At 43.5% G+C, this 576,716-nt stretch overlaps 1 protein-coding gene and 3 pseudogenes across 12 annotated transcripts; all 4 read left to right on the plus strand.

Annotated features, from left to right (window-relative positions):
• The first annotated feature begins 75,639 nt into the window (after nt 1–75,639).
• Nucleotides 75,640–75,737, plus strand: LOC112205788 (small nucleolar RNA U13; annotated as a pseudogene).
• An 18,239-nt stretch (nt 75,738–93,976) lies between these two features.
• SLCO3A1 (solute carrier organic anion transporter family member 3A1) lies at nt 93,977–415,287 on the plus strand. 12 transcript variants are annotated; one of them, XM_063795432.1, is made up of 13 exons: nt 94,578–94,688; nt 129,316–129,420; nt 148,834–148,990; nt 156,319–156,784; nt 337,929–338,027; nt 347,317–347,580; nt 363,471–363,635; nt 369,065–369,263; nt 371,372–371,510; nt 389,879–390,054; nt 393,835–393,899; nt 405,609–405,851; nt 406,150–408,759. In XM_063795432.1, exons 4-13 carry the CDS (start codon nt 156,484–156,486, stop codon nt 406,245–406,247), a joined length of 1,749 nt encoding a protein of 582 aa, XP_063651502.1. In that variant the 5' UTR covers nt 94,578–94,688; nt 129,316–129,420; nt 148,834–148,990; nt 156,319–156,483; the 3' UTR covers nt 406,248–408,759. The 12 variants fall into 12 exon arrangements, with proteins under 12 accessions (XP_510602.3, XP_003952780.1, XP_009428142.1 ...); XM_063795428.1 differs by lacking the exons at nt 129,316–129,420; nt 148,834–148,990 and adding an exon at nt 98,398–98,526 and having other exon boundaries at nt 94,562–94,688; XM_510602.7 differs by lacking the exons at nt 94,578–94,688; nt 129,316–129,420; nt 148,834–148,990; nt 406,150–408,759 and adding exons at nt 93,977–94,366; nt 414,632–415,287.
• A 108,524-nt stretch (nt 415,288–523,811) lies between these two features.
• Nucleotides 523,812–524,418, plus strand: LOC467767 (double homeobox protein A-like; annotated as a pseudogene).
• Nucleotides 524,419–528,452: 4,034 nt separating this feature from the next.
• LOC746283 (nucleophosmin-like) lies at nt 528,453–529,335 on the plus strand (annotated as a pseudogene).
• Nucleotides 529,336–576,716: the final 47,381 nt, after the last annotated feature.

Raw genomic sequence — 576,716 nt, forward strand, 5'->3', positions numbered from 1 at the left:
TCATCTTTCCGGGGCTTTGTCCTCCGGGGATCTGAGGTGTAAACCCAGCTGGATGACCTCTAAAATCCCTCCGATTCCAGGAGCACACAGCTTCTCAGCAATTACTCTTCTGGGTGAGGATAATTGGATGATCCAAAGAAAAACACATCTCGGAAGGAAATGAGTCCCTTGGTTTCTAATAGGAAGGTCATTTCTCCGTCCTGCTGGCAACATGAGCCTCAGGGGGAAGCAGACATCCACAGGCTTGGGGATCAGATGGATGGGCAAGTGGCAGAAGCTTTGACTCGAGGGGCTTCCTCCACCGTGGGGGGTCCCAGAGCCCAAGGAGAAAATAGAAGCATGAGGGATTTCACTGGTGCTTCCAAGCCTCCTACTAAAAAAATGAGAAGGATGGGGCCGCAGTTGAAGAAGCCTTGCTTCTGACAGTAGGGCAGTTATCAGAAGGGAGCAACTCAGGCTTCTTTCTTTAAAGAATGGAGATCTACATGCTCAACTTCAAGTACAAGGTGGCTTAGAAAAGGAAGAAACACACACACACACACACACACACACACACTCACACAAAGAATTGACAGTCCTGTTAAATATTGCTCACCAAGAAGTTGACCAGGAAGAAGTGTTTATTTCATGCAATTTTCCCAGTGTTTGAAGTTTTGAGATATTAAATCACTTAATATTATAGATAACATAGTGCTTTTTGGCTGTTATCTCATGTCTGATCCCTGGCAGGTTATGAATAAAGATAGTGTGATTTACATATTTATTAGCTCCTTTTTTCACAAAAATAACAGCCTCACATCTCCCATAGCCCACAGTCTGCACTGACTGGCAAGGACATTTAAAATAAGACCTTGTCACAAATTCTCATTTTATACTGGTCACAGTGATAGTGTGCATGAAATTATAATAGGGAATACTCCCAAGTCTGTGCTGAATATCAAGTTTAAGTGCAATGAGGTCATTCGATGAGTCTGTGATCCCTCTATAGAGGCAAGAAAGTCACTGATACCCCTGAACCCCATCTCAGGAACACAGTGGCCTAGATTGGCTTGCAGAACAAAGGTTCCGATTATAACTGCTCTGTCCAGAGGCTGTGGCATCAGTGCCCTTTGCAAAAGGGCCTGTCACCTGGAGTGGACATTAAACAGAGCAGCACTCTTTGCCTGGGGTCTTAATGCCCGTGGTGGTTTGTTTGAATCTGAACTCCTCAGCAGAGTTCCAGTCATTCTCCTGGGAATATGGACTCCTTCAACTGAAAAGCACTGAACACAATTAATCTCCTTGTCTGGTTCCCTTTCTCTTGTAGAAACATATGTGTATATAAAATTTCAACAAGGAGTTCTCCTATCAGACACAGAAGGACCTGCCATGTAGAAATTATTTGGCAAGGAAGTACAGGCATTTTGACTTAAGAAGGGCCTGAGAAGGCAGAGCTGTTCCCCTGGGAGGAGACCCCTGGTGCCTTTTTCTCCCCTAGAGCAGTGATGGTCGCCTGTGGGTGGAGAGACGATTGCAGGTAGAGGTAGGAGAAGAAAATGCTGAATGAATCTGAATTTTTATTTTCTAAGTACATCTTTGTGTTTAAATAAAATTTCTTGGACCAGCAGGTTTGTGGTGTCAGGAGTCCTTAAATAACTAAATAGTATTTCTAACTACTGATGTTCTTGAGCAATGATGCAAGTATTATGTGAGTGGTGTAGCCTGTAATGGATCCACATTACTATAGAAAAGGATGTCTCTTTAACATTCTACTATTTGACTGTAAATCCAACAATCATCAGCCTCTTGCCTACTTCCCTGGGCATGGGAAGAACTGTAAAATCATATGGACATTTGGCACAAAGTTTCTTTGAGAGAGGTATTTATTATCTCTTTTCTAAAAAGCCTGGAAGCAACCTTTTACCTACTGCAAAAGCAGGCGTCTTCTAAGAAGTCACACCAAACTTAATTTGAATCCTTATCTAATGAGAGCATCTTAGAGCTACTTCAGAGATTTCTTGGAGATTTGGAAATCCTGTTTCTAGGCCATCAGTCCTCTCTGAGCTGTTTTAGGCAGAGGTTCATTCATTTACCCAGAGATTTGTTCTCACAAACAGAGAAGAGAATGAGACGCATGATATAAAACTCAAGATTGCTGGGTGTTGCTCCACAGGGCACGTACTGATGGGTACGAAAGACCTTTGCTACAGGAAACTATTTGTTTTTCTTTGCTGCAATGATTGCAAATCTGGAATCTTCCAAACTGAGCTTGACCATCTAAGGTGAGGGGCCTCCCACAAATGTGTGGCCGTTTTAGAAGATGAAATACATTCTTTTCTTATTGTTTCCAGGCCTCACATGAGCTGGTGCCCTGTTTTGACTACCTTTCTTTCTCCTTGAGTCATTCAAGCAGGTCTACAACTCCGACAGTAACAATGAGGCTTTCCCTTCATTATTTGACCTCCCAGCCAGAATCATGGTGCTTTAATGAGGGACCCCATATCTCATTTGGCCCATCAAGGGTTTCTCTGAGATATCCAGTGACAGCCTTCAAAAAGCACAAGGGAAAGAGACCGTTGCCAAGCCCCAGGAGATCAAGTGAGGAGCAGGGGTTGCTACAGGAAAAGGTAAAGTTGGGATCGGGAGGCAGGTGGGAATTTGACCCTGAGAAAGGAGCCTCTGATTGCTTCAATCTCCATACCGCCCTCTCTTCTCCACCTAAAACAGAGAGAATTTTCTGTGTCTTTTCTCTCTGTTACCGTCTCAAAATTTTTTATATAAGAAATTTGGAAATTGAGTGTTTGTGTGTGTGAGTGCAAGAGAAAATAAAAAGAAATGAACATAACATGCATTATAAAGTACTTACTAAGCTCCTGTGTCAGTGTCCCCTGAATTTGAATTGTTCCTCTCTGGGGATTTGATGACGGGCCCCACACTGATGTGGGTAGGTAGCCTACAACCAGCTAATGGAAGCCAGGGTTTGTTTGTTTGTTTGTTTGTTTGTTTTGATGGAGTCTTTCTTTGTCACCCAGCCTGCAGTGCAGTGGCACAATCTCGACTCACTGCAACCTCTGCCTCCCTGGTTCAAGTGATTCTCATGCCCCAGCCTCCCGAATAGCTGGGATTACAAGCACCTGCCACCATGCCCAGCTAATTTTTTATGTTTTTGGTAGAGACAGGGTTTCACCATGTTGGCCAGGCTGGTCTCGAACTCCTGACCTCAGGCGATCTGCCTGCGTCGGCCTCCCAAAGTGCTGGGATTACAGGAGCGAGCCACTGCACCCAGCCCGGAAACTAGGTTATGTAGGCGTAAGGAAATTCCAGTTCCATTGGCAGCAGACACCTGGAGAGTTGTCTCATGTAGAACATTTCTAGGTTGACAGCTGTATAGACCAACCTACTGGGAAAGAAAAATGACAAGAGTAATGAGAGTAACAGTAAGTACTCTACAACAACAGTAAGGAGATTACTCTTGTAGGTCAACTTCTCCAAACCTCAGCTTCCTCAGTTCAAGGTAAAGAAACTAATAGAATCTAAACCATAGGGCTGTCATGAAGATTAATTTATTAATATAAAGTTTTTAAGAGCATAAGTGCTCAGTAAATGCCAGCATTCATATTATAGCAACACAATATGGAAAAGATATCAATGAGGTCCTGTCTCCAGAAGCTTGACATCCAGTGGGAAAGCAGGAGTTATAATAAACAGGTGAAACATAGGGTAATTTCTGCAGTGGAGGTGAATGCATTTCAGAACTCAAGAGCTGTTCTTCCAAGTTTTCCCAAGAATAGGAAAATACTTCTCAGAGAGGGGGACATTTGAACTAGAATATCAAAGATGAGCAGCAGGGGGGCTTTCCACAGAGACAAGATGTAAGATCTTTTTTATTTTTATTTTTTTCAGACCAATAAAATAGAATGTGCAAAGGCATATAGGAACAAGAGAACACTGGATTTGGGACAAGCCCAGATACTTCAGATCTCATCTTCTAAGCTTGCTCATTATGAGTCAAACACAAAATAAATCAGCGATATACTTTTTTTTAATTGCCAGAAACTTGAAAACACAGGAAGACAGAAACCAATTCGTACTTCTTAACTATAGAGGGGAGTTGATAATATCAGGCTTCTTGTTTAAAAGAAAGCATTGGATATTTCTACTCCTTAGCTATTATTTAGTTCCAGAGCAATAGAATCACATCAAATATGCTCTCTGGAAATTATTCTCATTAAGTAAACAATATACAAGATCTGAAACAAACCCTAAGACAGTCACGCTTAGTGTCACTAATGTCCAATTTAAAGTCAGAAGTCCAAGAAGGTATTTTTGTTTTATTTTAAAGAGTCCAGTCTGCCAGTTACATACCGTTCAGTGTGCTGTGATATTATTTCCTACTTTATTTGTTGGGGTTCTCCAGAAAAACAGAAGAAATAGAACGCATATAGGGAAACAAATAGATTTATTTTAAGGAATTGGCTCACATGATTATGGAGGCTGAGACAAGTCCCAAGATTTGCAGTCAGCAAGCTGGAGACCCAGGAGAGTCAATGATGTAATTTCCAGTCTGAGTCCAAAGGCCTGAAAACCAGGAGAGCCCATGTACAAGTTATAGTCTGAACGCTAGCAAGCTCAAAACCCCAGGAAGAGCCAGTGCTTCAGTTCAAGCCCAAAGGCAGGAAAAGGCCAAATTCCTTCCTTGAAAGCAATCAGGCAGAAGGTGTTCTCCTTACTCCTAGAGGAAGGAGCTGTCTTTCTATTCTATTCAGGCCTTCAATGAATTGAATGAAACCCACCCTCATGAAGGAGGGCCATCTGCTTTAGTCTACTGATTCAAATGTTAACCTTATCTAGAAACACCCTCACAGGCACACTCAGAATAATGTATGACCAAGTATCGGGGAACCCTGTGGCCCAGTCAAGTTGACACATAAAATTTCCCACCACACCTAATTAGTTAGTGTGATATATTGATCAGCAGTTGCATTCCATATGGTGGAATTTTTTCAGAAACTGTTAATTGCAACACTGAAGATAATTATTATACCTCACACTGAATGCATGAGATTTAAAGTCTGGAAAGACATCTCTGGCATTCAGAAGACCTGATTTGCATTACCTTAACTTCCTGCATTTCTTACGATTCTGCAGCGAAGTCTAATGTGACAGAAGATTATTAGAAGGGACACAAATATTTGTAATTTATAACAAGAAGGTCTGAGTATTTCAATGAGAGAGAGAAAAATACTGTGACATCAGAAGACTTGACTTTGCTGAGTTTCCAAGGCAGTATGTGGCCGTTCTTTATAAAATATGTATCATTAAAACCCTGATCCTGGATAGAGCAGACCTTTACATCTGCCCACATGGCACAAACAAAAACAAAGTCTTGGCAATCACTTCTCTGATCTGATTGATGTAATCAGCGAATTCTGTTAATTTCGGGCTGAAGAGATTTTTCTTCATTCCTGCTTTACCAGTTCTCACTTTGCACATCGATCACATTAATTGGTTGATTGTGAGCTTTCCATTGAGCTTCCTGCTGTTAGAAATCCCCAGGGAGTTTCACTTAAGGAAAAAAAAGTGAAATGTCTACTGCAAGTATCCCCACACAGAGCTCTTTCCCAAAATGGGAAGAGAGACAAGACTTAAAATTTTTCTTCCCATGAAATGTCCATTTGATCCCTTCCTTTTGGACCTCATTTAATGCCACAGGACATAGGGTTCACTCTGGCCTCACCTCCTCTTTTTACTCCTGGCCAACTGGTGAAACCCTGAGTCCAGAAGCCGAGGAGCCCCTCACCTTGTCTGAGCTGGAAGAGTCGCCCTCATAGGAGCAGTCACCTCCTAAACTGGATTGATTTTCTTGTGGGTTTATGAAGAGGCTCCTCCAGGGTTGACACGTAAGGGAGGAAGGTTCCCCAAAGCAGCTCTGCTTCTAACTGAATCATATATAGGACTCCCGAAGAAGATTGTTGAGCAGGTGGATCCAAGACTACAAAAAGATTCTGAGCAATTATTTTTCAGTCTTCTTCCCCTCACTCCTCATGACTTTTGTTTGGAATGAATTAGTTGATGCTTCTGTATTAATTGAACTAGACTAAGTTAAACTGCGAAAACTCAACCCCTAGATCTCAGTGGCTTACCACAATGGTGGTCTGCTTCTTACTCATACCAACCTAGATGACCAGCATCGATAGGCAGCGAGTTCTGCTCCTTTGGATGCCCAGGGACCCAGGTGGACTGATGCTCCAGCCTGGACTGAGAGTCTGGGTCCTCCATGCCACCATGGCAGGACAAGAGAGCGAATGAAGGTTCTGCCCTTTGGCAATTTAAAATCTACACCCCAGAAGTGGCAAACACTACTTTCACTCACAGCTCATTGGCCAGAACAGTCACATGATTCCATCTCATGAAAAGAACTGGGAAGTGCAGGTGCCCAAGAGAAGAATGGGACATTTACCACCCCTGGTAATGTTTACCAGAGCTTCTCTCTTTTCTTTTTCCCTTCACCCCAGACTCTTGACTTCCAAGGCCTTCTAACTTTCCTCTGATTTTACAACATTTTGGACTCTTTTCTTTTCTTTTTTATTTATTTTTTGTTGGTTTGTTTGTTTGTTTTTATCTTTGTTTTGAGATGGAGTTTCACTCTTGTCACTCAGGCTGGAATGTAGTGGCACAATCTTGGCTCACCACAACCTCCACCTCCCAGCTTCAAGCAATTCTCCTGCCTCAGTCTCCAGAGTAGCTGGGACTACAGGTGCACACCACCAGGCCTGGCTCATTTTTTTTTTTTTTTTTGTATTTTTAGTAGAGACGGGGTTTCATCAGACTCTTTTCTAGAATTTTTGTCATCAGTAACTCTGTCCAAGCCCTCCCCCTCCCCCAGGCAAATCATCCATAAACACACACACACACACACAGAGTGGGTAAGAAAGGTCTAACAATTTGTTGACAATGCTCATGCACATTAGGTAGAAACAGAAGTCAATGAGAAGTGTAAGCATTCTGATTGCCTAGAATTTGTTGAAATGGCTCGTATGAATTGCTGTCAATGGTCTTCAGTCCCTGCCACTCTTGTGCTCATGTGTGTGTGAAAATGGTTCATTAACAAACCCTCTGGTCATGTTCAGTGCCACTGCACCTGTATATATTGTAGCTCACAGGTAGGATTGATGTAGTCACAATTAGACATGCCTCTATGTGATGCTCTACGTGTGTGTGTTGAAGGGAGGGGATTGGTAGGGTTGTCCCTCTCCAAACATAGAAATAGCAAATTCAGTGGAAATGATCTGCAACAATTTTTTTTGAGAAAGGTTCTCACTCTGTCACCCAGGCTGGAGTGCAGTGACATGATCTCAGCTCACTGCAACCTCCGCCTCCTGGGTTCAAGTGATTCTCGTGCCTCAGCCTCCCAAGTAGCTGGGATTACAGGTGCGTGCCACCACTCCTAGCTAATTTTTGTATTTTTGATGGAGATGGAGTTTCACCATGTTGGCCAGGCTGGTCTTGAACTCCTGGCCTCAAGCGATCTGCCCTCCTCTGCCTCCCAAAATGATTTTTAAATTTATAATACTCATTCCTGGCAGAGATCTGGGAGACAGGAGTGCTCATACATTATAGGTCAGAGTGAACTTTAGTACATTTCTTTTTCTTTTTCTTTCTTTCTTTTTTTTTTTTTTTTGAGGTAGGATCTCACTCTGTTGCCCAGGCTGGTGCGCAGTGGCACGAACATGGCTCACAGAACATGGCAGCCCCAACCTCCCAGATTCAAACAATTCTCTTACGGCAGCCTCCCAAGTAGCTGGGACCACAGGGACATGCACTACCAAGGTCAGCTAATTTTTTAAAAATTGTTTAGAGACAGAGTCTCACTATGTTGTCCAGGTCAGTCTCAAACTCCTGGCCTCAAGTGATCCTCCCACCTCGGCCTCCCAAAGTGCTGGGATTACAGGCGTGTGCCACTGTGCCTGGCTCATACAACATTTCTGAAGGATGATTTGGCAATGTTATTCAAAAGATTTAAAATTGCACATAAACTTTGTTCTATTATTTCCATTTAAAAAATTTTCCTAGGAGAAAAAAACAAAGATTTAGTTGTAAAGTTCTTCAGTATAGCATTATTATAGGCTTGAAACATGTTTAATATCCAGTGATAGGGAGTTAGTTAAATAAATCATTTCATATTATTGGACACTACCCAACAACTAAGATTATGTTTTGGAAATATATCCACTAACTGTGAAGATGTGCATGAGTTCAAGAGTTATTATTATATGTTTCCATTTTGAAAACAACTACACATGCATGCACATGCCCATGCTTTACTTTTGCATAAGGGTTGACTCTGGGTTAATTTTATCTTCTTATTTTAATTTACCTGAAATTTCTTTCTAGCTCATCTACTTGTGTAAAAACACTATTTTGAAAAAACTTGAAATGTTGCACTTTGAAGGAGGCCCATGGGTGTGGAAGAGCTCTTATCAAGGAATTTGGCCCATTCACGCACCACCCCACTTACTCCTAAAGCCCCCACAGATCTCATGAACACTTGGCAAAAGCTCTCTGTTCTTCTCTATTGTGTTTACCTAGCAAACATCCTCACACTTGAAGTTTACAGTCTCTCGCTTTTGTTAATCTCAGTCTCTGACTACTTGAACACGAGTGCCCACAGAAGTCTCCTCCAGCTCCTCTCCCCAATACTTTTACTTTGGAACCCTTCTTTCTTGAACACAGTTCTACACTAGCTGCGTGGTTTCAAGCACCATTAACTATATGTAAGAGGCTTTCTCTAGCCCACCTGCCACATCTTTCAGAATTCATATTTCAATAAGTGTGATGTATTACTGCATTATTGAACCATCAGAGTTAATTCTCATCTCTTTATACGCTCCCCCCACCCAGTTATGGGAATGGGATTAAATACAAAATGTTAGTTGTTTGTATTTATGTAAACATTTAACTCATGAAAATCTTTGAAAACCACGAAACTCACTTTGGGAATTTGGTTTCGAAGAGTTAGTTATACAGACAGAGGAGGCTAAGCGTGGTGGCTCACACCTGTAATCCCAGCACTTGAGAAGGCCGAGGCGGGTGGATCACCTGAGGTCAGGAGTTTGAGACCAGCTTGGCCAACAAGGTGAAACCCCATCTCTACTAATTAGCTGGGCATGGTGGCGGGCGTCTGTAACCCCAGCTACTCAGGAGGCTGAGGCAGGAGAATAGCTTGAACCTGGGAGGCGCAGGTTGCAGTGAGCCGAGATCATGCCACTGCACTCTAGCCTGGGCAAAAGAGTGAGACTCTGTCTCAAAAAAAAAAAAAAAAAAACACTACTAAACAAAATTCCTGGTGAAGATTTATTTTTACTTACCTGGAGTTTGACAATTTTACATTTTTCCAACATTTGTTTTGTGTATTTTGTGAATATGCAGCTAGATCTAACTCTATGCAAACAAGCTCTTCTGTTTCAGTATCAAAATCCATGAATGTCCTCCCGAAATTTTCTTCTTGTTTAAATTGTGCTAAGTGTACCATTAAGCCTTATGTATGTGGCAGGTATAAATGGAGAAAACAGAGGCTATTTTATTGAATTGAAACAAATGCCCACCTTTCCATCAGATCAGCCTTTGTTTTTTTGACTTGTGCTCTTCAGACTCCTGTTTCCTTTGATGGTGGCAACACATCCTTGCTTGTAGGGGCAATTTGCCCTCCATCATATCAGAATCAAAGAGCATCGTTTATTGGTTGAAAAGCAGTAAGTGCAAGGCATTGCCCTGGAAGAAAGAAAAATATGACTGTGCTAAGAATTTTTCAGCACATTCCAAAGTATATCTCAGCAATTCTGTGCTCTGGTGGGGCTAGAGTCCCAAGCAAGGCATCTGTGCAAATACAACATGGCGCCCTCTGAGGCCAGGCTATTTCAGGACCATACATGTGCAATGATAAATAATCCTGCTGGGTATGTTATCACACATCATGGTAAATCTGAGAAGCAATCCATCTGGAATGCTTTATACTCTGAAATATAAGCTTTCAGAATTAGGCAAAGTGCATTTTCTTTGAGCTAGCTAGTTACGAAGAAAGAATTGGCTGCAACAGAGGTCAAAGCCACAGAGAGATGTTCGATACACAAGTAGATAATGAGGTGACATAAGATTTGTTACATCAGCTGGTATCTCAAAGCTCCCTCTAAAAGAGTTTCTTATTTGTAAATAAAATACAAATGCCCCACCCCAGCCAAAACTTGAATGGGAGCAAGAGGTTAAACTGCTGAGGATAAGATACCAAATGTAATATGACTTGCACTATCAACCCAGTATCCTTTGGGATGAGCAAAGCCCTCTTTAAATATAAAATTACTATTTGTTGCATATAATCTTGATAGAGGCATCACCAAGTTTATTGTGACTTTTCTCTACAAGATGGCTAATCGCTATTGAAATAAGATTCCTTAATTAAATCAGGAACAAATGTAATTCACTTAAAGCTCCATATTGCACACATGCGGCGAGAGAGGCAATACTGAGAGTGACTATCACGCCAGCTGTTCTGCTGATTTGTCAGCAGCAGTCCCTGAGTTCAAGGCATGTCTTATTTTACCAGCACTAGAGAGACTGAAGAAGAGGAAGTGCATTTGGAAAGGAATGCACCAGACTGACAGTTATGGACGGTGATGCCCTGAACAGCGTACAGCCAACCAGAGGCCACAAGCTCTTTTCACTCTGCCATGAGCTTAGGGTTTCACACGGAAGGACACAGATTTGTCAGGGCAGGGTTGGTCTCCTGCAGCAGAAGATTGCAGCAGGACATAATGAAATAGGATGATGTAGCAGAGAGGATACTGGATTGGAATAAAAGGATATGATTTTTATGCTATTTATTTGCTGTGGGACTTTGACAAATACCATGACCTCTCTGATCTGTGGTGTCCTTACCTGAGTAATAGTGGTCATAGTGTATTAGTGTATGAGTGTATTAGTCAGCTAGGGCTGCCATAACAAAATGCCACAGACTGAGAATCTATTTTCTCACAGTGCTGGAGGCTAGAAATCCAAGATCAGGTGTCAGAAAGTTTAGTTTCTTCTGAGGCCACCCTTCTTGGCTTGTAGATGATTGCCTTTCCCCTGTGTTCTCAATAGTCTTTCCTCTAGGTAGGCATTCCTTGCATCTTTTGTGTCTTCAAATTTCCTCTTCTCATAAAGACACCAGTCACATTGAATTAGAGAGGGCCCGATGTCATGCCTCATTTCAGCTTAATCACTTCTGTGAATGTCCTATCTCCAAGTAGAGTTACATGCTGAAGTACTGGAGGTTAGGACTTCAACATATTAATTTGGTTGGGGTGGAGGACACCGTTCAGTCCATAACACAGAGTCAATGTAAGCATGCAATGAGATAACGAACCTTCAAGTACAGGATAGATTGCAAGGCGCTATACGATATGATATATTATCATTTGGAAGGAAATGTCATAACACAACAGCTTCAGACCTGCACCAGAAGCAGCTGATCATGGGAGCCATCTTAAGGCCTTCCTGTTGTAAGGTAAAGTAGAAATGGGGAGAGTGCAGAAAAAACATACAAAATAATTTTTATGATTTTTTTTGCCATTGATCATCCATTCCTTTTCATAAGTGTACCTTGATTTCCTTTGGGGCTTTACCTCCCCAAACCCCTACACTGGGTGCTGTGAAAATGACCTGTATTTCCACCATAAACCTGAGAGGTCCCTGCAAAGACTTTCTACTAGATCCTTTCTTTTACACTATACAGCCAAGAGTGTAGAGCATGCAACCCAAGCTGGTCAACTGGTTATACTCTCCTAGGACTTTGTTTCCTGTTTAAAGTGACATAAGGTTAGAGAAAAACATTGTTACATTGTTGGGTTTCATTTTTTCCATCTGAAGACTTTCTGATGGTCCAATGTGTCAGACAGTTATGCTTCCAAGCCTGTTTTTTTTTTTTTACCTTATTACTAATTACTAGTGCTTCCTCATATCCTTTACCCAAATTCTCTTTCGCGTAAGTTTGCCAGAGTTTGTGTCTGTTGCTTACAAACAAAAAGCTATAACCAGAAAATAAGGGTAGAAGAATGAACAGAAAGAAATTTGTAAGAAAGGAGGAAAAATGAAAGATCGGAAGATAGAAAAGTGAAAGGAAGGAAGAAAGAATGGGTGGAAGGGATGAAACAGAAGGGGGGTGGATGAAAAATCAAAGGGTCATGAGGCATAGCAACTCAGATCTTTTGTGAGGGCAATCAGTTCCATGCCCAGAGAAAGTAATATGGTTTTCCTCTGCTGCTTAACATATAGTTACACCTCAGTGAGAAGATCTTTCTGTTCATGGAAACTAGTGCTGCGCTTGTCCACCCAGTTTTCACCTCCCTAGGTAGCCTATGTTTATGACACCTTATATAGAGTTGAAATTTGCTCCCAGTAATCTACACCCTCAAAACAGGTCTTCTGACAACCTGCAAATATTTTAAGACTGACCGAGAGAGACAAGGTGAAGATATCACAGATAAACCATCCAGGAACGTTCCTCAATGAAGTCACTATATTCCAGATTCTTGTCTTCAGCTTTGTCTCTCCAGAAACTCAATTTAGCTAGGGGACCTAGAATTCCAGAACTGACAAGGTTAATTCAAACACACTCACAAAAGACTGATGATAGAATAGGTTTCCAGTTTCTCAATATAAAAGTACTAGGTTAGAATCTGATCTGGTTCCAAACTTAGCCAGAATAACGATGTGATTTTGTGCAAGTTAGTGAACTTCTCTGAGCCTTGGTAATATCTGTAGTTGGCGTGAGTGTCACATTAGCCATTACCTGTGAAGTGCCTGGAGCATTGTGGCGACCCAGTACATGTTAGTTGCATTCCCTTACCTTCTATGCCAGGTGCTTCTCCTGAAGCTCTTCAGATACTCTTGGCCTCACTGTTCTTGTTCCAGCTACTGCTGCGGCAACCAGCTCTGCATGGCCCCTGACTAAGTTCACGCAGGCACAACCTAGCAGTAACTTCCTGCTGCCTGTGCCTGCTTCTCTCCATCCTGGGCTTTTCTATTGACTTGGAAGTATGTGAGGCTCTGGGGGTGGGGGTGGGGGGGCTGCAGAATCCTTCTTAGTGCCCACCTGTGCAAAACTCCGATATGTGTTTGGGGGCGGGGGAGGGGGGCAGGGTTATCACCAAAGGGTGAATTGTTGACCAACGGAAGACAGGACTCAGGATAAACCCTTCCCTCTTTCTCTTCTCTGCTGTCCTGAGACCCATCTATAAGACGTCTCAGAGGACTGTACTGTCCCTTTGTGTCTGGGTCCCTTGGCCCCTCGAAATCCAGTAAGCAGTGGCATCTGGTGGTGACTAACTCAGTAAGTTATCCTCATATTGGCTCTGTCTCCTTCTCTGCCTTATCCTCTGAAATGCTTCCTCTCTACCTAGTAAGAACACATAAGCCTTTTCTTCACGCTCTGTTTTCTAGGGAATACAAGATAAAATGAACTGTAACCCCCTTCACCTTTCCAGTCACCAGAATAGCTCCATCAGTCTCTCCATAGTCCAGATCAGGCAAATTTTATGGTGTCCAGCAGGTGAGATTAACAGTTAAGAGTTTGCTGGTATATATATACAACAGAATATTATTTAGCTTTGAAAAGAAAGGAAATTTTTGACACATGCTACAACATAGATGAGCCTTGAGGACGTGATGCTAAGTGTAATAAGCCAGTCACAAAAAGATAACGTATAACTCCACTTACATGAGGCACCTAGAGTCGTCAAATGCATAGAGACAGAAAGCAGAATGGTGCTTGCCAGGGTCTGGGGAGAGGGGAAAATGGGGAGCTGCTGTTTAATGGATGCACAGTTTCAGTTTTGCGAGATGAAACAAATTCTGTTGTACAACAAGGTGAATATACTTAACACTATGGAACTGCACACTGAAAAATGGTTAAGACAATATAAATAGGGCTGAGTGCAGTGGCTCACACCAGTAATTCCAGCACTTTGAGAGGCCAAGGCAGGTGGATCACCTGAGGTCAGGAGTTCAAGACCAGCCTGGCCAACATGGTAAAACCCCGTCTCTACTAAAAATACAAAAATTAGCCAGGCGTGGTGGCGTGTGCCTGTAATCCCAGCTACTTGGGAGGCTGAGGCAGGAGAGTCTCTTGCACCCAGAAGACGGAGTTTGCAGTGAGCCGAGATTGTGCCACTGCACTCCAGCCTGGGCGACAAAGTGAACTCCATCTCAAAAACAAACAAACAAAAAACCATATAAATATTACATCACAAAGGGAATGTGAGAGATGTTAGGAATAGTCCATGGAGACTCTGCTGCAACAGAGCTCACCTCCAGTGACAGCCATGTTTAATGACTCTGCTCCTGGAAAGTTCTGGGAGACCATTGCCCCCAACCCACTTCATGTCTACACTTTTCCTAAAACCCAAGCAGACTCTCACGGGTTTTAGGAAAAGTTTTTGGTTTCATATCTACATATCTACACTTTTCCTAAAACCCAAGCAGACTCTCTCCTATGTGTGAACACCTTCTTTGTGTAGATATTACATTCAATGAGAAAGCAGCAGCTTTCTTTGTTATAATGATCACATTCATGGTCTGTCTCCATCTCCTTTCCCTAGTCACCTGGATTTTGTCTCCCGAGCTGTCTAGTTTCTGCAAATCTAGTTTCTGCAAAAATTACCAGAATAATAGCAGAAATTAGCAGAATAAATGTAGTAATAATAATAGCAGCTAGTGTACCATGTGTCAGGCACCATTCTAAACTTTTTACTTGTATCAGTTCATGTAATTCTCACAACACCAATATATGATCAGTGCTATGAATATCCTCATTTCATAGGGAAGAAAATCAAAGCACAGAGAGATGATATAATCTGCCCACATAGCTATTAGGTGTCGGTGAGCTCTCATACTGAAGCAGTTGGCTCCAAAACCTGGGTCCTTAATCCCTACATTTTACAGCCTCAAATCCCATTCTCTATGCTTCTTACTCTAACAATGATCTTGTTTCCAAGTTGTGAGGACATTTTATGGTTGCTCTTTATGGGTTCTCTACCCCACTCTTCACCTTGCTCACTCCCCTTTGTTTTGGGATCAAAACACCACCAGTTCTTTCCAACATCTTCTACATGGCATGTCCTCGTGTGTCCATATCTAATTATGTAACAGGAAATCCTATCCCACGCTCTGGGTATGAAGTCCAGTGGGACCATTCCTGCTGGAATTTGTAAACCACACTTTCATAAATATAGTCAAAGATTATGCTGGACTTAGTGTAATTAGACTATCAATATCACCTAAGCTATGATTTAGACCTTGAAAGCCCCCTGTTACAGGCTGAATTGTGTATCCTCCCCTTATTCCATTTATATATTCGAGTCCTAACCCCAGTACCTCAGATGTGAACTTGTTGGGAAACAGGGTCACTGCAGATGTCACTAGTTATGAGGAGGTCATTTGGGTGGATCCTCATTTGATATGACTAGTGTCCTAATCACAAGGAAAAATTTGGAAACACACAGAGAAAACACCATGTGGTAATAAAGGAAGAGATAGGGAGGGATGCTTCCACAAGCCAATAAATGCCAAAGATTGACAGCAAACCATAAGAAGCTAGGGAAGACGCCTGGAGCGGATTCTTACACACAGCCCTCAGAGGAAGCACCCTTGCCCTCACCTTGATCTCAGACTTCTAGCCTCCAGAGCTGTAAGACAACAAATTTCTGTTGTTTAAGCCACTCAGTTTGTGTTACTTGGTCACAGCAGCTCTAGCAAATTAATATATCCCCTAAGATCTTTTCTACAAGTCAGGTCTTCCCTATCCTGTACTACGCAATTATTTTTCTTTTTATACCCAAGGACAGGACTTCATTTATTTTTATATCTCTATTTAATTTTGGTTCAGAATCTAGCCCATCAAAATCATTCAGCATCTTGATTTTGTCATATATTGCATTTACTTCCCTTCCAGGTTTATATCATCTGCAAACTGAATATTTAAATCCTCTGGGGTAGGGACCATGTCCTCCTCCTCCTGAGATTTATAAAGAGAACAATGAGTCAATGATGCTTAGAATGTCATTGGCCTCATAGAAAGATACACATTCTTCCAGGCTGAATGAACAGTAGTGTTTTTACTATTAATGTCACTAATATGTTTATGTGGATGGCAGATTTCCCATAGGCCGACCTAAGTCAGTAAGACGGAAAATCTTATCTCTCTCCACTAAAATGACATGGTGGAAGTGTCATAAAAGACCTCTCTAGTTATTACAATTATATAAAAAATAACAGAAGCCACTGAAAAATCAACAAATCAACAATTCCGCTCATGTCTATACCTGCTTTCTTTCTTTCTATCTTTCTCTTTGGTGGTGTGTGCTTGTTCCAGCTAGCTCTTGCTTACTTAGTTATCTCACAGATGAGCTTGGCTGAATTCAATACAGAGGAAGGTATGGCAGTGCCTTTTGCTTTTTGCATGCTTGTTGTTTTGAAATACTTGACCTGAAATTTTCTGTTTGGCATGACACAGCTTTTGTGTGTTATTCACATTTTCATTACAAATAAATCTTGCTGTTTGGTACTGTGACACATAAAAGAAGCAGCTTAGACTTCATTTTTCTCTCTCCAGCCTGTTGCACCAGTAGCCATATGGCACCTGTTGGCACATGATCTTGTTTCTTAATTATCACGGGCTCCCTGAGTGATCTGGAGCCCATCACTGCACCTCTCTGGGCACCTGGAAAATGAAGGGCTTGGGACGGCTAACTTCTGAGGTCCCTTTTAGCCCTGACATTTTCAGATGTTCTGGGTGGGTGGTTGGAGGCAGGGGGATTTCTCATTATAGATACATGTCTTCAAAATGGAAATTCTCTTCTTCAGAAAAGCAATTCTTGTTGGAATTTCAAGGGCAACAAAGAATTGGAACAGGTTTAGTAATAACTCAAATCTTTCTCGAAACATTTTTTCTAATGTTTCTAAGTGAAAGGTGTCAAAAGCATTACATTCACTGGTGTGAATTTTTATTAGATATCAAGAGTAAATAATATATAATGGGAAGAAATTTCTATTAAATCTATTTGGGACCTTATGGAGATAAAGCCATTTGATTTGTGCTTGGATTCAATATGGATGCAGCATTAATATTTATCTATGAATAATTCATGGCTATTATTTTTATAGGTGTCTAAAACAATCTTTGCCTTTGAAAGACATGTGGGAAATCAGGAGCTTCCCCAAACCTCCAGGGAGCGCCCTGGATAATAATTCTTCTGCATGCGCATGGCCCAACTAGGCTGAGCAGGTGTTTGTGATCATTAAAGGCAGGTGCAGCCTGGTGGGGAGAGAAGGCAAGGGATCCCAGCAAGATGTCCTGGGGCCAGTGGTGATGGAAGAGCTTAAAGTTCCTGTTAGTACAGAAACTTAGTTGAGCAAATATAGAAAATAAACAAAATTAAATTTTGGCTTGCCCCCCCAAAACATAGCCTCTAAAAATTGGTTTTGAGGAAATTAACATGTTTACTCTGCACTACAGAGTGAACTACAGTGAAACATTACCTATGCAATTTCAATAAAACTGCACCAGCCCAGGGAAATACTAACTTCAGCTTCTTTGTATAGATCTGCTAGCCAAGTTTCAAAGGGCTAAGGTAGGGGGAAAAAGCCAGCATTTATTAAATATTTGCCACATTTCAAACACTAGGCTAGATTTGATTAATTCACACAAGAGTCCTGTGAGACACGAGTCCATTTGTGAGATAATGAAACTGAGGCTAGCAGAGGTTACGTATCTCATCCCAACAAGAAATGGCAGAATCTAAACTCTCCATTCTACCCTGCTGCATCATGAGTACAGTTGGAGTTTGATCTTAAAACAATACTAACAACCCTAAAAGCATATTAAGATTCAGTAAAATTCCTATAAACCTTTAGGGCATTGGAACGTTTTCCCGATAGTCCCAAGTTTAGGTGCACTTCAATAGGGCAAATTCTTCTCCAACACAGTTCAGTGCAGGATTAACCTGAGATCTACAGATTTGCTTCAGATGTCAGTGAGCCTTCTGGAATTGCATGCGAAATGATGCAACTGTGTGTGTGTGTGTGTGTGTGTGTGTGTGTCTGCTGCTCTCATTTGACTTTCAGAAAGTTCTCAATTTTAAAGAAGGTAAGGAATTAATGGCACAGATTTGTAGAACTATTTTTATGAGCCCCCAGGCTACTGGTGCTTTAATGAACCAGTGAGAAGATGGACAGTGTGAGCCACAGAGGAGGTGGTTGCTTACAATTAGGTAATATCTATTGAGAGAAAATTCAGAAGAAATTTGTTGCCAAACTTGAGAGAGAGTTCCAACAAGCTTTTTAGGGGTGAAATCATATCCAAATTCATCTCATTCAGTCCTGAGTGCTAGTTAGGTAGGACCTTGACCCATCAGAGAGTAACTAGAGGGAAACAACCACAGTGGGGCTTGCATCGGGAAACCACATCATGCAGAGAAAGATTGGGGAACCAGGGATGAAAGGAACACCCAGCCATTGTGAGTAGGAGTGTAAATTGTTGGGATAACTTTGAAAAGCACTTTTATAATATGTCATAATCTGAAAACATGCATCTTCTACAACTCAGCACTTCTACCTTTTCATAGAGAAACTCACTCATGTATGCCAGGAGCCATGCAGAAAAAATGTCACTATTGCATTGTGTGTAGTAGCAGAAATGAAAAGAATTTTTTAAGAGAGAAAAAAAGAAATGAAAATCTATATGCTTATCAACAGGAGAATTAATTACTAAAAAGGTGTAAAATTTTTATAAGATGGAAAGTAAGCAAAATGGAAAGTAGCTAAAATGAATGAACTAGAGCTACATTTACCTATGTGGAAAATTTCAATACAAATTTACAAAATTTTTTAAAATAAAAATAAAGCAAATAACAAAAGGTTACATACAACATGACATCCTTAATATGAAGCTTAAAACTCTGCGAACTAAGTTATATATGGTTGATAGACACATGTCTATATAGTAAAAGTGAAAAAATCTGCATGGGTGCACCTGCAGTTCCAGCTACTTGAGGGGCGGAGGTGGGAGGATCACTTGGGCACAGGAGCTTGAGGCTGCAGTCAGCTGTGTTTGTGCCACTGCACTTCAGCCTGGGTGACACAGCAAGACCTTGTCTCAAAAAAATAAAACATTAAAACAATTTTTTAAAAAATAAAAATCTGCCTGGGAATGATATCCTCAACATTAAGACGGTAGTTATTTTGGGGGACATAGTGAAAAATGGCTTTAGAGCGGTTACAAAGGGAGCTTCAGCTTTAACTGTGCTGTTTTATTTCTTGAAAAAAATCTACAACATATGTGTTTTACAATATATATATGGAAAAATAGTACAGTTTAACAAAGCTAGGTGGTGGGTACAGAGTTTTATTATTGCTGTCATTAGTATTCTTTATACATATCTCTGTGTGTCAAATATTTTATAATAATGAAGCACGAAAAATGTTGTAGGCTCCCTTTACTGGCAGGTTCAGTTTGAGGCTGCACAGGTTTTTTAGAGTCAATCCCTGCACCAGCCTGAGACTAAATTAAATGGTAGATCTTTGCAGCTAGCAGCTTCTGCCCCCAACAGCACCCTAGCATGCCCTTAACCAGCCTTTCTTTGCTTTTTACCTGCTTTGTTTTACCTGGGACTCCAGAATCAATGCAGAGAAGAATGCAATGAAATGAAAATCCCCATTGGAATTCTTGTTTCTTTTGAGGGCAGGATCCCTTTGAATATTTAGATCCTGTGTGTAATTCCTACACAATATATGGATGAGTGAGTCCTTAGACTTGATAATGGCATTTCAGGAGGACTTTCCTTATCCATGTGGGATATATCACAAGACCCCCAGTGGATGCCAGAAACCAAAGTTAGTACAGAACCATCTGTGTGTGTGTGTGTGTGTGTGTATGTACGTATATGTATATTAATCTTTCTTCCTATATATACATACCTATAATGTTTCATTTATAAATTAGGCACAGTAAGAGAATAACAATAATAAAATAGAACAATTATAACAGCATACTGTAATAAAAGTTATGTGCATGTTTATTTCTGGAATTTTCCATTTAATATTTCAAGTTTGACCCTGGGACACTGAAACCTTGAAAAGCGAAATCATAGACAAGCGGAGACTGCTTTAGTCTCACAGAGAAAACCTTCACATCTTTTTGTTTTCAGAGTGCCGACCAGAGGTTAAATAGGGACAGAGTTTGTCCCTGGTTCCCTGTCCCCTAATTCCTTTCAGCTGCCTCCTTACTCCTCCAAGTAAGAAAGCACCCAAGCACACCACCCACTCTGCCCTAGAAGTGCCCGATATCTTCAAAACTGCCCTGCCCTGCCCGAAGATCCTCTCCCCTGACCCTGACACCCCACCTGTGCCTGGCCTTTAAGCCAGTGCTTCACATTGCCTGTGCTCCCTTCCCACCCTTGTCCCATTCAGAGCTCCCCTGCTTACCATCTCCTTGGGGACCTGCGTCCTACCAAGGGGAAGATGAGGTGGTGCGTTTGCATGCAGTCAGCCGTCTGAGTCTTTAACCCAAAGCTGGGACCCAGGGCATTGAAAAAGAAGCAGGAAAGGTATATGGGGGCAGGTAGCCTTTTTAGTTTACCCATATCTAAGGGTTTCCTGAGTTTCCCCCAGACAAGCTTTAATTTGGGGGAATTCTTTCCTTTTGACCTGGTATCATAGACTTGGCACACACGTTGGGAGCCAGTGGATCCTGGTTGAAACTTTGTCTGCTACTTTCTGGCTGGCTGACCCCAGGCAAATTTCTTAAACATCCTGTATTCTTAAACAAACAGCTTTCCCAGAAGTAAAATAGGGAACTAAACAAGATAAACTGTAAAAGGCTACATCAGAGCACTGCTCAGTTGATGTTAGTTCCTGTATTAGCTATCTATGGCTGTACAACCAATTAGCCCAAACACAGCAGCTTATAACAGTATGCATTAGTTATCTCACACTTCTGGTAAATCAGGAATCTGGGTGCAACATTGCTGGATCTTCTGGCTTAGGATCCCACAGGCTACAACCAAGGTGTCGACGAGGGTGAGTCATCTTAAGACCCGACTGGGGAAGGATCTGCTTCCAAACTCACTCACGTGGTTGTTAACAGGATTCAAGCTCCTTGTGGGCTGTTGGAATGGGGGCCTCAGTTCCCCACTGGCTGATGGATGGAGGCTGTCCTGTGTTCCTTGCCACATGGGCCTCTGCAGCATGGCAGTGGGCTTCATTAAAGTAAGCAAACTAAGAATGCAAAACACACACAGAGAGAGAGAGAGAGAGAGAGAGAGATGGAAGTCATGATCTTTTATAATCTAGGCTCAGAAGTGACATCCTCTCCCTTTTGCCATATGCTACTCATTAGAAGCAGGGAGGTCTGGCCCACACTCATGGGGAGGGAACTACACAAGGATATGAGGCCCAGAAGGCAGGGTGCACTGGGGGCCTCGCTTCAAGGCTGCATACCACCGTTCCTTTACTTCCCCATTTTGACTCATCCTCACCAAAAGGACACTGCCATGCATTGCTCTTCATTCAACTTATTTTATTTTCAGTGATTTTATAATGCCTATGCATATCATTTAACATTTCTGTAACTTTTCATTCAGATATTTACCTAGAAAGTATAAAGTATTCCCTCATGTGTACCTCTACAGCTTCTTTCCTTTGAGAATTTCTGATACCTTAAGATCAGTGATACAATAATTCTGCTACAGCCTCCTTTCTTCTCAGCTGCGATCCAGGTAATGAGCCACTAGGGGACCAAGGCTCAAGATCAGTCATGTAAACACTCCTTTCTGGCCCAGTGACCCCTCACACAGCATGTCTTTGGGCCTGAAGGTCATTCTATCTGTCCACAAACACAGAATAAGCCACCATCTAGAAACTGCCCTTAATTCACAATGCCATTCTCCCTTGCCGCCTAGGAAGATGAGCTGTGCTGAGTTTCCCTTGCCCAACCCAGGAAGACTGAAGACAGGCTCTCAGTTCTGTCTCTGCCTATGTCTGTCTCCAGACCAGAAGGGCATAGTCTTCCCTTTCCTCTTGTGTTCTAACACAGTGCCATCAGTCAGGGCCCTGCACAGCTCTGCTGAGACACCCCCGTGGCCATACTTGTCCCAATCTCCAACACATGACAGTATAAATTCATGATCACCCAGAGCATCATAAACACAGCTCCATCTCAGGAAACTCAGAATGCCAAAGCCTCCTTCTTCTTGTCTCTTTTGTGCAGCTTTGCCCTCTATCAAAACTTTTGGACCTTCAGAGTGCTTGATGAGCAAATGAGAAATTGCTTAGATTGGTGTCACTTCATCACTTGCTGCTTGCCTGGCCCCACTCTGCCTCTCTCTATGTGTTCCCTGCCCACTGTTCTCTGTTGTCAGCCTCACAGCACCCAGAAGGAGCTATGGGCAGTATAAATGGTTGTCTCCTAGCTCCCTTAGGGTGATTGATGCCTCTCCACTTTTGTTCAAGTTATCCTCAGTATCTCTGATGCTCTTCTTATCTGACTAGCTCTTCTTCTTCCTTTGGAACTCAGCCAGATGCCAGTTTCAGGAAACTAGGTCCTAATTATAAGCTTCAGAGTGGCCCTCGTGTGACAGAATATAGTGCCACCATATGACTTACTATATTCTATTGAAATGTGTTATTTGCACACTTACCTCCACGTGGGACTTTTGCCAAGATGGGCCCAGTGCCAACGTTATTGCCTCATGGTTACTGGCATTATCTTATATCAACTACCCTAAAAACCTAGGCATTGTTTTTATTCTCACTTTGCACATAAGGAAACCAAGGTTAAGTAGCTTGCTGGAGGTCACGAGGTTAAGAAGTAGCAGAAGGAAGTTTCAAATCCAATCTATCAGACCGCAAAGTTCATGCACTAAACCATTAGGCTACACTGCCTAGTTCTTCTCCCCTCTTCCTCTCAGCCCTCAGCCCTCTGCCCTCTTCCCCACCCTGTTAGTAAGGGGGCCCAGCACTAAGTTGGCGCATAATCAATGTTTGTCTAATACAACGGAGTTGGGCCCCGTTTTTTACAGATAAGAAAATTACATTCCTATTGCCTTCATCAGAGCCAGGAAAACGAACAGGACTTTTTATATGTCGGGGTTTTAAATAGATTTATTTCATGTTTTCCTAAGTGACTGAATAATCATCGTTCTCATCAATACACACAGGCACAATACAACCTGCAGAGGAAAAGACCGTATACTTAAAAAGGTAATTTGTTGTTGAAATGTAAACATCTTGTGCTTACATGCCTCTAGATTCAGCTATGAAACACATCAACCAGACTAAGATGCATTATTAAAAATGAGGGGGAAAGAATATTAACTACACTTGCAAAATGTACGGTAATTTGTAAGGTGGCTTTTAACTTTTGCTGAGTCAAGGCTGTTCATCTGCCATTCCTCACTGTCCCTTTAAATACCACTCTCTGTCACTTCGGTGAAAGGAGAATGATGTATATTTCTAATTATAACCAACCAGGCACTTCCACACTCTGTTTGGTTCCCTGCAGGTTACACTATTTGCCAATATCTATTTAATTGTAGCAATAACAGGAAAAACTCCCAAATCCAACCAGCTAGAAATTCTCTGGCTCTCTTCCACTTTAGTGGAATCAAATTTTTGCACTTGCGGTCATCTTTATATATGAGAGGAGAGTGAGGCTGGGAGAAACTTGGTGTTAAAAATAAAGCAAAGTTCCAGACTCTCACTCTCGAGAGCTCATGGAAGATTCTGCCTTTTTATTATTAATGATTAGCGTTGACACCATCCCCCAACCTCAAGAGCATGCTGAGGATCTTCAGGGAACTCCAGCTTGATCTGGGCAGCTGCCAGGGTTGGCATCTATCTGAAGATTCTGTTCTCCTCCTGCCCATCATGTCAAGGTACCATGCAGGGTGAGTCAAAGTGAGTAGCATTGTGTGTCCACCCCCTGAGGCCTGCCTCCCACCCTGAAACCTTTGCCACCTCTCCCATAGCCACCACCTTCCTCTTTCCCATGCCTAAGGCTGTCTTGGCCCCTAAATACCCCCACCTGCCCCAGCATTCACCATTGAGGGATGGGGGTTACCAATCAGCTATATCACTAAGTTAAATACTGACAATATGCTACCAATAGGAGAACACCTTCTAGTTAGAAAATTCAGCTTTTCTTGATAATGCCCCTGCTTGTGAATCTAACACAAAAGTCTCTCTAGGGACAGAATTCTAGAATGGTTAAGAATGTATTTTTAGGCAGATGGAAGCTTTTTAGAAAATCTTGGATTTGACTGCATCATAAATGGTGCAGGGATGAGCAAGCAAAGGGGAGGGGAACATGGGCTGTGCACTTTCCATGCCAAGCACTGTGCCAGAGTCTAAATTCAGAATATATCATTTCATTGCTACTCTCACCCTTTGGGTAGATATGAAGATCTATATTCTTTTTTTTTTTTTTTTTTTTTTTTTTGAGATGGAGTCTGGTTCTGTTGCCCAGGCCGGAGGGCAGTGGTGCGATCTCGGCTGACTGCAAGCTCCGCCTCCTGGGTTCATGCCATTCTCCTGCCTCAGCCTCCAGAGTAGCTGGGACTACAGGCACCCGCCACCACGCCCGGCTAATTTTTTTTTTTTTTTTTTTTTTTTGTATTTTTAGTAGAGACGGGATTTCACCATGTTAGCCAGGATAGTCTCAATCTCCTGACCTCGTGATCCGCCCGCCTCAGCCTCCCAAAGTGCTGGGATTACAGGCGTGAGCCACCGCGCCCAGCCTGAAGATCCATATTCTTGTAGTTGAGGAGACTGAGGCTCAAGGAGATCACATAGCTCTTCTGAGGTCACATGTCAAAATCGAAACTTGAGCCCTGCTTAGGGGATCTCTAAAGTGTTGATTTTCCCTTGACACTATATGGGGACCAGGAGCAAGTGTTGGCCCAGGTCAAGTAAAGGTACAGCTTCTGCACGTGGAGCCAGGACAAGAGCTGCTCTTCTAGAGAAGGATGCATGGCAAGTTCCAGATTCTCACTATTTGGAGCTCATGGAAGATTCTAGGCTTTTCTTATTAATGTTTAGTACGACACCATCACCCTCAGCTTGAGAACACACCGAGGACCTTCACAGCTAGCATCTGAGCTTGATCACAGCTGCCACCAGGGTTGGCATGTGTCAGAAAGTGCCTCCAACAGACACCTGTAACAGAGTTGGCATCAGCCCAAATCCAATGCCTAGGTAAGGGACTGTGCCCAAGCAGAGGCAAGGGACTACAAGGGAAGGGCCAAGTAACCAGGAGATGCACCAGATGCACTTAGAGAGATGCGAGAAAGCAAGAGAAGGGCTCCAGAGAGGGCCAGGGCAGGCCCACAGAAACTGGTTCATGGCTGGAACTCCATCTATTTGGTAACTGGAGGACAGCGCAGAGACCTTAGCAGATGACTCAGTCATCTCTGGACCAGGGCCTCAGGACTAGGGAGGGATCTACTCTAAGCCTGGCCTGATGCTGAAGCGCTAAGCATATATCCCAAGTCCTGGATAAGGCTGATCCCTGGGGAATGGCCCTGGTATCTTAGGTTACCAGATTGAGACACCTGCAGAGTTGTGGAGAAGTGAGGACATTGACCCTGTCAAGGCCTGGGACAAAGCTTGAATATGACCACATTTTACAGAAACCAACAAGGTGACCAACGCCCTCCACATTCACTCAGTCAGCACATTACTCAGTCACCAAAGCCTTTTTTGGGCATCTGTGATTCTTTCCTTCTACTAAGAGTTGGTGCCACCTGACTATGCAGTGTGTCATGTTCTGCTCTGGGTATACTTAGACAAAAGCCAGATTCTGTGCTAGGTATCACAGGAGATGAGTCAGCCAGGCAGACCAAGATTCCCCCTCATGGAGTTTATAATCTAGTAGAGAAGATAGGATGCAAATTAGAACAGTTATAATATCCAGCTAAGAATCCCAGTGGAGGAGCAAAAAAGAGCTTTGTATAACAGAAAAGAAAGAAGAGAACTTCTGATAAAGGGAGGAAAGAGCAGGGTGCCTAAGTTGATTTGGTGAGACTTCCAAGAACTTGGGAGCTTTGCTGTAAAAATTATGAAGGACCAGGAGGCGTGGGCTGTAGGACTGAGCTTCAGGTCTGGGGTGACCCTCCTCTACATGACATGTGCCCCTTCTGTCCTCTCCAGCTGGTCCATTCCAATCCAGAAGTCAATGCTCCTTAGCATCCTTCATGTCTATGTTAGACCTCAAAATGCTATCCCCTACTCTCCCTGCTTTTCCAGTGAAATATGCTCTTCTCCTGACAATTGCTGGCCACAATCCCCTCTACCATGAAGTGGTCCAAGATCAGATCTCTCTATCTTGACATCATTGTTGAATCCCCATTCCGCTAAGCATGCAAGACCGGGTGACTAGAGTTAGCAGGTCTCTCTTCACCAAAGTGCATTTTGTGATATCAAACAGCAATACTCCTGAAATAGGGGATGAAAAACCAATCTGTCCTTCTGATCATATTTGAAAAATACTAGAGAATCTTGCGATGATCAGGTAGGAAATTGTTATTAAACAAAGTGATCATTTGGGACACCAATAATCCCAACTTACATGTCTATTTTCTAAGTATGAATTCTAGAGAGGATTTTTCTTCTACCTTGTGAATCTATGAGTTCTTGGATATGTATTTTCATAGGAACTTTTCTGGAAATTGCCTCTGTCTTTAAATTGTAAGAGGACCTTGAGAACAGAGATGTCATTTTTTTAACTCATCCTCCCATCTGTGCCACTCTATGAGGCCTGAATGCTGGCCTGGCAACCTGGGGGACACACAAGGTGCTTAGTCTTTGTGGACACTGTTGTCTGGCTGAATATAGGGATGCTTAATGTAAGTCAGCCCTTCTGTGAGGACAAACTTGCTCACATCCATTCTGCAAGGCCTCTGTGGTCTACCTATTCCAGGTAGTAGAATTCTAAAGCCCTAGGAAATTGCATCCTTTGGCTACGTTCTCTCTCCTCAATAGCATGAAGCAGCATAATGTCAAAGAAAATGACCCTCAAATCAGGCAAACTGAGCTCAAAGAGCACCTTTGGTAATGACTAGCTATGTGGCCAAAGTACTAAACTTAACCCTTTTAAAGGTCTGTTTATCTTCATAATGAGACTAGCCTATTCCAGAAAGATGTGAGTATGAAACAAGTCTGGATTGTTGTATGCCCTTAGTAAATGACAGCTATATAAAGCATTCCTTCTTTGAATTTCCAAATTTTAATGAAGATTATTTTTAAGAATGAAATCTATGCTTTTAAAAAACTATTTTGAGTGTATACAATTACATTTGCTAATGGGCTGACTGAAGCTCAGACACGTCTCCATAAAATATATTTATGCACATATTATATATCCAGACCCTATACACTATGTCACTATATACCTGAGTATGCATGTGTTCTCTCTGTCTCACACACACATATACACACATACACACACACACCTCAATCCCAAATTAATTGCAGGTGTAATGAGTATTTGGTTCCAGCATTAACTCCCAGTCACTTGTCACTAAGGAATTCTCATTGCTAAACTGAGTTAACATCGCTTGTCTTGTATCGTAAACACACCTGCCGGTAAGAGCTTCCCTAGAGTTCCTTAGTCACCAGTCCCTGAACTTAGCACTGACTGGGATGGACCAGCAGCCCCAGTTCACCTGGTTGCCATGAAAAAGAAACAGAACACAGCCCTTTGACAGAACTAACAAGGTCCTTGAGGGTTTGCTTCAGCCCTCAAATAAGAGAAAGAATGCCACATGCAGCTCTGTGCCTCCATGGAGGTAAGAAACACCTGCCATGCTTTGGGGATAACATCGACACCCCGCTCTTCTGATGTAATTGGCTGTTAACTAGATCATATCACCAATGGAGTTTCATCGTCATTATTCATGCACCTGTCTTTCTCCTGTGCAGGACTGTGAGTTTTTGTGCACGTGGAGTTTGTCTTATTCATCTCTGTGTCCCCAGCGCCTGTTTTCTGTAGCTTTTGGCGCACACTTTGTTAGTTGGATGAATGGATGAGGAATGGATGGGTGGGTGGGTGACACATTTACTATTTGGGTCCCTATATCAGCTTTGAACTGGAGTCACAAGAAATTTTTTAAAAATAATTATTTACTCTATTCTTCTTTTTCTTTTTTTTTTTTTTTGAGATAGGGTGTCTGTTTGGTTCCCTGCAGGTTACACTATTTGCCAATATCTATTTAACTTGAAACAGAATCCTGTGCTCAGGGAATATTCCTGTGCTCCCCAGTATCTGTCAGTTGCCAAGCCGTTAGGCGGTCCTGGTGCTGAAAATGGAGCTGGTATTTTTAGCTCTGTTTTCTTATTTGTTTCTGTTGACTTTCAGGAAGAAAAGGCAGGAATGTTGACTTTACACCATCATCTTCACAGTGTCCTGAATGTTTATGCTCCCCCCACTTCCCTCCACCCCCCGAAAGTCATATTGATATCTAATCCCCAATCCAATAGTATTAAGAGCTGGGGGGCTTCTGGGAGGTGATTAGGTCATGGGGGCACTTAATGCCCTTATTAAAAGGCCCCATGGTGTATATGTACCACATTTAAGCCACTATCCTCAGCAAACTAACACGGGAACAGAAATCAAACACCACATGTTCTCACTTACAAGTAGGAGCTGAATGATGAAAACACATGGACACAGGGAGGGGAACATCACACACTGGGGTCTGTTGGGGTGTGGCGGGAGGGAGAGCATCAGGATAAATAATGCATGCAGGGCTTATTACCTAGTTGAGGGATTAATAGGTGCATCAGGCCAGCATGGCACACATTTACCTATGTAATAAACCCACATGTCCTGCACATGTACCTGGGAACTTTAAAAAAAAGGGTCCAGGGAGCTTGTTCTCCACCTTCTGCCACGTAAAAGACACAGTGAGAAGGTGCCATTTATGAACCAAAATGTGGGCCTTCACCAGACACCAAATCTGCCAGCACCTTGATCCTGGGTTTTCCAGCCTCCGGAACTGAGAGGAGTAAATGTATGTTGTTTATAAATTACCTAATTTAAGGCATTTTTTTATAGCTGCCTGAATGGACAAAGTCACCCAAACAGATGTCTTCCTCTGAGTTTCGAAGTGACAGCAGGAAGGGCTGAACCCTCATGTCTATTTCTCCAAAGATGGAGTGAGGCTCTGTCTCTGTGCTGTTATTCTGTCCTCCCGTCCATCTGAACATCTTTAGCAAATGGTTCCTCTATGCTGCTGTTCTTCAGCCGTCCTGCTGTCCAGACCCTGGCAGCCTGGAGGTGGGTCCAGCCAACCATGGGCCTGATTCCTGAGTAGACTTCACCCCAGCCTCAGTTCCCTCCTTGGGTGAGTTGGACTGTGTGACCTGAAAAAACAGAGTCTCAAGAGCTTTTTCATTCTCTGCATTCGAAAACAGGCAATGTCCAGGGTGGTTAAAAATGTGAGCTGGGGAGTCCGATTGCCTGTGTTTGAATCCTAACTCTGCCCCTGCTGCCTGTGAGCTTTGCACAGGCCACCAGCTTTTCTCGATCCAGCTGTCGCGTGAGCTGTGCGGGCTGAATTGAGTTCATGTGGACCAGCACAGTGTGAGCCACCAAGGTCAGCGGCTGAGCCTGAAGCTCACTCACACTGCTTCTTCCCAGGTACCCATACTTCACCAGGGGCAGAGAAATTTTCCAGTCCCCAAAATGAATCTCCCCAATACCTCAATAATCCATGGCTCCTCCATGCCAGATAATTTTATAATTTGTTTCTTCCACCCTGGGAAGAGAGGGGAGGGCGGAGGAAAAATGGTGCCTGGGGGGGGGTCATTGTCACTCCACTTTCCTGTCTTGCCATTTAATGGGGGGTCCTTTTCCTTGTAAGTCCTTGGTGACTCACAGAGGGATGGTGAGGGGGACTGTAATGCTACCATGTATCAGCCTTCTAGAGAGCGTTATAGAGATGGTTTTGGAGACAGGCATCTCCAGGACATTTTATCCCAAAGCTTTCAGTATAAAACAGAATATAAAGATAATCCTGAAAATCCTAAAACTTTTGGAGGCATTATCAGACAGGAAGGAGTTTCTTAGACTCTAGAAAGATAGCACATGTTAGGAAAGGCACCAGACAACAAGACAGAAGACATGGGTTTCAGGATAGGCCTTGTCCATGATAATTGCAGTCTTGGCCAAGGCAGCAAAACTCCAGGAGCCTTGGCTTTCCGAACTCTAAACCACGGATAACAGTTTCTTTTTCCCAAGTTTGGTGTGAAAATTTCATGGGGAAAGGAAGACATTTGAAGACATTTGAAAATGATGATGTGCTATCAATATTATTACCATAAATTATGAATCATAATGGTAGGAAAAAGGGGAGTCTGAAAGTTAGATTTGTTCGGTGCTTCTCAGAATTGTCTGAGGAAAGAGGATTCTTTCTAGGTAAGTGTCACTCTCAAAGAAAAGCGTATTTTACACTGTGAGCCAGGGCCCATATATCTATGTCTGTGGATATACATACAAAAAAAGGTTTCATGAAATAATACTTACCTTGAAAAAAATGGACTGATGTTTTGTATGCTTTTTTATTCCTCTTAAAATAAAATGCTAGTTATAAGTCTTTAAGTTGAATTTTTTTTTTTTTTTTGAGACAGATTCTTACTCTGTCACCCAGGCTTGAGTGCAGTGGTGAGATTTCAGCTCACTGCAACCTCTGCCTCCCAGATTCAAGCAATTCTCCCGCTTCAGCCTCCTTGGGAGTAGCTGGGACTACAGGCGCATGCCACCATGCCCGGCTAGTTTTTGTATTTTTAGCAGAGACGGGGTTTCACCACATTGGCCAAAATTGATTTTAAAACTACTAACAGGTCACAACTATAGCTTGAAAACTACTTGTCTAGATTAGGGGTTTGCAGACCCCTGTAAAGGACCAGATAGCCCATCTCTTAGGCTTTGTGGATCACAGGGTCTCTGTTGTAGAAGGAAGCTGTATTCAACACATGCATGAATGGGCATGGCTGTGTTTCAATAAAATTTCATTTGCAAAAAACAAGTGGCTAGTCTACAGGCCATAGTTTGCTGACCTCGGTCCAGATAAATCCAAGTTCTTCAGGTAGAAATGTTCCAAAGGACTATACAAGTGTGATGTTTGCACTTTTGTCTCTAAGTTCGTTGCAAAGCTTGCTAACAACTTCAATTTGGCCTCCCATGCCAATTCCCCCACACAGAGGGAAAGAGCTCTTCCACCAGCAGGAATCAGCAAGCCCTGGGTCTCATGACAAGTCCTTCTCCCAGTGCGAAGTAACCAACTGGCATCTGGTTTACAAATCAGTTCCTTTCCAGTTGAATTACTGTGAGTCATTGCCCAAGAGCCTGATCAGGCTTGCACGAAAAGAGAAATCATGTTTCTGAGCGTACAAAATGAAGGACCAGACCCCAAAATATCACATCTCACAAAGTACTGCCTTTCATTCTCCACTCCCTTCCCCTGAGCCCCAGCTGAGAAAAGTCAGCCAGGTTGGCAGAGGATAAACTATGGAAACCAAAACAATCGTACGCTGGAATATGCAATTTCATTTTCAGTCAGGTCTTTGACCATGGGAGAGGTCACACACTGGTGAAGGAACACATGCTTACCTGAAATTTTCTATTATGCAATCTAGGTAGTTTTTTAGTTTCAATATTCCAAAAAAAAATCTTGTTGCCATTCAAAATAAGCAGAAACCATTTATGTCCAATGTTTCTCCTGCAGCTTGCCCCGGACGAAAAGAGTACACCCATTCAGGCTTTGTATGGTTGGTGTCTTAGGTTCCTGCAGACTTTGTTCCAACTATTAGAGTTCTTTGCCCTTAGTCTTTAGCCTTAGTTTTTAGTTTTTGTGTTTTTGTTTGTTTGTTTGTTTGTTTTTGAGACAGAGTCTCGCTCTGTCTCCCAGGCTGGAGTAAAATGGCACGATCTCAGCTCACTACAACTTCTGCCTCCTGGGTTCAAGCAATTCTCCTGCCTCAGCCTCCCAGGTAGCTGAGGTTATAGGCGCCCACCACCATGCCTGGCTAATTTTTTGTATTTGTAGTAGACAGGGGATTTCACCATGTTTTGGTCAGGCTGGTCTCGAACTCATGACCTCAAGTGATCCACCTGCCTCGGCCTCCGAAAGTGCTGGGATTACAGGCATGAGTCACCACGCCCAGACTTTAGCCTTAGTTTTAAAAAGAATAAAACACTGGGAATAAGATGAACTTGGGTTGTTAGATTTGTGGAATGAGGGAAGCCCTTCAGGACATATAATAAACGCTGAGGATAAGCCTCTGCTTCATGTCCCCCTCCTCCCTCCATCCCCTTTGCACTTGTTGGGAAACAAAGAAAGCCTCTCCCTGCAACCAGGACTACCATTCAACCACAGCGGCAGGAATATCATGCGTGTGCACTCCCCCATGCAAAATCAGAGCTACTGTCCCACTTGAGCATTAAAATTAGTAGAATCAAGCCTGGCGACCCCTGACATAGCCTCAACTGTGTGGGGAGAACCAATGCTTAAATGAATCCCCTTTTGTACGTTACTTAATGCCTAAAGGACACAGGGCTCATTCTGAGTTCACCAAGGGGTCAGCAAACTCTTCCATAAAGGACTACATAGTAAATAGTTTAGGTTTTGCAGTCCCAGAGGCAAAATCAAAGATATGATGTAGGCACTTAAAGAACAATTTAAAATGTAACCATTTAAAAATGTAAAAAACCATCCTTAGCTCACAGGCCCTACCAGCACAGGAGGAGGGCTAGATTTGGCCCATAGGCCATAGTTAGCCAACTCCTGGTTTGGAAGGACAGAGTGCAGGAGAGGGGCATGGCAGAATTGTTCAACTGGAAAGAAAATGTGACAGATGTGGCTTTGGGGATACATGCTTTCAATGTCATTGTCCCCTTTTGTTGGGTTGTTTCGTTTTGTTTTGTTTTTTGAGACAGAGTCTTGCTCTATCACCCAGGCTGGAGTGCAGTGGCACGATCTTGGCTCACTGCAACCTCCACCTTCTGGGATCAAGCAATTCTCTTGCCTCAGCCTCCCGATTAGCTGGGATTACAGGCAGGTGCCACTACACCTGGCTAATTTTTTGTATTTTTAATAGAGACGGGGTTTCACTGTGTTAGCCAGGATGGTCTCGATCTCCTGACCTTGTGATCCACCCGCCTCGGCCTCCCAAAGTGCTGGGATTACAGGCATGAGCCACCTCGCCCGGCTTGCTGGGTTGTTTTAATGAGAGGGAATTTATGGTACTGAAGTAGAAATATTTACTAAGTTAAAAGTTAAGTGCATAAAGTATGCATGGTTAGAAGAGCTTAAAGGAAAACTATATGCTCAAGTTTGCTGATAAATATTTTGTATGATATGTATAGAAATAAGATATGCTAATCTTTTAGGTTTAGGAGAACAAGTCTTTATTAATAAGTTGAAAACACAGGTATGGTTCTACAGACTAAAATTTCATTAAAATTCTACATTTTTGAAACTCCTGCAATGAAGTGCAAACAGAAAATATTTAGAACCTGGCCAGTAGAGCAGAAGTCACCGTGAAGATTGGACTTGGTTGTGGTGTTATGGGATCCTGAACAGAAGCTAATGGCAGCTGAAAGGAAAACCACATGTGGATAAAGTAGAAAGATCATCAGAGATGAGCTACCGATGGTCTTTTGAGTTCCATTTGAAAGTAATATTATGGAGAGGCTGGGGGAGAAAAAAAGAGTAAAGTAGTGACGAACTTGGCAGGAAAATACAAGAAGCTGAGACCATGTGAATTGGAGTATTTGGGGACACTGAACATGCCAGGCATTTCTGCGTAGAACAGCCAAAAATCACCCAACTTCATGATTCCATGTTGTCTTACCTGTTCGGCTCGTCATGTCTAGGTGACCAGAGGCAATGTAACCAGAAGAATCAAATGGGAATTTTTATTAAGGAAAGGAGCCATGGCCTTGACTTGGAAAACAGACTCAAACACAAGCGCTCAAGGGCAAGATGAGGCTCAAAGTGGAAGAATGAGCATAAAGATCGGAAGCCAGAAGAAGCAGCGATGAGTAGAGATGCCGCACACATACATGATCAGCACAAGCAGTGAAGGATAAAATCATGAACAAGATGAAAGCATGAACACCCAGATGAATATGGTGCCAGTCTACAGTAAAGGAATGACGCACGTTCTGCAACTTCAATGGCGCCAGGAATACTGGACCTGGATGGTTGATATAACAACATAACCATAAAGTATAAGAAGCAGATGGGATTGCCTCAAGATGATAATTTTGATTATTCAACATTGTTATGTTCATAAATACATCTTTGTGCAACATCTTCATCACAGATGGCAGACACTTGACACATGTGCGGTCAGTGGCAGGGATTACTAATTGATCACAGTTGTTTTTTCCCCAAGGCTTGGATACAGCCTCAAAATTCTTCTCAATGTAGTCATCCAGTATGTTACAGATAGTTCACTGTAATTGGTACATAAAGACAAACATATATGCTATCCTAATCTATAGATTATAGATATTGATATGGTTTGGCTCTTTGTCCCCATCCAAATCTCATCTTGAATTGTAATCCCCACGTGTCAAGGGAGGGACCTGCTGGGAGTTGATTGGATCATGGAGGCGGTTTTCCCCATGCTGTTCTCATGATAGTGAGTGAGTTCTCATGAGATCTGATGGTTTAAAAGTATTTGGCAGTTCCTCGCCACCCGCCTCCTGCCACCATGTGAAGAAGGTCCTTGCTTCCCCTTCGCTTTACACCATGATTATAAGTTTCCGGAGACCTCCTTAGCCATGCAGAACTGTGAGTCAATTAAAACTTTTTTCTTCATAAATTACCCAGTCTCGGGTAGTTCTTTATAGCAGTGTGAAAACAGACTGATGCAGATATCATATGTAATCTATAGATATATTTATAGATTATTCTGTGTAATCTATAGATATATTGACAGATTATTCTGTATAAACTATAGATATATAGATTTAGCTGGTAAATTTAAATTTTTAAGCTCAGTATCCACTGAACTTTTATCTTAATTATCACTTTAACTGCTTATTACTTTCAGTTCAATAACCTTACTTGAGTTCTTGCTGCCAGATTCAGTTTTCAACAATTGTCCACACTACACTGAATTTGTCATCTATTGTCCCATTCATGTTAGTGACATAGACTCTTCAGCTATGAACTGTCAATCATTGTTATCTTTATTTACAATGTAAGAATTACCTTCCAACTGATATGAAGTGCTCAGGGTGAAATTGCATTCATCTCCTAAGTCAGGAATGGTATTTGAATTAATGTTAGTTTTAATTACTTAAAGGCTCATTTAAAATTTTGAATTTTGATGATATTCTTTCTTTAATTATTTTTATGACATTCACACATTCTAAGATACTCTAGATTGTCCACCGTCATTGAAATGTTTGTCACTGAGGCAACATCATCTAGTTGCTAAAATTCTTCTTAACTGAATGAAAGGTAGGGAATAAGATGTGATCTATTTCTGGCAGAGTAGCCTGTTGCAGACCAATCCTTCCACCAAGAAACTGAAATATGTGGTCCAGATTTTTTTCAAAAGTTCTATTTGAAGGCATTGGGGAGCCATAAAAGCAGTAGAAAGGAGAATACTGATGTGAGCCCAACATTCTAGAATTTTTCCTCTTGAGGTATCTGCCAATTCTGAAACAACTCAGGGCCAAGTGACTAGGAAGCAGGGTACAAAGTGGAGTCTAAGAGTCTGAGAGTCTGAACAAAGATTTTTGTAACCCACAGAGCTGGGGAGACAAAAATTAAAGATTAGAGCTCACCAAATAATAGAAGCCCTGGTAAACTCCCCAGACCTCTAGTTAGAACCAACAGGAAGGATACACTCTATGAATAAAGATGAGCTGGAAATAAACCATTCCTCGCAAAAACTGAAACCAGTATTCAAACCACTCAACCCAAACTAAAGGAGATATGACCCTATTCTAACTGACTGCCAGAAAGGAAAAAATTAATCCTCCATGGAGGAAGATGTCAGGCAGAGTCTCAGATGATCTAAGTCATTTTCCATAAATAATATTTGACTCTCAATAAAGAAATTACCAGGCATGTTAGGAGTTAGGGAAAGTGACTAAAAATCAAGTTTAAAAAAAAAAGAGGAAAAAAGACAAGTAGAGAATTTCATGAGAATTTGATATTTTGAAGGGTCTAATGAAAATTCTAGAACTGAAAATGTATTATAAAAGTAAGGGCTCACTAGGTGAATTGAGCAATAGACTAGACACAGGAGAAAAAAGGATTAATAAACTGGAAAAACAGGTTGATTAAAAATAGCCAGACTATGGATGAAGACAAAAAAAGCATGTAAATACATGAAAGATCATATAGAATATATGGTATACCTTTAAAAGATCGAATATTTAGATAATTGGTGCACCAGAAGAGAATGAGAAAAAGTATGGAGCAGAAGCAATATTTGAAGAGATGATAACTGAGAAAGAACATCAGAAAACTGAAAAAGGGCACAAAATTAAAAATTCAAAAATGTATTTGAAATATACATAGAGTTAAAATAACTATTTACAAAGAAAACTCTGAGATCAGATGGCTTCCAGACCAGATAGACTAGATTATCTTTAATGACTCTCCTAGTCTTAAAATTATAACTATAAATAATGGATGTATTTCCTTCATACATGATAAAGCAGAGAAGAGCTGTTTGTCCTGTGCCCTGCCTAAATTCTCAACCCACAAAATTATGATTATTATAAACTGGTTGTTGTTTTACACACAAATACATGCACAACCTTCCAAAGAAAATTTCAAGACAAGATGACTCCACTGATGCATTATTTAAAATATTAAAGGAAGTATAACGGCCTTCAGAAAATAGAGAACGAAGACTTTCTAACTAGTATTAGGAGGCCAGCATAACCTTGGTTCCCAAAACTGACAAGGTATTGTAAGAAATGAAAATTCCAGGCTGGGCTCGGTGGCTCATGCCTGTAATCCCAGCACTTTGGGAGGCCGAGGTGGGCGGATCACAAGGTCAGGAGATTGAGACCATCCTGGCTAATACGGTGAAACCCCATCTCTACTAAAAATACAAAAAAAATTAGCTGGGCATGGTGGCAGGTGTCTGTAGTCCCAGCTACTCGGGAGGCTGAAGCAGGAGAATGGCGTAAACCCGGGAGGCAGAGCTTGCAGTGAGTAGAGATCACGCCACTGCATTCCAGCCTGGGCAACAGAGCAAGTCTCCGTCTCAAAAAAAAAAAAAAAAAAAGAAATGAAATGAAAATTCCAGGTGAATTCCTCTTATGAACATAGATCAAAATGATCTTAAATTGCAAACCAAGATCAAGGATATACTAAAAAGATAATACTTTGGTACCAATCTTAAGCTTATCTTAGGAATTCAAGATTGGTTTAAGATTCAGAACTTAATTCATCACATTAATAGAATAAAGAAGAAAAAGTAAAGGAGGAAAACTAAATAACTATCTTTATAGATGAAGGATAAAGTATGACAAAATTAACCCTGACTGATGATTTTTTTAAAAAATCTCCTAGAACCAGGCATTAAAGGGAATCTCCTTAATCTGACAAAGGGTGTCTACAAAGCACCAACAACAAATACCATACTTAATCATCAACCATTACAATTTTCAACAGAGATCAGGAGCAAGACTGTGATGCCTGCTGTCTTAGGGTTTTGTGTTGCTAAAACAGAATACCTGAGACTAGGCAATTGATAAAATATAGAAATTCATTTCCTCACAGTTCTGGAGGCTGGGAAATCCAAGATCAAATTGCCAGCATCTGGTGAGGGCCTTCTTGCTGTGTCATCCCATGGCGGAAGACAAGGGGCAATAGAGAGAACAAGAACAAGCCATATTCATTCTTTTATAAGGAACATAAAAATATTAATTCATTCATGAGAGAAGTGCTCACATAACCCAAACAACTCCCATTAGGACCCACTTCCAAACACTACATCATTAGGGAACAAGTTTTTAACACCTGAACTTTGGAGAACACATTCAACCATTGCACCTGAGCTCTCCAGGCCTATTCAGCATTGTATTAGAGGCTGTGACCATGGTAATACATCACTAAATAAAAAATATATAGTCATATATATATATAATAAATGTACATGGATTAGAAAAAACGAAATGGAAATTAAGCTGCCGTTATTCACAGACAACATGATTGTACACATAGTAAAAATTACAATTAGAATTAGTTAATGAATTTAGCAAAGTTGTTGGATACAAGGGCAGTATCATGAATAAACTGCAACACAAACCAGCAACAATTAAAAATGAATTAAACAAATGAAACTATGTAGAAGAGTATCAAAAAATTCGAACAACTAAACATAATGAATATGAAAGACTTCTACAAATAAACATATATAACAGTATAAGAAGGATATAAAGAAGACATAAATAAGTGGAGGACACTTATTTAGGCACATGATACATGGATTGGAATGTAAATTTGTTGATTTTTCCAAGTCGACCTAAATTCCTGCCAAGATATCTTTTTGTGTGTGTGTGGGTGCGTGGAAATTGACAACCTGAATTTTGAAATTTGTATGGAAATACAAATATAAAGAGTAGTTAGGATAAATTTGAAATACTTCTACCATCAAATATCAATACTTATTATAAAGGCACTGTAATTAATATATTAATTAGTAAATTAGTACAAGGATAGACAAGCAGACTAATGGAACAGAATGGGAGTCCAGGGATAGATCCATACATATATGGACACTTGATTTATGACAGAGGTGATACTACATAGCAGAGGAAAAAATGAATGTGTTGACAATCAGTGATGCTGTGTCAACTGGATATTCAGGTGCAAAAACAAAACAAAATAAAACAAAACTTAAACCTTCCTTTAACACACATACAAAATCCAATTGTATTTATTTATTTATTTATTTATTGAGACAAGGTCTTGCTCTGTCACCCAGGCCAGAATGCAGTGACACAATCACAACTCGCTGCAGCCTCAACCTCCTAGGCTCAAGGATCCTCCTGCCTCAGCCCCCCGAGTAGTTGGGACTACAGGCATGTGCCACCATGCCCAGCTAATTTTTTATATTTTTTGTAGAGACAGGGTTCCACTTTGTTGCCCAGGCTAGTCTTGAACTCCTGGGCTTAAATGATCCTCCCACCTCAGCCTCCCAAAGTGCTGGGATTATAGGCATGAGCCACCATGCTCAGCTCCAAAATTTCATTTTAAATGGCTTATAGAAGATATAGGAGAATATCTCTTCAAAGTTATTCATTTTGGCAAATATTTCTTATAAACGACAAAGTAGATACACTGGACACTATTGGGAGAATGGAATGTCAAGCCACAGAATTGGAGAATGTATTTTAATCTGTTTTACCAACAAAAGATTCATATTCAAAATATATAAAGAGTAAATAAATAAGGAAAAGATAGACAATTCAATATAAAATTGGACAAAAGATTTGAACAGATGCTTTCTAAAACATATGATAATCACCAGGAAAATGCAAACTAAAGCCATAATAAGATACCACTTACACACTTAGAAGAATATGTAAAATTAAAAGGATTGACCAGACCAAGTATTGGTCAATTATGGAGAAACTGTAACCTTCACACCCTCCCAGTAAGAGTGTAAATTAGTGAAAGTACTTTGGGAAAGTATTTGGCAGTACCTGCTAAAGCTGAACATACTCATACTTTGTGACCCAGCAGTTCTATTCCTCAGAATAGATATATCTAACAGAAATGCATACATAGGGGGTGAGGGGAGGGAGAGTATTAGAAAAAATAGCTAATGCACGCTGGGCTTAATATCTAGGTGATGGGTTGATAGGTGCAGCAAACCACTGTGGCACATGTTTAGCCATGTAACAAACCTGCACATCCTACACATGTACCCCGGAACTAAAAATAAAAATTAAAAGAAAAAAATGTATAACATAGGTTCACCAATAATAGCCATGTTTAAGAATGCTCACAGAATCTTTATTTATAATAGCCAAAAATTAGAAATGATCCAAATGTCGACTGATAGTAGAATGAATAAATAAATACAATATTTTATAGCGACAAGATAAATGAGTCTCTTCTATGTGCAAAATGTGAATAAATCTCATGAAAATAATATCGAGCAAGAGAACTACATGATTTCATTTATATGAAGTTCAAAACTAGACAAAGCTAAGTTACAGTACTGGAAATCAGGAAAGAGGTGACGTTAGCAGAAAAGTACTGTAGGGACTTTAAATACAGTGACCTCCCATCCTAGTTTTCTTTCTTTCTTTTTTTTTTTTTAATCATACTTTAAGCTCTGGGATACATGTGCAGGACGTGCAGGTTTTTTACATAGGTACACACGTCCCATGGTGTTTCGCTGCACCCATCAACCCATCACCTACATTAGGTATTTCTCCTAATGCTATCCCTCCCCTAGCCCCCAACCCACCAACAGGCCCCAGTGTGTGATGTTCCCCTCCCTGTGTCCGTGTGTTCTCATTGTTCAACTCCCACTTATGAGTGAGAACATGCCGTGTTTGGTTTTCTGTTCCTGTGTTAGTTTGCTGAGGATGATGGTTTCCAACTTCATCATGTCCCTGCAAAGGACATAAACTCATCCTTTTCTTATGGCTGCATAGTATTCTATGGTAAATATATGCCACATTTTATTTATCCAATCTATCATTGATGGGCATTTGGGTTGGTTCTAAATCTTTGCTATTGTGAATAGCGCTGCAATAAACATATGTATGCATGTGTCTTTATGGTAGAATGATTTACAATCCTTTGGGTATCTACCCAGTAATGGGATTGCTGGGTCAAATGGTATTTCTGGTTCTAGATCCTTGAGGAATTGCCACACTGTCTTCCACAATGTTTGAACTAATTCATACTCCCACCAACAGTGTAAAAGCATTCCATTTTCTCCACATCCTCTCCAGCATCTGTTGTTTCCTGACTTCTTAATGATCACCATCCTAACTGGCGTGAGATGGTATCTCACTGTGGTTTTGACCACAGCCAATATCATACTGAATGGGCAAAAGCTGGAAGCATTCCCTTTGAAAACTGGCACAAGACAAGGATGCCCTCTCTCACCACTCCATCCTAGTTTTCTAATAACTGAAGAGTTAACAAGGACAAGGGATTGCGGTGTTAAAACTGAGTTAATACTAAACAAACTGAGGTGGTTGGCTTCCCTAACTGGCAGGGTCCCGGGGTCTGTTGGGGTGGTGATGGTTACATCTGGGTGATGGTTACATGGCAATCACTTTGTGATATGCCATCTGTGATAAACTACTGTGACATGTTGTTCTTTTCTTTCAAATATGCTTCTCTAATAGATTTATTAAGCAGCTCAACCTACCTGGCATTTATTGATAAATGTAGAATAACGTCGGGGTATATGGAAAACTACTTATGCTCAAATAATTTATTGATTAACATGTGCTTTTTCTGCTGATTAAGAAGGCAAATTGTCATCAAAGTGACACTTATCACCACTTTGCATTCAGTTGGCATCTTCTCCCAGGGAGGTATTCCTCCAGGGGCTGTGAATATAAAAGTGAACAATAATCCTGTCTTCAGGTAGCTTTCATTCTAGTGGCAGGGACAAGCTATAAGCAAATAAAGACATGTATTATATAACATTCTGTTGGGTAGTGATATGTGTAACAAATAAAAAAAAGAGGTCAACATAGTAATGAGACTGACGTTTAGGAAAGGGTGGTCAGACAAGACCACCTTCAATGAAGGTGAGATTTCAGTAAAGACCTGCATCAACTCAGGTAACAGGAAAATACCTTGGGAAATGAGGAAAGAAAAATTCCAGAAGAAGCAATGAGTATAAAGTTTCTGAGATGAGAGCGCAAGTGCTCCATCCCTCATGAGCACATATCACAAGTGAAACTATTCATTTAAAGTTTTCCTTTCCCACCACCCACTAGTAGCTCCACTGAGACAGGGACTGTACCTGTCTTTTTCACCAACGTTTTGTGAGCACCACTATCATGCACGGAGCATAAATTTGTTCAATAAGGATTTTTTATAAAAAGTAAACTCAAAAACTCATTTTAACGTATGCTTTGATTTGATTCTAGGCCATCTCTTCTGCCCCTGGAATTGATCTGTTCATTTGTGCATCAGTCCCACACCGTTTGAATTACTGTGGCTTTACAGTTTGTCCTGACAACTGGCAGCAAAGTCACAGGAGGCATAATTCTAGCAGTGGGCTATGCCCAGAGACACAACTGTGAATTAAAAATAGACAGACGGTGTCATTGTCCTCGTGAGGGTCAAACCCTTGTAGGATTGTGGAGGTGAAAAAGCTTAATTTCAAAGAATAAATTGGCAGTTTAGTCTATATCTGATGAGTAAATGCATAAAAGCAGAAAATGAGTAGAATTCTTTGTAAGGGTGGATAAACAGGTTTGCAGGTCAGACGCTGGCAAATCCCCAAGATGAGGCTCAAGGTTTTTATCTGAGACTAGCTTCTTGAGAGCCATTGTGGGTTCTAAAAAGGGCGTGCTATTTCCAGTCTCGATACCAAGTGGTGAGTGTTAGCATCTGTGACACAGAGCCCAGAATAAACACCTACTGAGATTGTATGACCAGTGTGATGCACGGTGTGACCTGTTCATCCGATCCTCCTGCAGTAGCAGCAACAAACAGCTCAGATCATTCCTCTGTGCCCTTGCTTTGAACCAGTGCCGACCCAGGACCCAAGGTTTAAGTGTGGATTTAAAAATTTAAACAGCTATCTGACACGGTTCGGAGGCAATAACCCAGGTATGCCCCCATCGGCTGGGGCTTGCTTCCCCACCGCCCCAATGTGGATAATGTTGCTGGCTGCCTCAGATTTTGGGGGTGACATGGCAGGAGGTGAAAATGTCACTGTTTTTTGGTCAAGAGAGGATATCAAGGCAGGTTTAGAAAGTTCGTTAGCCCCAGTGTGCAGCAGAGCAATAAGACATGTATTGTCTTTGCACCTCAGTTGCAAATATTTCCAATAGTTTGTGTTTATGTTGCATTCTCTCACCACAAGCTTCCAATTCAGGGGATAAAACTAGGCCTTTCATAGTCAACTTTCTGGTGTAAATCTCAATTCTAACTGAATTTCTATAGCCCAAATCATGCCCTATATGAGCTCAGTAGACTGTTTAAATAAATGAAATTGCTTTATAATGCAAATAACTACCCAATTTTGTACGTTTTATTTTTCAAAGTTTTGCTTTTTTAAAGCAAGATATAACTGTGGATGGCCTTCCTGCAGAGGGACGGGCATGTGCAGTGTCTTAGCTGAAGTCTTAAGAAGGCGGGAGGGAAGCATAGCCTGTTTCTGGATTTGTCAGCATGCTGTGAGCCTAGTGTGCTCTCATCATCTGAGCCTCATTAGCATCTTCATCCATTTGCGTTCAGATTCTCTTCTTGCCCAGAGATGGGATTTCTCCCAGGGCTTTGGGATGAGAAATCATCCCTGGCACCTTCCTAGATTCTCTGTCTTCCTCCTGGAAGAAATAAAACCAGCATGGATAAGTGTTTTGGTGCCGCAGCCAGCACTCCCAGCATGCTGTGAGGTCTCAGCCTCCCCCACCCGAGCTGGTTGCTTGACTCACTACTGTCAGGTACCAGATTGTGACCTTCTAGAGGGCAAGGAGACTACAGTGGTGGATGAAATGAATCAACGATGAATAAGGGAACCACAAGAAGTCGTGGGATCTGGTGAAAGCAGTGTGATAATGGAGTGAAGCTTCTGGGCTTAGAAATGATGGACCTCATTCAAGTCCTGTCATTCACAGCCGTTTGACATTTGCAAGTTACTTTGTCCCCTCTGTCTCCCTTTCTTCCTCTGTATAGAGAGGCCTAATACTTCCTCCACAGGAGGGTTGCGAACATTGCACAGGATAGCATCGAATCCACAGCACCTTGACCCGCCAGCCCGTTAATGAGAAAACCCACCCCTGAGAACTGTTTGTGCCTCAAGCCAGAAGACACCATGTCAACTGGCCTGCTCTCTTCTCTGAGGATTATCAAGACCCCTGCCTTTATCATGTTAGGTAGGCTCAAAGAATGAAGAGCAATGAAGAAAAATGTCTCACCTGTGCATCTTAACAAAAAAGTCTTCAGCACTCATACATCACTGAGCTTTCTGTTTACTGCCCTGTTTCTCAGACAGGCTCTGATCTTTCCAGTGAATCACTGCCTCCTAGCCCAGAGCTCAGTCCTGTTGTTAACAGTCTGTTCACTGCCTTAAAAACGAACTAACAAAATAATAGTTAATAAACTAACTTCAATCCATATGCTCATTGATTAAAGTACACCCAAAAAGGAGAATAAATTATAAGCGTAAAGCTCAATGAATTGTATCTTCCACTCCTTATTAATCCCATTGCTTCTAGCATTTATTCTTATTGTTGTGGGGAAGGAATAATCAATTATCTATCTATAGGTTTCACCTATGCTTCCAGTGTTGAGATTCCAGCATAAGGAGGAAAGAGTGTTTAACAAAAGTGGTAAGAAGTATGTGACAGCCGAAGTGATCAGGAGCTGGGAACTCTGTTAAATAGGAAGCGACAAGAGGAAAGCAGACTAAAGCAAGTTAATTCGTGTCTATGGAGTCTCCCAAGTTCCAAGCATTAAATGCAGTAGGGGATAAAGATTTAGAAAGAGACTAGAAATCAAGTTGAAAGACAAAGGACAGAAGGAAGTTCTGTAGATACTCATCTTGACCAAGTGACTGATGGAAGAATAGGATTATTATCTGAGATGATTGTCATTGTCTTTATTCTGAAAGTTTAATGACAGTTAAAATGTCATTTGTGGTTGTGAATCAAACCTAGAACACACTAGAATTTAGCTTTTCTTTGGAATCTAATCACAAATGCAAAATGACTAGGCTGATGGCAGTGGAATTCACTCCTATATAGTCTCATTTTTGAGAAGGGGCAGACATATAACAAGAGAACTAGAAAAAAAAAAAAAAAAAAAAAACCTGCTATTAGCCAGATGCAAGAGGTCCCAGGAAATTCTTGTCAGGAATTCAAAGAGAGACTTAGGCATTTTCAGGCCATACTTGGGGATGAGGAGAGCAGTGATTTCCAACCTCCTTGGAGAATAACATCTTGTACCTATCACCTGGGTCTTTTCACTCAGATCTCAGGAGATGTCCTGGGGCCCTCAGTACCCTATATTCAATAAATCCCCAACTCACTCATGCAGTGATAAACAGACATGGGGAAACCATCATTTTCCTGGACCTGAGAGGAGAATCTGTGGGAAGCCCAACTCCTCTATCACACACTACCTGGATGAGAGAGAAGATTTCAACCATAATATGATCCTACTTTTCTATTTTATTGAGCTCTTAAGGGGTTAAAATTTCACCTCTTCTTACCACCCAAGTTTAGAACCCGCTAAAAGAGAGACAAAAGGCAGAGAAACAATAAAGTTTAAAATTTTTTCTTTGTTATTGATAAAGACCCAATGAATGGGCACAGCTTAGATGGAAAATGTAACATGTTCCTAAAACTGCATCCCCACCGTGAATCAGAAATACCCACCCAGTTGTAGGTAGCAATAGAAAACATCAGGTCTCCCCATCGAAAGAAGCAGTCTTGACTGCTAAACTAACCATTTGGCAGACAGCAAACTAAAGCACAGGTTTCGTCTCAGAAGAAAAGAGGAAGGAAGGAAGGAGGGAAGGAAGGAAGGAAGGAAGGAAGGGAGGGAGGGAGGGAGGAAGGGAGGGAGGGAGGGTCCTTTCTCTCAAATGCGCTTCTCAGAAAAAGCCACTCCCCTTCTTTCAGGGATAAGTAAGCCAGAAAGACGAGAGAGGCCAGGAGCATTTCTCTAATGGAAATTCCTCCACACGGAGGGAAACATTAGGAGTGGGATATAATAGTCCCCTATAATAGATTTTTATGTATGTATGTATGTATGTATGTATGTATGTATGTATGTATTTATTTTTGAGATGGAGTCTCGCTCTGTCGCCCAGGCTGGAGTGCAATGGCGCGATCTCGGCTCACTGCAAGCTCCGCCTCCCGGGTTCACGCCATTCTCCTGCCTCAGCCTCCCGAGTAGCTGAGACTACAGGCACCCGCCACCACGCCCGGCTAATTTTTTGTATTTTTAGTAGAGACGGGGTTTCACCGTGTTAGCCAGGATGGTCTCGATCTCCTGACCTCGTGATCCGCCCGCCTCGGCCTCCCAAAGTGCTGGGATTACAGGCGTGAGCCACCGCGCCCGGCCATATTTTCTTCCCATTTATTTGACTTCGTTCTTCTAAAGGGAAGGATCTACTTCTTTTCCTTCTTTCTGCTGTGCTTGAAACGCTGGATTAGAGTATGCACTGTCACACCAATGTTGATCATTAAGGGATTTCCATATGTGCCCGGGAACGGCAAATGGCCTGAGAAGTGAGGAGAATACCACACACAGAATTCCCCAGCACTGCTGGCAGTAGGTCTTAGGTCCTTCACAGAAGCGCAAGGGAACTCTTTCAGAGGAATGTCTCCTTACAGGGATCACCAAATCATCTGAAGAGTGGCTGGCTCGGGGAACAAGGGTAGCAGAGAAGAATGAAGGAAGCTGGTTGAAGGAGCAAGGAGGATGTAAGAGAACAGATGTGTTTCTAAGTCCACATCTAGATTTGAGCATGTAAGTGGGATATTTGACATTGATTCGTTCAACAAATATTTGCCAAGCCCCTGTGAGAGCCAGCTTCTACTGAGGACTCAGTGGTGAACAGGACCCAGTCCCTGTCCTCAAGGACTTTTCATTTTGGTTTGGATGGCAGCAAAAAATAGAAACTAAAAATAACAAATAAAGAAAGAACATGCTATTACTACAAGTAGTGACGTGTGCTATGAAAGAGAATAAAGCTGGGCGAGAGGCCAGAGAGTGGTGTAGTTGTCGGGGCATGCATATTCTAGGTAGGGGCCCCTAGGTGGAGGAATCAACCAGCAGCCATGGATTGGCACATGCCATTCAGTCTTGTCTCCCATCCCATCCAGTGAGAAAATCTCAGCGCCGGATTCCCTGAAACACCTTCCCAGCATGAGTGTGAATATGTCAAAGGACAGAGAGTTTTCTAGGTTTTCACAGAAGCTGTTTCACTGCTGGACAGTTGTAAATGTGTAATTAATGTTTTTCTTGAGCTAAAAGCAACAAGTTGAAGTCCATATGCCAATTCTCATTTTGGTTTCTGGAACAACCCAGAATAAGGCCTCTTCCTCTTCCATGTGCTGATAATAACAGCTGTTGTTGATTGAGAATGACTCTCTACATGGAGCTGCGCTTTCCAATATAGGTGAGCTCCGTAACCGCTGCAAGCATCAGTCTCTTCATTGGTAAATCAAGAGTAACAGTGCTTGCTTCCCTGGGTTGTAATGAGGATTAAATTAGGTAATGCTTATACACCCAGGAACTGAACCACATATTGACATAGCTGATCTCAAATGATACCCAAGAGTCCTGAGCAAACTCTTCAGTGTTGGTTTCCTATCAGGTTCTTTGCATATTAACTTGTTTATCCAACACTTACTGAGCCCTGATGAGTGACAGGCAGTGTTTCCAAAGCAGAGGATACAAAGATGAATCTGACATAGTATGTGCTTTTGGGAATGGCAAGGTCTAACGGGAGTGACAGGAGAGTAAACAAATAATTACAGTTCAGCATAGGAAGTGCTATAATGAAGTGCTACAGAACTGCAGAGCTTGGAGACACCAGCTCTGCCCAGGAAGAAGAGGCATTGCAAAGGTTTTGTAGAGGAGCTAATGCTTGATCTGAGTCCTGAAGATGGCCAGGATTTCCCAGGCAGATAATGAGAAAAGAGCTAGAAAGAGATGTAACAAAAAGCATCCCTAAAAAAAAAAAAAAAAAGTATGCCATTCAACCACTCAACAGAGTCTCCTTTTTTTTTCCCTGAAGTAAGATTAATATTGGAATTCTGACTATTTTTATCATCTTTATTACCAAAAGATAATTAAAAAGAAAGAATTGTTTAAAGCGTTTTAGGTGGGTGCATTAATTTTTTTCTTACCTAATTTGCTTATCATAAATTGGAATGAAATGGAAAATATTTGGAATTTTTAAAAATGCAATTATTGAATACCTTAATATTCGATGCATAAAAATAATGCCATGTTGGTATGATGTTTTGGTTTTTCCAAAACTAAGAACCAAAATACAACAATTAAAAAATGTTATATTTATTGGGAAGACCAAGTATAGTGGTTTGAAGAAAAACATTTCCACCACATGGTATACTGCAAGAACAGCTTCGTTAATTTAAATGAAACATAGAATTTCTTATCAGGTGCTTGTATTTCCTACAATTCATTAAAATAATTGCATGATTGCTTTTTAAAAATTCCCTTACCTGAGCACAACAGAACATTCTTGTAACCTACCTAAGAACAATTTCTTAGAAAAAAGATAAGAGAATTCAATAAGATGTAATATCCTACGATGGTCATAAGGTGATCCCATAGAAATAATAGCAGAATACAAAGGTAACTATCAGTCTGGATCTCTTAAATTTCCTTTCAGCTCAGTGATTAACAATACATCACCCAAATCCTGTTAACTAAACAGGATTAACTAACAATCCTCTGAGTGTTTCAAGGGTCCGGCTGATGGTTTTTCCTGTGACTTCCTATAGACTGTAAAGTCCATAAAGACAGGAACCATGACTGTCAGTTTCAGTTTATTCCCAGAACCTAGCATAGCGGCGTTCCACCCACACAGTAGGAGCCGAATAAACACTTACTGAGTGAATGAATAATATCATCAATTTTATATATTTGTAGCTTCAGGAACATTTAAAAAAGGCAGCCTACAAATACGGTACTGAGGACCAGTGGAGTCACAGCTTTCAGAGTAGACCAGAAATAATCAAGAACTCACCAGTCAATACATATATCACCAATATAGTTCATCACATGAAGATCTATTTGAGTCAGGAGCTTCTGTTGAAATTTAAAAACACTCTTAGAGATACAGATATACTGGCCACACTTTAATGCCGTTTGCTTTAATCTTACACTCAACAATAATTATTCAGACTGATATCTGAAATATAATTTTTTCACATGTGTGTGGATAAAGGTTATCTTTTCTTTTTTTTTCTTTTTCTTTTTTTCTTTTTTTTTTTTTTTTTTTTTTTTTGACGAAGTAGCGCTCTGTTACCCAGTCGGGAGTGCAATGGCCCAATCTCAGCTTACTGCAACCTCTGCCTCCCAGGTTCAAGAGATTCTCCAGCCTCAGTCTCCCGAGTAGCTGGGACTACAGGCGCGTGCCATCACACCTGGCTAATTTTTCTAGTTTTAGTTATCTACTAATTAGTTATCTACTAATTTTAGTAGATAACTAAAAATACAAAAATTAACTGGGCATGGTGACAAGCACCTGTAATCCCAGCTATTCTGGAGGCTGAGGCAGGAGAATCGCTTGAACCCGGAAGGCAGAGGTTGCAGTGAGCCAAGATCACGCATTGCACTCCAGCCTGGGCGATAAGAGTGAGACTCTGTCTCAAAAACAAACAAACAAGCAACACAAAAAAAAGTAATGCAAAACCTAATACTACAGAGCAGTCTATCCAGTCCAGCCAAACAAGGCCTGCCCTCGCCGGAAACTAGTTAACCACAGTCTAACTTGCTGATGTTTTATCAGAGCTTAACTGAGTTGGGGAAAGGGACATACTAGCAATCCTGTCCCAAATAAAGGAGATGGGGCTGGGGGAGGAACTGAGGAGCACTTGAGGTTCACAGCCCAGGGGCACAGGCCCATTGAAAGACTCGGACCTAATCACAGGACTGTAAAATGCTCCCCCAACACCTTACCACCATGTTATGAAGGCCTATTTCTAGCAGTTCTCTTTACCCAGTACATCCTGTCCAGCTATCCAGAAAACAGTACAAGGCATACTAAAAGGCAAAAAACACAGTTTGAAGAGACAGAGCAAGCAAGAGAACTAGACATGGCAAGATGTAGGAATTAGCAGACAGAAATTTAAGACAATTATGATTAGTGTGCTAGAAGGTGTAATGGATAAAGTAGGCTGAATGCAGGAACACATGGACACGGTAAGCAAAGAGACAGAAATCGTAAGAAAGAAACAAAAAGAAACGCTAGAGATATAAGACACTGTAACAGAAATGAAGAACACCTTTGAGGAGCTAATTAGGAGACTGGACATGGCTGAGAAAAGAATTTCTAAACTTGAGGATATATTAATAGAAACCTCCAAAACTGAAAAGGAAAGAGAAGGAAGACTGGAAAAACAGAATAGAAGATTCAAGAACTGTGGGACAATTTCAAAAAATGTAAATATGCAGAATGGGAATACCAGAAGGAGAAAAAAGAGAAAAAGGAATAGAAGAAATATTTGAAACAATAATGACTGAGAATTTTCCCCAAGTTAATATCAGACACCAAACCACAGAGCCAGGAAGCTCAGAGAACACCAAGCAGAATAAATTTCAAAAAATTACACCCAGGCAAATCATTTTCAAACCATAGAAATTCAAAAGTAAAGAAAAAGTCTTAAAAGAAGCGAGAAGAAAAAAATACTTTACTTATACAGAAGCAAAAATAAGAATTACATCTGACTTTTCCTCAGAAACCACACAAACAAAAAGGGAATGAAGTGGAATATTTAAAGTGCTTTGAGAAAAAAAAAAACAAAACAGCAACCTAGAATTCTGTGACCCGCAAAATTAACCTTCAAAAGTGAAGAAAAAAGAAAGACTTTCTCAGACAAAAAACTTGAGGGAATTCATTGCCAGGAGACCTGCCTTGCAAAAAATGTTAAAAGAAGATCTTTAGAGAGAAGGAAAATAATATGGGTCAGAAATTTGGATCTACATTTAAAAAAAGGAATAGCATCATCAAAGAAGGAATACACGAAGCTAAAATAAAAACTTTTTTCTTTTATTCTTAACAGATCTAACAGATAACAGTTTGATCTAAATATTAATGCAACAATGTATTTGATTTTGTGTGGTTACTTGTACAGATAGTCATGATGGTTCTATCATGATTTTTCAGCATCATAATGGATTTATCAGGTTATTAAATGCAAAGTGATGAGTCTACTGGAACATAACTCCCTTGTAAGTTGAGGAGCATCTATATACCTTGTGTGTGTGTGTCTGTGTGTGTGTGTGTGTGTGTGTGTGTATACATATATACATATATACATATATATACATATATACACATATATACATATATATACATATATACATATATATACATATATATATGTTTATGCATGCTTATGTATAAGTGAAATGAATAACAGTAATAATACCAAGGATAAGAGGAAGGAATTGAGGTTAGGTTTTTACTATACAGTATTCACACTGCCCATAAAAGTTGCACAGTGTTATTTGAAAGTAGGCTTGGATTAGTTGTAAGTATTTATTGTAAACTCTAAGAGCCATTAAAGGAAAATCATTTTTTAAAAAGTATACTTAATATGCTAAGAAAGGAGAGAAAATAGAATGATATAAAATGCTCAATTAAAACCAAAAAGGCAGAAAAAGAATGGAAGACAAAAAAAAAGGAAAAAATGACAGGGCAACAAATAGAAAACAGGAACAAATATGGTGGGTGTGAATCCAACTATATCAATAATCACTTTGAATATCAATGGTCTCAATGCACCAATTAAAAGACAGAGATTGTCAGAGCGGATCAAAAACCAAGACTCAACTATAAATGTTAGCTATAAGAAACCCACTTTAAATGTAAAAACTCATATAGATTAAAAGTAAATGTATGAAGAAAGATATACCATGCTAACACTAATCAAGAGAAAGCAGAAGTACCTATGTTAATTTCAGACAAAGCAGACTTCAAAACAAAAAAAGATATCAGGGATAAAGACACCCTTCACAAAAATTAACTCAAAATGAATCACAGACCTAAATGTAAAATGCAAAACTAAAGCTTCTAGAAAATAATACACGAGAAAATCTAAATGACCTCTGGGTTGGCAATGACTTTTCAAATATAACACCAAAAGCACAGTCCATGAAAAAAAGAGTAAGCTGGACTTCATTTTTTTTTTTTTTTGAAACAGTCTCACTCTGTGGCCAGGTTGCAGTGCAGTGGCACGATCTCAGCTCACTGCAACCTCCACCTCCCGGGTTCAGGCGATTCCCCTGCCTCAGCCTCCTGAGTAGCTGGGACTACGGACACGCGCCATCATGCCTGGCTAATTTTTTGTATTTTAATAAAGACAGGATTTCACCACATTGTCCAGGATGGTCTCGATCTCCTGACTTCGTGATCCACCCTCTTCAGCCTCCCAAAGTGCTGGGATTACAGGCGTGAGCCACCACGCCCAGCCTGGACTTCTTTAAAATTAAAATTTTTTCTCTGCAAAAGACACTTCAAGAGAATGAAAAGACAAGCCACAGAATGAGTAAAAATATTTGCAAAAGACATATCTGAAAAAATATACAAATAACTCTTTTTTTTTTTTGAGATGGATTCTCACTCTGTCGCCCAGGCTGGAGTGCAGTGGTGCAATCTCAGCTCACTGCAACCTCTGCCTCCCAGGTTCAAGCAATTCTCCTGCCTCAGCCTCCTGTGTAGCTGGGACTACAGGCACATACCACCATTCCCAGCTAATTTTTGTATGTTTAGTAGAGACAAGGTTTCACCATCTTGGTCAGGCTGGTCTCAAACTCCTGACCTCAGGTGATCCACCTGCCTCAGCCTCTGAAAGTGCTGGGATTACAGGCATGAGCCACCATGACCAACCCAAAGAACTCTTAAGACTCGATGATAAAAAACCAAGCAACCCAATTTAAAAAATGGGTCAAAGAGCTTAACAAACACCTCACCAAAGAAGATATACAGATGACAAATAACCATGACAAAACATGCTTCATATCATATGTCATCAGGAAAATCCAAATTAGAACAACAATGAGAAACCACTACATACCTATTAGAATGGCCAAAGTCCAGAACACTGACAAGACCAAATGCTGACAAGGATGTGGAATGACAGGAACTTTCATTTATTGCTGGTGGAAATGCAAAATGGTCCAGCTTTTGGAAAACATTTGGCAGTTTCTTGCAAAATGAGTAATATCCTGCCACATGCAGTGGCTCATGCCTGTAATCCCAGCACTTTAGAAGGCCAAGGCAGGCAGATTGCTTGAGCTCAGGGGTTCAAGACCAGCCTGGGCAACATAGTGAAACCTCACCTCTACAAACAATACAAAAATTAGCCAGGTGTGGTGGCATGCACCTGTAGTCCAAGGTACTTGGGAGGGTGAGGCAGGAGGATCACTTGAGCCTGGGAGGTTGAAGCTGCAGTGAGCTGAGAGTGTGCCAGAGCATCCCAGCCTGGGCAACAGACTGAGACCTGGTCTCAGGAAAAACAATAACAACAACTAATTATATCCTAACCATATGATCAAACAATCATACTCTTTGATATTACCTGAAGGATGTGTATAGAAGCTTCATTTATAATTGCCAAAACTCAGAAGCAACCAAGATGTCCTTCATGGGCAGATGGATAAACAAACTGTGGTACATTAGGTAATGGAACATTTTTCAGTGCCAAAAAGAAAATGAGCTATCAAGCCATGAAAAGACATGAAGGAAATTTAAATGCATATTACTCAGTGAAAGGAGCCAATCTGAAAAGGCTACCTACTATGTGTTTCCAATTATATGACATTCTGGAAAAAGCAAAATTATGAAGACAGTAAAAAGATCAGTGGTTGTCAGGGATTGTGGGCAAAAGAGTGATGAATAGGTAGAACATGGAGGATTTTTAGGGCTGTGAAAATACTCTGTGTGATACTATAATAGTTAATACATATCATTAGACATTTGTCCAGATCCCTAGAGTATATACTAAGAGTGAACTCTAATGTAAGCCGTGGACTTTGGGTGATGATGTGTCAGTGTAGGTTCATCAGTTGTAACAAATGTACCAGTCTGATGGTTGGTGTTAATAATAGGGGAGGCTATGTATGTGTGGGACAGAAGATATATAGGATATCTCTACACTTTCCTCCTCATTTTGCTGAGAATCTAAAACTGTTGTAAAAAAAAATATTTAATTAAAAAGTAAGCAAATAAATAAAATAAGTTCAAGAGGAAAAAAAGAAATGTATTTCCTTCTCATAAAAATTTAGGCAGCGCAGAACTAGATCCTTCTAACTCATAGTTCTGCTGTCAACTGAGAGCTTTCAGTGTGTGCTCTAAGATGACTAATCCTTTCTGTCCATCACATCTGCATTTCAAAGAGAAAATTCTAAGAGAAGAGCAAGACTTTTCCCCCTCTACATCATTTCCTGGAAATTGCACACACTACCTCTGCTTATGTTCTGATAGAACGCAGTCATTGTTGCACCTAGCTGCAAGGGAGTCTGGAAAGTGTGGTCTGATTCTGAGCATCCAAGTGTCTGGCTAATATCTGAGGTATTTTTACTTACCAAGAAGATAAAAAAAGATGTTGATGCTTAATCGACAGTTTCTGCCATGCTATTCATTGGAGGAGAGGAACCTTTCCACCTTCTTCTCTTGACATCCACCTCTGCAATACTGACATAAAGGATTTCAACCACTAATTCTCTCTTGGGCAAAGTACAGAGTTGCTCATCCTGACTGCGTTTTATACTTTCCTTGTGTATCGCTGGCTTTCCTTACCACCAATCTCAATATGCAACCTCCCTTCTCTTTTCATCCTCTTTGTTTATCTTGCCCCATTACCGCTGTGGCTCGTCCAACTGTGTTCATGACACCACATTCTGGCAACAAACTCTGGAAGGAGGGTAGAGACCTTTCATGCTGACCTGACACTCAAGACCATCAACCCAGATGACCTCAGATGAGTTTTCCATCATCTCTCACATTTACCGCATATCACAGACTGAGCCTATCACCTATTTACCTTCAAGCAAACATTGAATTTCTGAAGTACAGACATGAATCCATTTTGATACCAAAGATACATTAAGAAATGATGAAAGAAAAACCACTAATACAGAGAAAGATGTCTATTTAGCCATTGTTTCTTTAAAAAATCAAGCTAAACCCAATCTAAAAAGCTGTGATATGATCTCATCAGGCATTATGAAAGCAGTAGAAATGTATTTGGCATTTGCTTTACTGATGCATAAATCTAAATTTTGAAAAACAGTATTAGTTGAATGGCTTTCAGTAACACAGCTGCTAAGGTAAGGTCAGCAGTGGAATTTCTAATATAGCCTGATTTTTCTGTAGGGTAGACAGCAAAATAAGCCATTGCTTTTTGTACATTTTTCTCCCTATTTAGAAGTACAATTTAATGTCATTGGAAGAGATAATTTTTAAATGTATAAGAAAATCATTTATTTGTTAAGAAGCAGGGACAGTACAATAAAAAAGGGCCTTTTTCCTCAGAGCTATCCTCTCCTGAGCTACATTTTCCTATTATAACAGAATTAAAGTGACATACACATGAAATGTGTTCATTATACATCATGGATCGTACATAGTAGAAAATAGACTGTTCCAGAAATGCCAGTCTTGACTTGCCAGCCATCCAGTATCCTGAGGCCAGCATCACTTCTTAAACTTGTCTATCTCTTATTGGTCAAATATCTTTGTTTACAATGCGGATATACAACTTTGAGTTTGAGGAATTGGAAACAAATGCATGCATTTGGCGGAACTTATTTTACAAATGAGTCAAATTTAGTGGATCAACCTCCTGAGGTTTAAGAATATTTTGATTCACTGTCTTATGTGATCTTTTTCTTCATCTCTACATCCTCGGAAGAACTTCCCTAAATACATTACTTTTCAAAGCTCTTTTGAGTTCAATTTATGTCTTCTGGATGTAACATTGTGCAGAGATCAGCCTCAAGGCCTCCCTGGATGATTCTGTTTATATTTATTTGATTTAGTTTTATACTTTCTGCAGAGATGGAAGCATGCCCCCAAAATGGCCCTCGGCAATGTGTTCATCACTCAGTTTAAGCATAGGACATAATTGCTCCTTCACTTCCCAGCAGGCAAGGTCAGGCTGTAGCATCAACTGTGGGTTGGTCTTGTCTGCCATCATTGTAGCACTGGAAACTTGAGTGGTCACGGAACTAGGGAGTTAGAAGCACAAGGATTTAAAAAGGATTACCAGACCAGGTGCAGTGACTCACACCTGTAATCCTAGCATTTTGGAAGGCCAAGGCAGGAGGATCACTTGAGCCCAGTAGTTCAAGACCAGCCTGGACAAAAGTAGTGAGACCCTATTTCTACAAAAAGTAAAAAAGAATAATAACCAGGCATGGTGGCATTCATCTGTGGTTCCACCTACTAGGCTGAGCTGGGAGGATCATTTGAGCCTAGGAGGTTGAGGCTGCAGTGAGCCATGACTGTGCCACTGCCCTCCAGCCTGGTGACAGAGCGAAACCCCATCTCTTAAAATAAATAAATAGCATTACCTTTGGCCCTATTAGCTTTTCTCAAGACACCTGCCCCCAATCTTTTCAGACTAAAAACTAAGACACTTAAATCCGTACATGCTATGGTAGCCATTCACCCTTTCAATCTCAAGCTTTCTTGGGCCCACAGTTGTGTATGCCAGGTGGTTTAATGAGACCTTGAGCTTCTCAAAAAACATGATGTCTGAATGCTATTTTTAATTTTTTAACTCAACAAACATTTATTGAACTCTCACTTATGGACAAATACAAATGAAGAGGTAGCTGAAGCCTTACATAAGAATTGTTCCTCTTGTGGCTTTTACCCTAATGTTCAAACTGAGAGTTAGCTTTGTTACCACCACTGCTCCCTTTGTGTTTAATTGGGTTTTGAAGGACCTGGAGGATTCCACCTGTGAAACAGACCCTGGGGCGATCAAAGAGAGAGTTGAGAAAACTGTTCAGAATCATAGAAGCAGGAAAGGGTATGATATATAGGAGGCACAATTAGCAATCCAGGGTCACTAGAGAATGAAAGGTGAGGGTAAGTGGGAAAGGCATGAAACTGGAGAATTGTGAATTCAGAATATATAGCTCATATAAAATAATAAGACGTGAATTTCAGAGCTAGAAGGATTGTAGATTTTTTCAGTCATTATTAAATAAAAGTCAAGGGTTACGTAATGAGATTCACCAAAGCTGTACTGCTTGTACTGTCTTGTTCGTATTATGAAAAGGAAACAACTTTAACAAGCAATGAAAAGACCACATCTGGGCAATTTCTCTGGCTTCCACTATTGGTATGAGCCTCACATCACCAAAAACCAATTGGAAGGCAGCAATTATGCTTACAATCTAAAGCTCTATCATCATCATCAGAATCACTTCCTCTACATGTTGCTAATTCAGAACAGACACAACATGGGCTCTTTATATGGCCAAAGAGGAATTAATGTTATCTCAGGCTTCGTCCAGGTCCAGAGAGATTTCCATTTTGTAGCACATTTTCTATAATTTACTGTAGAGGCCTAAATAGAGCATTGCAACTTTAAAGAGGAGAAGTCAAGGGCATTTAGGATATTGGATAATCAGAGAAGGACTAATGTTCACTGGATCCAAAGGTCCAGGTGCTGTTCTTTGTCTTGGCTTGTCAGGATGCTCCAAGGGAGAAGTGGGTCAAATTCTAAGGGTCCTTGCTGCATGGCTCATTGATGTAACCAGGGTAAGAGAAACAGATCTTCTTGGTCTTATCTCCATGTCCAATGAGGACATTGTCTAATATGAAAGCAGCCAATATTTTTCCACGTGATTTGGAGTGGCTCATGAATTGCAAAAGATGTGGATGTTGGCCGCATGAAAAGACAACAGTTATTTTAAGACTGTAGTTGGACTCTGCTTGATGAAAAGGGCCCAAAGCCATAAAGATCCAGAAATCTAATATCATCTTTGAAATTAGCAAATGGTTGATTGCTTTGAGTGCCATCACTGAAGGTCCCCAATGTCTTGGTAGGTCCGTTCAGTAGAGGCATTAAAATAATCATGAACTTTTTTGTGTTTGTCTCTCTTTCAGTGAGCTATTTCCTCCGCTAGCACTCAGGCCTTCTGGGATGAGCCAATTATGAAATAAAACCGTACATATTCTCAGGGCTGAGAATACCCAAGGGTCCTGTGGGTGTGAGGGTGGAGCAATGATTAAATAAATGCACCCTTGGATGAGATCCCATTATAAATGGGCCCCACAGTTTCATGGGTTATTGAGCCATAAAAGAATCTTTGATGAATGAGTACCATTTTACCTCTACACATGTTTCTTCTGACATCCACTATCCTGTTATCCTCCCCAACCCTACGGCCCTGCAACATCACCATCCCTAACCCCTCTTTCTTCCTACATCCCACTTCATTCTCTGATTTGCCCATAACCAGCATGTTAGAAGACCTTAAACTCAAGAGTGAGACAATATGATCTATGCCTGGCGGTACCGTCTACAGTTTTGTTTTAGTAGGGACTGGGGAGGTCCAATTGAGGGAAACATCTAGGGTTTGGCCTTTGAAAATAGGAGCTAAAGAGAAACAATGTCACCTGGTAAAAAGGATAAAGCTGGGGTGTCAGAAGGGCCTGGGTACAAATGTCAACCCAACCACTTATAAACTGTGATATGAAAGTAATAGCATATCTACGATCTTCAGTTTCCTTGTCTGTAAACTGAATATAATAAAGGATTATTATAAAAATTACAAAGAGTATATATTATATATGGCACATGGCAGGTATGTGATAAAGATGAATTATTATTTTACCATTACTAGCATCATCAGGGCTGAAGACTGAGCTAAAGATACCAAGCTCAAAGGAAAGTCCAAAGAATAGGAAGAGAATTTTTTAATAGTAGACAAAGCCAAGAATCTGAACAAGAGTGAACTGACCCCTAGGCGGTGTGAAAGACATTGAAGCTGGAATATGAATGGTCTGTTAACCTTGGCCTCAAGTCACATGATGTGTGACTGGCTCAGGCTTGTTCATAGTTATAGAGTGGGGTCAACACTCCACCAGTGGGTGAGGTTTGGAAGTCATCTCACTTCCCCAAACCCAGGATGCATCTTGTGTGATGGGAGCTCCTGGGTACCATCCATCCATGAAGACACCATCTTTCTCTTCTCTCCCCTCCTCTGGAACTGGGCTTCTTTGTACATGAGGCAAAGAACAGACAATAGAACCCAGTCCTCTTGGCAACAGATCCAAATTTAGTTCTTTTGAAGAAGGATTTATACTACTTCATTCATTTAAACATAAATATGAGGGAAGATAGAATCTCAGGTAGAAATGAGAGATGAAACTCTGATGAGGAGAAAAAAGCATCAAAGACTAAAAATCAAACACAGAAAGGAGGTTACTGGCTTCTTACATTCAGTACTTATGAATCTTGGATTTCGAAAGGAAATGTCCTCATTGCCAAAATGAAGAATGGACTTTAAGCAACCACTGACCCAAGGCAAGAAACTAAAGCCTTCTCTTCCTGCATTTCCTCATCTGTAAGATGAAAAAGCACTGATCTAGACTCAACTAAAAATCGCATTGAATTTTAAGTACAAAAAAGCCACGGTGTTTTTTGAAGGGCTATGTGATGGCTGAAGATTAATACAAATATTCAAACATTTATTTTCTGCTACATGCTTGGCACTGTGTTAAGCATTTTTTTACTTTAATTACCCCACTTAATCTTCATGACAATGAAGGCAGTGTATATTATCAACTTCACTTGACTGAGAACAAACTTAAAGCTAGAAAAATTAAAGGAATGTGCCCAAATTCACACAGCTAGAAAATGAAAGTGCTGGAAGTCCAAACCCTGGTGCATTCATGCATTTACTCAGCAAGTATTGATTACACATCTGTGATGTCCCAGACACTGTGCTAAGTACCTAGGTGCCAGGGTGATCAAAAACAGATACATTCTTTGACCTCCATCTACCAAAGAAAATGAATAGGAATTAGTTACCCCAACACGCATTAGAAAAGCAACAAACAGAGGGAGAAAAAGAAGAGTTACATGGCACTTGGGGAACCAACAATGGGATTTGACCTGGTCAGGAAGGTTGAGCAAGGCTCCCCTGAAGTGCCTTGAGTTGAGAGTTTCGAATGAAGATACGAGGGAAGAACATTATGAGCGAAGGGAAAAACAGAAACTGCATGTGCAAAAGTCCTGTAGCAGGAGGGATCATGAGTACTATGGGGGTCAAGCGAAGGCCAATATGACTGATGCCAAGACAGCAAGAGAAGCAACATACAAAAATGCAGATGGAGAGAGGCACAGGACCAGGCAGGCCATGCAGAGCCTTGTGTGCCAAAGTGAGGAATTTCACCTTCCTCCTAAGAACAATGGAACCCCACTGAAAAGTTATAAGCAGGAAAACATTGAGCTACCAAATTAGATACAAATTGTCTTCTTTATTTTGCCAGTGAAAATGACATCAATTAAACATCAATCTAACGGAGAGGGAAGGAAACAGAAGAAAGAGGACAGTGTCTTAGGCTTTTTCTTCTTGAGGGTGTTGATCTAACCGCAGATCATTAACAATAGGGTAAATAGCATACAGTGAAAAATATGAAGTGAAAATCCATAAGGGGTCCAGTGTGGCTTCTAAAATGCTTTGCCAGTGGAAATCTTGCACTAGTTCTCAGTCATTCTTAAAACACAGTTACAGGAGAAACAGATGAGTTTGCCTTGCTTTGTCTATAAACCAACAGATTTAAGGAGCCTACTCACCCAATGTGGTGGTTAGTAAGATTAAACACATATAAATCATACACACCAATGCCTAACTTTTGATATCCTGCATTTTAAGTTATTGCAAGTGTTCTGAATGGTGGGTGGATAATTTTCTCTCTGTTGACGGATGCCAGGCACCTTTAAATATAGAAGTATCCTCCTAGAAGGAATAAATTAATAAAATGAGGCACATCAAAGGTAGGTTTTATGTATTTTATTGAAGTAAACATGTTCATCAGCTCTGAGAAAGAACTGTGGCATAAGAAAAAGGGCTTGAGCACCCAAGATTTTCAACCATTTCTAGGAAAACCAGAAGTATTGTGCTCACTTATGGTGACTGAACAGACTATTCAGGTTTTATGATTATTAATAAGGTTTTGAACTAAAGAACTTTTCTTATAGATTAAAAAGGAAAAGAATCTCAATTTCAGTTCCCTCTATTTTGGAAAGGACAAAGCTCTTCACACAGATCTTAAAAGAAGCAGAAATGGAAGGGAAACCAGGAACATTCTAGAAAATAAGTCTTTCATTAATTTGGACTCTTTACAGTAGAAGAAACATAAGATAAGGCCATCTTTGTGATCCCTATATGCTCTGTTTACAGATCTGATACTCACATATCACCCTTTGCAACACTTCTAACAAACGGAATACCCTGGAAGTGACAAGATGTGGCTCTCTGTGTGGAACACTTACTCTGGGGAAAGCCAGCTGCCTTATGAGGTGACTCAGGTACCCTTACAAAGAGGGCTTTATGGTGAAGGGCTAAGGCTTCCAGCCAGCAGCTATGTGAGGGCACCATCTTGGAAGCAGATCTTTCAGCCTCAGTCCAGCCTTCAGATGACTCTGCAACTCCAGCCATCAGCTTGAGTGGCCCTGAGCAAGAACCAACCAGCTTAAATGGCTCCCAAGTTCCTGGCCTATAGAAACAAAGATAAGAAGGTTTGTTTCAAGCCTGTAAGTTTTAAGGCTTACATAGCAATAGATAACTGATAAACGGTATAATAATAGTAAAAAACTACAAACACGTATTGAGTTTACCGAAATATAATCTCCTGGTAGAAAGGAATCATGTCTATTTATCTTGCCATTGGCACCTCAGGGCTTGGCACAAAGCCAGTGCTTAATACATATGTGGTGATTCAGTAAAAGTATAAGACCTTAGTGACATGGCTGATATATTACGTACTTTACACATATTTCCTAATTTAATTCTCCCAGCTACTCTATGAAATATATTTATTATCCTTATTTACAATCTGTGGCTTTGCAAGATTATATAACTAGATTCCTGAATCTCTGACTCCAGACCCACAGACAGGGTCTAGTCATGCTGATGTATGTTTTTGCACTTGCTGTGCAATCAGCTGGAGACACGGTATCCCTGCAGCTCTCGAGACTTAGAACTCTGATCATGGAACCAAAATGTGTCAACACTCCTGTGGAGACTGTAGCCAGCTTATGCTTCTGCGGGAAAGCAGAAGGAGCTCAGCTAGTTAGGATGGGAAGATACAAGTCAGCTTCTAGAGGGGAAGGATGGGCAGGACCTGCACAAGGTAAATAGAAACAAGCTAGTGTCCCTCTCAGCAGATCCTCCGTCCCTCTAGGTAGCTTCACACAAGTCTCATCTCTGCCATTGGCAGCAACCTTTTAGGCTGGTTCAAAACCACAGAAACAAAGTGCCCAGGTCTGTGCAGGTTTCACAAGACATCACCTGGATTCTCCAAACACAGCACACTCTGGGGATTAAGTTCTTGGATCCAAGACCCTGGATCACATTCCTGACCCCTCACTAAGCCTTGAGGGAAAAATGTTGAGTTGTTGAAAATGAGGTTAAAAGGGATTAACCTACCAAATCCAATCAACATTCAACACATACTGGACACTAACCACACTTTTGAGTAACTAAATATGTAGTTTGTTGGTGGTAAACTGGTTTACTGTTTTAAAACATAAAAATCTGGAGTATTGATAAAATTTATTAAGAGCATGAAAGTTTCCTTTTGTGCTGTTTTAGGGCTTTTAGCTTCATTTCATAAAATATTGTGGCTCTAGGATGGGATAAAATTAAACTTGGAAATAATCTTACCAGTATTTGCCCTTACAATTCTATCTAGTCCTACATTGAGGATGGCTATTTTTTTCTGAAAATTAAGTTTTAAATAGAGTTCCAGAAGCCAGTATGCCCCATGAGAGAATCTCAAGGTAATGTATCTTAATTTCCCCCAATAAACAGCTTATTTTTCTGGTGGAAAGAGAGGAAAATGGGAAACACATTTCAAATTTTTTGTAGTTTTAAATTATTATGAATACATAATACTTGTACATATTTATTTTTATGTCAAAATAATTTTAGAAAAATAATGACTCAGAAAGAAGCTCATATAAATTCAGGGAAAAGGCAGATTACTAAAAAGTATGTATATTATGATGCTCTCACATTAAATATAGAGAGAGAAATATTTATGTTTACATATAGAAAAGACTAGGATAAACACTAAATATTAGCTTTGCCCTCCATTTACCCTCCTTCTGTTTCTTTCTTCCAGTGCCTATAAGTGCCTACTATGTATCAGGCACCATCCTAGGCTTCAGGTCCCAGAGATAAGGCTCAGGTTTGCCCTCAAGTAGCTCATAGTTCAGTGAGAAAGTCAGCAAAGTCAACAAATGCTTGGAAAAAAAACCAGACTTATAAAAGGCAGTGATATGCTTTGGATCTGTGTCCCCACCCAAATCTCATGTTCAATTGTAATCCTCAGTGTTGGAGATGCGGCCTGATGGGAGGTGATTGGATCATGGGGGTGGATACTTCATGAATGGTTTAGCACCATCCCCTCAGTGCTGTTCTCATGATGGTGAGTGAGTTCTCACAAGATCTGGTTGTTTAAAAGTGTGTAGCACCTCCCACCCACCTTGCTCCTGCTCTGGCCATAATGGGCCTGCTTTCCCTTCGCCTTCTGCCGTGATTGTAAGTTCCCTGAGGCCTCCCCTGAAGCTGATGCTGCCATGCTTCCTGTACAGCCTGCAGAACCATGAGCCTATTAAACCTCTTTTCTTTATAAATTACCCCATCTCAGGCATTTCTTTATAGCAGTGCAAGAACAGATTAATACAGGCAGTATAGCATACTGGTTCTTAGAAGCTTCTTTTGTGATCAGCAGATAGACCTGACGACAAACCATAGTTTTACACTTCCTAGCTTAAGCAAATTATCTCATTTCTCTAAGCTTCAATGCTCTTGTTTGCAAGTGGGGATAAAAATAGCTACCCCATAGATAATTGTAAGGGATAAAAGGAATCATATGAATACGAAGCACGCAGCATGAGAGTTGCCCATAGTAAGCACTCAATAAATGGCCTCCATTGACTTTATCACAGAGGGCATAGTGCAAGCCTAGAGGAGGCTAAAAGCCTCATAAAGATCAAAATCCCTGAGCTGATCATCCTATGATTAACCCTAAATAGGTAATGATAAATCACAAACACAGGGTTTGTGTTCTTTATCGACCCAATCATTGGGCAAAACCTGCCACTGTTATCTTACAAAAATTTCCGGAATCTACATCACCAAACTCCTGTCTAAAAAGAACATTCGTTTTTTTCCCCAAAGCTTTTAGCTTCACTCATGTTTATTGCCCCTTCCAAAGGGTCCCAGGGCAGCCCCCAACAGACAGCAAAGCCAAAAACAGCTCAAAGGCATCCACCAGAGGCCCCAGAAGGCTGACGTCTCACATTTCTTCCTTTTTTCTTTCTGCTTTTTCTAGCCATTTCACTGGAAAATGTAATTCCTACCATAATTTAAAGAGTTCTGAATCTTACTTTCTTGAGAGGTAGCATGGTGTGAGAGAGAAAACCCAGCCCTCAGAGTCAGCCAGTCCTGAGTCTGAATCCCATGGCTCAGAGCCCAGAAACCTTGAGCGAATAACGCATGCCAGTCTCTGTCCTCATGTTTTTGCATAACAGTGAAAAGAACTATCTTGTGGATTTGGTGCGGACATGAAAGGAAGGTCACTTATGGAAGGTCACTCACTGAGTAACCAAAACTTGGCACATGCTCAATAAATGTTGGTTTTCTTTTTTTGTCAATAAAAATGATATGTTGACTGTATTTACACACAAATTTTGTAACTGTCACTTAATGCCAATATGCCCTCATTCTCTCATTGTGTGTATTCAAATGCAGAGTAAATAAGCCTTTCAGATGCTTTTAAAGTTGAAACCCTACTGAATTGATTACGTTTTGAGGGGAGGCTGTGCATCTATCATTCATTTTTAGCATAATCAGACAATACTGACAAGAGGTGAAATGAAAACAACATTGCTCAAATTGGTTGAGCTCCATTAATTACCATTACCCAAAAGTCTGAGTGAAAATTCAGCTCAGCTAAATGACACTATTCCCATTAGAAATCATATTAAAATTTTGCAACTGAAGGGTTAATATACCCCAAGGTATCTTTTTTGAATAGGCCAGGTTTTGTCAATTTGCCTCTGCAATTTCTAAAGTATCTTTATCCTTACATCCATCCTCTCTGTAGCCTCCCAAAATAAAGAGTTAAATCTCTGTCTTCAATAATCACAAAACCTTTTAACTATTCACCCCTGGATTCTGTCTCCTCACTACTATCTATCTGAAACACAGAAGCCAGAGTAACACTTCCATTTTCACATCAGCATCTGGTAAATAGCCACTGATCCAGTCTCCCCAGTGATACCCTGTCAGTCTAGCTGCTCCACCATCCTTCCTCTCTCTAGACTTCAAGTTCAAGGAGCTTAATGCATCAGGGCACCTTGCTCTGCACCAACTCTAGTTAATTCATGTCCAGGCTGGCTGTCCCTATATGCTTATAAGCTTTGGATACTGCCTATGATCCACCAAATAAAGTCAAGATCCCTTGGCATGGTATCAAGGATTCTCATAATGGGATACCATTTTCACCCTTATTTACAAATAATATGAATGATATCCTAAACTAGGATATCTCAACACTTAGTATGCACACGAATCATTTGGGGATCTTGCTTAAACTTTAGATTCTGATTTAGTCAGGTCAGAGTGAGGGCCTGAGATCCTGCATTCCTGACAAGGGGATGTTGATGCTGCTGTTCCACAGGCCACAGCTGGAATGCCCTCTGGTCTTAGTTAATTGGTTGATACCTCAAAGCCAAGTTCAAATGCAACCTCCTCACTAAAATTTTCTCTGATTTTCTGAAGTAAATATGAACTATTTCTCCCTGGAATTCTTGTATGTTTGATTGGGAAATCAATCACCAAACACGCCCAACTAGCAGAGTTTTCATATACATTTCCATTTTAGGACAAATTTTATTGTTTCCCTCTAAGTTGACCCAAGCATACCTTTAAATGATCTGCACATTCATGATTAATTCTGCACAGTAATTAAAGTACTACAAGAAGCTCCCATTCATTCAGGGTAAAATAACCAGAAAAATGTGAACAACCTAAACGGTGCAGAATTGCATGATAATAATTTATGTTCATAGTAATAACCCAGAGGCATAGGGAGCCTAAGATAGCTTCTGAATCATCAAAGAAAGATTAAAATTATATTCGGCATATTTTAGTGTTAAGTGAAATTGTGTTCTAATTCTCTGAAAACTGACAAGTGGTGTGTGTGTGTGTGTGTCTGTGTCTGTGTGTGTGTGTATGGTGTGTTCTGATTCCTTGAAAACATATAAGAAATGTGTAATTGTCATTGTCAGTTACATGTAATATTTATCACCCTTAGCACCAACTCTGTGCCTGCCATTCCCCTATCACACATGCACACACACTCACATGCACACACACCCACACGATTTCTCAGAAAATAAAATAGGAAGGCTCGGATTCTACTATGCTTCCAAATTCCCAAAATAAACTTCTTGGAGCCCTCTTTTTTTCCCCTAAAATTGAAGACCCTGTAATTATCTGGACTAAGCCTAGATACCGGCTATTTCTCCATTGTTATATATTCTCATAATGAATGCATATTGTTTTTCATTCCACAGGGATTTGCAATGGGCGACATGCATTCCCATACTAAAATCTAAAAAATGAATTAAATATGCAAAAGAGAAAAACAACAGCCAAATATAAATGAAGCCAGGAAGAGCAGTCGCCTGGACATGGGCTTCGTAAGGTGTTGCCTCATAGTTGGCCTGGAGCAGGGAGGTCAGTATTCTTAGGTCTGACTTCCTGCCTCCACTACCTGTTTCCTTTCTCCTTCCCACAACGTGCCAGGTAGTTGGGTAGGTTTTACCCTGTTCTTCCACTCTGGGACTCGTGTATACACATATCCTCCTTTTTCCAGAGGTGACGTATGCCTCCTGTCCTCCCTGGGAATATATTGGAATTCTTGCTTCATTTACTAGGAGAATGAATCACACATTTGTTTAATATTTTCTTAAAACATGACATTCAATGCATTATTTCCCTAATAAACTATTGTTCCCTCCCCCTACCCACCACTTCCACTCCAATGACACTTTCTTTCATCCAGAAATCTACCTCCTTCCAGGGAAGTGGGATGTAGGTTTCATTCTGCACGTGTGTGTTTATCTTCCAGGCCCCCAGACTTTGGCCAAGTGAGCTTCATTATTGGCTGAAAATCTCACTTCCTATCAGTAGGGAATCCTTCTCATCCTCTTGGCTTTCTTAACTCTGGCATCATTCATAATGGAGTCTAGCCATACAATCAGGAAAGCTTTCCTCCAGTGGGGGTGAGCCTAGAGTGGGCCTCGCAATTGCCAATGGGCCCCAAAGCAGCAGGAGGTGAGGACTAGCTCTTTAGCTGACATGCCTGCCATGTCCTGTTTGTTCCTCCAGAGCCTGGCTCAAGAAAGGAACAGATGATGGCCAAGCACGGGCTTCCCTGGGGCTCTCATGGCTCCCCCGGTTACCTCTGGGGGAGGTCTTTCTCAGGACATTTAATAGTCCGTATGCACATGCAGCTATATTTTGTACGGTTGACCCGGCAAAAATTGGAGTGGAGTCTGGGTCAAAACCCTGAGAGAGAGAATAGGCAGGCACAGATGCAGGACTCAGGACTGTCAATGAAAGGAGGAAGGGGAGGGCCATAAGCCTTTATCTTCGAGGCCCCGTCATGGATACTTAGTCTTTGAAAGAAGAGATCCCCTTCCTAAAGAAGAAAACTAAACTCTACAGAATAAGTGTAGGTCAACAGGAGAGACACTGGGACAAAGTTGGAGTGGCTGTGCTGCAGAGGGGAAGACTGGGAGTCATTGCCAGGCTAGAAGGAAGACCCAAGTGAGTCTTGAGTGGCAGGGCCACTGGGGGGCGGGTTGTCCACAGGCTGGGGCCACTGCCAGTGGAATGCCCGGGGTGTCTTGTTCAGTAGGAGAAGGAATGTCTGTATCTTAGTTCTCAAAGAATGAGGGAAGGAACTTCTTTCATAAGGATCAGGAGACTAAGTGGAATTTGAGCAGGCCTGGGCTGTCGCTGAGCAATGGTCACCCACTGCAGCCATCAGTCTACCAGCCATGGAGCATTCAGTACAAGAGGCTATACTGGCCTCCCTCCCACAGCTGACCCATTGCCTGTGGACAACTGCATGTTGTGGCCCTAGACACTTTATAGTAGACTAACAGAGGCTTGACCTTTTGTAAGTGGAAGGGAAACTTTACACCCTGACTGAATTAGGACTGGGCAGAATGGACTGAAAATTTCCTCGACCCAGGACAGCAACTGTACAACATCCTGCCTCTGCTACACAAGCTCTCTCTTGCATTCTCCTTGCTTTACATTCTGTCTTCAGCTCCTAAGAATCCCTTGGTTTCTGATTGCCCATAAATTGACTCCTGCTTGACTCAAAGCTTCAGGGTTTATGGTGGCCTGTTTCTTATAAATCTACCTTACTTCTTACACACAATTTACCTTGACCTCCGCTATTTGTCTCTGCCTTGATTCAAAGCGTTGGACTTCCTCTTATCCATGACAAATACCTGGTTCTTTCAATCATGTTTTATTTTCCTCAGGCTCACTTTCTTACTCTTTATTTACATTGACTGCCATTTACATCCATTGTGTAAAAATATTTAAAACCATCATGAAAAGTGCAGCCTTCATGTAGTGAAATGTTACTAAAGATGAAGACAGAGTCATATCAGGATTTCATACATGACCAAGTTCTCAGCACTATGTCAACTCTCTTATTATCATGAGGGGCTATGTGATAACTATGATGATGCATACTCCACAATAGTGGGCCTCATTATTATTTTTTTATACAATCAAGGCACAATCTGTTAGAATGGGAAGAGACCCTGGAGATAATAAGACACAACCCTACCACTTTACAGAGGGGTAAATTGTGGACCAGAAAAATTAAAAGCTTTGCCCCATATCATAGGGTTAATCAGTAAGGATGCTAAGGTCAAAACCTGGGTCTCGAATTTTCTTGTTTAATACTCTTTCCACTATGTCAAAAGGTGATTCGACATACATAAGTGAGTAGAACTGGATTTTTTTTAAAAAGTCAAACTTTCAACAAGTGAAGCTCAAGGGGAATTTGTTTCGCTCATTCATTCTGTTCCTGTTTATTGAGTGTCCACTATATGCAGGCACTGTACCGGGCAAAGGAGGTGAAGTTGTGAGGAAGCAGATGCCAGTCCTATGAACCTTAAACATTAAGCAAATATCCATGCAAATAAATTACCGCATATCTCATTGATCTTCAAATGCAACTGCTTTTTAAACATCTCAGCACATTCAAATTTGAGACACGTTGTACCATCAATATGTCTTATGATGAAGTTGGCCTGGAAGGGAGTCAAGTTCTTCCGGATTGTATATGAATTTGCTTCTTTCACCCAGGTCACTTTCAACATGGGATTCCTTCTAAACTATACTCTCCATTTGAGGTTTTCTGGACCACACTTGTTGTTGGACTTTAGACTACAAACCTGCAAGATGATCACCTCCCGATTCTCTCCTGAAAAGGAGAGACTTTTCTTTCTCCTTCCATCTGGGGCTAAGGTTGAAACTGGCAAGTTTCCTTGCTGTCCCTTTCTACATGCTGGGTTCATTTCTTATGTGCCCTTACTTCAGTAGGCCAGCTTTGTGTGGAAAGTCTCACGCTAAATTCTTCACCTTGAGCTTCTTCTCATGAACTTTCTCAGAGGTATGTACAATAATGGTGCATTTTACAATTAGTGGCATCTTAGGTTCTATAAAATACAATAATTATAAATTGTGAAAAAACAGCGCAAAATGGTACAAGGAAATATAATAGGTGACCTGATTTAGGTCAAAGGCCTCTATGAATAAGTGACAGGTAAACTGAGTCCTAAAGACTGAGACAAGTGGCCCAGGAGCTAAGCATCTCAGACAGGGATAACAGTCTGTGCAAAACCCACTTAGGTAAAAAAAAAAAAAAAAAAAAAAAAAAAAAAAAAAAAAAAGAAGCCAGCATTGCTTTTAAATCCCTTTAGTCTGATGATCTCCAAAGTGTTAATATCCAAAAGAAAAGAATGTCTTTTCAATGAATAGCTTTTCCTTGAAACTGAAATAGAAATATGACGGATTCCGATTTCTACACTACTTTCTTAAAAATTGTATTTTTAAAAGCAAATAGAGTTATGCCCTGTAATTATAATTATCACCCACAATTTCCTCAATCTAAAGTTGATTATGTTCTCTGTCGCTGTGCTAAAAGCACAGTGACTTGACATGTGGAACAGTAACAAGATAAATTGTCACCATTACATATGCCTTTTACATAGGGGAGGTATTAAAACCATTCCGTCTCACTGTTTTTCTAGCACAGCTTCATCTTCCAGGGTCTGAGCATTCCAGACAGGGGGAATAGCCCACGGCACTAGAGAATAAAGTATGATTTTTAATAAGTTCATGAAAGGAGCCTTCCCAGTTGGTATATGGAGAACACCATTCCTCTCAGCCAATCCTCTTTAAATCAGTGCAAAAGCCAATGCCCATTGCAGCATTCCTCAAATGGTGCTTCCTGAGACTTCAAAAAAGTGATGGTAACAAAAGCACAATTCCTGATATTGTGAAATACATATAGTCATGAACCACATAACAACGTTTCGGTCAAAGATGGACCACATATATGACAATGGTCCTATAAGATTATATTATCATATTTTTAATGTGCCTTTTCTATATTTAGACATGTTTGGATACACAAATACTCATCATTGTATTACAATTTCCCACAGTATTCAGTACAGTAACATGCTGTGCAGGTTTATAGCCTATGAACAATAGGCTATACCATACAGCCTAGGTGTGTGGGAGGCTGTACCATCTAGGTTTATGTAAGTACTGGCTCTCATGTTCATACAACCATAAAATTGCCTAATAATGCATTTCTCAGACCATATCCCTCATCACTAAATAAGACATGACCGTATCTTGTTTCCTGACACACCGCGCCTAAAATTCTTGGACTCTCCAGAGTGATAAGAGTGTCTTTGTGTATGCTAATGAGATGGCTGGTGACCTTCCTAAACTGCTTCAGGAAGGGGGACGGTTACCAGAAAGACCAAGACATGATTACAGAGTTGGAACTTTCAAGTCTACCCCCCAATCCCCAGAAAGGGGAGAGAGGAGAGAAACTGAAGGTTGAGTTGATCAGCAATGGTCAAATGATGTCATCAATCATGACTATGCAATGAAGCCTCCATAAAAATCTGAGAAAGGACAAGGTTGGACAGAGCTTCCAGAAAGCTAAACACGTGGAGATTCCTGCAGGGTAGAGCACCCAGAGAGGGCAGGGAAGCTCCATGCCCTTTTCCACAGATCTCACCCTATGCATCTCTTCCATCTGGCTGTTCAACTGTGTCCTTTGTAATGTCCTTCATAACAAACCTGTAAACATAAGTAAAGTGTTTCCTGAGTTCTGTGAGATGCTCTAACAAATTAATCAAACTCCAGGAGGGGGGTGTGGGAACCCCAATTTATAGCCAGTCGGCAGAGGGGCAGGCCACAATCTAGGGCTTGTGATTGGCATCTGAAGTGGGAGGCAGTCTTGCAGGGCTGAACCCCCAACCTGAGGGATCTGATGCTGTCTCCAGGTAGAGAGTGACAGAATTAAGTTGACTCAGAGGACAACCACCTGGTGTCCACTGGAGAGCTGGCTAGAGAACTGATTGCTTGGTGTGTAGGGAGAAAAAAAACATGAATCTGGCCATAGAAGCATTGTGTTCTGTGTTGAATAGAGAAGAAAGGACAGGAAAACATACCTTGGTTTTTTTCCACCTATCTCCTAGTGTCTTTTTCTCATGCATGGCTCTACAGCAAATAGCACCCAGGGATTTCCCTGCGATTACTAGACCATCTTAAAACTTTGAAAACTCCAGTTTGTTTTAGATTTAATCAGTACACTTTTACTTGTATTTTCAGAGTTGTGCTGTAAGAGTTTCTTAATAAAAGTAACTGGTAAAGGCCTATCAATTTACTGCATTGTAGAAGTGCCCAGTTACAGTATAGCTTGTCCAGATGAAATTTCCTTTCTTTTCAATCCAGCTCACTGATCCTAAGTGACCAAAAGACATTAATTCCTAGAAGCATTTTCAGTCTTTGCTCTATTTTGTACCTGGATTGTGAGACACTCAGACCTAAATGTCAGTGTGTATTTGCTAGGCTGGAATGTGGCATTCATGGAATTTCTTTTGCAGGTCTCTCCCTAGGACTGGGGACATATTCGATCCAGGGAGTCAAGAGACTTACAGAGGGCTGCTTCTTTGTCACTTGTCTGCCATGATCAAACAGAAATAGAAAAGGTAGTCACCAGGAATGAAATTTGTGTGGACAGCTGCCATCTCTGCAGCCTAATCCTATGTTGGGTTGGGGACTTCTCACCAGATGGCCCTTTATCTTATTTCATCTGGACCCCAGGTCAATCATTATTCTCCAGAAAAATGTTTCCCTACCTTACCCTACCATGATTGTTTCATTCAGAGAAGATCCTTTGGCTTTGATAAAGAGCCATGGATGGCAGATCATCCATCTATCCACTTATCCATTCATCCATTCAAACAGTGACTGATGGGCACCTACTCGCTGTTCTGTGCTGTTCAATGTCTGAGACATATTCTGTGCATTGAAGCTGCTTGTTGTGTTGTTTATCTTCATCTTCTTCCTATTTTTCTTCTCTATGCTTTACTCTTCCTCCTCTTTCTCAGTTTAAGGTTTGTACTTCTACGGTTTGAATATGTCCCCTTTAAAATTCAGGAGTTGCCAATATGATAGTATTAGGAGGTGGGGCCTTTAAGAGATGTTTAGGCCATGAGGGCTCCTCCCTTGTGAGTGGGATTGAGATTCTTATAAAAGAGGCTTCACACAGTGTTTGGCTCATTTGCTCTTTTACCCCTGAGGGAATAGTGTTCCTCCCTTTCAGAGGATACGCCATCAAAGCACCATCTCAGAAGCAGACACAGCCCTTGCCAGGCAACCAAAGCTGCTGGTGCCTTCATCTTGGACTTCCCAGCCTCCAGAACTGGGAGAAAATAAATGCTTGTCTTCTATAAATTATCCAGTCTGCAGTATTTTGTTAGAGCAGCACAAACAGACTAAGACAGAAATACTGTGAAGGTTGATTTGGGTGTCAACTTGACTGGATTAAAGGAACCCAAATAGCTGGGAAGGCATTATTTATTCTCAGTGCTTCAGTAGGCACTGAGCCCATCCCCCTTCTGCTGAAAAGGAAACCCAACTCATTTGGCATTTAATTAGAATAATTCGGCTGCCTTAAGTGTGTCTGTGAGAGTGCTCCTGGGGGAGATTGGCATGTAAGTAGGTGAACTAGAATGGGGAAGATCCACTCTCAATGTAGCAGACACCATCCAGTGGGCTGGGGGCCTGGAGGGAACGAAAAGGTGAAGTAAGGTCAAATTCTCTTCCTCTCACTTCCAAAGCCAGGAGACCCTTCTTCTCCTGCCTTCAGACATCAGAACTCCAGTTTCTCTGGCCTTTGGACTCACATCAGCAGATCCTGGGCCTTTGGCCTTGGACTGAGAATTACACTGTCACCTTCCTTTGTTCTGAAACCTTGGGTTTGTGACTGAGCCAAGCTACTGATTTTCCTGGTTCTCCAACTTGCAGTTTGTCTATCTTGGGACTTCTCAGCCTCCATAATTAAATGAGTCAAATACGCTAATAAATCCTTCATCTCTCTCTCTATATATATCTAATAAATCCTTCATCTCTCTCTATATATGTCTTACTGGTTCTATTTCTCTGGGGAACCTTGACTAAAACAATACTGTTGGCCAATTATTTGATCAAATCACTGTAATTGGTTTGAAAAAAGAAAGGAGGCCTCAAAATGAGTAACCCTAACTTCAACTGTTAACTTCAGTCTTTGCGGAACGAAGTGATGTCTTACCTCCATGATCAAAACAAGGCAAGCACTCGGCTATTGTGGTTCTGAAGCATTTTCAGAGAAAAGATAGTGAACCAGCTGACACTAATAAAGTTCCCCCAAATTTGATTAAACTTAAATCTGCCCTTTTTGCCTGGGAAAACCCATAAGCTCATGTGAGTAAATAAGCCTCTTATTTAAAAACTAAACTTTGAAATTTGGAAAGAAAAGCTGCAGAGTTGGTGCCCCAGTACACAAGGGCTGTTCCAACCTGGAGTGCTCATTGGAATTTCAAAGGGAAATGAAAACAGGTGAGAAATACTTGTATTCATAGGTTGTGGGAACCCAGGCATGGGATAATGTAGAACCTAATAGCTAATACGCTTACTAGATAACTGATTGGCTTTAATGTGAAAAAGTTTGAGGCACAGGACGCTTGGAGGGAAAATCATCCATCTCACCACCTATGATCCCGAATCCAAGACGAAAACGATTATTTCCTCTCTCCTCTGCCCTTCCTCTAGCTGCTGGGAAATGGCCACACAGAAGCTAGGAAAGGGGAGTAGGTGGTGCAGAGCAGCGGTTCTCAAACTTTACTGTTTTGCTGCACACTAGAATGACCTGGGAGTTTTCAAGAATCCTGATGCCCCCTCCACGTTGAGAAGTGCAGTGAGAGCAACCCATTAAATCAGGATCCAGGAGCCGGTGGGGGAGAACTCGCAATTGGCATTTTTTTGAAGGCCTCCAAATGCCTCCCATGCAGAGCAAGTTTGAGGCCAGAGGTATAAGTGGTGCTTCCCAATGAGGCAGGATCTGAGACAAGACACAAGCTCCCAGCTGGTGTGGTCCCTGGCTGCACTTTAAGTAACAAGGTGTAGAGTTTCTATCCCCGATCCCACCCTCACAATGATGTCCTGGCAAAGTGAAAGAAGCTGAAAGAAAAGAGCTGAAAGAATTGAGCCTGGGCAGAAATGCAAGCAGGATGTGGGCAAAGGGGCTCATCAAATCAACACAGCCTGGAAAAAAGGGATAAGAAAGCCTGCGTGTTCTCGGGAGGATAGAGCTATTTGTCATTTGAAGCAAGACATCCCACTGTCCCATGAAAGCTTTTCTCCTCCCCTACCCCAATAACATGCACACAGGAAGAATTCGTTTGTCCTATGTCTCCAACCGGAGTGCCCAAATTCCTCTGGCTCCCCGTAATTACGATGCTGGATGAGAAAGAATTGGACTTTGGCCATCACCTAAGCATTGGCATATGTTCAAAGTTCTCCCATCTTGAAACCAGAAAGCAAGCCAACCCACCTCCGTGGACTTTTGCTTTCCTTCCAGCCCAAGCTCCCTTCTTTCTTGCCCACAGGCAGCTTTTAAAAGGACCTATTATGGGCACCCACACTCTTAGTTTTCATCCCACCAGTATGTAATATGGACATTTTGTTTATCATAGACTTCTTTACATTAATCTTGACTTTTAAAAAACAGTGCCTTAAAATATTAATCTTGCTCCTTTTGTGGTTTATAAGCATGATGATTGGGTTTTCATGTGTGAGATGTGTCTCCCTCAAATCTTTTTATGAAGTAGATGCATTGTCTGTCTGACATGAAAAAAGGAAATAATTATTTATCTTGATTACTTCATTTTTGGCACCCCCTCCCCTTTTATTTAGCCCCAAGGCTCTTGCCTCACCCTAGTCTTAACCATTTCCATCTGCTCCTCAACCCACTACAGTCTGTTCTGCTCTCAATGCAATAGAAACTAATCTTGAAAGACTCAATAAAAATTCTTCTGTGTCATTTGTTTTAAAGGACAACTTTTTAGTCCCTGTTTTCTATGCCATCCCTTTAAGCACTCAAACACATCAAACTACAAGACATACACAAATACAATGATTATGAAAAATGTTACTAATACCTATGTCTATTCCTAAAATGTCAACATCTTGTTTTCTTCCCCATTTCTTAATTTTTTTATACTATGCCTATACTATCTAAGATTATAGCTGTACTCAATTAAAAATCTCAAGTTTATAGTATTCCAGACCAAAAAGAAAAGGAATATAAACTTAAGACAGCCAAGGTCGTAGGATCTGGTTGAAGCACTGATTCTTGGTTAGGGCAGGAGGCCAGATTATTTCTCTGAAGACTATCTAAATCCAAACAATGGACACCAGGCTGAAACTTTCTTCTTAAGTTAATCTTGACTTTTCATATCAATTAAAAATAAAGTCTACATTTTCCCCGTGGATTTTAGTTTTTAGTAGCCTGGAATTTCCCTATCAAACATTGATGTCTGTCTTGGCTACCATGACATAACCCATTGTCCTGTCATTATGATAACTGGGTCTGGTCTATTGATGTTATTTAAAATGTATGGCTGCCTCAGTAGTGCCTCATCCTGAGTGAGACCATCCAGAGGTTTCATCTCTCAGGACAGGTAGAACCGAGGTAGTACAATGCATTCTCCTTTTTAAGATATTTGTTGACTTCATCATCTTGGAACACAGTTTTGATCCTTTTTCTAGTTATTGTGTGTGACCACTGGTGCTTGGAAGACCCTCCTGTTCTTGATAGAGTTTCTGTATATTTTCCCTGGGCAATTTGGCTAACTGTTGCCTGTACTGCCTCTTCTCTAGTTATGCAGCTTGACATGAGTTCTATGTCTATATTTTAAAATCAAACAGAGTTAATAGAAGAAATAAAAAACTAATTTATATTAACTACCTCATTAAAATTAATAAAAAATTAAACATATCCCATGATAGCCAAATTTCTATGTTCATCCTAATTACCTTTAATATATATTAACTTTTCTCTGAATATCATTATAAAATTTTGACCTTTTACAAACTCATCATATTTCAGTTAACTGCAATTATTATACCTTTTTTGATGCTCAAATTATAACTTGGCCAGCAGGAGACCTTGAAGCTGGCTCCTTTGTCCTTTCAGCACTGTCTCTGGCATTTTTGAAACTATCTTTCCTTTCTGGAAACAATAGGGTACTCTGGGTTCATGCTACTGCATGTATATGTGTGATCCAGGAATGCTAGTTCCTTCTAGTGAGGGTGAGAAATAGAGACCCAAATCTGGGCATTTAGGAGTTCATTTGAGTATAGGCAGTGACCAAAATGCTACTGAAATGGGAGAGTTCCCTGACCCCCATTGCAGGATGTGTGACAGGGGTGTGGCTTGTGTGTTCAGCCACTATCATGGTTCAAACCCCTTACGGGAGGGGGAGCATGCATCTGGGCAGGTGCAGGAGCCAGGGCGAGCGCTTTTGGGCTTTGGCCCCACAGTAACATCTAGGGGTGGGTGCCTGTGACTCCCAAAGCCCCACTGGGTGTGTTACAATGCTCTTTTAGCTCTGCCATCCACAGATGGCTTGAGTGTTAACCAGCTCAGTGCCCTCTTGGTACCCAGATCCTCTTCCAGCATCCAGGAAGAATCAGGTCACATGGACAAATTTAAGGATGGTAAATGCAGGAAATTGTATTGCTGGATAGGGGTGGGTCTCAGTGGGATAGATAGGGAGCTGGAGAGGGGATGGAGTAGAAGGAATATCTTCCCCTGGAGTTCAGCCATCCGGCAGCCGATCCCCTCTCCAACTGTCCCCAGCTGCACTCCTCTCGACATTCAGACGCTCCTTCTCTTCTCTCCTCTGCTGTGCAGCTCTTCTGCTCCTCTGCTCTTCTGCTTGTGGATCCTGGAGTTTGGGATAATGGGTACAGGACAGAGGAGCATGGCAGGCCAAAAGGCACCATTTGGGCACAAAAACAGGAATGCCTGTTCTCATTTAGGGCCGTGGGTTTCCAGGCTTGAGGGTGGGGCCTTTGCCAGGGAACTGCCCTCTTCTACCCAGTATTAAATTTCCTTGCCTCCTGTCCAAATCATAGGCAGTAACCAAAATGCTACTGCTGTTGGAACACATAGCTAGGAAAAAATATTGCTTTTTAATGCTGTGAGTTCACATTGGGTTTTTTCCCTAATATTATTAACATAATTTAATTGCTGTACCTGACTCTTCTCAGAGGATGAGGTTTTATCGACCTCTAAGACTTTCTAATGTATTAGTACAACAAATGACCTCAGCTTGAACCTTATCTACTTCATAGTTCAAGCCCTGATATTAATCTGCCTTTGTGTTGGCTTCACATCACACTGACGTTCGAAGACTCAATACTTGGTTTTTGTTCCAACATCTCATTGTGGCCCTTATCACACCGATTCCCAAGTTCAACCCCCATCCCAGATGACTTCTTGGCCCCTGGGAAATGCATGTAAGACATTTGGCCTCTGAGGAATAATTGTTCAGGATGGTGGCATGTTAATCTTCTATGACAAGGAGGGCCTGGCTTTACTTCTTGTGAAAAGAGAAGACTTTTTTCTGTTTCATGATCCAGTTTTGAAGAACCTGGTATTTCCTTTTGTTCATATTTCTTCTACCATCAGTTCCATATCTGTCTCTACAATTTTCTTTCGACACATTTAAATATAGGAATACAAAGCAAGAATGATGCAGCCTCTGTACATTCTCTTTAATATGAACATTGAAAAGACAGAAGCACTGTTTTTTTCTTTGTCTCAACTTGGTATATTTCCTTCTAGAAATCCTAGTTTTCTTACATGTTTAAAGTATATCTTCCTTAACTGATAACTCCAGATTTGCTGATAATTTGTTCAGGGATCTGGAACTCCACAAGGGTTGCACTGGCCATAAGTTTAGCTTCTATCCACAGGACGGGGGATAATGGGGGTGGCCACCACCTTGGGGGTTGTGTCATAGATACCCTTGCTACCATTATACTTAGGAGGAAGGCTCTGGACAAGGAAATGGGAGAACATTTACTTACAGAGAAAAGACTTAGAAAGTAGTGAGCACGAGCGGCACATATCTGATCTCTTATTCAATGTAAGTTTAGCAGGGTGGATTTTGGTTTTTACAGCAGCCCTGGTTTCATTTTATGCCTTTAAGCTGTGGCAGAGTACATGAGATATTTGTTGAAGGCTGCCCATTAGCCTAGGCAAAAATGCATTATAAAATGTGTATACATTTTTTTAATACTAAGGAAATTTTTTATAAATTGTAATTCTCATATAAATATATATATATTTTAATGATAACTCAATTCATGTGAATGTAAAACTTGCCATTTATGAGCCAGGCTGTATACTAGGCACCTGACACTGAACACTCCTTCGTCCTCACAATAGCATGCTGAGACAGGTTCATTATTACCATTTTAAAGATAAGTAAACAGAGGCTTAGTGAGGTTATGTAAATGATTCATGTTCTTAAACTAGTAGGTGGTGAGTTGCGATTCAAATCCTGGTACTTTGATTCTAACTCCAGAACCCATTGTCCTAAATATGTGTCTGTATGCATAACAAAAACTGGATCCTACCCTACATATAATTCAAAATCCTCCTTTTGTCACTTATTTTACTGACAGCATTTCTTTCATAAAGTTTTAGAAAAGATTTTTTTAATGACTGCATACTGTCTTTCCTTGAAAAGGTAATTTTGCCAGTCTCCCACTAATGAACATGTTTTTCAAATTTTTCAGTATTATAAATAATTTTTCAATAAGTATTAAACAATAAGCAAAGCATTATACTTATTTTTGTTCATGTGTCTGATTATTTTCTTAAATTCATTGAAGGGAAACTACTGAGCCAAAGGAAATGATAATTTGTGTACCTACATTACCTGAAAGGGGTCCCGATCCAGACCCCAAGAGAGGGTTCTTGGATCTCACGCAAGAAAGAATTCGAGGTGAGTCCGTAAAGTGAAAGCAAGTTTATTATTAAGAAAGTAAAGGAATGAAAGAATGGCTACTCCATAGACAGAGTAGTCCCTGGCTCTGGTTGCCCATTTTTATGGTTATTTCTTGGTGATATGCTAAACAAGGGGTGGATTATTCATGCCTCCCCTTTTTAGACCTTATAGGGTAACTTCCTGACTTTGCCACGGCATTTGTAAACGGTCACGGCACTGGTGGGAGTGTGGCAGTGAGGACCACCAGAGGTCACTTTTGTTACCATCTTGGTTTTAATGGGTTTTGGCCGGCTTCTTTAGCACAAACTGTTTTATCAGGAAGGTCTTTATGACTTGTATCTTGTGCTGACCTCCTATCTCATCCTGTGACTAAGAATCGCTTAACTTACCGGGAATGCAGCCCAACAGGTCTTAGCCTTATTTTACCAAGCTCCTATTCAAGATGGAGTTGCTCTGGTTCAAACGCCTCTGACACCTATATAGATAGTACCAAATAAATTTTCACAGAGGTTGTGCGGACTTATACTTCTGCCAGCAATTTATTTTAGGGAGTCTTTTCAAACTTCCACCAGCAAAGAAAATTTTCTTTAAAAAATGTTTTGCTATTTTAATGAGTGAATAAAATGTATCTTGTAACTTTTTAAATTAGTATTTGATTAGTTGTGAGTGTGAATATTTTTTCCAGATAATCATATTTTGTATTTAAGTTTACTGTGAGGATACTCTGCCCATGTCTTTTGGAGTATTTTGTTAACTGATTTGTAAGAGTACTTCATGTACTATTTCAGTATTATCTTTCTGCTCTGTTACTACAACTACTTTTTCTAATTTGTAATTTGATTGTTGTGAACGTGTTCCTCGATGTAAAGGACTTTCAATTGTGTTAACAGTAAGAAGATCTATCTAACTTTTCCTTTGTAATTACTTACATTTGCTTTTATGCTTAGAATATCGTTCCCTCTCCAGAAGTTTTTGTCTATGTGTGGGTTCTTTAATCCATCTGTTTTTATTGTTGTTTTTGTCTTGGGCTGCTGGATAGTGAAGCTATAACTTGAGTTAATCAATTTTCGTAACCATTTGTGAAATAATCTCTGCCTTTCCCATTTTTGTTGTCCTTACTTTAAACTGGAATACATACTAGAGTCTACTTCAGGGTCCACTGCTCTATTCTATCAATCTGCCTACCAGCTCCTGAGCTAGTACCATACTGCTTCGGTTGCAGTTGCTTGTAATGTATTTTAATACCTAGTAGGATGTGCCTACACACTTGAAATTGCTCTGATTCTCCTTTTTCAATAATTTTTAGTTTTTTGCTTGTTATTAATATACATTTTAGAATCACAATGTCATATAAGAAAAATAACACTATCTTTTGATTGGCACTACATTTTTTCATCATGTCATCACCATATTTAACATGTCATTGCAAAATCATAATAGTATTTATTTTCTTTTGGTTGTGCTATTGTCAATTTTAGATCAATGTTACGCTGACTTCATAAAATGAATCTTTATACACTCAGCTTTTGTTTTTATATCCAGAAAAATCATATAACATGGTATTATCTGTCTTTCTGAAATTCTGAAAGTTATCACTGGTAAAATTTTCAGAAAATGAGACATCTTTGGAAGTAATAAAATACATACACATACATATATATCTCCAGGATTTCTTCTAAAAGTTCATGACCCTTTTTCTTAAAGTTAGGTAGTCTATGCCATGAAAATACGTTTAATTCAACTTTTCAAAGTTATGAACACTGTGCTTTAACAAATAATTTTGTATTTGTTAAAATTCTCCTGTTTATTTTTATATTTCCCTTCTGCTTTTACATTTTATTTTTTCTCTTCACCTTCATATATTCTCCAGTTATGTTAAAATGTTTTTGAATTCATATGTCAACTTTACTAATTCTATTTTTAATAATTTGTTCATTTTCTATGCTTATCTTTAGAAAATATTTTCTATTTTCATCGGTTTTGTTATAGACACCTTTTAATTATATATAATACATATCAGTTAAAATGTATATATTTTGTTTTTTCCCATTGTCAAAGGGCAATAGTTCCATAAAAGGCTCACATAAAACAATTGCTTTCTGTCCATTTCTTCTTATATGCCTTTGTTTTATATATTTATATATTTAATGCATAAAATATCACTGATGATTTTATATTTTTATGCGTACTTTGCTCTATTGAATATTTTCAGCTATGTACCCAGTCTTGAATAAAGTTAACATTAATACCTTTATTTTTTTCTTTGTGTTTTTCCAGTAAATCTTTTTTCTTTTAGTTTTTATTTATATGTGTCTCCTTGTTTTGGACAGGTTTCTTGTGAGCAGGTCATAGTTGGATTTTCTTAGCCCAATCCTGAAGTCTTAGTATTTTAAATATAGGAAGATAAATCACTTAAATTTATTGTTATAACTGGCCATCCTCCCATCCTGGGTAATTATTCTGAGTATCTGTGATTTTGCTCAGCCAGGGCTCAGGGAAACTGAGTCTCAACACTGACACAGAAATCAGTTGCAGGCAAGAAAACGAGCAAAAACTCACACTTAATCATGGGTAAAGAAAGGAGCATTATAAAAATCAAGTCTGTGGAATTGATCAGAAATCTAGAACAGGATACCAATCAAAGAATTTAAAATGTCAGATACAGTTGAGGAGCGGGTTCATAAAACAAAGCCAAGACAGCTTCCCTGAGGAAAAGACACAGAGGGAGATGCAAGTATTTTTAATCTTTTATCATGATAATGAAAAAAACAATGATGGCAACAAATTACAACAACAACTCATTTATCAAATCATACTTGGGCCAGACACTGAACTACGTTCTTTAGATAATCCATCCCCACAAGTACCCTAGGGAGTGTATGTTTTTTCCAGTTTTAACAACAAGAAAACTCAGGTTTTAAGTACATAAGTTAATTTCCCTAAGGCCAAAGTTAGGAAGTGCCTGAACCACTTTCAAAATAAGATATCTCTCTCAAAAGTCTGTGATGTTTTCTATTATATTATATTGTTCCCCCCCCCCCCGCCCAGTAAAGGTTGAGTATCCCTAACCTAAACATCCAAAACGTTCGAAAATACGAAACTTTTTGAACACCAACATGACCCTCAAGGGAAGTGTTCATTGGAGGATTTCAGATTAAAGATGGTCAACTGGTATACACTCTGCAAATATTCCCCAATTTGAAAATCTCCCAAATCCAAAACACTTCTGGCCCCAACCATTTCAGATAAGGGGTACTTAACGTGCATTAACATTTTTCTTGGTTTTTATTTTCCCCATTTCTATAAGTATATATTTTCTTTGAATTCTTCAAATTCAGTTTTTGTTTGTTTGAGATGGAGTCTTGCTCTGTCACTCAGGCTAGAGTGTAGTGGCGCAATCTTGGTTCACTGAAACCTCTGCCTCCTGGGTTCGACTGATTCTCCTGCCTCAGCCTCCCGAGTAGCTGGGATTACAGGCGCGTGCCACCATGATCAACTAATTTTTTCTATTTTTTGGTAGAGGCAGGTTTTCGCCATGTTGGCCAGGCTGGTCCTGAACCCCTGACCTCAAGTGATCTGCCCACCTCGGCATTCCCAAAGTGCTAGGATTACAGGCGTGAGCCAGTGTGCCTAGCCCAAATTTTATTTTTTAAGATCACACTTGAATGCATACATTCTCTAATCATCAAATTCATGAATGATATAACTTTTGACTTACTTTACAAGATGAAGAATTTCATACTCTTCTTTCCCACATACACTCCTTTTCCTCCATTCTTGCCAACTTCATTTAGAATTATGGACCTATGTATTACTTTTATTCTATCTCAAGAAAAAATTTCCAACTGTACTTTATTTACAACTTTTTTAAACTTAATTTAGTATGTTTAGCTGGCGTTATCACAATTCTTTTGAACTCATTTTTGCTATTGAGTTTTTGTCTTTAACATGTTGTTTCACTGGAACGTATCTTTAATGTTTTCAAGAAAATGCATGGGTGGTATCTTTTTTGAACCCTTGACTAGAATATCTAAGACTCTCTTTTTGTTTTCTTTGCAAATTAACATTTCAGCTTGAGTCATAAGCACTTTCTAGTACCATTTAGACTTTACTCATTTCTCATGTAGCATCTAGTCTTGTGCTGTACCCTTAATTCAGCCTATTCTCATTTTTTATCATAAGTAACATTTGTTTTGTCTGGATGTTTGTAGAATATTTTAAAATCTTTTCCATTTGAACAAATTTGCTAGATTATGTCTGTGTACATCTTTACTTTTGCCCGGAACATGGTGCAGTATTTTAAGTTGTACATTTCTTTTTTCTAGCTCAAGTTTTTATTCCGTTTTTCTCCATGGTAAAGCAACGTCATTTGTTCTGGTTATATTTCCCTTGGGTCCTTCTTATCCATAGAGTAAGTCTTTATTTTTGATGGACCAACTTACCTATCTTTTCTGTCATCATTTTTTGTTTCTTTTCTCTGCATTGATAGAAAAATGCTCTACCCTGTTTTCTACATTATTTATTTGGCTTTTTGTGATTTCACTTCTGGTCTTCACTGCATCAGAACTGAAGTTTGATTCCACAATTTTATTTTTAGTTTACCTGAATTCAATTCTTACATGTCAGTTTCCTTTTCAATCTCAGAATCTCAAGTGTCACCTTTTTCATCAATTTCATTCTTACTTCAGAAAGTACATACTGCCTAGTATTAAGAACACAAAAAAAGCAGGATTAAATCTTTTTTCTGTTTTATGCAGTCAGCTTTCCCTTAAACAGGCATGCTTTTTTCTCTGCCTCATTGGTCTAGCGAGTCTCCTGTTACATGTTACGGAATATTTTTCATAGACTCAATGTATCTTTATACCATCCCCCAACGCATATGCACTTACTCCCTCTCCAACAAGGATATAGCTGTCCAAATTGTTTGTACTCTGGATCTGCCAGAATCTTCCTCTTAAATGTTTAACTGAAGAGGAAGCTATGGTGTCTAGCTAGCAATGTGTACTGTTACACTATGACATGAATTTCTCTTGCTTCCCTGTTTCTTTGTAAATAAAAGGTGAATTCATTACTAAATACTTTGAAACATTCCATAGTCTTTTTGTGGCCTGAAACAGTGCAGGGGAAACTCTGATTCCAAGACACAGAGCTCTCAATGTATCTGGCAGATTGTATTTTTCAAAGGTAGCCACAGCAATATATACGTCATTCCTTGGTTCTTCTAGCAAAGTGACATCGAACATCCTTCATCAGGAGGTGAAGTCTATGTTCTCCCGTCTTGAGTACAGATGGAACTTTGTAGCTGCTTCCATGAACAGGCTGCAGCAGAACTAACATGGCTGACTTCTGAGGCTAGGTCATAAAAGTCACAGGGCTCCCTCTCTGAGGCAGGTACACTGGGAGCTGGGAGCCTGCATGCATTAAGTCTGGCTGCCCTGAGGCTGTCATGCTGGAGAGATCAGGGTGAGAGCCCACAAACAGATACCCAAAGAGGCCCAGCTATTCTGACCCGCAGCTGTTTGTCTTTGTAGACCAGGTGCCAGGTGCCAAATGAGATGATCCCAGCTGACAGTAGAGTCCAGCTCTCCCTCCTAAGCCCTGTCCTGACTGCAGATTTCTTGAGCAAAGTACGTATTGTTCTAAACCACTAAGTTCTGTGGTGGGTTGTCACCCAGCAGCAGATAATTTTTTAAAAGTTTCCCATCCTTATTCACACTTACATTATTTTACATCCCAGGGCATACTCTGCAACCACCCATGCATTTCACCGAGGCCCACTGCGCCTTTCTGGGAGTTGCAATTGCACAGATAGATTCAGCAAGGTGAGAATGCCATCCTCAGGCAGCCAGGAGGTGACTGTCAGGCTATTTGGTTGGGGAACCAGCCAGCATCCCCTCTGCAGAACCTTCCTCTCTTTTTCCTATGGAGGAAGTAGGAACTCCTCTTCCTTGGTCATCCCATCTGTCCTGTGTGAGGAGTAATTTCCCTGAGAAACTGACCATCGATAGTCAGGATCCTGGGTTTTCAGCCTTTTATGTCCTGTGAGCCTCTGGATTTTTGTTGGGTAAAGGCAGTTAGGAGGGGGAAATCCAGGCAACCATTATGATCCAGAAGCTCAGTATCTCAGCTTTCATTCTGAGATTCAGATATGCCACCAAAACAACAGTCAGACACACAAAAAAACGGCAGGTTTCCTCTCCTCCACTCCCCCGTTCCCTGGCCATGTCATTAGTCGTCTATGCTCCCTCCCTGTGGGACTGCACAGTGCGAGGATTCCCAGAGAATGAAAATAACCCGCGTCATCTTTAGAGCCAATTGTTCCTTTTAGTCCTTTTTTCTAAAGCCCCAAATACAATAAAAAAGGGGAATGAATATAAATACTAAAATACCGCTTAAAATTGTCTAACTCTACGCTTCTTTTGATACCATTCTAAGCCAATTCTTCTCAAGTCATGATGTACACCTGCAGAGCTTGTTAAACTTTAAATTCTGATTCAGCACATCTGGGCTGAGAGTCTCCTCTCTCCCTCCCTCCTTCCCTCTCTCCCTCTCTCCCTCTCCCCCATCCCTTGTCTCTCCCTTTCTCCCTCTCCCTCTCTCTCTCTCCCTCTCTCCCTCTCCCTCTCCCCCATCCCTTGTCTCTCCCTCTCTCCTCCTCCCTCCCTCCCTCTCTCACCTCCCTCCCTGTCTCTCTCTCCCTCTGTCCCTCTCCCCCCACCCCTGTCTCTCCCTCTCTATCCTCCTCCCTCCCTCTCTCCCTCCCTTCCATGTAATGCCTGTGCTGCTGCCCAGGGACCACACTTTGAGTAGCCAGGCTCTAGGCAATCCCTCTTCCTCTCACCTCCTGCCTGGCTAGGTGCAGTCTTACAGCTACTGTCACTACCATGTCCGTTTTCTTCTTTCCTCCTAATGCTTACGGGCTCTTCTTGCCATTTTCTCCTGTCCCATACCTGTTGGGCAGCTCCAGTGATGAAGGGTTTCTTCTTCTTGTGTCCTCACTTGTTTGTTCTCTCCCTCATAGTTACTGACCACTCTGGGCTTGGCTCTTTTAGGAGGCAAAAATATAGAAATGAAAGACACTGACCAAAGGCTGATGAGGGAGAAGCACAGTGAGAGCTCTCCACAATGGGATCCATGCTAGGTTGTGCAGAGGCTGGCTCAGGCAGAGAGGGGAAGCAGGTGGGAGGGAGTCAGGAGGCAGTTAGTGAGAGAGTATTCTCTGAGGACTTCCTGGAGGCGGTGACACTAGCTGGATCTTAAGATACTAGTAGGTGTAAGCCCCCTGAAGAAAGGGGGAAGGAAGGACATTCCAAGCAGAAGGAACAGCCTGCAGAAGTGTTTAGAGGAGGAGACCGCATGGTGAGCTCAAGGAACTGTAATTAAGCACGGAAGGAGTGTACGGTGTGTGAAGGGCTGGGAGAGGGTTACGGTTATATATTATCTGCTCCGGCTGCCATAACAAAATACTACAGACTGGGAGGCTTAAAGAACAGAAATGTGTTCTCTCCCCATTCTCAAGACTAGAATACCAAGATCAAGGTGTTGGCAGGTTTGGTTTCTTTTGAGGCCTCTCTCCTTTGCTTGCAGATAATTGCCTTCCACCTGTGTCCTTCCATAGTCATCTCTCTATGTATATCTGTGTCCCGATCTCTTCCAATAAGGATACAGTCCTATTGGATTGGAGCCATATGAGCTTGTTTCACCTTGGTTACCTCTTTAAAGGCCCTGTCTCCAAATACAGTCACATTCTGAGGTGGTGGGGGTTGAGTTTGAAACATACAAATTTTGGGGGAGATACAGTTCCGCCCATAACAGGTCATCAAAGGTTGGACAGACTTCTTGTTCTGTTTGTTCACTCCTCACTCCTCAACCCTCCTACTTGCTGTAGTATGGGAGAGGCGTATGCCTGGAGGAATGGCAAGGAGGCAGCGTAAGGAAGCTAGGGTGCAGGAAACAAATGTATCCTGAGCAGAGGTTTTGTATCTTTCTCCCATGGGTATATGATGTCTCTATAACCCATTCTCTTAATTTAGGTTTTCTTTCTCTGTAGTGGCAGTCTACACCCTGGAGATTTTTTTTCCATGACCTCCTTGTATGTTCTCCAGAAACTCTTCTTTCTCTTTGATCAGTCCTAGGGTTAATGCACTGACTGCACCATGCCCACTTGAGGTACACAGGCCTGGCACCCACTACCCCTCAGGAGGGCAGACAGCTGTGACCACTTTCTGCTGAGCTTGGAACTCAGGATACTCTTGACATATAATCACTATCCCTCATGCTTCCTTTGTGGAAATGCTGTTGGGCCTTCAACTGGTTTCCAGTGCTGGCTCATGTCATTTGCCTACCATAGCAGTACCCACTCTCCAAATATCAAGGTTTGTGTGCATTTTTCAGAGACCAGGAGCAAAGGTGGGAAAGCCCTCCTCCGAGAGAGAGGACGAAAGACAGTGTGTCCGGGAAAGGGGCTCGTGGGGACAATTTTTGCTGCAAGAAGGGTGTGTGTGTAGTTGCACAGAGGATGGAGAGGAGGGTCCCTGCGGGGAATGCCTGGAAGGAACTTTTCTATAAACATTGACACCTTCTGGGTCTCTTCTGTCCTAATCAGAGGTATTAAGCTTCTTGGCACGAGGCCTGGTGGGCACTGAGGAGAACAAATGATCCTTTATTTTTATTATTATTGTTATTATTATTTTGAGACGGAGTCTCGCTCTGTCGCCCAGGCTGGAGTGCAATGGCACGATCTCGGCTCACCGCAACCTCTGCCTCCCAGGCTCAAGCGATTCTCCTGCCTCAGCCTCCTGAGTAGCTGGGATTACAGGTGCTAACCACCATGCCCGGCTAATTTTTATATTTTTTAGTAGAGACCGGTTTTTGCCATGTTGGCCAGGCTGGTCTTGAACTCCTGACCTCAGGTGATCCAACTGCCTTGGCCTCCCAAAGTGCTGGGATTACAGGCATGAGCCACTGCACCTGGCCGATCTTTTATTTTTATAGTAAAACACTTTCTATACCCTTAAGAAGCTAACAGTCTATGTGGATAAACAAATTCTATTTATATGCATATCAACAGAAGTAGCAAATGATGATCTCCCCAAATGTACTAATATTGGGAAATGTTTATTATCTCTATTCTTTCTCCTTTACCTCAAAACTCATTTTCCGTAAATATAACAGATTCCTAAAACCCTGGTTTTCTCATATCAATTCTTTCTATTTCCATTAATGGTCTTCTTTCTTTCTTCTGTTTCTCCACTTGAATTCACCATTTTTTAGAAGTATATCTACATTGATGTTTATTCTTTTCACTTCTTTGCTGAGCTTTAGAGCACATTCAAATTAAGAGATATAATTTACAATATGAAACTATGAATATAGTAAGTAGCAAACGGAGCCTATTTGGTAGAAAGGCATATGGACCAGGCTAATTGGAAAATGGGGGTGGGGAGAGAAAAACTCTGAGAAAAAGAAAATAAGCTTCAACTCAGCCCAAATATTAGTTTCAAGCCAAATAAGTTGGCCTAGCCCCAATTCTATCCTTGGTTGGACACAACATATGATTGGTGCATTTTCAGAAAAAAAAAAAAATTCACAGGGTGAGAATCTAAGCATCCATTTTCCATCCCAGTGACAATCAGAAATCATTCTTTGCATTTATTCTTCAACTTTGTATTTGCCTGTGAACAAAACTGAAGCTGGCAAAAGATGCTTCACGTGAATTACTTGAACAACAATTTCTCATTGTGTTGAATTACACTGAGGCTGCTTGCTGGGAAATCTTTCACAGTCCAGTAACAGAGGAAGATATTGTCGTTTTTTTCCACGACCATATAGTTAACCCACTTCTCTCCTTCCAAAATGAATAGACAGTCCTCTCTAAAATGAGGGAGGAAAGCTCTTCAAATTCTGATCACTAAGCATTTACCTATAGCTTATTAATATCTTACGAACCAAAAGCCAGTTTATCTTCTCATGTCACCCCACTTTCTTTTTTGCTTCCCTACATCAGATTTTAAGATTACTTGGCTTCTCAATGTTTAGAATACCTCTAGTAGCCAACAAAGTAAGGAATCACGGAACCACAGCCTTAGCTAGCAATATTTTCATCTTGAAAAGTCATCTAGTCCAGAAAGTAGTTGAGAGGCTAAAATAATCATAAAGGTTCTAGAGTCATTCATAATACCAACCTGTTCCTAAATTCACCATCCACCACTAGAGGGAGAGATGAATGAAAAAGGCCCTAGCATGGAAGTGGTGGTTACAGCATTTCTCCAAGGCAACATTTAAGGAAGCCCAGTTGAGGCCTTTAATGGGGTTTAAGTTGTCGGCTTTGCTGCTCACATGAGTGTCAACCGTCTATTTCAGAGGCTGGTTGGAGGGGGCACTGCAGTTCATGGAAGGGTTAAACCCCCTCTACCTCCCTTTCTTCCTCCTCCCTGCTCCCGTGTCAGGAGTTGGTTCCTTCCTGCGGGTTCGTGGTCTCGCTGGCTTCAAGAATGAAGCTGCGGACCTTCGCGGTGAGTGTTACAGCTCTTAAAGGTGGCACGGACCCAAAGAGTGAGCAGCAGCAAGATTTATTGTGAAGAGGGAAAGAACAAAGCTTCCACAGCGTGGAGCGGGGGTGGGGGGGGGGCAGCTTTTGTTCCCTTATTTGTCCCCACTCATGTCCTGCTGATTGGTCCATTTTTCAGAGTGCTGATTGGTCCATTTTACAAACCTCTAGCTAGCTACAGAGCACCGATTGGTGCGTTTTTACAGAGCACTGATTGGTGCATTTTACAAACCTCTAGCTAGCTACAGAGTGCTGATTGGTGCATTTTACAATCCTCTTGTGAGACAGAGAAGTTCTCCAAGTCCCCATCCGACCCAGGAAGTCCAGCTGGCTTCACCTCTCACTCCCACCAATTTGGGTTGGCAAATGTAGACTCAATTCCTGCCACCTGCTGGCGGTGAGCTCCCAAAATCCACCTACTGTTGTTTCTTTTGAGGAAAAAAAGGGGCTAATAAGACTAGCTCTCCCTGTTGTAAGCTTCAGCTGAGATACAGGACATAGAAGTACTTCATAAGCATTAACGTGCTGTACAGATACAAGGATGTTTACTATTTTTCTGCTGCTTCCTCTGTCTGCATACGGGGCTAGGGGAATGCCAAGCAGAAGCACCTGGTGCTCATAAACCCACCTTATCATCCCTGGAGCCCTGATCTACAAGTAAATAAAGGACGAGCAAAGAAGGAAGGGAGTTGAACTTGTTAAATTCCTTCTTTCTGACTGTTGTGAGGCCGCAGCCTGATTTCCCTGAGGCTGACTTTGATGATTCTTAAGGCTTCAGGCACCAGGATTACTTTCATGGCTGCTTACCATTAATTATAGGAAGAATCCACAACCCTAATCCGAAATCCTTTATCTGACAGCAAAAGTGTGTGATTTCTCTAAAGACGGCTAATTTTTTAATCTAAAATAAATGGTTAAGCTGAAAAAAGGCTGTGCCCTTCTCAGTCTGTACATGAGGCATTGTGGCATAGAACAAAAAGGGCTGGTCGGGCGTGGTGGCTCATGCCTGTAATCCCAGCACTTTGGGAGGCTGAGGCAGGTGGATCACCTGAGATCAGAGTTCAAGACCAGCCTGACCAACATTAAGAAACCCCGTCTCTATTAAAAATACAAAATTAGCCGGGCATGGTGGCACATCTGTAATTCCAGCTACTCCAGAGGCTGAGGCAGGAGAATCGCTGAAACCCGGGAGGTGGAGGTTGCCATGGGCCGAGATCGCACCATTGCACTCCAGCCTGGGCACCAAGAGCGAAACTCCATCTCAAACAAACAAACAAACAAACAAAAAAGAACAAAAAGGGCTGGACATGGATGCAAGTTTTGTCCCTTTCCAGCTTTATAAAAGAGGAACAACATAAGTCCCAGCCTCCCCATGAGATGAACCACACTGGGTGATAAATGAGATGATATGTATGTAGTTATAAAGAACCTGGGCTATGATGGCAGACAACCTGGTTTTCAAAGACTTGCCCTGCCACTTACTAGACAAGTGACACTGGTCAGGTTAACCTTTCTAGGCCTCAGTTGTCTCATCTGTAAAACAAGGCTAATAATAGTATCTGGTTTAGAGGATTGCTGTGAGGATTACGTTGTAAATGCGGGTGAAGCACTGAGAATGGTGTCTGGCCATAATAAGCACACAGTAAACATTAGCTCTTGTTATTACAAAGAATGTAAATAAGAGTTGAAGACTATAAAGCACTCTGCACATTTCATTAGCAATGGGGTCACCATTCATAGACAAGTCTCAGCTCAGCTTTGCAGCTTACCGTCACAGAGGCAGGGAACAGAGCTAGCTTGTCAAGGGTCTTCTGAGGAGGAAGTGGGGAGGTAGCCCATGATGCAAAGTGATGGGGAGGGAAAGAGGGGGACATAAAGATCCTGCAGAAAAGTTGGCTCCGAGTGATAGGAGGGTGTGGGGAAGAAAGAAGGGGGCAGTAAAGATTCTCATTATAGGACTGGCCGGGAATGGTGTGGCCACTGATTCAGGAAGTGGGGAAGACGGGAAGAGACTTCAAGTGTGGGGGGAGCCAATTCAGATAGGAGGTGGCCTAGACAAGGTGAGGGCATCTCAAAGCGACACCAAGCCTGGGTGAGATCACGTCTGGAGCCACAGAAGGATGAAGCAGTTTATATTTAAATGCCATGGCAAAACAACATCCCCACCATTACACCCTCCATTCTCATTCAAGTTCTTCGGGAGAAAGGAAAAATATGGTCGGGTTCATTGCTAATCAGTTTTGAAGTTGAGCCTGCATTTGGACACAGGAGCTTGGGAGAGTGGGTCATTTTCTTTGACACAATTATTAAGGAAACCGTTTTAAATGATTCCTTGAGTCCCCCAATGGCCCAGGTGGAAGGTGCTGTTTCCTGGTACCTGTCCAGTCCTCTGAGGTTTTCTCTCAGCTTCCAAACGCTGCAGTTGAGAACTAGCAGATCCTATTGGTAGTGCCCTGTGGCCCACACTCCTTGGTAACGGTGAGAGTGGGGAGTAATTAGGAGCGGCTGCCATGGGCCAGGCATTCAGGTCAAGGCCGAGGATGGTGGCCAGGGCCACAGAGCCAGGGGACGGGTGGGGACCCAGCAGGCCTGTGGCTGGCCGCGTGCTGCGCGCTCCAGCAGCGGGGCCCTGGGCGGATGAAGGGCCGGACAAGGCCCTCTGCTGGGGCCGCGGCGATCTTGCAGCGCCTGGACACCGAGGCTGGGGCACTAACGGTCCGTGGGGCTCCCGACGTATTCCTCTAACTTCCCCTTTCTGTCCTTTCGGTCTGGGGCCTTTTCAACACCCCCTGTGGCCGGGGACAGCTGGGGCAGAAACCGGCAGGCGGCAGAAGCCTCAAGCAGCTCTGACCTCTGGCACCTCCCCAAGACCCAGAGCACAACATCTGTCCCCAGAAATCCCCGGGCGGAGAAGAGCGCGCGCCAAGCCCTTCCTGGGTACTCAGTATTCTCCCTTCCTGGGAACAGCCTGCCCTCTGAGGCCTGGGCACCCGGGTTCCCGAGCGCCGGGTCCCAGCCCCGCGGGGGCCGCCTCCGCACCCCATCTCCGCGCCCGGCGCAGAGCCGCGAGTCTCCGCCGCGGGGCCCCGTGCCCCGCAGCGCCACCTAGGGGCCGGGCGCCGCCTCCCGCCCTCAGGGGCACCCCCCCTTACTCCGCAAGGACTCCGGGTCTCCCCAGTTCTCCCCGCAGCCGGACCCTCCCAGCCTCGGCCGCCGGGCCGCCCTCCGCATCCCAAGCCCGCCTCCCGTGCCTCCCCGGGGGCGCACCGGCAGCGAGGAGCGGCTCGGCGAGGGCGCGCAGCGGCGGCCCAGGCCCAGGCCTTGGGGCTGGGGCTGAGGGGGTGAGAGCAGGCGCGGCCGGCGGGCAAGGGGAACCGGGCGATGGCAGCGGCGGGCGGCCGCGGGAGGCGAGGCAGCGGCGGCGGCGGGCGGCGCGACGAGCCCCTGTGATTGGCACAGCCGGAGCCGGAGGAGGAGGCCAGGGGAGGGCGGAGGCGGGGGAGGAGGAGGAGGAAGGGGCGAGCGCGGCGGCGGCGGCGGCGGCGAGGAGCTGTGCCTTCCACCTCTCCAGCCCCGGCAGGACGGGGGCGGCCGCCGCGAACCCGAGGCGGGGACAGCACGCAGCCTCGAGGCGCGCACCCCCGCCCGGCAGCGGCCCCGACACCCGGGGCGAGCGGGAAAGCGGCAGCGGCGGCGGCGGCGGCGGGGGAAGGATGCAGGGGAAGAAGCCGGGCGGTTCGTCGGGCGGCGGCCGGAGCGGCGACCGGAGCGGCGAGCTGCAGGGGGACGAGGCGCAGAGGAACAAGAAAAAGAAAAAGAAGGTGTCCTGCTTTTCCAACATCAAGATCTTCCTGGTGTCCGAGTGCGCCCTGATGCTGGCGCAGGGCACGGTGGGCGCCTACCTGGTGAGTCCCCGAGCCAACTCCGCCGCGGGCTCCTTCCCCAGCCCGGCTCTCGAGCGGCCGCCTGGCCCGAGGAGGGGGCCGCCCGGCGCTGGGGGCAGGCGGGCATGACCTCGGCCCGGCGTGGAGGTTGGCGAGTGGTGCAGAGGCGGCCGCCGGGGGAGCTGCCGGCCGGGGCTGCCAGCGAGCGGGTAGCGGGCGGGACCGTTGATGCCGGTAGCAGCTCGCGCGCGTCCGGCTGGGGCAGGGGGTGCCGGGGGAGGAGAGGCGGCGGGCAGGTGGGCGTGAAACTATTCCTCTCCCCCCATAAGAGCGGAGCGAGACGGTGAGTTCAGGGTTCTCCTTGGAGAGGAAAGAAAAAGCATCGGGGTTTTCAGGTGACCCGCACATGGGAAGAAAAACCAGTTCGCATCCTGCGTCCTCTACTCTCCATTGCATCCTCCTCGAGAACAAATCTATTATGCATCATTTTCTCCGGGCGCTTTCTACATCCGCCAATTACAGGGGGATATAACAGCTTAGAGTAAAATGCGCCCTAGTGTGGCCCTGACCTGAGCCGGGGCTGCAGGGGGAATATTCCCACCCGGTATCCCTATAGCCCTCTTTGAGCGTCTGGGATAAAGTTACGGTACCTAGAGAGCAGCTGCGAGTTTGTGTAGTTCCTGCTATCCACTCTTAGTGCTAAATTCCCCATCGTGGTCTGTCGCCCACAGAAGGTTGCACCATTTTCCACAATGAATATGTATTTTATTTGCCTCCAGAAAGGGGATGTTAATGCTCAGAGGGCCCATGGGTGCATAACATTTCAGAGGAAACAGCTTGTAATGACTCAGCACTGTCAGGTACCTACTTTGTCGCTTTCGCCTCCTCTGCTCAGGTGGTCGCAACTTGAGTTCCAGAGAGCGTGCTTCCACACCGAAGTACAGTCCTGTCTAAACGGGAAATTTTTTTTTAGAGTTTATAGTGTTAAATCATTACTTGGCTATTGACCCGCAACTGAAATCAAATGTCATAGACTTGGAGTATTCCTGAGCAAGTTTGATGGAGATAGAATTGGACAAGATTTTGGCCATTGAATAACCACATCCAGAGATAGAACCACGCGTATCCTGATGCTATGATTAATCCCTCATTCCTGGCCTTGGGGTAAAGTTCATGAGGGCCAGACGCTGGGGGCTGTATACCATTCATAAACTATCTCTTAAGGCTCAGGGCTCACTGTTAAAGGGAAATACAAGCAGTGCTTGGTCTCCGGTGTTGAGGAAGTTAGGTGGTTGTGAGAGAGGGGGTCTTCAAACTCAGCTCTGTTCCTGGGGTGACAGAATTTCAGGGCTTTTGAAAATCAAATACATTTCTGTTGCTCATTCTGAGACGAAAAGCGTTTACATCCCGGTCTCTGTCTTGTGCATTCGTAACTTGTAGACTGCAAGTGAACCCTGTAGTCAAAAGCATACCTTGTTTTCTGTTCTATAAAATACACTTATTGTGTCTATAGTTATAATATGCAGTTGCAGACAGTACCTATTAGCCCTTGGAATTTGAGGGATAGGGGATAATTGTGTTTTGGGAGTCAGTTTATCGGCACTTCCTTAGGGGAAATTTGACTATTAAAATATTTAAATAAGTACATGTATTACAGAGATGCAAATTCACATTAATAAAATATATGTGGGTCTGTACTGTGACATATGCAAAGTACATAATACCTAACCGGGTCTATGTTTAGAAGGAGGTAATTAGTATATCAACAGCTGCCTCCAGTTTAACGGTTTGTTTGCCTCAAACCAATTTTGCTCGGTAGAGTGCATTATTCATGTGTGGCAAACACCCGCAGAACTTTTCACCCCAGGAGTGATAAAAGCGTGGGCTTACTATTTTTCGGTTGCAGTGATCTAAGGATTTGACAAATAAATGAAGCTGGGCTGCAACTAGATGAATGGCCTAGCTCCTTTAGAAAGTTAAGAAGCCGAGTACTCCTGGAGTGGTGGACTTCTGGAGGCAGGGCTGGCCCCAGGAGATAGGAGGTTGACTTTAATCCCAGAACAGGGGAACGGCAAGCAGAGGAGGAATTCGGTCCACCTGGTGGCGGCATCCTGGCACTTCTAGCCTTCGCTGATGGAAAGCCTGGTTGGGTGGGGTAGGGTAACAGGAGTCAACAGGTGACTTGCAGAAAGCAGCTGGAGGCCCAGGAGAGGACAGGCCTAGGAAATTGAATTCATTTTGATTACTAGGAGTGGAGGCATAAGGCTCTAAGGGCTGTGCTTTGCCCGGCTGCCCTCGTCTTTGCCTTGCCATCGGAGCCTCATGAAAATAAATAGTTGGCTTGTCAGGGTTGACTGACTCAGCTGGCTATGGGCTTTGCTCTTCTGGGCCACTTCAGAGTTTTCTCTTCATCTGTTATTTGGGAGATGGGGAAAAAAAGTTTGCTCCTTCAGCCATGCGAGACTTCTCTGTGGATAATTGGAGAATGAAATATTGCAGGCTGTTTGCAGGAAAGGCACATTTCTTCCTTTTAATTCATCATGGCTTTCTTAGGAAACCTGAGACCTTGTGTCTGTAGGGGACCACAGGGCAGGGTCCACGTGCTAAGTGTGCGTTAGACGTGATCCTTACCTTGGCAATCAGCCTGCCTCTCTAATGAGGCATTTCCAGATACTTGAGGAAGGACTTGCCTTGGGACAGTGCCAGTAATGCTCCCTTTCACAGAGAGGAGGGTGGTTACAAATTCTATGCCAACGACGTTATTTCCTATTAGATTCCCAGAGTCCACCTTCTTATTTCATCTCCCCAGGTGCCTTAAAATACTGCAGTTTCATTTCCTTATTTTTTTCTGAAAAGACAAATTTCTCAGTGTCCTGAATGACACTAGTGTAGGCTTCCCAACTGCAGAACTGAAGCAGAAGGTTGCCTGTGATTTAAGAAGCAACTTTGAGAAGGAGGACTCGTGTGTGTCTGTGTGTCTGTGTGTGTGTGAGAGAGAGAGAGAGAGAAAATGTGTGTGTGTGTCTGTGTGTGTGTATGTATGCATGTGTTTGTTTTCCACCAAGAACCTGCCCAGGGAGGAAACTCAAAGGAAAACTGTATTGTATATAAGGCCATCAATTGTTAGGCTAGGCTGGGGGCCTGCAACTTTTGCCTTGGTGTCAGGGAGTACAAAAAGACACTGATCCTGAAAGCCAGACTCAGTGATCTAGATAAAGTAACCCAGGTGCAACCTGGGCCAACTGTGGATTCTGAAATCTATTACGGCTACAAACATCTTAACTGGAAACCATGCTTCAGATAAGCCAATAGTCACAGGGATGTTCCATCATAGTCACCTAAACCTCCTGACTGGCTATGACATAATTTTTGCAGCGTAAGAGGAGAGGCCTGCTCGGTTTGATAGTCATTTTGTATGGAACGGAGAATGCAATTTAATTTTCTTCTACTTGGGTTTTGGCTTCGAGTGGCTCCAGTCCTGTTTGCAAGGATGTAACATGTGCTTAAGTCTGGGACTGGTTGGAGAAGATGCAGGCATATGAGAACTGCATGGGGAGAAAGTCATTTTGTGTGTGCTTATTGGTGTTTTGCAGAGACCCCCTAAAATGTTTTAAGCCACTCGCTGAGGGTAGCCCTGCATATAGAGGTTTCTGTGTGGTATCAAATTACTGAGGACTGGAGTAGATAAGGGTGTGTACAGGAAATTAAAACCTCTGACACCTCTAGACGATTAGTTTGAGGCATACATACAAATACATTTGAATTTCCTCAGGTTGAAAACTGAAAAAAGGCCAGTCTAGTTTCCTGGGTGGGGCACAAAGGGAGTTCCTGTGAACAAGGGGTAGATATTTCCCTCTTTAGAGTTATAGAAAAATAAGTTTGAGGTTATGGTAACAAAATAATGACATAGATGACTGAGTGTGGTTAATGAGGCTCTATCTCACTGCTTTGTAGTCACACTTTTTCTTTCAGCCTGAGAATAGTCAAGTGGGCTTGCAATTAATGGGCGAGGCGAAACTGCTAGATTTGTTACTCCTTTTTTTTTTCTAAAGAAACATCATTTCGAAGATGAGTTTTTGCATATTCAATCCAGAAGCAGACAGCTGAGGAAACTGTCTGTTGACATTTTCAACAGAGAGAGACGTTTTTAAAGTCCTTGTCAAATTACTATGATGACTAAGGTAACTGTATTTTATTTAATCAAATTATTTTACACACTTATGCTTACTCAAAGTGACAAATTCCTTGCCATTTCCATAATTACTGTGTAGCCCCAGGTAGTAAGAAATAAAATTACCTGGATTTTTTTTTCCTTATAGCTGGATTTAAAATTTTAATAATTATTAAGGGGAAAAGGTGTTTCTGAAAATTTTTTTCAGCCAGGTTTGTGTATTTATCTTTGTTTGTGAGGGGGTTTTTGTTGGTGTATTTAACAATAGAAGAAACTGAATTAGTTGTAAAATGAGCGAGGGCTCTATCCTGCATTTTGTTAACTCTTCCCCTCATTCAATTTTAGACACCTTATGAAAAGGATCGCCAAGAGGCCTCTCTGCAGTGGCACCGCCTTGCTAATCAATTGCCCAGCATTTGCAGCTCATCTTGGGTGCTGCTGGAATCGTGTTTTCTATTATGCTGCATGGGCTGCTTCTTGCGCGAAGTCATTGGTGAACTGCTGGGCAAAGGCAGCCCCACCAACAGGGTCTCTGTGAATTTATTTTGCACACCTAAAAGCAAACTTTGAGGTGCTGCCTTGATCAGGGACTGTATTCTCTTAGCAGATTGGCCTGGATGAACACGGGTAGTATTGCAAAAATGATGAGGATACAGCTGCATTTCATGCAGAAAGAGTGAAGAATAAAACTCCCTACTAGCTGCATTTCTCTGGCTTTAGTTCCAACTCGCACAGATTTCACTACATGCATCATTTAATAAGCATGTTTCTCTAAAGTGGAGTCAAAGTACTTCTCTTCTGCATATGTACTCTATTCTGTACATTGCCGCATGCGTTGCATATTTACATACGTGTTTGTGTACAGCGTTGCATACAATGAATATTGTATGCCGTACTTTTTGAAGGTGCGAAGGGACATTTCAATGGTAACTTTGACTGTATGGTTGACACATGGATTTGGAACCGTTCTCCCCTGAAGAAAATCTCGGTATTTTCTTGCCTCTCAGAAATGCCTTTGGTAATCTGTAGGCCAGAAAGATAGCATCCTTACTCTTTCAATTCATTTTTATTTTCGGTTTCTATGTCTGTATCTGGAAAACAGATATAAACAGGAAAAGCAGTGGAATCATGGACCTTGGCTCATAGGATAAATGAATTGATGTGATTCAAAGACACTTGTACTTTATGTAGCCTAAGTGTTTATGTGTTAGCATGAGACAAATCATTGCTTAACGGTTAAAACTCCAAGTTAAATGATTACAGTTCCAAGGTGGAGAAAGGCAAGTGTCTGTGGCAGCTGTCGCTTATTCAATGAGTGTTAGAAGACTGGGATTCATGCCTATATCCTCCCCTTACCTGCTCTGTGACCTTGAGCTGTTTACTTAATCTCTCTGTACCTCACTTTTTCATTTTATAACTGGGGTTATAATAGTACCTACCCTCTGTTTTGCTGTGAGGATGAACTGAGTCAGTACATGTAAAGCACCTTGAACACTATCTGGCACATAATGAGTGCCCAGGAAATATTAGCTATTACTATTAATAATAATATGGTTATGCATATTTACTGCAAACATAATAACCGTGTAGCCCCAACCAATGAGAAATAAAATTATTTCAATTAAACTTTAGTTTTGGTTTAGTGAATTGCATATTCGAGTAGTTTCCTATTCTACATGGACATTTTTGTCTGGGAGGTAAAAAGTTTTTAAGGGCAAGTAATAAGCTAAATATCAGTTGCTAATTCTGTTTATTCCCTTATAAATATAGCAATCCATTTCATCTTAAAGATGCTATAAAAATTAGTCACATGGGAGAGGAGCCCACTGCAGGAATGGTGATTCATGTTGATCATTTACAGTCCATGGGTACTTGAAGGAGGTTAAAGCAGGGCAGGCAGGACTGGCTGGGCGGGGCAGGTGCCCTGATGCTTCACTTTGGGAGGTCCTCAGTATCTCTTGCTGTGGTCTGTGGCCACTGGGTGCTGAAGGCTGAGGGTAGGTGGAAAGAATGTTGGACTTGGAGTTGGAAGACCTGGATTTGAACTTAGACTTGCTATTTCCCAGCTCCTGGCAACTTCACTTACTCGAGCCTCAATAGCCTCATCTGAAAAATGGGGATAATGATCAAGCTTATCTTACAGATGGTTGTGAGGTTTAAACAAATAGTCATGTGATAGAGTACTTCTCATAGGGTACAGTATTCCACAGTTGCTTTAACAGTAATGGTATAACCCTGCTCGTTGACATTAGCACCAACAAAAGTCCCTCCCAGGGAGCTGAGGATTTGGAATATTGTGTGAGGCCAAGGCTTCTGTTTCCTAAACTGGTGATCTGGGCTCCTGAAGCTTGCTCTGCTTCACTGGCTGAAAGGCTGAGTGACCAATTCAAGGGAGCCCGAGGTGTCAGGAGGGGGAGGACAAAGGGACATATGTTGTGGACATATGCTGCCCTCCAGGCAGCCTTGTTTAAAACGTGCCTTCGCAGAGCTCAGCCTTGGTTGCCCAGAGGGGCTCAGGTCTCACGCCTTGTCTGCTGCCTTCACCTCGTGTTCTCTTGCAGTATTAAGTGGACTCTGGCAAGCAGGTCTGTGGGCATTTCCCCACGCTTGGTCTTTTTTTTGGTTTCTCATAAGCAGAACAATGGACCTGTTCCTGCAACCTGGTTTCCCATCCCATGGATTCATCCATCTCGGCTTACGGACATACCTTCTGCACAACGCCACTCCCGTTCCATCTGTAGTCTTAGAAGCAGCCTTCCTACCCCAGTCTGGTCACACCTGTCCTTGCGAAGGATAGAGAAGGAATTGGGCCTTTCTCAGTGAATCAGGTGGCAGTGTATGTTTTAGGTGAGTTTTTAGATTCACCTTCAAATGCCACAGGCTTCAGGAGAGAATCTGTGCTCAGAAGACCTCAGAGCCCCAAAGCCGGGTCACTCTGATGACTTTGCCGAGGGAGGAATTGTGTGTAAAGCACTGAATCTTGTGCAGCCACAGGTGTGGAGTGAGCAAGCCTGGGGAGCCTTCATCCATGAGTTCCAGTGACAACACAGAGACTGGAAACATTCCCTTGGATGTACACAGAACCTCAGCAGTTGGTGACTCCCAACTTCTTTATTTAGGTTCTTCTTTGTGGTTTTGAGTCCAGTGCCTCTGAAAAGGGAAGCCCTTGCTAACTGAGGACTTAGCAGCTCGATTGTTTAGTAGAAACGGTGTTACCAGCCTCGTTATTTCCCATATGACTGGGCATTCCTCTTTAAACACGGAATAGTTGGTCATTAGTACTTTCCTGGACTTAGACAATAGTTGCACTTATTCCTCCTAATCAACACACATTGAAAATATTTAAAAGCAAAAAGTAACATAGGCTGCCATAAGCCCCACTTTTGTTGTTGTTGTTATTTTGAGACAGGGTCTTGCTCTATCATCCAGGTTGGAGTGCAGTGGCAGGATCACAGCTTGACGTCCCAGGCTGAAATGATCCTCCCACCTCAACCTCCCAAGTAGCTGGGACTACAGGCACATACCACCAAGCCTGGCTAGTTTTCTTATTTTTTTTTTTTTTGTAGAGATGGGGTGTGGGGTGGTTTCATCATGTTGTCCAGGCTGATCTTGAACTCCTGGACTCAAGTGATCCACCTGCCTTGGCCTCCCAAAGTGCTGGGATTACAGGTGTGAGCCACGGTGCCTTGCCAAGCCCTACTTTTTTCAGTGGGGTGGGGCGGGTGGGGCGGGAAGAAGTGTGAACTCATCTTTCCCTTTTGCCCTCATGATTTCCTTTATAAATACCCCTGCCATGACTTTTCAGTACTCTCCTTTTCATGGACGTAATAGTCCAAGTGGCATTTTAAGTTATCTGGTAATGGACTCAGAGAGCCCACTGACTGTAATGATGAAGTCTTATTTTTTTAATTTTTATTTTTTTTTTTGAGACAGTCTCACACTGTTGCCCAGCCTGGAGTGCAGTGGCATGATCTCAGCTCACTGCAACCTCTGCCTCCCGGGTTCAAGCGATTCTCCTGCCTCAGCCTCCCCAGTAGCTGGGACTACAGGTGCGTACCACCACTTGGCTAATTTTTTGTATTTTTTTTAGTGGAGACAGGATTTCACCATGTTGGCCAGGGTGGTCTCGAACTCCTGACCTCAAGTGATCCACTCACCTCAGCCTTAGCATTGGTTTTGGTTAAAATCTTTGCCCTCTGAAAATTCTGGGAACAGGCTGTGCCCATAAACCCATCCCATAGGCAGTGATGGGACTACCACATTTGTTCTGCCAGGTTGTCCTTTGGGACAACTTTTGGGTCTCTGGATAATGAACCTGTTCAGATAGGCCTTGAGACTTTCTTGGTAGCTCTAAAGTCTCTTCTGGCTCTCCGTCCATTGATACCTAAATTTCTAGTTGTGCAGAGTGTGAAGAAATGAGCAGGGGCTGATGAGGCTTTTAACAAATAGTTCCGGAGAAAATAATAGAAGGCAAACTAAGTCCCTGCTCACAAAACTACAGGAATTTGAGGGAGTTAGAAGTGATTATTTTTACTGCCATTTCTGCACTTGCAAGGTTGATGTAGGGAGAAGTGTCACAATGATGTTTTTCATTTAAAGACTACTGTAAAATATTAATGGGAATGGCTATTGTCTTTCACCCCCTTTGCAAGAGGCTTATGTAAAATAGGCAGGCTGTTTCTAATTGTTGAATTTGTCTCCCAACTTCAGCTGATTAGAAGGAGAAATTACCACCTTGAATATAAGCAGGTTGAAATTGGGAGAGCTGCCCTCAGCTGATTATATAAGCTATAAAATACAGCACCTAAAGTCTTACGTTTACTCTGCTAAGAATTCCCTTAATGAAGATGAAAATTTCTAAGCAGCATGGACCCATATGTGTTTATTATGTAAGATTCAATTATGGTGATCCAACCTGTAAAATAAACAATGGGGCTGATTAATCTCTTTGTTGGCTTTTGGGTCAGAGAATTGTTTGAAGTAGATCCACAGAGCCACCTAGAGCTGTCCCCCTGGAACTCAGCTGGCTGTGGTGTCAGCACCAGCTCCCCTTCTCTCCAGGGGTACAGGAGGCTTGTCCTGGGTCTGTGGTCACTGTAGCTTTCAGGGTGGTGGAGGGCAGGGCCCCCCTTAAGGTTGGCTTTCGAGGTTGCTCGTGCAGTGTAGTGGGATGGCCGTGAGTACAACCACTGCCGGTTGTGACAGACACCATCCTTTGGCCGTTTCATTTCTCAGAGTGCTGCTGTGATAGCACTTGGAATTTACTGTGTCTTGTGGGATGCTTTGCATAAGCAGCATGTATTCCAGTGTGGCACATCACACCATCCTCTTCTTGAAGCTATACATGCGTGGGGTGCACAGCACACCACACGGTCAACTTCAGCTTTCCAACCTCCTCCTGAAATGTAGGAAAGGAGCATATTTTTTTTGGCCGGAGTGATGATTGAGGAGAAGAAACTTAAAGGGAGCCAGGCCCATGAAATAGATGTAGAGGAGCTTCAGAGAAGCCTCTCCTGTCCTTATGCAAAAAACTGAGGGCAAGACTCCTGACTTATTGTGTGGCATGTCGTGTCGCCTCCCCAGTGCTGGTAAATACTTTGTAGGTTGGGAGGCTTAACATGCCAATGACAGTTTCTCAGCCAGCCAAAGAGAGGATATCTTTTGGAAACAAAAACCATAAATTAGCACCATTCCTTTACCTTTGCCAAGCTGTATATATGCATCAAGGAGATGCATATAAATAGATCAAAAAGCCAGTGAGCAGTTTTGCAGCTTTGCAGCTTGCACTTGATGGAAGCAGATGGGGAGGTTCTCCTTGCTGCACTAGGCGCAGAGTGGCACGTGGAGCCAGCAGTGCTTGGGCTAAATCCAAATACAACCTTGTTCGATTTCTAGAGATGGACATGTGCAATCGACTGTCCAACAGGCATATTGCTTCTGTGGCCCAGGGTTGGCCTGTTTTTAGGTCTTCTTAAGTATAACATTGTAGAATCTCTGCATTCATTGCCTTCATGTTAGGCAAAATCAGGGCACAGAATTGAGGCACTTACCCAAATGTGCAGCCCCACCCTCTGGAGCCAGCTCACATTCGCTGGCAGGTATAAGCAGGTGAGCAGCCAGGAAGCAAAGACAACTGATAGTTTTAATTTTGGGAATAGCAATTATAAACAAGTATAAATAAAAATATTGTTTTGGTGAATACTGGGGAAAAATCACTTCTCTTATTCTCTTTTAAAATGTTCCCCCTTTTTTTTTTTTTTTTTGGTCTAAATAGGCTTAATGCTTTCTAAGAGGTACCCTACCTATCCTTAATGGAGTGAACAGATAATATATATACATTTATATTTATTTGCCTTCTGATGCTTAGGATTTCATTGGGGAATACTTTTGTATTTAAAAATAACAGTGACAGGGAGGTGATTAAAAATAGCTCAAGGGCTTGTGGCACCCAAGGCTATCAGGGGAACTATTTTGTGTGACAAGTGAAACATTTAAATCCCCCAAAAGGAAGCTGAGTGTTCTCCTGTTGAGGTCTGTCGCCTTGGTGAGCCCAGTGATGGTCACAGGTGAGCCCAGTGAGCCCAACAGTGATGGTCACAGGTGTTCATTTCCGCTCTGTCACGTCCTGGTTGTTTGTTTTCTTACTACCTCCCTCCACTGGCCCCTGACCCCATCAGTGTCATGCCTCACCGTCCCTGACAGGATGTCACAGCCACATGAGTAGGGCCTCTGGGAGTCAAGACCTAGGCCACTCCTGAGTGGGATTGTCATGGCAGGCATTTGCCATAGGCAGTGTCCTTTCTGCCCCCTCCATGGTTGGCCACCCGCTGTCCCTATCCAGTGGATAATGGAGCTGAGTGTGGTCTCTTACAAGCCTTTCAGATCCAATTCCACCTTTCACCACAGACTGTATGTGATTCCTGCCTTCCTGGACTAATTCTGAGCTCTTTTGTACTTTATTTGGGAGCAGGAATAAGTGGGGACTTGACATTTTATTTAAACTTTTCCTTTTGTAGAGTTCGTAGGACAGTAGGATTATTCCCTAACATTTTCAATATCTCAGATGCTAGACCAAAATTGGGTCATATTATAAGTGAGAAAGTGACTTTCACAGTTTATCTGTTGGTGAGGTGGACATGGGCTTGGAGGGGAGAGGGTGGATGAGATGGTAGGCATTTCAGAAGGAAAAAACCAGGTCTATTCATTAACTAGGGCTGCTGTAACAAATTACCACAAACTGGGTGGCTTGAAACAACAGATTTTTTTGTCTGACAGTCCTGCAGGCCAGAAGTCTGAAATCAGGGCATCAGCAGGGCCGTGCTCCCTCCCAGACCCTGCGTAGAACCCTTCCTTGCCTCTTCCTGGCATGTGGGGGTGGCCAAGGGTCCTTGGATTCCTTGGCTCGCAGCTGCATCACTCCCATCTCTGCCTTTGCTGTCACATGGTGTTTCCCCCGCGTCTCTCTCTCTTCTTCTTATAAGGACACCGGTCACATTGGATTAGGGCTCACCCTAATGACCTCATGTGACTAGCTTACATCTGCTAAGTCCTCGTTTCCAAATTAGGTCACATTCACAGGCACTAAGAGTTAGGACTTCAGTTTATCTTTTTGGGGAAAACAAATCAATTCATAACACCAGAGAAGAAAAGAGCAAAGGATCCTAAAACAGTCTGTGTGTACAAAGAAAACAAAGGCAAACTCTGTCTTCTTAAGTGTTTGGGTGAGGTAGGAGGATTGTTGGATATTCATAAGAGAGTCGTTCATACCCAAAGATATCATTTCAATCTTCACAGAAATGCGGACAGTCCCTGTTTCCTTTCTGTAAGAAGGTAACCATGTTACTCTCTGGGGTGGTGGTGATTAGACTTGCAGGAATGAACCTAGTTGGATGATTCGTTAGCTTCAGACACATCATTTTCTCTTTCTGGGCCTAGCCGAATGCTGGGATTGGACTGATAATCATGTCATTTGATTAAGGAGAATGCATGTAAAAAAAAATCCTAGACAGATATGTGGGTGAGGAATATGTGTTTGTGTATTTACTGTGTGTATGTACATAGGTACTCATCCATGTTCCCATCCCTCACACCCAGGATTCCTTAGCAGGAATCAGGGCTGGTAAAATCTCCAGCTGGCTCTGTCTCCTTCCTGAAGCCCTATCCGATTCAGTGAGACCAAAAGAGACTTTATCACTGTGCGCTGTGCCAGCCAGTCTCAGATTTGGCCAGGTATGTATTAAGTTAGCACCAGACATCTGCATTCTAATCTCATCCATCTCTGTGGTTTTTTTGGTGGGGGTAGGAGTGATATGGTTCCCAGAATTTCTCTGCACAGGCTCCTTTTTTGAAAAAAAAAGAAAAAGAAAAAAAATGTCAGCTTGATCTCTGCCAAACTAATTAACTTCGACAACTTCCTTAAGTGCTGCGAGCAATATAGAGTTGAGTAAGGCATGTTCTTGGCCCTCATGGAGTTGATTTATCGTGGGGGGGGAGATGACATGTTTATAATTTTTTCATTAATGACTCATTCATTAGGACGTTTCAGGTCCTGGGCCAGGTGGCAGCCAAGCCCTCTGGAAGCCTCATGTCTGGTCTAGTTGTATTACAATAGACCAGACTAAAAATAGAAGCAAAGCATTGGGCCAGGGTGGGAGATGGGCCTGGGTAGACTGGTCGGAGATATAAAATAATTTTCTCAACCTTGGTTGGGGATAGATCCGAGGGTAGCAAGATGTCAAGTGGAACCGTTGGTGAGAGGCTGGCTGCGGAGAGTCATTGGAGGCAGCATGTGATTGGAAACCTGGGATGGAGAAGGGGAGGGCTGGAAACCCAGGGCCACAGCCGGGCTGGGGCATGTCAGGGCTGGCACTGTGGAGTGCCACTCCAGTTAGCAGCGCAGAGGCTGTCGGCATCTCTCTCGGCCAAGCTTGGATCCCTCTGCCCCTCCTCCCCTCCTTTGAAGTGGTGTGGTGAAATGTGGCTGGAAGTCAGTCTGCTAGTCTGTGGAGGGAACTTCATCCAGGGCATGCTCAGACTCAGCTACAAGCAAGCACAGCTTCCTCGCATGCTGAGGCCAAGGGGCTGAAGGATGCAGAATGCTTCTTGTACTGGAATGCTGTGCTCACCAGTATGGGTGCCACATGGGAGGGGGGCAAATATAGGGTCCTGGGCCTGAGGACAAAATGACACCTCTGTATTAAACCTCTCTTTTGCATATGTACAAATTAGATTCTTGCAAGATGAGCTAACATTAGGAAAGGTCCTATTGTGTTTGACTTTTTTTTTTTTTTTTTAAATAAAACCACTTTTGCTTGGCCTCGGATGTATCAGTTCTGGATAACTTTAAAGCTGGTAACAGAACAAACTGTGTTCACACACAGGAAATGTCTCCAAACAAAAAGTGGGTGTGCAGTTTACAGTTTAAAAATTGGATGAAGGCCCTTCAAACTTCCCCTCCTGTTCTCCTTGGGAAGAGCTTGGCAGGCTGCTGAGAGAGGCCACTCCTCCCTGGAATAGGTAGTCACTGGGGCCTGGGAAGGAAGGTAGCCTGTGAGTGGAGCTGCCTGGTGACTGGGCAGAGGACTGTGTGAAAGGTTCTGCGAGTCAGGTCAGGAAGCATTTCTGCACTGTTGCTCCAAGCCTGTGGCCGGCCGATCCAAGTGCTGGCTGAGCTAGCTGGAAAGCTCTGTGAGCATCCTATGTCTGTGTCTTTATCTATTCATCGCCTGGCTCTAGTGCTAGCTTCAACTTCAAGTTCATGCTTTAAAAAAAAATTTTTTTTTTGAGGGGATGGAGTCTCGCTCTGTCGCCCAGGCTGGAGTGCATTGGTGGGATCTCGGCTCGCTGCAACCTCTGCCTCCTTGGTTCAAGTAGTTCTCCTGCCTCAGCCTCTCTAGTAGCTGGGATTACAGGAGTGCACTACCACGCCCAGCTGATTTTTGTATTTTTAGTAGAGTTGGGGTTTCGCCATGTTGGCCAGGCTAGTCTCGAACTCCTGACCTGAGGTGATCCACCTGGCTCGGCCTCACAAAGTGCTGGGATTACAGGCATCAACCACCACACCCAGCCGGCTTTTTTTTTTTTTTTTTTAAATATAAAGACTTTACTGTTTTACTTATTACACAAGGAATATATGTGGTGTTGACAATTTGGAAAATACAAACAAACATAGATAACATAAAAAAAATCATCCATAATTCAGAGAACCTGGAGATAAACTGTAAACATTTTGGCGTGAGTCCTTTAAGTCTCTCTCTGTCTGCCTGCATTGATGCGTGACTTCCAGGCCCACACGGTGGTAAAGGATGTGGGCTTTGGGGTCTTTGAAGTCCATGTCTGTGGCTGGTTAGTCTTGTGTGGCTTTGGGCATTTTGCTTTCCCTCTCTAATTCTCAATTTCCTCATCTCTAAGATTGGGATGATATTTATACTTTCAATGATCTTGTGAATACCAAATGAGAGAATCCATCCAAAGTACTCAGCCCGTGCCTCTCTGCAGTATGTGCTACTGTCGTGATTTTTAAAAAGTAATAAAATTGGATCTCACTATAAATTCTGTTTAGGAACCTACTCTTTCCTCTAAATCATTCTCATGGCTTTTCTGTAACATCAGATGTTCTTCTCTGCTGTCATAGTTTCAAATGAAAAATGACCTTATTGTTTTTATAAAACAATACATATTCATCATGAAGAAAAGTTTACATAAAAATGTTTTTAAAAATTCAAAATCCCCCATTCAGAAATAATCATGACTGGTGGTGGGGTTTGAGAAGTGACCGTTAACCGCACCTTCCTCTCTGCCCTCACTCTAGCCCCTCCTAATTAAGAATCCACTGGGAGCCGGGCATGGTAGCTCGTGCCTGTAATCCCAGTACTTTGGAAGGGCTGAAGTGGGAGGATCACTTGAGCTCAGGAGTTTGAGACCAGCCTGGGCAACATAGGGAGACCCTGTCTCTACAAAAAATTTAAAAATTAGCTGAGCGTGGTGGCTTATGCCTGTAATCCCAGCACTTTGGGAGGCCGAGGTGGGTGGATCACTTGATGTCAGGAGTTTGAGAACAGCCTGGCCAACATGGTGAAACCCTGTCTGTACTAAAAATAAAAAAATTAGCCAGGCATGGTGGCACATGCCTGTAATCCCAGCTACTCAGGAGGCTGAGGCAGGAGAATTGCTTGAACCCAGGAGGCAGAGGTTGCAATGAGCCAAGATGGCGCCACTGCACTCCAGTCTCTGTCTCAAAGGAAAAAAAAAAAAAAATTAAAAAATTAGCTGGGTGTGGTGCTGCATGCCACCACCCAGTCTCCCAGATATTTGGGAGACTGAGGTGGGAGGATCACTTGAGACCAGGAGATTGAGGCTGCAGTGAGCCGTAATAGTGCGACTGCACTCCAGCCTGAGTGACAGAGTAAGACACTATTTCAACAACAACAACAACAAAGAAAGGATCATTTGGGAAGTAGACACCCCAGCCAGCCACAGGGGTTTAAAACATCATCTTGGGGGTTGTGTGGAAAAAACTGGAGTTTGGATTGGAAAACTCTGTTTGTGTCCAGATTCAGGCTTCTTTTCACTACTTTGTTCTCAGAATAAAACTCTTCCAAGGCAGAACTGCAGGCTTTGTCCCTGCAGATGCTCACCTGCTCAGGTAAGCTTACCTCCTGGAGGAGCAGAGAATATGTGCATCCTGAGGGCTGTTCACAGAATTGGGGGAGAAGGGGGTCAGGGCAAGCTTGCCAGCTTCCTGCTTGCAATTCTGTGAATCGAGTAAGTTGCCAATCCTTCCCTTTGGGGAGGATTGAGTGAGGAAGTTAGAAGAGCAGATGCTTTTTCTCTGTTAACTTCCAGAAGGTGGACGTTCGTCTAGTCTATATCAAGGTATGAATTCTGGGGAAAGGGAAGAAGAATTTCTTGTTATTATTAGGAATATATCATTTTAGAGTTCTTTCTATTCTTATACATGGAAAAATGACTGGCTGAGTAGATATACTTATAAAATGTATGTTCTAAAAATAGCAGTAAGTTTAATTTCACTGAAACTTAACAGAAGACTTCAGTAAAACTGGAAAGAAGTAACTATCTTTTGCTACTAAATGTTGCTGTAGAAGTGTCCAAGGCCAGCCTTATTTTTCCTCCCTTAGAGATAATTTATTATTGCCTATAGGTTAGATATATGAGGAATCTTTTCTTAATATTTGACAGATAATTTAATTCTGATGTATATTACTGCTGTGTGATGTGTGTCATAGTTTTTGGAACTGGATGTGTATTTTCAATCAACAGATGCAATTCTTTATTAGTTTTGGGAGAATTTCTTTGTATTATCTCTTCAAACACTGGGTTCTATGCAGTGAATTCTCTGCTGTAAGGCACCAATTGTCTGTATGTTACATTGTCTTTGAACTCCATAGTTGTCTGTTTTGCTTCGATTACTTGAATCCCTTGTTTTTATCTGCATTCACCGTGTTTATTTTTAGCTTTCCTCTAGTCAGAAAATTGATTTTAAACCATCTTTCTTTAGTCCTGTGTAGATTCTGTTTCATATCTTTATTTTCTAGTGTTGGCTTTAGTTTTCAATGTATTTCTTTAGATCTACAATCTTTTTTTTCCCTTTTTTAGATGTTGTCTTTGGGTTCTTGATGTATTGAACTCATATTCTTATTAAGTTCTATGGCTCAAAGATCTTTTGGGGGGTATCTTTCTCTGGCTGAGTTATGTTTTCTTTTATTTTGAGTTCTTTGTCTTTGACACCTACTGTTGCTTTCTTGCCTTTCCAGGAGTCTGTGTTTAAAGATACCATGCCTTGTGGTTTTTCATTTTATTCTTGCTGAAGTAAATCAGCCTATATCTTTCTTTGATTTATTTATTTGAAGGCTATCTTTTTTCTTCTTGCTACCAAGCTGAAGTTTGAAGGCTGGTTTTTTGTTTCTGTTCATGCTTTCTGTAGCCTGAAGACATATGAAATGTCTTGGGCCAGTTGAGCTGTAGCAGGTCGTATGCTGGGTGCTGAGTAGGCTTGGCTAGATGTGGTCTTGGCAGCTTTCACTTGTGGGATCTTTTGAAGGCCCTTTTAAGTGGGTTCGGTCTTCCTGTGTGGGGGCACACACTGCACACCCTCCGGCAGTATTCTGTGGCCTCGGGTCAGCCTTGGGTTTCACGTTGGACTCCCAGAGTCTTCATTCCTTGCAGCAGAGATGATCAACACCACGGTTTATGCATCATCTCATCCTTTTCTCCCCAGCAGATGTTTTCTCTCTTCCCTAGTCAGAAGAAGAGAATATAGGGATAACTACTCAGGTGTTTTTTTCTAGATGTGGTGATATTGATGAAAACTCTCAGAATGTTTATTTATTCACTGTTTTGTCTTCCTGAGGGTGTTTGACTCAGGGCTCTGAGCCTTGCCACACTGGATTCTTTTTCCTTTATTTTATTTCCCAGGCACCTTTTGACTTTATGACACTGGGGCGTGCTCATTTTGTTTTTTTTTTGGTTTTTTTTTTTTTGGCTGATAAGTGTTTTATTTCAGGTTTAATTTTTTTTAATTCAAATTTAGGAAGAGTGAGATTTTATACAGGTTTAATTCTACCATTTTAACTGGGAAATGTCTAGCAACATTTGAAAAGATTGTATAATATTCCATTGTATTCCATTTCCCTATTTCTGTATGGTAGGTTGCTTATGGTTTTGTTTTGCTGATACAAATTCTGTTTGCTCATTTCTTTTCATTGTTTTGCTTTTCAGAATTACAAAATGGGATGATGAGTTCAAGGGATTGGTCACAAAAGATGTGGGGAGTCAAATCCTCTGTGGAAAGGGGAATTGCCTTCGTCGAGGATGTGCTGTGTGCCCGGGAGGACACAAGCAGTCTGATCGAACTCTCACACAAATCCCATGCAGTAGATGTCATTATTTCTCTTTTCCATATAAGGAAATAGGGCTCACTTCTAGAAGTTAAAGAATGTTCTGGATGGGCACGGTGGCTCACGCCCGTAATCCCAGCACTTTGGGAAGCCAATGCGGGCAGATCACGAGGTCAGGAGTTCGAGACCAGGCTGGCCAACATGGTGAAACCCCTTCTCTACTAAAAATACAAAAAAATAGCCGGGCATGGTGGCAGTTGCCTGTAATCCCAGCTACTCGGCAGGCTGAGGTAGGAGAATCACTTGGACCCAGGAGGCGGATAGGTTGCAGTGAGCCGAGACCATGCCACTGCACTCCAGCCAGGGCAACAAAATGAGACTCCATCTCAAAAAAAAAAAAAAAGAAAAGAAAAGAAAAGAAAAAAGAAGAAAGAAAGAACGTGCCTAAGCCCAAGTTGGCACAGCTAGTGTTTGATCTTGAGTCTCTTGGTTCCAGCTCTAAATTCCCTTCTCTTTGATCCCACCACGCCTTGAAAAAATTCGCAGCTGAATGCTTCAGTGTCTTGAGTGTGTTGATATTATTTTAACATGTTACCACCTGTGAGAGAACACTGTTCTCACTCTCTCTTTTAAACTGAGGGAAAAGGTAATGAACATTGAACATGACTTTACTGGGACCAGAGAATAACTTCACCAGGGCCAGAGAATCTGTTCTCTGTTCCCTTCCTCCCCTTTAGGGCATGGTGGCGTCTGTAAGTGACAAGAGTGCTCTGAAAAAGACCTGTTATACATTCCAGGGCTGGTCACAGGGCCCCTGCTCCTGGCATACAGCTACCTGCGTGCTCAGCACTCACCTGCGTTCCTGATTTGAACAGCCAGCCACTCAAACACATGGGCCATTATGTAATATTTCTGCCATAACAATTCCCACAAAATTACAGAGTGTTCTGTGTCAGTGTGAACAGACACTCTAATTAGTGTTTACTTGTTCAACAAGTGATCATTTTTCAAAATTTTAGTGCAAAATTGCATTTACCTTATTCAAAAAGTATTCCACAGGGCTGAGTAACATGTTGATGTTTGCCAAAAGATGCTGATGGGAGAGCCATCTATTTACTGTGGGTGTCAGTTTTCTCCTCGAAAACAAAAGTGGGTACCATGCCATCTTACATGTGTGGAGTGTTCAGCCAGTTTCAATATTGTGGGATTATGTCATTTCAGACTGACAGCAACCCTGGGACATCTGTGGGGCAATTTTGCCCCACTTTTGTTTTTAATTCTATTATGACGAAACAAAAAAGTAGAAATTATAGTACAGTGGACACCCATGTACTCACCACCTAGGACTGACTAGTTGTTAAGATTTGACACATTTGCTTCATATATACAGCTACATTCATACACACACACACACACACACACACACACATACATACATACATACTTTATTTCAGGACCATTTTAAAGTAAATTATAGAAATGATGACACTTCACACCTAAATACTTCAGTATACCTCTTCATAAACTATGGTCATTTCCCTATAAAACTGCAACCCTACTATCACTCCTAACAAAATTAAGTAGTCCCTAATTTCAATTAATACTTCCTACATATCAGATTTCTCCAAAATGTTCCCAAAATATCTCTATCGCAATTGCCATTTCTAGCTCTATACCTAGCTTTCTCTGGAGCTATTTATTTGTTTATAAATAGCCACAAACCAATTCAAGATCATACATTTCATTTCTTCTATGATTTTGTGTCATTTCCTTTTTTTTTCTTTATTGTGGAAAATTACACATAAAATTTACCATCTTAATCATTTTGAAGTGTACAGTGAACTCAGTGGTGTAGTAGTCCCCGTTGCTCTTGGGGGATATATTCCAATACCCCTGATATGGATGCCTGGAACCTTGGATAGTACTAAATGCTATATATGATATGGTTTTTCCTATATGTATATACCTATGAGAAAGTTTAATTTATAAATTAGGCACAGTAAGATTAACAACAATAGTAATTCAACAGAATTATAACAATATGCTGTCATAAAAGTTATGTGAATGTGGTCTCTCTCAATACATCTTACTGTTGCTCACTATTTTCTGACTGTAGTTGACCTCAGGTAACTGAAAACTTGGAAGTGAAACTCTGGATAAGCGGGGACTCCTACATTAAGTATATTCACAACGTTGTGCAACTATCACCACCATCTACCTCTGGAACTCTTCTTCCCAGAGGGAAACTCCATACCCATTAAAGATCACTGCCCACTCCCCTTCCCCCAGCCCTGGCCACCACTGTTCACTTCCTATCTCTATGATTCTGACTACCCTAGGACCTCATATACAGTGTTTGTCCTCTTGCAACAGGCTTGTTTCAGTCAGCATAATGTCCTCACAGGTCATCCAAGCTGGGGGCTGGGTCAGAATTTCCTTCCTTTTTAGGCTGAATATTCCATAGTATGTATAGACCACGTTTTGCTTATCCAGTCATCTGTCGATGGACACTTCCGTTGCTTCCACATGTTGGCTATTGTGAATAATGCCGCTCCGATCATCGGTGTACAGCTTTCATCTGGAATAATTTCCCCACTTTTTCCCCACTAGGTTAACTTTTTGAAGGGGTTGGGTCAGTTGTCATTCCACAGAACATCTTCTGTAATGTTCCATATTCTGAATGTATCTGATTATTTCCTTGTAGTTTCATTTAACTTGTCTCTTTTCTCTGTATTTCCTGTGCAATGGAAGTTAGCTTTTGCTTGAGTAGATTTAATTTTCACTTGATTAGAGGAGATAACTGGTGAGGAATTCTTTCAAGTACGTTGTATTAAAACACTTGGTTAACCCCTGCTCATGGTGCTAAGGCTGACCATGAGGTTGAGATGGGTGGTTACATCCACACCACTCCACATGAAACAGACATTTGCCGCCTTGAGGTTGGCAGTCAGTATGTGTTGGTGCCCTTTTAATAGATGAGGCAGTTGCTGAAATTCTGAGTAGGCTCTGACTTGGTTACCAGTGATCTCTACCATTTACTGAGCATCCGCTGTGTGTACCTGACACATGTCATCTCATTTAGTCCTTTAGGGGCGGCAGTGTTGTCCCACATTGTAGCTCAATGTAGGAGATCCTAGTTGCACTTCTGTTATGAAGCCACTCCTGCCTCCCTTTCCTCTGACCCTCCCCTCCCGCTGTGGATCATGGTCTCCTCCCCCAGCTCCATGGCATGATGTTGGCACTGCCTTTCCAGTTTACTCTCTCCACGGGGTAAAAACTGGACTCTGGAGCAAGAGACTGCCTGGATTCCAATCCCAGCTCTGCCCGTCACATGTGACGTAAACCTAGGTTGGTTCCTCCCCTGTCAGTTGGAGACGATTAAAGTACCTGCCACAGAGGGCTCTCCTGAGCATGAAAGGAGTTACTGCCTGGGAAGCACTTGTGTGTGATAAGTCTTAGCCTCATTCTCTGTCATTCCTTCCACGGGTCCCTGGAGACAGTTGCTCAGTCCGTGTTTTGCTTTGAAGGTTTTGCCGTAACTCACAATAGAGAAACACAGGATGACTGAAAATCAGGTAATAAACATGAAGCAGTGACAGTGATTCTAGAGCAGGGGTTGGCAAACTATAGCCCATGGGCCAAACCTGGCCTGCTCTCTACTTTTGTAAGTCAACTTTTATTGGAACACAGCCATGCTGATTTATGTATATATTATCATCATCATGTGACAGAAACCATATTGCCTGCAAGTAATATGGCCTGCAAAGCCTAAAATAGCTGCTATCTGGCCTTTACAGAAAAGGTTTGCTACCCCTGCTCTAGAATCTTAAAGAATTCTTAGAGTTGTGGTCTCAGATCTCTAGATCCCAGAGATCTAAATCCCAGAGATGCCACCTCAGCTGAGCGTGGTGGCTCACGCCTGTAATCCCAGAACCTTGGGAGGACAAGGTGGGCAGATAGTTTGAGCCTAGGACTTCTAGACTAGCCTGGGCAACATGGTGAAACCCCTTCTGTATTTCTATAAATTAATTTTTAAAAGCCACCTCCTGCTAAATTCTTGCCTTCAGCTTTCACTCCCAGGAGTGGCATTGCCCAACCTTCCCAGTTGGGAAAGTTCATTTAGTCTGCCTCTAAAGGACCAAATGAGATAACGTGTGTCAGGTACACATAGCGGATGCTCAATAAACGCTAGTGACTGTGATCACTGGTAACCAAGTTACAGCCTAGTCAGGATTTTGGCAAGTGCCTCATCTATTAAAAGGGCACCAACGCAGACTGCCAACTTCAAGGGAGCAAATGTCTGTTTCACATGGAGCGGTCTGGATGTTACCACCCATCTCAATCCCGTGGTCAGCCTTAGCACCATGAGCAGGGGTCAAGCAGGTGTTTTAATATAAAGTACTTGAAAGAATTCCTTACAGGTATCTCCTATAATTAAGCACAAATTAAATCTAGTCAAGCTACCTAGAGCTGGAGGCTGACTTCTTTATCTGAGCAGGCCCCTCCTGCAGATATGAGGCTGGCAAGCATGGGCTCTGGATAACTGGTAGGTTCCGGAGGCCTCTCAACTGGAACTGTTCTCTTTACTGTGAGTCTTTTCTCCCAGCCAGTCCACTGAGTAGGCCTGCTTTTGTTTTGCACAGCACCTCACAGGTGACCCAGCAGGGAGCCCTGGTGCACTCTTCTCTGCTGTCCAGCATGGATGTGGCCTATGGTAGAGGGACTGCCCTGTGGGATCACAGGCCTTTTCTGTGTTCACATTGCCTGCCCACACACACTAACCATCACAGCTCATTACAGATATTTGACTTTTGCCGATATGTTTGGGGTCCTGCTGTTTGACCCAAATGGATCTGGTTCAAATCCATTGAATGAGAAACCTCAATACCATAAGTTTCTTCTGCATTTTCACAGAAACAGAACACTTTCCTAAAGTCATTCTCTATTATGTGCAACTTATGTGACTTGATTTATTTCTTGATCTTTAAGATAGTTTTTATTGATCTGAGGCATTAAATTGAATTCTGATGTGAAAGAATCTTTTCCCTTATATTTTATGTTGTCTCCTAACCACTTAAGTAGCTGTTTAATCTTTTAATTAACTTGGTGTGAAGCTTCTTCAAACGATGATGGCTGTTCTCCTTGTATATATTTTAAAATTTTGATATCAGACCTCCCTCTCTAATCTCTCTTAACCTTAAAAATTTTAAGATGTTCGTGTTCTTTGAAGCTACTTTATTAATTCAAGACCTATTTATTGAGCTTCTGCGACTTGTCAGGCACTCTTCTAGATACTGGGGACCCAGCATATCAAAACACAAGAAATTGCTATAAAGATGCTTACGTTGTGATACTTTTGCTCATGACATCACTGCAAGGTTTGATATTCTTCAGAGAGTGGTATGGTGGCCGAATGTAAAAGTCCATTCAAGTCACAGAGGAGAAAATGGAAGTGGATCTGCAGAAACAGAGGCTCCACAGCAGTGAAGAGGAAGGGAGGAAATTTTAGGGAAGGCCTTTGGGAAGGGGAAGGAGGTAACTCCCTTGGCTGGAAGGTCCAGTCAGGTGAGGGAAGGTTTTGAAGGCTAGGCTCAATCTAGTGGGCATAAAGGAGTTACAGGTTTTTGCAAAAAGGGGTGTGGTCTATAGAAGGAGGCGTTTTAGGAAGCTAGTAGCTCAATGAACCTACAAAAAAAACCTGAGACTTGTAGTCTGATCTAAGCCTGCAGCCAAAAGTTAGGGAGTCAGGTGTTTGGATGGAGCCACCCTTCCAGCTCTCCATTTACCAGGTGATGGGGCCACACAGGGAGCATCCTGTGGAAGGACTAGAATCTCAGGGCTTTCCTTAGGTGAGGCTGCACCGGAACAGAGAGAACTGTGCTGACAACATGAGGCAAGATCTAGTATCCCAGAAATGAAACCATCATCATGTGGCATCTGAAGTAGGGATTTAGGCCTTTTTTTTTTTTTTTTTTTTTGAGACGGAGTTTTGCTCTTGTCTCCTAGGCTGGAGTGCAGTGGTGCTCGGCTCACTGCAACCTCTGCCTCCTGGGTTCAGTGCTTCTCCTGCCTCAGCCTCCCGGATAGCTGGGATTACAGGCACGTGCCACCACACCTGGATAATTTTTGTATTTTAGTAGGGACGAAGTTCACCCTGTTGGCCAGGCTGGTCTTCAACCCCTGACCTCAGGTGACCCGCCCACCTCGGCTTCCCAAAGTGCTGGGATTACAGGCGTGAGCCACTGCGCCAGGGCGATTTAGGCCTTTTCAGTGGGCTGCAGGATTGCAGATGTGTTCACTGTCCTTGGTAGTAGCCAAATGCCATCAGAAGAAATGAGCTCATGGACTGTTTGCAGGGCATGGTGTCATCTCATGGTCTTCTAAATATTGGCCCCTACAGCTCAGAGACTAGATGATGGGACACTTGAAGCTTCCGCTCGGTATGCAGACAGTGTTAAGAATGGCATCGTGACAGGGACAGATCAGCATTCCTACCACACTCTGTTATGTTTTAAAATCAGATTCTCGTTTTATGTCAAACCATCCAGAACTGTCATCTCTTAGCTGTCTTTCTCACAACTCAAAGCGTAGATTTTCATGCCCAGAAAAATTTTCATTCACAGACATCTAAACAATGAAATACTTATAGTAACTGAAAAAGTACCCATGCTTCATCAGAAGGACCTTATGCTTAAAGAGAGAAATGTTGCATTTCTTGGAGATTTTATAATTTTTTTCTTACACTTAGGAAATAAGAATTTGGGCTTTTTTTCCTCCTTACCAGTTTTATCCATTTCTCTCTTGTGAATAGTTGCAGTCATTCTTCCTGGCATTGAAGTATTTCTGAAATAGCTCTTCTTATCTAGGCATAATTACAACATATCTATGAAGTACGTGACTCTATTTTGAAAATCAGCCTGTGATCTGCACACTTGCTTCTGAACACACACTTCTACCCACATGCAAATTCTGAAGGGTAAGCACACTGAATTCGGCAGCCACTTTTCCAAAGGCAATAAGAGTAATCGGATAGGCCATGGTTATATAGAATATCTGTTAGCATAAGGGTTCTACTAAAATATTTATTGCTTGACCCTGAGTTGGTGCCTATAAAGCAGGTACGTTTTGCACACCACTTACACTGTGATATGCTTGGTATCTGTCACTTATTTTTTCTGCCTTTTTTTTTTTTTTTTAAAGCCACCATCTGCATTTTCTACTTTGAAGTACATTAGTTACTATGGAAACAGTGATGTCATTGGTGGGGGTGAGGGTTAGTAACATCTACAAGGACAGTATAAAATCATTTTATTTAATGGGTTGAAATTTATATGACACTTGGGAGAAATTATGAGTATGCTTAAGAGAATGGTGTGGGTATACAACCGTAGCTACTATGATGCCTATACATGTAACAAATCAGCATTTGTATGGTTTTTAGGTTGCAACAAAAATATGGCTGAAAACTAAGAAAAATACGAAGAAGGGAAAATGGAAGGTCAGGGCCTTCTTATAATTGTTCTAGCCGCTCAGAACATCATTTTCTGAAGGTGGCCTTCTGGTTAATACAAATATATAGATGTCCCTATATAGATGTAGTTTATATCAGCTAATGGTCCAGTTTTCATGGGACAGGTCTTTGGCTTTCTGAATGAAATTTGTGTTCCAGGCAGTAGTGGTTCAATTCTGACATGCAACCAAGCTCTTAACGAGATTCCTGAAGAGGATCCCATGGTCTCCGAAGCTCCAGACAGAGATTTTATGTAAGGACAGTTGTGTGTCGCAGCAGAGATGGCACAGTGAGTCCCAGGGAGGGCCCCTGGATCTCTTTAATAAGATATTCTGGGCTCTGTGCAGAATGTCTGAATGAAGCTGGCTGTGTTCCTCTTTCATTTAGTCTCCTTGGAAAGAAAAAGTGCTCCAGATAGATAGATATGCTCCTCAACCTGCTTATATGTGTATCCATCCGTCCGTCCGTCCATCTGTCTATCTATCTGTCTATCTATCTATCTATCTATCTATCTATCTATCTATCTATCTATCTAATCTATCATCCTGAGATGATGGTAGATTCACATGCAATTGTAAGAAATAATACAGAGTGATCCTGTACACACTCTACCCAGTCTCCCCCAATAGTAACATATTGCAAAACTGTAGTATAACACCACAATTAGGAAATTGACAGTGATAGGGTCCACCAACAGATTTCCTCAGTTTTACCGGCACTCGTGCTTCTCTCTCTCTCTCTCTCTCTGTGTGTGTGTGTGTGTGTGTGTGTGTGTAGTTCTTTGCAGTTTCATCACTTGTGTGGATTAATGTGACCACCACCACAATCAGGATATAGAATCTGCTGTACATTTTTGCCACAGTCTCTTCTGCTCCCTAACCCCAGGGCAGCACTATTCTGTTCTCCATCTCTCTAATGTTGTCATTTTACGAATGTTACTTAAATGGCATCATACAGCATGCAACCTTTTGAGATTGTTTTTTTTTTTTTCCACTAAGCACAAATCCCTTGAGATCCATCCAAGTTGTTGCATATATCAATAATTCATTTCTTCTTATTGCAGAGTGATATTCCCTAGTGTGGAGGTACTCCTGTTAGTTAACCATTCACCTCTTGATGGCATTTGGGTTGTGCTTATCTATTTAAACAGAAGTATCTGGGAGAGGGTTTTTGGGGTCCTAAAAGCACAGAATCAGGAAGCAGTGTAAAGTGCCCCAGTCTCTGTCTATGGTTCTCTTCTTGGTTTTCAGCAGGGATCCTTCCAGAAGCAGTAAGGCCCAAATTATTTAGAGTGATGGAATTTGGTGGAGAGAGCAGAATGAGCCCAGAGAGCTGGCTAGCCAGGCGATATGTCTCCTTTCAAAATGGGGCTCAGGATGGGGCTTGGGCTGAGGCTCTGTGTGCCCTGAGACCTGCATTCATGTATCTGCATTTCTCTTACAGGAATTGATGGGAGAAGGTACCTTTTCTGCAGAGCCTGTGATCAAAGGAGATGTAATACAAGCAGCTTGGCCAGCTTGGTCCCTCCAACCCTTTTGGGGAAGATCAAAACCTGAACCCTTATTCTAGGACAGGAAGCAGAGGGAATTTTTTCCTTGGTCTTACTGATTGATTTTCATTTCGAAAAGTGTTCCCCCACCTTTTTTTTTTTTTAATGCTCCGGGATTTTCTAACTGGTCATGTGACAGAATTTAAACACCAAAACTGTTCTCTGAATACCAGCCACAGGTCTGTATTTCTGGTTTGAGGTTGATCAGGAAGTGGCCTGAGCTGACAGACCCAGTGATTTGACATTGCTCTTTCCTTGCATAAAATGCACGATAAAGAAAAATGTTTTTTTCTTTATCGTGCAGTTTATGGAACCAGCAGACTAACCCGCCGCCTTCCCTTGTCTTCTGCTATTTAAGCTATTGACCTAAAGAAAGAAAGGATTTTTAGCCTTGAGATGAAGTTAAAAGCCACTCAGAGAAACCGTTGGATCAGAAGCTTTTAATACCAACAGCCGTCAGTCAGCGAGCCAGTCAGCACATGGTCTTTCTGTCGGAGCTCAGTGGAGAATGCAAGTCCCCTGTGGTAAATAAGCAACATGCCGAGTCTACCAGGAAGGGAAACACGAACACATACTCCTCTGGCCCAGACTTTAGGAGATGGTTTTCTTAGCGCAAGCAGCCTGACCTCTTTGCCTGGCAAACTCCTGGTCATCTTTTACCACTGGAATGTCATGCTTGAGTGAGGTAACCCTGCTCCATCCCTGGCCAGGTGTGGGTCCCCTCTCTTCGGGTCTCTTTTACAATTGACCCTATTATCATGCAAAACCCTTAAGATCAGTGCCTTCAAGTACAAATGCTTTTCATTGGAGAGTTTGGTTCTAAAGCAGCCAGTGAGACCAATGTTATATGGAGGTGGAATGTTACTCAAGGACATTCCCTTAGTTGCCTAGAAGGGAAGCAGTGCATTCCAGGATCAGGCAGTATAAACAGTGCTTACCTCCGAACACTAGGATCACGCTTAGCATGGTAATAGTGAGATCTATGCACAGGAGGGGGCATGTGAGGACTGAAACTCAGTGTGAGGATGGGAAGTTTATGTCTCCCTTCTCAAGCACGCAGTCAGGATGTGCATTTGCTAAGTGGAATTGTGGACAAACCATTCACACTCCTTAAATGATATATATTGAACCCATGCATTTGCTTCTCTTTGTGTTCATAGCTCCCAGTTTAAGGTTGGACACTTGGTAGCCTTTGGTAAATATTTACTAAATGAATCAATGAATGATCAAACCGAGGGACATGAAATTTGCTAATACGGTATAGATTTGGGGGCCTCCACCCCCACCCCACCCCCACTATGTATGACTTCTTTTTTTTCCTTGAGATGGAGTTTCACTCTGTCGCCCAGGCCTGAGTGCAGTGGCATGATCTCAGCTCACTGCAACCTCCGCCTCCCGGGTTCAAGCGATTCTCTTGCTTCAGCCTCCCGAGTAGCTGGGACCACAGGCGTATGCACCACCACCACATCCAGCTAACTTTTTTGTATTTTCAGTAGAGACAGGGTTTCACCATGTTGGCCAGGCTGGTCTCAAACTCCTGACCTCAGGTCATCTGCCCATCTCGGCCTTCCAAAGTGCTGAGATTACAGGTGTGAGCTACCGCGCCCTGCCATGACTTCTTAATCCCACTCGGATTTCACTGAATATGTGCAATAAGTATAACCTCATCAAGTTTTCCTTGCAATTAGGTATCACCTGGTGTCCCAAAGAGATGTAATATCACCTTGTTCTTTAAGAAGTTGGTTGGGCTGCTCTATTAATGCCCAGTGAGTAAGGGAATGGCAGATGGGACAGCAGCCACCATGCAAGCCAGGCAGGCGCCATCCACTGTAAACAGAGAGGAGAATGGTGAGGACTTGGGAAGGAGCCATGTGCTCCAGCCATTCAGATTCCAGTCCTCTCTGTCAGCTCCTCTTAATCTCCATGTTACTCAGATGCTTTGAGGCTGGTGGATAACAAAGTATCCCTCCTTCCCCTTTTTTAACAGCAGGCAGTAAGTGGTCTGGGTTTCACTTACATCAGGTGCCCGGGAATCTTCCTGTGTGAAGTCAGCTTGTTTGGAGAGTGAAGAGAGAAACTTGGCACCGGGACCCTAGAATCCCCTCTTTCTGGTTTGCTTTTTCCCTCCATCAGCTGAGGTACCACAGGGGATGCCAGAGACCTGAGGCTTCTTGGTAGAAGCAGTGCCAGTTTGGGATCAGAACGTCCAATCGCTGACTGGTTCTCTTGCTCTGAGGCTGGGGCTCCCCGGAGGGATGTGCCTCGCACTGACTGGCTGGGGCCCTTCATCCTTTGCATTTTCTTGCATGCAGTAGTCTTCCATAGGGAGTTCTACCTCTCAGGTATTTGTAATTATCTTATTTTATGCCATTATATACCCTGAAAGTGGCTGTGGGTTATAAATTCCAAGTTGTGATTTATAACCCTTAATAGTTACTAAGGCAATGCATTGATACATTGTTCATACGCTCATAATTATTTCATGTGTTTTACTGGGTTGTGCATAGACATTTTGGTTCCAAGTATTTCTTGAAGCAGAAGTGTGTTTGTAATATCCTACTTACCAATAGTAGTGTAGCATCCTGATAGTACATCACAGTTGCTACACTCACTTCTGTGGGTCCACACCCTGTGCCAGGCACCGTGTTACATGCATTTCTTCTGCTGTCCTCTTCATCCTCACACTGAGACGCTTGCAGAAACATCTCACAAAGCAGGCAACTGAAGGGATCCAGTTTCAGACCAAGGTCTGGCCTGACTGGAAAGCTTTATCACCATAGCATCATACGTACAGTCACATTAATGATCAAAATAATGATAATAAGAATCGTGATCGTATGTAACACTGTTCTAAGGCTTTCCTATGGATTAACCTTTTGGATCTTTGCAAAACCTTGTGAGATAGGTACATGTATTATCTTCATTTTGTAATGAGGATTCCGAGGTCCAGAGAGTTGGAGAAATTTTCTTCCTGTCACATAGCTTGAAAGTGGCAACACTGGACATCAAAAATGGGCATTCTGCTGGGTGCAATGGCTTACGCCTGTAATCCAACATTTTGGGAGGCTGAGGTGGGTGGATCACCTGAGGTTGGAAGTTCAAGACCAGCCTGGCCAACATGGGGAAACACCATCTCTACTAAAAAAAATACAAAAATTAGCCAGATGTGGTGGGCAGGCCTGTGTTCCCAGCTACTTGGGAGGCTGAAGCAGGAGAATCGCTTGAACCTGGGAGGTGGAAAGTTGCAGTGAGCCGAGATCGCGTCACTGCACTCCACCCTGGGCAACAGAGTGAGATTCTGTCTCAAAAAAAAAAAAAAAAGGTTGGGGGGGGGTGCATTCTGACTTCAGAGCCTTTTTCTAATATTAAATTGTTTTAAAATAAAACTTACTGATTTATTCAGCACAGATTATGTGAATCACTACAATCAAATTATTATGAAATGTCTATTTTCTAGTATTAAGTGAGGCTTAAGTGATTTTTCACAATCTGCATTTTCTAGAAAGCTTTGATAATTATATTTCAGTTCTAATTGTGACATTTCTTTTTTTTTACATCATTGGAATTATTTGTTTGGATTAAGCATTTTTTTGTATGCTTACTCTATGCCAGGCCCCATGCTGCATATTTTCTTATATTATCTCATTTCATCTTTTTTTTTAAGCTGATTCTTTTAGACCTGAGGCAGCTGAGCATCACGGAAACTAGTCAGTGTCTATCCTAAAAACAGCTGGACCGCTGCTGGCGAGCTCACCTGTATTCTAGGAGCATGGGATCTGATTCCCTTCCTCAGTGAATCAGGAAAGCTTTCTGGGGAAAGGAGTTGTGTGGATTCTCCAATTCTTGTTCCTTTAGAAGTAAAAAGCCTTTCCGTCCCATATAGGGACACAGAAAGGAGGTGGTGGGGGTGGTGCTGAGCCTGCCCGCCTGCTCTGCGTCACCTGGAAGGAGGGTGCAGAAGGAGCAGGGGGCTTGTCTCCCTCTTTGCTCCCTTTGGTGTCACTCTCCACGCCCAGTAACGAAGCCCCACCCCTGGCTGGGCCTTTTCTCACCATCTTCCTTCTCCAGGGCTACCTCCTGAGGGCTCACTCCTTAAAGGCAGGATGCAGTGGCTTCTCCTTGAGTGAGCTCAGAGGTCAGGAGCTTCCTAAGCTCCTGTATCAAGAGACAGAGGACATCTGAAGCCAGAATGCCCTTCCCAAAGCTGCCCTAGCTCCTGTGTTTCAGGAAGAAGCCGGGCAGATGCCTCTTCGTTCCAGCAGCCAAACTCCAGCATGTCACAAATCATACATTACAGGAAAAGGGAGCCCTTTGCTGCTGGGCAGCGGGGCCCAAGATCCTCACAGTCTTTTAGGGATGCTTAGAATTGGCCCTTGGTTGGTTTGTAGGATTTATACAATATCAACCCTTAAACTGATGGCCCTTGAACAAGTGCATCATTCTCTGTCCTTGATTTCATTCACAGTAGACAGTTTTAGGTAGATCCCTGCTGTGAGCAGACACATACATGCGGTCTGACAATTCAGATCCGTTCGCCTTCCCCTCCCCTATTTTTATGGCTGCTAACAAATCGGTTGGACCTTTCTCTAAAGGCCTCTCTGGGCGGGTGATATTTGAGTAGATTTGAAAGAAGTGTGAGATCAAATTATACAGCTATTTGGAGCAAGAATGTTTCAGGCAGAGGGACTAGGAAGTGCAAAGGCCCTGGGGTTGAAACATGCTTGATGTGGTCGGGGAGTGGAAAGACCAGTGTGTCTCTAGCAGAGAGGGTGAGAGGGAGGCAGGGGAAGATGAAAGCAGAGAGGTGGGTGGAAGACCAGACCCAGCAGGACCCTGTGAGCCACAGGGAGGCAGAGTTGGTCCCTTTTAAATATTGGGGCTGGCAAATCTGACTAGTCCATTTCCCTAGTACTCCTGCTTACCTCTGCATTTTTGCCTTTGATTGTTCCCTTTCTTGAGTGTGTCCTGCGCTTCCCCTTGGTCTCCCTTAGTTGTGCAATGGAAAGTAGTAGCAGAGCACAAAAATCCACATTGGAAGCTTAGAGGATTGTATATTTTTCTTACCAGCTAACTCTTACTAATTAGAAATTGACAACAGCGCTTGTCTCTCATGCTTCTCTTTTAATTGAGATTTCCTTCAAGTCCTCCTCTTAGGCAAGATCTGCCTCCTATGAGCCCCTGGCCCGCTGCACCTGCCTTGGGTCTGGGTGGCTCCTGTTTGTGTCCACATCAGCGTGAGTTGTGTGAAGTCCTCAGCAGTGCTCCATGCCTAGAAGGCCCCAGTGAGCATTGACTTGGACCTGGTGATTTTCCTCTTTACGCTTTGCCCTTCCAAAGAGAGATGGAAGATTCAGCCTCAGCGTCAGTGTTGTTTCTACGGTGTGACCATATTTGATGTGCTTACTGATTCCTAAGTCACCTACTGGCACACAGCACAGATGCATCCAATGTCCTTATCTTTCAGGCTTTGCTTTCAAGACTTCACACTGACTACATCAATCTGAATAATCGAGCTCAACTCCAGACAATAATTCAGGGGTACGATGTGATGGCCCTCTGTTGATTCTCTTTAAAAGTTGTGAATGTGAGTAATCATGGGTATTTAATGAGCTCTGCAAGATGGCAGGTGCTGACAAGTGCCTTATATATTCTGTTTCTAGTTTTGCAATTTGTGTATTATCATTCAGAACCCCAGGCTCAGGAGGTTAAAAATTCTGCTTACAGCTGAAGTTGCAGTTGCGTGGGAGAGGGAGCAGTTTATTCTCCCCTCTTTGTTTCTGCCTGTGTCTGTATATTGGCCAAGCCCATTTCCAGTGGGAAATCCTTAGTGGCTTTGATGGTGTTTTGTGGGAGGGCGCAGGGGACTGACGTGTGAATGCCAGGTGTCATTATCACTGTCAAGTGTCTAATTCAGTGCTGGGTCATAGACAGGTTTAGAAGTGCCTTCGAATTCAGAGTTAATCCAGAGTGGGCCACAGGTTGATGGCATTTTGCTTTATTCTTCAATGCTTTCCTTTTCTCTTTAGAATATTGTCATCCCTTTTACCCCTTCCCCCTTCCTCGGCCATTTTCCCCAGAGGGCAGAATGGCTTGAGCTATTTCCTGCCTGAGTTTTGATGTCGAGACCCCTGCCTGCCCAATTCCTGCAACAATGACCCTAAAGCACTAATTTCAGGCCCCTCTTTGCCTGCCTGCCTGCCTGCATGAGACATTGCAGCCGCTAACCCTGCACCCTTGAGGCACCCCCTCCATTCAGTGACATGGTACTGCCTGTGTGCGCAGGAGCCCTGCAGCAGCTGACCCAAACAATGCTCATTTTCATTGTGGCATCTTGGCATGGCCTGGCAGCTTTGGCCTTTTAGAACCCAGCTGGTGCCAGGGTTGCTGGCCTGCCCTGCAGAGGTGATTGGCCACTTCGTAGTAATAAACAGATTTCAATCCTGGGAACTTCTGAGGCCTGCTGTTCTCTCCCTGTCTTTTATGTGTCTTTTTGATGAAAGATGTTCGAGGTAGCCACATGGTTTAATAAAACCAGGCTGGATGCAACTACCTAGGTTTAAAATATCATTCTGCTAGGCTAGCTGTGTGCCCTTGGACAAATTACTTAACCTCTCTGAACCTCTCCTTCTGTTTCTCCAAATTGAACTTAGTAATACCTACACTACAGTTTGTGCCAGGATTTAATAAGATAGTGTTTGTGAAAAGCACCTTGTTCAGGTCTTACACACTGTATGTGCTGAGTACATAATTAGTTTTCTCAGGCAGAGTCCCAAACAGAAGGAGAAGCCAAATAAACCCCATGATGTGCTGCTTTGTTCTATGTAGTCATCTGTGTTTGGCAGATTTGAGATTATTTTAAACCAAAGTAAAAGAGCTTTAATTATGCTCTTGTTTGTGGTTTGGTTGGTTGCATTATTAACCGATTTTGGAATACTCGCCGCCCTCTCACTGTTGCAAAGTGAAGGGCTGGCTGGGAGTCAGGAGCTGGAAGTCAATACTTTCTTTGCAGAACTTCCAACTCCCTCTGTCTCAGAGATGGGGTTGGCAGTGTCATCTGAATGGGGTGTGGGTTCAGAGACTGGCCCGTCGAATCAGTGTGGGCTGCTGGCTCTCTTATTACATCCTGAGCATGTGTGTCTTGGGCCCTTACAGATATACTTGCTGTTGCCCTTTGCTCTTCATTCACTTAATTTCAGTCATGCAATCCAGTTATACAAATGACATATGCATAACTATTTGATTTTAACAAGCAGTTAGCTAAAGTGTTTAGTGTGACTCTAGAATTAAACTCCTTGGATTCCAGTCCCTTATACCAGGTTCAGAATAGTCCTAGGCATATGAAATCTCATTTTTTTTTTCTACAAAATGGCTTAGTGATAGCACTTATCTTGCAGGAGATTAGCAGGATTAACCTGTAAAAGTGCTTAACATACTACCTGCTATGTAATAAATGTTTAATTAAAATTACTTGTATTAATGTTAGCAATAGCTGGCTGGGTACAGTGGCTCATACCTGCAATCTTAGTGCTTTGGAAGACAGAGATGGAAAGATCATTTGAGGCCAGTAGTTAGAGACCAGCTTGGGCAACATAATGAGACCCCATCTCTACAAAAAAACAAAACAAAACAAAACAAAAACACACCAATTAGCTGGGCACTGTGGCACACACCTGTAGCTCTAGCTGCTCAGGAGGCTGGGGTGGGCGGATCGCTTGAGCCCAGGAGCACAAGGTTTCAGGGAGCTATGATCATGCCATTGCAGTCCAGCCTGGGTGACAAGAGTGAGACTGTCTCTAAAAAAAAAAAAGAAAAGAAAAACCACAAAAAAGCCTACAATTATTACTAGCTAACATATAGCTAACATTTGTGTACTTGTTATTACAGAATAAATATATTCCAGCTAAGTGGACGTGGATGGTTTTCTGCATAAACTCTTATTGTTCCTTGACTGATGTCATAACACTGGAGATGCATGCTCCTTAGATGAATGTAAGTTCTAAAATTGTTGCCAGGAAAGGACTGTGGGTGGTCCTGCTGGACCTGGAGTGCATTTGCAACACTTTATGGGCTTCATAGCACCTGTAGGCCTCTGCTATCTCCCCTAAGGCTGTTACTCATCACTCAGCACTTACCCTAGCCCTTCAATTTCCCTGGGTCTCTGGTCCAGAGCTCACACTGCCTCTTCTTACATCCCAGGGGTATCTTGACCTTTGGTAGTGGGCAGTAAGATGTGTACATTAGTCTGAGGCTCTGTGCCTTATAAAACACTGTGCTTGCTTGTTCTATGAATTGACTGATCTGGAAGCTCTGTAAGGTAGGCTCATTGCAAATGCAATTGCTGTTCGCTTAGTGTCATATATAGCGTAATTATTGCACCTAGAATATGCTTGTATTGTCTGCATAACTGTAGGGTGGATCTGGTCTTGCTCTCTTATAAGAAAAGAGACAGGCCTTGTTCTCTACATGTTCCTTTAGGCAGTTTGCCCAGGCAAATCAACCAGGCCATTAAGGTGAAAGTATGATAGCTGAATTTTGCTCTTTTTCCATAGGTGGTTTGAATGATTTCATTTTGCATCATTCATAACTGTTGTCATTCTGTGATGTCTAGTTCATAAATACCATTTGCCCTGAGCGATTTTCTGTTACATTTAAGACTAACCTACTTTAAGGGAAAGATAGTCTTTCCTAGTCTAGTCCGCGTATCCTAGACTGAGTTATGCAGTCTGGGAAGCTTGCAGCATTAATTTCTTGCTAGAAACAAAATTTGTTTACATGTCCAATATTCTGCATATAGTTGTGTATTTTACTCATTTATGACTATAAATATAGAGGCATATCAGCATGTATATTGTGTAAATACGTACACATTTAACATGTGGAATATAGTAGGACTGAGTTTGTGTTTTGCCTTGTGGGCACTCTCAGTAGTTATTTCCCCTCAATATTTTATTATTGAAAAAATTAAGCATAAAACTTGAATTATATAGTTAATACACGTATACCCACTGTCATGATTCTGCAATTAACATTTTGCTATATTTGCTATATAATTGTTCATCTCTCCATCACCATACTCATCCATTTTCATCTTCTTGCTGTGGTGGTGGTTGTATTTTTAAGTAAGTTGCCTGGTCCCTAATCATGACTATGTGCTCAGCTTGCAGGAAACATATATTATATCCTGGGTCTTCCTGAGCCTTTCCTGAACCTCTCTCTTACAGAGACCTTGATACCTACTCATGACTGCCAGAGCCCTCCCAGTGGCCTCACCCAGAGCTCTATCCCCTATGGCTGGCATTGACAATTCTGATTCTTACTGTGCATTTCAAAGCAAGGGTGTTCGAGATGTTGTATCTATCATTTTACTTCCTCCCATGAAGAGACTTCACTGGAATTCTGAGAAAATGCTTTCTGATCCCCATCCCTTAGCACAAGCCAAATAAAGGCTCTTTGTCTTTTAAGGCTCTGATAAATACCAACTCTTAAAGGCAGGTTGATTTAGCCTCTGGTTATTTTCCCCAGAGTTTTCTGGTCTGGGCAGCCTCCCTCACCTTCCAGCCAGCCAATCCAGGTTGACCCTGGAGGAGAAGGAGCTCTCTGCTGGTGTGACTCACTGGTGCCTCACTACTGCCCTGGCCAGACCGCGAGGCTCAGAAGAAAGGAAGACATTGCTGGGTGGGGACTGCCCATTCATTTTTAAGTAAAGGCTTTCTCCCTTATGATAATATCACAATAACTGCCACATAATGTGTGGCAGTTATTTTCTATCAGAAAATAATGGTGAGAAAGTTAAAACTTGGCCCTTCATGCAATTACAGAGAGAAACCGAGTCAAATACTATTTTATTTAACTCATTAATGAGGGAACCAGTGAGGTGGTAAAGCCAGCTCAAAGAAGCTTTTGAGGAACTTGGTATTTATTGGCATTTTGGAAAAAAAAAAAAAAAAAAAGAGTGATAGAACAGAACCATTTTTAGGTAAGTGTGGGGGAAATTGTGACGGACCATTCAAATCAGCCACAGGTACCGTAGCTTCAGGAATATTGCCAGCAGAAAGAGCCCAGCTGTCAGCTCCATTTAGGACTACCTTGGCTGAAGACAGCCACCTTGTCTGAAGTCAGGCTTTCTTCCAGGGCAGCCTGCACCCAATGTCTGATCCATGAGCAGATAAAAAGACCAATTCTCTTACCACTGCTTGAATCTCTTGAAGGTCACTTATCCTGTATTCAGAACTTCCCATAGGGTCAGCTAAGCCTTCTGTTGCAACTGCATCCCATCCCCAATTCTCACTCTACCCAGACCTGCTTCTTTTCCTCCCTCTTACGTAGGGGTTCTAGGTTAGCCCCTAGAGTACCCTTGCATAAACTCGAGGCTCACTAGTGTTAATTCCAGGGTCAGCTTCATGGGAAATTCAATCTCTACAGATATAAAATTAGTGAATGTCTTACAGGGTAATGTTTCTTTGACTTTGGGGTTTATCTTTTCTACTGTACAGCAATCTGTAAGTTAACACGCAGCTTCACAGTGTTCGTGCCCTTAATATATAGTAAATAGGAAAATCAAACCCAGGTATATTCCTCTGCATCAGGGTTTGGGAAACTTACCACGTAAAGAGCTGTATAGTAAATATTTTAGGCTTTGCAGGCCATGCTGTCTCTGTTGCTCTCTCACAACTCAACTCTGCTATAGCCGTGATGGCTACACAAATGGGCATGGCTGTGTTCCAGAGACACTCTACTTAACACAGACAGGTGGTGAATGGGATTTGGCCTTGGGCCATAGTATGTGGACCCCTGTCCTAGATAAATAAGTAATCCTGGGTTGGTCTGTTAAACAATGTTCCAGTATGACATTGAAAGGACAGGCTGCCCCCTCCCCCCAGCTTTGCCCTTTTGACACTTGTAGAATATGATGTGTAATCTCCCAACAGCCTACAAAGTGCTGATATTACCACTTTGCAAATGAGGAAACAGGCTCAGGAAAGGTCTGTCTTTACTACTTAAGAAGATGATGGTTCTTGAATTGAACCTGGTAGATCTAACCCTGAGGCCCACTCTGTCCCCACTCGTATCGTCCTACCTTCCTCATTCATGGGATGCATTGGAGCAGTGTTTTTCATTACTGTTTGGAGAAAAGCGCTTAACAAACAGAGCTGGCTGCAGATTCATAGAAGAAAGAGGTATGTGAAGAGTCCCTGCCCAGGCCATGTACCCTGGAATTGTCCCAGAATAGGCAGATTTACCTGTGAACAAGGTAACTGGAATGGAGGTAGGACTTATCCTCTGGCTCCAGAGGAATTTCCCAGCCTGGATAGTATTTTCCTGACCTGCATTTGTGACATGAGTAGGAGGTAAGAACAGCTTCTTGTCCATAAAGGCATCCTGGCATGGAGTGGAGCTCTTATCTCAGCTGTGCCACACACTGACTGTGCCACACACTGACTGTGCCAAGCAAGCTCCTTGGTCAGCCTGAGACTCGGTTATCACAGCTAAGAAATGTGGAGGATCTTCCGTCTTACTCAGCTCTCTTTATAAATGTCCTTTAACGCGGGGCCTAGATTCCAGTTCTGATTCCATAGCTCACCAGCTGCGTGACTACTCCCCAGTAAGTTTCTGAAATCTCTCTGTGCTGAAATTTCCTTGTACGTAAAATGGGGATAATAATAGTATTCCTTTAACATAGCTAATGTAACAATAAAATGAATTAATATCTGTTAAGCTGTTAGAACAATAATCTGGTGCATAGCAGGTGCTATGACAATGTTTTGTTACTGTTATTTTTAGCACTTAGTATGATACTTGGCTAGTAATAGGTGCTGAATAAGGATTCTTCAATGCATAAATGAGCCACATAACAAATAAGCCTTAGAATAATTTCTAGAACTCAAATAGAGCTTTCTGCATTATGGGAAGATGCCTTATCTCTGCTCTTCTGCAAGGTAGGCACTAACTAGCCACATGTAGCTGATGAATACTTGACATGTGGGTAGTATGATTAAAGAGCTGCATTTTACATTTTATTTCATTTTAATTAATTTAAACTTAGCCACATGTGGCCAGTGGCTGTCCTGTTGGACAGCCCTGTTCCAGTGGGCTCAGAGGTTGAGATTCACTTGGTCTGTGTCATAGTTGGTTTGGACTGCTATAACACGATACCATAAACTGGGTGGCTTAGAAACAACAAACATTTATTTCTCATAGTTATGAAGGCTGGAAAGTCCAAGATCAAAGTACTGGCTGATCTGGTATCTGGTAAGGGCCTGCTTTCTGGTTGATAGATGGCACCTTCTCATTGTGTCCTCACCAGGCCAAAGGGCATGGCAACTCTTTGGGGCCTCTGTTATAAGGGCACTAATCCCATTCATGAGGGCCTCACCCTCATGACTTAATCACCTCCCAAAGGCTTCACCTCCTAATACTATCACATTGGTGGTTAGGTTTCAATATATGAACATTTTTAAAAGGACACAAACATTCAGACCATACAGTCTTTTATCAGCATTTCTCAAACATCCGTGGGTGGTTAACATGCAGCCAGAATTGAGAACAGAGTTAGAACTTTTAGGCCAGTACTTTTTCTTCTGTTTATCCATCTATCCATCTATTCGACAAATGTTTGTTAAGTTCCTGTTATACATCAGTTACTCTTCTAGGAACTAGCAATCAGCAAAGATAAAGTCTTGGCTTTCAAAGAACTTGTATGTAGGTAGGGAACGGATGATTGAAAAGCACACAGTGAACAGGACACTTCTGGACAAGGTACTTGAATGCCAGGAGGACCAAAAGTGTGTTGCCATAGCGACTGGATTGGAAGCGAAGGTGGTGCTGATCAAAGGAAGCCTTTCTCAGGAGGGGACGTTTGAGCTAAGACCTGCCTGGGGAGAAATCAGCCTTGTCATGATCTGGGATAAGAGTGTTCCAGGCAGATGCAGTAGCACATTGTCTCAAGTTGAGGATGGGTTTGATCTGTTTGCAGAACAGCAAGGCAACTGGTGTGGTTTGAATGGTAAACATATGGGATGGTGGTAGGAAATGAGGTTGGAGAGGAGGGCAGGGGTGGGGGGTTTTATAGCATCTTGCAGGCCAGAAGGGTCCGGAGTTAGGATTTTATTCCAGGCCCATGGGGAGCCATTGGAAAATACTGAGTAACTTGCCATGATGTGACTTTGGTACTCAAAATTATCTAATTGCCATGCAGTGTGCATGGACAATGGGGAGAGGCATGGCAGGTGTGGTGGTATCTCAGGTGAGGGGATGATGGTCGCCAGGTCATAGGTGGTAGCAGTGGAGACAGAGGAGTGGACAGATTGGAATCTGCCAAGGTAGGGCCAAGTGATGGGTGGATTAGATGTGTGAAGGCAGCAGAGGCAATGGAGGAGGGTCCCCAGCACTGTGTTGCCATGGAGTGGACAGTGGGGCTGAAGACCCGTGTAGCGCGAGGCAGCATTTTTGACTTGAATGTTCATATGTACCACTGGGGATCTTGGTAAAATGTAGGATTTGACTCTGTGGGTCTGGGGCAGGGTCTGAGATTTTTGAATTTCTAAAAGGCTCTCTGGTGATGTCAGCTACTCCTGCTGGAGCCCCACTTGACCGAGCAAGGGCTTACTCACCCTCACCCTGCACATGCTTCTGCCACACAGAGGCACAGAACAGTGAACCCCCCGGAGGGACAGGGAGTGCGTAGAAGCAGGTTGTAGTTCGCCTGCAAGAACTCTCAAGAATCAAGGTTGAGTCTGTTGTTCCTAATCCATACCTGCATCCTGGACTTGTGGCTATGCGTCTCCAGAGACTCAAGGCATTTGCTTTGTGAGGACACAGAAGTCCCTGCTTTTTTGTTTGTCCTTTGGGAACAGAGTTCCTGGGCAATTATTTCACAGCCTATAGCAGTGTAGGTACATCTCTTCAAGTCCAATCTTTAGAACTGCTTTGAGGGGATGTATTTTACATGAAAAAGAAGCCTTTAAAGCAAAATGAGCTGTGGGCGTGAAGGCAGTGTGACTCCCTGTGTGTAAGAACCCTGTGCTAGTAACACAATGCATTTTCTTGGTGTCTGGGAGAAATGAGACTTTATCACTAGAGATATTAATAATATGATGATCAGTTTCAGCAGAAAGGAAGTTTAACTCCAAAGTGGTTCCCTCTAGCTGTGGGTTCATTTCTTCATGAAACAATGAACCAGGAAAGGAAGTGTCAAGTAGTTTAATGTGATGCATATTTGTTGCTATACCAGGCCATAGGATTTAGGGCTGTTTTAAAATGAGTGTATTTCTTGTATAGAAGGGGCTAGCTCAACCATAGTGGTCATCCAGGGCTTGCATACAATGTTTTATTGACGCAGGACTTTATATGGAAGCTTTTTGTAAATGAAACTAACATTTGATTACTGGGAGAAAATTACTGTGACTAGCCATCTGGTTTCCCAGCCAATACTGTTGATTCATAGTGCTTCTAGTAGTTCTTAATAATCTGTCTCATTTCGTATGATATGAGATATTGAAGCTATTTTCTTGACTTCCTCCAGCCTAAACACTTAGGGTTATTGCACCAAGCGTGCACTCTAGCTTTCTTCTATCTAATCTTTTGAGTTGCCAAGTGCCATGGCATTTATCGTTACAGGTTATTAAATTATGTGGTGTTTTCCATTTTTATTACGTTCTTCACTTCTAATAAATGCAAATCTTCTCTTCAGAGCCCACACAGATTTTTCAAAACTAGGCAGTGTCAAGGACAATGAACTGTGTAGACCCAGCCTTACTCAAAACTACCAGTGTCCTTTCTTGTTTTCCAGTAGGAAGCTATTCAGTTAAAAGCACTCAACCTGTTTGTCATTTTGCTCCTCTAAAGAAGCCTAAATCCTTCAGTTCTCAATGTTTGTGTCTCCTATTTGTTTCTCTTCCATTTTCGCAATTACAGCTAACTCCAGAGATAAAACAGGCATGGTTTAAGAGTCCTTAATGAAATATCTGCAGTTCATAATATGGTTGTAGAATTAAAGCAGGGCCTTTTCCTGTGTTGGAAGAAATGCTCCCAGCATAAGCATATGCACCTCTCTATCCTCTAACTCTGGAAACCAGCATGTTACATCCTGGATGAGGACTCAGAGTGATGGCCCCATCACAAAGCTGAAAAAACTTTTCTTTATCTGCCAAAAAAATAAAAGTCAGATCCATGGTGCAGTCACGATTGCTTCTCTGAGGTAGGACTCCAGGTAGAAATGACACTTGGAGGTTGATAGGTTTGGTTGTGTCCCCATCCAAATCTCATCTTGAATTGTAGCTCCATAATCCCCAGATGTTGTGGGAGGGACCCAGTGGGAGGTAATTGACTCATGGGGGTGGGTTTTCCCGTGCTGTTCTCGTGATAGTGAATAAGTCTCATGAGATCTGATGGTTTTATAAAGGGCAAATCTCCTGTGCACGCGGTCTTGCCTGCTGCCATGTAAGACATGCCTTTGCTTCTCTGCCACCTCCCACTATGACTGTGAGGCCTCCCCAGCCATGTGGAACTGTGAGTCCATTAAACCTCTTTTTCTTTACAAATTACCCAGTCTCAGGTATGTCTTTATTAGCAGTGTGAGAACAGACTAATACAGAGGTGCTTTTTCTGGAGGGACACTCTGATTAGTGTGAATAAAGGTGAGTCTTATGTAAGATGTTTATCATCAGGACATGCTGTATCTTGTAAGAAAATAATCCAAATGGTACTTAGAATATGTCTCATTGATACCAGCCTTGATGCTGAGGAGAGGTATTGTGGGCTTTTAGGAGCCAGACAGTCCTGGGTGAAACCTGTTTCTGCCACTTGTAGCTCTGTGATTTTAGGAACGATATGTAACTTTTGTGATCTTTAGTTGCCTCTAGAAAATGGAGATGATAATGCCATTTTAGCAGCTGGAAAGTTGTGAGAAATCAAAGTAACCGTAAGATAAGTTCCTACCACACTATTTGCCATTGTCTATACAATTGTTGCTTTTAAAATAAAGACAGGCTGGATGCGGTGGTGCACGCCTGTAATCCCAGTACTTTGAGAGGCTGAGGTGGGCAGATCAGGAGTTCAAGACCAGCCTGGCCAACATGGTGAAACCCCATCTCTACTAAAAATTAGCTGGGCATGGTGGCGGGCACCTATAATCCCAGCTACTCAGGAGGCTGAGGCACGAGAATTGCTTGAACCCAGGAGGCAGAGGTTGCAGTGAGCCAAGATTGCGCCACTGCACTCCAGCCTGGGCAGTGGAGCGAGACTCTGTCTAAAAACAAACAAACAAACAAACCCCCAAAACATATAAAGCTGGATGTTCCAACTAATGTCCTATCCTGGTTTTTAAATTTCTCTGGATCAAAATTAAAAAGTCAACAGGCTTCTTCTGATTTCTGACAGTTTCTTTTGTGCTGGTGCCTTTGACTATCTCAAAACGTGGCTGCAGGTGTTTTCCCTAGCTGATGAAATGCTGGGACTGTCCTCTTGATAAAGTTAGTCTCCCTGGACAGTGGCGGCGGAGTGGATTGGTGTGCTCCCATGTGCTAGGTTGAGTCTACCCTGCAGCGTGGGCTCCAGCAGCAGTGTGTTAAGGGCAGTGTTGGAACAGACTGTTCTCTCTCTTTTCTGACCTGCCCAGGCATCCTGCAATGGATGACATGTGAGCATGAGGATGCGTGCGGGAGGCGAAAGGCAGCTGAAACTGCAGGGCAGAGCCAGGCGAAGTTGAGAACAAGAAGAAATCGCTGCTCTACACACACGGGGTTTTTAAATTAGAAAAATATCATGAGATGCAGAAAGCAGGTGCTCATGGTTTGTTTCTGTTGTTCTTGGCTTGCGTTAAGGTGCCTCTCTCGACACATTTTCTAAGTGTGAAGTTGGAGCTAGTGTGACCCAGTTAACATTATAGGGCTCTGTCATTTCTGGGGATGCATCTGGTGACCATCCATCATGTACCAAACACCTGCCTAAGAACAGAGCCGTGTCCCTGTGTCACTGGTGCACACAGCAACATGCTCTAAGCTTGTCGATCCCCAGTTAGGCAATAACCACTTTCTCACTGAGGTTAAGAAGGCCTTGTCCTGTAACTGGAGAGACAATGCCTCTATTCTAGACGCTTGAGATCACAGTCTTTCCAGAGAGTGCATTTCCTTTTACATTTGCTAATATTTCTAATACTGTATTAGACTTGCTTGTCTATGCAATTTCCCCAAACAATGTGTCTCTTTTGGCTTTCAGCTTTTATTAGACACAAACATCTCATTTCTGTAATTGTTCTCCTGTCAGGCCTGGCTCCATTATTATCTGGCCTCCAGAGCAATTTGAGTCTCTTCTGGAGGGCTGAGAAGGCTGCACTCCCTTCCTCATTTCCAGTGGATCTGGGAAAACTCAGCTAAAGGAATTTAACATTTCGATCCGCAAGATACTAACATCATCCTCAGTGGGTTGACATCTTCTTCTTCCCTTAACTGTGAGACTCCAGAGCATGCATTTTCAATGGAGTTGATATCACTTCTAGTGGAGGGAAAATTACTTCTGGGTGGGGGAGGGAGGCAAAAACTTACTCTTTTTATGTGTAAAGCAAAATATACATATTATGAATATATAGAGAGATTTACATTTTATTGGTAGTATTAAAATTTCATGGGGGGACAATTAGGAAGAAATGTCTAAAAAGGTTCTTGGAGGTGATAATGAAGAGAGGTTAAAAAACTGCTGCGAATTTTATTCTTCGTGGCTCCTATCACCCAGTCACAACAAATAACGCGTAAAATGAAACTCTTTAGTTCTGTCTTTGGGATGAAGAGTGGCCAAGTGCCATATGGGAAGGAGGGAAGGGCTGGTGTGTTCCCAAGTGAAGAGCAATTCAAAACTCCTTGGAGAGAGTCATCAATGAGGTTTAAACAGCATTGGAATCTCCCAGAGGGTTTCAACATACCAACTCCTGGGTTCTGCAAATGTACCCCAGAAACATTCTGGAACTCTGGACAGCACTTGAGTGATTCCTAAATATCCAGGCCAACACAATGTCTGTAACCTCTGATGTAGAACAGGGAGAGAGAGAGTGACTTAGAAGGGAAGCTAGTTCAGTGGGGGGGGGGATGGGGCTATTTTGCAGGCGTTTCCCTAACTAGCTCCCTTCACCTCTGTGCTTTGGTAAACTAGACAGTACCTGGTTAGTTCACCAACTGTCCCCCTGCCTTTTCCACTTTGATGCATTTGCTTATTGAGTGGTCTCTACTTGGAGTTCCCTTTCTTTTATCATAACCTAACAACATTCTATTTACTCTATAAGATGTATGTAGTTCCAACGTGACTCCTCTTGCAGGAAGCTTTTTGTGAACCTCTCCCAGTTCTGCCCCATTTTTTCATTGCATTTACCACATTCCACCTTACATTTTGATCATTTCTGTGCATTGTCTTTTTTCCATTTTATTGGGGTATAATTTATATACCATAAAATCCGTCCATGCTAAGTATACAAGTCAATGATTTTTAACAAATTCATAAAGTTATGCAGTCATCACCACACTCAGTTTTAAAACATTCCATCCTTCCAGAAAGTTGCTGATGCCCAGTTGTGGTAAGTTCCTGCCCCATCTCCATCTTCCAAACAACCTACTTTCTTTATCCATAGCTTTCCATTTTCTGGACATTTCATACAAACAGAATCATGCAATATATATAGTGTTTCACATTTGGCTTCTTTCAATTAGCATATCTTTTTGAGGTTAATCTACATCATAGCATGTATTAATAGTTTGTTCCATTTCATTGCCACTACTATTCATTGGTATTGGAATTTAGTAGATACTGTATTTATCAGATTGTGTTGGTGTTATATTTTTGGTTATATCACATTTTGTTTCTCTGTTAACCATTCATGGATGTTTGAGTTGTTCCCAATGTGATGTTATTATGAATAATTCTATTTGCTGTCAATATTAATGTATGTTTTTAATTCTCTTAGGTAGATACCTGGGAGTAGAATTACTGGGTCATGTGGTAAATTTATGCTTAACTTTTTAAGAAGCTGTTCAACTGCTTTTCAAAGTGGCTATAACCATTTTATCTTTTATGTTCCCACTAGCAGTATCTGAGTGTTCCAGTTTCCTCAGATGGACGTGAATACTTTGTATTGTCTGTTCGTTTGTTTGTTTTTGTTTTTTGAGATGGAGTCTTGCTCTGTCACACAGGCTGGAGTGCAGTGGTGTGATCTCAGCTCACTGCAACCTCCACTTCCTGGGTTCAAGCGATTCTCCTGCCTCAGCCTCCCAAGTAGCTGGGATTACAGGTGCATGCCACTGTGCCCGGCTAATTTTTGTATTTTCAGTAGAGACGGGTTTCACCATGTTGGCCAGGCTTGTCTCAAACAGCTGACCTCAGGTGATCCGCCCACCTTGGCCTCCCAAAGTGCTGGGATTACAGGTGTGAGCCACCGTGCCTGGCCTGTTTGTATTTTTCATTATACACATTCTACTGGGTGGGTAGTGGTATCTCATTGTGACATTTTATTTGCATTTCCCTAAAGACTAATAATGCTAAGCATCTTTTCAAATGCTTATTAGACATTTGTATATCTTCCTTGGTGAAATATCTCCTCAAATTACTTGCCTATTTTAAATTGAGTTGTTTGTCATTTTACTGTTGATTTGTAAGGTTGGTAGGTAGTTTTGTTCAAATCATCTTTATCCTTACTGATTTTCTGTCTCATTGTTTTATCAATTATTGAGAGGGATATTAACTTCTCCAAATATTATTGTTGTATTGTTTATTTCTCCTTTCATTTTGTCAATTTTTACTTCATGTATTATGGGGCTCTATTCTTAGGTTGATGTAGTTGCATTTACACCTGCCATTTTGTGATTTGTTTTATGTCTCATCTTTTTTTTGTTCCTTTGTTTCTTCTTTATTGTACTCCTTTGTGTTAATATTTTCTCATGTTTCATTTCAATTCCTTTTCCCTGTGTTTTGAATTATTTTCTTAGTGATTGCATGTATAATATGTGTCTTAAGTTATCACAGTGTACTTCAGATCAGTACTAAAATTCTCTAGAACATGGAAACTTTCCTCCAATATAGCTCCGTTTCATCCCCCTCCTTTGTAGTTTTGTTGTCATACATATTACATCTATATCTTATAAATGCAGTGTTATGGTTCTATGCAATCTAATGCCTTTTAAAGAAGTTAAGAGAAGAAGAAAAATACATTTATATAGCTTTTTGTATTTACTTACATATTTAACTTTTCTGGTGTTCTTTATTAATGTATATCTTAGTGTATATTTGAGTTACTATATGGTACCATTTCCTTTCCATCTGAAGGAATTCCTTTATTATTTTTGCAAGGAAGATTTGCTAGCAGTGAATCCCCCAAGTCTCTGTTTATCTAGGAATACCTTTATTTTGCCTTCATTTTCAAATGAAAGCTTTGCGGGATGTAGAATTCTTGGTTGACAGTTTGTTTTCTTTCAGAACTTTAAATACATTGTTTCTAATGAAAAGTCAGCTCTTAATCTTATTGAGGACCCTGGGTATGTGATGAGTTGCCATCTTTTCTTGCTGCTTTCACAATTTTCTGTGGGTCTTTGCCTTTTAACAAACTATAATGTGTCTAGGCGGGGATCTTTTTGTGTTTGTTCTTCTTTGGGGTTCTTTGAGCTTGTTGGACCTGTAGATTCTTGTATTTCACTACATTTTGGATGTTTGGGCCATTATTTCTTCAATTTTTTTTCTGCCTCTTTCTCTTTTTTCTTTATGGGACTCTATTGCATGTATATTGGTATGCTCGGTGGTGTCCTAAAGGTCTCTGAGGCTCTGTTCATTTTTCTTCTCTGTGATTCAGATTGCATAATTCTTAGTGATTATTTTCCAAGTTTACTGATTTACTGATTCTTTCTTCTGACATCTCATATCTGATATCAAGCTCCTTTTGTGAATTTTTTGTTTCATTTATTATACTTTTCAACTCTAGAATTTCCATTTGGTTCCTTTTTTTTAAGAAAAATAATTTCTGTATCTCTTTTTTTAAGAGACAAGAGTCTCACTCACTGTGTCACCCAGGCTGTAGTGCAGTGACATGATCATAGTTCACTGAAACCTCAAACTCCTAGGCTCAAGTAATTCTCCCACCCCAGCCTCCTGAGCAGCTAGGGCTCTCTCCAGTGTGTGCTCATGGCTTTCTGGTCAACCAGAGATAATGGGGAGCGCTTAAGGATCCCTATGGCTGATCCCTGTCTTCCGTTTAAAATTTTGTTTACTTTGCCAGTCTTTTGCTTGCCCCAACCAGGACTACTGGTTGCAGCCTCAGGGTAGCTGAGGGGGATTTCCTTGTTTATTTGCAATCAATATTGCTTTCCCTACTGACAATGTCACTAAGTGTGGAGTTTTTCACATCACACTCCAAAGTGAACTCCCTCCAACAGTGGGGTTGCTGGTATGCATGGCCAGCCCTGCCTGCCACTGTTGTGCCAACCTACATGGGAGTAGGAGGGAGGGCAAGAACCAGATTCCCACTGATCTACCCAGAAGTTTTAAATGAATTAGTGCGCCTCAGTTTGTTGTATGTTTTGTCCAGAGTCTTGAAATGGTTGTTTTTGACAGTTTTATCATTGTTTTTGAGAGGATTTGCCAGGCTTCTCACACTGCCATTCTAGCCCCACTGTCTTTTTCCTTCTAGAGAGGAAAACTCATGGGGCAGATAAAGTGTGGACTCTGGCACCGGATTGCCTGGGCTTGAATCCTGACCCTGCCATTTGCAAGCTGCAAGACCTTCGGCAAATTACTAGACCTTGGACAAATGACTTAACTTTTGTGCTTCTGTATCTTCATCTGCAAATTGGAAATAATAATAGTACTTACGTAACAAGGTTGTTGTAAGAATGAAATGGATTCATCTACATAGTGATAGCAGCAGTGCTTGTTACTGCAAATGCAATATGTTAGCTCTTTTTCTTGGTGCAGCAAGGGCAGGGACTGTATCTTACTTGGCACTTTAAACCTTGCCCCACCATCCTTGGTCTGGTGGCTCGCACGTAGTCAGCTCATTGGATTCTCAGATCATCTTTCTTAAGTGATGCTTGACATACGGAGGAAATAAGGACAGCTCTCAGAGTAACTGAAGATGCGAGGAGGAGGGACTGCAGGGGACCTGAGGAACAGATGGCCTGGTGCCTCGTTGAGGCCAAAGGTTGGTCAGTGTGTTTTCCCTCCTAGCTCTAGGAACTGCCCAAATTGCCTGGTGCTGCTCAGATGCCATTGAATTTGAGATGAGGTCTGTACACTTGCATTTCCAATCTCAGAAGTTAATTAGCACAATTGCCACCATTTCAGAAGCTCTCTTGTTTTGGGCACTTCAGGAACGGACAGGACAATGTGGCAAGGATGCTGATTTTTAGGTATTTTTGCAAAAGGGAGTGGTTGTGGGGGAGCTGTGGGAGAGCAGGGGGTCTTATGGTGTGTTCTCACCAACCTCAGCCGTTTCTCACCCACACAGAGCCATCGAGCAAATGAGAGATTGGTGCCTTTTCCTCCAGTGGACACAGCTAGGGTGAACAAAGTATGGGATGCCTTTGTGGAGGGAGGCATATGTCCTACGCAGCTGTATGCAGTGATCCTGGCTCAGCCACCACGTGTCCAGCTCTGTGCTCAGGAGCAGGGCAGCATGGCCATAAGATGGTAGCCATAGATGTGAAATCTGCTTACATGGGTTTGACTGAGGTGTACCCAGCAAATGGGGACTTTCTTATGATTCTGAACAGAAGGACTGAAGGAGGATGGCAGTGACAAGAAAGGTGATTGTTGAATTTAAGTTGTTGTTGTACATGGATGAGGATCGGGTGTGCTTGTGGAGAGGGTAGGGGTGGAGCCGGTGGAGAGGGTGAGAGTGAAGAGGAGGAAACAGGACACAGTGATGGAGAAAGGTCTTCAGGAGATGGAAAGGAGTGGGTTGGGTAGAGGGATCTGTGTTCAGCGGGAGGGAGGGCCACGCTTTTCCTGGGTGGAGGTGAGGTGCCCCACAGCACATGCCCTCACTTCCCCTTCCTCTGAAGAGGGTCCCACGTTTAGCTTCAGCAGGAAGAGGCACTGCTGTTACATCATGCACGGATGTTCACCTCTCTACTCCCGTGTTCAATTACAGGTACACCTTTTGGTATTTATTTGGGTACTTATCAGTATAGCATTTTTAGCACCTTGACCAGATACTATGCATCCAACAAGTAGGAAACTGTTTTACTCCTGGGGGAGCGAGACCAAGTAGTGATATGTCTACTCTTCTCCTAACGCTGGGGGAGTAGAATTAAACTGGGCGTCAGGTGTGCCATTTGCAGGTGCGTGATCCATTGCAAATTGCTTCATTCCTCTGGGCTTCCGGTTCCTCCTAGTAGACTGCAAGGAATGCACTAGATCATATCAACATCCAATTAGCAGTTAATATCCGTTGGTCCTGTGATCAGTCACTGTGTGTCTCAGATGAAGCCAGTGAGGGTGTTTTGTGCCTGAGATACATTAAAATAGGAGTAGAAGGACACACAGGTCGATCAGAGCAGCAAGCTGGCAGAGGCAGGTGGGGGAAGGTGAGTTCTTATGGTTCGTGGTTGTTTTCTTCACTGCTCTGACACTAAAATTGGACTTTGTTATTATTCTGGAAGCTTTTTAATGCTGCATATAGGAGGAGGCTATTTTGTTCTGACCTGTGTTTATTCCATACCTGCATGCACAAGCTTTGGTAATCATATTATTTTATTAGCGTATTTATGGAGGTTCATTTCCAAGAGAGGATATAATTAGGTGGAAATTGGTTATCTTGATAGTTAGGATTTAACCCTACCTATCTGATGGTTTGCTCTTGAGGAATTTACATACAATGATTTTGTACCCTGACCTGGTAGAGATGGGTTGTAAGCAGTACAGTCCTGTGGAATTACAAGTAGAATTTGAAGGCCAAGAAAAAAAAGAAATGAGATGCTTACGCTCATCCCTAACATTCCACATCATTGCTCTTGCATGGCTGCAGGCTTGGGTCTGAGATTCCTGGGAACCAAAGCAAACAGGGAAATACAGCTATAATCACATTATTTATAGACTTTGGTTGGGTGTAGCTAAGGTGAGAGAAACAGTAGAACTAGTTCCCAGGAGAAGCAGAGCTTTTGCTAGACCTTAATTTTAAAAATATCTCATATCTGCCTTAAACCAATGTTTCTGATAGTATATATAGCTATCCCTTGGTATCTGTGGGATATCCAGAGCCCTCTGCAGATACCAAAATCTGAAGAAGCTCAAGTCAGTCAAAGAACATAGTATAGCATTGGACTTTAACTTATGCAATCCTCTCATATACTTTAAATCTTCTCTAGATTTCTTGTGATACCTAATGCAGTATAAATGGTTCTTATACTATTGGTTTTTAATTTAGTTATTTTGATTGCTGTGTTGTTATTTTTTTATTTTTTTCCAGATATTTTGGATCCATGGTCGATTGAATCCCTGGATGGACCTGTGGAAATGGATGGCAACCTGTATATATGTTTTCAAGGGATGCTTAGTTTTTTTTTTTTTTTAAGTTACATGGTCAAGGGAGTTTCAGGAAATGCTACATAATATATATTTTGATGGATTTTTGACAGTAAATGTTACCATTTGGGAAACTTATAAAAGTCTAGTAAAGAAAACTATTTATCTTTGTTCAACCCAGAGTTTTAAAAATTTCATATGACCTCAGAACTCTTTTTCCTCCTTATATAACTTTTAACAATAAGTAAACTTATCGTTACTTTTTAGGGCAAGTTTGGTCACCAATTTGCTTGTGGCTGCCCCTGCTTAGCTGATAGGCCCATTAGCCTTCACCCCCAAGTCGGGCCACCTTGCTGACGCAGGGGCACAGTGCTTGGTCACTTGGGTGCTATGGGACCAGTGGGGTTGGGCGTCAATCCTGGCTCTGCACCTTAGCTGGGTGGCATCAATGGGATAGTTATCTTCTCTGGGCTCAGGTTCCTCATCTGTAGAATGGGATAGTAATATTTCTGCCTCATGGAATCATAGTGGAGAGTAAGTGTGTCAGAATACGTAAAGCGCTCCATACTGAACTTGGCATAAGTAATAACAAATGTTCAATATGATTGTATTTAATGATACCCCCATTCCAGAGCTTGCTCTGATGAGACACTTGTCTTCTCAGTTCCTAGGGGCTAACTAACTATGTGCTATTCCTTTGGGTACTGATTGTGTGTTTTTCTTTATTCCGGTAGAGAGAAACTTTATTCATCCTTTATGATAATTCCCTGTTTTCATAGTTGTTGTCTCCATGATACTGTGAGCTGGTTGAGGGCAGAGACCAGGTCTTATCGAACTTTGCATATCCAGCCCCTGGCATGGTAACAGCTTTGCAATAAAGGATTTTCAATGCATTCGACAGGAAGCCGGGGCCCTAGGGCATATAAAGAAGCCCGATTCAGTGAAAACAGTTCTGCATATAGCAGCGTGTGTGTGTGCATAAATCAAATGAGGGCCTTAGACTAAGATCTCTGTCTTGAGAATATGTCTGGTCCTCTGTACATTTTTGTTGAATGCTGAGGAAATCATTGAAATCATTATTCTTAAAATTTCTCTGATAAAAGAGCCCTGGCACCACAGAAGTTGGTGTGTTAAAGGTGTGAAACACAAACTATTAATAATAGTCGGATGCAAAAATATCTGGAAATGAATTGAAAGCTCCGATCCTGAGTGGTAGAAAATTCTATTAGTTGACTGTACCCAGGAGGGATGGAGAGTCTTTATTTTTCTATGATGGACCAAAGAGCTACAGAGAAAAATCAATGATGAGATTTATGAGTAGGAAGCAATTAAATTGAGTGTTTTTTTTTTTTTAAAGAGACAATCATGAAATGTTACATACTCTCAGAATGAATCAATGAACATAAAAATTCACTAAATGTAAGGAATAATAACATTTGCCTCAGTTTTACTTTAGGGCCATTTAGAGGAAAGAGTGGAAGAAAAGGGAGATGAGAGAAACTAAGAAATGGAGTATAGAGGAAACAGTAGCCTGAGGAAGGTGCAAATAGTGAAGTAGAGAAAAATGCAGGCGATGGCAGAGACGGAGTCTTAGAGGACAGAGCAAGGAGGCCTTTCTTTTTTTGTTGTTTTCTTTGAGATGGAGTCTCACTCTGTTGCCCAGGCTGGAGTGCACTGGTGCGATCTCAGCTCACTGCACCTCTGCCACTCGGGTTCAAGCAATTCTCCTGCCTCAGCCTCCCGAGTAGCTGGGATTACAGGCACCCACCACCAAGCCTGGCTAATTTTTGTACTTTTAGTAGAGATGGGGTTTCACCATGTTGTCCAGGCTGGTCTTGAACTGCTGACCTCAGGTGATTCTCCCACCTTGGCCTCCCAAAGTGCTAGGATTACAGGCATGAGCCACTGTGCCTGGCCCAAGGAGGCCTTTCTTTTTTTTCTATTTTTCTTTTTTGAGACAGAGTCTCACTCTGTCACCCAGGCTGGAGTGCAGTGGCATGATCTTGGCTCACTGCAGCCTCTGCCTCCCAGGCAGATTCTCCTGCCTCAGCCTCCTGAGTAGCTGGGATTACAAGCATGTGCCACCATGCCCAGCTAATTTTGTTTTTTACACTTTTAGTAGAGATGGGGTTTCACCATATTGGTCAGGCTGGTCTTGAACTCCTGACCTCAGGTGATCTGCCCGTCTCGGCCTCCCAAAGTGCTGGGATTACAGGCGTGAGTCACCGTGCCCAGCTCCAATGAAGCCTTTCTAAGGAAAGCCAGGCTGACTCTCACTGGCAGACTAGGTGATCAGAGAGAACGATAGTGCCCCTATGAAAGACCCAGGTGTAGAGAGAGCAGTACAGAGGCCCAGAGAGAGAGAGCCAGCAGCTTTCATGATCCTGCTGCAAGGACGAGGAAAGCCACCACGCACAACCCCAGGCATAACTGTGACGTGCAGGTGTGCAGAGCCTTTCTCTCCCTCATTTGGACCCTGTGACAAAACTGTACGGGGGGATTGTTATCTCCATGTTATAGAAGGGAAAGGAGAGTTGCAGGGGTGTTAAGTGCCTTGTCTCATATTACCCAGTTAATATGAAACTCAAAATCTCACACATTTTCCACTGTAACCCCCACCCCCACAACTTGCCCCCTAAAATGATGATGCTTTTGGTGTAGACTGGAGTTTAGAGTCTGTGTCTATGAGATTCTCCATATGATTCTTACTCTGCTTTTTAAAGAAAAATGGTTTTAAAATGGCCCCCATTTATATGTGAACATGATCCAGGCTAAATCATTCCACCAGAAATAAAACCTCATTGACTAAATGTCTCTTTTCCCTAGTCAGCACATGAGGTGGGTGTTCTCTTTGCCACCATAGCCATGACAAGAGGCTGATCCTGTGTCGTCTTCTGTTACTTGGTTCTGCAGATCTAGGATCCTGGAATTCACAAGTGAATGCATTTTGTGTGCCATTTCCCTAGAACTGTAAATGACTCACCCCAAGGAGCTGCTGTCTAGATGAGAAACAAAACCTCACACTATTGCTGCTGCTGCTTCATCATGGGGAAATGACTTCTGGGCTTAGGTGATTAAGTCTCTTTCTACCACTTTACTACAGGAAGACATGTCCTTGGCACATCAGACAGAACACTGAAGTTATCTTGCAAATTACTTTAATGGAATTAAAAAAAAAAAAAAACTTGGCCGGGCACGGTGGCTCACGCCTGTAATCCCAGCACTTTGGGAGGCCAAGGTGGGCGGATCACCAGAGGTTAGGAGTTCAAGACCAGCCTGGCCAACATGGTGAAACCCTATCTCTACTAAAAATACAAAAATTAGTCGGCGTGGTGGCGGGTGCCTGTAATCCCAGCTACTCAGGAGGCTGAGGCAGGAGAATTGCTTGAATCTGGGAGACAGAGGTTGCAGTGAGCCGAGGTCGCGTCATTGCACTCCAGCCTGTGCAACAGAGTGCGACTCTGTCTCAAACAAAACAAAACAAAACAAACAAAGAAACCCAAAAAGCTTGCATTAAAATTGTGCCTGGAATGACTTTTCTGTTATAGCAACAGGAGTGCTTCATATACTTACCAATGGCCAGTGTTTGTATTGCCAGGCACGGGAATAGTGTGATTTCCCATGCTGAATTTATAGAGATCAGGGGTTTGGCATTCTACATGTGGCCTATGGACCAAATGTGGCCTGCTGCCTGTTTTTGTACATAAAGTTTTATTGAAACACAGCCATTTCCATTTGTTCATATATTGTCCATGCATGCTGCTTTTGTGTTATGGTGGTAGAGTTGACTAGCTGCTATGATGACCATATGGCCTAAATATCTACTGACTGGCTTTTTACAGAGAAAGTATGCCAGACCCTGTTCAGGAACCCCTGTTGGGAAAACCACAGGTTTTTGCAGGACCACAGCGAGATTGACATCTCCTGCACTGTTTTTAGCATCTGCTCCCTGACATGGGCCCTGCTGCTGAGCGTGCAGTTTGAGGGTATAGGTTCCCCGAAGCTCCCCAGGAAGAGCCTGCTCAGTTCTGTCACATCTGCCACTACTCAGCAGAAGGACTTTAAAATGCAGGCTCTCCACACTGCACTCCCGGGCTCCTCCCAGCCTCACAGAGCATCCTGCTCTCTCAGCCTTCACAAGCGCTCCAGACTGAGCCAGGTGAGACTCTCGCAGGGACCTTTCGGCTCCACCTTATTTGTTCCATGCCTCCAATCAGCTGCCGCCTCTGTTGAGCTGGATCTCTAAGGTGGCTCTGCCACAGGGGCCTTTCCTTGCTGTTACACCAGCATTAGCCTGCTGAAGCCTCCTCTCTCCCCAGCACTGTGGAAACAGCTGCCCCGGCCGTCTCTCCTCCCTGATACCTGCACAGCAGTGCCAGGTTAATACTGCAGAAGAGCGGCTCCTGCTCAAGAACCTCCCTTCGCTCCCCATTGACCTCTAAATCAAAGCCTCAGTCTGGCCTTCAAGGTTGTTTTTATCTCAGACGACTACTCGCAGTTCTCTGAAGCTACTCCATATTCCTGCCTTTCCCCAGGGGTGGTCTAAACTCTCCCTCTGCCAGCCTCCTTGACGCCACTGATCTTTGCTCTTGGAATGTTGTGGCAGCCTCTCCCCTCCCACAGCTATTAAAATCTAGTTGATCTTTGTTGCATCCCAGGTATATATTCCTCCACACACAGCCAAATGAATGTTGTTGCTCCCTCAAACCCTCTGCCACTCTGTTACCCTGTTGCAGGCTGTACCATTGTTAGATTGTTTCTTTCTGCTGTCCCCAGACTGTAAACTCCTACAAGGCAGCATGCTCTCTTAATCATGGTTATGTTTCTTGCATCTATCACAGAGCAGGCACTTGGCTGTGTGGGATTGAATTTGAAGTGAAGTCACAGAGCATGCACACCAGTGATGTGGCTAGCTTTTTAGTGTGCACCTACTGTGGGCCAGCTGCTCTGATGTATGACTTCATTAATGTCCGCAGAAGCAAGTATTGTTCTCTCCACCACACAGGTGTGGAAACAGGCTCAGGAAGATTGACTTGACCAAATGCTGTCAAAGCCAGATGGGAACTCGAGGCTCTCCTGCTCCAGACTTACACTGATAGGACCAGGCTGCTCTGGTGTAAACATCCATGCATGCACAACCTCTCTGCCACCTGATACACATGCACACGCCTCTACCTGCACGCATGTTAGAGTCACCCAGGGAACTCTGAAAATACAGATGCCGAGTCTTGCAGGTGGGAGGACACGCACAGGTGTTTTTCAAAAGCTCAGGTGATGCCAGTTCAGGCCAAGGCCCCGCCACCCAGACCAGAGTGAGAAGATGGACACACCTCTGGGAGAGCCCCTGAGTTGCTGCTGCCTGCCCCTAAGAATAAGTGTTTTTTTGTTAAGTGAATGCCTGATAACCTTGCCCCTGGTTGGCACCTTTTGAAGGTGAGGATGGGCTCATGAATACTTGGCCGTGGCCTCTGAATGTGTCCTGTCCTTTGGCAACATAGACTGAAGCTCTCCCTTTTGGGCTAAGTGCTGATAGTTTCAGTTGGCCTTAGTGTGACTTCAGCACTTTCCAGAAGGTGAGGCTCCCAGAAATGCATCCCAACATTTCCCACATGAGGAGACAGTGTCTCTATGAACTGGAAATGAGGAGGTGATAATTTCGATTTGTAGATAACTTAAACTCTTTCGTCTTTGGAATGGGGGAAGGCTAGTTGAGAAGAGGAAGCTGAGTAAAGCAGAGGTACTCAAAGTGGGGTCCTCTGATGAGCAGCATCAGTGTCACCAGGTAGCTTGTTAGAAACGCGTAGTCTAGACCCCACCCCAGACCTGCAAAATCAAAGACTCTGGGCTTGGGGTTCAGCAGTCTCATACTCTCTGGGGGTAATTTTACTGCCAATGAAGGTTGAGAACCTTGGTTCTAGAATGATGGTGAGTATGTGCCTGGTGCCTGAATGGTCAGTGGTCCTCATCTCCAGCTGGGTATCAGACGCATATCTACACCTATCTATATATATACGTATCTATATCTATAGATATTTAGATTTTTTTTTTTGAGACGGAGTCTTGCTTTGTCACCAAGGCTGGAGTGCAGTGGCGCAGTCTCGGCTCACTGCAACCTCTGCCTCCCGGGTTCAAGCAGTTCTCCTGCCTCAGCCTCCAGAGGAGCTGGGACTACAGGCATGTGCCACCACGTCCAGCTAATTTTTGTATTTTTAGTAGAGATGGGGTTTCACCATGTTGGCCAGGATAGTCTCGATCTCTTGACCTTGTGATCCGCCTGCCTCAGCCTCCCAAAGTGCTGGGATTACAGTCGTGAGCCACCGCGCCCGGCCGGGACATCTATATTTTTAACAGTTGCCCCAGGACATTCTGAAATGCAAGCTGATTTTTTTTTTGAGTAATCATTGTAGAAGCCTGATACATACTGCATTCTTTACATAATAACTTCATATACACTTGGTTCAGGATAAGGGCGCTTCCTCTTTCCTTTTCCTCTTGCAGTTGTGGCTCCTTCTTCTCTAATTATCAAGACCTTCTCCATTAGTCCTGTTACCCATTAAGTACAGGCAGTCATTCCCTTCCACATGCTCTTCCTCAGGCTGGGTTGTTCACTGCCACATAAAGGCTACAAGTGGGTTTTATGGCCTCATGCATACTTACTCTGTCTTCTCAAAATTGTGTTTTAAATGAGTGAAAACATTAGCCTCTGATCTAATTGATCCACAAAGCATCATTTCAGAATCTTTGCATGACTTAACTGTTGACCCAGACTGGCATTGCAGCCCAGCAGAAGGCCACAGGTCAGGGAGGGAAAGGCCCTACTACTTCCTGTCACCCCTGTGCGTTGCTCTGCAAAGAGCAGGTGGGAGCCAGGACAAGAGCTGCAGGCACGGGCGTTATCTGTCTCTAAAAGAACTGATTATTTTTTGTTTTGCCCACAGCTGTCTCTGTCCCCATCACCCTTATCTGTCATCAATGTGCACACCTGCATGATATTTTATGACACAGCACACCTGCTGAAATAGAGCAGTTGTCATGTTTCAGATTTGTTGTCTTGTGTGTATGTCATGAGGCATCATGGCAAAAATGAGATACAGCTTCTGTTCTATCCCTTCCCCCTACTTTGTTACCCTCCAGCCTCATGGTGGGTCCTAAAGCTGAAGACCTACCAGGCTGCTTCAGCCACCTCTCCGGGGGTGACTCTCTAGGGGACCCCACCCAGACATGTTCTTTTCCACTTCTGCATCCAGTCCCCTTTGGACCTCTCTCAAGACTCACACAAAGGCCTGGGCGAGGCTCCCCAAAGCCCCCTACCTCCCAGGTCTTTAGGCTGCCTTCCTTTTTGTTGCCACATTGCGTCACCTATTATAAACCTCTGGTAAATCATTTATTCCATCATGTTTGTATGTTTGTTTGTGTTGCGAAGGAAAGTAGTAAATAAATGAATTTGTTTTTACTTGCCCAGACCCTTCAGACAGAACTTCTTTGGCAGTATTTAAAAGCCATTTGAATGATGCCAGGACTAGCTAAACTTCGTTTCTGAACAGCGGCAAACACCTGGTGTTTTAAAAGTAACAGTCTAATCACATAACTAGGGCTGAGTGATTTGCAAGCTGGCCTTGACTTGGCTAGAAAGCACAATAGAAATAGGAGTTGGGATCAGAATGCCAGAGATAGAGGGTGTCACAGATGTCATAACCCTGCTCTGCAGAGCTTGCCGAAGGCCAGGGCTGAAAGAGAGACCCCCAATAATGGGTGTCATGGCCTTAGCCCCGCGCTGCTCACTGCCATTAGAATCACCTGGGAGCTTTGAAAGCGTCCTAGGGCCCCCAGGCCACTCCCCAGACCAGTTCAGTCAGAACCTCCCAGGTGGGACCAGGTCTCTCAATTTTTAGTGCTCCCCGAGTGCCTCCAATCTGCAGGTAGGATTGAGAACCACTAGGCTCAAGGAGTTTGTTTAAATATGTGGGTTTGAAAATGAGGCTAAGAGGAATCACCTGGCTATAGCATTTTTTGTTTGTTTTTTTAGTAACGGGAAATTGAATAGAAGCATGCTAATTAGCACAGGCGTATGTTTATATGTGCATAGATACACGTATCTGGACACTGCAGAGGTTGTAGATGCATGGATGTTTACAACAGTGTCCATATTTGTAGACTTGGAGGAAGGTTAGATCCATATGACTCTCCTTTTTGACCTTTCCTTAGTAGACACACCCGGTTGGTCAGCAGATCCAGCTCATTCTCCCTGAAATAGAACTCTGCCCTAAAATGCTTCTTACATCTTTTCCTGTTCATTTCCATTGCCAGTGTGTTGACGTGGCCTTTTCTTCTCCCCTCTCTCAATATGGCCCAGCTGTCTTCACTGCTGGCCTTCTTCCACCCTCCATTCACCACACCTGGTGTGACCCCTACACTATTAAACCTTTGCTGTTCTCCGGTGCTCACAGATAAATGATAATGATAATGGTTATAGCTGACCCTTCCCTAGCATTTACATGTATGTGTTGTTGACTCTTGACACCAGCTGTATGAGGTAGCACTCTTATCCCCCTTTTACAGATGGGGAAACTAACGCGCAAAGTAACTTGGTCAAGGTCAGCCAGAGTCAGGATGGACCCAGGTGGTCTGGCTCTAGAGCCTCTGTTTTGCTGCCTCTCTCCATGCACTCCTGCCATGTAGGAAGGGAGAGGCTGCTCTGTGCTAACAGACTTTTCATCCATTATTTTTAATCTTCACATCCCTCCTGCTGATTAGATATTATGATTCCTGTTTCATAGAATCCAGGTTGGGAGAGTTTGAGTAACATGACTGAGGACACAGAGCTAAGGAAATAATAACAGGGGTTCAAACCAGGTTTTCTTCCCTCCATGATCTGTATTCTGTCTACCTAATTGCTCGGGATTGTCTAAATTCACCCCTGTGGCATTTGCGGCTCCTTACAATTTGTCCTCACCCCACCTTTCCAACTATTTTCTTCCTTTTTTTTTTTTTTTGGAAGCAAGGTCTCGCTCTATTGCCCAAACTGGAGTGCAGTGGTGTGATCTCAGCTCACTGCAACTGCCGCCTCCAGGGTTCAAGCAATTCTCCTGCCTCAGCCTTCCCTGAGTAGCTGGGATTATAGGTATGCACCACCACGCCTCGCTAAATTGTGTATTTTTAGTAGAGAAGGGGTTTTGCCATGTTGGCCAGGCTGGTCTCGAACTCCTGGCCTCAAGTGACCTGCCCACCTCGGCCTCCCAAAGTGTTGGGATTACGGGTGTGAGCCACTGCTCCCGGCCCCAACTGTTTTCTCTTCCATGATGAAATCATGCCACCCATCTTTGGCTCATGCTGTTCCTTTTGCCTGAAGTGTTCTTCCCTACTCAGCGAGGACATCATTCAGCTGTCAGATCTCCCATGACAAGGACTCTTGTCTTGCTCATAGCACCCTGCGTGGAATTTGCACACAGCAGGAGAGGGTAGCCATCTCATTTTCTTACCACTTCAAGAAGCCCTGTAAGAATGCATCTCCTCATGGCCCCCTTAGTGTGAGGTCTGCATCACACATCTCACCTCCAGTCCCTTTGTGTTATTCTTAGGTACATGTTTACCTTCTTGCTAGATGGCTTCTTCAGGCCAGATGTCCTCTCTCCATCACTTTTCTCTTGTGTCTAGGGCATTGCCTGGCAAGCAGCAGATGTTCGGTATATATTTAACAAACATAGGGCAGACAAGAATACAAAAAAACGGGGGAAATCATAATATTCAGTTGGAGGGTACTTGGCAGGGTCATAGTGCTTAGAACAGTCAGGGGTGTATTTACCTGATGGCCTCTAGGGAAATGTACACTGGAAATTTCCAGACGGAAGCAAAGAGCAAATGATTACCCCGCTGGGCTGATTTAGCTTGTCCATTTTGCCACTTGGGTTTTGTTAAGTTTGTTTTTATTTTGAGGTGGGGGATAGGCTTTGCTAACCTCCTGCGGAAAATCTCCTGGCTCCTCTGTCTTCCTGGCATGGACTTTATCCCTAGTATATATTTGGGAGTGTGTGCAAACCGCGCACTTCAGGACTTTTATAGGTTTTCATGGGCTGTCTGTGGTGGAGGTCTGTGGGGGTGGGGAATGCAGTGTTTCCGGAAGAGGGTGGAAGCTTTCAGGATGGAAACAGGTGCCAGAAAAAACATTGTTGCTACTGGGAAAGTGAATTCGTTAACTGAATTAGGGTTATGATACTAAATAAACGTCTTTCTGATTCGTCAGGTTAAAAGGCATTTACACAGCTGCCTTTTTGCACCTGGCACCGGAGGCCAGGTGGGAGGGTCCCGGGGGGGATGGGCAGAGCGCACTGCCAGGCGGGAAGGAGAGGCCTCCTGGGCATCTTCTTGGATTGGCTCTGACATTTCTTCTTGCCCCCTCAGGTGAGCGTCCTGACCACCCTGGAGCGTAGGTTCAACCTGCAGAGCGCTGACGTGGGTGTGATCGCTAGCAGCTTCGAGATCGGGAACCTGGCGCTCATTCTCTTCGTGAGCTACTTCGGGGCACGCGGGCACCGGCCGCGCCTGATCGGCTGCGGCGGGATCGTCATGGCGCTGGGCGCGCTGCTGTCGGCGCTGCCCGAGTTCCTGACCCACCAGTACAAGTACGAGGCGGGCGAGATCCGCTGGGGCGCCGAGGGCCGCGACGTCTGCGCAGCCAACGGCTCGGGCGGCGACGAGGGGCCCGACCCCGACCTCATCTGCCGCAACCGGACGGCTACCAACATGATGTACTTGCTGCTCATTGGGGCCCAGGTGCTCCTGGGCATCGGTGCTACCCCTGTGCAGCCCCTGGGCGTCTCCTACATCGACGACCACGTGCGGAGAAAGGACTCCTCTCTCTATATAGGTAGGAGCTGCCCCAGCCGTGTTAGCAAGAGACCAGGGTGTGTTGACCATGGATAAAAGGTGGCCTGGTGGACTTTGATTTTGCCAGAGTACTGGTTCTCAGACTTGGCTGCACACCTAGTGTTCTTGAAAAATCCTCATGCCTGGGGGTGCAACCTGGGCATTGAGACGTTTTTAAAAGTTCCCAGGTGATTCTCGTGAGCGGCCGAATTTGAGCTCCACGGGGCTAGGCCACTAACACCGCTTCAGTGGGAAAACATGATCGGGAGGAGTTGTATGTTTATCTCTTCTTTTTGGCTGTGTATGTGGACTTTGGGCTTTCTGATATTAGCCACCAAGGTATACTTGGGGTCTACACATTGGAAACTCCAGCTTTGAAGAATCAGAATGATGTCCTGGTCATTGTCCTGTTGCAGCTCAAAAGGAGAGGTGATGGCTTTGCCAGCATTTGGCATCATTCGAAGTTGGTGACTTCCGGTAATTTTTTCAATAATGGAAGTATGCATGGGAATTGGGTATGTAGAGAGAAATAAGGTATTTGTGTTTTGAAAAGTTATTTTTCACGGTCAGAGTTTCTGATGTTTTATACTGGAAGGATGGAAACCACTTGTGCGTGGGGGTTACGAATCATCTGAGTGGCAAGTTGTTTATTACGTGGCGGGCAGTGTTTTCAGTGGCTGCGGTGGGCTCTGTTCGATGGCAGCGTGCAAGGTGAGGGCTGGCCAGCCCCGCATCTCTATCCCTTGTTTACAAAGTATAATTCTGTCTCCTGCCAGCTGCTGGATTTTTCTGACATCCCCAGTCACTGAGTGCTAAGCTTTGAAAACATTACCTCTACCCAGGGAAGCTTTATGCCTCCCAAAAGCAATGTGCCTTGAGGTAGAAAGTTAATTATATTATGGAGTTTTAAGTGAAAATAGAATTTGAACTGGATTTGACATAAAGGTTCCTATCTGCCAGGCTCCAAGCTTACTGAGATAGGACGGTTTGGAAGCAGGACACACCGGAATGCAGATTTTTCTCTGTGTCTTTCTGGCCCAGCTTTGGAGTAGACGCGTTTACTGAACACGTATGTTGCACGTGGATGTTCTGGCTGGCTGTGAGCAGGCTCTGGGCAGGAAAGGTGGAAGGAATGCGCCTCTCCATTCAGAGGATGGAGCACCAGTGAGCGTAGTCACCACCTACCTATGGAACAAAGGGGAAGAGAAAACAGCTCAGGCCAGAGATGGTTAGGGGTTTCCATTATTACCTGAGAGTGGTTATGGTGGAGGAAGGGAACTAAGGTAATCATTTTTCTTTCATTGCCTTAAGTCTTGAGTGAAAGCCGCTCCACGTGAGTTTTTTGCACACCAGATCATGGACTACAGCATGTAGCCACAAAGGTCTCCTGAGGTCCACCCTCTGACTTGACTGATGTCACCCTAGGGCTCTGGGAGTGTTGTTTTCTGGTAGGAATAACAGGAAGTAGATCAATCAGAGCACAGGGAATGAAATGGGGAGTGAAAACCTGAATTGTTGTCTCTGCTGATAGAATCAAGTAGAAAAATTTCTCCCCAGAGTCACCCCTGAAGTCCTAACAGTGCTGTATCACTTCTGCCTGGGGCTTCCAGCCGTAGTCACTGAACCCTCTTTTGGAAGTGTCTCCTGATGAGTTAAGCTGTGCTGTTTCCCCACACTGGGTGAGGGTTGGTTTGAATGTGCCAAAAGCTTTATGGTGAGGAAGCACTTTGGTTTGGGACATGGGGGTGTGGGAGGTGGAGGCGTGGACAGTAGGGCTGATCATTTGAGGCAGGAGGCCTTCTTGAATTCTGAGGCCTTGTCTGTGGGATTTGCATTGAGTCTTTGGTAGGAAGAACTATTCAGCCAAATTTCTATTTGGTCACCCCATTCCTCTGTGATAAGTCTGAGTTGGGGGAGTGTCTCTTTGCATGACATATGAACATCTTGGTGGCTCTGTTACATATGGCCAGATTCCAAAACATCGTAGCCCATGCCATGGAGATGATAGTTCTGGGTCTCTCTGCACTGGTTTACATGGGTTTGTGTTTATCGGGATCAGGAGAGGACAAGTCTTTTGCATAGATTGGCCTCAATAGGTGGCCTTTTATTCCATATGTGGTTTATTCTCCAGGTATAATTTAAGATCACAGCATATGCAGAGTATAACTGGTTCATTTATTTATTGTATGAGCTATAAAAAAAGTGTTTGTGGTAGTGAGAATATTTCAGAGTTTATCTCCTCTAATATGGCACTAGTTCCTGAAGCCACTTAACTTTACTTCACAGTATTTGGGGTTGCCCACTGAACAGGATTGATATAAAATTCTGGCCTCTTAACTCCCTGAAGAGGAGGAAAGTCTCAAGGGACTGATGCTGGGACTGTAGGGGAGGGATAACGTGTGTACCCCTGGTTCCAGCTCCTGCAGAGCTGGTCTAGAGAGGGGCCCACAACCAACTGTCTGGTCATATGCCCAAATCGTGATACTATAGTGGAGATTGAAAGGATTCTAAATATGGCATGTGTAAAACACCAGCTTGTTCTTGAGCTGAGCCTTCCCTTTGGGTGTCAGCAGGGAACAGAATGATCAACATGCACGGCTCAGGCTGCAGATCAGTGGTGATGACACCTGCCCCGGGTCACCCGCATTGTGGGTCACTAGATGGGTGCTGTTTGTACATCGGTGGCCGTGTCGTAGCTTCCACTACAACCCAGGGCAAAGTGAAGCATTCCATCTTGAATCAAGCCGATATTTTCCACTGAAATGACTTACTTGCTTTGGCCTCTTGTGGCTGAGCCGCTGCCAGATTCCTGGATTCCTGGATGGGCTATTCACAAGGGGCTCCTCTGGCTGGCACCATTCTTCAGCCCGTCCTTTCCAGTGTGGGAGGGAGCCAAGGGAGCTCATTACCAGGGGACAAAACTGGATGAATGGGGACTCGGCTCTGCTGGCAGGCTTTCACTGCGGCATCATGCGGCACCCGGACTCACAGTGCAGCCAGACGGTGACCCGTGGGTGGCACGTGGCACTCTTTGTTCCTAGAGTGACTACATGGGCGCAGTGGCAGTGGAGACCATTGGGCCCCTACTGAGGTCCGAGAATCCATTCTTTGGGAGTCTAGTCATGCCTCTAGCTCCATGCTGTGATCTTCCATTAGCCCAGTTTTCTTAGCTGTCCTTCTGTTTCTCTAAGTTCAGAACACAAGTCGTATTTGCTTTTTATGAAAGTGTAAGTAGGATGATGGAATGGACTTACTGTGCCCTTTCATTAGGTTGCCCCCTTTTTTTTTTCAAGGAGGAAAAGGTGAAATGGGAGTACTAAAGATTTCTAAATAACTTTATTCCTAGTTAAAAAGCATTACATGTTCACCGTTTACAATTTTGAATATGTAGAAAAAGAATAATTAGAGAATATTGTAGCTTTATGGTGTACACAATTCTATTCTCTCTTCTGCATTAGCGTGCTTTTCTATGAAAATGTGTTCAAGATAAATGATGTTTTGTGTAATTTCATTTCTCTTACTATTTCATGAGCATTTGTTTGTTACTATTCTATGACATTGCTGCATATATAATCCCTTCTGAATATATACGATAATATTTAATACTTTGTATAGTTGGACATGGATTTTTAAAATATTTGCTGTTTTAAACAAAGCAGATAGGTAAACTGTGATTCCGAGAGGTTGAGTAACTTACCCAAGCTCATTTACCTGGATAGGGCTGGGCTGTGGGTCTGAAAGTGATGCTTATTTCAGGTATGTCTGGGATCTGCTCACGAGGCTGGGATGGGAGCTCAAGGGTGGTGCACGGTCCAGGGAGTCAGGTGCAAGCCAGGGCATTCCACGAGACAGCCCGAAGCCTCCTGGGCATACAAATTGCAGCAGGAGCCAGGAAGGTGGGAAGACAGCAGTGTGTCTGGAGTCCAAGGAGAGAGGTGCTGCTGAAATGGAGAATGAGTGTCAGAGCCAGAATGGAGTATTGGAGGTAGGATGGAGAGAGAGGAAGGTGGTCCTAGCTAACGGTTCAGGTCTGAGTTCTGTAAAGAGGTTGCACCCCTGTTTCATAGTGCTTTGAGCTGAGATGGCTGCAAATCAGACCTTAGACATCTGGGGCAGGAGCAACTGATCTGTTGCATCTTTCGCTCAGCTCTTTCCAGCAATGTGGGCGCCATAGTTTCACATGCCATTCATTCTGTTTTTTGAACCGCAGTAACCACTAGGAGGTTTTTTTAAGTGTTGTGTTAGAAATAGGCCACCTTACAACTTTCCATGCCCTGGGTTCTCGTTATGCCCTCTGGATCTACCATGAAAAATCCCTATCCCTCTTCCATATTTTGATGGCTCCCCAAATAGTTGAGCACTAACCTTTCATGGGTAGGCGGATGGTATCTAAAGCTTAGTTAGCTCTTCTGAGCTAAGACCTTTGCTCCATGCTTGATGGATTTCCTACCATACTTCCTTCTTAAGAGGGATGCCAAGGGCTGGGGAGCTCATTACCAGAGGACAAAACCAGATGAATGGGGGATGTGGGATATGGCGTTGTATTAGTTTGCTAGGGCTGCCCTAAGCAAACACCACAGACTGGGAGGCTTAAATGACAGAAGGATATTTTCTTATAGTTTTAGAGGCTGGAAGTCTAAGATTAAGGTGCCACAGGGTTGGCGTCCTCTGAGGTCTCATTCCTTGAATTTCAGATGGTTGCCTTCTACCTGTGTCCTCACGTGGTCTTCCCTCTGCATACACATCCCTGGTCTCTCTGTGTATCCAATTTACTCCTCTTACAAGGTCGCCAGTCAGATTGGTTTAAACCCACCCGTATTAGCTCATTTAACCTTAATTGCCTCTTTAAAGGACCTATCTCCAAATATAGTCAGTCACATGCTGATGTACTGGGGGTTAGGGCTTCAATATATGAATCTGGGGGAAGGAACACTATTCAGCCCATAACAGACACCAAAGAGATTAGTACCAAACCAAGACTACACTCCTGCCTCTTTGCCAAAAGTTTTCGGTAAGGAGCTGTATTGTAATTTTTTTCTCTAAGTACTTGAGGAATTGATGATATAGTTTTTTTTTAAATAACTTTTAAAAATTACAGAATCACAAGTTGTGGCAAAATACAGGAAAGTCCCCTGTATCCTTCTTCCTGTTTCCCCTGCCGTTGATGTCACGGTAACTATCACACAGTAGCAAAACCAGGAAGTTAACATTGCTATGATCCATAAAGTTTATTCAGATTTCTCTTTTTTTTTTTTTTATTCTTTTTTGACATGAAGTCTCACTCTGTCACCCAGGCTGGAGCACAGTGGCGCCATCTTGGCTCACTGCTGCCTCTGCCTCCTGGGTTCAAGTGATTCTCGTGCCTCATCCTCCCGAGTAGCTGAGATTATAGGTGCCTGCCACCACACCCGGTTACTTTTTTTTTTTGTATTTTTAGTAAAGACAGGGTTTCGTCATGTTGTCCAGGCTGCTCTCGAACTCCTGACCTCAAGTGCTCCACCTGCCTCGGCCTCCCAGAGTGCTGGAATTACAGGCATGAGCCACTGCGCCCGGCCAAGATTTCTCCAGTTTTATATGTGCTCATTTGTGTGTCTGTGTATAGTTCTGTGCAATTGTATCAAATGTGGATGATGCAGTTTTAAGAATGCAGATTGGGATCAAGATGAAACCAGATAATTTTGAGTTGTGTGTGTTAGGCAGACACACACGCGCATGCACGCACACACACACACACACACACACACACACACACACACACACGGCACAGAGACGGGCTGGCAGATTCTCCTGAGGATGGATGTTCTGGAGAGAATGGGAGCTGGCCGGCGGAAAGGGGTTCTTTGAGAAGGGAGGCTTTGCTGTTTGCCTGAATACACAGAACAAGTGTTCTAACTCAGGAGGCACACGTATTAGACACAAAAATGTGTCACGTTTTCTTTGTTTATCACTTATCCTGAACCCCAGTGCAGCCCTCTGTGTTTCCGTTAATAATGCAAAGAGAATAATTCTCAGATTTCATCTGCCAAGTGTTCGTTTAGTACAAAGGGCCCCCGAATACTGGCCAGCAACCAAAGAGAACCAAATTTCCTTTCAGAGCCCTGGGAGCAAAGAGTTATTTGCCTCTGATGAGTTTTAATTTTAACTTGACATTGGGTAAAATGTGTTTTAACTCTCCAAAGAACGTGGATTGGGTATGGATCAAATATACTGTGACTGAAGTTCATCTGAAAAAATAATTAAAAAGCCATCTCTCGTGGGAGCAAGCATTGCTCATTATATTCTTGCAACTTCATTGATATTGAAGTTTCCTTCGTTAATTTCTTTTTCTAAAATAAATGGCACTATAAAAGTGGTCAATTTGTTTTGGCCATATTCCATTCCCTCTCCCCAGCTGCTGGTCACATGCCATTTTCATTGTGTTTTTAGCAACCTGCTAGGAAACAGCCTGTGGCTCTTATCTGGTGCTTCCATATTGCCTGGGCTGATAGGTGTTTCTCATTCATTCGCAGCCACTCATAACTCATGCCCTGTGGTTCATGGCATCACCGCTGTGCCTGCTGCCTGGGTGACCTTTGGACAAGACTCTGTGGGCTCTGGAGCCCAACAGTCTTGAAATTGAAATCCTGGCCCCTCCACGACTCCTGGGTTTTGGATGAGTTTCCAGTTGCCCTGAGACTTTTGCCTTTTCAGTAAAATGGTCTGGTCTACCTGGCCAGGCTTTCCATGAACGTCAGGTGTCCTGTACACGGTGGGGATCAGTAAATGCTGCCCTTTTCATCCTTATGGTCATAGCACCTCCATTTCCAGATGTAGAAATTAAGGCACAGATGGATACATGACTGACCTGTTTAAACACAGGAGCAGATCTTTGGACAAGAGCCCTTGGAACCTGATTTTCAGCCTGGGATGTGATCCATCTTATAGAGCTGAGAATAGCAACCTTTTCAGTCCTGAATTAAACCAGCAGGGCTCTTCTTTTCCTGAAGACCCCCTCCAGTGGCTCATCTCAAAGTGCATGAAGTGCTAGCATTGCCCCAGGCAGGAGGAGAGCCAGTTTGTATTAATTTGGAGGCAGCCCAGAGTATGGCCATTGCCCCAGTGTGATGTATGGATTGGCTCTCTGGGTTCTAGCATGTTGCTTCTTAATTTGGAAGCATATTAGCTCAATTTTCTTTTAAATAACGTATTCTTATTTTAGTAACATTGAGAAAAACAGAAATGTAATAAGAAAACCTAAATAATATGTAATCCAGATACCTATAGAAAATTATTGTCAGTAGTTAGGTATATTTTATTCCAGCCTTTTTTCTTTGTATATCGTTTTGCTTAGTTAAAAACCGTACTATAAATAAACCTGCTTTTTATCAGTTGGCCTATTATAAAGCTTTTCCTGGGTCATAAACAATATACATCATTTTAGATAATTGCATATTATTTTGTCAATCTAGAAATGCTGGAATTTGCTAGTTGGGCATTTAGGTGATGAATGTCTCTGTGGCTTTAGCCTTGTCGACGTTGGCTGAAAACTTTAAAAGCTCAGGTTAGTTCAGATAGATTCAGTGTGAGCTGAAAGCCAGCCCCCTGGCCCTGCGGTGACTTTTTCCAAAAGATAAATGAGTGAGGCCAGGAGTGTCATGCAGACAGGCTTTGGGCCGGCTATGGGTGTTGGCATTCTTGTTTTGCAACCCCCTTCCACATCTGCTCAGGGGTCACAATCTTAAGTGCTGAAGGGGTGCAGCTGACGAATGAGAAAAGCAGACAGTGTGGAGCCTGGGGAGCTGGTCCTTGCCTCGTCCTTCACCATTTGTTGCCCTGTGGGAATGCAAAGTTAGTGTTTCCAGATCTTCTGATTGTTAAGAGAGGCTGGAAATCCGTATTTTTCAAGAGGATTGAGTTGCCAACTCATTGAAATCTTCTCCAAGCCCTTTGCGAGTCAACATTGGTTAGCATGTCTCAAACACATGGTAGCTCAAACACACACGGTAGCTTGCCATGGTGGCAATTTCAAATTGCATTCATTGATTTCAAAAGACCATCAATTTCAAATTGCATTCATCTTTTGAGTTGCAAATAAATAAAACACGAAAAAAGAAAAGAAAGCTGTCGCACATTGTGAATGTCACAGCCAGAAAAAAAGTGTTCTTTGCTGTGGTTCTGAATGTTAGGGGTATTGGATTTGGAGGAAGAGGACAGGGGATCTTGCACGAACAGAGGACAACCTGGCAGGAGTGAAGGTAACACCACTGCTGTGAGTGGGCCCACTCCTACTGACACCTTGCTTACTGCCTCACAATGATGGGGATTCCCAGGATTGGAAAGAAATGAAACCGTTTTCCCAAGCCAGAGGAAGAAAAGCACGGTTCAAGGTTCCCCGAAGAGAGTATTGGGATGCAGAAACCAAAACCATTTGTGGCTGGTTGGGGCCTACAGATATTCACTGTGTGTGCAAGAGCATCTTTGTGAAGAAACTTTAGAACATAGCACTGAAGTGTTTGATAGGCAGGAAATAGGACCAGAGAGGCCCAGGATGACCTGAAGAAAGGTGAAAGTCCATGTGAGGGAATTTTCCTTCCAGAAGGATGTCAAAGAGTACTGCTAGTTACTTCTTTACTCCGGCTTCCTTACTGCACCTGACTAGGGAAGGCACACCCATCTTATTTGCTTTTCAACTGTGGCACAGGTATTGTTCTTAAAAAAGATTTTGAGACATTTCCTCTAATAACATGCGTATTGTTTCTCTTCAGTTAAGACTGTTTACTTTTCTGAGAGAGAATAATCTTGGCTTCATTTTCTTTTTGTCCTTTTCACCTACAAGAAGCATTCTGTGAGAGCAGATGGCATGAACGGTTTGGTTTCTGTCGAGCATTGTGTTTTGCTACTGTTAACACTGGGATTTGAGGTTCATGGTCTTCCTCCTTAGTGGGAAGTGAGTTCTTCATTGCTAGATAATTTTTTAGTGTTAAAATGCCTCACAGAAGAGTCTCTTGTGAATATTTGCTTTTGTCTGTCCAGTACCTTGTTTTTTTTTTTTTCACTAGGAAACTACCTCTTCCATCTTAGGTGGTTGCTGTGGGTTGCAGAAGTGGCCATGTGGTCAGTCCAGGCACGGTCAATTGTGACACAGAGAAGGTCTACAGTAGTCTACAGTGACAGGCCCCAGAAGTGGGCCAATCAGAGTCCACTGTGAGGCGAGAGAAGTGGACTGAGAGAAATGGACCATCTTCTCTTGTAGGACTGCTACTGAAAGAACTCTGAATACCCAGAGATTCCAGTGTCCATCATTGCTGCCACATGCAGAGAACTTGCCTAAGAATGAATGAACTTGCCTACAGAGAAAAGTAGACCAAGGAAAAGGGAGAGCAAAAGGGCTTCCTAGATCCAGCCGTGCTTGAAGCTAGCATCTAGCCCTTAGAATCCTAGTCACTTGAACACATAAATTATCCTTTCCAACATCTACGGCTGCCAGGTTTCTGCCTCATCAGGCTTGAGTGCCTGTCATGTCATAGGAGTTGGTCTGGATTGCTTCCCTCTTGAGGTATAACCAAGCATCTTTGAATAGGGATAGAGTCCAGGGGAAACTCAAGTAAGGCATTTGTTCTCTGCTCAAAGTGCTAGTTCTTTCACAGTACAAAGATTAACCACTCATGAGACTCTGAAGAACCCCTGACCCTATGCATAAAATGAAAGGGGCTAGCTTGAAAGCGTTGGCTTAGCTCTTCATTTCGTTCAGAGGCATTGAAGTTACAGGACTTAGATGCCGAAAGGAATGTCCCCTCTCCACCTTTCTCCCTACCTATCAAAAACAAACAAAAGTATTTAAAAATAACCTGTTGGCAGGCTTTGTGCAGGAACAGTAAGTGTTTAATAGCACATTGCGTATGTGGGCAGGAGCATGTTGAGCATGCTCAGTTTATTCAATGGCTCTGTTTATTGAATGGAAAAAATAAAACCAATCCTGGCTCTTTTACTTGACTGCAATTGCCAAAGCTACCTTAACTCCCTCAAATGACTTCATATTGTCAGGAATGAATAAGCTAAATAAATGAGTATGTTCCATTCCCAGCGTGGCTTTGCCATTTCATTCCTGCCAAGCCGTGTGTGTGTGTGTGTGTGTGTGCGTGTGTGTGCACACGCACGCACATGCTTATTTTAGCCCACATAATAGACAAATATGAAGATACCAAAGCCTTGGGTGGCTAGTGGACACTCATCAAAATCAAGATGTATTTCTTTAGCGCTCAGATTCAAGAATCTGGCTTCAGAATGTCAGGAGTCATCGTTGGCTGCTTGAAGCTAAAGGTTCTTGGATGTGCTTTGCGGGAGTCGGGGCCATAACCTTTTCGAATTATGTGGAGATTTACGTGTATATGTACCCTGGGAGGAAAGCTTTCACTGGATTGAATGAGGTTCATGACCCACAGAAGGTTAAAACCATATAAAGACCTAATGTTAGACTTTGGTGACAGGCATTTTGGGGTGAGATAAGTCTAGCTAGTTGAGGTGAGATAGGCTGTATGGAGTGACAGATGGCATTTAGAGACTGGAATGTTGTTCACTGTTCAGCTCTTAGCTTGTTTTGCTCCCTGGAGAGCCACTGTACTTACAACAGGAAGCATTTAAGCATCACTTAGGCAACTGTGGTGAAAAGTCAGAATGCATTCTCAGCGGCATTGGAGACACCCCTCGGCCCTCCACTCCCCCGAAAATTCCTTTGGGGCTGAAATTTTCCATCCCTTCTTTCAGCCTAACCGTGGGTGTTTTGGGTAATATTCAGCAGATTTTCTGTGCTGGTTTGAACTGATGCACAGATAGGAAAATCGAAACTTTTTTTTTTTTTTTTTTTTTTTTTTTTAGTTCTAAAAGCAAAAACACTTTAAAATGGCACTTGGATCATTAATAGAATCTGAACTCTCAAAGTCAAAATTTTCCATGTGTTCTTACTAAGAAAAAAAGACTCACTGTTGGGGCAATTAAAAACAAAGGCAGAAAGTTGTGAGGGACTAAACAATTCTGGGGACATGAATGAACTGGCCAAACTTTTTATTGGCAAACCTTTTATGGGATAGTTGGTGCATTTGAGAAACCCTCTATTTTATACCACGGCCTCCTATTTCGGGTGTCGGGGGACTGAGGGAGGATTGGCGTTGGACTCATTCTGATGGCTCTCCAAGGAGAGATACTTTTCTCCCTTTCTCTCTGTAATGTTCCAAGCAAGTGGGGCCAATGGGTGTGATTTCTCCCTGCTTCCCTTTCTGGGCAAGATGCTATTACCATAAGAACATTCACATTTGCCCACCTGCCTTGTGGGTTGTTAATGGAGTTTACAAAGGGAATTTGGATTCTCAGCAAGAGGTCTCATTAACACAGCAAGGATCTAATAGATTCTAAAATTGCGTATGGACACTGGAACCTTTTGAAACCTGGTGGTGTCTATTATTAGATCTAAATCATTTCGCCAACCCTGGCCTCAGTCTGTACATTTGTATCATGGGGCAAAGAGCCTTCTCTTCATCAAGGTAGATCTACCATATTGATTGAAGAACATGTTAATACCTGTGATTCTGGTGACAAGACAAGGTAAAAAGGCTATTAGGCAGTACATAGAGGAAAATGTCTCCCACATTGGTGCTTTTATTTTATTTTTAAATATCGGCCTTGTTACTGGTTGTGTGTTTAATACTAGGATTCATTACTATCATAAAGAGAGTTTAACAGCTGTCTGCTTATTTAGACAAGTGCGTTAAGCACAGGTGAGTTTGAATAGTGACCATAATACCACTGAATACACTAGCTCCCATTTATGGGGTCGCAGCTGTTATGACATACAGACAACCAGTATTTTGCATATACTCTCTCACTCCCTCCTCATAAAGCCCAAGGAGATAGAGGCTGTTACTCTTTCTGTGTAGGTAAAGGAGCTAAAGTTCATGGGGCTTAAGCAACTTGTTCAGGTCATATGAGTGGCAAGGCCCAAGCTACAGTCCCGGTCTGGTCTCCATTATCCCAAGGGCCTTATCTTTCCCATTGTATGCTACCCCTCCACCATCCCCAGGCATGATTACATCCACACCAGGATAATATAGGACCCCAAGAATGTCACACTAAGTATGAAAAGTGACTCAACCCAACTACTTAAATAGGTATACAGCTCTTTCTCAGTGTAGTACCCACCTGCGGTGCTTTGTCATTTTAGCTGTAAAGTATGAAATGGTGAGGCGTTTCTAGGCCAGGAGAAGTCTGATGGGTCTGGGGTATTCAGGGTCTAGTTCTGTGGGAATTTTAAAAACTCTCATCAGATAAAGCATTGCTCCCACAAAAAAATCATGTGAGTTGTTTTCAAAATCTCCTTGTAGTAAAGTGAGAGAAGCTCACTCACCAGACGGTTTTGTTTACACTTCAGGCCTGGCAGCATTTAATTGGTATACATTCACTGCACTTATGCAACTTGGACTTGAGTGTTTCACTCCCAAACTTGATGAAGCTGACTTGCTTTTCTGAGCGAGTCAGGAGTGATTTTAAAACATACTAGACGCCAGTGGAGACAAAAATGGTAAGAAGGTAGGGCAAGAAAGACTTCATGGATCATGGATGAATACATGAGAAAGAACAAGAAGTAGAGATAATGTAATCCCCAAGACCTTTCCTCATGGGGAAATAATCAGCATGAGCAGTTATTGAGCTCTGTGGTGTTCTGAAGACCCTCAGGAGTGGCGTGTCCACATACATGAACTGTGTTTGCAGAAGAAGGTGGTTACACGATGGATGGATTGGGAGTGGCAAAGGCAGGCCTCCTTAACGCATCCTCAAGGACTTGACATCCAAGTAGGTGAACTCTCTTCCAACTCTATGTCCTGAAGCCACATTTTCCCGAAGTCATTGAGATAGCGTTTTGGTGACCTTCAGAAAAAATGACAGTCTCTTACTGGTCCATCTTGGGGAGTGAAGAGAGGGTCTGGAGATTAAATTGGGTGAGGGACCACGTGTTCCATGTTGGAGCATTGGTGCAAAGTTGGGAGACTCAGCTCCTCCAGCTTATGATGCCAGATTCATGTTTCCAGTCTTTTTTTAATTAAAAAAGTTGTAAATTTTGGTAAAATATTCATACAGGTCACCATCTTAACCATGTTCAGCTGTACAGTTTGGTAGTGTTAAGCACATTCACATTGTTGTGCAACAGATGTCCAGAACATTTTCATCTTGCAAAACTGAAATTACCTCTTCAACAACAACTCCCATTCCACCCCCTCTCCAGGCCCTGGCAACCACCATTCTACTTTCTGTCTCTATGAATTTGACTACTCTAAGTGCCTCAGATAAGATCGTAGAGTATCTGTCTTTTGTGACTGGTTTATTTCACGTAGCAGGTTGCTCTCAAGGTTCATCCATGTTGCAGCATTGGGTCAGAATTTCCTTCCTATGTATATTATATACCAAATATTCCACTCTATGCTTAAAACATATTTTGTTTGTCCATTCATCTATGAATGGACATTTGGGTTGTTTCCACCTCTTGGCTATTGTGAATAATGCTGCTGTGAACATGGGTGTGCCATGTATTTTCAGCCTTACAAAAGTATATCTCCATCTGGGTATCCTAAGGTGTGTTAAACTCAGTAAATCCATAATTCATCTCTTTAATTTTCTCCCAGGTTTGCCTTATTGACCAGCCTTGTCCTCCCCTCTCTCTTCCTGCATTTAAAAGCTCCAGCCTCTCATGGATCAGGGTTCCTCCACCTCTCTGATGTCTGGTCCCCAGCCTCCTCTACTCGTCCCCTCCCTGCCACAGGTCAGCTCTCAGCACCTCTCAACTGGACCACTGCATCTACCTCTGATGAGTTTCACTCTGCCCAATCCAGCCTGTCTCCAAGTTGTCCTTCACATTGCCACTGTTCCAAAGCAGGCTGTGAACTTTATGAACCTAGAGAGATGTCCGTTGTTCTGGAACCTTTGTTACAAAGGTTCCAAGAGCTCTGCATGGGATTTAATTTTATTTTATTACATGCCCAGTGAGTAATAACCATATGGTTATGTGTATTAATATAATGCATATGGTGAGATTATAGTATTGTATTTTTGAGACACTTAAAATAACCTGACTCCATTTTAACAGAGGTGTTAAATTTAATTGTCTACATTTTATTCATTCATTCAACACATATTAATTGATAACTTACGATGTGTCAGTCCCTGTACAAGGGATACATGGATGAATCAGACCTAGCTTCTGTCTGTAGGAGTAATAATAAAATCACCCAATGTTTATTAAGCACTTATTGTGTGCCAGAGACTGGCTAAGTTCTTGACATATATTATCTGGTGTAATTCTCAAAACAACCCCTGAGTTAGTTTTTATTTGCCGCACTTTATGGGAGGAAATCCTGATGCAGAGAGCTTGAGTAAAGGGACAGCTTGGGGATTTGAGTCAAGGGGGTTCTTGCTCCTCACAATATTTTCAACTACTGTGTTTTCCTGCTTCACAGCAAAGTGCACCAGCGACTGTCATGCAAAAGCCAACAGTTTGAAACAGGAAGGGCAAAATGAAATGAAACACCAGGCTGATACATAGGCATTTATAGATGTGGAGCTGGAAAATATTGACCAAATGTGCTCAGAAATATTTTACAATTGTGAATAATGACCAGTCCCTTGCAAGGAGACAGCCTTCCAAACCATAGTTGCTGTTAGAGAAAAGAAACAACATTCTGCATGTCCTCAAAGCAAGAGCTCATGTAAACTCGGTTTTTCGTAGGTGTCAAATGCTGCTCCCTGATGCGATGCATTATGCAGGCAAAGAAATAACATGACAAAGCCTCTCTCACAGCCTCAGAAAGGAAGGTGATGTCTCTAAACTGGCCATCTGGATATAGCTAGGAGAAGCATTTTCAGAATTTGCCGAGGTTCACAGCTGAGGAGAGGGGCCAGTGGCATCCTCTGCTGTCAGGTAGCCCCTCCTCCTCTTCCTCTGTGAATGGGCAAACCCTGCTTCTTCTGCTGGGTTGTATCTTTTTTTTTTTTTTTTTTTTGAGACAGTCTCGCTCTGTCACCCAGGCTGGAGTGCAATGGTGCGATCTTGGCTCACTGCAACCTCTGCCTCCCTGGTTCAAGCAATTCCCCTGTCTCAGACTCCCAAGTAGCTGGGACTACAGGCTCACACCACTGCGTCGGGCTAATTTTTGTATTTTTGGTAGAGATGGGGTTTCACCATATTGGTCAGGCTGGTCTCCAGCTCTTGACCTCAGGTGATCCACCTGCCTCAGCCTCCCAAAGTGCTGGGATTATAGGAGTGAGCCACCGTGCCCGGCTGGTATCTTAAGTGTGGAAACACACACACACACACACACACACACGAGTAGATGAAGCGAAAAAACAGAGATTGCTATTCATCACACAAAAGCCAAGCGTGTTCTTTTAAGAAATCACTGTTGCTGGAGACTTTTAGGCAAGTGATGTGAGCATTAAACAGACTTTTAGTGTAAAATCAAGGTGGAAGATTAGGTTCAGTAGTTTGTAGTCTGCAGTGGTGACTGTCTTAGAAAGCTTTGGCTGGTAGGAAGCTCCATTGAGAGAGTGCATATCGTATGCAAGGCACTGAGCTCACTGTTGCCTTTATGATTGTTCACTTCATCTTCATAATGGCTGTTTTTCCTCAGTAGGAAACTGAGGCTCAGCAGAATTAGTAACTTGTGCAAAGTCATACCTCCTAGTAGGTCAGTGATGAGACTTGAATATACTGTTCACTGATCAAATCTGGCCTGAAATTGAGATTTCATAGAATAATTGATTTTTTGTCATCATGGAAAACTTAAAACATATTCAAAATTAAAAAGGATAGTTGAATGAATCCCTGTGTGCCCATTTTCCAGTAATTATCAGCATGTTGCCTTTCTTGTTTTATCTCTACCCCTACCTGGCCTCCCTTCTCTGTGATTATTTTGAAGCAAATTTTAGATATACCATTTTATTAGCAGTTTTTTTTTTGAGACAGGGTCTTGCTCTGTTGCCCAGGCTGGAGTGCAATGGCATGATCTCGGCTCACAGGAACCTCCACCTCCCAGGTTCAAGCAATTCTGCCTCAGCCTCCTGAGCTGCTGGGATTACAGGCATATGCCACCATACCCAGCTAATTGTTGTAAGTTTGGTAGAGATGAAGTTTCACCATGTTGGCCAGGCTGGTCTCAAACTCCTGACCTCAGGTGATCTGCCTGCCTCGGCCTCCCAAAGTGCTGAGATTACAGGCGTGAGCCACCGTGCCCGGCCTATTTGCAGTTATTTCTAAAAGTTATTTCAAAACATAATCACAATCCCATTCTCATGGTCGTTAGATCTAGAGACTTTATCAGCTTCAGGTTTCATTTCTTAGGGGCACTGATCTTTAATCAGTGACGATGATGATGTGTGCTTCCATCATGGGACACATGTAGCTTTTGTGGTGTTAACAGCTGTGCTTGGCCATGGCCTTGGGGGTGGTGATAGCTAAATTCCATCATTACTCCTTTGATTGCTTCTACTAAGACAATCTTCCCCATTTCAACTATTTTGTTATCCTGAGTTAGAATTGGAATGAGAAAAGGAGGAAAAATCCTCCCCAATTACTAAAAACAATTTAAAATTTAAGATTTTTTTTTTCGGTTATTTTTCTCCTTAAGGTATATCCTATTAGAAATATACAGCAAAATTACTGTGTTTTACAATAATGGAAAATGGCTTCTCTCTGTGCAGTTATGACTCCAATGAACAATTAAGTTTGCTTCATTTTGCTTTTGATTTTTATAGATTGCTTTTCCAAAAATATATAATTATGTAAGCTATTTACAGGGCTTCAAACTCAAATCTACAAACCAAGAATATTCTGAGAATTCTAGCTTCTAAGCCTGTCATTTCTGTTCCATTTCTTACCTTGTAAGTAATCAATTTTTCTTTGTTTTTGGATTTTATCTTTCTGTTTTAAAAATATGACCAAATACATTTATATATCATTAGCTTCCTTTTTTTGTAATAAAATGTAGTTTATACAGTTTCTGTACTTTTTCACCTAAAAAGCATACTAAAAAAATCACAGAATATTGCAGAATATAAAGGATCAGGATAACAAGCAGTACACAGAGACAGAATCATTGAATTTTTAGAGATGTTAATAATAGCAAACATGTGGCACTCTGTGCTACACACTGTTTTCAGTGCTTTACATAAAGTAACTCATTCTTGTAACAACAGTAATCTTCTGGCGGTATGTACTATTATTATCCTCATTCTGTAGGTGAGGCAACTGAGGCACAGAGAGGTTAGGTAACTTGCCCAAGGTCTCAGAGCTAGTAAGTAGCAGAACTTGAATACAGTTGTCTGCTGTTAAATGCCACATTACACTGCTTCAGAATTGCCAGAGTTTAATTTTCTGATTTTTATGAGTCAGGAAATTACAACCCTAGGATGGTTATGTTAAAGATCTGAATACTCACGTGCCCTGTCCCAAGGATTATTACTTTTTCTGATGGTACTGGCTTTTCTTGCAGCTTAGTGTTGAGTCTGGGCTTTGATTTTTACCTAACTATAAGCCAAAAACTTAGACTGTTATTTCATGGATGCTCAGAAGACATGAGACTCCTGGATCAGAGACAAAGGGCTTTATTACTCATTGACAATAATCAGTATGTGTGTCTGTTCCTCTTACCTTGTAAGTACCATAGGGGTGATGGTGAGGACCAGGTGGATGTCTGTACCCCCAGTGAGTGTTACAGGAGAGGAATACTGAATTGGGGAAGTACACTACTTTGATGTCAAGCAGTAAGCAAGCCTACCCTTTGCCCCAGAGACATACCTTTCCTCTTTCTTCAAGGTTGCTCACTGAGAAATGGCTAGGCAGTGAATGGTCAGGGTCTTGCATTCTTGGCATACCCAGCAAGACATGTAGAAGCACAGAGACCCATGGGTCACTGTCTGCCAAAATGCTTCTTTGCACCGGTTTTAATGATTTTAGAATAAAGAGAAAAGCGGGTGCCCCATATCACTTCTTTGCCAAATGACTTCTTTTTAATACATTTGCCAATATTCCCTGATGCATTTACTCCAGGTTTTGTCATTCTCAAATTCTAGCCATAGCAAAAAGAGTCAACTCTTGTTCGAAGACCACCTTTAACAAATTCTAAATACTACTACATTGCAAATCTATGGGTTTTCTCTTTTATTTGTAGTGGGGACCATTTCGGAACTAGCTAGAGAGATTAGGTTGACAAGCATTGATGAATTTCATTACCACGTAATAGATGGTTTCTTTTTCATTTCCTTTTCTATTTTTCTGGTTGAACTTCTTTTCAATGTTAAGCCTAGTTTTTGTTGCCAGTGAGTTGTATAATTCCGTAAGTTACTGCCCTTCCTAACTAAGGCCCTGACTATAACTTCGCCTTGTTTGGTAACACATATTGAGCTTTGATTGGTAAAACTCTTTGGAGGCGTCCTTCGTGAATTTCCTGACTTTTTTTTTTTTTTTTTTTTTTGAGACAGAGTATCGCTTTGTCGCCAGGCTGGAGTGCTGTGGTGCCATCTTGGCTCACTGCAACCTCCGCCTCCTGGGTTCAAGCAATTTTCCTGCCTCAGCCTCCTGAGTAGCTGGGGCTACAGGCGTGTGCCACCACGCCTGGCTAATTTTTGTATTTTTAGTAGAGACAGGGTTTCACCATGTTGGCCAGGATGGTCTCGATCTCTTGACTTCGTGATCTGCCCGCCTCGGCCTCCCAAAGTGCTGGGATTACAGGCATGAGCCACCATGTCCAGCCCAGACTTCTTAGGATAAATAAGAAATAGTAAGGGTTCAATGGTGAGAAGTGGCCTTTTAAGTTGCAAGAAGGAAAATGGCAGCACAAGGGACTTTTGTAAATGTGGTGTAATTCTGTTCCATTGAGGAAGACTGGGACCCGAGGATCAGAGGCATGGAGGGAGAGAACACAAAAAACAGGACCTGGGCTAGAGAAGAGAGGTCAAGCCAAGGGGTGCAAAAGCCATTCAGCACTCAGCCCACCCCTTACCTTAAAACCTAGCCCACCCGTATTAGCTGCTAGGATGGGAATTGTTGAGTTCAACCAGCCTGATGTTTGCAAGTATGATGTGCTAGACATGGAGTAAAGCCTCAGCTTTTTCCTCTCTTCTGAATTTTCATGCAAGGTGGTAGACTCTGGAGTGGTGAGTGGATGGGAGAGAGAAGGGCCTGCCACTTACTTCCTGGGGAATCCTCAAGAGGTTTCACCTGCGTTGCAGAGACTGAGTTGCTGAACAGGTATCTGTGCCTATATGTGGTCACTCTTTTAGGAGATTTCACACTTCTCATTGGGCCTCTTCTTGGAGTTGTTTTTTTTTTTTCTGTTTAACCAGTCTCAATGGGGTCTTTCAGGACCTTAAAACTGTTTCAAGGGACACCACAGTTAGCCTGGGAAACATAAGAGGAAATATAAGACCTGATTATTAAAGTTTGCGCAGCTTATCATGGAGAGAGCACCGCTTAAGCCCTTCTTAACATAGGCAGACCATCGAGCAAGGAGTCACAAGTGGGTTAGTGATTGAGGGTGAGGGCTCTGGAGCCAGATGGTCAGGGTTTGCTCCTAACACTGACTAGCTCTGTAGCTTAGTTTCCTCCCAGATACAGCGGGAATGATAATACTGTGTCTCTTATTAGAGATGCTGTAATGATTATAGGAAGTGACATGAATAGGTGCCATGACTGGCACATAGTAAGTGCTCAATGCGTTATTATTAAATAGAGGATTGGGCACAAGCCCAATCTACTAATTTACATGATTTCTAGATTTAAGCTATAGTAGGTTTTCGTCCTATGATCTGGAGCTGCACTGTCCAATATGGCTTCCACTAACCACATATGGCTATTTAAATTAACAAAGCCAAATACAATGAAAAACTCAGTTCCTCATTTGCACTAGCTAGATTTGAAGACCCAGTAGCCACATGTGACTGTTGGCTTGCGTTTTGGAGACTAGATTGTTGAACGTTCCTGTCGCTGCAGAAATTTCTTTTGGATAGCTCTGGCCTGGAGGGTTTAAACTTTGAGGGATTTGATGACTGCGTGTTTAATTTTGGAACTTTTTTCCTGATCCCAGTTTCTTTTCTACAAATAGAAAAGAATGCATGTCGTGCGGCTTACAGGAATGTACAGACTTCAGTGAGTATGGGATTCACACAGATGAGGAAGCCCTTGCAGATACATAGAGGAGTAGAAGTTTCTCCAAGGTGAAGGCTGAGGCTGTCCTGAGAGGTGGCCAAGGGTCCCTTCAGTGCCTTTTAGTCTCAGTCTCCTGTGCAGACCCTCTGGGTGAAGGAGGCTGTATTTCCTCCATTGCGTTAGCCCCCAGGAGGACATTCCTGAGTTCGATATTCTGTCCTGTTTCTCTCGTAGGCACCATATGTCCCAATTTGGGTTCCACAAATATGGTCACTGTGATTATGGGGCACATAAGGCTTTCCATTTAAGTTGCTGAGTACAGATCATTAATCCTGTTCAGCCTGTGCCCCCTGAATCTGCAAAGAGGAAGAATCCATCCTGAAAGGGGCCAGAGAGCCAGGATGCCTTTGTCTCCCTTTCTTTTGGGTTTTATCTCCATGAGAAGTGGGTGAAGGGTGTCAGCTGTGTATTTGTAGCTAAATAACCGGCTGTCTTCCCAGCTGACGATGTAAAAGGAAACCACCCACTTACATTAAAATGTGTTTCTGCTTTATGAGCTCTGAGGGTTCATTAGAGATGGCGTTAATAAGGACTCCTGTGCTCAGCTGTCAGCTTTCTGCCTTACCTAGGGGGCAGGTAGCACGGGCAAAGCACTCTCTAGGTGCCAGGCCCCATGGGGAACAAGTGGCGGGAGGCAGAAGCTTTGACTGTTCTGCCCGCAAAGCATGAAGGGTCTCTGGGAGGCAGCCAGGTGCAAGGGGATTTCTGAGCTGCATTTTAAAAAGTGGGAGTGGGCCAGGCATGGTGGCTCACGCCTGTAATCCCAGTACTTCCGGAGGCCGAGGCGGGCAGATCATGAGGTCAGGAGTTTGAGACCAGCCTGGCCAACATAGTGAAACCCCATCTCTACTAAAAATACAAAAAATTAGCTGGGTCTGGTGGTGGGTGCCTGTAATCCCAGCTACTTGGGGGGCTGAGGCAGGAGAATCACTTGAACCTGGGAGGCAAAGGTTGCAGTGAGCCGAGATCATGCTACTGCACTCCAGCCCGGACGACAGTGCAAGACTCCATCTCAAAAAAAAAAAAAAAAGTGGGAGTGAGGCTTATAAATCTGTGGAAAGGGAAGAAGGGGAGGGGGACATTCTGGGAAGCACAGGTTATGCAAAGTTTTAATTTGAGACAATGAGAACAGGATATTAGAACAACTTTATTGCTTCCTAGTTATGCAGTCTTGCATAATTGACTTAACCTTGGTTTTCACATCTGTAAATTTTGGAGGCGGTATCTACCTTATGGGGTTATGAGTACCTACCTTATCGGGCTGTTCTGAGGATGAATCAGTTAATACAGGTGAAACATTCAGATTCCCACCTGGCTCAGAGGAAGCAATCAGGGAAAATTAGCTTTTGTCATTATTATTTATCTTCTTCCTCTGCATATTGCTCTTATTATTGAAAGAGAAGTAGTTTTTGGAGATGAATTCAAATGCCATCTCTGCCAGTGACCCTGCACAAGCCACTTGGAGCTTTCTGAGCCTCAGTGTGCTCATGATTAAAATGGGGTAATACTATCTGCGTTATGAGGATTCTTGTGAAATTTAGGTATTGTCTAGAAAATCCCAGTGCAGGGCCCAGTATAGAGAAGGCACTTAGTAAATGTTAGTTTCCTTCTCTCCTCCTTCTCCCAAATTTCCTGGTAGTAATTTGGCAACCCGTTTAGTTAAAAAGTGATGAAACGAAATGGCATTTGAGCAAGATTAACTCAGCAGCTGTGTGTAGGATGGATTAGCTCATGTGCGCAACAGTGCAACTTAGAATACTCTAAACATTGGGGGTTTTTTTGGTTTTTTTTTTTTTTTTGGTATCTAGGTATTTGTGTCATAGTTACAAGATGGTTCCTTATATCATTACAGTAGCTTTTTCCATGTGTCATGCTACTCTGAATGCTTTACACGTATTTGCTGATTTGACCCTCCAGACAACTATAAAAGGTAGTACTGTTGTTCACATTTTACAGATGAAGTAACTGAGGCCAGAGAGATTAACTTGCCCACGATCACCCAGCTAGTGTGTGGTGATGCGGGATTTGAACCCAGGCTTCAGAATCTATGCTCTTCACCTCAGTGATTGACACTTGTGAAATTTCTAGACAGCAGGGGGCTGTTTGTTGCATTTCTGAGTTATGGAACACGGTAAGACTAGGAACCACAGAAGGTTAATCAGGGGAAAAAGCATAGGCCACCAGGAGGTTTTATCCTAGTCCGGAGAAGTTGGGTAGGGAAGGGCAGGCCCCCAAGACTTTCTAAATGTAGCTGGGACGTTGTGCCCCCCTCTGGGCTCATCTGGGCCTGTCCCCTGCTCTACTTGTGGAAGCTGCCTTGGGTGCTGTATTAGATTGTTCTTGCATTGCTATAAAGAAATACCTGAGACTCGGTAATATATAAGAAAAGAGGTTTAATTGGCTTATGGTATGGCAGGCTCTACAGGAAGCTAGTGCCAGCATGTGCTTCTGGGGAGGCCTCTGGGAAGCTTCCAATCATGGTAGAAGGGAAAGGAGGAGCAGGCACGTCAAATGGCCAAAACAGGAACCAGAGAGAGAATCGGGAGGTGCCACACACTTTTCAACGATCAGATCAAGAACTCGCTCATTATCACAAGAACAGTACCGAGAGGATGGTGCTGAACCATTCATGAGAAATCCACTCCCATAATCCAGTCACCTCCCGCCAGGCCCCACTTCCAACATTGTGGATTGCAACTTAACATGAGATTTGGGTGGGGACACAGATCATATAGGCGCTATAGCAGAAGAATGTGGTTCTGCAGCAGGAACCTCCACCTCCCAGCTTTGCAGGGCTGGGCAGACCTTCCCCCATGGTTCGCTGGCTGCAGCCAGGCCTGGCAAAGGTGGGCAGATGCTCAGCCACAGATGGATGCCATGCTGCTGCCAGCTCCAGCACCTCCTAATGAAGTGTTTCATGGGTCCTGCATGAAGGTCAGCAGGCAGTGCCAGAGGGGGTGCCAGGCTTCTTCCCTCCTCCTCTGCAGCATTCCAGTCATAGCTTGGACTCTTTCCCGTCAATCTTTGCCTCCTACCCGCCTCCTCCATTCTCCTCCACACCTTTGCCCAGGACCTCTACGCTGCTATAAAGACATCAGCAGCCCCCGTAGCTCACAGGGTGCTGCTTCGAGCCGTGCCAGCCCGCTGCTGATGTGACACAGCTAGCAATTACTGAGTTCTTCCCACGGGCCAGACACTGGTTCTATCTACTTAGCACAGAGAGGCCTAGTCACTTGCCTGGGGTCACATAGCTAGAAAGTAGCAGTCCAGCCTTGAACCCTGGCAGTCAGGCTCTGGAGCCTATGTACCCAGCCCCTACCATTTGCACCGGGAGCTCTCACCACATGTTCCCGTTGGGCCCTAAGTTCTTCCTTTTGTTGCCTTTCATTTTCTTCTCTCCTTGTTCCTGGCGCTACCACTTCAAACTTGCTTTCCCTCCTCTCCTAGCGTCACATCCAATGACAGCAGCTCCTGCCTGGCATTGGAGCCATTCAGGTCTCCTGTGTCTCTGGGCCTAGGTTCAGGTCAGTGTCCTCTCTGTTTCTGGTGCCTTCCTCGGGGTCCTGACACCTGCCCTTTCTGATACACGTACAATCCAATAGATGACAATGTTTACCAAGCCTGAGTCTGTGCCAGCACCTTGCTGAGCACTTCACAGCCTGTGAGACTCCCCCAAGCAGCTTTTATGGAAGAGGGGATCCAGCCTCAGGGACATTGGCTTAAAGAGGTTGTAGCCAGACTCCAGGGGCCACTGACTCCAGACCCAGGTGCATATCACAGTGCCAAGGGGCCTTTCTGTGCTTACAGAAATGAATCAGTTGGCATAGTGAATTTCAAATCCGTGCTTAAACTGATGGCCCTTTTTGTGGTTCAGGAAATTTGTGACAGGGTGGTCCAAGAGCACCACTCATCTGGCACCCTCTGTCACTCAAAAAACCCCTGACACACACTCACATGCTCATGTGAGTCGACTGTTTCCTCCTGGCTGTGTTTGCACCAGTGTGCCTGTGAGTATTGATCAGGGTTCAGGGGCACCCTCCACAACCCAGAGAATGAATGCCCTGTGTAAATCCCCCTTTCTATGGGGAGATGTGAGTGAGTGAGTGGTGAATGAGCGAATATTCTACTTCCTGATTGCTGCCTCTCTGAGCAAGGTGTCTGCCCCCTCCTAACCACCCCAGCATTTCTGGAAACCCTTGAGAACATTCCACTTGGGAGCTGCTAAATGTTAATGAGGGATCAGGTCAGGAGGGGCCCCCTTGACCTTTGCCCTTGGGCTTTGCCACCCTGCCGTTTTAGGAGGGTGATTTATTGAAGTGAAGGTAGAGGGAGTGGGTGGAAAGGAAATCACCCTTTAAAATTTATGACCATTTTCTCTGACATTAATGTGCAAGCCTCTGGCCGTGCAATTAGAGGTTGTTAGGCAGCTACAATGGGAAATTAATTCTGCAGGCTCCCTTGCCTGGTTGTGGGCAGCACTGCTCCAGGGCAGGTGGAAAGTAGGCTTGTTTCACTGGCCTGGCCGGAAGGTTGTAGTGTTCTCCTGAGAAGGGAATGTGAGCTGGTTTGGGTGTGTTGGGGCAGGGCGGGGCTCGGCTGGGGGGTGGGAGAGAGACACTGAATCAGTGCATGAGTGACCAGCTAGGACTGAGCCCAAAGACCTGAGAGTCCCTGGGAGGCTGTGGGGTCTGCCACCCAGCAGATCTGTGTCACGGGAGTGGCGCTGTCACTCATTGAGGTGGTGGCCTGGTTCCTCTGGCCTTAGGGAAGCACAAACTTCAACTCTGAGACTTGATTGAGTGACCTTGGCCAAGTTACCTAGCTTTTCTGAGCCTCACTTTCTTGGCAATTAGATGAACCGAGGTTTATTTCACTCAGTAAGTAATCTTTTCTCTTCCTTCGTCTTGTAGGGTTTGAAGCTTCTAATCTCCGATGGGTTTTGTACTTTTTCTTACTCGGGATGTTTGTTTCTCTTTGTCTTTAAAAAAATTATTTTTCGTCCTTTTTAATTTTTATGTTTAAAATACCTTCTATTCATTAACTTTCATGGAGCTTGTCTGTGTGCAACTTCATCAGAGAGCGCTCAGGCTTCCCTCTCTCCTCTGCCCAATGCAGTGCTTTGCATACTGTAGGAGTTGCATAAATGTCACTGGCTTATGGGCATCTGCAGTTCTGAGAGTGAGGGCTGGGGGCTGGTCTTAGGAGGGCAGCTCTCAGGCTACAAATGGGGGCTTGCACCAGCGTACTGGCTGAGGACTGCCTGCCTTTGAGCTAGGTCTTACCCATCCACGACAAAAATGAGAGAACAGTACAAGGTGGAGAGTTTGTCATAAGCTTAATTTATTCAATTTAGAGTCTTGTTCTTTATTCTAGACAATGCCCCCACCTACTGTTTTGCTGTTTAAATGTACCTAATTTTAGGAAATCATAATTTTGGATCACGGCAGCTTTTCTTATTAAAATTTTACTTGTAGAAATAAAAAGGTGGCACCTCTGTCATTTACCCCTCAATATTTTATATTTGACTCTTCTGTGAAATCCAAAAATGTAGCAACTGCTGAACCCCACAGTGTCTGATCTATAGCAGGCATTTCAGAGCCTCCAGTACTTGATTAGATATTGTTACACGATGGTGATATGAGAACACACACCTGTCCATCGTTGTGATTTTGTTTTATGTATTTTCCTATAGCTGTGCAGGTAAAACATGCCATTTAGCAGTGCTACTATGGCACAACTGCAGGGGGCACCATGTAGAGACCGTAGTTGGATGTGGCCTGGAGTTGTGTGTCAGTGGCCATCCCTCTTAGATTGACGATGCCCAGGCTCACTAGTTTTCAAACTTTGTTTTGCAACAGAACTCTGCTGGAAATGTATGTTTGTTTGTTTGTTTCGAGACCGAGTCTTGCTCTGTCGCCCAGGCTGGAGTGCAGTGGCCCAATCTCAGCTCACTGCAACCTCCACCTCCTGGGTGAAGGTAATTCCCAAGAAGCTGGGATTACAGGTGTGCACCACCACACCTGGCTAATTTTTGAAAAGAGATGGGGTTTCTCCATGTTGGCCAGCCTGGTCTCAAATTCCTGACCTAAAGTGATCAGTGACCTGGAGCTGGAATTACAGGCATGAGCCACCACACCCAGCCCTTTGCTGGAAATCTTAAGGGGAGTTCCCCTATTGATCAGACAGAGCAGAACTGCTCTGCCCGAGTGGGCCTGGGGCCCAGGGCCCAGCCGTTTGACCTCGCTCTACCTCCCTTTCTCTTCTAAAAGCATCTCCCTTGACCTTCTGTCCTTGTAATTAATTCAGGTCTCCACAGAGCACACTGAAAACCTCAGGTCTAGTCTAATTTCCATTTTTATAAAAGTCGATGGTAAAAGACACATAGCATAAAAGGTAGCATCTTACCCATTTGTAAGTGTGCAGCCTAGTAGTGTTAAGGACACTCCCAGTGTTGTGCAATCTCCAGAATGTTTCATGTTGCAAAACCGAAACTGCACTCATTAAACAACTCCCCATTCCCCCTCCCCTCAGCCCTTGGCAACCACCAGTGTGCTTCCTTCTGTCTCTGTGAGTCTTGCTATCCTAGTTACCTCCTGGAAGTGGAACCCTACAGTATCTGTCCTTTTGTGACTGGTTTACTTCACTTAGCATCATGTCCTCAAGGTTCATCCAAGTTGTAGCCTGTGTCAGAATTTCCTTCCTTTTTAAGGCAGAATCATATTTCATTGTATGTGTAGATCATATTTTGTTTATCCATTCATCTGCTATGGACACTAGGATTGCTTGCACCTATGGCTGTTGTGAATTAATGCTGCTATGAACCATAGGTGTGCAAAATGTCTTTTGAGTTCCTGCTTTTAATTCTCTTGGTTACACCCAGAAATGGAAATGCTGGATTATATGGTAATTCCATGTTTAATTTTTCGAGGAACTGCCATACTGTCTTTCATACCCAGTGCATAATTTTCCTGTCTCATTGTTGATAAAATAGAGGTGACTAGGAGGCTCCAGGAAGAAGCCAGAGCCCCAGAGGAGAGAGAATGGCCTGGGAATGTATTCCCTCCATCTGTGCTAGGTCATGATTTGGGCATCGCTGGCTTCCTCTCCCCAGAGACCAGCTCTTGCTGGATTCCAATGACCTGGTTCCCTCTTTGTGCCTCTTCAGGGCTACCCTTTGGTGACTGCCTCCCATGTTGCTCGTCTTGGGTGCCTTAGCATCCCTCGGTGGGTCCCTTGGCTCTGCCTTCACCTCTGTCAATAGTCCTCCATTAGCTGCTCTTCATTGGAAACTTTTGAGCGTGCCATTTGCTACCTGCACATCTTGACTGATATAATTACTAGCAGGATGACCTTGGGCACATTGCACAACCTCACTGTACCTCAGTTTCCTTCATCTATAAACTGCCTCCCTAGGGTTGCTGATGTATGTTGATCTATTACAAAGGACTGAAAACAGCCACTGGCACATAGGAAGCCCTCACGTAAGTGTTCACCATTATTTGTATGATTACCATATCCCTGTGCAAGGTCCCTCCTAAGATGTAAGCTGCCTTAGGTCTCCAGGGCTCCCCCTTTGGAATGTGAGCCCCTTACAGATTCAGTACCTGATTTCTGGGCTTCGAGGCAAGACAGACGTGGCCAAGGGGAGAAAAGCAGTATTGGAAAGATGCTCCCAGACCTATCCACCAAAGTGAGACAAAGCATTGGGTGAACCCTCTTCTCAGTACCAGCTTCACAGAATAGTAAGCAGCTGCAGCGTGGGGCTCAGAGTGGCTTTGGCTTCTGTGCTTACTTAGCAAGTGATCTGTCACAAGTCCTCCCAGCTCCCTTTGGAACTCTGTCACCCTGCTCAGCCATGGACAAGCAGACAGCCACGGATATTATGACAATGCAAGTCCTGGAGGGTTTGCATCTCTGATATGGAGGAGTCAGAGTAATCCTTTCCACTCTCCCCCGAGATGCTTTTCAAGGAGGAGCCTGCTTTGAGTTCTGAACATCTGAGTCTTTCACGAAGGAATGTGGAGAGGTCGAGGGGGCTTTTCTTCCCTGCAGAACTGATGATGGCCATCCAGAAGGGGAAAGGCACGAGCAGGCTCCCTCTCTCTCTCTTTCTCTCCCCCTCTTTTTTTGGGTGCAACAGAAACCTTGCACTTCCCTTAAGCTTTCTGTAGTACATGTTAAGATTCCTCTGCCACGCCCAAATTTCAACTTTTCTCCAATATTCTCTTTAACTTAGAATGAGGACTCAGGCCCTAATTGAATTGTCTTTGAATAGTTTTTGTTCTGAGCTATGAACTGTATATTCCCTTTATTCACCCAACAGATATTTATTAAATATTTTTGGTTGGGCATGGTGGCTCATGCCTGTAATCCCAGCATTTTGGGAGGCCGAGGCAGGCGATCACGAGGTCAGGAGTTCGAGACACCCTGACCAACATGGTGAAACCCTGTCTCTACTAAAAATACAAAAATTAGCTGGGCATGGTGGCGTGTGCATGTAATCTCAGCTACTTGGGAGGCTGAGGCAGGAGAATCACTTGAACCTGGGAGGCTGAGGTTGCAGTGAGCCTGGATCATACCATTGCACTTCAACCTGGGTGACAGAGCGAGACTCCATCTCAAAAAAAAAAAAAAAAAAAAATTTACGTGGCTGGCACTGGGTTCTGTACTGGGAATGTGATGAACAAAGGAGATAAGGACCCTGGCCTCGTTTACATTCTAATAGGGAAGACAGCCAAAAGTGAATGAATAAGTGAATACGTAAACAGACACAATAGTGGCAAGCTGTAATGAGTGCTGTGAAGGGGAAACACCGAAGGCAGCAAGGACAGCATATGCAAAGGTGCTGTGGCGGAAAGGGAGAGAAAGTTACTATGCCAAAATAACACCCCAGGGGCAGAGGGAGATGGAGAGTTGGAGAGGTGGCCACAGCTGGCCCCACAGGGCCTGGCTGGCTGCAGGAAAGTTTCAGAGTGCTTTTCTGAGTGTAATGGGAATCCACTTTCAGGGTTTAGGTAGGAACAATGTGATCCGATGGTGACTGGCTACTGTGCTAATGGGTCTGGGTGACTGATTTGGAGGTGACTGAAGATAACATGTCACCCTGGGCTACCAAGGAGGCAGAGAAGGTTGGAGAGATTTTCAAGGCAGAATTGAGAGGAGTTCCTGATGTATTGTGATGGAGAGGGAGGGAAGAGAATTTAGACAATGAGAAAAATCCCAGATAATGCCTAGAGCTTTTCACTTTCTCAAACACTCATCCCTTTTCCCTCTTATTTTGATTAAGCACTATCTGTCATTTTCTTTGAACATATAAATATCACTTGGTGATAGCGAAGTAAAAGCATCAGGCATGATCCTGCACTAGTTTGTGGGCATGGATTCAGTATGGACTTCTTACTTCAGGGAGTGTGTCCCCGGGTCACCTTGGTTCTGTGGACGCTGAGAGCAGGCCTCTTGTAATGCAAGTGCTGAGAAGACTTAGAGATAATTAGGGCAGCGTCTTCTCTGCAGAGAGGTTGAGCCACTCAGCTGGTGTCACCCAGCTGGTCAGTGGCAGGGAGCCAGGCTGCACGTCTTTGATTTTTAACCTACACTCTCACCAGTGAGATCAGCCCTGGGCAGCCTGTGAATCTGATCGTGTTACCTTCCATTGATTCCCAGATACCCTGTGTTCCAGGCAGTGCCAAGAACCAGTGAGGAGCACTCCGGGCCCTGGTAGACAGAAACATCCTTCAGAGTTTATGGCAAACAGGAGAGATTTGAAAGTGGCCAGTATGTAGGGAAATGGTTCAGTCAGTTATGTTATATGAAAATGATGCAATATTTCCCAAATATTAGGTAGTGGTCAGAAGAATATTCTGTAACTTTGGAATGCATGTGGTAGAGAACCAAGTGAAAAAATAAGACTTCGTAGTATGGGTTGAGTGTGCAATGCACTTAAGGAGAAGGACTTGGGAGGATTATACTGTGTTTCATTTTTCCTAAATATGTCTCTGATGCAGTTACATGAAAAAGGAAGCATGCTGTCAGAACCCCAGTTCCCAGTTTAGTTGTCATAATGCTTAAAGGCCAAGGGGTAAGAGCAAATGACTGGAGTTACCAAAATTCCCCTCCGAGGAAGGGCAGGTCGGCGTCCTTCTGCAAACATTCATCTAGCCAACGGAACCTGCCATTGTGGAATGGCAAAGGTGGGGACCTGCAGTGCGTGCTGCTGGAAGAAGTTTATAATCAAATGTGTCCATGAGTCCAAGACAGGATGAGTCAGTGGTGTTCACGGAGGACTCTTCCATCCCCAGTCATACCCCTTAAAGCAGCACAAAGCAAGCTCCTGTCATCAGGCCCCGAGTGACCACAGGATGTTATTTTGGCCTTTGGCCCTGTGTATTTCCTTCCCTGGCCTTGAGAGGGCTGTGGAGGGCAGATCAACAGGGCAAAGGAAGCTTCGCTCTTTGAAATATCCATGCTTGCCCCTTCTGGGACCTCCCTCCTGGGTGCACCTCTAATCATACGACCCCTCCTTGTCGAGGACCGTCTTTTCCGAGGCTCTGTGGCATATGGTGACGATGACATAGGAAAAGCAGCTTATCTTTGAAATTCAGCTTGTGAATTCCAATTCTGTGAAATTGTGGGAATCCTCAGGCCTTTCCCGAACAAGCTCCCGTGCTCTTGGTCTGGTTGCCGCTGGCAGAGTTAGTATCTTTTAGCTTCTCACTCAGGTGGTGCTTTGTTGCCTGGACAAGCTATACTCCTTCTTCCCTTTTTTCTCTGCTCTGCAGTGTTTTTGTGGGGTGAGGAGAGCTCTTAAATCCTTCTAGGTCTTGAGATGATGACACTAGGAGCCTGGTCATTGTGGGCAGGAAGTAGACTATAGATAGGGCCGACAGATCGTTGCCTTCGGCCTTTGTCACTTGTTTAACCCACTTGAGTGTTTATTAAAAATGTGAGTTAGTTCCCGACATTCACTCTGGATCTAGGCTTCTCCTGGAGCAATAATAGCTGAAGCCAGAAGCGTCTGTGCAGCAGCTAGACGGGGCAGGTTGCTCCGATGGCCCCATTGCCCTCCCAGACTGCTTTCCTCGTTAGTACCCCCTGCTTGGCCCTAGCAGCCAGGTGACTTTGGGACCCTGGGTCGGTCTGTACACTGCAGAGTGCTGTCTTGGATCCTGGGGCTCTTATTGACACACAGCTGCTGGCAATTCCCCTTTGGCCCCTGTGCAGGTGACCGAAAGTGACTGCAGCCCAGTTAGCAGGGGCTTTTCCAGTTCCATGTGAGAATTGTTTATCCTCCCAACTAGGTGTTCCAGCAGGGCCGTGGGAGCAGAAGCAGAATTCAGATGACAGATAGACGAATGGAGATAAAATAGAGATTGACTTCTGCATTCCTTGCTCAGCTTTCCACGCCCTAATAAAAGTCCGAGCCAGAAAGTGGGTGGAAGCCCTGGCCCTTTGTTACCTGCCCTTTGTTTCAGTGCCATGCGGCTAATGAATGCCGACCTCCGGGAAGCTTTTTCCACTCCTGCTTGGCGCATGAGAATACAACCAGCTGGTCCCTCCACAGTGGGCTCAAATGTGACCCTGCATAGTGCTCCTGGGAGGTGCATTTGAGCTGTCCTAGAAGGGCTTCCAGAGCTCGAGCTGTCGCCAAGTTTAGAAGTGGCCGCATGTGTGGTGCCAGCCACAGCATCCTATTCCTGCAGATAAGCCTACAGGCTCTGTAGGAGTGCCGGCATGCACACAGCACCACCTGGGTGGAAAGCAGCAGTCATTGGTTAGGAATTTGGGGATTTTCTAGTCTTAAGTTTTCTCCCAAGGAAGTGCAAGTCAGGAGAGGGCCGAATGTACACGAGACTCTGCAGGAAGGCTGAAAAACTTTCAAAACAGTACAGGCAATTAATCAGGGATGCCTGCATGGGCCACTCTCTGGTGCCCTGTGTTTACAGACATGAGGGCTGGGTTTTCCTGCCCTGATGAGAGAGGGCCGTCCAAGGAATAGGAGAGCCATGGCACAGGAAGTGGAAAGTCAGTCTGGGATGTAAAGTTGGAAGTCAGGGTCCTTTGGGTCCTGTATCCTGACTAATGACCCCAAAGATATTCTGGGTGGCATGTGCCAGCCTCCTTGCCAAGTGTCTCAGAGCCTGCAGAGCACCGTCCAGCCTCAATTCCTTTAATAACCTGAGGAACCTGTCATCCATTTAGGAATCAATACTTTGGACTTTTTTTTTTTACTATTATTTCTGCTTACCTCACCTTTTGGGGGAATAATTCCCTCCATTTTTATCCCTGGTGTAAACTTCCCTGCCCTCTGGCAGATGTCATTGTTATCCTTGAGTATTTATGCAGTTCTCATGTCCTTACTGAGTGCTGACCCTCTGCATGCAGGTATCTAGGTGTGGTTGGGGTGGGTGCATCAAAAAGGCTAGACTGTGTGCAGCTGCTTCTGCACACAGATGACTCTGACACACACCCAAATTGGCATAGAGACTGGCGCTGGGGGGAAGGATGTGACCAATAGGACCAGACTGTCTACCTGGGTTCAAATCCTGGCTCCGCCATTTCCTGGCTGCATGATCCGGCACTAGGTTTCTCATCTGTTAGTGGGGATAAGGGTAGTACCCATGCGGAGGGCAGTTGTGAGGAGTAAAAGAGTAACTATACTGTAATCCCAGCACTTTGGGAGGCTGAGACAGGCAAATCGCTTGAGGCCAGGAGTTTGAGACCAGCCTGGTCAACATGGCGAAACCCCATCCCTACTAAAAATATAAAAATTAGCCAAGCGTGGTGGTATGTACCTGTAAGCCTAGCTACTCCGGAGGCTGAGGCACAAGACACACTTCAACCTGGGAGGTGGAGTTTGCAATGAATTGAGATCGTGCCACTGCACTTCAGCCTGGGCGACAGAGTGAGACTCTGTCCCCCCAAAAGAAGAGTAACTGTAGGTGAATTGCCAGCGTGGTTCTGGGCAGCTGTGAAGCCCTATGAAAGTGTGTTGGTGGTTGCCTTTAATATAGAAGGCAGATGAGCTTGTAGTCCCAGCTACTTGGGAGGTCAAGGCAGGAGGATCGCTTGAGGCTTGGAGTTCAAGACCAGCCTGAACAATATAGTGAGACCCCGGCTTTAATAAATAAATAAATAAGCAAGCAAGCAAGCTGAGCGTGGTGCTGCACACCTGTGTTTCCAGCTACTCGGGAGGCTGAGGCAGGAGGATCACCTGAGCCTGGGAGATTGAGGTTGCAGTGAGCCCTCATGGTGCTACTGCACTCCAGACTAAGCAACAGAACCAGACCCTGTCTCTAAAAAACAACAACGAAAAGAAGGCAGACTGTGATGGATTCTATACGGAAGAGATAAATACCCTGCTGTGGAAATGTAGAGGAGGAAAAATTAGTCCTGACAAGGGAGGTTTTTAGGAGAAAGGCAGATTGAAGCTGCCCCTGGGGAAGAAAGTTGTAACAGGCAGAGGAAGCAGCTGGAATGAGGTAGGGAGGCCTGATGGTAGGGAGTCTGCATGCTCAGGGCTGCCTGCTGTGGCCAGAGATTCGGGTGTGTGTATTGTGGAGGGGATTGCAGGGGACTGGGGAAGCAGAGATCAGTCTGCAGTGGTGGGTGAAGACAGTCAGTCGTGTTGCACGTGGGGCAGGGGCCCTGGCTGGGCAGGCAGGGGGAGCCCAGCCCTGTCACTGGCCGTTGATCCCAGGCCTTGACCAAATGGGGTCTCTAATCCCCAAGGGTCCCGGTGGGTTATTAGGAAGGGCAGATGAGCCCCTGCAGGGGAACGTTGTGCAGTATGGCAGGTGCACCCCACATGGGTGTGTGATCCTTTGTTTTTTTGCTGCAGGCTCCATAATGTCATCCAGTCTTTCTAGCCACCTGAGAATGAGGTTCCTAGTTCTTACCTAATTTCTCTTCAATTTCTCATGCACCACATCTTCCCACTGTTTATTTAATGTACATGTTGTCTGACTTCATTTGGTTCTGTATTTCACAACCAGTCTGATTGCTCTTGTCCCAAGTCATTGCTTTTTGGGGTGAGGGCTGATGTGTTGTTGAAAGTCTTTGGCAATGCTTAATTTTATGGTATGTGCAATGCTAATTCTGCCTTTAGTAATTTGATGACAGAGACTTCTTGGGAAACACAGCCAGGGAGCCACCCTTTACTCCACCAACAGGTAGCTTATATCCAATCTGAGAAAGAAAGAAAAAAAAAAAAAGTATTTCTCTGGCTTTCACTTCATTTGACAGGTGAGCTGAAGCTATTGTGTGTATTCTCTTAGTAAAGTCAGTTCCCACAGTTCCCTGGGGGTGATGTGGCTTTGAGGTAAGAATGAGGTAACAGACTTAAATGTACATGATTTTATTGAGATAGAATTCACATACCACAAAATTCACCCTTTTAAATTGTAAAGTCCTGTGGTTTTTAGTGTATTAACAAGGCAGTACAACCATCACCATTATCTAATTCTACAACATTTCATCATCCCCAGAAGAAACTCCATTAGCAATCCTCTCCCATCCCCTGTTCCCTTACCCTCTGGCAACTGCTTATCCACTTCCTGTCTGTGGATTTGCCTTTTCTGGACATTTAATATACATGGAATCAGTGCAATACGTGGTGTTTTGTGTCCAATTCTTTCACTTAGCAGAATGTTTTCAAGGTTTATTCACATTATTGGTAGTACTGCATTCCTTTTTATGGCTTAATAATAATTCATTGTATGGCTGTAACAGATTTTGTTTATTCATCGGTCAGTGAACATTTGGTTATTTCCACTTTTTGGCTAATATGAATAAGGCTCCTCCGATCACTCGTGTATAATTTTCTTTGTTTTTCTTTCTTTTTTCTTTTTTTTTTTTTTTTTTGAGACAGAGTCTCACTTTGTCATCCAGGCTGGAGTGCAGTGGTACAATCTCTGCTCACTGCAACCTCTGCTGCCTGGGTTCAAGTAATTCTCCTACCTCCGCCTCCCAAGTAGTGGGGATTAAGGCCTGCACCACCACGCCTGGCTTATTTTTGTGTTTTTAGTAGAGACGGGGTTTCATCATGTTGGCCAGGTTGGTCTTGAACTCCTGACCTCAAGTGATCTGCCTGCCTCGGCCTCCCTAAGTATTGGGATTATAGGCGTGAGCCACCGCGCCCGGCCTTGTGTATAATTTTCTGTGCGAACGTGCATTTTTGATTCTCTTTTGTATATACCGAGAAGTGGAACTGCTGGGTCGTGTTGTAACTCTAGGTTTAACATTTTGAGGAACTGCTAAACTGTCTTCCAAAGCGACTGCACCATTTTATATTTCCACCAGTAATGTGGATTCTTCACAGCCTCACCAATACTTATTATTGTCTCTGATTGTAGGCATGCTAATGGGTATGAAGTGGTTTTGATTTGCATTTTTCTAATGACTAATGATGTTAAGCATCATTTCATGTGCTTATCGGCTATTTGTGCATGATTTTTTTGATAAATGCCTGTTCTCATCACATCCTTTGCCGTTTTTAAATTATTAGTTTTTTAACTGTTGAGTTGTAAGAGGTCTTTGTATTTTCTGGATACTAAGCCAGATCTGTCATTTGCAAATGTTTTCTGTCATCCTGTGGGTTGCCTTAAGTATACATTCAAACTAGTACCTTTCACTAGAATATTATGCTCTTGGTCAGCCACAAAGGGTAGTGCTCTGAAACTCTACCAAAGAACAGTTGTATCTTTGCATCACCAGCACCTGGGTGAGCACCTGGCATAAAGTAGGAACCGGTGATTTGAGTAAATAAATGAATGTTTCTGTTTGCCACCTTTTGAGAGTAAAAATGGATGTGGTAAGATAGACAGAAATGGATAATGAATTGCTGAGCCAAACCACAGAGGCAAAGATGCAAGATTGCATGCTAAAGCACCTTGTATCTGGCTATGATGTTCAAGATCAATGAAAGACTGGAGTGCAGATCAGGGATTGCACCTGTGTTTCTGATGCAGTAAATATACTTTTCCGAAATCAATAGGGTGACTCTGCAGAGCCCTGTAAACATGGTGTAATTACTGTGCTGAGAATTACAGTTGTCACATATCGATTCTGTCTTCTCAGCAGGTATTCGTACATTTCCTCCTGCCCCTAGTGCCACTCTGCCCCATCTCCAAAATCTAATTCCCATTGACCGCATCACACTGCTGTGTCCAGGAGGGAAGAGGGGATGTAATGTAGTGAGGGGACTTCAGCTGTACCTTCACCTTGGTTGAGGAAAAGGCAGCTGAGTGAGTCACAGATTTAGGGACAAGGTGGGACAAAGTTGCTGTGAAAATTAGATCAAAGAATCCCAAGAAGTAGATAGGCATCAACCTCAGTGGAAGCTGCCTCGGGAAATAACCTACTCAAAGAAGGATTTCTCATTCTTCAGAGTAGACTAGGAGGGAGGCTTCCTTAATCCTGGAAACAGGGCCCAGGTCATCCCTGCAGAGGAAACATCTATATATAAAGTGGCTAACGTAAGATAAACTGTCATCTTAGAAAGCATCATTCACTGACTCGCTCATTCGCTCACTCGTTTGTTCTAACCTTCACTGAATAGACACTTGCGTTCTTGGTGTGTTGCAGGAGGGAACTATGCTATGGCTGGGGCGATGAGTGAAGTACAGCCTCTGCCCTCGAGGAGCTTGTGTTCTCCCGGGAGATGCAGGCAGTGAGGCTAGAGTGCAGAGATGAACCAGAGGTGGTGAATGCGGTGGGGGGAGGAATGGGGTCAGGCCTCTTGGGGAGGCTTAGGAGAGTCCCCCACAGGAAGGGAGAGCCTGCCAGGAGGAGTAGGTGTTTGTCAGGCAGACCGGGCGTGCCAGGCAGAGGGGAGCCGCTCGTGTTGGGGCCTGCACTCACAGAACTACAGGGCGTGGAAGGGAACTGCGGGAAGCCTGGTATGATGGAGGCAGTTGCCTGCCACCCAGGAATGGGGAAAGTGAGGTTGGCAGTGGGAATTTCCCACCTCTGTTTACCTCTGCTTTGAGGGGGTGGGGCTGGCAGGAGATTCCAGAGGGAGCATCCCAGGCTCTGAGGGCTGGTCTCAGGGTGGGTGGGAACACTTCCCACACTGCTGTGAGTCTGGGGTGATTGCCGTGCTCCTGTATCCGAACACCCGTCTCCATCCAACAGTGTCTTGTGTTGATTCGTCTTTGGAACTATATCTTCCTTCTGAGGTGGAGGATGGGAATGGATTGATTGGAACAGTGAATGGTTCTCAAACTTTTCATTCTCAGGACTCTTACAGATACTGAGGCACTCCACAGATCTTGTTTTTAAATATGGGTATGTCTATGGATATTTACTGTATTAGAAATTAAAACTGAGGATACACAGGTGTGTGTTCTGTTAGCGATGGCGATGTCTTCACACAGCATGTAGAAACCCCCACTCATGAGGGAAAAATTGAGAAAGGCACATACAGTCTGTGAAGATAGTTTTGACCTCCTAGACCTCTCTGCTCAAGGGTGTTAGAGACAGACCCCTAGGGGTTTCTGAACCACGCACTGAGAATTGCATTGGATTAGAAGCTATGCAGGTGCCCCTACATTCTCACTTGTCTCTGAGCCCTTTGTGAGTTTCTCAGGATAAACCATCCACCCATGGAAGTGGCAGATCCTGAATGCCATCTGCAGGACGGGCACTGTGCTGAGCCTCAGCCAGGCGGAGACGGGCGGGTACTGCACAGAGTGAGGCAGTCAGAAGTCCTGCCCTCTGCAGTTTCCAGGGGCCCAACATTCAATAAATTGTTGCAGAAGCAAATATTTACCTCACCACTGGGAGAGGGCTGTGTGGGAGAGTGATGAACAGCCTACCTGGTCAGGTGCCCTGCAGGCTTTCCTGAGAAGTGAATCCAGGCGCAGACAGAAGAGGAAGTGGAAGTTGGTGGGGAAGAGGAAGTGGAAGTTGGCAGGGAAGAGTGTTGCAGGTCCAGGAAGTGGCCCATATATGATTTTTATCACGGTGGAGCCCCTGTGATTAGAGCCCAATGAGTGAGGGGGGTAAAGATGGGGAGAGGGGTTGACCTGCAAAGCACCCTCTGCTTCCTCCTTCCTTCTCCAACAGCAAGGATCTGAGGGGAAGGAGTCCATCACTGGCCTAGACACCATACCCTGAACCGCCCCCCGTGGTCTCCCGCTGCTTTCTGCCACTGCCCAAGGGCTGGACAGCACCACCCCTCCTAATTCCTAGGAATTAGGCCCTTCTTGGCTCTGTGCCCTGAGCCATGTTCTCCTCTTGGCCTTGGGCTCTGATCAGATGCTCAGTTGTCTCCCTTCTCTGCTTCCCTCACTTGCCAGGGTCACCTTGTCGTCCTCTGCCTCCTATTGTATATATCCCTTTCATAAGAATAATAGCCCATCCTCACTATGAGCCACTGTTGCAAGTGCTCCACAAACATTCCCGCCTTCAGTCTTCACCACACCCCTGTGGGCTTGGTCCTGTTGTCGTTCTCAGCTTCCACGTGAAGAAACTGAAGCCCAGAGAAGTTAAACACCTCACACAAGGCCACATAGCCAAGATGTGGTAGGGTTGGGATTTGAACCCAGGCCAACAGGCTTCCATCTAGATTCTTAACCACTATGCTGGGCTGCTTTTCATTCTATGTCATTTTCTTTTTCTTTTTTTTTTTTTTGAAACAGAGTCTCGCTCTGTCACCCAGGCTAGAGTGCAATGGCGTGGTTTCAGCTCACTACAACCTCCACCTCCCGGGTTCAACCGATTCTCCTGTCTCAGCCTCTCTAGTAGCTGGGACTACAGGTGTGTGCCGCCACATCTGGCCAAGTTTTGTATTTTTGGTAGAGATGGGGTTTCACTATGTTGGCCAGGCTGGTCTTGAACTCCTGACCTCAGGTAATCCACCGCCTCAGCCTCCCAAAGTGCTGGGATTACAGTCACGAGCCAGTGCACCCAGCCCATTCTATGTCATTTTCTTTCCAGCTGTGGACCATGTATTTGTATCCCTAGGCTGAACACATAGTAGGAGCTCATTAGAAATTTGACACATGAAATCATCTTTGTATTCCCTCTTCATGGCCATCATGTCTTGTGCATATACCATTAATAAAGAAACAAGTAATTGGACCAATAAGCAAAACAAACAGCAGTGACTGCCACGTATTAGCGTGTTTGGAATCTGTAATTACCAGCTTTCTTTAGGGCAGAGGTGTGAGTTCATAATGCCTAGACAGGTTCTAAAACCATCCTGGTCCCTGGTGAATATGCCAACAGAAGGTATTGTTTTTACTATTATTACTATTATTAAAAGCAAAAGCCTCTTGGGATGTGTACATTCCAAGCCCAGGGCTGGGGCTGTTAGTTCCCAGCAAGGACAAGATGAGGAGGGAGTGATTCTCAAGGCAGTGACCAGAAGACCCATCCCCTGGGCGTGCACTGGGGTCAGAGACCAGCTTTTGGAAAAGGAAAATGAGCTAAGGTCTGGCTATTGTAATTCCCTTATCTCTGACTTCCTGCTGAGGCTGGTTGGTTTCTGGCATTCTACAGAATTCCCTGGTGGCTTCTCAGCAGCAGGCCTGAGACCCAGAACCAGTGATCATGTTTGTGAGCAAATGACTGAGGAGGATTTGATGCAAAATGGGCTGTGAGTGTTGGGGATAAAAGGTGACTCTCAGTTGTGCTACTTTTTACCACTTCTGGGCAGCCTCAGTTGGCCCGCTCTGTGGGTTTTTCCCTCCAGCTTTGCAGATCTGCAGGCATATTTATTTGTGAGTGGAGTAAGCGGAATTTTTCAAAGAGAAGCAGTTTGCAAAAGATGAAAAAACAACTTGGGATAAATGGCTCATCTGGCAATGGGAAATGGCCTCTGGCATTGAGAGATCTTTAGCCTTGTCTGAACAAGCAGAGGGGAATTTGGCTTCTGTATCATCTTAGAGAAAGAACCTTTCTGCCTCCTTGCTGAGGCTAGGCCCTGGGGAGAAACAGCCTAAAACCCCCGACACCATTTGAGAATTTAAAAGTTTCCCTGTCCAGTCAACTTTTGTGCCCCTCCTTGTCCAAGCCCCCATGATCTGTGTTCCCTGGACTTGCTGTAGCCTTGCCTTGCCTTCTTTTTTTTTTTTTTTTCTTTTTTTTGCGATGGATTCTCGCTCTGTCACCCAGGCTGGAGTGCAGTGATGTGATCTCAGCTCACTGCAGCCTCCGCCTCCTGGGTTCAAGCGAATCTTCTGCCTCAGCCTCCTAAGGTTGGGACTACAGGCGCGCGCCACCATACCCGGCTAATTTGTTTATATATATATATATATATATTTATTTATTTATTTATTTTTTATTTTTTATTTTTTTAGTAGAGACGGGGTTTTACTGTGTTGGCCAGGCTGGTCTCAAACCCCTGACTTCAGATGATCCACTGGCTGGGATGACAGGCATGAACTACCGGACCTGGCTGCCTCCTTGACTTCTACCTGAAAACCCTTCTGTCTCTTCTGTAGATTTCAGCTGCCAATGTGGTCTCAAAAGTACAGGGCAAATCCATTCCCATCACACCTGCAATCAAAGCCTCCGGTGCTTCACTCAGAGTGAAAGCTCATCTTCCTGTGGCCCATGAGGCCCTCTGTGATGGGGTCAGTCTGCCTTCCCCACCTTCTTTCCTGTTGGCACCTTCTTGCTTTCTCAGCTGCAGCCACACTGGCTCTGTTGTTCCTCACATGGATCAAGCTCAGTTCCCACCTCAGGGCCTTTGCATTTTGCTGTTCCCTCTACCTGGTTCATTTTCCCCAGATACCCTCCTGGCTCTCCTTCATTTGGTTCAGGGCTTTGCTCAGATACTACCTTATCAGAAAGGCCCTTCCTATTGGCCTTATGTAAAGTTGTATCCCTGTTGTCATGCCTGTACTCTGTCCCCCATACTGAGCTTTATTTTTCTCCATAGAACTTAGCCCCACCATATGTAGTATTACTACATGCTTCATTAATTAGATATATAGTTTCTGTCCCACTACACCAAAATGTAAGCACCATAAAGACGAGGACTTCATTCAGTTCAGTGCTATATTCCCAGTGCATAAAGCATGGCCTGGCACATAACAGGTACTCACCAGGTCTTTGTCATATAAATGAAAGGGAACAACTGAGTCTCCATATACATTTGATCCATGAACAACATGGGTTTGAACTGCATGGACCCGCCTCTATGCAGATTTTTTTCAATAAATATATTGGAAAAATTGTTTGGAGATTTGCAACAATTTGAGAAAACTTGCAGATGAATTACGTAGCCTAGGAATATTGAAAAAATTAAGAAATTTAGGTATGTCATGAATGCATAGAATATATGTTGATACTAGTCTATGTATTAATTGACTGTTTATGTTATTGGTGAGGCTTCCAATTATCACTATTAGTAGTTAAGTTTTTGGGGAGTCAACATTTATAGTCAGTGTTTTACTGTGTGTGTTGGGGTGGAGGGTGACCCTGTCGCCTGTGTTATTCAAGGATCAACCGTACTTCATTTTGTATTCATGTACCATGTGTCTGGATCCCACACTCACTCAGCATTTCTGCATTGGATGTCATGGAGCAAAGATGGGCACTGGATTTGGGCAGCCCCGCGTTTGAATGCCGCCTCTCCCATTTCCCAGTCGGGTAATGCTGGGCAAGTTAACTTCCTGTCTGATCCTTCATTTCTTCACTTGCAGAATGGAGGGCACATGCCTCACCTTGAGGGCTGTTGGAGGAATGGAGGTTTGGGTGCTCAGTATTTATTAGCCCTTATACTACATTAATTTGGTGTTAGGCAAACAGAGGAAAGCCTTCTTAAAAAACAGCTTTACCAAGATAAAATTCATATACTATAAAATTTGCCCCAGTGAAATTAAAACCACAATGATATAGATACCACCTTACTTCTGCAAGAATGGCCATAATTAAAAAGTCAAAAAACAATAAATGTTGGCTTGGATGTGGTGAAAAGGGGACACTTTCCCACTGCTAGTGGGAATGTAAGTTAGTACAGCCACTATGGAAAACAGTATTGAGATTCCTTAAAGAACTAAAAGGAGAACTACCATTCCATCCAGCAATCCCACTGCTTGGTATCTACCCAAAGGAAAAGAAGTCATTATATGAAAAAGACACATGCACACACATGTTTATAGCAGCACAGCTTACAACTGCAAGGATATGGAACCAACCTAACTGCCCCTCAACCAAGGAGTGGATAAAGAAAATGTGGCATATATACACCACGGAATACTACTCAACCATAAAAAGGAACGAAATAATGTATTTTGCAGCAACTTGGATGGAGCTGGAGGCTGTTATTCTAAGGGAAGTAGCTCAGGAATGGAAAACCAAATACCGTACGTTCTCACTTATGAGTGGGAGGGAGCTAAGCTACGAGGACACAAAGGCATGCAGAGAGATATAATGGACTCTGGGGACTTGGGGGTTGGGGAGGTTGGAAGGCGGGTGAGGGATAAAAGACAACATATTGGTACAGTGAACACTGCTCGGGTGATGGGTGCACCAAAATCTCAGAATTGACCACTAAAGAACTCGTTCATGTAATGAAAAACCACTGGTACTCCAAAAACAATGGAAATTTTAAAAAAGAAATTTATAGGCTGGGCACGGTGGCTCACACCTGTAATCCCAGCACTTTGGGAAGCTGAGGCGGGCAGATCGCCTGAGGTCGGGAATTTGAGACAAGCCTGGCCAGCATGGTGAAACCCCATCTCTCCTAAAAATACAAAAAAATTCGCTGGGTGTGGTGGCGGGCACCTGTAATCCCAGGAAGCTGAGGCAGGAGAATCGCTTGAACCTGGGAGGAGGAGGTTGCAGTGAGCTGAGATCACGCCACTGCACTCCAGCCTGGGCAACAGAGTGAGACTCCGTCTCAAAAAAAAAAAATTATAAAAAATATACACAGTTCAGTTGTTTAGTGTATTCATAGAGTTGTGCAACCATTAGCACAATTCAATTTTAAAACATTTTCATCACCCCTAAAATGGAACCTCTTACTCATTAGCAATCACTTTCATTATGCCCTCCCTAGCAGGTGCTGCCAAACACTAATTTACTTTCTGTGTCTATTTGATTTGCCCATTCTTAACATTTCATGTAAACAGAATCATACAATATGTGGCCTTTTTTTGTTTGTTTGTTTTGAGATGGAGTCTCACTCTGTCATCCAGGCTGCAATGCAGTGGCACAATCTCGGCTCACTGCAACCTCCGCCTCCTGGGTTCAAAAGATTCTCCTGCCTTAGCCTCCCGAGTAGCTGGGACTATAGGCGCGTGCCACCATGCCCGGCTAACTTTTTGTATTGTTAGTAGAGACGGAGTTTCACGATGTTAGCCAGGATGGGCTCGATCTCCTGACCTCGTGATCCGCCCACCTCGGCCTCCCAGAGTGCTGAGATTACAGGCGTGAGCCACCACGCCCGGCCTTATGTGGCCTTTTATGACTGCCTTCTTTCACCACCGTGATGTTTGTAAGGTCCATCCATGTCGTAATGGGTATGGAGACACCACATTTTGTTCATTCAACCATTGATGGACATTTGGGTTGTTCCCACTTTTTCACTGTGAAGAATAATTCTGCTCTGAAGGTTTGTATACACATTTGGTGTGGACGAGGAACCTCTTATTGGATACATCCAAGCCAGTTCTGGGATGCCTTCTCTCTGTGGTGTCCCAGATCGTCCTGTAGCTCCTAAACTCGGGCCTTTCAAATTAAGAACATATTTTGAGAGAGCTATTTTACTTATCTCAGCAGACATTCTTTTGATACAGGATTAATTTATTCTTTTCTCACTATTTCATATGACTAGCTGGTTATTCATTTGATTTTGCCACCTGCAGTACCCCTTCTTTGCTCATCCTACAGGTTGTCTCTTATCCAAAATGCTTGGGATGAGAAGTGTTTCAGATTTTGGATTTTTTCAGAATTTTGAATATTTGCATTATATATACTCACTTACAAGTTGAGCACCCCAAATCCAAAAATCCAAACTCTGAAATGCTCCATTGAGCATTTCCTTTGAGTGTCATGTCAGCACTCAAAAGGATTTGTATTTTGGAGCATTTTGGGTATCAGATTTTTGGATTAGAAATGCTCCACCTGTAGCCTGATGTTCCGGATGCCTCTGTCAGACCATAGTCTGCTCAGCCATGTGGCTTGATTTTACTCCGCTCTCAGGACGTTACTCTCTCCCTTGAGTGGCCCTTTTCTGAATGAAATTTGCCATTCTGCTCCGAGAGGACCCTTGACTTTAAGCATACTTGTCTGAAACGTGATTTTTGAATACTTAGTTTATCTCATTCTGGTCAATTTCTTTATCTCCTAATTGCATTATCTATTATCCCAGTAGAATTACGAAGCATTTGTAGAAGATTCATTAAGTTTTGGCTGCCTGCTGGCAAGGATGTGATAACAAAGGCATAGTCAGGACTGCCTTGGCACGTACTTGTGTTTGAACTTCTGAGGCTTTCTCTTCCCATTTTCCCAAAGGAAGGCTTGATTTTCCTGATTTTGCCTGAAGGGCATAGGCAATAGTGGCGTGTTGTCTTGAAGGAGAGGGAAGAATCGTGGGGCAGAAGAACAGCTCTCTGGTTCTACTCTGAGGAAAGGAAAACAGGGCATATGTCAGGCAATGAGGTTGATTAAAAACATCTCAGTCCAAGGTGTGTGGGATTCCAGAGATGAGTCATATCTCACACTCATAGAGCACTTTTCAGTGTATTTTCCCCTACAGTGTATTGCAAATCCTACCTCAGGGCCTTTGCACTTGCTCTCTGGCTTCATTCAGGCCCCTGCTTGTGGGTCTTCCCATCAGAGGGGCCTTCCCTGAATACCCTTCCCCTACTCATCTGCCACCTTTACTCTTAGTCGCCTTACTTGGCTTTGTTTTTCTTCACGTATTGCCATCTAGCATAAAATACATTTATTTACTTATTGTTATTCCTCACCAGAATGCCAGCTCTATGAGAGCGACCGATTCACTGTTACATGTTTAAAGCTTGAGATGGTTCTCAGAACATGGAAGGGACCCAGCACATGTGTACTGAATGAATGAATGCATTTGATTTTATGAAAACCCTGGGACAGAGGTATTATAATTCCCATCATGTGGGAGGAAACCTGGACTCAGAAGACTGGGGAGAATTATTCAAGGTCACAAGGTAGTCGCTGCCGAGTCAGAAGTTGAGCTCAGCTCTTCTGGTCCTGATGCAGCCATCTCAGGCTCGCAGGGCCCAAGAACAAACTCTGGCGGTCATACAGACAGGCTCAGAAGATGCCGCAGACTGCAGCGGGAGGTAGCATATGAGGCAGTGACTGGAGTGGACATTTTAAGAATTACAGAGCGGCTGTGCACAGTGACTCACGCCTGTAATCCCAGCACTTTGGGAGGCCGAGGCAGATGGATCACCTGAGGTCGGGAGTTCGAGACCAACCTGACCAACATGGAGAAACCCTGTCTTTACTAAAAATACAAAATTAGCCAGGCATGGTGGCGCATGCCTGTGATCCCAGCTACTCTGGAGGCTGAGGCAGGAAAATCACTTGAACCCAGGAGGCAGAGGTTGCGGTGAACTGAGGTCGCGCCATTGCACTCCAGCCTGGGCAACAAGAGTGAAACTCCGTGTCAAAAAAAAGAAAGAGCAAGGATTTCCTGTGGCCTGAGAAAGAAAACAGGAAACAACTGAAAGCTGGCCAAACAGCAATGGGAGAGACTTGGTGCTGAGGAGGGAAGGGGAGCCGGGGAAGGAGGAGAGAATGAGAGGTGGAAATGGCTGTGGAAGGTCCTAAGCCCAACGGAGAGCCCAGCAGTGATGTTTTAGGAGCCTCGTGGTGATCTCAGGCTGTCCAGTGCACCCCATCCCCAGCAGCACACCAGATGCTTTGTTCCCGGACCAAACTGAGGGTCCTCGGGCTGCTTACTTTCACAACCCAATAACGAGATGCAGATGAACTGGGAAAGGAGAGAGTTTATTTCTGTAGCCGGGTACAGGGAGAAGGCCTGGAAAATATCGCCAGACCAACTCAGAATTACAAAGTTTTCCAGAGCTTATATACTTTCTAAGCTATATGTCTGTGTGTAAGTGTGCATTCATCTGAAGACATAAGTGATTAACTTCTTCCAATCTGTAACTAAGATCTGATTCCTGAAGACCTTCCTCTGGAGCCTCAGTAAATTTACTTAATCTAAATGGGTCTGGGTGCTGGGGGTGATTACCCTTGTCTCCTGCTAAATCATGGAGGTTTGGGGAGTTCCTTCAGACCCCCAATACACCTGTTTAATCCTAAATAGGTCCTGTTAAGAATTCCTTTGTTATCTTGTCATGCTTCGAGGCCCGGGAAAGGCCTAGGCAAGACGCTTGGTGGGCTTTTGTTGCATTCCAGCCTTTGTATATGGGCACTGGCTCTTTCAGCTTTTAATATTTAACTTCACCAGTCAGTCAGTGCTGAGACAGTTATTATGGAGGCTACCATGTTCAGCTGTTAGGGAGACCAGGCTTGCCACAGTTTCTCTCTAGTGAGGGTTTAACTCTTGGGTGGGGGGGGGGGTGGGCGGGCAGCAGCCTGGGGCTGATTAACTCCTGAATGTTGTGCTAATGAGAAAGAGGTGTGGGTAGTGAGAACCAATGCCCCAAGTCACATTTCATCTGATTGGATCACACTGTGGGATTTTATTGCAGTAGATATTAATTGTATTCTGTCCAGAACTGGTTCCTTCTGGTGGGTTCTTGGTTTTGCTGACTTCAAGAATGAAGCCGTGGACCCTCAACGGTGAGTATTACCGTTCTTAAAGATGATGCGTCTGGAGTTGTTCCTTCAGAGGTTCAGATGTGTCAGGAGTTTCTTCCTTTTGGTGGGTTCGTGGTCTCGCTGACTTCAGGAGTCATGCCACAGACCTTCGCAGTGAGTGTTACAGATCATAAAGGTAGTGCAGAACCAGAGTGAGCAGCAGCAAGATTTATTGTGAAGAGCGAAAGAACAAAGCTTCCACAGCGTGGAAGGGGACCCAAGCAGGTTGCCGCTGCTATTTCGGGTGGCCAGCTTTTATTCCCTTATTTGGCCCTGCCCATATCCTGCTGATTGGTCCATTTTACAGAGTGCTGATTGGTCCATTTTACAGAGTGCTGATTGGTGTGTTCACAATCCTTTAGCTAGACCCAGAGCGCTGATTGGTGCATTTACAATCCTTTTTTACACAAAAGTTCTCCAAGTCCCCACCTGACCCAGAAGCTCAGCTGGCTTCACCTCTCAGTATGGATGGGGAACCTACTCGTTTTCAGTTTATGAAAGTAGGTTTTCCGGAAAAGCAAACCTGTGGTAGAAACTTGTTGGAAATGTAATGGAACCTGGAATGTTCCATTAATCACAAGACTTCTGTGTGATTGCTCAGAGCTCTAAAAGTAGATACAACGGCCTTGTCATCTGTAATTTTTTTTTTTTTTTTTTGGTCATTTTTAGGTGAAATATTTGATAGTGCTTTATACTTTCTACCCATTTTAGGGCATGGTAAATGTATTTGTTGGACTGACAGCTACTGCAAGAAGCAAACCCTCAGATGCATCATTGCTTTTTTTTTTTATGCTCAGGTGACTCCAGAACAGGTTTTACTAATATGTGGGCAGCTCTGTGTAGTAGCTCTTGCCATGTTAGTGTTGCTGTATTCAGTTCCTCCTATTCAAGGTTGCTGTGCTTGTCGGCATCAAGCAGGAGGAGAAAAGACCCTGGTGGAAGGGGCCTGGGAAGTCTTGTGGACCAGGCCGGAAGTGGCACCTCATTGGCCACAGCTCCGTCCCATCTCTGGTAGAGAAAGAGAGTTGAGCAGTGTGTTGGGAAGAAGCAGAAGCAAGCTTGGTACTATCATCCTTTAAAATTAGATAGTTTTTTTTTTTTTAATGTACTTCGAGTATGTTCTAGAAAGTTATTTCCTTGGATACCTCCCTTTTGCGATGAAGAAGTGGCAGCTCACAGAATTGAGTGATTTGCTCAGGGTCACAGAGCGTCAGGTGACAGTGTGTGGTCTGGAATCCAGGCCTTATCCATTATCTTGTCTCGTACTTTGTCTTTCCACGAGTTTTTGAGTGTGGCCGGCAGTCCTACCTCTAGACTTTTCTGTGTGTGCCATGCCAGCTCTTGGGAGGATTACAGTCATCACCACCATCTGAAGAGGTACTGGGGACCTCAGCTCCCCCATGACAGCAAACAGACCCAGGGAGAGGGGGCTGTGGGGATACTCAGTGGATGATTAGGGTTTTTAGAATCTGTTGGGAAGGGGAAGAGGTATACATTAAAATTGAGTGCCCTAGAGAACAGGGGAATTGGAGAGAAGACACACGATTAAAGAGAAACGCATATGCAGACCCCTCTCCCACCACCAGCATCCCAGTGCTTGGGAAACCCAAAGCCAAGCCCTGGCTCCTCAGGGATCCCCAAAGGAAACATTTATCCCCCTGCATGTTTGGATGTCCCGTAATGATTTAGAGGCCCGAGATCCTGCTCAAATCCCTGGATTCTATGTGGTATTGAAGAAGGACTTTTAAAACTAGACCTGACAGGTCCAAATAAATACCCTCCATTGTGAGGAACAATCTCATTTGGGCCTCTGAGGCTCTCTAAAAATATCCTTCATTGACTGTTCACTTTAGAATCCAGGATTGAGACTCCCACCCCACCCCCTAACTTCCCTTCCCTTTTGTTTTTCTGTGTTGCCTGCTCATCCTTCCTCCTCTCACCAGCCTGGCCTTGCCTAGGGAGTGGGAGTTGGCAGGGCTTGCCTACCAGGAGGGTTTTGTTGAGAGGCACGAAGTCCAAAGGAATCTTTTGTCTACAGGTGCACTTGGATTGTGGGCAGCCAGCAGGGTGTGTGTGTGTGTGTGTGTGTGTGTGTGGAGGGAAATTCTTAGGAGTGAGTGTGGGTGTGCACACCTGCTCTAAATTGCTTCTACTGCCAGAATGTACTCCTGGAGGGATCAGGAAGGAGTAAGCCCTTAGTCAATTGAGCCAGTCCAGCCCTGAGGACATTGATTCCAGCTCCTTGCTTTCATTGAAGGGAGGAGAGAAACTCAAATAGGAGCCCTCAAGGAGATTGTGTGAAGCTTTCTGAATTCAGTGTCATTTTCATGCAATTTTGTTAAGAACTGGTGTATTTCATCCCCTCCTGGTTCATTCCGTGAGTCATCCAGAAGGCATCAGAGCCTCATCATTTTGGCAGCCGCAGGGCATTTGTGCCTAGCTAATTATGGGCAGCTCTGATCTGAAGTAACAAGGTTGAGTCGAGATAGGTTGAGAAATGACCCAGACAGAAACAGGGGCCTCGGCTGGCAGCCCCAGCCACACCATAACTGCACCCGTAGCTCAGATGAGGTCAGGACATTTTTGCTTTGTGACAGATTTGGGACGCAGAGAAAAGAGTTCAGGCTTTGTACTGACCGAGGCCAGCACTGACACCAGTGCAGACAAAGAGGTTTGTAGCCAGGGGAGTGGAGGGACGGACAGCTCAGATTTTAGCTGACGATGATTCTCATGGCCTGTGTACAAGTTCCCACTAATGTATCATCAGTACCAGCATCTCTGAGGAAGATGTTTTTCCCACTGTGCACAATGCAACATCACTGTCCCCAGGGTACATGGGACAGAAAAATCCCTGTTAGAACTGGGCACAAAACTGCGCTTCTGAACATTTCAGGATATGACCCTTTCAGGATACTGTGTCTAGCACCCAAATTTTGAGGACTCAAGTTTTCATTAAAGCAACAGGCAGTGATGACGATGTGCTTTCCAAATGCAAATTGTAGGAACATTTAATTAAATGGGACCCTTAGGAGCAGTAACCATTCTCAGATCCCAATTAACCTGGTGTATTAGAATGTCTCAGCAGTGGAAGGAATTCATGCCTGGGCTTTGGTGATGCTTCTCAAACAGAGCAACTGGCACTGTTCGTGGAAAGAGGTGATTTCAACTTGAAGCAGAAAGATAAGGTGGCGCTTTGTAGAATGTAAAAAAGTCTAACCCTAGCTTCTGCAGAGAGCTGGGCTGCTGCAGCAATTATGTTGTGTGGCATTTTACTTCCAAAGGGCAGCTTTGGTCATGGAGGAGAAGACAAAAGCGTGGTGCAGTTTTTTGGGGATTTTTTTTTTTTTTTTTTGACAGCAAGAGAGATGAGATACAATTTGTATTTTTGAACTCTGCTTTCAGATAACTTTATAAAGGGCTTTAAAACTGTCTTTGTAAATGATCCAGAAGGGTTGGGCTCTAAAGAAGTTTTGAAATACCTTAATCTGTTTGTGCTGCTTTTTATCCTTTCTAAAAAAACAAAAAGAGATTATTAGATGGTAGGAAACTATGTTTAAATAAACCCAGTGAGTTGTTACATTTTTATTCATTTAAAATATTAAAATGACAAGTAATAAGAGAGGTTTTTAGTTATCAGAGCATGTTGCAGAGGTAAAAGAGGAAGCAGAGAGTACTGTTTTGTAGATTAACTGTTCTACACAGAAATGAACAGCAGTATAGATTAACCCATAAGAGTCCAAATAACTCCCCCTGCATGAAGCTTTACATGGTGATCTGTGGTAGAATGTCCCTCCTCTGGTTATGCTTTTCTTTGGCTAATAGTATCATTTGTCTCCCCACCTCTCCTGTAGGACTGAGGTGCCGTTGTGGGGACATAACGCAGAAGCATTGCCACAGGATAAAGACAGCACTCGACATATAATAAAAATCAATATGGATAAGACACCTATTACACAGATAATCCAATATGAAATAAATTAAACCCGTTTTACAGATGGATTAATTGTTTTGTCCTTGTTCTGTTGACTTCCAGACCTTGTTATCTCTCCTGTTTTCCTGGATCATATTATCTCTCAAATATCAATAGCACAGTTTTTGGCTGTGTTGTTTTCAACCAGCCTACTTTTGGGGAACCACGAGGACGTAGTGGCAGGACTAAAGGTCAAGGTCACTTCAGTATTCTCCCAAATCCCGCTGGCATAGGCTCTTTCCCTGTCTGCTTTGTCTGCAGGATTCAGCACCAAGAGCTCTCAAGAGCAAATCCACAGGCAGCTAAATCAAGAAGGCGGCTCTCTTCCCTCCTCTTTGCTCCCCTCTTCCTGCAGAGATGCAAGATGGCTTTGAAATGTCCCTATCTTCCTTCCCTTCTGATTGCCTTACTTGTTCAGATGCTTCCATCCTGAACATTTTCTAGAGTCCCCTGCCTAGTCGCCCTGGAAAGTACCCAGGGAAGCCACTCACGGCCCATCCATCAAAGCACAGTGCGTGTCTCCTTTCTTAGACAGAGGATGTAATCATCCATGCCCACAGAGGAGAGCATGTGCCCTGAGTTTCAGTGCCGGATCAGAGACTGGAAAAGTCTGCACGCCCCCTCCCTACCTTGCAGTCTTTTACTTCTCCACCTGGGGAAAACAACAGACGGAGGAGAGGAAAGAGAAGTTTAGCTGGCATCATTAAAATGACTTTCTAGTCTCCTGCGAGCTTTCTCTCAAGTAGATTCTGCTGAGTTCTGCTTGGACTGGTAAGCACAGAGAGTGAGTCATAGAGTGGCCCTCTAGAATCCTCCAGCCTGTGCTTATTATGCAGCACGGAGGTGTCCTGGCTAGAACAGGGCCTCTAATTTATCATGTCTTCTCACTAGGTGAGGTGAATAGGGCTCCACAAACCACCGTGGGGACCAATGGCATCAAATTCTGGTGCTAACAAAGGAAGTTCCATCACAGACAAGGAGTGAGAAGAAGCCAGGGTAGAAACAAGCGACCCCTGCTTCCATGTGAAGCTTCATTCCCCAGCCCATTCTTCAGACAGAGAAAGGGTGCACACGCAGACCCGCAAGCACAGCCTTCTTCGCACGTGTGCTCACACAGCCGCAGTATTTACGGCACTCACGACGTGTCCAGCTTCTTTGTGCGCTCACAGCAGGCACTGCACTGTCCGTGGTTACCCTTAGGGTGGCGCTGTTTATTGGCGCCTTTTTGCTTGGCACATTCTGGTTCCTCTGCATGGAGTCTCCTTTCTCTTTCCCCTACCCAGGGGATCTGGCAAACTCCTGTTGCTCCATGTAGAGTCAGCTCAGAGGTCCCTTCCTCTCAGAAGCCATCTCTGCCTCCACCTACCTCCAACACAAGGGTTTGCTAACAGGTCCACACTGCGTTTAGCACTGTCACCTTGCATCATTTTTTGGTGTGATTGTATCTGTTGCACATACACCTGTGTCCCCGCTACACACTTTGAGAGGTAAAGCTCATCTTTTCGTTGTATACAGCACATGTACAGAAATATGTGCCTGGCATATAAAGGCAATTAGTAGATATTTGTTGAATGAATGAGTGAATAAATCATTTTTTTGGGTAGAAGTGGCGTAGAATAGCTGACTACTACATGTGGATACTAAGAACTAATTGTTGTTGTGGAGTAAAATTTCTTGTGTTTGTCTGTATATATATAATTTTTTTTTTTTTTGAGATGAAGTCTCACTCTGTTGCCCAGGCTGGATTGCAGCGGCGCAATCTTGGCTCACTGCAACCTCCACCTCCTAGGTTCAAGTGATTCTCCTGCCTCAGTTTCCCAAATAGCTTGGGTTACAGGTACGTGCCACCATGCCCGGCTAACTTTTGTATTTTTAGTAAAGTAGGGGGTTTCTCCATGTTGGCCAGGCTGGTCTCAAACTCCTCACCTCAGGTGGTCCACCCACCTTGGCCTCCCAAAGTGCTGGGATTACAGACATGAGCCACAGTGCCTGGCCTCTTGTTATAATTATTGTTGTCTTTCTATCAAAAACATTACCAAAATCTCCTTTTACTTCATAACACTCATAAGACTCCATCTATAGAATTCCTTTTCTGGTAGAAGTGCTCCCTTGTTGGGCCTGGCATCTTATGGACTCACCCTTACATTCTCCCAAGAGAAGTCCCCATTTTTCAGTGGAAGAGATCTAGCTATGTCTGTGGTTTCCTGGTGGCGGGGGCTGGTCCACAGACCTAGAATGAGTTGCTGGGGAATTGGGTAGGGTGAGCCCTTTGCATTGCTGGGTAGAAGAAAATTTGACCTGGGCGCAGTCATCAGTTTGGACTCTAACTTCCTAGCTAGTTCTGTGTGTGTCAAAATCCTCCAGCAGGACATTTGCCATGATGAGCAAGGAAGTGTAGTGTTTTTTCCCCTCAGCTAAATGTTAAAAGGCAAAAAGGCTATTTCTGCTCACCCAGAAAAACATTTTGGCTCTAGCAGAAAACAAAACAAAAAAAACTTACAGCCTTAAAACTAAAAAGAGGCATTGAAATACAGTACCTTCTCCCCACGCTGTTCAAAACACTTCATGAGCAAGCACATGTAGCACATGTAGGAGAGAGGCCGAGTATGTTCTGAACTAACATTTTAGTGTATTATTTAAAATCTGGCCAGAGCACAGCATATTTGCATGCCTGTCTTTGGGCTCTGTTTCTAAAACAAGGAGAGTGGTGATGAAATCCGCAGCTGGTGTGCTGGCCCCAAGCCTGGGCAGTTTGGGCTCCATCACACCCTGGAGCAGCCAGCAAAGTTGCTGGAGCCGCTGATGGGAGGTGCCTTTGGGGTGGGCAGAGTTGTGGAGTCCTCTCCTTTCTCTGTAGTCAACACACGAGAGTCAACATGGAACTTGAGGTCTGTGAGCGTTTGCTGAGCCTGTGACCAGGAGGTGCTCCTGGAGAATGAAAGCGGGTAGGTAGGAGGCAGGTGGTATCCAGCTCCCAGGGACTCACAAGGAGCCCTAATGAAACAACATGGTTCTTTCTTAAGTGGACCCATTTCTCCCATTACGCCTTCAAACCTCTGGGTTTCCCCTGACCAAAAAACAGGCATCCAGGGTGTATCCTGCCACTGTGCAGTGCCCTGCTTTGGTTAGACAGTGCCCACGTGAACATGAAGTTTCCTTCTGACAGGCGGCAGTCTTCTCAGGCTAGAAGAGTAGACAGAGCTTCCACCTGTGTACAAGGGGCGTCTGCTGTCCTCATGCTACTAATGCCCAACCAGATGAAGGGTGTGTGTGTGTGTGTTTGTGTGTGTGTGTGTGCGTGTGTGCAAATCCTTAAATAGGTATAGGCATATGTAGTCAGTCTTCATTATTTGTGGTTTCTGTATTTGGGAATTTGCCTATTTGCTAAAATGTATTTGTAGCCCCCAAATCAATACTCACGGCACCTTTGAAGACATGTGCAGGGTGGGGAAACATTTGAGTTGCCTGAAGTGCCTGTTCCCAGCTGAGGTCAAACAAGGTGACCTTGGCCGGGCGCGGTGGCTCATGCCTGTAATCTCAGCACTTTGGGAGGCCAAGGTGGGCGGATCATGCGGTCAGGAGATCAAAACCATCCTGGCTAACACGGTGAAACTCCGTCTCTACTAAAAATACAAAAAAATTAGCCGAGCATGGTGGCAGGTGCCTGTAGTCCCAGCTACTCGGGAGGCTGAGGCAGGACAATGGGGTGAACCCGGGAGGCAGAGCTTGCAGTGAGCCGAGGTCGTGCCACTGCACTCCAACCTGGGTGACAGAGCGAGACTCCATCTCAAAAAAAAAAAAAAGCAACCTCTGCCTTCTTGTTTCAGCTCTCATGCTGTAAACAAGTATCCTTTTTGTTGTCTATTTGATGTCATATTCTTCCATGTTTTTGTGCTTTTGTTGATGATTTTACGGTTTGAAAAGGCCCCAAGCACAGTGCTGAAGAGCTGTCTAGTGTTCCTAAGCACAGGACACCTGTGATTTGCCTTACAGAGAAAATATGTGTGTTAAAGAAGCTTCATGCAGGCATGAGTTACAGCATTGTTTGCCATGAGCTCCATGTTAATGAATCAACAATATACATTAAATAAGTTTTGTTTAAACAGAAACACACTTAACACAAGGTTATGTGGTGATGAGTTGATGGAAATGTTGTGAACAGAGGCTCGCAGGAACCTAACCCTTATTTCCCCTAGCAGCAGTGGTTCCGTATCCAGCAGTGGTTCCGTATTCAACAGTTCAGTGTTTGTGGAGACTTTCTAGAACATAACTGCAGTTTGAGTATCCCTAATCAGAAATTCTTGGGACCAGAAGTGTTTTGGATCTTGGATTTTTTTTTGTGAGTTTGGAATATTTGCATTATATTCCTTACCAATGAGCATTTCCTTTGAGCGTCATGTTGGCGCTCAAAAAACTAAGGATTTTGGAGCATTTCAGATTTTGGATTTTTGGATGAGGGATGCTCAACCTATATCTTGGATAATGAGAATTGACTATATAAAGGGGTGAGGGAGAGGGTTTTATGTAGAGCTCTATACCTATGATACCATATTGGAAAACGTCTACCATATTTGAAGTCGTATGGAGAAGTCTCCATTAAGAGATTATACCTTCACACAGGTGGCTGCGCTGGGTTGGGAGGTGGATATGGGAGATGAGGGTGCTGACGTGAACCAAGGTGGTATGGTCTGAATGTTTGTGTGAATCCTAACCCAAGGTGGGTTAGATTTCAACAGAACTCGAATAGGTCATGATGGAGGAGCCCCCATGATGGGGTTAGTGCCCTTATAAGAGAGGCCCCAGAGAGCTGCCTCGCACTCTCCACGACGTGAGGGTACACCTAGGACATGCCATCTGTGAACCAGAAAGTGGCCTTCCAACAGACACCAAATCTTCTGGTGGCGCCTTCTTTTGGACTTCTAGACTCCAGAACTGTGAGAAGTAAATTTCTGTTGTTTATAAGCCACCCAGGCTGTTGTATTGTTACAGGACCTCAAACAGACTGAGGCTCAAGGCACCAGGGAAACGTGCTGACTGATCGATCTTCAGTACGGTGGATTTATTAGAAAGGGTGCTGCAGTGATGAGCCCATGTCCTCCAGGTCAGGACAGAGGCCCAGGGAATGCCCTTGCATGGCCTCTGGTGTGGTTCCTGGTGCTGCCTCGGTCCTCCAGGTTTGACTGTGGATGAACTGCCCCTCTGTCCACACATACATAGAAAAGGACAGTGGGGCCGGGCATGGTGGCTCATGCCTGTAATCCCAGCACTTTGGGAGGCCGAGGCAGGCGGATCACCTGAGGTCAGGGTTTCGAGACCATCCTGGCCAATATAGTGAAGCCCCATCTCTACTAAATATACAAAAATTAGCTGAGCATGGTGGCATGCACTTGTAGTCCCAGCTACTCGGCAGGCAGGAGAATCGCTTGAACCCGGGAGGCAGAGGTTGCAGTGAGCCGAGATCACGCCATTGCACTCCAGTCTGGCAACAGAGCAAGACTCCATCTCAAAAAGAAAAGAAAAGGGCAACGGGCAGTGCCCTGGGGCAGGGGAACTGAGGCAAAAGGGTGTGGATTGCAACCCCTCTGCTCTCTCATTTCCCAGAGAAGAAGTGGTCTTGGATATCCAAGGAACGAATGAATTCTCAGGTGCCTGCTCCTCCCAGGCACTTCACACTGGATGTCTTTGAACTTGACGGCAGCCCTCTGAGATACCATTATCTCCATTCTGCTGATGAAGAGCAGGCACAGCGAGGTTACCTGCATTGTCAGAGGACACACAGCTAGTAAGGGGTGGAATTTAAATTCAAACCTGTGACAAGTCAAGATACAATTATCTTTAGTTGGTGGCTGACTGGAAAAACAGATGCAACAGCAGGAAGAAGGGGGGCTGAAGCTGGTGTATTGTCTGAGTGTCTAAAATCATGGTGCGTTTGAAGGGAATGAAGTTGAGTGAGCGATTGCAGGATTCGAGGGTGAGTTAGGGCAGAGCTTCTCAACCTGGGTGATTTTGCACCTCATGACGTTTGGCAGTGTCTGGATTCATTTTTGGTTGCTGTCATAACAGGGTTGGAACACAGGGGAAGTGCTACTGGCATCTAGTGGGGAGAGGCTGCGGATGCTGTCAAGCCTCCATCGGTGCACAGGACCGGCATCCACAACAAAGAATTATCCAACCCCAAATGTCAATAATGCCAAGCCTGAGAATACCTGATTAAGGGGAAAGCAGGCTCTCGAAGTGGTTTGAGTTGGGAGCATGTTATGGGCTGAAAAGTTACAAACTATATCCAGAAACTTCTATAAAGGTATTTCCTTCTGATATGCCATCATTCCTGGCTCAAAATTCACTTTTCTTTCTACATTTTCTATATTCAGTAAGATATGACCTGTCTGTGAGCCAGGCCTATTGGTACCTGTTCTGTGGTGAGCAGGCACCAGTAGGTGACAAGGCAGGCAAGAGAGAGTGTCCCTGGACCTAAGAAACCAGGCTGTGGACCCAAAGCCATCTGGAAAAGACTCATGGGATGTGGGACATCACTCAAGGCTCAAGGTCAGCCTGGGGTCCAACAGTAAGGATAAGAACCAGGACAGCAGGTTCCAGAAAGCCACGTCCCTTCATAGGAGGTCAGCCTGACCTAAACGGACACCATTTTCATTATTGTTATTATTATTATTATTATTATTATTATTATTATTATTATTATTTCTCTAAGCCTTCTTAGCATTTGCAGTGTATCCTGGGGGAACTTGCAGTTTTCAGAGACAGACTCATGAATAAAAATGAGTTGTGTAAATTCCTGTATTGAGAGTATTTGCCAAGTGCTGCAGGGCTCCAGAGGAGGCAACAGGCACCTTGGCCTGGAGAAACAGAGGAGGGTGAAGGTTTCTGGGTGAGTCACTGCTGGAAACTAGAAAGTGAAGGGAGAGTCCAGGCAGAGGGAAGAGCGTGGTGGGAGGTAAAAAGTGCCAGCGGGAAGAGCCAGGCAGGGTAGGCATGTGCTGTGGTCAGGGCAGGGAGGTGGGAGGTGGGGTGAGAGGAAGACCACAGGGAACTCCCCAGGGAGCAGAGAATTGGGTGCCTCCTGCAAGTGTCCACTGTGGCTTCTAGGGAAAATCTCTCCGAAAGAAGAAAGATGCGCTGTGCTGGCAGGAAGGCGGAGACATTCATTTCCAGTCCCTCTGTGATAGGGTAGGGGTTACCCTGTCTTCAAGAGGTGTGATGAAGCCAGTGTCCCCATTTAGTATCAAAATAGACAAGACAGTTCCTTCATTAAGAAAGCAAATCTTGCTGGCACTAGATACCCTTTACAGAGGGCCAGGCTCTGGGAGCCTCCGTGTCTGGGTTCCCATCCCAGCTTCTGGGGTTCCTCTGTGTGCAGTCTGGGGTAGTTAACTTAATTTCTCTGTACTGCAGTTCCTATCTGTAAAATGAGTAGAATAATTGTTCCTGCATCATAGGTGTTTTATGAGATTAAATGATTTAGTGCAAATAAAGTGCCTGGAGTGGTGCCTAGAATATAGTAAATTCTCAGAGTTAACCAGTGTTATTCTCTTTTTACCATTTAGGGAAAGCAGAGGAAAGGGCTTTAAGAGAGTGTCATGTTCTAGAGCTGAACTTGTGAACTGGCACCTAGGTGTGCTGCAATTGGCTGACAGGTGTGCATTTTTAAAAATTGAATTTGAATGCCTTTGCCTGGAGCTGGCATGATCCATGATTCATCATAGTCCATCCTCCACCCCACCCCCTTGTCCCAAGCCTGTCCAGCAACAAACATGCAGTGTCCCCTGCACTTGGCTCCCTAAACATGAGAGCAGAGGACACTGGCGATTGCATTAAGCAGAGAGAAGTTACAGGAGGAACCGTTGGCAGGATTAGCCACAAACTGAGTCAGGTGTCGTGCCACACACTTGGTGAGAGCCCTGCTTATGAAGCAGCTGTGTCTTTCAAATGTTGGGTTCAGCCTAGGAGCTTGTTGATGATCACTTTCTGTGGCAGCAGGTTCTAGGGCCAGGGGGGCACCCTGCCAGCTTCTGGCTCCAGCAGACAAGCTGCATCCAGGTACAACCTTCCTCTCAGCCTGTCAGACCTGCGTCTGCACTGCTAGCACAGCCTCCTCCTTCCTACGCCTCCACCTGACCTGTTCCTATAACTGTGAGATTGCCCCTTACAGCCACCCAGTGGTGGACGCTCCAAGGCAGGCAAGAGGAGCAGCCTACTTTGCCTAGCACACACCAGCCTGAAGAGCTGTGCTAGTGGTGGAGTGAGGAAAGAACCCTGGCCCCAGAGGTAAAAGACCTCACTGAAGTGTGACCTTGGTCAGGTCACTGAGCCCTGCAGTCCTCTTTGTTATCTGTAACCCCTGGGGTACTGTATTGCTTGCAGCACCTCACTTGATTATTGGGTTGTTAGAGAGAGGCAGTGTGTGTAGAGGTGCCTTATTATTATTTTTTTTAATGTTAGATACTCTGCAAATGATGGACTTTCAAAATAATTAGCAGTGCTGCATTATTTCTTGAAGTGTGGCCAACCATCCACAGCCTGGGCTAGAAAGCAGAAATGGGGATGTTGATTGTGGTGAGGGTCCCAAACTGTACTGGGGAGAAGATAGATGGAAGCAAAGAAACTCTATACACAGAGAATTTCAAAGAGTTAGTACCAAAAAAAGACTGTAAAATATCTTAATAACTTTTGTATTGACCATGCATTGAAATGACACTTCAGATATTTTGGATTAAATATTAAATATTATTAAAATTAATTTTGCATGTTTCTACTTTTAAATGTAGCTACTTTATTTTTTTTAACATAGTAGAAAATGTACAGCGTATTTTACTTTAGACCAGCTACATTGCAAGTGCTCACTAGTCACATGTGGCTGTCACTGGACAACAGCTGTAGCCATATACCAATTGCATTCTGTACGTGCCATTGGACTTCGAGACTTTTTCCTCCTTCTCCTTGGAGTAGCCTCAACTCTATCGGGGAATCCACGTTGGGCACCAGATATCGGGGAATCTGCCCCGATATTCACGTAGGTTCTTTTCTATTTTCCTTAAGTGCCGGCCAGCTTGAGAAATAAAGGGACAGAGTACAAAAGAGAGAAATTTTAAAGTTGGGCGTCCGGGGGAGACATCACATGTTGGTAGGTTCCGTGATGCCCCACAAGCCGCAAAAACCAGCAAGTTTTTATTAGGGAGTTTCAAAAGGGGAGGGAGTGTGCAAATAGGTGTGGGTCACAGACATCAAGTACTTTACAAGCTAATAGAATATCACAAGGCAAAGGGAGGCAGGGCAAGATCACAGGACTACAGGACCAGGGCAAAATTAAAATTGCTAATGAAGTTTCGGGCACCATTGTCATTGATAACATCTTATCAGGAGACAGGGTTTTGAGATCAACCGGTCTGACCAAAATTTATTAGGTGGGAATTTCCTCTTCTTGATAATCCTGACAGTGTTCTGGAACTAGATAGGGGTGATAGTTGTGAAACACTGTGAAAGTACCACAGTGTCACTAGTGGTAAATTTTTGCTACATGTCGTGAATGATTGGATGGATGGATACATGGATCATGCAAAAACGTACTACCTGAGGTTTTGTCAGTGCAATGAGACCAGCAATCAGTTCCTCATTGCCACCTGGGGGGTGACATGCACTGGTCTCCCCTGCGTTATGATGACCCAAGAGCTTCAGCCTCACATTGCTGACCCTCCTTTCTGTATCCTCATGGCTCATTGAGAGAAGCAAAGGAGCTGTCCAAGGATGTTGTAATACGTTCCAAGTTGTCGGTAACACACTTAGAGGTGATATCTCCTGGCAGCTGCAGAGAAAGCCAGTTCAGTCAGTTTGGGGTTATTAGGGAGGAAGGGGAAAAATGGTGAGAATGTGCTCTAGGAAAGTGGGGTTCTCAGACATGGAAAACCAAATATGTCATGTTCTCACTTCTAAGTGGGAGCTAAGCTATGAGGACATAAAGGCATAGAGTGATATAACGAACTTTGGCTACTGGAGTGTGGGGACATTGGGAGGTGGGTGAGGGATAAAAGACTACATATTGGGTAGAATGTACACTGCTTGGGTGATGGGTGCACTAAAATCTCAGACACCCAACACTAAAGAGCTAATCCAAAAAACACCTGTACCCCAAAAGCTATCAAAAGTTTTTATTTTGGACAATAGCGTCCTAAGATACCTCGACAAAGAAAAATCAGAGAAGGTCTTTTGCAAGCAAACCTTATTAGAAATACTTTTTAATGGTTGAGATTAAAAACATATCTCCTAAATGATCCTCCCAGGAAACTCTGAAGTTCTTGAGGACAAAGACCTTGGCTGTCTTGCTAATGTTGTCTCCCTGAACCTTGCATGGGTCCAGGCACTGAGTGGGCACTCAGTAAACACAGAGTATTGACTCAGATCCTGAATATTGAAATAATTGATTATTGAATCAGATAATTTTCCAAACAAAATGAATACCACCCTGTGCTTCTTGTTTGTTTCCTCCCATCACCCATTTCTGGGGAGTTTTTCAGGTTTCGCAGGTAGACCTAGGACTAGGAACATTGCTAAAGGTCATTGACCAAAGACAGAACTTCAGTCAGTTACTGGAGGTCTTTTCCCCCCTGTAAATGATAGGCCATCCTGCGGTACCCTCCCTTCTCACTGCTGTTTAGGAAGATGGATTATTTCTGATTCAGATATTTCCAATCCTTTAATTCTTTCTTTCTCAGTGAACTAAGCTCTTTTACTCTTCAGTGAAAATGGCACTGTGCATAAGTGTCTGGCATCCACGCAAGGAAAAAGCTTTCTGTGAACATGTGGCCTTTTAGATTGAAGGCAGTGATCTTTAGAGTTCTTAATTACCCAAGCCACCAACTCATCTAAGCCCTGGTCCATACTCCAAAGAGGAGGGAAAGATTTGGATGTCAGTTTAAGCCTTGGCATCTGTTCTGTATTCAGGGCTCATAGTACAAATGTGTTACTTTTTTCCCCCCTCAGTGGAATGTATTTTTCTTACTTTTCCCTCTCTAAAACATGCATGTGCCTTAGAATTTTCCCGTTGGAGTTTATTTAATAACCCAGGTTTACCTTTTTATTATATGTTAATGATTTTACTAAGTTGATAGATTAAACTAAACTTATAAATTATTAATGGATTCATATATGAATACTGCTGTTAGGAACAGGAGTCTCACAAAGGTTCAAACTTTCCACGTATCAGTATCATCTAGTTCAAGGGTCAGCGAACTATGGCCCATGGGCCAAATCCTGTTGACCATATCTGGCCCTTTACAGAAAAAGTTTGCCAACCTCTGGTCTAGTTCAACACTTAGCATAAGCTACTGCTCATACCTACCCTATTTTGGCCTGTGTTCTGGCACTGATTGATTACTAAAATTGGTTTGCCATTCTCAATTCTCTTCACTTGTACTAACTATCATTTATGACTTCAGACCTGCTAGTTAACTTCTCTGAGATACAGGTGCCTCATTTGCAAAAAGGGGACATAATGCAATTTTCATCATTAAGCATCAAGCGAGTTTACATATACAGGTTGAGTACCCCTTATCCCCAAAAAGCTTGGGACCAGAAGTGTTTCTAATTTTTTTTTAATTTTGGAATATGTGCATGTGCATGATGAGATATTTGGGGGATAGGACCCAAGTCTCAACATGAAATTCTTTTGTTTCATATACACCTTATGCACATAGCTTGAAGGTAATTTGATACAATAGTCTAACTAATTTCGTGCATGGAACAAAGTGCTGACTGCAGTTTGACTGCAACTCATCACGTGAGGTGAAGTGTGGAATTCTCCACTTGGCAGTATTCAAAAAGTTTCAGATTTTGGAGCATTTTGGATTTCAGACTAGGGATGCTCAACCTGTATAAATAACCTAGCATGTTGTCTGGCAGTTAGCAGGCCCTTTCTTCTTTCTAGCTCTTCCCTAAAGAGTATGGCCATTTATCCACAGAAAAAAAAATTGAATGGCACTACAGTGTAGAAGTAAATTTTCTGTCACTTATCCTGGGTTTAAATCACTGTTCTGCCACGTACTAGCTATGTGACCTTGAGCAAGAGGCTTTATCTCATTAAACCTCCTCTAAAACCAGAGATAATAATAGTATCTATGTCCTAAGTACAACTGTGACTCTTCGGTATACAATGCATGTCAAGTGCTTAGCATAATGCCTTGCACCCAGTATATACTAATTAAATGGTAGCATCTATTATTGTCATCAGTGTTATCATTATTAATTTCTTAGGGTGTACAAACTATTGGTGAGGATCATGGCATTCATCAGCTCTACCCACATTTGCCAACATCAACTCTCCTAGTCAGCCAAAACTTTTGCCACTGAGCTTCACTTAAGCAAGCAAAGAAAACATGTTTTCCTGGGGAAAATGAATCTAGAGCTTCACCATCCGCATTTGGTGCATTAGAAACATTCCAAAAGGAAAAGCAACAGAGAGGCTGGATTTGCACATTTCTTTCAAACTGCTGCCTGATTCCCTTCACTCTTCCTGACTGCATTGTTAACAAGTCCTCTCGGCCTCAGCTGTCCCTGTGTGACTACAGTAGTGCCACTCACATTTCTCAGGGGTTGGTGTGGGGAGAGGCCTCGCTGCCCCGGTGGAGCTGCCCAAGGGACATCCATTCATTGGTTTGCTTCTTTATTCATTCGCTTCAAATTTATTTTACTGTGCTGGGTGTAGAGGTAACACAGGATATTAATACCTAGCCTTTTCGTTAAGGGGCTCACCATCTTGGACCCCAGTTTTGAAGATATTGGAGAGGCAAGAGTTTGGGGGCTGGGAAATCTGAGAGTTTAAAAAAAATAATCCAAGCAAAGATGGTGAATGGATTCGTAGGGTGATAGAGGGGAGAAGGGGGTACTCAGCTGGCCAGGGATGAAGCTTTAGTTGGTATAAAGTTTCTAAGCTCATTCCTATTCTGAGTGGGTCCTTTCTAAACATAACTCCTCGACTATAAATCCGTTTTACTCCAGGGATCATTCCATAAGGAGTGTAGCCCTGGCTGACTTTGCAGTTTTCTCCCTCACACCATGCAGCTACTGTTGGGCACGGAGCAGGCTGTATGCACTAGGAAGTGAGTGTGTCTCTTGGTGCCCTGGTGCCCCTTGAACAAACACAGTCCCAGGAACAACTGGACTTCTGTGCAAGCTGAACTTCTGTTTCTACTTCTGTGCAAGCTGAACAAAGGCACCAGCCTACTTTTCCCAGGTCCGGGAAAGACTCCAGTGCACCATGATGCTGAAGACGGAGGTGCTTCCCTTGGCCTTGGGTCCACGTGACCATAATTCATGTGCAGAAACTGGCATGACCCTTTATAGAACAGTAGATTCCACTGGGGTGAAATTACTGGCAGCTGTGCTTTTCTTGTCAAACACTGGCTTGGGAGAGCCAAAAATAGATGGTCCTGGGACCAGTCTGGGTTCAGGAAGTGGCATGAGCAAGTTGCCTCCCCCTTAGGGAGAGTGCGCCACATTCCTCAGAGTGACAGGCGGCCTGGGAGGGCAAAGAGCAGGGCAGTGGCCAGGCTGGGGTGGGATGATTCGGATGCCTGGCCTTCCGACTGCCATGGTCCTTCTCCCACCAGCCAGACCCTCCTTGCTCTGCCAGCCAGGGGCTCCCATTTCTCCCTGCTCCTTTGTGCCATGGCTCACCTCTGACTATGACACTTCTTGCTCAGAAAGCTCCATGGGACATCATCGCTGGGCAAAGAAAGTGTAAACTCGTCCTGTGAGGCCCCTTGGAATCCGCGCGTATCTCATCTCATCTCTCTTTAGACTCCGCTTCATGCCCTTTATGCTCCAGCCACTCCAGACTCCAGCTTGACATTCCCCCAAAATGCCCACGTTTTCCCACCTCATGGCTTTTTCCTCTAGTTCTTCCCATCCTGCAGAGTGCTTCCTACCTGTGCGCATTCCATAAGTCCTTCAAGGACCAGCTCACATTATGTATGGTGATCGTAACATTTATCATCTAAACAAGGATTTTTTCGGAAAAAATTTCACAAACTACCCCTCCCTTTGGGCCGTGAGGTCATGCAGTCACCCAATCCGAAAACCCTTTACAAAGAGGACTGTATCCCTCCTTGTCTGGCTCTCTCAGTTTTTTCTTGTTGGAAAGGTTGTCACAGATCCCCCTGCCACAGAGTGTGGACATCAGGGTAGACACTTAGTTTCTGCTCCAGGTTCTAAGCTCCCTGAGAACAGACACAGTGCCCAGTGAGTCTTGTCCCCTTACCAGTGGCATGTACAACCCGTTGCCCAAAGTTGATGCCCATGGACCCTCAAAGCAGCTGCTTGCTGGTGAGCACGCTTTGATGCTGCATGGCTGCATGCTTACATGCCTTCTTCTGTCCCCAGCAGCGCTTGTTGAAGTTATGCACATCATTGCAGGAGAGGGGCGTGCCCACAGCTGCAAAGTCCTTGGCGCGCAAGGTGAGGACTCTGCTTCAGCCAGCATGCCAGATTCTGGCCCTCAGGCAGCTGCCCAAAGAGCTCTTGCCAATGCTGTGGCTCTTGCTAATATTTGATGATTGTCAGACAGGGACCACCTATGGGTCATGCTGGCCACACATTCCTTTAGGCAAGAAACCCAGAGTGTGGCTTCTTATTTTGCATCAAGTTAAGTTACTTAGCAATCAGGGCAGGGCCCTAGTTTTAAGATGGCTTAACCCACACTGGAGTGTCTAGTTAAGTAACAGGTTCACAGTCCAGCCTTGGCTCTGGGGAGGGCTTGTAGGCGAAAGAGTTGTAGTTTCTTTCGACAAATCTGCATTTGCTATAAGAGCTAATTAAAGATTCCTTTAAGGGTTCATAAGATTGATCTCCAGTTAAGCAGTATTTTCAACTCTTTTTCTTCCTTAGCTGGAGAATCCTTGGTTCAAAGAACATCTTGGGTGGACATTCCAAAATGAGAAACAACCAAGTGAAGCTTTTCTGGGCAAAAGCAGTGTTAGGGCTTGAAGTTCTGTGCCCTTGCCATGGGCTCCCTCTGTAGAGTTTCTGAGAAAACACCTTGAAAATCACTGCTCTAGAGTTTAATAAGGAAGATGCGTGTCCTGGAATCACAAGTGATTTCAGTTGCTGACAAGTGATTTGAGTGAAGCACAGGCTAAGATGGGTGGGAGGACAGGTGTTGCACACCAGCCCTACAGGAGGTGTTTAATGGATGCTGGTGGGTGGGGAGCTGCACGGGCTTGCCCAAGGCCACTCAGCTCCATTATAAGTCTCCCAAGCCCAGGCCTGTGAATTACACCCAGCAAGGGGAGCAGGACCCTCTCCAGGGATGCCTTCCCTGCATCACCTCCACCCCAAACTCCCAGGAACTGAGGGAGTCTGTCCCTTTACAGAATGGCAGCCCCTGCTTGGGCTATGGGAGCAGCAGTAAGAGACTGACCTCATCCAAAGTGGATGATCCTCTCCAGGTATCCCTTGGTCTTATTTCCATTAAGCTGGAGATGGGAGTAGTCAGAAGTAGCAGTCACATTTTAACAAGCTATGTTTTACAAGATACACTTGACCTTTGCTGTAGTGATCAATAACTGAGCATGTACCCTATGCCAGGCATGGCCCTATATGCTGTGCACACACACATTATCTCATTTCATTTTTACAGCGTTCCCACTTTATAAAGGCTGTTCCAATTAAGAATTTTAACAAGAAGGCTTGGTGCATTTCTTGCATCTTTTTGTTAAAGTATGACCCTGAGAATTACCCAAGTGGGAGGCTATTTATTTCTAGAGAAGTTCTCTCTGGCATCCCCAGGAGGAGAGCCAGGTCCATATCCTTTATCCCCATCCCTTGTTTGGCCTGATGGAGGGTGTCTGGCCCTACCTAAACGAGCCTTGGAAGGTTTCACTTCAATTCCAACTTAATCTTTAATTGACTGTCCCGGACAGATTGAGAACTGAAATCCATCAGAACGAAGCATGAGGCTGAATTTCTCCTGAGAGCTCAGCTCACTTTTACAAGTAAATTACTTACATCCTCCTTGAGGCAGTAAAAGCGCATTTGTTTGGTTGTGGTGTGGGGAGGCCACGGGGACTATAACTCTGTGAAAATCAGTGTTTAAAATGTGTGACAAAAAGCAATAAAATCATGTTGATCGGCATACAAGAGATCAACGTGGAATGTGCCCTGGTAGCAGAAACAGGGTGGAGGAAAGTTGGAATTCACAAACATGTTTATAGATCTCTGGTTTTCTAAGTCCAGTTAGAAGATATTCAACCCATGTCACATTCCTGGACCATAACATTGCTCTGATGTTGATCTAGAAGCTGCCATCTATTGTACAGTTGAATCCGTCTATGGTAACTAGGCTAATCAATCAAGGAGGAAAATCAAGACAGGGAGCTTGTGAGAGTGGATGTGGTTTCGGGTCACAAGGCTTCCAGGTCAGCGCTGTACCTCTGACCCTCCCCAACCAAACAAGGGTTCTGTTTATCCAGACCAGGGGGCCACCAGGTCAGATGTGCAGTCGGTTATTCCCACAGAGGAGAGGGGTTTGTGCTTTCCTGTTTAATTGCTTGTCTGGCCAAGCCATGAGTTGCAGGGTCCACCTCTTTGTTGGCCTTTTCCAGGAGGCGGTAGTGGGAACTCAGTGCGATGACATAAATCCTCTTTCCAGACTATTACTCAAGGTTTGAAGGGAGATAAAGTTAAATTTAACCTCCCGCTTCAGCTATTTTCACAAGAAAAATAAAAATTTAAAGCAGATTTCCTGGTGATTCCATCATCTTTCTTATCGGAGATTTACAAATAATTCTAAAAGTTGAGAATTTCTGCAAAGTCTGGATACCCTTGAACCTTTTTCCTGAGAGATAAGATGATATATTTATGCACATACATTCAGATAAGAGGTTCCAAATGTTTTTGCTTAAACCTCATCGGTAAAGGTTGTGATAAGTACCAACAATACTTTATCAATTTTATACTTGTATTCTTTGATAACATAGAAGGCATATTATAAAATAATCAAACATGTACATAAAAAGAGGAGATAAAGGTGAAATAAACAGTATTGTAAAATGTCTTACTAGCCCTGATGGCTTTATACTGTCATCGGCTGATATCTCAAGACATAGAGATATTTAGAGTCACTTAGAGTGACATTTATTGTTAATGATTTTGAGTATAAATCCATATTTCCAGTTATTTTATCCATCATTTCACATTTGTTTGCTGAATTGTCATTGCTTTTCAACTTTATGGTAGGGCTGACAAAAGCTTTTACTAGGGGAATGAGAGGCCCTGCCATTTTCTGATGTTGTGTTTGTATTATTATCTTCAACTCACACTTTTTTTTGCAGTAATCTTTTTTTAAGAGAAATTTTTTCTTAAGTAGATCATACATAGAGAGAAGCACGTAAGTGCTTCATCTCAGATCATAAGTGTACAACATGAATTTTCACAAAATGTGCACACTCATATGACCACCACCCAGATCAAGGGATAGAACATTCCCAAAGCCCCCATCGTGGCTCTCCAAGTCACTCCCACCCTCTTCTTTCCCAAAGTAATGCCCAAAGTAACCTCTCTTTTGATATCTGTTACCTTTTATTACTTTTGTCTGTGTTTGAGCTTTATATGAATGAAACGATGGCATCTATTCTCTGGTGTCTGGCTGCTTTTGCAGTACATTCTCTTTGTTGGATTCATCCATGTTGTCACATGTAGTTGTAGTTTATTCTGTTTAAGTGCAGCACTCCATTCTGTGACAGCCCCATTTCATTATTCCTTCTACTATTGAGGGCATTTGTGTAGTGTCCAGTTTGTGGCTATCATGAATAGTGTCTCTGTGAGCATTACTGTCCCTGGGTTTTGGTGAACATATGCCCACATTTATGTGGGATGCGCACCTAGGAGTGGAATTGCTGAGTCATGAGGTATGTTCATTGTTAGTAATACTGCCCAAAAGTATCAGTGTACGTTTCCTAATGAGCACGGGTTGAGGAGCAGTTCCACGCTCACCAACACTTGGTATTAGTGTCGTCTTTTTAGCTTTAGCTGTTCTGGTAGATACTGTCAGCATGGTCCTTACATCAGACAGTGGGGTCCCTCAGGCCCTGTGTCACAGAGGGCCCTGCACTAATGCTCCTCAGGAGTGTGCCAGGTCTGGAGGGTGGTTGCTTGCAAAGGGCCGCAGGACTACTTCCAGGGACTGCTTGTCCTGCAGAAGGTAGCCTGAAGGAGGGGTGGCCAAGAGATGCTTCTCATCAGAGATGGGATGGACGGAGGAGTGAGTGCACGGAGCTGGTTCCTGTGGGCTTCCTAGTCTATGTGTACATTGGGGAGGCCTTCGAGGAGCAGGATGGAGCCCTGGGTTGGGGGGAAAGGGTGCCATGACCAGGGCCTGGCTCTCCCCCTTGTAACAGGCTTCCAGTGCCTGTAACAGGCTTCCAGTGCCAAGGAGGCTGGGAATTCCACATTTGGACCTGGTCCTCTGAGTTTACATTCCCTTGAGGAGCGTGACAAGATGAAACCAGTGGAGGTGGGCTCTGGGAGCACCTGGTGGGCAGAGGCTGAGTGGCATGGCTTTTTGAGAGATGAGGGAGTACCTGCTGGCCACCGTGCTCAGCCTGTATTTGCCCTTTCCTCGGCCACTGTCCAGGTAGGGGTGTGATGGTAGAGTGATAGTGGGCAAGCAGCTGAGCCTGGGTCAGGGGGTGAAGAGCCTCCCTGGCTTCCTGGGGAAGAGGACAAGAGGTGGGTGTTCACCCCATGGGATTCCGGGGAGATAAGATTAGGGAGATGGGGAAGTGGCTGTGGGTGCCTATTGGCAGCAGGATCCTTTCCTTCCATCCTTGCCTGCCTCCTAGAGCTCACTGTCCCAAAGAAAGATAGTATGAGTGACAGGTGTCATTTTAATTCTCTAGTAGCCATGTCTTTTTTTAAAGTATGCAGAAAGAAGTAAAATTCATTTTATGTTGACCTAATAGAGCCAAAATATAATTTCAGTAAGTGATCAATGTGAACATTACTAGTGAGACGTTTACATTCTTTAAAAAAAAAAAAAAAAAAAAAAACTAGGTTTCAAAATCAGATGTGGGTTGACACTTCCAGTGCACCTCAGTTCAGACCAGCTGCATTGGTTAACCTCCTGGACAGGGCAGTCCCAGAGGGGATCATGGCCTTTGGTGCGAAATGAAGTTAATTTGGGGTTTGTACTCTCCATAGCTATTTAATATGAACTGTTGCTTTTTCATAGTTTTGATTTTGTTATGAAGATATATTTGTAAAAATAGGAAGATAGAACATATTTTAAGTTTGTTAGATTGAATTTAAACTTTTAACGTCAAGGCATATGGGGAGAAGGGTATCTCCATTTGTACCTTTGCCCATAAATTCTGGTAGCGGTCAGCGGTCAAGAGAGAGGAAGGTTGGTGGTGGCCATGGTCGGATGCTGTCCATCTCAGTGTATCCAGGCAGGGACACAGGCAAGGACCATTTCTTACTCATCTTTGGGGCTTCGCAGCCCCAAAGATTCTTTGCAACCTGAGCAGAAGTTGCTTTTTATCACTTACAGATTTGACATTTTCTAGGAAGGTGATGCAGGTTTTAAAAACCATATAGTTGAGAAGAGTGGCAGCAATAATCAGATAATAAGGGAACAAAACCCAGTTCTTTGCGTTGTGTCGGTAGGTGCCACATGAAGGGGGAGCATACATCTGCCTTTTTTCCCCCATATTCCTAGAGCCTAGTGTTCAGTAGGTGCTAATGAATTAACTTGTTTATTCAACACGTATTTACTGAACACCTATCGTGTCAGGTGTCAAGTGATGTATTATGCTCTGGGGATACAATGGTGAACAAGACAAAGTTCTTGCTCTCTTGGAATTTATGTATTATTGATGAGAAGCCTGTTTTGTTAATAATAAAGTCAGGCACAGTGGCTCATGCCTGTAATCCCAGCACTTTGGGAGGCTGAGGCAGGTGGATCACCTGAGGTCAGGAGTTCGAGACCAGCCTAGCCAACATCATGAAACTCCGTCTCTACTAGAAACTACAAAAATTAGCCGGGTGTGGTGGTGGGCACCTGTAATCCCAGCTGCTAGGGAGGCTGAGGCAGGGGGAATTGCTTGAACCCAGGAGGCGGAGGCTGCAGTGAACTGAGATGGCGCCACTGCACTCCAGCCTGGGCGACAGAGCGAGACTTTGTCTTAAAAAAAAAAAAAAAGATAATAATAATTAATTTTGTGGTCACAGCTCAAATGACATTCTGACATTTGATGGATTCTCAAAGAGTTCAGAAGAAAAATAGCAGTTTTCCTGAGTCTTAAAAGATATAATCAGTCAGCAGGCACAAGGGATATTTAAATACCTAAAGGAGGGGTCCTCGTGGCCACGTGGAGGATGTGGGATTCGCTGCCAAGAGATTAAGGGAATCCATTCAAGAACACTTGTCTCAAATTTATTTTGACTTACAAACCCATGTCTTACTATTCTTTGTCACCTGACAGATAATTGTGTTTTATCACTTACAGATGCAGGGTTTTCTAGGGGCTGATAGCAAGGAGATATACTTTTGAAAAATGGCATAGGGTTGGGTGTGGTGGTGCACACCTATAATTCTAGCACTTGGGCAGGCCAAGGCGGCTGGATCGCTTGAGCTCAGGAGTTTAAGACCAGCCTGGGCAATGTGGCGAAACCTCGTCTCTACAAAAAAATAAGCCGGGCGTGGTGGGGGGAGGAGGAGGCTGCAGTGAGCCGTGATTGCACCACTGCACTCCAGCCTGGGTGACAGAGTGAGGCCCTGTCTCAATCAATCAATAAAGGCATAAATGAGAAGTATAGCATCATTAATGAAATAACAAGTGAACATAATAAATTAACATTTAAAAATAAAATTAATTTTATTTTTAAATGTTATTTTATTTTATTTAAAGAAATTAAAAATTTAGTGAGCCCAAGGAAAACTTGATTACATGGGACGGTTCAGCATGAGACACACGATAAAAAGGAAACTTGTAGATCAATTAGTAAAATAATCAAAATCCTTTGGGTCCTTTTCAGTGGTTTTTGAACTTGAGGGGAATAAGAATCACCTGGAGGGCTTGTTCCACCACAGATTGCTGGTCACTGTGCTTATAGTTTGTAATAGCTCTAAGGTGGAGCCTGAAAATTTGCAATCCTAACAAGTTCCCGGGTGATGCTGATGCTGCTGGTCCCGGAACCAGGCTTTGAAAATTCACAGGTTTATTTCATTGCATCACTCATATATGCACACAACAGCTTTATGCTTCAGTTTCATACAGTTAACGCAAGGACAGACCATAAATCCTACTAATGCAGAGCGAGGTAGGATACAGTCCAATCATGGCTGCAAAAAGAATGAGGGGAAAAACACATCAACTATGTGTACAGTTTTCATCTCTCTCTTATACTTACCTTGGTGTCCTTGACTAGTTTGGCCAGTCTCTTGTGTCTCCTTGTGGGGATATCAAAATTAGGCTCTCCATAACCTGACTCTTCTTGAATTGGTTCATCTCCTGACACTGCCCCTTTCCTGCAGATACTACAGGGCCCATCACTCGCAGATAAGCCCATTGCTGTGTATTCCACTGTGCCCTTGCATAAGCGTCTTCTATTAACCTGCCGCAAATGTGTGTTCTTAGGACCCCACTCAGCTGCCACCTCCTCTTTAGGCTCTTGTCTTCTCTATCTTCCCTGTTCCATCTTCTTTCTGTACCTTATATGGACTCCTGCTGCAGCCCTTAACGTACTGTATTATAATCTGTAACATACATAGTCCCCTTCCTATCGTGTGAACAACTCTGGGGCATCAGCCTTACCTTCTGCAGTTTTGTGGCCCCCGTTTCCAGCCCACATGTGAGCAGATACTTATGGATTGTATGTCCATAGTAAATATGGACTGCATGATTGAATGATTTAGTAAAAAACATTCCAGATCTCTCAGTCTATAAAAATGAATAGGATGCAATCACAACCAATAACAAGAATGTAGAGGGCTCAAATAACTGATATTTGGAAAAGAGTTGCAGAGTCATGGTACAAATAAGACCATAATGAGAAGTCCTGAGATTTCCATTACCTCGTTGCTCTGCATCACAGTCAAGTCCACATTTGGCTCTACTTAGATTAATCGTTTCATGGAAGAACCAAAGTATGATTTAGCTACTAATAAAAAGCAATTTGCTGATACCAACGCAGGGACATGAATGAATATCACAAAATAGTTATCCATAAGCATCTGTCATCTCCATTATATTTTAGTCACAGTGATAGATTATCAAATGAATTAGAAGACAAAATTAGTCTGAATCCTCAGCTCTAACATAATCACTTGGGGAAATATTTGCCAAGACAGTAGAAAGATTATGAGAATGAAAACTTCTTCCATTTGCCTTGAAAAGAGTAGCTGTAGAATCCTAATCATCTAGAATATTTCCAAATCCACTGTCAGGTGACCCATGAGCTCAGTCCATGTAGTGTATTTTCAAATGCATTGCTTACCACTTCTATCCTTCACATACCATAGATTTTTTAAATGATGGCGGGAGGGCGGAAGAGATGGTGCTTTAAGATGAGGGAAATGGGCAGTTTTTTTCTTTGGAGGCAGTCACTGAATAGTGGGACTATTTACAACGTGGGGCACGGAAAGGCAGCATTTATTTTGAAGAAATGTCAGAGCTAGAGTTTTGTGAAATTGCTTTTAATAGATTTTTGTTCTTCTTTCTCATGCAACTTTGCCAGAATTAAAGCAATGCTGTTATGACAAGAGGAGCACCAGGGCCACTATGGGTTCTAGCAAAGAGCTGGTGTTACTTAGTGCCTGCTGTTGGCTGCTTCTCTGGGAAGCCTGGTTTCCTACATTTCACTCTCTCAGCACACCTCCCTCTTGACTCTGACCATCCTTCTCAGACTCCTGAACTGGTTTCATTTCATCTCTCTTCCTCTTGCCTCTGGGTGTCTTTAAGGCACTGTTCTTAACCCTCTTTCCTCTGGGTGTTCCTAGGGCACTGTTCTTAACCTCCAACTCCTTCCAATATATACTCAGTTATGTATTACCAAATGCCCCTGGGACGTTTCCACTTAGATGTTCAGCCTCAAGAAAAAAAAAATCCCTATGTTGAGCACATCTACTTGAAACCCTCCTGCCTTTCCAGATATTTTCTCTAATATGGACATACTATGATCAGACCCTTCCTGATGCATTTGCTGTTGCCTAGAATGCCCCCTGCCATCCCCCATTCTAGAACACAACTCTTAAACTCAAATGCCTCCAGAAGCGAGGAGAGGAATTTGCATGTGTGATGCTGGCTGGGAATAGGGTGCAAAATGGCAGCTGACCTTGGCCTTAGTGTTGAGGAGCAGTAGAGCCTGTGGGGACAGTGAAGAGCTGGGGAGCTGGTGCAGCAGCAAAGCGGGCACTTCCTACTCAGCACCAGGCCATCCTTGCCATGTAGGTGTGTGGGCCCAGTGTTACCAGATTTATTTTATTATTATTATTATTATTTTTTTTTTTTTTTTTTTTTTTTTTTTTTGAGACGGAGTCTTGCTCTGTCGCCCAGGCTGGAGTGCAGTGGCGCGACCTCGGCTCACTGCAAGCTCCGCCTCCCGGGTTCACGCCATTCTCCTGCCTCAGCCTCCCGAGTAGCTGGGACCACAGGCGCCCGCCACCACGCCCGGCTAATTTTTTGTATTTTTAGTAGAGACGGGGTTTCACCGTGTTAGCCAGGATGGTCTCGATCTCCTGACCTCGTGATCCGCCCGCCTCGGCCTCCCAAAGTGCTGGGATTACAGGCGTGAGCCACCGCGCCCGGCCACCAGATTTATTTTGAAAAAGAATGCAGGGTATGTTTGTTTTTAATTGCCTGATTTTGGCCAAGTGCAATGGCTCACGCCTGTAATCCCAATACTTCGGGAGGCTGAGGTGGGAGGATTGTTTGAGCCCAGAAGTTCGAGACCAGCCTGGGTAGCATAGTAAGATTCTGTGTCTACAAAAAAATAAAAAAATTAGGCAGGGTGGTGTGCACCTATGGTCCTAGCTACTCAGGAGGCTGAGGTGGGGGATCACTTGAGCCCAGGAGATCTGCAGTGAGCCATGATGGTACCACTGCACTCTAGTGTGGGCAACAGAACGAAACCATGTCTCAAAAAAAAAATTGCCCAATTTTATATCTGTTAACAGTTGTTTGAAATTAAAATCACCTTTTAGGCTAACATTGTGCAGATCATACAAACTGTGTCTGTTAGTCCTGTGTGGGCCTCAGCTGCCAGTGTACAATCTCTGATTTAGAACATCTGGCTCAGTGCCATCCAGTAGACGTATGCAAGACGTTTGAGTGATCTAAAATTTTCTAATAGCCATGTTTCAAAAGTTAAAAGAGAACAGATGAAATTAATTTTAATATTTTTAATTTAGTCAAGATTTCCCAAATATCATTTCAACATGTAACCAATAGGAAAAATCACTAATGAGAGATTTCACATTCTGTTTTTGCATGTAAGTCTTTATGCTTTACAAAACTAAACGCACGTCTCAATTTAGACTAGCCGCATATGACTAGTGGCTGCTGTCCCGCGCAGCCCAGCTCTGGATGAGGAACAAGAATTAATTACATGCACATATAATGAAGTGGGATTTTATTCATTATGCTTGTGTAGAGCTAGATAAGTTGAATTGGGGGTAATCCAAAGTCAAAGATAGTAAATCTGAGAATGGTGAGTCCAAATATGACAAAAAGAAATAGATAGAAAAAAATTGCTGGGATGGCACCAGAGTGATAATTGATAGACTTTCATAAGTCCATCGTGCATGGCTTCCAATAATCCCTTAAGGGACTTTTCTCTCTGGAGCTCTACCCTGTGACACAGGAGTTCACAGTTTAAGTTCTAATTCATGCTTCAAGGTTAGCTTCCATTTTGGATTTATCATGCTGTTGCCCTTCTAAAAGGCACATGTCAAGGTGAGTGTTTTGTCTATAAGCATTTAAAACAAAATGAGCATCAAGGAAGCCACTGTAAAATGGGGAGGAGTGTTCTGAACTCATTGACCACTTCATCATTCAATCAAGATTTAGCAAATGCACTACGCTGCTAATGATGAGCATTTCCACCCAATATTTACCGGCTTTCACTGCACATTCATACTGGGAAGCAGGGTTCTAGAGTTATTATCAGCTCTGACCTCATGAAGGTTATGACCGCCAGTGACTCCTTTCTTGACCCTGACTACATGATTTGTGTGTTTCCTTACTACTGCATCGTTGATATGCTCAAGGATCTGTTGAGGGTTAAAACGGGAAGCCAGTGATCCTTCTAAACCATGTTAGCATCTCCCCGTAGTAAGATGTCAACCATCTGGCATGCAGTATTGTGTACATGGATCATTGTGCTGTCGCTAGGCCTCTCTTTGCCCAGTAACAGTCAAGATGTGGTCATTTATGCTCCCTTGCTACCAGAAGGAACACAGCTTCTCAGGACTGTCAGTCATACCTGTTTAACTCCTGTCTAATGTTCTCAGTGACAGCTTTAGCATCTTGGAAGATACATACCATTAGTGCTCTCCAGGAGCCAAGGGTCCCAACTCTGGTGAGTTAAGGCAATGGCACAATTATAATCCTGGGTTGAACTGTCAACATTATTGGAAAGATCATCCTAGGGCTATTGCTGTGGCATTTCCCCATATCTGAACTCTCTGGCATGGATCTGTTGTGAAAAATGCTGCCAAGTATGATGATTTTGAGAAACAAGAGTCTAAGGAACCTTGAGGGGAATCCAGGGCCCCTTATAAAGATGGTCATTTCTTAAGTCATTAGGTACAACCTTTCTGGCGTGTGTCTAGACTCACTGGCTTCAGTAAGCAGCCTCCAGTTGGTTTCAGCCAGTCTTATCTCCTAAGCATAGCACTGATGGGGAGAAGAGGAAGCAGAAATTCTGCCTTTGTGCAAGAAGGAGCTTGCCCACAATTGTCTCGGGATGCATACTAGTCTTTGTACGAATTGCGTTAGTGCAAACATTTCAACCAACACATAAAATTTCAGTTGTCTTTGTTTTGAGCCTTCCGAATTCAGAGGAAGTATTTCATGCTGATATATTTAGATGAAAGAGAAAGTTACAGAGCACTTTTGGTTTGAGGTTACCACTCCAAACACCTTAAATGAAGATGAAATTTGAGAACTAATTTATAGAGATAATGACTTAGAGTAGAAATTGAGAGCAAATACTTCCTTCCTTGGAAATGGCTCAGAAAGTAGACAGTAAAACAAAGGAGAGCCAAATGGAACTTGGTTGGGATGACATGGGCATTTCCTCTTTTCATCCACACATCCATTCTTCAGATAAATGTTTATTGATTTTATCATGATATTCCAGACACTTAGAATGCAGGCATAGTTAAGATCCATTTTTGTTTTTAATTTAATAGACTTGGTCCATGGTAGCCAGCCTGCAAGACTAGCTCCTAGTAATCCTCATTTCCTGGTGTGCATACCCCTGTTTGGTCCTCTCCCATAATGAATAAGGCTGACCTGTATAACCAATAAGATAATATGGAATTAATGATTTGTAACTCCAAGGCTAGATCGTAAAAGATGTCGCTGTTTCTACCCTGCTCTCTTGGATCGCTTGCTCTGGAGGGAAACTGGTCACCATGTTGTGAGGACACCTAAGTAGGCTGTGGAAAGGACCGCATGGAGAGCTGAGCCTTCCTGCCAACAACCAGCCCCAACTTTCCAGCCATGAAAAGAAGCCCCCTTGGAAGCAAGTCTTCCAGCCCCAGGCAAGCCTCCGGATGACTGTGGCCCTGGCTGATGTCTTGGTTGCAACTTCATCAGAGACCACAGCTAGAACCACTTAAATTCCTGACCTATAAAATTTGAGTGACATGATAAATGTTTCTTGTATTAAGTCTCCGTGTTTTAAGATAATCTATTATGTAGCAATATATAACTAATACATAGTCTTTATGTGTGCCAGGCTTTGTTTTAAGGCCTTTGCAAATAGTAACCCATGAATCCTCATAACAACTCTTCAAAGTAGGTACTGTTGTTACTGTCATTTTCTACATGTGGAAACTGAGGCCCAGAGATTATTTTTACTTTTTACAATTTTGTCTTTTTTTTTTTTGTAAAAATGTTTTACTTTTAATTTTTATGGATATATAGAGATGTTTAAATTACTAGCCCAAAGTCACAGTTTGTAAAATGTTGAGCTGGAATTTGAATTGAGCAAGCAGTCTACCCCTTAGTAGAATCTGCTTTTTTTAAATGAACTAAGCAGCCTGGCCAGAGTCCATGCCCTCAGCAGCTACGTTGTGTTGTCCTTAAGGAGGAGCATGTTTTAGAAAATCAGTTATAAAATCAGGTGATTGATGAAGTGCAGGGTTAAGTTAAGAGAAGAGTGAACTGCCTTCAGAATCCAGTGCTGTTACCACTCAAGTGGAGATCTCAGATAAATCAGTTATTGGAGCTTCTGTACAATCATCTGTAAAACCATTACTTCCCACTTGGAGAGATTTTTGAGGATTAAATGAGATAATGCATGAAAGCCCTCTAGCTTGGGCATCAGTACACCTGAGTCCCCTTCCCTTGCTCTGCACAGCCTGCTCATCACCACTAATGGGGAACTCTGTCCTCTGCAGGGCCCCTGCAGACATGGGCCTTGCCTGGATGCTGCTGCTGTCTGAGCCTAGGAGAGCTGTGCCTAGCATCGCAGCACAGGTACTCACAGCTCTCAGAAGGAGACTCCTGTCTGGGACCCTGCCCTCATTCCCACGTAGGAAAAATCCGTTTCATGAGCATCTCCTGGCCTTCATTGTTAGGTTGTAGACTACAATGAATGATATTCTGTGTTTAATTACATTATGCACAACGCTCTACAGAGTGGGTGGTTTTGAATCCCAACCACTAATTTACGAAGTGGAGCGGCTCTGCTGGCTCTGTGAAGTATGTGTTGTGGAGCCAGAGGTGATGTTGTTGGATGTGGGTGGTGATTTACGGGAGAGCAACATAAGCAGAGGAAGGCACAGAGACCTGGGTTCAAATCCCACTGCCAGTGCTATCTGATGTGAGACTTTGGACAAGTTATTTAACCTTAAGGTTTAGTGTCCTTGCATGTAAAATACAAATAATGCTGACCTCATTGATTCCTTGTGAGGAGCCCATGGGATAATGTGGGGTACCATGCATCAGTATCATTTCCCTTTCCCTTGATAATGATTATATTGGACAGCTAGTGTCATAGGAAGCTAATGGTTAGGAATTCAGACTCACACAAGAATAGATTTTGTTTTGCAATGGAAACTTAGTGATAACTTCGGACTAAGACAATGTGAAGACATTTTGGCAGACAATCATAGAGTAGTTATATTCTTGTGAGGTCTGCAGAAGTCCCTAGTGGGGAGAGCAGACAGAGCCTTGGATGCTCAGACCTAGTTTGGCTGTGAAACTGAAGCTTTAGTCCTTTTAAGTCTGTGTTTCTGACCCTGGAGGAAAAAAGTTATATATACCTTGAAAGATTTTCTTGAAAAAAAAAAAAAAAAAAACTTGTACATGTCTGTATACACAAGATGGAAAAAAAAGCAGTTCATAAAGTATAATATGCATTCATGATTAAAAACAAGAAAATATTACAAAGCAATACTCATAGAAGTTTAGACATAGGTAACTTCCTTATTCTGATAAAGAATGTCTACAAAAATATTCAAGAACCAAACACATGGTTAATATCATACTTAATTGTGAACCTTTATAATAGGAATGATTTAAGGATGCTCTCTTTTACCTTTTTCATTTACTATTACACTGGATGTTCTAGCTATACTTAGGCAGGAAACAAAGTAAGATTAGAAAAGAACAAACAAAATTGCCCATATTTGCAGATAAGATTATCAGTGTTAAAAAAAAGATAATTTTAAAACTATCAGTATTCAGATTTAACAGCTACAACATCAGTGTAGAAAAATCTTAGCATTTCTATAGATAAGCAAAAACAAGTGGCAAATGAAAATTGTTTAAGAAAGTAAATATTTATGCTAGTAATCAAAACCATAACGTATCTAAGGAAAAAATATGACAAAGATAAGATCTTTATCAAGAATATTATACAGCTCTATTGAAAAGCATAAATAAGATATTTAAACAAAGGGTAAAATATACCATATTCATGGATGGGATGATTCAGTATCATAAACATTTTTTTTTTGCCCAAATATACCTGTAATTTCACTTCCATTGCAATAAAAACAAAATAGGGATTTTCATGGGGGTTGGGAAAAGTTCATGTGGCAAAGTAGATGACCAAGAATAATTAACATAATTTCGTGTAAGGGGATCATACAGGAGGGAACTTATCCTGATAGTTATCAGGATTAAAAATTATAGTAATTAATACATGTGGTATTGGCACAGGGATATAGAAATAGATGTTATTTGAACTGCCTAATGTGCTCAAAAACCAACCCATACATATACAGACAGCTAAATGAGAGCAACAACACTACAATTAATGAGGAAAAATGATTCATTTAATGAATGGTGCTTAAACTATTAGCAAATGAAAGGGACAAAAAGAATCAGATCCCTACTGCATACCACAGTATAAATATATCTAGATGGTTAACATCCTGAGTATGAAAAGCCAAAAATTTAAAACGTGTAGTGAAAAAACACAAAAACCCTAAGGGAAACTCTTAATGTAATCTAACTGGATTACATTAAAATTAAAACCTTAATAAAAGGACACCATCAACTAAGTTAAAAGACGAGAGGAAGTCCTAGCCAGAGCAATTAGGCAGGAGAAAGAAATAAAAGTCTTCCAAATGGAAAAGAAGTCCAGCTGTCTCTCTTCACTCGTGATGTGACTCTACACCTAGAAAACCCTAAAGATTCCACCAAAAGGTCCCTGGAACTGATAAATGACTTCTGTAAAGTTTCAGGATGCAAAATCAATGTACAAAGATCAGTAGCATTTCTATACACAAATAACATTCTAGCCAAAAGCCAAATCAAGAATGCAATAACATTTGCAATAGCTACATCCACACCCACACAAAATACCCAGGAATGCATCTAACCATGGAGGTGAAATATCTCTAGAAGGAAAACTACAAAACACTGCTGAATGATGTCATAGATGACACAAACAAATGGAAAAACATCCCATGCTCATGAATTGGAAGAATCAATATTGTTAAAATGGTCATACTGCCAAAAGCAATCTGCAGATCCAACACTATTCCTGTCAAACTACCAACGTCATTTTTCACAGAAGTAGAAAAACCTATTCTAAAATTTATATGGAACCAATAAAGAGCCTGAATAGCCAAAGCAATCCTAAGCAAAAAGACCAAAGCTACAGAGGCATCACATTACCTGAATTTAAACTATACTATAAAGACATAATAACCAAAATAACATGGTACTTATACAAAAACAGACTACATAGACCAGTGGAGCAGAATAGAGAACCAATAAATAAAGCTCCACACCTGCAGCTCTCTGATCTTCAACAAAGTTGACAAAAATAAGCAATGGGTAAAGGACTCCTTATTCAATAAATGGTGCTGAGATAGCTGATGAGCCATATACGGAAGACTGAAACTGGACCCCTGTCTTTCAACATATACAAAAATTAACTCAAGATGGATTAAATATTTAAATGTAGGAGCTCAAACTATAAGAATCCTAGGGAAAGAAACCTAGGAAACACCACTCAGAATATCAGCCTTGGGAAATAATTTATGGCAAAGTCATCAAAAGCAATTGAAACAAAAACAAATTTGATAAGTGGAACATAAACTAAAGAGCTTCTACACAACAAAAGAAACTGTCAATAGAGTAAACAGCCAACCTACAGAATGGGAGAAAATATTTTCAAACTATGCATTCGACAAAGGTCTGTTATCCAAAATTAATAAGAAACTTAATTCATTAAGCAAAAAACAACCTCATTAAAAAGTGGGCAAGGTCAGGTGTGGTGGCTCATGCCTGTAATCCCAGTACTTTGGGAGGCCAAGGCAGGCAGATCACCTGAGGTCAAGGGTTTGAGACCATCGTAGCCCACATGGTGAAATCCCATCTGTACTAAAAATACAAAAGTTTGCTGGATGTGGTGGCGCACCCCTGTAATCCCAGCTACTCAGGAGGCTGAGGCACGAGAATCGCTTGACCCTGGGAGGCTGAGGTTGCAGTGTGCCGAGATCGAGCCATTGCATTCTAGCCTGGGTGACAGAGTGAGACTCTGCCTCAAAAATAAAAAAAAAAGTGGGCAAAAGACATGAACAGACACTTCTCAAAAGAAGACATACAAGCAACCAACAAATATATGAAAAAATGCTCAGCATCACTAATTATCAGAAAAATGCAAATCAGAACCACAATGAGATACCATCTCATACCGGTCAGAATGGCTGTTACCAAAAGTCAAAAAACAGCAGACGCTGGCAAGGCTGTGGAGAAAAGGGAATGCTTATACACTGTTGCTGGGAATGTAAATTAGTTCAGCCACTGTGGAAAGCAGTTTGAAGATTTCTCAAAGAACTTAAGACAGAACTACCATTCAACTCACCAATCCCATTACTGGGTACATATCCAAAAGAAAAGAAATTGCTCTACTAAAAAGACACATGTACGTGTATATTCATTGTAGCACTATTCACAATAGCAAAGACATGGACTCAGCCTAGGTGCCCATCAGCAGTGGATTAGATAAAGAAAATATGCATATACATCATAGAATCCCGAGCAGCCATTAGAAGGAATGAAGTCATGTCCTTTGTAGGAACATAGATGCAGTGGGAGACCATTATCCTAAGCAAATTATGCAGGAACAGAAAATCAAATACCACATGTTCTTTTCTTGTAAGTACAAGCTAAACATTGGGTACTCGTGGATGTAAAGTCGGCAATAATAGACACTGGGGACTACAGTGGGGGTAGGGTGTGGGGAAAAGGGTGAAAGGCTATTGGGTACTATGCTCTCCACCTGGGTGATGGGATTGTTCATAACCCAAACCTCAGCATCACACAATAGACCTGTGTAACAAACATGCACATGTATATCCTGAATCTAAAATAAAAATTGAAATTATTTTTAAAAAAAATAAAAAGACACATATGGGCAGAAGATTTCTGCTACACATAACCAATCAACGATTAATATTCAGAATATTTAAGAATTCCTAAAAATTAGAAAAAAGGCTATGCCATAGAAAAATGGGTACAAAATAGGAAGAGGGAGAAATCAGAGGTGAGGAAACTGAATGGGTAATGAGCATAAAAAACATGCGCAACCTCACTAGTAGTCAAGAAAGTGCAATTAAAATAATACAAAGAGATACTGTCCTACACCTTTCAGATTGGGAAGAATTAAAATCTGAGAACACCAAGGGTTGGCAAAAATATAGGGAAGTGAGGATTTTCACACAATGCTGCTAGCCAGGGGCAGTGGTGCATGCCTGTAGTCCCAGGTACTCGGGAGGCCGAGGCAGGAGGATTGCTTGAGCCCAGGAGTTGAAGGCTGCAGTGAGCTATGATTACTCCACTGCACTCTAGCTGGGCAACAGAGCGAGAGACCCTGTCTCTGAGAAAAAAAATTGTAAGATCACTTTGGAAAATAAGTGGCATTTTCTATTACAAGTCAGCAAATCTACAAATACAAATATACTCTCGAAAACCATAGATACAGGAGGAAACCTAAGAATGTTCACTGGGGCATTGTTTGTCAGAGTTAAAAACTGAGAGCAGTCTAAATGTCCATCACGAAGAGAGTAGATTTAAAAAGTATTTGATATGTATAAGATAGAATACTATATGGCAATTAAATGAATGGATTAGATACATTTGAATAACTTAATGTTGAGTCGGATAAAAGTCTCAGCTAAGTAACGTTCCTTTTGTGTAACATTTTTTAAAACCACAAAATGGCACCTTAAATTATTTTTGGACATATATATGATTTTATATATGATTTTATAATTGTGGGCATGTGTGTATAGATATACAAAACATGTATATTTACATATAAACATTCATGTATACATACAAGCACACCCACAGTTATGAAATCATGCCTGTGAAAGACATCTAGAAGTTTCAGAGAACAATATCCTCTGGGAAGGGAAGCGGGGGCAAGTTAAATTGAGCTGGAGCGAAAAGGAGGCTTTAACTCTGTAATGTTTTTTTTCCTTTTTTTTTTAAAAAAAAAAGAATCTGGGGAGCGCCTGCTTAATGAGTATGTGTTTTCTTTGTGGTAATGCAAATGTTTTGGAACAATATATCTATAGGTGGTGGTTGCATAAGGTGAATGTATTAAATGCTGTTGAATGCAGAAAAAAAGGGAATCAAAATAATAAGAGACCTAAAGGCAATGTCACAGAATTGGTTAAAGTTGAGGGTTGATTATGCTAATTAAAGTTGAGGGTCAATTATACTAATTTAATTATTTTCTGTATTTTTGTGTTTAAAAGCCTTCGTTGAAGCAACAGCCATCAGCACTTTTGAGATGTACCCAGAGAAACTGTTAGAAATCTGTCTCTTAGAGAACGTTCTCTTTAGGTCTGTCCCTGTGTACCGGAAGGTGTTTGTGCATGAGTGCTGGTACCTTGCCTGCGTGCACACACGCTTGTATTCATCTCATGCTCAGCTGCTGTTGCCTTGGCAACTTGGGATGCTCTGTCTCCTGCTGAGGCTGGGGTAGTTGGAGGGCTTTGTACATTGGCTGTTCATTTCCCTTCGAGGACTGTCATCGAGAGCAAGGCTGATCAGTCTGTCTGTCTTTGTCTCTGCCTCCTAAATATGCAATTTACCTTGTCATGAGCATCTTCTAGCTACTCTCCCCAGCTTGCATACCTCATTTTCAGCCATTCATTTCTAAGACATAACTGTGAATGCCTAATCAAAAAAGAAAAAAAGAAAAATTTACAACCTTAAACCATTTTCTCTAAATAAGCAGTTAAGAACCAGGAAGTGCTTTAAGGACCAGGTGGGGGGGCGGGGGGGGGTGTGTGGAAGAAAAGACAACATGCTGTATTTGCATTGTTTCTACAGATCCTCTTTTCCAACCACTGGGAATGCCTCAATGGGCAAGGCGTCCAGCTTAGGACCTGGCACCAGCACATATTATGGGACGCTGCTTCCTTAGTGCTTGTGGAATAAATTCCTACCTTTTGGTCACTGTGGTCCATCAGGAACCTTCTGGCTTGAACCTCCTTGTTCAGACTGGTCTACAGGGTTGAGCTTGACAGTGCCTCCTGCCTCAGCCTCCTGTGCCTGCTGGCCTGCTGTGCCAGTCTTTCTAGCTGTCACTTGGAGTGCTTGAGCCAGAAACTGATATGATAAGGACACTTAAATGCTGGTTCAGCTCTGGGTCTCACATGCCCCCCCACCCAGGGAGATTGTTTAGTGGATTGAGGCTGCATGAAAAGATATAAAACAAACGTGCTGTTTATCAACACAGTAGGGTTTCCATTCTTAGAATGTTAAAGTGGTCATATATTAAAGATCTCTATCCCAACCAACCAGCTAGCCAATATTTACTGAGTTCTTACACTTTGCCAGGCATTTTAGAAACGTGAAGACTGAAATCCATGGAAGTTGTGTGAGTTCTTTTTTGTTTTTTTGTTTTTTTTGAGACGGAGTCTCGCTCTGTCACCCAGGCTGGAGTGCAGTGGCGTGATCTCTGCTGTGTGAGTTCTTTTCATTAGCTCAGTTGGCACCTTTGCCTAGAGAGGTACCTGCTCAATGCAGGTCCCTCCATCCTGCTTAAAAGGATCATTAGAGCCTCCTCTTTTCATATTGCTCTTCTAAGATCACTACATACGGAAGACCACGACATAGGGACTCTTGGGTAAGTGCTGAATCCATATTGAGCCCTTAGCTGCTGGAACTGAGGGTCTTAGCCCAGCGAGGATGTGAGATTCTTAACCTATGGAGTGGATGTGTGGTTTTCCCATTTAGCCTCAGTCCAGATGTACATTTGCAAGGAAAGAAGGCACCTACCTGCTATTACCCCAGGTGTTAATTGTCCCTGATAAGCAGCCAGGGCCCTGTTCCAAGGCAGGCAACGTCTAGACACAGTCCTTGGCCTGAGATAGCAAGAGGAAGAAACCGTCCAATGGAAACTCACTCTGGAAAGGCCCTTGAACAATGTACTCCTCATTCAGGACCTGTCTGGACAAAGTGATGTGTGTTTATCAGTCTGGCAACATTTCTTACAAGTCCATAAGGCCCAGGTGATGAAAACAGCATGGTGTGAATGTATTTAGTGCTTTTTCTCTTCTGTTTTAAGAAAAAAACATTATTAACATGGAATGCAAGTGTGTTCCTACTTGTCATTCTGAGAATTTTTCTTCTTCTTGACTCCAGCCTTTCCAAACAATTTTATTTGCCTGATGCACACATAGTGGATTAAGAATTTTATTGTAAAGATATTCTCCGAAATTAGTGGTAGCAATTATCTCTCAGGAAGGGCCTGCGATGGGCAGGAGACTCACTTTTTATTGAATATTCTATAATATTTGAATTAAATTTTCCCAAATGCATCTCTTTTTCAATTAAATAAACTTAATTAAAACATCTTTTCTAGTAGAACACAAGGGATACCTATGCTGATGATATTACACGCACTGTGCTGACTCAGTATAGGATCATTTAGATTACCATACCCCAGTTCTACTTCATAGCTGTATGATGCCGCCAATTAGTTCAACATCCCAAGCCTCAGTTCTCAAATCTGAACAGTAGAGATGAGGATGATTGCTTATCTCACAGAGTATTATAAAGGTGAAGTGAGGCAAGGATATCACTCTTCCCTGCATTAAAATTACATTGCCCGCCTCCCCTGTGAACCCTGTGTACCTCCATAGTAGGAAATTCATCTTATGTATCTTTACGTGCCCAAGTCCCCCAGCTCTGCTCTGAAATGTTCTGATAGGAAGGGCCATTCTGTCATATTATTTATTGCTATATCTCTAGTGCCTGGAACCGTGCTGAGCATAGTATACGTGCTGTGTAAATGTTTGCCGGGTGCACTTACGCGTGGTAGGTGGTAGTTACTTGGTGGTTGGACACTGACTTGCTGAAATGACTTACACATGTCCTGTGTCACCCCTAGTGGTTAGTGCTAATAAATGTCTCGGCTTCAGAGAAGAAACACTATGGAGTATACATTCCTTTTGCTTATTAGTACTTTATTAGTTTTTCATCAGCTAGCCTGTCATGCATTGGCCTCAGCATCTATCAACAGATCTTGTCATTCTGCCTCCCCCTTCCCATCAGAGGATGTCTCATCAGTGGACATCTTGTTAGTGAATACCTCGTTATTCCTTCATCAGACCTTCTGTCATTTTCTCAGCTGCGTTAATGAGAAATCCCAGACTTCATGGGAAAGGTCAGGAGTTGGCAAATGAGAGCTAGACAAGATTCAGTAGTGACATGCAGTGGTTGTCCTGTGGGATGAAGGGCTTTCGTGAGTGATACAGTAGGTATACACAACAGTTAGTTCCCCATGGAATTCACGGATACAGGGCCAGGATTACATGCACCACCAGCCAGAAGATGACACCAGGTCAGCCTGGCCAGACTGTGGGTCGGATCACAGCCCTTGGCAGTAGGTTTGAATGAGGTGGCACTGGAGTAGGCATTGCCTGGCAGTGCTCCCCATCAGCACTGCGCAGCTGGGGACCAGCTGCAGAAGGGCCATGCTCACACTGCTCAGCAGCTGTAGCTGTCAGCCTCTATCATGGATTCTGATAATCGTCCAGATTAACTGAAATGTGCAAAATAGGTTGGTACCTCATGGTATGTGGTACGTGGACCGTCTCAGGCACTGGTTATAGGGGCAGATTCCTGGATCCCACCCAGACCTTCTGGGAGAGGCTCTCTGGGGTAGGGCTTCATAAGTATCAGCTTTAACATGCTCCAGTCTGTGCTAAATCACAGGAAAGGTGGAGAGCCATGCTGGACTAGCTGGGAGTCTGGTTTTTGGAGCTGACAGACCTGGGCAGGATCTAGGCTGTGCCACCTGCTAGCTGTGTGATTGTGGCATGCAGCCCTGCTCAGCCTCTGCATCCTCCTATACGGTGAAGATCATGACGATGGTGTCCATCTCATGGAACTGTTAGGATTAAGTGAGATAGTGTATGCAGGGCATCATAGCACAGCATATGGCCTACCACAGGCAGCTAAGAGTATAGCTGGTGAGGCAGTGATGACAATGGTGATGACTATCCGTGGAGAGGGGAGTGATTTTAGTAATTTGCTTCTCCCAATTGTCCCTCAAATGCATTAGTCCCAACTGAAATCTGGTGGTTTGTGTAATGTTAAAAACATTCTTTTACTTTTCATCCTGGATGCATCTATGGCCTGCATTTGAGCTCCTACCTAAAGTAGTTCCGTCTGGCAGAGAGCAGAAGAACACTCCAAGTGTGGTCTGTGGCTCTAAGCTCTGAAAGCCTCATCATTTCCTTATGGGGATAATTAAAAAATCTTTTAAAGCCTCTGAAACTCTCTTATTGAACCCTAATAAATATCAGTGGCTTTATTTGCCACAACTTACTAAAAAGCAGAGCAGTGGTTAAATGAAATGATTATGATATTTGCATTGTTTATTTTGAAGCATCTAATTAAATAATTAGTTCAATCTTCTAGCTCTTTTTAGAAACAAGTCTTTAGAACCCTACAGAGAGATTTTCTGGGCCCAGGAACTCATTTGGGGAAGTGATTGGCCTTTGAACAATAAGTAGAAAGTCATCAAGGTAGCTCTGCCCACCTGGTGTTTGCTTATGGAAACCATCTGCTGGTTAAAGTTCCTGGCTCAGAACAGCCCTAGCCAGGCAGTCACAGCCTGCACAGAGGTGCAGTGATGGCCATAGTGTGCCGAAGGGGCTGATCGCTTCAAGAGCGTCTGGAAAGTTGATGGTCTATCTGTCACTGCGATCTTGACATCCTGTGTGGTTCAGTCTGGTTGCAGTTGGACTCATGCTGGGTCTGGCGGGTAGGTGAGAAACTCTACCTTGCTGTTGCTGTCCAGGTTTCAAGGCAAGCATGAGAGTAGTCCTACACAGAGGAAAACACACGTTAGGCTCAAGCACCTGCCTGTGCTTTGCTGCTGCTTGTTTAAAGGAGTGCTTGGAAATGCCAGCTGCCCAGCCTCTAGAGAGCTGGGGGGATGGACCCCTATGCTGTGGGAAGTTGAGTTTGAGGATACACCTGACCGCTGAGGGATGCAGAGCACACCTATGCTAGCTCACTTCTACACAGCCCGATAGATTTCTTGATGTTATGCGCTGGATAATTCCCTTGTGGCCCAGTCACCTTCCCTTTTGTAGGGATGGCCTGTCTATGTGATAGAAAGAACTCAAGCCATGGAATCAAGTGGATGTGAATTCCACTGCTTAACCTGCCACACACTGACTTTGGGACTGAGCGAAAGCATTTCTGAGACTCAGCCCTTCTAACTATCACAGGAGGAATGGAATAGCTAATTGCACCCAGTGAGGGTTAAAAACGTCTTGTATGTGAAAGGAGATAATGCCACACCAGGTGTGCTCAGGCTGTGTCTGTTAGCAGCTGAGTTGCTCTGTCGTCTCATGCTTGGGCGTGCTGTTAGGTAATTTGCTAATCTGTTTTTTATAAAGCCTAGAAAGCAACAATCAGAAAATATTAAATTCAGAGGTTAATTAGGTCTCTCACATAAGCCAGGTTGTGCTGGAGTTGCCTAAAAATTTTGCATCCTTTCTAACTTCTGCACTTCGAGAAAGAGCAGGGCCTGTTCGCCATCCTGGTTTTAAGAGCAGATGGTCTGCCTGACCAAGAGCTCAGAGGTGACATTAGTTAAAGATCCATGACATAAGCTACAGCTTCTATGAGCGCCAGATTGACCTTTGTTAGAATGAATGAGTTTTACTGGACTTTGGTGCAGCTACTGAGTTTTAGTTCAAGAGCGCAGGTGCTTTTTGGTTAGAGGCATATTAGGTCATGAGCTTGCTAGAAGTCAGTCTTTGTGAGTCTTTTTCCCACAAATAATGAGTGCTGGGGTTCATGTTGGTGACTATTTCCTGCTTTGATCTGGCATATTTCTGCCTGATCCAGCCTTTTCTGTGCCCAACACTCCTTGTGTCTTTAAGATGAGCTGAGTAAAAAATTCCAGCAGGAAAAAAAACGACAACAATTTCCTATTCATTTAAATGACTGCTGTTATTGTTAAAGACTCAACTCTTTTTCAAAACTAGATTTCCAGTGCCCCAAAAGACAAAACATAGTGAGTGTAATAAACAGGATAGATGTGTCTAGTGCAGAGAGAATCATCAGAATTACTAACTGAAGCTTCTTCATGAAGCTACCACTCCAGACCAGAAAGGGAGTTCCCCTCTAGGGAAAGCCCCCAAATGTATCCTTTTAGCAATGTCTCCCTTTATTTGATCTCTGTTTTAGAGAACGAGAGTCCTTTACTTCAACGAAATAATTTCTAAAGGAAGTAGCAGAAAGGCTCGTTAATTGATAGTTTGGGAATTGTGCTGCATTGAATTATATAGCCTGGAATGTCATATTATACCGGTTAAGCACTCACATGCATTGCACAATAGTTTATACACACACTAAGCAACATTTCCACTGACACGCAGGAGGACTACAATATGTCTGTGGTGTAACATTTAGGACAATACCTTTATATATATGTTCTCAATGAGATAAAGGTCAGTTTCATGGTAGGTGCTGCTAAGAATAAGGAAGAGAGATTGTTCTCTTAACACCTGTCTAGTTAATGTGGAACTTGGTTGGAGAACCCATAAACACAGAATATTCAGGCATTGTTCCATAGTGAAAAGACGATAGCTTTCTACCATGGCAGACTCTGAGCTTGAGTTGAAGGGACATTGGATGGATATATGGCTGGAGTATTGAGGTTGGGAAGTCCTCTCTTACGTTGAATCAGGGAAGACTGCAAAGAAAAGGTCGGGGAGAGAACAAGAGGGGGTGGATGTCAGATGTTGTTTTGGGGGAGAACAGAGGAAGAGGAGTCACTGAATAGGGATAGTGTGGAAGGAGGCTTGCCTCATGGTGAGTGGCAGAAGGGCTTGGGTTGTATGTACTAAAATGGCCTTGCATAGGAAGGGAGGAGCAAGGGAAGTGGATGATTTAATTGACGCTAAGAACCTCTCGCAGATTTTTAGAGGCCTTAGAATTAGTAGGCTTTTCTGAAAATTAGAAGAACTGGAGAGGGCGTGGAGGAAGGAAAGTAGTATACTTCTTTTTCCTGTTCTGTAAGTTTTGGGGCATCATGCATTAAATTATTAAAATAATCCCCAAAGCATAAAATTAGGGTATTTTGGGGTTACCCTGAGTATTTTACCCAAGGAAGAGCGATCCAAGCTCTACTAGTTTATAGGGTAGTACCTCAAAGACTGTAAGTTTACTTATTTTCTAAATTTTTGGAAGCATCTCTTTTCAGAAGAAAGACTTTAGAAAGAGCCATACTGACAGCCTTGAGGACTTGGTGATTTCGAACCTACAGGTCAAATGTCTCCGATGGGTCCAGAAAGGTTGCCTTTTCTAAAGAAGTCGGCTCGGTAAACAGGAGGCCCCAATCACAGGTGCCATTGCTTGAATAAACTTGAGAGCAACCCCATACTTGGTCCCTAAATGACCCACTAGCAAAACTGAAAGACCTTTTTTTCTTCCTGCAAACACATACACACATAACACATAATTCAGATTGCTATATTCCTTGAAATGGCTTCCACTGGGGTTGACATGGGTCTGATTTGATCAAAACCTGGACCCAGCAAGTGAGACCTCCCTGGAGCTCAGGCTTTATGGTAACACAGACTGGGGTTCGCATCCCCCTTTCGCCGCCAGGTTGTGCAGTGCCCCGACGGCAAGTCGCCTATTCTTTCTGAACTCCAGTTTGCCCTGCTGTAAAAACAGAATCATAACACTTGTTCCATGTGGGTTTTGTGAACATGAAGTAATGTTTATGAAGTATCTAGCTGAGTTGCACATTCAATGAGCTAAAAAAAAAAAATTGCAGTGAAGATGTTTTCATTTTAAATTCCTTGACTTGTGACCTCCTTTCTAAACTGGCATACTACGATCATCTAGATTCATTTTTACAGGTTTTGGGGAGTCAACATTGACACTGAAATCATAAATCAGGTTTAAAATTCTGTGTTCAACTTGGTAGAACATAAGGGTTTTATACACACACGCACAGAGATAGGTATAAGTTGTTTTCTCAATGATGTTTTTCAGTGATATTGGCAAATGTGATTATTACGCCTAGAAAACAATAATTGGGACCATAATCGTTTATATGATATATGTGAATGTAAAACTGAAACTAAAAGCAAATCCTTTCAAAAAGCATATCTGCTTTGGATAGCATCAGTCATGGTCAAAAAGGCAGATAAACGCCCTGTCTACCAAGAAGAGCAATATTTCAGCTATGGAAACTCTATTTGAAGAGATTTTATGGATTTCTGATGTGTAAAATGATTTTGTATCATATTGTAGATGGAGTCATTTGTAGAGAGAATGAAAAATATATTACTTCTGACATGTTCTTTTTAATTGAAATGACATTTGTACACTCTGATATTTCTCTGTGCCAATGTGTTTTTCTTCTCAGTGACCACAGCCATCATCCAAGTCAAGGTCAAGGGCTGCATGCTGTCCCAAATGTTATGCTCTGCCAAGCCGTCCCCTGAGTTACAGTTGGGAAGTCTGCAAACCTCTGCCTCTCTCACCATCAGAATATTTTCTGGAGGAACAACTCTAGGATTGAAATAAGCAAGAGCCAGTTCTGCTGGGGTCATAGTCCAGGGCACACAGCTCAACCACGAGAGAACAGATACAAAGTGTCCTGGGCTCCTTCACATCTCTGTCATTCTGTCACTCAGGAGCCTGGTTAGGTGACTCAGGTTCTGAGCAGTACCCTGGGTTAACTCCTGCCAGCCCACTCAGTTTCTGAGCTGCAAAAGCCAATTCGAGAATGTCTCCAGCACGGCCTGATGCTTGTTGTACAGCCTGTGCAATAAGTAAACCAGGGATTCGTGTGTCAGGAAGACAGCAGGCTTTGACACCATGGTGCCATTTGGATTTGGCTCTACCACTATGATCTGTGTGATCTTAGGCAGGTCATCAAAGGTCAACAAGTCTCAGTTTCCTTCCTACATTTTGAATGACAGTACCCACATCCTTCAAAGGTCTGTCTAAATGGGGTGGTGCATGGACAGAACTTATCTCCTTCTAAAAGCTTCCTTAACGTTAGCTACTATCAGTGTGGAGTTGTAATGAGGACCAAAGGGAAGTAACATGAAGCAATACAAAGCTTGTCCCACAGATGTTTCTTTCCTGAAGTCCTTTCTGTTTAGTTCAGATGGGCAGGTGATGTGAAATGAGGGACATGCATTAGAAAGGTGTGCATTCATCCAATAGAGGCATTTTCCAAAGCCCCGTGCTCATGGAGAGGGACAGTGGCACAGGGAAGTCTTATGGAGAAGTGCCATGTGGGCTGGACTCCCCCAGACTTCATTATGTAGCTCCTCCCTGCAACTTCACAGCACTCTTGACAGCCCAGAGTCAAGCAAATGGGAGATGGCGGAGCAGGTGCCTTGAGCCCCTCTAGGATAAACTACCACATGACACTTAGGATCTTTACTTTTCATTATATCTGCAACACTCAGCGTAGGACCCTGGAAAGTTTTTGTTGAATTATGGGATGCTAGACTGCAGAGTAGATACTCAGGTGATCTATGTAACCTATTCAGTGTTTCTCTAAAGTGTTTCAAATAACATTACTCTTGGAAGGGGCTCCATTAAAACAACACCAATAAAATATATGGTCTTGATAAAGCTCCCTTTTGGAGAATGGTGATGCACGTTAACATATTAAAGCCCCTAGGCAGTTCTACACAAAGAAACCAGTTTAACTGCATTCAGTCCAGCATTTCTCAGTTTCATTTGGTCTAGGGACCCTTTTTCACTTCTTCCTAGGACACTTATTAACAGCTCATGCATATTGGAACCCATCAATCAATGGCATATTGATTGGTACTAGTATATAATAATAAATCCTTGTGCATTTTTATGTAATTATTAGACTTCTGTGTAGGCATTTGCTTCCTGTTACAGTGCCATTGTCCTTACCTGTCTGCAAAACAAAATTCATTTAAATTTTTCTCCTGTAACTCTGTTGTTGATGTCAGTGGGGATCAAATTTCGGCTGGACTTAATTTTTTATGAGCCCTGTTGATCTTTCTGCATGATGACCCCTCTGCCGCATGAAGCCCCAAGCCCAGTAATAAATGATGGGCTGAGACTCACTGGGCAGTCTCAGGGGGCCCTGATTGTTTTCACAACTGTCTCTATGATCCAGTCAACTTTGTTCTGAAAAAATAGCTGGGATGCCCCCTACTCCTCACCACCTCCATCACCAGCTGGCTGTTCCAGTCCAAGCCATCATTGTGTCTTACATGGATCTTCACAGTAGCCGTCTAAACAGACTGTTCCCAGGACAGCAGCCAGTGCGATCCTGCTAAAACCCAAGTCAGATCAAGTCAGTCCAATGCCTGGAAAATACCAGAATCCTCACAATAGCCTTCAAGGCTCTACATGACCAGGGCCCCTGCCACACTCCTCTTCTCTCACTGGCTACAGCAACCCCGGACATCTTGGTCTTCTGGAATGCTCCAGGCAGGGTCCTATCCCATGACCATTGCATTTCCTCTCCTTTCTACCCGGGACGCTTTCTCTCAGATATCCAAATGGCTCTCTTCCTCACTTATTTCCCACATCTGTCAAATGCCATCTTACCTTATGTCATGATCAAATCAGGGTAATTAGCATAGCTCTTACCTCAAACATTCGTCATTTCTTTGTTGTGGGAACATACAAAATCCTCTTCTCATGCTATTTTGAGATTACAATGCCTTATTGTTGACTGTAGTCACCTTACTGTCACATGTATGGAAACATCACATTGTACTCCATAAATATGTACAATTATTACATATCAGTTTTAAAAAATAAAAATTTAAACACATGCTTCTTAAAAAAAAATTCCATCTTATCAGAGAGGCTTACCTGGGTCACCCTATGTAAAATGCAAGCATCCCCCACTTCCTTGACAGTTATTCACTCTCTCATTCCTTGCTTTTTAACCCCCTTGGCGCCATGAGTGCCTGCCCTGTGATGTATTTATATTGTTATTTACTGACTCACCTTCTCAAAGGAATGTTAGCTGTGCTAGGGCAAGGGCTCAGCTTTGCCAAGGGCAGCATCGCTAGCTCCTAGCGTGGTGCTTGGCCTGCAGTCAGAGCCCAGGACCTGACCATTGAATGGGTGAGTAATGGCAGTGGCTAGCAGCCCTCTAGTGATGTGAACAGAGCGAGTTATATGCAGGAGGTTGTGAACATCAGGGAACCTCTCAGTTTGCTGTGTTATTTGGAAATGCTCAGCCTGGCAGCTGTCCCCAGGGTCACAGACTGCTGCTTCTGAGTAAACTTGTCACAGCTGAAGGTGAGAGCCAGCGAATCACCAGCACTTGAGCGGGGACTGAAGCCTCAGAGGAGAAGGAGGTGGTGCAAAGACAGCCCAGAGAGGAAGAGACAGAAGGCGGAGCCCCGCAGAGCCTCGGGCAGCAATGCAAGCAACCCACTGTCACTGAGGTTGCCTTTATGTAATAATCAGTGCCGTTTATTGCATGAGTGCATCTTCTGCTGTCCTTGTTGCCTCTTACAAAGACCATTGTATTTTCATCTTCTCAGTTACAAGCCTTTGAGATTGGAGCAGCTTGCACGTGAGCAAACAGCTCGCCATTAGGAATCAGTCTGGATAAGAGCAGGAAAGGGCTCAGCTTTCTTGGGCTTTTCTTGCCGTGAAATGAGCAAATTGAAAGTGAAGGTTTTCAAGGTCCCTTCCCAGCCCACGGTTCTGGGAATTTAGTCACCTTGAAGCCAAGGGAGCATGTGTGTCACTCACCTCATGACTCAGAATAGCAGGCACTTCAGAAATACATAAAGCCAGACCCAGAGGTGGTGTTGGCCTTGTGGAAAGTGTCCCCTTCCCATCACTGACCACATTGCTCTAGAAATTGTTTTCCTTGGAGTTTATGTAGACTGTGGTGAAGAACCTTGTACAGGTACATGGTTTTCCCCTGTGAGAGCACTGGTTCACACCCGTAATCCCAGCACTTTGAGAGGCTGAGGTGGGCAGATCCCTTGAACCCATGAGTTCAAGGTCAGCCTGGGCAACATGATGAAATGCTGTCTCTAATTAAAAAAAAAAAAAAAAAAAAAAAGGCTCAGACGAGGCTTAACTCTAGGCCCTGCTTGACTGAGGTAGAAACATCCTCAGAGCATCCCCAGGGAGGTGGAGAAAGGACAAATAAATCACCAATGAATACAAAGATGAATAACTTCAGAGAAGTACTTCATGAAAAAGAAAATGGCATTTGTTGAATGTAAAAGAACAACTGCGGTAGCAGCTTATGGACCAAAGCTGTCACAGCCTGAAAATTAAAAGACCCTGCGTCACACGGTCCTCCAGGGACATAGCCAGTGGCCCCACAGTTCTGGCCACGAGGCTTCAGCTTCCAGAGAGAGGGAGACTGACATCTCCACTGGACTAGAAGAAAGGAAGCCTGTGTGCAGATGGGTGGCTTTGCATGTGGCAGACCTTGAAGCTAGGGGGAGACAGCCATCTTTCTAGACTTGTCAAAGGGCAAGACCGGGCCCTTCTCAGCATAGAGGGAATGTGAACTTGGACTCTAATTACTCATCAGTTCTCTCGGCAGCATGGATTGGTATTGGTATCTCATTTCGTGGACGAATAGAGAGGCTCATAGATGTTGAGGCTTGGTTTGAGTCACACAGGTGCTGCTGCCAAACGCCTCTGATGTTCCTGCAATGTGTGGCCTATTCTTTGGGCCAGGTGCTGTGTTGGCTGCCATGGTGATCTGATCTCAACCCTACCAGCCGTTTTGGATAGTGGTGACCCCACTGTGGCAAAAGGTGACATGAGATTTGTTCCTGTGGTCTGGTGTGCCCGAGGAGCACAGCACAGGGAGCCTTGAAACAAGGTGCCCCAGCCATCCCCCGAGTTAGGTTAAACTTCTCAGCTGATGACTTAAAGTATTAAGAATAGACAAACAGGCATTCTTCAGTGATACAGAAAATGTCACTCACAATCAAACATTCTTTCTTGTTTTTAAATCCAGCTGAGCTATAGACCTGTCATAAAATCATGGCATCTAAAAGGCCCTTTAGAGGTCCTGCTGGCAGGGGGATGTTGAGGAAGGATTTGGACTTTGAGTCAGACACATGGGGTTTAATTCCTGGACCTGCGCCGTGCAGTTCAGTGACTGGACAAGATGCTGAACCTCTCTGAGCCTCAGTTTCTCACCTTGTCAAATTGCTTAAGAATATGCTGTCCTAATAGGTGACAGAGGTCAGGCAGGAATTAAGCAGGTTTTTCTATGTAAAAGGCTGAGCGTACAGTAGGTTTTCACCAAAAATAGGTGACCTCCCCTCGCGTGGTCACTCCCACCCCCATCTTTTCTGGACCAGGAGGGCACAATCTTAACCCCAGTGAGCAATGCTAAGGCCTCTTTATCTCCCCAGATCCAGGCTAAAGCTTAAACCTGAGCCCATTTTCCTTTGTCTCGGCTGGCACCTTGGCAGGGGAGAAATATATGGAGGAAAATCAGTACCTTTGTTTCCTCCCAAGGAAAAGAAAATGCAGAAGCCTGATGGGCGTCTCACCTAGATCATAGTTCACTGGGCCGCGGGGGCAGTGGGCCACCTGCGGCTCTTTTAAGTGCAACTCCGGTTCAAGCCAAATACCTGGGCACAGATGTGAAGCGTGGGTGGCAGAGAGGGAAAGAAAGAGCTGGAAAGAAAACCGGCACTCTTCGGAGGGCTGCAGGAGTGAGAATGCCCCATGATTAGGGTTTCCTTCTAGGCCCGTATTTTCAATTACAGTCATAATTTATTGCTATTATGGCACCAAACTATACTTGCCATGGGCTTTGCATACACAGGAAATGAGCCAGCATTTAAACACTACTCAGAAAAAGGGGCCTAATGGCTAAAAAGCAGTGGGAGAATGCAAACCTGCCCTCTCCTTCTGTCACAAAACACCCACCTCTTCCTCCTCCACTTGTCCACTAAAACACTTCCCTTTAAATATCAAATTAACAACATTTACTGCTTATACAACATTTATTGGGTGCCTAGTCTGCCAGGCTATATGGTGGAAGTGGTGAGGAAAATGGGGCACTTTGAGGATATTGTCCTTCTCTGTGGAGGGAGAAGGGTGGGAGGTTTTCAGGTCCCAAGCATTCTGGGAACTCAGCGTCATGGCTTGGCGAGGAGACAGAGTGTAGGCATTGAGGGAGGTGGAGGAGGAGGGTAAGGAGGATCAGGCCTGGATCTGATGTGGAGGGAACTGAGCTAGCTGTGAGTGTAAGTCCTTCCTAAGGGGAAAAGCTCCGCTGTTTGGTTTGCAGTCCCCCAAAAGGCTGATGCATTCTGTCTTGGTGCCATGGCTAAGCTTAAGGCATGGCTTTCAGAAGCCTTGGACAGCAGAGAAATACCGGGAAGCAGGTGAGCCACCATTTCTAGTTCCAGGTGGGAGAGCTCTTTGGAGTGATGTCCTACTGATGAGCAAGGTCCATCCTTGGGGGCTTGGGCAGGCAAGAGCTAGGCATAGGAGTGAGCAACTTGGTACATTTAATGCCAGGAGTTTTCCGTAGGTCCTGTTGGCGGGTGTATTCGTCCATTTTCATACTGCTGTGAAGATACTACCTCAGACTGGGTAATTTATAAAGGAAAGAGGTTTAATTGACTCAGTTCCACATGGCTGGGGAGGCTTCAGGAAACTTACAATCATGTCAGAAGGCAAAGAAGAAGCAAGTACCTTCTTCACAAGGCAGCAGAAAGAGAGAAAAGCCCAGGGGGAACTGCCACTTCTAAACCATGAGATCTCGTGAGAACTCCCTCACTATCACGAGAACGGCATGGGGGAAACCGCCCCCGTGATCCAATCACCTCCTACCCAGGTCTCTCCCTTGACACATGGGGATTACATTTCAAGATGAGATTTGGGTGAGGACACAGCCAAACCATATTGGGTTTAGGACAGCTTTCACTCCCAAGGTAGAGGCAGAACAGTAAGCAAGCAGGAAGATGGCCAGAACCTAGAGTTTACACATGGCAGTGAGCGTGGGGTGTGAACAGGCTGCTAAGGGTGACTGTTGTGGGCATTGCCCAAGCATTGCTGATGATAAGACTGGTCCAGTCCCTGCTTGCTGGTGGGGCCCAGGCTCTGACCCCATTTGCTCAATCAGGAAGGCCCGAGCTTATAGGAACATGGCTTCAGAAACAGGGGCCAAGAAGAACTGGTGAAGGCAGGAGCTGATAGCTGGAAAAATAAGACATAAGAAAAATATGAAATGGAAATTTAAAATAAGGTACAAATGATTTGGCACGTGGTTGATTACCAAATGAATTGTAGAGACACTCCTCAGAGGATTAAAGTAGTGGGCAGAAAGGATTTCAGGATAGGGCACTCCAAGGAGGAGATGAAATTTCTGCTAGACATTATAGGGTTTTATCAAACCCCAAGAAGAGAGTTAGACATTCTGGGCAGGAAGATGATGTGGAAAAGGCCCGAAGATGTAAGGCTGGGAGATAGCAAACCAGGTCTTGATGTTGCAGATTTGTTGTATATATATATTTTATATATATATATAATATATTTTTTATATATTATATATTTTATATATATTTTATATATGTATGTTATAGATATATATATTATGTATTTGATATAAACTAATGTATATCAAACTTTTTTTTTTGGTAGAGATGAGATCTCACTGTGTTTCCTAGGTTGGTCTTGAACTCCTAGCCTCAAACAATCCCCCCAACTCAGCTGGGATTATAGACTTGAGCCACTGAGCCCAGCCTGAAGAAGGCTTTGAAGGCTAAAGGAAGGAATGTGGTCCTGATCCCTTGGGATCTAGGCAGTGGCAATCTCTATGGCCTTTGTAAGTTGACATGGAGGTAGGTAGTGTGCAGCACGGGACAAAGAGATGGGAAGCAGAGAGACTAGTGTGAAAGACTATTGCATGGCTTAAAGAATGAATTAATAAGGGGCTGAACCAGGATACTGACTGTGAAATGGAGGAGAGAGAATGAATTCCAGAGAGTTATCAAAGCAAGGATGGATGGGACATGAGGAAAAAGACCACAAAGACAGGGGGAGTGAGTGACAGATGGTCACAGTCATAAAAGGAGGAGGAGGGAAAGATTGGGGGAGGATGGAAGATGAACTTCGGGCCTGTGGATTTGAGGTGGCAGAGAGAATCCAAATGCTTACATCTCAAAGTGAGTTATGTGGGATTAAGATAAAGACTAGGGCTTGATCGCACATTTGAAAATTTTCTCTGTAGTGTGGATCTCTCTAGAAGTCACAAGGGAGACCACTTCCTTCAAAGAGAGGAGAAGAAAAGGATACAGAGGATCAGCTACTCAACACCCACTTTTGATGGGCTGAAGAAGGAGAGTGAACAGATAAAGGAGGACTCCAAGGTTAAGAGGCACCATAAAAAACGACTAGATACCATTTGCAAAGGAGAAAGAGCCCAAAGAAGACAACATCAAACATTAGCAGCTTCAGCTGCTGCAGGGAAATTAGGGAGAATGAGAGTTAAGATCTGGTTATTGGAACTGATCCCTCAAAGGTGCAGATGATCTTTAAGAATGTTGTTTCCATTGAGTTGGAGGAGCTGGGATTGAGGGGGTAGGGAAAGAGCAGGTGGCATTGAAAACATCTAAGTAGCAAAAGGAAGCAGGGATCCTTATATAAACTTAAAAAGCTGTAAGTGAAACCAAATTCTGTTCCCTGACAGGGAAGGACCTAGTGTTGAACACATGGCAAAGAGAAGAGGCGGTGTGTGAAGCATGTTCTGGAAAAGGCGGGGAAGGGCTGGACACGATGGCGCTCCCCTTCTCAAATCCAGGGGTGGAAGAAAATGGGTGTAGAGGTGGATATTTAGGGGAACAGAGGACTGGAGCAGGGTTGCTGACACAAAATAGCCACTGCTTCTTAGGGATGTTCAATGAGAGGGTGATGGCTGTGGGTGGTAGAGGGGGATGGGAGAAGGCCTGTGTGGACATTTGGGGAGGAGAAATTCTGGAATGATTCTTGTGGAGGATTGGCTCAGGAGTTCACAGGGATGAGTGAAAAGGGAAGGTGAGCCACCAGGGGCACATGACACCTCCCAGGATGCTCGGACAGCCAGGGATCTTGTTTGGGTGGTGGGGGTTGGTCCAGCAGACCAGGGTAGAGGCTTGGAGACATAGGCATAGGTGAGTGAGACAGGGGCCCATCACACTAGCGCACTAGCCCACCACACACTCCTGGAAGGGCAGGAGGCTCTGAACAGTTGGAGGTTTGGAGAGGTCGGAGGGAAACTTCTTGATGAAGCAGGCAAGCTGCGATGAGTAGAGGAGGATGGATGGGAGGTGCCAGGGATGAGATGACAGAGATGGAATGGAGAAGGTGATGATGTGGTTGAGGGCTGGGCTGTGGCTGATGCGTACCCGAGTACAAGGGACTGAGATGGACGGGCTGAAGAAGACAGATGTGAGGCCAGGCCTTGGGGCGGTGGCGGGGCTGGCATAGCTGGAAGGGAGCTGGGTGGGAGTCAGGGACTTAGGTTTTAACAAACCTGTTGCTAAGTCTTTGGTTGGCCTTGGCCAGGTCACTTGGGTTTCCCTGGTGAGGGGCTGCTGTCAGCACCATCCTTGCATTACTGTACACAGTAGTCCTTGAGAGCCAGCAGGGGCCCTGGTGATGGTTCAGAGCAGTGACCTTGGGTGCTTCAGCCTCATGTGGTCACACCTCCACAGAACATGGTGCTCCCTCCCTCCTAACCAGTGTTACATCCACGACCCCACCAGCATCTCTCATGGCATCAGAAGTGGCAGCAGGCAGCCATCACCTTGTGATACTGCCACTTCTCTTCCGCAGGGATTGGAAGCTCTGCATTTCAGAGCCAGGTTTCATTCAGTCCCCTCACCAGCCTCCTGGCAGCCTGACCTCAGGTCTGGCAGATGAGGTGGGGCTGCTGTGGTAATCCAGGAGAAGTGAGGCAGGAGGGAGGACTGGCGTCCGTCGGGCCACCAGGAGTGGGGAGCCTGTCTCACCTGTGAGCTGCACCTGAGTGGGTGAGCATGGCATCAGAGGGGATGCCGGGGTGGGTTGGAGTGCAGGGATGTCCCCCAGTGTGTTCCCCATTTCAGTCGCCCTCCCAGTCTGTGAATCTAAGAGCCTGGCCACTGAGGCATCCAGGTGCAAGCTGGGTGACCCTCAGTTACGATAATGTGACTGCAGCATCTGATGCCGCTACCATCACTCCCCTGGTGCTGGGCCTGGGACAAGGTGCCATATGGGGACTTTTTCCCCCCCAGGAGGCTATTTTTAGAGTGCTCCAGCTGAACTGTTGCTGTGAGCTCTATGTCTTAACTAGGAGTGTGTGCGTCATTAACGAGGCAGGTGTGTGCGTCCTGGGAGGGGCTGATGCGGTTCCTAATGGTAACATGTGTGGGCTGGCCGGTTGCTGCTTTCAGCCTGCCAGGGTGACTTTGCTCATTGCCTCTCACTTGTGCAGGCAGAGGTTGTGTGTGAGATTTAGGGTGCCCTGGAGTCAAACTATCTGCCTGACTCTTGGCTCTACCACTTACCAGCTCTGTGACCCTGGGCAAGCTATGGATTATGTTTGATGTGTTTCTCAAAGCCTCAGCTTGCTCCTCTGTGACTTGGGGTAGTGAGAGCACTGATTTCATGAAAGTCATAGGGAAATCAAATCAGGTAAAGGCAAAGCATGTAGCTCTTCAATGCTAAGTGTTCAGTAAATATTACTTTCTTCCCCTTAACCCCCAGAGGCTTCCTCCTATTTATAAGCTTCGTTAATCACTGCCATGGCCAAGCCCTGCCCTAGGCCCAGGAGAGCTGGTGGTGTTTAAGGTACGACACACGCTGGAAGCACTCCTTGTACAGCAGGAAACTTGAACTGCATCTTGAGGGATGGTCGAGTTTGCTGGGTAGAAATCTGGGGGTGTGGGGAATGATTGTCCTATGACAGAACCCTCCTCTTGAAGCCTATCTACTTTCTAGATTTTAGCCGATCGCCCAGTTCCATGGGCAGGCAGGAAAGGGAGGCCTTTGTCCCTTTTCCCGAGGATGAACTCCAGCCCCTGTGTGAGTTAGATATGTACAGAGCCCAGCAGCCTTGCCACTTGTGGGGTGGCTCCTTTCTACTTGGGTGCCTTATTGTCTGTCGGGTGCCCCACAGCAGAGACCTCAGGGTTTTGGTGGCAACCTGCCCAGATACGGAAGAGGAGAAGGGAGTCAGAGTGGCCTTCATGTCAGGGCAGTGAGGACTGTATCAAAGCCTAAGGCTCGTGGAACCATGTTGGGGAAGCGACATGGATACAGAACCCTGAGAGAGGGCGCTTCCAAAGAACTGCTGCCTGTTGACCATTCTCTTCCCCTGAATGTGATCCATTTACAAGGTGGGGTTCTTCTCAGTTCTTATATATCTGGGATATGAGCCTCTCTCTGAGTACCTCAAGTTTTTTACCAGCCAAGTAGACTTGTAGCTTCAGTGTATATGCGATGTGTGCATGTGTATATATACACACACACACTATGTATATACACACACACACTATATATATGTATAGTATATATGTACTCTATCCATCCATCCATCCATCCATCTATATTTTCCCCCATAGCACACACTTTTGTAATGTCCCGAAGCCTCTAGTTTGAAGCAATGCTGAAATCTGTCAACTCAGTGGATTAATAGTCTAATCTCAGCCAATTTATTTGGCAGAAACACTAAATTCCTGAAACTATGTGGGCTGGCCCACTTGACCCCTGTCCTGGGAAAGTGAAAAAAATACATCCCAGGTTTTTGGGCTAACTAGCATTGAAAATCAATCCATTTTTATTTTCATTTTCCTACAGTTTCATGGTGGCCACTCTTGACTCCCATTTGTATTCTGTGTGGGTCATGTTGATTAAGGAAGTGAGGAGGATGGATAGACAGTAAGAGGGATGGCACCGTGCATGCACCACCCAGCACTCCCCTACAGAGAGAAAGCTGGCTCTGAGGGTCAGGCCAGTGCCATGAGGCTAGCTGGCTTCTTTTGACATTAGTGCTCAGAAGAGACCTGTTTCCATAGCTTATCCATGTGGGCAGTGGTGGAGAATTTACCCAGTCCAGAAGGTAGTATAGTGCATGGTACAGCATTTTCCAAAAACAGATATTCTTCCAAGCCGACTTAGAAATATTTTTAATCGTTACATTATTTCTGTGGTATTTGATAAAGAAGTGAATTTAGTAACAGTGTAAAATTCCTGGCTTCATTGTTGTGTGATCTCATGTAAATTGCATCTTCTCTCCAAACCACAGTTCTTGCCTAATGAGGAGATGCTGATAATAATACCTACCTCTGAGGGTTGTAGTGAGGAGTAAGTAATATGTCACAGGGGTTTTCCCAGACATGTCTAAGTACTCAACAAATGGCAGCCACTATCCCTATCATCACCAGTATGGTTGTGCTTGTTGTCATCATCGCATCCTCACATTTTTGGGTGGCCCAGACTTAGTATGCCCTTGATAGTGCAGCAGAAGGCCTGCTGAATCCCTGATGCAGATGTCACTTACTGTTTTAAGAAAGCATTCCCTAGCCAACCATGCAGTTAGCCTCTCCCATTCTGTATACATTTCTCATGTACCTATCATACCATTTATCAAACCATCTTTTAACTGTATGTTTGCAGGCCTGTTGTGCCCCATGAGGGCAAGAGACTGTTTCAGAGAGAGACAAAATGAGTAAATAGCTGATGGGCGAATTCATAAACAAAATAATTTATTTTGCTTTCTGTCTTCTCTCTCAGACATTTTGCAAGAAGGCAGACACAATGCATTTTGAGAAAACAACCACTCCTACAAGGCAAGAGGGTTTTCCTCCACCCGAGAACTTCCTACACTTAAAGCAAGTAGGCGAAGGTCACAGATTTCCTTAATAGTTTTATTGGAGACTTGGTCTTCATTTATCATTCATGAGAGGCTTACTTAGCTCTTATTACATGCTAAGCATTAAGGTCACAAAAATGAATAAGACACAGCCCTACCCTCAAGAAGCTTCCACTGTGGTGAGAGATGTTCACATACATAGTCGAGGTACTTTGATTGTTAACGATGACTCTGTGCAAAGCAAGCACCAGGGGCACCGAGAACCCAGGGCTAGGGACGCCTGAGGGAGCCTGTGGGAGGCAGAGGAGTGTCAGAGCCTCCTGTGCCGTTCCACCCAGCCTAATACAGTGGCAGCCCTGGTTTCAGAAAGCAAAGGCCAAAGCTGACTTGTGGTCAGATTGTCACACCTGCCTGGAGTGGCAGGAAGGCAAAGCCAATACATTTTATTGCTTTGGCTCTAGATTCAGCCAGAAGGTGTAGTGATGAGGCAGGAAATCCTGTCTGAAACCAGAGTTCCCATCTGTTGGCATAAAATCCTGATGAGCCTTTTAGGGGAGATAAAACATCAGTAATATTCAAGTGATACCAGGAAATTCCCGGCTTTAAAAGGACAAGATTTTAGCAGAGGAAGTTGGATATTTAGAGTTGCTTTTTTTTTCCAAAATTATTTTTAGCCTCCAGCTATATATAACTTTTCTTGCTAACTTAGGTACAGTATGTGGATTCGACTGATTGTATTTAGGAACAAAAACAGACATTTTAACACCTGTGCATGTGAACATTCTACATAGGACCTGCTGAGTGATACCTTGTAAGGACCAAGGGTAATAGTCACCCATAAGGAGTCACCAATAGAACTATTAAGGAAATCTATGACCTTAGCCCACTTGCCTTAAAGTGTAGGAAGCTCTCAGATGGAGGAAAAAGCTCTTGCCTTGTAGGAGTGGTCATTTTCTCAAAATGCATTGTTTCTGCCTTATTACAAAACGCCCGTGAGAGAAGACAGAAAGCTAAATAAATTTGTTATTTTGTTTTCGAATTCACCCATCAGCTGTTTACTCATTTTGCCTCTCTGAAACAGGTCTCTTGCCCTCACAGGGTACAGCAAGTCTGCAAACATACAGCTGAAAGATGCTTTGATAAATGGTATAATAGGTAGGTGAGAAAGGTTTACAGAATGGGAGAGACTAACTGCATGGTTGGTTAGGGAATGCTTTCTTAAAACAGTAGGTAACATCTGCACCAGGGCTTCAAGAGTTGACAGGAGGCTTCCCAGGAAGAAGAAGGGCAGAAAAGGCATGGGCACTGGGAAGCCTGCAGTGCTACCTGCAGTCAGGGAGTCGTGGGATTCTGGGAAGCCTGCAGTGGTACCTGCAGTCAGGGAGTCGTGGGATTCTGGGAAGCCTGCAGTGGTACCTGCAGTCAGGGAGTCATGGGATTCTGGGTGTCAGAGCAGAGTGGCTTTGTAGCCAGAAGTCATTGAATCAACTGAGTGGATGGTTATGCCAGCAAAACTGTTCACTTTACAGGAGAGGAAGCACAGAGAAATTGAGGGGCTTGTCCAAGGTTACACAACTCTAGGGAAGACTCACAGCCAGAACTTGGGTCTTAGCTTCTTCAAGTGTGGCAGAAGGGCTTGGCGCTAGGTATGCTAAAGCCACCTCGAGGATTCCTTGATATTTCCCTGCAGCCTTACATGCAGCCTTACAAGGATAAACTTCAGCTTCAACTGAATCCACCTTTCTTTACAGAACATACAAGGAAAAGTCTAGTAGCTGTTTGCATCCTAAATGTCCACATTTGTGCCACACAGCTAGCCTGGTCATATTTTCAAGACTATGGGATTGAAATTTGTTGCATTTTTTTAATTATTCTTTTTCATTGTTTGGTACTATATGAGAAGAAAACTGGAGCTTTCAGAAAGTATTGCTATTAAAAGGTGAGGTTGAATTTTTTTTCTTTTTTTTTTTTAAGACAGTGTCACTCATTCTGTCACCAGGCTGGAGTGCAGTGGTGGGACCTCAGCTCACTGCAGCCTCTGCCTCCCGGGTTCAGGCGATTATCCTGCCTCAGCCTCCCAAGTAGCTGGGATTACAGGCATGCACCACCACACCCAGGTAATTTTTGTATTTTTAGTAGAGACGGGATTTCACTTTGTTGCCCAGGCTGATCTTGAACTCCTGGCCTCAAGTGATCCAGCCGCCTCGGCCTCCCAAAGTTCTGGGATTATAGGCATGAGCCACTGTGCCCAGCCAAGACTGATTTTTCATAAACAAACTTAACTTTAAAAGTTGAGACAGATCTTACCCTCCTACAGAAACTCATTCTGAAGAGCTAGATCCTTATCCCATTGATCCTTACCCTAGAGGGCGTTTGAGCTCCGTCTTACGGGGCTAAGATACCTTTTTTTCCAGCTCATAGTGGTGGCAGAAGGTCAGGTTTCCTGTATATCCTGGTGTCATATCCAGAGCCAAGTCCAGTGAATCTGTTGGGCCATGTGGTCCCCGGTTCCTCTGTCTTTTATGCTTCCAGAACACCCACCATGCCTGGGTGGCACTTCGCATTTGAATCGTCTTTTCCCTATTGTGGATTCACTAGGTTGCAAAACTGTGGACATAGCACAGACTTGTTCCCTAGTGAGTGAAAAACATGAATGAAAAAAGCAAAAGAAACTGATGCAATCCCCACTTCCATACATATCATGGGCAGAGTTCGTCTCAGTGTTTTTTTTCTTTTAGTGGAGTCTGTGTGTTCATTTCTAGATACGGTTTGGTAAATAGAAGTGACTGGACAAACAGTAAAAAGGGAGAGGGCTTCCCTCACTTTCATTCCCACTCCCAGGCTTTAATCTTCAGAGGAAAATGAGCCTTGGGTCCAGTGGGACGTTTATGGAAATACTGTGCTGTCCAACTTGCTTTTATAGTGAGTTAGACAGTTTTGGAATTCATGATTAGTCTGTATTTAAGTGGAATTTATGCTACCATGTATTGACGTGTTTGTGTGACGTTCGTGTGTATGTATTCATCCACCCACTCATGTCTGCCTAACAAATGTTTGTTGTGCCTACTATGTGCCAGGTGCTCTCTCAGTCATGGGGATACAGCTTTCAAAAGGCAAAGTCAAAATCTTCATGCTGCTTACATCCTAGTATAAGAGAGACAAAAATTTAACATCTACACAAAGCAAAACAGGATTAGAGGCTAGAGAATTAGTGGGAATGAAGTGTAATGTTTTACAAAAGTAGGCCACGGAAAACCTCTCTGAGAAAGTGACATTTGAACAGACTTGAATGAAGTGAAGGAATGCCCCAGAAAATATTAGGAAACCCACAAATACAAAGGCCTTCCCATTCATCAACCCACCTACCCACCCATCCATCTACCTACCCATCCATCCTCCCATCCATCCCTCCATACATCCCTCCATCTGTCCTGCCACTCATCCCTCCATCTGTTCATCCATTCATCCATCCATCCAGCCAACCAGCCAGCCAGCCTTCCATCCATCTGTTCATCCATCCATCTGTCTATCCATCCATGCATCTATCCATCTATCCATCCTTCCATCCTCTTAATGGCATGTCCTCATGGTGTGGCATGTTGAGAGAGAATGATTACTGTTCCTTAATAGCAGTTTAGTAGACGTTAATAGCAGTTTAGTAGACGTTATTTTTCTTAGGTTGTCCTTTTTTTTTTTTTTTTTGCTTTAAAAAATTTTTTTTCTTGGGTTTTTTGTTTTGTGTTAGAAGAGTGGTATTTTCACTTGCAAGAGATTTTTAAATTCAAGAAGCCAAGAAGCACTTAAGGATACAGGCTCAAAGGTAAGCCAAGCCAATCCCTCCTAAATTTTAAGTTCTTATTTTAAGGCTGTGGATGATACTTCATAGGGTTCTTGTGAGAAATGTATGGGGGACACCATAGGCACAAAAGCTAATTGCAGCAACAGCGATGACACTAATGCTGCTACTCTTGCTGCTGCTGCTACCACTACTACTACTGCTGCTGCTGCTACCACCACTACTACTACTGCTGCTGCTGCTACTATGGCTAGCAAACATATCAGTGGCATCCACTTGTTGTTTTGGAGAATGCTAGGCTCTGGGCCAGGCACTTTCCATTCTTGCTTTCTGATTTGTGACAACTCTACAAGGCAGGTATATCCTATTCCACATGTGAGCAAACTGAGGCTGGACATGAGGCTATGATCAATTCTTTTCCTTCCCCAACCATTCCCGTAGCTGTCTCTATGAGTTTAGTGTTAAACTGGGATGATCTGGGACTCTCTTCTCAGTCAGCAAAGGCAGAAGGAAGTGTTTTGAATTCTCCCGGCCGTGAGTGGCTGCCATCTACCTTGCTGATGCCGCGTGATGCATGGCAGTAAGAGTTAATGTTTCCCAAGGGTCCTTTAGCAGTGGAGATGCTGGAAGAGTGGTACACGGGTTTCTAAGTTACTTAACAGATTTTATGAACTGCTAATTACCTTGTAAAGACATTTTATTGAGCTAGAGTGATCTGCTGTTGGCACTGATTGTTTACATATCTCAGTCCTTTGGCCTGTTTCTTTTGCCCCAGGTCAGCGCATCCCTGAGAGCTCTGCTCTGTGTGCAGCAGGGAGGCTTTGGTGCAGTTCTTTACCCTGCATGTGTCCAAGCCCGTGTCCATGCCCTTGTCCACCACCAGTCACCAAGCGTAGGGATGGGTCTCTGTTTCTACATCCGGTAACTCCTTAACTGTCGTTAGGAAAGGCAAGCAGGGGAACTGCAGTCTTGGGTGTGACCTCCCAATTTGACTACTAGATTTGGCAAGAAACAAGAGCCTTGGCTTTCCTATCTGCAAAGTGAAGGAAAGAATGGAGAAGGCAGGTGTGTGTTCCTTGTCTAATGGACTGTTCCTCCACAGCCTATAAGAAGTTTCTCACTAAGGAGACAGAAGTGACGAGAGCAGGTGGTGGTATGTTTAACAGATACCTGAGAGCAAGTAGAACTCATCAGCTTCTGTTTTATTTTTATTTTTCCTACTGAGTAGAATGCCTTAAAATGGAAAGTGTGGGACACACAGGTTTACAAAGCAGCTAGAGTCCACAGTAATTAAAAAGAAAAAAAATAGTCAGGGGGTCCCTAAGGGTTCTATGATTTCTGCTTTCCGTTTTCTTCAGAGAATTTGATGTGAGTTCATAGGTCTGTAACCAGTTATTTATTTATAAAAGCTATGCAGGACAAGGAAAGAGACATGTACAAAGGAGGTGGCCATGACCGTCATGGTTTTCATTACACTGGTAAAAATGGATTCTGAAAACAATGGACAATTCATGAGAGAGTGTAACAACATACCCACCAAATGTCTAGCATAGATCATGGCCGGGCACAGTGGCTCACACCTGTAATCCCAGCATTTTCAGAGGCCAAGGCAGGTGGATCACTTGAGGTCAGGAGTTCAAGACCAGCCTGGCCAACATGGTGAAACCCCATCTCTACTAAAAATACAATAAATTAGCTTGGTGTGGTGGTGCACGCCTGTAATCCCAGCTACTTGGGAGGCTGAGACAGGAGAATCACTTGAACCCAGGAGGTGGAGGTTGCAGTGAGCCAAGATCGTGCCATTGCACTTCAGCCTGGGTGACAGAGTGAGACTTTGTCTCCAAAAAAAAGGGGGGGGTACATTATTAAACAGATGGTGAGCTTTGATAGAAGATCTCTGGGAGTTGTCTTGAGCTCTGTAAAAAGAAGCAAAGCCAAATAATGCATTACATTTTTGATAGGGTCGGTATTGTGACAAGAAATGCTAAAGACGTGATTTCCTGGAGATGTAGAACAAACGTTCTTTTAATATCCTTGTGAACTTTCTAAACAACACCACATTGCTTTATTTGTTGAGAGATAAACTTTGTGTAAGACACAGGCTAATGCCTTTATATACGTTGTCCCACATAAATCTCAAATTCACCATTTGACGAAGGTACCATCATCGTTTTTTTCGATATTGTGGATGAGCAAATAGGCTCAGAGATTTAGCAACTTGCCCAAGGTCACACAGCCAGCAGCAGCAAAGAGGAGTCTCATCCTGGTTTCTCTCGTCTTCACCCGTGCTTTGGCCACAGCACCGCCGTGCCCTCTAAGGACTTCTGTAAGCTGCACAGTTTGCTCCCGACGCATGCATTAAAGGATTGACATTGGTCTGGAAAGACCCCTGGTGTGGAGTGCCACAAGACTGTGCCCTTTGCTTTGTGCCGTTCAACATTTTTATCCATGTCCCTAACGAAAACACAAAGACACACTTACCACATAAACGAAGCAGTTGGCACAGGCTGGAGGAATAGATCATGAAAACAGGACCACGTAAAATAATCTGTCACACCCGTGGACAGAAACCTCGACTGCCATTGCAAAGTGCACAAGTCTGCAGCTTGGTTTTTAGTTTATTTTAGCTTTCAGGTAAGGCACGAATGTGCAAGAGGAAGCTTAGGAGCAGAGTTTGAGACAAGGATGTGGGCAGTTAAGAGCCTGCACTGACTCCTCTGATCACAGCGTTCGGCTCAATCTGCACAAACCATGTTGAGAATCTTCCCTAGAATTTCTGCCGAGACTTAGCAGTGGGCACAAAACCCATCACTCTGCTTATGTGCTGCTGTTTATACTGGGTGCCTCTGAGCACCATGTGGGAAACAAAGACCAGAGTCTCTTGTGGAGGAAGAGAGGGCAGCACAGAGTGGGGGAGGCTGGTCGGTCGTATGTCAGGTGATGATGGTACCAGAATGGCTGGGGGCCTCCTGGGAATTTCCACAAGTCCCTTGAAGTCCCCAGCCAGGGGATGGTTGAGTCCAAATCCGAGGCCTCCAGGTTCCCATTAGCATCCTCGGGAAGCCACAGCACCAAAATCTGCCCCCTACCCTGGCCTTTGCTGACCCCAGGAATAGCTCCGGCTCCTGCCCCTCAACATTTGCAGGGTGTTCGCCACCATGCTTCACTCAGCAAAAGTATTTTTTCTGCAGATGTTTATTGAACACCGACAGCACTAGACAGCCAGTGTTCTAGGCCCTGGGGATACATTTTTAATGAAATGCAGAGAGAAAAGATGAGGAGAGAAAAGACACAAATTCCAGCCCTCAGATCTGAGAGACAGTCTAACCCAGAGCCCAGCCAATCCAATCAGGATTTGGGACCTAATGCAATATTCAGACAGCCCACATATAATCGTTTTAAGCTAGAATGATCAGGACTTGGGTTTAAAAAGCAAAGTAGATTTTGTTCCACAATAAAATCACTGCTTCTGATTTTTGTGGAGAAGATGCTACAATTAGGGGTTTTTCCATTCTATCCGAAGCCAAGTGGAGAATGCCAGAAGTTTGGCATTCCCAAGAATTTTTGTAGGATCTGGAAATGAGAGTGTTTGCTTTTTGCTGGCGTATCAGTTAGGAGATCTTGACGTTCTTGTTTCAGCTGCAGGCACGTGTGTGTGTGTGTGTGTGTGTGTGTGTGTGTGTGTGTGTGTGTGTGTGTGTGTGTGTGTACGTACATGAGAAAACCCCTGACCCATGGTCAAACAACCCCCAAAACTGCCAGTTGATTAGAAAAATGTCCTGTTTCCTTCAGGCCCCAGAGGACATACATTTAAGTAAATACTTTAATTAAATTACATCCTGTTGCCAAGTAATTTCTTAAAAGAAAGGCGGTAAATGGAATCTCTTCTGGGAAAGTTTGCTATAATTACTGGATGGCTTTCTTGGGGAGGAAAATGTTTATTTAAAAACTCCACAGCCTCTTGTACTTCCATGCCAGGTCTCTGACCCTGGGGGAAAAAAAGGAAACTTGTTCACTTCCTGAGGTTGCCAAATTTAGGATTTGTCCCTGGCGATGGGAACAGCTACCAGGGATTGTTTTGCCTTCCCAGCCAGGCTCCTGCCCTGGAGTGGGCATGAGCGGCAGGACCCCTTTGCTCTGGGGATTAAAGATGTTTGCACTGGACCAAACCAGAGACTATTCCCAGGCTTGGTAGGTGTCCATATATAAACTCTCCATTTTGCATCTTTTACCTACTTAAACATAGTCAGTGCCTGGGCAAAGACCCATGTGAACATTTGTTTTTGAAAAATGTTTGTTTTCTCATAAAGAAATACATATTCTCTGTAGAAAATTTGGAAACACAATAAAGGCTAAGCAGGAAAATAAGAATCGTTTTCCTACAACCCAGGGAAAAAGTACATTTTTGACTGTTTTTTTTCCCCCTCCTTGTATTTTTTTTTTCCCCAAACACATACATGTAGTCGCGCTGACACTGTGTAAATGAATTATTTCATAAGATTTTGTCAAAAGGAAAGGTGAATGGCCTCTGGCCCCAGGATCTGGGCTCCCAGTGCAGCTGAGGCCTGCTCACTTGGCTTCATACATTTTTAATGGAACTTTTCCGTCTCATGTTATGAGAGATAAAAGATCTATGATTCAATCAGGCACCTTCTTGGCTCAGGTGAAGAGTCTGTGAACCAAAAGGCCACAGGTCAGTTACCTCGGAGCTGCTAAGAATTGCAGCCTGCCGGCTCAGTCTGGCATTATTACTCTAATAAAATGTCCTCGGCTACATTTTCATAACAGTTGGTGATAGGAGTCCCAAAGGGGATTGGGCATTTATCTTGAACACGGGCTCTGCCCACGTTCCTACCATAGCATAGCAAAGTTTGGCTTAAAATTGAATGCGATCCTCCTGTTGATTCTTTCTGTGTATTTTATCCCACAAAATGCCCCAAAGGGTTAGTTGGTTTTCAAAAGCTACGTGTTAGACACAATTTGGTCTTTTTTTTACCCTCCTTTCATGGCCTTGAGATTATGAATTGATGCTTTTCTTAGATGAATACCAAGAGAAAAGAACTTTACAAAATAACAAAATTTCATCCTGGGAATCCACAGTGGACTCTTCTTGCTTTGCGGGGAGCTTCTGGCAGAAGCTCTGCAGTGGGGAAGGATGGTGGTGTTGGGCTGGCACAGGCCTGTATGATTATATTTCGTGCTAGAGCCGCAGTCAGTAACACAGCCATTACTGTGCCGTCTAAGACAGATTAAAAACCTGGTGTCTTTTCTGCTGATTGAACTCTGGAAACCTAACATGAACTTTGAAGAACTCTGCCCTAAATCCAGCTCACTGAAGGGATAAAATACTTGGGACACATTAGATCTAAAAGAATCTTCAGGTCATCTTTTCTTGGACCTCGGATTTACAGATGAAGAAACTGAGGCTCTTTGAGGGTTGAGCAACATGCTCTAGGTCCCACCCCACCATGGCAGAGAGGAAAGTGGTGCCCACCTCTCCATAGCCTAAGCCATGCCTCACCTGTGCTTCCTGGTACCTCTTAGTGCTCGCATTCTAAGTACACCGGTGAGTACACTACTGAACTATGTGTTGAGATGGGTACTATGGAAACGAGAGATGCCCACCCTTGACTCAGCAGTTGGATTACTTTAAAAACAGATGCCAACCTATGGAGTTCCCATTTTGTTCTTAACTGGAATGAGTGTGCTGTAGAATTACATAAATGCACCTGTAGCTGCAGCAGCCAACCATCTGGCATCTTGTCTGGGCTTGGACTGTACCCTGTGAGGGAGGGAGGCAGGGAGGGAGGGAGGGAGGGAGGGAGGAAAGGGGAGGATGTTTCATCAATGTTGCCAATGTCTGCTATGCTTTTAAAGAAATGTTCTGCACGCATTTCTGGTATCCGCTAAGGCTTTATTTAGTGGTGCCAGAGACCCACAGGAAAGCCAGGGGCAAGGAAGAGAAAAGACAAAAGACATCAATAGAGCTATGAATGAGAAAAAAATTAAAGGAGTTGAACAGGAGGAGTTTTTTCAAAGAGATGACTCAGTAGAAAAACAATAGCAGTATAAAAAGACTTTGAAAAGCATGAAGAGAAAGAAAGAGTATTAATAATGTTAACCTTTTGGAACTTACTGAGTGCACAGCAGGAATGGGAGCCTGTTTTGTTTGGTTGAAAACATCCACCTGACAGTAAAGACTTCCTAAAAGCCCAAATAAGAGGGCTGAGTTTGCAGCTCAATTGCTCCACTAATAACTCCTCATGCTCCTTGGGGCTGCAAAGGTTTTGGGAGCATCATTTCGTGGATCCCTGACCTTGACTGTCTTCCTCTTGGGAATTTCACTGTACACTCTGTAGAAGTGTGGTATGTCTGAGGTCAGCACCTAGGGATGCCTTCATCACCTTCACTCTTGGGAGGGGCATAGAGCTGGGCCAAGGGCACAGTCTTTTGCGGGTACATAGTAGGTGTATATATTTATGGGGTACATGAGATATTTTGAAACAGGCATACAATGCATAATAATCACATCAGGGTCAACAGGGCATCCATCACCTGAAGCATTTATCCTTTCTTCGTATTATAAATGATTCCATATCACTATTGTAGTTACTTTTAAATATACAATAAATTACTGTTTACTGTAGTTGCCTTGTTGAAGAGCACAGTCTTTTGAGCAAGACTGAGCGTTTCATCGTGGACCGTGCCACTCACTAGTTCTGTGATACTGGCCAAGTGGGTAGGAATTTTCGAGCCTCAGTAGGTATCTTTAAATGGATGTCAGTTCTGTCCACTCTCAGGATTGGCATGGGGACTGAGGCCCAGGTCGTCCATGCATGGTTGTCGTTGTTGGTAGTGATATTCAGTCTGCCCTCATTCTTGGACCACTGTGTGTCTTTTCACTTAGTGTCGGGTCTCTGCTGTAGCGATGTTTGGCCAAGACTGGGGGCCAGAATGAGTTCTCTAAGAAAAGGCTGGCATTAAATATTGTCCAGTATTTTCTCAAGCCCAGAGGGTCACACCATGTGCAGGCGTGTGGCAGGGGGAGAATGAGGGAGCAGTGGGGCCAGGTGTGAGGAGAACTGAACTCTCCCTGGGAGCATCTAGGGATGCCTCCTGGAGGATGCAGAACCACAGAGGTCCTCAAGGAAAATGAGGACTTCAACACAGCGTTCTAGGTGGAGCGAATGGCTGCAGGGAAGTCTGAGAGGCTAAGTATATAGGGTAATTCCCAGTCTAGGGCTGTGTTATGTTTTCATTACCATAGAGTCAGTGCAGGGGTGGTGAGGGTGTGTATGGTCGGTGATGAAGCTGGAAGGGAGGGATTTTGGATAAGGCTATGAATTTTCAGATTTTACTGTGCATGTAATGGACAAACTGGGTGAAAGCTTTGGGTAGCGGAGGTGCTCTGGGTTTTGGCAGAAAGCCCTGGGTGCGGTGATTGGGTAGGTTGGAGTGGGCAGCATCTTGCAGGTGCAGATGCCCCCATCGAAGGCGGTGCGATGCTCCTGGCAAAATTTGGGGAAAGCAGGCCAAGTTGGAGATGTGGTGAGGAGACAGCTTTGAGGAGCATCATGGAAGCAGTACTAAAAAGATTTGGAGCATGGTTGCATTGCCCTTATAAGGGACAGAGAAGAGATAACAATTACTCTGAAATTTCAAGTCCATACAGCTGGCAGCTGTGATAGGAAGTCAAGATAGAAAAAGTGGGGCGGGGCGGGGTGAGAGAAAACAAGTCACATTTGGACACCTTGATTTTGAGGCATCAGGGGAAGTCCATGTCCGTGGATTTAGCTGGTAGTGTGGGATGTGGGTTTAGCACTTAGAGCATGGATCAGAGCATGGTGTGTACAGGAAACTTTGTGATGCTATCTTATTTATATAGAATTTTAGAATTTACCAAAGAATCTCACGTGTAAAAAAAACAAAAGAACTCCATGGATGGGGCATTGTTTTTCCATTCTGGGATGAGGAAACTGAGGCCATGCCTACGTAAATGTATTGATTAGAAAAGAGTCAAGTTGAAGGAGATTTCTGAGCATATTGTTCCAGCACCTGCAAGTGTGGAAATGGACACTGATGTCCTCTTAGTATTTCTGCCCTTTGGAGAGACTTCTGCAACCCTCCCCTCCTCCAAGAGCAGGGTAACTTCCTCCTCTTGCATTCTCCCTCCAACTCTGTTCCCCTTAGTGGAGAAGTAACGATGTTCACGCTTGGGCAGCTGGATGGACACGTCGTGGAGTGAAAACCTAAAGGGAACTAAATGCCAAGACGGTGGGCAAATGAGAACGAGGGAGGAGCAGAGGGTGACTTCCAGCTGGGACTGGCATGTGTTCGTTCAGCCCGAGCTTCCACAGCACACCACATGCTAGCTTAAGAGCTGTGCATACAGCAGCAAACAAAATAGAGAAAAATCCCTTCCCACTCAGATCACATATTCCAGTGAGGGAGAGAGACAGTAAACAATATAACTAAGCAGAGTAGGTGGTGGCTCGCTGGTGGCAAAAAAGACGGGGATAGGAGTGTTGGGACTCGTACAGTTTTAGTGTCAGAGGGGCTGGTCTCACTGAGGTTTTGGCATGTGTGTAAAGACATCAAGGGAGTGAGGGACAAGCCGGGAGGTTATCTGGAGGAAAAACATTCCAGACAGACCAGTGAGGGCTGAGGCTTATTAGGGCTGGAGCAGGCTGGCGTTGATGAGCTGGGAGCAGGCGCATGGGTGGGACCCAGTGAGGGAGGGGGAGGAGCAGAATGAATGGGGACGCCATGGCAGATCACGTGGAGTCCTGGTGACCATTGGGCTGATCTTGGCTTTTATGCAGAAGGACCTGGGAAGCCATTGCAGGGTGCTGAGCAGAGAAGCGACATGGTCTGACAACTCCTGGATGCTCTGTGGAGAGTGGACTGTGGAGGAGTGAGGAGGAAAGTGGGGGCTGTATGCAGGGATCCAGGAAAGGGATCCTGGGAACTTGGGGCCGGGGATAGCACAGATGCCTCCTAAAGGAAGCACTGACAGAATGTTCAGATGGATTCGATGTAGAGAAGGGGAAGAGGCCAGAAGTCCAGCATGGCCTGAGTAACTGGCTAGGTGAGGCTGCCAATGGATGGGGAGGGCTCAGAGAGAGCAGGCTGGGGTGGGGGTCCTGAGCTTGTATTTGGATGCGCTATGCTGGAGATACTGCTGGAACATCCAAGTGGAGACGATGAGTGTGCCTGGAAGTCAGGGGAATGTGAGTTTATGAGTCATCGGGGTAGAGATGGTACTTAACACTGCGAGGCTGGGTGAGATGGTTTGGGGCATGGATGTAAGAAAAAGGGAGCCTGCAGCAACTCCCTTGCTGAGCAATCGGAAGAGGAAGACCTGGCCCAGAGACCAGGGGAAGCATCCAGGGTGGGCAGGACCAGGTGGAAGCCCTGCAGCCACAGGAAGAAAGTATTTCCAGGAGGAAGCGGGACCGACTGGGTTCCCAAAGTAGAGGATGGATCAGGTCAGATGACAGCGACCATTGGATTCACCCACTTTCACGCCTGGGAAGGCCTCGTTCCCATGTCCCCTCCAGTGGTGGCATGTGGCTATGGGAACTGGCATTGAGACGTTGGCTGGCCCTTTGGCCAGTGAGAATAATGCTTCCATGTATCAATTCTGTCCCTGCGTTAGTACTGATAGCTCTAACTGTCATTTGCTGATTTCCTGTTTAATCTGTCAAGTGATCTACGTCTACCCCTCATTTCATTCTCACCATGGCACTGTAAGGTTACCACATTTTGCATCTGAGGGAACTGAGGTTTGGAAAGATTCAATGGCTTGTCCAAGGTCATAGTTAAAGAGGCAGGGCAGGATGGAGAATCCAGGACAATGAAGCTCCCAGGTACATGGGTTTTTGAACTGTGGGTAGTTACTCCAGTGGCCCGGAAAACTCCAGGGCTCTTTCTCCCATACCGGCCATGTACAGGGTCAGCCTTCTATTTTTCCAGGTGGCCTCATGAGTTCTCTGGAGACCCTTAGATGAATTTGTAGAACAGGTTGGTAATGACCCCAAATCAAAATTGCTCTGTGCTGTATATGTTATGTCAATAGCAGCGCAAAAGTGAACTTTGCCAATGGGAAACATCATGATTTTGCTTTTTCCTTCGTCCAAACTGTGTTTGCTGAAAATCCCTGTTGTATGGCCCAAAGGGATACAGAAACCCAGATCTGTTTAAATATAGAATATATAAACTCATGGAAATATGCACATATAGGATTATTAATTCTAAAAAGACTCTTGGGCAGATAGAGTGATCTAAGAGGACCAGGAACCAGGCTGTGGGCTGCCTGGTTTTACTTCCTGTTGCCCCCTTGCTGACAACATGAGGCTAGCTCCTGCCAGCCCTAGGGAGCTCACCACAGGACAATTTAGAGAGGGAGGACAAAGCTCACATAATTGCAACCATGAAGTGGCTTTTAACACCCATGGAGCCTCAGACCTTTAGGACCTGTCCTTTGCAGAGGCTCGTCCCTGAGAAGTCCCTGAGAGTGTGAATGTCCCCCAGTCTCCATCCAGTGTTACCTCCCAGCCCAGAAAAGGCACTGCTTCCTCTCCTGGGGTGGGGATGCAGCCCAGTGCTGTTTGCAGAGCCTGTGGCTTATAAAGCCTGGTGGTAGGGAAAAGACAGAAGTTTTGGGTGGTACCACAATTTGGGTCCCTGGAGGCTGGTCCCATCCTGAGCTCACTGGCAAGGAAGGGGTCTCATGCACTGCCTAGTGTAGACTCTAGTGTCAGCCAGATGTGCCCACGACCTGTTTCTGCCAAAACACTGTCTCTTCCAGTATAACTGGGGCGTGGCCACTGCCCAGGGCTTGGACCAGCACCACCAAGCCACTCTCCAACTGCAGAACCTCCCAAGGCCATGTTGAAATTAGAGGAAGATGCCCCATCTGTTTTCTAGATTTCTCCTGCATGTCTGACAATCCTTCTAGCCAGCTGGATTTCATGAAACCCAAAGTGGATCTTGCCTGGAGCACATTCTTTTCTGATTTTTAAAGCCAATCTGAGAATTTGTTCTGGAAAATGTAATATGTGTGCTTCTTTTGCCAGCCTATTATTGAAGAAGGGCTGGCAAAATACCAAATTACTGAATTTGGTATCTGAAAAACCTTCTGAGGTTTTCTTTTCTTTTTTTTTTTTCTATCTGTGTTTGAGTTTTTCTTTTTCTCTCACTGAAAATTCCACTTCGCCAAGAATTAAGGGACTCTAGCTCCTGGGAGCTGCCTTTAGGTTTAAACACTGACAGCTCTGCATTCTCCCCACCCTGGGCAGCGGCGTTGCTTAACCCAACCTCTTTACACACCTTGATAGGGAGCTGTTTGCCTCCTTCAAAGCCACAGTATTTTTTTTTATCAAAAAAATTGTTTCCATTATCACTCTTTGGTCCTGAGTTCTAGCTTTGCTGCTATCCAATTAAATTTGCCTTCCTGGGCTGCAGATTCATCCATTTCAAAAGGACCAAGTCAGGTGGTCTCTGAGACTTCTTCCAGCCCTGAAGTCTTGTGACTTTGTAGGTTCTTAATTTCTTACCTTATACTGTGCTGGGAAGCACCCAAATCTCGTGGCAATTACATTTTTCCTTCAACAGACCATTAGAATGTGACCTCTGTGAAGACAACAGAAATGGAGGAGGCGATCCATGGGCATCTTCTGAAGCTGTTTTGGTTAACTTTGATTTGGAAGTCCTGGTTCCAGGTTCTCCTGTTTCCTGGGACCAGCTCCAGAAGTTCATTATTTTCATAAATAATAAATGAATGCATACTAGGGACTGGACACTGTTTTGAGTGCTGAGTATACAGAAGCGAATAAAACCAAATACCCTGTCCTTACAAGAGCAATATGCAATACGGTAGCATCATTGCCGTGGGATGGTCAGTTGTATTCTATAAGCCCCCCAACAGGTTTGATTCTCCATAGTTAGTTTCTCTTGCTTACAACCATCATCTTTAAGATCCACAATCATTTCCACCTACATAGTATTTGGTAACAATGTTCATGCCAAATGATATGTTTTACTGGCAGACAAGACTGCCTTTTCTTCCTGGCTTGTCCTGGAGGATTCATGCATTCTTCATTAAACCCTCCAAACAGCTCTCTGTGTATAGATAGGAACCTGATGCTCAGAGACTGATGCGTGGTGATATTTCAAGGAAATGGTCAAGCTAGGTTTCCAACCCAGATCCCCGACTCTAAATCTAGGCTTCTTTTAATGAAAAGCCCAGTGCAAAATGAAGTCATGTGTCCATATAACAGGGAGTCAGCTTCTAGAATGCTAAACCTAGAACTTATTTCATGGGTCCTAATTATCAGCCTTAACCTCCACCCCCAGCATGAGTTAAATTCCTGACAGATTTCTAAAATGGTCTTTGCATTTCTATAACACCAGGTTTGCATTACCAAAAACCGTGCTTTCACTTTATCGTCATTCATTCTTATTCTCATTGTCAAGCCAACTGTGTAATCCCCTGGAAGACATAGCCCAAGACTTGATGTTATCTACAGATTACATTGCCTTGCTCCAGCAGCTCATTCAGGAACTAGAATATTAGCAGGCTTCCTTCCCTTCAGCTGGTTTTTAATTTTTTACCCCCAGCTTACCATAGCAGCTTAGTGGTGAGCATTCTGGCAAGGTCGTGACTTTAACACCATCACCTGGGTCTGTGGTTTATGACAAGGTGATCTGTCCTTACCCATGGCTGTTGGATCACTAGAGTCCCAGGTAATGAGAAGAGCAGTTAATCTCACATGTATAGTAATGAGACCTAAATGCCTCCTGTGCTCCTTACTAAAATGATTTGAAGGTGACCAAGAACCTCCCATGAAGGTCACAGAAGAGCAGAGTGTACTGGAGCTGAAAGACATGTGTTCAGGTGTTTGTTTCTCTAAGGAAGCAGTAGAGAATGTGAATAGATGTGCTATCTCATCTCTCTGATCCTGTGTCCTCATGTTTAAAATGGAGATAATTATCCCAGTCTGAACAACCTTGCTGGTTGGCCAGGAGAAAATATATGAGCTAATAATGTGTGTAAAGGCACTAGGTAAGTTACAAAATTCTGTACCAATGTGAGATCATTATTTGCCTTCTATAAACATAAAAAGTGATTTTCAAAAAGGGAAATGCATGGGAACGTAGAAGTAGCTGGCTATTTTAAAGGACACATGCAAAAGTCTCAGGATACAAAATCAATGTGCAGAAATCACAAGCAATCCTATACACCAACAATAGACAAGCAGAGAGCCAAATCATGAATGAACTCCCATTCATAATTCCTACAAAGAGAATAAAATACCTAGGAATACAGCTAACAAGGGATGTGAAGGACCTCTTCAAGGGGAACTACAAACCACTGCCCAAGAAAATAAGAGAGGACACAAACAAATGGAAAAACATTCCATCCTCATGGATAGGAAGAATCAATATTGTGAAAATGGCCATACTGCCCAAAGTAATTTATAGATGCAATGCTATTTCCATCAAACTACCATGGATATTCTTCATAGAATTCGAAAAAAACTACTTCAAATTTTATATGGAACCAAAAAAGAAACCATATAGCCAAGACCATCCTAAGCAAAAAGAACAAAGCTGGATAAATCATACTACCAGTCTTCAAACTATACTACAAGGCTACAGTAACCAAAACAGCATGGTACTGGTACCAAAAAAGACATATAGACCAATGGAACAGAACAGAGACCTCAGAAATAACACCACACATCTACAACCATCTGATCTTCAAGAAACGGGACAAAAGCAATGGGGAAAGGATTCCTTATTTAATAAATGTTGCTGGGAAAACTGGCTAGCCATATTTAGAAAACTGAAACTGGACCTCGTCCTCCTCAAGATGGATTAAAGACTTAAATGTAAAACCCAAAACCAGAAAAACCCTAGAAGAAAACCTAGGCAATACAATTAAGGACATAGGCATGGGCAAAGACTTCATGACAAAAATGCCAAAAGCAATTACAACAAAACCCAAAATTGACAAATGGGATCTAATTAAACTAAAGAGCTTCTGCATAGCAAAAGAAACTATCACAGTAAACAGGGAGACTATAGAATGGGAGAAAAATTTTGCAATCTACCCATCTGACAAAGATCTGATATCCAGAATCTACAAGGAATTTAAATTTACAAGAAAAAAAGAACCCATCAAAAAGTGGGCAAAGGATATGAACAGACACTTCTCAAAAGAAGACATTTATGTGACTATCAAACATAGGAAGAAAAGCTCCATATCACTGATCATTAGAGAAATGCAAAACAAAACGACAATGAGATACTGTTTTGTGCCAGTCAGAGTGGTGATTATTAAAAAGTCAAGAAACAGATGCTGGTGAGGCTGTGGAGAAATAGTAACACTTTTACACTGTTGGTGGGAATGTAAATTAGTTCAACCACATGGAAGACAGTGTGGCGATTCCTCAAGGTTCTAGAACCAGAAATACCACATGACCCAGCAATCCCATTACTGGGTATAAACCCAAAGGAATATAAATCATTCTACTAAGAAGACACACGCACATGTATGTTTATTACAGCACTATTTACAATAGCAAAGACATGGAACCAACCCAAATGCCCATCATGATAGACTGGATAAAGAAAATGTGGTACATATACACCATGGAATACCATACAGCCATAAAAAGGAATGAGATCATGTCCTTTGCAAGGACATGGATGAAGCTGGAAGCCATCATCCTCGGCAAAATAACACAGGAACAGGAAACTAAACACCGCATGATCTCACTCATAAGTGGGAGCTGAACAGTGAGAACACATGCACAAAGGGAGGGGAACAACAAACACCAGGGCCAGTTGGAGGCTTGGGGGCAAGGGGAGGGAGAGCATTAGGACAAATAGTTAATGCATGTGGGGCTTAAAACCTAGATGATGGGTTGATAGGTGAAGCAAACCACCACGGCACCTGTATACCTATGTAACAAACCTACACATTCTGCACTTGTATCCCAGAACTTAAACTAAAAAATTAAAAAAATAAAGGGCGCAGCAATTTGGCACCCAGCTTCATTAATACTAATTTTGCATCTGTCACCTTAATCTTTTCAAGAAAGCCAAATATTAGAAAAATTTGGAATGTCTATTCAAAGGCATGGAAACAGATCAGTTCTTGGAATGATTCAGGTTCCATTCAGATTTTGGTTTTCATGCTAGGCCAGTGAATTTTGGAGATACTGATTTCTAATGAGCATTTGAATCTGCTGTGCCCAGAGATATCCCAGTGTGAAATGAGAGCAATCATGTTATCTTCCCCAAGTTCCAGGCCCAGGAAATGGGTAGTGGCCAAAGGCAGATGATGCAACTATAAATCCATCCACATTCCAAGAGCAGTGTCCTACCATGACACTGGTACCTTCCTCTCCTAAGAACCTGCTTGGTGCTCTGCCTGTGCAATTTTGAGGAGCAAGTGGTGTATACCTGGACAATACTACCAGCCTCTCCCATTGCCTGTGACATATTAGGCCACCTAGGGATATTAGGGTGGGTCAGGTGAGGTGGTTCTGCAGGAGAACAGATTGGTCCTCAGCCTTCTTTAATTACTGTCCTTTGACTATGGGTCTCAAACATCAATAGTGTCTGTGGAGCTGTTTAAAATGACCATTTCCAGATGCAACATGTAGAAATTCAAGTTGACTTAGTCTGGGATCTGGGCCTGGGAATCAGCATTTTGATGATACTAAGATTGATTCGGTTTGAGCAATCCTAGTCCTCTGGACATGTGTCCTCACTCCTCCCGACATTCTGTGTGGCCTGAAGCCATCTGACCTCAGACTTTCGGCCTCCTTCATGATGCCCATCTCATGGGGTTGTTTTGAGCATTACATTGAATGTGATGCTCTTGTAGAAAGTGTCTAGTCTACAGGAAGCCTCAATACGCCTAGCCCCCTTCCCTTATAACAACCCTGGACAGGAAGTAGAACTGGCTTTATTTCAGCTTTCCTAAGATGAATGACAGTGCTTTGTTCCTCCTAACCCTTTTGTGCATGTATAGTACAGGTATGTTTCCATCAATCAACAGGTATTTATCCAGGGCACACATCTTGCAGAACAGGCATTGCAGAGGCAGGGAGGGAGACACAGAAGATTCATATTTCCCAGCATAATAGACTAGAAGCCCGTTTTTGGGAGGTGAGACTTCAGCACATGAATCACATGGTTGCCAAATGGACAGACCTTCTAAGAAATCAGCTAATATACAGCAGAAGACTAAGTTGTGCAGTTTTTTTGTATGCTGTGAATTCAGAGAACAGGGAAAGCAATGGTAGACTATGCCAGCCAACGGAGTCTCGAATGAACTATGTGGTCTCTTCAACCCGTACATTTTAAATGCAGATGGAGATGTCAGGTTTCACTGAATATATGTGCATATGTGTGTAATTCAAATCGTAGTTGCAGAATCTGAGGGATCTTCCACTTATTTAGAGCCTGCCCTATCCTCCCCATCCTTCCTACATGTCACTTGACATTAGAAATCAGAACTGTAGAGGTCCAAGGAGACGAAATACCATCTTAGGTACAGAAAGGAATTCAGAATTAGAAGCACATAAACACAGAGGATAAGTGTAATGACATTTAAATATTTAATTTTAATATTTTAGCCAATCTGTATGCTGTAGATTTCTAGCTAAATGATGTTTATCACATTCTAATCATGTAATTGGAGGGTTGGCAGGAAGTATGGCGGGGGTGGGGTGTTATTTAATTTAATGGCCATGAGGCTCAGCTTCAAACTAAATTATGAGCAGAATGCACCTTCCAAAGAGTGGGTGGAAGCAGGCAAGAGGTCCAAGAGGTCTCAGATGAGCCCCATGTGACTCTGGGGTTCTTTAATGGCGCTCTCTGCATTCTTGCCCTGTCCTCTCTCAGCCAGGTGGTTTCAGTAGTTGATGCTGTTTTCCATCTACAGCAAGCTATTCTCATCTTTCCTTGAGTAAACACTTTTACTCTTTCTTTTTACTGCTACCATTTAACATTCACACAGTGTCAGAAATGTGCCAGGCAGAGGCCGTGCGAACCTACTCAGATCATCTTGCCTAGCGAACTTAAAATTAATTTTAAAAGGGAAAAGAGGTTGACTGTTGCAGACAAAAGTGGAGGATGACTTACGGGATCAGCGATGACTGTTTTATTATGCCGTCTAGAAAATGATTCTGAGGGGATCCACACGGTTGGGCCAATTGATGTAGGAATAAGGCTGTATGTCTGCTTAGCTTATTCATCTACCTGCTGAACACTTAAGAGCATTGTGACAGGCCCTACACCAGGCACTGGGAAATTGCAGAGTCACCTCCTGCTTCAGAGGAGCACACAGAAAAATCCAGCATTGCCCACGTCCTACAAAGCACAGAGAAATGGGCCATTGACTGTAACATGGAGGTGGAGGTCTGAGAAGGTGCGACTTTAATGTGCCTCAGAGAGTGGGTAGGTGTTCACCAGATAGCTGAGGGAGGAGGGCAGCCTTTCCATGCAAAGAAGATAGTGTGTGCTAAGATGTGAAAATATAGGAGAGTGAAAGCACAAGGCACACTGAGAAATCAGCAAGCACAGGACAGGCCTAGGAGAAGTAAAAAGTTGATGTCGTGTTTTGGGAACAGTTTCCACCCCTAGAGTGTCAGGTGATCTTTTAGGCCATAGGAAGTCATCAGCAGGTTTTAAGGTGTGTATTTTAGAAGGATGACTCAAGTGGCCACGGAATCATTAGAAGATGAGAGAGATTCTAGAATCAAGATGACAAGGATGGGCTCTTCTGGGTTAATTGTGACTTTTTTGGTGACCTACCTTTGTGCAGTTGTCACAGACATGGCTGTTTGATCTGCCAAGAGTCATTTGGCCCAGTTGTTTGAGCTGTGATATTAGTAGTTGGCCAACTACTAACTGTGTTTGCTTTCCATGGTTGCCAGTTGACCTTACTCCTTGACCAGAACCAGCCTCCTAGCCATGGCTAAGCTTCAAGGGTGGGTGGGTGGGAGGAAGTGTTTGGACCTGTTTTACCCACAAAACTAAGGTAGAGTACAGATTTCATGGACGGCATTGCCCATAGGATTATAGACACTCTGTCTCTTTAATTGCAGGCCATGAAAACAAACAGGGGCCAAACATCCAATGAGAATTAAACATCACACAGTGCAGGTGCTCTTGCTCTGCCTGTATAACCAGCGATAGCAGGCCCCAGATGTCAGGACTGCCAGCCCCTCACTGGCCCAGGCAGGCTGTGAACGTCAGTTCCACTGTGTGAGAAGCATCCTTGAGTCATCCAGTCCGGCCCAACCCCAGAGCCTAAACGTGCTTTGATACCTTTTTGTTCAGGACTGCCCAAGTTTGAATGGCAGCTTTTCAATAGGCTCCATGCATAGAGAAGTTTTATTTCATTTGTATTCCTTTCTTAGCTGAAGTTCCCACCAGGTTCCTGGTTCACATTTTTCAATCCACTGCATCTCATCCATTTTCTTTATTTCCACATAATGACAACCACTTTCATAGATTGCATGTCAACAGTCTCGGGTGTTTTACATGAGTTAATTCATTCAGTTCTTACTCAGAACCCCAAGAGGTCGAAATTATAACCCTCCTTGTAGAGATCGGTCCAGGGGAACTCAGGGAAGCTGAAGCACCTGTTCATGCCTCCCTCCTGCTGTTTCTCCCTGGTCGGTTTTTCCATCCCCCCTGGGAGCCTGCTTCCTTTCTGCTTTCCAACGTATTCTGCATGCTTCTGTTGCTTCTGCTTCCCTTGTCTGAAAAGGAACTTTTCTCTAGACCCAGCTACTCCTTCCAGCTTCAGCCTGGTTCTCTCCTACTCTTGCTGTAACTGTATCTGGCAGCTTCATAGACCATTATACGAATTCTTAGGATCTAGAGTCAGCCCCACCAGTGACCTCTGCCTCATCTCCACCATGACCTTCCCGGGGACACTCTCCTGTCTTGGCTTCTGGGAAGGAGGGCAGGTCTGGCTTCCCTCCTATCTCAGTGCCCACTACTTTATCCCTGTCTGCGTCTGCTCTTCCTCTCCAGTCCTGGAATGATGTGTACCTCCTGAAACCAATTTCACGAACCCCTGTTCCTCTCTCTGGGAACTTATCTCTTATCCTGTTCAGACAGGCCCCAACTGCAGGCATATTCTGTCTGCTAGATCACTAGATAAAATCTCTTCCCATTGTGGGTTTCAGTGACAGCCCTGCCACATCCTCATTCTCTCAGGCAAGCAAACAAGAGGCACCTTTGGCTCCCTTCTCCCAGCCTTTCCCTTCATCCCCAAGTGGACAGGAAGTCTTCCTAGATCTTCAACCCTGGAGGCATCCCCACTCTGGAGCTCCTTCCTCCAGATCCCATCAAGGTCAGGGCCCCTCACCTTCCTCCTCCTAGGTCCATGTGTCTTCAGGTCATCCTGTGCTCAGAGACTGAGGCAGCCCACGGAATTGCTCTTCTTAAGTCGTCACCTGCCTAGGAGGCTGCAGTGGCTCCTCTGCCAACTGTTGCATCAAGTCCAGCCTGTCTGATGCTCCAGCTTCTACCCAAAGTGCCACCCAATCTGTCCATCGATTCCTCTTTCCCTTGACTCCTGACGTAGTCTCTGGCTTCCAACAAGCAGATCTTCTAAGGTTGTCCCCATCCCCTCGCAACACCTGCTCTGTGGTTCCATCTGCTTCTCCTTGGCCTGAACACCCTCTGAGCATCCTTCCATCTCTCATCTCCAGCCATCCTCTGAGCCTTGGCTCAAATCTTGCTCCATCTAACTTCTGAAATTAATAATTAAAACATGTTGTCTGTAATCCCAGCACTTTGGAAGGCTGAGACAGGCGGATCATGAGGTCAGGAGATGGAGACGATCCTGGCTAACATGGTGAAACACCGTCTCTACTAAAAATACAAAAAATTAACCAGATGTGGTGGCATGCACCTGTAGTCCCAGCTACTCGGGAGGCCGAGGCAGGAAAATCGCTTGAACCTGGGAGGCGGAGGTTCCAGTGAGTTGAGATCACTCTGTCGCACTCCAGCCTGGGTGACAGAGCAAGACTCCATCTCAAAAAAAAAAATTGTCTCTTAGAGTAACACATACTCATTGTAAAATGTTTTAAAGAACAGAAAAGCATACACAAGAGATAAAAATCACTTATAATTCTGCCACCCAGAAATTACCATTATAATGTGTATGGATCATTCAAAGAAATAAATGTGCATGCATATAAAGGTAATATTATTTTTACATGACTGATATTATGCTATTTATATATCTTCTGTAACCACTATAATATGAAATTTTTCCTATCCCACTAATTTGTCTTAAAATAGCATTTTTAATACTTGTATAATAGCCTTTCATACAGATGTGCAATTGATTTATTTAGTCAGTCTTCTACTCTAGGTCATTTTGTGGCTTCCACCTTTTCAGCATTATAAATAACAAATGTCCCTATTTCCTATCTCTAGTCATTTGTTTTGAACATTATATGATTTAGAATTTTTTGTAATGCAGAGGCAAGGTGCATTTATTGAGCTACTGCTGAGTGCCAGCATCTATACTCAGTACTTCCCTTTCTCACATAAGCCTTCAGAGCCTCCTTGCAAAGTAGATATTATCAATATCTCAAGTCACTTGGCTTCAGTCACCCAGTTGCTAGGATACGAGGTTCAAATTTGGCTCAGCCTTTGATCCCAAATCTAACCGGCATCGCTCTGTCCTCGTGATGGTGTTGACAGTACACCGGTGCGCATCTGTGGGCAAGCTCTAAGTGTTAATGAAGGGAAGGGATGGTTTCATTTATTTTATTACCATTTTCCAACTGGGTTATAAGATCCTCCTAGGTGTCTGATGTATACATTAGGGTTAATCTTAGACCTAATCGGAGCTGGAAGGGATTTTCTCATTTTATAAGAAACTAAGAGGTTTAAGAAGTATCTACAGTGTCAGATTGTAAGCTATATTGGACAGCCTACAGTGGACACATAAAAACATCTTCTAAAAGTTATTGTTGGCTGGGCGTGGTGGCTCACACCTGTAATACCAGCACTTTGGGAGGCCGAGACGGGTGGGTCACTTGAGATCAGGAGTTCGAGACCAGCCTGGCCAACATGGTGAAACCTTGTCTCTACTAAAAATACCAAAAGAAAAAAAAAAATACCTGGGCGATGTGGCTGGCAGGCACCTATAATCCCAGCTACTAGGGAGACTGAGGCAGGAGAATCGCTTGAACCCAGGAGGCGGAGGTTGCATTGAGCCAAGATCATGCCACTGCACTCCAGCCTGGGCTACAGAGTGAGACTCTGTCTCAAAAAACAAAAGAGTATTTTGTTTATAATATAGACTTTCTTTTCTGTGCACATGTGTCAGAATCTGCAGCTGTACTGAAGTGCAATACAGGCTGCCTTGTCCAAGGCTGCAGTTTTGGTAGCCACTGTACTGCATCAGTGTTGAAGAATCAACTGTGAAGCCCCACGTAGCTCACCTGTGAATTCCTTGATTTACTTCAGGTAGAGCACAGCCATGAGAAGGCTATAGTACCAGCTTAGGATTTCATTCCGCAGAGAGTTACAATCTCAATTTTTCGTTGTCTGTCACCTAGGTCTGTCTTCTTTAGGCAGGTGTTTCTCAGACTGTTTTCAATAGGGCTGGCAAGGGCCCTGTGAATTTCTAATTTCTGATTTCTAATGAGCTCCTGGGGGATAATGATGCTGCTGGTTGCAGCCCACACATTGAAAACCATTGCCTTTGGCCATTAAATATATGTATATATAAATATATATATAAATATATATATAAATATATGTATATATAAATATATATAAATATATGTATATATAAAAATATATAAATATATGTATATATAAATATATATACATATATGCATATATAAATATATATAAATATATGTATATATAAAAATATATAAATATATGTATATATAAATATATATACATATATGCATATATAAATATATATAAATATATGTATATATAAATATATGTATATATAAATATATATAAATATATGTATATATAAATATATGTATACATAAATATATATAAATATATGTATATATAAATATATGTATATATAAATATATATAAATATATGTATATATAAATATATATAAATATATGTATATATAAATATATGTATATATAAATATATATAAATATATGTATATATAAATATATGTATATATGTATATATAAGTATATATAAATATATATAAATATATAAATATATATGTATATATAAATATATAAATATATAAATATATATGTATATATAAATATATAAATATATATGTATATATAAATATATAAATATATAAATATATATGTATATATAAATATATAAATATAATATATAAATATATATAAATAAATATATCAATATATATAATATATAAATATATATATATCTGTAGGTTATACAGTTAACTTGGTCTTTTTGGCCCCATTATTTAAAATGGCAAAACCTGTGTCATTCAAAACCTATGTGATTCGAATCGTTCATCCTTTACATCTTTTGAAGTCCAGAATGTGTTCATCGGTTTGTAATCAGCCTAGTTATGGACCTGAGCCTCTTCCTGCTCAGCATCAGGTCCTCCCACCACCAGCTGCAGTTTCAGTCCCATCCAGGCCTGAGTCCATCTTTCTCAAGTCAGGCAATGTACCGGGCACTTCATCTGAGCAACGGATGCCCAGAACCTTGGATCTCGAGAGCTGAGGTTGGGTGCCCAGGACAGTGATGTTCTCACTGAACTACAGGGTCTGCTGTTGCCTGTCTCTGCCCCTAATAGACCACAGCCATTTGCCTGGAGTCCTGGACTGCCACCTTGTTAGCTTTTGACAGTCACTTCTCCACAGGAACCGCTTCTCTGCTCTGTCCCTGAGTGGCATCTAGAATCTGTTTAAACTGCCTCAGACCTCCCCAGAACCCCAGTATCTCATTGTAGCACCCACATTTTACTATTGCCTGGACTTATTCTGCCATCCCTACCCTAAACATCAGTCCAGGGACCTGGCACCCAGTTGTGATAGAGGTGAGTTTGCTGTACCCCCATCGGACTCTGAAATTGTGCTGCCGTCCCTCTCTCTCCTCTCCTGGGGAAGTCCCAGAAGCTCCCCAGTCCTGCTGCTATGAAATGTGGTCGTGTTGTCACTGGGAAGGAGTCCCCAACCTAGTTGACTGCAGTAATCCAGACTTCCTAGTACAGTGTCTCATCCTCAGCAGCACTGACATTCAGACCAGATCGTTGTTGCTTGGAAGTGACCGGTGTAGAATGTTTAGCAGTGTCCCTGGCCTCTACTCACTGGATTCCAGTAGCAGCCCCCTACCATGTAACCACCAAAAATGTCTCCAGATATGTCACATGTCTGCTGGGGAGGTAACCCGTCCTCTCCCTGCATTAAGAACCACTGCTTTGGGAGGCCGAGGTGTGTGGATCACCAGAGGTCAGGAGTTCGAGACCAGCCTGGCCAACATGGTGAAACCCCCATCTCTACTAAAAATACAAAAATTAGCCAGGCTAGTGGCGGGCACCTGTAATCCCAGCTACTCGGGAGGCTGAGGTAGGAGAATTGCTTGAACCCAGAAGGCGGAGGTTGCAGTGAGCCGAGATCACGCCATTGCACCACTGCTTTAGAGCATTTGTGCATTCAGCAGTTTCTTTATTGTTGTGAGGCAGGTTCTTTCACCAATGGTGACTCACTGAATGCTCACATAACTCCATGAAATGATTGGCTTTAGCCCCATTTTACAGATGAGGCAGCCAAAGCCTGGAGAGGTTATATGTGAAAGGATAACATAGGAAGTGCCAGGACCAAGATTTGATTCCAGGCTGGTCTGACATCAAAACCCATGATCTTAGAGATGAGTGGTTACAAGGAAAAGACACCCATTGATAGGGTTTATTTTAAGGGTACAGTTGGATAGTTTACAGGCAGGTCGTGCCTGCATCTTTCTGCACAGTGGCTTCTCCTCCTGGCCTCTGCTACCCTCCCTGCTTTAGCTTCAGTGCCAGCCCCAGCCCCCAACCTTATTAAAGTCTCTTAGTCTCTGTGTCTGAAATCCAGATTCCCAGGAAAAAAACTATGTGATTGGCTCAGCTTGGGTGAGTGATTTGCTCAAGGTCCAATAAGCGGTGTGTGTTCAGGGTGGGTTTGGTGAGGGAAGGAAGTGATCGGCTTCTCCAGTATCCCCAAGCTCTTGCAACTGACCCTAAGCTACCATTGCCCTGCTGTCACCATGGCAACGGAGGCCAATTCTGCCCAACACCTTGGGACAAAGATTTTACCAACCAGTGCCTAGGCCACAGCATCCTACAAAGTGAAACCACTGGAGATGTGGGCAGACACATCTGTTTCTTCCATTTAGCAAACAAGTGGAGCTAGATCAGCCCCCCAGAAATCGATCTTTACCAAGACTTAATGAAGAGTTAGCTAGTTAATAGCCCATGACAAATCCAAACGCTGTTAGAGGTCTGACAACCTAGATATTAACAGCAGCAGTGGCCAATTTCCAAGAGATTACTGACATTCAGGGCCATTCAGGAAGACATCTGGGAGGAAATAGTCATGGAATTGTTTAAGGCCCAGCTAGGGAGCGGGGGAGGAAAAGAAGACTCGACAGCTTTGTAACGTACAGTGACACTGGCACCTCTGAGCAAGAGCACAAGTTGCTCGTGAGCTTTTTAATCACAGAAGAGTTCAGAACCTGAAGGAGCAGCGAATGTCAGCGGAATTTCTTCCAGCTTAAAATGAATCCAACAGGCCCCTAGATGCCCAGAACCCTAGTGCTGTCTGAGGTGTTTCCAGGGGTCATTGCCTCATGACCGGATGACCAATAGTCAATGCTACTGATCGCTAAGCTGCACACTTAGGTGACTGTCACATACAAATAAGCGTGGCCTTTAGCTTCTGGTCTTGTGGACTTTTTCTGGTGATGCTGCCTCTGCTCTCTGTTTCGAAGGTGTTAGCACCTGTGGCCTTTTCAGTGCCTTCAGCAGGTGTCTATAGTGCACCTCTGTGGGCTGGGCACTCTGCCCTTGAGGAGTCGCCAGCCACACAGGGATGGCTTGTTTGAGACCAGACAGATGACAAGGCAATTTATTGCAAGCTTTAAGAAGAGTGGAAACAAACACACCTAGGGAACGCATTTTCAGACTTGTCTGAGCAGATGCGATGTTGTCACAGAGTCCCTGCACACGGAGGCACGGTGCCACCATCCAGAGATTCAGGAAATGCCTCCTGCTCTCTGGGAACGCACACTGGTATGGTCGGAAGTGGATACAAGCCCTTGCCCTCGTTACCCACATCTTACGTGTCAGTAAATGCTCTCAGCTCTGTTTCCAAATTACACCCCAACCCATTACATCTCTATCTTCTGTCCACTGTGCTAGTCCTGGCCACTGTCACTACCACCAACCATCTCATGTGTCCAGTCTGTAAGCCATTACTCACTCAGCAACCAGAATCATCTTTTAGGTCACGTCCCTGCTTAAAATGTTTTGGTGGCTTCCTGTTCCACATAGGATAGAACCCTGACTGCTTATCACAACTGGGAGAGCCTGCCTTCCTCTTCAGCCTGTGTCTTGCTATGCTGTTACGGCTCGGGATGATGTAGCCTCCTGGCCCCTCTTGCTATTCCTCACATCCATCAAACTCACTCCCACTTAAGACTTTCACGCATGCTTTTCCCTCCACGGGTGACACTCAGCCTTCAGACATAGTCTTCTTGTCTCTCAGGCCCCAGCCCAAATCCACCTTCTTAGAGCAGACTTCTCTGACCCATCCAAAGTTGCCTTCTGCCCCACGTCACTCTGTCACATACACCTGTTGTGTTTTCTCCATAGTATTATTACCTACAGTTTTCTTGTGTTTTTCTCTTACTATGATAGAGGTGCAAATAATCAGGGGAATTAAGTAAGGCATATAGTATGCTCAGGGTCCACAGTGAGGTGAAGGCTTCAGGGCAGTGGTAACATTTGAGCTGGAACTTGAAACAGGTGTGATTTGCCAGGTCAAGAGGTGGATGGAGAGATTTCATCAGAGGCAACAGCATGTGTGAGGGCACAGAGGCTAGGGAATGTGTCACCCTTAGGGAACAGCTTTGGGACAGCATCCCTGTAGCCTGGACTGCATAGGAAGGCAGAGCAAGAGTGGCTGGGGGCATTTAGACTTCATCTTGTGGGCAGTTGGAATCATCAGTGCACAGGGAGGGATTCACTAGACCTCATGGATTTGCTCAATGGAACCAAATAAGGTTTGAAAGTGTAATTGAGGGGTTTTTTTATTTGGAATATTTTTATTCCAATTTTATTAGGAGCCAAGCCTGGAGAGGGAGGGAGAGTATGCTAAGACCAGGAGCTTCAGTTTGGAGTACGAATCAAGGAGGGGCTTTGGAGCATGAGAGCTTGTCTTCTGATCCCATCTTGAAATGAACAGCTACGTGACTGTCTTGTGTGTGCTAGGTTCGTGCTTGTATCTGAGAGATGAGAAATGGCAGAAGGAACAGCCGTGAAATCAGCAGATTAACTCTTCAAAGAAGACACTTACATTTTCCATTGATGGCTTCCTCCCTCTCCTGTTAGTTCAAGCTGGACAGAAACAAAAGTGCTGCTTGATGAGGGTTAGATGCTCTTTGTAATTCTACAGCAATGAGTCTTTTTTTTTAAACACCCAGATGTCAGTACTATTTTGGGCAGACGTACTGGGGAGCAGTTGGTGATGACCTCACGAGGGTGTGACTTTAAAGACCAAATGACACAGCTTTTGAGTAAAGCAAGCTCAGGTCTCCTAATCCCTGGGCTCCAGGGTTCTCGAATTCAGAGCAAAAGTGGTACTCCACACTGCCGGTGTCCCTGCTCATCGCCATATCCCCAACCCCTCCTTGCCCCAAGCTGCTGAGTGTGCACAGAACTTGTGTGGTTGGTCTGGGGCTCTAAGACAAGTTTCCTTGGACAGACAGCCTGTACTCAGCTGGGTGTCCATGCTTCTGTCATCCACCTTGAGATGGGGTCAGCATTGTATAAAGTTCTCTTTCTCCACTTTGAGCCTCTGTTTCCTTATCTCAGGAAAGAGGGTGAGCAATACCTACCTGGAGACACTGGAAGACAGATTGGCCTTTTGCATTCTGTAAGGGATCATATGAATGTTCATTATTATGACTTCTGGCTTCCAGAGCATAAATCCTAGACTCACCTGGGTAAGAACTAGATAGGACCTCAGGGTTCATCCAGTCCAAATGCCAGGCTAGTGAAAGAGTTCTTTCTCAGCAGTTTCCAGCAGGCAGTGACCAGCCTCAGATTGGATACCTTCAGTCACAGGGAGATCGCTCTTTCCAAGGTTCTTTATTCCAGCCACATATACACAGGATTCAGTGTTAAAATGCATTCCCTTATATGCAACCTGGCTCCATGTAATTTCCAAGTTCTTGTCTTTCCCTCTAGAGCTGTGCTGTCCCAGATAGTAGCCACTCTGCATGTGGCTGCTGAGCACTTGAAATGTGGCCAGTCCACACTGAGATGTACTACAAATGTAAAATTTATACATAGGCATAAGTACATTTTATATTTATATAAATACATTTTAATTTTTTCCTTTTACAGGTTGAAAGGATAATATTTTGGCTACGTTAAGTTAAATAAAATGTTGTTAGAATCAATTTTACCTGTTTCCTTTTACTTTTATATTGTGGCTACTAGAAAAATTTAAATTATATAGGTGACCCACATTATACTTTTGCTGGACAGTGCGGCTCTAGAACTTTCCAAAATAAACTAGATCCAGCCCTTTTATCTAACAGCCCTTCAGATGTTTCAAGGCATGTATCTTATGCCCCTAAGTTTTTCTGGACATTTATTCACAAGTCTTCGTTGAGTGCCTGCTATGTGCCAGGCACCGTGTAGATGCTGAGGTGGGATGGGATGATGAGCAGGACCAGCACAGTCTTCTCACTCCTGGGGTTACAGTTTGATGGGGAGATAGACATCAATCACAGCCTCACAAGCAGGACTGTGCTTCCAAATGTGGCTTCCTGGAGCCCCCTTTTTATAATACACTTTTTATTTGACAATAGATTTACAGAAGAGTTCTGAGGATAGCACAGAGAGTTCCCACAGACCCCACATCCAGTTTCCACCATGATTAACATCTTACATTAATATGGAACATTTGTCACAACCGATGACCAGTATCAATACATTGCGATCATCTGAGGTCCACATTTTATTCAGATGCATGTAGTTTTTCGCTAATATCATCTGTTCTGTCCCAGGATCCCATCCGGGACATCACATTACATTGAGTCATCATGTCTCCTTTGGCTCCTCTTGGCTGGGACAGCTCCTCAGACTTTTCTTCTTTCTGATGCCCTTGACAGCGTTGAGGAGTACTGGTTAGGGGTTTTGTAGAAGCTCCCTCAGTTGTGATTTTATGTTTTGTTTTTGTTTTTGTTTTTACTTCTCATGGTTAAACTGGGGTTATGGGTTTGGAAGAGGAAGGACACAGAGGTAAATTGTCATTCTCATCCCATCATATCAAGGGCACATACAATCAGTAGGACTTATCACTGGGGGTATTGGCTGAGGGAGTGTTTGTCAGGTTTCTCCATTGGGAAGCTGCCCTCTTTTCCTCTTTGTCTGCTGTTTGGCAGGAAGTCACGGTGTGCAGCCCACACTTACAGAGTAGGAGTTGGGCTCCACCTCCTTGAGAGTGGCACATCTACATAAATTATTTGGAATTCTTCTGCATGGGAGGCTTGTCTGTTCTCACCATCCGTTTATTCAGTTATTGATTCTGTCAGTATAGACGCATGGAAATCTATATTTTGATTTACAATCCAGTACTGCTATGTTTTGTTCCTCAAGGCATTCCAGCTTTGGCCACTGGGGGCTGCTTCAGTTGGCTGCTGTGTCCCTTTGACGTACCCCATCGATGTTCATTTTCCAGCAACTTTTTACTTTCTGGCTCTATGAGATGCTCTAGACTCATGCTGTATTAAAATGGGGATGCTTTTGTGCCTGTCTTGTGGAGCTGTCCTAAAAATTGAATGATTTACTGCAAGTAATGCTTATTTCCCTGCACACTTCCATGTTTGTTTGCTTGTTTTAACAGTTGTAGCACCACAGTGAATCTTTAGTCAAGCAAAAAATGATCCCAAGTCTTTTTTCACTGAAATGCTTTTTAAGTCAAAGCCCTCTATTATTGTTTTTTTAAGTTCTGGGATACATGTGCATGATGTGCAGGTTTGTTACATAGGGAAACATGTGCCATGGTGGTTTGCTGCACCTGTCAACCCATCCCCTAGGTGTTAAGCCCCACATGCATTAGCTATCCTGATGCTCTCCCTCCACCCACCCCCGCCCACAGGCCCCGGGGTGTGTTGTTCCCCTCCCTGTGTCCATGTGTTCTCATTGTTCAGCTCCCATTATGAGTGAGAATATGTGGTATTTGGTTTTCTGTTCCTGCATTAGTTTGCTAAGCATAATGGCTTCCAGGTTTATCCATGTCCCTGCAAAGGACATGATCTTGTTCCTTTTTATGGCTGCATAGTATTCCATAGTGTGTATGTACCACATTTTCTTTATCCAGTCTGTCATTGATGGGCATGTGGGTTGATTCCATGTTCTTGGTATTATGAATAGTGCTGCAATGAATATTCACATGCATGTATCTTTATAATAGAATTATTTATATTCCTTTGGGTATATACCCAGTAATGGAATTGCTGGGTCAAATGGGAATTCTGGTTCTAGGTCTTTGAGGAATCGCCACACTGTCTTCTACAATGGTTGAACTAGTTTACATTCCCACCAACAGTGTAAAAGCATTCCTATTCCTGCACAGCCTTGCCAGCATTTATTATTTCTTGACTTTTTAATAATTGCCATTCTTACTGGTGTGAAATGGTATCTCATTGTGGTTTTGATTTGCATTTCTCTAATCAGTGATGTTGAGCTTTTTTTCATGTTTGTTGGCTGCATAAATGTCTTCTCTTGAGAAGTTTCTGTTCATGTCTGTTGCCCACTTTTTAATGGGGTTGTTTATATTTTTCTTACAAATTTAAGATTCTTCTTACAGATTCTGGATATTAGACCTTTGTTAGATGGATAGATTGCAGAAGTTTCATCCCGTTCAGTGGGTTGTCTGTTAATTCTGATAATGGTTTCTTTTGCTGTGCAGAACTTCTTTAGTTTAATTAGATTCGATTTGTCAGTTTTTGCAAAGCCCCCCAGTCTCTACTTGTGTAGTTTTTTTTTCCTCTTAATGCAGAACTTCCTTTCCTTATTCATTCTCATATTGTGTATTCCACGTCGTGGTTGCATCCTTTTGTGATTTCCTACAGTGTTGATTTGTGCATTCCACCTCATACACTCTCTGCATTTGACAAACAGGTCTTGCCATGGCAGACAAGACAAAGACTGGGCCACATGCAGCCTCTTGAGCTCTCTGCACTCATCACCCCACAGGCATCTGCATGTGGCCCCTTCTTTAGCCAGCATCCCGCCATCTTGAATCGAGGTTATCAGGAAAGACATTGTCACATGAGATTCACTGTCTATCAGTTTTTCCCTAATTTATTCAATCTAATGACCTTATGAAAATGGGAAGTGAGGTTAGTCAGATTCGATTTGTCTTCAGAACATCCCTTTGTGCTCATATTTATTGCCTTTATTTTATTTTTTAGAATCCACAAACCGTGGTTAACTTCACTCTGTAATTTTGCTAATGTCATTTCCAGAATCTGTGTCAGTCTTTAAAAACTAAGCAGTTACCTAGTGCCAGTCTTGGTGGTATTTTCTCTGTTTTTCCATATTTTTCCCATGTAGTCTTTGTTGCGTCTGCAGTTTTGTCTGCATCTAGTAACACCTGGGGCTTGCAGGGGGGACTTGAAGTCATTTGAAGATGTATTTTCCTTCTTTCCCCTTTATTTCCAGGTTCCAGTTCCTTCATAACCACATTTGTTCAGCCTTTGGGGGTTGAAGAGCATTATCCTTGAAGGCAAAATAAAGCATACAGAATTACAGTTAAGTGAATACAATTCCTTGCTGAACCATCTGCTCTAAATTGAAGACCCATCCTCTGCTCCTGCTTTTTTCTGCTCCAAAAAAAAATGGCTTTCTGAGATCTTTGCTTTTCAGAACCTTAGTCTGTCTTGGGCCAGAGCAGGGCAAATAACTTCGCTTAGAAGTCCCTGCCACACTTCTATATCCATCCTTAAAAATAGGATGCTCCTTCCATCATTTGTCGCTGGAAATTCTAAGTTGATCCAAGGGTTCTCGTTTAAACTACAGACTCATCTTGTTACTTCCTCCCGTATAGTATTAGTGAGAGTGTTTATTTTCTTGGACTTCCTTCTCTCCAAAGCCATGTTCCCTATAATTTCCCTTTCAAACAATTTGCAATTGTTCTAATATCCAGTTGAGGTCTGTTCAGACCTTCACCGCTCTACCTTCACTTTTCCGCTGAGAAAAGGCACCTCTTATCACTGTCCCCTGCCTAAGACAGCCTTGCTGGCAGCAGCGTGGGTAGGGTTTATGGGAGTACCTGGACTTCAGGATCCTCAGGATAAATTGCAGCATCCAGAGTTGATTGGAGAGAACAAGCTCAACCCCTTCCCACTTTTAGCTTTCTTTACTGTGGAAGGATTTGGCTTTTAGGTTTCTTTACTGTGTTACCCAGTTAATTCTTTCATAATGGAAGGACAAACATCATGTCAGTTTCTCCCTCCTGCCAGAAAATACATTCCCAAACATCTCAAGGTCTCCCTGTCTGTGCCCTTCCAGAAGGTAGCCCTTGCCTGGCAGTTGCCCTTCTGGGCTATCAGAGCACCCAGCCAGCTGCTCTGCTGTGCCTGTCTCAGGAAGCCTGGCAGGCACATAAGTCCATTCTTGGCTTTCTGTCATTCCAAGCCGAGGGTGCTGGGGCCTGATTGCCACCTGGACTGCCGGTAAGAAGGCTGGAACTTGGGCAAGGCTGCAGAGGGAAGAGTGGGTCCCATGCCCCTTCCCTAGGGCAGCCCTGCAGCCTGGCAGCCCGTCATTTCACTGAGCAAAGGGATCTCAGGAAAAGCCAGCTTAGAAGAGAGATTACTGTATTCGTTTTCTTATTACTCTCAAGCTGCTTGCTTTTTCCTGAAGATAATGGTTAGAACTGAGAATATTGGCAGGCTCCAAGCATCACACACAGTCCTTGGAAAAAAACAAAATACAGTGGATTTTCACTCCCAACATGGAGAGGGTCCCAGGGACTGATGTGCCTATCTTCCCAGAAGTGCAGAAGCAGACCAGGAGACCAGTCCATCTGTGAGGACACAGTCCCAGAGAGATGGATTTTCCTCAGGCCCCACCTTTGGGGATGGAGAATCCAGCCCCATCCAGACCCAGCGCTTGAGCCTCCAGACATTGACCAGAATGTCTGCTGCTTCTTGATGCGAGTTCTCCTAGAACCTCATGTGCCAGCCCGCTAAAAGAATCACTGATCATCAGAGGCTGCATGAGCTGTCAGAGCCATCCCATTTCTCAGTGGACAAATGAGCACATTTGGTTGCAGAAGGGAGAGGGGCCTTGCCCTCGGCGACACCAGGGGACTAACAGAACCTGAATGTGGACCCAGCTTTGATGATGGTTAATAATAATGCTTATTATTAAACAAAGCCCAACTCTTTGCTGGGCAGTGTTCAAGGCTAATGGCATTTGCCATCTCTCCTTTTTATTGTAAGTATGATACATCCTATTGTCCCCAGATTCCCAGCTGAGGAAACAAGAAGCAGAGAAGTGATGTGACTTGCCCGTGGTCACACAGCGGGTAAGGGGTCAGCTGAATTTCGACTTGAGCCTCATCATCACTATTGATTAAATGCAGCCATCTTTTGAATGCTGCGCTAGGTTCCTGTATAAGCGTGAGAGTGTGTGAGTGTGTGTGTGTGTTTGTGCACGCCTGATCCGTGTAGCATCTCTAGAAGGTGGAGGGTGTTTCCACAGATCCAGAAACTGAGGTCAAGTCCTGAGAGTCTAAGTTCAGTGCCCTTTCTACTATTTAAGGGAAAGAGGCCTGTCTGTGAGTTCTAACCCTATACATAAAGAATAAATGGGGTTCATTATTGAGTTTTCCCCCTGTTATTCTATAAGTTAAAATCAACCAAATGGTTGAGTTTTACCCCTCACCCATCCCCTAAGCCCATTCCTTTTAAGGGACTGGCCTTCAGATGACCTTGAAGATAGGATGTTGGGTGTCCCGCAGGGTATGGCTACACCCCACTGGATGACCCCACCTGCTATCCCATGGAAGAGAAGAACAGGCAAATGTGGCCCATCACCCCATTCACGTAGGGACACCTAGTGTTCTCTGGGAGATGAATATTCCAAACCCACATCACCATAGTCCCCATCAGGGATAATGCTTTCCTGGGGCTGCAGAAACAAAGTACCATAAACTGGGTGGCTTAAAGCAACCCAAATGTATTCTTTCACAGTCCTAGAAGCCAGAGCTCCACGATCAAGGTGTCTTAGGGTTAACTTCTTCTGGAGGCTCTAAGGAAGAATCTGTGCCTGCCCCTCCTGCCTTCTGGTGGTTGCTGGCAATGCGAGGTGTTATTTGGCTTAGAGACACATCCCTTCAATCTCTGCCTGCAATGGCCTTCCCCTCTGTGCCTGTGTCTTTCTCTCCTTTCTCTTAGAAGGACATCAGTCATTGTATTTAGAGCCTATCCTGAGATCCTTCATTTCATCTTCAGTGACTCTTATTTCCAAATGCATCGCACTCACAAGTGCTGGCGTCAGGATTGGAGCAATATCTGTTTGAAGGCACTATCCAACCCACTCTGTCACTGCTCTGTCATGGTATATCAGCAGCTGGGGAAGCAGTTGGAAGTCTCGGGGTAACTGAGCTTTCCCCTTTCCATCTCCACCCTCTCTTACCAAGTAGATCAACCTCTTCCCTAGGGGGGTGTTTCCTGTCACAGAGAAAGGCCAAAGCCAGGGTGCTAGAACAGGTTTCTGCAAGGACAGTGTTACCTGTCTGTTTCCAAGAAGCTGTCGGGTGCCCTGTGGCTGGGCTGGTTTAGCTTTCTCTCTGCCCTCAGGCAGGGGGCTGGGTTCCATAACTTCCCAAAGCCCTTTCCAACCGGGGCACACACCACTTTCTCTGGCAGCATGGGTACATCCTCAGGAGTGTCACATTCCCCATGCTTCTTCCGTCACCCCTGTCCAGCACTTTTCCCCAGGGCTTGACAGGACACATGCCTGGCCCTCAGGGAAGCTTGTCACTTCACTCATTATCCAGCCTGTGAGCAGCGGCTGGCAGTGTGCCCACCGTGAGCTCTGTGCCCCCGACCAGATGGCACACGAGGAGCCCAGGGCTGCTCATTCCACAGTAAGCCTAGTGGCTGGCTTCCCTGGATTTAGATATCACAATTCACATTGGTGGAGAGAAGAGGGCTGTATAGATGCAGGGGTCTCTACACTGAGGCCTCCTTTAGCACGGAAGACCCTGTGACCTCATGAAACCAGCATTGCTGCCCAGAGCCCTAACACAGCCTGACATGTGCATATCACTGTAGTCAGTCACGCATGGCTTAATGATGAAGACACTTTCTGAGAATGCGTCGTTAGGCAATTTTGTCATTGCGGGGACATCACAGGGTGTACTCACACAAACTCAGATGGTGTATCCAAACGTACACCTAGGCTATAGGGTGTAGCCTGTTGTTCCTAGGCTACAAACCTGTGCAGCATGTGACTGTACTGAATACTGTAGGCAGTTGCAACACAACGGTAAGCATTTGTGTATCTAAACATAGAAAAGGCACAGTAAAACTACAGCATAAAAGATAAACAGTGGTACACCTATAGAGGGCACTTACCATGAATGGAGCTTGCAGGACTGGAAGTTGCTCTGGGTGAGTCAGTGAGTGAGTGGTGAGTGAATGTGAATGCCTAGGACAGTATTGTACACTCCTGTACCATAGGCTACACTACATTTATTTCAAAAAAAATTTCTTCACAAATAAATTAACCTTAGCCAGCTGGGCTCGGTGGTTCATGCCTGTAATCCCAGTACTTTGGGAGGCCAAGGTAGGCAGATCATTTGAGGTCAGGAGTTCAAGACCAGCCTGGCCAACATCGCGAAACCCTGTCTCTACTAAAAATACAAAAATTAGCTGGGCGCTGTGGTGCACGCCTGTAATCCCAGCTACTCGGGAGGCTGAGGCACGCTTGAACCTGGGAGGCAGAGGTTGCAGTGAGCCGAGTTTTTTTTTTTGGAGACGGACTCTCGCTCTGTCACCCAGGCTGGAGTGCAGTGGCGCAAGCTCGGCTCACTGCAACCTCCGCCTCCCGGGTTCAAGCAGTTCTCCTGCCTCAGCCTCCCAAGTAACTGGGACTACAGACGCACAGTGCCATGCCCGGCCAATTTTTTTGTATTTTAGTAGAGACGGGGTTTCACCATGTGGTCCAGGCTGGTTTTGAACTCCTGAGCTCAGGCAATCCGCCCGCCTCAGCCTCCCAAAGTGCTAGGATTACAGGCATGAGCCACTGTGCCCGGCTGGTACTTTTTAATAAAATTTTTATTTTTGTTCACTTTCTAAACATTTTTGTTAAAAACTAAGATAAAACATACACATTAACCTTGGCCTACCCAGAATCAGGATCATCAAGACATAATTGGGTGATGGAGATTTTGCAGCTTCATTATTATCTTATGGGACCACTGCCATCGTATTCGAGGTTCATCATTGACTGAAACATTTGTTACACAGTTCATGGCTATATTTGGATCTGAGCTCCTGCAGGCACTGGTCTCATATTTTGACATCCACAGTAATTAATGACGTGCCTTATACGTGTTGGGTGAGTAAGTGTTTGTAAATTAATGTTTGTGAATTAGCATTTTCCCTCTTCTCTACCTTTGCACTGGGGTCTGGTATACATAGGTGCCTAATAAATGATCCTTGTTCTTCTGGGTTTCCCCTCTCCTTCCATGAGTCTAGGGGTGTTTAGAGGCTGACTGGCTCATGCCCACAGCTCAGCCCTAATAATATTTCAGGACCACAAATATCAGACTGACAGTGGACAGAAATGAATGTAGACATGGATGAAAGGGAGGGCTTGTCTGATTTCCATCCCAGGGATCAAAGAGAAAGAGATGCACAGCAGAAGAGATCTTCTCTCCACTCCCCACTGGCATTTGATTCAAACTCCTAGTTCATTAGTAGTTGCCCCTCTGAAAGTCCTGAGAGACTGAGACTTCCCAAGCATTTATTCACTGAATCACTCCAGAGATGTCCTCTTATGGGGATTAGCTATGAAATCTCTAAAACCCAAAGGGCTAGTAGGGCTGTTGGCTGTTGGGAAGATCCTGAGAAAGCTAAGAGGTGGAAGATGTGCACCCACTGTCCATCCCCACTGGCCACCGTGGTGGAGATGGGGAGCTACAGGAGGTTCCAGGCCCTCAGGAAAGCAAAGAATTGAACAGCATGCTAGCAAAACAGGCCAGGAGGACCAAGAGCCTGCTGGGTTGTCCCAGGCAACCCATCACCCTGTTAGACACTCCTATGGGTTTGTTCGTGGATGCACATGTACATCCTTACATAAGGGCCTCCCCTTTGGGAGCCACAAGGGTTTAGCTACATGGTCATGTCAAGGCTCTGGGTGATACAGGGCAAGATCTGGATTTTGGCAACCCTGTGGCAGTCACGCATCTGCCACCATCCAGATGGCATTGACAGACAGCGCCCCAACTCACACCCAGCCCTCCCTGGAGCTCCCACTGCCTAACGTCTCTACATGTTGCCCCAGGCCCCTCCTGGAGGCCTTGTCAAAACAGGATGAAGAGCAAACCCTGAACACTGGGGAAATCCAACTGAGGAAGACCTGAGTGTTACCTAACTCTGAGCCTTCAAAATCCTGTACTAGGACAGCAAACACACACACACTATTCTGATTCTGTTCTGGGAAGGGTTTCAGATGATAAAAGTTTTTGCAAAATGAGTGAGTAAGTGATTGGGTGAACCTGTAGCTGCTCAAAACCAGGCCCCAGACGCAAGAGACTGTCCTTCTTTGTGTGAAGGGCTCCCTGTGAGTCGCAGGCCCTCTCTTGGCTCACCCTGCTTTGAGATATAATAGGAGGGTCTGAAGAGGTAAACTTCCCTTTGGGGGCTCTGGAGACACCTATTGGTGTCTTAAAGGAAAAGCTCCCTGTGAAAAATAACACAAGTAGAATTGTAGGTTTTTCCTATTAAAAGAAAGCTCTTATCATCTCTGCTTATCACAGCAATCTTCCATACTGTTCTCTCCAGAGTCCTGAAGGCCTCCAAGGGTTTGGCATGTTTTTAGTAATATAATTCACCCCTAACACCTGCATGATTCAGTAGGGAGGAGCTGAGCTGTCTCTGTATTGGAAAACTAATCACCCAAGGCATAGGTAAGGGGTTGGGGCCAGAATCCAGGTTCTCTACCTTCCCCTCCAGCCAAAACTAAGTTATGGCCCCCTAGAATGTGGTCAAGGTGGGCTTCTTACATTTCCTGGAGCATTGGCCTCACCTGGGAAAAACTGTTAGCATGTCCTGGGCTGGATGGAGTGGATGTGGCCACAACTTCATCTCCCTACAGGCAGAGGAGAAAGCAAGGCCAAGATCAGCGAGTCCCCCTAAGACCGCTGTTTGTTCCCAGGAGCCCTTGGAGATGCACCATTGGCTCACACAAGCCATGGCGGTTGGATTCCCTGGTGTTTTTGAGGAGCCAGGGTGTGGTGTGTGTCGCTTCTGTGGCTCCCCCGACCCTAGTCTGGCAGGACCTGTCACATGGCCAAGAGCAGCTTCTGCCTAACAGCGAGGACAGTCATCCCGGCACTCTGTTCTCTTAAGAGCCTTCTCAAAGGTTCCTTCTCCTCCCTCATTCTTTGGGAAGTAGTTTGGGGCTTTTCATTTGCATTCCACCACAGACTGCAGAAAAAAAAGGAAGGGAACCCTGTCTTCCTGACCTTTTCCTGTTTATTTGCTCACATCAGGCAGCAAGCTTACCTTTTCTGGCCTTGGTCTTCCAGGAAAAGGGCAGCTCTTTTGCCTCTAAAATGAGCAGCCAGAGGTGAAGAGCAGAGGAAACCCAGGGAACTGTAGGCAGAGAGGCAGGGCTCCCAGGGCTGTGGCAGGTCCTCCCATGTCCATTGGAGCATTCAAAGAGCATTTACTCAGAGGAGAAAGGACAGAGGACGGGGTGACTGAATGCATTCAGGGAATCCTGGGTTACTAGTGCCTTAGGAATGCTGAGTAAGAGAGGCAGTGGTCCTCTTTGAGAATCCCCAGAGATCAAATGTACTGTGAGTTCACATACGTGAACTCATGTGATCACTAATTCATAAATATTCTCTAAGCACTTATGGGGATCCAGGCCTTGTGCTGGGTATGAAGGAAGTGCAAAGCCTTCTTGTGCTGCATAGTGATTAAATGAGCCGGTTCAGAAACTAGCCTTTCCTGGATTCAAATCCTTCTGCTAGTTCCTTTATAACCCTAGGTTAGTGGCTTAACCTCTCTCATGCTCAGCTTCCTCCACTGTGTCATGTGGATGAAAAGAACCTTTCTTATGTTGACATTTTGCTTATTATCTTAAGATAAAAGCCCTTGGCACTGAGTAAGCACTTGATAAAGGTTAGCTCTTGGTAGATTATTTGGAGGGGAATGGTGGGTATGAATTCTTCTGATGTTCCCAGGAGCTGTCCCTTTTCCTGTCCAGCTGCTTCTGAGGCATCTGCGCAGCCAGAGGGCTTCACACAGGCTGTCCATGTGTCAGGAAGTGGCAGCCTCCTTGGTGGCACTAGCTTGTATCAGCCCATGGCTATGTCCAGCCCGAGGCGTGGAAATCGGGTTTCCTGAGTCAGTCTTCTTCCTTTCCCTAAGGGAATCTATTTTTGACAGAAAGTTCTCCTGGATGTCACTTGTGTCAGCCCTGGGGCTGAGGTTGAACTCCTCTAACATCCAGCCTTCCCAAGAAGGGAGAAGGAGTCCAGTTCCACTGTACCCAGAGCCACTTGGCACATACCAGTTGCATTATGGAAAACCCGCCCCAGTGGTCAGCCACACAGGCCTTTGTGTCCTATGGTCAGACTTACAGCATGCTGGGTGGACAGTGCTGGACCTGGCATCGAGAGATCTAGGTCTGGTCCCAGTTTTCCCACTTACAAGTTGTAGGATCTTGGGTAAATCACATAACCTCAGGGTTTCAGGTTCTGCACCTGTAAATGAAGCATAAGGATACCACTTTGACTACATCAGACAGTTGTAGTAAGTTAGAAACTCTCACCTCTCCTTGTATCAGGGCACAGTCTGTTCCAGAAGGATCAGTTCCTGTGCCATTCCCTGTCATCAGATTGTGAGCACCTTGATTCCAGTTTCAACAGGAGGCCAGCAAACACCAAATGTCAGACGGCATACTGCTGTGACCCAGGCAAACAAAGAGGCAGAGACCTCCTTGCCCTTCTTCCTGTATCTGGCCCGTGCTCTTCACCATCAGACTCCACATTTAGGGACGCACTGAGGGAGTGTGTTTGCACAGGAGTGCCAGTGACCGAGGATGTCTCCCTTTCCAGACAAATGTGCATATTTTAATCAAAGTCAGCTGCCTTATAATTCAATGCAGCAAACTTGGGTTGAGCATTTATTATGCTCAAAGGAAGAAAACTGGAAGAGCTCATGGGCTGGAAAGGGGCAGTTTTATGGAGGAGGTGACATTTGCATTCTGTCTGAATTTTGTGGGGACAGCTCAAGGAGCAGGCTGACCTGGGTCCAAGTCGGGTCAGTCATCCTGGGAAAAGCAAGGATTCAGTGGCCTGAATCATGCCAGGCAGGGAACTCTGCAAAGGGGCCCGAGTGCCGTGTGGTCCATGTGGGAAGTGTGAATTGCATCCGGAAGGCAATGAAGAATCAAGCCACTAATGAGTTTTGAGGAAGGGGTTCGTGTGGTCAGGTTTGTGTCCTAGAGAAGGCACCTCTGTTGGCAGCACCTTAGAAGGCTTGGAAAGAGAAGGGCTTGGCAACAGGAGACTGGTTGGCCTGAAGAGTGAATTTCTAATTGTGGACTTTCAGACACTGGCAAGCTGTTAGGGGAGTTATTTTGGGGTGGCGAGATCCAGAGCTGTGGTCCAGAGGCAGTCTCTGACATGCCAGGTCACTCTCTCGGGCTCCGGCTCCCGTACCTGACTACCACTTGGAGCGTGGCTGTGGGTGTTATCATTGTGGTCCCTCTGCTGGATGCTCATTAAGGCTTTCCCTGGAAATCAGTGTCCAACTTTTCTCCCACCACAGGGCAGCCCTGGGATGGCTCCTGAATCAGGGCCTGCCCGCCTCCTGCAGGTCCCTCTCAGTAAGTCAGAAGGTACAGCTCTGTGGACCCAGACCTTTGGAACCTCAGTATTTCTCAAAGTGGGAGTTGGTGAGAAGAAAAACCTTGGGACAGAAAGCAGCTTAGCCTGGGCTATCAGGTCACCCAAAAAGAACAACCAAAATGGGCAGCTCAGAATAACACCTTAAGGTTAACTCAGGTTCTGCTTATAAATACTAAGCTCCAGGCTAGAGGGAATTTATCCCTTTGGGAACCAGATATGCTCTGATGTTTTACCAGGGTTCATTTTGAGAATATGGTAGTGTTAACTGAGAGTGTGGACCTCAGCAAAGATGGACGTTTTATTAATGTGATAGATGCTGATTGGGACCCCTTGTGCATAGATATCCAGTTAAACCCATTTCAGTCCAAACCCTGGAAATGTGGGTGGAGTCCTCGGTGTAATGGCATGGTGTAGTGTCGGTTTTCTCAAAGCCAGACAGGCCCGGCTGCAAATCCCAGCTCTGCCACCTATTAGTCAGGTGACCTGGACATGTGTCTTAACCTCTGCAAGCCTCTCTTTCCCTGTCTATAAAATGGGAACAGTAAGAACCATTACAGAGGATTATTGTGAAGATTGAATGAAATCAGTTAAACTCCACCTGCAGTTGGTTGCTTTAAGTAGTGTGATGAAACTTTTTAAAAAATGGGCCGGGTGTGGTGGCTCATGCCTGTAATCCCAGCACTTTGGGAGGCTGACGTGGGTGGATCAGGAGTTCGAGACCAGCCTGACCAATATGGTGAAACCCTGTCTCTACTAAAAATACAAAAATTAGCCAGGAATGGTGGCGCGTGCCTGTAGTCCCAGCTACTCAGGAGGCTGAGACAGGAGAATTGCTTGAACCTGGGAGGCGGAGTTTGCAGTGAGCCAAGATCGCACCACTGCACTCCAGCCTGGGCAACAGAGCTAGATTCCATCTCAAAAAACAAACAAACAAACAAAAAAATCATGAAGCCAGGCAGGCATTGTTTTATTGTTGTTGTTCTTTTGTTTGTTTTTTGCTTTTTCCATTATCCTATGGAACCCTTTGAGCAGCCTATGAAAGGCTATTCCCATTTTATAGATGGGATGAACACAGTTTAGGGATGTGTTTACTCTGAGGTTATCAGTGACTGAGCATAAGTTAACCTCTCCAACAGCCTGACCTTGCAACTGTTCAAGCCATGAGCCTAACACTAGAGATAGTCTCCTAACAGAGCCCTGCTGAGGCTTTAATCAGTGACCCCCATGGAGGCACCTGATGCTGAACTTGGCTTCGAGGTCCTCCCCTTCTCCCTTCGCCTGCTGAACCTTCCCAGAGCGTAAGAGGTAGTTGGGAAATGTCTTTCAGATCTTTTGACTGTTTTAAATCCAATTACTTAGTTTTTTTTTTTTTTGCTGTTGAGTTGGTTGAGTTCTTTGTATATTCTGGTTATTAATCCTTTGTCAGATGAACAGTTTTCACATATTTTCTCCCATTCCATGGGTTGTCTCTTCACTTTGTTAGTTGTTTCCTTTGCTGTGCAGAAGCTTTTTAGCTTAATTTAATCCCATTTGTTACTTTGTACTCTGGCTGCCTGTGCTTTTGAGGTCCTACTTAAGAAATCTTTGCCCAGACCAGTGTCCTAAAGTGTCTTCCCCAGTGTTTTCTTCTAGTAGTTTTATAGTTTCAGGTCTTACATTCAAACACTACTCACGATAGCCAAGATATGAAATCAACATTAGTACCCATCAACGGATGAATAAAGAAAATGTGATACATAGACACAATGGAATATTATTCAGCCAAAAAAAGGAATTAAATTCTGTCATTTGCAGCAACATGGATAGAACTGGAAGACATTATGAAATAAGCCAGGCACAAAAACAAATATTGCATGTTCTTACTTATATGTAGGAGCTAAAAACACTGATTTCATGGAGGGAGAGACTAGAATGATGGTTACCAGCAGCTGGAGGGTAGGGAGGAAGAGGAAATGAAGACAGATTGGTTAATGAGTACAAAAATACAGTTAGATAGAAGAAATACATTTCAGTGTTCAATAGCACAGCAAGGTGACTGTAGTTAATAATTTATTATATTTTTAAAAATAGCTAGAAGAGAAGATTTGAAACGTTTCCAACATAATGGTTGAGGTGATAGATATACCGGTTACCCAGGTTTTTTGTTTGTTTGTTTGTTTGTTTTTGCAGATAGAGTCTAGCTTTGTCACCCAAGCTGGAGTACAGTGGCACGATCTCAGCTCACTGCAACCTCTGCCTTCCGGGTTCAAGCAATTCTCCTGCCTTGGCCTCCCAAGTAGCTGGGACTACAGGCGTGCACCATCACGCCAGGCTAATTTTGTTTTGTATTTTTGGTAGAGATAGGGTTTCACCATGTTGGTCAGGCTGGTCTCAAAACTCCTGACCTGAGGTGATCCGCCTACCTCGGCCTCCCAAAATGCTGGGATTATAGGTGTGAGCCACCACATCCGGCCATTTACCCAGATTTGATCATTACACATGATATGCTTGTATTGAAATATCACATGTACCCTATAAATATGTACAACTATTAGGTATTCATAAAAATTAAAAATAAAATTTTTAAAGAAGAGTTAGGATGAATGGAGACAAACTGGAGTCTCAACTCCAGTTTTTCTGCAAGGAAAAAAGGAGGTTAGGCTAAATAATTCGGTTGAGTTGCCATAACTGTATGGCCGCCTTTCCCAAGTGGCCCCTATTTCCTGCAGTAATTAAGGAGGATCCATGTGCTCAAACCCCTTTATAGCTCTTTTCAAGAAATCATGTTATTTCCTTCTTTTTTTAACAATGTTATTGAGGTATAATTTATATACCATAAAATTCACTCATTTTACGTGCACATTTTACAGAGTTGCACAACCATCACCACCATCTGATATTAAAACATTTACAACTATTCCTGGTTTAAAGTGGATAAGAAGTTATGTGCTGGTCCTGTTGAGCCCCTCACTGGAAAGTTTAAAAGAAAAAAGGTTTCCTGAGCCTGTTAGGAAAGGCAGGGAGGACACGGCTCAGAGGCCAGGAAGCTCCCAGGAAACTTTCCTTAGATGGAAAGTACTGAGCTTTCTTACGGGCAACATTCACAAAGGTGAAACCACCAGAAGAGGAGTGGGGACCAGCCACCCTCCATCCTTCCTGTGAGAGTCTCCAGTGTGTGAGCATCCTCAGTGGAGGGCAGGATTTCTTGGAGAAGAAATTCCGAACAGCCTCCAAGCATTAACCTGCTGCATCCCTCTTGAAGGAAGGGGAAGGGAAGAGGCCAGCTCAAGTCTAGATTCCAGAGGGGGAGTTGGTAGAGAGGCCAAGCACTCATAGGATGCCCTCAGGCTCTTCAGGGGAAGAGTGACCCAATGGAAAGAACCTGTTCAAATCCTGGCTTCACCAGTTACCAGCTCTAAGCCTCAGTACCCTCATCTCAAAAATCGGAGAAAATTGTTGTCCTGTTTCTGGCATTTTGACAAAGTGAATGACAGTATGCGTCCATAGGGTCTGGGATGCTGAATAAACAGCCACAATTTCAGTTATTGTTAAAGAAAACAGCTTCTGAGAAATGCAAAACCTGAACACTCTTGAACAAGACATATCTGGTTTCTTGCAAGAAATGAGAATGTGTCTTACTGGTGAGTTCAAGTCCATATTCTTCTATTTACTCTGTTTGTGTGGATCTGGACAGGTTGCTTATAGAAGCCTCTCTGAGCCTCAGTTTCCTTATCCATGAAGTGGGCCTAAGAATAGCGCCTGCCTTGTAGAATTGAGCTGAGGAGCAAATGAGACACCGCACGGACTGTGCTCAGCCAGGGCCCATTGCCTGCCAGGTGCCCTGTCAAGGTTGGCCGTTGTCATCAGTGTCACCATCACTGCTGCCCTCTCTATGGCTGGCAGTGGTGAGGACTTGTTGTGGCTGTGTTTTCAAAGGGACCTTCTGTCCCAGTTCCCTTGGGTACCATCACTCAATATTGCAACTTCTCTGTGCGTAGGAAACTCCCTAACTCAAACCTGAAAGGACAGGCCTATGGAAGAGCGTAATGAGAACTCATATGCAGTCCTAGGTTGTCTCAGGGAGTCTTCGGGGAGTTTGCTTCTTCACACCTTGTATGTAAATATTAGGAGAGAAGAGTGAGGGAGTCAGCTAGAGCTTAAATAGGAGAAATGTTGAGGACCAGTCTCACTGATGGCAACCAGGAGGTATGTTTTTGCAGGCCATCATGCCCACTGCTGTGTTGCCACAAACACCCCCTGCTCCCTCAGGCCAAGGGATAGGAGCCCAGAGCCCTGTACACCATGCAGGGGTAGGAGGATGTTTGCTCCAGCTTTGCATTAAGAAGGGAGATGGATTCCTAGTGATGCCCCAGTGAGGCCAAGTTCGATCCCCTCCTCCCTCTGCTTCCCATGTGGTTTCTTCAGCCTGGGCTGCCTTGCCCTCACCTCAGCCCTCATGTAGGTCATGTAGCCTACATCCCCGAGGGAGAAGTGAGACTATTCTTACAGCATAGGAAAGTTGACTACGGGAATGACATTAAGAGACTGAACTGGAATCTTTTATCTTTGTCTACTCGTCTTCCTCCTAACACAAATGCACTAGACTTCTTACACATTCACAATCAGGAGAAGTACATGCATGATATAGTAAAGCCATTAACCTGATGTCAAGTGTTATCAATTGGGTCAGTAAATAAGACTCATTAAGCATCGTCTAACTGCAAGTAGATGGTGCTGCACCTTTTGGAACTGGATGTCTAGAGCCAGAAGCGTCAGTGCAGACTACTCTTTGTGGTTTCCCTTGTAGCCACTAGCCGGCTTGGAAGGAATCACACCTATGTTAGTCCTTTTGGGCTCCTATAACAGAATACCATAAACTGGGCAGCATATAAACAACAGAAATGTATTTGTCACGGTTCTGCAGGCTGGGACGTCCATGATCAAGACACTTGCAGATTCAGTTTCTGGTGAGGATCAGCTTCTTGATTCATAGACGGCCATCTTCTTACTGTGTCCTCTTCTGCGGGAAGGAGTGAGGCAGCTCCCTGGAGCCTCTTTTATAAGGGCACTCACCCTATTCATGAGGGCTTCACCCTCATGACCTGATCACCTCGCAAGGACCCCACCTCTTGATACCATTACCCTGGGTATTAGGATTTCAACATGAATTTGGCAAGTAAGAGTGCACAAACGTTCAGACCATAGCAGTACTTGGCCAGGCTACCTCCTAATAATACTGCCAAGTGAAATCAGATGGTGCAGGCGTGATAGAGCGGCACGAAGCTATTTGTGTCTTTCATAATTAGCATGTTTTGAAGGAAAACTTAGCTGTGATAGAGTTAGAAATTAGACTTTTCTGCTCAGCAAATTAGCTCTCAGATTGCAAACCACGTGAGTCCATTCCCCCACCCCCACCTTACTCCCACTTTCAGAGATGAATCAGATGGTTTACTCTGTTCTACTTTCCTCTTCAGAAAAGGGAAGCAGAATCCAAACCTAATTAAGACAGCGTTTCAGCGCTATAACTAAATTCATTCATAGCCCAACCACACTGGGATGCATGAGCTTCCTCTGGCCACTTCATATTGCAAACCTGGTTCAAATAATTATCATTCATCATTTACTCTCAAGTTTAAGTTTCTAGAGAAATTTTTAAAAATTAACCCTGCTCTTCTCATGCTTGCTGGGGCCACAACGCTCCAGTCACTTTGATCAAGACAGCACAGAGGCCTCATACTAAAGCAAGCGTCTGAACATGCTCCTTATTAATTAACAGCTGCAGGCATTTGGAATGTTCTGTCCGAATGGTGTTAACAGCCTCATCCCTTTGGTGGCCAGAACTAGAAAGCAGAAAGATCCCAAGTGAAGCTCCTCTTTTGAGCTACCTGCTAGCTCCCACCACTCACGCAGGCTTTGGACTCACCTGCCCTGTCACTCACAGCTGTGTGACACTGGACATTCAGAACCTCTCTGTGCCTCATTCGCCCCACCTGTAACACGCTGGGTCACACAACTCCTTCACAGGGTGATGATTCCTAGAGATACATGAATATTTGGAGATTCCTACTCTGTGCTAGGCACTGTGCTGGGCGATAGGGAGACAAAGAGAAGTAAGACCGAGGTTCTTCCCCTCAATAACTCCATGCTCCAAATCAGTGCTTCTCATTCAGGGGCTTCCCCACCACCACCCCCCACTCCCCCCAGGGGACATTTGCCAATAGCTGGAGATAATTTTGGTTGTCATGATGGGAGATAGAGGGTGCTACCAGGATCTAACAGGCAGGTGCCTGGGATGCTGCTGAACATCCTGCAATGCCCAGAACAGCCCCATGCCAGGAATTACTTACTTTGTCATGTCAGTAGTGCTGAGGTTGAGGAACCCTGATCTAACAGACCAATCCAGATAGATACGCAGATAATTTCAGTGCAGTGTGATAGGAGTTACGAGAGTTAAATAAAATATTTTACGTACAGGGGCCAAGACTTGGTAGTTCTCAGTGAAAGGTCATGCCCTTCATGCAGTGACCTGCGTCTGCAAGGACTTATGTTGGTAGCAAACAGCCAGAGAAAGAAGGCAGTCTTTGCATTCACTACGCAAGGGAGGTGTCACTCCAGGTGACCTAAACCTGGCTTGCGTGATCCAGTCCTGCCTCTTGCTTCCAGCTCTGTCAAAATCCCTGCCCGTCTACAGGTTACCAGGACCTTGGGGGCAGAGGGACCCCAGAATGAGAGCTGGACCTGCTGCGGGAGGAGGCAGCCTTCAGCATTGAGTATTCCTTTGCACTTGCCCTTCCCTCTCATCTGAACACTCCCATCCCTCACTCGAGCTCTGCTGGGGAAAATGATGAATGAGTCACGAAGTGAATCACTGGGGAAAGCCCTCCCCGGGAGCTGTGGCTGAGAACCCACCCAGGCGACATAACTTCCTGGTTCCTTTCTTGCCTCTCCCCACAAAAGATTAAAAATAAAACGGGAAATAGTTAAGATGACTTGCTGCAGTAACTTTTATACTTTTATAATAAGAAAGTGAAAATGTTTAAAGAAGCCAAACTGGTAGGCTACCCGAATTAGGTCGAGCACGATGAAGACTCTATTCTGTTGCGTTGGCATCGGGCTCGCTCAGAACCGACTGCTTCCAGCAAGTCATTCTCCCAAAGAGGCGGAGGCAGGGTGGAAAGAAAACGTGAGCCTAAATTGAAATATCCAGGGCCTTAAGAAATCACTCACGCTCTCTGAGCATCTCGAAGTTTCCTGGCTTTCAAAATGGGTTTGATGGCACCTCGTACCATTGTTTGGAGGGTAAAGGAGTTCAGGCATGTGAAGGGACTGCAAAAGTTAAACAGCCTTGTACAATTATTGCTAAATGTTGGGGACAGGATAATAGCATTGTAGCTTTGTTTTCATCTTTCAAAAACATGTCTTGAAATAATTACGGAGGGTCGGGTGCGGTGGCTTACACCTGTAATCCCAGCACTTTGGGAGGCCAAGGTGGGCAGATCACCTGAGGTTAGGAGCTCGAGACCAGCCTGGCCCACATGGGGAAACCCCATCTCTACTAATAATACAAAAATTAGCCAGGTGGGATGACGCATGCCTGTAATCCCAGCTACTCAGGAGGCTGAGGCAGGAGAATTGCTTGAACCCCAGGAGGTGGAGGTTGCAGTGACCCAAGATCAGGCCACTACACTCCAGTCTGGGTGACAGAGCAAGACTCTAGACTTTTTTTTTTTTTTTTGAGAGAGTTATGGAGGAAATGATATTCGGGATTTGCTTTAACATAAGGATGGAGGAGTGGGAGGGGGCAGAGATGGAACCTTGACTGTGAGTTGATGATGGTTGTGACTAGTGAGAGGTGTCTGTGCCTTCATTCTTCTAGTCTATTCTCTCTACTTTTATATTTGAATTTCCACCATTTAAAAACATCTGTTAGATATTTTAGGTATACTGAACTATATACTTAAAAATGGTTAAGATGGTAAATTTTATGTTATGGACATTTTATCACAATTAAATACATATATACACATCCCTCTTTTAAAGTCAGTAATTGAGATCAGCAATATATATGAGGCACAAGGAACACAGAAAAGCAATCATGAGAGGGAAAAAGAGAAAGCCAGGATTAAAGGGGCATAGCTCTTTTGCCCCCTTTTCTGGGAATTTGTTAAGTACAACCACTGAAAGAAGCAGGACTCTCCCTGGCTGGAGGACTAGAGAGTGAGCAGGAACTTTGGCCAGGACGTTGGAAATACCCTCCTGGGGGCACGTGACCTGAGATGGTTGAGGAGCGGTTGGGTGCTGCACGCATGCGAGGCCTGTGCCTGCCAGGGAGCGTGAGGGTGAAGACAGGTTGCCCAAGCCTGGAGAGGCCCACTGTCTGCAGGGCAAGCATTCAGAGAGCACACCAGCACACCATCCTCGCATTTGGCCGCGAGCAAGGCAAATGAAGACACAGGACAGTGTGGAGGGCTCTGCATGCTGGGCTATAGTTTGGACTTAGAAACAGATGAAATGAAAGCTGTAATCACTTCCCTTTTTGCCTTTTAAAAAATATATGTCAGGGGAGAAAACACATGTCAGAAATGGAGTCATTTGAAGCTAAGCGTCACCCATCTTGGAATAATTGTCCTCCAGCACTAGATTTTACAAAGTGATTGGTGGCACAGAGCACTCTTCCTGACGGACAACACTGGCCCGGCAGTGTAGGAGGGAACGCAGGCCACTGGCAGAGCAGCAGAGTCTGGGGTGGGCCGTGGCCTCTCCTCTGGCCCCAATTCTTCAGTCGTGACACCTGGGGATATGTCCTTTCATCTCCTGGGCTCTCTGCATCCCCACCTTGAAGGGAGGACTGGATGGAATCCAAAGACTGATCACAGGTAGCTGTGTCTGTGTTTGCAGTTGTTCCTGGCAGGCAGACCACACTGGATGTGTCTTAGTCGTGATTTGGGGGCCTGGGCGTGATGAGCTCTTGTTCCTTCTACTGCGTAACTTGCACTAGAACTTAAGGAGGCCTCTCAACCAGGGTCCTTTTTTCAGCTGTCACCAAGGGTACAATTAATGGCACAAATCAGTTCTTCCCTATGACGCACTTTGTGTGAGATGCCTGGATAGCAAAGGCAACACTTGCACTGCGCGTTTTCCCTCCTGGATTCCAATAGCTTTCCAGTTAGTTCATAGGTTTCAAGGGATTTGGATGGTGCAAAATGGAGGCCTTTTGGAAGAAATGAAAAATGCGAAGCCCGATAAGCGTAACCACCGTTCTTTTTTTTGTTTTTTTTTCCTCACTGGCTAATGCATTGTGTATTTAAAAGGAGATTTGGCCCAACCCAGCCTCAAGCCATTATTTACTCAACCTTTCTTTTTCTTTTTCTTTTTTTTTTTTTTTTTTTGGTGGTTGTTGTTGTCAGCCCATTATAACCAACTGAACTGAGCCTTTCTTTAACATTTATTTTCTGTGTCTGTGCTCTGGACTTAAGTGAATACAAGATCTGAGAGAGATGACCCACTAGGGGTAGTGGTTTTCAAATTTTGGCAATGGGCCTGTTTTTCTTTAAACAAAAGATTGGTTTTCTGAGACTATGCAACAACTTTGTGCAAAAACTGTATTTTTGTCCACAAACTTGGTGACTTAGAACAACAGAAGTTTATTATCTTATGGTTCTAAACACCATAAATCTGAAATCAAGCAGACCTGTGCTCCCTCCAGAAGCCAGGGGAGAATCCTTCCTTGCCTTTCCAGCTTCTGATAGATCCAAGCGTTCCTTGGTCTGTGACTATGTAACTCAGGTCTGTAGCTTTACTGGCATCCTCTGCTCCCCTTCTCTCTTTTCTGTGTCTATTATAAGGACACTTGGATTTATGGGCCCACTAAGGTAGCCCAGGATGATCTCATCTCAAGATCCTTAACTTAATTACATCTGCAAAGACCCTTTTTCCAAATAAGGTCTCATTCACAGGTTCCAGGACATAGACATATTTTTTTTGAGGATCGTCATTCAACCCAGTACAAAAACCTTACACAGGGCAGAAGAGAGAAAGGGGAGAGCTCTGGTTATCTCATTATCACATTGTCAGGACCTTGACCTCCACACATTCAGATCCCACCCCTTTCCCCCATCCTTTGCCCGGTAAGCCATGCACCAAGGATCCAAATTTGAAAACCAGAGTTTTAGCAGAGAGAGCTTGGGAGACTTGGGAGTCAAAGGCCTACCCTGGGAAATGGGCCTGGAGTTTCCACAAGACCACTTGGCCTCTCGGTTTCATCATCTGTGAAAAATGAGATATTCAGGTCTACGCTACAGTGTTGACATAGAGTCTAAATGAGATCCTTAGTTCTTGGGTCATTTCCAGGGCTCGGTAGCATGAGTTTACTCTATCCTCATCCCACGACATTCTACCCCATGGAAAAGGTGTTGAGATGTTATGGAAACACTTCTGACTCCACAGAAGGGTTGGTTCCTGAACCAGTGGACAAGAAAGTTAATTCTGGCTTTCAAAGAAAGCCAAGAGCTCTAGAATTGTAGGGTTCAGGTTTTCATCTTTTCCTTTGGCAGAAAAGAGAGCATTCTTCAAGCCTATTCAATTCTAAGTACCAAATGACAAGCCATATTAAACAGATCCCAGTGAGCTCCCCACAGCCTTTCCTGCTTACACCACAAGTGGACTGTGTGCCAAGCAAGGCTTTGAGATCAATTGCACTTCGGTGGCTTTTGAGTAGTTTCTCAACTCCATCTCATCTAGTGACATTTTAGAACGGATAATTATTTGTTGTGGGGACTGCCCTGTGCATTGCAGGTTCAGTGGCATTTTTGGCCTTTACTCACCAGATGCCAGCAGCAACCCCAGCCCATTGTGACAAGCAAAACTGTCTTCAGACATGGCTCAGTGTTCCCTGGCGGGCAAAGTTGCCACTGGTTAAGAACCACTGCTTTAAGAGAACCTATGCTCGAGGTCAGGCACCGTGGCTCACGCCTGTAATCCCAGCACTTTGGGAGGCCAAGGCAGGTGGATCACCTGAGGTCAGGACTTTGAGACCAACCTGGCCAACATGGTGAAACCCCCGTCTCTACTAAAAGTACAAAAAATTAGCTGGGCATGGTGTCAGGCACCTGTAATCCCAGCTACTTGGGAGGCTGAGGCAGGAGAATTGCTTGAACCGAGGAGGCAGAGGTTGCAGTGAGCCAAGATCATCCCAGTGTACTCCAGCCTGGGCGACAAGAGTGAAACTCCTTCTGAAACAATAAAGAGAACCTATCTTCTTTCAAGCCAGCCTGTCATGTGTCAGAACTAAACAGTCATTTTCCTTATAATTTTCTTTAAAGGCCCAGTTGCTGCCTGCCCTTGCTGATGCAGGAAGTCTGAGCCATTCAGTTAACCCCGACCCGAAAGATGCAGTCAGAGGCTGACTTTGCTTCCCTGCTGTGCACAATTTGTCTCTTCCCTCTCCTTCATCTGCAAACAGAACCAGAAGTGATCTTCCAGAAGAATAAAGCTCATATTGTTTGTTCCAATTATGAGGATCGTTTCTCCAGTTCTGGTCTCAGGTGGGCCTTAAGGACCTCACCAGGTGATCTGCCCAGGTGAACGTGGTATGCCCTGAAGGTCTGCTATTTACCAGTCTGTCTTGTTACCTTTTTCAGAGGAGACATTACTCAGCAATACCTGGCCTCCATTTTCCAGCCTGTGAGTTAGAACCCCGATGCTCAGATTTCTCTAGAGGAACACACTGCCTGCAAAGATGAGTTTTCCAGAAAAGCCATCTTCCAGGACAGAGATGCAGAGAAATTAAGCAACTCATGTTGATTCACTCTGGGAATCTCGAGAGAGCTGACAAGCAGGGCGGTGGGGGTGGCCAGGAGCTGACATGGCTTTCTGGTAGGCAGCCCCACATCCTGCTTCCTCCCTGTGCTGAGTGTAATCACTTCTGCCCCTTCAGGAAAGTACTTCACACCCGTGGCATAGAGCCAACAGTGAGGTGGATTCCGGGTCCTCTGGATGCCTGGGATGGTGAGATGCTTGAGAAAGTTTTGGCAGTTTGTTCAGACCTGGGGACTCTCCAGTCTGCCTTCCTATCACCCAGCAGGAATGCCCTTCGCTTCAACCCTGATACCTGGGCACTTGGCCTCCACCTGAATACCCTTGGTGGTGAGCAGCTCACTGCCCCTCTGAAGACAGCCAGTCCCCCCGTGCTCCATGTTCCTGGTCACCTGCTATCTTATGACTGCATCCTGAATCCGACTCTGGCTTCTGGAGGGAAACTTGGTGCTTAAGCTTTTATTCCCCATGACAGTGTTTCAGCCTTGCTGCCTGCTCATTGTGTTTTCTGGGGCTAAATTTCTCCAGTCCTTTAGTTATTACATGGCACGGCTTCTAGATCCTTACTTCTCCCAAAAGCCCCTCCAGGAGGTAATCCAGCATGGTATGGCCCCCTCTAAATGTCATATTCCAGACTGACCACACTGGCAGCTGACTCTATGAGAATATGGGGGCTGCCCCTTTGTAACCCTGACTCTGTTAGTGCCACGGAGGTTGCATGGGCATTTGGGATAAGTGCATCACTGGTGGGAACTCATGCTGAAGCTCCATTCCGCTGCAGCTCTTCCTGCCTTGATGAGCTCTTGCTCCATACCTTCCTCAGCCCATCCTAAAGTGCTTGCAGGCGAATGCTGGCTCCCTTTCAGACAGATAGTTTGGCCATGTTGAATCCTCAGTCTACCTCCAGTGTATGAATCTTCCCTCTCAAATGGGCATAACATGCCAGTGTATCCATCCCACATGCAGAGAATGGGATAGGAGTGACCCTTTGGCACACTGGCCAAGACCTCCGTCCTGCTCCACAAGACTTCACACACCTGCCCCACGGCTTTGAGATGGTTCCGCCAGTTCTGTGTCCCAGCATCATGCATGGTTCCCTCTCTCATACAGTGAGTGTTTTTGTCCAGCCTGTACTTGCCTCACAGTATAATGTGTTTATGACTTGTCTTCAATCTAATCAGCATCCTGTTCCTATCAGAAAACTGCAGAGGAAATGAAGTTGGTCTGGCGTGACTTGTTCCTGCTGAACTCTGTCGACTTCTGACAGTGACAGCTCCCTGCTTGCAGAACACATAAATCCAGAGTTTAATAATCCATCCTTAGTTTTCACCAGGCTTCAAAATCAGCCGACTGTCATGTCAGCAAGCGGCCGTGTCCCCCTTAGTGATAAATCAGGGTGAAATTTGCATTTGACTCACATCTTGACTGTTTTCCACCATTCGTCAAACAAAACCCATGGTGTAGGGGCCCCGCTGGAGGTGAGGTTGGAAAGGGGTGAGAATGCATCGGTTGCTTGCAGCTGGTGCCAACCTGGCTAGCACCTCTGCAGTCTGCCCTTCCCAGTCAGAACCTCAGGACACCAACCCTGCCTCTAGATAGGAGGGATTTCTGCAGATGCTGCGTATGTTCTGCTGCATGTTCAGTACTTTCCCCGGATGCAGGACGTAGTTTTGATGTTAGGATTTCTGCTTTATCCTGGAACCCCAGCTCCCATCCCTATCTTGTGCCCTATGCATGATCACTGAGTCTCTACTCATTTGCTCCTGCACGGGGCCTGGGCATGAATCCACGGATAGACAGTGCCCCAGGGACCTGCCGCTAGCCCACCCACTCTGCCCCCAGAGCCTGATTCTCATTCTGCTGAGCCTCACTCTGGTGCTCACGGGCCTCCTTGGACACTGTACACCAGCACCGTACACCAGCCAGGGCAATCCCCACCAGTCAGCACACACTCGGAGGGAGGCCCTGAGCCAGGTCCCCACCTGCACTCAGAGCCCCATCTGCCTGTAGTCGCACAGCCTGGCATGGAGTCAGGAAGCCTGTGAGGGTTTAAAATAGGGGATGAGTGTGATTTAATACGTTTCAGGAAGATGAACCGAGTCAAGTACGGACTGTATGAGATTGGGGAGTGTATTAGTCCATTCTCATGCTGCTAATAAAGACACACCTACAACTGCGTAATTTATAAAGGAAAGAGATTTAATTCACTCACAGTTCAGGATGGCTGGGAAAGCATCAGGAAACTTACAATCATGGCAGAAGAGGAAGCAATCACTTCCTTCTTCACATGGTGGCAGGAGAGAGAAGTGCTGAACAAAACAGAGAAAAGCCCCGTATAAACCCATCAGAACTCATGAGAACGCCCTATCATGAGAACAGCGTGAGGGTAACCACCCCCATGATTCAGTTACCTCCCATGGGGTCCCTCCCACGACCCGTGGGAATTATGGGAGCTACAATTCAAGATGAGATTTGGGTGGGGACACAGCGAAACCATATCAGGGAGGTCCCTGATATGGGTCCTTCTATTACCCTGTGGTTGGGGTAATAGAAGGCCTCCCTTCCCTTCTTGGGCTTTTCGGAGATGGTCATTTTTTTTGACAGACACGGCGTGAGGACCTTCACTGATTACCACAGACTCCCACAGAGTCATTTGCCCCGCCGTGTCCTCCTACAGGCGGGGGAGCCGCCCTCAGAGGAGCTGGTGACCTTCCTACCTTGAACTGCACTGCTCCAGCCACACCAGTGAGGCAGGCATTCCCTGGCATGAGAAAGCGTCTGGCTCCCTCTGGTGACAAGAGGAAGCACCTGAGCCTTTGCCGCCATTTCCACTGGTGGTGGAGCACGAGGTGAGGATGGATAAACTAAGGTCCAGAGATCCCCCACACTGTAGGTGCGGGGTGGAGTCCCAAGTAGAGGCCCCATGCCACTAAAGCTCAGTTCTGTCTCCCTCAGGACCCTGGGCTTCCCAGAGCCAGCAAGGATATGGCTCTGAGCAGGTTCTTCAGCACTCTGCAGGCGCTGGTTCCTTTGGAATTCATTAGATTTCTCTAAAATTAGCTTAGAGTTAGAGGGATTTCCAAAGCCCTCAACCTTCTGCTGCCATTTCCCCTTTCTGAGTGGGAGGAAGTGCAGGATCCTGCAGGACCTGGGCTCCTACGCAGTTGTGTGGCCACAGGCTGGTAATCTAACTTTTCTGTGCCTCCATTTCTTCATTTATAAACTGATGGTGAAGACACCTGCCTCTCGGGGTTGTGAGGATTACATTCTATGCAGTGTCTAAAGGCCCTAGCACATGGCGGGTATTTAATGAAGAATGATTTTGTTGTTGCCATTATTCATGGCATCAACAGAGCTGGATCTTGAGGTAGCAGTGGGCTTTCCACTGTGGAGCAGCAGAAACAGAGTTAGTTCGCTATATCCCCATTGAGTGAACACCTGAGCATACTAGTGAATGAGAGTGAGAAATAACTGGGAACTACACAAGTTGGCTTTTGGGAGCACCAGAGCTGGCTAGCACAGGGCCTGACTTGGGTCTTGCCCTTGAGGCCTGGGCTCATCCACAAGGTTTTCCGAGCCTCAGGGACCTCCACAGCAGCACTCCATAGCAGGTGTCTCCCTGAGGCCACATAGCCTGAGCAGGACACACCTGAGCCCAGGAGCTGCCGTGCTTCTTGCTGTAGGCAGGTCATAGCCTGACCTCGGCGCACCTCCGCGGGCAGCTGCAGCCCAGCCATCTCCTACACAGCCACACCACTGACTCTTCTTGTTTGCAAGGGTCTCCCTCTACTGTCTGCCTCACATCTTGGGGCTCTCCCACACCTCTGCCTTTGCCCAGGCTGTTCCTGCTTTGCCCAGGCTGTTCCTGCCTTCTTCCTGTCCTTCCTCCCCTTTCTTTAGTCCTCTGCTTTGTTTTTATTTCAGCTTCCCACTTACTGTACATGTATCACTGGGCACGTTACTTCATCTCTCTGTGTCTCGGTTTCCTTACGTGTAAAATGGGAGTGTATCTGCGCATAGGGTTGTGGCGACGATTAAATGAGGTAGTACATGGAATGTGCTAGAACTCAGCCCTCAGCTCACTAGGCATCAGCACCGTCATCCTCACTAGCAACAGACCTGCCTCAAAACCCAGCTCTGGCCCTACGCTATGAATGGGATATTTCCCTCACTGATGTCCTGTGACTCATCTGCCATACTCGAGCTTGCGCCCTGTGAGAAACAGTTTATCTTGTGTACCACGTTTAGGAAACTAATTTCCAAGCCTGCCCTTTGCTAGGCACGGTGAGGGGTCCAGCGATAATGAATAAAATGGTCCCACAGGTCAGAGCTCCCTGGCAGTTTTCCACCCGGCCAGTCCTAACCAGGGAGCAATGCCCATGAAGGTGCTGATTTTATCCTGACATCTGGGGGCCCTGGGATGGCTGCATTCACGTTGGATGGCCCACCACATGCATCTAGTACTCCATGCCACTAGGGGGCACACCACAGCTTCCAAGTACCCTCTCAAGTGTTGGCCCACATGATCCCCACTCTGGTCTTGGGAGCTGTGTTAGTCTCCTGGGGCTGCCATAACAACATGCCATAGACTGGGTGGCTTCCACAACAGACACTCATTTTCTTACAGTTTTGGAGGCTGGAAGCCTGAGATGGTAGTGTTGGCCATGGGTCTCCTGAGAACTCTCTCCTTGGCCAGCAGACGGCCAGCTTCTCACTGTGCCCTCACACGGTCTGTCCTCTGTACCTGAGCTTCCTTGGTGTCTCCGGGTCCAAATCCCTAAGGACACCCATCAGATTAGGGCCCATCTAAGGGCCTCATTGTAATGTAATAATCTCTTTAAAAGCCCTATCTCTGAACACAATCACGTGCTGAGGTTCCCGCAGCCAGGGCTTCAACAGGGATTTGAGGGGACACAGTCCAGCCCGTAATAGGGGGAGAGCAGGGCAGGTGACTGCCCTGTTTTCCAGATGGAGCTGCTGAGGCTTTGAGGGGTGAGTGCCTCGAGCACAGCCTCCTGCTGTTGCTAAGTTGTCCTGCAGAGCTTTGAAGCCTGAACTAGACACAAGGTCCTGCGGTCTCTGCACTGCCCCTTGCTGGGGGCTTGGGTGTGGACAGCAGGGAGCCTGCAAAACCTGCATCTGAGAGGATGTCCCTAGAGAGCTTCTGGGAGGACCCCACTGGGCTCACACACAGAACGCGGGCCCTTCAGGAAGGCACAAGCTGTTGTTTCTCTGGATGGATTTCTGGCCTGCGGCTAGCCAGCCAGAGAGGCATGTGCCTTCACCCTGGTAAGGCCTGGCTGGGCCTGGAGAGAAAGAAAAGATGCCTCTTTCAGCTAGGTTGAGAAGCCCAGAGTGGCAATAGCTGCGGCTTTGACCAACTGCAGATCCTCCCCGAGCATCCTGAAGTCGTCTAGCTTTGTGGGATATCGTTATACAAATTATTCTCCATGAGGCCGGGGCTTCCTACCCTTCCCAGGCCTGGGTAGTAATCAGTGTACAGTTCAACACACATGGGGTCCCTCCTCCAGGGCTGTACTGCCCCTATGGAAAAGGTGATTTTTGTGTTTTTTTAAACAGGGTCTCTGCTTTTCCCGAGCCTACAATTATTATGGCAAGCCCAATACATGGAGTTTTTTTTTTTTTTTCCTCCAGGCCAACTAGAAGCAGAACTATAGAAAAAGTCTCAGGTCACGTACTATGACAGAAGAGAGAAGGTGAAGGATCAGAGAAAATCTAGGAAGGCCCCTTGGAGGAGGTGGTATTTAAGGCAGGCTTTGAATGGAGGATCAGTTTTTGATGCACCGCTAGGGCCCTGGAGGAGAAGGAGAAACTGGGTTGAAGACCAGCATGAGCAAGGCCCATGCCCATACCAGACAGCAGTAGGGGCCATACTCGGTGCCCCAGAGGCCACACGGGGTACACCAGGCAGAGTTCTGTGCTGAGTGCTCACACTCGTGGCGGCATGCAGTGCTGCTTTGGCTGGCTTTACGAGAGATTTGGGTTCTGTCACCATGCTCAGTGGCTTTGGTCTGGCCACATTTGGTGAATGGCTGCCCCTCCACCTTCCAGGGTGAATATCAAATTGTGTCCATATTCTTCCTTTAACCCATGTGCCCAGATGCATTTTTTTTGGGCGGGGGAAGGTAGGTATTTTTCATTTTTATGGATACATAGTAGCTGTGTGTATGTATATGTGTGTGTGTGTGTGTGTGTGTATGTGTGTGTATGGGGTACGTGAGATTTTTTGACAGAGGCCTACAATGTGCAATAATCACATCAAGGTAAATGGGGTATCCATCATCACCTCAAGTATTTATCATTTCTTTGTGTTACAGACATTCCAGTTATACTCTTTCAGTTATTTTTAAATGTAAAATAAATTACTGTTGACTGTAGTCACCCTGTTGCAATATCAGATACTAGAGTTTATTCATCCTGTCTATATTTTTGCACCCATTAACCATCCCCACCTCCCCTGCCCGCTTCCCAGCCTCTGGTAACCATCATTCTACTCTTTACCTCCCAAATGCATTTTGGGTACCAGCTATTTCTTTGGTCAGTGCTGGTACCACTAGTGGTGCTTTTTTTTTTTCTTTTTCTCCTTTTTTTGAGACCGAGTCTCGCTCTATTGCCCAGGCTGGAGCGCAGTGTTGTGATCTCGGCTCACTGGTGCGATCTTGGCTCACTGCAACCTCTACCTCACAGGTTCAGGCAATTCTCCCTGCTTCAGCCTGCCTAGTAGCTGGGATTACAGGTGCCCACCACCATGCCCGGCTTTTATATTTTTAGTAGAGATAAGGTTTTCACCATGTCGGCCAGGCTGGTCCCGAACTCCTGACCTCAGGCGATCTGCCCACCTCGGCCTCCCAAAGTCCTGGGATTACAGGTGTGAGCCACTGCACCCAGCCCACTGATGGTGCTTTTTAATGAGAAAGTCTGGTCAAGGGCAGCAAGGGCAGAGGCTGGTTCTAGTCCAGGATTCTCAACCTGTCTGCAGGTAGAATCACCTGGGGACTTTGGGAAAAGCCCATTGCCTAGTCTGTCTTCCAGACCAGCTTCATCACAATCTCCAGGAGTGAGACCTAGGGATTGGTGTTTTATTTTTACAGGTTTCCGAGGTGAATCCAATGTGCAGCCCAGTTTGAGCCCCATTGATGTATCTGATCTAAGAGGTTAACAGGTGCAGTAATGTGGGGAGGGGCACATATGCTCTGGCTCTGTCATGTACTGTGTGGATTTGGTAACATTAGTGTTTGGTTTTGTTTGTAAACTTTGTGATGGGTATAATTCTATTACACAGTGTCTAACACGTAATTTGTGCTCAATAAATGGTCACCTCCTCACCGTCTCCTTCCCTGTTCACCTCCTCCTCAGACATAAGCAAGGTCAGTTATGTAATGCTGGCAGGCTGTTGGCAGCAGGCACCGGATAAATGTGTATTGCAGGTTTCCTGCTGTTTATGGATCATGTTTTATTCATGCACATATGATGCAGAATGCTCCCTCTGAGGGGAGAACTTTGAGCCTGCAGATTCAAGATGTGGCAATACATTTATATAAATTGAGGGCACGAAGGCAAGTGGGTGATGAGAAACGCAAAGCCCTGACGGAGGGTTTCACAGGCATTTAGGAAGTGGAGGCCAAGGATGGTCAAGCAGCCTGGAATTGCTCTTTTTCCTAGGTCAGCACTGCCCTCTAGTGGGGCAGAGTCACAGCCAACCCGCGTTTCCTCCTCACTCCTCCCACTTGCGAGAACCATGTAGGGTTAAAATTACTCCAAGTCCAGGCAAAGAAACAGCCTAGGGAGACCAGCCATGCACGCCCCCATTCTTGGACTCATTGTTCCTGAAACACAAAGATAATTCTAGAAAGCTTCTATTCATGCCAGATATCAGAAGATTTGCATGCATTACATATAATTCTCGCTGTTCTACAAGACTGATAACCCTTCTTCCCAGACTCAGAGTTGGGAAGTGAATCTTCCAGAAATTGAGAAATGTAACCAGGATTCCAGCCTGGTAGGAATCAGCCTTGGCTGATTCTCACGCCTTCACCACTGTGCCATGATACCTGCTCTTTCTCTAGGAACTAGGTCCTGGAGTCCTGAGTTAAAATCCACTTCCACCATGTACAAGCTGTGTGACCTTGGTGCAGCTGACTGATCTCTCTGCGCTTCTGTATTCTCATCTACAAAAAGAGTCTCATAAACTCACCTTATCAAGGCATAGTGAGAATGATTGACCTTGAATAAATCAGAAGGGGCAGAGAAAGAGCTGAAGAAAATGACTGCCTCTGGATGGTAGGAAAACTGTGTTTTCCCCCTGCTGAATGCATTACTTTTATAATCAGACCAAATGATCACTTTCCTTGTAAAGAGGTAGAAGCCGTCACCCGTGTGTACCAGCCCTGCGAGATATTATAGGAGAGACCGTTTTCTTGTTTCCTCGAAGTTGAGTCAAGCAAATCTCAAGATTCCTCTAAAGAAAACCTCAGGCTTCCCCCGAAGGGATCTCTCATTTTGTCAAGTACAGAACCCTCAGCTCTGCCCTTCTGCTGCCCTGCTAGCTTGGTGCTGTCTCTGTCACTGCTAAGAAGTCAGGACTGACTGTCATGTGAGATCTCACTGTCCTCAGGTGCCCTCCCTTCCCACGTTCAGGAAGGGATCTGAGCAGAGGTTTGAGTGCAGGGCAGCGTGACTCCTGGGTGCCGTAGGTTCTCCCTTCACCACTCTCCCAAGGACAGCTGAGAAGTGCCTGGTCCTTGCAGTTCCGTTCTATCAGCACCTGAAATTCTATTGCAATAGATAATTGTATTCTTCAGAAGTATGTTCTTCAGAGAATCGTATTTGTCTCTAAGCTTTCTGTCATTAGGAGAAGTGTGATGGGGATTTATTAAAAATTACTCATAAGAAATAAGCCTTGTACATAGAAACAGAGGAGAAGGGAAGATCTAAATGCATGTCAGTGTTTCTGGGTGGTGAGAGATGGTGATGTGTGCTATCATCTTTGTAATAGCGATTGCTAAAATTTATTGAGCACTTACTGTGTGCCAGGCACTGTGGAAAGCCCTTGTGAGGCACTAATCACCCAAACCTCAAAACAATCCTGCGAGGTGGGTACTGTTAACCTCACTCACAGGTGAGAGTATGGAGGGCCAGAGTAGGTAAGTACCTTTGCCAAGGTCGCACAGCCAGTGACTGCAGACCCTGGCCATGCAGCTCTAGGGTCTGTGTTCTTGGCCACTGTGTTATTCTGCCTCTCTATGCTTGGTTTATCCTCAGTCATCCTTAATGAGCATGTGCTGCTTTTAAAATGAAGAAAAGGGGTTTTGTTTGTAAATTAACTTATATGGTTCCATGAATGATAAACGCATATGAAGAAAGACAATACAAATATAATAATGCCTAAAGGGAAATATGAGAACGATGCTAATCCTTTACATGATCCTGTATTTTCCACATTCTCTAAAAAAAGCAGAGTTTACCTAAGTGATTTAAAACGTCATAAAAAAAGAAAATCCTGCTGTTAGAGGCACCAGTAAGAAGAACAAATAACAGCTGATGGTTTTTGAGAATGTCTGTGTTCCAGGAATTGATCAGAAGCATTCTGTGCACTACGTATTTGACCCTCAATAACCCCTTAGGAGGTAGGGATTGTTGTCATCCCATTTTACAGAGGAGGAAACTGAGGCCGAGGGAGCATTTGTACCATGCTCACAGACACACCAGTACAGCAGAGCCTTGACACCGATCCTCCCTCAAGGTCAGTAGTACCTCTCTGTCCTTTTCCACCCCAGGAGACCTTGAGGGTCAGAAACACGAATGGGCGCATCTAATTGCAAAGTGAGTAGGGGAGCTGATAGCAGTCCCTGGGTTTCTGGATGGCCTGTTTGGCTTTGCTCTCAGGGGCATAAAGAGTTTATGCCAGCAGGTAGCAGATGCCTGCAGCTCCTCGGGCAGCCTGTGCTCCTCTCACCCAGCCCCACAGGCTGTTCAACGCAGGAGCCATGCCCCATGGTACACTTTGACAAAGAGAAAAATAAAGGTTCACATGGAAGGGTCAACATTTTTCTCAAACAATGCAGCATGCACCACCATAGCCAGCCAGTGATACTATCTCTTCCAAGAGCAGGCCTTCCAGTGAGCCTGCAGAAGCCGCAGGGCCAGGCGGAAGGAGGGAGAACAAGAATGGCTGCCATGGAGTCTTCCTCTTGGAGCATCAGTGGAAACTGATGTTTATGAAGTGCTTCATCTGTGCCAGGGCTGGGCCCCCACCATTGCTTTCATTTATTACTCACCACAGCCCTATAAAATGTCTTAGTAGCACACTACTTTTCAGATGCAGCAAACCAGCATAGAGAGGCTGAGGGGGCTCCCCAGGTTTCCAGGCAGTTAAGTTGGTAGTACTTGGACGCACATCCAGTCCAGCTCTAGAACCCACTCTGAATCCCACCCCACCTGCCCTCTGAAGGGCAACTGGGCTTCCCTGCTGTAAGTTTTGATTTCAGAGTAGCCGTGTGCCTGCAACTGAATGGCCTCCTCGATTCAAGGAGCTGCCTTTGAATAGCAAAGTTTGGTTGTTTTTGTTCTTCAGCCCTGTCTATTTGCACGTGAGCTAACTGGGGACCCAGTTTTGCGTAGGCATATTGTGGTTAAGCTGCTGCCTGGAAGCCAAGTGCCCCGGGGCGAGCTGCTTAAGTGGGCCTCATGCCTTCTTGGATGAAACTGGGATGGTAGCACCCAACCCATTGCCTAGTTGGGAGTAATCCTGAGGTAACATTTGTGAATCACATAGTCCAACTGGCGTCACACAGCAGGCACTCAAATAGCCATTTGTGTGTATGTACTTATATCACGCATGTGCATACGTGTGTATTAAAAATATTAAAATCACGTTTTCTTGCCTGAAACGTAGATACACAGCTTACACGTTGTTGTGAAATAAATACCCATGAAGTCTATAAACAAATCAACCACAAAACCAGCATTGGAGAATCTCCTCCCCACCTCTCCCCAAGGACCCTCCCTTCCCCCAACAGTAACCACAGTCCTGACTTCTGTAATATTCCTTTCCCTGGTTTTCTTTATAGTTTGACTCCCTGTCACTAAAGAGTTAACTTTGCTGTTTGGAATCCTGCATAAGTAGAATCACACCAGGACGTGTTTTTCTGCCAGGCATTACATCTTTCAACTTCAACCATGTCGTTGATGATCACCTATAGATGATCTGTTTTCTTTGCTGTAGAGTAACTCCAGAGTACGGGAGATCACAGTATGTTTTTCTGTTCTACCATGGTTGGGCATTTGGGATAGTTTCCAATTGGGAAATCTTACAAACAGTGCTGGTGTGCGCATTCTTGGATGCTTCTCCCAGTCCGTCAGCACACTTTCCGTGGGGTGTTTACCAAGGACTCAGAATTGTGCATCATTGGATTAGTTTATCTTCACTTTTTCAGACACTGCCAAGTTTTGCCAAGGTGTTGTCCAATTTACACTCCTACCAGCAGTGTAGGAGAGTTTCAGATCCTTGCCAACACTTGGTAGTGTCAGACTCTTTAACCAGCTGAAACACACTCGTATGTTATTGGGGTTTAAATTTATAATTCTCTGAATTCTAATAAGACTGACCATGTTCTTATATCTTATTGTTCATTTGGATTTCCTGTTTTGTGAAATGCCTATTAAGGTTTCTGTCGATTTTTCTCCTGGTTTTTTTCTTTCTCATCAATTTGTAGTAGTTTTTATATAGTCTACATATGAACTCCTTGATTCTTACATGTATTATAAAAATATATGTGTTACACATGTATTTTCCCACATTTTCACATTCTTGGTGAACTCTTCTGATAAATCAGCTTCACTCTGATAATGAAGTTGTTAATTGTAATGTAGTCCAGTCTTTTCTTTCAATAGCTAGTGTTTTTTAAGTTTGGTTTAAGAAATCTTTCAGCCGGGCTCAGTGGCTCATGCCTGTAATCCTAGCACTTTGGGAGGCCAAGGCGGGTGGATCACCTGAGGTCAAAAATTCAGGACCAGCCTGGTCAACATGGTGAAACCCTGTCTCTACTAAAAATACAAAAATTAGCCAGGCATGGTGCCACGTGCCTGTAATCCCAGCTACTCAAGAGGCTGAGGCAGGAGAATCACTTGAACCTGCTGTGGGGACGGCAGAGGTTCCAGTGAGCTGAGATCAAGTCACTTCACTCTAACCGGGGTGAAAAAGCAAAACTCCGTCTCAAAAAAAAAAAAAAAAAGAAATATTTCTCTACCCCCAACATCATGAAGGTACTTTACTCTGTCATTTTCTAGAAGCTTTTATGTTTTCCTTTTCACCCTTATAGTCTCTGGTCTCTGACCCACCTGGAATTGATTTTTGCACATGTTGTGAGGTGAGGCTCATTCCCCCACCACCCCCCTCCCTCCGCCCACCGCCTATAGTTGCAAATTGTCCTAGCACCATTTATGGAAAATACCATTCTTTCCCCCACTGTTTTGCAGTGCACACTTTGTCATAAAGCAGATGTCTGTAAGGGTGTGGATCTGTTGTTGGGCTTCTCTTTTGCTTCATTGCTATATTTGTTATTTCTTGTGCCAGAGGCACCTTGGCTTTAAAAGAAGTCCTGATACCCAACAGGGAAAGTCTTGACAACAGTTGTGCTTCTTCAAACATGTCTAGACTGGCCTTGGTCCTTAGCATTTCTATGAACGATTTAGAATCAGCTTGCTACATTCCACAAACACAAAATGTTCCCTAGTACTTTTATTATCTATTATTATTATTATTTTTTTTTTTTTTTGAGCTGGAGTTTCGCTTTTGTTGCTCAGGCTGGAGTGCAATGGCGCTATCTTGGCTCACCTCAACCTCTGCCTCCCAGGTTCAAGCAATTCTCCTGCCTCAGCCTCCTGAGTGCCTGGGATTACAGGCATGTACCACCATGCCCAGCTAATTTTGTATTTTTGGTAGAGTCGGGGTTGTCTCCATGTTGGTCAGGCTGGTCTTGAACTCCCAACCTCAGGTGATCCACCTGCCTCGGCCTCCCAAAGTGCTGGGATTAGAGGTGTGAGCCATCACGCCCAGCCCCATCTATTATTATATCTTATATCAGTAATAGTATTAAAGTTGAATAATTCTTCCTGGACCAGAAAATTTCAAGTTTCCAGTTGTATTTTCCAAATTCTTCTGGTTACATGCACCTAGTCTGACCCTTCATGTAGACTTAGTGAGTCCCATGGTCGGATTGCATCTAGAAGGAGGTACATCGAGTGGGAGAGTCCACAGCACAGACAGAGACATCTGCAGAGGGACTTGGGGAAAGAGCACTGGTCAGGGAAAGAGGAGGTTTGGGTCTGGGTCCCAGCTCTGCCACCAACTGGCCAGGTGAGCTTGGGCAAGCCATTGCCAAGAAGAGTCGCTCACTCCTTCTTCTGCATGGCCACTGTGACTAGTGCTCTCAACCACACATCCTTTCAACAAACAGCGAACTTACTGTCCATCAGCACTGGGGCGAAATAGGAATAGAAAGAAGAATAAAGCATCATCTCTGCCTGAGGGGCTTAGCATCTACAACAGTGTCTCTTGGACTGTGCTGCAGTCAACACCAGAACTGAGAAATGACACACACAAAAAAATGTTTTGTGGTCAAATAATTAACACAAAACCTTTGTGCAATATTCCATTCATGCATATTAGCATTTATGAGATCTGAGAAGTCTTGGAGTTTAACCCAGATTTGCTTAACGATTGTATTAGTTTTCTATCACTGCTGTAACAAATTATTGCAAACTTAGTGTAAAACACAAATTTGTTATCTTACGCTTCTGGAGGTCAGACATCCATATTGGGTCTTACTGGGCTACAATCAAGGTGCCGGCAGGGCTGTGATCCTGCGTGGAGGAGAAAATCTGTTTTCTTGCCTTCTCCAGCTTCTATAGGCTGCCCACAAGCTTTGGCTCATGGCCATCCACCATCTTCAAAGCCAGCATGACTAGTCAGCTCTTTCTCATGATGCCGTCTCTCTGGCTCTGCCATCACATCCCCATTTCTGACTCGGACTCCCTCTTCACATTTAAAGGATCCTTGTGATAAGATTGTGCCTATGGGGACTCTCCAGTATAATCTCTTAATCTACAACGTTAATTCCTCTTGGTCGCTTAAGGTAACATAGTTGCCTTAAGGGATTGGGATGTGGAGGTTTTTGGGGGCCGCTGTTCTTCCTGCCACGGTAGTGGAACCCCTGTGAGTCCACTTACCCCAGCTTTATTTATTTATTTATTTGTTATTTATTTGTTATTATTATTATTTTTTTTTTTTTTGAGATGGAGTCTGTCTCTGTCGCCCAGGCTGGAGTGCAGTGGCGTGATCTCGGCTTACTACAAGCTCCGCCTCTTGGGTTCATGCCATTCTCCTGCCTCAGCCTCCTGAGTAGCTGTTGACTACAGGCACCTGCCACCACGCCTGGCTAATTTTTTGTATTTTTAGTAGAGACAGGGTTTCACCGTGTTAGCCAGGATGAACTTGATCTCCTGACCTCGTGATCCGCTTGCCTCAGCCTCCCAAAGTGCTGGGATTACAGGCGTGAGCCACCACGCCCAGCCACCCCAGCTTTATTAAAGCACATCTGACACTGTGTGGCACATGGTGTGGAGGACTCGGTGCAGGGTGGGATCTTCCTCTAGCCCCTCACCATCATGTACTCTCATCTTGGTACTGCTCCTGATATCATGTGATAGATTTGTGTTTGTTGCCATTCTTCAAACTCCACAAGGGTGAGGTTTTCATCTGTTTTGTTCACTGCTATGTCCCATAGTGTTCACTGCTGCTGACATAGTCCTAGCAACTAGGAGGTTCTCAGTGGGTATTTGTTGACCGAGAGTGGTGGAAAGTCTTTCTAATAAGACAGCAAGCTTCTTGAGGGCAAAATTCTTGTCTGAGTTATCTTTTCTTCCCCAGGGTCCAGAGGTGGCTGGTGCTAAATTTAAAGATTATATAGTGCGGGAAAAGGCAGACTCACCACCAGGAAGTCTTGCTGGAGGTCGTTTTCTTAAGGAATTTGCCGTAGTGTATACCTAGACTAATCTGTCATGGGCAGAAACTCTTCATCATCTGGGTATAAGTTGAGATAATAAGCTTCTCAGGCAAATTTGCAACAGAGGGTCCCAAACTTTCTTGGTTCACAGCGTCCTGAGTCCAAAAGAAATACGTAATAGTTTTGTTTATCAAGCAGTTAGGCTCATACTGCTTAGTAAGTGTTGCTATCCTCACAACATAGAGTAGCTGCTTGAAAACCATGATACATATCAACAGAAAAAATATATATTTTTTAATCATAATCGCTTACTAATGGGATGTGTGTCCCTGTTGGCAACTGCACAGTTTCTGAAACCTTGGAATCAGATTGGACATTGCCACCCTCATTTTCTGTGCATATTGATTTCCACACTTGGTTTTCTCACAGCAACTATGGAAAACTCAGCTCACAAAGATGTAATGTCATTGAAAGAAATCCAGTGTTGACACCATAGGCTACCTTGGGATAGTAGATTCACATGTCCAAGAGATGTCAGGTATTGCTGTGTTTCCATTAGAAACTCAAGATATTCTGCGTTACCCCTGTGAGTTCACTGCAGTACCCAATGGTGTCCCAGCACAGTCTGTAAACTGAAGATTTGTGCTAATTCACTGAAGGCCTGTGTACAGAATGCCAGAGCCAGATCACCATGCAGGGGGGCACTGCATTCAGACCCTGGTCCCCTTGTCCAGCCATCTCATCCCTGGGAGGTCGGGCTGGCAACCCAGTGTGCCAACATGCTTGGCTTGGCAAGCAGCAGATCAGTGGGGTGGACTCCAGACATCCAGTCAGTCTGGATGCTGATGAGGCTTGAGATTACAGCTGTTTCCCAGCAAGAACTCCTTCCTGGGCCTGGCCGGCTCCCAGCTCCAGCCCCTGTCCCCCAAAGATAGCTTTAAGAAATGAGGTATGGAGGGTGTAGTGAGCTTTGGAAAGAGAAGGACTGGGAACCCAGGTGGGTGCCAGCCCTCATTGTTGTAGGAGAGTCACAGGTGTCATCTATTTAACAAACCCTTCCCTGGGTCTTTCTGTGTGCCAGACACTTTTGTAAGAGCTTTGCAAATAGGAGGTCATTCAATCCTCACCACAACCCCATGAAGTCGATCTATTATTACCCCCACTTTACAGAAGAAGCTGAGGCATGGGAGGTTAAATATACCTTGCCCAAAGGTTCATGGAGCTGGGAAGTGGTAGAGCTGGGATTTGAACCCAGGCGGTTCATACTCTCACCTGGACTTTTCCCTTAGCGGGTTAGAAAACCCGGGCAATCCTTCCCACTGTGCTGCTTTCTAGCAACGTGCTGGGGCCGGGTGCTGAACCACTCTAAGATTCTGTTTTTCCGCTGTGAAACAGGCCCAGTAAACTTCCCCCTGGGGTCATTGAATGGCTTCCAGGAGATCAGGCATGTAAAGTGCTTTCAATTATCCAGGGTAGTAGCACAGAAAGCCTTCAGGCCTCCCTGACTAGGGAATCCCAGGCTCTCCTCCCCACCGACATACATGAACCTGGAAGACAGCAGGGGGCAGCACCGGGCCGCTGCAGAAGGTTCTGCACCTGGAGGCGCTGGCCCTTCCTTCCACAGGGATCCTGCATCTCAGTACCTGGCAATCTGCTCCTCCTCCGTTCAGGCAGAACATTCGAGCTGGCTTTGCCAAAACAAGAACAAAATCACAGCCTGGCAGGATGAATTAAGGGGGAAACCAAGGAAGAAAGCTCAGCATAACCGTTGTTAGCTCAGAACCTGCCTTGCATATCTGGGCCCTCTGAAGCTGCTCGTTTCAGTTGTTAAGATATTTCTGAAGGCACTTCCCGATGCATGAAGGCCCCTCCCACGTCCCACCACCGGACTGTCCTTTGAAAAAGGTTCGAGAACGCGTTGCAGGTGGAGGTTTACCTTGAGGTCCGTGTGACGAGGAGCGACATAGAAAAGTGACCAGGGGTTGCACCTGAGGAGGAAGATGCCGTTTATACCAAAATACATGTGCACAATGTCTTTGGTGTTTGGCATGGGGTCCTATCAACTCCATCCTGTTCCTTTTTAGCTTATCTTTGTTCAGCTGAAACCCAGATGAGAACAGGACCTTGAAAAAGCCACAATTCAAACTCTGGAAACCCACACCTTCTCATAGAGGAATTTGGTGGAGACGCTGCCTCAGGGTGTGGTGTCTCCACAGCAGGCCACTGCTGTTCCCTGCTGTTCCCTGTTCAAGCCACCATCCCCACTCACTGGCCCATCTGGGCCCTGTGGGGCTCCTGTGGACAGCTGAGGCCAGCAGCTTGAGGGACGCCCCTCCTTTTCTGCAAGAGGGCAGGAGGCCTGGGACCCCAGTTGTGCTATGATGTCTGGCTAGTCCTCACTTTCAACTGTACTGTCCCCAAGCATGGGGGTAACAGCACAGTCTCGATGCAACCTCTTCAGCTTGTTGGTTGTTTCTGTTTTTCCAAGGATGCTGAAGGCTTGGTCCTTTGACCTATTAAGTATTAATAATAATTCTCCTTAGTCTGTAGGGCATGGATCAGTGACGAATACATTGCTTGGGGGATTTATTTAAGGGAAGAAGGGCTATGATTATGGGTGATGGGGGAGGTGCCGGGAGTCACAGCGGATGAGTCAGAAGGGTAGGCACAGCACCCATGGCAAGAGAATTGTATCCCTGTGCTCTGTGTCCTGTTCTTTTGGGAAGGCCTGAGCAGTGAGTTTGTTTGCTGAGCCATCTCTAGAGTGCCCGTAACTCTGACTGCTGGCTTACCACAGCCTGCAACCTGGATGGGAGGATATGACTGGCTTCAGGACTTTGCAGGAATCTCTGTGGTCTAGCGTGGGTGCCGCTTCTGACTCGGACAACTGCTTTCCATGCCCTCTACTTCCTGCTGTTTTCTCAGATCCTCTTCCTGCTGCTCTGCTCCCTAACCACAACCCCACTAAATAGAGCCCCCTAATTCTAGCCCATTCTCGAAAGATCTTTTCCAGTAACATCCCCTGCCCCCAACTTTGTGAGCTTGGTTATCTTAAAGTTATGACAAACCAGAGATAATGTGCTGATCATGTGAACGTCACTCTTCTCCAAAGTGACACATTTTCATTTTTTAAAATGCAGCTTATTAACAGAAATAAGATTCTACAGTTTCTGGTTGGCCGTGGAGTGACTATTTGGAAACAGTGGAACTTCCAGATTTCTTCGCATCCAAGTAGGATTTTGCTGAGGGTGGACTCAGCCCTGTTTCTCTGATATAAAACATTTTCTTCATTCTTTCCTTCATCAAACATCTCCTATAAGCCCTGTTCAAGTGACTGCTTCAGGGTTCTGGGTTCCTGTCTGTAAATGTGTGTTAGTTCATTCTTGCCTTGCTATAAAGAAATACCTGAGGCTGGGTAGTTTACAAAGAAAGGAGATTCGAGTGGCTCGGGGTTTTGCAGACAGTACGGGAAGCATGTTGTTGGCATCTGCTCCTGGTGAAGGTCTCCGGAAGCTTCCAATCATGGCAGGAGGCAAAGGGGGAGCAGGCACCTTACATGGCGAGAGCCAGAGCAAGAGGGAGAAGGGGAGGTCCCAGACTCCTTTAAACAATCAGATCTTGTGTGAACTGAGTGAGAGCACACTCATCACCAAGGGGGCGGTGCTGAGCCATTCATAAGGGGTCTGCCCCCATGATCTAACACCTCCTACTAGGCCCCACCTCCAATATTATGGATTACACTTCAACATGAGATTTGGAGGGGACAAACATGCAAACTATATTACGTGGCTTCCTTTGCCCGGTATTTAAAAACCATTTGCCTTCCTCTGTGTAGTTTAAGTTGTTTTTCCCCACTCCAAGTCAATGAATGTGTTCGGAGGAGGGAAAGCTTCAAGTCAGCGAGGCTAGGATTTTTACTGGTTGGTTCAATGCTGAATCCCCAACCCTGAGAATAGTACTTGGCACATAGAAGGAGCTCAGTAAAACTTGACTGAATGGATGAATATGTGATTGGTTCCACAATGACATAACCGAGAGAATTTAGGGTGAGTTGGTCTACCCCTATGAACAGACTAGGCTGGAGAGCTACCCTCCACTGGGCTTAGGTTCCCAGCAGTGACATTCATCTCTCACTCTGCTCTCCAGGTGCCTGTGTGGCCTGTTAGCACCCAGCCTTGGAGCTGCCTGGCCTGGAATTACCCATGCACTGACTGTCGTCATCAGATGGCCAGCTTCTAAAGGGAAGGGCCACTTTCTGGACTCTTATTTTTGCCTCCAGGGCCTGGAGAACTGTCAGTGCTCAAGAAATGTCTACCAAATTGAAATTTAAATAGATACAGCCTGTGGGTTTGAGTTTTGGGATCAGTACTTTTCCCAGAATGTCCTAAAATTTCTGTGTAAAATACCAGGTATTGTATCGATCAGTTACTTAAGCACTGCCCAGAGCCTGCCATTTTCTCAAGTGCTACAGAATCACTTAATTCCTGACCAGCTGTTACAAGCAGCCACAACAACAGTGGAAACAGATAATGACTTCAAAACATGGACAGAAATTGAAGAATTGAAATTAATAAATATGTAATTAAATGTTAGATATTTACCGTTGTGTGAACTTTGTTATTTGCTGGATTTCAGAGTCTCAGACGTTTTATTATATTTGAAAATAATTTGTGGCGTAAATTATCCTCACTTCACAAAAAATTCTTGAGTTTGCACAGTGGGTGTCAAGGGATCTTAGCCAACCATAAATTAAATAAGTTACATAAAAGTAAGTAAATGTAAAAGCAAAATTATAAAAGTCTTTTCAAAAGTGTGGATGGCAGAAAAAATATTTAATGATAGATGCGGATGTATTTTAATATGTTTGATGTGTGGTGAAGTCCTCTAGAAGTAAGGGACACAAATTTCAAAGCAACCTACCCGAAATACTGTAGAATTGTAGCATAATATACAGAGCTTTCATAGAGTTTCCAAAAATTAGAAATTCAGGCTTTCCCCTCTAGGATTTTTAGATGAATTCCTAATGTCATCTCATCTCATCAGTGTAAAATAATCTCCTTGACCTTTGGTGATTTTGCTCATCGAATAGCTTCTGTTTTGTAATCTATTTTTTTCATCATCTTCTTTCAGGAATCCTGTTCACGATGCTGGTATTCGGACCAGCCTGCGGGTTTATCCTGGGCTCTTTCTGTACCAAAATCTACGTGGATGCGGTCTTCATTGACACAAGTAAGGAATATATCTCCATGTCTACCTTCCATCCGCAAGCGTTTCCTCCCTTATAAATGCGGCTTCAGCCTGTGGGTTCTAAAACCTTCTTGCTAAGAGACAGTCTTGATGCCCCTGCCTCTGTAGCTGGGGCTCACCTGAGATTAGATGAAAGAACGTGAGTGTTGGTTCAGAGGGCCTGACTCAAGTCTGGGTTCTGCCAACATCTACCTAGAGGCTGAATAACCCCCAATAGCTGATTTTACTCCTCAAATCTGTATTTTCCTTATCTGTAAATAAAGGGTAACAATAATTACATCGGCCTGGCAGATAAGAATTTAATGAGAGTGTCTGTGTAGAAATGCTTGGCATATGCTCATTGAGTGGGGGCCCATTAACCTATGTGAGGATCCTGCTTTCCAAACTAAAAGTTGGAGCATGTGTTCTGGAGGTGCAAGTGTACGAACGGGGTCAATGAGACAGAATATTGGAACATCCTTTTAGAAGACACTGTTGTGGTGGCCTTTGTGAGGAAATATCCACATTCAAAACCATTTTAAGCAGAACCTGTGTTCTTAGCAGGAAGTGGAAGTGCATTTCTCAGAATACCCTGAGTTCCCCAATCCATGATTGTGGGATTGAATGGGATGCTAGATTGATGGGCTAGACTATGCTGTGGTGACAGACAGTCCCAAAACCTCAGTGATTTTATACAACTAAGGTTTATTTCTTGGTCACACTACATGTGCAGTGTAGGTCAGCAGTGTCAGGGTCAGGGAGACTTGGCTCATCGTGGTGACCTGTAGATCTACTCTCAGGATCGATAAGCATTCTCAGCCCCCGAGGCCCAGGCCCACAGAAGTTCCATCCTGACCCCAGCTTGCCCAGTTACCAAGAAAGGAAACCAGTTTTACTCTGGCCCTTGAAACCTCTACTCAGAAATGACATACAATGTTTCCCCTCATATTTCATTAACCAAAGCAAGTCACGTGGTGTATTGGTTTCCTGTTGCTGCATAAGAAATAACCCCAAACCTAATGACCTAAAACAGCAGACATTTCTTATCATACTGTTTTTCGTATTTTTTTCTGTGGGTCTGGAATACAGGAGCAGCTTCACTGGGCAGTTCTAGCTCAGGGTCTCTTATGAGGCTGCAGTCAAGGTGTTGCAAGGTGGCAACCTGGTCTTGGATCATCCCAAGGCTCAGCTTGGGGAGGATCCACTTCCAAGCTCACTGCCATGGGCCCACAGGAGGGGGCTACCTCACCGTGATACCCCTGAAGCAAACAACCCAAGGGAAGGTGAGAGAGAGCACCTGAGGCAGGAGCCACAGTCTTTTTATAACCTAATCTCAGAAGTGACATCTCATTACTTCTGCTGTGTTTTGTTTGTTAGAAGCTAGTCACTTGTTCAGGTTTACTATCAAAAGAGAAGGGATTATTACGCAAGGACCAGAATACCAGGCAGCAGGGACTTTAGGGGACCGTCTGGGTCATTGCCTACCACGTGCTGTCACATCTCTACCTTGTGTCTGAAAAGGAACACTATATTTCCATGTAGTTTAGCATGCAGCAAAGCCATATTTCCTTTCTCTCTGAAAACAGAGGGTGAGAAGCCATTCCAGCCTCTGCTTCTCATGCCGATCTATCCTCAGGATCAATAAGAATACTCAGTCCCCAGGTTCTCAATCCGTCATCTCTTGACAATGCTAAATTTACTAATTCACCCCAAAGAAATAATGTGGTTTTAAATCCAAGTCGCTTTGTGATTCACTCCATTAATCCTACTGATATATTTACTTGTAGCTAATGATGTTACAAATTTCCAAGTGGAAAAAAAAAATCAGAGGCAGCCCTATTTATTTATACTTTTAAAGTGCTGAGTCTGTTCCGAAGGTGATTGAGTGCTGGTGTTTTGCAGCCATCGGCTGGCCCTTTGAACCCGTTTCCTAGGGAGTGTGGTAACGGGTAGGCTGGGAAGACACAGGACACATGAAGTGCGTCAGTTTCCATCTTGCTCGTATAGACAGGTCAGCTTCCACCACTGCACCCAAGGCAGCACAAGACAGGGCCAGCAGAGGGGATAGAGAGGAGGCATACTCCTGATGCAATGGGGAAGCCACCTTGAAGGGTAGCAGAGTGGCCAGGTAGCATATTTTGCCCTCAGTGCTATCAGTGGTGGCCTTGAACCAAAAGCCTGTGAATGACCAGAATATCTGAGCTGGAAAGAGCCTCAGACATCATTCCTTTCCAACTCTTTCATTTTACAAATGAGGAAACCGAGTCACAGAGAGGGGAAGGGATGTCCCCAATCCAAGGAATGTATCTCTATAAAACCCAGATCTCCTGAGCCTGCCTGTGGAGATTGCACTCACCAAACTCTCTTAGAAGAATGAAACAGCACCTTTTCTCAGTGCCTGAAATGACCAGTGGGTAGACAGATGGCTGGAGGGGGCTTAGCCCATCCACTCCCAGTTCCCTCCATTTGCTGAGGCTGTTCCTTCAGCCTGGAATGCTGTTCCCATCTTACTGTGTTCAGCATCTCTGTTTGCCCGTTAAGGCCCAGGGTGGAGCGGTGTGATCCATGGTTCCAGGCTCATTGGCTACTTGGTGCCTGCATGGATGTAAGGCAGGTGGGCTCCTTTCAGTCCCGTGTGGGCATCTCGCTGATGGCAGCCTTCCCCACCAAGTTGATAGCGGACTTCCCTTTCTGTTTCTAAAGAATGCAAGGTGCATTGTCAGTCATGGTCTTTGTTTGCGTCCTTCCCGGAGGCACCGTGAGGTGCAGCTCTTTACCGGTAGAGGGCAGAAGAATATCATTTATCCTATTTAGGGAGTCAGCCATAGAATTCTATAGTTGCCAGCAGTTTTTATTGTTTCTAGTCTTGTGACTGAAACTTGCCGCCTGCAGGTGGATTTGGGCTGTATTTGAGGAGGGGATTCTTAATTGCTTTAGGGCCTCCCCTATCTTTTCCTTGCTTTCCTAAAACAGTGCTCTTCTGTAGGGCTGTCCAATGTATGGGAACATTACTGTAGGCATTAATAGGCAAGGGCCACACACGTGGACACATGTTTCTGAAGTCCCCACTGAGATTGGGGTCCAGGAAAAGCAGCAGCCTAAAATTTGTGGGGAAGGAGCAAGGCAGGTCAACAGAGGGCCCTCGTTATGGGGTAGATGGAGGAGAGAAGGCGGCGTCCACCACATAGCCTGGTGCCAGCATTGAGAGGAGAATCCAGTGAGGAAGCCTGGTTGAAACTTGTGAGTAGATGCAGCTGGGGTGCCAAGGAGGGCTGGTTGTAGACATGGGCCAGTTCTGGGGTGACAGCCCCCACGGGGCACCTTGCCTGGAGGTCCCAGCTGGCTCCACTTGGACATGGGCTGCTTCCGCTGCTGCCTTTCATCCATGTTTGATCGCTACGTGGTTCCCTTTGCTCCTCAGCTCAGGGAGAATAAATCCCTCCCCTGAGAGCTGGGGGAAGAAATGATGGTGCCTCCAGAATTTCTTTTTTAGGTTCTTTGTTAACTGAAACCCAGGTGAGAACAGGACCTTGAAAAAATGGACTTAGTAGCAGAGTACATATCTAATCACTGCCTTGGCCAACCTTAACTATGTGGGTTTATTACAAAAAGATTAGTAGTAACAGCAGCCATGAATTGGTCACTTCTTAAAGCTATACATAGATTGCCTCATTGGAGCCTCAGCACATTCTCATGGGAGTGTAGATCCTACTGTTAGGTGAGGCATTATCATGCAGTGGTTAAGAATTCAAGCACTGGAATCAGACTCCATTTGAATCCTGACTACACCCCCTTATGAGTTCTGTGATCCTGGGGATATCGCACACACATCCTGAGTCTGTGTGTGGATGGCATGAGTTACTCATGCAAAGCATTTAGCACAGTGCCTGGCGTATAGTAAGCACACAATAAATACTTATAGTAAGAACTCCGAGAGGTTAACAGTTTCCACAGCTAGGGATAGAGCAGGGATTCATCGCCAGGCCTGTCTGACCTCAAAGCCCCACTCTTAACAGAACAGCTGGCTTCCCTGAAACATCTCCAGGAATTTAGCCAGAAGGCGGCTCCCTTCCATGGACAAAGGCCTTGCTGAGATGGCCTAGCCTCACCAGCACATCCATGCAGACTTGTCCTGAGGCACACACCAGCCGGCCTCGCAGAAGGCTGCATGGCGTTTGCAGCTGGAACAAGATGTGGCCATCTGTTTGCTTCACAAAAAAGGTCAACAGACTGAGAGCCTCCTGCTCTGCCATCCTGAGGGCTGGCTGCTACTGCTAGATTCCTTCATTTTGGGCTAATTAGCCCAATGGCTGCGATTCTAGATGTTCAATGCCACCCTCCAGCCTTAGTCCCTTCCTGTCTCCAGTTTCTAATTAGGTTTGTAACTTAATGATACTCTTGGAATTCTTGAGTCCCATAGCAAAAGTTTGGCAACATAGGTTAAACAAATGGGTAAATGAACTACAAAAAAAAAAAGTCCATATGGCACAGGAAAAAGAAGTAAATGTCCCCAATTTGCTTTGATCTCCTCTTCTCACAATCTCAAGTATCCTCATGAGCGTGTGGGTGGGTTGGTTGGTTAGTTTTAAACTGGCTTAACTGTATTTCCAGTGACTTTTCATTTGATCTTGGAAATGGGTGGAAATCTCCATGAGGCTCCTAGTTCAGTTGACCTTTGACAGAGAGAGCAAACAGCTGTCAACAGCTCTCAATTCACCCAATACAAGCAACAAATAAGAACAACCCAGAAGTCAGATACAAAGAGTGGAAGGGTTAGAAAAATTAATCTTGTAAGGCCAGGCATAGTGGCTCTCACCTGTAATCCCAGCATTTTGGGAGGCCGAGGCAGGTGGATCACCTGAGGTCAGGAGTTTGAGACCAGACCAGCCAATATGGTGAAACCCTGTCTCTACTAAAAATACAAAAAAATTAGCCGGGCGTGATGGTAGGCACCTGTAATCTCAGCTACTTGGGAGGCTGACGCAGGAGAATTGCTTGAACCCAGGAGGTGAAGGTTGCAGTGAGCTGAGATCTCACCACTGCACTACAGCCTGGGCAATAGAGTGAAACTCCATCTCAAAAAAACAAAAACAAAAACAAAAAAAAACAGAAAATGGATCTAGAAAAGGAGAAACACCTTCTATGCCTGTTGACACCTATGTCAAGACAAGTCCAAGATGTGCCTGGCTTCATGACAGATATTTCATGGTACACCCAGTGTATGGCTCTTTGCTCTACTCTGCAACCCTTTTCTCCTGTCCCCTTTACCAGAGTTCCCTCAGAATGAAATGGCATCTGTTCTCATCATCTGGAATGACCACGGGGTAGATTAGTGGCTTGATGAGGGAGTTGAGCCTATTTACTTAGAGTCCCCAGAATGCGCCACACCTTGACTCAGCCTGTTCCCGCAGCCTGGGATACTGTCTCTACCTCATTTTATTCAACATCTTTCTTCATCCATGTGTCTAGTTTTGTTGGCAATTGAATGCATCTAAGTAAATGAGACAGATTGGTGCTTTCAGTTTTGTTCTGGGCATCTTACTGAAAGCAGCCCTTGCCAGAAGGCTGAAACTGCAGCCATTTTTTTTAAAGTTAAGACACTAACTAGAACCAAATAGAGAAGTAAAGAGGTTTTCAAGCCTTCCTCCCTACTTTTATCTAAAACAATACTTTTGCTATGCCAAGCCTGCCTGAGACTGCTGTTCTTATAGAACGTGGATTTTTATTTCCTAAACCTTTTGTACTAGTCAGGGTAGGCTAGGTTATGTTGCGGTAACAAACAGCTCCCAACTCTCAGCAGCTTAGAATACTAAAGGGTTCTTTCTTCTTTGTGCTACATCCAGTGCAGGTCAACAGGGACATTTCATTTATTGTAGCCTGTCAGATACCATCTTAGGAGGAAAGAGGGGGTGGAGTCATGTACCAGCTCATACACACTTCCACACAGAAGTGATATATGTCCCCTTGCTCACATTTCACAGGCAGAGCTCTGTGGCTTATAGTTACACCTAACTTCACAGAGTGAGGAGGTGTCATCCTCCTTGTCCTCAGAGGAAGAGGATCCAATGCAGACACTGATAACATCTACCACACCGTCCTCTTCCAGCCACACAGAGAACTCTCCCTCAATATCCCTAGTTCTGAAACAGTGTCTGTAGAGCATTGACGGACAATTACCAACAGGTGGAGGGAGATTTTTCACCAAAACTAGCCAAAATACCTCATAAAAATTATATTTGTTAGCTGGGCACAGTGGTTCACACCTGTAATCTCAGCACTTTGGGAGGCCAACGCGGGTGGATCACCTGAGGTCAGGAGTTCAAGACCAGCCTGGCCAACATGGTGAAACCCCATCTCTACCAAAAGTACAAAAAGTAGCCGGGAATGGTGGTGGGCACCTGTAATCTCAGCTACTTGAGAGGCTAAGGCAGGAGAATCGCTTGAACCCAGGAGGTGGAGGTTGCAGTAAGCCAAGATCACACCACTGCACTCCAGCCTCGCCGACAGAGCGAGATCCACCTCAAAAGAAAATAAAATTAGTATTTGTTATAGAGATGGACAGAGGCAAGACATGTCTCAGACAGGTCCATCCAGTAGCTGTCTTCCCCAGATCAAACTCACCAAAGCCTCCCCCGCCCTCAGGGCAGCACACTCCACAGCTGAGCAGTTTCCCTCAGCATGTTATTTCTCTCTGCCACAGTGCTCCGGATAATTGAAATGGAGAAAAAAATCAATACTTCCCAAAATAGTCAGTGATGAGTGTCTTGGATCTACAGAATCCTGCTGTCCACCACCTTCACGCAGGCCCTGTCTCCTGTCCTTGCCCGGGTGGCAGGCGGGCTTTGGTTCTGACACAGGTGACGTGCCCTTCCCCGTCTTTCAAACTGTGAGCCAGCATCAGCTTTCCCCAGACATACACATACCTACAGGGAGCAAGTTGACACGTTCACACAAACCACCACCTCCCCCATCGCCATCCCTCTCCCTGGGTTGTTTTCTCACACATAGAACAACAGAGTCACTAACTTCCTAACTAAAATATGACTTGTCTAATTTTGTTCCCCCAAACAACTGCTAGGATTTCTCTCTCTTTGCCCGCTCACATCTGCCAGCTTTTCAATTCCCCCTTTATGGAGGCTGGAGACAATGGAGGGAAATACTTCAGCTCCCTTTTGCTGTCTTTTGTTTTCATTCATTGCTTGGCAGCAGGTGAAGAAACACAGTAAGTGACTAGTGAAAATATTCCTGTTCAGCTACCAGAGGCAATTTCACTTCCTTGTGTCTTCCCTCATTTGCATAAAGATGCTTTCAAGATCACCTTGTGTTTTCCCATGCTGTACCCTTTTTTAAAAAGATCCCTATTTTGAGATTCTCATTTATATACATATATGTACATAAAAGTGAGAATAACGAGATCTACTCTCTATACAAAGAGCCTACTATGCATCAGGTGATTCTTGCTCATTGCCTGTCATCCTTGCAACCACTCTAGGTTGAAGCTGTCTTTATTTTGCAAATGATGCAGCTAAGACTCAAGGAGGGTAAGTAATCTGCCCAGTGTCACATGCTAGTAAGTGGCAGAGCTGGGATTCGGCCCCAAGTCCTCCAGGCTTACACTGTCCCCTCTCCAGCATGTAGCTATGCAGAAACATCTGGTCCACTGTAGTGCTGTTATTGCACTGGGTGTATGTCAGCATCTCCAGGACAGTGACTACCAGGGTTCCAAAGGCCACTTGCTACCTACTGGAAGAGCTGGTGGCCTTAGGCTCGTGGCACAAAGAGCAGGAATTGATCATTCACCTCGGGCCCTATAGAGAGCCCAAAAACAGACATTGAAGAGGGGCAGTGGAACAGAAAGGTGAGAGCGTGGACCTTGGCATGTGTATACCTGTGTTCCGTTCTTCAGCCCCATGAACCTGGGCAAGGAACCTAACCTTTCTAAGCCTCAGTTTCTCCATCTATAGAAAACAGATAATAAAAGTCCTGCCTTGTAGAGTTATGGGGAAGGTTGGCTGGAACAGTTAAGAATGTGCTCTGCATAATGCCTGGTGCAGAGGAAGCCCTCAATAAATGATGGCTGGCCTTATCATTAATGCTAGCTGAGGAGTCTTCAGGGAGAGCATTTTATGAATGCTGAAGTGTTCATCTGGTGTCTGCGGTCATTACTCTTCCCAGAGCTGTCCATCCCATCTGGTCCAGGCCTGCAGCCCTGTTGGTCTTACCTCATACACCATTGCCCAGATCTCCCCAGTTCTCCTTCCATGTTCCAGGGGCATGGTTTATTATCAAAGAGACATTTCTAAGCAGCTCACCTGGGAGCCGTGCTGTACAAGGCAGGTGTAAAGAGAGAGAAAGAAAAAAACTGTACCAAAGGGTAAGCTGAAGTTTATGTTCTTGTGACTTAGCTGGCACAATAAAAGAAATAGTGGTACAGTGCCACCAAACCATATGCATAGCACCTTTAAGCACATGAGTTGACTGCAAAGCTTTGTATTAGAGAGCTGGTGCCAAACCACAGGCCACCAACAAAGTTGGCATTAATTAATTAATTAATGCATGGAAACAAAGGCCCCTCACCATAAATAACAGGCTACCATCATCTGGGTGCCCAAGCATGCGCCAGGCACTCTTCTGAGCATTTTATGTCTGGTGTGGTCATTTGATCTTCCCACTAAGTACTGCCATCATCATAGATGTTATACAGATCAGTAAACTGAGGCATAGAGAGTTCAAACCACTGGCCTAGGGTCACACAGAGACAAGGGGGTAGGACTTCAACCCAGGCAGCCTGGCTTCAGAGGCCCTGCTCTAAAACCCTATTGTGCGCCTCCGCTTATGAGCTGTGAACCTAATTTAAGACAGTGAGTGGGGCATTGAGTGGGATCTCGTATGAGCTGCTTTTTGGAAGCCAAGAGTGAATATACCTGGTGAAACTCTACCTCTGAACAATAAACATTTCCTTGTGTTTCTTTGAGCACACCTTGGCAGTGCTGCCAAGCCAGTTTTAGCCTAAATTCAGAGAACGTCTGGCTTCTCACTGTTTTTGTTTAGACCGATATAAACACAGGGTAGACAAGAAAATTAAGGAGGGAATGTGATCAGCCTCCGGCTTTGAGAGAAACAGAACCGCTGGTGTGGAACAATAGGCTTCATAGCCTGGCAGCCAGTATTCCCGACCGCAAGTCATTTCTAGAGCCCTTGCCCTCTCTGTTCAGCGGATTCAGATTGTCAGCAAAATCCCCAGTGGTCCAGCCTTCTTTTCTCCACTAAGCTGTGCTCTTTCCATTTACAGGTAACCTGGACATCACTCCGGACGACCCCCGCTGGATCGGAGCCTGGTGGGGTGGCTTTCTGCTCTGCGGTGCCTTACTCTTCTTCTCTTCCCTCTTGATGTTTGGGTTTCCACAGTCCCTGCCCCCGCACTCAGACCCCGCCATGGAAAGCGAGCAGGCCATGCTCTCCGAAAGAGAATACGAGAGACCCAAGCCCAGCAACGGGGTCCTGAGGCACCCCCTGGAGCCAGACAGCAGTGCCTCCTGTTTCCAGCAGCTGAGAGGTAAAGGTGGCCTCATCTGCCTCTGCCCAGAACAGTAGGGGGATTGGGATGGGGGTGATGAGTGAAGGGGTGGCACCCAGGACTGGGGTGCTTGGGGACTTGGTGGAGGCAGAATAATATTGGCTTGCATGGCTGGCCTCTACCAGCCAGGTGCTTAACTTATTCCTGAGAAGTAAATAACCTGACTTGCTTAATAAAAACAAAAATAAAGTAGCTACCATTTGTTAAAGGGACCCAGTGGTTAATATAGGACCTGACATTTAATAAACATAAATGTCTTTAGAAGGAAGCAAAATATTCTGTGGAGCTTTTTTGAATTCTTTCAGGCCACCTATAAGCACCTGGAAGCAATAAAGGAATTTTGAAGTTGGCTTCTTTTGCCTGATATCAGCATTCTTTAAAAAGCCACCTCCAGCCAGGCGCGGTGGCTGTAATCCCAGCCACCGCGCCCGGTGTAATCACATCTGTAATCCCAGCCCTTTGGGAAGCCAAGGCAGGTGGATCACTTGAGGTCAGAAGTTTGAGACCAGCCTGGCCAACGTGGTGAAACCCCATATCTGCTAAAATACAAAAATTAGCCGGGCTTGGTGGCATGTGCCTGTAATCCCAGCTACTCGGGAGGCTGAGGCAGGAGAATCGCTTGATCCTGGGTTCAAGCTCACCAGAGGTCTCTGCAGTGAGCCAAGATCGCACCACTGCACTCCAGCCTGGGTGACACAGCAAGACTCTCATCTCAAAAGAAAAAAAAGCCACCTTCAAAGTACATTTCTTTACATTCACTTTGTCCTTTCATTGTCTCCACTAAAGATGAGAGATGTTTTCCTGCAGAAAGAAATATTAACCCAGTCTTAATGACACAGTCACACTTTAGGATGCAGCAAAGCTCTTGCTATCATTTTTTAAAGAAAAAAAGTGCAACTTTTCTGACAAAATGGTGAAGCACAAACAATGATGCAGAATGAGAATGAGAACCCCGCCCCCCCGCCGCCACCACCGCCCAAGTTGTTTCCATCTTCGGCACAATCCTTTAAAGACGAGGAAAATGACAAGGAGCTGAATGTAGCCTGGCAGTCTCAGAAGCTGCTCGGCGACTATCAGGCGAGGTATGTGTGAGGTTCCTTAATGCACACGACTCCTTGCTCAGCTCCCCTGACGTCCTGCTGGATTTTAGAAATGAGTGGGCTCATGCAGCCAGGAGCAAGGTCAGGCACTACTTCCCAGGGAAGCTGGGATGCAAAAGGGAGATGGTCAGTCCCCTCTGTGCAGGAATGCAGCACTCAGCCGGGCCAGCCTTCCACAGCAGCAGATGCAGTCCTCCTGTGCTTTATTTAGACATTTCCTAGCAGTGAAAGTCTGTTTACTAAACTTCTGTGTAACAATGTGCGCCTTCTATAGAGATGCTAGAGATTTGTGGAGAGAAGCTTGAACTGCTTTGTGCTCAGCCCCCTGTTCTGTTCCTCACCAGCCCTGCGATCATTAACTGCCCCCTGCTTCTTTTCCACGAATGTAAAACTGTAATAACACAGGTCCTCACTGCCAGTGCTGTCTCGAGAATGAAAGCACTGCTGCAGAAGACTGTCTGTTAATTGTACCTGTTAGTCCATGAGGAATCTCAAGAACTTGTGCGATTTCTGAAAAGAGACAAATTTAATATCGTAATGTTATGTCTGGCCCCATGTTCCATGATGGTTTCTACCAATGCTGTAATTTGGAATCATCCATAAAATTTAAGTTCCAGAATGCACTGGTAGATGAGAAGGCCAGCCAATCTGTGTCCTCTAAGGTTGCCTTGGTTGGAATGCCCCCGTCCTCATGTACGTGTGCTTAATAAAATAGGCTCACTTCCAGCAGGCCCCAGGCAAGGAGGGTGCCTGCGACTACCCTAGTAGCAGGAGAGTGATGCCTGCGACATCCCTAATAGAACAGCCATCCATAGAAAGTGTCCTGGTAACTAGACCCCTAGGAATAAAGTGGGCAGGCATGAGAGTGTGGCTTTCAAAGGACATCCTGGCCCTGGGCGACTACAGCATTTCCAGGTTGCTCCCCACCTCGGGATGATGACCCTGTTTCCCTAGGGCTCTGATTGTAAAAGCAGCACTAGTAATCACTTGTCTTTCATCTCTGGGAATAAAAAGATGAAAAAGATACAATAGTGCCATCAGAGAACTCACCATCCCACACAGGACCAGGTCTGCAAGTCAGCAAAGGCAGCCCAGTGTTTTGAGAACCGCAATAACAAGCAGCACAGGTGGTTACAGAAATGCAGCAAAGAGGCAGAGAGAAGCCCACCGCTCCTGGGCTGGGAGTCACGGGTGAGGAAAGGGTCAGCGGCAGAGCTGAGCCAAGTCTTGAGCTCTGCTATGGCTTAAGCATTCTTGGGTCATGATTCAGTCGCTCATTAACTCATTTGTTTTATTCCATTGGTAGTTACTGAGACCCTACTCGGTGCTAAGCACAGCCTTGACTAAATTGACTTATATTCTGGAGCTTATGTTCCACTAGGGTGCAATAGGCAAGCTCAGAGCAATGACAAGGTAAGCAAGCACTGGGTGAGCTGCCGTTGAGCTGACAAGTACACAGTCAGGTAGACAAGTCTGGGACCCGCGAGGCCATATTGATTACAAATTGTGATCTGTATACGCACAGGCTTCGCTTCTGATGGCTAATGATTTTAATTTAGAATTAACAATTCCCAGAGGCAATTGGCCCATAATGGACTAAAAGGATGTCTCAACAGGAAAAGAAGAAAGTGTTTCTGCAAGATTCCTTAGGAGCCAAAATACAGTGAAATGAGCTATTATGCTAATAAACGCATTTCACACGTGCCAGTGCATGAAGTGGGGCCACAGTCGTTTACATGATTTATTTCTCCATGCGAGACACATGTTTTTGCTATATGAGCTTTTTCACCAAAAGCACCATGCAGTGCGCCCTGGCATTCCAAAACCCTTCATCCAGTTTGCATCCTGGAAAACCCACGCTGCAAATGCAGTGCTATATACATGCAGTGTGTTACACATTTGTGGGTTTCAATGAGCTGAACGGCGTTGCATGTATACATAGAACTGACATTGCTCCTAAAACCCCTATGTTGCAATTTCTCATCCATTTTGTTTGAGCTTCCAAATGGGTTTCTTCTTTGGCCATCAATCTGTGCCCCCTGCCATGCTCTGCAGACAGCAAAGGCCCCCTGAGAAGAGCTGGCATTATGCCAGGAAGAGCCCTTCCAGCCCCCTCTTCTCTGGAACTTAGAGTCTTCTCCTGCTCCTAGGAGAGAATGGGGCTGTCTGCTTTGAGGCCGACCCACCTGGGTTAAAATCCAGCTCAGTCGGTTCTTAATCATGCAGCCTTGGCCACATCACTTAACTCCTCTCAGCTTTCACATATGGTGTCTGGTTTAGTCTTTACCAAAGCTGTGTAAGGTCAGTATCACTGTTTATTCCTGTCTATAGATGAGAAAACCAAGCTCTGGTGATATGGGGGTTTGAGTCTGTGGTTCGATTTTCAGAACATTCCCCTAAAAAAAGCGGGCTACAGAGGTCTGCTTCCAACAGTCAGCCATCAATTGGGTTTACAACCCTTATCCAAAGCTGAGAGACGGAAAGCCCGGAGTCTTGCTCCAGGTCAGCCTGGAAGTCCCCATCTTATAGCAACAGCCCCATAACCATCTTACCATGCAGGAAGCAGATGAACAAATGCTTGGGTTTGTTAAACTCCAGTATCTCCCCGATGTGGGCGCTGGCCAAGCCAAGGCACATTTTTACTTCTCAGCTGCGCCACCAAATAACTTTTCCTTTAAGACCTGGCTCTGGCTCTGCTCCTCCCTGATCTTGCATTTTGGACGGCCTGTTTTTTACACACCTCACATTCGTCCTCTTGTGTCCTCTCCTCCCCTTTCCTACCTGGTAAGCCGTGTGTGGGCAAGACTGCACCTAGTGTGCTGAATGTAGCAAATGCTCAGAACTTGCAGAATTGCTTGTGAGAGGCTACACCTGGAGGGAAGAAGTTCAGGGACTGTAATAGACATATGTACAGTGTCATCATCAGATAGTGTATTAAATATCATCTCCACAGTTTTGTGCTCCATTGTAAGTTGTCTCCGGCATCTCTTGCCCTGAGAGGCATTGATTGACGTGACGAGGGTCTCTTCTGCAGCCACATGTCCATCTGCCTTCTCCCTCTGGCTCTGTACAGTTCCTGGAATGCATCAGGCAGTCTCTTGTTTGCTGCTATTTCTCCCTGGAATGCCCTTCTTCCTTCAGTTCACTTCTGGGCTGGACTGTTTCTCACCTCCCCAGGAAGCCCCCCAAAGCCCCTCTGTGTACCTGCCCCTATGTACCCAGTGCTAGGTTAGCTGCATTCCTCTGAGTTCCACAGAATCCCTGCAAAGCACCTGGGAACACATTACCATGGCAGTCTCTCTGCTTGTCTGTATCTGTCCAAAGATTATGCATTTTCCAGGGATGAAGCTGCAGTTCATCTGTTCATTTCCAATGCACAGAGCAGTGCATAGCATGTAGGTGATACTGGTTGAATGAAGTAATAAGTGAATACTTTCTTGCAAGCCTGCATGTACGTATAGACGTGGACACATGCACAGATAGCAGGTAATGATTGTTTTTTGTGCACTGTCATATTTCATCCCTGTAGCCTTAGGAGGCATCGGTACCACTTACCAGTAAGGCAAGTGAGGCTTGTAGATGGAAAGGAAAGGCATTTGAACCCGGGCGAAGGCTCCAGTGTCTGTCTTTTTAACCATGGCATTATGCTGCCACTTCTGACAGTAAACGGACACTCTCTTAAAGAATAAGTGGCGTCAGCAGGTGCTAACTGACTTCTTAGCAGAGTGTACTAGAAGTACGGCTGCTGGCTGCAACAGCACAGGTGTCCCCTAAAAAGATGGGTCTTCCAGACACAGCTGCAGCCTAAAAGGAAGGGAAGAACCAACTCCCTGCAACCATTGGCCTGTCCTGACCCTCTGCCAGGTTTTCTAGCTGGGATGAGTGTAACCGCACCAGAGGTTTAAAATCCAAAGGGAGAGTCCTGCCTTTGATCACTGAAAGAGAGGGCAATCAAAAGCTGAGCACTCTTGTCACTGAGCGCTTCATGCTGACTGCAAGTGGTCTCTTCCTGTCCCAGAAAAGATAGCAGGTGCCAGCTGAGTGGGCAGGGCTGGGGCCTCAGGCTCAGAGTCTTTAAAGCCACCACCCAAATCTAGGAGATGAGTTATGATTTCCAGAGCTCTCGCGTCGACCTCCCATTTGGCCCCCACAGGTGGCTGATGGGGTGGTTATGTTACTAACCTCTGTCCTGATTAGGGATCGGGACACCAAAGCTGGCAGGTGGTTGGGGAGACAGGGAGGGGTGAGTGATGTTAAACCAGGTACTTAGATTCCCGTGGCTGGGCTGGACCTAGTTCTCCAGATTCCAAATCCCATGCTCTTTCCCCTGTTTCCTGTAAGGGTTCACTAAATTGTTCATAAACTGACAAAAGAGGAGAAAGGGAATCAGGCTGGGGCCCATGTAACGAAGCCCTTCCTGTGTCTGAGAAACTTACACTTCTGCTCAGCCTTTCCCCGCCTCCAAAAGAGGCCATGCAGAGCCCAAGCTCTAGAGAAGGTTCACCTTTTGAGGAGTTGAGATCCTCCTGGGTCCTTGTAACCTCCCCTCCCCTCCAGCAATGCAGTCCATCCTGGAGTTCAGCTGATTTTGCCACCCAAGTCTCTCTCCAGCCTGCCCTTGATGTCTGTTGATCTGAGAGTCCTTGTTAACATTAACAAGGTAACACTCCACACTCCAGCATGCCCTGGGCCCTCCAGGCTGTTGTCCATGCTGTGATCTTTTCAGAACACATCTGATCAAGTTACTGCCTCTTGCTTTAAGGGATGGAGACAAAGTCCTTCCATGGTCTCTGAGTCCCTCCAAACCCTTCTCATGCCAGTCATGCCCTGTTCCCTCCACACCCACCTCACTGGCCTCTTTTCAGTTCTTCCTATACCCCAGGCTCCTTTCCTCCTAGGACTCTGCATTCGTTCCCTCTACTGGAATTCTCATTTCATCTTCAGACATCAGCTCATGTGTCATTTCTTAGGAACATCTTCCTGACCTGGTGGTACCCCTTCCAAGGCACATCATAATTTTCCTTTATATGTGTGAATAATTGTCCTTTATTCACTTACTCTGTACGCTTCATGAAGGCAGGGACTGCAGTTGTTTTTTCTCATGTCCTGGTACACAGCAGGTGCTCAGTGCCTGCTATGTGATAGGGGAGGGAGTAAATGGATTGCCGCTTTCCCTAAAGCTCCCCTGCCCCCTACTTCCCACTCAGGGTTTTGGCCTGTGTTTGACCAATCCATGGACGTAGACTTGGCAAGAGCTTCAGGTGTCCTGAGTGCCACCACCAGCCCACACGTGACTACCTGTGTTGGAGAGGGTCTGCTCCTGGCACCCTGGCTGCTGAATGGTAGAGGATGTGCCAGCCCTGGTGCCAAAACTGACTTGCCCTGGGGACTCTGGGCTTCATGTTGTCACTTGTCCATCTTCTGGCAGGTGCTTTACATCTTGGTCAGGGAGCACATTCACCCCCGCCCCACCACTCTGCTTCCCACAGTTCAGCAGGCCACAGATTTGCGTGGCCACATGACCCAGCTCATGCCTCTCCACAGCTCAGGCCTGGCCACAGCAGCACCCACTTCATGCTTCTGCATCTCAGCCTCCTCCATCCATTACCATCTAGCTGTCAGTTTCTGCTATGTTTTTCTTTATTAAAATCCTGTGCCTTTCAGCATAATGTTGTCATGAGGAGCCTGGTGATCTGAGAGTCCTTGTTCTGCCGGTAACCAGCTGAGCACTTTTTTTTAATCATGCACTCTGTCCTCAGAACCATGTTCTTCCTGTGTGTGGATTTCCTGTTAAAGTTTTTCTCTCCTGATTCCATGGTGAAGGAGACCATCTGCCCTCCCAAATGCTTGGAATCCTGTGCCAGGCTGTGATTTACATTCTGCCATGTCACAGGAGTTGTTTTTATAGGTCCCCACGGACCAGACTGGTCACTGGCTTAAGTTCTTATCAATATTGATTGATAGGGGACCTGCTGTGGACAGCACCGGAGGGATAGGTCCATAGATAAGCTACAGCTGCACTTCTCAAGTTATTTCAGCAAAGCTCGTGAGACAAACCATGTGAGGGTGCCTAGCATGATGCCTGGCACTTTGTTGATATTCCTGGAGTGCGTGTTGAATGAAAGAATGAAGGAAATAATTAGAAGGCAGCATTTCCCAATGAGGGTCCCTTGAGATGCTCAGGGAAAAACAAATCAACAGCAGCAATAACAGAAGGATGGGGAAATGGTTACATGGCCAAATAACTTTGGGAACCTGTGTGCTGTTTGATCCTCTCTGAGATTCATACTTCTCAAACATATGTGACTCGGAACTGTTTTAGTCACGTTAACTGTAGCTACTTGGCTAATGCTTCCAGAATACAGGGTAGAAAGCGGAAAGGCTCACAGGAGGTTCAAAGGGATGAACTGAGGACCAGAGAGAGGGGACTTGGAGATACTTGATTAAAGATTGTAGCATTTCACCCCAGTCTGGAAGGATGAGCAGGATCCCCGTGGATGGAGAGAGAAGAGCTTTGGGATGGGGGACAGGGATGAGCAGAGACACATGGACAGGAATGCCCAAGACACTGTTGGGAGCTAGACGTCTGGTTTTAGAAAAGGTCATGCTGGAAGGCAGACTAGGGGCTGCTCCCACACCAGCAGTTCCTGGTATCTGAAGCTGCTCGTGGAGGCTTTTGTGAAATTATGAATGAGTTATTGAAAGCCTTAGCATTGCCCTTCTGAAGCATCTGGACTTTATCTGAGGAGCCCTTGTTTCCCAGCCAGGAGTTTGAGTCAGCATCAGCTGTGGAGTTTCTTGAACCACCCTGTATGTGGGCCACAGCCGAGGAATTCTGATTCTGTGGGTAGAGAAGGGGTCCAAGCATCTGGATGTTTTCAAAGCCCCCTAGATGATTCTGTGTGAACTCCCAATTGCCAATGAATGCCAGAAGCAGTGGGGGGTTCTTTGAGTGGCCTCCTCTGGGGGCCAACAGATCAGAGCTGGTCCTCCTGCATTTGTACAGGCAGGGGACATGTAATGACAGGGGACTCACTCACCAAATAAGCTTGGGACACCATAGACACTGTGATCCTTGTGGAGATTCATAAGTGATATATTAGCGCATGAAGGCTCTGAGAAGGGCTGCTGTAAACTCAACACTTGAGGAAATACCATCAGGAACTCTAGGCTTAAAGATGGGCATTTATGTCCATCGGGTATTTCACCCCCACTGTTTCTTTTATGAATGTCAGTATTTCTCTTTCCAGGCTTTCCAGGGTGAATGCCCCCATTGTTGGAGTTTTCATGAATGCCAAATGCAGTCAGCCTTGCTGCCATGGAGGTGGCCACCACTCTCCCAAAGAAGGTTCTTAGGGGCTGGCCTGGAGTAGTGAAAGCAGTTGTTTGCTTACAAAAGCCTATTCCCTTAGTCTTTTTCTCTCTGCTACCTCTGACCTGGAAAGACACCCTGTTGGGTCTGAATAAGACGTTGCTGCCTCCCAGGCTTCTTTCTTCATCTCTGTGATCCCGAGCGGAGCCTGCGCTTTTCTGACTTCACACTCCAAAGGGACGGAGATGACTGGGGCGACACCAATTTGGAGCTGCAGCTTGCAGGAAGCTAACTGCACCTCTGCAGACACTTGTTTTGTGCTTTAAACGGGCTAATGGGCAGCCACATGACTCTTTTTCTCTTGGGCCTTCTTGGTGGGGTTATGAAGCGTTGGTGACCTTAAAGGAATCAATAGAATTGATGGGGGAGTTATCCCAGCCAGCCCGCACCCAGCTAACATTGGGATTTCATTCTAAATGCTCATTTCTGATGCTGATCATTTATTTGTTCACTCAAGCCACAAGGTGCAAAGGAAGCACTACCCTCTGCCTCTTATCTCCAGAGGATGGTCAAAAGGAAACCCAGTAGCTGCTTCTCTCAAACTTGCAAAGAGAAGGTGTTAGGAAGCGCTCCCATGGGCTCCCCAATAGCCCAGGGCAGAGGTTAGGAGGCAAGTTCATCCACAGCAATGAAACCATGGTGGGTCTGAAGCTGGGGCTGGAGGCTGCCCCATCTGGGGCCAGTGTGTGGCAGGCACTTGCTTTTAGAAGACTCCCAGACACTGCAGGCCTCCTCTCCCACCTGGGCTTTCCTCTACCCCTACGCAAGGGAATGGCTTAGACACCTCCAGAATCGACAGTGTAAATGAAGAAGAGACTGACATTCTGGATTATTGCCCCCATAGGCCAGGAGTTTGAGTCAGCATCACCTGTGGAGTTTCTTGAACCACCCTGTTTGTGGGCCAGAGCCCAGGAATTTTGATTCTGTGAGTAGAGAAGGGCTCCGAGCATCTGTAGGTTTTCAAAGCCTCCTAGATGATTCTTTGTGAACTCCCAATTGCACAGGAATGCCAGAAGCAATGGTGGGGGTTCTTTGATCTCCCCTGGGGGCCAACAGGTCAGAGCTGGTCCTCCTGCATTTGTACAGGCAGGGGGCATGTAATGGCAGGGAACTGACTTAACAAATAAGCTCACGCTGACTGTAGAAGCAAGGGTCCAAATGTGTTTCCACCCGGACAGTGAACCTGTGGCATGTCACTAATGGTTTGTTCGTAAGTTTTTTTCTGTTGCCTCAGTTAATGTGTCTTATGAGGCTATAACAGTTACCCTTCAAAGCTTTGCAATTCATTCATTCATTTTAAAATTGATTTATTAGATTCTTTAATACCCCTTGAGTTTGTTAAGTGTCTGCTCTTACGGGGCTTGGTGCTCACATCTAATGATAGAACTGCTCCATCCTTGCTCCCAGGTGGCTTCTGGCTTGGGAGATGAGAAGGACTCAGGCAAGGGCATCCAGCCCGCACGGGGCACATTAGCAACCAACTCGGTGGTTGCTAAACCTTGATGCTATTCCATGACACCGTTTCTCCTAGGAGTCACCCCACCTTGGATTCACACCCGTGCTTCCATCACAGTATTTTTCTACATCTTTATTATTTCTTCCTCTTTCCCTTTTTTTAAGTTATGATTTGAAGACTGTCATTTATCTCCTGTAAGACCTCCCTGCTCTCTGTTCTCTTCTGTCTGTGGGTCTCATGTGTTGGGAAGCTCCTCCTGGCAACTCAACATTCAGAAAAACAACTTTTATAGATTCAAGTCCCCATAAAATACCTGAATGTTAAGCACGTGGACTTTGGAGCTCAGGCTGACCTTAGTTCAAATCCACCCTCCCTCACCTCCCAGCTCTGCATTCTTGGGCAAGGTGGAATTTATAGCCTCTCAATGAAGCCTTGGTTTTCTCATGTCTGGAATGATAATGTTAAGACGATAACCCAAAAAGCATTGGCTACCATTGTAATTACTGAGCAGTTGCATGCATTAGCTTCATCTCCCCTTCTTGGGAGCCGTGACAGTGGTGTGTTGACAGCAATGTTATCAAAGGAAAAGAAAGTCAAGGCCAACTTCAGTAGAGAAGATTAAAAGCAGAAATACACCGAGAGTCCAGCAGGTACACTGAGCCCCATGATAACCACTGCCTGGGGCAACTTCAATTCCGGGGAACTGGACATGGAAACCAAGGCCATGGACAAGTACATTGCTTCCTGACCTGGCCTGCTGCCTGGCCCTCTGGAGGTAGGAGCTCTTCTTGACCACAGAGATGGCCCAGGAACTCAGCCCAGCCCACTTTCTCCATGGCTATGGCTGCCCCACTTCACATTCTTTCCCTTCTCTGCTAGCTCACCAAGCGGTGCACACAGATACATCTGCAGCAAGTCGTGTATCCCCATGGCTCTGAGGAACACTACACATGACAAGGAGCCTGAGGGTTTCCTCCATGACTTGACCATGGATCACTTTTTTGTATTAATTATTATTATTCTTACTGAGCTCACACCTGTGTGCCAGAGACACTGGGCCACATGCTTTACACACTTGGGTCTCATTTCATCTTTATAGCAGTCTGTGGGGTGGAGTTCTGTGCTCCAGTCACTTCCACATCTACTAAAGCCTTGAAGCCAGAATTCAGTCCCCATTACCTGACTCCTTAGACCAGGTTCTTAGCCATTATTTTATACAACCTCATTCAGCAAAACCTTTTCTACAGTACAAGCCTTCTCTTTCAGCTCTACAATTCTTTCTTCCTTTTATTAATATTTCTCCCTCCCTCTCTTCCCTAGTTCTCTTCCCTCAAAAAAAAATGGACTAAGTCCCAGATCCATGCCAGATCTGGTCATTTTCCCCAACCTAAGCAGAAATTTTTTATTATTATTATTGCTATTACTATCATTATTTCTTAGAATTAAGCTGCACCTTTGGCTACCAGGAGTGGCCTGCATGCTTAATCTTCAAACCAAGAGCAGCTCAGAAGCCAGACCAGAATAGCATATTGGTTACAAGCACATGCCATGGCAGCAGGTACCAGGGTTTGAGTTTCTGCTGTGCTGCTCTAACCATGGGACCTCTCTCTGCCTCAGCTTTTTCATCTGTAAATGGGGGATTTAATAGTCCCAAGATCACAGGTTTGCTGTGAGCATTGTGTGAGCAGATAGGTAAGCATTTAGAACGGCATTTTTGCACAGAGGAAATGCTCTGTCAACGTTAGTTTTCATGACTCCTCCAAAATCTGCCTTTCTCCGTCCTGAAGGACCCATAAGTTTCCAAGAACTCTTAATCCTACAGGAATCTCTTAAAGACTAGCAGTGGAAAACCTGTTTTCCCTAGAGACCGCTCTCCTGCCGCTCTTTCCAACTTTTTGTCATCTTGCTGGTGACAGTACCAAGCTCCTAATGAGAGTTGAAAAGGTTTCTCCAGCTGGTGAGGCTGCATAATTCAAGCCAGCCTACCTCCCACCTCCAGCTCCCAAGTTCTCAGGCTAAATCGGTAGGCGGGGGGTACATGGCTAAGAGAGTCTGTAGGTGTTCAATGGCCTGGTGTGGCCTTGGTTCACCAGTTTCTGTTTGCCTGGGCCACCCCATTAGCTGCTGCCTCCTTAAAAAGTCAGAATTTTATAGGCTTAACAGTCTGTTTGAATGAAAAAGCTTGAAACACAGGGTTGGCCCTAGGACCAAGCTAATTAATAGCCCTTCTCAAACTAGGGTTTTGGAAGGTAGGCTGAACCTTTGAAAAGCAATCATCTTTTGAGGGTGCTACAAGTCATTGCAATAAAACTGGGGATGGGAGGAAGAACCTGGAAGGAAATAGCGAACCCAAGAGGAAACTCATTTCTGGAGGCAAGTTGCCTTGGTAGAGGGAAAAAAAAGAATGTTCTTCATGCAAATAAGGCCCACTAAGGCTTCCTCAAGTCAAATGGTTCAGTCAAATCATTCTCAAACCTAATGATTTTTCACATCTAATTCAAGGAGAAATTAGTTATTAGATATTAAGACAAAAGCAGGCAGACTCCTATCTTGACAAGGAATCCTTCCCACTGAAGTGGAATTATCTCCAGAATAATTAAATTGCTTGCTGAAGTATAAAAGCATTCCATTAACCGGAGTTGCCTTTGTTGAACAGTGCCTTCCTCATCCCCAAACAAATCATGATGACTCTGAACAAGGACAGGGAGATACCAGGACCTAAATAGATAATGTGATCAAACTGAAATCATCATCAGTGTCATTTCTGAGCCAAAGAGCAAAGTTGCTAATCAGCAAATGCTGGAGGTATCAGCCTCAGCCCGGCAGCAGTTTTACTTGTGACCAAGCGTGGCTGTGATGCTTTATTCTCCAGGAGTCCTAGACTCTGAAGATTCTGCACCCTAATGAAAAAAATGAAGGCTACAGTGAAAGCACGGCAGAGGATCGTTTTCCTGGAATGTCCCCAGCCTGCCTATTTGACATTGGCAATGTTTCCAGAATTTAGATATCTTTATTCCAAAAGAGCACTGTGATTGAGAAATGGCGTTATTACTTGCCAAAACATATAAACCACCAGGACATTACAAGGAGGCACTGTTATAACCCGATGTGATCCATACCGTTCTTACTACATTGTGAAACTTGTTGTTGTGTGACATGGCCGGCAGGTCTCCTGCCACGGGTACACTACACCATCAGAACGTGCCACACAGTATAGCAAATAGATTTCACTCATTAATAGTGATTTATGAGGATAGAGTTTTAACATCCAAGGGGCTTCTGTACATGAAGATAAATGCTTACCTCACTGTCCTCTGTTTATGCCCAATGAATTCATCTGTATCTGTTGAACAATCCACATATTTAAATATTTCACAGTCAGGATTACTCTAAATATTTGTACCATACTTTAAACATAATGTGGATTTAACACAGGAAAATTTCCCAACATTTACATATAGGTGTTATAAAGGTAAACACTTCTAAATATTTATTTGAAATGATATTTCTAAAAATTCAGATGATGGTAAATGCTTTAAACCTTGTAAAAATAGACAAAACACACACATAAAGACCAGTACACTTAAAATCGAGGAGGGTATAAGTGTATTAATACAATGGACTTAAAGTTGTTTTCTTATTATCTTTATTGTTATTCATATCCTTTTAAAAGTGTTATTTTTAATTGTGCATTTATTTCATCAGAGAGTTGCCTTTCTAATGTTTCAGGAATTTTACAAGGAACCCCCACAGAGCAGCCAAGGCCCCAGCTCTGGTTATCATCTGGTTATAACATAGGATTCGGTTGCTCGGGCTTTGCCAATTCCAAGCTTTTGGTCATCTGGCTCAGTCCATTTGCATAACTAAGTTCTTTTTGTTATGTCAAAGAACCCTAAGATGCCTATCTTCTATGTAGATTTTCATTCTTGAAACTTGATACCATTCCTGGAAATGGTAAATTCTAAGTTTTGTATATCTGCCAGTTCTTGACTTATTGAGCTTGTCTGTTAACATTATTAAAAACTTATGCATCCCCTATTATTATTTTATTCTGATGAGTTGGGCCGCTTAGAGGTTTCATCTCCTACGAGATGAGATTGAGCCTGATAATTAGCTCTCTTCTTTAGGACAGCTGGCTAATTCATCACCTTGGAATGCAGTGTGAGGCTCCCTGCCCACCTGTTTCTTTTGCATGCCGCCACGGCACTGATCAGTTTTTCCTAGACGTGGTGTAGTACCTCCTTCCTCTGGGACTCTGTGTCTTATCTGTTCTGTTTGCATAGGTAGAAACAAGTAAACTGCATGTCAGATACTCCACACTTGATGATCGCAGCAGCACAGACTTCCCTAACTTTAGTCTAGTCTCTGGGAAACCACCTCTATAATTTTTGCTTTATTTGCATTCCACCTGAACCATTATGCACTTAAGACTTCTCTTTAAATAACTTTAAATCTACTTACTTTTTGTAGCCTAGCAGTGTCTTAAGCCATAACAGCCATGAAACCACGCATTTGATGTATCAGCTGTATTTCAGCTTTGTTGTAAGGACATATTAAAATCATGGCACAAATATTGAAATGACAGGGTTGTCCTGGTGCCCCAGAGCTCTCTTGTACACTGCCAGGATACGTCATACCATAATTTAGGAGACTTGGCTGAAGACCACATGCCAATGATTCTGATTGCTGGGAATATCCAAATAATGTGCTTGTTTTCAAAGGATTTTTAAAAAACGAATCTCCTATTTTAAAAGCACCAATATAAGGGGAAGTCTTAGTGGCATATGAAACCACATGCTTTAAGAAAAATAGAGTAAAATAAAGAAAGAATGAAGTACAAGACCTCAACAATTCCTGCTTTCCGGCTCTCTCATTATTTAAAGTGGTGCGTGAACCTCAGAGCACTTTTGCCCATCACCAGCTCTCATAGAAGCCCTGAGCACCAGGACTGAGTGGGAGGCTTCTTCTAGGGTAGACTGGGTGATGAGAAGAGACCCCCTAAGGAGAAGGAAACACATTCAGCAAAGATCTACAGGCAGAGCATTCTTGTATAGGGAAGACCTCCAAGGACAAAGACCTGGGTGGGGTGGACCTGGGTGCAGGTGAGAAACAGCAAGAGCCACTGGGGCTGGACTGGAGGGTGGGAAGAGGAGGGGCTAGGGGGTGTGATCAGATCACTGAGAGGCAGACCTCGGGCCACGGCACAGCCTATGGATTTTGACCATTCCAGGGTTTTGAGCAGGAAACTGATTTGAGCTGATCTCGCTGACTGCTACTCAGGGAATTATTATATTGGATCAAGAGTGAAAACCAAGACCCCAGTTGGGTGGCTCTGGTGGTCTCCAAGTGAGAGCTGATGGAAATTTTGCCAGAGAGGTAGCCATGAAGATGGCAAGAAGGGGTTTTATTAGGCATGTACACATTTTGGAGAGCACAAGAATTTCATATCTTTCTTGAAACTGTTAAGTATATTTTCTTACACACATATATATATAGATCCATCAATAGGTATATTGACATATACTTAAATATATTGATATTTATACTTTATTTTATATAAACACACACACACACTTTTTTTCTTTTGAGAAACAAACCCCAAACCCTTTGTTAGTAGAGGATGAAAATATCTTCTGACATTGCTTTAAAAAAATTTTAGTGTGTCTAGTGAACTGTAAGAAAAGTCCTGGTATAGTCTCTCCTGTTTTAGTAGAAGATAGTAATTGGCAACATGTCAGTGTATGCTTTGAAGCCAGAGATTTCACAATCATGGATGACTTATGGGGTGTAGATTTTGGCCTTAGCAACTGGGTACCTCTGGATGCTGTTTGCTGAAGTGGACAAGAGCAGGCCAAGAAGGGGCCTTAGGAGCAGGGGGCTATAAGATGGGAGCACAGGGTGTGACCTTGACCCTGACCATCTGCCTTTTCTCTCCCTGCAGTGATCCCGAAGGTCACCAAGCACCTGCTCTCAAACCCTGTGTTCACCTGCATCATCCTGGCCGCCTGCATGGAGATTGCAGTGGTGGCTGGCTTTGCTGCCTTTTTGGGGAAGTACCTGGAGCAGCAGTTTAACCTCACCACCTCTTCTGCCAACCAGCTGCTTGGTGAGTGTGTCCTTAGGCCTCCTGAGAGGGTCGGGGGAGGGTGTCCTGTGTGTAAGGCACTAAAAATTTACTGAGCCCTGCTGAAGAACCCCACTCTGCTCTGGGCCTACAGCAACAAGATACGTGTGGCCTCTGTGCACAAGAAATTTAAAGTATATTCTCAGAGTAAGATTTGCCTGCCTGGATCAATTGCTAAAAGCACATGATAATAAAGAGTGAAAATATGAAATGCACATTTGAGAGGCCAGTAAGTTGATAGATGGGTGTGAAATGGGAAATGTGGGGAAGCTGTGATGAAGAAGGATAAATCTTGAAAGGTTAGCAGGTTTTAATCAGCCGCATAAAGCAAGAATATTCTTGGCAGCATGAAACCCATAGTTAACTGCAGAGCTTGGAAGCCATACACTCCCTACTCCTCCCTGTGCCCACAGCAGACATAACTAATGGATCATGACACTCCTTCTCCCCAAGGTCAGGCATGGCTTTACAGTTCTTTAAATCGTAGACTACAGGTTTCTACTCCCAATTGTTCAGAGTTGACATACTAAAGAAAACCAATTTGCACTCATGAGAAGCAGTGTTGCTCAGGCAGGGTAAGGAATGTGGTCCTGCAGCATGTCTTAGTTTGCTTTTTGTTTTGTGACAATATATCATCCTTTACTTCAAATGACAGGAAGCTGCATTTGTTGAGTTAATCAGCTGAGATGTTGATAAGTAGTGGACACAATAGCAACAGACATAGCCGTTAAACAAGAGGGAATAATCAACAATGGCTCTCAGGTTTCTGGCTTGGAGAGCTTGTGGTACCATTTGTAAAGACTGGAAATAACAAAGAAGAATCAGATCCATGCAAAGTTTCTGGATCAGACCTGAAGCTGTTGAGTGTGAGATGCCCATAGCATATCTAAGTGATGTCCAGTATTCAGCCGAGGGGTCAAGAAGGGTCTCTGGGATGATAATCGATATTATGTGTAGTAGTGGAGGTTCAGTTGCCTCAGTAAATCGATGGTAGTTGAGGACATCGGAGTGGAATTTACATAGGAAAAAATGTGTAGAGTTAAAAAAAGATAGGTGAAACCCCATCCTGAAGAAATAGAGGAGTCTGCGGAGAAATTTAAGCTACAGCACCCAAAAGAAATGCAGAGAATGTGGATCATGGAAGTCAAGGGTGAGATGATTCCAAGAAGAAAGCAGCCATCTGCAATGTGAGCAGTCAAGCAAGGTGAGGGACCAAATGTCTCTGTTGGCTTTAATGATGAGGACAGTTTGCAGCCTGTGTGAGGGCTGTGTCCCTGAAGTGGCAGTGGTGGCACCCATTCTGTGGTGTGGAGGGCAGCCCATGAGAGGGAAGGAGTAGACAGTGAGCACGGGACTTAGCCAGGGGAGAAAGGAGAGAGGACATGGCCTGTGGCATGTGTTGGAGTCGAGGGAGGGAGTGGTGACTATGTGGTTGCTGGGACAGGAAAGACTTGAGCAGGTTTCTCAGTGGAGGGAAAGGAGCCCACAGCTGGAGATTTGCAGCAGAGAGAGGGAATGTGGTGGACAGCCCTTGACAGAGGAGCTCACCTGTTCTCCTGAAAGAGCAGAGGGAGGGACACGTGATGGAAGCTACTGAGAATGTGGTGATACAGCCAGGCATGGGGGCAGCTACAGCTCCACAGACTTCATCTTCTCTGTAAAGTAGGAGTCAGATTGTCTGCTGAGAGGAAAGGGAAGGTGATGCTTTCTGATCTTCCCCTTTAAAATCTCCTGTCATGTCACAAGATGGCCAAGAAACAAACACAAAGGTGCTAGCCATCATGAGTCATCAGAGAAATGTACATTGGAACCACAATGAGGTGCTGCTAAACATCCACCAGACTGATAGCACCAAGTGTTGGGGAGGATGTGGAGCCACTGGAACTCTCATACTTGGCCAGTGGGAATGCAAATGGGTGCCGCCACTTTGGAAAACTCTTTGGCTGTGCCTATTAAAGCTAACCATATGTCTATGCTGTGACCTGTCAGTTCCATTTCTGGCCATCTATCCAACAGAAATAAGTGTTTATGTTCACTCATTTACATAGCATATGTAATAATGTCCAGAGCTGTTTTATGCATAATGGACCCAAACTTGAAACAACCCAAATGTCCGTCAATGTAAAATGGATAAATTATGGAATGTTCTATGGTAAACTATTACACAGAATGAGAAAGAAAGAACTTTGATACATGCCTCAATGTGGTTGAGTCTCACAGAGTTGAAAGACATGAGACTCAAAAGAGCACATGTTTAGATGAATTAACAAGAGGAATAGTTAATTGAGGTGACAGAGGCCAGAATAGTGGTTACCTTTGGGGGAAGCTAACTGGGAGGCACACCAGGGAGCCTCCTGGGCTGCTAGAAATGTCCTAAGGTTAATCTGAGCTGTAGTTACAGGGGTGTGTACAGACGCAAAAGTTCATCAGGCTGTTCCCTTAAGCTCTGTGTACTTCACAGGACATAACATATCTCAGTTTAAAAGGAAAAGTAGGCCAGGCGTGGTGGCTCACACCTGTAATCCCAACACTTTGGGAGGCTGAGGTGGGTGGATCACCTGAGGTCAAGAGTTCAAGACCAGCCTGGCCAACATGGTAAAACCCCATCTCTACTAAAAATACCAAAATTAGGCGTGTCATCCCAGCTACTTGGGAGGCTGAGGCAGTAGAATCGCTTGAACCCAGGAGGTGGAGGTTGCAGTGAGCCAAGATCGCGCCATTGCACTCCAGCCTGAGGGACAAGAGTGAGACTTCGTCTCGAAAAATAAAATAAATAAATAAATAAAATAAAATGTAAAACCCTATCACAATGATATGGCCAGATTACCACCCCTCTCCCTGGGAACTGCCAGGGTACCACAAGTCTTATGTTTTTCTTTTACACAAAGACCTCTCTACCACCCACCACTTGGTCAATTTTACCACCAAGAGGTATTGGCAAAATGCAGTCAGCCCTTTACTTTAATATCTGCCCGACAGAGACAGGGTAAAATACACCTCTTTATAATTAAAGTTGTAACTTCTTTGTTATCCCCAGGATCTCAGGTTTAGCCCTTCAGCACCTGAAGAGTTTCTCTCTCACCTGCTGACTTCTCTGCTGCTTTTTCTTCCATTTTGATTCCATTTGCACAGTTGGGCAGTGCTCTGTTTCAGAACAGATGCCTACATCTTCTATCGACAAACAAATCAATAGTCTTCAGGGCAGAAGGTCAAAAAAACAATTCTGCCTTATTGCGCCTTTCTGTCTCCCAGTGATTTCTGTCTGCTGGTGTGCTTGGCAGGAGGCACCTTCTCCTGCGCTGGGCAGTCCAGGCAAGCAGCACAGGTGCCCTCTGTGTGTGCCCTGCCCTTGGCGACAGTCCAGTCAGTGTGGACGCTGGAGGCTGGCTGCAGGAGGGGCTGGCAGTGGGCGGTTAGAGAAGGCAGACTTGGGAGATGAGGCCCAGGCAGTCATCCCAGAGCATCAGCACTGGCCCCCCTTCCACCCCTTGCGAAGTCATCAGCAAATGGGGCAGAGCTCAGAGAAGAGCAACACAGGTGATTAAGGAGCTGGTGGTGCTGATTTGTGAGTGAAGATAAAAAGGACTCAATCTGCATAGGTTAACGTAATGAGAATGGAATTTCAGGGAAGTTCTGATCACCGCCTAGAGTGTTAAGGACAACACATACATCAGGGAGGGAGGGGGCCTGACGATGGCTTGGAGAAAAGGTGTGAAAGCCTGTGATTGCCATGGTTACCATCCTTGACAGGTGACACCCCCACTGTCTCTGCCAGGAAATGAAACAAAACACAGGCCTGCTTTCTGGGTGTGGGCATGTTGTCACTGATGTCCATTCACACACATCCAATCTGTTCCTTAGCTCATTCATTCTGAAAATAATACTTGGATGCCCACTCCGTGCTGGGTACCATGCTAGACACAGAGAACCTAGGCGGGACTGAACAAGACAAAAAGGGTTTTTGTCCACAGGAAAGCTGTATCCTAGCAGAGAGAGAGAGAGAGAGCAAGAAACAAGAAACCCAAAAATAAATGAGGCTGCTTCAAAGAGCTGAGAGAGCCATGAAAACAGTACGGAATCTCAGGGTGGGGGTGCATGGCTCTCTACATAGGGTGGCCTGGGAAACCTGTCTGAAGAGAGTAGGGGCCAGCCAAGTAAACACATCGGGCAAGTGTCCCAGGAGAGGGAACTGCACGTGCAAAGCCTGGGGAAGCAGAACTGTTTGGCCTGTCCTAGGGAGAGAAAGGAGGGACAGTGGCATGGTTGGGATGGGCAGTGCGGCGCAGGATGAGGATAAAGAGGCACCCAGGAGCTGGCTCATGACATCACTCCTATACCAAGGGAAGAAAACCAAGCACAGATACTCCAAGAGCAGCAGATGATAAAGAGATATTATATGTCCTTTTAAGTATGACTTGTGCTGTTTTCTTGCAGAGCTATACCCCCTTATTATATTTTCTCATCCCAATATTAAAATTAATTTGCATTCCCTTAGCACATACCAGCTGGTTAATGTAGTCAGTTGACCTAGAGGTCTGTTGATTGGCAAGAAGGCAGCCTAGACTGGAAAATTGGCCATGCATCATCTACATGGTAGATAAATGACACGTGGCAATTGAAAGCTGAGTTTTAGATGAGATGAATCAGAATGGAGCAAAACCAACGCAGGAGCTTGGAACCCTGGGATCCTTTGGTCCTCCTAAAATGCCATGGTCTCTGCGAATCAGAAATAACAGGTTATTTATTTATGGTCCTGCTCACTTGCAGATAGCCCTGGGTAGAAGAGAGAGAAAGGAAAAAATATATATGCCATTTATTCACCAAGAGCTACAAAACATATTGATTGATGCCACTTCCTGAGGGGTGGCGGAGCTGGTTCAAACACTCTCTCTATGGCCTGGTGAATTCCGTGACCTTTAGGTTAAACAGCCTCCGTACTTTCCGTGAAACCCTCCCTTCTTGCCTCATTAGAAGACGAGGAGAAAAATCCCTAAATGATCTCAAGTCCACTTCCCACATCATCTCAAAAATGCTCACAGAGCACATCACTGCTCCATGATATGTACCCTCCCGAAGGCATGTCTGTGTTCCCAGTCTCTCTGACTCCATCTCTTGGTAGTCCCCTCTTCAGCTTGTGTTTCTCCTGAGGGTGCCCCACTTAGCAGGACAGGTGCATGCACTTAGATTCATGAAGCAGAGTTGCTTTATGTCTGTCTCCCCCAGTTCTCCATGAGCTCCCTGGGGGCATAAATCAGGCCCTTCCTGAAGACTCCAGGGTCCCATGGAGGCAGTGACACCACAGTGGGGTCATAGGGCATTCACGGGACTCAGCCTCAGGCCTGCTGCCCGCCTGTCTGTAGACTGGCCCCACCTTCCCTGTTCACAGCCCTGCCCCTCTATTTTCCTTCCAGGGATGACTGCGATCCCGTGTGCTTGTCTGGGTATCTTCCTGGGAGGTCTTTTGGTGAAGAAGCTCAGCCTGTCTGCCCTGGGGGCCATTCGGATGGCTATGCTCGTCAACCTGGTGTCCACTGCTTGCTACGTCTCCTTCCTCTTCCTGGGCTGCGACACTGGCCCTGTGGCTGGGGTTACTGTTCCCTATGGAAACAGGTGAGTACTGGCAGTGTCTGCCGCCTTCCTGCCCGTTCAGGGACCCTAGCAGTCTCCCTCTGCAGTAGGTTGAGGGAACCAGCTTTGTTCCTAGTGACCTGAGGAGACGCATCACGGCTGCCTCTGCATCTTACTGTCCACGTTGGAGAATCAGTAGAACCCTCTGGGCTGAGAAAGCAGACCTTTCCACTCAAAGGCTGGGAAGCACTGGGGGAGAAGAGAAGCCGTTTCCTCCCTGGCAGACTCACATCACGATTTTTGGCATTTGACTTTAGGAAAAATGTGAAGAGAGAAAATAAAAATTTTAATTCAAAATTCAGCTCAAAATAAAAGACAGAATTGATTTGATTTCAACAATTCCTGAAACTATCAGAAGCTGTCATTAGGCTCACATGGCAATTATAGGATCTGGCCCATGGCAGGTATTCTTAAGTGTAGGGACGGAAAGGGGGAGAAAAAGGGAGGTGGAGGGAAGGGAGGGAGGAAGAGAAGGAAGTTAGTTCTCATAGGACCACTTTTCTTTCTTCCTAGTTTTTATCCCAAGACTTGGGACTAGAGTCCAGTGAGAATTGCCCTTAGAGGGAATTATGGGGAGTCTTCAGCTATCCAGTGTCAATAGCTGTCCCCTTTTCCACATGGGACTGAGGCTGCCTTGGAAATCCAGCCTGGAGCATCGAGGCTGAGGCATGGCTGGCCTGCAGGTTACCAGTTTCTCTCTCTTAGAGCCAGACTCTTCCTCCAAGCAGACCACGAGGCCTGCTTCTGCACTTGTGCCGGAAGATGCAGTGGAGCCAGGGCTTCTCTGCCACCCACAAGGGTGAGCAGGCAGAGTGGGAGAGCAGAACAGAGGCAGCTTTCTGTATGTCTGTGTACAATCCAGGCACCATGTGCCCCTCCTTCCCCTTTACACCATCACGGGGTTGCCCCTTCCAATCCCTGCCCCAGCCTGGCCCCGACTTCGTGTTCAGATATGTCTTCTTCCCGTTTGCACCTGCTATGCATAACAGCTGTCTCAAGCAGCAGACTGCTCAACTCCCAAGTAGTAAAGTGTAGTGGTTAGGAGCACAAGGTCTTACTATAATGACGTTATTCTTCCATGAAAAAGAAAAGAAAAGTGTATATCCTACAGTCAGACAGCCCTAGTTCCAGTGCCTCCTCTACCATTTATGACTTCTGTACTTTTGGACAAGTCACTTAACCTGGCTGTGCCTCGGTTTCTTCTCTAAAGCCCATGGGGTTATAATGAGAATAAATGAAATAATCCATGCAGTACTTTGAATAGTGCATGACACATAAATTGCCGGGTGTCGCCATCGTCACCTTTATTATTATGAAGTGCTCTGAGCCTTAGGAGACATAGCTGAAAATGATCAGACTAAAGAAGAGACATTTCCTCTCTTATAGAGCTAATACACTCACTCTACCCTTTTGTTCTTTTTTCAATTTGCTTGCTCTAGATAACTTTGCCTTTAATGATGCAAAGGAAAATTAAAACATCTTAGTGTTATTTTTCTCAGGACATTGAATCAATTAGACAATAATTATTGAAGTCAGTCTGGTTGAAGCAGTGTAGTAAGTAAGCATCATGAGGCTTCCTGACTGTAGGGGAGGAATAAAGCAAAGAGACAAGAACCAGCCCAAAGAGGGAAGAAGTTAAATCCTCAGTGGTGCAGGCATAGCAGTGTTCAGGACAGGGGGATAAGCTGAGGCCTTAGCAATCAGGAGAGGCATCGTGGAGGGGGTGGCCCTGAGCAGTCCCAACTGCCACCAGCCCAGGGGGCACATCAATACCAGTGATAAAAAGCATCTTCCTCCTCGCTTCATGAGAGGGGCTGGAGTGGACTCAGCTCCCACCCAGCCCACCACCCAAGCTGGCATCATTGGCCAGGGCACAACCCACGTAGCTCTCAGCAGTGGCCCTGGGCTGCTCCTTGCTGGACAGGATAGGTTAAGGTTGGTAAAGGAAAAGGGAAGGGGGAACCAGGTAACAATCCCATAAGCAGGGTACCACGCGACTCATCACAACAGAGGCAAAAGGCTGTCACTGGGGGCATCTGATTCCGAATTGACCTGTTTCTAATGGCTTCCATGTTTCCTTTCTTTTCCAGCACAGCACCTGGCTCAGCCCTGGACCCCTACTCGCCCTGCAATAATAACTGTGAATGCCAAACCGATTCCTTCACTCCAGTGTGTGGGGCAGATGGCATCACCTACCTGTCTGCCTGCTTTGCTGGCTGCAACAGCACGGTAATGGGATGGGGCAGGGGATTCAGGCAGCTAAAGTGGCTTAAAACCCAAGTTTTTGCCCAGGTTGTTCGCCTTCCCTGTGACTTTTTCTTAGCTGTTGCCTTGCTGTAGTGGAAGATGTTCCATCAGCAGGATGAGAGGACTGATTCAGATCTTCTTGCTAAATCAAGTGGGTTTGTAGGAAGTCTCATTGGGCAACTGAAAGTAAAAATTCAAAGGAAGCTGTATATATGGAACCAAAGGAAAAGATGGTGGTTCAAGGTACTTGCAGAGTGTCAATGGAATAGGATGTCTGCATGGGTAGTGAGCTCCCCATCACCAGAAGTATATCAAGAGAGGCTTAAAAACCATTTATCAGGAAAGACTTCTTCCAGACCTGAAACACTCTGACACCAATTCAGCTTCTTTCCTACCCAGTTTGCTTTGCCATTTTCCTCCTAACTAAATGCCTCCCACCTCTTTCCATGTTCCTGACACATTTTTGGGAGGAGGTGGGTTGCTTTTTCCTGCTTAGCGTGGATTTTACAATTGGCTGTCAGCCCACAGCTTTCCACGCTCTCTCCCTGAAAACCTGATGCTAAGTGACGGGTCATCCATTGGTGCTGATCCCACCTTCCAGGAGTCCTTGGCACCTGCCCTGTGGAGGCCCCGCCCCCATCTCTTGCTTGGACCCGAGCAGTAGGTCCTACCTGGCCTCCCAGGATGGCCCCTTATGTCCTTCGTTTTCTTCAACACTGCAGTCAGAAGGGTTTCTGTAACATAGCAAATGACCCTTTCTCATGCTACTCTGTCAACTAGAAGATCAGTTTTAGGTGCCACGTGTCTTCAGCTCTACCTCCTTTCAGTTTGTGGTGTTCAGCTTCCCCCATACAACCTGTCTTTTCATACACCTCCCTCCAGCTGGACAGGTCCTACTCACCGGTCAGTAGCCTCCTCCAGTGTCCCCTCCTCTGAAACCATCCCTTCCCTTTTTATCTTTGGGGTTTTTCTCCCTGAAGTCCTTTGGTACCTCTTTGTCCTAAAGACACTGTTCTCACTTTATTACCGTGATTTGCTAGAAGTGTCTGTCATCTGCTCTGGTCTTTGGATTTCTTAAGCAAGGGCCAGCACCCAGAAGTACTCCATGAATGTCTGTGCAAGGCATAGTGGGAAGGAAAATATGAACCCCCAGTGGCAGCTTTCAAGGGACTTAGAGTTGAGATCATTAGCTGCTGCTTCTTCCTACATCTTATATCTTTCAGGAGCAGCAATTTCTCTGAAAGAAGAAAAATGGATCATTTATTTTCATTTTCAAAGATTTCATTTTTCCTTGTATTTAACATTTAGATTCCTGGCCAGTTATTAACATTTTCTATAGAGAAAATAAATCACCATGGGGGGTGGGTGGGAGAAACTGATTTTTTAAAATTAGATGATAAAGCAATTTCTTTATGTGAGTGGAAATAAATTTTAAAAGAAGGGATGGGCCTTGAGAATGGTTCAAATAAAAACACAAGCCATTATTTTTCATGACAACAATTTCATTAACATTTTAATATCCAGAAAGTTACATTATAAATCAGTCTCGGTTATTGTCCTGTTATAAGAATTAAATTGACTCAATATAGTCTAGTGTCCTGAGACCAAATGAGTCTCTATTCCAGGGAATGCACTGACCAAAAAAATTATCTTAAAAATTGCATTTCCCCTGATCTTGCATGTACAGGAGTCTTATTGAATAAGAGCCTTACCAGGCCCATCTGTGGCTGCATCCCACTGCTGAAACAGCAAAGCTGGAGAATACAGTTATCAGACTGCAAGCTTCTCTGCTTACCTCTGGACCTACTGTTTGTCCCCCAGACACCTGCCTTTTATTCACATTACTCGAGGCCTCACATTGTCTGCTGGGGTGTAGGTGAGGCAAGGAGGGTATTCTCATGCAATTGCAATGCAGAGACAGAGAAACCACCAGGCCCCAGAGCTGGGGTGAGGCATACAGTGCCTTCCCTGCAGAGGCAGATCTCTAGATGCCCTGACTTCCAACAAGTGGATGAGGGATTTGGAGACCCAGAGCAATGCTTATCCTGGAAAGGGACCCTTGTGACAGTCTAGCCTTAAAAACAACCACAACCATAAAACTTGCAGCAGCAGCAGCAAGCTTTGTCGAGAGCCTATTAAGGTCCAGGTAATGGGGACTTCCGTGTGTCACTCGTGGCCCATGGCAGCTTGGCCCAGAGTCAGAGAAATCTCAGGCCAACATCCAAAAATGAGTGAAAAGCAATTTAAATCTTTTAAATCTCTGCTGCAGTATTTTGAGAAAATGCCAAATGGTGGCTATATTCCTGGTATGTGTACTCCCTCCCTCGCCCCCTTTTTTCTCCACTCTTCTTGTCTCCAAGTTCGGGGGGGGAAAAAAAAAACAAAAAAAACTCTTTGACAAGCTAAAACCTTTTGCCTCCTCCTTTTCACAGTGATCGCCTGGAATTCTCCACCTTCCCCAATGTGAGTTCAGCCATTTTCCCTGGTTTCATCAATTCTTCCACCCACGGCCTCAACCCTGTGTATATTATCTCATTGATCCTCCCAGCACCCTTGGGAAATAGGTGTTCTTCTTATTTCCTGAATACAGATGAGGTTAGTCACTTGCCCAAGGCCATGCAATAGGAAGTGGGGGATCTGGCTTTTGAATGTAGGGTCTGTCCAATGTCGAGTACACATGGACACCAAGAAAGGAAAAATAGTGTCTCCCTCTGCACCTCCCCTAAGAGGTCCACCTTTTTTCTACCTCTTCAAACATGCACTTCTCATTCGAGACATTTATTTGGCCTTTACCATCTGGCCCTGGCTGCCTCTCCAGCCTCAACCTCCCTATTCCTCCCACCTCTTTTTTTTTTTTTTTTTTTTTGAGACAGGGTCTTGCTCTGTCACCCAGGCTGGAGTGCAATGGCACAACCTCGGCTCACTGCAACCTCTGCCTCCTGGGTTCAAGTGATTCTCCTGCCTCAGCCTCCCAAGTAGCTGGGATTATAGGCACACACCACCACACCCAGCTAGTTTTTTATATTTTTGGTAGAGACGGGGTTTTTCACTGTGTCGGCCAGGCTGGTCTTGAACTCCTGACCTCAAGTGATCCACCCGTCTCGGCCTCCCAAAGTGCTGGGATTACAAGGCCTCTCACCTCTTAAAGAGCCACTTGGTAAGTGGAACTTGCAGTTCCCCAACACATCAAGCTCTCCCTGCCCCTGGGCCTTTGCACGTGTTGTTTCTCTTATCTGCAGCAGTCTCTCCCTTCTAAGCTCTGTCTTATCTCTCAGGGCTGTCTCTCCTTCACCACTGCTGAGAAGCCTTCTCCAGCTCATTGCTTCCTCCAGGGCTGTGTTAGTGCCCTTCCTGCAAACCCCTATTGCCCCTGCTCTTGCCTAGCAAGGCTCTCACCTCACCTGTTCTAATGGCTCATTTACTCTGGCACCTCCCTCATTAAGCTGCAGGGACAGGGGCTCTGTTACGGACCCTTGCATTCTCACTGTCAGCCATGGCTCTGGATAAAGGCCCCAGGCTTTCTCAACACCCAGCTGGAGGCCCTGTACTGACCTCAGAGAGCCCCAGGGATCCAGGGGTAATACCATTCTCTTGTTTAGCAGTTGGCAAGTGGGTAGGTTGGATGGTGCCAGTTTCAGTACTAAAGACCTGATCCTTGCTCACCACTCACCACTTTATCGTTTCCATCAAGACGTGAAAATTCCCCATAACTCAATTAGATGTAAATAAGTCGCTCATCAAATAATTCTGATTATAGGGAAATCTGATTAGTGTTAGTGGTTTCCTGATATTAAACTTTTCTTCCTGCTCTGGATTGGATTTTTTTTTTTTTTCTTATATCTCCTTGAGTGATAGCAATGGAAGTTTCCAGGCCTGCATTTAATGTACGACTTCTAATTCTTCTCACTGCATATGACCAGGAAGGGTGACCAAAAAAAAATTGAGTTAATTCTGTAAATTTCCTTTGGCGTGAATATATGGTCCAGATTGTTTCTGTACCTTTCACTTTCAGAAGTAATTATTCCAACAGAAGCATGTTAGTATGCTGTGGACTGATTGCTGTAAGTTGTATCCTTTTGATGTACTAAATAATTGACTAGAAAAAAAAAAAACTTCCATCAGCCACCAATAGAATGTTGAAAGTCAGTATGAGTCCAGCACTGCAGTTTGTAGGGTACTAATGATAGATGACTAATTCATCCCCCCCATTCCAGGCAACAAATATTTATTGAGCACCTGTTTCAGCGAAATGCCAAGTAGGTTCTGTGGCGGGGAGGAGGACAGCTCCATTATGGGCCCAGGCAGGCAGCTCATGGTTCAGTGTGACGGGTCTCAATACAGGCTGCACCTTAGGATCACGTGGGAGCTTTTAAAACATGAGGCCCCGCTCTCAGAGATTCTGATTCCCTTATTTTGGAGTAAGATCCATGCATCAGTATTTTTTTAACCTCCTCAAATGTTTTTGATTTGTAACCAGGATGGAGAACCGCTGTTCTAATACAGGGCTTCTCAGTCACGGCACTATTGACATTTTGGGCCAGATAATGGATTGTCATGAGGCGCTGCCCTATGCACTGTGTGTTTAGCAGCATCCCTGGGCTCTCCCCACCAGATGCCACCCCTGCCCTCCCCACCCACAAGTTCCGACAACTGTAAATGTCTCCAGACATTGCCACATGTCCCTTGGGGGATATCATCACCCCCAGTGAAGAACCACTGCTGTCATAGAAGGGATGAGGCATGTTCTATAAATTGTGTCTTTCTTGAAAAAGGTCAGCATCTAAGCTGACACTGAGTATTCATCATTCAGTCTCTTTTTTCTTCTCACCATGACCATATTTGCCCACTATAAAAACCAACTGGAGAGTTAGATATGCCATATAGCAGGGGTCCCCCACCTCTAGCACCAGTGCCAGTCTGCGGTACTGGTACTGTTGGGAACTGGGCCGCACAGCAGGAGGTGAGTGGCAGGTGAGCAAAGCTTTATCTGTATTTATAGCCGCTCCCCATCGCTCACATTACTGCCTGAGCTCTGCCTCCTGTCAGATCAGCAGTGGCACTGGATTCTTATAGGAGCATGAACTTACTGTGAACTGCGCACGTGAGGGATCTAGGGTGCATGTGCCTTAGGGGAATCTAATGCCCGATGATCTGTCATTGTCTCCCATCATCCCTAGATGGGACCGTCTAGTTACAGGAAAACAAGCTCAGGGCTCCCACTGATTCTACTTTATGGTGAATTGTATAATTACATTTCATTATATAATACAATGTAATAATAGAAATAAAGCGCATGATAAATGTAATGTGCTTGAATCATCCTGAAACTATCCCCCAGACCCCACTGGTCAGTGGAATAATTGTCTTCCACAAAACTGGTCCTTGGTACCAAAAAGGCTGGGGACCTCTTCCATAAAGCATGTTGCAGCACAGGAAACAGTGTGTCTGCCCTAAAGATACATTTAATGTGGCCTGAGCCAAAGTTTAACTGGGCCTCCCTGAAAAAGTTGGAAGATAGCTATCATGGGACCTGCAACCCAGTAGGGCAGTGGTTGGCTGGAACTGAGAAGCGCTGGCCTTTTGGGCAGGACATTTGCTGTCTACTTAGACACAGCCCCCACCACTGGCCATCCCTTACACCTGAGCCATTTTTTAAATTTATGTTTCCTGTCTGGTTCCAAAGGCTTACAGTTTGCAGCCCTCCTCATATAGCCTGGCCCTGTCTGCCAGAGCTGATTTAAAAGTCTGTACTTATCCTGGTAATGGCTTGTCAGAAGGGACTTGTGACTATTCTGAAATCAAACCCTACTGGGTCATCGCCACCTGGGACACCTGACATATCTCAGGCCCTCTGCTAGGCATTGTAAGTGTAGAGATGAATAAGGAAAGGAGCTCATGTTTACTATAAAATGAGATGTCATATTATTAATAGAGGTATGTCCAAGGGAGCACCCAAAGCAACACCTAACCTTACCTTACAATATAGTTAAGTGAAAAGAACACATTGTAAAATATATAGACAATAATCCCTTTTGATAAAGAAACCTCTAAATATATGCATATCTTTGCATAAAAAATATTGGAAGAACATATAGCCATCCATTCGTAGATGGATACTTCAGGTTAGGGGCTGAAAAACTAAATTTTGCTTATTTGTTTCCAGTTTTTGTGTATATTTCAAAAATATCTAAAATGATTATCACTTTTCCAATGAGGAACAGATTTTTTTAATTTAAAAAATCCAACATTAAAGGTTAGGTGGTTAGGTTAGGTTCTAAAAGAGGGAAGCAGCTGTGTAGACAAATCAGTGAACTTGCAGTATCAGGCCTGCTGGGGTAGAAATTGGCTCTGGGTGGGGCAGGGGTGGAAGGAGGGAGTGGGCATGTTCTCCACTGGGGGATGGGGTGAATGAGACCCCCATCTCTGAAAAGATGTAAAAAAAATTAGCAGGGCAGGTGGCTCACTTGAGCCCAGGAGTTGGAGGGGGAGACGTGGCAAGGGCCAGGCTTTCATCATGAAGGGTAGTGGGTGTTTGGTAGCCAGGCATGGAAGGACATTCCAGCCGGAAGAGTGCACAGGCTGAGGTGTGACAATTTGGACCTCATGATGCAGGCAGGTTTGGAGTTGGAAGAGAGAAAGCTGGAGGGAGAGATGGAGAGGCCCCGTGTTCCTTCAGAGTTGCAGTCACGCCTTTCACCTTTCCGTGATCTCCCCACTGTGTCCTATGTTAGATAGCTGGAGCAGAGTGAGCCTTTCTGCTCCCCAAATAAAAACCCCCTTCCTCCCCTCAGCAGGAGATAATTGAGATCTAACAGGATGTGCTCAGGCTCACGCGCCACAGGTTACCGGGGTGCAAGGTGGAAGGAGGTCTTGCTATCATCTCAGAATTTTTCTCCCTGGCCATTATTCTTCAGCCAGTGACCCCGCAAGGGAAGAAGAGATCGTATTTCTTCTTGCAGTTTTTCAGTGTCCCCTTTGCCTTGATCTTGTAGGTTGCCATTGGCGCCCTTTGTGATGAGATCTGAGGGTTATGTCTGGAAATACCAGCTTTGGTTGAACCAATGAAGTGAAGAGATGCTAAGCTACAAAAAGACAGTAATAAATGACAGGAGACTGTCTGAGGAACGTCAGTGAATTATGAGAAAATCCATAAGTGTCTGGGACTCAGGGAAGTATGTTGCCATTCAAAGGAAAACACCCCACTTTATTGTGGTGGTGTCCCACGTTCTTTGATATCTCAGCTATTAGAACATCAGGTGCAAAAGATCAAAGATCTCACAGGCAAAAGCAGGAAGAGCATGGCCTGTGGTGGTACTCCCCGGTAAAGTCCCTTTATGAACATTTCTAGAAACTGCCAGAGCCAGGCATGGTGGCATGCCTCTGTAATCCCATCTACTCAGGAGCTGAGGAGGGGAGGAGCACTTGAGGCCCTAAACTTGAGACCAGCTTGGGCAACATAGTGAGACCCCTATCTCTGAAAAGATAAAAAATGAGGCAGGCAGGTGGCTTACTTGAGCCCAGGAGTTTGAGGCTGCAGTAAGCTATGATCATGCCACTGCACTGCAAACTAAGACCTCATCTCTGAAAAAAGGAAAGAGAAAAGAAATTTTCATGTATCTCTGCTAACTGCTTTCAAGGAGGAAAAGCAAAAACAGTATTCCAGGGGCGATCCTCTACCTTTCAAGTTTCCATAGAAGGCTCTTAATACAAATATCCCCATACCATCCTCTTAGAAAAATAATCTTTTCACCTTGAACTTCGCTTCCTTTGTACAATTAATAGGGATCGATCATCAGGATTGGATGTGGGGGGAAAATAACAAGCAGAAAACAACTTTATTTGCCAGTATTTTTGAAACACTGCTGAGCAGTATCTTGTTCTTCTAATACCGGCTGTCAAAATAGCATGCCGACTGCTTCCTTCATCAATAGAAAACAAATCCAAGATTCCAGAGAGTCATTTTTCTATTTTTGTGGTCTCTAGCCTTCTTGTAATTATTTATTCTCATCATTGTATGTGAATAGAAACATTTCTCAATTGAAATTAATGACTGAAGGTGGAACAGAAATACAGTTTTCAGTGATGTGCTATTCTTTCATTGATTTCTTTATTTTATAACATTTTCCATTTTGAATACATTTATATGATTCAAAAGCCAAAAAGTATAAAAAGGAGGATATGAGGGACTCTCCCTTTCACCTGTGTCCACTATTTACTTCTTCCTCAACCTGCCAAATAGATGATTGCTGTCCTCGGTTTCTTGTACATCCTTCTGGATTTTTTACTGCACATAAAAGGCCCTATTCTGTACCTCACTATTTTGTTTGGCTTTTTCAGTTAATAGTTTACCTGGGAGTTATTTCTAAATTAGTACATAAGGGATGTTCTTCTACCTTTTTTATGGCTATATAGTCTTCCATCGCGTGGACCAAGTAGTCTGTCTTTTTTTTTTTTTTTTTAATTATACTTTAAGTTTTAGGGTACATGTGCACATTGTGCAGGTTAGTTGCATATGTATACATGTGCCATGCTGGTGCGCTGCACCCACTAACTCGTCATCTAGCATTAGGTATATCTCCCAATGCTATCCCTCCCCCCTCCCCACAGCAGTCCCCAGAGTGTGATGTTCCCCTTCCTGTGTCCATGTGATCTCATTGTTCAATTCCCACCTATGAGTGAGAATATGCGGTGTTTGGTTTTTTGTTCTTGCGATAGTTTACTGAGAATGATGATTTCCAATTTCATCCATGTCCCTACAAAGGACATGAACTCATCATTTTTTATGGCTGCATAGTATTCCATGGTGTATATGTGCCACATTTTCTTAATCCAGTCTATCATTGTTGGACATTTGGGTTGGTTCCAAGTCTTTGCTATTGTGAACAGTGCCGCAATAAACATACGTGTGCATGTGTCTTTATAGCAGCATGATTTATAGTCCTTTGGGTATATACCCAGTAATGGGATGGCTGGGTCCAATGGTATTTCTAGTTCTAGATCCCTGAGGAATCGCCACACTGACTTCCACAATGGTTGAACTAGTTTACAGTCCCACCAACAGTGTAAAAGTGTTCCTATTTCTCCACATCCTCTGCAGCACCTGTTGTTTCCTGACTTTTTAATGATTGCCATTCTAACTGGTGTGAGATGGTATCTCATTGTGGTTTTGATTTGCATTTCTCTGATGGCCAGTGATGATGAGCATTTTTTCATGTGTTTTTTGGCTGCATAAATGTCTTCTTTTGAGAAGTGTCTGTTCATGTCCTTCGCCCACTTTTTGATGGGGTTGTTTTTTTCTTGTAAATTTGTTTGAGTTCATTGTAGATTCTGGATATTAGCCCTTTGTCAGATGAGTAGGTTGCGAAAATTTTCTCCCATTTTGTAGGTTGCCTGTTCACTCTGATGGTAGTTTCTTTTGCTGTGCAGAAGCTCTTGAGTTTAATTAGATCCCATTTGTCAATTTTGGCTTTTGTTGCCATTGCTTTTGGTGTTTTGGACATGAAGTCCTTGCCCATGCCTATGTCCTGAATGGTAATGCCTAGGTTTTCTTCTAGGGTTTTTACGGTTTTAGGTCTAACGTTTAAGTCTTTAATCCATCTTGAATTGATTTTTGTATAAGGTGTAAGGAAGGGATCCAGTTTCAGCTTTCTACATATGGCTAGCCAGTTTTCCCAGCACCATTTATTAAATAGGGAATCCTTTCCCCATTGCTTGTTTTTCTCAGGTTTGTCAAAGATCAGATAGTTGTAGATATGCGGCGTTATTTCTGAGGGCTCTGTTCTGTTCCATTGATCTATATCTCTGTTTTGGTACCAGTACCATGCTGTTTTGGTTACTGTAGCCTTGTAGTATAGTTTGAAGTCAGGTAGTGTGATGCCTCCAGCTTTGTTCTTTTGGCTTAGGATTGCCTTGGCGATGCGGGCTCTTTTTTGGTTCCATATGAACTTTAAAGTAGTTTTTTCCAATTCTGTGAAGAAAGTCATTGGTAGCTTTATGGGGATGGCATTGAATCTGTAAATTACCTTGGGCAGTATGGCCATTTTCACAATATTGATTCTTCCTACCCATGAGCATGGAATGTTCTTCCATTTGTTTGTATCCTCTTTTATTTCCTTGAGCAGTGGTTTGTAGTTCTCCTTGAAGAGGTCCTTCACATCCCTTGTAAGTTGGATTCCTAGGTATTTTATTCTCTTTGAAGCAATTGTGAATGGGGGTTCACTCATGATTTGGCTGTCTGTTTGTCTGTTGTTGGTGTATAAGAATGCTTGTGATTTTTGTACATTGATTTTGTATCCTGAGACTTTACTGAAGTTGCTTATCAACTTAAGGAGATTTTGGGCTGAGACAGTGGGGTTTTCTAGATATACAATCATGTCGTCTGCAAACAGGGACAATTTGACTTCCTCTTTTCCTAATTGAATACCCTTTATTTCCTTCTCCTGCCTAATTGCCCTGGCCAGAACTTCCAACACTATGTTGAATAGGAGTGGTAAGAGAGGGCATCCCTGTCTTGTGCCAGTTTTCAAAGGGAATGCTTCCAGTTTTTGCCCATTCAGTATGATATTGGCTGTGGGTTTGTCATAGATAGCTCTTATAATTTTGAAATACGTCCCATCAATACCTAATTTATTGAGAGTTTTTAGCATGAAGGGTTGTTGAATTTTGTCAAAGGCTTTTTCTGCATCTATGGAGATAATCATGTGGTTTTTGTCTTTGGCTCTGTTTATATGCTGGATTACATTTATTGATTTGTGTATATTGAACCAGCCTTGCATCCCAGGGATGAAGCCCACTTGATCATGGTGGATAAGCTTTTTGATGTGCTGCTGGATTCGTTTTGCCAGTATTTTATTGAGGATTTTTGCATCAATGTTCATCAAGGATATTGGTCTAAAATTCTCTCTTTTGGTTGTGTCTCTGCCCGGCTTTGGTGTCAGAATGATGCTGGCCTCATAAAATGAGTTAGGGAGGATTCCCTCTTTTTCTATTGATTGGAATAGTTTCAGAAGGAATGGTACCAGTTCCTCCTTGTACCTCTGGTAGAATTTGGCTGTGAATCCATCTGGTCCTGGACTCTTTTTGGTTGGTAAACTATTGATTATTGCCACAATTTCAGCTCCTGTTATTGGTCTGTTCAGAGATTCAACTTCTTCCTGGTTTAGTCTTGGGAGAGTGTATGTGTTGAGGAATTTATCCATTTCTTCTAGATTTTCTAGTTTATTTGCATAGAGGTGTTTGTAGTATTCTCTGATGGTAGTTTGTATTTCTGTGGGATCATTGGTGATATCCCCTTTATCATTTTTTATTGTGTCTATTTGATTCTTCTCTCTTTTTTTCTTTATTAGTCTTGCTAGCGGTCTATTAATTTTGTTGATCCTTTCAAAAAACCAGCTCCTGGATTCATTAATTTTTTGAAGGGTTTTTTGTGTCTCTATTTCCTTCAGTTCTGCTGTGATTTTAGTTATTTCTTGCCTTCTGCTAGCTTTTGAATGTGTTTGCTCTTGCTTTTCTAGTTCTTTTAATTGTGATGTTAGGGTGTCAATTTTGGATCTTTCCTGCTTTCTCTTGTGGGCATTTAGTGCTATAAATTTCCCTCTACACACTGCTTTGAATGCGTCCCAGAGATTCTGGTATGTTGTGTCTTTGTTCTCGTTGGTTTCAAAGAACATCTTTATTTCTGCCTTCATTTCGTTATGTACCCAGTAGTCATTCAGGAGCAGGTTGTTCAGTTTCCATGTAGTTGAGCGGTTTTGAGTGAGATTCTTAATCCTGAGTTCTAGTTTGATTGCACTGTGGTCTGAGAGATAGTTTGTTATAATCTCTGTTCTTTTACATTTGCTGAGGAGAGCTTTACTTCCAAGTATGTGGTCAATTTTGGAATAGGTGTGGTGTGGTGCTGAAAAAAATGCATATTCTGTTGATTTGGGGTGGAGAGTTCTGTAGATGTCTATTAGGTCCGCTTGGTGCAGAGCTGAGTTCAATTCCTGGGTATCCTTGTTGACTTTCTGTCTAGTTGATCTGTCTAATGTTGACAGTGGGGTGTTACAAGTCTCCCATTATTAATGTGTGGGAGTCTAAGTCTCTTTGTAGGTCACTCAGGACTTGCTTTATGAATCTGGGGGCTCCTGTATTGGGTGCATATATATTTAGGATAGTTAGCTCTTCTTGTTGAATTGATCCCTTTACCATTATGTAATGGCCTTCTTTGTCTCTTTTGATCTTTGTTGGTTTAAAGTCTGTTTTATCAGAGACTAGGATTGCAACCCCTGCCTTTTTTTGTTTTCCATTTGCTTGGTAGATCTTCCTCCATCCTTTTATTTTGAGCCTATGTGCAAGTAGTCTGTCTTTAACCAGTCTCTTATCAATGAGCATCCAGACTGCTGCAAAACTTGAGCTCTGACCAACCACATTGTGACTCATATTGTATATATGCCCTTTTGTGCCTGGGCAGGTCTGTCTGTTGGATATGTTCTCGTAGAACGGACAAGCCTGTTCCCCCTGTCCTCCGGGTCAACAAACTTGTCAGGTCTGTTCTGGGAGCTCAGTGGCCACCTTATTATTAACATGAAGTGTCATGGTACATTTTATTGACAGTAAAGCTAGATCCCGCCACCCCCCAAGTTTGGATGCCAAGCAGAGAATTCACGTCTCCCAGAGGCAGCAGGGACTGCATTTCTTCCCAGAGAATGGCAAACCAGGAAGACACTGCTTTGCCTTTGAAATAGGGATTGAAAATGGGGTCATTTGCCAATTCTGCAATCATAAACTAATCTGAAGTCTGGTATGCTTTCTTACTCGTTAATTGTCTTAGGGACAGCCAGAGAAAGCATTAGGGGACATATCACTTCATTCAGACCGTGGGAGTCTACAGGTCAATTCCAAGATACACCTGCTTTTTGGATTGGCCAAATAGAACTATGCTATTGGGGTTTGGGGTGAGAATTAGGATCCCAGCCTTTATCATCCCCTGAAATTAGACTGCTCTCTCATGTCCAGCTTTTCAAACTTTTTATAGCTCAAAGCATTTGCAGATATAGGGCTTCCCATGTAGGTGCCCAGTTACTGCCAGCTGAAGGGGTATCCCCTACTTCGCCTTTTCCCTTCACATCAAAGTTGAAAACCCCATTTTTGGAAATCATCTCTCTGCACTCTGGGAAAGGTGAAACTACCTAAGTCCTCATCTGCAGTTCTTCCTACCACACTCGGACATCTGAGTGGAAGATCCCTCCTTAAGAGCCTCACGACCTTATGCACCCATCTCCCTTAGCACAACGTTGGACACATCTGGGCTCTTATGTCACACAAGCCCAATAAAGGAGCTTCCTACCCCTTGCCATCTGACCACAACTGCAGCATTTTCCCTTGGATCCCCTGCTGGAGAGGTTACAGGGCTGCCCCAGCCTGCTCCCTATGTGTGGGACCACCCAGCCCATCCTGGTGGATTGACTCATTGGATGGAAAAGGAAACCCATCCAAGTCCTTGCACAGATCACTCTGGCATCTCCTCCCCAGCCTCTTTCACAGCTATGAATAAATTAAATCTGAATAAATAAATACAGATTTGCCTAGAACCTTTAGGAGAGATCCATCCATTTCCAGCTTTTCCTCTTGGACACCAACAAACAGACATTTTCATTGGTCTTATGCCCGTCTCTGGCTTTTCTTCTTCTGTCATTAACCCTAAATCATCCCATTGCTGTCTATTCAGTGTGGGGCTACCTTGGCCCATTTTGGCTGCTATATCAAAACACTTTAAACTGTATGGCTTATAAACAACACATTTCTCGCAGCTCTGGAGGCTGGGAAGTCCAAGATTAAACTGCTGATGGATCTGATGTCTGATGAAGGCCTGCTTCCTGTTCATAGATGGCACCCTCTAGCTGTGTCTTCACGTGGTGGGAGGGGCAAGGCAGTTCTCTGGGGCCTCTTCTTTAAGGACACTAATCCCATTCATGAGTCCTCTACCCTCGTGACCTAATCACCTCCTGAAGACCCCCCACCTTGTAATAGCGTCACATTGGTGATTATTTTTCAACATATGGATTCTTGGGTCAAGGGACACCAAACATTCAAACCACGCACTGCTACCCTTTGTTTCGGCTGCAAATCCTGTGGCAGCTTAACCCTGCTGTCTGCTCGCCTCATTAACATGAACATAGACATCATGGACACATTTAGCTCACCCGGATGGGGCTGTGCAGGCACCGTGCCAGCTGTAGCCTGAGATAAAGATGTCTCATTTTATCCCATTCCTTGAGTGCCATGATCAGAGGATCCATTTCAGGAGGGATTTAACACTTTTTAGGGCAGAGAGAGGCCAGTTTCCTCTTTTATGGTAAATATAATATAATCGAGCCATAGCCTAGGTATGGGCAAAAATAAGACCAAGACGCAGGCAGCAATTGCAGATGACTTGTTAAACCAAAGAAAGCTCACCGATCACATGGCTCATTCAGAGGGTTCTGGCGTCAGTCACTCAACTCCAGTGCCCATATCACATTCCTGAGAGACTGCGTGCTACAAGTATGTAGCCTCTTAGGAACACTCAGGAATGTGATGTGGGGGTACTGGAATCGAGGGATTTCTGGGGTACTTAGCCAAACAAGACCACAGCCACCCACAAGGGGCCCATTTTTCATTTATGCCTAACTACTCTTTGAGTCCATATGGTTCTAAGAACTTCAGTCCCAAATCTTTTTCCTCACAGACCACTGCAGTAATCAAAGAAGGATGGTTGCAAGTAGTTTGAACTAGGGCAGGGTTTGAGACAGATTTAGGACATGGCAAAATGAACAGAACTTAGGTATTCACTTAGTCAATATATATATTATATTATATATATATATATATATATAAAATCCCACTTGTGAGCCAAGCCCTGTCCTGGATGGCTGGGGTAAATTAGGGAATACAGCCACAGTGGTCTCTGTCTTCATTAGCTTTAGTGTCAGGGGGAAGATGGATTTGATGTAGGTATGTGAGTGGGGGATTCAGAATTACCTCCTGGTTTCTATTAAGTTGGTGCAAAATTGTGGTTTTTGTCATTACTTTTATAGTCAATAGGGTGCTGTTACTAAGGCAAGAGGTGGAGGGAAAGGAGTTTGGAGCTGGAGCTGGGGCTGGGGCTGCGTAACTGTCAGGAAAACAGTGTTTTGAAGTAAGAGGAAGAAGCAAAGCAACATTTCCTCACTAGACGCCCCTGGCACAGGTGGGTGAGTCAGAGCTCAGGGGAACATCCCAGGAAGCTGTGCGGCATGGCTGCTCAGGAGATCTGATGGGCACTCTGCGATGTGGGGAGCCACGTGGCCTGCAGCAGCCAGGTCACCAGAGGTGGGCATGGCGCCTCCACTGGTCAGCAGGGTAGGCAGAAAAGAAGGCGGCGCAAAGTCGGGAGTGCTGGGACAGGTCAGCGCCTTCCGGGCGCGTCTGTGTGTCCGTCCTCATGCCTGACCATGTGACCTTCTGGGAGCAATGGCCTCAGCTTCCCTTTGTAGAAGAGGAATACATAATTTTCTCTTTACCCTTCACAGTTCCCAGTTGGGACAGACCCCTGTAACCAAAGAGAGATTAACAGGAGGAAAACAAAGGTTTAGAAACACATATACATGATGTATACACAGGAGATAGCCAGAGAAATGAGAGCATCTCAAAGATGTGGCTTTGACTTCAGGCTTGAATACCATGGTCCAGGGAAACAGAGAAAGAAGGGTGTGGGGAAGGCCAGTTATGAGGAGATGCCCAGATAAAGCACCTTAAAAAAGAGTAACATTTGTTATGCAAGCTTAAGTCAGTGTCTTCTAGATTGATGATAGTCTCTAGGGATTCAGTCATTCCTTTATCTCTGGTACAGAGAGGAACCACCCTTACAAATGGAGATTTCCTTTGTAAATGTAATTTTCCTTACGCAACGGTAACTTCCGTTGTCAGAGGTTCTGCCTGTGTCTGTGGTTTCTCAAAATAATCAGCTCAAAATATTCTTTATGCAAAAGGGGCATACTGCAAGGTGGCATATGCTGGTGTCCTACAACTCCTGCCTTCTGAGTCTCTCCCAGGTTTCCTTCTTGTCCAGCTCCCGTCCTTGCAGGAAAGCGAATTCGGGGGAGATACTTCCCAGCCTTAGGCAGGACAGTAGTGCCACGCTGAAAGCACAGAATCCAGCACAGGCACTCGTTCCTGGAGGCAGTTTTGATGCCTCACCCGTGCTCATGAGTCTTAGGAAGGGATATAGCAAGTCGGTCTGGGAAGGATATGGGCTAAAGATTAAATTTGGGAGAGTTGTGATCAAATGCAGAGATGGTAAAATGAAGGAAGGAGAGCTGGGGCAAGAGTACAGATGAAGAAAGTCCAGACCAGGTGGGAAAGAGGAGAAGGTACCAGCAACAAAGATGGAAAGCGAGTGACCAGAGGGGGACCAGGGAAACAGGTAGAGTGGAGCTTTGAAGCCAAACAAGGGAGTGATGAGTAGTGAGCAAGGGGCCCGTGCTCCTGGGAGCTCCGGGGAGAGAAAAATGCATGGTGGGCCTGGGATATGGAGCCCACTGAAGAGCTTAGCACCACCGGATTCATGCGTGTGGAAACAGAAGCCAGTCAGAGTCAGCTGAGAGCGTGGGAGAAAAGGAAATTCAGGTGGTGAGCTAAATAGCTAGAAAAGTTTGGCTGTGATGCTGGGGAGGAGTGGGCAGTTTCCTCTCCTGGGAAGAGGAGGAGTGGCATTTTAAGTGAAAGTTGGGGAGAAGTCTTGCTTCCTAATAAAAGTGAGGAAGGTTCGTTCTCATGTGTATTCTAAAGCTGTATGCTTAGTTTCATCTACGTCTCAGCGCTGTGCTAGGAAAAGATGCTCGGGAAAGAATGCAAAAGACACAGGTCTTGTCCCGAGGTTCTTGTCTCCTCCAGGAGGCATGTAAAGGTCTCTGCTGTAGGGGTGGAGTCACCCTTGAAAAGGGACTTGGAGGGAGGCTGGGATGTGCCCCGTGAGGTGAGGTTCTGAGAAGGGAGGCAGTATCTGAGCTGGGTTTTGACAAAGACCTAAAAAGTCTCTAGGCAGAGGTACATGAAAAGGAACAGAGGGGCGGGGCCTCGGGATCTTCTGGGAATTACAGTAAATGCCCCTGGGTACCCTAATTGAACCACCTTCACAAAGGCACCTGCTCTGGGCAGACACTGAGGGGAAGGGTGGAGCCCCAGCGTACGTCTGCCCCCATTCTTTCCCCATGAATAAAAGCCCCTGTTGGGGACACAGCGATACAGACTGGCCCTGTTGGGTTTGGGGCACATGAACACTTTCAGACACCCCTGAAACCATCCCATATAGCTTAGTGGGATCGGAAAACCCATATCTCTGTGTTCTGTGGGGAGAGGGGGAGGACCAGAGGAGGAGAACTGTAAAAGCCAGAGGGGATTTATTTGACCCTCAGGAGGATTTACCTGGGCATGTGCTCTGAAAGCCAAGCAGTCCTGGAAGGAAAAGCAATGAATCATTTATGATTGTTTTCACTTTGTATTCATTAAAGGCCTCTGCACTATTATTATGGAACGTTAATTGGCTTGGCACTGGGCACTGCCTCTCCCAGCCCCTGCTCCTCCCTTTGCCATCAGAAATTCCTGGAGTGAGTGGGGGAGAGGACCCTGTCTGGAACAGGCAGCTGGGCTAGAATCCACCCCGAAGATCAAATGAAATGCAGTCACTTTTCTTTCTTCTCTCTGATCATATATTAATAAATGTATCTATCTTGTTGGGTTTTAGCTCTGCTCCCCACGAGCTGCTCCAAGCTCCTGCATCTCTTAGCCCCCTTTGCTTCCTCAGCCTCCAGAGAACTTTCCATCAGCTGTCCCTCGCCCGGCCTTGCAGACGCGGTGACTTCACGCGTGACAGCTTGCAGCCTTTGTTCCAAGTGCCGTGTTGGGCACTCCACCGGCAACAATATGCGGGTTACCTGATTTACTTCTTTTAATACACTTCAGTGTAATTATAACTGCATAAAAGAGAGGACAAATTGGCAAGTAATTACAATGTTAATTTGGCAATGTTTTATCATATTGTGGAAGCGCAATTTCCTCTCTAATTGTATTGGGGGGGACACATTTGTCTGTGGTTCAGCTTACTGAGGGATTCTTGAGAATGGAAATGAAACACACAAGAGACAGAGAAATCAGCTCTCCTCCCCGTAAATATTCCTTTATTTGTGTGTGTTTTGCAGCCTCCTTAAAAAAGCTAACTCGTTTATTCAGGCCTAATTAATGGAATGCCACAGAATGTGTAATTAGGCTGTGACAGATTCAGCTGATGGATGGCTTTGCCTTTGGAAACCGGAGGTACCCCCAGATAAAAGGGCTGAACGCTTCCCTTTCAGAATCTCACGGGCTGTGCGTGCCTCACCACCGTCCCTGCTGAGAACGCAACCGTGGTTCCTGGAAAATGCCCCAGTCCTGGGTGCCAAGAGGCCTTCCTCACCTTCCTCTGTGTGATGTGTATCTGCAGCCTGATCGGTGCCATGGCACAGACACCCTCAGTCATCATCCTCATCAGGTAAGCCCTCGGCACAGCCCCGCCTCTCCTCCTCTCCACCTGGTGTTCATCTGCAGGCCTCCTAGGGACCAGAGCTTCAGACAACAGGAATCTCTCGAACCAGGCGAGCTAGGGCCACAGCAAGGACCGCGGCTTCTCTAGGCTGATAGGAATCAATTATGTTTGATAGGGACCTCCCACCAAGAGAAGAAGGCAGGGCATGGGGGAGAAGACAGCACTTTCATGTTCTCCCAGAAATAGAGCCTGCAGGCAGTTTTGAAAAGGATCCTGCATTGAGCCTTACAGGACGCAGCCTCGTTGGAGGAAAATGAAAGTGGCGTCAGGGCCCAGCCCCCACCACCCTGCCACTGCTTAGCCATATGACCGTGGGCACTTTCCCCCTAGACTTGCTCCTGAATCTGTAACTGGGGGTGATATGACCGATCCTGCCTGCCTCCTGCAGTGGAGCAGGACCCACTGAGACCATGTGTGTGCAAACACAGTAGAGACGTGACGGGTTATTGTGCAGCAGGGCTCACGGCAGGTGAGCAGTGACCATTCTTGTACAAAGAGGTTGCTGGAGAGAGCCAACCGAAATTCTATTGTTACCTGTCTCTGGGGACCTGTCCTGGGGATAGGTGAAGTGCCTCAAAGATGAGCCATTAGTAATATTCTGAGTAACTTTTATCATTTGTAGAGTTACCTAGATTTGTGTTGGAAACCCAGAAGTGAACTAACACATAGGCTGCCATTCATCTGAATCAGGGGAAGGTACTCTACACAAAGACTCATCAGCTGGGCATGGTGGCTCATGCCTGTAATCCCAGCACTTTGGGAGGCCAAGGCGGGAGGATCACTTGAGCCCAGGGGTTTGAGACCAGCCTAGCCAACATGGAGAAACCTCTTCTCTACAAAAATTAGCAGGGCGTGTTGGCACATGCCTGTAATCCCAGCTACCTGGGAGGCTGAGGCAGGAGAATTGCTTGAATCCAGGAGGCGGAAGTTGCAGTGAGCTGAGGTCATGCCACCGCACTCCAGCCTGGGTGACAGAGCAAGACTCTGTCTCAGGGGGAAAAAAAGACAGACTTGCCTTATTGGGATGCAGTTATCTAAGTGAACAGATTCAATAGCAAAGGCTGGAAATAAAAGTAGGAATGAAACGCATGGAAGTACCCAGTGTCCATGCACCTCACCTCTACTTTATCCAGCTTCTCTCTCCCTCTCACTTTGCCAACCACATTTCCTCATCTTTGTTATGAATTCCCAAGGAAGAGGATTTTTACAAGTACTAATGTTACCTAGAACGTCATTAGCAAGGCCTTGTGACTGTGCAGAGCATTAGGGTATCATAGCAAATTACCATTTTATACTTACTAAGTAAGTTTGAAAAATAAATTTTAAAAATTGACACCCAGTGCTTACAAGGCTGTGGCAAAACTGACAAAATCACAAATTGCTGGTGGCATGGGAAAAGGCTATCACTCCTTTCAAAAACACAATATGAGCCATACAAATATTCAGACCCTTTTATTCAGTAACCCTACCCCTTGCCGTTTATCTTAAAAAAGTACTCCTTTACAAGAAAAAAAGAAAGAGCTCAATGCAGACAAATTTTTATTAAAGAAAGAGCTCAATGCAGACAAATTTTTATTACGTGAACTCTAATAGCAGAAAAACCTGAATTGGAATAGTGAGTTAAATTATGGCACTGCAGCTCCATGGAATAATGAAAATTCTTAAGAATGTGAAAGTGTTTATGAAATGAACTATTGAATTTAAAACTATTTAGAGAAGATGATTATAATATGCATTTGGACGAAACCCATCAGATCTCATGTATAGGTTTTAGGTGGCTGCCTTATGAGTAGTTTATTTTTCATTATTAGATGTTCTCGTGAAGTTATATTGTGATATTCATACACTAAAGGCACGGAGAAGCATGAAAAATGACTAGTCTCTTATTAGCTTGCCCCACGACTCCTCTGCAAAAACCCAGCCTCTAGACACTGACTAGTGGTGACTACCAAACATGGAAAGTTTGTTGAAATTCTTAATCACTTCCAAATCTCAGCTTGATAAACAGCTCTTGGAGCTTTGCCGGAAATATTTGATTCCCTCTAAATTAATCAGCCACAGGTCGCCTAAATGACCTAGGCTTATAACCCCATGCTGTGCTGGAAGCACATGCTATGCATTGTGCATATTGAGAGGTCCAAGACACAGCTTTATTCCATCACCTTCCTAGTCTGATTTGCCATCACAGATGTCTCAGGCTGGCACAGGGGCACAGATGTGCACCAGCCCTTGCCCCCTCCCAGAAGAATGGACCCACCGTCATGCCAAACAGGACCATCCCAACAACAGTGCTCAGAACATCTGGAAGCGAGGTTGAAAGCTGATGCCCAGCCCCTCTTAGGCCCCACGCTGGGCTCCGAGAGTAATTAGGCAGTTTCTCAAGGTCACCCAGCTAGTACGTTTAGAGCTAAGACTCCCTCCCAGCGTTGTCCAGAGCTTTCAATAGTGTTCGCACGGAGCCCTCCGTTTCTTCATGACTCAAGCCAAGAAGGATTCTTCTTCTCATAGGAACCAGTTTCCCAACAGGATATGAAGGGAGATCTTAGCACCTTGCTCACTTTGTTCCTAGTGACACATGATAGCTGAAAGGAAATCAGATTTCAGGTGATAAATATTCTAACTCATTATACCAGCGTGCTTTCTTGATAAGGAGAATTTGCCTCTATTTATGTGTCTTTCAAGTCAGTGCTTTCCAATGAAAGTGCAAAAACCGGAGACGTGGAGCTGATAATAGCTTTGAAGAACTTGGATTTTGTAACGTGCACGTTCTAAAGGGTACTGACTGTGTTTCTGTCCAGAGACACTGGACTCATCATGGACGTTGTACTGGTGTCTAACTCAACCAGCCAGAGTCACGTCCCCATCGCTCAATGAAAGTCATGACCTGCTGCCCTGGGATGACTTACCTGTACTGTCTGGGCCCCAAACTGAAGAACTAGGAGTCCGATGTTCGAGGGCAGGAGGGGTCCAGCAAGGGAGGAAGATGTAGGTTGGAAGCCTAGGCCCACCTGGTCTTTTCATGTTTTTCTGCCTGCTTTATATTCTAGCTGTGCTGGCAGCTAATTAGACGGTGCCCACCCAGATTGAGGCTGGGTCTGCCTTTCCCACCCTACTGACTCACTCAAATGTTAATCTCCTGTGGCAACACCCTCACAGACACACCCAGGATCAATACTTTGCATCCTTCAATCAAGTTGACACTCAGTATTAACCATCACAGTGCTGAAACATGCTAAGTGGATTATTTCCCAAATGGTCCATCCAGGGTGTCTAACCATGCTAATCTGGTGGATTTCACAAAATGACTGGAGAATGGTAAAGGTGCTCATGGTTTCAGCTTGTTTGTGAAGGATAAGGGGAATTAATTATTTTCTCAGTTGATGTTTTCCCCCCCATACATGTACCCCACCCACTTAAGATGCTTCCTGATCTCAGCAAAACCAACATGTCTTTAAACGTAGGCTTTATGACCAAATTTACATTCTGTCCTTCGAATGACAAGGTTAGCTCCAGTTATTAAAAAACACTGTTAAATTCCTAAATTTATCTTGGCACCACAGTTGCAGTTATTTTTCAGACTTTAGGCAGGGGAAAAAAAAAAAGACACTATTAGTAATTTTCTAAAGAAGAGCTCTGATGGACAGCAGCAAATGACTCTGGAGTCTGTTAATTACAGGGGAATGATAAAAATCTGGTTTTTTTTTCTCTTCATCTCTTTGCACGTAGGACAGTCAGCCCTGAACTCAAGTCTTACGCTTTGGGAGTTCTTTTTCTCCTCCTTCGTTTGTTGGGTATGTATTATCTCTTTATTTCCTCAATAATGAATTGGATGCTTATTACTAGGTGAGTAACTGTCAGTCAAATTATCCCATTTCCTAGGTCTGTCTCTTTTTTCTTTGAAGTTTAATTATTAGTAAATAAGAAATTTTAAGTCTCAAAATTTTGGCCAGAGATAAACTCAGACACTGCCTGGATATCACAAAGTTCTCATTTATACCAACTCTTATCTTCACGCCACCGTGAATTCTCATCGGCATAAGGAGGAAAAGAGATGGCACCAAAGGGGAAAAAAATCTGGTGGTGTAATTTGGCATCTTCATTAAGCAAGCCATGAGCAGCTTGTGAAATGCTTCATTTATGGGGCCGCCAGCTGGGAGAGAGAGGCGTTCTCACAATGCCTTGAAAATGGAAACTTTGCATCCTTTAAATTTTTCCAAACTGACTTAGTTTGTTTACCTTGAATTTCTGGGATGGGGCAAATGTGACCTTCATGCTATAGGGCCCACTTTTCCAGATTTGGTATGGAAAGAAGGAATAAAGTCTGACCCTCTTGTTTTTAAGATAGGCAAAAGGAAGATGAGATAGTCCATGGTTCACCACCCAAGGTCCTTCCTGGGCACTGGCTGGGCTAACGCTGGGCCCGGTTCCCAGCTATGCCTACCTTTCTCTTGCCATACCACACTGTTGCTTTATGAGCATTCTTTTGTTAAGGCCAAGATCAAGATAACTTTTTTCCTTGAATAATAGGACAGTCACCTTCCCCAGGGGACTTTAAGTGGCATCTGAATGTAGAAAGGAAAACAACCATGACCTGTATTTTTAGAGTAGAAATAAAATTCCTCATTCCAAGTATATAATCATGGATAAGCAAAAATACCTAGCTATAGAAATGTTTGTAAAAGTGGAAAATTGGCAGCAACCCAAAAGCCCAACAGCAGACAATTAGTTAAATCAGTTATGGTCTATAATCACAGTAGGATTTATGTTCCCCTTTAAAATTCTGGAAAGAAAAATATAGACTTAGAAAGGGCATGTGATGGGGGAAGGGGAAAAAAAAGGTCTGTAATGTAATAAAATGGAAAAATATTGCAAAAGTTACCAAAAGAGTATCAGCTATTATCTTTGAGTAATAAGGTTATATTTTCTAAATTTGTTTTAAAGTTTTGAATGAAATGTCTGTTACTTTTATGAGATTAATTTTTATATATCAATATATGAAAGAAAAATATTAATCTTTAGATCCATTAAGGTCCTCCCTGGGGAATGGCAAATACATAGCATATGTCTCTCCTCACCTTCCTTCTCCGTCTATAGCAAAAACTTTCTATCAATCTGTGATCATTCCCTCTGTGCCTGGTAGAAGACCTCAGAATGCTCTCAACCACTATCAATCCATGTTCCTTGGTATATACATGGGAACTCAAATGGCATTGTCTTAAGTCTAAGTCATGGAAAAGAGAAGTGCTCTAGGTGTGAAGATGCCCCAATTAAAACAAGTTCAGCGCTAATTCAAAGTGAGGCATTTGGGCCTTCCTGGGAAGCTGTAGTAGCATGCAGAAATACTAAGGCAGAGTTATGATCATGCTGATTTTTTCCTATCAGCGGGAGGGTGCAGTCTGCATATATTTTACCCCTGCTCTCACTGCAGTGTGGGGTGGATCGATAGGTGGATGTGTAATATTAACTGGCACATTGAGACCCTAATTTTTGCACGTGGTAAAGCCATTCCACATATGCATTTGTTCAAGAAGCTAATGTTTATTGAAAACCTATTGTGTTCTAAGCCATGTACCATCCCCAGGTAAGTGACCTCAGCTCTGCCCTTATGAGTCCTCTGGGGCTGGCCAGGGAAGGTAAGAGCCCACCCTCCTCATCTGTGGAGTTGCTATGGAGATCTCTGCACCTCTAGACAGATACTAAGGACTCAACACAACTGGCAAAACATTTTTTTGATAGCACAAGATGAAAAACAATTTGCAAGGTATTTCTGAAAAGTTAATGAAAATTGTAGGATAGTTGAAAGCAAAAGTGAACATTATGAGGCATATGATACTGTTAAAATCATCATACACTGCTGTAAAGCAGTTTCAATATCTGTATGTCTGCCCCAGGAATAATCAACCAGGTATTACCTAGAATAGTGTTTTTCAACTTCTGCAACTGTAATCTAGAGCAAGAGATGACAAGTTTTGCATTATGGCCCAGTACGCACATGCCTATGCCTAGATACAGCTGAAACAACAACAAAAAAAAAAACATGAAAAAATACTCACTGTAATAGGTATGACACATTCTGACATTTTCTATTCTAGTCTATTACATGCTTTTTAAAAAGTTGGTTGTGACCCACCCTATTGATTTTATTGCCCCTTATGAGTCTCAAATTAGAGGCTGGAAAACCCTGCTCTAGAAGACTATGACACAGCTTCATCTTTCAGTTAAAAGCAGCTCATTGAAGAAGTCTTAGCATTTGGCCTAATTCCCTTTCTTGCAGGACCCAGTAAGATTAACCACCATTATTGTTCATGTGAAGGCCGGCAAAGACATCAGATCCTGTGACATCGTCAACTTTTTTGCTAGCCTAGCAAGGGCAATGGGGATACAATGGGGATATCACAGGTTAGTGTGACAAGATTCGAGTTGGCACAGGTGCAACAGGAATATGTAGAAGGGCCTCCTAATCTTGCCTTGGGATGGGAGCAGTGGGTTTGGAAACGATGTGATGTCTATGCTCAGCCCTGGGGAAGGAGTAAGAGTCATACAGATGAGCAGGGAGAAGGACTTAAGGGTTAGAAGCCCGGGGCTGAACAAAGGTCCCAGCATGTTTGGGGGCTGCAGAAGGCCCAGACTGGGGGGGAAGGGGGGACAGAAGAAGATGGAGCTGGAGAGGGTAGTGGATCAGGAACTTGGTCAGGAAGGGCTTCTGCCCTGTTGCTGCATTTGACCTTTATCTCGGGAGGGTGAGGCAGAAGAATCCCTTGAACCCGGGAAGCAAATGAAAGTTGCTGATGGACTTTAACCAGAGAGTGACAAGATCCACTGTGTATTTTAGAAAGGGCTTGTCTGCCATGTGGAGAATAAGAACATGGCTGAAGAAGTTGCTGCTGTAATGAAGTGAATGACAGAGGCTCGTGCCGAGATGGTGCTCGCAGGATGGGGAGAGGGGTAGGGTTGAGAAATAAGAGGAGGAATCTGCATTATGCATTATTCTCCGAGTGGAAGCATAAGAACTGGAGTCTTAGAAAGGGGCACCCACAGTGCCCACCCCTAAGAAAGTCTTGGGTAATGTGGTGAACAGGGGGATTATTTATGAGACAGGAAGAAAGGATGTAGAGCAAGTTGGGAGTGGTGTAGACCAGCGCTCTCCAGTGGAACGTTCTGTGATGATGGAAATGTTCTCTGTCTGTACCACAGGTGCTATTGCACACTTGAAATGTGGCTTCTGTAGCCTACTTTAATTTTATTAGTTTTCACATAAGTAGGTGGATGTGGCCAGTGTCTGCCATACTGGACAACGAGGGGGCCATCTTTGATGCACCACCCTCATGGGTCAGAGTGAGGAAGTGGGATAGGGGAACAGGAAGACCCTCTTTCCAGACGCTTGGGTGTAAGTGAAGAGGGCAGGAGCTAGAAATGAATGTGAGATCGGTCTCCCTTGTTGCTTTATCCACCAACAGCAAGGAGTTGGTAGAAAGGGCCAGGGCAGGGCTGCAGAGGTGTACTGGTCAGTGGGGCTCTGGGAGTGGCCCCAGCACCCTGGAGTAGAAGCAGGAGTGTGGCAGGAGAGTGGAGCAAAGAAGCTGAGGGTGATGATCAAAGTAGGGCTGAGATGGGAGAAAGGAGAGAGGACAAAGATACAGGAACTGTAAAAGATACAGGAACTGTGAAAACTAGTTGTAATAAATAATGGAAAAAGAACTGGAGGATGTGGCCAAAGCCTCATTGTCTGACTTCGAGATTATGGAAGTGGAGCAGTTCTGACCAATGACAAAGCCCAGGGTGTTGCTGGCCAGAGAGGGACAGGGGTCAAGAGCCTGGATGTTGAGCGTGAGTTAATGAAAGGCTCACATGGACAAGTTTATGTTGAGTAGGGGAAGAAGACAGACACTGAGCTGGAGAAGGGTCAGTGAATTCAGAGTAAACTGAACGATCTACTCATAGCAGAATTCCTGGTATAATTGAGCCCATCCTCCTTTATTCTTCTGCAGGTGTCTTGGCTACTCCTTTTCTCTCCGGGCTGTGGGCAAACTCTCTGCTCCTGAGTTGGTCTAGAATCTTGTTCCTGGGGCCTACTGCTTGCCAGGGCGTTACACCCAATTAAATTAGTGGAAACAAACATGCGCTGAGACTCTTCCCCATCCAAGGTGCTGTCTAGGGGCTGCTCAGGGTGCACAGATAAGTAGGTGCCAATATCCTGCCTCTGGTGGCTCCAGTAGGAGAAGAAAGCAAGTGTGGGGAAGGTGTGGGGTTAGAAGAGTTATAGAGGGCCTTGATTTTCAAGGGGAGAAATCATACTTGGCTGAGTAGTTGCCAGTGTGGAGCAAATGGGGGTTTCAGATGGGAGAGTGAATGTACATTCAGAATTCTGCTTTAGGTAGAGCAGCAGGTGAGCAGGGCATGAGGTTTAGCAGGATGCAGGATAACCCATCAAAAGCATTGAAGTGAGAAGCTGACCACCAGCAACGCAGTGGGTTTGAACGGTAAAGACAGATGGGAGCCACATAGGGAGACAGCACCTGTTGAGACCCCCCCAACCCTACCGACCTAAGTGAAAGCAAAAGAGAAGCAATGAAAGCCCAAGATGAGGCTGAGGTTTGGAGCCCCCGGGACTGAGGCTATGGAGAAGCCTTTAATAGAATAAGACACGATAGATCAAGTGTCTCAGGGTGTCATTAGGGATGGGCTTAGCTTCCACAATACCACTACAAACTCCCCACATACACTGACCCTGCCTCTTAATTTTCCAGCCTGCCCGCCTAGCCAGAAGCATAGGGAAGGCCCTCGGGGTGCATTTCTGTAGGCAGGGGTCATTCCTGAGCAGACTGTCCTTGGTCTGGGGTGATTTGTGAACTACTCTGGAAAAGTACATCCTAGACACTCCTGATGTGGCTTGTCAGACATTTGTTGAGTTCCTGCTGTGAGCATCGTCTTGCATATGCCAAAGTTTATAGGCAAGTGGAAAAATGAACGTGTTAAATGCTGCTTTGGAAGAAGCAAGCACAGCATGCCCAGGGGCCCCAGGTGAGAGATGAGAAGGAGTGAGATACGGTGGTGGGATGCATCGAAGACCCCTTCCACTTGCCTACACTTTTAATTGTTCATTCGGCGAACATATGTTAGGCGCCAGCCACGTGCCCTGGCTCTGTCAGCAGCGTACCTCACCTCCTGATGTACCTGCACCACCCATGATCTGCCACCCTTACCTGTGCTGAGATGACATCCAGTATTTACTATGGGCCCTCTAAAGTCAGTCACACCTGCTCTTGAGCCTAGCTCTGCCTTTCCTGACCATGTGGCAGATTATTCAAGCTCTCTGGGCCTTACCAACTTTAACAAGGGGTCCAGGAATGAAAGGAGAACATAGTAGCTCCTGCAGACTCTCCAGTTTAAGAAAAGTAAATGTCAGGTATCACTGGAAAACAGCCCAGATTCTTTCTTGGCATTGCTGAAGCAGAGAACTCATTAAACCTTCCAGGAGAATACACTTTTCAGCATCTCCCTTTCTAGCTGGTGCTGGACATAACAGTAATTCCACCAGGTTGAATAGAGATTCCATGGTGAATTCAAGTCTTGGCAGGTAAGCCAGAGAGAAACAGATATCTTTTTAAATGTAAGTGGCCGTAATTTTCAGCTTCCATTTTGTCCCGTAAAGGAATTTGAACTTATTTTTCTTACAAAAGCCTTTCAGTTCACCTTTTAAGTTTAGACCAAGGAATATAAATAGGCCCAGCCATTTCAACTAAGAGAGTAAATTAAATAGCCAAGATATAAGGCCCTGAGGTTTAATCTCTGTTAATAGATTTCAGGAAAACAGAGACAATGTTCTTAAACTGTGCAGCAATTTATGCATTGAAATACATATAGCTGCAATTTAAGCCAGAGTGTAATAGTAAGATTTAGTCCTTTTAATATTCCCTCTAATAGCGGGCAACAGCATTGAGCCTGCACATACCTTCCTCAGCACAGGGTGGGTTCCCAGTGCCCCAGTGATGGAACCCTATTAACACCTGCTTCATCCACAAGTTCCTGCCCAGAGGACATAGGGAGAAGACAAGATAAAAAAAAAGAGAGAGAACTGCTCTTGCAGGCTTTGGGGAAGACAGCATTTCTTCAAAAGACACAGTTACTAAAGAAATACACCACCATCATCAAGCTCCCTTGTAACTAAGGACTTAACAGAGTGAAGGTGCTCAAAACCAGAGGGGACACTAAAGTACACCTGCCCCCCCCCCCCTTGTCCTCCCTTCTGGACACACCTGATTATCCTCTAAAACTTATGATGATGTGGAGAAATTTTGTTTTTTTTTGAGACAAGTCTCAGTCTGTCACCCAGGATGGAGTGCAATAGTGTGATCTTGGCTCACTGCAACCTCTGCCTCCCAGGTTCAAGCGATTCTTCTGCCTCAGCCTCCCGGGTACATGTGCAGAATTCTTGCCAGTGGGGGTTATTCACTGAATCACAGCTTGAAAGGTTTTCTACAACTCTTTCTCTAGAGGTGGTGAACTTAGGACGGATTTTCATTTACCCAAAAGAGTTCCTGAACACGGAACAAAAGCCAAACAGCAGCAAGGGAACCAGATTTTTGGAGCGCCCACCCTGTGAGAGCTTTCTCAAATGGCATCCCATTGATTCTTTACAAAAGCTCTGCCTGAAGGTATGATCGTGCCCATTGTATAAACAGTGAAACTGAGAGTCACTAAAGTTGTGTGAGTCACACAGTTCCCAAGTGGCGGAATTAGAATCCAAGATCAGCTGTCTCTGGTTCATAAATTTGCATTTCCTCCCCGTCACCAAAACTCCAGATGTGAACTCCCTGTCTGAGTTCACATCAAAGCCTACCACGATGACAACTCCGTGTCTCTTCCTGCTGACAAGCATAGTATCTGCCATTACTGCCTCAGGTGTCCAGCGAAATACTGAGTTTGTTTACAAAATAAGTCTCCCAGCCTTCTCTATGTATTAGCAACCCCAGAGAAGGAAGGGCTGCCCGCTTTGCAAAGATCAAACCCCCTGTGTGTTTCACCCTCTGCACACTTCAAAACCAGGCTTCTACAAGCCAGTTACTCCAGGAGCTTAGCAAAAGGGTAAATAAAATGTTCTCTGTATCCCTGGAAATCCCCAATAAGAGCTCTAAAGTCTTCTCAAATCAACAAAGTCTGAATTAGAAGGAAGGAGATTATTGGGTTTGGAATTTTGAAATATCAAACCTGGAACAAATAATCTCACTCTCAGTTCATTTGTATGTGAAATAAGGTGGGGCAGGGGGAGTGGTTATGGAGGGGATGCATAATGGATGTAGAGCACTCTATACAGTCCTGGGTAGGGGGTAGTTAATGATACTACTTAGCATGACAGTTGCCAGTCACTGTCACAGTCTCCCATTTGTCTGTGGGGAACCAGCTCCTTGCAGGGACTGTCTGAGTTTTTGTTTGGTCCAACTGAGTGACAAACATATAAGGATGTGGGGCTGGACGTGAAAATGAGTCACCAAGGTGGGACTCCCTTCTGTGACTCATCAGGTGAGTTCCAGAATGGCAGAGGCCTCTAACAAAAAAGATGCGGTCAGTTCGTCTCTGGCATTCTCCGCACACCTGCAGTTTAGGGCCTGATAGCTAGACTTCCCCTTTGGGAAAGAATTTTAAGTGAATAAAAAGGAAAAGATGAATTTGATGGAAAAGAAAGCCAATATTTTCACTATTCAGAAGTATGAAAGGAATCTCACAAAGGTTATACTTAAGGTACTCAACCTAGAGTTTATTCTAAAATACCACCCCAAATCCCCTATCTAACATGAATAAGGTGGCAAAAGTTCTGGTTGCATGGAAAGATCAGACCCTTGGCGAAACACTCACACACACACCTCATTTGTGTAGTGTTTACCTTAGCCCTTACCAAGCAGGGTGGTATTAGCTCCATTTTAAAGATGAAGAAACAGACATTGAAAGATCAAGTGACTTTCTCCAGGACTTTTGGCACCTTAAAAGTTCTTTCATCTCAGCTGGGTGCGGTGGCTCACGCCTGTAATCCCAGCACTTTGGGAGGCCGAGGCAGGCAGATCACAAGGTCAAGAGATCGAGACCATCCTGGCCAACATAGTGAAACCCTGTCTCTACTAAACATACAAAAATTAGCCGGGCGTGGTGGCAGGCACCTGTAGTCCCAGCTAGTTGGGAGACTGAGGCAGGAAAATCACTTGAACCCAGGAGACGGAGGTTGTAGTGAGCCGAGATCATGCCACTGCACTCCAGCCTGGCCACAGAATGAAACTCTGTCTCAAAAAAAAAAAAATTTATTTCATCTCTACCACAAATGCACTCTGAAATATTGAACAGAGCATAGCATGAAAAACTTTGGTAGGTTTTTTTTTTTTTTTTTTTTTGGAGATAGGATCCCATTCTGTCTCCTAGCCTGGAATGCAGTGGCTTGATCATGGCTCACTGCAGCCTGGAACTCCTGGGCTCAAGTGATCCTCCCATTGGCCTCCTGAGTACTTAGCTTTCAAATTGCTGTTTAGAGGTTTTGTCATCTGGTAGTGGAGCTTGACAACAGGCAAGATAAAATTGGCATATTTATCACATAGAGGTATGCCCTACTTAGAAGACAACCAAGTATTATAAGAATTCTCACTCAGGTACATGAATGAGTTGCACAGTGGTATTTTGGGGGGATATTTTGGTTTTAACAATTATTAACGAATTTGGTTCATGTTGCAAATTTCCCTTGATGTGCTTAAAATATGACCTGATTTGCACCGACCTGGAATTTGTATGCAAGTATCCATGCATTATAGAGCAAGGGACACCTGTACCCTCAGTTCCTTCCAGCAGCAAAGCGTTTACTAGAGGTGTCCTCTCTAACCTTGGCTCCCCGTCGCCAGGTGTTGGGTGGCTAGAACAAAGTGAAATGACCTCAAGAAAGGTCACAAGGAGGGAGGAGCATTTGGGAGCTAATCACAATATAATGATTATGCCCCGTGCAGAGACAGAAAGGTGAATGGATTTGCTTTGCCCTGCTGTGCCACAGAAACAGGCCACATTAGTTCCATTTATCTCTAGGTCCATCTGTAATACACACTGGCTCCAGATCTTCATTTTTTACGTAAATAACGTGGTGTGTGGCTTAGTTTCTATTATGCGGTTGCCATGGCAGTTCCTCCAGTTGGCTCTTTTTCAGTGAAATGAAAAAAGGCACTTGTTAGGGGGCAGGGAAAACACACAGGGTTGCTGGGGAAGGGCTGAGACACCTGGGCAGCCTTTGGGATCACAGGGAATGCTAGGAATATGAGCTTCCATTCGGCAGGACCACAGCCCAACCTGGCAGCTGGAAAGAAGGAAGCAGGTTGTGTGAGATTTTGAGCTTGGAGCTTATTTATTAAATCGAGCTGCTTGGGAAGTTTAATGAGATTTCAACCAGAAATCTTCTCGGGGGCTTCTCTTTGGGGTATCAAGCAGCGGAGGTGAAGAGTTCCAAGGAGAAGTACAGAGGCACCTGGGCCGAGAGAGCCTGGAGCTCTGCCAAGCTCATTAGCACTCATAGGGTAGCACAGCCCCGCTCTCACCCGATTCCAGGCCTGTCATTAAAACCGGGGGAAGGGCTGCTTCCTTCATTAAGCCTTCCCTCTCTCCCCAACTGCCTTTGGAGGCCCCACAGAACGGAGGTGCTGCTGTGCTTATAATGCACATGCTGTTATTCCAGCAATCATGGTTGGACTTCAGGGGCCTATGAACCCCCTGAAATACGGGTTTGATTTTATGGGTAGGTGTATTTTGCTGGGCTATGGGTCTAGATCTCATCAAAATCTCAGAGGGACCTTCCTTAATACAAAATGAAATTCAGATGCTCTAGGACTAGCTCTGCAAGGAACACTCCAGATAGAGGTGTAGAGGCCCTGGGATCTCAGAGTTGGCCACACCTAGTTCCAGAGATCACTTCCTCCTCCTGCAGTCTGTCACTGAAGATGGTTGGCACTTTATTCTGGCCTCAAGGGGACAGTTTTTTTGAACAGTTAATTTGCATTAGTGACTCATCTGTCACTTTCCCATAGTACAGATGACGCTCTCCCCCTTCACTCAGAATCACCTGGGAATGTGAAGGTGCTGAGGACTCTGCTGCACACCAAATGCTCTGATTTCATTGGTCTGGGATGGGACACCCTGGATGATGATTGTCATGGGCAGCCAGGTCTGATAACTCGGATAACAGCAGGCAAAGAAACACAGAGAGGAACAGGGAACTGATGTAAGGAAGGGGAACGGTTTTCATCTCATCTGCCATTTTTGGTGACTGGTTGTAGGTACCGGAAATGCTCTACCGTGAGGGTTTCAAAACTGGTTACCAACTCATTCTGAGCTGGGAATATTCAATATCCAGGGGAAGGGAAGTTGTCAGTATATATGCAGATATTTTCCATTTTAAACTATATGTGTATATACACAGATGTACTCAAGTCAAGTCCAATTTGTGGTGCCTGCACTCAAGAGCACACAGCCCTAAAAGCCTCAAACAGAAGAACACCACACACAGTATGCCGGCGCTTTGCAGTTTCCTCTGTAGAACACCACACACAGTATGCCGGCGCTTTGCAGTTTCCTCTGTAGAACACCACACACACTATGCCGGCGCTTTGCAGTTTCCTCTATGGAACACCACACACAGTATGCCGGCGCTTTGCAGTTTCCTCTATGGAACACCACACACACTATGCCGGCGCTTTGCAGTTTCCTCTATGAGACTACGCTGCTTTCACTGACGCTAAGAATGTTTCTCTTCAAGGAAGACCGTCTTGGCCTTCTCAGGCTCTCAGCAGAGGAGGATGATGATAATAGCAGCTGTCATTCACTTTACATGGTAAAGTGACACAGTACACACTGTTTTAGATGCTTTTTTTTTTTTTTTTTTTGAGATGGAGTCTTGCTTTGTTACCCAGGCTGAAGTGTAGTGGCACAATCTTGGCTCACTGCTACCTCTGCCTCCTGGGTTCAAGCAATTCTTCTGCCTCAGTCTCCCAAGTAGCTGGGACTACAGATATGCACCAACATGTACCACAGTGCAAATTCCAGGTTGTCTCTTTAGTAGAGACGGGGTTTCACCATGTTGGCCAGGCTGGTCTCGAACTCCTGATCTCAGGTGATCCACCTGCTTCAGCCTCCCAAAGTGCTGGAATTACAGGTGTGAGCCACCATGCCAGACTGATGCTTTCTATGTGTTAAGTTAGTCTTCACAGCCATCTGGTGAAGACTGTAGTATTATCATCATCCCCATTTTGCAGATGAGGAAACTAAGGCAGGAGGGCTTAAATAACTTGCTCAGATTTGTACCATAATAAAAAGGCAGAACTGGGACACAAACTCATGCGCTTTGCCTCCTGAGCATGTCTTTGAGCCACGGAGTCAGACATATTTGCCTGGCAGTGCTATAAGAAAAGCTAGGCAGAGACAGGAACAGGGGAGCACTGGCCACCAGATCCAGAACCTTCTTAACATTCTTTTCCCGATAACAGGCTTCATCCCTCCACCCCTCATCTTCGGGGCTGGCATCGACTCCACCTGCCTGTTCTGGAGCACGTTCTGTGGGGAGCAAGGCGCCTGCGTCCTCTACGACAATGTGGTCTACCGATACCTGTATGTCAGCATCGCCATCGCGCTCAAATCCTTCGCCTTCATCCTGTACACCACCACGTGGCAGTGCCTGAGGAAAAACTATAAACGCTACATCAAAAACCACGAGGGCGGGCTGAGCACCAGTGAGTTCTTTGCCTCTACTCTGACCCTAGACAACCTGGGGAGGGACCCTGTGCCCGCAAACCAGACACATAGGACAAAGTTTATCTATAACCTGGAAGACCATGAGTGGTGTGAAAACATGGAGTCCGTTTTATAGTGACTAAAGGAGGGCTGAACTCTGTATTAGTAATCCAAGGGTCATTTTTTTCTTAAAAAAAGAAAAAAAGGTTTCCAAAAAAAACCAAAACTCAGTACACACACAGAGGCACAGATGCACACACGCGCAGACAGACACACCGACTTTGTCCTTTTTCTCAGCATCAGAGCCAGACAGGATTCAGAATAAGGAGAGAATGACATCGTGCGGCGGGGTCCTGGAGGCCACTCGCGCGGCTGGGCCACAGAGTCTACTTTGAAGGCACCTCATGGTTTTCAGGATGCTGACAGCTGCAAGCAACAGGCACTGCCAAATTCAGGGAACAGTGGTGGCCAGCTTGGAGGATGGACATTTCTGGATATACATACACATACAAAACAGAAAACATTTTTTAAAAGAAGTTTACTAAAATAAAAAAAATAAAACAAATAAAAAACCACAAGTTGAAAACATTGCCAGATTAAGCACTAGTGACACACCCCGTGCCACCCTCTTCCTCCAGGTGGGGGTGGGGGTGGGCGCACAAGTCGGAGGGGTGGAAGCACCACTCCTCTCTCTGACTTTCGCAATATGGGTCACTGTGTAGACGACTCACCCAGTCTGCATGTGGTTCAAGGCCCCAGAGTTCTCTCAGTGATGCTAATGGGTGATCCGTGCTGGAGTTTGTAATTGGCACCTCTCACCAGCTCCATTTCCATGTTCAAGACTGAGGGCCTGAGGGGGAGCCAGGTGGGGGGCCAGCACCTCCCAGTGGCGGGCATCCACCTTCCCCCAGCCCCACAGAGTGACCTCAGGAAGCAGTAGGCCTCGCCTGGCTATGACTGACCCGGCTCAGAGCTGGTGAGACCCAACGCAGTCCAAGTCATTTGCTTACATTTGCCAAAAACATTTTGCCATTTTTAAAAGAAAAAAATACAATCCATATGAATTTCAAACTGTTGTATGTATAATCCTCTAATACTATTTTTAACTACTTCTAAAATCTGTGTTAACCCTTCAAGTCACTAACACAGTTCTCTAGGCCGGATTTATTATGCTGGTTGCTTTTACTTTTTTTCTCCTTTTTTAATGCACCAAAAATATGTGATACAAGGGATGCAATTAACCTATTGTAATTTTCATCATTTTATCCTCATTCGAATATTCTACAAAAACAAGAATATACAATGTGTTACAAGAAGAAAAAAAATGCTTCAAAAAGAGAGTGTATATGCAGCCTGCCTTTAAAAGAATCACATTTGAGACAACAGGGGATAATGTGATGAATTGCAAATTTGCCTTTTAGCTTCCTTCCCCATGATTCAGTGATCACTGTCACGGGAAACCCTTTTATATTCATGCTTGACATTCCAAGAGGCGTTCTTTTCAGCCTGTGGAGGAGACACTCTTAGATGTGGGTTTGTGTGTATGGGTGCAACACTTCCGGGGATAGGAAAGAAGAACAGTTCCCTAACACAAGCTGTTAAGAAGTCTGTAGCATCTCTGATAACGAATAGACCCACAAGCTCCTGGAAGCTGTCGTGTGTCCAATGCGTGAAAATGTCCGTGACATTTTCAGTGTTAGTCTTGAACTAAGGCCCTTGTCTGTGTGTTTTGAAGGTGGGTGAACCTCAGAGAATGAACCTGTTATGATTTGGGGTAAGAATCACGTTGGAAAACCTCTCGCAACCAGCACACTAGGCCTTCTACGGCCATTTCCGTAAGGGGACAGAGCTTAGGTAAAGGTACACACTCCTTATACACACACAACAAAGGGCCCTGCTAACTTACTCCTCATGCTGCTTCAGTGACCTTTGTTCATGTCACATTCCTGGCGCTGGAAAAAAAACTCAAAGGTTGATTGGTTTGCTTTTTCACCTTGGACACATTTGCATTTTACCCACAAGGCAAACAAAAGAATCAGGAAGTAAAAAATGGTTGGGAGTGGGACAGGTATGGTACCGAATTTTTAATGAACATTGTAAATGAAGAGGCTTGAATGACAGCCCAAATCTAGAGAAGGCACTCAGCAAGACCAACCAAAAGAAAAGCTGTGTCGTGGTATGGGGCCACCGTGATCAGCTACCTGGGGCAGGATGCTTCTGAGACAGGCCTTTCAACTGCTTAGTGTTAGTATGTGCTTGCTTATGAAAATGGGGACACTCATCAGTACGTTAACTACTAAAGGGGAGATGGTTCTCCAACCACTTCATAAAATATATATGTTCTGTTGTTCCTAAGGCTTTGATAATATCCTGTACAGATTTTGGTTTAGTTTTGCAAATATATTGCTAATAGGTCACTCTTATAGATTATTGCTTGGCCCTTCAAACTCAGTACACACACACTGAGGCCCTCTGACCTAGTGTTTTATGGAACTATTTGCTTTGAGAGAAAAAAAAAAAACGTTTTTTAAACTCTTTGCATTTTGGATTTTTTTTCCTAAGATTTTAGGATGAATGTGAAAAAGATGTTAGAATAACAGGAAGACAACTCCAGGGCTGAGTTTTATCAGCAATTGGGTATAAATTTAAAGACCGCTGTTGCAGGATGGCTCTGAATTCTGTTGTGTCGTCTTTTAAAATTTTAATTATTCTCATATAGTACCGAACAGAAAACTCAGTCTAGTTTTAATTTGCCTTTTGTGCTCTAAAGAAGCATTGTACATACAACACTAGATCCAGCCCCTCGATTATCTGTTTGGTTTCAAATGAATGAAAAGATTTCCTGGTAAGATCATTAGATTTACAGAATACAAAAATGTACGGGATGGAATAAACCTAGAAAGTGAATGCTAGAGTTCTCTCTCTTCTGCTACAAACTCCTACACCATCTCAGTTGAACATGCCCAGGGTGGATGAAAAGTCTCTGCTGAAATTGACAGATCTTTGTAACTCCTATGTAGAGACCAAGAAGGTTTGGGTTTTGTTTTGTTTTGTTTTGTTTTTTACCAATATGATTCCCTCCTATGAAGTAAGCACATTTTGCAAAAATGCCTCTCTAGGGGACAGGGTTTGCTGTCTTCTCTCAGCTGAGGCTGTGTGCTGTCAGGGAACGCTGGCTCTGAGGCACCCTGGGGACACAGGGCTCCAGAAGGCCACAGCATGGCATGCTGGCTTTCCTCACAGCTAACGAAGGAGTGGAAGCAGCCTCCTCTCACGGTCCCCCCGAGGAGCTTGCTAGGAACACTTAACAGGCAAAATAATAACTGGAAAGCCAGGAGCTTCTAAGGAATCATTTGACAGGGTTGCTAACATCTTCCGAGCAGGAGGGAGCGTGCCCCTCCATAAAAATCACTTCCTTCTCACCATCTGATCATGGACTAGCTCGCTCTAGTGCTGACTTTTAAAGATTGGCTGAGTGTCATCTGTGCATTCCAGTCCCCCGATTCCACTGCCCTGTGTCCAGTAATTGCCCTCCAGCTTCCCCTCACTCACACTACGGCAGGGCTTCCCAGCCCTTACAGTCAAAAAGCCTGTAGAAACGTTCCACACAAGGGCAACCAGCTGGTCCCTGGGATGGTAGTCACACCACTCTTGAGGAATTTTCCCAGGAAAAAGATTCTCCTGTGGTTGCTAATGGATATTCTTTCACACCTTCCAGAGGAGGTCATTCACTGAGGAACATTTAAAATGGAGATAGATACATGTACTAAAATAGAGAAACCTCCAAGGAAAAGTAGTTTCTGGGTCCCCGTGTGCCTGCTGGACTGGTTTTCTTGCCGCCTGCTGCTTCCGGTCCTAGGAAGTCTGGTTTCTTCTCCACCCAGCCATGCCTGCCAGACCTGTGCAGTCTGCTCTAAGCCCTGCTAGGAACTCCAAAGGCCCTACTCAGCAGTGGCAAGCTATGAAGGTCAATGCATAGAGGTCAATGCATCTGATCATACAGTCAAGACCAGAAAAACAGGATGAGCTTCTGTTGCAGTTGGACGGAGTTACGCTATATTTTATTGTTGCTTGAATATTTTATTTGATTTGGTTTAGATGAGGGAAGAAACCATGCAGTTTTTTCAGTCTAACAGATGGAGAATACTTGCCGCTGCCTGGTGCTATTCTTACCTGACTATCTTGATGGCTTGGGAGAACCACATATCTGGCCAGAAGCCAGAGGAAAGTACCAGACACATGGCAGGGGCCTGCTGGCTCCACTGGGCTCACGCCATTCTCCTCTGATTGACCTCCTCTCAACCATGATCCATGTTTCCTTTTAGGGACTGTTCCCCCTTAGGTTAGAATCCACTTCAAATATCTAAGAGGTGCCAACTTTTCCAAGAGAGGGTGCTAGTGAAATTAAATTTGGCCTGGAAAATTAGTTCAAGACCCAAATATAGTATTTATCCATTTTCTAACCTTCCTTCCTTTTTTATTACACCTGCTCCGCCCGACTTATTCCAAACTGCTACTATCCCAACAGCCGCAAGAACGTAATCCCTTAGAGTAAACCACCCTAAGTGACAGACTTTGGACCCCACGCCCCTAGTGTATTGTCATTGCTCAAGAGTAAATTGGAATACTCTCTCACTGGTGGAAGATGCAAGGAAGATTTTTGTTCAAATGCCTCTTATGGGGCCTGTTGCCTAGAACAGCATGTGGAATCCACCCTGAATGCATGCAGCCACCCATGCCTGCCTCATCAGTAGCTTCAGCAACCCAGAATGCTTGGTCATCATGGCAGGGACAACATGGGTTGTCAAACCGAAAATGGAAAATTTTGGAAAGCAAAGATGGCCCTGTCCCTTAGAAACCTGTAACTGCCATGGAGACAGGGACAACTCACACTTCTCAGAGACTATCCACATTAGCATTTTTCTTTGCAGAGTTTGTTTTATTTGGAGGTGCATTGCATGAGTTTGATATATTCAAAACATGTATTTTTTCATTCCTTTACTTAAAATTTTGGCTATATGCCAAGCCCTAGATCAGATGCAAAAGTGGAAAAGATTTGGTCCCTACCCTCCAAGAACCCCCATTTCAATGAGCTGGACAGATCTGAACACAAACAAAACCAATGGGATAATAGTATTAAGAGCCAGGGTCTGTCTGGGGATAAGGAGAGCCAATTCATGAGGGTGGTGAGTTCTGCCTCATGGCAGCAAGAATCAGGAAGGCTCTGGAGAGTGGGTGGCCTAGAAACTAAGAACTAAAGAGCAGTGGGTGACTTTTGGGGAAGCAGGGTGAGAAGATGAGGGCAGAATTGCCCCCAGAGAGAGCGCCACCAAAACATTCACTAGTTTTTTCTCTAATGGGCCAAGTAGTAAACATTTTAGACTTTGTGGGCCTGCAGTCTCTGTTGCAACTACTCAACTGATGTAGTACTGTGAGATCAGCCATAGACAACAGGTGAACAAATGGGCTATGTTCCAATAAAGCTTTATTTACAAAGACAGTCGGTGACTGAGGGAAGGCCATAGTGTGCTGATCTCTGTTCTCTTGCACAGGCAAGGCCTCAAGCAGCACTGCGTGTTTGGGGGACCCTAGCGGCTGAGCATAGGTGAGGCAGATCCCAGCACCTAAGACTGCTGTAGCATGGGCCAGGGCATACATAGGAAGGGACCCTGAGCTAGGTGTCTATCAGCCTTAACACTCCTGACCATGAGACTCTAATTCAGATATCTCATTTCCAAGAATAAGTTAAGTAACCCTTTGCTCTCATGGTTAAAATTGAAGGCAACATTATTTTTCTCTTGTGTGACGTGGCGGATTTGAACTGTATAGTCTACATTCCCATATAGCTGTGACACCGTAGCTCGACTAGAGTTACCATCCTTTTTCTCTTAAATGATGGAAATGGGCACATGAGGGAGAAATGTTCAAACTAGAAAAAGAAGAGTGATTCCAGATACCAAAGAGTATTTCCAATCCTTTTCCTCCCCACAACCAACACAAAACACTGGCACCCTAAAGTTAACAGATATGCCAGGTAAAATACTTGGTAAGCACTAATAACAGTAGCTAACATTTTTCAAGCACTGACTATGAACCAGCTGCTGGCTGAGCTTATTTCATGTATTAGCTCATGTAATCTCAACCATAACCCTGTGAGGTAGGAGCTGTTATTGGCTTCATTTTACAGGGGAAGAAAATGAGACTCGGAAGGTCCAGAATTGGCTCAAATTCACAAAGCAGAGTTGGGATTCAAACCCAGGTCTGTGAAAAAGCTTTTAGGTCTTTAAAAGCTCTCCTTATTCCCAGACAGACCCATAACCACTATGGGTACTACCTCCCTACCAGGTAAGACACGAGGGACCTCCCTCCCCACCTTTAGACACTGATCAAGAAGACTCTGGCCCGAGTGGACTGTGGGGCCCCACATGCTCCCACGTGCCTCCTGATGTAACAACCAGGACACCATGGCAGCTGGGCTCTGGGGCTGTGTGTCCTTCTAACCCCTGATCCCAGTGGTCCATTGATGTGAAGTATTTTACCTGAAATAGACAGATAAGAGGAATCAGATAGGAGACTCCTACTCTAGTGCATTCCGAAATGCACTATCAAAGCACCAAGATGCCAGGGAGGCACTCCACAGTGCTGGTCATCGGCTCCCCCGGAAAGACCCCAGATACCTGCCATGCCTGGCACCCCTGTAGTCTACAGCATCAACCACAGGAGATCAGCTCTGACCCCAGGGCTTCAAACACACCGAAGCTGGTCCCTAATTGGATATACTTCCTCTCCAGAGGAGACCAGGGGCACTTGTCATACTGAGTTCAAGTCCCTGGTCAAACTCATGCACTGGCCACCCTAGCTTGCTGTTCTGTCTTCTGTTCTCAGATTCCAGGCTTTTAGGAACAGAATATCCAGACATTTCCATTTTTGTAATAGTGACTCAGGTCAACAATCAGGAGTTGGTGATTATCATAAATTTTGAATTTTTTTCCCGTAAGATACAATTGATTATGTTCTTTTGCTATGAGCAAATGAACAACACAGTAAGTTTTCTGGAAGTTTAACATTCTGTAGGTGGACACTTACCATCCCATTAATGTTTTTCTTAACATTAACCTTATAGAAGATTCTCACACTAACCTTATAGAAGATTGCTCTCATGGAGACATGTTTGGCAAGACCATTTGATTTTATAATCTAAGGCCATAAAATGAATTGGAAGCATAGAGTTTACAAAATGTTCTACAGAAGGATCCCAACTGAACACAGATGGTGCTCCCATCCAGCACTGTAAGGGAGGGAAGGGGCCAGGAAGCTCATGTTTTTATTAAGCACCTGCTACCCATGTGCCGGGTTCTGTGAATTCATGATCCCAGGTACTGCTCCCAGCAGCCTTCTCACACCAGCCCTACGAGGTAAGTATATATTCTTTTCCACTTCACAGGTCTGAAAACTAAAGCTCAGCAAATCCAACCTTTCTAAGATCACAAAGCTAGTTTATAAAGCCACCAGGAGCCAGTGACAGATCTGACTCCTAAACCAGTGCTCTTTCCACTACAACACAAAGCCCCCGAAGTTAGAACACGGAACTAGCTTCTTATGAAGCCTCTACAAAGCCAACAGAGCGTCTACCTGTGGGAAACCCCTAGCAGGAGTCTATTGTTTCATAGAGAAGTGAGCCAGGAGTTGGAGGTGAGAATCTCTGCAAAGTTTTGCCTATGGGCACAGGAATCTAGGTTTCACTTTAATAATTAAATGTTGGAAACCTTTCAAAACACTCCTCCTTCCTACTTCAACCTTAGCCACATCAGCAGGAACTTCCCAGCCATTCATCAGCCTTTATCTTATTCATTCTGCTGAGCAGGGATGAACCCCAGCTCTCTCACTTCGGTCCCACCCTTCCCAACTCCCCACGCCCAAGTCTTTCAGTGGAACCCAAGACTGTAAGAACTTGGGCCTTGTGAGAGTGAAGGAAGGATGCTCCAACTTGCCCAGGACTCAGGCTTCAGCTTCACAATCCCGAGGAAAGGAATGACATTTCCAAACTGTCACCTTTGTAGCGCTGGGTCAAAGTCTAAAGAGGACAAAAAAATAGACAGAGACTTCTGTGGCCTCGTTGTGCCTATTGAACAGGAGAGCTGCATGTCACAATCAATGAGACCTGCACAGCTTGTGAATCATCACTGAGACTAGTTGTGTTTTTAATACCTTTAAAATGAAGCCACAGCATCTATTCTGGAAATGTGGCGTAGGCTTAAAAACCTTGCTCCAAAGAGGATATCGTTTCAGCCAGCATGCAGTGAATATCTGTGGCTACAGAAAAAAACAAACTGTCCCGAATGCTGGAGGAGGAAATATGACATTGTGATGCCAGGCAGTTTTCTGTGACACTCAGGAATCTCTTCAATAGAGATGTACGGTGACACTTAGAGCCCCAGAACACAAGGTCTGTCACTAGTAATTTACATAAGATAAGGATAAATTATTGACTGGGATACATCTTACTCATCCCCGACATCTGCTTGGCTGTGGGGTTGGTCATGTAGATAAATATCCTTCCCAGAAAGGATATTTGGCCTTCAAAAAAGTCTCTGGGCTCAGAGTCTGGTCCCTTGGGGTTACGTGGAATGAAACCCAGCACTTTATTGCTTTGACTGCCTACTCTTGTCCCTTCACTGCAAAGCCATCATGCTATTAAATAAGCCTAACAAAAAGTAGGTGAAGCAGAAAAGACCGATCTCTTTTTCCTCTTGGCTCTTGTTCCCTCCTCCCCCTTTAGGCACAGAGTACCAAGACATTGAGACTGAGAAAACCTGCCCCGAATCACATTCACCTTCAGAAGACTCCTTTGTGAGAAGCTGAGGGCCTGGCCCTCTTCCTCTTCCTGGAGAGAAGAGCCCACCACCACCCACAGACCTCGCGGGCCTCACTTAGCGCGCTCCTCCCTGTCCGAGAACCCGAGGGTCCCCATGTGGATTATCCAGCCAGTGTGTGGTCCTTTGAGGCCCCAAGCGCAGGCCTGTGATGAGGACCAAAGAGGTGACTTATGGTCAGGAGTACTCCAAACAGCTCTCAGAGTAGGCATCTTTCCTGGGTCTCTAAAGAGTCATACTGACCTGGTGTGCAAATTCCCTTCCACCCATCCCTCTACCTCCTCTGGGGATGGCTTGCCGACATGCTTTAGAAACTCCCCTCTTGGGAATGCTCCTCTGACTGAGGGCTCCAACAGCTTTAACGAAATCAGCCGAGAGGGTAAAAACCAACCTGTTGCACAGAATGGAGGGGGGGAAAAGCACATACTCAATAGATTTTTGAGTGTGGTACTCTGTATTTTTGCAGCTTTTATTTTCCAAATGAGCAGTTTAGAAATATGTGATGTAAAGTACATACTGTACGTTTGCTGAAAATTATATTAAAAGCACTATTTTAATTCTTCCTCTGTCTCATGCTCTAATCTCTGTTATCTTTCTTGTGCCTTCAGGTAGAATGATTCTAAAAGATTCTGGAGAGTGTTTCTGGCTATGTGTGTTCTATATTTATGGGCTTTGAGGTTATGGACTTAAGAGAGTATGAGCTTTAGAGCCAAGAGAGACCTGAACTCAAATCCCTACCCCACTGTTGGTGTGATGTTAATGTAGTGATCTGACTCCTCTTAGCCCCCGTTTTACCATTTGTAAAATGAGAATATTAATGCCTACTTTATGCAACTATGGTAAGACTTAAATTAGATCATGTGTAAAGGTACCAAGTGCAACATACAGCACAGAAATTGTCATTGTTCATTACTACCCCAACCTCTGGCTGGAATCTAAATGCTCCATACCATGCAGCTTCTACTGGTAACATTTAGTGGTCCTATCCTCTCACTGTCTGGTTTTCATTTCTGATTCTCCCACTGCCTATAAAGCCTAGGAGACAGGCAATTGGCTTCATCTCACAAAAGCCCCAGTGCATGTATAGTGTATAGTGCCCAGGTACAGTGCATGTTCTTCCGTGGGTGATCAATATGCAAATGAATGAATGATGAACAAACAGCCTCAGACCCAGTCCCATTCCCTCAGTGAAAACTACAGCATTTGCCTCCCTTTCTGTAGGTCCACAAGCCACCCAGTGGCTAGAGCTCTAGTGGCTTTCCCATACCTTGCTAGGTCTCTTCGTAATTGGCTGGCCTCACCTCTGTATCTTTATTAATTCACTGGCTGGACTCCAACCTCATATGAGCAGATAGGTTGGGTTGACACCTGCCACTGACTTGCAGAATGGAATCCCCACTGCATTACTCCACTGGCCAGACTAGAGCTCAGGCATGGATGCTTGCCAGAATTCTATCTGTGCTTTGTCTTTTGGGCAAAGCACTTAGAATCCACTTGTCTTATGGGGCTAGCCCCATAACTGACCCACTTTTCTTCATAGTCCTCTCCATCCTGAATCTTGTCCTCTGTAGCCCATCATCCACTGCAGCTGAGTTCACCCCAAATCAAAGCTTGTCAAATCTATTATTACCTGAAGACCGCACCCACCTCAGCCCTGAGTTGTCTTTTCACTCTGAGGTTTTAGGGGGTCAGGAAACAATGTGCTTGACTTTCTTCAAGGTCCAATTATAGGCCATTGGTGCCTTGGAGGATCCTTTTTTAGCCTGGCTGTGTTATGTGATTGTTTATTTTTTGCAAAGCAACATGATTTATTCTCTCCAGTATAAAAATCCCAAGAAAATGCAATTTCAACATTCTCTGTCCTGATGTTAAAAGATGCTGAAGCAGCTGTAAAAGTTGTTAGCGGTTCCTCCTGGGCTTCACCTGCACCAGAAATTCAGATGGAGGCAGAAGGGAAAGGAGTAAGGAAAGGCTAGTGCTTAAGGTATCCGTGTGTTCAGTCCCACATTTTACATTTGTTTTTATCTATAGTCCAGTTTATTTTCCCTGGCTACCATTCCCCCATACAGGTGGTCAACTTAAAGAAAACTTATTCTCTCCATTTTATCTCAGCCTTGCAAAGACATATTCTTATAGTCAAGAGATTCATCTTTCAATACTTAAGTGAATTCATGAGAAATCTGTCCATAAAAGCTGTCCAACTATTAATAACTCAGAGAGAATACACGGCTTCATCAGACCCCAAAATGCCCCCTCTTCCCAATGTCCTCTCAGCTGCCATGGGCCACCAGGGCCTTGAACTACATACACAACTAGCTCATCTTCCACGCTTGAAAGTCCAACTCGACCTCTTTCCCAGTATTCAGGAAAGGGCTAGCCATGCACTCAAGCATTTGGCTCAACCAAAACAACAGCAGGCTGTTTCTGTGGCCCCATAACATGGATTCAGAACCACTCATACATCCACTTTACAGAGAGCTTTCTGTCTTCTTTTTAGGCTTTGTTACTTAACGAGCTACTGTTATAGAACAGCTTCCATAACTCTTGAGACAAGTGTCTACACTTAATGCACAAGGCAGACTCACTTGCTTTCCTGAAAGCCTTTAAAAAGTGTCTTAACCTTCTTGAGTTATAGTATTTCCCGTTATAAAATACATGAACATGTATTTATGGCATCCCCAAAGGAGGGTACTTCAGATCTTCCAGAATCCTGCTCCTCTGTTGCTCATAAAATTAAGGGGTGAAGTAAAGAAGACAGAACAGCAAGCTAGGGTGGCCAGTGTATGAGTTTGACCAGGGACTTGAACTCAATATGACAGGTGCCCCTGGTCTCCTTCGGAGATGAAGTATTTTCCTGTGAGGCCTCTCTACATCACACATCACTGAGGTCTTGACCACAGGACACAGATGCAACTGAAACATGCTGCCAATGAGAAAGAAGTGGAAGACCCCTGTCCCCAGAATCTACACCCCTCAGCTTGGCAGCTGGCTCCTTTCTTCATTCAGAAGCTTACCTTGCCCTCTATCTTATGCTTCCATTTCTGTGGACAATCATTCTGTATTGAGGCAACTATATTTTCATAGTAAAAATTAGTGCTTAAGTTAAAAAAAAAACAGCCCAAAGAAAATGACAATTCTTTTCCATTGTTTCTAAAATCATCATTTTCTAGCTCTTCAAGTTTTGTGCAAATGGCTAGACATGACAATGCAATACTACAAAAGGAGATGTTCCTTTTCAGCAGGATGTTGGAAATAAGATTTTATTTCCATTTCATCTGTGCTTGAGAATGTGACTCTTGAAGGGTCACATTACTGCCAATTATTTTCTCAGGTGGTATCAGTGGAATGGTCCTGACAAAGTCACTGAGGCAGCTACTGGGGAGGAGAATGCAGAGTGAAGACCCGTGCTGGGTGAGGAGGGAGCTGAATGCACATGAGGAGGCCTCACTGCGACCCGGTCTTACCCTCCACTTCCTGCATCCCATGCTCCCTGGGAAGATAGACCCTGAGGAAGATGGTTAGTTTTATTCCATATTTCAAATGGATAGATGTCAGATTAAAGCAAGGCCGTGACTTTTAGCAAGTGAGTATGGACAGGACTCCATGAAGTCCTCTGCACACAGTGGCCACTTCATAACTGGGGGCAATAGGAGAGCAAGATGACTTAGGGGAGGGGTCCCCAACACTCCCCGCCACAGACTGGTACGCGTTGGTGGCCTTTTAAGAACCAGGCCACACAGGAGGAGATGAGTGGCAGGCAAGCGAGCATTACCGCCTCAGCACTGTCTCCTGTGAGATCAGTGGCGGCAGCATTAGAGTCTCATAGGAGCATGGACCCTGCTGTGAACCGTATATGCAAGGGATCTAGGTTGCATTCCTTTTGAGACTCTAATGCCTAAGAATAGTTTTATCATGAAACCATCTCTACACCTCCCACCCCCCACTCTCTACATCCATGGAAAAATTGTCTTCCATGAAACCAAAAAGGTTAGGGACTGCTGGCATAGGGGAAAGAGCAGGTAACAGGTTTACATCCCGACGGTTCAGCCACTTTTCAGCCTCGCCAGGTTAGCAGCAAGTCAAGATTCGCTCTAAACCAGTCTTTATGTAGCTATAAAATGGGAAGGTTACAGCTGCCTGCTTGGCAGAGACATCATGAGAATTCAATGTACATGTACAGCCCAGTGTCAGTCCCCGGCAAGTCTCAGGAAGTCATGAGTTTCATTGAGAAGTCTCATTTTTGGCCATATAAATACAAAACCACTTCTATTTGCCAATATTTGTTACCACTCTGCTCTTTGGTAATCCTCTGTCCTGCTGAGTAGTGACTCTCTTAATGAGTTCTCAGTCCATTCCTTAATTTTTTAGTCATTTCTACTTATTAAAAGAGATTTGCTTCACTCATTAAGATCCAGTCCTGACTATTTGAGAACTTCATCCTCATATACCATTTAACCCCCACAATGGCAGGCCTGGCCTGTGGCTTGGGGGGCCTATAGTGGAGGAGGAAGTGTGGTCTACCCTCTCCTACCCCTTTTCTCTTCCCTGCCCCAACTGGGCTCCAGATGGAGGTGTGGGAGCTGAAGAGGGAAGTGAGGTACATTCAGCAGACTGCCTGTGGCTAAGCTTGCTGCCATCACTGACAACCACTACTGATGCAGCTCCATCTCTCAAGTACGTTTGGAGGCAGGCAGGCAGGCTCCAGTAAGCCCAGCTGAAGAAGAAAACCATCCAACAGCTCCCTTCAGCTCTGGGGCTCCCTTTTGAGAGGCAGCTCCAACTCCCAGCAAACTCTCAGTTGCCCGCTGTGAGCTCCACCCCCCTTCAGTAAGCACCCTTTTCCCCTGCATGGATTAGTCTCAGGGAAGCCCATAGCCTAACCTCATCTTTTCCTTTTAGCTTGAACTCTAGGATGGAAGTATTAGCAGGGCTCTTATTCCCCACTATGAGTAACAGATAGCTTCCAAGGGCTGTCCCTGCCTCCCTCCTCCATGGTCCCATCTTTCCAGTGTACTCCCCACACCTCTTCTCAGTCTGCTCTGGTAGCAACAAGACATGTTGGCAAGTCCACATGCTGGGAGGACACACAACCAGTGTGCATACCCCCAAACTCTATGCACAACTGCTTTGAGAACACCCTTCCCAAACAGTGCCTTGCTTCAGAAACATTACTCTTCTCACCCAAAAAGGTGACCTCTCATGCTCTTCTCCAGCCCTTTGTGTGTTTTGGGAATGGGTGCATATAGGGTGGGTGCAAGGAGTTGGTAGTGTGAGTTTTTCCAAAAGGAGAAAACTCAAAAGATCCTCACCCCGCACACCACACCACCACACTATACAAATATGGAAAGAGGAAGGCCAGCCAACAGGTGACAATAATGAGAGATGACACTACCTCCCAATTTTTCATAATGAGCACCCACCCTACACCTGAGCCTTCAACAGTCTTCTAACCTCCAGGTAGGTATGTCTTTGTAGATTTCACACTTAATCAAAGAGTACTGGTTCAAAGCCTGGTATGGAGCCCTGTATCCTCTAAGGACCTGTAGAGAGATCCAAGGAGAACCTGTACGCAAACTTTCAATGTAGATTGAGGCAAGACAAGAACCCACATAATATAAAGGCCGCTATCAGAGCCCTGTCTATTCAAGGGCTCCTACTGAGCAGTAAGTACATGAGAGTGATGGGCATTTGGAGCGGAGAGAAGCCCTATGACCTGAAATAGCCAGAGGAAGCTTTCTGAAGAACTTGGAGTGTGCAAAGACCCCAAAGGAAATATTTGTCATTTAGACTTCAGGTACAATGCTTTGCCCTGCTCATAACAATAGGTTTCTGAAAGGAAGCAGGGCAGTGGTTACAGAAGTAAAATGTCTATGAATAGACACTAGGATAACAACAACGTACCAGGTGCCGGGCAAAATTCTTTACAAAACTGTCTCCTCGTTTAATCCTTGCAAGCCCCCTGTGAAATAGGAATCATTTCATACCAGCCCCTTAGCTGAGGTTTGAGTCTCAGTTCCTCTACTTGCCATCTGTATGACCTCAGTTTCCTCATCAATAATATGAGGATAATCATACTCACTCCATAGGAAGATTGTGAGGATTCAGCAAGATGATGATTCTAAATCACTTAGTACTGTGCCTGGCCCCTAGAAAATATCCAAGAAATATAAGGGCTCTTCTTCTACTTCAGCACATAGAAAACACATTCTCTCACATTTCCAGGTCATCTGACAGAGTGTTAAATTTTTAACAGAGCTAACTTGCATGGGTAAATAATTATAACAGCAATTATCTCCCTGAGGGCAATTATTTGCCATCACCATTTGCACCCACCGAAATTACATCCACAAGAAACAGAGTCACCCATTGGCAGATAAACGTAATTAAATTGGAAGAATGACATCCAATGGCTGATTGGATTAATAAAAGAAATTTATTCCCTAGAGGTATTTCAGAAATGCTTCTCCAAGCTGGATCGTATTTTTTAAAAGCTTGTACTCTGAATTCAAATTATGTATTAATTCTTTTCCAAAAATCAGCACGCCTCCAGCCCTTATAAATACCATGTATTTCTGAGAAGCTTTGACTACAATGGTTTTATAAACCACACACACAGACACAAATCCTCTTGATCTTTGTATAAAACTACATATATAAAAGACATCATACTTTGTGGTAAAGTCGATTCGGCAAATGTTTTGACTGGATTATGTTTTCTGTTTTCAGAATTTTATTTCAAACAGTAGGCAAAGACCATGGTATATGTTGTCACCTCACACATTTAAACAATTTTTTGCCCTTAAACCCTCCAAGAATAATCATATGCAGATCTGGCTCAAAATACCTTGAAAAAGTGAGTTTATAAACTATTATAATTTCTCATGAATTCCACAGCAAACTAGTAATAATAAGCAGACTCCAAATTTATGGATCCTGATAAGGGATTTTTCCTTTTCCTTTTGGGACATCCGACCCTCTCATTGTTCTTAGGAACACGGGTCTAAGTCTTCATTCCTAAATCTGTCTACTGTTGTCACTTTGAAAGCCTCAAGATAATTGGTATTTGTTAGTTACATGAATTTTTATGCAGCTCTCCATCTGAGTTTTGGTGGCAGTCCACATTGGCATACTTCTTAGGTTCTTGAAGTACTTCTGTGAGGTAGAGATAAGAAAGCAATAAAACTTTATTTTACTACCGGAAAAAATCCCAAAGAGGAAAGGTGTCTTTCCCTGTAGCTCTTACTTTGCTCCTGTCACAAAAGAAAGTAAAACCATCTGTCCCAAGATGGCTGCCAGAGAACTACACAAGCTGTTACTGGCCTGGAAGAGCATTTCAATCACTTCTACATTTTCATTCAGAAAAAAATGAATTTTCATACAAAGTGATTGCAGAAGTAAAAATGGGTACATTCAATATCCACTCTGCACTTGACATGCTCTCAGAGTCTAGACCACGGCTAGCTTTGAGAATTTCAAGTTGCATTGAAAGGTGCCCTTAGAGCAAATCACATTCATTAATAATCTAACCCAATTAGACTACAACTGAAATACAGCCAAATTGCTACCCTCTTCAACTCTTTGGAAGACCATTTAATGATCTTTCTAAATATCTACCCAAAATTAAAATGTTTGGTATTAGAAAGTTTCTTGTGTTGTCTTTTTTTTTTTAAATATAAGATCATCTTTTCTAGAGACTAGTATAAATGGATCTTAGTTGTTACATAGTTGGTAGCTGTGTGTATAAATTAGTAAATGTGGTGTACCAATGTTCTCTACTTCCCTGCCTGTATAGGCTCAGATCTGTGGACATGGCCTTATTTGCACAATTCTGCACATCCTTCTGTGGCATACTGGGTGTAGACAAAGTTCTGTTCCTTGAATACTGATGAATATAAATTTCCTACCTGCTTTTTGCTTTCCAAAAAAAAACTTGACTACAGAAAGGACCATACCTAGCCCCGTTCATTTACGAAAATTTCATACTTGGTTACAATCTCAACAGTGATAATGGTTTCATTCATGATAGCACACATAAAAAAGCATGGTAATAAACCTATCAGAAATACGCACTATTTACTTTTTTAAATAGTAAAACTATCCTAAAAAACAAAAGTAATAACTTGAAAAATAAAGATAATTACCATATTCCTAGATCGGATGGTTAAAACCTGGAAAAATGTGATTTCTCCCAAATGAATCTATAATTTCTATGCAATCCCCAAGAAAATCTCAATAAGAGTTTCTATGGAAATTCATGAACTGAATGCAAAATTCAAATATAAGAGCTCAAGCATAGCCATGGTAATTCTGAAAATAAAAATAAAAATGAATGAGGATTGCCCTTCTCAAAAATCAATATATTAATAAAGCAATAGTGCAGTTGACCCCGAACGACACGGCTTTGAACCGTAAGGATCCACTTAAATGCGTTTTTTTCCAACCAAATTCCACATCAAAAATATAGTATTCTTGGGATGCTGTATTAGCCTGTTCCCATGCTGCTAATAAAGATGTACCCTAGACTGGGTAATTTATAAAATAAAGCGCTTTAATGGACTCATAGTTCCACATGGTTGGGGAGGCCTCACAATCATGGCAGAAGGTGAATGAGAAGCAAAGTCACATCTTACATGGTGGCAGGCCAGAGAGCTTGTGCAGGGGAACTCCCATTTATAGAGACTTATTCACTACCACAAGAACAGTATGGAGAAAATCGCCCCCATGATTCAGTTATCTCCGCCTGTCCCCACCCTTGACACATGGGAGTTATTACAATTCAAGGTGAGATTTGGGTGGGAACAAAACCAAGTCACATCAGATGTGAAACCCACACATACGGAGGGCCGACATATCCTGTAGGTTCTGTAGGGCTGACTGTAGGACTTGAGTATGTGTGGGGGTCCTGGGCCCAATCCCCCATGTAAACCACCGAACAACTATACTTAAAACTAGATCCAAGCACAGTGGCTCATGCCTGTAATCCCAGCAATTTGGGGTCTGAGATGGGAGGATCAGCTTGAGGACAGGAATTCAACTCTAGCCTGGGCAACACACTGAGACCCCGTCTCTACAAAAAAATAAGATAAAATAAAATAAAAAATTAGCTAGGCATAGTGGTGCACACCTATAAGGCCAGCTACTCAGGAGGCTGAGGTGGGGGAATTGCTCAAGCCCAGGAGTTTCAGGCTGCAGTGAGCTATGGTCGCACCACTGCACTATAGTCTGTGTGTCAAAGCAAGACCAGCATTCATACAGGACCAGACGATAGGTCAAAGACTCAGAATAGCAATAAACACATTTATATATGTGTGTGACTTAGAATATATTAATTAAAGGGGAATATTTTAGATTGCTGGGAAAACTGACTATTCGATTAATGGTTTGGAGAGACAACTTAGAAACAAATTTGATTCATTCCCAGTCACCAGTGAAAAATACAAATCTTACGTGATTTACATAGCTAAAAGTGTTTAGAAGCTATAAAGATTCAGGAAAAACAAGAGAATATATTCATGGTTTTGTGGTTTTCTAAAAAGACCCAAAATTTAAAAAAAAATCCATAAATAAAAAGACATAGTTTTGTCTACTTCAAAGTTAAAATATCTATATAATCTAGAACAGCATGTATAAAATCAAGAGAATATTTGATTTATAAATTACAAAAAAAATGCTGTCAATATATAAAGAATCTCTACATATCAACAAGAAAAAGAGGAACTAGAGCTACTATATCACGTATTTCAGGCTGCTACTCCCATTGTCCTCTCTGTAAATCCTACAGAAAACCACACAAATAATACCAATGGGCACAGCACAAGAGAGGGGCCACAAATGTCCTTTAAGTATTCAAACTCACTAATAATGAAGGAAATACAAATTTTAAAAAGATAATTTTTTACCTAAAACTTTCGGTTAAAATTTTAGATTAATAATATCTCCAGTTAGGGTACAAGGCAAATGCTGGAGTCTTACATGGCGGCAGGCCAGAGAGCTTGTGCACGGGAGCTTCCCTTTATAAAACCATCAGATCTCCTGAGACTTATTCACTACCACAAGAACAGTAAAGGGAAAACTGCCCCCATGATTCAGTTATCTCCACCTGGCCCCACCCTTGACATGTGGGAATTATTACAACTCAAGGTGAGAACTGTATGCTGTTGCAGTCATTCCAGAAGACAATCTGGCAATGTCTACTAAACCTGTAAAGGCCTATGCAGTGGGACCCAGAAATCACCTTTCTCAACATCCACCCTAAATAAAGGGATGAGTGGGGATCAGGGAAGGAGGGTTACATGGAATGACAGGATTTAGGTCTTCAGGGATCCTTGGTGATCAAGGGTTGAGTTTCTGGCCACCCTGTCATCTTTCCCACATCATGACCTGCATAGAGCATGGCTGGGCACATAGCTTCATTTCCTTCTACCTCACATTCCTGTTATAACCCCACTGCCTCCTTTAAACCCAATCCATCCTTCAATATCCAGAACAAATATTGTAGAGAACTGTAGTACTCTCTGGGATTAGCTCATTCAGCTTGACTTTTTGCCAAAGGCTTAATACTTTGTTCACATGATACTTTCCATGGGATGTCCTACCCACCCCAGTTATCCCAGGATGAGCATACCTAAGCATTTTTCAAATATTCCACCTGGGGTCCACAGGCACAAGCCCAGCTGGGAAGTCTTAATGCACCAACAAACTCAGTGATGAGACAGCGGTAGTCCACCGGCTCCACATTGCCACCCCACCACCACCCATTCACCGGGAGTGATAGTTTCTCACTTGATCCCACAGTTCTGTGCTCTCACTGCGCCTTGTACTCGGTGTTACTCATATTTTGGTCCATATGTTACATTTCCTCTATTGAGTTCTATTCCTTACAGACAATATCTATGTCTTGTTTCATTCTCTAACCCTCACAGTGCATAACACCTTATTTTTAAGGTGTTAACATAAGGTTAAATATACACATAAAGGTACACTAAATACTCTTAATTTCATTTCTGTCCTACAGACTAGAAAGATGGATAACATAGCCAGGGGGAAGGTCTGACACCTAAGGCTATTTCTAACCACATGCATCTTCTGTCATTGACCAAATCTCTCCTAAGATTGTATGAGGAAAGCCAGAACTGAAAGTTGCCTTGTTATTCCCCATCTCCCTTTAGCTTAATTCAAATCAGCCGCTCAGACTGATAACCCTTTATGCCTAGATAAGACTTTAGAGTTCCCAAGATTTTTCTACAACCAGTTGTGTTTTTCTTGGTTTTCTAACAACCCAGAGAAATCATCTGGAGTGCCAGGGGCTAAGTGGCTTACCCAGTGGCCACTTGGCTAGTAAGTGGGAAAGCTGGAATTAAAATCTCAGTGCATTTTCCTCCAATATTTGAGTGTTTCCCCTCCCCATACTACTTCTGTCTTTGCAAATAAATCAGGAGTCAATTCCTCATCGGAGGTGTAGATAGATATGAAACGGGACCAGAATCCAGTGCCTGTTAGGGTCTACTAAGATTGCATTTTCAAGCAGGTTGAATTGCATGAGTCCAGGGAGTCACGTAAGATTTTGTAGTCTCTGGAGCCATTTCTCCAGGGCCGTCTTTCCAGGAGACAACTGTGATTTGGCCATCGGGCTAAAGTAGAGCCCTTGTATCAGGGAAGAGTGTGTCGGGCAGGAGCCTTTGGGGTTATCAGTCTTCTCTGAGCTCTGGAATGGGGAATGCATGCTTCTCAGCAGATTGGAACTTTCAACATAGGCATCTTCAGGCTGACCGACCAACATCATTTCCTCCGACAACAAACCAAGGCTCCAGGTAGTTCAGGGATACCCTGAACTTCAGGCTTGGACCCATTTATGACTGCAGCATGGGTCCTTTTGCCTCTTGATCTAGTTCCTGACTAACCCTTCCTGAGGTCCATGTTCTCCCAAGACACTCTGAGTACAGCTTGATTTATGTATTTCCTCTGAACCTCTCCAGTACGAATTCAGCAGGATGGGCCACTCTTCTTCTAGAAGAGCCACGCCAACAGTCTTTTGTCCTGGGACTCCACTGAGGCCGATTTATAAGGATTAAGGTCATGTCACCTCTGAATATTCAGAACCTGGGAAGCTGTGCTCCCCTCTCCTTCAAAGGTCCCTTTGGATATTGGCTAACATCTTAAATTAGGCAGGCCTGGGCTAGTGTGCCCTAACCCTACAATGTTTTCAAGTCTTCTCGGAAGAGGTTTGGGCTCTCTTCCCCAAAAGATCCTCAAGACAGACCCCCCGAGATTGCTCCTGCACTTCCTGCCCCCACTTAGCCACAGGAAACCATAGCGCCTCCTGAAAGGCCTGAGCACCCACCAAAGTACGACAGGTGCAGACTGAGGTATGAGGCAGTTTTCGCAAAATAAGCAGGACAATTTCTCATTATGCCAGATGGCAAGATCAAGTGACCTGCGGTGCAGGGAGCCACTGCTATTTTTCCTCCTACTGCCATACCCTGAAAATGCAGATTATCCCAGAGGGCAGCTGAGAAGTAAAAATAGCAGCTGTTATTTATTGAGGCCCAATTATGTGTCAGCTACTATCCTAAGTGTTTTAATTTATCTTCACAAACGTATGTGGCAGGTACAATTATGTCAGTTTTCCGAAAAGGAAAGAGATACTCAAAGTCCCTCCTAAGAATGGGTAGAAGTGGAGTCCAAGCCCCAACCTCTGTGACTTTGCTCCCAATAGAGGGCACTGGCCTTGCATTTTCTAATCTTGGAAGAATTATATTAATAGTTGATGGTAGTGATGGGAATGGTAGGTTTTAGGGATAAAGCTCTTTTGGTTCTTCCTGGAAAACCTTCTATTGCAATATGGTGGGAACAACCAGACCCTGGAAGGGTCCATTCACGTCATTCACACAAGCCATCAATGCTGCTCACCCTGTGGTCTCTGTTGGGTCTAGGATGACTTGTTAGTCCCAGGATGCTCATATCATGAAATGATTCAGGTTTCACAGAGACTGTGGCATCTGAGACAGCTACGGGAGGAGCAAGCATGGCCCCTGGTTGGCTGCCCACCCTCAGGCTTCATGACACTGGCTTGCTTACATCAATATCAGAGAGAAAGGTGGTGGTGGTGAGAGCAGTGTGGACACTAGAAAGAGACAGCAACATACCACTAATACGATGTGACCATATCCAGGGAAAATCCAGCTCAGAAACTGGGGGCAGACTTCTCTGGACTCAGCCTGCCCTGGCATGTGCATGTTTATGTGTATGTGATGGGAAAGGGGGAAGTGGTCAGTGGTCACTGTCTCAGCAGGAGTAGCAGCAAAGGCCATAGCGCTGACCAACAGAACTTCCAGTGATGGTGAAGATGCCCTAAGTGCTGCGTTCAGTCTGATAGCCAGTAGCACATGTGGTTTTTGAGCACTCAAAATGTGGCTAGTGCAACTGAAGAAGGGGATTTTTATTTCAATATTAATTTATTTAAATGTAAATGGTCACTTAAGTCTAGTGGTTATTATACTAGGTAATGCAGGCCTAGAACGTTGCACTACATACCACTTGAAGAGGCTGGGAAATGTGACCCTCTCCTCCTGCAGTTTTCATGTCAAAGGGTTGGAAAGGGTCCCTGAGGAAGTATTAGTTTGGATTCCCTAAGATATTGCAGCCATGACTCCTTTTTCTTTGTCCAGGAAAAAGAAATATCTGCTGCAAGATTTAGAGACCAGAGTGAGGTCATTACTGTATCCTGTACGTCCCTGTCACTGGGGGTCTCCAGAGCTGGCTCTCTCTTGGCCACTTTCAAGCTCTCTTCTGGGGCTCAGAGGAACTTCAGCTGCTGTCTACCATTGCTGGGTGCTCTAGGAAATTTAGACTATTTCAGGATCTCTCTGCTAAAAAATAAAAAATATGCCATGCAGCCATTTTATATCTATTCCTCCCATGCTAGGTGGGGTCTACAGACTTTACCAAACTCCCCAGGCTCCAATTGAGAAGACACAGGTAACAGCTACTCGTGGATTATTCCCTGTCCTACCTGGGTGTTCCATCATTAAGTTATCCTACCCTGGGAGTATGGGCACAGCTCAGGGCACCTTTTCTGAGGACCCACACTGGAGTTTACCTCCAATATCCCATCCTCTGATTCTCTTTCCTTCCCTCTCTCATCTCAGGGGATTTTCTTCTAATGGTGTTTGAGGAGGGAAAACTTCTCTGACCAAATTCTGATCAGTCATCATCCTTCAAGGCCTTGGATTTTAGTATTCAAATGCCCAAGCTTTTAAACTCTTCTCTTTACTTTTCTGGTTTACCAACCCTTTACTGAGGCAGTGGATGCCTCACAGGCTAGTGTCAATGTGAAGACTAAAAGGTAAGTAAGAAAACCGCTAGAAATGAGAATGTATTGGTTAATACTGCAGAATATTTTCATGCCACCAGAGCATGAAGATTAGAACCTGAAGCTCGAAGGGAATCTGGAGCAAGATTGAGAGAGCTTCCCATACCAACCTCCAGATATTTTACAGCTGAGAAGGTATCCACTCACCTTTTCGTGAAAGAAAAAATAGCACTGAAGGTCCCTTTCCCATGTCAAAAGCCTGGCCTCGCATTTGACCTGATTTGCAGGCTAGAGCCTGGCCTTCTTATTTTCTTTAAGCACCTAACCACGGTTGCAGTCCCCTGGTCCTCACTGCAATCAGAAGTCAGTGTTGGAGTGGCAGAGTTCAATGCCAACCGAAGATCTTCAGTTCCTTCCTCCCAATTTTCCTTTTCACAGTCCTCTCTCCCAGGATCAAAAAGAGCTATGCCAAGTATGAGATTCAAGGGATTAGACAAACAGTGAAACCCTTCTCCTTTCCCACGCCAGGGCAAACCCCCTCTTGCTTCCAAGGACAATTTCCATTTCCTTAGGCAGCCACGCGTTATATAAGTTGGAAGGCACCTCTATGGATTAAGACGCTAAGTGAACCCAAGATGGAATGACATATTCTATTCCCTCTCCCAGAGAGAGAACAATGAACATTCCCTGCATGTACAGAAGGTCCGTTAGACTAAACCAGAAGAAATGAGAGATCCAGATGGGCCTAGAAGTCAAAAGGCAAGCAGTGCAACATTGAGGAAATATACATTTTCCATCCCTTTCTTGGGTGTGTAGCTTTTTCTAGAAGAAAAACCATAATGAAACCAGGACATCAAGAAGATAATTTAGCAGTCATTTTCTGATAGCCAACAAGGTTCTGTCCTCAGTGGATGTGCATCAAACAGGAAGGCTGAGATTAAAAACACAGTCAACTAGGACACAATGCAGAATGGTGGCAGGTCCTTTAAAACATGCAGATAGGATGGAATCATCATTAATATACTTTTCACACTGAGGATTCCATGAAAGCCCAAATAGAGTCTGAAACAACTTAAATGTGTTTGATCCCTCTCCATGGCATTGTCATTTACCACTTAACTTCTGTGGCTAAAATTTGCCCTGGGCCAGGCGTGGTGGCTTATGCCTGTAATCCCAGCACTTTGGGAGTTCGAGGCAGGCAGATCACGAGGTCAGGAGATCAAGACCATCCTGGACAACATGGTGAAACCCTGTCTCTACTAAAAATACAAAAATTAGCTGGGCATGGTGGCACACACCTGTAATCTCAGCTACTTGGGAAGCTGAGGCAGGAGAATCACTTGAACCCAGGAGGCAAAGGCTTCAGTGAGCTGAGATTGTGTCACTGCACTCCAGCCTGGATGACAGAGCGAGACTGTCTCGAAAAAAAAAAAAAATTGCTGTGTACAAAATCTGTAAACTCTTCATAGGGTGACTGCTCCTTTCTTGACTTCTTAGTGGAAAGGTATAAGGAATGTCATTCTGATTCCAGGATGGTGCCACATTCTCAAGGTGATGGAGGGGAAGGAGACAGGGCAGCCAGTGCCCAGAGGAGCCATGCTTGACTCAGCACAATGCAAACCAATGGAAATTGCTGATATCTTCATTGGGGATCACATTCATTCATGCGATGGAGCACCTTCTCCATGGCAGACTCTGCAGCTCTTCCTATACCTTTTCTCACTTATTTTTCTCATCTTGTGGTATATTACTACATCCATGCAACAGAGTAATGCTTTGGAAATACTAATGAATTTTTCTCTTTGTATTTACTTTCTTCTCTTGGCTCCATTCTCCTTTCACTCAGGCAGGCTATTTTGTGTTGGTTGCCTTGGGGAGAGAGGGTATGAAATCAGCCATTACAGAAGTCAAGGCTCTTTGGCAACTGGAATCACTCAAGATTGAGAGTTGGGCTCAGTAATAGGTCATGCCTCTAACTCAAAGCCATCTGCCAACTAGAAAAGTGACTCCCAGTCAGAGAAGGAGGAATTAGAAAACAATTTGAGATAGCGTAGATGTTAAGGGTGGAGACACTTTGGAAGTGGCCCAATGCCCTGCTGCCTAGGCTGAGCCTGAGCAGGTGGAAAAAAATATCAGATTTATTTCTGGGATGTGAGGGCAAGATGACCTTGGTTTTACCTGCCAGGTAGAATGGCAGGGAGGCAGTTCATCTCCAGAGAACTGGTTACAAGCTACATCATGCAGTGGTGTGCTGGAGACAGCAAGCTGGAGATGACTGGGACATTTCTAGGATTCTGTGAGCTGACTGTCAAATCATTGGCAGCCTGACGGCCATGGTAGAAGTGTCTACACCCTGGAAATTTCCAAATGCTTCAAATCAGGACTTCCCTGTCTCCACCTTTCTGAATGTAACTCCCTCAGAGCCTGTGGTTAAGTATTTACTAGCACACAACTGGAGGTGTTAGAAGTCTTAGACAGGTCACAGCATGACACTTGTGCTCTCAAAAAACGGCTGAGTAGGAGAATAGAGAGTCCCACATGTAGGGATCCTCCAGACATGAGATTTCCTCTGACAATTGCCTCAATAGACAATGGAGACCCACATAGGGGAGGACAGCTCAGCAAATGCTCAGATGACATCGTGGACCAGTAGGGCCCTGGAAATGATCATGTTGTTAGATAAGGTTCCTGGAACATAAATGTAAATCTGGGGAAAAGGCAAAAAAAAAGCCCAAAGTATTTGAGCATACAATTTTGCCATCCTGCAGAACAGGGACTCAAAATACAAATTACATTCTTACCAAAAGATAGTTACATATCTTGAACACCTGAGTTTGTGAAGCGAAATTTGTATCTGCTACATGTATTTCACAGACAAGAAACACAAGTATTGGAGGGTTGGCCTTGCCCCAGGGTCTTACCATGTGTCTAGCTCCCTCATCTGTGCTGTTTTCATCACACAGGGAAAACCAAAGGCTGGGAGAGCAGCACTGGGAGTGAGCACGGTACCACCTGGAACTGATTTTTGGAACAGGGTCTTAATCAGGTGCAGCCACAGAGAAGTAAAGTGTCCTCCCAAGTCCCAACCCAAATGAAGCAGCAGCTTTCAAATGCCTTACCCGGCATGGGAATAAATAAATGTTAAACAGAGGGTGAAAAGAATTCCTTTGAGCTAGTCAAGTTTTGCTAAATAATTCAGGAGCTGAGTTTGATGAGGAGTAGGAGGGAAAGCGAGATTACTAATGCAACGGATGGCTTGTGTGGGAGGAAGGACACGGTCTGTGGGATCCAAGCAGTGGGCAACAGGGTGATCTGCTGAGGTCTGAGCATGGCTGGGGTCAGCTCTCAATGAGCCTTGGAAGATGGTACGTAAACAGCATTACAATGAAAAGGAGGCAGGGTCCTCACTGATGGACATCACCAGTAGACACTGAACCAATCAGTCAATTACTCAGGGCAGGGTATTCACTGACTCTCCTGCCTGGTATTCCTCCTGCAATGAGAATAGCAATGCCCCAACCAATATCAAGACAAAGGAGTCAAACAGAGCCCAGGCACCAGCCTGTAAGACCTTCTGAAAGTAAGCGAATGGAAATGCCTTACCAGGGAAGCCTCTTCTTAGCAACTGTCTCACCACGGCACAGGGAGGGCACCCCAGGCCAAGGCTCAGGAGGACTCTCACATACCCCTAACTTGATGTGAGAGCCATATCCTACCCTTTTCTTCCAGCTTCTTAGGCACGGCTGAGCCTCTGAATGTTCGGTTTCCCTGAACTTTGGAGGGAGACTTCAGCATGCAGTTCCTCTAACTCAAGTGCCCTAGCTATGCTGGCCATTAAAGTTAGTTTTAGAAACCAAGATGGCATCTCTCTCCTTAGTGCCCAACTGGCATCAGGTGAGGAAGATACAGAGCGCATGGGGCTACTCCAGACTAGGGAACCCAAGTAGTGACCCAGGCCCCTGACCCTCATTCCCCAGTCACCACCCAGGGACTGAAGTGCTCTGGGCAGCCTGGGCTACCTCTAAGCTGCAGGAGTAGAGGCAGAAGCTGCTCTTTCAACACCACTGACATCTTCCCCTTTTACTTTCTAACTGTATGGCTACAATTTTGGCCACAGGGACTGTTTCTGCATCTTTCCCAAGCCAAGATGGAGAGAAAGGGACCTGGCAGTGTCACCTGTAACAAGGCACATGACTTTTGTGTTGGGACACAGAATTTATTTTCTCATTTTTCTTAAACATGTCTTACCACAATATCTTGCAGAAAATGTGCTCATTTAGGTTTTTTTCCCCCAATTTAGCACAACTTGAAGGAAGCAATACAAACAAGGAGGAGGTTGTGCCTGACACATGGTGCACTCTGGTATTTTGAGACTTGATTATCTTCCTAAGAGCTCTGTGAAACAGCTATTAGTACAGTAGCCCCCAATTATCCACCAGGGATACTTTCCAAGACCCCCAGTGGATGCCAGAAACTGCAGAGAGTACCAAATCTGACACATGCTACGGTTATTCTTATTATTTTTTAATCAAATAACCAAGCCAAGTACTAAGTAACTCACAGACAGGTAGCACATATGGTATGGATACACTGAACAAAAAGATGATGCTTTGTCCCTGATGGGATAAAGCAGGGTGGCACAAGATTGCATCATGTTACTCAAAACTGTGCATGATTTAAAACTTATGAATTGTGTATATCTGGAATTTTCCAGTTAATATCTTCAGACTGCAGTTTACTGTGGGTAACTGAAGCTGCAGAAAGCAAAACCTCAGCGGGAGACTCCTGTACATTCATCTTATAGATGAAGACACTGAGGTTCAGGGAGGCAAATAAACTAGCCCAAAGCCACGCAGCTAATACTTGATGAATCTGGGACTTGATCTCAGGTCTGACTCCAAAGCCCAAGCTTTTTTCAATTGGCAGGTTAAAAAGCCGGGTGTTTGTGAGGTTCAAATAAGGTAATACCCACTACTTAACTCAGAGCTTGGCACATAATAAATGCTTAATAGAAAGTTTACCTGTCTATTCTTCTTTTCACATAGGAAAAGATTTTTAAAAATAGATGAATTAGCCTGGTAGTTGAAATGACCATAAGCACTTAAAATGGAGATTTAGGCATCATCCAATCATTGGGATACTGTCTGGAGTTTGAACACCTGGATCCTCACACAAGGATTCTTGACCTTGTTGTGCGACCAGAGGCAGTTTAAGCAACCTCTCTGGGCTTCCAGATTGTAGGGTGTAGCTTCCCGAACTTCTTTGAGCTGGTCATTCACAGCCCGGGGACTTTGGCTCCCTGGAGAATCAGAGGACTAATTCAAGGAACCTGGGAATCATGCGGATGCCAAGCATTGTCTCTAAAGAGGGAACACATAACATCTCACCTACGCACACCATTATTTTCTAATTGTGTGTAGAATTCATGATTAAGAAATTACAAATTTCCTTAAAGGCACTGTTGACCTCAGAAGACATTTATATCATTAAGAATTTATTAGCTACAAAATCTAGGTCAGGTTATTTATACTTTCTGAGCTTAGGATATTCTCATCTGTAATGTGGAAATATTAGTAGTTCTCATTGCAGTGTTTTTTGAGGATTTATTATATATTGAAAGAGTTAAACACAATACCTGGTATGGTAAATACCCAATTAATGATAACCTTAAAATATCGATTATTATTACTATTGAAATGCTTTAATATTAAAAAGAGCTCCTCATCCTCATTCTGCTAAATATTGGGGGCAAAACAAAAGCCAACTATAGGAAAGAGGAAGTTCCAGGTGTGGAAATGCCTCTCCCTAGGGTTTTGGCCTGCAGCTGTTTTGCAGTCAGAAGATCTCCAGAGCCTAGGAAAATGCCTATAATTCTACCTGGTCTTTGACTACATATTAGTATCAGGAGTAGATGAGTGGGTATAAGGATTAAAGATAAGTTAACTACAAATACTTAAAGTGATTTAAGCAAGAAGGGCTTACTAGTACCTCTCTTATCAAGAGGTCACATACAACAAGTCAGCTGACCTCTGGTCTGGGACCTCCATCTTTACATCAAGGTCTTCCACCTTGACCTCTCTGTCCTTCTTCTACCATCCTCAGCCGGGCAGTGCCTCTCCAAATATGGTTGCAGCAGCTCCAAGTACAGCATCCTCAGCAGAATCGAATTCACAGGGAGGAATAAAAGGGAGGCAAAACCTCCTATATATTCTCCTCCTTATTTCACCAGAGAGGAAAATCTCTCCCCAACCTTTCAGCACACCTTCCCTGATAACCTCAACTGGCCATGCGTGGGTCATATGTAGCAACCTCTAAATCAAGAAGAATAATATTGTCTGGGTGAAGACTTGCCCAGGGCTGAGCTCATCTTTTCTGAGCACAGTCCCTCAATGCTCAACTTCTATTAGAGAGAAAGAAGTTCCAGTAGGCAACACCCAAGTGTACCATAGACTGGGCCTAAGAAAACGGGAAGACGGAATAGAGACCTCTCCCTGCCTGCTCAGAGTGTCTCACATCCTCCCTCAATACTCCTTTGTCCACCCACGCCTGACTGACTTTCTAAAGCTCTGCTTGCCCCCTTGTGGCTCCAAATTAAAAAACCCAATATGGCGGTGCCAAATGCTGAACCACATTCTGCAGCAGGTCATTCTAGGCTGACCTTACCTGAGCTGATCTGCTCTCTGCTGCCTTGTCCTGCCTTTCTCCGTCCTTCTTGCCTCTTCATCACCTTTGCCCAAGCTTTCTCCATTTTTTCACCAAATTATATATTGTAAACATAGAAGGCTGAGTTTGTTCCCACTTTTCCCAATGGGTCCAGCCTAACCAGTATTCTGTTGCTTTTCTGAATTCTTACAGTAAAAAAAAAAAAAAAAAAAAAAAAAAAAAGCCTGCGGAAGAGTAGCCTGCTTATTGAAAAGTGCACATATCATACGTATACACTGCTAAGTATAAAATCAGCACCCAGATCATATTTAATTTAGCTTTGAAACTTACTGCGTCTTCTATCACTATGTAACCTTTCCTCTGTATGTTGTCTTCCTTTACCTTGATTGAGGGTAGGAACTCTGACTTACACCCTCTAAAATTATAATAAGTGCTCAATAAATACATGTATGTGGTTGCCCCTTGAACAACATGGGTTTGAACTGCCCAGGTCCACTTATACCTGGATTTCCCTCTGCCTCTGCCACTCAAGACAGCAAGATCAACCCCTCCTCTTCCTCATCCCCCTCAGTCTACTCAATCTGAAGACTAGGATGAAAACCTTCATGATGATCTACTTCCATTTAAGAGTTAACATATTTTCTCTTCCTTATTACTTTCTTAATAACAGTTTCTTTTCTCTATTTTTCTCTACTAGCAAACAATGTCAATATTTTCACAATTGCTCTCCACCTTAGTGCTAAAAAAGAAATATGAAAACTGAAGAATGGCAGCATAGCATTGCAGACATTTTCCCAAAGAATAGGCACAGATCATTAACAGTACACAAGATATGGTTAGGTCTAGCATTGCCCATATAGGATGGCAAAATAAAACTAATTAATTTGGTTATTGGTTAATCCCTTTGGTTACTGAATATGTGGTACACAGGTATGTCATTAGATAGCATTCATTCATACAGTGAGGAAACTATTCTACTTTCAATATTTTTCTATTCACTACTTAGGTTAAAGAGGAAATCTATTTGGTATTGGTGTGTCTTTAACATTTTAAAATACTACTAATTGCCTGTTTAAAAAGCTCTATAGAATCACAATCTTTGCAGGCAGCAGTATCTAGAAAAAATTCATATTATCATATTTTTATGGCAACCTTATTCTGGCAAGAGATACACACAGCTTTTCTAATTTCAATGGTGATAATGTTTCATTTTTTAAAGAATTATGAAAAAGAAGTGAGCTCATTTAAAGAAAAATTGTAAGAAAGGAATACACATGACATGCTGATATTGCAAAACAAGTGATGGTGTTACTTGAGTGACAGATGTTTGATAGTGTGACATAAATGGTAGTCAAAAGAAGATGGAATTGGGATTCAGAAACACCCTCATCCTCAGGCAGTAACTCCAAGAGCCAGTGGGCCTAGTTTCCTTTCCTACCCAGGCAGGTGCTACATGCAGTGAGTTTGTCCTGATGGAATGAAGTGTAGCGGGCATTGCAGTTAACTCCCAAAATTCCATCCCACATCATTTTAGTCTAAGAGCAAAAAGTCAGTTGGCTTATAGCATTTCCTTGGTGATTGATTTTGGCCTAAGACGAGGCAAGTGTGATCTAATTTAGTCCCATCAGGTGAACAGGAAGGGATTTTATACCATGATTCGGAAAGTGGGCTTTCTCTTTCTCTCCTATGAATAAGAAAGCCTGTCACTCCAATTTCTCACGGCTGTCACCTTATAACCATCAAAGAAAGGATTGCGGGCTGAAGGCAAAGATGAGGACACCAGCATGGCGAGATGAAGAGGATAGGACCTTGATGGCACAGCTGAGAATTTCTCATTCTATGCTTAGGTCCTGACCTACTTCTCCACTTCCAGTTACAGGAGATAATCTTCCCTCATTAAGTCAGCTTGAGCTGGGGTTTTCTGTTACTGCTATGGTCCAAATGTTTGTGTAGTCCCCCAGATTTATAGATTGAACCCTAACCACCAATGTAATAGCATTAGGAAGTAGAGCCTTTCGGAGGTGACTAGATTATGAGGGTAGAGCTGTCACAAATGGGATTAGTGCCCTTTTAAAACAGATCTCAGAGAAATGCCTTACCCCTTCTACCATGTTCAGGCACTGCAAGAAGGTACCATTTATGAACCAAAAAATGGTTTGCAAGACATTGAATCTGCTGGTGCCCTGATCTTGGATTTCCCAGCCTCCAGAACTGTGAGAAATAAGTTTCTGTTGTTTACAAGCTACCCAGTTTACAATATTTCGTTACAGCAGTCCCAATGGACTAAGTTATGCACAGCTCAAAGCCCCTACTAATCCTTAACTTTTTGAGGAGTCCCAAAGGAGCTGGATACCCTGCCTGATTCCAGTTAATGACACAGAGGTGAGAGGAGTCAAGCAGATGAATCTATAACCCTGGCTCAGGTGATGTGTGGCTTTCTTCACACCTTTCAGTAGGAATTTATGCCATTTGGCTTCCAATTTCTGACTCTCCTTTCAAGACAGCAATGCAAACAGGTGGTGCATTCAAATAACCCAAAGGGATGATGATGCATTTTCCTGGGATTCTAGGTCCTAATCCACCAATACTGCCCTCAGGCCTGCATGAAACATCATTTGAAATTGAAAGTGGGACACTGACACCCCTCCTCCTGGCCCTGCTATCTTGTTCCACCACCTTGGGGCAATGAACAGTTGCCCTCTCATCCCTTTGCATTAATCTTTGTCACCTAAAACCTCTAAAAATGTCATCAATCTGCCTCCCCATTTTTCTCTTCAGACTAAATCCTTTTAGTCCATTCTTATAAGTATTATTTCTAACTTTTAAATTATTATTTGACTCCAATCCAGATCAGACAGTGGCCAAGATCCTCTACCGTTAAAACTCCTTCTATTACATATGGCTATAATAAGGCCTGAAAGAGACTGGATTTGGGAAACTACACTTTGTGAGTATAAACTGAGTGAAGCACAAAAGTAAGGTACCATGACTGAAGAGAGAAGGAGTTCAATTATGCTCACCACTTTTTTCGGTTGAACTGAACTGTCATTTCAGCTACTCTTGTTAAACTGGCTGCTCTTGCAGGGCTGGTGTATTAGAAAAGCCATAGCCTCTAATTAGGAAACCTCTGCTCTCAGCTAGTGAGCTAGCTACCTGTGTGTGATCTTGAGCAAGTAACATTCCTGACCTAGGCCTCTCTCCGTTTCCACCAAAATTATGTGACCTAATGGCAAAAATGAAGTGATCAGCAGCCCATAGACTGAATCAGAGAATATTCTAGGGTTACAGACCAAGTCAAGGCAAGCAGTGATTTGAAAGGGTAGGATTTTGTTTGAACGTTTTTCCTTCTTGTCTCTTAGTGGCTTCACATTCAGGCTGCTTCATCAGACTCCAGCCAGGTTTGTCTTCCTTTTCCAGGGAGAGAACACGGGGCCCATGCAAGAGATTTTCCCTTTGATATCTCAGTGGTGTGCTGGCACATGCTATAGACCTATGACTCCCCTTACATGCATAATAAAATAGGCTTCCAGGGAAGGAACTCTCAGCTGCAGGGAGCAGTCCTAGATAGAATGGAATGAGAAGCAGTGACTTTAAGATGACCATTGTGTGTGCTATACGTAGCAAGGTACCACATTCCTGGACAACATTCACCAGGCCCTTCTGTGTGCTTGGCCTTATTTAACCCTCAAGGCAAATCTGCCAGGGAGATGTCACGAGCAGGGCATTCAACTTGCATGCATGCATATGACCACACCCGTTGTAAAAATATCAAAATACTTCTACGACAGCTGGCAAATAGCCTCTACCCCAAACCCTGAGTGCCCTTTGCTTTCTTGGCCCCAGCAAGTAAAAGATGTACCTGAGCATGAAGTGGGACTTCCAGAAGCCAACTCCAGTGCTGACAGCATCTGTTATTGTTAGTGCTTTGCTTTCATTGAATATTTTCAATATCATATTTTATGCACAGTGCATAGAATATATAATTATATAGGTCAGGGGTCTACAACAAAGTTTAGTTGTTTACCTATGGAAGTAATGATGAATGGATAAATACAATGTGGTAGAATTGAATCCATAATGGAATATTATCTGGCCATGAAAAGGAATGAAGTACTGATGCATGCTACAACATGGATGAACCTCAAAAAATTAGGCTACATGAAAGAAGCCAAATATAATGGGCCATGTTTGTATGATTCCATTTATATAAAATATCCAGAACAGGCAAATCTAGAGACAAAAAAAGTGTTTGCCATGGCCTGGGGGTGGGAGGACAGCTGAATGGTATGGAATTTCTTCTGGGGATAATGAAAATGTTCTAAAACTTATTTTGGTGATGGATGCGCAAGTCTGTGAACATACAAAAGCTCATTGAATTATATACTTTAAGTGGATGAATTGTATGGCATATGAATTAAAGCTGTTTAAAAGATTACAGGATAAAATGTCCATAAATATTTACTAAGTTTAAAATTATATATATATATGCACACATATGTACCATCGCATTAACTATTATGTACACTATACCAGAAACTAGACTTTTATAGGCTGAAATGAAAAATAAATAGAAGTTTTCATATTTTCTGCCTGTAATCCAGTGGATTGCTTTTGGAGACCCCTGCTCTAGAAGCAGCAGTAGAGGCTCAGAAAGTTTGCAGAACCCATCTCTTCACATTGCCTTTGCTCTTTCTAGCACAGCATACAGATTCCAGGGCTTCTCAGAGGTTGAGGAAAGCCAGAGAACATGGCCATTTTTTGATGCTTACAATCAAGAAAGAAATGCCCAAAATGGGATTAAAATATCAAGAGCTATTTAAATTGTTTACATTTTTAGAATTAAGGCTTTTGACAGAAGAGAATGCTATACAATCATTCTATTCACAAGGTAATTAGAGCTTTCCTAGAAAAAATTAATTCAAAGCACACGAAGGCAGTGGGGTGTGGTTACAGAGAACAATTGGAAGGTTGTGTGTTAATCTCTTCATTATCTCCAGTCAGTCTCTGGGGGAGTCTGTGCACAACCTCATCTGGTGATGGCATTTGAGGTCCCAGTAAGTGCGGAAGCCAAACTAAATCAACCCTGGGCTCCTGCTGGGTTGGGAATATGGACCCTGTGCTTCAGGGCAGAAAAAGGAGAGCTAGAGAAGAGGGCAGGGGAAGTGAGTGGCCTGCAGAACCCCTTTTTCTGCCTGCAAGCAAGCATTCTGCAAGATTGCTTGTCTTTCACCAACAACTGTAACTGGGAAGCAAAGGAAAATGAAAGAAGGTTGTAGGAGGAGCCACCAGTTCAAATGGGAGGAGGATTATGAAGTCTCCCAGAGGCAAGGCAACTCATTAATTCACAGCTGGCAGGATGCTTCCTGTCGAAGGGTGATATTAAGAAAAGTTCAGTTCTTAAAAATGTATTTCATTTATGTGGATTTTGAAATTATTTTTTGAAAAAAAAATTAGTTCTTTTCCTGTTCTGATAGCATGCCCAGGAAACAAGATGGTTTCTGTTTTGGGACAGATGATTCTGGAAAGATGTTAGAAATATAGTACATTGAAACAAAATCTTCCAGTATCATTAACCTACACCTAGTGTTAAGACCTGTCTTTTTTACAATGTTGCAGTCTCAGTAAATGGTTGATAAATAACTTCAGTACATTCATCAAGTTATTTTTGGTTGTTTCTAGATCCAGAGGCCAGGAAAATATCAGTGGAAAGCAGCTAGCATGAAGAACCCACCGTGTTCCTCCCTCTAGTAGTCTGGTATTATCTGGAGCTGAGATGCTGGCTAATATGGTTAGGACATTTCTCCCCTCCAAATCTCATGTGAGAATTTGATCCCCAGTTTTGGGGATGGGGTCTAATGGGAGGAGTTTGGGTCATGATGGGGGACCCCTCATAAATGGCTTTGTGCCCTGCTCACAAGAATGAATGAGCTCTCACTCTACTAGTTCACTGGAGAGCTGGTTGTTTAAAGAGCCTGGCATCTCCCCCACTTTCTCTCTTGCTCCCCCTTCTCACTGTGATATACCTGCTCCCCTTTGCCATCCATCATGAGTGGAAGCTTCTTGAAGCCTTCACCTGAAGCAGATGCCAACACTATGCTTCCTGCACAGCCTGCCATACCATAAGCCAAAATAAACCTCTTTTCTTTGTAAATTACCCAGCCTCAGGTATTCATTTGTAACAATGCAAAGTAGACAAACACAGAAAACTGGTACTGAGGAGTGGGGATTTGCTATAAAGATAGCTGAATATGTGGAAGCAGCTTTGGAAATGAGTAAATTGGCAAATATTGGAAGAAATTAGAGGGCTTAGAAGAAGACAGGAAGATGAGGGAAAATTTAGAACTGTCAACCAAAGGATGATGAGGTTCATAAATGTGGAAAGGAGAGCTGTATTTCTCATAAATGGTTGCAGCCTGCAGGGTGGCCATTCAGAATGACTGGGAAGCATAGCCTCTGGCCAGAAGCCAGAAACAGGCACTTGGAGTGTAAGAATAAAACAAGGATTTGTGCTGAATGAGGTGGCCAAATATATATTCAGCAAGCTATAGGAGGAGCCAGGAATATTTATGAAAGAATAAACACGCACATGTGCAGTTGACCTCCAAGCCCCTTCATGGGGTCCCAAGTTCAAAAAATGGTAGTGTTAGCAAGATGTGAGGGGGGAGTTTTTGGGTCTCTGACTTCAAAAGATGAAGCAGAGGACACAAACCCCTCAGTCAGTGCACAGCCTTCCTAGACTGACCAGAACCTCTCAGTGGTTGGTGGTCTCTTATCAGGAAGGAATGGTGGTTGGTTGTTCTGTTGAAACTGCAAAAGGGAGGGACAGCATCAGGTGGTTGGTTGAAATCAGTGGTGAGGTGACTCTTTTGAAAGGGCTGGTTCCAACCCAAGTGCTCATCAATGATAGACTGGATAAAGAAAATATGGCACATGTATACCATACTATGCAGCCATAAAAAAGAGTAAGTTCATGTCCTTTGCAGGGACATGGATGAAGCTGGAAACCATCATCCTCAGCAAACTAACACAGGAACAGAAAAGCAAATACATGTTCTCAAAAGTGGGAGTTGAACAATGAGAACACAGGGAGAGGAACATCACACACTGGGGCCTGTTGGAGAATGAGGGGAAAGGGGAGGGAGAGCATTAGGACAAATACCTTAAACCCTAGATGTCAGGTTGATAGCTGTAGCAAACCACCATGGCACATGTATACCTATGTAACAAACCTGCACGTTCAGCACATGTATCCCAGAACTTAAAGTAAAATAAAATAATTTTTAAAAAGAGAAAGGGCTGGTTCCTGCTTAGCCTTTAGAGAAGAAAGCCTAGTGGTGGTTAGCAAGGGAGGGGCTCTAACGAGGCATGTTTGACCTCCCATTGCATCATGGCTGGGACTCAGTTTTAAGGTTTCTTTGGGGTCCCCTTGGCCAACAGGGGGGTCCATTCAGTAGTCTGGGTTGGGGGAAGGCTTAGGATTTCATTTTTATTTCTCAGAATGTATTGGAGACTGGTTAAATGATTATGACCAAAATGCTCATAGAAATATGGGCAGTGAAGGCCAGGTTGATGAGTTCTCAGATGAAAATGAGGAACTTAGTGGGAGCTGGAGCACAGGTCACCCTTGTTACACATTAGCAAAGAATTTGGCTGCATTGTGCCAATGTCCTAGGGCTTTGTGGAAGGCTGAGCTTCAGAGTGATGACTTAGGGTATCTGGAGGAAAAAAAATTTCTATGCAGCCAAGTATTCAAGAAGTGGCAAGGCTGCTTCTACCAATTTAAGATCAGATATGGGGCAAAGGAATGACTTAAATTTGGGACTTACAACTTAAAGGGAAGTAGAGTGTAAAAACTTGGAAAATCTGCAGCCTGGCTCATGGTAGAGAAGGGAAGAACATTTCAGGAGAGGAACCCAAAGGATAAGAATCCAAGAGGCATGAGGAACAACCACTTGCTGGAGAGATTAGCACGACAGAAAGGGAAGCAGGTGCTACTAGTCAAGACAATGAGAAAAAGGCTACTCCTCCCATCACAAGCCCAGAGGCCTAAGAGGACAGACTGGTTTCAGGGACAAGGCCAGGGGCATTGCTACTCAGTGCTGCCTTGGGGTGCTGCTTCCCTTATCCCAGCCATCTCGAGTCCAGCCTCCACTCAAAGGGCCCCAAACAGGAGCTCGGGCCTCCACTTCAGAGAGTGCAAACTGCAAGCCCTGGTAGTTTCCACTGGCATTAAGTCTGTAATTGTGCAGAATGCAAGAGTGGTGGAGGCTTGGCAGTTTCCACCTAGATTTCAGAGGATACATCAGAAAGCCTGGGTGCCCAGACAGAAGTCTGCTGCAGGGGCAGTGCCCCCATGGTTAGCCTTTTCTAGGGTAGTTCCAAGGGAAAATGTGGGGTTGGAGTCCCCACAGAGAGCCCCCACCAGGGCACTACCTAGTGGAGAAGTGGGAATGAGGCCACTGCCCTCCAGACTCCAGAATTGTAGAACCACTAGCAACTTGCACCTTAGCCTAGAAAAGCCACAGTCACTCAACTCCAACCCATGAGAGCAAGAACAGCAGCTGTATCTTGCAAAGCAGGCACAGAGGCAGGGCTGCCTAAGCCCTTGCGAGCCCATCCCACACAACCGTGTACCCAGAATGTGGGAAATGGAATCAAGGGAGATTATATTGAAGCTTTAAGATTTAATGTCTTCCCTGCTGGGTTTCAGACTTGCATGGGGCTTGTTGCCTCTTTCTTGTGGCCAATTTGTCTCTTTTGGGTTGGGAATATTCACTCAATGTCTGTGTCACCATTGTATTAATATATTGGGAATAAACAATTTGTTTTTGATCTTATATGCTCATAGGTGGGAGGAACTTGCCTTGAGTCTCAGATGAGACTTTGGACTTTTGAGTTGATGCTGGAATGAGTTAGAACTTTTGAAGACTATTGGGGAGGGATGACTGTATTTTCCAATGTGAGAAGGACATGAATCTGGGGGACCAGGAATGGAATATAGTTTGGATTTTTGTCCCCTCCAAATCACATGTTGAAATCTGATCCCTCATGTTGGAAGTGGGGCCTGGTGGGAGGTGTTTGGGTCATGGGGGTGAATCCTCCATGAATGGCTTGGTGACCTCCTCATAGTAGTGAGTGAGTTCTCACTCCATTAGTTCATGTGATAGCTGGTTGTTTAAAGAACCTGGACCTCCTCCCTTCCCTCTTCCTCCCTCTCTCACCATGTGACACACCTGCTCGCCCTTTACCTTCCACCACAAATGGAAGATGCTGGCACTGTGCTTCTTACATGGTCTGCAAAATGGTGACCCAAATAAACTTCTTTATACACTGCCCAGCCCCAGGTACTCCTTTATGGCAATGCAAAATGAACTAACACACAGGTGGGTTTTTTTGTTTGTTTTTGTTTTTTTGAGACAGAGTCTCACTCTGTTGTCAGGCTGGAGTGCAGTGGTGCGATCTCGGCTCACTGCAATCTCCGCCTCCCGGATTCAAGCGATTCTCCTTCCTCAGCTTCCCGAGTAGCTGGGATTACAGGCACCTACCACCACACCCAGCTGATTTTTGTATTTTTTAGTATAGACAGGGCTTCACCATGTTGGCCAGGCTGGTCTTGAACTCCTGACCTCAGGTGATTCCCCCGCCTCAGCTTCCCAAAGTGTTGGGATTACAGGTGTAAGCCACTGTGCCTGGCTTAATTTCAACTTTTATTTTAGATATGGCAGGTACATGTGCAGGTTTGTTACATGGGTATATCATACCCAGGGACTGTACATAGTACCCAATAGGTAGTTTTCCATACTCCTCCCCTTTCCCCTCTAGTAGTCCAGAGTGTCCATTATTCCTATGCTATGTTCATGTGTGCTCAGTGTTTAGCTCCCATTTATAAGTGAGAAAATGTGGTATTTGGTTTTCTATTCATGCACTGATTCACTTAGGATTATGGCCTCCAGCTGCATCCATGTTGCTGCAAAGGACATAGTCTCTTTTTTTATGGCTGCATAGTATTCCATGGTATATATGTACCACATTATCTTTACCCAATCCGCCATTGATGGACACCTAGATTGATTCCATGGTTTTGTTATTGTGAATAGCATGGTGATGAATGTATGAGTGCATGTACCTTTTTGGTATAATTATCTATTTTCCTTGAGGTATATACCCAATAATGGGATTCATGGGTTGAATAGCAGTTCTATTTTGAGAAATCTCTGTACTGCTTTATTGGTGGCTGAACAAATATACATTCTCACCAATAGTGTAAAAGGTCCCTTTTCTCTGTAGCCTCTCCAGCCTCTGTTGTTTATTAATAGCCCTTCTGACTGATATGAGATGGTATCTCGCTATGTTGATTTGCACTTCTCTAATGATTAATGATGAGAAGTTTCTCATATGTTGGCCACTTGTATATCTTCCCTTAAGACATATCTGTTCATATGATTTGCCCATTTTTAGTGAGATTTTTTGTTTTTTGCACTTTGATGGAAGTTCCTTATAAATTTTGGATATTAAACATTTCGTGGATGCATGGTTTGAGAAGATTTTCTTCACAACACCCATTCAGGAGGTTTTCCATTTACTCTGTTGATAGTTTCTTTTACTGTGCAGAAGCTCTTTAATCAGGTCTCAGTTGACAATTTTAGGTTTTGTTGCAATTGCTTTCGGGGACTTAGCCAAAAATTATTTGCCAAGGCCAATGTCGAGAAGCATATTTCCTAGGTTTTCTTCTATGATTTGTATAGTTTGAGCCTTCATTTAAATCTTTAATCCATCTTGAGTTAGCTTTTATATATGGTAAAATGTAAGGGTCAAGTTTCATTTTTCTGCATATGGTTACAAGTTATCCCAGCATCACTTATTGAATAGGGAGTCCTTTCCCCATTACTTTTGTTGGCCTTGTTGAAGATCAAATCGTTCCAGGTATATGGCTTTATTTCTGAGTATTCTGTGCCATTGGTCTGTGATATGGTTTGGCTGTGTCCACACCCAAATCTCATCTTGAGTTGTAGCACTCATAATTCCCACATGTTGTGGAAGGGACCCAGTGGGAGGTAATTGAATCATGGGGATGGTTTCCCCCATACTGTTCTTGTGATAATAAGTCTCAGAAGAACTGATGATTTTATAAGGGTTTTCCTCTTTTTCTTGACTCTCATTCTCTCTTGTCTCCTGCCATGTAAGATGTGCCTTTCACTTTGCTCTATGATTGTGAGTCTTCCCCCAGCCACGTGGAACTGTGAGTCCATTAAACCTCTCTTTCTTTATAAATTACCCAGTCTCAGGTATGTCTTTATCAGCAGCATGAGAACAGACAAATACAGTCTGTGTCTGTTTTTATATCACTACCATGCTGTTTTGGTTACTGTAGCCTTATAGTGTAGTTTGAAGTTGGATACTGTGATGCCTCCAGCTTTGTTCTTTTTGTTTAGGATTGCTTTGGCTATTTGGGCTTTTTGTTTCCATATGAATTTTGGAATAGTTTTTTCTAATTATGTGAAGAATAGTGTTGTAGTTTGATAGGAATAGTGTTCAATCTGTACATTGTTTTGGGGAATATGTCCATTTTAATAATATTGATTCATTTAATTTATAAGTATGGAATGATTTTCCATTTATTTGTATTACCTCTAATTTCTTTCAGCAGTGTTTTATAGTTCTGCTTGTAGAAATCGTTCTCCTCTTTGGTTAGCTGTATCCCTAGGTATTGCATTTTCTTTGTGGCTATTGTAAATGGCATTGTGTTCTTGATTTGACTGTCTGCCTGGATGTTATTTGTATATGGAAGTGACTTTTGCACATTGATTTTTTTATCCTGAAACCTTGCTAAAATTGTTTGTAAGTTTGAGTAGGCTTTTGGCAGAGTCTTTAGGGTTTTGTAGGTATAGAATTATATCATCGGCAAAGAAAGATAGTTTGACTTGTTTTTCTATTTGGATGCCTTTTATTTCTTCCTCTTGCCTGATTGGTGCTCTATCCCTGATTGGTGCTCTACTCTGTGACTCTGCTGGTACCTAAAGTGCAAGATAAAGTCCCCTTTACTTTTTCCTCTGCTTTTCTCAAGCAGAAGGAGTTTTGCCCCCTAGCCACCTCAGCTGGTATTGTGCTGAGTCTCACCTGAAGCCAGCAAGTCTGAGGCTCACCCAAGGCCCTTGACGTAGCTCCTGTGTATTGTTGCCTGTTGTTCAGGGCCCAAAGGCTCTGCAGTTAGAAGGTGATGAATGCTGCCAGGTCTTGGTCCTTTCCTTCAAGGCAGTGTGTTCCCTTTTGGCCCAGGGTATGTCTAGTAATGTCATCTAGGAGCCAGGGCCTGGAACAGGGACCTCATGACTCTGACCGGCACCCTATCTTGCTGTGGCTTCCCTGGTATTCAAGATGCAAAACAAAGCCTTCCCCACTCTTCCCTCTCCTCTCCTCAAGCAGAACAAAGGGGTTCTCTTTTAGAGCCATGAGCTGTGTATCCTGAAGTTAGGGGAGGAGTAATGCCATCACTCCCTTGGCTGCCCTAGCTGGCATTTCAGTAGGTCACATGCTCCCCAGTCCACTGTCTCTGGGCCTCGTTCAGCACTAGAACTCACTTAAGAGTTGTTGTCCTTTTGGCCCAGATTGCCTTTCAAGTTTAGATACACAGCACACTGTGGGCCTCAGTGGCAAGGTTTGTAGGCTCTCAGGTTCAGACTGCTGGGATCAGTGATTTCCCTCTGGCTAGGGCTGGTTTAAATGCTCCCTCTGCGGGCAGCTATCAGCTGAGTTTGGTCCAGTTTTCCTTTCTGCTCTAACAGGACAGCACTGAGTTAAATGCCTCACAATTGCTGTGCTCTCCCTCCTCCAGCACCCAGAGACATTCTCCGTACTACACCACTGCTGCAGGGGGAGGGGTGAGCTTCATGATTCAATATTCTTTTTTCTATCCCTTCATTGCTTCTTTCAGCGATATGAAGTTAAAACCAGATACTATGAGTGCTCACCTGATTTTTTGTTTTTATTAAGGTTTTTTTTTCTTCTTCTTCTTCTGTGTAGACAGTTGTTAACTTGGTGTCCTTGCCAGGGGATGATCGGTGGAGCCTTCTATTGCTCCGTCTTGCTCTGCCTCTCCCTCCCTGTTTCTCAGTTTTGTTTATTCTTTTAGAAACCAACTTCTTGTTTGTTATCTATTGTTTACTAGTGTCTGTTTCATTTATTTTTCTCTGATCTTTGCTCTTTCCTTCCTTCAGCTAACTTTGGGTTTAATTTGTTGATCTATTTTAGTTCCTTGATGTATGACATTAGATTATTTGACATCTTTCTTCTTTTCTGATATAGGAATTTGTTATAAATTTCCCTCTTAGAACTGCTTTTGCCACATCCTGTAAGTTTTGGTATGTTGCGTTTCTATTTTTGTCTTGATATTTTTTATTTCCTTTTTGATTTCTTCATTGACACATTTGTTGTTTAAAACATGTTGATTTCCATGTTTATGAATTTTTAATGATTTATCCTGTTATCAATTTCTAAGTTGGTGCCACTGTCATCAGAAGACACACTTGATAGAATTTTCAATTGTCTAAAATTTGTTAACACTTGTTTTGTGACCTGACCTTCTTTATTGTGGGTAACATGTACTTGAGAAGAATGTGTATTCTATTGCTGTTGGATGGTTGTGTACATGTCTAAAGTTCCATTTAGTCTAAAGTATAATTCAAGTGCAATGCTTTCTTATTAATTTTATATCTAGGTGGTCTGTTCATTGTTGAAAGTGGGGTACTGAAATTCCCCTAATAACATTATTCTACTATATATAAGTGCTTTGATATTGGGTACATATACATTAAAAATTGTTCTATCCTCTTGATGAATTGACTCCTTTATCATTATATGACTTTTTCTCCTTGTACAGTTTTTTGACTCAAAGTCTATTTTGTTTCATATAAGCACAGCTACCCTTGCTCTTTTATTATTCCATTTGCATGGAATATCTTTTCCCATTTTCTTCACTTTCAGAAAACTAACCAATTTCTTGGAAGACACAAACTACCAAAATGTTCAAGAAAAAAATAGATAATTTAAATAGTACTGTACCTATTATAGGAAGTGAATTTGTAATTTAGAACATTCCAACAAAACAAACTTTAGGCACAAATTGCTTCACTGGCAAGTTCTAACAAACAGGTAAGAAAGAAAATAAAACTGACACTACACAGTCTAGTACAGAACATAGAAAAGAAGAGATTAGTTTCTAATGCATTTTATGAAGTCAGCATTACCCTGATATGAAAACCAGACAGAGAAAGCACAAGTGAGAGGTGAAGCCAGCTGGACTTCCTGGGTCGAGTGGGGACTTGGAGAACTTTTCTGTCTAGCTAGAGGATTGTAAATGCACCAATCAGCGCTGTGTCTAGCTAAAGGATTGTAAATTCACCAATCAGCACTCTGTAAAAATGCACCAATCAGCACTCTGTGTCTAGCTAAAGGATTGTAAATGCACCAATGAGCACTCTGTAAAAATACACCAATCGAAAATGGACCTATCAGCACTCTGTAAAATGGACCAATCAGCAGGGCATGGGCAGGGACAAATAAGGGAATAAAAGCTGGCCACCACAGCCAGCAGCAGCAACCCACTTGGGTCCCTTCCACACCATGGAAGTTTTGTTCTTTCACTCTTCACAATAAATCTTGTTGCTGCTCACTCTTTGGGTCAGTGACACCTTTAATAGCTGTAACACTCACTGCAAAGGTCCACAGCTTCATTCTTGAAGTCAGTGAGACCAAAAACCCACCAGAAGGAACCAACTCTGGACACATCTTGGCAATCCAGCTGGGACACATCTTGGTGGCCAGGAGGGGACCATCGCCAAGTGGTGAGTACCATCAGACACCTTTCACTTGCTATTCTGTCCTATTTTTCCTTAGAATTTGGGGGCTAAATACCAGGCATCTGCTGGCCAGTTAAAAGTGACTAGCACAGCCGCCAGGCTAAAGACATGGTGTCAGGCTTTCTGGGAAAGGGCTCTCTAACAACCCCAGACTTTTCGGAGTTGGGAGCATTGGTTTGCCTGGAACCAGCTTCCACTTTTCCTGTACTTCTGGGCTGAGCTGAGGGTCAATAGAGAGGAAAGCCATTCAGCTCTGAGGGCCTGACAAAAAGTTGGTTGACCCTGTAGCCATCAGCAGAACTCTCAACATCATGTTGCCCAAGTGAGACTCGCCCATCTATCCTATCTATCCTGACCCTTGCCTCCTGGATCCTAATGTCTGCAAGACAAACTTCCTCCTGCCTCTCTTCTCCGAGGCTAGTCCTGCTTCTAAAACCACTCCCTGTCTTTGGTGCTTTTCTAGTTTCTCCCGTAAGATAATTTCTAGTAGAAATTTCGGGACTTGGTTCCTTTCTTTAGGCACCCAGACTCACCAATCAGAAAGACATAATTTTTGCCCAAAGACCCGTCAGGGGTGGGGGACTATCTGGAATTTTAGGATCCCTCCTCAGACTAGCAGGCCTAACAAAGGCTATTCCTGAAGCCAAGATATGGGGAACCTCAGAAATGATACACTTCCTATTCATATGATGAGAAGTGAGGACAAAAGGCGTCACTCTTCCAACCCTGGAGATCTCTTCCTTCCCTCAGGGTATGGCCCTCCACTTCATTTTGGGAGCATAACATCTTTATAGGACAGGGGTAAGGTCTCATTACTAACAGGAGAATGCTTAGGACTCTAACAGGTTTTTGAGAATGCATCAGTAAGCGCCACTAAATCTGATTTTTCTCAGTCCTCTTTATGGTTTAAGAGGACAGGCAAGGGTGCAGGTTTTTGAGAATGTGTCAGTAAGGGCCACTAAATCCAACCTTCCTCAGTCCTCCTTGTGGTCTAGGAGGAAAACTAGTGTTTCTGCTGCTGCACTAGTGAGCGTAACTATTCCCATCCACAGGGTCCAGGGATTGTTGCAGGTTCTTGGGCAAGAGGGGTTTCTACTGCTGCGTCAGTGAGTGTGACTATTCCAATCAGCAGGGTCCAGGGACCGTTGTGGGTTCTTGGGCAGTGGGGGGGGCGGGAACAAACCAAAACCATGGGCGTTTTTTTCTTTCAGTTGGGAAGCACTCAGGCATCAACAGGCTTACCCTTGAAATGCATCCTAAGCCATTGGGACCAATTTGACCCTCAAACCCTGAAAAAGAGGTGGCTCATTTTTTTCCACACTACAGCCTGGCTCCAATATTCTCTCTCTGATGGGGAAAAATGGCCACCTGAGGGATGTATAAATTACAATACTATCCTGCAGCTTAACCTTTTCTGTAAGAGGGAAGGCAAATGGAGTTAAATACCTTATGTCCAAGCTTTCTTTTCATTGAAGGAGAATCCACAACTATGCAAAGTGTGCAATTTACATCCCACAAGAGGACCTCTCAGCTTACCTCCATATCCTAGCCTCCCTGTAGCTCCCCTTCCTATTAATGATAAGCCTCCTCTAATCTCCCCCTGCCCAGAAGGAAAGAAGCAAAGAAATCTCCAAGGGACCACAAAAACCCCCAGGCTATCAGTTATGTCCCCTTCAAGCTGTAGGGGGAGGGGAATTTGGCCCAACCTGGCTACATGTCCCCTTCTCCCTCTCTGATTTAAAGCAGATCAAGGCAGACCTGGGGTAGTTTTCAGATGATCCTGATAGATATATAGGTGTCCTACAGGGTCTAGGGCAAACCTTCTATCTCACCTGGAGAGATGTCATGCTGTTGTTAGATCAAACCCTGACCTTTAATGAAAAGAATGCGGCTTTAGCTGCAGCCTGAGAGTTTGGAGATACCTGGTGTCTTAGCCAAGTAAATGACAGAATGACAGCAGAAGAAAGCGACAAATTCCCTGCTGGTCAGCAAGCCATCCCCAGTATGGATCCCCACTGGGACCTCGACTCAGATCATGGGGACTGGAGTCGCAAACATCTGTTGACCTGTGTTCTAGAAGGACTAAGTAGAATTAGGAAAAAGCCCATGAATTATGCAATGATGTCCACCATAACTCAGGAAAAGGAAGAAAATCCTTCTACCTTCCTCAAGCAGCTATGGGAGGCCTTAAGAAAATATACCTGTCACCTGACTTGCTCGAGGGTCAAGTGATCCTAAAAGATAAGTTTATCACCCAATCAGTCACAGATATCAGGAGAAAGCTCCAAAAGTGAGCCCTGGCCCTTAACAAAATCTGGAGGCATTATTAAACCTGGCAAACTTGGTGTTCTATAATAGGGACCAAGAGGAACAGGCAGAAAAGGAAAAGTGAGATCAGAGAAAGGCCACAGCCTTAGTCATGGCCCTCAGACAAACAAACCTTGGTGGTTCAGAAAGGACAGAAAATGGAGCAGGCCTATCACCCAGTAGGGCTTGTTACCGGTGTGGTTTGCAGGGACACCTTACAAAAGATTGTCCAACAAGAAACAAGCTGCCCCCTCACCCATGTCCACTACACCAAAGCAATCACTGGAAGGCGCACTGCCCCAGAGGACAAAGGTTCTCTGGGCCAGAAGCCCCCAACCAGATGATCCAACAACAGGACTGAGGGTGCCCAAGGCAAGCGCCAGCTCATGTCATCACCCTCACTGAGCCTGGGTACGTTTAACCATTAAGGGCCAGGAAACTGACTTCCTCCTGGACACTGGTGCGGCCTTCTCAGTGTTAATCTCCTGTCCTGGACGACTGTCCTCAAGGTCCGTTACCATCCAAGGAATCCTGGGACAGCCTGTAACCAGGTATTTCTCCCACCTCCTCAGTTGTAATTAGGAGACTTTGCTACAGATAGTAAGTATGCTTATCTAATCCTACATGCCCATGCTGCAATATAGAAAGATAGGGAGTTCCTAACTTCTGGGGGAACCCCCATTAAATACCACAAGGAAATCATGGAGTTATTGCATGCAGTGCAAAAACCCAAGGAGGTGGCAGTCTTACACTGCCAAAGCCATCAAAAAGATGAAGGAGAAAAGGCAGAAGGAAACCGTCAGGCAGATGCTGAGGCCAAAATTGCTGCCAGATGGAACCTCCCATTAGAAATACCTATGGAAGGACCCTTGGTATGGAACAACCCCCTCCGAGAGATCAAGCCCCAGTATTCCCCGATTGAAACAGAATGGGGACTTTCATGGGGGCATAGTTTTCTCCTCTCAGGGTGCTTAACAACGGAAGAAGGAAAGGTACTCATAACCAAAGCCAGCCAGTGGAACATACTTAAAATCCTCCACCAAACTTCTCATATGGGTATTGAGAACACTCATCAAGTGGCCAAGTCCCTATTTACAGGGCCAAATCTCCTCCAGACCATGTGACAGGTAGTCAAAGTCCGTGAGGTGTGCCAAAGCAATAATCCCTTGGTCCATTGTAAGGCTCCTCTGGGGGAACAAAGAATAGGTCACTATCCAGGAGAGGACTGGCAGTTAGACTTTACCCATATGCCTAAGTCAAAGGGATTTCAATACTTGTTGGTCCTTTGATAACTTTATAAATTGGATAGAAGCCTTCCCCTATAAGACAGAGAAGACTCAGGAAGTGGTTAAAGTCCTAATTCATGAAATAATTCCTAGATTTGGGCTTCCCCAAAGCTTACAGAGTGACAATGGTATGGCTCTTAAAGCCATGATAACTCAGGGAATTTCCACGGTGCTAGGGATACATCACCTTCACTGTGCCTGGAGGCCACAATCCTCAGGGAAGGTCGAGAAGGCAAGTGAAACACTCAAGAGGCACTTAAGGAAACTAACACAAGAAACTCATCTCCCATGGCCTACTCTTTTGCCCATGGCCTTGTTGAAAACCTGAAATTCTCCTCATAAAATGAGGCTCAGTCCATATGAAATGCTGTATGGACGATCTTTTCTCAAAAATGACCTCCTACTTGATCAGGAACTTGGTCAAAGATATAACTTCTTTGGCAAAGTATCAATGAAACCTTAAAAACTTACCTGAAGGATGTCACAGAGAAAAGGGAACAAGGTTGTTTCAACCAGAAGATCTATTGTTGGTCAAATCTCTCCCCTCTACCTCCCCATTTATGGATTCTTTGTGGGAAGGACCATATTTGGTAATCCTTTTTACCCCCACTGCAGTTAAGGTGGCAGGAGTGGAATCTTGGATTCATCACACCCGAGTTAAACTTTGGACATCCCCTGCAGGACCATCAGCTCAGGAGTCCCAAGATCAGCCAGACCAGCCTCGATATACCTGTGAACTGTTGGAGGACTTGTATCTCCTATTTTGAAAGGAAACATCCCAGACTAAAAAGGCTCCTACCACTGATCCTGAGGAAGAGCCCCTTCCTCCTTAAAAAAGATAAGTGAATACCTACATAATCTTTAACACCTCTCCTCACTCCTTTAATGGAATCCTGTTACTATTTCATCATATTATTAAGCAGCATACTAACCATAGTCTTTGCAATAGGTCTATATACTGTAGCTCCTGCAGGGATGAAAACCCTAATCACATCAACCTTCTTTCCATCTTCCTTCCTTCTGACAGCAATTTACTCCTACCTTTAACTCAAACTGGATAAAATGATCTCATCTTCCAGACCACCCTCTTTACCTTCCTATTTACTCTTTGCCTATCTATCCCTCCTGCTTCCTTGGATAACCCATACAATCACCCCTCCTCTTCCACTAGCTCCTAATTACCTCTACAAGACTCTCAACTTAACCCACTTTCTGTTAAACCAGTTCCGTCCTTCCATAGCAAATGACTGTTGGCCTTGTATCTCTCTATCAACCTATGCTTAGGTTGCCATTCCTGTTCCTGCAAAAAACTGGGTCTTTACCAACTTAACCTACCACCCTCATTATGAAGGAAAAGACCCTTTCTGACTTCTAAATATGCAATCATTAACCAACTTCCCCATCTTTGATGGGACCAAGAATACCCTAACAGGACGTGCAATCCAACTTTTATGTTCTTATATTTCCAACCTCACCTATTACACAAGCAATGAAAAGCCCATACATAACCCTGTAACTATGAATACCATCTTAACTTTCCAAGCCCCTTTATGCATTTAACGCAACCTGTTACCAGGCCTGCCCCTGGGGCCCCTACTACCCCATCTGTGTAATTTCACCCTACAACTTCAAGCCCCAACTGATCATAGTAATTTCCAAGTCCCCCAAACAGCTCCATTTGGATGGCTTGTCCGCTTCTCAGGGCCTCCAAAAATCATTACCTCCTCCCTGCTTAACAAATAGTCCAGGTTTTGTAATGGCAAACGTACTCCCTGCATGACCATTCACCCCTGGACCCCCTGCAGCAGCACCCCCACCACTAGTGAATGCCTTCTCGTCCCCTCTTTCAATCATTCTCTTGAATGGTTCCTAGTAGATACAAAACGGTTTTTTTCTCCATGGAGAAAACAGAACACAGGGAGCCACTCAGTTTGCTTTCAACACCCCTTTCCAGCCACTCACTGGCGCTACCTGGCAAGTACTCTAGGAGTACGGGAAAATAAAAATGACAAACTCACATACCTTTTTAACATACACAACCAGTTCCGTCTACCCAGCGAAGGTATATTCTTCTTATGTGGAACATCAGCCTATATCTGCCTCCCCACTAACTGGACAGGCACCTGCACCTTAGTCTTCGTAAGTCCTAACATTAACATTTCCCCAGGAAATCAGACCCTATCAGTACCCCTCAAATCTCAAGTCCATCAGCACAGAGCCATACGACTAATACCCCTACTTATAGGGTTAGGAATGGCTACTGCTACAGGAACAAGAATAGCCAGTTTATCTATTTCATTATCCTACTACCACACACTCTCAAAGGATTTCTCAGACAGTTTGCAAGAAATAACAAAATCTATCCTTACTCTACAATCCCAAATAGGCTCTTTGGCAGCAGTGACTCTCCAAAACCACCGAGGCCTAGACCTCCTTGCTGCTGAGAAAGGAGGACTCTGCACCTTCTTAGGGGAAGAGTGTTTTGTTTACACTAACCAGTCAAGGACAGTACAAGATGCCACCTGGCATTTACAAGAAAAGGCTTCTGAAATCAGACAACACCTTTCAAACTCTTTTACCAACTTCTGGAGTTGGGCGACATGGTTTCTCCCCTTTCTAGGTCCCGTGACAGCCATCTTGCTATTACTCGCCTTTGGGCCCTGCATTTTTAACCTCCTTGTCAAATTTGTTTCCCCTAGGATGGAGGCCATCAAGCTACAGAAGGTCTTACAAATGGAACCCCGTTTGTAAGTTGTTAGTTGAGCTCAACTAATAACTTCTACCAAGGACCCCTGGATCCACCCACTGGCCCTTTGGCTGGCCTAAAGAATTCCCCTCTGGAGGAAACTACAACTGCAGGGCCCCTTCTTTGCCCCTATCCAGCAGGAAGTAGCTAGAGTGGTCATCGCCCAATTCCCAACAGCATTTGGGGTGTACTATTTAGAGGCGGGATTGAGAGGTGAAGCCAGCTGGACTTCCTGGGTCCAGTGGGGACTTGGAGAACTTTTCTGTCTAGCTAGAGGATTGTAAATGCACCAGTCAGTCCCCTGTGTCTAGCTAAAGGATTGTAAATGCACCAATCAGCACTCTGTAAAAATGCACCAATCAGCACTCTGTGTCTAGCTAAAGGATTGTAAATAAACCAATCAGCACTCTAAAAATGCACCAATCAACGCTCTGTGTCTAGCTAAAGGATTGTAAACACACCAATCAGCACTCCGTAAAATGGACCAATCAGGACTCTGTAAAATGGACCAATCAGCAGGACATGGTCAGGGACAAATAAGGGAATAAAAGCTGGTCACCCCAGCCAACAGTTGCAACCCGCTCAGGTCCCCTTCCACACTATGGAAGCTTTGCTCTTTTGCTCTTCACAATAAATCTTGTTGCTGCTCACTCTTTGGGTCCATGCCACCTTTAAGAGCTGTAACACTCACTGCGAAGGTCCCTGGCTTCCTTCTTGAAGTCAGTGAGACCAAGAACCCACTGGAAGTAACCAACTCTGGACACACAAGGAAATAAACTACAAACCAATATCTCCTGAGAACATAAATACAGAAAACTGTTCAATAAAGTATTGACAAATCAAATCTAACAATATATAAAAATTATAATACCTCACAACCAAATCTAGCTTATTCTGGTAATGCAAGATCAATTCAACATTCAAAAAAAAAATCAATGTAATTTACTATATTCATATATTTAAAAAATCATATAGTCCTACCAATAGATGCAATGAAAGAATGACAAAACTTAAAAGCCATTTTTGATTTAAAAAAAAAACTCAGCAAACTGGGACTAGAAGAAAGGAACTGCTTTAACCTGATAAAGTACATCTACAAAATACCTGCAGCAAACATCCTACTTAATAGCAGACAATTTAATGCTTTCTCTCCTAATGTCAGGGGAAAAAAAAAGATGTTCATACTTAGCATTTCTATTCAACATTTTGCTGAAATTTCTAGTCAGTAAATAAAGCAAGAAAAAGAAATTGAGGGGATATAGATTGGAAAGAAAGAAATATAACGTTTCTATTCAAAGACAGCATAATAGTCTACGTAGAAAACTTTAAAGAATATGCAAAAAAGCTCGTAGAACTAATAGGTGAGTTTAGCAAGACCCTAGGATATAAGATCAACACAAAATTTAGTCACATTTCTTTATACCAGAAATGAACAACTGGAAATCAAAATTTGAAACAAAATACAATAGTACCAAAATTCAAGAAATACTTAAGTATAAATGTAACAAAATATGTATAGAATCTGTATTTGGAAAGCTATACTGATGAAAACAATCAAAGAACCAAATAAATGGAGATATATACTATGTTCATGGATTAAAGACACAGTGTTGTTTATGACATCAGTTTTCTCCAAATTGATTATAGATTCAATGCTATAAAAAAATCCCAGCAGAATCTCCTATAGATATTGCAAGTTGGTTCTATTACTTATATGGAAAGGCAAAGAAAGTAGCAGAGACAAAACTATCTTGAAAATGAAGTTAGAAGACCCATACTACCTGGTTTTAAGACTATTTTAAACCTACAAAAATCAAGTCATTGTGATATTGCTGAAAGATTATATACATAGATTAAGAAACAGAATAGAGTCCAGAAATAGACCCACATACATATGGTCAATTCACTTTTGACAAAGTCACGAAGGCAATTCACTGGAGAAAGAATAGTATTTTCATATGTTTCTGGAACAAGTGAATATTTATATAAAAAAAGATCCTCAAATATACTTCACATCTCATAAAAAGTTATTCAAAATGAATCATAGACAATCTAAGGCTATAAAACTTTTAAATGAAAACAAATGGGGCAATCATTGTGATATTGTACCAGAGTTCTAGATATAATCCCAAAGGCATGCATGATCCTTTAAATAACAACAAAATGAATTATACTTCTCCAACATTAAAAACATCTGCTCTGCAAAACATACTGTCTACAGAATAAAAATGCAAGCCATGAACTTCAAGAAAATATTTGCAAGTCATATATCTGAAAAAGACTTATATCCAGAGTAGATAACCCTCAAAACTCAGTAATAAGCAAACAATCAAACTTATAAAAATGAACAAACGATTTCAACAGACACTTCAACAAAGAAGATACACATGGGAAATAAACCCCTGAAAAATACTCTCAACATCATTAACCATTAGGAAAATGCAAAGTAAAACCACAGTGAGATACCACTAAACACCTTTCAGAATGTCTAAAAATTTTAAAAAGCTGAAAATATCAAATCACCAGCAAGGATATAAACCAACTGGAGGGCTTATACATTTTTGTTGGGAATGCAAAATGGTAGACACATGGGAAAACCAAGAAGTAGAAATAAGAAGAAAATATATTGCCAAATATTTATTTATTCATTATGAATCCTACAGATCAGTGAGAAACACTAACAATATCAATAAAAAGAGACAACATCAATAAGCACTTCATTAAAAATGAAAAGCAAATGGCACAAAAAAGTGGAAAAAATTACAGACCCAGGATTAAGCAAATAAATGAAAAGTGAAATATTAGATACTATTCTTCGTGATTCACCACTGACAAGGATTTTTAAAATAACAGTATTCAGTACTCAAACTACTGGTAGCAATGTTATTTGTTAAAACTTTCCAGAACATGATTTGTAATTATCTGTCATGAACTATAAAAAATTTCATCCCCTTAGAATCAGTAATTTTACTTCCATGAATGGATTCTAAGAAGTAATCAAAAATGAAGATAAAGATTTATATATAAATAAGCTCATCATGGCATTATTTTCAATACTGGAACAGTGGAAACAACCTTAATACACAAAAGGCTTATAACCAGTTGTGGCACAACTATAAAACAGAATAGTATTCAGCCACTAAAAAATATTTATGAAGAGTTTTTGATGACATGGGAAAATATTTCTGATGTAATAAGATTGAAGAAAGCAGGATAAAAAACTGTATATATTATGACACTGATAATATATATATATATATGCATATATATTATTTTTAAGGTTAAGATTGCTTATATATGGATATATATGTGTGTGTGTCTACAAAGAAATATAACCATTAAGGCTACCAGGCTAGATTTTCTTATTCTATTTTTAAAAGATCTAAAATTTCTTTCTCAACTCTGATAGATGTTTTATATTTTAAAAATTATACTACTTGTATAATCAAAAAAATATTTTTAAATAATGTTTTCTTTTATGGCATATGATAAGACCTGGTTTTTATGTCTGCTTCAGCTGGAGACCCACGCTTTTTCATAAGATAATTTTATCTAAAGGGAAAATGCCAAGAATATAGTTTTCTTCAGGATTATATGATACAAGAAGCTTCACCACTCCCTGGATAGCCATGATCTCTTAGTGACAACGAAGATTTCAGTTCACATCATCTTAGGGTTTTATTGACCCCATAATATCCATCAATATCACAAGAATAGGTTTTGTTTTATCCAAACCTGACTCAGAAAATTTTATAAATGATAGCTTACAAGACTAAAATATCTTATCAATATCTTCTAATTTTTTTCATCACTGTGTAACTCACATTCCATAATGAACATAGCAAAATGGACAGAATTGGAGTGTTATTTCATTAGTACAATGAGGCAATTATGTCAAAGCTGTCAATCATTCTAGACTTCTTGGTGCCTAGATATTATGCTTTTGTATATGCCAAGTTGCCTCAATTTTACCAATCAGATTCCTGGGCAGGAATATCATAAAATGTTATAGATGAGGAAAGTGCAAGATTAAAGAATGTTGTTTAAAGCAATTAACTGGGGAAATAAGAAAAATAAATGAAATGAACAATTACCTGGACAAGAAGAATACCGGCTAAAAATAACATTCACCTTGGGTAATTCAGGAACATTTGCCTTGAAAGAATAATGGCAGATAATTGATTCAACTACCTACTAAGGGCCAAGAAATATACCTTAAATACTTTTACCTGAAGTAAAAGTATTATATAATTAATATGAGGCATCATACACTATTAAAGACTTAATTCATTAAGTGACTCACTTTTGTTTGTTTACTGTGGAAAGATCAGTAGCTTGTACTGATTCATTTAAAAGAAGTGAGAGGTATTTCTGCTTTCTTCTTAGGATATAAAAAGATGAAGAGGACATCATTCTAATCCTTACAACAGCAAGAACAACAAAATGCCAGACTATTGTCAAATTTACAACTCATCTTGAACCCATGGGAGAGCTGAAGTTTCAGACAATAAAATCTAAGGAATATAGACGTGTTTAAGGAGAGACAGTCATGAGCACTTCTTAACTGGGGTAGATATTGCCAGACATCAGCAAGAAGAATCCAGCTAATATTAACCAATTGCTAAAGATCACATGTGAGCTAGGGAGAGAGTCCCTGTGAGACAAAGACATAAAGGCAATTTACAGTCCCCTGCAGGGTATTGCCACATACCTTGAGTTCACACGCACAAAAAATATTGGAGGCAGAGCAAGAGTCTTAATAAAGCATCCCTTGTGGGAACAGTAGCCACTGGGGGAAAGGATATGAAGCATCTATTCTTGGATCTTCTCCTCTATTTCCCTCATCAAACAAAAAGCATAAGCTACCTAAGAACAGCAAATTATGTGCTTTTACAGAACTGGTGAAAAACCATCACAGCTGAAGAACACAAACTGAACAAGACCTCTATCCACAGGGATGAGTAAGAATATGTGTTGGGGGATTCAGGAGGTGGGTGGGGGGCAGATCTGTAAGTAGGGGCTGGTCACTAACTCCTGAGTAGGAGTTAACCATCTACTCCTGAGTAGATTGGCTCAACCCCCACTTGGTAAATGCCCAGCAGAAGGAAAAGTAGGCCCATTTCCAGGCATGACTTTTTTTTTTTTTTTTAAGACAGAGTTTCACTCCTGTTGCCCAGGCTGGAGTGCAATGGCACGATCTCAGTTCACCGCAACCTCCGCCTCCTGGGTTCAAGCGAATTCTCCTGCCTCAGCCTCCTGAGTAGCTGGGATTAAGGCATAGTCTCTACTTTCTTATGCAAGGTATCTGACCTTCAGCAAAAAGTTGTGTGGCTTACAAAAAACAGCAAGGACAAAAACCACACTATCAAGAGACAAATCAATCACCAGTAGATTCAGATATGGCACAGATGTTAGAACTATTAGGGAATTTAAAATAACCATGACTAATGTCAAGTGATCTAGCGGAAAAGGTGGACAAGGCACATAAGCAGATGTTAATTTCAGCAGAGCTATGGAAACAAAGAAATAATTAAGTGAAAATACAAGAAATGACAAACACAATAAGAAATTTAAAATTCCTTTTCATGCTCATCAACAGACTCAACACAGTGAAGACAAGAATTAGTGAACTTGAAGACAGGATCATGGGAATCAGCCAAACTGAAACACAAAGAGGTTGGGGACACTGAGGCCCTGTGTTGGTGAGTGGAGAGGGAAAGAAGGGCTCTCAGGAGTTTGAGAGCTCCTGGGAGATGTCCTGGGTTGGCTTGATGGGGAAACCTATTCCATGTAACAAAATCCTCACAAACCCTATACTCTGAGCCGTCCTTTGCCCCTATTCATTTAGTCCCAACATGAGCAATGCCAGTGCTCTCATCATCTGCCTGTGAGAAGAGATTAACCTTTGGCCCCTACATCCATGCAGACCCTTATCCTTCCTTTCTTCCTGCAGCAAGGCTTCCAGCTGATACCTGTGGCATTGATAATAGACACTCCATAGCTCAGCTTTAGGTTCGTAACAGTAAACGCCTTTGTTATATAGATATATAGGTGTCTCTTATCACTCTCAGCCTAGCCAGTATAGATAAAGCAGTGTGGGGCAAGTTTTCTCTACTGGAGTGCTATTTTTAGCACTTATACTTCTACTGGCTTAAACATACCTTACTGTGTGTTTTTTTTTTGTTGTTGTTGTTGTTTTTTATTTATTTATTTTTTTTTGAGATGGAGTCTCACTCTGTCACCGAGGCTGGAGTGCAGTGGCGTGAACTCGGCTCACTGCAACCTCCGCCTCCCCGGTTCATGCTTCTCCTGCCTCAGCCTCCTGAGTAGCTGGGATCACAGGTGCCCACCACCATGCCTGGCTAAATTTTTTTTTGTATTTTCAGTAGACGGGGTTTCACCGTGTTAGCCAGGATGGCCTCGATCTCCTGACCTCATGATCTGCCCACCTCGGCGTCCCAAAGTGCGGGGATTACAGGCGTGAGCCACTGTGCCCAGCCCAAACATACCTTACTCTTATGCACTGTATTTCATCTATGCTCATAAAGTTGTTCCCAATAAATACTATCATTGTTTACACCATGGATGCATCGTGGTGTAGGTCGCCATGTACCATACATAATGTTTGATACACATTGTGGGATCCTTGCCAGTGTCAGTTGACCTGATATTTTGCAATCAGGGAAAGAGTTTAGCTGGGCCAAGGTGGGAGATATGCCCTACTCCTTGACCTTGGAGTAGGGGCAAGTTCCCTTCGCTGAGGTGGCTGGATGGTGCTGTGGATCATGGAAGAAGGGTAGAAGTGCTGTGAGAGGGCCTTGAAGGGAGATAGCATTGCTAATGAATTTCCCCTGGTTCCTTTGCATTTGGATGTGTTTTTGAGCCCTCAAGAGGAGGAGGAAAGGAAAACAGGAAAAATACTGTTGTTGCATCTAGGGCAGCTACTAAAGTCAATCACTTGACCTGGAGATGGGATGGATGGGCATGGTTCTGTACCCACCATCTTCAGTGTCGCCAATAGGACAGTCACTTGGCCACCTCAGACACAGAGGGAATTCTTCCATGAGGGAAAAAAGAATGACTGTTATTGCAGCCATGGAGGCAGTTTGAAACCAGTTATCGTAGGACATATTGTACAGGGAGTGAGGGGAATCATCACTGGGAGGAGGTACCAGATTCCATATGAAAACTAAGTCTTTCCAGGAGGGCTATCAGCAGCCTGCAGAGGGGTGTTTAAAGGCTTGGGATGTTATTTTGAATGAAGAAGTGATGGCATTAGTTTTATTGAATGATGCTGCATAATAAGCAATAGGTAAAATAACATGTGACCCTTTTCAAAAGAATAGAGAACTGATTGCCTAGGTTGGTTAATGTGGGGGAAGGCTATTTCTGTCCAATTCTTGATCAAGAACTTGGTGGATTTGGGAAGTCATGCACTTCATGACATTGTATATGCGGCTAATCATGAACTGCATATACAATGGTGGTCTTATAAGATTACAATGGAGCTGAAATATCCCTATTGCCTAGTGAAGTTGTAGCCATCATTACATTTTAGTGCAATGCATTACTCGTATGTTTGTGATTATGTTGGCATAAATAAACCTACTGTCAATTATATAAAAATATATACTGTACAATTATGTCTAGTACATAATACTTGATAATGACTATGTTACTGATTTTATTATACTGTATTTTGTCATTTTAAAAGTGTACTTTTTTTTTCCAAATAACTCTAAAATAGCTAAGGCAGGCCTTTCAGGAAGCATTTCAGAAGACAGTGTTATTATTATAGAAGATGACAGCTCCATGCATGTTACTATTGCCCCTGAAGACCTTCCAGTGGGACAAGATGTGGAAGTAGAAGACAGTGATATTGATGATCCTAACCTTGTGTAGGCCTAAGCTAATGAGTGTTTCTGTCTTAGTTTTAACAAAAAGTTTAAAAAGTAAAAAACAAATAGAATTTTAAAAACAGAAGAAAGCTTATAAAATAAGGATATAGAGAAAATATTCTGGCACATTTGTACAATGTGTTTGTGTTTTACTAAGTATTATTGCAAAAGAGTCAAGAAGTTTTAAAAATTTAAAGAGTTTATAAAGTAAAAAAAGTTAAAGCAAGCTAAGGTTAATTTGTTATGGAAAAAAGTTTTAAAAATAAGTTTAGTGTAGCCTACGTATGCAGTGTTTATGAAGTCTAAAGGAGTGTAATAATGTCCTAGGCCTTCACATTTACTCACTACTCACTCGCTGACTCAACCCAGAGCCACTTCCAGTCCTGCAAGCTCTATTCATGGTAAATGTCCTATACAACTGTAACATTTTATCTTCTTTATGCTTAGATACGTTGAGATATACAAATACTTATTGTGTTCTTTGCCTATAGTATTTAGTACAATAACATGCTGTTCAGGTTTGTAGCCTAGGAGCAATAGGCTATAAAATATAACCTCAATGTGTATTAGGTTATGCCATTTAGGTTTTTCCTCACCCCCACCCCTGCCCCCCCTCCCCCCAAGACGGAGCCTCACTCTGTCGCCCAGGCTAGAGTGCAGTGGTGCGATCTCAGCTCACTGCAACCTCCACCTCCTGGGTTCATGCGATTCTCCTGCCTCAGCTTCCCCAGTAGCTGGGACCACAGGCACTCACTACTACGCTTGGCTAATTTTTGTATTTTTAGTAGAGACGGGGTTTCACCATGTTGGCCAGGCTGGTCTTGAACTCCTGACCTCAGGTGACTCATCCGCATCAGCCTCCCAAAGTGTTGGGATTACAGGCGTGAGCCACCACACCTGGCCGCCATTTAGGTTTGTATAAGTACACTCTGAGATTTGCACAATGAAATGGCCTAATGATACATTTCTCAGGATGTGTCCTCATCAGTAAGTGACTCAGGACTGTACATATCCCCGTTAGGAGATATTCCTGAGATTATAAATTGGAGTACCTCACTGAGGCAGTTGCCATTTTGAGATGGTTGCTCTGTTAACATAGCTATATGAGAACTTGGGCATCAAAGAGAATAGCTGATAATATGCCTTGATGCAGAGAATGCATGATGATTTCATATGGGCATGCCCTTCTCAAATGGGCAGTGGTTTGCATTTGCTTTCTTCACTGAGGGAAGCTGATATTACTCTGTCTTATAGGAGAAAATAATGAAAAGGGGCCCCAGGATGTCTCAGGATTCTATGTAGAAAGGAAAAAAAAGGGAACCAAGAAAGAAAGGACAGAGTACCCTGTTTCAATTACTTTGGCTGTGTAACAAATGACTCCTAAACTTGGTGTTTTACAACAATTATTTTGCTCATAAATCTACAATTTGAGCAAAATATGGCTGAGATAGTACAGTCCTTGCTCCACCTGGCATCAACTCTGAGAACTAAAGTACAGAGGCTAGAATCATCTGAAAGCTCCCTCACTCATGTCTGGAAGCTGTTGCTGCCATTGACTAGAACCTCAGCTAGGGCTATTTGCCAGAAAACTCACATGTGACTTCTCTATGTGGTCTCGGCATCCTCACAGCATGGTGTCTGGGTTCCAAGGGCTAAAGTACAGAGTGAGAGCCAGACAGTAATGCTATGATGTTTTCTATCCTGGTTTTGTAACCACATAGAATCATTTCTACTGCATTCTAGTAATTAGAAGCAATTGCCTAAAGCTGACATATTCAAAAAGTGGGAGAATTAGACTCCACTTTTTTGGGAAACATTTGTAAATATGTTTTTAAACCAACACCATCTGTCCACTGGCTACAAATTATCCACATTCCTTCCACATGCAAAATACACTAAAACCCTCCGAAGATTCCCCCAAAGTTTGATTCATGCCAGCATCAGGCTCAGGCTCATCATTCCTCCTTACCAGGTGTAGGTGTGGATGAAGCTCCTCAGGGACAGTTTCTCTCAGGGTGAACACCTATGAACTGAAAAGACAATTTTCTACCCCAACTCATCCAACATAAAATGGTGAATGAGGCAGAAGATAATCATTTTTGCACTAAGAGGGAAAACAGAGGTACACAGGAGTCACTGGTTCATAGCAATTTTGAAATCTAGCCAAGCACATGTTCCCAGTTCTTTAATTAGGTCTCAGTCTTGTGAATTTCTTGAAGTGAATGACCTTAGCTTTGTCCCGTAGCTCTATGCTGATGTCGTCTTCCCTATTAGTTAGCTATTGCTATATGCATTAGTCCATTTTCACACTGCTATAAAGAATACCTGAGACTGGATAATTTATAAAGAAAAGGTTTATTGACTCTCAGTTCTGCATGGCTGGGGAGGCCTCAGGAAGCTTACAATCATGGCAAAAGGTGAAGGGGAAGCAAGGCACGTCTTACAGGGTGGCAGGAGAGAAAGAGTGCAGGGGAAACTGGCACATTTAAATCATCAGATCTCATGAGAACTCCCTCATTATCACAAAAGCAGCAGTGGGGAAACTGCCTCCATGATCCAATCACCTCCCACCAGGTTTCTTCCTTGACATGTTGGGATTACAATTCAAGACGAGATTTGGATGGGGACACAGAGCCAAATCACATCACTATATAATAAATAATTCTAAAACTCAGTGGCTTTAAACAGTAATTATTCTCTCTAACTATTCCTCAAGGTCAGAAATTCAGGAGCAGCTTGGTAGGAGGGTTCTGGCTCAGGGTCTTTTATAAGGTTGCAGTCAAATCTTGGCCAGGGATGCAATCATCTGAAGGCTTAATTGGGCTGCAGAATTTACTCCTAAGGTGGCTCAAAATACACAAAGCATATCACACAGATTCAAGGTAACATTCCACATCCACTTGGCAATGACAGTTCTTCACCATCATAGAAGGTGATTTATGTGCTTATCACTGTGCCGTAAATACACAGTGACTCATATGGCCAGCAAGTTGGTATTGGTCAATGGTCAGACGCCACCATCTTTCTTTATGTGGGCCTTTCCATGGAATGCTTGGATGTTCTGGCTCTCCACAGAGCAAGTAATCAGAGAGCATAAGATAGAAGCCATCATGACTTGATGACCTAGCCCTGAAGTCACATATCATTTTCTCTGAATTCTATTTTTAAAGATGCCTAGATTCAGTGTAGGAGGGAACTACACAAGCATGTAAATACCAGATGGTACTAGGAGCCATTGAGGAAGATATAGAACTATGGCTCATGAGTAGAGGAACTGAAAAATATAAAATCCAGAAATTGAATAGGTGCCAAACTGCAAATAATAGAAAATATATCGGGAAACGCGACAGATCCATATGAAAGTCAAAAGTATATCCAGAAGCAATAAGGAAAAAACAAATGGTGTATTGACTACATAGACAGAGATCCCTGAATAGTTTTATGAACTCTCCCAGGCAGTGGCTCACTGTGAAAACTTCCTTTGACACTCAATTTGTCATCCCCAATCTAATGGAGCTTTGGTGATCTTACTGGCATCCTATTCCCAGTGACACTGAGAATATTGCTAATAGCTAGCAAGGTCCAGAGTCCCTCTTTGCTCTGTCCTCTTAAGTGCTTTCACAGCCACACTCATCATGTTCAACTTTCTTCATCCTTTCACATAGGTAGTGATACTCCCATTCTGCCATCTCATCCCTCAGCAGTCTTGTAAATGCCCTAAGAGACCTGGTGGTGTTCTTCTGCATGCTAGTACAGCAATGAGGTTTGCTCCACCCCAACACTAGAACCTAAATGCACGCAAGTTATTTTATCCCATGAAAAACTGTCGTTGCCAAGTGGAGGTGGAACGTTACCTTGAATCTGTGTGGTATCCATCTTGGGACTTGTTTCTTTGTGTGGATATCCAGCTGTGCAATGCCTTCTCCTAGTAATAACCTCTCTCTCACTCTGGGAATAATTCTGTAGCTTTTATAGTGACTCAGAAATCCACTGGAATACTGGTCATTAAGGTTCTTGGGACCAGCACTGGGGTCTCTCTTGTGGTATTAAGGAAACAGAGTTTCACCATTGTATGTGACCATTCCGGACACAGATAAGCACTTCATGAGGCCAAGACATTATCTGCCACCTAGTGGCTACCCTAAAGCACATTGCCCAGAACCAACTGGAGCCTCAATCCTGAACAGAATAGGCTTGTCTCTCCTGCCAGGTCATGTGGATAGCCTTGGATGGAGTCCGTGTTATGGAAAGTATCTCCTGCTCTCAACATTGAACTATCTCAGGAGCAGGCTGGGTGGCTACAGGCTCTTTCTTTCTCAGTCTACACCATTAGGTTTTCACCTCTTAGCCCTGGGCTCCATGGTGGGTTGGCTCAGTAGAGTTCTTCAAATCCCTATGATGTGCTTTACAATGTTTAGAGACTTCTCTCATTATACAGCGACTCCTCAGATGCTGTCAGAAAGCTCTGAAGGCTCCGTTTCAAGACTGGTTTTCCGAATGGGGAAGCTTACAGTTAATGCATCCTAAAGGTCAGAAGGCAGACTGAGAAAGGACAAACCCTTGGTCTCTGGTGGCCGTGCAATGGGATGGTCCTTTCTAATGAAAAGTTTGTTCATCTTGTCTGCACAAGCTCACAAAAGGACAGCAAGTTCTATTAGCAACAGTGATATTCAAACTCCCTCACTGAGCACCCAAGTAATAAAGGTTACTTTCTGGATCAGGACTCCCCTTTATTTCATAGAAAACCAGGCATTCCATACTCCACCTTAATCTAGGCTATAAATATGTAAATTGGTGGCAGGGAGATGTTTAATTGGAGTGCACATTCAGCTCCACTGCTCCACTCCTCAAGCACACCACTCTAGGGAATAATATTGGGTCTCAGGGGATGGCATGTTCTCTGTTCTTTCCTGATTTTAAGTTGCCTTTACAGTTTGTCATCACATGCACCATAGGTGCCACCATGCAGCTTAATGACAGTTTGGTTGTCTTGTACACCCTCTGGAGAACAATGCCCCAGGACACATAAGCTTTAAGGGCCTTTCGGGTTTCTTAAGGGGTAAAAGGTGGTTCAAGGTTCCCAACCTGGAAGTGGAATGGAGTCTGTTAGTACACTCTGAATATGACAAAGGGGATTGGATGTCCCTGTTCCAGGTGGGGGTTCTTTCCAGATACTTTAACTTGCAGATGCCATGTTCTACACAATGTGCAAGTTGAAGTAACCCAGAGCAGCCCCAAACACAGAATAGTTACCTGAGGCTATGGTTTGAATGATTGTATCTTCTCCAAAATTCATGTTGAAGCTTCATCCCCAATGCAATGGTATTAAGAAATGTGGCCTTTAGGAGGTGATTGAGTCATAAGGGCTCCACCCTCATGGATGAGATTAGGTGGTCTTATAAAAGGGCTTGATGGGGAAGTTTATCCTCTTTCAAACCCCTTCTGTCCCTTTTTGCCTTGTGAGGACACAGCATTCCTCCCCTCCAAAGGATACAGCTACAAGACCACATCATGGAAGCAGAGAAAGGCCCTCACGAGATGCCAGTCCTGCCAGCACCTTGATTGTGGACTTTCCAGCCTTTAGAACTGTGAGTAATAAAGTTCTGTTCTTTATAAATTGCCTAATCTAGAATACTGTTACAGCAACACAAATGGACTAAGACACCTGGTCACATTGTTATTTTCCCTCTGTATCATGCCAGTTGGGCATTTGACTAGGTGTATCTGACACCAGGATGGGAAAAAAACTTTCTTAATGCATTCAGTTAGTGATAAGTCCAAGATGCAATCCAACTCACTTTAGTAAGCATGGGGCTTCAATTAGACATTCCCTTTTGTTCAGTTCCTTCAAAGATTCTGCTTAACCTTAACAGGAAAGATATAATATATAAGATTATATCTTTATATACAATTAAAGACATATAATTTACCCATGTAAAAAACCTGCACATGTACCCCTGAAATAAAAGCTGGAAAGAAAAAGATAGAAGTTTTACAGGCAAAATAGATAAATATAACTTCCTTCAGAGGGAAGATTAAGATCTATTTTAAAGGAACAAGAAAAAAAACAGTTGATCCTAGGAACCTTACCTTAGGGTTTCAAGTACTTTCAGTCACTCACCTCATCATGCACACAACCACATCCCCCAGTGTTCCTCTGCTTTCCTGTGCAATCAAAACCCAGCAGGACCAGGCATGGACATTGAGAGAGTTTACTGTAGGGTGCCATTTTTTTTTTTTTTTTAAAGAAATGATTCAGAGCTACGAGAGATCTTTTTTTTTTTTTTTTTTTTAAAGCCTTTTTAAGCTAATGACTGTTCCAGTTCTTGCACATCAAATGCCATTTACAGGGTCAGTGAGTGGAATAAAAAGAAAAATGACAGTCTTTGAAGAGAGACATGGCTGGCATTTAACTACCAAAAAGCACAAAAATGGAGGTATATTTTAAAGAACTACAGAGTATAGACCGCAATGAGAAGGAAGAGAGAAAATGTGTCGTGACTTGGAAGAAAAGGATGAGGGGGTTGGGAGGAGGTGTGAAAACCTGAAAAATAAGAAGGAGCTTACAGGGAAAAGGAGGAGGATTTCTTCACTGCTTTGAAAACTTTAATGGACTTCAAGTTTCAAGACGGAGATATGAGCTCACATGTTTATCTCACCTCCATCCTAGAAACTCATTAGGGTGACCAAGAAGATGCAAAATAAAAAGAATGTCTACAGCAGCATTGAAAAATAAGAAGGGGAAGCAGAACAAGAAAAGGACTACTGGACAATAAGAAGCATGTGTCAGTCAGGGCTCTCCAGAGAAACAGAACCAGCTGGATGGAGATATATGTTTTATGATTATGATGAATTGGCTCACAAAATTATGGAGGCTAACAAGTCCCAAGATCTTCAGGGTGAGTCAGTAATCTAAAGATCCAAGAGAGCCAATAGTGCAATTGCAGTCCAAAGGCCAGTAGGCACAAGAGCCAGGAACAGCTGATGCTTCCATTCGAGTCAGAAGGCAGGAGCAAGCCAATGACCAAGTCTGAAAACAGGAAGGAGAAATTCTCTCCTATTCGAGGGAAAGTCAGTCTTTTAATTGTATTTTGGCCTTCAACTGACTAGATGTAGTACACTTGCATTAGGGGAGGGCAATTTACTTCACTCAGTCTACTGATTTAAATGTTAACCTCATCCATCTCCCCGCACGAAAGAAAAACCCTTACAGACCCGCTCTATAATGTTTGGCCAAATATCCGGGCACTCCATAGCCCAGTCAAGTTGACATATAAAATTAATCATCACAAAGCAGATGATATTTTTAAGAGGAAAATACTGATCAATGGTGCCCAGCACATAATTTTATAACTAAAGTTGGGTTGGAGGATAGGGGTCTGTTTACAAGGAAGCATCTCCACCAGAGATCCTGAAACAAAAAACAAAGAAACCTACAGTTTTGATGCTGAGGACAGTAGCAGACTAGGCCATGGGCAGTTGGCAGGGCTCAGAAAAAGGGCTTCATGGACTGTGATGGATCAGCAGCTCTGGCCACATGCCTATCCCCAAAGTTTGCTTGATGTAGATGATTTAAAAAGAAAATATGGGAGTATCAACTAAGTGGGCACTGTCTCACCGCATCCTGTGTTTGTCTTACTACCTAGTAAAGCTCTTTTCAGACACTGAAATATGCTTAAGTCCTGCCAGCAGGGGCTGGATGAAAGGGTCACACTGGAATATAGTTGGGAGAACTTTGGGAATCTCACTGGAGCCCTGCACATAAAGCACTGCTCACCTCAGCTTCCACCCTCTCCACCACACTGCCTCTGTGCAGGGTTCCAAACAAGGGAAAAATGAGGATGGCCAAATGAAAACATGGCTTGGTGCCCAAGCTGACTTGATGGGGTGGGATGAGTGTGTGGATCCCCTTCACCTCTGTCTTTTCTTTCCTTCTTGGAAAGATTTTAATCATAATAATGCATCCCCCAAGATATGCAATGGGTGGACCAGCAATATTAGAAGAAATCTTGCTTGTCTCTATTACAATGACTCTGAAAGAGCCAGGACTCCTCAGAAAATTTTGAGGAGATCTATAAGCTCTCACAGGAAGAAGCTAAAATAGGGAGACATGGGGAGTAGAGAGTTATGACCCCTAGGCTCACTGACCATTTCTTCAGGATTCTTTCACAATTCCCTTTGAAGATACAGCTCTGGCCAGATGTGGGCACTCCTATGTTCCTGGGGCTGTGGTCAAAGAAGGCAGAGAGTCAGAGACAGGAAGCAAGAGGCAAAGCTCAACCTTGTAAAGAACTTCTGGGCCTTCTTGGGGCCAATACCCACCAGGGCACAAGGTGATTTGGGGAAGAAAGTGCTGAGCACAGCTGTTAACATGCCTCACTCTTTCATCTCTCCCAACTCTTGGTAAAGCAAGAAGGAAGCCAAACAAAAACTAGGGAAAAAGAGTTTTCCCTGTTTCTCTTTGCCAGAGATTAAGTAGTTTGAATAGGAGCCCCTGGAATTTTGGGAAAAAGCCATCACAAGTTGTGATACTAAATTTTTTTTAAAAAGCTACCTCTTAAAGGGTGAGCAAAGAAAACAAAATAACCAGATCTCAGTAGACTGAGTAATCCAGATAGATCTTTAGAGGAATTAGACAAACATTACTCATGAAAAGTCTTCTCCAGGAACCAGAAGACAATTTTTAAGAAATCTCTAGATCACTCTCACAAAATTGCTCAAGAAGACATTATATCTGTGGAGAGGGAGAACTCCAAAATCAAAACATTGGGCTAAACTGTATAAAATTGCTGATGTTTGATCATTTTGACCAACAAAACTAGCAGTTTTGTATGGATCAAATAGATTGCCTGTCAATGAAGAACTGAAGAGTCAAGGGGCTTGGGTATGGATAGAAATAGATCTAATGGATATGAGAAGAATTAAGTAGATATGTCAAAAAAATAAAATGACAGTGGTTCAGTTTGAGAAATTATGGCAGGATTTAGAGGTAAAGGATAAAGAGATTAAGATGATAAGTAAACCTATTTTAGAAATTCCCTTGCCATTTCATACCCACTAGGATGGCTACAATCAAAATGACAGATTACAACAAAGTCAGTGAGGATGTAGAAAATCTGCAGCCCACATACACTGCTGATGGAAATGTAAAATGGCACAGCCAGTTTGGAAGATAGTCTGACAATTCCTTATAAGGTTAAATAAAGTTATGACCTAGTAATTCCATTCCAAGGGATATTAAGAAGAGAGAAAAACACATCCACACAAAAATATAGTACATGAATGTTTATAGCAGCATTTTAAAAGGTAGCCAGAAAAGTGGAAATGATCCAAATGTCCCTCAACTGAAGAGTGAATGTGTTATATTCATACAATGAAATATTATTTGGCCATAAGAAGGAAGTACTAATATATACCACGATATGGATAAATCTTGAAAATATTATTCTAAGCAGAAGAAGACAGTCACAAAAGATCACACGTTGTATGATTCTATGCATGAAATGTCTAGAATGGATAGATCTATAGAGAAAAAATACAATAGCCTCCCTTCATCCAGTTTTCCTGAGGTTTCAGCTACCCACAGACGACCATGGCCCAAAAATATTAAATGGCAAATCCCAGAAATAAATAATGCATAAGTTTTAAATTGTGTGCTGTTATGAGTAACGTGATAAAATCTCTCAGTCTGGATCCATCCTGCCTGGGACACAAATCTTTGTCCAGCATATCCACACTGTCTACTCTACCCCCCCGCTAGTCATTTAGCAGCCAGCTCAGTTATCAGATCAACTGTCATGGTATCACAGTACCATGTTCAACTAACCCTTATTTTACTTAATAATGGCTCCAAAAATGCAAGAGTAGTGATGCTGGCATATTACTGTAATTGTTCTACTTTATTATTATTATTGTTAATCTTATACTGTGTCTAATTTATGAATTAAACTTTATCATAGGAGTGGATGGAGAGGGAAATGTATATAAGGGTTGGTACTATACACTGTTTCAGGCACCCACTAGGGATCTTGGAATATATCCCCTGCAGATACGGGGTTGCGGGGGGCACTACTGTGGTATATTAGTGGTTGTCTGTGGCTGGAGGGAGGAGGGTGTGGAACACAGAGTGATTGCTCATGGGCATGGCGTTTTGTGAGGGGGGCTGAAATTATACTAAAATTGACCATGATGATGGTTGCACTACTCTGAAGGAGTGGGAGAGGGAAAGGAAAGTGCTGTTCTGTGGAAAAGGACAGAAGGAGGGGGAGAAAAAGGGAACAGAAACATGGCGGTCAGCTGTTGGGACAGGAGCACTGAGGACAGCTCCTAGGCAACCTGCCTCCCACGCTGCATCATGGTTTTAAGCACCAGCATGGGCTCACACTCCAGGCATTACTCGTAGCTGCAGGAGGCACCCTGAAACCAGCCTACAAGGTGGCACAGCTGAGATCTGGCTGTGGTGACAGTGGCCACAGGAGCTAGGTCCCTGACCTGCTCTGTTGAGAGTACCCAGGCCATGAAGCCAGAGCTTTAATGCCCCAGGAAGGAGCCATGTCAAGGTGGCGCTGATGGAGGAGCCAGCAACAGAAGCAATACAGGAACTTAACAGGAAAACTAAAATATACAGACCCTTTGAAAGAAGTGACAGGCTGCAGCCTACACTGTGAGGCAGGTGAAAAACAAAACAAAACTCCACTCATCTCCAGGTAGATTAACACTGCACCCGGGAAGGAGAAAACTTGTGTGTGACCTCAGCTATCATCACTGCCTGTACCACCCTGGCTAGTCAGGAGGCTTTGAGTCTGCCGTGTGACCAGTTCATTACTACTACAACCAGCATTTGAGAGAGCCAACATACTAAGGCTATCCATAACCAAGGAATCTCAGAGTTTATGTCTCCCCGCTTCCACCCCCATCAGAGCTGTAGCTGTGCTGGTACCCACTGCTGGGCAACTTGAGGACAGGTCACATATCTGGATCCCTTGCAGACATTCCCTTGCACCATCCTGGAGTATGGCAGCCCTACAGGGCAGCTAGACCCAGAGGAGCAGCAGCATTTACAGCAGTCTGGCTCTCAAGGACTTCTACTCCTAGGGAAGGGGAAGTGTACCACATAAAGAGAATGCCTCATGGGACCAAAGAACTCAGACAGCAGGTCTTGAGTCCCAGGTCTTTCTCCTAGTGGGAAGTTTCTTTCAGCTGAGGCACAGTTGCAGTGCTGGGCACAACAGGACAAGTCTGTAGCTCTACCCAACAGTCAGCCAGTCCTGGTTCTCATGAAGGGTCTTGGAGAAGGGGACTTCTTTGCCCCCTCATCCACTACTAAAGACACAGCTGGGGTTTTTCCCACAGGAGCTTAGCAGGGGTGTACCTATAGACAACCTCTTTGGACACTTCAGGGTAACTGCATCCCCACAGAAGAATGCCTTTCAGGTGCAGGCTTGCTGAGAGGTAGAGTCACAGTTCCTCTCTACTTGGAATATGAACATTCCTGCAGATTAAAAGATGTGCCTATGTGATCTGAATAGCCAGAATACTGGGTCAGGAGTTGTCTGGGAAGTGGATAGCAAGAAAGCTATTTTCTTGCTGTCCTGGCAGGAGAGCTGAGGTGGCTCCAGTCCTTTCCTCCGATAAGACCTCAATGCATTTTACTAAGAGCTCCCCCAGCCACCTCTGTCAAGGACCCACCATTGGGTACTGCATTTACACAGCTGCTTTAGCCAGAGCCACTTTTTACCCATGAACACCTCCCTTATTGGCCTGAAGCCTGAACTATTCAACCCAGTAAATAAAATACTGAGGAAAAAATATTTATTTTTAAAAGTATACACCATGGGGGAATGAGATAAGCTTTAAGAGATCTCTGCCATTCCAACACTATAGGAGACAGTGAACTTGCTTGTACACTGAGCGCATTGCTACTACAACCAGCATCTGAGAAAGCCATCATCCAAAGACTCTCTACCACCAAGGAACTCATAAAGAATCTTTGCCCCTGAAAGCACCAAGAGCCAAATTAGGCTACAATAAACTATAAACATTAGGGCCACATCCTTAAGGGAGGAAAAAAAAGGCATTAAAACAAGCCACACAGTCAAATAAAAAATAAATTCAAGAAGAATTAGAAGGAATAAATAGGAAGAAAGCAGAAAAATAATTCTGGTAATATGACAAAACAGGGTTCTATAACACCCCCAAATATCACACTAACCCTCCAGCAATGGATTCAAACCCAAGATGAAATGTTTGGAATACCAGATAAAGAATTCAAAAAGCTTATTATTAAGTTACTCAAGTAGATACAAGAGAAAGATGAAAACCAATAAAAAGAAATTTATAAAACAAGTCAGGATATGAATGAAAAATTATCTAAAGAGATATTTTAAAGAAAAACCAATCAGAACTTCTGGAAATGAAAGATACACTGTAGGGGAATTACAAAATGCAGTGTAAAGTTTCAACAATAGACTAGAACAAGTAGAAGAAAGAATTTCAGAGCTCAAAGAGCAGGCTTTAGAATTAACCCAACTGGACAAAAATAAAGAAAAAAGAATAAAAAGAAATGAACAAATTGCCCAGGAAATAGGGGGTTATGTAAAATGGCCCAAGCTGGGAATAATTGTTGTTCCTGAGGAAGAAGAGAAAGCAAAAAGTTCAGAAAACTTATCTGGGGGAATAATTAAAGACAAATTCTGGGACCTTGCTAGAGATTTAGATATCTAAATACAAGAAGCTCAAATAACTCCTGACAGATTCGTTGCAAAAAGGTAATCACCAAGGCATATAGTCATTGCCTATCTAAACTCAAAATGAAGGAAAGAATTCAAAGAGCTGTGAGACAAAAGCATCGGGTAACCTATAAAGGAAAATGTATCAGACTAATAGGAGACTTCTCAGCAGAAACCTTACAAGCCAGAGGGGATTGGGGTCTTATCTTTAGCCTCCTTAAACAGAATAATTGTCAGCCAAGAATTTTGTATCCAGCAAAACAAAATTTCACAAATGAAGGAGAAATAAAGTCAGACAAACAAATGCTGAGAGAATGTTACCACCAGACAAGCCCTACAAGAAATACTAAAAAAAAACTTCTAAATCTTGAAACAAAAAGCTCAATGTGCATCAAAATAGAACTTCTTGAAAGCATAAAACTCCCAGGGCCTATAAAATAACAAAATGAAAAAAAGTATCTAGGTAAGAATTAATATGATGAATGAAACAGTGCCTCACATCTCAATATTAATGTTGAATATAAATGGCCTAAGTGTTCCATTTAAAAGATACAAATTGACAGATTAAAAAAAAAAAATGAATTACAAACCAAATATCTTCTGTCTTCAAGAGACTCATCTAATACATAAAGATTCATAAACACTCAAGGTAAAGGGGTGGAAAAATACATTCCAGGCAAATTGAAACCAAAAGTGAGCAGGAATAGCTATTCTTATATCAGATAAAAGAGACTTTAAAGCAACAGCAGTATCATATAAGATTCCTATAATTCTGATATGTCTCAGTATATGTCATGAGTAATAATTATAATTATTATGTTAAATTGTTAGGTATCACAGAGATGGCCAAAGTTCCTTGTTAATTGCACCTTTATGGCTTTCCTGAGTCTTTTGTCATCCATGGATAATTTCTGTCTTGTTTTGATCCTTTTCAAAACGCAGTTTATAATCAGATATAGGACTCTGACAGATACTCTTGAATGCAGATCTCTGATAACATTAGAAATTTTGCCATTGGAATAGAGGGGAAAAAACTTCTAAGTACTCTTGTGGAGAACTGATGTCTTAAACATTGCTAAACATTGCTAACCCTTTTGTTTTTCAGAGTCAAAAAATTTCTTTTGAGCTATTTAACAACCTTGAGCAATTAAGTAAAATGTATATTCCTAGGAGCAAAATTTGGAGCATATTGCTTTCTACCTGATTTCTCCAAAATTTAAAAACTATTTGTAAGTATTCACAACTTATGGCAGTGTAGTTATTTGCATAAGTAAAATAAGAATCTGTTTTATTTTGTAACAGGACACAATTGGATAAACTAGTTATTTTACCAAGGCTTTGACTGGAATGACAGGCTTTAAGTAATCAATGTTGACTTATAGAGCCAGTAAAAGTCCGTTAGGAAATCTGGCCTCATAGCTTATCTATACAGTCACTGTACAGTGTTCCTGACCTGTAGTAAGTAAAGAGTGTCACTTTTTGACAGGCCCAGGAGCCCCAAGTTATCTTGAGACCTCAAGGTGAGGAATTCATCAAATTAATACAGGTATTTGCAGCCAGGTATGGGTTGGGGTCAAGGCTTTCAATTCGGGATTACTTATAGAATAAATTATCAGCAAAGGCAATTTTTAAAAGAAGTCTATATGGCAAATAATTATTCATGCCGACTTTTTGCAAAGTTTTTTTCTTGCAAGTTAGACCAAATCCTAAATTCTTTATTGGCTACAAATCCCCACACTAATGATTTCAAATCTTTATTTTTTAAACTGGGAATTGTACTTCTTATCCTAGAACTCATTATTTACCTTATAGTACACTGACAACTTAAATGCTGTACTAAAACTATAGATGAGAATACTAACACCTTTGTCAGGAAAGCCTTGGAACCCTAGCCTGACCTTCGGGAGTATTCTCAGACAGCTCAGACAGCTGCAAAATGGTTCCACTCCTCTCATCTTGGGGTCAACACCTACCCCCACTATGCCCCCTTGTCATCAGGAAGAAGTCAGAGCAGTTGTCATCCTTTTTCCATCTTCATTAGCTCACACTTGAAGATTAAGGTGTTATAAAACCCAAAGGGAGTAACTGAAACTGCCATTGCAAAATTATAACTGAGACAGTAAAAGAGATCTAACCTAACCAACTCCATCTTCCTCCTGAACTCCAAGCTGTCTTTGTTCATTCCTGGGCATAGGCCAAACTTACTTTGAGAGGAACTTAGTTTATAGTTTGAAACAAAGACAGCCCTTTCCCAAAACAAACGCTCCTTTTGCCTGGGGACTAGACTGACTTTGTAGGATTAACAAATTACCCAAATGATTAGGAATTATGGTTTAGGAGTCTTGCAGCTGGAGGCTGCAAGATACTAAACCTCCCCAAATTGCTCCTGGAGATAATATCACAATTGCAAAACCTAAGATCAGTACTTCAGATACTTGATGGATCTTAAGTACTCAATGGATCAGCTGGCACCACTCAGATTGGTAAACTGGCTCATAAGGTCTTGTGGCCCCTGATCAGGAAGTGACCCAGCACAAGAGGACAGCTTCATCTCCCTGTGATTTCATCTCTGACCTGACCAATCAGAATTCCCAACTTACTGGCCCCCTACCCACCAAATTATTCTTAAAAACTTCGATCCCCAAATTCTTGGGGAGACTGATTTGAGTAATAATAAAACTTCAGCCTTTGGAAAAAAAAAAAAAAAAAAAAGAAGGTCATTATATAATAAAAATATCAATCCCATAAGAAGTTATTATAATCCTAAATTTATATGCACCTAGCCACTGGAGCTCCCAGATTCATAAAACAATTACTACTAGACCTAATAGATAGACAGAAACACAATAATAGTGAGGGACTTCAATACTCCACTGACAGCACTATACAGATCACCAAAAATAGAAAGTTAAAGAAACAATGGACTTAAACCACACTCTAGAACAAAGGAACCTAACAGATATTTAAAGACCATTCTACCTAAGAACTGCAGAAAATATATTCTTCTCATCAGCCCATGGGACATTTGCCAAGATAGGACACAAAATAAGTGTTCAATAAACTTTTTTTAAAAAAATCAAAATCATATCAAGTATCCTCTGACATCAGTGGAATAAAACTAAAAATCAACTCCAAAAGGAACCCCCAAAACTATACAAATACATGGAAATTAAACAATTTGCTCCTGGATGATTTTTGACTTAATAATGAAATCAAGATGGAAATTAAAAACTCTTTACAGTGAATGTTAAATGACAACTTATCAAAATATCTGGGATACAGAAAAAGCAGTGCTAAGAAATTTTATAGTGCTAAATGCCTACATCAAAAAGTCTGAAAGATTACAAATTGACAACCTGACGTTACACCTCAAGGAACTAGAGAAACAAGAACTAAACCCAAAGCTAGCAGAAGAAAATAAATAACAAAGATCAAAGCAGAACTAAATAAAATTGAAACAAAAATAATATAAAAGATCAATGAAACAAAAAGCTGGTTCTTTGAAAAGATAAAACTGATAGACCATTAGCTAGATTAACCAAGAAAAGAAGAGAGGAGATCCAAATTAGCTCAATTAGAAATGAAACTGGACACATTACAACTGACACCACAGAAATACAAAAGATCATTTGAGACTACTATAAATACCTGTAGGTACACAAACTAGAAAACCTAGAGGAAATGGATGAATTCCTGGAAACATACAACCCTCCTAGATTAAATCAGGAAGAAATAGAAACCCTGAAGAGACCAATAACAAGCAGAGAGATTGAATCAGTAAAAAAAAAGAAAAAAGAAAAAAAAATGCTAGCAGAAAAAAAGCCCAGGGCCAGATGGATTTACAGCTGAATTCTCCCAGACATTCAAGGAAGAATTGGTATCAATCCTACTGAAACTGTTCCAAAAGATTGAGAAAAAAGAAACCCTCCCTAAATTATTCTGTGAAGCCAGTATCACCTTGATACCAAAACCAGGAAAGCACATAACAAAAAAGAAACTACAATCAATATCCCTGATGAACATGGGTGCAAAAATTCTCAACAAAATACTAGCTAACTGAATCCCACAGCACATCAAAAAGATAATACACCATGATCAAGTTGGTTTCATCCCAGGGATGCAGGGATGATTTAACATATGCAAGTCAATAAATGTGATACGTCACATAAAGAGAATTAAAAACAAAAAACATATGATCATCTCAAAAGATGCAGAAAAAGCACTCAACAAAATCCATCATCCCTTTGTCATAAAAACCCCTAACAAACTAGGTAAAGAAAGGACTCACCTCAATTAATAAAAGCCACTATGACAAACCCACAGTCAACATCATACTGAATGAGGAAAAGTTCAAAGCATTCCCCCTTGAAACTGGAACAAGACAAGGATGCCCACTCTTACCACTTCTATTCAACATAGTACTAGAGGTACTAGCCAGAGCAATCAAGCAAGAGAAAGAAATAAAAGTCATCCAAAGAGGAAGTCAAAACTATCACAGTTTTCTGTTAATATGATCATATACCTAGAAAACTTTAAAAACTCCTAGATTTAATAAACAAATTCAATCAAGTGTCAGGTTACAAAATCAATGTGCACAAATCAGTAGCACTGCTAAATGCCAACAACAACCAAGCTGAGAATCAAACCAAGAACTCAGTCCCATTTACAACAGCTTCAAAAATAAAATAAAATACCTAGGAATACACTTAAACAAGGAGGTGAAACATCTCTATAAGGAGAACTACAAAACACTGCTGAAAGAAATCACAGATGACATAAACAACTGGAAACACATCCCATGCTCATGGATTGGAATCAACATTGTGAAAATGACCATACTAACCAAAGCAATCTATAGATCTGATGCAGTTCACATCAAAATACCAATATCATTTTTCAGAATTAGAAAAAAAATCCTAAAATTCATATAAAGACCAAAGAAGAGTCCAAATAGCCAAAGCAACCATAAGCAAAAAGAATAAACATGTAGGCACCACATTACCAGACTTCAAGTTACACTACAAGGCTATAGTTACCAAAACAGTGTGGTACTGGTATAAAAGTAGGCACATAGACCAATGGAACAGAATAGAGAACCCAGAAATAAAGCCAAATACATACACCCAACTGATCTGCAACAACACATACAGAAATATAAACTGGGAAAAGGACACCCTATTTAATGAATGGTGCTGAGAAAATTGGCTAGCCACATGTAGAAGAATGGAACTGGATCCCTCTGTCTCACTTTATATAAAAATCAACTTAAGATAGATCAAAGACTTAAGTATAAGACCTGAAACCATAAACATTTTGGAAGATAATCTTGAAAAAAAACTCTTCTGGAGATTGGTCTAGGGAAAAAATTCATGGCTAAGACCCCAAAGACAAATGCAACAAGAATAAATGGGACCCGATGAAACTAAAATGCTTCAGCACAGCAAGAGAAATAATCATCAGTACAGACAATTCACAGAATAGGAGAAAATATTTGCAAACTACGCATCTGACAAAAACCAGTATCCAGAATCTACAAGGAACTCAAATCAGCATGAAAAAAAAGATCCCATCAAAAAGTGAGAAAATAATATGAACAGACATTTCTCCAAAGAAGATATACAAATGGCCAAACATATTTGGAAAATGCTCAACATTGCCATCACCAGGGAAATGCAAATTAAAACCACAATGTGATACCACCTTACTTCTGTAAGAATGGCCATTATTAAAACGTCAAAAAACAATGGCTGTTGGCGTAGATGTGGTGAAAGGGGAATGCTTATACACTGCTGGTAGGAATGCAAATTAATAGAACTCTATGGAAAACAGTATGGAAATCCCTTGAAGAGCTAAAAGTAGACCTATCATTTGATCCAGCAATCCGACTACTAGGTATCTACCCAATAGAGAAAGAGTCATTATATGAAAAAGACACACATGTATGTTTATTGCAGCACAATTCACAATTGCAAAGATATGAAACCAACCTAAGTGCTCATTGACCAATGAGTAAGAAGGATAAAGAAAATGTGGTATATATACACCATGGTACACTACTCAGCTATATAAAGAAATGAAAAAATGTCATTTGCAGCAGCTTGGATGAAGCTGGAGGCCGTTATTCTAAGTGAAGTCACTCAGGAATGGAAAACCAAATGCTGTATGTTTTCACTTATAGGTGGGAGCTAAGCTATGAGTATGCAAAGGTGTACAAAATGGTAAAATGGACTTTGGAAATGCAGAAGGGAAAGGATGCGATAAAAGAAACAACTGCATATTGGGTATGATGTATATTAGTTGGGTGCAATAAAATCTCAGAATTCTCCACTATATAATTCTTCCATGTAAACAAAAACCACATGTATCCCAAAAGTTGGTGAAATAAAATATTAAAAAGTAAGTAAAAAATAAAACCATTGAATTGCCCACTTTAATAGATTGTTGGTGTGCGATTTTTATCTCAATGAAACATTTTTAAAGTTACCTTGAATTACAAGATTTCATTGTTTTTATGGCTGAATAGTATTCCATTGTGTATATATACATTTTCTTTATTCACTTAGCACTGTAGGATGCCTGTAGTTAACATACTAATATATGACATACATTCAAGTAGCTAGAGGAAACATATTGAATGTTCCCAACACAAAGAAAGAATGTTTGAGATGACTGATATGCTAATTACTCTGATCTATGTACCCTAAAAATATGTACAATTATAGTCAATTTAAAAATAAAATAACATATAGGCCGGGCACGATGGCTCGCGCATCTAATCCCAGCAATTTGGGAGGCAGAGGCGGGTGGATCACCTGGTCAGGAATTCAAAACCAGCCTGCCCAACATCGTGAAACCCTGTCTCTACTAAAAATACAAAAATTAGCCAGGCATAGTGGCGCGTGCCTGTAATTCCAGCTACTCAGGAGTCTGAGGCAGGAGACTTGCTTGAACCTGGGAGGCGGACGTTTTGGTGAGCCGAGATTGCACCACTGTACTCCAGCCTGGACGAGGCAATGAGACTCTGTCTCAAAAAATAATCAAATATTTTAAAAGTTGCCACGGCCAAATAATATCTCTAGCTTTAAGGTTCCATCAATTTCCCAAACCGTTAATGAAACAGAAAAACATACTCTGAATTACTACTATGTCAAGCAAAAAGCAAATATCTTACAAATCCAGTAAGTCCAGATTATCTAGAAAGAAGAATTAGATTGGCCTCAGTTCTCTTTCTTAATTCTAAACACCAGAAGAAAATGCTATACAAGCCTTGTTTCCAGGGTTTCAGGCTATTATGCACAAGGGAGAACAGCAGAAAATATTCTACACAAGCAGATACTTAACGCATTCACCCAAACATTCCTGCCTGAAGCAATAACTGATAAATTCTCCTACCTACCAAATAAGGGACTTAAAAAACTAAAGATCCTAAAGAATGAAGAGATATCATATACACACAGTCCAAGTTAGGATAGTTCAAGTTAACTGTTTTTTTTGACTTTACAATGGTATGAAAGTGATACACATTCAGTAGAAACCATGCTTCAAGTACTAAATTATACGTACATAATTATATAACCATACTGTTTTTTACTGCCAGTATAGTATTCAATCAATTATGTGAGATCCTCAACACTTTATCATAAAATAGGCTTTGTCTTAGATGATTTTGCCCAAATGTAGGCTAACGTCATCATTCTGAGCACGTTTGAGGTAGGCTAGGCTAAGCTATGATGTTCAGTAGGATAGATGTATTAAATGCATTTCTACCTATGATATCTTTGATTTACAGTGGATTTCTTGGGACAGAGCCCCATCGTAAATTGAGGAATGTCTGTATAAGAACAGGCATAGACCATTGTAGAGTGGATGTGAACCTGTAAAGAAACACCGGGCTGCATGAAGCCAAGCAGTGGTCAAGGGAGTTTTAGTGACAGTGGCAAATTTGTTTATGCCCTACTAAATTTCCTGGTAGCTATCTATTACTGAGTGCCCATTGTGGGCAAGGTACCTCATTTAAAATATTGCTTTTATTATCATGTTTAATCCTCTCAATGACCCCATTAAGAAAGCATTGTTACTTCCATATTGCTGAGGAGGAAACCAAGGCTTAGAGCAGGGTTGTAAATATTAAAATTATTCAACCTTTAAATATTAAAATTATTCAGCGCTTTTGACATTTGAGGCCAGATAATTCTTTATGATGGGGCTGTGCATTGTAGGATGTTTAGCAGCATCCGTGGCACTAGATTCCAGTAGTGTCTCCAGACATTGCCAACTGTCCCCTGGGGAGCAAAGTTGACCCCAGTTATGAACCACTGCCTTAGAGTGATTAAACGTTTACCCAGTTCAAAGCCAGACCTGTCTGATTGCAAATATTGCTATGGGGTAAAAAACTAGTCACATATTTATAGAAAAACCATTCTAGAATTCTGGAAGCCCGAGTTCTTATCTTCGTGCCCCCACTAGTAGCTTTCTAACCCTGCCTAATGATGCCACATCCAGCCTCTGAGGCCCTTGTCTGCAGTAACCCATGTGGCAGTCAGGTCTAGGGAACTCCAAACTGTTGAGGTTGATGCTCTGAGGTGTCCAAAGCTGAGCCATGCTGAGGAGAACAAAGCTCCTTTGAACTCACACTATTTCAGCCACATCAAACAGGATTTCTCTGAACTCTTGAAGTGCTCTTAATATGATTTCAGTCTCCTAAGAAAAGATCCAGTTCCCTTTCCTTAATTAGGCAGGCTGGCCAGTTAAAACGATACATTTTCTTGTGAGTAATATTGTGACTTGGCATTGCTCTTAGTCCTTACACAGAGCCCAAGAAAAATTAAAAACCAAGAAAGACACAATTATCGATGGAGAGGCTACCAGGGTCCCTTGTCCAGGTCACTTCATGCACCAGGAAGGTTGGATAATTTTACTATTTAGCCTATGCCAAAGAAAACTGGGGATGATAAATCTGCTGTCTCTGAATATCTTATAATGCTTTCTAACAAAAAAGCCCTTTTTAATTCAGAGTAATTATAAAAGAGTTTCCTTAGAATTAGAGATCACGTTTCAAGAAATGTAGCTTTATGCTTTCTGGAGTATAACAATAACTTTTACCAACAGCTCCAAAGTGGTTCCCAAGGGAGATTCAACTAGAATAGCTTTAAGGAACTTAAGACTATTTGAAATAGCATATTAGAAACTTTCATGCAGACTATAAAATTTTAGATCTACTCTATTTGAATGATCAGAAATTCCACATTTTGAAATCTGACTTCAGTTTTAATTTCAAACATTTTTCTCTGTATTATGTCAAACCCTTATGAACATGGACAGCCCTTCTGTTTATTAGAGTAGGTAATCGAAAGTTAAATATATGCATTTTCAGACAGCATGATGAATATGTGCATTCGATTCCAGTTTATCATATAGGAGTTCTTCTTTAGCCACGAACCTTCCACCCAAATAAAATTATTTCTCCACTGGCAAAAGAGAAATACAATTAAGCCACATTACAAAACACTCAATTTAACCTCTCAGATCTAAGGTGACACAAAGGAACTAAAGAACTAAGGTTAAATTTGTGAGAACTATGGTAAAATTAGGATTTCAACCATCTCTCTATCATAGGTGAAAGAAAGTATGAAATCAAGCACAGTTGGATCTTGTCAGGTGATGCATAATTCCCAAACTTCCTGGTTTGAAGATCTCTTCAGCAGAGAAAGATTATGTGACACATTCATCAAAATATCTAGATCGGTGCCACCAAACCATTCGTTCCTCCATATAATAATTATTTTTTGAACACTTACTGTATGTCAGACACAGGGCTTGGCTCTGAAGCAGGGTATATCCAGTTGCTTGACTGCTGGTCAAATTAGTGGTTTTATTAAACCTCACATGGCTTAGCGATGAGATCTGTTTCTTTCCGTCTTATGACTAGATATTATTCAGGAGAAATTTCTAAAACTTAAATATTAAGTGGCTCTGGGGGGAAGGATCACTATACTTCTGTTACTCAGATGCTCTCAGGGGTGTGACGTCCACACAGCCCACATGGGGGTTATTCACAATCATTGTTCTCTAGCCTTGGTCCAGATACTGGCCCCATGATCTCAGAGGGTGGTGGGAACCCACCTTCCACCAATCCCTTAGTCCTGAGCACAGGCTAGATTCTATAACATAATTTAGCAGAATAGGGAAAATGGCATTGCTTTTATGAGATGCCCCTGAAGAAATTCCAATAGTTTATCATTAGTAAAATTGTATCTTACGTATCACATGTATGTTCAGGTCAAGAGACCTGCCCATAGGACTCCCAGACAGTCTTTACGAGTCACAACTAATCTCAAACTCTACTTAAATACCATGATATGGATTCATCTTCCGATGGCCATGCAAAAGAATCTTTTCATGTTGATTTTGTGGTTTCTATAAATTTCACATGTAAACTATTGAATCTGAAGCTAAAAGCTGTCAACTCTGATGGGTCATTTCACTGCCCGTTTGATTCTTGTTCCTGTGCCTAACTCCCCACCACGTTCCCAGCTGCTCCCACTCCCGGGCTGGCAACTATTGCTGGAGTCATCAAGACAAATGATCCCATCACAACCCATGCTTTAGTCAGTTAGTTTATTCATTCAACCAAAATGCATTAAGAGTTCTGATGTGCTATTCCCGTGCTAGGTGCAGGAGATGCAAAGATGACTGAAACCATTTCCTATTTCTCCATGAGCTTACCATCTATTCGGGGACATAAATGAGTAGAAGATAAATAGAGTAGAATGTACTAAATGCATACAAGGGGTAAAGAAACAGAAATGGGATGCCTAACCCATCCTTGAATGGTCACAGAAGACTTCTGACAAAGTCTATGCTGGATCTAAATTAGCAAGTAAACAGCCAAGGAGGGCAGGGGGTAGTGAGGATATAACTGGTGTCAAGTCCTGGGAGTTTGGGGAGGAGGCAGGAGCTTGAGTCCATGGGTAGAGCACAGAGAGTGAGATGTGGAATGTCAAGAGATAGAGCAGAAGCAGATCCTGCAGGGCCTTGTATGGAAACTTAGAGAACAACAAGGAGCAATGAGAGGATTTCACTTGGGTGACTGATGTGATCGGTGTTCATTTTACTAAGAGTTGCAATGTCACCCAAATATTGATACATGGTCAAGCACTGCCGGTTGCCTCCTCAATATCCCCTTTCCTCTTCTTTATCAATAGAACCTCTATTTATTGGGAACAGCAATATTTCCAATTAAACTATTTTTCTTGGCTTCCATTGCAAATAGGGGGCTCCGTGAGCTGCAAGTAGAGTTTGTGGGGATAAGGCTCCTGGAAAAACTTCTTAGAGGGGGACTGATGGCAAGGCGTACTCTGCCCCTGTTCTCTTCCTCCTTGCTGTGAATGGGATGGCCTTAGCAACAGTGCCCATTTTGCTATCGTGAGGCAGCCTTGAGGATGGAAGCCACATGCTTAGAATGGCAAAGCGGAAACACAGTCCTCTTGTCCATGGAGATGGCGTACCAGCCCTAGGAGTCTCTTTAGCTTCAGACCTCCTCTACTGGAGGAAAAAAATATATGTATCTTTATTTTACGTTGCTGTGATTTGTACTTAGTTTTATAGGCAGCAGAAAATTAATCATAACCAATAAGGAAGGAAAGCACAGCTAGAAGAGATGCATCCACAGGTTTCTGCAAGATGACAGGTGGTAGCCTCAACTCAGCAGTGAATGGAGTACAGAAGAGTGGACAGATGTGAGAAATATTAATGAAGTATGATGAACAAGACTGGTGATTGATTGGAGGCAGGTGATGAGAGGGAATCTGAGTTCCAACTTTCTGGTTTTAGACAATGGAGGTAATAAATCATCATCTGTTTACAATAAACTCTCAAGATGTTTGCTATTGAAACGTAGACAATCTGAAAAATCCCTCAAATCTTCACTCAGCTTTCAACCATGCCCTCTCAACAAAACATGTAATAAACTCCATAAGATTTCAAGCAAACTTTTAAATCAGACTTATCAAATCACATCCCCAAACACTTTGAAGTATAAAAGACTTTAACTTCAAGGGAAATTTATGTTAGCTATTTTCCTTAAAAATTGAATGTGCTATGAAAATTTCATGGTGGAATTCCTTTCTAGAACTCTTAGTCCCTTTAAAAGTAAGACTTAGGTTAACTGGAAAAAGGAGAGAAATGAAGACTTTAGCAGTTTAATTCTTATCCCCCTTGTCAAGGGGCAAGCTATCTATCCTTTAATAGCTAAGACACCTTCACCTACATAAATCTGTAGATTATTATATCATTTATAGTTGTCCAGGAAAGAATTTACATTTAGAAAATACAGAGAAGTGGTATGATTTTTAGAGGTTTCCTCTATTCCTAAAGTGTTCCCAACATTGTATAGCTAAAATTTTACACATCTTTTTCGGTCCAACTCAATGTTATCTCTCTCCTGAAGCCTGTTGCAACCACTAAACTGGAAGCAGCTCTTTTTTCTCTCAACTTGCATGCTTTTTAGACTATCGGATACCAATAGCTGATTTAACTGGGCCAGGGTAATCAGTTAGGAATATTGCACATGCTATATCCATAAAACCAATTATCTTACTCCTAAGGAAGGACTCTAGAGTTTTTCTTCCATTTTCACAAAGCAGAAAATTTGGTTTTTACATTGCAGCAACCCTTCATTGTTGTGTGAGGCACTAAATACATCGAAACTTACTTATGACACACTTTGCTTTCAATGTCACGTTTCAGCTATCATATCCATTCTAGTCATTTCATTTTTGCAGTCTTGTAGGAAATTGAAAGATGTTAAAGAACAAGGTATTTAGTCATTTTACTGCCTGAACTGGAAAGATGGGAGAAGGACAGAAGATACAGAGGGGAAATTTTGCTTGAGTTATCCCTTCAAAAAATCTGAAAAATGGGAGGAATTTATGACCGTTCTTAGCACTACTCAAGGTACTAGAAAGTCATTTTGTACTTGAACAAGTATTTCTTGAGCACTCTTTCTGTTACATGCCAGAGGAGCCGTGGCAGTGGTGTGCTGGACCAGCCCTTTCAGCTGGCAAGGGTTCACTCTTAAAATTCCAGGGAATTTTTTTGAGCCAATTGTTAGGGCATTGGTAGCTTGAAATTGGCCACAATTGCAGTATTTACATGGCAGAAGTTGGCAGACACTACAGATCAGGGCTTTTTACTTTAAGGGAGCCAGTTTACCAGCATCCACTGGTAATACAGTCATGAGCAAGATGCATTTTAAGTCCTTAGGTATTTGCTTCCTAGATGGGAAATAAGACAAGTGCAGCAACAGTCAGAACGCAGGCAGCATTTACTGTGCTCTAATCCGTAGGTTGTTAGGATATGTGAGGCTCAGTCCACAGCAACACTGCACTCAAGAAATATAGTCACAAAAGAATTATAATTGTGTGACATATAATACAAATCCAAGGGTATCACATAACACAAATCTTAGAACATATATCTCTGACAATATGATTTGAAATTCTGATGGCAAATTAGGTAACAATTCTGCATCACGCACGTGCACGCACACACATACACACACACACTTTAAAATGAATACATTGGGAAGATAAATTCCACGAGGCAATGATTGAACAGGAGGTTAAAAGGAAGTAGGGGCTAAGAAGGGAAGTGAGCCACAGGCATTGCCATGGAGTCCTCTGTGCGTGGTTACTTGCTTAGTCTAGGTTCTAGGTACAGTGTTTTTTTTTGTTTTGTTTTGTTTTTTGTTTTTTTAAATAAAGCCACTCCTGAGCCATAAGCTAGCTTATATATAGTAGCGAAACAATCCACATGTGTCCCAAAACCTCTCCCGGAGAATTCTACTTAACAAAGACCTGGTCTGTAAGTTACTACCAGTCTCTGGGAGAAACAAATACTCCCTAGACAAATGCAGCCTTATTCCTGGTTTGGAGAAATTAAAATGAATCTCAAAAAGTACAACTTCACAAATAATCACAAGACATAAATTATCCTAAGCAGAAAAAAGGCTGCAATGACAGACCACATTAAGATAGATTTCATATAACAGAATTATCAGATATAATATATAAATAAGGATGTTAAACATGGTTAAAGAAGAATTAAGAGGTGAGTAAAAGTAAAGTCTATTAGAAGTTAACAAGCAGATTTGAAAAAATTTCTAAGAATAAAAATATAATTTAGTTTTAAAATCCCATGGAAAGGTTAAAGAACATAATAAAATTAGATGAAATTTGTGAACTAAAAGGTAGATCTGTACTTCTGGAGACTCTTTAATTATTAGACATTCCTTTCACGAGGAATTAAAGCACATAAACCCTTAAATTTTTGTGGGTACGTAATAGGTGTATGTATTTGTGGGGTACATGAGATACTTTGATACAGGCATGCAATATGAAATAATCACATTATGGTAAATGGGGTATCTATCCCCTCAAGCATTTATCCTTTATGTTACAGTCCTATTATATTAAAAATGTACAATTATTAACCATAGTCACCGTTTTGTGCAATCAAATACCAGGTCTTATTCATTCTAACTACTTTTTGTACCCATTAACCATCCCTAATTCCCCTTCACCCCCTGGTAACCATCATCCTACTATGTCCATGAGTTCACTTATTTTAATTTTTAGTTCCCACAAATAAGTGGGAACGTGTGAAGTTTGTCTCTCTGCCTGGCTTATTTCACTTAACACAATGATCCCCAGTTCAGTCCATATTTTTGCAAATCACAGGATCTCATTCTTTTTTATGGCTGAATAGCACTCTGTTGTGTATATGTACCACATTTTTCTTACCCATTCATCTGTTGATGGACAGTTAGGTTACTTCCAAATCTTGGCTATTGTGAACAATGCTACAAACAGATGTGGAAGTGTAGATATCTCTTAGATATACTGATTTCTTTTCTTCTGAGTATACACCCAGTGGAGGGGTTGCTGGATTGTATGGTAGCTCTACTTTTAGTTTTTTGAGGAATCTCCATCCAACCTGTTCTCCATAGTGGTTGTACTAATTTATATTTTGACTAACAGTGTACAAGGGTTCCCTTTTCTTCACATTCTCACCAGCGTTTATTGCCTGTTTTTAAAAAAAATAAATAAAACAATTTTAACTGGGTGGAGATGGTATCTCATCGTAGTTTTTATGTGTATTTCTCTGATGATTGATGATGTTGAGCACCTTTTCATACGCCTGCTTGCCATCTGTATGTCTTTTGAAAAATGTCTATTCAGATCTTTTGCTCATTTTTGCCATCAGATTGGTAGTTTTTTTCCTATAGTTTGAGCTCCATACATATTTTGGTTATTGATCCCTTTTCAGATGGGCAGTTTGTGGATATTTTCTCCCATTCTGTGGGTTGTCTCTTCACTTTGTTGGTTGTATCCCTTGCTACACAGAAGCTTTTTAACTTGTTATGATCCTACTTGTTCACTTTTGCTTTGGTTATTACTTAAGAAATTTCTGCTTGTGAGTTATTACTCAAGAAATTTTTGCCCAATGTCCTGGAGAACTTCCTGTATTTTCATGTAATAGTTTCACAGTTTGAGGTCTCAGATTTAAGTCTTTAATCCTTTTCGATTTTTGGGGTTTTTTTAATTATAATTCAAGTTTTAGGGTACATGTGCACATTGTGCAGGTTAGTTACATATGTATACATGTGCCATGCTGGTGTGCTGCACCCACTAACTCGTCATTTAGCATTAGGTATATCTCCTAATGCTATCCCTCCCCCCTCCCCCCACCCCACAACAGTCCCCAGAGTGTGATGTTCCCCTTCCTGTGTCCATGTGTTCTCATTGTTCAATTCCCACCTATGAGTGAGAACATGCGGTGTTTGGTTTTTTGTCCTTGCGATCGTTTACTGAGAATGATGATTTCCAATTTCATCCATGTCCCTACAAAGGACATGAACTCATCATTTTTTATGGCTGCATAGTACTCCATGGTGTATATGTGCCACATTTTCTTAATCCAGTCTATCATTGTTGGACATTTGGGTTGGTTCCAAGTCTTTGCTATTGTGAATAGTGCCACAATAAACATACGTGTGCATGTGTCTTTATAGCAGCATAATTTATAGTCCTTTGGGTAGCTACCCAGTAATGGGATGGCTGGGTCAAAAGGTATTTCTAGTTCTAGATTCCTGAGGAATCGCCACACTGACTTCCACAATGGTTGAACTAGTTTACAGTCCCACCAACAGTGTAAAAGTGTTCCTATTTCTCCACATTCTCTCCAGCACCTGTTGTTTCCTGACTTTTTAATGATTGCCATTCTAACTCATGTGAGATGGTATCTCATTGTGGTTTTGATTTGCATTTCTCTGATGGCCAGTGATGGTGAGCATTTTTTCATGTGTTTTTTGGCTGCATAAATGTCTTCTTTTGAGAAGTGTCTGTTCATGTCCTTCGCCCACTTTTTGATGGGGTTGTTTGTTTTTTTCTTGTAAATTTGTTTGAGTTCATTGTAGATTCTGGATATTAGCCCTTTGAAATCAGAGCAGAACTGAAAGAAATAGAGACACAAAAAACCCTTCAAAAAATTAATGAATCCAGGAGCTGGTTTTTTGAAAGGATCAACAAAATTGATAGACCGCTAGCAAGACTAATAAAGAAAAAAAGAGAGAAGAATCAAATAGACGCAATAAAAAATGATGAAGGGGATATCACCACCAATCCCACAGAAATACAAACTACCATCAGAGAATACTACAAACACCTCTACGCAAATAAACTAGAAAATCTAGAAGAAATGGATAAATTCCTCGACACATACACCCTCCCAAGACTAAACCAGGAATAGGTTGAATCTCTGAATAGACCAATAACAGGCTCTGAAATTGTGGCAATAATCAATAGCTTACCAACCAAAAAGAGTCCAGGACCAGATGGATTCACAGCCGAATTCTACCAGAGGTACAAGGAGGAACTGGTACCATTCCTTCTGAAACTATTCCAATCAATAGAAAAAGAGGGAATCCTCCCTAACTCATTTTATGAGGCCAGCATCATCCTGATACCAAAGCCGGGCAGAGACACAACCAAAAAAGAGAATTTTAGACCAATATCCTTGATGAACATTGATGCAAAAATTCTCAATAAAATACTGGCAAACCAAATCCAGCAGCACATCAAAAAGCTTATCCACCATGATCAAGTGGGCTTCATCCCTGGGATGCAAGGCTGGTTCAATATACACAAATCAATGAATGTAATCCAGCATATAAACAGAACCAGAGACAAAAACCACATGATTATCTCAATAGATGCAGAAAAGGCTTTTGACAAAATTTGACAATGCTTCATGCTAAAAACTCTCAATAAATTAGGTGTTGATGGGACATATCTCAAAATAATAAGAGCTATCTATGACAGACCCACAGCCAATATCATACTGAATGGGCAAAAACTGGAAGCATTCCCTTTGAAAACTGGCACAAGACAGGGATGCCCTCTCTCACCATTCCTATTCAACATAGTGTTGGAAGTTCTGGCCAGGGCAATTAGGCAGGAGAAGGAAATAAAGGGTATTCAATTAGGAAAAGAGGAAGTCAAATTGTCCCTGTTTGCAGATGACATGAATTGCATATCTAGAAAATCCCATTGTCTCAGCCCAAAATCTCCTTAAGCTGATAAGCAACTTCAGCAAAGTCTCAGGATACAAAATCAATGTACAAAAATCACAAGCATTCTTATACACCAACAACAGACAAACAGAGAGCCAAATCATGAGTGAAATCCCATTCACAACTGCTTCAAAGAGAATAAAATATCTAGGAATCCAACTTACAAAAGACGTGAAGGACCTCTTCAAAGAGAACTACAAACCACTGCTCAATGAAATAAAAGAGGATACAAAGAAATGGAAGGCCATTCCATGCTCATGGGTAGGAAGAATCAATATTGTGAAAATGGCCATACTGCCCAAGGTAATTTATAGATTCAATGCCATCCCCATCAAGCTACCAATGACTTTCTTCACAGAATTGGAAAAAACTACTTTAAAGTTCATATGGAACCAAAAAAGAGCCCGCATCACCAAGGCAATCCTAAGCCAAAAGAACAAAGCTGGAGGCATCACGCTGCCTAACTTCAAACTATACTACAAGGCTACAGTAACCAAAACAGCATGGTACTGGTACCAAAACAGAGATATAGATCAATGGAACAGAACAGAGCCCTCAGAAATAACACTGCATATCTACAACTATCTGATCTTTGACAAACCTGAGAAAAACAAGCAATGGGGAAAGGATTCCCTATTTAATAAATGGTGCTGAGAAAACTGGCTAGCCATAAGTAGAAAGCTGAAACTGGATCCCTTCCTTACACCTTATACAAAAATTAATTCAAGATGGATTAAAGACTTAAACGTTAGACCTAAAACCATAAAAACCCTACAAGAAAACCTAGGTATTACCATTCAGGACATAGGCATGGGCAAGGACTTCATGTCTAAAACACCAAAAGCAATGGCAACAAAAGCCAAAATTGACAAAAGGGATCTAATTAAACTAAAGAGCTTCTGCACAGCAAAAGAAACTACCATCAGAGTGAACAGGCAACCTACAAAATGGGAGAAAATGTTCACAACCTACCCATTTCAATTTTTATATATGGAGAGAGATAGAGGTCTAGTTTCAGTCTTTTCCATTTGGATATCCTGGTTTCCCAGCACCATGTATTGAAGAGACTGTTTTTCCCCCAGTGTAGGTTCTTGGCATCTTTGTTGATAATGAGTTTACTGTAGGTGTATGGATTTGTTTACTGGTTCTCTATTCTGTTCCATTTGTCTATGGTCCATTTTTAAGCCAGTACCATTCTGTTTTAGTTACTATAGCTCTGTAGCGTAGTTACTATAGCTCTGTAGGGTAGTTACTATAGTTCTGTAGTATAATTTGAAGTTAGATAATTTGATTCCTCCAGTTTTGTTCTTTTTAGTCAGGATAGCTTAGGCTATCTGTGTCTTCTGAGGTCTCATATAAGTTTTAGAATTTTTTTTCCTATTTCTGTGAAGAATGTCATTGGTATTTTGATAGGGATTGTACTGAATCTGTAGATTGCTTTGGGTAGTATGAACATTTTAACAATATTGATTCTTCCAATTTATGAACATGAAATCTCTTTCCATTATTTTGTACCCTCTCTTCAATTTCTTTCAGTACTTTATAGTTTTCATTGCAGGGATCTTGCACTTCTTTGGTTAATTTCTAGGTATTTGATTTTATTTGTGGCTACTGGAAATGGGGTTACTTTTTAAATTTCTTTTTAGATCGTTCACTGTTGGTATATAGAAATGCTACCGATTTTTATATGTTGATTTTGTATCCTGCAACTTTACTGGATTTCTTTATCAGTTCTAATAGTTTTTTGGTGAAGTCTTTAGGTTTTGCCAAATATAAGATCATATCTGCAAACAAGGATAATTTGACTTCTTCCTAATTTGGATGCCCTTTATTTCTTTCTCTTGTCTGATTACTCTGGCTAGGAATTCGAAGAATATTCTTATTTCATTCTCACTCTTTATATTTTCCACTTTTTATTATGAAAAGGTTTAAAATATAGAATGGTTGAAAGAATAGCAAAAAGTAAGAAAAAAACAATTTGTACACTCACACACACACTTTTTTCCCTGAGCCATTTGAAAGTAAAGTGGAAATATCATAGCATTATGCTGTTAAATATTTCAGCATGCATCTAGGATCTAGGTTAAGAGTTGGAAAATGTGAGATTACAGGCATGAAAGACTGAGCCATAATGTCCGAAAACCATCCAACTAGATGTCAGAGGTGGAGGAGAGGCAATATTTGAAAAGATAATGGTTTCATTTTTCCATAGTGGTGAAAAGATAAATTTTAAGATTCAAGAAACCCAATGAATAGAAAAGAAAATAAAGAACCCCACAACTAGATACAACATAGTTAAGTTATAGAACACCAAAGAAAAATATCTTGAAATCATCAAGAAAGTGTTGAAATAATGTTTTCAAAGTACTGGGGAAAATGATACCTACCTAGAAATTTGTAACTGTGAGCCAATATCTTTTTTTTTGAGATGGAGTCTCACTCTGTCACCTGGGCTGGAGTGCAGTGGCATGATCTCGGCTCACTGCAAGCTCTGCCTCCCGGGTTCGTGCCATTCTCTTGCTTCAGCCTCCCAAGTAGCTGGGACTACAGGCACCCGCCACCAGGCCCGGCTAATTTTTTGTATTTTTAGCAGAGACGGGGTTTCACCTTGTTAGCCAGAATGGTCTCGATCTCCTGACCTCGTGATGAGCCTGCCTTGGCCTCCCAAAGTGCTGGGATTACAGGCGTGAGCCACCATGCCCAGCCACTGTGAGCCATTATCTTTCAGGAATTAGGCTGAGCCCTAATCAAGTGTTTATACTTAGCATCTCTAATGTTATGAGAAAGTCAGACAAACCCAGAATGTGACAAATCTAGAATGTGTTTAAGAAAACTACATTCAAAAATGTCAACTTATTTTTTAAAAGTAAAAGGACAGTTTTAAGTTAAAAGAGATTTAATAACCAAATATGTGAACCTGATTATAAGGCAACAAAATTAGAAAAAAAAAACAAGCTATTATGTTGGAAGCAACTGAAAAATTCTGATGAGATGATATCATGGAATCATTAATTTTTCTTCAGTGTGATAGTGGTATTGTGGTTTTATAGAAGAATGTCATTTTTAAGAGATGCATGCCAAAATATTTAAGAATGAAATGTCGTAACATTTGCAGCTTACTTTCAGATGTTTCAGTAAACAAAATTAATTTTTAAAAATCTACTTGTACTATTTTTCTTTGTGTTCCCTTATCAGTATTTTAAACATTTTCATAATAAAAAGTTGGATATTTCAGAAGGAATGGTACCAGCTCCTCTATGTAGTTCTGGTAGAATTTGGCTGTGAATCCATCTGGTTCTGGGCTTTTTTTGGTTGGTAGACTATTAATTACTACCTCAATTTCAGGACTTGTTATTGGTCTATTCAGGGATTCAACTTCTTCCTGGTTTAGTTTTGAGAGGGTGTACGTGTCCAGGAATTTAACTATTTCTTCTAGATTTTCTAGTTTATTGGCATAGAGGTGTTTATAGTATTCTCTGATTGTAGTTTGCATTTCTGTGGGGTCAGTGGTGATATCCCCCTTATAATTTTTTATTGTGTCTATTTGATTCTCCTTTCTTTTCTCTATTAGTCTAGCTAGCTGTCTATCTATTTTGTTATTTTTTTCAAAAAACGAGCTCCTGGATTGATTTTTTTGGAGGATTTTTCATGTCTCCACCTCCTTCAATTATGCTCTGATTTTGGTTATTTCTCGTCTTCTGCTAGCTTTTGGATTAGTTTGCTCTTGTCTCTGTAGCTCTTTTAATTGTGGTGTTAGGATGTCGATTTGAGATCTTTCTAGCTTTCTGATGTGGGCATTTAGTGCTATAAATTTCCTGCTTAACACTGCTTTAGCTGTGTCCCAGAGATTCTGGTACATTGTCTTTTTGTTCTCATTGGTTTCAAAGAACTGCCTTAATTTCATTATTTACCCAGGAGTCATTCAGGAGCAGGCTGTTCAATTTCCATATAACCACTGCTCAAAGAAATAAGAGAGGACACAAACAAATGGAAAAACTTTCCATTCTCATGGGCAGGAAGAATCAATATTATGAAAATGGCCACACTGACAAAACTAATTCATAGATTCAATGCTATTCCCAAACTACCATTGACATTCTTCACTGAATTAGAAAAAAACACTACTTTAAATTTCATATAGAATCAAAGAAGACCCCACAACAGCCAAGACAATCCTAGGCAAAAAGAACAAAGCTGGAGACATCATGCTACCAGACTTCAAACTATACTACAAGGCTACAGTAACCAAAACAGCATGGTACTGGTACAAAAACAGACATATAGACCAATGGAACAGAACAGAAATCTCAGAAATAACACCACACATCCACAACCATCTGATCTTCAACAAACCTGACAAAAACAAGCAATGGGGAAAGGATCACCTATTCAATAAGTGGTACCGGGAAAACTGGCTAGCCATATGCAGAAAACAGAAACTGGACCCCTTCCTTACACCTCATACAAAAGTTAACTCAAGATGGATTAAAGACTTAAATGTAAAACCCAAAACCAGAAAAACCCTAGAAAAAAACCTAGGCAATGCCATTCAGGACATAGGCATGGGCAAAGACTTCATGAAGAAAACACTAAAAGCAATTGCAACATAAGCCAAAATTGACAAATGGGATCTAATTAAACTAAAGAGCTTCTGCACAGCAATAGAAACTATCATCAGAATGAACAGGCAACCTACAGAATGGGAGAAAATGTTTGCAATCTACCCATCTGACAAAGGTCAAATATCCATAATTTACAAGGAACTTAAATTTACAAGAAAACAAACAACTCCATCAAAAAAGCAGGCAAAGGATATGAACAGACACTTCTCAAAAAAAGACATTTACAGCCAGGCGCAGTGGCTCATGCCTGTAATCCCAGCACTTTGGGAGGCCGAGGTGGGTGGATCACGAGGTCAGGAGTTCCAGACCATCCTGGCTAACACGGTGAAACCCCTTTTCTACTAAAAATACAAAACTAGCCAAGCGTGGTGGCTGGCACCTGTAGTCCCAGCTACTCGGGAGGCTGAGACAGGAGAATGGTGTGAAACCAGGGAGGCGGAGCTTGCAGTGAGCCGAGTTCACGCCACTGCACTCTAGCCTGGGCGACAGAGCGAGACTCCGTCTCAAAAAAAAAAAAAAAGAAAAGACATTTACGCAGCCAACAAACGTATGAAAAAAAGGCTCAACATCACTGATTAGATAAATGCAAATCAAAACCACAATGAGATACGATCTCTCACCAGTCGGAATGGCAATTATTAAAAAGGCAAGAAACAACAGATGCTGGTGAGGCTGTGGAGAAATAGGAGCATTTTTACACATTGGTCGTAATGTAAATTCATTCAACCATTGTGGAAGACAGTGTGGAGATTCCTCAAGGATCTAGAACCAGAATTACAAATTGGCCCAGCAATACCATTGTTGGGTATATACCCAAAGGAATATAAATCATTCTACTATAAAGACACATGCTCACTATGTTTATTGCAGCACTATTTACAATAGCAAAGTCATGGAATCAACCCAAATGCCTATCAATGATAGACCGGATAAAGAAAATGTGGTAATACACACCAGGGAATACCATGCAGCCATCAAAAGCAATGGGATCATGTCCTTTGCAGGGACATGGATGAAGCTGGAAGCCATCATCCTCAGCAAACTAATACAGGAACAGAAAACCAAACAGTTCATGTTCTCATTCGTAAGTGGGAGTTGAACAATGAGAACATGTGGACACAGGGAGGGGAACATTACACACCAGGGCCTGTTGTGGGGGTGGGGGCCGAGGGGAGGGAACTTAGAGGATGGGTCAATAGGTGCAGCAAACCACCATGGCACATGTATACCTACGTGACAAACCTGCACATTCTGCACATGTATCCCAGAACTTAAAAGTTGGATATATAAAAAATGAGGTTGAAATAAGTGTGTTTTCAGATGAAGAAAAAAGGAGTTGTGAGCTATCATTTCTCAATCTAAAGATTTATATTCAAGAAAATACAAGAAGGAATGGAGACAAAAGAAAATAGTTAACGTGTGGATGTCGAAACGAACTGCATAAAAGAGTAATTGTTTCTAGTTTATGGAGTTAAAATGCAACAAGATGAAGCTAAATACCTGGACAACAATAACACCCAGGCTGGAAGAGGAAGATTGATGTTAACATATTCTAAAGTTCTTGTATTGGTCAGGAGGAGGGTAAATATTAGACTTAATTATCGGTGTTATAATTTTAAGGATAACCACTAAAATAATAACATTGGAAATAAATCTTCAAACTAATGCAAAGTAAAAAATGAACAAAGAATCTAATTAAAAATAAGGCAAAGAAGATACAAAAAGAAACTGGAGAAGTATGACAAGTAGAATACACAAAATTATATAAAGCCAAATATTTTATCACAATAAATGAGAATAAAGTGAAATCTCCTGTTAAAAGTCAGTGATTTCTGACATGATTTAAAAGATAATTGAACTGTCTATTTATGTAAAGGATGCCTAAAATTGAGAGAAATGATTAAAAAATAAAATGATTGAAAAATATATTTCATGTACATACTAAAGAAATCTGGTGTAACTGTATTAATATCAGACAAAGTAAATTTTAAGGTGAAAATCATTAGTCAAGATTAGAAGGGTAAGCATATAAAATTTTGTTCCCCAGGAAGATGTACTGAATCTAAATTTGCAAATCTCTACTAAGACAGCTTAAATGAGAAAACTAAATAAAGGTTGATGAATGATGCCGAGTATCTTCTCATGTACTTATTGCAATCCATCTATCTTCTTTGGTGAAATGTCTATTCAAGTCATTTGCCCATTTATTTAGTTGGGTTGTTTGCCCATTGCTGGGTTTCAAAAGTTTTTCACATATTCTGGATACAATTACTTTATTAGGTATGTGATTTACAAATGTTTTCTCCTAGTCTGTGGCTTGTCTTTTCATTCTCTTAACAGAATTTTTGAAAGCAAAAGGTTTAAATTTTGACCAAGTTTAATCTTTTTTTTTTCCTTTTATGTATTGTCTTTTGGGGTTATCTCTAATAAATGTTTGCCCACTCCAAGTTTACAAAATTTTCTTTCAGAATGTTTACACTTTTAGGCCAGGTGCAGTGGCTCACACCTGTAATCCCAGCACTTTCGGAGCCCAAGGCGGGCGGATCACCTGAAGTCAGAGTTCAAGACTAACCTGGCCAACATGGTAAAACCGCATCTCTACTAAAAATACAAAAATTAGCTGGGTATGGTGGCGGGTGCCTATAATCCCAGCTACTCAGGAGGCCGAGGCAGAAGAATCACTTGAACCCGGGAGGCGGAGTTTGCAGGGAGCCGAGATTGTGCCACTGCACTCCACTCGGTCTCAATTAAAAAATAATAATAATAATTTTTATATTTTTAAATTTATATTTAGGTGTATGATCCAATTTGAGTTCAATTTTGCATATTCTGTGAGGTATGGTTGGAAATCCATTCTTTGCATATGAGTATCTTATTCAAGCCGACTTGAATAATTTCAACTAAAATTTTAAAGTCAGAAAAAGAGATTATATTTCACATATTTATTATAGAACAAGTTACCTAATAACAGCCCAGCAAATAATATTTTCAAATTCACACAGAACATTTTCCAACACAAACCCTTTTCTGGGCCATAAAACAATTCCCAATAAATTTATTATTATTATGTATTTATTTATTGTGACGGAGTCTCACTCTGTCACCCAGGCTAGAGTGCAGTGGTGAGATCTTGGCTCACTGCAATCTCTACCTCCCAGGTTCAAGTGATCCTCCTGCCTCAGCCTCCCAAGTAGCTGGGATTACAGGCACATGCCATCATGCCTTTCTAATTTTCATATTTTTAGTAGGGATGGGGTTTCACCATGTTTGGCAGGCTGGTCTCGAACTCCTGACCTCAAGTGATCCACCTGCCTCAGTCTCTCAAAGTGCTGGGATTACAGGGGTGAGCCACTGCGCCCAGCCCCAATAAATTTAAAAGCACTGAAATAACACATTGTATATTTTCTGACCATAAAGAAATTAAGCTAGAGATTGATAACAGAAATATATTTGGAAAAATCTCCAAATATTTAGAATTTGAACTCACCCCTAAGTAACTCATAAGCCAGAGAAAATTACCACAGAAATTAGAAAACATTTTTAACAGAAATGAAAACATGTTATTAAAAGTGGTGGGGTTCACCAAAAAATAGAAAATAGAAGGAAATTTACAGTATTAAAAGCTTACAAGAAAAGTCTTGAATGATCTAAACTCTAAGAAACAACAAAAATAGCAAATTAAACTCACATAAGAATAAAGAACATTTTAAAGCTAACAGCAGAGCGTGCTTCTCAGATTTACAACAGACAATGTCAGAATTATTTACAATAGACAAACATGGAAGCAACCCAAGTGTCCACTGACAGATGGATAAACAAAGTGTGGTATATACATGAAATGAAACATTATTCAGCCTTGAAAAGAAGTGAAATTGTTGGCTGGGCGCCATAGCTTACACCTGTAATACCAGTACTTTGGGAGGCTGAGGCAGGTAGGTCACCTGAGGTCAGGAGTTGGAGACCAGCCTGGCCAACGTGGTAAAACCCCGTCTCTACTAAAAATACAAAAATTAGCCAGGTGTGGTAGCAGGTGCCTGTAGTCCTAGGTACTACAGAGGCTGAAGCAGGAAAACGCGTGAACCCAGGAGGCAGGGGCTGCAGTGAGCTGAGATCTCACCACTGTACTCCAGCCTGAAGGACAGGCGAGATTCCATCTCAAAAAAAAAAAAAAAAAAGGAAATTCTGACACATGCTACAACATGGATGACCCTTGGTTCTGCTAAATGAAGTAAGAAGTCATGAGAAGACGAATGCTGTATGATTCTATTTATGTGAGGTGCGTAGAGTAGTCAAATTCACAGAGACAGAAAGTAGAATGGTGGCTGCCAGGGCTTGGGGGAGAAGGGATAAGGAATGGGGAGTTAAGAGCATAGAGTTTCAGTTTTGTAAAATTAAGAGTTCTGATGATTGGCCGTATAGAAGTGTAAATGTACTTAACACCATTAAACTGCATGATTAGAAATTGTTCTGATGGTAAATTTTAAATTATGCGTATCTTACCACCATTTAATAATAATAAACAGAAGCTCTACACATATTAAACAGCAACTTCCCATTCCCCTGTCTTTAATTTGGTTGCTTAGACCATTTACACGTACTGTGATTATCAATATTGCTTAAGTCTACCATCTTCAAAGTTGTTTTCTATTCACACCCCCATAGTTTCTTCTCCCCCACCCTTTCTGACTTTTTATACAAAAGGAACATTTTTATATTCCTTTTTATTTCCATAACAGAGCCATTAGTTGTATTTTTTTTACTGATCCATATAGCATTTATAATATACATCCTTCAATTTATAAAAGTTTTCTTACGAATAATACCGTATCACTTCACATAGAGTATGAAACATTACAAAAATATTCTCCCATTTCCTCCTCTTGGCATTTGTGCGGCTACTATCGTGCATTTTAATTTTATACATGCTATAGACACATTATCATTCTTGCTTTAAACAATTTTTTAAATTTTTTGTGTTAGAAAAAGAAAATGTTATATTTTCACAAATATTAATCATTTCTAGTTCTCTTCATTTATTTGTATAGATCCCAATATGCATCTAGCATCATTTTCCTTCTGTCTTGTGAAAGGAAAATCTTGGGGCCCCAAAACTACTAAGCTAAAGGGAAAAGTGAAGCTGGGAACTGCTCAGGGCAAACCTGCTTCCCATTCTATTCAAAGTCATCCCTCTGCTCACTGAGGTAGATGCATATCTAATTGCCTCCTTTGGAAAGGCTTATCAGAAACTCAAAAGAATGCAACTACTTGGCTTTCACCTTCCTGTGACCTGGAAGCCCTCTCCCTGCTTCCAGTTGTCCCTGCCTTTCTGGACAGAACCAATGTGCTTCTTACATATACTGATTGATGTCTTATGTCTCCCTAAAATGTATAAAACCAAACTGTGCCTCTACCACCTTGGTACATGTCGTCAGGACTTCCTGAGGCTGTATTATGGGTGGGCATCCTCAGCTTCCACAAAATAAACTTTCTAAATTAAGTGAGACCTGTCTCAGATTTTCAAGTTTCAGTCTGAATAATGTAACATTTTTGTATTGCTATTCTGCTGGCAGTTAATTCACGTAGCTTTTTTCTGTCTGAAAGATCTCAATTTTGCCTTAATTACTGAATGCTTTGTTTTTCTGGCTATGGAATTCTAGGTTGAGTTTTCAATTTTTCTTTCAATAATCTAAAATGTCACTCCACAGCATTCTGGCTTTCATTGTTTCTGATGATAAGTCTGCTACAATTCTTAGTTGTGTTCCTCTGTGTATATCTTTTTTCCTGACTGCTTTTAAGATTTTCTCTTTTTCATTATTTTTGGCCATTGGGTTATGACATGCTCTGGCATTTGTTTTCTTCATGTGTCTCCTGCTTGGCTTCCATTGAGCTACTTTGGTCTGTTTCCAGTATTCGTTTGAAAAATATTCTGAAGTTATTGTTTCAAACATTTTTTTCTCCCCACTCCTTTTCTGGTATTCAAATTACATGCATTTAGGCTACTCGACATTGTTCCGTAGTTCCCTGATGCTCTTCATTCACTGTTTTTAGTCTTTGTCTTTTATTTTGGGTAGTTTTTATTGCTATAGATGCGCCAACTTTTCCTCTTCTGTATCTAATCTTCTGCTAATCCCATACAGGATATTTTTTATTTCGGTTGTTGCATTTATCTTTAAAAGTTCGATTTGGGTTTTTTTTATATCTTCTATTTCTCTCCTTAGCATATGGGCATATCTTCTTGAGCCTATGTGGTGTTTTTTGTTTGTTTGTTTGTTTTTTGAGATGGCGTCTCGCACTGTCGCCCAGGCTGGAGTGCAATGGCCTAGTCTCGGTTCACCACAACTTCCACCTCCCTGGTTCAAGCGATTCTCTTGCCTCCGCCTCCCGAGTAGCTGCCATTACAGGCACCCACCACCACGCCCGGCTAGTTTTTTGTATTTTTAGTAGACATGGGGTTTCACTATGTTGGCCAGGCTGGTCTCTAACTCCTGACCTCAAGTGATCTGCCCGCCTCGGCCTCCCAAAGTGCTGGGATTACAGGCGTGAGCCACCATGCCCGGCCATATTTCTAATAACTGTTTCAATGTGTTTGTCTACTGATTCTATCATCTGTGTCAATTCTGGGTCTGTTTCTATTGGTTGAGACTGAGTTCTCCTCTGGGTACAAGTCATATTTCATGCTTGGTAATTTTTTATTAGATGCCAGACATTATGACTTTTTACTTTGGGGACTAGATTTTGTGGCATTCTTTTAAATATTGTTCGGCCATTTTGGGGATGCAGTGAAGTTATTTGTAATCAGTTTTATCCGTTCACATTTTGTTTCTAAGCTTTGTTATAGCAGATCCAGAACAGCTTTTCAGCTAGGGCTAACATGACCCCACTCCTGAGGCACTATTCTTTTATGATGCTTGCCAATGCCATGTCTATTAGGAAGTCTTTCCACTCTAACTGATGGGAATGAAAACTGTCCTTGGCCTCATGTGAGCTATGGAAATTTTTCTTCCTCCTTCTTTCTGGTGTTTTTTTTTTCCCAGTCCCAGTAGTTTCTTCACATGTTGCAGATCAGTGCTCAAAGACTCCAGGGGACACATCAGAAGGTCTTTGGAGCACTCTCTCTTTTCAGTTGCCTTTCTAGTATTTTCCTCCATAAATTCTAGCTACCTTAGCTTTTCTGAACATCAATGGAGCCAGGCTGATGGACTCTGGATTACCCTTCCTTGTGTTTTGGCCTGAAAATGGTGGCACTTTAAGGGCACACATAGTTTTTCTCCTTGCTCTCAGGGATCCCTGTACCATGATCTCTATTCTCCAAATACCTGAGAACTATCATTACATTTTTACTATGACCCATGTTCAAGTATTAAGATGGAAGAGTAAATCTAGTTCCTTTTGTTCCATCATTCATCTAACATGCCAAATTTTAAATGGATGTAAAAAAGCAAAAGACCAGGAGGAACCGAATAGACTTCACTACTAGATATCAAGACTTACCATAAATAAATCCTAATTAGGACAGGGATTTTAGTGAGTGGATGGAAAATAGACCAATTAAAAGCTAAGAAACAGACCCACACATTTATGCAATTGGACATATCTCTGGGGAAAGAAGGGATTATTTAATAAATAGTGTTAGGATTTATTTTTAATCTGAGAAAAAGATTGAATTTATGCCTGCATTATGCCACATAAAAATGTAAAATCCAGGTATGGTGTTGACTCTGGCACTTACGACCAGGTAGATGTGTCAAAGAATATTAAGTAGTAGCAGTGTTCATAATGGCAAGGTGGGAATAACCCAGGTACCCATCGATAACGAACAGATAATTGTGGTGTACTCAAAGAGAATACTATGTAGAGATACAAATAAATGAATTATAACTACACACATGAAGAGAGATGAATCTATAAAGTATGATCTGAGTTTAAAAAATACAAGCCATATGATGCCATTTTATACAAAGTACAAAACAAGAAAAAATGAAATAAAGATATTAAACACAAATACTTAAGTGATAAAACTATAATGAGAGCAATGGAATAATAAATTTCAGAATACTGGTTACTATATTTGGCGGGGCAGGACAGGTGATGGAGGGTTTTGGAGTGGATAGGGAGAGAGAATTGAGAAAATATGGAGAAAGTGTGAATAGTTTCTGTAATGCTCTATTTTTTTAAGTTGGGCAGTGGGGTTATGAGTGTCTGATTATTACAATTTATAACATAATACATAATTTTTTAGCATAGTAAACTTCATAGAAGCCAAGAAAACAGACACCCTCTATGGTCATATTCTCGAGTGCTCTGCAACTTCTAGGAGCCCTCCACACAGTTGGCTCTGGAGAAGTCCTCTTGTGTCACATGAGACCTTCACCCTCCTGCCCCCACTTAATTCTACTACCCCCTCTTTTCATAATGGGCTCAGAACACATCAAGTCCCCCCAGTTCTTAACACTACCACTGCAGAAAGTAATTCATCTGCAGTTTGCCTGCTTTTCTTTCACAAATGTGCCCATTCTATCTTCAGAGGGGTAGAGTGGCTCTCTAGTGATTTTAGAACAGCTGAAATAGCACAGATAGAATGCTGTGTTGGGCAGCAGGATGGGAATGGCTCAAAGCATCTATGTTAGTAATTGTGTAGCCAATGGTCTTCTGGAGGAAACTGGGGGTTCGGGAAGGGCTTCAAGCGGAAGACAGCAACAGAACTGGAATTTGAAAAGCAGGAAGAATTTTGATAGATGGGAGAAAGAAAATTCCCTGCAGAGGGAAATGTCATCACAAGAGAAAACTGCAAAGCTTTTGAAACACTGAGTCTTTCGGTTTGACTCGTTCACAGGGGAAAGGAATAGGTGGCAAAAATGGGATTGAGGTCACGTCAAGGCGTTGGTATGGCATGTCAGGGAGTTAGATCCTGATTCTTTAGAACATGAGAAGCCATTCGAGATTGTCGAATAAATAGCGACATAACCAGAACTCTCTATGAAGATTTAAATAGGTATTCACGTATTTACTGTGGATAAGTTACTGTATATACACAGTATGTGGGGCGGCGGCGGGGGGTGGTAGGTTGGGGGGTGGGAAACAAACCCAAACCAGAAGCCCTCAGGACACAATGCTTGCCCTAGTGGCTCAGAATCCAGTTGCAGTTAGGGAACACAATCTAGAGGGGAGGAAAAAGCAACAGGACAGTTTACCAACTTCCCTGAAGCAGGTCTTCAGATTGTGGTTGCCTTATCTGGTGGCAATCAGTGTGAATAACCAGAGTGTCTGAATTAGAGCACAAAGGCAAATACTACCTTTCTGCCTTGCTCAGCACACTGTAAATAGCAATGGGTGGTAATCAGGTGGTATAATGCTAGGAGAGTGTTCATTATGGATTCTCAGCAAATGCACATCCCCTTTCTGAGGAATAACAACGGGATCTGTGTCCATGAGTCCCATAGACCTTATTTTTAAAGGTCCAGGCCACTGAGACTTGCACAGACACATGGTATGTGGGTCAGTGTGCTGCCCATTAGAGGAGGGGTTGGACTTTGCTGGGCAGTAAGCTCTGAGGAAGGAATGTACCAACCTCTTTCCCAGACAAGCAGCGAGTTATTGATGCCAACCGTGTCCGATGGAATCCTCCTCTGCATTTCTTTAGCTTGATGTTGCAATTGCCTGTATTGTGAACCCCCTCGGTTATCAGTCCGGATAAATGCACCAGTCTGCCTCGGGGGTGGTGAGATGATCTATTTATTTTTATCACTGAATATTGACTGAGCTCTTGATGACACGAAGCAAGCTGGGCCTCTCTTTCTCTCCACTTATCCATCATCCCCCGACCGCCAACACACCCTATCAAAAAGGAAGAGGCTGCCAAGACATATGCTAAAATTATATTGTATTTCATCTTACTTTGGAAGTAATGAGATCGTTTAACATGAAATGTAATTTACAAGTGCAGTGGGGCTTTTTTCCCACTCCCCTCCCTTGGTAATAGCTTTAGACGCTGCATGCAGCTGAGTGACACATCAGTAACAGGTAGAGAATGATATCTATTCCTTTCAGAAAATGAGTGTTTGCTGAGAGAGCAGGACAGAAAGCAGTGATGACATGGGTCTTTCAGGACTTTGGCTGTTCCTCCAGCTCACCTCCCAACAGGTTGGGATCCATTACTCCAGGCTCTGCACAAAACCACAACAGCAGACAGGAGGCTTCCAACACATACACATTAAGCTAACTCCAGAATGAGACACTAAGAAGCAGCTGCAACTGCATTTTCCTCTGACCACCCCCTTTAGAAAATGATATGCTTTACATCCACACAGAAATATAGCAGCTGATTCTAATCAAAAGATGCCTAAACCATTAACAGTTTCAGGTGTGTTTATTACCCCTCGAGGGGAATAATAGAGGAATCGGCAGCACTGGGCAAAGCTGGAAATGTAATCTTCTGGAAAAATGTCATGTTCAAGATAAAGTCACACTTCAGAAGACAGCTAATAGCTTTAGATTCACATATTCAAAGAGAATGTGGTAATTGTATGATAAAATATTAGCAAACCTCAAAAAATAGAAATAAAAATGCTAAGCATGTTAAGAGAATAGAAGATTGTGGCACCAACAGATTGGATTTTGATTTGCTTTTTAGTCACCCAAAAGTTATTACCTTTGAATGTGTTTTAAATTCAATCAACGTTCAAAATCATGCAGTAGAAGTCGAGTTGTAGCAGTGAAGAGTCACATACCTGTGTGCGTGGCTCCAGCAGGAATAGCTGTGCAACCTCAGGGAAGTCACTGTACATCTCTCTGCCTCATTTTTCTCATCCAGAAAGGAAGCTATGACCAGCACATAACTTATAAGATGCTTACGTGTAGTACCTGGTCCTTTTTTAAAAGCTCAGGTTCATGCATTTTGTAAAAGTATTAAAAACACCCAATACATACTTGTTATTCCTAGTGTAGTCCGCAAACCGACCAGCATCCACATCGCCTAAGCGCTCATTAGAAATGAGCAGACTCTCAGGCCATACTCCAAACTCACCTATTTAGAATCTGAATTACAACAAGATTCAGGTGATTCATATTGCGCTTAAAATGTAGATTTGGGGCTGGGCGTGGTGGCTCACGCCTGTAATCTCAGCACTTTGGGAAGCTGAGGTGGGCAGATCACCTGAGGTCAGGAGCACGAGACCAGCCTGGCCAACATGGTGAAACCCCGTCTCTACTAAAAATACAAAAAAAAATTAGCTGGGCATGGTGGCAGATGCCTGTAATCTCAGCTACTCAGGAGGCTGAGGCAGAAGACTCTCTTGAACCTGGGAGGCAGAGGTTGCGGTGAGCCGAGAGGGCACCATTGCACTCCAGCGTGGGCAACAAAAGCAAAACTCCGTCTCAAAAAAAAAAAAAAAAAAAAAAATTGCAGATTTTGGTTCAGCAGGTCTGGGAAGGGCCTGAGGTTCTGAATTTCTAATAAGCTCCCAGGCGATACTATGCCACTGCTCCAAGGACCACACTTTGGGTAGCAAGGGTTAAAAGAATGTCTGGCACATTGGAGGTGCTTAATATGACAGCCTACAGCTGTGATTCTTACACTGGATTCATCACACCACCTGGAGGGCTTGATAAACACAGATGGATAGGCCCTGCCCCTAAAGCTGCTGGTTCAGTAGGTCTGAAGGGGAACCAGTTTCACAATTTCTAACAAGTTCCCAAGTGATCCTGATTGATGCTCCTAGCCCAGGGACCACATTTTGAGAATCATTGGTCTACAGACTGGAGTGGAAAACAGTAAAACAAGATTAACTATGAAAGCATAAGGAAAAACAGGATAATAGCACAGTACGATTTTTAGTTACAAATAATCTACATGTTAAGAAACCTAGAAGGAAACGTACAAGGGAGATTGTTTTATGGAATTGGAACTATGGGTGAATTTGAGGGTATTCTATTTGCCAAATTTAATTGAAAGTAAAAGTCATTTTCTATTAAACCACTCCTTTCTTCATACGCTATTGCTCCAGATGCAGCAGCTCTCCTGAGCTCTGACCTGTCTCACTTATGTAATACAATGAGGCTACTGGCTTTTAGACATAAACAGGTTGATTCAGATTGAAAACAGGAGGAAATTAAGCATGAGAGAGTCAATGATGAAAACCGTAGGTATAAATCAACAAGTGGGTAAGCATATGAAAGGCTGCTTATCCTCAGAGATTCTGCAGGGTGGATGTGTCCATAGTATTCACTGGGATAATTTGTTTACTTGCTTTATTATTTATGTCCTATTGCATTCTGAAAAGGTTTTAAAATGTTTTAAAAATGCATCCTGGCTTTATCAACCTCAAGTTGGTGAACTTTTGAATATTAAGTTTCCATGGCACAGGATGTGCAGTACTAAGAGTCACCATCATTGCCCTTAGCAGTGGAGCTGTGGCCAGGCACTGTCCTTTGCCAAGAGGCAGCCATCTCCACTGAGCATGGATTGTACAAGGCCTGGCTCAGGTCCAGTCCCAAGGGCCCTAGCATTTCAATGCAAACTTCCTCTCAGATTTCAAAAGGCTCTAACACCCAGTAACTGCAATCCAGTTGATGCTCAGTAAAGGTTTGCTGTTCTTAAAGGGTAGCTATCCCATCTGCTGAAGAAAGAGCTGATGCCCCAGAATTGGGGGCCCAAACAAAAGCAAACGATAATAACCATCATCATCACTAAAAACAACCTACATTGGTATTGGAAGTCATTACAAGGAAACAAGGAAGAGAGATATTTATTGCAGTTATGCTTGGAAAAGTGACAGATTGTCAACAATTTAATGCCCAGCATTAAATCAATAGAATATTACATGGCCATTAAAAATTATGTCTGTGAAGACCAATGAATAATTATGGTATTAGCCGGCTGCGGTGGCTCATGTCTGTAATCCCAGCACTTTGGGAGGCTGAGGTGGGCGGATCACAAGGTCAGGAGATCGAGACCATCCTGGCTAACATGGTGAGACCCTGTCTCTACTAAAAATACAAAAAATTAGCAGGGCGTGGTGGTGGGCACCTATAGTCCCAGCTACTAGGGAGGCTGAGGTAGGAGAATCGCTTGAACCCAGGGGGCAGAGGTTGCAGTGAGCCGAGATTGTGCCACTGCACTCCAGCCTGGGTGACAGAGTGAGACTCCATCTCAAAAAATAATAATAACTATTATTATTATGGTATTATAACAAAAATATTTTCTAGGTTAAGTTTTTAACAAAGGCTACAGACTGCACCTAGAGCTTGATTACAGCTGTATTTTAAAAACGTCCTACCCAGGAACACCTGGAAGAAAACATTGCAAAATGTAGGCATTAGTCATGTTTGCAGCTCTTTCAAGTTTTGCTCATTTATCCAAAATTTTTGTTTAATAAGTATGCATTAAATTGATAATAAAAATGAGCCTTTTTAAAGATCATGGTTTTAAAAATGTTATTTTCATGCTGATAACATTAACAGGAAATAGGAAGATAAGAAATCATTACTCTATAATTACCATTATGCTAAAACATCTACATGTTTAAAAAATAGAAGTGCATTAACACTGATTGCTTCTTTTGGGACTCAGGGCAATTGGGAGAGGGGTAGGATCCTTTAGTTACCAAATTTATTCACTGTGGTTTGAGAATGAAATACAAAATATGAATGTATGAGTAGATTTGCAGCTCGTATGCACAAATTTCTCAAAGATGCACCTGAAATTTTGGGAGTTAATCTTTATTTAAAATAAAATAAACAACAGCTTGTACTTTGGCTTACTGCTCCTGTTGAGGTGTTCTCAGGCTGTATCCATGCCTCTCTGAACCACCCCGGTACTGGAGCCTGTGCTCCCACGTGAGGTAGCATGAACAGGGGTTCATTGGTTTTCTCACTTGGAAGTGAACCCAGCCAAGGAGTATGACTCACTCCTCAGAGCCTCAGGAATAGTCATAATGGCCGTGAACCAGAATCTTGTCCCCTAGAAGCTCCACTCCTATAGCTGTTGGCTAATGTGTCTTTGTGCCCATCAGCTCTGTAACATACAAACTTCATGGAACCATAAGTGACCCCATATTTGGGGCTTAGGATAGGTACATGCAGAGAACAGAAAATATCATTGTTTTAAACATTTAAGCCAAAGTAGTGTTACATACTTCATCAGTCAAGGTTGATGGTGAATCTTTGGAGGGCCTTACTCAAAAACAAAAGTTTCATCCTGAGCATTGAGGCCCTAGGAATTTTGCAAGCAGACTTAGGAAAATTGAACTCGTTCATGTTGCAAGGCCCACAGAGATGCGAAAACCTGCTCATGCCAGTCCACAAATAACTTCCTCTAATAGTTCCCATTACCACACAGCAAACCATTCACTGAAAATATGCAGGACAATGCAGAAATTCATTAACTAATTCATTCACCCATCAAATATTCCTTGAGTCCCTTCTGTGTGCAGACGCCAGGTGCTAGAAATAAAGTGGTGCTTAAAACACGGTAGCTGCCTTAAAGCAGTGCAAGATCTAGATTCAGAGACAGAAAAGGTAGTTTCAGTGGAGTGTCACAAGGCCTTCCATGAGGACAACATAAGAGTTAAGGAAGGACAGAGGGCTTGCTGGAGGACGTGGTGCTTCAGCTGAGAGGGGAAGCCCGAATAGATTTTAACCTGACAAAAGAGAGTAAGAGTGGGGAAGTAAAGAGGGGAAGAATTTTCTAGGAGGAAGAGGAGCAGAGTCAAAGCCTGAGAAGAAAGCGAACATGATGGGTGCTCAGCATTGCAGCATTGCAGCAAAGTAGGGTGCAAGAGCAGTGTCAAGAGATGACTCATAAAAGACTTGATAAGCTGTGTTGCCCTGGTAGCACATTTCAAAGCTTCCTGCCTCCCCTACCTACTGGGGATGAGAAAGGGAGCTGATGTTGACAAAGCCCAGGACAAAATTGGGCCAGCATAATTGGTATGGAGCTTCCCCTGTAAATGCAATGAGCTTGAGAATTCCAGCCTGTTGGTGCATTCCCTTTGCTGGACTATTTGTGTTCCCTTCATTGGCCTCTTCCTTGGAATTTGCTGTCTTCTATCACTTTCTTATCAGAGCATCTGGTGTCTAAGGGGTGCTTAGAGCTGTCTTTTATTCCAGATGGGCCCTACCCTGTGGAGGCTAAGTGGCGACTGCACTGGAGCCCAAGGAAAAGGAGGCAACCTCCAGAGCCTGATATCTACCTGGTCTCTGCTTAGGATCTTTTGGCTGGTGGCAATGATTTCACACGATAAGCACAAATTTCTGTTCACTGGGTAACATATAAACTGGACACAGAAGAGGCAGCTAAGGGTGTCAACATACCAAAGGACAGGTTGTATGGAATTTGAATGTATAAAAGTTGAGGGGTTGCTTAGATCTTTCTTGGAGAGTGGGTATGACAATGATATCATATTAGGATCTGGCACAAAGTAGGTGCTCAGTAAATGCACGCTTTCTTTCCTGCCCTTCACGGCTAGCTGAGCTCTAAAGTTCACAAAAACTTAGCCAAATTAACAAGTCAGCTGTGACAATCAGTTGCAAGACACAAAACGGGCCCTAAAGAGGATAACAGGTTGGAAACATTTTAGGGGAAAAAACAGATCATTGCACCCTAAACACACATTTAGGACCTACACTTTCTCAGGCATTGCACAAGGGATTGTGAACCAGGTGAGTAGTTTGCCCTTGGGAAGCTATCGGTCTTATGGTGAGCCAAGTCCACACAAAGGATACTACTATTTGACATCCATGCACATAAAGAGCCAAGAGATGGGATGACTTGGAGAGGCATCCTCTCTCTCCCAGCTGGGAAAGGTATGGAAGGGTTTGTGGAGGAGGGGACATTTGAGGAGGGAGAGGTAGGATTTGGATTCTAGGGCATAGTATCACTGGAATAGCTTCCAGGGCAAAGGGAATAGAATGAGTCAAGGCAGACATGAAGGAAACATGGGGAAGAGCAAGCAGTTCAGTTGTTATAGCACATGAGATATGCCAGATGTCAGAACCAGGGGAAGGCAGGTTGGCAAGTCCTATTGGGATTAGATGGCGGCAGGTCTAGAGGGCCAGCCTTCACGCTTACTCCAGGAATCCATCCTGCTCTGGCTGGAGCACCCCAAGGACACTGTGGCAGGACTGGATGTAGTGGATGTACATGGCTGAAGATTAATGCTTGTGACCACCGGCTCTGCACATGTTTGCTGCATAACGATGGAGCACCAAGCCAGGCTTCTTCCTACCAACTGCACTGAAGGAGCAGTTGCACTATTCCCAGCTCTGATAACTGCCTGCCTGGCCCCTTTTCCCTTTATCACATTCCAGAAAACTGCTGTCGCACTCTCTAGGGTCAACCTGTCCCAGGCAATGTGGTCAAAAGACACAATCAAGACCCAGGACACAGAACTGCAAGCAGACCTGCAGCAGAGCATGCCTGGGGTGATTAATTACAAGAGGCAGCTGCATCCCTGACAGCTGCTTGGCAGACTCGGGGTCACAGCTGTGCAAAAGTAGCACCCGCTTTGCTTCAAGAACTTCTTCATGCCCGTCAAGCAGCCTTTTACAAGAAGACAGCAGAGTACCTAAATATGTGCCTCCCTTGAACAAGCCACGTTCCATGTATTAATCTTGCCAAAGGACTTTTTATTCCAGCATGTTTCCACATCTCAATTTTTACTGCTCTTACATCCTAACTAGCCTGTGGCCAACAGCTGTCATATTCATCCATTTAGATAACACTCAGGTGTTTCCTCTTCTTCCTTAGCCTGGAACATTCCTGATTGATGGTCATTATATTTGCCCTCTTTCAATCCTCTTCACATCTGTATTCCACATGGTAAGAGGAAGGCCCTCCTACCAGGGGTGGTGATTGACAATTAAAATTACAAGATATATTTCCAACTGAATGCCTTGTTAAACAGATATAAGAAACCTCAAATAAAATGACATGCTGCTGATAAAAAACCATTGGCCCCAAAGGGATGATCCCAGGGAGAAACATACATTCCTGGCTAACACGGTGAAACCCCATCTCTACTAAAAATACAGAAAATTAGCCAGGCGTGGTGGCAGGCACCTGTAGTCCCAGCTACTTGGGAAGCTGAGGCAGGAGAATGGCGTGAACCCGGGAGGCAGAGCTTGCAGTGAGCCGAGATTGCACCACCGCACTCCAGCCTGGGCGACAGAGCAAGACTCCGTCTCAAAAAAAACAAAAACAAAAACAAAAACAAAACAAAATATTCCGTGACCAAATCTTCAACATAAGCAATAAGGAGGCACCTGCTTTAAAAATTACCTCATGAAATCCAACAGCAAGTGGCGCGTTAAAGAAAGTCAGCATTATTATCATTGGCAGATTAAACTGTGCTCACAAAAGACTCAAAGATGATATAAAAAGGCCTTCACTGCTAAAGACGTTTTCACTTCAAAGTGCATTGTCTAAAAGATTAGAACATTTCTTTTTCATAGAAACAATGATGGTGAAGGTCCCAGGCTATTCAATAAAATTTTGTTAATCCACAATTATAATGAAGAACAAAATTGCCAAGCCACACCACTTCCTATTCTCCAACACATTCTGCTCCCCCATCTGGGTGCCCTTTGCTTGTGTATACCTGTCAAATCATACCTAATTATGGAGACATGGAACAGGTACCTCCTCCTCCAGGAAGCCTTCCTTACAACCTCAGACAAAAGAAAGCCCTCTCCATTGCATGTTTCTGGAGTCCTCTCCTTTATCATTTTCTATAGCAGTTCTTACACTGTGTGTTATACAGGCATCTTATTTGTCCTCTTCAGCTGGGAGTTCCTTGTGGGAAGAGATTATATCTTAATAATCTTGGACATCCTACAGCCTCAATGATGATGTCTTAAGAAGGCTAGCTCTTTCATAAAAGTGTTTAAATTGAAAAACAAATGGCTGCTGTTAAACCAAACAGAATAATGAAGACTAAATGGAACTTTAAAAAAGTGACTGATCATGCCTGATCTATAGTTAGGTGCACAGGAAAGGCTAATTGTAAACTGAAAAACAACAAAGAATTTTTTTAACACAGCATTCCATTGTATGTTTATGCTATACTTTATTACATTAACCTTTAATTATTGAACGTATCCAGCATTTTTTTTCATTCATGAAGAATCCTGCAATGAACATAAATGTACTATCAATTCTGTGAATGAGTATTATTTTAGAATAAATTATTGGAAGACATAAATGGGCATATGCACTGTTAAGAGTTTATGCAAATTGATACTTCTAAATGGAAATTCTTTTAAAGTTCCACCAATAGGTATAAGTTTTGCTGTTGTTTTCTGGTAGATTATTTGGCCCCAGTTAGGGACATTTTTTAAATCCACAGTTTGTTAATAGTTTGCTCTTGAATGGGTGCTGAATCATATCTAGGGCTTTATCCAGGGCAGATAAAGCACCTGCTCTGGATGTTCTTCTCGGTTCAACCCTCAAATCCACACTGTACACCTTTTCTAACCCGCTCTGTGTGAGAAGGGTGGCTTCTTTGCCCTCTGGCTATTGGTTGGGGTCAGCCAATGGGAAGGACCTTCAGGAAATCTAAAGGGGTATGGGTGGGGGAAGAGGGAGAAATTCAGCAAATAATGCTTTCCCGGCATCCTCCTTAGTAACTCATCAGTAGCTTCATTTCTCTACCAAAGACCACAGATTCTACTAGATGTTTCCACACCACCATTTCTGAAAACCATCCCTCTCCTTGCCTTTCAGGCCTTGGGGGTCAGGGGATGTGCAGGTGGAAGCTCCCTACTTTTCCTGGGCCTGGGATGCTTCACCATGTCTTATTGGGTTCCCTTAACCCAACTGCACCTCTGCAAAGGGTTCCTTTGTTAGACTCTCCCCATTCACCCTTCTGAAATTTCCATCTATTTTTTGACAAGATTAGACTAACATTGTAATTGGTAACAGGAGTAGCTCCAGGAGCAGAGTGGAAGCCCTTAACCATGAGCAACAACATAGACACAATTTCTAAAATGAGCAGGGGTGTCTTTTGTGGCAATGGAAGTATTTTGACCCGCAGCATCTATGACTAATTGAATTGTAGGGTCCCTAGAAATGAAATCGATGGGTAGACTTACTCAAGTGTACTTGACTCATGTGGAAAGAAACTTTCTGGTTCTGGTGAGCAGAATCCTAATACAATGAATCCTAATACATGGAATCACTGTAATGGGATTCCATGGCCTCCTGCCCACTTTCCAGACCTAGGCCCGTTCACAGAACCAGAGTAGGCTGGATTCTTTGAGGAAGAAACTCTATAGTGCGACCACATGTATACAGTGTGCATCTACCTCCAGGCCTTCCTCAGAGGGCCCTGCATTTATTTCCAGGGTGACTATGCACTAAGGAAAAAGAAATATCCAGACTTTCCAAGGGCTATAAGAGTCATCTCTGAGCAGATGTCAAGCCCTAGAAATTGAATTAATTTCTCAGTGGGTCTGGTGGGACCCACCATGACTTATTTGTCCAGTTCCAGCATGTAGAAGGCCATCATCAAAGATCTGAGAAAGACAGGGGTGCTGGGTCTTACCATAGTGGCCATTTATTTAGCTTGTTGGGCCTGTACAAAACTCAGATAAGTCTGGAGAATAACTGTACATTATCACATACTTAATCAGGTGAGGATGACAACTGTAGCTTTGGTTCCAGATGTGGTAATTTACTGAGAAAATCAGTACAGCCACTGGCTACAGATATGCAACTATTAACATAGCAAATGCCATTTCTTCGATTTCTGTTGAAAAAGATAACCAGAAGAGATTTGTCTCCACATGTTTTCCCTTGAGACCATGATAACTCCCCTGCTTCTTTGTCATAATATAATGCACAGGGATCTCGATTATTTTGATATCCCATAGAACATCACGTGTGGGCACTCCCTCAGTGACAGTGTGCTCATTGTACATGGTAAGGAAAACTTCCCATCATGAACTGGGTAGCATCTGAGTCACCAGATCATAGAGGTGGGCACAGCACCTGTAGTTACATGGAAAAGATCTAAATGAGACTGACTCAAACAAGTACAGAAGGTACAAGTAAATGGCATCAGCACGTAGCTCTCTCCCTCAAGGTGTCTCTTCCTTATGCTTCACTACTTCTCCCTCTACCGACACTGATGGCCTCATAGGGAATTCCTGCTCACCAGTCTCCAGTTTATGGAGGGGTTTTCAGGGTGTAAAATCCACTAGGAGTGGCCTTCAAAGAGTGGTGAAGGGAAATCCTCATTTGGGCAGACTTTGGGTAGTACAGTCAGATGGCTGCCTATTTCACCTGGAAGAGAAGAGCAGGAGTAAGGCTCAACATTATGTCATTGGCAGAGGTTAACAGGTAAGTGACTGGCTAGAAACTTGGAAAGACCAATACTGGAAAATTGGTGATAGGGAAGCCTGGGCTAGAGATGTATGGGTGGGTCTCTCAGAATGAGCACAGAGAAGACAATCATTTCTTACAAAAATGCCCACCAGAGGGCATCCACTCCAGTGCCAGCTCTCAGTAATGACTAAGTGTGGATGCCAGTTAGCCTCTTTCCCCAGCCACCCCAGTGCTTGCTCAGGCTCTTATCCCAAGTGGCCCTGAAGGCATGACTGGGGTCAGGAAGCCTGGACTTTCCCCAGCGAGGCTTATTTGGTTCCCGACACCACTGAGTTCCCTATGAGCCAATGGCAAGTATGGCCCTAATCCCTGAGTATACCAAGCAGCCACATAGGACACATTGATTCCATTGCTCCTTTCATCATGGAGGGGGCAACAAATTTGGCCTCACCAGGATAAATGCCTATTCTGTTAATAGACTTACTTTTCTTGCCTATTGTGCTTCCACGTGCCTCATGATTGGTGTCTTATCGGCTGCCACGTTACCCCAAACAACATAGTCTCCAGCAAAGCAGTTGTTCTATAGCAAAAGAAGTATAGCCTTGACGGGGCACGGTGGCTCACACCTGTAATCCCAGCACTTTGGGAGGCTGAGGCGGGCGGATCACGAGGTCAGGAGATCGAGACCATCCTGGCTAACACGTGAAACCCTGTCTCTACTAAAAATGAAAAAAAAAAATTAGCCGGGCGTGGTGGCAGGTGCCTGTAGTCCCAGTACTTGGGAGGCTGAAGCAGGAGAATGGCATGAACCCGGGAGGCGGAGCTTGCGGTGAACCCAAGTCGCATCACTGAACTCCAGCCTGGGCGACAGAGTGAGACTCTGTCTCAAAAAAAAAAAAAAAAAAAAAAAAAAAAAAAAAAAAAGTATAGCCTTGAGATTTACAATGTGCTCCATCACCTAGAAGCAACTGCCTTAATAAAATGGCAAAGGTTTGATTACAAGAACCGGGGGGAAACAACATTCTGCAAGGTTGGGGAGCTACCCTACAGGACGTAGTAGATGCCTTTAATTAGCAGCCAATACGCAGAGCCACTACAATAGCCAGAATGCATGAGTCTGGGAGGCAAAGTGTGGATGTGGGAGTTGTCTCTCTCCCTATTTTACCAAACAATTCACTGAAGAATTGCTTTCCCTTGTTATGACCTTGAGTTTGATGGGGTTGGAGTGTCTGGTGCCTAAGGTAAGAAAACTCCCGCTAGAGATCACAGTGATATATCAATAAAATTATAGCTTGACACTGAACCCCAACCACATTATTTCTCATACCACCAAACTAACAGGCGGAGGAGCCACTCTACTGACTGGGGTAATTAATCCCAATGGCTACAGGGAAACTGGGTTGCTGTCGTGCAATAGAAGCAAGTGAGACTGTCTGGTAGACAACGGTTCACCGTATTGTTGGAAAATTGCAGAAATCCAGTAAAGACAGGACCACCCAGAGCTTGGATCCTGTGGAAATGAAGGCTGGCATCGTTTCACCAGGAAGGAAACTCATTCATCAGAGTTGCTGGCAGAAGGTAAGGGGAACAGGAAAAAGGTGGTGAAAAGTAGAGCTAGGATAATCAGCTTAGGCTTTTGACCAGTTACAGGAGCAAGTACTGTATTAGCTGCTGTGACTTACGTTCCAAAATTGTTTCCTGCCCTCCACCTTTTGGGCCTGAACTTACACTAAAAAAAAAAACAGGCGAGGTTTCACATGGTGATACTATTGAAGTCATATTAGCTCAGATAATTTCTTTAATTTTCTCTTCTTCATCTTCTTCTGTTTCTCCTCCTGGAACTTCTATTCTACTGACTGAGTCCTAGCTCTATTCTTGATTTTATCTTTTGATTATTATGGCTCTATTTATTGTTTTTATCTTTTATCTCTATTAATCGCTTGATTAATTTATCTTTTCATTTGTAATTCTCATCTCTGACTTTTGGTTTTGCATTCCAAGAGAATAACATTAGTTGGTCTGATTTCTAAGACTTTTTCTGAAGTATCCATTGTGATATTTAGGCTATTTTTTCTCTTGGAAATTATGTGTTTTTCCAAGATCTGTTTTTTCTTAGCATTGCCCTTTCCCATGGCTGTCTGCTCCTATTTTATAAACATGATCTCTTTCCCAATCTCACTGCAAATATGAATTCAATGTGTTTGAATTCCTGTTTTCTGGCACTCTGCTTGATTCACCTCTTCAAGCTGCTAATTTTTGTTCATTTTTATGAAGAAAAGTTGAGATCAGTGGTTTGAGGAGTAACATATCATAGTCACTTGGAAAACGTTTTTTCAAAATACATATACCCAGTTTCCCTTTTTTTCTTCCAGTGCCCTATTTCCCCACTCCCAATAAAAGTATAACAATCTCCAGTAAAAGGTGTCTAGATAAAGATATTAATAAAAAACATAATCTATCTAGATAATTCTGATATGCTTCCTTCCTCCACATGGAGAATCAGCAGGCTAGTGTGCACGGCACACTTAAATGATGTAAACTCTGGGAACTCAGGCCATTATTTGATTAACATGTTGGTTTACTGTGATAGTAGGTATGTAGGTGCTCTGTGTGTTGGCAGTGGTAGCTCATAAGATAAACTTCCTTCCAGGGACAGCATGTCAGGAATGTTGTTGGAGTCTTAGAACAACCTGGTTATTCCCCAGTCTCTCTTTCTTTGTAGCATTAACTAAAAGGGCCACATATCTCAAACACTGGAGCCCCAAGATGGTAGAGCACAATCAGTTGAGAATCCATAGTGACTGCTGATCCCTATGAATCATAAGCTTTTGCTGTGTTAAAACACCAAGACTATGAAATTCTTGTTTTAACACAGAATAACTTAGTGCATTCTGATTATTTTGTATCTTGAGTGTTGTTTTCCACATGATACATCAGAATTTTCCTATACCCTTAAAGACTATACAAGAATGAGACTTTGAATGGCTCCACAATATTTCATCGTAAGTTTATGTACCGTAAATTTACTGACCTAATCCTCTATTGTTGAACATTTGGTTGAAAACAGTTTTAGAAACTATAAACAATATTGTAACAAACTCCATTGTGTTTGGCATTCGTTCATTGTCAAAATTTCACTAGTGCTACTCACATGATTAGAAATGATTACATACTGCTACAAATAACAAAATATTAGTGTACCATAGATTTAAGAACTATAATGTTTTTATTTGAAGATGACATGATTGTTTACATGGAAAATTCTTGAGAATCTACAAAACAAGTAAAACTAATACATTTATTTAACAAGATCAGACGATGTGAAATATGCATGCAAAAATCAATTGTATTTTATGTACTAGTGGCAAACAGTTGAAAATGGAATTAAATAAAAACAATTAAACAGAGAATACCATAAAAAAATAAAAATTTTAGGATTTAATTTGTAAATACATGCAATATCTCTACATTGAAAATTATGAAACATAACTGAGAGAAATAAAAAATAGCTAAATAAATAAAGAAACATACCATTTTCCTGGATCAAATACTCAACATTTTTAATATGGCAGTTCTCTCCAAAGTGATATATAGATTCAACTAATCACAAGCATAATCTTACCTGGGTTTTTATAGAAATTGACAAGTTGATTCTAAAATTTATATGGTAATTCTTGCCTCCCTGACAGTAGCTCAGCCTCCAGGACTCTCTTCCAGCATGGCTGAAGACACCTCTTCACATAAGATGGTGACAACAAATCACAGGCGCAGTCTCACCAAATTCACAGATCAGTTGAAAATCCTCATCAATACCTTCAATCAAAAACCTTACCCAGGTTATGCTACCAAACAAAAACTTGCTTTAGAAATCAATACAGAAGAGTCCAGAACCCAGATTTGGTTTCAGAATCGAAGAGCTGGATTCCAGAAAAGACCAGAACCTGGGACTTTAGAATCAAGTCAGAGCCATGGGCAAGATCGACCTGACGCAGAGTTTCAAAGTAGAGAAGCCAGATGGTGTTGTACCACCTACAGCGCCTCTCAATTAAGCACTCTCATCAAGGCATCTATGAAAAACCCATACCCTGCGATTGATTCCAGAGAACAAGTTGCTGAAGAAATTGGTGTTCCAGAGTTAAGAGTCCAAATCTGGTTCCAAAACTGAAGATCTAGATTTCATCTCCAGAGAAACAGGGAACCTGTTGTGTCCTTAGAACAAGAAGACCAGGGGCAAGATTTCTGAGGGACATCAAGGTACAGAAGATACACAAAATGGCACCAACCTCACTAGCAATTCTCATTTCTCTAGAGCCAGAAGATGGTGAACACAGTCAAGTTCAGCGTATTTGATATTATCAACTTGGGCCCCAAATCTCTCTCACAGTCTTCCTGGGAGTCTATCCTTCTGCTGAAACTGCAAGCTAAGCCCTCTGAAGATGGTAAAGGACACGGCCAGGTGCGGTGGCTCATGCTTGTAATCCCAGCACTTTGGGACACCGAGGCAGAAAGACTGCCTGAGCCCAGGAGTTCAAAACCAGCCTGGGCAGCATAGCAAGACCCTGTCTCTATTATAAAAAATGAAATAAAATAAATAAAAAGGACTGTAGGAGGCAGAGACAGGTACAGGAGGCACCACACTACCCTATTGACACAGCCTGGATCCAGAGTTCAGCGGACCTTGAGACAATGAAAATAAACTTAGTAATAATCAAAATAAATAAATAAAAATAAAATGAATATGGTAATTCAAAAGACTTAAATATCAAAGTCAATCTTGAAAAAGAAGAGAAAAGTTAGAAGACAAACAATCTAAATCAAAACTTACTATAATGCTATAGTGATCAACAAACTCGTCCTGGTATGAAGATCAACAAATAGATCAACAGAACAGACTGGAGTTCAGAAATAGGCCTATAGTTACAGAACGTGATTTTTACAAAAGTGTCAAATCTTTTCAACTAATAGGGTTGGAGTAACTAAAATCCATATGGAAAACAACAAACCTTGACCCCTTACCTCATACCACACTCAAACACTAATTCAAGATAAATCAGAGACCTAATTATGAAAGGTAAAATTATAGGGCTTCTTGGAGAAATCACAGAACATCTTTGCAAGCTGGGGGTAGGCAGAGTTTCTTTAGCAGGTTACAGAAAGCAGTGACCATAAATGGGAAAATTTTTATAAATTAGACTATCAAAATTAAATACTTTTGATTAAAAGACATCATGAAGAAAATATATACTAGACTACAGATAGGAAAACAATATTTACTAAAAACAACTCAATACAAACTCAATAATAAAAGCCAAACAATCGAATCAATAACTGGAGGAAAAAAAAAAAACATGTGAATAAGAAGATATGTGCATGGCCAATAAACATGGAAAAAGGTTCTGAAAAGCATTTGCTATTGAAAATGCAAATTTAAACCACAATAGGACACCAATCAACACTCATTAGCATGGATAAAATTAAAACGAGTAACATCAAATGGTGGGAAAGGTGTGGAGCAACTGAAATCTGTGTACGTTGTTGGTAGAAACGTAAAGTGGTGTGACCACTCTGAAAAATATCTGCTCATTTCTTTATTTTTTTAGATTTTATTCTTATTTTTTAGATGGAGTCTCGCTCTTGTCGCCCAGGCTGGAGTGCAGTGGAGCGATCTCGGCTCACTGCAGCCTCCGCCTCTCAGGTTCAAGCGATTCTCCCTCCTCAGCCTCCCAGGTATCTGGGATTACAGGCGGGTGCCACCACACCCTGCTAATTTTTGTATTTTTAGTAGAGACAGGGTTTCACCATGTTGGCCAGGCTGGTCTTCAGCTCCTGACGTCAGGTGATGCTGGGATTACAGGTGTGAGCCACTGTGCCTGGCCTGATCGTTTCTTTAATAACTAAGCATATATGTGTCAAGTTGGCTAGGCCATGGTACCCAGATACGTGGTCAAACACCAATTTAGATATTGCTGTGAAGTTATTTTTTGGAGGAGATTAACATTTCAATCAGTAGACTGTGAGTAAGGCAGATGACCCTCTGTAATGTGGATGGGCCTCATTCAATCTGTTGAAGGCCTTAAGAGAAACGACTGATGTCCCCCAAACAGAGGAAAGCCTCCAGATTGTCTTTGGATTTGGGCTACACCTTTAATATTTCCCTGGCCAACCCTGCTGGCCTACCCTGCAGATATTAAACTTGCCAACCCCACAGTCATGTGAAGCAATTCCTTAAAATAAACACACACTCTCTCTCTCTCTCTCACTCTCTCTCCTCACACATACACTCACACATACACACACACACACACACACACACACATTGATTCTGTCTTTAGAAAACCCTGACAAATACACTATTACTTGACCCAGCAATTCTATACAAGAAAATGAAGTCAAATGTCCCTAAAACTAATTGTACAAGACTGTTCATGTGGGTTTATTCACAATAGGCAGAAACTGGAAACAGATCAGGTGACCACTGATAGCAGAATGGATAAACAAACCATATTATATTCATACAGTGGAATACTGCTTAGCAGCAGAAAGCCATGAACTACTGATAAATACAACAACATGGCTTAATCGCAAAAACATTTTATCTGAGTGAAAAAGCCTTACACAAAAGAGTATTTACGATGTGATTCCATTTATCTAAAGGACAGGGAAAACTAATCAATGATGAAAAAGGAAATCAGAATAGCAGTTGCCTCTGGGGATGGGATGGAGGCCGGGGCTTACTGGAAACAGGAATGAAGGAGCTTTCTGGGGTAAGGGTATTGTTCCATGTGTTAATGGAGGATGGGGTATACAGGTGCATGCATCTTTCAAAGCTCATCAAATAGTACAGTAAATATATCATTTCATTTTAGGCAAATTTTATCTTAAAGAAAAAAGAAATATAACTAGATATTAAACTCTAGGTAGCAGTATACATGGTGAAGTGTTTAGGGGTGAAATATGCTGATGTTTGAATCTCACTTTGAAATGCACTAAAAATAAGAGAAATTAATGGATAGAGAGATGGATAGGTATATCAGAATAAGTGTAGAGAGATGTTAATTGTAGAAACCAGATGGCAGGTGTTTGCTATACAGTTATTTCCAGTTTCCTACATGTTTGAAATTTCTCCTAATAACATGTTGGAAAAAAAGAGAAGTTTATTTCTCTTCAAGAAATAAAGATCCAGAAGCAGGCAATCCTGGACTTAGATGGCAACTCCATCATGACTAGCAATTCAGCCTCCTTCAGTTTTCTTCTACTTTCCTTAGCATGCCACCTCATAGCTGGATCTCTCAGCAACTATTCCACTCTGCAGCCAGCAAGACACTCACAAGCAATTCTTTCCTGTCTCTCCTGCCTCATCATTATTTCTCTCTCTACTGGATTGCTGTCATCAGCATACAAAACTGTAGTTATTTTTCTCATCTGAAAAAGATTCTTCTCTTGGCCAGGCATGGTGGTTCATGCCTGTAATCTCAGCACTTTGGGAGGTTGAAGCAGGAGGATCACCTGAGGCCAGGAGTTCGAGACCAGTGCGGCCAACATGGCAAAACTCTGTCTCAACTATAAATATAAAAATTAGCTGGGTGTGGTGGTGCATACCTGTAATCCCAGCTACTCAGGAGGCTGAGGCAGGAGAATCACTTGAACCCCAGGAGGTCACAGTGAGACGAGATTGTGCCACTGAACTCCAGTCTGGGCAACAGAGCAAGACTCCATCTCTCTCTCTCTCTATATATATGTATATATATTCTATATATATGTGTATATATATGTGTATATATTCTATATATGTATATATATTCTATATATGTGTATATATGTATATATATTCTATGTATGTGTATATATACACATATATATGTATATATATTCTATGTATGTGTATATATACACATATATATGTATATGTATTCTATGTATGTGTATATATACACATATATGTATATGTATTCTATGTATGTGTATATATACACATATATATGTATATATATTCTATGTATGTGTATATATACACATATATGTATATATATACACATATATATGTATATATATTCTATGTATGTGTATATATACACATATATGTATATATATTCTATGTATGTGTATATATACACATATATATGTATATATATTCTATGTATGTGTATATATACACATGTATATGTATACCCAACTTCCTCTTCTTTTAGCTGCTGTCCTGTTTCTTTGCCCTCCTCTACGCAAAAAAAAAAAAAAAAAAATCCTCAAAAAAATAAAGATGCTGCCCGTGTGTGATTCCGTCCTGCGCAGCTGTTCTCTTGAGCAGTGGTTGTTTATATCCATCCACCTTCTCTCCCATCTAAGTGCGTGCCGCCACCTGATGGAAGATTCGATGGGCATGTAGGTGGACATGAGCCCCCTGAGGCCCCAGAACTATCTTTTCGGTTGTGAACTAAAGGCCTACAAAGATTACCACTTTAAGGTGGATAATGATGAAAATGAACACCAGTTATTTTTAAGAACAGTCAGTTTAGGGGCGGGTGCAAAGGACGAATTGGACATTGTTGAAGCAGAGGCAATGAATTACGAAGGCAGTCCAATTAAAGTAACACTGGCAACTTTGAAAATGTCTGTACAGCCAACGGTTTCCCTTGGGGACTCTGAAATAACACCACCAGTGATCTCACGGTTGAAGTGTGGTTCAGGGCCAGTGCATATTAGTGGGCAGCACTTAGTAGCTGTGGAGGAAGATGCAGAGTCAGAAGATGAAGAGGAGGAGGATGTGAGACTCTTAAGTATATCTGGAAAGCGGTCTGCCACTGGAGGTGGTAGCAAGGTTCCACAGAAACAAGTAAAACTTGCTGCTGATGAAGATGATGGTGATGATAAAGACGATGATGGTGATGATGATTTTGATGATGAGGAAACTGAAGGAAAAGCACCAGTGAAGAAATCTATACAAGATACTCCAGCCAAAAAATGCACAAAAGTCAAATCAGAATAGAAAAGACAAAACCATCATTAACACCAAGAACAAAAGGACGAGAATTTTTCAAAAAACAGGAAAAAGCTCCTAAAACACCAAAAGGACCTAGTTCTGTAGAAGACATTAAAGCAAAAATGCAAGCAAATGTAGAAAAAGGTCTTTCTTTTCCCAAAGTGGAAGCCAAGTTCTTCAATTATGTGAAGAATTGCTTCCGGAGGATTTACCAGGAGGCTATCCAAGATCTCTGGCAGTGGAGGAAGTCTCTTTAAGAAAATAGTTTAACAGTCCCCACTGTGTGATGTTCCCCTTCCTGTGTCCATGTGTTCTCATTGTTGTGGGGTGGGGGGAGGGGGGAGGGATAGCATTAGGAGACATACCTAATGCTAAATGACGAGTTAATGGGTGCAGCACACCATCATGGCACATGTATACACATGTAACAAACCTGCACGTTGTGCACATGTACCCTAGAACTTAAAGTATAATAATAATTTAAAAAAAGAAAAATAGTTTAAACAATTTGTCAAAAATTTTCTGTCTTATTTCATTTCTGCAACAGTTGATATCTGGCTGTCCTTTTTATAATGCAGAGTGAGAACTTTCCCTACCGTGTTTGATAAATGCTGTCTAGGTTCCATTGCCAAGAATGTGTTGTCCAAAATACCTGTTTAGTTTTTAAAGATGGAACTCCACTCTTTGCTTGGTTTTTTAAGTACGTATGGAATGTTATGATAGGATATAGTAATAGCGGTGGTCAGACATGGAAATGGTGGGGAGATAAAATTATACATGTGAAATAAAACTCAGTATTTTAATAAAGTTAAAAATAAAAATAAAGACGCCTATGTTTGTTATTTCTGGTTCAATATTCTGTGGTCAGCCCTTGGGGTTCATCTTGCTTGCTGCATCTGCAATACTCAGTGCAGCACATTGATCACTGTTTCCTCCATAATACAGCTTCCTAGACACCAAAGTCTTGACTTTCTTCCCACTTCCCTGTTTCCCTCGCAGTGCTTTCTCAGTCTTCTTTGTAATTTACCCCTTTTCCTGGACATCTCAATGTTGGAGTGCCCCAAGGCTCAGTTCTTGGACCTTGTCCTTTCTCCTTCCCATCCAGTTCCAAGAACTTAATACCACCCTCTTGCTTATGACTATCAAAATTCCATCTCCAGTTCAACCTCTCCCCCAAAGTCCAGACTCATAGATCCAACTGTTACTATCAGATATTAACTTGCACATCTAATAGATATATTACACACGACATGTCTACAACCAAATTCCTGGTCCTTCCCTCAAAGCCTGTTTTAACCTCAGCTTCCACTATTTTCATGATAGCAGCTCCATCTTCCAGGTACTCAGGCCAAAAATTGTGTCATCCTCTTTTCTCTCCTTTGTTCATACCCAGTAGTCAATTCAGCAGGAAACCAAGCTGATTTTACCTTCAAGATATACCCAGGACCCGATCATTTCCCACTGCCTCCTGGCTGCTCCCCTGGCTCAGGTTACTACGATAGCCTTCTAACTGGTTCTGGTTTCTGCCTTTGACCCCGCAACATTCTATTTGTAACAGAGCGACTTAACTAATTCTTTTAAAATGTTAAGTCAAATGACATCAATCCTCTGCCCAGAACTCTATGTGGCTCCCCATTTCTCTCAGAGTGAAATATGTTGTTCGGTAGCCTACAAGGCTCTGTGTGGTCTGGCCCCCTCATTTCCTCTGGACCTCACTTACCCCCTGGTCTACTGACTCCAGCCACAGTGGCCTCCTGCCACTCCCGGGATGGTGCCAAGCATGCTCCAGCATTGGGGTCTTTCACTGGCTATTCCTTCTGCCTGGTACACTCTTCCAGATATCTCCCCATTCAATGCCCTCTCCTACTTCAAGTCTCTGCTCAGACATCACCTTCTAGATGATTCTCAGCCTCACCATTCTGGGCAATCTTGAAACTCCTCCCCACTCCCACCCTGGGGACTTCTGATCCTTCCTACCATGCTCTGTATGTTTCTTTCTTCTGTTGTGCATATCCCTTCAAACATGCAATTAATGTATTTATTTATTATATTCACACCTAGAGTCTGTCTCTTGCACTACAAGTTGAATTCCAGAAGGAGAAGGATTTTGCTTTTTCGCTTATGTAGATGCCAAGCACTTGAAACGGTGCTAATACAGAGACCAATATATGCTCGTTCAATAAATAAATGAATAAATGAAGCACACAGAACTGCATGGTCAAACCTCCTTAAACCCCTTAACCTCCTACGTCTTATACTTTTATGATTTAACCCAATACATTTCTTTCCTCCACTAAGAATAGATTTTTGTTCTTCTGATCAACACTACACCACCCAGTGAAGGGCCTTTTAATTTATTTACCCAACCAGCCTTCAAATGTAATTAGGACCTATTAGATGAAGAGGTGGACTTGTTTAAAAAAGCAGCACAGCATGAGCAGTCCATTCTTAAATCAGAGGCCTGTAAGCAGTAGGCGTTACAGTCAGGAATACAAAAACCAAAAATGAAACAGTTGTTGCTCAAATACCTATTAAAGATCCCCAGGGTGACCTTTATGTAGAACAAAAACAAAACTGAAACTAAACAAAAACCAACAGCCATTAAAAAAAATAGGTCACCTCTCCTAATTCTTGCTCAGCTTCTAAAGAATTAGATTCAGCTCTTAATATTCAACTTTTTCTCTCCCCTCTAGACCTTGTGGGCTTATTTTCTGTCTTACGGATTTACTTCAAGCAAAAGTAACAACCATAACCATCTGTTGCATAAAAATGAGAATTATACTTTCAACCAAAAGGCAACTTGCTGTTGCTGAGATTTGCCACTTGTCCCATGTAGCAAAGATCCCAGGTGCAGCAAAAGAAGGAGCTACTTCAGGTCTGCTTGAACACCCTTCTTTTTATGCTACTCATGCACTGGGATCAACTGTCAGGCCTCCAGCCCCAGACCACATTAATGACTAGAAACTCAGAAGCGATACTCCAGTGATGTTCCCTGTAGTCCAAGCAGTTTCTTTGAGCGTGGCCAGTTTATAACTTCTGCACAACTTGGAAGCAATGGAGGACTCTCGAAAATGGCTCCAGGCACCTATTCATTGGTTTTTTTCTTGTGATATATTTGCCTTTCCACTTGCAATCACTTACAGTTAAGGAAAGGGTAATACATTTAGCCAATGTCAAGATTTAGACAATGGCAAGAGTCTAATGTTGGCCACCATCTGCAACGTTTATGGTGTCACAATGGGCAGAGTAAGACAAAGGAACCAAGATTGCAAATATAATACATGAGTCACAAAGGTCTGGAAAAGCCACATCTTTCTTTCTTTGTTATTATTGCTGTTGTTAATTCATTAAGTGATTGATTTTTATTGCATTATATTTCCAGTATCCCTTTCAGCCGAGTATAAGGCCATTTTCTTGGTTACTAGGGCAAGGTGAGGCCAAGTTTGTGCATGTGTGGGTATGTTAATAATTCATATCATACCGTGTAGACTATGCAAATAAAACATGGGTCAGCCTCTTTCCTAAGTCCTCCAGCTCAAACAAGAGCGACTCCCATCTCAGCATATTACTCCCTGCTGTCAATGTCAGTCTCTTAAAACATTATCATGACAGAAAACCAAAAGATTTCGTGAAAAGCTCTTTGAGCTACTTCACACCCCATGGAGTCTCAGTCTGGGTGAAGCATTGCTTCTCACTGAAGATATTGTAACAGTTTAGCAAAATCTAGCAAGTCAAATTCTTCCCAAAGGTAAAATGTTCTCGATTCATCTTAGCCTGTTCCTATCTAAACTGACAGATTTGCCCATGAAAATCACTTGAAATATCTTTATATGGAGAGGCAGGAACTATCTTTTGTTCCTTAACAGTTCTTAAGAGCAAATAATACTTGAGTTTGCTCTTCCTGAGAAAAAGAGGAAGAAAAGATCAAGAAAGTGAAGGCAGTAAAAGCAGCAAGAAATAATCAAGAAACTGATAACTATATTTCCTATAATGATCAGCTATTACCTAACAAGAAGCATGGCTTTCTTCTCTGCTCTACTCTTAACCAATGGCTGGCTTGTACTTGGTGACTCCTAGGGCTCAAGTAGGCCATATGACAGTGGACAGTGACCCTCAAGCTGCTGCAGTGCAGGGCGTGTCTGAGGATGGTTCACAGGGAATGCCATGGGCACACGGTTTCTGCACGATAGCAGAGGTTCTTCTCTATTGCAAGTATCTCAAATTCCTCCCACTGTCACAACTGGTTTGAGAGACTCAGAACATGGCACAAGGGCAGGAGGTCCACTCAGGACAGTTGTTATTGCTGTGTGTAACCAACAGCCACAGCCAAAACAAACTAAAGGAGACAGTGTAAACCCTTTCAACAATTCAGTTGGTAAGGGTTTCTATTTATAGTGCTGAGCAGTTTTGGATGGAGAGAGAATTCTCTCCAGTTGGCACTAGCCAGTCCAGAACAGCGGTGTGGGTATGAAATTTATGTGGGTTGGTGGATGCTATAAGACCTAGAAGACCAAAGGAGATGTGACTTGGCACGGAAATACTTCCTCTGCAATCTGTTTCTTTGTATGCTTTCTTTTGGGAAGAGTGGCACTTGTCCTACTAAGGCTTCCAATAATTGGCCCACCTTAAGCACCCAGCATGAATTCTGTTCTGTAATAGTGATTCTCCTCTCTACCCTACAGAAACACCATGCTGAGCCTCCTTGTGCCCCACCATCTGTAATTCCCTCCTGCCTGTTCAAATCTCCCCTGTCCTTCAAGGCCCAGGTGAAGACCCTTCTTCCCCGTGAAGCTTTACAGATGACTTCAGCCCACACTGATCTCTGAGTCATATGGCACTCAAGAGTCTGAGTCATATAATTTGCCACTTTATTACACATTATTTAATACTATCCTATAATTCCAGGTAGAACTATAGGATAATTTGTTGGTTTGTCCCCCAATAAAACTGTACTCTGCTCAAAGTCAGAGACTGAAACTTTTACTTCTTTGTACCCTCACTGTTGCTGGCAGAGCCATGGACACATGGTAGACAGTCAATAAAAGACTAATTGGATTGTTCCCAAGTTGCAAATCAGTGCATACATTAAGAAGGCTAAGCCAAATAAACTCCCTTCATTAAAGTCTTCTAAATTACATATAGATCTAAAATTCTAAAAAGCAGGCAAATGACAGAGGTAAGTCACTGAAGGATAAAAATTATTTCAGCAATAACCTCAAGTTGCAGAGACAATGTAGTTACAGGAACAAGGGAGGGAGGGAGGGCAAGATTTGATTCCAAATTGACCTTTATGATGTATTCAAAGGATATTGAGAGAAAGCTAAGGATGAGAGCAGATAACAAGCGAGGTGCTACCTTCCAAAGTGGAAGGATGGCAAGAAAAACAAGCACTAATTGTGAGAGAAGGAGTATATGGGAGAGCATTTCATGAGAGACAGAGGAAAAGAACTCCATGCACAGAGCCGTGAGAACTACATTTCATTCTGGCAGCCTGCTTAGCCAAGAGATGCAGACAAATTAGTAGATAAGTAGAGGTGAACAAAACAATCTCGTTGATTGGGAAATTCACAAAGCACAAAAGGAGTCCTGAAAAGTCCAGTTATGGAATCTCTCATGATCCATATTGACCACTCTCTGAATCAAACCAGGCTCCTCTTTTGCCTGGAACCACGGACAGTGTTTTTAGCACCTGCAACATGCCTAGCACTTTACACACACCACGTCCAAGCTGCACAACAACTTAACATAATGTTTGCAGTGTCGCTTGTATTTTACCGATGAATACATAAAGGCTCAGAAAATCAAAGTTATTTGCTTATTCATCCATTCAACGAACATTTAGTGTTGGCTTGTTTTGGTGCCAGGCACAGTCTGTTAAATAGGGGTCAAGGCAGCAGTGTCTGCTGTCACAGAGATTATGTCATAGAGCTCAAGAGTCTGGCTAAGGTTTGGACCCTGTCTGGTTCTAAACCACACATGTAGCCTCTTTTCTATTCTGCCCTTACAAGGAAAGCCTACGGATGGTTTTCTTTTTAAACCTGTCATAAACATGATAATAACATGGTTATAAAAATATTTTGTCTAAATAACACTTCAATTGAAAAGACTATTTAAACCACCACAGGACATACGAAGTATGTGGAAAGAAAGGAAGACTTTTCTTACCTCTTATTTAAATTACAAAAGCAAGGCATGAAAGGCTTCTAGCAGTAGGGCAGATTGAGAAGACACACGTTCCCCCCCTTTCCATGACAAACAGAAATCATGGGCAAAGGGTAGCAACAAATTGTAAAACCAAGCTTGGTAAGAAAACAAGACAGAGAAACCCCAAGAGTCCAGAAAGAGGAAAAGATCTCAAAGCCAAGTGATGCAGTAAATGGGAGTTCATTGACTATGCCTCCTGTGGGTACTTCACCCAAACATCAGATCTGGAGTTAGGGTTCTGACACTTGAGTGAGGTGTAACACCTGGGAGTTGGAAGCCAGGTATAAGCCCCTGCATGGAGCCTGGAGCTATGAAGAGCTACTCCATTCTCCAATCAAAGCAACAAAACTTTGTTCCTATGAAGGGAAAAAGAGCAAGAAAACTTGTCCTTCTGGGGTCATGGATGGGAAACAAAAAGAAATAGAAACTCAGAAACTAGAGATGCATAGTCAGAAATTATTCCACCCACTTGATAAAGAAAACTTCCTGCTAAGAAAGGAATACCCAGCTAGTCCAGACCAGTAATACTCTTAGGACCCTTGCGAATGCAAAACCAAAATCCCACTGCAGACACATCTCCACCACCCACTATGAAACAAACCCGACTGGAGATGAGTTAACAATAAAAAGTATAAATCCAATGTGAACATGAAATACAATAAGGGTGAGTTTGCAAGGGCATCAAATGGAGAACTGGAGCTAACAGGACAGTTTGAAAAAGACTATAAAATTGTCTTTAAAAAGACTACTAAAAACAAGAGAATGAAGGAGATGGGAGAAGCAATCAGAACTATAGTGAAAGAATGGATCAGAATTTTATAAAAGACATATTTTAAAGAGAATTAAGAGGAGATTTAGAAATGAAAAAACTTAACCATTGAAATTAAAAACCCAAAGCACATTCCTTAAGCAGATTAGACAGCGGGTAAGAAATTAAGTAAACCAGAAGAAAGCGCTAAAAAAATACTCTAAATACAGTAGTGAGAAATAAATAGAAATTATAAAAGAGCTCTTAAGAAACATGGAGAATAAAATGACAAAATCAAACGTAGATCTGATACCAGTTCTGGAAGTAGACATTGAAAAAAAAAGGAGAAGCATTATTCAACAAAAATGGTCAAAACTGTTCTCAAGAAGAGACATAGGTCTTTGAAAGACACACAGAATCATCAGCAGAAAAATATGTTAACTCCAGCAACATTATATTGAAAGTGCAAAATATCGAAGACCAAAAAAATCTTAAAAGCAACCAAAGGGGAAAAAAGCTACCTATAAAGGAATGACAATCACACTGACATCATATTTCATATTAGCAACAACAGATGCCAGAATTGTTATCTCCAAAGGGCAGTGGGAATCTAGCTATCAAGCTAGTACTTTGAACCTAAATCATCCATCCCTATGTTGTTCAATATGGAGTATGCAGTCACTGGTCAAATGTGGCTATTGAGCCCTTGAAATGTAGTTAGTCTGAATCGAGATGCACTGTAAGTATAAAATATACTCTGGATGTCAAAGGCTTATTGTGAAAAGAATGTGAAATATCTTGTTAACAATATTTTATATTGATTACATGTCAAAATGGTGACATTTTGGATATGTTGGGTTACATAAAATATATTATTAAGTTCACCCATTTTTGGTTTTTTTACTTTTAAAACCAGCCCCAGTGATCTCCATTCATTCACTTAATAACATTTGCCACCTTCCTCCAACCTCAGGCTATTTGCAAATTGAAAATAATCTCTTAATTAACTCCTTGGCTACTTTGTACTTTTAGCATTTCCTTGGTTTCAAAGTATACATTTATCTGTAGCACCATTTTATCCACGTCTGTCTCCCAACTAAAATAAATGTAAACTCCATAGAGATAGAAACGATACCTGTCATAGCCACTCCTGTGTGCTCAGCCCCTAGCATGGCGTGGACCCAGGACTGTATGTCTTAGCGGTAATTAAGAGTATGTGCTTCAGCATCAGATGGAATGATTTCGAATCTGCCTCCACTGGGGCCGTCTATTTGACCTGAAGGCATGTCATCTGACTTTTCTGAGCTTTGATTTCCTTGGTTTTAAAAAGCCTATTTTCCTATTCTTTAAGATTTTAATGAAATGAATGAAATAGCCCATAGGTTGTCTCCTTCCCTCTGATGCTTTTTAATATGTGCCAGGGACTTAATTTATAAAGTGAGTGGCAACATGGAGGGGTCAATGCGTTTGAAGGAAAAGTTGAGTGTTACTCACAGCTTCCCTAGAAATGAGGCATAGCACACTGTGCAGGGTCACGTAGGGAAACATCAGAGTCACTAAGGAGGGAGGAGGCAGGGGAAGGCATGGCCACAGCTGTTACTGGGGTTTCTGTGGGAAACCCAGGGCAGGGTAAACAGCTTCGGATTGGCTACTTTGAATAAGCCTGGCAGGCTTTGGTGGCATAAAGCTGCCCCTAGGTATCTGGTCCCTGGCCCTGAGTTGATGTAGGGCAGGGGAATATTGGCTTGGTACATGAGTGTTCAGTGAAGAAGGTGACTGGGGCGTGGCTATGGATCAGTGGGTCAGCATTTGAAAGGCAGGCTCAGAGATAAGCCATCAATGATTTCCAGGAATTAACTAACCCTGGGCGGGGCAGCTTCTCCACAGTCAGCAAGGCCCCGGAGATGTCAAGCATTATAAAATATAAAAGCACAATTACTACACTTTTGAGCCACTGTTGTCTTTCCAAAGAGTAACAATTTGCATGTCACAGTGGCCACTCCCTTGTTCTGGACTCAGTTCTGCTTATTTGGGTTTCTTCCGCTTACTCTGAGAGATGACTAGTTCCGAAACCACCCTTACCTACTTTCCAAAAACCAGAGGCTAATTGCCACAGTTCTGCCACAATTCTGGTCTTAGTGCTAGAGCACTCCCCAGCTTAGCCTGTCCCAGCTCCCAGGAGATGCTAGAAGAAATTATTGTTAACTATCCTGCAAGTTCAAGGAAATGCTATGAAGCATGCCAAAAAAGAAAGAAAGGGCCGGGTGCAGCGGCTCATGCCTGTAATCCTGGGAATTTGGGAGGTCAATGTGGGTGGATCACCTGAGGTCAGGAGTTCAAGACTAGCCTGGCCAACATGGGGAAACCCCATCTCTACTAAAAAATACAAAAATTAGCCAGGCGTGGTGGCACATGCCTGTAATCCCAGCTACTTGGGAGGCTGAGGCAGGAGAATCACTTGAACCCAGGAAGTGGAGGTTGCAGTGAGCCAAGATTGCACCATTGCACTCCAGCCTGGGTGACGGAGCGAGATTCTGCCTCAAAAAAAAAGAAAGAAAGAGTGAGAGAGAGAGAGAGGGACAGACAGACAGACAGAAGGAGAAAGAAGGAAGGAAAGAAAAGAAAGAAAGGAAAGAAAGAAAGGAAAGAAAGAAAGAAAGAAAGAAAGAGGGAGGGAAAGGAAAGAAGGAAGGAAGGAAGGAAATAATATTTTTTCCATTGTAAGTTACAGAAATGACTCACAGTGGCTTGGGCAGAAAAGAACTTATTATAAGGATACAGAAGTATCTCAGGAACCCACAGGCAGCCGACCTGAGGAATGAACTGGATCTGGATGCCATGTAGATACTCTTTCACCTTCGTTCCTCTTTGCTTATCTGCTCTGTTCTTCAGACTGACGTTCTCTGCTGCTTCACTGCACATTGTGGATCGAAGGTCCACCACTACAGCTGACTGGCCCAGTTTGGGTGAGATACCCATCTCTAGTCTAATCAAGTGTTGCTGGGGGTGGCAGGGGTGGCAAGGAAATTATAAGCCGAACAGACAAAGACGATCACAGTGGTTGAATAGTTTGGAAGGTTAAAATGCTGGCCAAACAGCTTCTCAGGGCACAAAACTAGTATGCATTACACATTTTTAAGACAGTGATGGCCGGGCGCGGTGGCTCACGCCTGTAATCCCAGCACTTTGGGAGGCCGAGGCGGGTGGATCCCAAGGTCAGGAGATCGAGACCATCCTGGCTAACACGGTGAAACCCCGTCTGTACTAAAAATACAAAAAATTAGCTGGGCGTGGTGGCACACACCTGTAGTCCCAGCTACTTGGGAGGCTGAGGCAGGAGAATCACTTGAACTCGGGAGGCAGAGGTTGCAGTGAGCTGAGATCACGCCACTGCACTCCAGCCTGGGTGACAGATTGAGACTCTGTCTCACAAAAAAAGACAGTGATATAGTATGTAGTATTAACCAAACTTACTGAAATTAGAACATCTTTTTTCCCAATGATTCATTAAATATTAGGGAACTAGTGTCCTACAGAATTCGTACAATTGCCAAAGGTCACAGGTTGTGGCACATCTTTGATTTTCCAAAGTGCTTTACTACGTGGCAGGAGATCAAAAGATGTGATTTCTTGATATTCTGTGTGTATATCTTAAATAATCGTTGGGTAGATGGGGGCATTGAAGGTTAAGGGTACTTCATGAGAACAGACACAAGAAGAAAGTGGGAACTTTGAAGTCCCTGCCTAAAGTAGAATCATCAAAATTTGAGCAGGACCAATCCTCATACCCAGCTGTCTCATCTTAGAAGCTCCAGAAAAGCTGATTGACTGGCCCAAGGTCACACAGCAAGTTAGTAGCAAAGTTGAAACCAGAACCATAGCATGACGAGTACCGTTGTTAACAGCAGGCCAGCCTTGGATGCATTCAAGGTAGAGATTTGACTTTTCAAATATTTGCAAAGCCTGCTTTGAGCTAATTGGTACTGTAGGAGTGCCTGGATTTTATGATAAGTGGAGCAGGGATTCTGCATTACAAGTTCAGAGACTGAATCCAGGTTTGCCAGCCCAAGCTGCGCCTCAAGAGACTCTGAGATCACATTCTTCACTGCCACACTGACAGCCACAGAAGCCGCATGTACTCAGAGTACACTCACACTGGGAGCCCTGTGGAGTGTTTAATCCTTAATTTAAAACCTAATGATTATTCAGCCTACTCGAGAGTTTAACTCAGTCATCAAAGGTTAAGGTGCCTCCGGGTTCTGCATTCAACAAGGCAGGAAATTAGTTTCTTAGCCCCGAATCCAAGCGGAAATAAAGATGGGAAAGTCAGAAACTGACTCTACCTTTGTTCAAATGACCCCCGCTAAAACTCTACGGAGAGTTGCACATACCATCAGCAGCCCCAAAGCAAAATATGTCATCCATTGGCACCAAGAGACAAAGCAAGTCCTTCCAGGGGGCTTCAGGAGTTGCTGGCTGGTGGTAAAGACCTCGTGCCACCTACCCTCCCCTACCCCAGTGCCTGTCTTTACCTCCAATACAGAAAAGGGAGTGACATGGGAAGCCCATCTTTGGCCATAGTGGAGCAAACAGCTTCCAGTATGAAGACTTTGCTTGGCCCAAAGCTTGTGCCACTGACTGTTTTAAAAGTAGACTTACTCCAGGCTACCCTCTTTGGGTCCCCTCCTGTTGTATGGGAGCTCTGTTTTCACTCTATTAAATCTTGCAACTGCACTCTTCTGGTCCGTGTTCGTTATGACTCAAGCTGAGCTTTTCGCTCGCCGTCCACCACTGCTATTTGCTGCCATCACAGACCCGCTGCTGATTTCCATCCCTCCAGATCTGGCAGGGTGTCCTCTGTGCTCCTGATCCAGCGAGGCGCCCATTGCCACTCCCGATCGGGCTAAAGGCTTGCCATTGTTCCTGCATGGCTAAGTGCCCGGGTTGATCCTAATCGAGCTGAATACTAGTCACTGGGTTCCACGGTTCTCTTCTGTGACCCACGGCTTCTAATAGAGCTATAACACTCACTGCATGGCCCAAGATTCCATTCCTAGGAATCCGTGAGGCCAAGAACCCCAGGTCAGAGAACATGAGGCTTGCCGCCATCTTGGAAGTGGCCCGCCGCCATCTTGGAAGTGTCCTGCCACCATCACAGGAGCTCTGGGAGCAAGGACCCCGGTAACATTTGGCAACCACGAAGGGACCTCCAAAGTGGTGAGTAATATTGGACCACTTTTGCTTGCTATTCTGTCCTATCCTTCCTTGGAATTGGAGGAAAATACCGGGCACCTGTCAGCCAGTTAAAAAGGATTAGCATGGCTGCCGGACTTAAGACTCAGGTGTGAGGCTGTCTGGGGAAGGGCTTTCTAACAATCCCCAACCCTTCTGGGTTGGGACCATTCGTCTGCCTAGAACCAGCTTCCGCTTTCAATTTTCCTGGAGAAGCCAAGGGCTGACTAGAGGCAGAAAGTTGTCATCCTGAACTCCTGGCGTTAGCCGGTTGAGATCATGGCGCAGCCAGAAGCCTCTACTCAACAGTCACCCATGAGTGTGCCCCTACCTTTCTTTCTGACCCATACCTCCTGGGTCCTGACCATGACTTTCTTGAAAGTGTAGCCCCAAAATTCTCCTTACCTCTGAATCTACTTCCTCTGATCCCTGCCTCCTAGGTACTAATAGTTCAGACTTTCATTTCCTCTAGCAAGTTGTATCTCCAAAGGGATCTAAGGAAGCTCTACGCTGCATCCTTACGCATCTAGGCTATAAACCCAGGGAGTCTTGTCGCTGGTGTCCCTCCGATTTAGGTATACAGCTCTCGACATGGGCAGTTATGTGGGACCCTTTCCCCACCACCTTTGCCAAGGCCCCAAGTTTGTAAATGCCTAAGAGGAGAGAAAGAGAGGGAGACAGAGAGGAGGGAGACAGAGACAGAGAGGATAAAGAGGTAGAGAGACAAAGAGGGAGTCAAAGAGAGAAAGAAAGAGAAAGATAGAAATAGTAAAAAACAATATGCCCTATTCCTTTAAAAGCCAGGGTAAATTTAAAACCTATAATTGATAATTGAAGGTCTTCTCCATGACCCTACAACACTCCAATACTACCTTGTTGTCAATGTAAACAAGGGCATAGCCTGAAAACACTGAGACCACTGGCAACCCGTATACTCTGCTTTCCCAAATATCAGAGGAAGCAGAGTGGTTTACAGTCCTGGACCTTAAGGATGCCTTTTTCTGCATCCCTGTACATCTTGACTCTCAATTATTGTTTGCCTTTGAAGATCCTTCCAACCCAATGTCTCAACCCACCTGGACTGTTTTACCCCAAGGGTTCAGGGATAGCCCCCATCTATTTGGCCAGGCATTAGCCCAAGACTTGAGCCAGTTCTCATACCTGGACACTCTTGTCCTTCGGTATGTGGATGATATACTTTTAGCTGCCCGTTCAGAAGCCTTGTGCCATCAAGCTACCCAAGCGCTCTTAAATTTCCTTGCCACCTGTGGCTACAAGGTTTCCAAACCAAAGGCTCAGCTCTGCTCACAGCAGGTTAAATACTTATGGCTAAAATTATCCAAAGGCACCAGGGCCCTCAGTGAGGAACGTATCCAGCCTATACTGGCTTATCCTCATCCCAAAACCCTAAAGCAACTAAGAGGGATCCTTGGCATAACAGGCTTCTGTCGAATATGGATTCCCAGGTACGGCAAAATATCCAGGCCATTATATACACCAATTAAGGAAACTCAGAAAGCCAATACCCATTTAGTAAGATGGACACCTGAAGCAGAAGTGGTTTTCTAGGCCCTAAAGATGGCCCTAACCCAAGCCCCAGTGTAAAGCTCGCCAACGGGGCAAGAGTTTCTTTATATGTCACAGAAGAAACAGGAATAGCTCTAGGAATCCTTACACAGGTCCAAGGGACCAGCTTGCAACCCATGGCATACCTGAGTAAAGAAATTGATGTAGTGGCAAAGGGTTGGCCTCACTGTTTATGGGTAGTGGCGGCAGTAGCAGTCTTAGTATCTGAAGCAGTTAAAATAATAATGGGAAGAGATCTTACTGTGTGGACATATATGCGAACGGCACACTTACTGCTAAAGGAGACTTGTGGCTGTCAGACAACCGTTTACTTAGATATCAGGCTCTATTACTTAAAGGGCCAGTGCTGCAAATGTGCACTTGTGCAACTCTTAACCCAGCCACATTTCTTCCAGACAATGAAGAAAAGATAGAACATAACTGTCAACAAGTAATTGCTCAAACCTACGCCACTCGAGGGGACTTTTTAGAGGTTCCCTTGACTGATCCTGACCTCAACTTGTATACTGATGAAAGTTCCTTTGTAGAAAAAGGACTTCGAAAAGCAGGGTATGCAGTGGTCAGTGATAATGGAATACTTGAAAGTAATCCCCTCACTCCAGGAACTAGTGCTCAGCTGGCAGGACTAATAGCCCTCACTCAGGCACTAAAATTAGGAGAAGGAAAAAGGGTAAATATATATACAGACTCTAAGTATGCTTACCTAGTCCTCCAAGCCCAGGCAACAATATGGAGAGAAAGGGAATTCCTAACTTCCAAGGGAACATCTATCAAACATCAGGAAGCCATTAGGAGATTATTATTGGTGGTACAGAACCCTAAAGAGGTGGTAGTCTTACACTGCTGGGGTCATCAGAAAGGAAAGGAAAGGGAAATAGAAGGGAACTGCCAAGCAGATATTAAAGCAAAAAGAGCCACAAGACAGGACCCTCCATTACAAATGCTTATAGAAAGACCCCTAGTATGGGGTAATCCCCTCCAAGAAACCTAGCCCCAGTACTCAGCAGAAGAAATAGAATGGGGAACCTCATGAGGATATAGTTTCCTCTCCTCAAGATGGCTAGCCACCAAAGAAGGAAAAATACTTTCACCAGCAGCTAACCAATGGAAATTACTCAAAACCCTTCACAAAACCTTTCACTTAGGCATTGATAGCACCCATCAGATGGCCAAATCATTATTTATTGGACCAGGCCTTTTTAAAACTATCAAGCAGATAGTCAGGGCTTATGAAGTGTGCCCAAAAAAATAATCCCCTGCACTTCAGGCCATACATTTCAATCCCGATATCTTTAACCTCCTTGTTAAGTTTGTCTCTTCCAAAATCAAAGCTGTAAAGCTACAAATCGTTCTTCAAATGGAGCCCCAGAAGCAGTCCATGACTAAAATCTACTGTGGACCCCTGGACCAGCCTGCTAGCCCATGCTCCAATGTTTATGACATCGAAGCCACCCCTCCCAAGGAAATCTCAACTGCATGACCTCTACTACACCCCAATTCAGCAGGAAGCAGTTAGAGTGGTCATCGGCCAACCTCCCCACAGCACTTGGGTTTTCCTATTGAGAGGGGGGGCTGAGAGACAGGACTAGCTGGATTTCCTAGGCCAATTAAGAATCCCTAAGCCTAGTTGGGAAGGTGACCACATCCACTTTTAAACACGGGGCTTGCAACTTAGCTCACACCCGACCAATCAGGTAGTAAAGAGAGCTCGCTAAAATGCGAATTAGGCAAAAACAGGAGGTAAAGAAATAGCCAATCATCTATCACCTGAGAGTACAGCAGGAGGGACAATGATCAGGATATGAACCCAGGCACTCGAGGCGACAACGGCTACCCTCTTTGGGTCCCTTCCCTTTGTATGGGAGCTCTGTTTTCATTCTTTAAATCTTGCAACTGCAAAAAAAAAAAAAAAAAAAAAAAAAAAAAAAAAAAAAAACAGTAGACTTACTCCTTGATGCCTTCTATTACCTGTGGGAGTAGATCATTTAATGGAACATGCTCGTCAAAATGATGGAACTCAGAATGCTTTTTACCAAGCACCAGCCTTCCCGTTAAGTAGTTTATAGACACGTGCACTCAGGGATGGAAACATTGCGGGAAATGGAAGAGGCTGGGGAGATAAAAGCCACAGCAGGAAGACTCCCCTAGAACACTACATTGATGTTTCTTCCAAAAATCCACATATTGGGCCCTACCACCATGACCACCTCTTTCCCCACATAGCCCTCACCACCATGCCCAGAAAGACAATCACAGAGGCCATTTTACTGGTTGTTGGATTAGAGCAAATTGTGCAGGACAGGTCAACACTCAATGACATTTTCCTGATTGACTGGTTAATACAAAAATATATCCAGTGCTCCTGGAATTGATGGAGAAATGTACCATTATCTAAGCAGATGCCCCACTGTGCACCCAGCCACTTCTGAGCAGAGGAGGCTCGCCCACAGAGGCCTCCTTCTTCAATCCATCCTTAAGTTGTGTCCCAGAGTGCGCCTTCCTTGGCCCTGTGTGATAGGGTTAAGTTTGCCTGCATGTGTTGTACCTTTATTTGATTTTCTAAGTGTCACCTTGTGGCCATCACCTCCATGATCTTGTGTGAGCTGGTGACACCATCCCAATCCAATAGCTGGATCAGCTGGAGTGTTCAAGGCCATCACAAGATCTCCCTTCCCCTGCAACCCTCGTCACTGTCAATTTAATGAGGAATCCAAACACAGAATGACCTTTATTTTTGTTTATATAATTTATTTCCCCAAAGCTAAAGAAATATTTGTTCATTCATTATGAAGTATTTGGAAAATACAAGTGGAAAGAAAACTCTCCTGCAAATCAGTCATAACTCCACCAAATTAAAAGATGATTGAATAACCCTTTCTTTAGTCTTTTCACTATACACATATATAGAAAACTAAGAGCTAACATTTATTGAATGCTACAATACCTCTACTACTTAGCTAAAGGTTCAGATATATTATTTCACTTAATTCTCACTACAACTCTAGGCAGTAAATACTACTTATAATCTTCATGTGTAGTTTTACTTTACATACAATTTTGTTTGCTAGGTTTTTGTTCTTTTAACATTGAAACACAAGCATTTTCCATTTTACTAAAATTTTTCTGGTTATCATTTTTAATGATTTCATGTTTTTTATTTAAATTTTATTTCATACTTTTAGTTTAAAACATACATTAAAATGTCTTTAAGGGTTTGTTTCCATTTTATTTTTAAAATACTGCTGTGATGAGCATCTTCATGGATAACTGTCTTCTATATTTAATATTTAAGATAGCTTCTCCGAACTACTAGATCAAATGGGTATAAATATCTTAAGTAGTTTATTCAGTTATTTGCAGACTGATTCTTTTGATTCAAAACAATTTTATGTAATTTAAAGAACATAATATCCATCACTATCAGAAGTTATTAGCTACATTACCCTGCTAAGAGTAAAATAATTTTAAAACTCAAATAGCATTTCACCTCAAACTTTCACACAAAACTAAAAATGCTACCTATTATCAACTACTAAAAACTTTTCAAAAGTGTGTTAACATAGTACAAGCTGTTTGTGGTGTTTTGGTAAATACAAAGAGCATAAAGAGTCTAAAATTTATCCATAATCTCATGAGCATTCAGAGATGGTCCATTTTAACATTTTGGTGGATTTCTTCCCATTTCTTAACAGAATTAGATAGATACTACTGTGTAATCTATTTTACACACTTTTCCATTGAATATTACACTACATAAACCTCTTAAACGCTCTTGATCCTTGAACGCAAGTGTTCCCAGGAGACTTGTATCAATAAATAAGTCCTGCAGCCTTTGGAGAGCTGCCCCCAAGCACCCCAAATGTTCTTTGCAGATCTGATTAGGGGCTGATGTGCAAAGGTGGTCCTTCCTCTACTACGTCCCGGATTGCAAATAGAGGAAGGTTCTCTCGGTGAATATTGCTGTTGTTTCTGACTGGACGGCTGAGCATTTGCTCTTATATCAAACAAAGTACCCATCAGCTTTCTGCTGATCTGGAGAAGGTGGCAGATTTCAAAAAAAATAAAGCTTTGACCAGGGAAGGACTCCTGTGGGCTGAGCAGCAGGAAACCTGCTTTGAAGATTGTAACTTGTCAAGCCAGTCAGATGGAGTATGCCGCTGTTGGAGGTATTTTTAGAAGCCTAATTCAGCTGGGAGAGGGTGGAGGGGAATCTAGATTTGTACTCAGGTCCAGTGACAGGCAATTTAACCTAGTGAAATCATCTTCTGACCTCAGCTCTGGGGAGAGGACCCCACATCGACGGCTGGGCAATCCCTAACCTTCAGGAGCAACTGTCTGGGCTCTTGGCAAGCATGCAGCTCCAGCTTACCCGGAGCCTCTGCTCACAGTTCTCGAGCTGCGGTCCCCATTTCAGAGCTAGGAGATGCTGAGGCTCACAGGAGATCAGAAACGTGCCCTGCACCCTTGGCTGTACCTGGTCTCTGCTGTTCATGGATGCTTAAGAGCAAGCAGGCTGCAGCAGGTGGGACTGGCAAAGACCAAGGCAAAATAAGCTTTTCAACTGTAAAGGAGCATTAGCTACCAAACGTGCTTCCCAGGGTTTGTCAGTTGGTACAACTCTCATAGAAACATAACCCAATCAAGGATTCCTAGGAAGTTAGATCTGGAAGGGATCTGGGAAATAAGATGGGTCAGAAATCACAAACCACTGCTTTTCCTAGAGCTGAGTCCCACCCCACGGAGGCTGTCTCCAGCAGTGCATTTAAAACATTTGGAGGTGTTTCCCAACTTTAAAACTCAGGAGATTTTACATAAAATCTGGATTTCTGGCTTACCTGGAAGAATTAGGACATCTTCCAGTACCAGGTTCCTATTATTGCAGGACAGCAATAAGCCACCCTCCGCAGGAGGAGCACCAAGTCCCCAGGTTGCCACCATCTCCCCCATTCCCTATTACGATTCTTATCTAGCAAGATCCGTATATGCTAAGACCCATTTTGACGGATGAGCAAATTGACCTCAGGAGATTTTTGCAATGTGTCCAGTGTCAGACAGCTTGTGGATCTCCTTGTTGCGCCCCTCCTGGCCATGTATACTTCTGCTTATAACTACCTTCTATTCACAAGGTCTCTGCAAAGTCTTCAGTGTGGTTCTCATAAACAACTAGGATTTCCTCCCTTCCTATGAAAGCCCAGCTTGAGCTCTCATCATTGCTGAAGTGAAGCCGTCCCTCTATTAGCACGGCAAATTGAACGGGGTAGGGATGGGGGAGAACAGAGCTCTTAAAAGAAGATCGGGGTTCAGTGACTCAAGGTTTGAACTCATTTGTAATCTCTCTAACCTCAGCTACACATTAGAATCAGATTCCCCAACCCCAACCCAGACCAACTCTATCAGTATCTCTGAATCCAGGTGTCTGTATTTTTAGAAGCTTGTCAGATGATTCTAATGTGCATTCACAGCGGGGATCCACTCCTCTGATCACGTTTCCATGTGGCTGCCCCAGCTTCCCTTCTTAGTGTTCACATGCCCTTTTGGGTAATTTAGTTTGGGGAGTTCCCCTTCCTCATCCAGAAGATGAGGAGGATAGATTGGATGCATGATTTCTAACTTGGAATGCTTTGTTCCTTGACGTACACAAAGGGAATTATGAGATCACTGAGTGCCTTTCAATATTGCAAAATGTCTAGTAGAAATCACACACTCATGTTAAGGCTGCACACATTGATGAAGATGTTAAATTTCTTTGCTTTTACCTGCAATTATATTTCCTCAATGTAGTGCTTCTAGTTTCAAAATATGGGGTTTGGGGAGAGAGGGAAGAATGTTCCTGGTGATTACAAATGGAGAGAGAGAGAGAGAGAGAGAGGAAAGAGAGAAAGAGAAAGAGAGGGGGAGGGAGGGAGGGAGGGGAAGAGAGAGAGAAAGAGAAAGAAAGAAAAGAAAGAAAAGAAAAGAAAAGAAAGAAAAAGGAAGTAAGGAAGGAAGGAAGGGAAAGAGACAAAGAGCAAGCGAGTTGGGCCTCATCGTAATGATTTCACAGTTCCTTCTAATTCAGCATTCTGTGGTTTGATGATAACCCAGGGAAGAGAAAAATGACTTCTGAGGAAGCAAATATACTCTTTGAACACCCTTCTTGTAAAGAGAATTACATTCTAACATAATACATTTTAGTCCCCCTTCTTTGTGGAATGTTCTAATTAATACCTGGAAGTCAACACACCCGGAAAAAAAAAAAAGGTCCTAAATTCAGGGACCTCAACCCAGGAGGCCTGGTTTACTTTAATAAGCCCACCAGTTTGACAGCCGCAATTGGGGAAGAGGACGGGAACAAGGACAGTGTTGTCAGGATACACATAAGCGGACAGTGACAAAAACTAAAACATTTTGTTACATGATAGATAAGTGCTTCCTGACAATCTGCCTGCTTTTATCTCTTTAGAGCCTCCCTCCTGCTCTACTCTCCCCCAGCTGTTAAATTATTCTAGCCAACGCCACCATTTCACCAGTAAACATTTTCCTTGCCTGAAACTAGGAGGAATTTCATCAAGGAAGCAGACGCTGTGTTCGTTAAGCTGATTTTTGTCTTTGCTGTGTCTCCAAGGGAAATGCCCCCTTGAGTTTCCCTCTTGCATATGCAGGCAGAGCTGGTGACCATTGCTAGGCAACGTGTCATCATACATATTTCATCAGCGAAAGAAAGTCTATCTCAGAGAAGCCATCCTTCATCTATTCTAGGGCTTCCATTCTCCTTTATAAAAAGAATAGGAAAAAGGAATAGAAAGCCACCACCTCTATGTTCCCTGGCACCCGCGAGGAGGAATCAATGACAAAAGAATCAAGTGGAAAACTTAAAACCTAGACAATAGCAATAGTTAATTTAGAAAACATAATGTGGGGGTGGAAATTCCATTCATAATATTGTCTTAACCAGCTTGGGCTGCTATAATAAAATACTGTAGACTGGATGGCTTAAAGAATAGACATTATTTCTCACTGTTCTGGAGACTACGAAGTCCAAGATCACGGAGCCAACAGATTCGGTTATTGGTGAGGGCCTTCCTCCTGGCTTGCAGGCAACTACCTTCTTGCTATGTATTCTCACACAGTGGAAAGAGGAATCTCTGATGTATTTTCCTTTTCTTATAAGAACACTAATCCCATCAAGGTGGCCCCACCCTCATGACCTCATATACCGTCCAAAGGTCCCACCTAGTACCATCACCCTGGGAATTAGGGCTTCAATATGTGAATTTTGAGAGGATACAAACACCATGCCATAACAAATATCAACCCAAACTTTCAAATGATGCTTACCAAAATTTTGCATTGGCATATTAATATGAAGAGAATAAATAATTCAATGGTGTTGAAGGCACTATAAATACAACTTTAAAAAACAATAAGGTTGGGTGCGGTGGCTCATGCCTGTAATCCCAGCACTTTGGGAGGCTGAGGCAGGTGGATCATGAGGTCAGGAGTTCAAGACCAGCCTGGCCAACATGGTGAAACCGCGTCTCTGCTAAAAATACAAAAAAATTAGCCAAGCGTGGTGGCAGGCACCTGTAATCCCAGCTACTCGGGAGGCTGAGGCAGAGAATTGCTTGAACCCGGGAGGCGGAGGTTGCAGTGAGCTGAGGTTGCACCACTGCACTCCAGCCTGGATGACAGAGCGAGACTCCGTCTCAAAAAAGAAAACAAACAAAAAAACCAAACAAACAACAACAAAAAAAAAACAATAAATACCTAAACAGAGGGGTGACAAAAATCTGGAACCATAACCAGAATATGAAGACTGGTTTTCTTAGGCGGTTAGCACTATGGATGTGATAGACAGAATTCTAAGGTGACTCCCATGATTCCCACCACCTGGTGTACGTTCCCTGTAAATTCCCCTTCTCTCGAGGGTGGGCAGGGCTTGTAAATGTGATGGTATATCACTCTATGCTTATGTTATATTATATGGCAAAAGGGATTTTTGCACATGTAATTAAGACTTGTAATCAGCTGAGTTAATCAAAAGGAAGACTATCCTGGGCAGATCGGACCTACTCAGGTGAGCGCCTAGAAGGGGTCTAGCAATGGGAGATGAAAGAAATCAGAGAGCTCCTGCGAGCCTGGAGTAAAGCATGAGCCAGACTGAGCAGAGGATTCAGCTAAGCTGCACCCAGACTCCTGAACACAGAAATGGAGATAGCCAATGTGTATTGTCTTAAGCTAACAGTTTTTAAAATTTTGTCTTGGTTTGTTCTTTTGAGGCAGGGTCTCACTCTGTTGGCCAGGCTGGAGTGCAGTGGCATCAACGTGGGTCACCACAGCCTCAACTTCCTGGGCTCATGTGATCCTCCTGCCACAGCCTCCCAAGTAGCTGGAACCACAGGTGCACACCACCAGGCCCGGCTAATTTTTTTTTATTTCTTTATTTTTTACAGAGGTTGAGGTTTCACCATGTTGCTCAGGCCAGTCTCGAACTCCTGGGCTCAAGCAATCTTCCTGCCTCAGCCTCCCAAAGTGCTGGGATTACAGGTGTGAGCCAGCACACTTGGCCTATTTTAAGCTAAGTCTGGGGTAATTTGTTACATAGCAATAGAAAATGAATATAGTGAGTGACTGTTGTGTTTTCTGTTTTCCATTTTTTGAAATTCCCATGTATTACTTTCATAACAAACAAACTGAAGACAAAGTTGAAAACTCCATTTGGAATACAGGATTTTTTTAAAGTACATCATTGTTGGCATCCTGAGGCAAAGGGAGCTTCTCAGAGTTTCCTGACACTTGGGCCACATTCACAAACTTCCTTTCTCACCATCAATAAGCAAAACAGGTTTATCATGACACTAATTCAGAACCTATTTTAAAAGGACTGTGCCCGTATGTTTATTGAGGCACTGTTCACAATAGCAAAGACTTGGAACCAACCCAAATTCCCATCAATGATAGACTGGATAAAGAAAATATGGCACATGTACACCATGGAATACTATGCAGCCATAAAAAAGGATGAGTTCATGTCCTTTGCAGGGACAGGGATGAAGCTGGAAACCGTCATTCTCAGCAAACTAACACAAGAACAGAAAACCAAACACCACATGTCCTCACTCATAAGTGGGAGCTGAACAATGAGAACACATGGACACAGGGAGGGGAACATCACACACAGGGGCCTGTCAGGGGGTGGGGGGCTAGGGGAGGGATAGCATTAGGAGAAATACCTAATGTAGATGACGAGTTGATGGGTGCAGCAAACCACCATGGCACACGTATACCTATGTAACAAACCTGCATGTTCTGCACATGTATCCCAGAACTTAAAGTATAACAATAATAATCAAAAAATACTAATAGCAATACAGTGAGCCATTGGTATGGTTAGGTAACCATATCAATATGGCATTAAATGTAAATGGACTAAGAACTCAAATTAAAAAGCAGAAATTATCAGCCTACATCACAAAAGCAATATATAATTTTATGCTGTTTACAGGAATATGTTTTATATATAAGCAATTGGATTAAAAGTAAAAGAATGAGAATATTTACCAGGAAAATCGTATCACCTTGCTAGACCCAGAAAAAAACGTGACAAAGTTCAGCACCCATTCATGATAAAAACTCACAAAACTAGAAATAGAATGAAACCTTCTCAACCTTGAAAAGTGATCTATGAAAAGTTTACAGTTAGTATCATGGAAATCATGCAAGAATGAATGCTTTCTCCTAAGGTTAGAAACAAAGCCACGACGTTTTGCTTCAAACATTTATCTTGTATTGGAAATCCTAGCCAGCACACTATATGAAAAAAAAATTCAGTAAAAATTGAAAAGAAAGCAATAAAACGATTTCCCACAGTATGCTTATGTAAAGGTCATAGCATTTGAGATCAATGTACAAAATCTAATTGTGTTCCAATAAAAATATATATATAATTTAAAAAGGAGTGTGCTTTATAATGTACCTTATTCCAGAAATAAACAGAGATCAGACTTGGGTGCCTATGAAAAATAGTTAGAAAAGCACATGGGGATGTATATAAATAAGTGTCCATCACTGTCTCGCTTATAAAGATAAAATTCAGAACACGTATGAGCACTAGTAATTGAAGATTGATTAAAGTATGGTCCATTCATTCAACGGAATACCATGCACCCATTTTAAACATTACATAGCTGTGTATTTATTAATATAGAAAGATGTGCATGATATAATGTTATGTATTTAAAAAAACAGGTTACAAGAACTTATAACAGCATGGGCCAGGCGCAGTGGCTCACGCCCATAATCCCAGCACTTTGGGAGGCCAAGGCAGGTGGATTGCCTGAGCTCAAGAGTTCGAGACCAGCCTGGGCAACACGGTGAAACCCTGTCTCTACTAAAATACAAAAATTTAGCCAGGTGTGGTGGCACGCACCTGTAATCCCAGCTACTCAGGAGGCTGAGGCAGAATTGCTTGAACCCGGGAGGCGGAAGTTGCAGTGAGCCGAGATCACACCACTGCACTCCAGCCTCGGTAACAGAGTGAGACTCCATCTCCAAAAAAAAAAAAAGAACTTATAACAGCATGATCTCAATTTTTTTAAAAAAGATACATAGGGATGGATATATAGATATATAGGGATATATAAACCAGGATCTAGAGAAGGAAAGAAAGAAAAGTTGCTTGTAAGGGTGTACATCAAGGGGATAATAATGGTTACATCTAGTGGTTGTTTTATGGTCCTTATCTTTTTGTTTATTTAGACTTTCTAATTTTTTCAATAAAAATAGATTAATTGTGTAACTTTTCAAATGCAAAGAAAAAATTAACTATCTAATAAATTAAAGACACAGAAACATGTGTGAGGCTGCTCATTAAAAGATTTGTTTCTACTTAGTAGTCAATAGCGGTTGATGTTCCTCAAGTTTTATTAACTGGTGGCAATATTCCTACTTGCCCTCATATTTATGGCAATGGTTCTATTTATTGATCCTTTTTTTTTTTTTTTTTTTTTTTTTCAGATGGAATCTTGCTCTGTCACCAGGCTGGAGTGCAGTGGTGCCATCTCAGCTCATTGCAACTTCCACCTCCCAGGTTCAAGCGATTCTGTCCTTCAGCCTCCCGAGTAGCTGGGACCACAGGCCTGCGCCACCACACCCAGTTAATTTTTGTATTTTTAGTAGACATGGGGTTTCACCATGTTGGCCAGGGTGGTCTCAATCTCTTGACCTCATGATCTGCCTGCCTCGGCCTGCCAAATATTGATTCATTTTAATAGAGGACTGCTCTCCAGAATAGTCTCATAAATATGTTTTTCTTAGCACTAATGACATATTTTCCAGATACAAATTACAGGGACCAGTTCTCAATCACTGTGTTGTTATCACAAAACATGTAGAAAGCACCAAGAATTCCATCTCCGTCATATGTATTGATGCTTTCATTATGAGGTACCCAGCAGAAGACATTCCAACTGAGAAAATGAACCCTTTCCATCACCTGCCCCTCACCTTACACCGACATCTAAGTGATGAGCTCACTCTTCAGGTTCGGAGTCTTCCTGCTGTGTTCAAAGTCATGGGAACAAAAGGCATTTAAAGTCCTAAAATCACTGGCGATGTTGACCAATGAGACATCTTCCTGGTGAGGTGAATGCTTGGCTGGAAGAGCACATCTGTGTATATGAGAGAGTAGAAAGACCCCTGCCACAGGGAAGCTGTAAGTGAGGGCTCTGCCACCAACTGGAGAGCCTAGTCCAGTGCTTCTTAACTGGAGATTATTTACGCCCCCAGGAGACATTTGGCAACGTCTAAGGATATTTTGATTGTCACATGGGTGGGGGCTGTGTTTTTGGCGTCTAATGGGTAGAGGCCATAGATGTTGCTAAATGTTCTAAATTCACAAGACCACTCCTCACAACAAAGAACTTTCCAGCCCAAAATTTCAGTGGTGTCCTGCTTAAGAAACCCTGGCCTGGAGTGTCAGAGAGATACAAAGCTGGTGGTATCAAGGGCCTGACCAGGTGAGAGCAGAGCTCTCTTACAAGCTAAAACCACCCCAAAACAGAGCAACAGCCAAAGTTAGACCCAATTCCACCTGATACTGAATAACCAGAAGTAGATTGATCCTACTCACGCAACTAGAAAACCAGACAAATATATCAAAAACAACACTATTGTCATCCGACAGCTAAGGACTGTCATCCCCGAGAGAAAGAAACAACTGAGGTTAGCCCTACGGTTGCTCAGGTTACTGCTGGAGGCATTTTCTAGGCTGCAGCACAGGAAAGGGACGCCCAAGTAGAGTCAGGAAGTCTCTCTGAGGTGAGGAGATGGAGCAGAGGATCCAGTGAGGGCAGGGCTGCTGGAATTATGGGGAGGCAGCACAAGTCTATGCAGAAAGCGTCCTGGGCCCAGCTGAGTACTGATCTACACATGCTTAAGGGGAAACCACCTGGGACTGGAAAAAGAACCATCAGAAAGGAATACACAGAACAATTCTAGGGCTCACACAGGGCTGGGTATGGTTTGTGTTCCCACTAGCCAAGGTGGGAGAGCTTTTAATGCACGTGATAATGGGTAAAATCCTCAGAAATGCATGGACTTAACAGTGGGGGCAAATTGGCCCTAGAATAAAGGCTGCCCTGAGCCAGACCTAACAAAATTTAAACGCAAGCCCCAAAGGACGAAGTAGATTCCAAAGAATTTAACTGCATGCCAAAACAAAATTCAATACTATCTGAAGGAATACAACAAAATCCAGCCAGCAAGAACATAAAAATCACAATATCCAACATCTAATAAAAACTTACCAGACAGCCCAGGTGTGGTGGCGCATGCCTGTAGTCCCAGCTACTTGGAAGGCTGAGATAGGAAGATCGCGTGAGCCCATAGGTTGAGGCTGCAGTGAGCTGTGAACCCACCACTGCACTCCAGGCTGGGTGACAGACCAAGACCCTGTCAAAACAAACAAACAAACAACAACAACAAATACCAGATATGCAAAGAAATTTACCAGATATGCAAAGGAAAATATGACCTATAGCCATAGGAAAAAAATCAATCAAGAAAGAAAGACCTGGAAATCATAGAGATTATGGAAATAAGAGACAAGGACACTAAAATAACTTTTACTGTCATGTTCTATATATTCAAGAAGATAAACATGACCAAGATGAGGAAAGAAAAGGAAGACATAAAATATTGAGAGTGCTGATTTATTTCTTCATCTCAGCACTTAGGAACATGGTGTTGTGCTAGGCTCCGGGACAGCAGAGATGAGTAAGCCACAGCCCCTGCTCTTCTGCAGCTTATTTAGTAGAAAAGGCAGATGTTGAAACCATTAAATATGATAGGATGTGATAAATGCCATTGTAGTTTTGGGCAAAGTATTGGAGGAACACAGCAAAGTGGAGTGTAACCATATATGGTAGGCAGTAGGGGGTAAGATGAGGGTCCTTTATCCTTAAGACAAATAGTAATAGTCAACTTTATGCAATAGCAAAAATAATTTGCCAAATATTTATTGTGTACCAAGGACCATAAGAAGCTTAGGGAAGAAATGGAGAAATAAAAACAGAAATGAACCCCTCCTCTCCTAAACGCAGTATTTACTGACCACTGAAAATCATCCTGTCTTCACAACAACTCTGCAGGCGCACTCTGGTGGATCACATTAATGTTCCCCAATTTTTAACTCCCTTCTGTATCCATTCCTTTTGACTTGTACCTGAGGTTCTTTCCATCAAAGGATCAGAACTGATTTTCCTGCCCCACCACTTTCTGTTTGGCCACATGACTTGCTTTGGCCAATGGAAATGTTACCAGATGTGATATGACCAGAGACTTGAAAAATGCATGTGCACGTGGGCTTATTTTCCCGTGTATGTGCCGGTAGCATGAGGAGAATATGCCTGAAACCAGGAAGACGATGAGAGACAAATGGCACAGAAGCATTACAACAACCCACAGACCTGCAGTAAGAAGCAGTTCACTGAATAGAGCCCAGTCTACATCAGACGAACCCCAGCCAGCCCACAGATGTATACGCCAACAAATGCCTATTGTTGCATGCCACTTTTATTTTGTGCTTGCTTGTTAGGCAGCAATATCTGACTGACATGCATCATCAGATGAAGGATGAAAGTTAGGTGACACAGCTAGAGTGATATTCCTAGTAAACAGTAGAACTGGGATTTGAATTTACATCTGCCTGACTCCAGAGCCAGCATTTTAACAGATTGCTGCTTCCCAGAAACCTCACTCCTGGGAATTTTCCTGAAGGCAATGATTCCTAAAAAGGTTATATGCACATATATATTTACTGAAGTTTTGCTTATAACATTAAGAAAAATGAAAACACCCTAAAGTCTGCAAAGTAAAAGAAGCAGTTAAGCAAAGTATAATCTACCATCTTGAAGAAATGGCTTGTACTTATTAAAATGAAAATTATGAAAAATATGTAACATTAGAGATCTATATTCTAATGTTAATCTTGGAAACCAAAATCTATTTTGTAGGTCAACTAAAAGTAAAATCGTGTGCATAAATATGCAGATTTATGTATGTGTTTGCATACATATATGCAAATAGACAAGGGCAGAAAAGCAGTTTATAAAATGAAATCAATTTCAGAGAGTCGCGGGATTAGAAGCGATGTATTTTAGTCTTTAAATTTTCCATTAGAGTTGTTATAATAAAAACAGTGATTAAACTGACACACACATAGGTTTGATGTCACTCCTAATCCACTCAAAGGACTTACACAGCCACCCACTGCCAGGCTTCCAGCAATCTGGGTGTCACCGAGATTTTTCTCCCCAATCCTGTTAGCAATGGGCTTCAGAGTGCATCTTTACCATTACAAACCCCAACTACAGGCTTCTGAGGCTTACACTTGGCCTTAGGGAAGAAAGAGAAAAGGCTTCAATCCCAAGAGGTCTTGCATTTGGCAGCCAGGACAGATTTTTCAATTAATAAGGTCTTTCAAGTCAAAGTTGGAGCCAATTCTTATCCCTCATGGTCAACCTGGTTAGAGGACAAGGAAGGGATGTGAATGTGCGGGGCATTTGCCTCCTCCCTCCTGCCTTTCCAGAATTCAGAGATAACTTGTACAAGAGCGCTTATGGGTGCCAGGGCTCTCCGCTGGACACGTGACACACAATATCCCATTTAATCTACAAGAGGAAGAGAAAGTCCTGAGAGAGACTCACATGGTAACAAATATCCATTGGCCAAAGAAGCAAGCACACTTAAAAATCAACACAAAGTTAGTCATGTGGATGAAGATTCGTATTTCTCTTTACTGTCTCTTAACCACCAGTAGGTAGTAAATAGATCTGGAGTCTGAGAGATTCAAGTTCAGATCTTGACTTTGCACTTCTTTGCTGTATGTTTTTCAGCCATTTACTTAATAATCTGCAAGCATGTTTCTTCATTTGTAAAACGGAGATTAGAATAATAACAAAACATGCCCTTCCAACCTTCCAGAGAGGTTTCAAGGATAAAATGGTGTATGTGTAGGCACTGTGCAAATATCTGTGGCTATTTTGAGAGATTCTCGCAGTCGTGATTTACCAAATTGAGTCTCTCAAGGTATGATAACTGTTCATACACTGGAAGGTCAAATGTGGGAGGAGCTTAAATTCCATCTGTGTACCTTCCCTACAGCTTTCATGTTAGGCGTTAATGATGGGAAAAGAATTTGAAAGGATCTGCTAGCTGCCTGCCCTCTTGTCTTTTCTAATCCCACTTCAAGGTACCATGAGTGTCAGAGCAAATACTGCCTCCTCCCTTTAGAACGTTAGCAGTACAAGCCAAGTGTGCTAAAAAATGCTTGATAAGGCACAGTACACTTAGACATACCTCCTAGATTATTCCCTATTTTATCACATTAATTATGTGTTTATTCTCTACAGAGCCTCCCTTTTTCCCTTGTATTAGTTTCAGTATTCACTCAACAACTGGGCCATGCCTTGGGCTAGCACTGGTGCTACAGGTCATGGGAGGCAGGGACTCTGCCCTTTTGAATATGATGACCTAGTAAATGTGAAAACTACCTAAATAATTAAATACACCATAAGATGTGCCATCTCAGAAGCAAGTCAAGCTTCTATGGGTTGGAAGAGTGTAGCCCAGAGAGAACAGAAGGGGCACAGGTTGACAGGAGTGAGAAAATGAAAGCTTTTTAAAAGAAGATGTCAGGATTTTTTAAACCAGGCAATTTGATTAAAAAAATTTATTTGGATTGTAAGAGGCCCATAAATTAAACAATACCAATTTATGGGGTTTTGCTTTTGTTTTAATTAAGTATGTTGCCTTTTTATCCATTTTTGGAATGCTCTAAGGTTTCAGTTGCTAGGACCTGGATCCCACATTGAGATCTCAAGAGTGAAATCTTAGTGCGTGGCTTCCGGGCCTCCACCCTGCTGTCTTGTCATTCTGCTCATGTGAGAATGGACCACATGCCGCAGCTGCTAGGTGCAGGATGTGAGAGGGGAAAGCAGCAGAAGAGGGGGCTTAGAAGAGTTAGCTAGGGCCCGACCTGGAGGGTCAGAAGGAAGGCTTTGGATTATATCCCTCAGCTAATAGGGATCCAGAGAACTGTAAGCAGGACGGTGACCACAACAGCTGTGCCCCAGCCCTCAGAGATGTAACCTAAGGGAATGCTTCCCACAGGAAACATACCGTGGCAGTTATCGGAGCTGAGGGTTGAGAGAACGGGATCCTAGCAAATGACTTGGCACCTATGCAATCTCTGCAGCAATGTCCCCATCACATGTCAGAATAAAAACATTCACCTGGTTCAGTGCCCCTAAAATCTCCCACTAGAAGGAGCACCTTGGAGAGTGAGTGCGTCAAGGGAGCTGAAGAAGAAGAGCATCCCCTAAAGGCAAAAAGAAGATGCAGTGATAAGCAGGGTGAGATTTGGAAAAGGGCAATGGAAAACCAGCGGAGAGATAGCCCAAAAATGGGTGGGCTCTCCACCAGGGCCCCAAGAGCAAGGAGATGGAAGGAAAAACTTCAGTAGCTCATTTTCTGACAGAACATGCCTAACTCCCCAAGATATCTGAAAGTCAAGATAAGAAACCAGCATATTTGAGACCTATACAGGAACTTCTGCCAGCAAATACACTGTGTTCAAGATGGCTTTAGCAACAAACCAGGTCAACTAAAATGAGGTGGGCCACAGCTTCCATTGGTCTCTGTGCCCAGGTGGTTTTGGATCCCTTGGAGCAGCGCTAATGGACACCAAGAGTAGGAATTATAGGAGTCTAGATTGGTAGGTGTGACAAACTGAAGTGTAATACTCTTGCATACCGAAAAATCCACAGATACAAAATTAAAAGGCAAATTTAGAGAAGAAGAGCTTTATGCACAAAGCTGTGTTTAATCATTTTATTTATTTTCATGAAAAATTTAAGACAACCTAATAATCCTACAATCGGCTTTTAAAAGGTAGTTATGAAGACTGGTAAATGTGGAAAGTGCTCGCAAATGCATAACTACGGAATAGAAACAGAACATGACATTTGGAATATACAGTATAATTTTATCCAAATAGCAATAAAAACGCTATGCATGAAGAATCTAGAAAGAAATTTTAAAATATTTGTTCCTTCTTATTCCCTTGGGTAAATGCTATTAACCAGAAGCTGATGGAAATGTTTTTGGACAAAATCCATCTGTTTGAGATTCATCTTGCTTTTGGAGTCTGATCTCTCATCTCAGTTTGGGAAAAGCCATCTATGAAAATACATATTTTTTTTTTTTAGCCAGAGTGACACTAATCTTTTTTTTTCCTTTTGGGGGCCAATAATAGATGCAGCTACTAGAGCTCCCACCAGGAATCCCCACATGACATGGGCTCTGGCCGGCTGTTTCTTTCTCCTCTCTGGTACCTGCCACGGCCCCCGTGCTCTGCTCTGTGAAGGGAGGAGTGGGGAACGGGAGGGTGGAGAAGGTGGCATTGCATGCAGAAGGCTTCCCCTGCATTTGCGGGTGGGATTCAGAGTAGAACTGTTCAGCTGTTTGGCCCTATGAGGATCTAGCACAAAGCAAGCCCTCCATAAATGCTAGTTAAACTGTATTAGAAGCATAAACAAAGTATAAGTTTAACCAGGCTCCTGGTACAAACCAAATAAATGTACACAGAAGCCAGAGTTTATTTCAAGGGCCAAGGAAGAAAAAAACACTCTATTAGACTCTTCTGTGTCTTTCTGGAGGGAAAAAGTTGTCACTTTTGCAAATGATTACAGCTCTTGACTAATTCTTCCATCGTATGCTCTGTCTGGCATGAGGAACTCACTCTGAGGTGGAGAATTGGAGGGTGAGCATAGATGAATGTGCCCCAGCACTGGGGGACTGCCAGCATGAGCAGCAGAGGCTTCCTAAAGGTCTCTGTGCCCATGTGGAGCAGGTGGTAGGGACAAACTGCTGTGTACCAAGAGGGGAGACTGAAGAAGAGCAGAAACAAAGTTCCCAATGGAGTTAGAAATATGACTGGACACAAACCTCTATGATTTTCTGCTGAGGCCCCTACTATAAAAGACTGCTTGCCACCTGCTTCTGGAAAAAGAGCCTTCTGGGTGCATTAACGTTATTTACAACTAGGCTGCTTCCACCTAGGCAAGCACTGATGCAGGCAGTGGGTGTATGGGAATTGTAAAGGCAAATGCAGAATAGCCCTGCTCTTAAGAAGCTTCCAGTCTGTAAAGGCAAATGCAGAATAGCCCTGCTCTTAAGAAGCTTCCAGTCTGCAAAGGCATCTTGGTCCTCCTGGGTATACAGAGACCTGAATTCAAATCTCAGCTTAGGCTCTGGACAACCACATAACCTTAAGTAAGTCTCAACTCCTACCCTGACCTCTTTGCACTATCCATAAAGTTGAGGTGATGTATTTAGGAATTCCCACTCCTCTGACCTGCTATTGGCATCCATCAGCAGAGCGCCTTTGCAGTCTGAAAACTTCCTCCAGTATCACTAAGAACCAGGAGGATAACCTCTCAACTTCCCACCGAGCATGTCAGCATCTCCACTGTGGCACCAAGGGAAAGGAAAGCCCTGGGCTCGGAGGGCTCCAGGAACCACAGCGTGACTGTTGCCTCATGTGTACGGTAATTCCAACAAGGGCTAAGTGGCTAGCAAATTTGGAAGGGCAGGGTTTGTGATTAGCTCTCCTCCCAGTATCCCCCATATAGCTCTCTATTGCATAGGCAGCAAGTCTGAACCCAGTTCATAAAGCACAGGTTTGCACACGATGAATCTTTATTTTACTACAACTCAAATTCTATTTGAAGCCCATTCTGCTTGAAGGCAGAAAATGCAATCTTAGCCAATACTGGGAAATCTTTGCACTTCAGGTTTAAACACAGACAGTTCAGAATTTCCCCTGTCCCCTCCCTTTACCCAGGAGTAACATCAGAGTTCAGGGAGCCCCATGCAGGATCATTAGTTCCAGGTAGGCAAAAAGAAAGAGCTCATATTCCCCAGTCCTTGTTTCTCGATGCAGAAATATTTGTCGAGTAGTACTCCAGGCCCTTTTCCTCATGCCTCCATGACTTATCTAAAAGGAGCCAGGTTTATTTTTCTGTGTTTCCCTCTCTTTAAGATCTGTCTACAGAAAGCACCCACTCCCCTCTGCCCCTGCCAAAGAAGGGCTGCAGTTGGCTTGCACTTCTGTGAATACGTTAGTCCATGGAACCCTGGCGTGCTGTACCTATTGGTAGGTCTACTGTTTCCACTGAACTCAGCCACATCCTCCCATCTCACCTTTCTCCCTTATAAAGATGGTGCTTCGATTTAAGACAGCCCAACTTCTCTATCTCTCAATTATTTCTGAACTTAGGTTATGGACAGGGATGTTATCTGTGAGCCCCCTCCGATCCTTATGAGTAGTGTCTGCCCAAGTAGGCATCTGCTGATGTGTCTGTATTTCTCTCTGCTCCCCAGAGCAGGGGCTCAGCCAGTGTGAGCTGATGCAAACCCCATTGTGTCTATGAGCTTGCCAGTGCCTGTTCTCTCTGCTGACTCCCCTCTTGAGCACACGGGAACATGTGTATTCCTTCCCACACCCCTCTGACAACTCTCAGGCCTCCCTGACCCTGACAGCCCACTTTTCTTTATCACCCCCATGCCATGATGGTGCAAGGAAGTTGACCGCTGGGCTTCTCTGTACTCTCAGATCCCCAAATTCCTCTGAGAATTACGTTGTTTCAGACACCCAGACTCTATTAGTTTCCTAGGGCTGCTGTAACCAATTGCCTCCAACAGGGTGACTATAGCAACAGAAATTTATCCAGTTCTGGAGGCTCAAAGTCTGAAATCAAGGTATCAGCAGGACCACGTGCTCTCTGAGCATGCAAGAAGGGGATCTTTGCTCGCTGCTTCTAGCTTCTGGTGCTGGCGGCAATTCTTGGGGTTTTTAGACTTAGGAAAATATCATTTCAATCTTTGCTTTTGTCATCATACAGCCTTTTCCCTGTATCTGTGTCTCTGTGTCCAAGCCTACTCTTCTTATAGGAACGCCAATCATTGGGTTAGGGTCCACCCTAATCCAGCACGGCCTCATCTTAACTTGGTTCCATCAGGAAGACCCCATTTCTAAATAAGGTCACAATCACTTGTACTAGGGGTTAGGATGTCAACATATCTTTTTGGGAGACAGTTCAACTCATAACACAGTCCCATCCTTGAAGTATATCTTAGAATTACAACACCTCTCCTTCCTTCCTTCTCTCTCTCTCTCTCACACACACACACTCACTCACACTCACACCTCATTTCCAACTCTTCTTTCTCTTGCAACTCAAAGGTATTTTCAACTCCCAGGTGGGGAAAATACTATCTGTTGTAGTTATTCTACCAAATCTTCTTCCCTTAGGTGTGGACAGCAGTTTTTCATTTGTTTGTTTTATTTTAAAAGCCAGGAACTTGGTGCCTTTGTCTTCTGGCTTCTGGGCCACCCCTTCCTTGAGGCCACAGGTGCCTCCTGTCTCATGGCAGGAATGGGAAGAAGGTTCCAGGGAAAAGGGCATGGGAGGAACCACATATTTCTCAATATCATCCTGGAACACAGACGTTTTGTTCAGAATATTTTCTGAGTCTTTCTTGATTTTCACCAGTTTTTCAGCCTTCTGCCACCACTGGGATCTTTTGGCTCTGAAAATTCTCATGAGGAGAAAGGATAAAAGACGAGAGGCCACATTTGCAGAAGTGACCCTCCTGCCACTTGTAAAGGCTTTGCAGGCTGTTGGTGAGAAAGCGGGAGCTTGTACACCTTCATCCAGAGATCTGAGTGTCCACTAATGGTGTGGCCGGAAAGGAGAGAAGAGCCAGTCCGACAAAAGACTGTCCCCAGTGGAGCCAGACAGCCTGTTTTAGAGGTTTATTTTGAAATGTTTGGCCCATGTCACCAAGGCTCCTTTAAAATATAGATACCAATAGAAACCACACAAATCTTCATGGTAGTTATATCAACATTTTTCCAGCATTTCCAAATGCAAGTCCTCTTTTAACAAACATAAAAATTTCATGGCCTTCTTTCGAGTTATTTGGAATTTCAAAGTAAATAAGAAATCATGCTGACCAACAGCAGAGTAATATTATTCAGACGGTTTCTTCAATCTGCACCTCTCTGCCCTACGCCCTGGGGATTCTAATCTTTCCCACTAGGAGGTGAGAGCAGTGCCTCTCTTCTGCCTACTGATAAGCACCAATTTGGGGCTTTAAAATCCTGATCGTCCCCTTAGATTTAGAAAACAAGGTCCTGGGAGAATTTGGTCCTGGACAGTTACAGGGGTTTTCAGTGAAGGAACAGTGGACCAAATGGGAGGAGTCTTTGCAGGGAAGAGCAAATCTTGCAAAGCTACCATAGCAGAGACATCAGGGCTGTATGAAAACGCCCTGGGTCTTGGGAAGACCTTGGGGAAGTAGGGGCAGGGGGTGGACAGGGAGAGTGCAGAAAACACTGGACAAGATGTCAAAAGACCCTGGTTCGAGCCCTGCTGCTTACAAGTCATGTGACTATAGTCAAATCCCTCAACAAAACTGTTGTCTTAGGTAGTACAAGGCTGAACACTCAGAATTCACATGGGAACTAGGGGAGATAATTCCACATGAAGTTGTTCACCCAGTGCTAATTTCCTACTCACCGCCTTCCTCATTCAGCTGAGCCTGTTAATAACAATCCAGTCACTGGCAGGAAGTGGAAGCCAGGCTGAATCCAGTTTAGAAATGGTGTAGTTCCCATGTCATTTCAGCACTAACCTCTTCTCTAGACATGGCCCACCAACTCGGAGGCAGGCTTGTCCCAAGGCCACTACCACCATCACACGCTGGTGGCTTCGGACACCCCTGTTCACGAACCCTTGTGTAATGCCCAGAGTTAGATTCTGATGACAAGGGCCATTGCAGGCTGAAGTGGCAGACGCTTTGCCATCAAATACCAGCCTGAATGCGCTTTAGCTTCAGAGGTTCACACTGATGCTGGGAGATATTCTAAGCTCTCTACCCAGACAATGACAGATTGCTGCCTGCATATATTTTCTCCTCTTTTGGCAAAGTAAACGGAGTAAGTTCATTCAAAAGGAGAGAAAGGGGTGTTCTCTTGGGATGCTCAATCCGAATATAGTTCTGAGGGTTAAGGAAGGAGTTAATTCTGCTGTTAACCTTTAGAAGCAGGAAAAAAAAAATAGATGGGAAATAAGGTTGAGGTCTCCAGTTAGTATTTTTTTCTTTTTCAAAAATTCTGTCAGATTTAATTAAATCATCGCAAGTGCCTTTTAAAGGGCTCTGTGTGGTTGTCCTGCATGGTTGGAGGAGCTTGATCCAAGAGGCAGGGAGAGCTTTGGTATCATGCCAACTTCTGTTCTTTCCCAGGCAAAAAACACAAGTCAGCCCAGTAGTACTCATCATTATGTGGACCCAGAAGGCCATCAAACCAGAGCTGGCGACGGGTCCTGACGCTCGGCAAAGTGTAGGAATTTTGCCAGAAAGTCCAATACGCACATCTTTCTCCCCTGAACTGGCCTAGGCTTTGTCTGCCGTGCTGTGTCTGTGCTGCATTTACTGAGTTCCTGAGCTACAGCTTCCCTGTCCTCTTTATTCTCCTGCAGCACCAGGGAAACCAAAAACAGGGCTGAAATTCCATTCTCTCGTTTAATAGACATCCATTGAAAAAGAAGGCTCTACAGGTAAAAATATCATATTTAATATACATTATAATCTATGAAATAATATGGGTAAAAAATGATCATAGCAAACATTGATGAGCCTGGCAGTGTTCTAAGCACTTTGTTTTCAAAATATAAAACAAAACAAAAACTAAATGCAAAACCATGTGTGTCATCAATTGTGCTATTCGCCAGACCACCCTGGATCTCCCCATTCTGAGCACATGGCTGGATTGGACGTCTTGTTCCCACTGTGGTTGGGAGGGGCCATGTGACTTATTCTGGCCAATGAGTTTTGAGCAGAAGTGAAGCATGTCATTTGCAGGCTAGAGTATTTATTGCTGCTCAGGTACCTCCAGTTGTCTCTTTTCCTCTGGCATAGTGACTGGCAATTTGGAGAATCAGCGTATCCTACCAACTTACAATGGTCATGTGGTACGAATGGGAAATAAACCATGTTTATTTTTAATTTGAGTCACTATTGTTTGGTTTATTCATTAGTGAAGACTAGTCTAGTCTCTCTGATTAAACTTACATAATCATAGGCTATTTTTGAAAAGATATACAAAAATTTGGCAACAGAAAGATAACTAGAATCAAGAGTGAGAGAGATTTTATACTCTTTTTTTTGTACTATGTTTTGTTTATCATGTCCATACATGAATCCCTTCCTCTACCGCTAAATTGAAACAAATGAATAAATGAAATGTATGGAGCTGACACTATGTGCTAGGCATCCTGCCAGGTAATTAGGAGACAAAGCTTGAAGCTATTCTATTTTCCTGGCTAAGGGTCTATTTGGCTGATCTTCCTGATTTTTCTCTGATTATCTGTATCTTGCTTAAATGGATCCTCCCCACACCATACAATGCTCCTCTTACATTCAGATCCAGCACAGCAAAGAGAACAGAGCCAGCATCTTTTTGGCCAGGTCAGAGAAGTCTCATGGAGCCTGTCCATTATCATCACCGATGGCTAACTTGGAGTGAGTTTGGGAAAGGCTGTAATGATACTCGCAGCCTCTCAGCTTGCCATATGGATGAACAACACTGCAGCTGGTCACTTGAGGGGCCACTCCCTGGCCATTGGATGTGAGCCTGGAGCAGGCTGTGTCCTGAAAAATCTTCTGTTGTGAGTGAGCCCATGTGACAATTCTCCTTGCGGGAGATGGGGGCCAGGGTATGAGGTAGGGTTCATCATTCAGCTGCAGAAGCCCAACCACAGCAGCTCAACTAAATAAGGGGTGACTATCCCCTATAACAAGGAGTCTAAGGAGGCCTCCCAGAGGAGGTGCAGCAGCTCGTGTCCCAGGCTCTATCACTCCTGCCACCTCATGGCCATAAGATCACGGTGGCTCTGCCTTGTGCCTCCCATCAGCATTCCTAGCCAGAAAAACAGGCAGAAAGGAAGCAAGAAGGTGTTAACAGCCGTGTCAGCAAAGCACGAAGTTTCTCAGAAATCCAATCTGTATTGGCTGGAAGTAGCCAAGCATAACAGATAAAAGCACTAACTCTAAAAACTGACTGGGTTCAAATCCTGGCTCCACCATTTAATAGTTGCGTGTTCTCAGCCTACTTACTTAACCTCTCTGTATCTCAGTGTTCTTAAAGATAAAACAGGAATTACAGCACCTCCCTCCTAGAAAAATTATGGAAACTAAATTGTAAAGTGCTGAGAACCATGCTTTGTCTGTAGCAAGTACAACTTAAGTGTCTGCTAGATAAACACTTGACCAACCCTCCTGCAAGGGAGTCTGGGAAGATGAGTACTTTAGCTAGGTATATTATTGCCCTGACCAAAAGCAGGAATCGGTTAATAAGTAGGAGAGGAAGAAAGGTACTGGGTAGCAATCAGCAATGTCTGTCATGGCCAGCAGGTTGGACAGGGGCTAGAGTTTGAGTCTAATGAGTAAGGTGACCAAGAGAGAAAAGTGTCAGAGGGCTAAAACCCTGAACCGAAATCCTTTGTTGGTATTGGGGTGGAGTTGGGAAGTAAAGAGCAATATGCTGTTCCTGAGGCTTGGTCTGAATGGGACCTTGGAAACAGAGGCCTAGCAGCTACAGGAAGAGAAAAGAAATATGAGAAATAATAACAGCTCTCATTTATTGAACAGCTTTAGTTGCCAAGTACTTTACATATTATTCAGTGCTCATCTCAACCTTGGCAGGATAGCATAATTTCCCCCATCTCACAGATGAGGAAACCGAGGCTCAGAGAAGTTCAGTAAATTGCCCAAGGTCACCCAGCCCATAAGTGGTAGCGTGAGTACCGAGGCCTCAGCCATAACCATTCTGCCTCTCAGTTTTTCATCAACTGCCTTGAGTGACAGGCCCCTGCTCAACACTGAGATGACCTGTGGATACCTGAGATTGTCCTATATGACACTGCATTTGTCCCCACTCAGAAGTACTTAGCTGCTGGATATGCTGGTATTCCAGCAGCCACTAGCTGATGGTGTTGGAGCAGGAACTAGGATTGGATGAAGCCTGGATGGGGAGAGCCATGGGTGGGAGGTTGACCAGGAGACCTGGTCGAGTGTGTGCTCTGAGACAGTGTTAGCCAGGCCTAAGTCACACTTTAGATCTGAAGCAATACTGTAATCACTGTGTCTGGCAGTGGTACCTGGAGAAGGGAGGGCCAATTAAACTCAAAGCCAGATCCAGGTCAGTGATGAGGGATGGCGGGTGGGGCATTGGCAGTGTGGGGTGGGGGCAGAGCCAGGTTCCAGGAAAGGAGGCAAGGGAGGACTCTGCAAGGGTCAGGGTTCTGGCTCCGGAGACTGTTTCCATCCAGCGGGGAACGAGAGGACAAGACGGAAGCTCTCAGGAGGGAGGCCTGGGCTCCCACTCATAGGCTGATATTCAAACATGCACAACCAGTAAGGCAGATGGGGGCACCTGGGCAGGTAACTCTGCTGGACTAGGAGCCTGGAGCCCCCTACTACGCCAGGAACACTGACCCTTTGGTCGTTAGACCATGAACGAAGTCTGGGTTGTCTCAGGAGGTCCCAGGGGAGGGGCCGGGACAGCCTGGCTTAGGCAAAGCCTTTAGACTTAGCAGTAATTTTCCAATTCCTAAGAAAGCATTCAGTGTTTTAACAAGTAGCATATCTGGTGAAATGTCAGCCCTACACTCACCAGCTAAATTCCAGACACCCTCCCCACCTCTGTGGGCGTTTATTACCAAAGGGCCCCTGTCCTGCTCGGGGTGGGCTCAGGACAGACCAGGGCCTAACCTGCAGGGTCAGGGACTTAGCACCCCCAGACCTAGAGGCAGGGCAGACCCATTTCCCCTTTGTTCATTCTTTCAATGCTTCAGTCTGAAAGGGAAGGGTAGAAGTTTGTCTGCTTTTTGTTTTCCACTTTGAGATATTTGTGGGGATCAGGCAGCTGTCTGGGGGTTTCCTCCCAGTGCCCAGTCCTGACTGAGGGCTGAGGGGCAGGCACCAGCGAGCTCCAGGGCCCCTGCCTTCCTGGAACAGGTAGTGCAGAAGTTATATTCTCATCTTCTGCTAACTGCGTCCTTTCTTTAGGCAGTGAGCTTTTTCATAAAAACCCAATTCTGTTTCTACCCTGTCGCCCTCATATCCACCCCCATAAGCTGCTTTCCACCAACAACAATTTGAAAATTGATCTTTGAAATGACTCCTCACTTAAATCAGCTTCTGAGTTTTAAAGGGTAAGAAAATGCCTCTTACTCATTTAGACTAAAATAATGTGCCCATTAACTGCGCTAGAGACATGCAAAGTCTACTGCCTAGAAATTATCCATTAGCCTCGTTTCAGACTCTTCCACCTGCCACCCTCCCTCCATGCAGCAGCATAGTTCTAAATCTCAAACATCATCTTGACATTCCCTCCTCCAAAAACGAACTTTCAACGGCTCTGCCTTGCCTTAAGCTAAAAATCCAAATTCCTAAGCCTGTGATCTAACTTAGGTCTTTCCCATCACTCTTTCCATCTTTTTTAAAAGCATTTTCCACCATTTGCTCATTATCAAAAATAGTTCAACTCTTCTTGTGAAACAAAAACAAAAGAGTACACACCAGACACATACATTTTCCTTCCTATTGCTTTAGACCTCACTCTTAACCTAGGAACTTCTGGCTCCAGCTATACCAGACACGGCACAGGGTTAGCCCATTTCTTCTGTCCCTTCCCCCTGGAGAGACTTCATTCAGTCTCCACCTGTCAAATCCTAGCTGTCCTTCAAGGGAGGGACTTAAATGCAACCTTCTCTAAGTGGTCTTTTCAAATCCTCCTGGCTTAGAGGATTAGCCTCCCTGGGCTCTCCCTGTGCACCTTATTCTCATCTATTGTAGCAGACCAGCTTGCACCTCCTGTGCCCAGCTAATACTTCATTCTCCAACAATGTCTACTCTTCATTATGTCTTCCACACTTGCTGTATTGTGTTTTTGTGCCCCTGTATCTGTTTGTTTCTGGACTATCTTTTCTCCCCTTATCTGATCAGCCAAGTCAAACTCATCCTTCCAAAGCAGCATTTCTCAACCTTGGCTGCATGTTAGAGTGCTCAGCCAATCAGCTGGAGGGTGTTCAAAAAGCTCTATACCCAGGCCTCAGCCCGCAGCAACTAAATCGAAACCTCTGGGCATGGGAGCCAGGCGTCAGAGCTTGTAAAAGTTCTCAAGCGATGCCAGTGTGCATTGGGTTGAGAACACCTGTTCTGGAATCACCTCAAGCTTCCACCTACTTCATTTAGATTAATTATTATTTGTATCCCTGGAGTTCAGCACTGTGCCTGTAACTGTAAGAGTATCTGTTGAATGAATGAATAAATAAATGGGTGAATGGGGGTTTTTTTTAAAATGGATGGAAGGAAGGATAGCTGAAGGATAGATGGATGCTTACTCAGGAAGAATCATAGGCTGCCTTCCACTTCTAGACTTACTCCTGGAAGGGAGGTATCAGCTCCACACCCCTAGCAATGCACCTCCCTTACACAACACAGGTGTTGAGTAAATATTTGTAGACTTCAATTCAGCAGTGGCTTCACTCAGTTGCCAAGTCATCTACTGAGAGCAGTCATTGGCCAACTCTGTCCACAAAACATTTTGACCTAGACCAAAATGGAGCATTGGAAAAATGAAGTGATAAAAGTGGATCTCTGGAATTTTTGTGTTAAGTTTTCTTTCCATAACTTTTCTTAAAATTTTGCCTACCTACTACTGATTGTTTTGCTAGCAAGTATTGATGAATCAATATGATTAAGCACAAAAGCAAACCAATACAGGAAATCTATAAAATATGATTAGAAAATAACTTCTGGAGAATGTTACTTCTGATTTAAGCTTTCCCTTTCTCATCTCCTTCCTTCCCTCTTACCTTCCTTCTTTCCTTTCTTTCCTTCTTTCTTCTTTTTTTTATTGGTTTGTGTGTGTTTTTTGTTTTTGAGATGGCATCTCACTTTGTCACTCAGGCTGGAGTGTAGTGGCGTGATCACGGCTCACCGCAGCCTCAACCTCCTGGGCTCAGGTGATCCTCCTGCCTCAGCCTCCGTAGTAGCTAGGACTACAGGCACATGCCACCATACCTGGCTTATCTTTGTATTTTTTTGTAGAGATGTGGGTCTCGTGATGTTGCCCAGGCTGGCCTAGTATTCCTGGGTTCAAGCGATCTGCCTGCCTTGGACTCCCAAAGTGCTGTGATTATAGGCGTGAGCCACCACACCCAACCCTCCCTTCCTTCCTTCCTTCCTTCCTTCCTTCCTTCCTTCCTTCCTTCCACAAGTATTTAGTTAGCATATACTAGGTGCGAATCACTGTGCTAGGATTAAAGGCACAGTACAGACATGGTCTTCTCCCACATGAAATTCACTGTGAATAGTTGAATGTTCCATGATTTCCACAAGGTATGCTATGAGTTATAGAAACTCCCCATCCTCCACAAGGTTAGGAACCACTAACACATTAAAATTTCACAGCCAGTGCTCATTGAAGACAACAGGTGCACTTAACCATCAGTTTAAGTGGCTTATGGTTGGTGACTGAGCCAAGCCAGGGAAGGCAGAACCAGCTCGGCTGGCCTTGGACATTTCCTCTCAGGACTCTCCTTTACCTTAAGGAACCATCCATGGTACCCATGAAGATCCCGCCAGTCTCCACAGTCAGGCCAAACCTTGCCTGTTTGCTGTCAGGCCCCCAGATCCCTAGATCTTTCTGCATTTTGTGCTGTGGGGCCTTCCAGCATCAAACTACTAGGACCTCTGAGAGTTTCCATCTCTTTGTCTATATAACATCAGGTTGTGGAAGGAGCCACAAATGTTAAGGGTTACAAAGGTTCAGTCTAAATGATTTCATATGCTGAAATCCTAACCCCCACAAAGTGATGGTATTAAAAGTTGGCGCCTTTGGGAGATGATTAGCCCTTGGAGGCTAAGTTCTCATGAATGGACTAGTACCCTTATAATAGAAGCCCCAGAGAGCTGCCTCACCCCTTTTGCCATATGAGGATACAGCTAGGAGGCACCATCAATGAACCAGGAAATGGGGCTTCCCCAGACACCAAATCTGCCAGCACCTTGATCTTAGACTTTTCAGCCTCCAGAACTGTAAGAAATAAATTTATGTTGTTTCTAAGCCACCCAGTTTACGATATTTTGTTATAGCAGACTGAATATGCTAACGCACAGTAATAATTTTTCCCTGAAAGCAGGAAAAAACAACACAGAAAACAGACTCAGAAACCATGAAGCGGTCAAGTGAGCTGGATAAAATTGTCCACAAGAAACCTGTCCTAAGCCCAGATGTCTCAGCTACCCCTTTAGTAGAAGAGGTGGTGCTCGCTCAAATCTGGGGTGAAGCAAATCTTCCGCAAGCCTGCTTTCCATCCTAATTTGGATCCCAGTTTGTTCTTCTGGTCTCAGAAGTCCAAGCATTTCAGTGAAGCTGTTCTCCTGTCTACTCTGTCTCTGTCCCTAAAGCCCACTCATATTTGCCTTCAAAGAGCCTGGTGTTTCTGATATCCCACTGCAAGGCCTCCTTTACTCCTCCTGAAATCTGTGTGGCATGGTTTCCAAGCCTCAGGACAGTCTTTTCCTCTACGTGGAGCATGCAGATAATGTGTTTCATTTGTCTGAACTATGTGCTGGTTTTGTCTGTTGCCCGACTCTCGCTTTAAAGAAAGCTGGCCTGGCCGGGCGCAGTGGCTCACGCCTGTAATCCTAACACTTTGGGAGGCCGAGGTGGGGGGATCACGAGATCAGGAGATCAATACCATCCTGGCTAACACGGTGAAACCCTGTCTCTACTAAAACACAAAAAAATTAGCCGGGCGTGGTGGTGGGCGCCTATAGTCCCAGCTACTTGGGAGGCTGAGGCAGGAGAATGGCGTGAACCTGGGAGGCGGAGTTTGCAGTGAGCAGAGATCGCGCCACTGCACTCCAGCCTGGGCGACAGAGCAAGACTCCATCTCAAAAAAAAAAAAAAAAGCAGAAAGCTGGCCTGTGGACCTTACTGAGGCCTGGTCCCTCCCTGCAGGGTCTGGGGAAAGCACCCATAATGGAAGCCACCTTACCTGGGGGCTCTTTGTCATTGCCTCAGGCCTCGTGAAGTCACTGCCGATCTCAAAGCCTGGACTTCATTGTGCCTCACCTCGCAAGTTCCAGTGATGTTCACAAGTGCCACATTTAACATCCAACTGTGGGAAAGGGTGGGGGTTGTGGGGGAAGAAGGCCTGTCCTCTGATTACATTATGGTCAAGTCATTTTCAGAAGCTTCATCATTCAAGTGGAAGAAGGAGTGGAATTTTCCAGAGGCCACTTAATTGCACTCTTATAGACTATGGTATTTTAAACATTAATACACTGTAATAAAAGAAACTAGGAGAAATTTGGATTAATCAAAGGCCGGAGCTGGAAGAGAGGAGACATTATGGAGATTGATGGCTTGGATTAGATAATCACAGAGAGATATGCATTCATTCAAGAGAGTAATTTTTAAACTCTGGCCCTAAAACACTAGGGTCTCAGGGGATGCTGCAGGTCTGCAAAGATTGTATAAAAGCTTGGCTCAGAAATTCCATTTATGTAACTATTTCTGAAAAGTCTAATAAAAACTTGCATACTCGAAGGTTACATGTCCAAAATTTTACTATTATTCGAGATCACTGGTGTTTTCATTTACATGTTAACTGACAAATTTTATGGTAAATATGATAAATATGAACATAGAAAACAAATTTACCTGTGTCAAACACACAGTGTAGGATATCAATATGTGGTCTAAAAAATTCATTTTTTTTTAACCACTGATCCTGGATTCCTCTTAGGTAGAAAATTGTCTTTATTTGCCCTCCCTCTATGTTTATATTTATTTGATTGTTTTATTAACTAGCACCCTTTTTCCTCATAGCCCATTAGTCACACAGCTGCCATTTGTCCCTCCAGACCCAATCCCCCAATACACTTCTTCACACTTCTTTCTGTCCAAGAGGCAGGCTTGAGTGGCTATATCAATGGCTTTCCTTGCCCTTTGGCTTTCTGTTGGATTGGCCCATGGGGAGCTCTAGCTGGACAAGGAAGAGAGGAGATGAGGTCAAGGTCCCTAGCTAGGTCCCTCAACCATGAAGGCCACTACCACTCTCCTGGAGCAAGAACTCTCTCTTCCCTTTGAATTCCTGTAGTAACTGTTCCCTCCTCCCTCCCTTCAGACTGTGTTGAAGTAACAGCTCTACTTCCGGTAACTCCAGGTTTCTATACTACCTCTGGGAGTTTCCTTACACCCTCCCACACCTTTGTACATACGCTTATCTTGAGTTATCTTCATTTAGGGGTGCCACCTGTTTCCTGCTGGAACTTTCACTGATACACCCCACTCCTGGTTCCCTTCTAATGATGAAAACCATCCCTATGTCATTCTGTGCTTCTGTTTGTACGTATTCTTGCAAAATAGTGTTGTTTTGTATGCATGTATTTCCGTTTTTTAACTGAGCTATAGATTTCTTTTGGCATTTTACCTTTCTCACTAATTACCATTTCTTAAACAGTTCATCCATGTTGCTATGGCTACAACTAATCTGTGGTTTCTAAACTGCTGCACCATACTCCGCTGTGTACACGCACCACATTTGCCTATCCAATCTACAGAAGACAGACAGCCAGGTTGTCTCCAGCTTTCTGGCACCTCAACCAGTGCTGCAGTGAAAAACTTTGTATATGCATGTCCCTTGGGGAGCTGTGTAAGGATTTCTTTGGACTGCATAGCAAGGGATAGAAATGCTGAGTCATGCAGTGTGTATCTACTTAATTGAACTCAATTAAGTGAACCAGCTGTACTCTACAGAATGCCCATGTACGTCTGCTCTCCTGGGAGCAGTGCCCAAGGCTTCCCCTCCCTAAGTATCCACCAATATTTGGCATTATCCTTATTTTGTATTTGCCTTTCTTTGATTAGTAATAATTTTGAGCATTTCCTCAGATGCTTTTGATTTCCTCTTTCATAAATTATATGTCCACATCCTTTGACTGTTTTTCTATTGAGATTGCTGTTTTTCTTATTTATCTACAAGGGGTTCCTTGTATATTTTTAATGCACTGTTGGTTTTAGTTTGCTAATATTTTGTGTAGGATTTTGTTTCTATATTAATACATAAAATAAGACTACACATTTCTTTTCTCCTATTGTCCTTATCTGGAGTAACTTTAATAATATAAGAATTGATTGTTTCTTACAAGAATCTGATGACTCTGCACCATGTACACCCTGGTCTAAGTCACTACTATCTCCCACCTGGATTACCAATGAAGGATGGTCTGGTATAGGGGGTACAGAAGAACACTGGGTTTAAGAATGGAGCAGAGCCCAGTCATGAGCCCCTGTGTATGGTGTGATAATTATTTGCTTTTTAAATCTGTCCTCTCCTCCCTATTGGAATCCATTTCCAGTACATGGCTCATGTGTGCCAAAAAACAAAGTGTTTAATTTCATTGGTGAGTAGACCAGTTCTCCTGTTTTCTAGCTAAATGATTTGGGAAGAGTCAAGTAACCTCAGTGTTGTATTTTCTATCAACAGAATAATAAAGATGAAACCATACCCCCTACTTGTGATGAAAGTTAAATAGAACAATGTACCTAGGGAGCCCATTCCCACTGACTGCCACAGGATGGTGGGCCTGTGTGGGTCGAGGCCAGTTCAGGGGTAATCTCAGCCTTCTTCAAAACAAGGCTCAGGACATCAACTGGCTGGAAGCAGGGCTGATGTTTCAGGCTGCAGGAAATCTACAAGGTTGAGCATGTCTGGGTAGACAGGAGCAGGAACTCAACAGGGCAGTGCTCTCCCTAAGTTCCAGGGATCCCATACTGATTAGCATGCCAACAGGGCCCTCATTAGAGAGGAGCCCAGAAGGAAGGACAGAGATTCCTCTGGTCCCTGGGCCTGCTCTCTCCACCCATATGTCCCCTCTGATGAGTGCATGCATGGGGCATTGATTACCAGACCACACTGTGGTGCAGTCTCTCCATGGAATGGCTCCACACAGGGATTTATTAGTAATTAAGCCTTGAGTAAATATTTTGCAAACAGGGTCTCTCCTGATGACTAGGAAGGGCTTTGGGAGGTGAGAACCCCATGGTTCTGGACCTTCAGGGCCTGCATTATGGGCTTTCACATCCACATCATTATATGCTTGGCTACTTCAAGGCTGCCAGGGCCTCAGCTGGCTGATAACAACCAGTTACGAATGCAGCTCTGCCCTCTCGGTTGTGTCCTTTCCTA

The sequence above is a fragment of the Pan troglodytes genome, chromosome 16 (genome assembly GCF_028858775.2).
Source record: "Pan troglodytes isolate AG18354 chromosome 16, NHGRI_mPanTro3-v2.0_pri, whole genome shotgun sequence".
Classification (NCBI taxonomy): domain Eukaryota; kingdom Metazoa; phylum Chordata; class Mammalia; order Primates; family Hominidae; genus Pan; species Pan troglodytes.

Excerpts from the sequence above, each read along its gene's own strand:
- SLCO3A1 (XM_009429867.4), top strand. The coding sequence starts at position 94,175 with ATGCAGGGGAAGAAGCCGGGCGGTTCGTCGGGCGGCGGCCGGAGCGGC. Across the intron at positions 94,367-156,318 it reads GCACGGTGGGCGCCTACCTG|GTGAGCGTCCTGACCACCCT; the intron begins GTGAGTCCCCGA and ends TTGCCCCCTCAG. Across the intron at positions 369,264-371,371 it reads ACTGTTCCCTATGGAAACAG|CACAGCACCTGGCTCAGCCC; the intron begins GTGAGTACTGGC and ends TTTCTTTTCCAG.